The sequence below is a fragment of the Pseudopipra pipra genome, chromosome 21 (assembly GCF_036250125.1).
Source record: "Pseudopipra pipra isolate bDixPip1 chromosome 21, bDixPip1.hap1, whole genome shotgun sequence".
Lineage (NCBI taxonomy): Eukaryota > Metazoa > Chordata > Aves > Passeriformes > Pipridae > Pseudopipra > Pseudopipra pipra.
Genome location: NC_087569.1, coordinates 3,850,934 through 4,260,964, shown reverse-complemented (window position 1 = coordinate 4,260,964; position 410,031 = coordinate 3,850,934). Strand labels below are relative to the sequence as shown.

Genomic DNA, 410,031 nt, shown 5'->3' with positions numbered 1-410,031 from the left:
AGTGGTTTTATCCTTAATTAACAGGAGACACTTTTCCTGGGTGTTTCCTGCCAGGAGTGACCGCCCACGTGTTTGCAGGAAGCTGGATCCTACTGAGTTCATACCCCCCAACGCTGTATTTTCCTTTACAAGAGGAATTATTTGCATTTTCACTCTTTTCTCCTCTCCTGACCCAGCAGCTCCCACCGTGCCAGAGTCCTTCCCAGCCTATTCCTCCCAGCTGGAGGGGTGGGGGAGAGGGGAGGGCTGGGGATGATGGTTGTGCTGGGCTGTGCCTGACTGCACCCACCACCTGACCCCTGGGATTTTGGTTTGCCTCTGTATCATCAAACAGGGAAATATGACAAAAGCTAAATCTGATATTGAACATCCCACCCTCCTGCTGTGGAAATCCACCCAGACCAGCCTCTCACCCTCCTGGGAATGCCCCTTCCTACCTGCTCCCAGAAGTGACGTCCTGCCACGTGTGCTCCCATCACTCCGGTCACCACAGTTAAATATTTCACAATAAATTATATCCTGATGCTCCTGGAGCGGTGCTGGAGGCACCTTTGGCCAGGACCCACCACCCTCAGGCAGCAGGCTTGTGGAACCACAGAATTGCTGGGGCTGGAAAAACCCTCTGGGATCATCGAGTCCGACCAGCGCTGCCATGGCCACCACTGACCATGTCCCCAAGTGCCACATCCACATTTCCCATGGGAGTGGTGAGGCATTTCCAACCCCCAATCACATCCATGTGTTTTTGGTGTCCCTCAAGGTTCAGACCTCTCTGAGCAGCCCCACATACCTCAGATCCATCCTCAGTGGCCTCCCTGTCTGCTGTTGTCCCACTCTCCACAGGCTCCCGTCCCTCCAGAGGCAGATCCAGAGTGTTGGAGCAGCAGTGCCCATGGCACACATCCCATCAGTGGCAGCAGCACAGGCACAAGGCAGCAGGGACAGCTGGCACCAGGTTGTTGCAGGAGCAGTACCTGGGGCTGGCTTGGAAAGGAAGGGGAGAACTTCCACCTGGATGATTTTAATGCTCCTTTTCTCTCCGTGCTTGTGCAGAGCTGGAAGACTCAGAGCCCCAGGCTGGGAATGAGGTGCTTTGTAACACCCGAGGTAAGAAACACAACCAGCTGTTGTTAAAACGTTACCAAGAGCCATTTGCAGGGGAAACAGCCTCATTGTTGGGCTCTTGGTCCAAGGAAACCCCCTTAGCAGAGCTGGGGGCTGAGGGGAAGGAAGCCACTGGTTTTCCTACAGGATAACACACAGTCCTGATCCAGGGACATGCAGGAGCCCCAAAACTCCATGGGGCTGGGCACGTCCTGGCAGCTGGATCCACCTCTGGATGGGGAACAGCTTTGAGCCCCAGTGGCTACCTGGACTATCAGGCTTCCAGCACAACCCACCCCAAGGAATAAAAGCATTTGCAGCTGGATTTGCAGCAGGTCAGGTGAAACAGGGTAGGGGCCAGCACTGTGTCCCAGGGATGGTGGTGTCCCCAAAATGCCCTGCAGACCCCTGGGGTTCAGTACTCAGTATAAGGGGGAAAAAGAAGAATAAAATCAAGAATATTTCTGGCAGCTTTCACAGCCTGTTGGAGCACTCAGGGCTGGGCAATGCAGCCCTCCTCGACTTAGACACTGAGTGATGGTGTAATTAGCAGCCGTTAATGAACCCACACCTGGCAAAACGCCAGCCTGGGGCTGGGGGAGGGGGGGGTTACCATATGCCTCCTCATTAAAAGCTTTAATTACAGGCAGGAAATGCTGGTGGCAGCCACACACTTTAATTGCTTCACCTCAAGCTGGCAGTGGGTCAGCTCCTGCCTTTGCCATCCCAGGGGCTCCCATTCCCATCCTCATCCCACAGCAGGGCTGGAGTGACCAACAGGATGGGGGGAAACGATAATTTTTCATTATAATGATGAAAAAAAAAAAAGTTATTCCAAAAATTTTTTCTTTCACAGGGATTTTGGCTGGCACAGCCTGAGCAAGAGCATCTCCCCTCCTGAATAACCACGTGGAACCTCCAAATAAAAACTAATCGAGACGGACAGGCAGGGAGGCAGAGACAGCTGGGTGCTGGGAGTTATCCCAGCTGGTGAGAGCAGCAGCGAGTCCCTGATGTGTTTGCACATCACACACCGTGAAATCGGGGGGGAGGGGACACACCGAGTGCCCCGGTTGGGATTTCCGGAGAGCTGCCCCGGGGCCACCTCCCACTGCACCCCAGAGCTGGCAATAAAATAAATGGGGCACAGAAAATGGGCATTCAGCTCCCATGAGTGGCAAAACAGTGATTTACTCGAGCGAAGAAACTCGGTGGGGGCTTGGCTGCTGATGGCTCCTGGCCCTGTTTGCTGGACCTCCCTGGAAACTGCTTTAGAGAAGAACACTGTAAGTGCTTTTTTCTGCTCAAGGAGAAGAAAAGAAAAAAACATGGAAATGTTTGGCAACAAAGGAATCACTTTCATAAATAAGATTAATTTTTTTTCCCCCCTAATTGAGCCACAGGAAAGAGGGAATGGGATTAAAGGGGTTCTGCTGGAGGGAAGCCTTGGAGGCAGCTGTGCTAGATGTAGAGCAGCATGGAAAACAATAAAGGGTGAAGTTTATGATTCCCCTTTGCTGGGGACAGGAAAAATTATGTCCCTCACACAGCCCTGTGTGGCTTTGGCTGCTTCCCTGGCCATTCCTCCTGCCCTGCACTCATCCTACCCACGCTGCAGTTGGGTTTGGCTTGGAAGGGACCTCAAAGATCATCCACTCCAATCTCCCTGCCATGGGCAGGGACACCTTCCACTAGACCAGGGCTGCTACAAAATCGTTGTAGGAAATTTATTTTCAGCCTGAAGAGGGGGAAAAAAAATCATAATAAACTAAGCAAAAAATTAGAGGAATAACATCAAGGTAAGATGGAGCCTTTGGAGGCCATTTCCCTGGATGGATCCTGCCCCAAAACTGAACACTTTGGACCCCAGCAGCTCCCCTGCACCCACACCCCCTGTGTGCCCCTTGCCCAGGCAGCTGTGCCTCCAGCTCCCCTGCTCCTGGGGATTTTATTACCTCTGCTTTCCCACCTGAAAGGAAATTCTCCCACTGCTTTGCCTGCTTATCCCTCCTGGGCTCTTATTACTCCCACTTCCACAATTCAGGGTATTATTCCCTCCTGTCACCTTAATTTCCAATAATTAGTATTTGGTATAATGCTACAGCAGATGGCAGCTCTTAATGATTATTATAATAAGCACGAAATTATAATTTACTGCTCAAGAAATCCATTTTGATTTGCAAGAAAATGAGGGGGGAGCGGCTTCCAAGCCATTTATCTGGCTGGATCCAATCCCAAATCGAGTCCCCAGCAAGATCCTAAATGACCATAAACCTCAGGGGGCATTAAGTGGCCCTGTGGGGCACGTCACTGACTGTGTCTCAGGGCTGGATGTGCAGTGGTGGCAGTGATGTGACCCCACCAGGACACTGCATCCCTGGGGAACCAGCAATTAGATGCCTTCAGTATTTTATTTCCTCCCTGACAAAACAGGGGGGTATGGATCCACCTGGAGTGGGAAAAAACAGCATTAACCCAGGGAAATGCTTGTTCAGTAAGGTGCCCTCGATGTCCCCATTTCCCACCTGAACCTCTGCTGGTCCCTCTTAGGGAGCTGTTTTCCTGCCTTTTGTGGTGGTGGTTGCCAGCAATTTGTACAGCCACCAATTAACAGGTGGGTTTGGCATCAACAGTTATTGGGATCACTGTGTGTTTGGATTTCCACAATCCCAGCATGGTTTGGGTGGGAAGGGACCTTAAAGCCCATCTTGTTCCACCCCCTGCCATGGGCAGGGACACCTTCCACTAGCCCAAGTTGCTCCAAGCCTTGTCCAATCTGGCCTCAAACATCTCCAGGGATGGGGTAGCCAGAGTTTTCTCTGGGCAACCTGTGCCAGGGTCTCACCACCCTCACAGAGAAGAATTCCTTCCCAATATCCCATCTAACCCTGCCCTCTGGCAGTTTGAAGCCACTCCCCCTTGTCCTGTCCCTCCATCCCTTGTCCCAAGTCCCTCTCCAGCTCTCCTGGAGCCCCTTTATGCCCTGGAAGGGGCTCTAAGGTCTCCCTGGGGCCTTCTCTTCTCTGGGTGAACACCCCCAGCTCTCCCAGCTCTCCAGCAACAATGACAGGGAATAAAGGCAGATACCTTCACCTTTTTTTTTCCTTTTTGATAACACAAGAACAAGAGGAGTGCAGTGCTCCTGGAAGCCTGTCCTGGAGGAAGGTCCCTGGAGCTGGGTGGGGTCAGCCAGCCAGTCCTGTCCCATGGCACCAGAAAAACCCAGGATTTGTTGTGGTTTCCACAACGAAGCCATGTGAGTTCTAACCCAGACCAGCCCCAACCCCTCTTCAAAGCAAATTGCACGTTTCTTTGGAAGGAAATGGAATTAAGGCATGAAAACTTCCCCAGCCCCACGGCAGCAGGAGTAACAGTTGGGGATGTGTCACCTGAGCACAATGTGTCCCTGAGCCTCTTCATCTGGGAAAAGCCCAAGAGGGAAAGGGGGATGAAAGGAAGGCCTCCAAGCCCCTCTCTGCTGTAGCTAAAAGCACAGAGAAGTTTTAAGCAGCAGAGAGAACACGAGAGCATCACCCAGCCCCGCTTCAGGAACTGCACTTACACCCAGTGTCATCTCTGTGGACTTTATTGTCATTTTCTCCTCAGTTCTACAGTACAAAAGCATGCAAAAAATAGCCTCTCTCTTCATGGTACATATTTACAGTGTAACAGCCACGTGCTGTTACAGTTCTGAGTGCATTTACATCATGCTTGAGTCATAGCAGAGCACACACAGGGTCAGAGATCGAACACCGAGTGGAACAAGAGACTTAAATTAGAACAGGCCAAGAAATTGGAAACAGCAGCAAAAATACGGCACAGAGGATCTGAATGACACCCTCAGAAGTTGCAATCTATTTTTTTCTTGAATTTACATGGTTTTTTTGGAAAGCTTTGATTGATGGCTTGTGGTTACTGCCTGAGGGCCTGGGCGTCTGTGAGCAGCAGCTCTGAGAGTACATGGCTTTTCTTCAGGAAGGGGAGGAGAAAGGCAGCAACTGTCCAGCTGCTTTCCTTCCCTCATCCTATGGAAGGCTGCATTCAGAGCAAGAGGGTCATGGGATAATCCAGGTTAATTCAGCTTGGGAGGGACTTGAGCAGAGCATGGTCTTCTGTGGGAGGCTCTGGGCCAGAAAGGAATCCCTTCCCCTGCTGTGCTCAGCAAACTCCACTGGAAATGTGCCCTGGTAAAGCAGGGAAGTTTGGCACCCAAACTAAGTTATATTTACACACAAAACCTCCACTATCTGCTTTCCAGTCTCCCTGCTGGACACTGGACACAGTGGTGCTCCCAGCAGGATCCCCCAGCACAGCTCTCCTGCCTCTGGAAATGTTCTTATGCTGACTGAGATCCCCATCCCCTGGGGGCAGAAAGGATCCTGCCTCCCCTGCCAGTGCCATCCCACACAGAGCTGGGATCACCCATCCCAAACCAGGACCAGCTCTGCTTGTGGCAGAACAGTAACACAGAGCAGCTCCCAAAGCACTGGACATGGGGGCTCTGCACCTGGAATCATGGATGAAGGTGTCCAAGACCATAAATGATCCTGTGGGACAAAGCTCCTGGACTGGTGGGACAAAGCTCCTGGTGTTTTTGGGCAGGGAAAGCACTGAGCTGGAGAGAGCAAACGAGCTCCCAGCCACACAGCACAGATGGAGGAATCCTCCCCTGGCCCCTGTGGCAGAGCTGTGATGCCCTCAGGACACAGAGCTGTGCTGAAGGAACACAAAATTTCCCCCACTGGCTCCTCCTTGCAAGTCTGGCAATAAATAAGGAATTAAATCCCATCCTGGGAGTTGTTTTGTCGAGCCACAATTTGTTTTGGGTGGAGTAGCTCCACTGTCCCCTGCTGGGCTCCCTTTGGATGCAGCTGGACACAAAGTTTCCCTTCCCACCACCAGCCCTGATGCTGAAAACCTCATTTACTTGCAAGTGTGACCTTCATAGCAACACATTCCTGCCCAAAGGGTTAAAGACATGGACTGAGAACTCCTCCTTGCCAGACAGGGGAGACTAGGCCAGGATTTTTGCTTAGCACTACCCCCCAAACTGAAGGCCTAGAGCCATTAGTTGAGCAAGACAAAGAAATCTTCCTCCTGTATTTCCCCCAAAAGAGAAATTCCCTTCAAAGTCCCTCAGCTGGAAAAGCTGACAGAGCCAAAGGTGCTATTGTGCTGGGGGAAAGAAGAGCCCTCCCTGGGACTCAGAGCCCAGCAAACACAGTTCAGACCATCCTGGTGCTCCAGGAACAGCACAGGCAAGTGAGGATTTGGAAGGGAAAAATACAGAGCACACACAAAAGCATCAGAACGTGCCCACACCAGCTCTTCTCACTTCTTGGAGCCCACACTGAACCCCATCCCCTCAATCACAGACAGAAGCAGACAAATATTTACCCATCCAGCTAAGGAGGATCCTTTTCCTCAACAGCTAAAAGTGCTGCCTTGCCAGAGTTGTTTATTTTCAAATAAACACTCTCTTCAGCCTCTTCCTTTCTTCAGAGCAGGACCAGCAGTGCTCCAAGCTGCTCTAACACGCACCCAAACAAGGATTTCATTACAGCTGAGTGAGAAGCAGAGCCTATTTTTGCCTCTCTGAGTGTTTCTCTTGCTGCCAGGGCACCTTTTTCATCTCATTTCATGCAAGTTTTCAGCTGTACAACTCTGGCTGCTTCCTGAACCTGTGGGAACAGCTCCGGAAGGATTTCTTTCAGCTGAAAGGGCAAATATTTCAAAGTACATTTTGGGATAATGACAAAAAAACATCCATTCCCCTCCAAAACTGAAGTGATGCTTTAGCTACCACTAAAGGAACACGACATGGAGTTAATTTGTAAATTATAATTTGTTTGGTTGCATTAACTGAGGCTGAGAACAGCCCTCCTGCAGCCTTGCCCTGCCAGCTCCCACCCCTTGGGCATCACTAAAATAACCCCAGCTGCCTGGATTATTAAATTATTCTTACCACATATTAAAAATACAAGAACTAACCCCATGTCTGCATTCCTAGAGCTCTTTGAGCACAACCCAAGTATTGCTTAGACCTCAGAATCGCACAGGGATAAGGCTGATCAGCACTCCCTCAGGGGTAAGGTGCCTTCCTGAGATGTGACCTTGTCCCAGAGCCACTCCCTGGCCCTGCCCTGGAGACACCAGCTGGAGAAAGTCCTTTTTTCCCCCCCAAACTGGAAGACAGTTTGTCCAGCTTGGCCCCTGGTGTGCAGCAGGAGCTGGTGGCACCCCAGCACAGCCCAGGTTGTATCCAGAGCCTCCTCCTGGCCAGTCTTTCCCATCTGCAGAGCCCCCTGTGCCCTCAGACCTGCTGAGTCCCCATCTCCACTTTCACTCCCTGTCTCTGGGTACTTAAATCTTCAGTACAAGGCAGCAGGATCCCAGCAAAAGGTCCAGTGTCCCAGGGGGATGGATCAGCTGGTGCAGGACCAGGGTCCCTTGGAGGATGCTGAGCACAGGCAGACACACAAACAGGCAGGGTTTAGCACCTGGATGCAGCAGTGCAGAGCTCAGGCCCACAGCAGTAACCTTTCCAGGATCCAACATCATTACCAGCTTTAAATATTAAAGGTCTCCTCAGTGAAATCCATCAGATGCAATGTTATTTCCCAGTTTGCCAATATTTACAGGTGAGATGTGACTGCTGGGCATCCCACCGAGGTGGCTGAGGATGAGCAAGGGGAGGTGACAGGCTGGGGACAGGCAGAAGGCACTGGCAGCAAAGCCCAGCTATGAAAACATTGGGAACCACCAAGATAGATCACAGCAAACAGAAGAGGAACACCAGTATACACCAGTCACTACCAACAACCCTTGTACAGGTATCTCCTTGCACAAAAAATTAAGGTACAAAGTCCTCAGGATTAAATCTTAAAAAAAAAAAAGACAGTAAGATGCTTGTGTAGGAACCAAATGTAATCCTCTCCTTTATTTAAGTGCTATAAAATAAGATTCCAATCCCATTGGCTTCCCAAGGGCATGTTCAGACCCCATAAGGTCCCCAAGCTCAAGGGAAAATAATGACATATACTTTGATGAATTGATGTCACTGGTTTTTACTCTCTGAATGCAAGAGTGGAATTCCAGATTATCCACACAAGTCTATTCAGTCAAGAGCCATGGAAATGGCTGCATTTCCTTTTTAAGTGCAATCTCTCACCTGTTGTCAAACTGTAGAGATGAAGCTTCTAATACCAAGTTTAGAAGCAATCTATGGATAAAATAGCAGCATCAGCACATGCATAAAAATTACAGTCTTAAAATAAAATTAAAAATGAAAGCCTTAAAAAAATAAATCAAAAGATCAAGTTGTGATCTTGTGTTCTGTAGCTTTCCTTAGTCTAAAAACCCTCCACCAACATTTTCCATCCTGGGGAGCTCTCCCAGTTTGGGTGGTTTTCAGGAAATTAAAGTTTAAAAGCATCAGGTACACAAGCTAGGAGATGAGTGAGGGAAATGAATGAAATAAAATAAACCCAAAACCTGCAGCTCTTTTCAGCTTGAGAACAAGGTCCATGGGTGCAGGACTGGGTGCAGCTCACAGGGGGCATTCCCAGCTCTTTGGGAAGAGCAGCCTTGGTTAGCAGGTGTCCCTGGTGCACTGAGCTGTTCCATGTAGCAGCATATCCCCATGCTCCAGAGCTCTGTGACATTCCAAGGCTCACTGCATGGCATAACTTCCATTTCACAACACTGCCCTGACTGAAGCGAGTGGGACTGGCACTGTGCAAAACTGAGGGGCAAGAGGAGAAGGGGGAAAAAAAGAGAAAGAAAGGCATAGGGAGGGAGAGTGTTCACTCTAAAAGCAAGATCTCATCCTCATTTAGCTGAGACCCAAATTCTGCCATCAGCTCCACACCAGGAGCAGGACTGTGTCCTGACACACAGAGGTGCTTTACTCGTGCATTCAATGAAACAGTTGCCCTCTGACACAAAGCCTGGCTCCGACCTCGTTTTCCCTCCTGATGCTTGAAACAAGAGAACGCAAAAACGCAAGGAAAAAGCCTCTGGGGTGAAGGACCCCTGAGAAAACGTTACAAACAAACCCACATTCCTCAGCCAAGACACCCAAGGACAGAGCCCAGGGGTGAAGCACAAGTGGAGAGCAAGGCACACACGGAGGAGGGCAGGGACCCCTCGCCCGAGGGCTCGCTCTGCTCCTTCTGGCTGCTCTGCTCCTCCTGCCTGGCTTTCTGGGTGGGTCCCGTTTTGGTGGCTTTTGTTTGGTGGTGTTTTTTTTTGCTTTGCAGGCCCCAGAGGGGGTGATGAGGGCGATGGTGCTACACAACACCACGATGGGCACAACAGCAGCAGCACGTGCGTGACCGGCCGGGCGGCCTCAGGACGTGGCTTCGTCTTCACACACGTCGGGCAGCTCCGGGTCCCTGGCTCCTTCTCTGCTCCCTTGTTTGCTACAGGAATGGCAAAGGAACAAAGAGATTATAGGCACAGAGCAAGGCAGGGGGTGTTTTGTCCAACCCAAGTCAGCAATATCAGTATTAAGAGGGAATAGCAATGAGCCAGCCTGTTGTGCTGGTACCGCAAAAACGCCTCAGCAATATCCCTGCAGTGATGTGCAGCTTGTGGCTGGATGCTTGCTTGGTCTCTGCACCCCAAAAACTGAGCTTTGCACTTCCCTGTATGCCCTCCTCCAGCTGCAGCATCACAAGGAGGTATCTGGCTCTTGGGGAAAGTCCTGCAGACCAGCAGCAATATTTTCAAATTATCCAGTTTGTATTTGGAGAGTTCTGGCTTGCTTTCCTTTAATCTGATTTTTTTTACAAGGATCAGAGGGATGGCTTCATCCCATAACTGCTTCTCCAAAGCCCCGCTGTAAATGGCAATAAAACTAAATGTTTCCACCAGGGCTCAGTTTGTCCTACACAAAAACTGTGTGATTTCAGCCTCTGTGAGTTTGTCTGGTCCCCAAAACAGCAGTACCCAAATTCTGAGAGCAGCAGGCATAGAATTAATAACCAAAGTAACTTACTTGCATTGCACATTCACCATGATACCTTCGGCCTTTTCCTCCTATTCCTAATTTCTGATGTTTTCTCACGTAGAAGGCTTGAGCTGTACTTGCACTCTGGGGCATCCTTGAGGAGCAACATCTCCACCCAGCCCAGCCATCCACAGGCAGCCCATGGCCAAGATTTGACCAGAGAAAACTGTCACTGCTCTGGACTGGATGGAGAAAAGGGGACATCTCCAGGGGCCACCCACAACATCCCACAGCAGTGACCAATGGCAGGCTGATGCCTTCACCTAAAACCCCATTTCTCCATCATGAAGATATCCACAACATCAAGCAGGTGTTGATACTCTAAGAATCTGTGTCTCCCAGGGTGTCCAGCCTCCCTCAGGACAGCCTGGCTGCATCAAGGAATCGTGGAATGGTTTGGGTTGGAAGGGGAACCTTAATGCTCATCTCGTTCCAATCCCCCTGCTGTGGGCAGAGACACCTTCAACTAGACCAGGTTGCTCAGAGCCCCATCCAATGTGGCCTTGAACATTTCCAGGGTGGGGCATCCACAACTTCCCTGGGCAACCTGCTCCTGGGAATTCTGCAGGAGAATCTGCATGGACAAGCCAGCTCTGCCGTGGAGCATCAGCACTGCTGCACGTGTCTGGAGCACACAGCATTTGGGAAAATGTGGGTTTGGAGCTCTGTCTGGGAACAACACTGAAAGGGCACACAGGGCTAAAACAATTCTTGAAGAAACCAGAAATGATCAAAAATCACGTTCCCTTTTCCCTCTGCTCCAGCAGAGCCCTGCAATAAACCTGACCTTGAACCCAGGGACCATTTCCCTGCGGGGGAGGCTGAGGAACAGCTCTGTCTTCAGTGCCTGTCATCACCCTCTTTAAATGACTGATCACCACATTTAGCAGCAGAGGCTCTGCTCTCTGGCACAGCCCAGCATATCCTGCTGCTCCTGCTCCCTGCTTGGAGTGTGTTCCATGTTCCCCCACCACCCTGAGCAGCCCCTGCCTCTCCAAACCCTGGTGGCAGGGTGAAAGGACCCTCACGGTGCAAACACCAGCCAGAAACCTGCTGTCGTGGAGCAGCAGAGACCAGGACACCAATGCTCCACAGGAACCTTGCTCATGCTGTGAGGCCTGAGGCTGGATGTGAATCTCCCTTAAATTACTCTTTGTAAGAAATAAGACTGTATTTCTGCTACATTTTCTAAGCCACAGGCGAGCAAAGCCTGACCTGTGCAATTATCCAGGAGAGGACATGGCTGTTCACCACGGGAGCTGCAGGGAGATCACAGACACCGAGGGTGTTCTGTGTCCAGCAGGGAATGAGCCTCACAGCACTTCCCTCCAAAACACAGGACAGGGATGCAGTGGGACAACCTACTGAATCACAGCATATACACCCCCCTGGCAAGTGCTTAATTCCTGCACTGAGCCCCCACTAAATACCAACACTCTGCCCCCATCCAGGCTTCTGAAGTCCCCTCCTGCCCACGGAGAAGGCAGCAGCAGGCAGTGGCACCAGCTGTCCCCACCGGTGCCACGTCAGTCCCCATCCTCCTCCCCTGCCTTCTCCTAACTATTTTTGGAGAATCTCTGCAAGTCCTTCCTCGCTCAGAGCAGGCGACATCCTGGCTCCAGCTCATCCATTTGTCTTGGAGTGATAAACCAGGAGCCAGGCAGAGCCTCCAGAGCTGCTCCCAAAGGTATTCAGAGCCATGCAGCTCTTTCCCAGCCTCTCAACCCAGCCCAGATCTTTCCAGGCCCGGCTGGAGGCTGTGTCCTGGATCCTGGGACTTCACACCAAGATGTTTGTAAGCAGCTTGTCATGGTTTGCATCAATGCTATTCTGTTATTTAACAGAATTAACTGGCCCAACCACTTCCTAGAAGGGTCTGTGCAAGTGGTTGGACAGATGAAGCCTTGACTGAGGTGGGGTTGGGTGGTCACCTGGAGCAACCAATTTCAGTCTTCTCAGTGCTGCACCAGAGGCAGAAGCACAGGGGAGCATGTGGAGCAGAGATGGCTCCACCTCTATTTCTTTTGCATCATCACTAAATAACAAACCTGAGCCCAAATTCCAAAGCTCAGCCTTTCCCAAATTCTGTAGCTATTCCCTCCACAAAGGTGGGGCTGAGCACCAGTTCCTGCTAACACCCCCCCCCGGCTTTTTTCACCCCTCCCTCCCTAAAAGCAGTTGAAATGCCAAAGAATCACAAACAGTAATAATAATAAAGAGCATTCATAAACATTAGTGTCACACACAGAGAATGAGTGCAGCAAAACTCCTCCTACAGGAAGGGAGGATGGAGCCAAATGTTCTCACTACCACGCAAATCACACAGGCTGAGGAGGGGACACACAGGCTGAGGGGGTTTCTACAGCACCCAGGGGAAACACAGACACGGAATTACCTTAAAGATGGATGCAAATGTACGGATGTGTTTAAGAGGAATCTGTCCCTGAGAGCAAAACAATGAGACAAAGGGAGAAAGTGATCATGAAGATGATGGCAGCAGGCAAAGGAGCTTGTATTTCTGTGCCTTAACCAGCCTAGTGAGCAGAGTGGAATGGAGGAAGGAGCACCAGCCACATTCACTTGCAGCCTGAAGGACAGATGAGGACAGGCACTGGTACAAACCCACTCCAGCCCCTACCACTGCTGAAAGCTCCAGACAGCTTCCAGCACACTGCTGATGTCCCTGGGCCATGTAATTTGGCTCCTGTGGAGGTTTTGTATCCTATCATGGCCTGCCATCACCACTAATGCAGTGGGGCAGAGCCACAGGAGCAGTGGGGCCCTCGCTGGAGGGACCTGCCAATGGTGGGTCATTCCAGAGGAAAATCCTGTGCCACAGCCTTGGTCCTGTGAGGATACCTACCTGCATGTGGGGCATGGCTCTTCCCACAGGACATGCAGTTCTCTCTGCAGTGAAAACTGGTAAGGTTTCTGGTTGGGTTTCACTCTGTCTGACAGCATCGACGTGGTCCCTACCCAAAATCTCCCCGGGACTGGAGAGACAGACACAGAGCACCAACAGAGACCAAGGGAGCATCTTTAGTGGAAACATCTGGCAAATTTAAACCCACCCTGCAGTTCTTCCCCTGTCAAAGCTGATGCTGTAATCTTGGCTGACCGAGGAGAACCTCTGCAGCCTATTTTTGAGCAGCCCTATGGCACTGAGCCCTGGAACCTTCTCAGCACAAAGTCCCTGCAAGGCAGGTGCCTCCAGGCTGCTTTGGGAGAAGCTGTTTCTGCTTGGAGACCTGGGTCAGACGCTTTTTTTACCTCCTTTTCCCCCTTGGCTTCCTCATGCCTAACTTACATGGATAATATGGCCTTAAGGGCAGTGATGGCTACTTTGCTCTCTTTCTGGAAAGGCTGGAAACAGAGTAGGCTTTTTAAATATCAACTGATCCCCCATATAGGAGCTGACAACCACATTTCATCAATAGCAATAGCAGCCATAATGGGAAAGTAAATTGGGTCTGTCAAAACACAGCAATTAATTTGATAGGTAGTAGCTGCAATTAATGAGAGCAATAAAATGTGGTGAAGCCAGTGCTGACTCAATTAGGAGAAATCTGGAGCAGGCAGAAGAAATGCAGCAAACACAAACCCAGAACTCAGCTGTGAACAGCTGGGCTTAAAAAAAAATATACTGTGAAACTGGAAAAATTAGAAAGAATTCTGCAGCCACTGTTGATGATGGGCTTGAACCTGGCCACAGTCTGCAGGACCTGCAGGGCTCCATGAATCACTGCCTCTCTGGGAGATCCTGCATGAAAGGCAGGATCCAGGGACACCTGGACACCACCCTGGTGACAGGGTAAGGTGACAGCTGGCAGCACTCACACGACTCTGGGTGTGCAAAACAAAAACTGCTAAATGGGGGCATCTTCATCTCAGTTCCTCTCCACCTGCTGAGTGTGCCTGCACTTCACAGCTGCCTCTTAAACTGTTCAGTGCTGATAAACAGAGCAATAAGTAACAGCCAGGAGAGGGTTTGCTTCCTCCAGGTCTAAGGAGTGCTAAAAAAGCCTTCTCTCCTCCCAGTATTAACTTAAGAACTGTTTCAAATCACGGGTGTCTTAATGGTGTCCTCTAAAGGAACCAAGGCTACCAACATGAAAGCCCCCCTGCTATGGCATGAAGCATTCCCAGCAACAGAGCACTGTGTAGGTAATGCAGGGAGAAATGAACAAAGATTCAGCCACATGATTCAGCTTCTTCCTCTCCAAATCCCCAAGAGTGAGCTTGAAGGACAGCTCCATTTTAAGAATCATCAATTAGGCATCAAATGCCAGAAAGCAGGCTCAGCTGCCAGAGGATTTCCTGCAAAATGCATCCTCAGAATGGGCACAGATATAAGATGCTTGAGGCAGCAGTGAGTGGGGCTCTGGCAATTTCCCATGCAGCCCAATTAAACAAATTGAATGCGAAACTGGAGTTTTCTAATTGCTTTTCCTTTTCTCTTCCGTAGCAACACAACAAGTTGTTTCCTACCTATAAACTAGAAGGAGATGCAATTACAAAAGCTGATTTAGCTCTCTCTAAAGACACTGCCACTGGGGAGGAGGAGCTCTGTGGAGGAGAGCTTGGGAATGTGTGGCTCATTTTTGTCCCAGCCCCTCGTGGGCAACCACACGTCCAGAGAGCAGCGATGGCTGCAGGCACTGCTCTTCTGCCAGCTCCCACTTCTGGGGTCCCCTGTCCAGCTGCAAGGGTGCTGGACATGCAGAAACCCTGCAGAGCCTTTACTACAACAATTATTCTCTGTTCCTGCAAGGTCCTAAAAATTTATAGCAACGTCGACTCACTTGAAATTTATTTTAACTACCACAGTGCTATTCATAACATTGGCACTGATATTATACTTCATATGTGTATTAAGGGGTGTTTTTTCTAGGGAACAACCCACCATGAATTAAGGACTGGATGAGCTTAGTGTCTACTCTGTTTGTCCCTGTGGAAATAACACTGTAATCAAGACATAACTCACTGAACAATGAACATTCCCATTTAGACTCAGTTCACTTACAATTAATGTCATTAGATTCAACACATCTATTTAAATTTGAAGCAATTTTCATTAGATTCAGCCAGTAAAGCATTTTCCAAAGTTCGAAATAATAATAATAATCCACATTCCTTAACAGGAGCATCCCTGCTGTAGTGTTTAATATACAACACTTTGTTGAAGAGACTTGGCCAGTGTTTTCCTTTTAAACAGAAGGGGTTTGAGACAGGTTCTCAAAGCTCCAGTTGTGCATGAATTAATTCAGGATAAAGTCAACTGTTACTGCCAAAAACTGGCACTGATGGCATGAGACTGAGAAATTAAGAGCAGGGATTAGTGCAGTGGAGAACTGGCACATTCAAAGGCCATTCACAATAATTCTGGACATTCCACTGGCTGGGCAGAGGCCAGCCCAGCATGGCCACAGCTTCATCCCTGGCCTGAAAAGTTTTTATAAACTAAGGGCACTGGACACAGCAGCACAAAAGTGGAAATTATGCACTTTAAAAAAAACCCCCTTTTAGTTTGTACAAGGAGCTTGAATAAAACACAGGGCTGGAATGAGCAGAGACAGGGAAAGATGCTGGGTTTGTATAAGCTGAGAAGAATTAGACCAGCAACTTTACAAAGGAGGCAAATAAAAGTGGAGGCTTTTACAGCTGATGTTGAAGGCCTAAAATGATTTTAAAAAGGATTAGACACTGATTATGTGGCTGATCAGAAGCTTTACAGCTATGTGAGATCAAATGAACTTTACTTATTCTGGGAAGATAACAAAGCAAAGCACCAGCTCCAGGCAGGAACCAGCCACAGGGTTAAGGAGTTTTCCCACTAGATAGGTAGTTGGTGGCACAGATTTTCAAGCATCTCAAGTGAAGGTGGGAGGGAACAGGTCCCTCCTGGAAAGTGTGATCACCTTGAAATATCAGTTCAGGCAGGGTTTGAAAAGAAGAAATCCTGCCTTGCTCTGAGTGAGCTGTCAGGGACACTGGGAAGAATAAAATACATTTTTCTTCAAATTTAGTAAATGTTTCCCCATCTCAGAGTAATGCAATGCAGGGACCAGGAATGACAGTGAAGATATGGGTAGGGACGTGTGTCCAATTAGCAATAACTAATTTGGAAGGCAATGAGCCAAGGGAAACAAATGAGGACAAATCCCTTGTGCTAAGCTGGCAAAGGAGCTGTGACTGCCACGCTCCAGAAATGTCCCACAGCAGCACTCGTGTACAGGGTGTTAAAATGTTAAAGTGCTCTCAGGCCCTGGACTCCAAGGCAGAGTCTTTAGTGAAGTCTCCAATACACAGCTGGGACCTAAAGCATTATCATCCTTAATTGAGCTGAGCCCTCAAATCCCCACACACCTGAGAGGCAGAGAGAGACTCCTCCAACCGCACTGTCAGTGGTGCAGTGAGAATCAGCACACCCTCAGGGGAGTCTGCCAGGCATGGTGCTGGGATTTTGGGTGGAAAAGCATCATTTTGGGACGACACAGCTTTGTTGTGAACCAAGCCTTACAGATCCTGTGGGGTGAGAACTTTAATTGTCTCAGATCAAGCTAATGGTCCAGCTGGTACTTACTGGACTGATGGCCCAGAATCCTGTCTCTGAAAGGAATCAGTGATAAAAATGAGGGAGGAATAGTAAGAACCAAGTAAAGGGCAGAGGAATTCTCTCCCCACCCCTGTACATACAGAACACCACGTTTAAAAGCTGCTGATGAACCATTTAGTCATTAATATGTCTATTCCCTTTTTAATCCCAATATAGCCATTTATACCCCGCCTCCAAAAAATCCTGCTGCAACATGTTCCACTATTTCACAACTGTCAGTGTGAAAAAATACTGAATGTGCTCTCAAATGAAAAAGCAATTTCAAAGTGTTCTTTGTCTGCCCACGTGTCCCTGCCCAGGCTTGGGCCCCAGACCCCAGTCAAGCCCCATCGTTTCATTTTGAGTTTAAAAAGCACACAAACTGCTTGTCTGGTACCATTTCTGTTGTCCATAAAAAGGAGAGAAGAATTAAACCCTCTAATATGTATCTAGACTAGACTCTAATTAAACTTATTTTGCTTCAGCAGTCTCTAATGGATCTTTGATCACAGCATATTATAAACTAACAGGTGAAAAACCAGACCCAAGTTTAGCACCTTACATGTGTTTAGGCCAAACCAATCTTACAGAGAGAACTGCATCTATAAAAAGAGCTTTTAGGCTGTATTAATGCATTGTATTTCAATCTGAGAGGATTTGAGGTAGATTTTATCTGCAGTATTTGATTTAGAGGGGAGTTTTGTCCTTAAATGCTACAGAAGAGATTTGCAAACTGCCTCCTCCACCCTCCCCACACACCTTTGCTCTGGATACCTACATCAGCAAATTCCCTGGGGCAGACATGGATCTCTCCTCCCGCCTCGTCTGGACCTCGAAGGGATTTCCAAAGGAGCGTTTTCTTAGCATGGCCTTCACCAGGATCTTGGAGGAAGAAAAACAGACCAGTGAGAACAGCAGGGCCGACTCCTTGAAGGCAGTTCAGAGGAGTAGCAACAGCTTCTTCAATAATTCAACAGACATTTAACAGCGTTACCAGCAAAGAGCACAAAGCGAAGGAACCCGCAGAACAGCTACTTGACACTCAGGCTGCTGCAGTGCTCTGACACAACAAGTTCACACTGGGTGGAAAGGCCAAGCTTCCCACGCCAACAGCACATGTGTCCCCTCTCCAAACCTCCCCCACCAGCTGAAGGCTTCAGCAAAGCCCCCCTCTCCAAACCTCCCCCACCAGCTGAAGGCTTCAGCAAAGCCCCCCTCTCCAAACCTCCCCCACCAGCTGAAGGCTTCAGCAAAGCCCCACGCTCTCGCCCAGCGCAGAGGACGTGGCTGTGGTTTGTACCTACCACAGCTGGCAAACTGGGGATGGTCTTCACCGAGTTCTTCACCTCCTCCTCGGTCACCTCCACCACGGAGCAGTGCTCCTCCTCCAGCGGCAGCGGCTCCTCTCCGCCCCTGGTCAGCCAAGGGTGCACCTGGGGAGGGACAGACACAGCTCTGGCTCTGCCTCCCGCACCAGAGCTCTGTCATGGTGGGGTGGGAGGGAAATGGGGCACAGGGTTGAGCTGTACTGCTCCATTTGCTCCATTTTCCACTCCCAGCAGTGCTTTTCAACCCTGGAAATTTCGGTCACCGCAACGTAAGAAAGATATTGAGCCATTAGAGAGTGTCCAAAGGAGGGTAATGAAGGTGAGGAAGGGTCTTGAGGGGAAGCTGTGTGAGGAGCAGCTGAGGGCATTTGGTGTGTTCAGCTGGAGAAGGAAGGGGAAACCTCATTGTGGTCACAGCTTCCTCGGGAGGGGCAGGCCCTGAGCTCTACTCTGTGGGGACCAGGGACAGCACCCAGGGAATGGCCTGGAGTTGTGTCAGGAGAGGTTTAGGTTGGATATTAGGAAAAGGTTCTTCCCCCAGAAGGTGGTTGGGCACTGAACAGGCTCCCCAGGGCAGTGGTCATGGCCCCAAGGCTGCCAGAGCTCCAGGAGTGTTTGGACAACGCTCCCAGGGACAGGGTGGGATTGTTGGGGTGTCTGTGCAGGGCTAAGAGCTGGAGTCAATGATCCTTGTGGGTCCCTTCCAACTCAGCATATTCTGTGACTGTGATTTTGGTGCCTGGACAGATGGCATCCCCTAATGCCCAGTGCTGTCACACCCACTGCCACCCACCAGCACCTCGGAGGAACCCAGTGCCCTCTGAATCAGGCCTGAAACACTTTGAAAACCCGAGTTATCCAGAGCATTTTCATCTTTTTCTCTCACATGCAGCAGAGCAAAGCCCCCCTGTTCCTGCTGTCTCTCATGGAATGGTTTTCTTGGCTGTGAACACGAGGAAAGCTCTGCCCAAGAGCATGGGCTGAGCCCAGAGCCCAGCCTGGCACTGGGGACACGTGCTCTGTCAGCATCCAAGGCAAGTCCCCAAGCACACCAAGCACCTTCAGTGCATGGCCAGGGACAAGAGCCAGCACCCAGCTCTGCTCCTCTACCCAAGGGATCTTATAGGATGCACATGAAATGCCTTGCAAGAACTGTCAAGTGAAATCCCACAAATACAGCTCCAAAGGACTTCCCACGTCACTGGCTGTGACCTACTGGGCATGGAGGGAAGAGATATCACTTTGTTTTTTTTCTTGAAGCTTAACCTTTCTATTGTCAGCTTTGGTGGCAAACGTGCTGGTGTTGGCTCAAGACAAAGCAAACAGGAGTTGTGTGCCCTGCAGAGGATGCTGATGGATCCCTTTGGAAATCCTGAGATCCTCCAGCAGGTCTGAGGCCTCAGCAAGGGGTGACAGGAGGACAGCAAGCCCACGCAAAACCAGAATAAAACCAAACCCTGTGAAGCATTGTGCTCTGCCAGGCCTATTCATTCTTTCTATTAATAAGCATCTCCCAAGTAATGGTGAGAGAAACAAATGTTCTGCCTTGAGGCCGCTGACCACACCAGGACCAGAGGAGGAACACACATCCAGCCCCTGTAACAGGTCCAACACTGCCAGCACAGGCTCTGCAGTCCCCCTGACAGCGCTGATTCTCCCAGGGATTCACTGAGATCAGCCAGATTTTGAGTAATTTTCATTTAAATAAGCAAACAAGAAAGCTTTTGTCAATATTCCCCAAGCAAGAAGCATCGACAGAGCTGTGGGACACTGCAAAATGAGCACTCTCCCTTTCCGACACGGCATGCCAGGGAGAGCTCCCAAAACAAACACTGGGAACAGCTCTGCCTCATTAGAAGGTACCACAGGAACAACAAAATCAGCTGAGACTGAAAACTCTAATATCAAAGTCCAATTTACCTTAATTTCAGGGACTGTTATCCTTGTTTCTGGATTTTTATCGAGCATGCGCAGCATCAGTTCCTTGAGTTCATCACTTATCTGTGCTCTGAGTGAAGAAAACAGCAGCAGTCAGTTAACAAGGGAATTGTAAGGGCTCAAGACGTGCCCAGTTCTTACTGCAGGAATCTGCTCCACTCAGGAGATATTTTCTCTGCAAACCTGGCTTGAGAAAGGAAGGTCTTGTTGGTTTGGTTCCTCCTCGGGCACCACAGTTACAGAGCTTGGTTATCCTGTTCTGCCCACTAACACAAAGGCACTCTCTCAAGATGCACAAGGAAACATCAGCTGAATGGATCTAAGAACATTTTTAAAGTCAGCACATCACAGGGAAATTTCAGAGGGCAGATTCTGGGACAACAAAACAGAACTGAAGTTGAACTGCACAAATCAAGAAGGGCAGAGCTTGATTTGCTGAACCTGCACCATGAGCAGCTGTGTGCTGGATGATATTCAAATTCCCAGCTAAGCCTGCAGGTTGTGTTAATTAAATTGCTTCCATGAACACTGATGGCAGCCAGACAGTAACTCTGTATTTCCTACCTGTACAGCTCAGCCTTGGAGTAACAAAAGGAGGGAATGAACAGATGTAAGAGAAAAACACATAATTTTTAACACTATTTCCAAGGTCTAAATGCCACAGTGCCTGAACTCAGAAGCCACTCTGTTCACGTGGAGCCCTTGGTCCTGCAGTTTGTTCCTCAAGCCCAAAGGCTGCAATGACTCCTGTGGTTAATGATGCAGGCAACATCTTCCAAACACACTAGATCTGCGTGATCAAAGTGCTGCTGCATTAAAATGCCAGCATGTGACAGAATCACATTAGGCAGCTGAAAGTCTGTGTCACAAATGACTCCTGAAGAACTGCACAGAGATGGAATTTGGCAGCACAAAACGTCACTGCCCAGCAGGGCTGGATTTGAGACTGAAAACACTGCTGAGGACCAGGTACTGTGCCCACCTCCTCTGCATTGCCCCAAGCAGAGAAGGGAATAAACTATCACAAACCAAAACGAAAACCACATCACAGTAAAGGGTATTTTAATCTGATGAAAACAGAGCTGCTGTTTGATAATTTATGAATACTTTACATGGGCTTTGGTTATAGGATCTTTCCAAAAAACCAAAGAAATGCTGGTCATTCAGTGGGAAGGGGCAGAAAGTGGGTTCAGTTTAAAGTCTAACCACATTCAGAGTTGCCCCAAGGGTGTGCAGTACACAGGCAATACAGCCCAGACAAGAGGAATGACAGGACGAGTCCTCAGAGACTCGGGTGACAATTTAGGTGGGAGTGGGAAGAATGGTGCTGCTCTTGAGATGAGCTCCAGGCACAGAGGAACAGCAATGGGCAGTGACAGTGCATTTAGCAGGTCAGAATAAACAGGCTCCTCCCAGAGACCACACCAATGCAGGTGAGATGGTGCTTTTAAAATACTTAACATCAGTTCTGTGCCAAACTGTCAACAGCTTTCTTTAAGGTACAAAAAATAGAACATATAATTTCTGGTCACCAGACTGATTTCTGTGCAACACAGGATTAAGGTCCTAAGGAAAAGCCCTGTAAACAGGATCACAAAGTGTCAGGTGGGTTATGGCCACGCAACAGATCACATCACCCTGTGCCTGATTTCCCCTCTCCAGTGTGCCAGGGTAGGGTGCACGCTGAACCTGATGGCATTTTTCACCTGAAAAGCCTGGGCTATCTGGGATTTCTCACAGTCGTGGTCCTGTAACAGCTCTCAGGAAAATGCCAAGCACCACAGAGCTCAGTGCCCATTTGGGAGGGCTGCCAGCACCACAGATCACTTTACAGGGTGCCTGCAGGTCAGAGAACACTGTCCTGGACTTCACCAGGAGGGACTGTGCAGAGCTTCTGACTCTCTTAATACACGTCTAAACAGAAACTGCTCCAGCTTGTTTTTCAGTCATGCCAGGATCATCAGGGTGTGAGCCAACCCCCTTTATCTCGTGTCACGCCAAGGGCTCAGTGACATGAATGAGAACTGCAGTGCAATAAATATTTATCCCAGCGTCTCTAAGGGAAGGGACAGGACGGTGACGCCGGTACCTTCAGCTCCCTCTGTCCTACAGCCTGTCAGGAAACAGGCAATGAGTTTCCATGGGCTGTCTGCAAACAGGAATGTGTCTTTTGTAGCCATGGTGAAATACATTGAAACCAAAATACTCCTAACTATAGCGAGGTGCTAATTCTGTGGGAGGTCAGGGTGGATCCACTCCAGTGAATTCCAGCTTCATGTGCATTTCTGTTGCTTTTATCTAACAAATAGATGTGGTTTGGACAGCTGTCAACACCCAGTAACCCTCTGCTCCAACAACCTAACTAGGGGTACAGCTTTTTTTAGACTGGGAGAGCAGGTCACTGAGGAATCCACATAAATCATGCAGCCCAGTTATCGCTGAAGGAAATGCCTGAATGAAGGAAAGGATCTCAGCACAACCCAGTCAGCCCATTAAATGTTAATAACTTACTGCAGAGGCAGGTGGGAACAGTCACTTGTGAGCTGACTGCTAACCCAAATACAGGGTGGCTGAGAGAGGGTGGGTGTTTTGCCAGGACCCGAGCAAGGGGAGAAGGCTGCCAGGGAAACATAAACATTTTGCTGCAGTGCTGTCAAGACAAAGTCCTGCCCCATCTGCAGAGCAACTGGTGGGAACATGGCAATGGAGCACGACCAGCCTCTGTGCTCCTGATGCCTGAATCCTGGTCACCTGGTCCTGCCAGAGCCCTCCACACCCAGGACTGGGGTCTGTGTCTGCTAACAAGTGGCTGACCTTGTGGCCCAGGTCCTTGGAGATGTTCCACCACCCGGGGCAGAGATGACCCTGGCTGAGCTTTCTGCAGTGGCTGTGCTTCCCTCCATGCAGAGGTAATTAATGCAGCCCATGGAGCCCAGGGCATGAGTCAGACGACTAAAACAGTGCAGGCTGAGGACCCATCACCTTCTGCAGACTCAGAGCCTGGGACTGCCAAGGCAGAGGCTCAGCCCTTCACTGTAGTGTTTGAAAATTCAGTGAGCATCTCACAAAACTCATGTAATGGATGGTGGATACCATCCACCATCGTATCACAGGCTGCCTGACAACATCCCTGCCTTCCTCTCTAATACCAGATGTGCCTTTCATTAGAGCTTTAATTTCTTTGTGCTTGAAATCAAGTAATTTTATATGTATGTTTTTATTAGAATGAGCAGTTGGGTCAAGAAGGTAAAAAATTTTTTGGCTGACTACTGTGCTGATTTGGGAGGGAGAACAAAGAATACAGCTTTGGCTACTTCATCTGACAGCAACCAGGAGAAACAAATTAATCACCTGCACAAAGGACAAACCCATGTTTTCCTGTGGTGTGTTGGAGGAGGCAGAGGAGTGGGATTCACCAAGCTGTGGTTGTGTATCTTGGGACAAGCATCCTTCCATCAGACACTTCTCCCAGCTCCAAGGTAAGTCCACAGAAGAGGGATGCATTTACTTAGACCAAGACTGAGGTCTGTAACCACACTGCTTTTGAAAATGAATACACTGAATCATTCCAGAGGCTGCCACATGGGGAGAAACACAAACCCCCAGCCAAACCACGCACATGGGTCAGAACTTCTTAGACCCATAAAGAAATCCCTTCACTTCCAAAGATTTCAAGAGCCATTTCCTTTAGTCCCTGCCTGCACAAGAAGGACAGGGGATCAGCAGAGGCAGCTGTAACACCTCAACAACATCACCAGCACAAAACCCACGTGAAGGACCCAGGAGAAGAGAGAGCACCTCACCCACCCATGGCTGTCCCTCCATGGTGACCCACTGGCATTTGGGCTGCACAGAGAATAATGCTGAAAACTGAACTTTATTTTACAGTAGCAGAGTAAAGTTTACTCACTCTTCTGGGAACTCCACAGGCTTGGTCTTGATCCTGTTATGAAGACCCAGAATGTATTCATCTATAAAAGGGCACTGTAAAACAAACAAGAGATTTTCCAGTTGTCAGAGGTCCTGGCACAACTCAGGCATTTGTCATTCATGTAATACAAGTGCACTCCCTATAATCCCTTGATTTTACACAGAGATGGAAATAAATAAAATCTTTCCCCCCCAATAAATTGATTCGTTCCTTATTAAAAAATAAATGCAGAAGAACAGCAGAGGGATCTAGGGAATATATAACTGGACTGGGATATCCCCCTTCATCCAGCCTGCCTGGTGACCATGAACTGGCTCTGCCATCTTCCCTGGCCACTTCTTACCCCTGAGCTGCCTGATGCCTGTGTGGTGGGATCTGCAGTGGTCTGGGCTTGGGCAGGAGTCCAGATAATATTCCTGCACACAGAGACTGCACATACCTGCTGGGAGAGTGTGGGTGGGAAAAGGGGGTTCTGGCCACAGGCAAGAGAAAAGCCATGACAGGACATGCAGTTTGCAGAAGGCAGCTCTGAAGACCTGGCCTTGCCAAACTGGACTCCCTCTGGCCCAACTCAGCTTTGGCAGGCAGAGCTTTCTGTAATCTGGTTTGCTAAAGTGCTGCAGCAGCTTGGGATCAATCCTGTGCCTCCCTCCATGCTCTGCCTAAATTTCTAAATAGAGAATTTCTAAATAAATGGCTCATTTCTAAATACAGGCAATGTGGATAATGCCCCCCACGAACTGTTGTTGGTGCTGTTGATGCTGCTCTGGGTTTGTAGCATGAACAATGTCTCTGCAAACAGGGACCAACACAGGAAATGATCCTTTCCACAGATCACAATGTCAGCCCCTTCTCATCCACAGGGGGATCTGGGAGCTTGCAGAAGGTAGGTCTTTGTTTCTAATACTTGCCTTTATTTGGAAAGGAATGAGTCAAAAGCCAGGCAGACAGACACTGACTGCCATGCAGGGCTCCAGCAGCTGAGAGCCAGCTTACCTTCCCATAAACAAAGCAGTACAGGGTGATCCCCATGGCCCAGACATCAAGTGCCTGAAAAAAAGCAGGTACAGGCAGTCAAGGAGATGTATCACAGATGATCTGAATGAGCTGCATTTTCCCACTGATTCACTGAACACTATTTGTGTGGATTTAGCGGTTTCTATGTCACTGTGCAGGGTCTCTTTGAAGTTGGGCTCATCAGTAGCACACCTGGGGAATGAGGACTGTGCTGGCCCAGGCACTGCTTCCTTGTCCTTGCTGTAGAGGACTGTGACCAGAAAGCAGCCCCTTCTTACAGGAAATTACACCATTCAGGGCTGAATCTCAGAAGTCTTCCAGGCAAAAAATCCCCATTAGAGCCTACCTCATGTCTGCATCACCACCCTTGGCAGTGCCTTCCAGGGAATCAAGATATGACCTTGGTGCCCAGCAGCCCCCTGTGCCTCTTGATTATTTTGGAAGGGAACCAAGAGTTTCCTCCCTTCCCTTTGGGCAGGGAAATGGCTGCTGCCTGGGCAGGAACCCAGAGCAAAGTGTCTGCCCACTGCACAGAACGACCCATGTGAGTTTTGGCAGGACTGGACAGAATTAGAGCTTCAGTTTTACTAAAGAACAACCCTCGTTTGCACCAGAATCGCTGGGTGGGCAGCAGCAGAGGATGCAGGTGTGGTGCTGCCCTTTGTGCCATGCCTGGGGGTCCCAGGAGGCACCAGCTGTGAGCAAAGACCTACCTTTCCACTGAAACTCTTGCCAGTCTGTGAGATGGCCTCGGGTGCCATGAAGGCTGGTGTCCCTGCCGTGCTGGAGAGCTGGGCATCATTCCCTTCAAACTGATTGCTGACTCCAAAATCAGCGATTTTGATGTGCCCATCATCCCCTAAGAGCAAGTTGGAAGGTTTGATGTCCCGGTGGATGATCTTCTGGTAGTGCACTGAAAAAAACCCAAAACAGGAGCATGGTCTGCCATGGCATCAACATACCTGGGGAAAACCATTCCAGGAGGATGAACACAAAGGTGCAAGCTCAGGCACCCCACTCCAAGCTGCTGCTGGAGACACAATATAATGTAGAAGAAATGCCATTTCCTTACAGCCACTTCTTTTGTGTGCCTCACTGGGACACAACTCTCAGAAATCCATCTGTCACCAGGCATTTAGCAGAGGACAGACATGAACTCAGAGAAAGCTCAACCAGTGGGACCAAGCAGAGCTGCTGGAGAGAGAAACCATTCAAATCCTGTGGATTTGTCTTGGCCTTATCATACCAGGGGATGTGTTGGGCAACTTGCTGTATTAAAGGTTTATGGGTTCCAAATAAAGAGGTTCATTTTTAATTTATTTGTTTTGAAACTGCAGTGCTGCAAAGCTGATCAAAAGGGGCAGAGCCATAGGTAGAATGAAACAGGCAACAAGCAGCTGAGTGCCAAGTCCAGCCAACAGCTCAGAAATCAGTGGCTATTTCCAACCCAGAAAGATGGAATAATGGAGCTCCAACCTTGCAGCAATCACCAGCTGCTTGGTGCCAGCACCCTGAGAAGGTGCTCTCTACCTAACCAAGCTTTGTAATGGAGCCCAAGAATTACAAACCCTTGCAAAGAGCTTGGAAGTTGAGATGCACTGCAAACAACAACAAAAAAACCCCTCTCATATGATACTGCAGTTGCAAGACAGACATTTCCAGGCCACTGAGTGAGGCAGGGAGTTCTAGGAAAGTGGCTGATTTCTCAGGAACTTGCAGAACAACTTTAAAAATAAACCCCCCAACTTTCAGAACATAAAATGGCCCCAAAAGCAGAACTGGAGAAAACACAAGAGACTTTACTGAATGGGAGAGGAAATTCTCTAGTTCTGCCCTTCCCAGGGGACTGGGACCTCTCAGCCTCCCTCCTCCCCTGGCCCCAAGCACTGTTTTCACATTTCCTTCTTGCAAATAGAGCACATTTGTTTTTATACCTCCCCATGAGCTCTTTTCATATCTCCTAGGAAATACATAACTGGGTGGAGGAAAATGCTGGTCCAACCCTTTCCTGCTTTTGCAAACCTGGTCCATGCACTGCCACAAAGGCAGCCTGCCCTACAGAGCACCCCAGTTTGGGTGTTAGGAACAAGAAAGAACAAACTTCACTTAACTATCTGCTCTTTTCAAGCCAACTTTCCACCAGGCCATGCTTGGGGAAGGGAAGTCACACTTGCAGATATTTTTTCTGCAAGGACCACTCTTAGTTTAAAGCAGTGTTGGGGGATGCTGTCCTTGGCACATCAAAGAGACTCAGCAGACAAAAACTTGCTGGAGAGCACCAGCACTTCCATCCTCTTCCAGATGTGCAGCAACTGCGTGGCCAGGCTGTGATGTGAGCCAGTTAATGCTGTAACAGCCTGGCTAGACAGTCAGGATAAATACTGGAACCCTGCAACAACAGTAATTAGGAGGAGACATCTGCTCAGCAGCAAAGCTGACATTTCATTATGGTAATATAGGGAGAGCAAAAAAAAAATAGTGAGGGGGGAGTGAAGTTTTCCTTCAGGAAATGAGCTGCCTTTCAGACAGGTGTCTGTTATCTTACCACAGGACTAAGATTCCCAAAGCCTCTTAAAAAAAAAAAAAAAAAAAGAGGCCACAAATATATGTGGGTCATACAAGTACATCCCAGAGCTGGATCTGTGAAAACTGAGGGAATTATACTAGGCAAGCAGGTACTCCAGGCTTTCCACAGAGGACAGTAAAAAAAAAAAAACAAGCAAAACAAAACCACAAACCATTTTCCCTACCATATAACTATTTATTTTGTGAAGTGCATTCTCTGTCCCTGCACAGCCTGATGAAGCAGAGGAACACCAGAGGAACACAGTTTGCCAGCTGCCCTGTGTGTGCTCAGTGCCCATCTCCAGCAGGTGCTGCCTGTGGGGCATAGGAACAATATCAGTGCTGAACAAAGAAATGAGACACACCTTTTGCAAAAATCAAAGCCATCAAACAATGGCTCATTTGGCCAAGGAATATTTGGGTTTCCCAGACCAGAACATCCACGTGCTTGACATGAGCACTGGGGACAGCAACGGTCTGACCTCAACTGCCCCGAGGAGAAAATCAGCACAGGTGCCTTTGGGGCTGAGGAGCCCAGGCTGTGCTCTCAGGAGTGAGCCTGACATGTCTCAAGGCTCTGCAGTGCCATGTCCCAGGTACTTCTGTACACCTTATTATTTAAACTGGGACAGGAAGGGGACAGATGCAGAGGGGAAGTAACTGGGCAGGTCGGAGTGGTGGTTCTGGGAGCAGTGTCCAACACACACACTGTGCTGCTTTGGGTGACAGTAATGGAAGTCTTGTGCCAGCTGGCTCAAAAGGCTTCTGCTATCTCCAAATCCCCTTCCCTATCCAGCTGCCTTGTGCAGTGGCAATAGCCAGGGAGAGAGAAGGACAGGGACTGTGCACTGAGCACCAGCTGGTGTAAATGAACATCACAGCTATAAAAACTGTAAGAGCAAGTGCTCATATCTGCCAAGAAATGATTCAGTGTGGAGCTGCCAACCTGATGAGGGCAACCTGAAATCCTTTTTCTGCTCTGAAGAAATGGAATTCTTGAAATCCCAGCCTGCCAGCTGCCATGGGCATCCTCCCCTGCCCAGCTTTCCAAAACGGGCTTTGGCCTTCAAACTGCTCAGGCTTATCTTGTGCTGTGTCTTGCCACTGGTACTGTTCAGTACAATACAGAGCAAGAGATACCCTCAAAATCATGCCCAAGTCCACTTGCAGGCAGTAGACAAAACCTGGCTTGTTTGGGAGCTGCAGGAAGGAAGCAGGACCACTCACCTGCAGGACACCAGCACAACTAAGCTTGGAGAACTCTCCAACCCAACTTCTGCTGCAAGTCCAGACCTCCTGCAGATAGACATTGCAGGGAGAAGAGCAGGGATCAATTAATTCAGCAGGGCTGGCCAAAGGCTGCCTGGCCAAGCAGCAGGACATGCCCACAGTGACACACACCAGTGCCACACGCTGCAAAAGGAGACCAGGGGCAGAGCTGCCTTGTGGGAAAGGTCCTTGCTAAACCAGCATGATCTGCATTTCCAGCACAAGACACAGAGGAAAAGATGGTGTTATCCCTGCAGAACTCCAGAGGGAGAGCTAAGCATCTTAGAAATAAAAGCCTACCACTAATGACACACTCCAGACTGCTAATGACTGTACAGAATAGCACCAGGAGCACAGAGCCCACAGAGCCACCCCAAGGGGAGCAGGTGACAGCCACAGTCAGTCTAACACAATCACCAGCATAAACTAACCCTCTAATTTCACCAGCCTGAAGCATCTGGGAGCAAGTTTCATCCTCTGTAGATGCAAGAGCAGCAGGTAGGAAAGGCAGCCTGGTTAGAACTGCTTCACTGGAAGCCAGGCCCAGAGGTCCCAGAAACACTTATCCTGTCCTTGGGATTAAGGACACATTGTGACACAGCCACTCCCAAACAGGAGCAGGGCTGCATCAGACCCAGCAGAGAAGGAAAAGCACTTTCTGAGTAAAATCCCTAAACACGCTTTAAAGAAACATAGGCAAAGTAATGATCTGTATCACTGCACCTACACTTGCTCCATGAGGATTTGGGGATTATTTTTCTTTTAGACCAACACACGACCCCCCCTTAGTTCCCTTCATGGGGAACTGGGACCCCTAAGCTGAATCCATGCCTTTGAGGGAACTTCCAGCTACTCTGTGTCCTGCTCAAAGAGACTGGACAAAGCAAGGAGTTGGTTTTTTTGCTTGTGACAGCACAGAAAGAGCCACAAAGCAGGCAGACCTCAGCCCTGCCCTGACTGCCCTCAGACCCACACTGTCCACCACAGGGATGTGGCTGATGGAAGCACAAAGCCTTGGCAAGGACCACCCCTTCAGTCTCCCCTCCCAAGCCACACACAAAGGGGACACAAACAGCTGAAAAGCACTCATTCCCATGCAAATGCACCTGTCTGCATCCCTCTCAAGGTTAAAATCCATGCTGAGCTGGCCAAAGCAGAGCACTTCACCAAAGCTGCTTTAGAAAACTGACAAAACGGCTCCACATGTTGATTTTACCTGGAAAGGGTTTTGCTCTCATTCCAGCCCACTGGAATGTCCTCCCTGGGCTCCAGGATGCTCTGCACTTTCTGTGCTGGCAGACCCAATGCAAAGCATGGATCAATACTTCTTCATAATGAAAATGAAATCACACAAGATATCACAGAGCCCTTAGGACAAAGTCTGATTACGCAGCACTCCATTAAATTCGGTTTTATTAGACCCATTCTTCAGTGGAAAGGTAACAGTATCTAGGGCTTTCTCCATCTGGATAACAATCTCATGGATTCCTGGAGCATCATCCAGGCAAAGATCCCAAAATGCATTAGAAATACTTGTTTGCTAAACCCCACAGCCAGCCCCTGAACCACACAGGCAGGGCAGGTGAGGGTCTGCATACTAAATTTTAGCACAACCTGTGTTAGACTGCCTGACCAGGGATTTCTGAAGTTTGACTTAGTCAAACCCTAGAGCCTCGGGGTGCTCAGAAACAAGGGGATGATGCCTAAAAGTCTAGTCTGTCTCCTGATTTTAGGCACAGAGCAGCATCACCTAAGAACAGCCTGCTGCAGGCTGACCGTATGTGGTGGAGAGATACGACCTAAAAGAGGATTCAGAGCCCTCAGGGTGTGAGCAACACTTGGGAAAGGACCATCTTGCCCTGTCCCTCTGAATTTCAGACAGAGCTGTAGCAGGTACAATGCACCTACTGCCGAGAGCAGCTGGCATGAACCTGCACTTGGGAGTTCAAATCCGAGCCCACACGAAACAACTACCCAAAATAAAAAATCTGTATTCCTAGGGCCTCCATTTGTTTGTTCACTACAATGTATTTCAACTGAGTTGGTAATAGTAGCTGTGGTACAGTAGGTAGGGCTGGAGAAAGGGGCAGATTTTGGGGAGGATCTCTGCTGCTAGGCCAGCTGGTTCCTGCCTGTGTGCTCCTGTCTGGGTCTCCACAGTTCTGCTGCTCCACCTCCCTGCTCCATCACTGCTCCTTAGCAAAGCCCTGCTGAGCACATCATCCCTCTCTGTTCAGTCCCTCAGCTGCCTTTGGTGGGACATGACAGCTTTTTTTTTTTCTGCAATGTGCCTCCCATTTCACAAATGCTCCTCATTTCTAGACTACACAGGCTTTTGCTTTCGTTCAGAGCCAATGCCCGGGAACTGTCTAGTTACAACTTCACTTCTTAACAGGCAGTGAAGACCCAGAGGGGCCAGAGACAGAAGTGCCAGAAAGAGATATTGTGCCTCAGTCCTTTTAAAAAAGGTGCTTTTCACTGCATTCCCCCTCTGGAAACCTTGGAGCTCCAGCAGGTTAGTACCAACCTGCTAAAAGCTCATTTAAAAACTATGCAAAATAAAACTTTGCAATGCACTGACACATCCTGCTGTTTACTGAGGCTGATGCCGAATTTTACTTGATTAAAACCAGAATCCCATTCCCATTCAAGGGCAAAAGCAATCCATATGGTGCTACTGCAGAGCCTGCTTAGTATTACTGTCACATCGCCCCTGTAGCAAAGATGTGATTTAACGCCCTCCCAAGGAAACTGCTGCACCACCATCCAGAGCTCAGAACAGAGGGCTGCTCTTTGAAGGAAGTCTCTGTACTCATCTGCAGTGCTCCCTGAGCAAGAGCTGGGGACAGGAACGTGGTGGGTGTGCAAGGGGAACACCCTCCCTCCCACACTCACTGCTGTCTGCAGTGGCCAGGGTGAGGATCCCAGCTCGGATGTTCCCAGCTTGGATGTTCCCAGCTCTGCTTGCTATTTTGCTGCCCCCATCAAGCCTCTGCCACATGGATTTGTTGCTTAAGCCTGGGTTTTACAAAGGGGGATCCTACACCCAGCACTACCCAGCCCTCTGGAAGAGCTCAGCTTCTCTTTGTGCTCCATCTCCAGCACCCAGCTGAGAGTCGTGCTCCTGGCAGAAGGGGTAGGTGTGGGACACTGCCAGCAGGAAGAACAGGGAAAAGGGAAAGAGGCAACCTTCCCTAAGGCTGTCCCTCTGCTCTTGTCCTCCAGCTCATATGAGCACATTTATCACCAGTCACAGGGGTTATGCAGAGCTTCCTGCCAGGGTTCCACACTTGTCAATGCCCAAGGCACCACAAGGAGAGTGAGGAGCAGGGTATGTGCAGCAAGTACTGCCCAAACAACCTGAGCACAATCACGTAACTGCATCAAACAACAACAAAAATCAAAGTGCCTGATCTTTCTGAAGAGGCTCTAGCACATCTCTCTGATCTGCTCCATCAGCTAATTACTCTCACTCTTGTACAGAGTTCTTATCGATCAGGATCAGAAACACTTGCAGCTCATGAAACGGTTTTTTGTTTGGTCTTTATCATCTAAAGAGAGCTTGTCTGCATGTGATAAAACACAAACCAGCCTCTCTTCTCCTTTATAACATCCAGGACCCTGCAGCTGTAGTTCCCACCTCAGCACACCCTGTTTGAGGAGCTCTGAACTCACACAGGCAAGAGGCAGGAGCAGAGAAGAGGCAGTTCCCTATTTCCCACATGGGAATGAAGGCACAGATGGAGCCAGCACCTTGCTAGAAATCACAGTAGAGCAGGCAGCAGCTCCACCACAGACTCATGTCCCAGCTCTGCTGACCCACACCAGCCTGAGGAACTGACCTCTGCCAAGGGTCAAACCAGATCAAACACATCTACACCACTGATGCTTCAGCACACCCACCCTGGGCTTACATTGCTGTAGATATTCTTCAGGAGAGACAAGCCTGTGTTGACTCAGCTGTTGATTTATTTGCTTAAATTTCCTTTTAAGATACAGGAAATTACACTCACATATTGATGACCAAGTAGATTTAGTGTTATCTCAGAAAAGCCAGCTTTGATCTGCACGTCAGATCGTTATGGCTCCAGGCTCAGCCTGCAGGACTCTGGGGCACTGCAGGCATCTAGAGAGGTGCCCTGCAGAGAACTGCTGCCCAATGGCTTTAGCTGCATGTCATGACCCTCCCTTCAACCCAATAGCTCAGATGAGACGAGCACTCCTCTGCAGAGGGGACCAGAACCACCACCCTTAGATCCCCTGGACACAGTCACCAGGAGGGAAACTGTGACTTTCTACAGAGAGCGCAGGAAATAACGTTTTTATTTCTTCAGCCACACTGACAGCAACTGTTTTAGCTTCTCGTGACCTGAATACTGAGCCTGCAGCTCCACAGCAGCAGGGGCAGTGGCTGTGCTTCATCCTGGCTGTGCCAGTCAGCAGGGTTTTCCCCTGGGTCACACTTGCGTGCCTGTTCTGCGCTAAGTGGCTGCTCCTGGCCAGTGTCACAGCCAGGCCACCTGCCCAGACAGCCCTTCTGTTTGCTTACTCTTGTTCCTTGCTCAGGCTCTTACTAAATGAAGATACTCGTGTCCCAGTCCTAAAATCAAACTGGGATACCTGCCTGGCATATCCCTCATGTCTTTTGATGGGAGCATGCCCTATTTGCTATCCAGCACATTTATTTCTGCTGAGCATCACTGGGAAAGGAACGTTGGCCTTACTAGAAGGGAGACTGAAGCTTAAGTAACCCCAGACAAGCACTACTAGAAGGTTACTGCAAGTGGAAAGGGAGGTAATTGCACATATCTCTAATTCAGAGAGATGCTCAGGAACACACTTTAGTTAATGACACAAATAATCCAGCAAAACTTTCCCATCCAAAGCACTTGAGCACACTCTGGAATTACCTCTTCAGTAGTAGTTACACATGCAGAGGCCTCCCCAGTTCCTCTGGGGGGAGTGCAGTGTCAGCAGTACTGGGGATGTCCTGGGAATGGGAGCAAAAGCACTTTCTTTTGCAGGGACCCAATAAAAGTTTTCATGTTCTTGAACAATTCCTGACACAGCCCACACCACAGAGCCCGGGTCTAAGGCAGGTGTACTAAAACAGAATGTGTGAATCAGTAATATGACCATGCTTAAGCTCAAAGTATGTTCCCAGCAGTTCAGGGGCCAGAGGAAGGGATACTTTACCATGGACAGATCTCCCTGACTCTCACGCCTTCAACCTGCCTCTGTTTCCTCACTGCTCAGTGAACAAGGCTTGGACTGTGAGCAGCAAGGTGCACTCCTGGTAATAAAGGTACTAAACCCAGAAATCCAGTCAAAAGCAGTGGACAAAGTGAGGCAGCACCATGCCATTGGATGAGGGAGCTCCTGGCAGGACACTGTCCCTGCCTCCCACCACGCCCAACTCTTCCCATTCAGCATGGGATGCTTCTGCTCTCATCACCCGGACCACTGCCCCTCTCCAGACTTCCCCCCACAGCCAGCCCTCTTGCAGGAGTCCTCCACCCCAGGCAAACATCATGAATTACCAGTGAGTCCAGTCCCCAGGGACAAACAGCAGCCATGGACCAAGTGCTGCCACCGGTGATTTCAAAGGTCAGCCCACATCTCCCCCCAGCCTGACCCCTGCAGCCCCTTCCTGCTCACCATCAGCACTGGCCTGGACTAACACCTTGCAGGCTCCAACAGCAATCCAGTTTGCAACTCCTAATCTAATAAAACCCAAGCAGCAATGATGCATGTGCTTGCTGTGATGACTGCGAGCTTCAAGCAGCTGCATGGTTATTGAGCCTCCCAAATTACATAACAATTATGGATGCTTACATTAAAATTACCTTGCAATCTCTGGATTGCCTGGCAACACTTTTCCTTCAGCATGCACAAACGGTGCACTTTTCCTCTTAATTATGTAATAATTGCCATGCATTTACCCAGCAGTTCAGAGAGAACACCATCTTTAACTTTCATTCACTAATAAAATAAGTGGTTACTCAATTGCCCAAAATAAAGCATCCTATTGTTCCTGTTGCTGGGCATCCTATAATTTATTGCTTAGTTTCACTCCCTCTGCCTAGGAGTATCAAAACTTTATTTTTTTTTTTCCCCATCTTCTAAGCTCAAAAGTTTCCTCTGAGCAGGAACTGTTCTGGCAGCATCCAGCACAGCAGAGCTTGGATCTCCCAGCTGAGGCACACAGGCTCTGCTACAATATGAATGCTAATGAGAATATAAAAAGCTGCCTCTTCGCCCTTCAAACTCTACTCAAAGACAGTCTCGAGCTTCCCATTCATATCTACACTTCACCAACTTTCTGGAGTGATCTGACTGATTTTGGCAGCACCTGGAAGGTTCTGGACCAGCTGGTTTCAGACAAAAAGTGAGACGGTGTTGCATCACAATGTGGAGATGGACTGGGGCACTGCAAACCACCTTCCTCTGCCTCAGCAAGGCCCATCACGCTCAGAGACTTGTTCTCTCTGGGTGGTTGAAGCCAGATGCATAATTTCTCCTGTTTTCAGCTGGCTGCCTGATTATTTTGTTGGCTACCCCTTGGTTCTTGTGTTTTTAGAGACAGGGAAGATTCATTTCCTTCTCTCGCATTTAGGATTTTATATCAGCCTCTGTAATATCACCCCTTCCCATGATGATTTTCCATTCTGAAGAGCTTTGGTCTTATCTCTGTCCATAACATGTTCCAGGACCATCCTGATCACCCTTCCTGGGCCTTTTTCAGTTCTAGAGAGCTGTTTCTAAGACAGGCTGAGCCGAGCTGCACAAAATATTCAGGATACTCCTCGCCTGTACCTAAGAGCTCTTAGAGATCCAAATAACTGCATAATGACAACTTCTCTTTTCTTCCCTATTTCATTCCCGGTAATTCCCTAAATCTTGTTATCTTTGTTGAATGTCACTAAGTAATGGGCTGGCATTTTCAAGAGAACTATCCAGAATAAAGCCTGAGCGAGAACAGATAATTTAGAGCCCATCACGTTGTATGTATTTTTAGTGTTGTTTCTCCCCCTCATGCATTACCCTGCAGTCAGTAACATGAATTTTTATCTTTCATTTTATCATGCTTGCTATAATGGCATTTTCCTGCCAGTCTTTGCAGTCAGTCCTAACAACAACTACCCTGAATAACTTGGTGTCATCACCAATCTCTTACTGCCCTCTACACTTTTTCTGGTCATTTAGGAATACATTGAACAACTCAGCCCACATTATAGATTTCTACTTAACTGCATTGTATGACTTTTCTCCACTGTGAAAGCTGTATTACAACTTTCCTGATTGTCTAGTTATTAATCCACAAAAGCCCATCCAACCAGAGACACAGGAGCTTCTTTATGAGCTACTGTTAAAAGATCTAATAAAAGGTGTTTGGCAATTGAAGCACAGTATAATAACAGGATCAGCTTATCTACATATTTGCTGTCTCCTCTCAAACAGATCTGCAAGGTGTGAATTGCCTCTGAAAAAGCTCTACTGCCTCTTCCTCCTCATACTGACCACGGGTAACCAGTGTGCAGAGGAAAAGGTTAGTGGTGAAGTGAGATCACTGAACTCTACAGAAGGCTGGCTGCAAGGAGAACATCAGGATCAAACAGGCACAGAGCCAAACTCAGCTCACCAGTAGTTTGAGGTACAGAAGTAGTAACTGCCAGCCATCACTGCTCACAAGATGCCAGCACAGATCACTCCACCTCGTGCCTTCAGCTCAGGGACACCTCTTCTCCCACTCCTGCCAGGTTCAGGCCAGCAGGGCCATGTCAACTACAGTGGGGCCAGAAAAATCCCTGCTGTCCTCTACAGGCCTATTGTGGCCTCCTGGTACTCTGCAGAACAGGCACTCAGCAGTGAATCTGGCCTCAGCCACAGTGGGAGAAGGTGTCACTAAAAAAGGTGACAATAATCAAATAGGCTGCAAAGAGGATCCCTGCTGCTGGAGTCTCTGGGCAGAGCCTGGGAGCACACTTGAGTCCCCACGTCCCTGGGAAGGCAGAGCAGTGCTGGGCTCTCATCACCCCACAGCCCTGAGTGATGAGGAGTCACTCAGAAAAGATTCTGCAAAGGGAGTGGACAAGAACACCCTCCCAGTGCCACTTGCCAGCTCTCCCCACAGCCACTGCTTGTCCTGCTAACCCAGAAAGAAGAAATTTATTCCAGCTGAAGTTGACTGACTCAGTCCACATCACTGCAAACACCCATTTTCTGGCTCTGCTATTGCCTTCAGAAAGAGATACACGGAAGAAAAACAGAAGCCACTATTTTCCCAGTGTCCTTTCTAAGGGATCTGTGACACTGCCTGGGTAAACCTGAGCTGAGTGGGGCCACTTCCAACTGCAAACCCCACCACGTGCAAACAGAGGGGACCTCACAGGCTTATCTGAGAGCCCACCAGCGTTGAGATGCTCCTCCCCAGCTGCACAGGGGGCCAAGGCACGTGCTCAGCAAAGCACTGTCAGTGCTGGGTACTCACAGTACTCGATGCCCAGGACGATGTCTCGGAAGTAGAGCCGAGCCTGCTCCTCACTGAAGGGCTGCTCACTGGGGACCTCCATGACAGGCCTGTTGGGAAGAGGAGGGAGAGCAACTCAGTACTTTGCAGAATGGCAGCATCACCCCTTGCAGGAGGAGTATGTTCTCCATCACCATGTCCCAGCATTGAGGGCCCGGCTCCCAAGAGGTTCTGGGTGCTGTGACACAGGATGGAGGTGTGCCCATCCCTTCTGGAAGTGGTGACACCCTGATTAGTGAGCTTGGCTAGCAGTCATGGGTGGCTTTGCATAGTCCCTGAGCCAGCATGACTCACAGAGCCCTCATCATCATCAGGATTAACAGCTGATGTTTGCACAAAATAAGGCAAACACTATTCACTGAGAGTCCTAAAGGGAAAAGAACAAAATTGGATCTGGCCATTGGTTTCCTGCTAAAGCTGCTCCTGGCTGTGAGCTCCAGCATCACCAGGAGGTCCCAGGCAGCAGTGGGGACAGTGCCAGTGCCCATGGTGTGCACTGGCTGTCATATGCTGGGGCTCAGTCCTGAAGCAACATCAGCATGCAGCTGGTCTACACCAAGCAGGATCTAGACAGGAACCACTGGCTCAAAGGTTAAGTGGGAATATTTTCAGTGCATTGTGCTAAACTGCTTTGAAAACCTATTTAGCTGTTCAGGGTTCAGCCACCACCAGAACTCAGCCATTTGGCCCTGAACAGCCAAGGTTACCTGGTCAGCTTCTCCTCTCCTTTCCTTTGTGTGCCGCCACTGCTGAGGGATGCACAGGCTCCTCTAAAAGCCCCTCTTCTGCCTGTGCCTGCTGAAAGCTGAGGGCAAAGAGGCTGTAAGAGCTAGTCAGAACCTTCTGTTCCCCCAGAGGATGAATGGCAGGAGCTGAGGACTTCACTGCACTGGGGGTTAATCCTGCTTGTGCTCAGCAGATTGGCCTTGCATTTGGATGTACGCCCACTCACTCGAGCTGGATTTAAGTGAGTGCTCCTGAGACACTGTCCTGGCAAGCCAAACCCTGGCAGGGAACAGCCTATTACCAAAAATCAGGCTCTTCAGCTCTTCCCCTCAGCACCCCACAGCAAATCCTTCCTGCAGCACTTTTCTCCCTCGCTGCCCATTTGATTGATGACCTTCATCTCCCATTTGCGTTCTCCTGCCACTGCCTTCCCTCCCTGTTCAAACACATTTTCCTGTTGCTGAAACCAGGGAGAAACCATTTGAGTGCAGGCCTGGCAGAGCCACTAATGGAGTCTAATTGCCTTCTGCTGGAGGCAGCCAGGCTGCTCTCGGCCGAGCCACACGTTCCCTGGACACAGTTGTTTACAGGAGCTCCCTCTCCTACAGGATGGGCATCACCAGGGAGACTGGGGAGCCTCTCACCAGCAACCCACCAGAGCTGGCAGCCTGCAACCTCAATCATGGGGACAGAGAGAAAAACAAGCCCTTTGGGAATCTCCCTCATCCTGGGCACAGCTCTCCCGACCTCGCTGTGACTCTGTAGAGCTGCAGAATCCATGCAGGTGTAGCAAAAAGCAGTGAGGAGCCTCCCACCACTTTATCACTTCTCCTGCTATGGAAAAATGTGTCAACAAAACAGCCTCCCACGACAGGTTAGTGCTGGGGGCAAAATAAGGTAGTGGAAGGCAAGTAAATCTTGATGCAACCACACACCCCTTGTGCCAGAGGAAGCCACGATGTGGCTGGTACCCCAGCAGAGTATTCCTATTAAAACCTTTTCTTCCAGGCACCTTATGGGGAATTGGCATCAAACTTGTTTTCTGAATCAGAGCCTGACATCAGGACATGTCCTCCCAGCCCATTACTATTCACCACATCACTGCAGGCTGCAGCAGTGCAAAGGTAACTACAGCTGAGTTTTGCTTCCCCTGTGCCTACAGACAGAGGTTTGCCCCACTGGATGCATCAAACCTCCATTTCACCTGGGAAGCTAATGATGAACATCAAAAATTTCAACAAAAAGGATCCCAGGAGGGCTACTTACCCTTTCCTCATGAGGTCAAACACTGCAAGAAAAGGAAATAAACTATGAATGAAGGAGAAGAGCAGACTGGGCTTATTCGTTATTCATCACCTATAAGAACACATCAATTCCTATACCTACAAAATCAATTTACCTCCACTCATTTCTCTTCCCTTACCCATGACAAGGACACCAGAGGATGCAAAATGAAAACATTCATCTCTTCAGCACAGACAAATCTCCCTCTTCCTGCCAGCTCTGCACAGGGAGACAGTGGGGCTAATTTATCAACCCCGCTGCTGCTGCTGCTCCCGCTGTCAGCCCTCACTGATTTGAGCCCCGTGCCATTCAGTACCTTCAGGGAGGATGTTTGGTGTGATATTTCTGCTAAATTGCTGATACTGAACGAGATGCTGTAAGAACACGTTGCTCTGTTTCTGCTGTGTCAATCAGCAGCACAGCTACAGGTCTGTCAGAGGCAAACACTCCCTGGCAGGAGCAACTGGAGAGGATTTGTTGGTGTGAGCTGAGGTTTGCAGAGCACATCAGTTTGTGTGCCTGTTTAGGGGGTTAGTGGCAATGTGGTTTTGTGATCCTGCTCTGACCTGTTGTGCAAACAGGAGAAGGACCTGCCTTTATTCTAGAGTAGGAGAGCTCTTTCCTCGTGAATTACTAAGGGATTTCTTGCATCTCCCAAGAAATCCCAGCAGATCCCCTCCCCAGAGCACCAGGCAGCCCTGTGGTGGGGTGTTAGGTTCTCTGAAGGTACAAACACAACAGGGCAGCCTGCACTGGCTCATCCTGCCCCCCAGGCTGAAGAAGCTGCAGGTTGTGGCAGCATCTCATTATTCAACCATCCTGTTTGCAGGCTGCTCAGTGCCTACAGACACCCTCCATCCCAGATTCCTTCCCCATGCCCACACAGCTGAGCACTCACAGGAGTATTTGAAGCCAGCAATCATTAGCAAAGAACAAACACCACTTCCTCTAGATCTGCTTTGTAGTGGGAGGGCATTTTTGGAAGGAGAAAGGTGCAGTTATCATCATCTGGGTCAGCAGCAGGAGGGAGGAAGCCTCTTGCAGGAGGCTCAGTCCTGAGCAGTGCTGAGCACCCACAGCTTCCCCTTCTGCTGAGGGACTGCAGAGGCAGGAGCTTGATTTGCCTGAACCACTCACAGGATCCAAGGCAGAGGAAAGGGGTGATGGAACATGGACAACAGGTACATGGCCACTGCTCATCCCCCAGCACAACCTCCTGAGGACCCCCAAGAGATTCCCCACCTGTCCTGCTGCTACTGCTGCCATTGCTGGGACTGATCTCCTGCTCCTCAGGGAGAGCTTGGCTTGAGTTTGGGGTACTGACCCTGAGCCCTGGTATGTGCCACTTGCATCACTAGGTCTAAGCCCAGATGGTTCTGTTAGTATATGAGACTCACATACCCATGTACAAGTTGTCCTCTGCAGGATCATCAAGGACCTGTGATTGATAACAGAAAAATAAGGGGGAAGGAGAAAAAGAAAAACAGCAGGAAAAATAAGAGATATTTAATGGAGTAACGTTTTACTGCTCCCTGTACACTGTGCACTGCAGAGCACTGAGAACAGCTTAGACTAATATTTAGAGAGTCCTGCAGAGAGAGAGGCATTGAAGGACACAGATTTTCCTGTCTCCAGAAAAATCTGGGCTTCTGCCTGGAGAAACAGCCTACCAATAAAGGCACTGCTTGTCCTAACCTGACCTCAGTCAATAATGAAAAAGGCACCAAAGCCTTGCACTTGTGCACCTTCCCAGGCTTGTCTGCACACAAGTTTCAGTGATCAAGGCTCACTGCTATTTCTACCAGCAGAGAGAGCTGCCTTCTCTTGGGCACCAGCCCACAGCCCTGGGTAAGTGTATCAGTTTGTCCTACATAACTGGTAGGATCCTGCTTGGAATCACCAGCCTGAATTTCTGAGCAACTATTTTAAACCAATTTTGGCTGCAGTAGGGGCAGTTGAAGAAAGATCCTCTTGTTGCAATACAAACCAGACTTGTTTCAGCGTAGCTTAGGGTGGAGGAGCTGCTCACCTCTATCAGCTTAACAATGTTGATGTGGTCCAGCTTCTTTAGGATGGCTATTTCCTGATAGACTCTGTCCAGTGGTGCCATGGGCTTGGGCTGCTCTCCAGAGGATGCTTTCGACCCTCTGGGAGGAGGCCGACCTGCAAGAGTGACAACAGAGTGAAGAACTCTTCCCAGGATGGGCAGCCACTGGCCCCTCTGCAGCTACCTCCAGCTGTTCTGGAAGATCTCATCCACTTGTTCTCATCCTGGAACTGAGTCTCCCACCTGGAACTGAGATTTCCAAGCCTCATTCAGACCAGCTCCTCCCAGCCTGGTACTATCCCAGAGGGTAGAAGAGCCTCTGGAAGAAGGGGGACTACCCTGCCTAATTTCCAGCACTTAATTAGGCTTCATAGATGGTGAACATGGGAAGAGTCACCACTTCAAAGAGACTCACAAAAATCAGAGCCAGGACTCTAATTACTGAGTGCATTGAATCTCCCTGGGGTTGTACCTGCCCCTTCACTACACAAGCGGCGTTTTAACCAGCCCCAAACCACATGGGCAGCTTTCAGATGAGGCCAAGTTCTGCAGTCCTTGCAGACAATACTTCTACAGAGAGATTTTCCTGGCTGAGAGCAACAGGGAGACCTCTAAATGTGAGATACCCACGTGGAAATCCGTACTGCTTCAAGAGCTTCTTTTTGGAGAGGACTTTCATAGCCTGAAGGAAGAAGAAAAAGCAGTGTTAAAACTGAACAGGAGCCAAAGTGCACATTGCTGAGACCTGGAAGTGTGCTGGGCATCAGGGGCTGGCTCAGGTCTGCTCCTCAACTTAGAGAAAATGTGTCCTGGTTAGCAGTGGTCACAACAGACAGACGCTGACCCAGGCTTTCCTAAAAGCACTGCTAACCATTTTTTCATTCATTTTTTCCCCATAAAAAATTAGGTGGTTTTGATTTATTTTCAACTGGGCAAAGAAAAAGGAACCCAGTTTCTGCAGTTGGGGCAGGAGCTTGAGGGAAGAGGGGGGTTCCTCATGCTGCAAGTCAGAGCCACTTCAAGTCTGCTCCACCTTATGTTTTGCTTTGCCAGAGGGTCTAGGAAGCAAAAGAGCTGGAGTGTCACAGCCATAAAGCTAACACCCTTGGAATCTCCATCACAGACCTGGAATAGGGCCAGGACACAGTCTGCCTGGGGAGGCCCTTTGCGTTCCCAGTGGGTATTTTTTGCCCCATACACCCCTTCCAGAGTGATACAGAGCAGCTGCAGCACCATGCCCAAGTTCATGAACGAGACACTTGGTGGGCATCCATCCCTGCACCCTCAGACACAGTGAGGACAGCCCTGGGCAGGGGTCTGGCGAAGGCACAGGGAGGGAAACAGGATTTTGCCAAAGGCTTCCCTCCCTTTCTCAAACCCCATCACATGCTGGCACTGCTGAGGCAGCTGAGGCGTGGGAGGGGGTCAGGGTAATCTTTTCCGCCCTCCAGTTGGCATTAGCACGGTGGCAAAAGGCAATCAGAATTTAATAAACAGTGCCTGTGCCTCCATCTGCTCTGTGCGTTAATAACCTTTTTGGAGGGCCACTCAAACAGCCCCGAGTGGCCCAGCAGATAAATATTTCATGAGAAAGCAGCTCATGGAACAATTTGCTTAGGAAAGCAGCCTACGCTTACAGAAGCTGGGATGGCCACTCACTCCTTCCCCTAGAAGGAGCAGTTACTCCTACTAATTAAGCCTCCAAATCTGTAATTCACACTGGAGTGATCCTAGCAAAATACAATTAACCGAGGACTCCTGCAGGACACAGTCAAATGCCAAGGAATTTTGCATTAATACCACAGAGGCAGGCTCACTGCACACTACCTGCTTTTAGCACGTACACCAGGGACAGGACGCCGAAACCATTCCAGTGAGCTCCTTCCCAAGCTGTTTTTCCTGGCAGCGATGCCATCACATGCCCTGGGGTCCCCACCTCCCATCAGTGCTCCTGCTGCAGCCAGGTTCATGGGAGGATTGTTATTTTTGGTACTGATCCAGTGAAATCCTCTGGATTTGCAGCCGTGTAATTGAGAAGAGACATTGTGTAGTTCTCGATCCTGCCTGACAGCTCCAAGCCAACTGTTGGGAACGACGGTGTTGAGAGACAGACTCAGAAGTGCTTATCTTTCACTTAGCACAGCACTGTGTCCAGCACAGAGACAAATGATTCATGGTCTGCTGAGAGAGGATCCAAGATGTGCTCAACCACCTCCAAATACGGCCAGAACCAAGCCTGGAGGCCTTCCTACACTCCCCACTTTTATCTCTCCATAATGAAAATTTATGAGAAAAATCAAAGGAATGGATACATCCATTTCTCTTTCAACTATTGCCAACCCAGGAGGAGAAGGCTCTCCTTGCTCCAATTCCATCTTGAGTCCTCCCTGCCTTCTGGCAAGGAGCTTTAGGAAGAAGAAAAAAATAGAAGATGCGATTTGCTGCTGAAAGCTCCCAAGTGCATCAGTGCTTGGGGGACTCAGCCTGAGGAACTGAACCACTGCCACCAGCTATGCCCATATCAGGTTGGTCCTTCCCAGGACAGGCTCTGGAAGAGGCTGGAGGGAGCAGGAAGGTACAGAGAGGAGCAATAGCAAAGACAAAAATTGCTCTCAGGGGCAGAAATGGAGGGAACAAGAGCTACTGCTGTGACCCGAACTCCTTGAAGGATGGTATGAGGGGAGATGGGGGGTTACTGTATTGTAGGTGAGATGACTGTAAACTACCACTACTGCTGGAGAAGAAGCACCAGGACATGCTTACACCAGTTTCAAAGCACCAGTACCTACTACTGCACAAGCAGGGCTGGATCAGAACCTGTCCCACTGCACTTACAAACTCAAAGAGGGGACAAAAAGCAAAGTTCCTCATGCAACAGGCCAGAGCCACTTAATTACCACAAGAGCAGAGAGGAGAGCATGGGGCTGTGAAGCCTCACTCTAATTCCAGGGAGCTGGCAGGACCAGGCTTCCTCCTGAACTGTGGCTGTGTGTAACAGGAACAACTCAGGGATGCTCCAGCAAACATCTCCTTCGGGCTCACACGCACGACAGAGCCAAAGACATTTGTACTCACAGGCAGAGCTAATTACCCAGATAATGCCTTTCTGATAAAGAACCAGCTCAGAGCCAAGCTGAGGGATTTTCCCTTTGCACAGACAAGCATTGCTTCAGCCTCCTCAGGAAAAGAGGGAGCCTGGAGATTTCCTCCATACATGCCCTTGCAAACATCTTCCTTCCGACTATTCACGCGTGGCCATGGGGCTTGACATTTCCCTTTGAGAGGCAGCAGGGACTGTGTACTTTTCTTTTATATATATTTATTATCTTAAAGTTTACTGCTCTCCTCCTATCAACCTGACAGCTGGAAACCACAGGGAAGCTGCCTGAGGGAAAGGAGATCCCAGGTTTATGGAGAGAAGGGATGCCTGGCATTCAGTAGCTTTCACAACAGTGAGACCACAAGCTGCCGGTGATGACAACCAGAAAATGGCCATTAGTTTTGGGAGGGAAGGGTGACAACATGATTGAGCCAAGAGAACTTACCACCTGTCCTTTGTGGTCCTCTCACAACATGTCAGGATGTCATTTTATTTGTTAACAGAGAGACCTGCACTGCAAGGGCAGAAGCCCTGGGCACAGTCCCTGCCTGCAGCTCCCAGGGGAGTGGGATGCCACTCAAAGGTTGCTATTACCACCTAAATCCTCTGCTAGTGCATGAAGGCATGCTGGGAATGCTGAACAGAACAGAGAGCATTCCCAGCCCTTCCTCACCTGTCCCTCCTCACAATGACATCCCTCAGATAAAGTGGCTGAGAGGGAAGCTCTGCTGGGAGAGAGGAGTGTTATGAACTGCAACCAGACAGGCTTAGCTGCCATGGCCCTAAAATCCTGCTCCTGCATTTGTCACCTTTCGCCCCAACAGCAGCAGAATTCCATCAGCAGGCTGTGCCCCATCCATGCTGTGCCACCACAGCAGGGACAGCCTTCTGGAGTGGCCATGCTTGTCTGCCTCCAGCTGTCTCCCTGCTCTTACTGCAGGTGGGCCAGCCCCTCACAACCCCAGAGCTGAACAACACGGGGTGTTGGACAAGCCAGAGATCCTTTTCCTGATCCTCACCACTCCGGAGCACAGCTGGCAGTGGTTCAGCAGCTGTTAGGTGAGGAGGAGGACGGGAAACACAGGAGCTGTGCCTTCCCTTCCCAACCTGGATGGTAACCAAAGTGGATTCTCCAGGGGCTATAAAGTTCAAGGCTTGCTGCTGGCCACCTTCTCCTCAGCAGCACTTTGTTCAGCCATTGCTTTCATAAACTTGGAAGGAATTTCTCCCCATCACTGGGACTTGGTAGAAAACAGTCCTCTATGCATAGGTACAAACAGAGACACAGAGCACAATCACACAAATCTTGTTTCTTAGGAAACCAGATTTAAAAAGGATAAAAAAAAAAAAGAAACCTACTGACAACCTACAATGCTATTGCCTTATTGCAGCAGTAGCATAACAAATGTCCATCATAACCACTTCTCCTTGCAAGCTGATTTAGAGATTGAAAATTGGAGGGAGACATGACCGGAGGCATCACAGAATCAAATTCCATCAGCACAATGACTCCAAACTAGATCTCTGCCCGGACACATCTGCCTTTGCTTTTTATTTGCTGCTTTTTCCCAGAGCTCAGCCTTTCCTTTTTTTCCCCTTGTCACCGTCAAAGCATCTCCTGCAGACTGAGACACTGAAACCTTTCCAGTGTGAAGGGTTCCTTGGCAGAGCCCCACCAACGCTGCTGGAACAGCTGCATGTGCCCCAAGAGCAGCAGGGTCCTCTGCTCTGGGAGCCAGCACAGCATTCCAGGGGGGCCTCCTCCTTGGAGGTCACGTACTTGGTGCTGAAAGTTCCATTTCCTCGGTCTGACACATTCCCTGCATCCGCTGATTTGAGCCAGCACACTTTTACAGCCCTCCCTGGCACTGGGGTTGTTCACAGCAACGAAGGGTAAAGCTCTTAGAAGCACTCTCTCATCTTTAATGGAAGGTAAAAAACCCACAAAGTAAACATGACCCATCTACATTTTTCCCAAATGTAGTGATTGGATATTTTCTTGAGAGTTTTTCCTAATTCTAGGCCAGATCCAAAACTCACTAAAGCAGCAACAATCTTTCCTTTTGCTTCAAAAGGAGCCAGATTCAGTCCCTGGTACCTATAAACTTTGCCTTTTTGAAGAGAGCTACCAAAGGGTCCCACACCTTAGCAAGAATCAGGAGCCACACTCTGAATTATACTCCAAAATAAAGTTTTTTCTGCTTTCTTTACCATTTTGCTCCTTTTTATTGCAGCACACCAGCTTAAAGACAATAAATCAGGCAGCAAGACCCTGACCTCATGCTAAACCACTGCAAACATAAATCAGTTACAGAATCATCATATCATAGAATGGTTTGGGACCTTAAAGGAACCTTAAAGACCATGTAGTTCCAACCCCCTGCCATGGACAGGGACACCTTCCACTAGACCAGGGTGCTCCAAGCCCTGTCCAACCTGGCCTTGCTCACTAAAGACCAACCAAGGGCAGATTTCCTCCACTGGTGCTTTTCACCACCGAGACAAAACAAAAACGTTCCAAAGCTAAATTTTGGGGGGAAAAAACCCGCACAGAAAAGGTCCTCTCCAACTATTAGAATCACAATTGCTTCTGCTAACTGCTGGTACCAGGCAGGTCCATTAGGTATCCCCTGGGGGGGTCGGGGTGCACTGCTGTGGAGCAGCTCTGGATGGGAAGGATAAGCAGAGCAGGATGGAAATTGTCTGACTCTGGGAGAGCACGAGGGTCAGGCACATGGGGCAGCGTGGGGAGCTCAGCAGCCATTAGCCAGTTATGCAACTGGCACTATTTCTCTGAAGCTTTGAAAAGTCTGCCAGCTCCTGAGCTGGTTTAATGTCTCGGGGAAAGCGGAGGTGTCTCCATCACAGCTCACACTCCCAGAAAACACAAGCACGGGCACCTGGGAGGATCAGGGGGGCTGGGCTGTCTGCATGTGGCTGCAGCTGGGAAAGGGGGAAAGGTCCCACTGCCTCAGATGAAAGGGTAGCAAGTACATGAGATACAGACTTCAGCCTTTTGGCAGCAGTGCAGCCCCTCTCCCACATGCTGACACCCACTGCAATCAAACACGGGCAGACACCTCTCCATCTGCTGTAGAATTCCACACAGCTCCCAGGATCACCTTCACAGCCAGCTGGGATCTGGTTCAGACCCTGCCTCAAGCCCCCAAAAGGAAGATTAGGGCAAACCACAGAGCACATCCCTGCAGTGCTGGCAGGAGGGGGGTCTGCAATACCCTGCCCTGCTTTGGGCAGCGAGACTGAAACACGGACCAGGCACAGGAGCCCCTCCAGGGCTGCAGTACCTTTAAAGTGTTTGCTTAGATTAGAAACAGAGATTAAGTGGGGATTAACTAACACACACCCTGGCCATAGGCTTTCACTTTTGGCTTGGATTTGACCAGCTAAATCTACGTCCACAGCGTTAATGCACATCCAAAATACGGACAGGAGCACAGCAGGCAATGCTGTCCCAACCCCAGCTCTCCCCTGCTGAGCTGTGCCAGCTGCCCTGCCCGCCCTGGGCAGCCCACAGGGCCAGCAACAGGATTCCCAGATCAAAAGGGCAGTGCCAAAATGTAAGGATTAAAATTTTAGAAGCAAAAATATCTTCAGCTGGAAATAAATGTGATTTATTGATGCAATGCATTCCCACCCTGTGCTGCTGGTCCTGGCACTGCCTGTGCTGGTGGGACAGATGGATCAGGGAAACCATGGCTGGCACCATCACTCTCTGCAGAACAAATCATCCTGCTGCAGGGCAGGGGAAGGAGCACTTGGAGAGACAGGGAGCCATTGGAAACACCAACTGCTCTGGTGCAGTGGTGAGTCAGCTTGGAAAGGACAGGAGATGGAAAGAATTGTGGTTCCTTTGCTTGGCCAGCTCCAGGGCACCTTGTCCAGATTTTTGTCTCAACAATTCCATCCCTCATTTCAAGACATTCCTCCTGCAATTTCATGCCTGCTGGGAGCACAGAAGGGCTAAGGAATACCCACAGGCATAAAATTCCACCTGACCTCTTTGACCTGGGATGTCACTTGTAAATCCAAGAGTTAGGGAGGAAAACCCGCTGGGGAGTGGTGGGGAATGAGGACACTTTACAACCCACAGCATATTCTTATTCCTCTTTGTACCAAAGCCAGCAGGGACAGGGAACAGCACATGAGTCTGCCTGGGTGCTCTGATGGGCCACATTGGAATATTCACCCACATGAGGCCACTCCACTGTGGGAGCGACAGCAGGACCCTCTCACCAAACACAGAGTGGAGCAGCAGCTGTGTTGGGGGCAGCAGGGCTCAGGTTCAACAGCACTGCAACCACCCAGCTCTGCTCAGCCAATTCCTGCCCTTGGATCCATCAGAAACTGCTGGAAGCTCTTTCCAGAAGCCTCCAGGCACAGCCCCACACGGCAAGGCACTTTTCCTTCCTTCCAGCTCCTGCTCTGAGCCTGAACAAAATGAGCCCCTGGGCAAGCCCAGGGACATGAGCACATCTGCAGGCAGATTTTGCAGGAATCCCAGCTGGGATGGCTGGGATTCACCTGCCTCTGGAAGGGGAGGGACAGAGCAGGAGCCCCTGGTGTAAGCAGCCGTTCTGAATCTGAAACTCTCCAACTCTGCCCTTCAGCTCAGCAAGGGAGTCAAAAGCCAAGGTTTGCCTTCTGCCTTCCACCCTACACCTCATGCCCTGACAGTGAGGCCCCATTCAGTGCCCCCCAGGCAGTCCCCAAGGGGGTAAGACCTCCCCCCCAAGGGGGCCTTGCCCAGCCAGGCCACGCTGTTCAGCATCTTTCTGATAAACGCCCCCGTTTCCTTACAAAACACGCCTGCTCGTTCCAGGCCAACCCTCCTGTGCACAGCAGGTGCTGAATACCACCACCCACACGCCTCTAATTTCAGGTGACCTGCTTCATAGCTAGAAAATGTCAAGACAAATCAGCAACACGCTCCTGCCTCCGAGATCCCTCCAGTTACATAAGGCAGCCCACCCGATCCGAGCCGCTCCCGCCCGGCACCGCGCGCACAGAGCAGGTCCGTGCCCAGCAGGACGTTCGACTCCTTGCGTGCCACACAAACCAGAAGTGCACGTGCTAAAAGCAGCAGGGTAGAGGGGACCCAGCTCTCAGGGGGGTGAAGGGGAGTGAGGAGCAGCAGCAGCAACGAGGAGCAGAGGAGGGACGCGCTTACGTAATACTTGTCGTCGTTCTCGTTGTAGGCCAGTTTCACAACGCCGTAGGAACCCTAAAAATAAACACCAATTGCACAGTCAGTTCAGCAGCTTCACCTTGGCTTCTTGCTGCTCGAGGCTGGTAGAGCACAGCTTCACACAGGGTAAAAAACAACTCTGAGGCCCCAGGCCACCCTGACCCCTGAGCAAAGTCTGCAGGTGACGTGATCCCACAGCGAGGTTGTACATTTTGGCAGCTCTGCTGGGCATTGGAGGATTACATCCTTTTAGCCCATCACCTCCTGCCCTGAGCCAAAGCCACTGTGTCTGTCTGAACTCAAACGTGGGTGGGGAGCATAATTTTCAAGTAGATATTTTTTGGTGCAAGTTTGGAAATTCTGCATGAATACCTTTCCTGTACTTCTGCACAAAACCACCTTCAGCACAAAACCTCTCCATCTCTTGACAGCAGATGGACTTCAGTGATGACCAGCTGCCTGCCTTCCACCAACTATATGTTGCCCAGGCAGATGCAGACCTGGACTGCTGCTGCATCCCCAGCTCCAGTGATAGCCTGAAGCCAAACTCCATCCAAATCACTGTTTTTTCGCAGTTCTGTGTCAACACTAAACATTTTATGCAAGTGAGACATGACACCATGGCTAGCTACCATCCCTGACAGATGCCTGTTGAATAAATGAGTGGGTTGAACACCAGAGCCTTCAATACATTTCTCTTAACTTCACTAGAAGCTGGAATAAGGTCCTGGTCTCAGAGGAGACCAGCAAGCCATCTGGCTGATCCGGGAGCACACACAGCAGGGCCAGCAGACCCTCTACCAACCTCACTGTGATCCACAGGGAAGGAGGCAGGTGCAAATCCACCTGAGAGAAGGTCTCACACTCTCCTTCATACTTAAGCCAATGACAAAGGCCCTAAGTGGGTCTGAAGCTGAGTTTGGGATGGCATCTGCTGTACCAGCAGCAGTGGTATCTCCAGCCTTACTCCCTGCCTGCCAGCACAGCCCACGGCACAGATGGAGAGGGTGCCTCCTCCCACTGCCTCTCATCTTGGAGAGAGGAGTTTGGGCTAATGAAACTCTTGGTGAAGGTCTCTGCAGCTCAGGGTGCAGTCCCTTCTGACTGCAATGTTCCAACTGCAAAGGCAGGTACAGCTTCCAGGCAGCACCACCACTCCTGGACCCATCTGCAACGGTGGCAGACGTCCAAATGTGCAGGTGTCTGAGCTGCTCACCAGCCCAGACCTCTAAATAACTTTGGAGCAATCTCTTTTGCATCATTCTGCAGCTTTTAAACATGGACTAGTATTAAAGGAGCATTTCATATGACGTACAAACTTTACCTAGTCCTGATGGGGACCAAACACCTGCCCTGATCTTATTTTTGTTGGGGTTTTATTTTAACTTTACTTGTCGTGTTGTATTAATGCATCAAAGGCTCTTAGTGTTACATTTGGCAAGCAAACACCCTGGAAGGGAGCCAGCTTAACCACCTTCCGAGGGAGGAAAAATAAATTTAGATTTCAGAGGAAGTAGCTCCACTTTGACCTTGAATAAAACTTGCTCAAACTAATAAGGAAATAAAACAAACAAACCCCCCCCAAACAAACACAAGTTGCACAGATTCTTGGCCAGTGAGGTCCCTTGGGCTGGCACAGCCTTTCCACCTGTGTATGCACACACAGGTTGCCTGTGCCCAACACAACTCCAGTACTTACCTTGCCTATTTCGCTCTGCAGCTTGTACTGGTTTAATTGCACACAGTCCTGCAGATCAAAAGGAGAACATAATTAGAGTATTGGTAAAGGAAATGACTGACTGTGAATCAGGTTCAAGTAGAGGCAGAGTGCTAAATAATGAAAGACTTAATCTTACTTCAACTGGTGTATGTTACACTATAAGCATTACTTTTTCTTTTTTTTTTTTTTTTGACAGTCCAGGACAAAATAATTATGGTCTGAATTCTGATTCTGGTTGTGCTGGTGTAAAACCACCCCAATTCTGCAGCATTGGCTCCAGGTTCAGCCCAGGGAGCCTGACAGCAGCCCCATTCCTGGTTACATTGACCCTCTCTCCTGGACTGTGTCAGTACCAAGCAGGAAAACCCCCATGCCCAGCTCCCCAGGGCTCTCCCAGCCTGGCAGCTCCCAGCACACACCCCAACCCCAGCGTCACAGCATGAGCCTGTGCCCTTCCCAACATCAGCCTGGCAGAGACAGGGACCTTCTGGGGCTGTGGATGTGGGTGTGGCTGCACCCAAAGGAACCCTCAACTGGATGGTGAACTCTTTTCAAGGAGAGCACGTGGAGCCAAGTTCCTCTGCTACAGAACACAAACAACAGTGGATTCTCTGCAGCTGAGGGAATATTTGCTGTAATAAATCACCCCTGAGCATGTCTGATCGCTGCTGGTAAGGTATCCAGCACTGACACCCCAAGGGGTGGGAGGTGCAGACCCCCAGCAAGCTGTGACAAGGGTGTAATGACGGGGTGCACCACAATGTAAAAGCAGTGCCAGATGCCTTCAGTCCATTTTTAAGAACAGGGGTGTAGAACAGTCCCTGCTCCATGCAGCATTCCCACTGACAGCAACACCCCTCTGCCTCTGGGGATGCAGCATGGATGTAGTAGATGATAATTTTGATTTTTCCCCATCACCAACCAGAAAACACTCCTAACACAAGTGGTCATCACAGTGAAGAATTAAGAAATGGGGAACTGATGACTTTTTAAGCCTGCAAGCAGTGGCTTGTCAGGAAGACAAGGAATGATTAAATCTTCACCTTGTCGCCAGTGAAGGAAGTTTTTTCCACCTCTCTGACAGGGAAGAAGAGCCAAATGTGAGTAATGGGGCCACAGGAGTGTATTAACTCTGCTGCTAGAAAGCACACATCTTTCCAAAGGTAAAAACCAATCCATCAGAACGAGGAGCAACCAGAGGAGAAAGCACGACCCAGCAAATGCCAAGATGTAAGGCACAAGGCCACTGAAAGGCCCCCCCTCCCCAAAGGAGGGGGCAGCATGCAGGAACCCGGGGTACAGGCATGTGGAGGACAAATTCCCTCACAAACACTGTCAGCAGATTCACTTCCCAGCTCGAGGCCGTGCTTCCCATCGCGGGGATTTGCACAAATTAAGCAGGAGCAGTTTCCTGTTATGTCTCCTGCCCTGGTTTTCCCTGTGCTCAGCTTTGTATCCCTCCCCCCTGTCCTGTGAAAACTGCAGTGCTGCAGATGGGGAAACACTCACTGGAGAGGCTGGGACAGGCAGGAAAAGTGACCACTCCTCCAAGGAAGCCTCCAACCACCTCACATCTCCTGCTCCTCAAACCAGTAAGCTTGCAATGACCAGGTCCTGTTATCAGGCCTCCTCCCCTGAGCAGGGATTCCTTGCAGGAGTAAATACAGCCTTCTACACATAGCCACAGAGTTTTTGGTCTGCACTCTGTTTCAAGCCATGGTGGCATCTTTTCCCTTCATCCTCAAGGATCAGAGCCCTTTGTGCTGGATACAAACCCCCTCACAAAGCATTTAGTGCAACTGAGGAGGGACTGTGCCCTCTCCTTGTGTCCAAGGCACCAATTCCTCTGACTCTGACCATCACATTCCCACCACCCCTCTTACTCTGGCCAGAAATTACCACTCTTATCCCACACCAGACTGACCACCTGAAGCATCTCTCTGGTGCTTCACTGCCGCTAAAAGGAGCTCGTGAGCAACACCAGGCCACCCATTTCCAGGGGGTGATTTTTTGAAAGGAGTGGATAAATACTGGGAGGGGAACACCCAGAGAAGGTCCAAGGGAAAGGCAATGCCAGGGTCTGCAGCACAGCCTCCCAGAGTTTACACTCTCTGTCACCACATCCCAACCTGCTCCACACCTCCATCCCTCTCCCCTCAGGTAATTCCTGGTGAGAAGCACCATCTCTTCAGCTTCTGCCCAGCTTCCAGCACTTGAGCTGAACACAGCAAAATCAAACCACATTATAGGTGCTTCCTACCTTTTTTTTTCCCTTGCTGAAAGACCATAATTCACAGCTCAAGCAGCTCCTGCCACGTGTTGCTGCAGACTGGCAGGGTTGTTATTATGTTATTTGGTTCTGCAGGAAGTGGGATAATTGTACAATTCCTTTATCAGAGAGAAACACCTATCTCTGGGCCAAGTGTTTCTTTAAGATAACATTGTACAATTCTCCTGATTTCATCACGCCAATGTATTTGCAACTGCTGATAAATACAAACAGAGCAAGAACCTTAATGAGATCCTTTAATGAAAAGCTGATAGCAAATTGGACTCAGTCTGTCCAAGTGTGCAATAATTGTTTTGCCTTAAAAAACAAGATGCCCCGTTCATTAACATGTCCAAGGTATTAGTCAAGAGAGGAAGGGGAGGAATTAATGCCACAGAAAACAAAAATTGGCCAAAAATCACAAAGCACAGTTCAGTCCAGAGCTCAGGCCTAATTCCATAAATCCACTGTGGCCACCACTGGGCGACTGAAATGCTGAAAAATTGAGAATTGAGCCTTTGCTGTCTCAGGGGAGATGCGGGGATTGAAAGGAAGAACCGGCACTGATTTCCAAAATAAGACATTTCTGAAAACAATCAGACTGCCTACACACATACATATATAATGGAGAATTTTGCCCACTAAAAGCAGCTAAATTTATCAATCTGAAAAGAACTATAATTTTCAGCAATTCAGAAATACACATTAAAGAGAAGCATGGGAGAAAAAAAAGTGGGAACTAAAAGCCAGTAATGAAGGAACACTGGTTTAAACTCATCCTGCCTGGAAGGGGAAGCAAAAAGAACTTCTAAAAACAGACAAAATGAAAATAAAGGTCAGAAAATGGGTATTAAGGGCAGCAGTGAATACAAATTAGAAAGTTCTTCAGGGACAGAGAAAGACAGACAGGAATGCCAGACCTCATGGAGGTAAGAAAAATAAACAGAATTTTAAACAACATCCAAACTCAAGTGCAAAACAGAAAGCCCAGCACTGCTGCAGGAGCACTGGCCATGGCTGGACACAAAGCTCAGCACCCACCTGGGACCCCAGAGCTGGATGCAGGAGCCTGGGCACTCACCAGGTCCCTGGAATATCACTGGGAGAGTGGCTGAAAAGGGGGACTGGGACCAGGGGGAGCAAGGCAGCCCCTTCCCAGCCCCTCTCCAACTGCAGCTCTGGGCTTTCTCCTTCTCTCAAACCTAACCCTTGGAGGAGTTGGAAGTGTAACTTTAAATAAAGGTTAATTAACCAAAGGAAAAGAAATTAGCGATGCCTGTGGGGGAGTCTTCTTTGAAGAAATGTTTTCCAAGTATCTTTGATCTTTTCAGGAGAGCTCAGGTTTGAGCACCACAGTAAGACCTCTAGAAGAAACTCCTTTGTGGGACTCGAGGGGCTGGGAAGGGGAAGCTCAGCCCATGCTGAGCAGGAGCTCAGTCCCCACCTCTGCCCTGGTCCCACAGGAGTTTTGCTTTGTGCACAGCAAGGAAATCACTTTATGAAGAAAACTAGGCAGCTTCCAGAGGCTGGAGGAGTGTGAGACCTGGATCAGCCCAGCACCAAGGCACTGCCTCTCAGTTCTCAACACCAGTTCCTTCAAACCTTCGGTTGGCCAAACAAGCAGGGGGCTATGACAACAATGTGGAAAGCCAAGGAAAGAAAGGACAAGGAAATGATTTATTTTCCATGCCTCTGTGGTAAACCACGCACACCGAGCCTAGGAAAATTCCCTTTGTCAGCTCATCCTCCTCCCTGCATCCTCAGGCCAGGAGCATCCCCGAGGAGGGAGAACACACCATCCTGACTCATCCTCTCCACTCCTGCTGGAGCACACACGGCTCCAGCCCACGGCCACGACCTGCAGAGCTGCCCAGGCAGTGGGGAACTGGAACAGCCTCCTGCTGATCCCAGAGGGTGGAGAGACCACATGGACACCGGGGGAGGGGAACCGGGATGCCAGGGAATGGGTGGATGCAGGGAGAGAAAGGGAACATGTGAAAGGGAAAGGACAATTCAGCCAGAAGAGACCAGAGAAAAGATAGTATAGAGCAATTAACTGTGCTGGCAGGTCTGGGGAGAAAGCCTGGAAAAAGACAACTTTTATTTTTCTCCTAGCCACTCTCCAAGTAAGACTTTTCTTGGCTGCCTAAAGAGGTTAGTTTGGGATGATAGAATTAAAAAAAACCCACCAGCACTGCACTTTCAAATGCCACTTTCCAACAAGCAGCACCTCTCCCCTCTCACTGATCAAGCCTTGCCATCTTAGATGGGACAAGTTCTGTCAAGCACAGTCACAAGACATCCACCACTCTGTACAAACACCTTTGGAGTCCTTTCCTAGGACATACAAGCACTGGGGCATCATCTGGGCAGCACAGCAATAGCTGCTTTTAGCAGCCTCAGGAAAATCCTCTCCTCTTGCCTTGCTGCCAGTACTGAGCAGGAGCTGGGAACATCACATCAACAGAGGCAAAATGGGCCAGCAACCTAAACTGTGGGGCCTGTGCCTCAGCTCTGCAGCTTTATGTACCCTTAATGGCTTCAGCCTAATCACTTCTGTGCCACAGCTAAAGGCAAAGCCATCCCCTTGGTAGAGAGAAGCACTGATAGGCAGCAAAGGCAGCAAGAAATCCAACCAGGCACTCCTGCCAGAGAAGGCAGCACTGAGAGAACCTTCCAGGCCATAGCCCATGAATAATCTAAGAAAGGAGGGGAACAAACAGGGAATTTTTTTAATTACAGATGAATTTTTGATAGAGACATGACAGATCAGGTCAATCAAGCACAAAACAATGCTGTCAGGAGAGCAGAACAGGTTACTTCTCTTGCAGAGTTAATACTGCAGATCCAGACTTAGCAGTGGCTGCAAGACACCAGCAGCTGCCAACCTTTGTGCCAGGGCAATTGGCTAATTGCTGGCTCTCCTTGGTTGACAGGGAACAGTTTTTGTGCAATACAACAATCCCCAGCCCTGCTAGCCCAGGAGCCACTATCTTCCTAAAACCAAACCCAAGAAGCACTTGGAAGAAGGGTGTTTGTGCTATCAGTGCCAGTGATGGGACAGCCCAATTCACTGCCTGCTGGTGGCACTGGACGAATCCCCTCTCAGTGCCACAGGCTCAGCTTCAGCTCTTGGCCCTCTTGATCCCTGGATAGAAGTGTTCCTCCCAGCCTGTGATATTAAACCAGCATTAAAAAGCTGAGCAGCATCTCTCCCAGAGAACACAATGTTCTTCCATAATTCATCAGTGAACAACAGAACATTCACCTCCTGCTGGAGCCCCATATTCCATCTCCACATATCACATCTCTTCATTATTTCTCCAGATCAGTCCAGGGTACAGCATCACTGACAGACAGGCAGGGAGCTGCCATCCTGCTATCTCTGAATGAAGAGGGAAGTGGATTCAGTCTGAGATGGCTATCAGTGTGACAGGAAATTGTGACAGGCAGCTGTGCCATCCCTCCCTGCTCCTGATGGATGGTCCCTGCTCGGGTGCCACTGATAAAGCCTGAATGCTCCTCAACTTCATCTCCAATTCTGCACAGCCTGTGAGTGACTCGGGCAGCAGCCATGAGCTGGAGTGATGGATGCTCTGCCTCCTGGAAGGCACTGACTGATGGTGGTGGATACTCGATGCAAGGAGAAAGGAGCAACTCCAAAAGGGTTTTAAGCAGGTGAGAGACCTGGACTGGAATACAAATGTGCAGCTTGCCTAGAACAAGGTGTGTCACAGAGTCATTTGCAGGCAGGCCAGGGCAGTGTTGTGACCGGTGAGCTGGATCCTGTCAGAGTGACCCACCACCCCCCCCCCTGCTCACTGAGGGTCTGTGCATCAAAGTGATCAACAGACACACACCAGCAGCTAGTAAGTGCACTGTGACTGTATTTCTCATCACAGGCTTATTTTATCCCCAACAGGACCAAAAACCTCAACAGAGTCCCCAGTAACTCTTAGAAGCCCTGTCAGAGAACAGACGACTTGCTCTCCATTTCTTGCTGAGTGCCCTGCTGTATCTCAGCTGTACAGCTTGGGTTTGGGCTGGCAGTGCCTGTCCCAGCCATGAACACAACAACCACTCAGCAGCACCTGGAAGGTCACAGGCAGGACGTGGAGCTGGGCTGTGTGCAGGCTGCACACACCGACACTTACCCCTCATGACTCAGTGCCCAGCCTCAAACTTCACCCTATAACCAAACATGCATCTTCCTTAGTCCTTTTGCTGTTCCTTACAGGATATGGATACTATCCCTGTAAGTTGGGAAGAAGCAGCACAACTCCCAAGAGCACCTCTGTGAGGGCGAGCACCCACCTCAGAACAAGCCCAGCTCTCTCCCAGGCTCCCCTCCCCTCCCACCACAGCAATTCCCCATCAATATGAATGATGGTTTCCAATGAGAACAGCTGGGCTGCACCAGAGCAGGGCTCTAACAATCAAGTGATATCAAAGTGACCATTAAAAAGGCAGCACTGCATGAAGAGCTGCTGCAGGAGCAAGGACACAAAGGCTCCACATCTGCATTTCAAACTCAGCGTTTCCCAGCCCTAGGCAGTAACTACTGCTCCCCAGGATGCAGATGCTGGGGAAGAGGATGGAGTACTTTGAATTTCCTTGCAGATGGGAACGTGCCAGTCACACTCGACCGCGGTTACCCTGAAAGGTTTCAGACAAGCCTCACTCCTGGCACAGTCACAGCACTGCAGGATGGGAGAGCTGGCACTCAAGTCACGTCCTGCTTCCAAAAACTGGCTCCTTTCCCTCCCTGACTCCTTTATTAAAGCATATGGCTGCTGTCATAGAAGCTGCAGTCTCTGCAGTGCACCTTCTGCAGGTAACCTCTGATCAGCTGGGGATGCATCCATCCCACTGCTAATGTGCCTTGCACAACTTCCCAGAGAGCAGTGGCTGATTTGGTCGTGCACAGCCCCATCCTCTCAGATGTGCAAGGAGAAAACACCCACTTCTCAGGAGGGAAACACTAAGCCACACACTAAGATTTAAGCTTCAGGCCACTTGGACCCACATAAAAGTCTAAACTCCAGCGATTTGGGTCCCTGTGTTGCTTCAGGCTCAATGTCTTCATCCTGACACTGGGCAGTGTGCTCTGAGCAGCCCCTCTCTCTGCTCCCTGTCCTCTCCACGGCAGCACATCACAGCACTGGGAATTGCAACCAGCAGCTGCTTCCATCAAGACACTCGACCACTGACAGTGTGTCACACCTCCAGGACAGGTGTGGTACCAGGAGAGCAGGGGGAAGATGGATGGCAGGAACAACCACAGCCACCCAGACACTCCTCTGAAGGAGAGGAGGGTCACAGCCCTTGGTTACCACTGCTGTTACAAATGCTTTAAAGACAAAGGAAAGCCCTGACAGGAGCAGGAAACTCCAGTGCATTTAAGCTCTTTATAAAATTAAATCATGCCTGCAATTATGGCAAAACACAATAGGAGATACATAATCTCCAGAAGTTTAATTCCATAAAATACCATCAGCAAAGCTGCTGTGACTGATGAATTCCCAAAGGGTGCACACAGCAGGGACACGAGAGCAAAGTCATTTGGCCACAGCCCTTTCTCTGAACAACCTGAAAGACCTTCTGCCTTCTACCATGACACAACAGTCCTTAACAGGACCATCCCAAGCAGGTAATGGCTGAAGGAGCCAAATGTCAGGACTAGGGTTACACTCAGCAGAGGTCTGGGGGATGGAGCCATTCCAAACCAATATGATCCCTGGTTCCAGGGATTTTTTTCCCCCCTTAGAAATAACAGCGTTTTCAGATCTACTGCTCCAGAAGACTGCTCCCATTACCAGCTAAGAAAGACTTACCTCTACCCCACAGCTGTAGGGGAGAACATGCCTACCTCAGAATCTGAGATGGAGACCCGATTGGACTCTATCGTTGGTCTCCTCATTATACGTGGTGATGGTCCTGTGGCATAAGGACCACAACCTGGGGTGTTGCTAGAAGCCAAATAACCTCCCGATGATCTTTCCTGAAGAGACAACTTCCTACTTGATAGACCAGGTCTAGTGGGAGGTCTCTTGGGAACGTGCCTCGATTGGGCATCTTCTGACTGCGGGGAAGGCAGAAGTTCATTGGTTCCCATGCCAGTGTTGACTCCATTTCTTTGGATGTCCTTTACATTATCAGAAAACACTGTGTCATTTTCTTCACCGTTATCTTCACCATTTTGGTCACTTCTGTCTGGGACAACAGACACATCTATGGCTGCGACCCGCTCTGCCAGTTCAGTTTGTGTGTCCGTGCCTCCATCCACGGCATTTCCTGAAGAGTCCCCCATCGTGTGTCCGGCTTGTATGGTCTCAGATGGCCCCGTGGAGAGCAGCAATACTAAGCCTCACAGGCAGCATAGGGCATGGAGGAAAAGCTCCATGAAACACCTGAAAGGAAACACAAACAGAGCTAAACTGAGGACTAATGTTCACTCAACACAGACATAACCCAGACAGCCAACTCTGGCTTCTTCCAGCACAGACAAAGGGAAGGCAAAACGCTGGCAGGCTGTAAACAAGGTGCAAACACTCAGAACAAAAGGCACTGACCTTGATAGGAAAGTGATAAAAATGAGATTTTATCTGATGTGCAACAAGTGACACAGCTAAAGAGAACTTCTCCTTCTGCAGCCAGACCAACAGCCAACCGGAGCTTACAGCAACAGGGGAAGTGCAGCTGAGGGTAAAGGACTGAACTCTCGACCTCTTGAATTCTTATTTATAGGATACAAGAGCTCCTGGCATGTACCCAAACCCAACAGGCATAACAACAACTCCACGGCCATTTAGGGCTCCCCAGTCTCTCTGCTGCCCTGTAGGGCCTTAGAGGGTGTCACAGAACTGCCTGGAAGTCGAGCCATGCCTGGTGACTTCCACACTGTGATTTCCAATTTAGTCAACAGCAAAAGCAGAATTTAAAAGCCAACCTGGTTCCAGGGTCGCCCCTGGCCCCCCACAGTTACAGCCTGTGTGCAAACACACTTTAACCTTGCTGCCCACCACGTATAATATCTATATTGAGGTGCCAATCAACAATGCTTAATGATTACAGCATGTGGGAATCAGCTTTTCCCTGGGAAAAGACCTACAGAACACAAAAGTGCAACAGAAAGCTAAAACTGCTGCATAAAATCGCTGTTTCCTGGATGCTAGTTTCAGTCTCAATTTAAAACAGATTTCAGTCTCCCCAGCACAGTCCAGAGCAGGAAATGATCCTCTGCAGCACATGGCTCTCAACCCTTAATCACCTCTGAGGGTGCAGCACTGCATCATCTCATCCCTCTGCCCAGTTTCTGGGGACAGTGGGGGAGAACTTAGCCTTACTCACAGCATCCTGGCCTGCATCCAGAGAATTCCAGAGCAGCCTTAACCCTGAAATATTGCAACCTTCGGTTCTCTGTATGCAAAGCAGGTTGGGCATAAAACCCCTGCAAGCCAGGTGACACCTGCATCTACATTTCATTTACATGAGGAAAGGGTGGGAGTGAGTCCAAAAGGCCCCATCCAGCATCAGCCTGGGAAAATACACAACGCTCTTGTCAAGGAGCACAGGTTAAGCCGGGCTCAAAGCTGCCCAGCAGTGCTCAGTTAAACACACTAGAGTGGACTCTGTGCCCCACAGCAGCCAAGCTCAAGCAACCTTTAATATCAATAAGAAACTAAATTAAGATCTGGATGGGAGGTTTCACCCTAGCTGATGTGCCAGTCACAGGGATGCACCCTGGGCACTCGGTGTCACAGACAGGAAATATCCAAATCTAAGATGTTCCTCCCTGCATCCCGCTGCTCATCCCCTTTTCCCTTTCTCCCCTCTTTTCTGCAGGCTTGCTCCAAACACATTGACAGAAGTGTCACTCACTCAAAACATGAAATGGTGAAATCAGCTTTAAAAGCTTATATTCAAACTATATTTAAAGCTTCAACCCCAAAGCACAAATCCCTTTTGGAGCCACGATGCAGGCACTGGGGGTGGCTCAGAGCAGCAAGGGAACGGGTGTGGGGTTTGGTCCAGCACACACTGCACGTGGACCCACAAACACAGAGGCAAACCAGCATGAGCTTCCCCTCTGCCAGACCTCCCTGCTCCCCCCCAAGCCCCCAAACCCCAGCTGGAAGCTGATTTTAAATGAAGGGAGGGAGGCAGTAAAAAGGCTTCCACCATTTAATCCAGCTTGCACAAGGGATAGGGGGAAACCTTTAATTCCACCCTGAGTTAAAAGCCTAGCTTTGCTCTTCTGCCTACAGAGAAATAAACCCAGGGCCTTTCCTCGCAGCAGCTTTAGCTTCTGGACACTCACAGCTCTCCTCACTCATAGGAGGAAAATCAACCTGCAGCTGCTCCCCCACCTTCTTCCCTCCTCCTCCCACCAGGTCCTTCCCATATGTGGGAGCGAGGGGAAGGAAGAATCTGCTCTTGTTGCTGTGTGGCTGGACACGAAAGCCCACAAATCACCCCCCTGGACTGAACACCTGGGCATGTCACACTGCTCTGCCAACAGGAAAAAAAGGCTGGAAGCACTGGGAAGAGCAGCCAGGTCCCAGCAAACAGCGATGCCCGTGTCAGCCACCTGCACAGCTCCTCATCACCCAAACCAGGTGCCCCAGGGTGTCACCCCCTCAAAAGCTGAAGCACAGCTCTAATTCACAGCACAGGCTGCAAAATAAATCTTCAGCTAATCGACAACTTAAATAGATAAACTGAAGATAAACCCCATAAATCAGTTTATCCGATCAAAACAAACAGACCCGCACGGCGTCACAAAAATAATGCAGTGCTGCTAAAAGTAGGCTAAAAAATCCAGCAGACTTTAAGGGAAACAATTGTTCATGTGTAGAACTGGGCTTTGTTTCAGGTTCTGCTGTTTTGAAGGATTCCTCTTCACTGATAAATCCTCCAAAACCATATTGGAAAGCAAAGATCTCTGAATAAGCAAATCAGTTCGCACAGACCAGGCTCGCTGTGCATCAACTCAGCACAAAAGGCAATTACCAATTCCTGCGAGGCAAAAATCAATGGTGGATTTGCAGTTTGTCAGGCTGGGACACAACCACAGCTTGCTGGGATGGGAAATCCCAACAAAACAAACTCCACAACCACCTTCTCCCAGCTCCTGCACAGCTTTGGGCCTGACGTTCTCCACGCTGATCCCCCACCACACTGAACACCTCCTGTAGATCAGAGGATTATGCTGCAGACACGAACCAAAGCTGCAAACAAGCTTATATGAGTAAAATTAATTTACTTACAGATATCTTATTTACCATTTTTCCCTGTAGCTATTCCTCTGCTGCAGGCAGACTGTCACTTCAGCCGTGTTTTTCACAATATATTTATCAAATGGCTGCACATGTTTCCCAGAAAGGCATTGAGCAGAGCATGGTACAAAAAATCCTTTTGAAAGGAATATGATCCTGGAGAAAATCTCTCTGTGTTGTATGTGGGAGTAGGAGATGAGCAAATGCAATCAGTTTTGCTGCTCGATAAAGTATTTCAGAGCATTGTTTGAAAAATAAAAAACTGTAAATCTAGTTTACTGCCTGGTCCATCCTTTTGGCTACCTAGAAATGTTCCTATGAGAAAAGACAGGGAGGTTAAAAGGCCTTGGGTCTCAGCAAATCCAGCTTCATTTCCCAATTTTGCTACAGGCTACCCAAAGAAGTGACTTTACAGCTTCATCTGTCACAGTTCCCAGGTTAAGAGAGGGATGCTGCCCGCAGCCCACCTCATCCTGCTTCCCCTCTGTGTCCCTGAGAACACATCTGCCCTGTTCTGAGGCACCAAGGGCTGTTGCAGTAAAACAATCACAGTGAACAATAACTCCAATTTGCACAGAAAGCATTCAGGCAGCGACTCTGCTGCTGCTCAGTGCCAGAGACTCCAAATGCTCATGGCTGGCATCCTCTGTACCAGCCTGGGGACTGGCAGGGTTGTCACACTGAAACCCTGCCTGCAGGCACATCCATTAGGTGCCTCTTGACCACACCAGACCCACTGGCACTCTCACAAGGGAGAGGTCCCAAAGATCACAGCAGGATTTAGTCTGTGCTTTACTACACACTGTCAAGGTCAGGAATCAGGCCAAGTTTTCTGAACAGTGCAGAGATCCATGTACCAGGACAGGCTGTCTGCAGAGGGGATGTCACCTCCATCACCAGCATCCACCAGCTCAGGTGAGATCCCCCCACCAGGAACTCCCTCCTGCCTGGGGCAGAGCTGGCAGCACATCCAGCCCTGTCCTGGATCACCCTGTGTGTGTGCCCTTCAGATGTTGCCCCCAGCAGCAGAGCCACAGTGAAGAATCTGCTCTGACTGCTGTCAACTGGCAGCACAAACTCCCTTTAAGGAGAGAAGCAGCGTGTCCTGGGCTGGGCTGACAAGTCCTGGACAGCTCCTCGAATGACATTTTAGAAATATTAGGTCAGCAAGTCCCTTCCAGAGCCTGAGCTGTCTCCCCACACCGAGCACTACAGCCTAGGAGTGTTTCCCTCCTGGAGTCTCTCCTGTGCTCCCTGTTCTGCAGGACTTCCCCAAGCACTCAGTGCTACTCTGTTACCCCAATATGAGGGAAGTAATTCCACACACTCCATCCCAACCCCACCACCTTTTTACACATAGAGGAGGTACTTGTCCGAAGTCCAGCCAGCTCATTCCAACATCTTTGGTCTGGAGAAGCTTAAGGGAGACTTGGTCCCACAGCCACGCACTGGAGCAACATCTGAGCTGCCTCGAACCCCACAAGTGGTTTGCAACACATGGATCTTCAGATGAGACCCTTATGGGTCTCATTGCTGTGGTGGGAGAGCAGCCAGAGGGTTTCTTTTTCCTGCAGCAATTCAATTCAGAGCATGTTAACGTGGTTAAACACTAAAAACAGGTTGCCCAAGGGGGCTGTTGTGGATACCTCAACCCTGGCAGTGTTCAAAGCCAGGCTGGATAAGGCTTGGAGCAACCTGGTCTAGTGGGAGGTGTCCCTGCCCATGGCAGGGGGGTTGAGACTGGCTGATCTTTAAGGTCCATTCCAACCCCTTAACATTCTATGATTGTATGATTTTATGTTGGCCTTCATTCCAGCTCTGCCAGCCCCTGGCACACCAAGCAGGGCACCTGAGGATGAGATTGCCTCTTGCCCATCTCCACTCACACTGCTGCTGTGAGGAGAAGCACAGGAGCTTCTTGGCATGTGTGAAAACCACTTTCAGACATCACTGGTTGAAAAGCAGCCCAAACCAAGAGGCAAAGGATGACAAGAAGTTGCAGCTCTGTGAAGCTGAAAAGAAGCAAATCCCTGCAGCCCTTGCAGAGCTAATCCAGGCAGGTGTACACCACCACACTGGCCACGTGGGATGTGTTCTCCCTGGGCAGTAATCACTTTTGGTACTAATTCCTGACTAAAAGCAGAAGTCATTAACACAATCCAAATAATGAATAAGAATATACTGTTGGTGCTTTTTGCACACACACTCCATACATTTGCTTTGTCCTGCAGCTCATAAGGCTCTTGTTTCAGAGCACAAACACGTCTTGCTGAAAAATCTCTCAGTCCTGCTGTAATCATCCCAGTCCCTTTCCTTCTTCTCTCCACAGCTCTTGGCTGTGAGCCTGGCTGTTGTGCCACAGCTGAAAATTAGATCTAAAAGCTTCTGTGAAGCTCCTTGCACAGCTTTAACAGTAACCACTGAACAACAAAGAGCAGCAGTTTTTGCAATTCAAGCACTGGGTGAGAAATTTGAAGAGCAGGTTCAGACCCCGCTCCTGCCAGATTTTTCTCCCTACCACAGTCTGGAAAATGCATCATTCTACCTCCTCCTTCTTAGTCCCTCCCAGGACAGGGTGCTTCCCAAAGGGATTATTTTAGGGCCAGTTCAGCCCCAGAGCTACAGACAACGAGCAGCCCATGGTGCAGCACTCTGTGCTTCTCCTGGTCTCCCTCTCTTTCCCATGACAGACCCCATCTGAAGGCAGAATCTGGGGTTTGCATCTCATGAAAGACCGATGCTTTCATGCCTCTGGGTGTAAGGTGTGGATGCAGATGTGAGACAGAGGGGCTGAACTCAGCTGCCAGCTTCTGGTATTCTCATGGTAAGAATATAAGTTACAGCCCTTCACACCACAAAGGCCATGTAACCAGTTTTAAGAGCAATTAACAGCATATTTTAAACATGTTTTGAAACTAGTCAGCATGCTGAACCAAAATCTCCATTCTACCAGCCTACAGCACGAGAAATAACAACCACCTTGTGCAAAGTTTCACAAAAGATTTCCCAACTGCATTATATTTCATCCCTCCGTGTTCTAATTAGACGATTAAATACATTTGCATAATCAGATGCAATTACACTAATTGCATATATAAGCAATAATCAACCAAAAATTACTCTGAAGAAAAAAAGTTTCTACTTAAGGAAATTCCTGCAACAAGAAAACACTGAGGAGTGTTTGGACAGACTGAGTGCCAAGTCTGTCTAAGCAAGAGCAATATTAACAATAAAGACTCCAGATACCACTGCTGGAACAGGAGCCCTGAGAGAGCATTATCTGACTGGGTAAAGCTCTGTTGGCACATTCTAACCATGTCTTCAGTGGGGACAACACCAAAGAATTGGAGCTGTGCTCCTTTGTACTCAAGCCCTGACTACAAACAACTTTGGTACATCAGGTGTGGCTGCTGTGTTTTATAGCAGAAGTTCAGCAAGACTTGTGGGCATCAGCCCCTGATACTGGACTATATTTGCTTCTGCTTTAATCTTTTAAAGCTGTTTATCACTCTATGAGCATCAGAGGTGGTTTTATTTTGCAAATTACAGCTGGGAAAGCACAGGGAATGGTCAATGAGAGCCACTCAGCCCACATATCCCACAGGTTTTGCTCGCAGTGATGCGAAGTGCTGTGACTCACCAGCTCTGCCACAGCCCAGAAGAGACCACAAACCAGCACATCCCAACACCCAACTCCACACCAACTCTGCAGACAACCTGAGCTCGGATTATAACAAATCCCATTTGCCCTTGTGGCAAGGGACACAAAAGCCTTGCAGGGGAAGGCCCCTTGGCCACTGTGCCAGCCTGGTGTCAGCTCCTGACACTGCAGCAGTGAGGGGTGGGAGGATGGGGGAGGTTGGTGTGGGCACAGAGCACCGAGCCTGGTCTTACTGGATGGTTTGCCTTACCTCCAAGACACCCTAGGGGAAGCAATATGAGGGAATTGGGCATGTTAATGTGCACACACAGCCTGGACAACATCTGAACCACTACTCAGTTTGGTGTCAGAGGAGAGCAAAAACTCAGGAGACCCTGATTCCAAAGCTGCTCTCAGCAGACACTGACTCAGACCTCAGAGCCTGCCTACCCCAACCTCCTCTTCAGCACCCATCAAGAGTTCAGGAAACACCCCAAATGCAACGTGCACAATGCACAGGGAAAGCTAAGCCCCATAAATCCAGTGGAAAAGCAGCCTTCTTGGCCACCACCTGTAAGAGTACGTGGTGCCACAGCTTGAGGTTGCACAGGTGGGCACAGACAACATCAGCTCACAGAGAGGTCCTGAGGAGGGTCAGTGCAGAATCTCTGCATGAAGGGAGCAGAATCCTGGGGCTGAAGCTGAGCAGGGAAGAGGAGGAGGAGGAGGAAGAAGTGTCATGGTAGCTGTCACTTGCTGAGCTGAGAGGCAGCATGATTCCCAGGAGAGGGGGCAACAGTGGCAGGGAGCACAGCTTGCTGGAGGTGGATTTAAACAGCCAGTGAGGGGGTGCTTCAAAAAGTAACTGAGAATGTCAGGTTACATCAAAGTTGAAAGGATTAGATTATTTGTAAAAATATTAACAAGCAAGGCAGTAGCCAGACCCTGTTGATTAATGAGAAGAATAGCCAACTCAGAATGAGGGAGGCTTTAACATTTAGGGTCTTCATTGCAAATAATAGCTTACCAAAAATTTGTACCATGGCAAGATAAATGGCAGGTTAAATTAAAAAAAAGGGTTTCAGTTGTGCTAAGGGGAAAGGATTCATCTCAGGTGAGCCATCTTCTGCTGCAAGCTATAATGATACCTCAAAATTGCCACAGAAGATGACACAGACATGAAGAAAACAAAAATGAAGAAACCAAGAGGACCTGAACAGCCTATCAGTCTGCAAGGGTGAAGCCTAATATTCCACAATGGCCAAATCCCCTCTGATCTCACAGGAATGGAACTGGGCACTCAAATCAAAGCTGTCTGGAAGCCACTGCAGTTGTCACAGTGCCTCTGGGGGACTGTGCTGCAGGGCAGGACACCTCCCATCCAAACAGGGCCAGGGCACTAGCAAGAAGGCTATGGAAAGCATCTCTGTGGCATGGAGAGAAAGAAAAGGGAATATAAGAGAAACAGAACCAAAACCAGAAGGCACAGCAATGAGCCCATGCACAGGTTTGTGTGAACACACACAGCACAAGGCACCTGCCCTCTGGTTTTAGGGTAAGGTCTGCTTTTTAAGGCTGGTAAGCCCAGCCTGCAGCAAAGGCTCCAAGAGCAGCAGGGGAGCCTCCCAGCCAGGCAAACCAGCTCTCACACACCAATCTGTCACCCTGAAGAACAGAAATCAAGTGTACAGAACAGCTGATCTTGTGGGACTGCATCCTGCCTCCACAGCAGAGCCCATGATATACACTAGCAATTAAATAAATTAAGGAGGAGGGAAGAAGCCACGTGGAACCGTGCAGACAGGCTGCTGCTTCAGCAGCAGAGTCTTAGCCCAAGCTGCACATCAGCACCCAGCAGACAGCCCACACGCTTCCAGGCCACCTCTTTCCTCCTTCCCCGTTTATTTATTCCATCAGCACATTTCTCAGTCCTGCCTGCCTCCTCCTCTGCACCCATTAGCACCTTTCATACCGACTGCCATGGGTAACTCTGCCTCTCAGATGCTCACAGATTTCCTGGTGCTGCACCATATATAAGAAATCAATGACAGAAGGCAAATCACTGCAGGAAAATGCTGGTACAGTTTAAGAGGAGCAAAGTGGCATCCGGGAAGGGACACCTATAGATCATCAACACAGCAAAAGAATTCAGCATCAGATACCTTTGCCAGGCTCAGATCTCACAGCACAGACCAGCACTGAAGTCAGTGTTGTTTAAAAAGCATCCACAACAAACTGAACAAGCCACCAGGCAGAACGAGTTCACATTTATCCATGTCAGTCTCAGAGGGTTTACCTTTCTCCCAGACAAGGAGAAAGCTTTCAGCTGCCTTTGAGGGACCTGCAGGTATTTCAGGGGATATATCAAGTTGCTAAGTTCTGTAAGCCAGCTGCAGTGAAAAGTCTTTCCACCTGTTCCAGGATTGCCAATCTACAATAAAAGTGCACAGCACAGAACACAGTAGGCTTTCTTCTTCCCAGCAGTTCAGACATGGGTAGAGATTTCTACTCAAGGTGATCTCTGCAGAGTTTTAACCAGGGAAATGATCCCAGCACCCATCTCTAAGTGTCCACAGGCTGAAGGACTTCATCAACTCTGCCAGCCTGCAACCTACAGGCAAAAGGCAAAGCACAGAACCACACAGGGCAAGGCAAAAAGCACTGAACTCTGTAAAACAAGACAAATGGTCTTCAAATTCAGAGCTCAAAGTATTTGCTCTATTTCCACATGGATAACTCCCATCTTCTGATAATCCTCACATCTTTAGAAACCCCGGCACTTGAAAACATGTCCTCAGCTGACCTGCACAATATCAAAGGAAGCAGCAGAGAGGCTCTGTACAGAGGGAACAGCTCCAGGGGATGAGCAACAGATCCCACAGGAGTCAGAACCAGGCACACCACCCCTACAATTACCCTTGTCCGTGCACACACAACCCCCACTGCCTGGAAATGTAAAGGGTAGCAGGCTTCCCACTTCCTTTGAAGCCTTAAGCTTTAGCTCTTTAAGCCAAAATGCACTTTCAAAGCCCCAAGGTCAATGACTGGAGATTATCCAGGCAAAGGCTGCTGGGGAAAAAGATGTTCTTTTGAGCCTCTGCAATGCCATCCCTGAAATTTGGGCTGATGACAATCTCGGCGTTTGTCGGAGCATGAAAAAGGCTTTGCAGCACCAAAGGACCAAAAAAAAAAAGCTTCCAGGTGAAGCTTTACTTAAAAAACAAGTGTGAAAATGCCACCCTGGGGCACCCTAATTTCACCCCAGTGAAAGGGCTGAAACTAGGCTGCCATGGCTGGGTTTTCAGGTTGCCCCTGGGACACTGGAGCAGTGCCCCTGTTGTGTCTCAGGACAAGGACTGTGCATTATACTCAACCAGCTGGACCCTTTCTGAAGTGTTAGAAATTATTCAAGGCCCTGTCATTTCTGCAAAGCCACAAGAGCAGTGGGAAAAGGCAGGTTCCTGGTCATCAAGTCAGCAGGTGCAGGAGAAGAACAGAGTAAATATGCTGGCAAGATGTCCTGGCAGTTTTTGACAGCAATACAGGGTTTAATCCTGCTTCACATGCCCCAGTGAGGCACAGCTGAGCTACAGGAGGAGCTGCCCCAGCTGAAGACAGAGACAGAAGAGACACAGCCAGTATTGATGGCAGCACACACAGAATTCTGGCCATCTCTTTGTAGAGACAAAGCTCCTTCCCAGTCCCCAACCTGGGCTGTAGCATTTTCCTCCTGCTCACAGAAGGCAAAGCTAAAGAAGAGCACCTTGAAAACCTAAGAGCTGTTAGAACCCATCAACCTGCACAGGATTTTTAGGTTCTTCTCAGCCCTGCCCTGGACTCCACTGCAGATGACACCACTTCCAATTAAAACCTGAATTTGGCAGTTTGCTGCCAAAATTTCCAAGGGAAGGGAAAGGTGAACACAGTCTAAGAGGAAAGGAGGCAAAGGAAATATGATCTGTGCATTTTAATAGCAAGCAAAGACACGTGGAAAGATGGGATATGGTTTACAAATGTAGTTTGAGCATCATTTGTGCAGCCTGGCCAGCCCTGTGCCCAGGAACAGAGCACAGAAGGAAAACTCTGAAGCCAATTGACTTGGGAACTGGTAGCAATACCTGATCCCAACAGCTGTCCCATGTCCTGTGAGAAATCCCTGTGGGACAGGTCAGGGTATCACTGGCAAAAGGAATTACACTGCTCTGGCTACTCAGATATCCTTCTCCAGTTGCCATGGGAAAAGAAATCAAAGAACAAGACCAGAAACAATGTGAAAAAATACTAAGCAAAGTGTGTTTAAAAGCTTTGCTGGCTGCCAGCCAGGGTGCTCAGCACCTTCCAGGTTGCATCTCAGAACAATTAGTCTGTGTGCAGCCACTGAGTTTCCCAACATGCTGCTCCTCCTCTGGGATGGAGACGTGGGCTCTGCTCCAGCAAAACACTTAAGCACACACTTGAACTTTAACTGTGGTCTCAGGGCATCAGAAGGGATAACATCCACATGCTGAAGCGTGAACAGCACTGAAAAGCTCAGCCTCAAAAATGTGGAAACACTACACGAGTGTCTGGGTGAATGTGTTCCACGTGTGTCTGAATGACAGAGCTGCCCAGTTCCTCTGGAGCTGACCCAGGGCTCCTCTCCCAGGAGGAGAGGAGGACAACAGTCACCTTCCATGCCTTCCTCACTGCTTGTTGGTGTCTGGGAGGCTCACACTCATTTGGAAAGGGATGCCAAAACCACCCAAAATCATCAACCAGACAAAGAGCAGAGGCACAAATAAACCCACACAGGTAACTCACTTGGAGGCAGCTTTGTCTAACCTCATCTGGAAGGTTTTCTGGGCAGCAAAACCACCAAATCATTAACACTTGCCTTTATTATTATTATAATATTATCATCATGCATTAACATAATTTTTTTCGCCTTTTACACTAGCTACATTTTAAAACTCAGAATACACACAAAAAAATCCTTTTTCTGCAATTAAAAGAGGCAAAAGAAACTAGAAAACTTCTTGAGGAAGTGATACATTCCTCCTGACTTGAATTCTCTGAGAGGAACTGATGGTAAAATCCTCCTCATCTGTGACCCAGGAGATCTAGCAAAGACAGTTATAGAGAAACCTACAAGCCTGTGAATTATTCTCTACTACCTGACTAAAGACACTCATTGGAAAACTATTTTTGGCTTTCCTTTCACCAGTTCTGTTTAACAATAAAACCCAATTCTTCAGCTCCCTGTTTTTGAAGTTGCAGCCTAACACATTTCAAAGGGAAATTATCATTTACATAGTACCTGTCACCTGCCATGACCTACCTGTGCTTTACAGATGGTGCCTATTCACCAAGGGCTAAAAACACGTTTACACAGGAATTAGGAAAAGACACTCTTGCTCAGGGTCACCCAGACAGCACCTCAGTGGTCAGTAAGAGAATCTCAAATTTCTTATTCCTGACCTCAGGCTATTTCATGTGCCTTTGTACTCCTCCTATAATGGAACACACCTTTATAAGAGCATATCTAGCACCAGCATCATTTTTTATAACAATACTGCATCATTTCTGACACAAACCAGAATGCCTGCACTGGAGTCGTGCTTTCAGGCTTGTTTCTGACAGTCAGTGCCTCCCCATTTTCAACATTTGGAGCAGTTTAACCACACCCAGCTTAGCAAAGCCCATGCCTAAGCCAGCAGCAAAGCCCCAGCAAAACCCTGCACAGCTCAAGTCAGACACAGAGATCACACTGTGCCACTGAGCTCAACTGATCCATCAGGAACCTGGTTAGATCAGGAACTGCCTACACTCTTGCTTGTTGCAGGATGACTGTGAGATCAGAAAGACGAAAGATTAGAAAGAAAAAGCAAAACCCAAAAGGTTTACTTGCTATCTAAAGCTTACAGTGGATTACAAAGGAATTTTTCCTTGTTTCCCCAGGCTCTCAGATATGCTGTTCACTTGCTCAAACACATGCATTTTTCTGACCAATCATAAGTTCACTTTACCAATACTTTGATAATGAAAAAATATAATTACATATAAATTAAAGTGGAGAAGAGCAGGGTTTTATTTGCCTAGTAATGATGAGTGTTTCAGGGGGCAGCTTCTATCTGGGGATGCTTTCACGTACTGCTGGTGGCACAGGAGTTTGAGAACAAGCTCAGACTTGCAGACAACAGGGACTCAATACAGTAAGATGAGAAAAAAGCTTGAGAAGTCTGATCTGAAGCATGAGATCACTCTGCCTGACCAGGAAGCAAACAGAAAAATTAAAGTCTGGCAGTGCTGTAGAATTCAGGCAAATCTCCTGGGATGCACCTGATTTGCAAGATAGAGCTGTTTCCTCTTCTGTCTGATAAACCATCCCATCGTGATCTAGATGCTATTAAAGAAATTATCAAAGGCAGAGGTGGAAATTTTAAGCTCATCTCCACCCATCCCATTCTGGAAGCACCCAAAAGAGAAGCACTTATTCTAAAAGTGACTAAGATGTGACTCATGTGATGAGTCAGCACATTGGCTCTGGAAGCCTCATTCAATCCATGGCCATATCCAAGTCATTTCATTACCTAAATCATTTATCCATTTTATACATTAATGCAGCAGCACTCCAAGGCCAGGAAGGGGCTCTCATTTTGAAGTGTAATTGCTGCTGATCTGGTCATGCTGAGACAGACAGAGCCCCTCCAGGAAACCCTGTGCTGAAACAGCAGAGCAGAACCACACGGCGAGCCTGCATTTACAGTGCTCTGAAAGGAAACTTTGGAGACGCCTCCAAGCTCAGCCAACACGAGAGTTAAGTGTGTACCAGCTGCTGGCATCAGGTGCTGGTGCAGCTCAGCACCCCTGCAGAGGCAAACACCAGTCCTGCTCCTGGCAGCAGGATGCCAGAGCCCGGCTCTGGATCCAGCAGGCACAGGCAGGTGCCAGGACTGCAGCCACACGCTCCCAACATCCTCCTGCTACTCTTGCAGGAGCTCTTATATGGAGCTGCAAAAGCATTAAGTTAAATCACTTATGGTACTTAAATCTCTCTCCATTCTGGAGGAAAAGTGAGCACCTGACAAAACATCTTCACAAACATCCTGTGGGATACATCCACGGGCAGGGAAACAGCGCTAGGGAGCAGAATGAATTCCTATAAATGCTTCTTAACAGACCCCAACAAATACTTGGAAACTTTTGAAATGCTAGCTTGAGATCCAACAGGAGATCTATGGCAGATGTCCCTCTGCCTTCTTCCTAAAATCCCAGCAAGGACATCAGTGAGCAGGTCTGGTCCCTCCTCCAAAGGCCCCTCACACCACTGGGCTCTGTCAGGGTAGCCCCAAGCACAGCAGCAGAAATGCACCAGCAAACCCCCCAAAATGAGGAGTCTGTTCAGTCTGTTTTACAGCCCAGTGCACAGCCTTTCTGAGGCTGCTGACTTCTCTCTGTTCAATCAGCACAGCACAGAAATTATACCCGTAAGTGGAATAACTTCAAAGAACCAATTTAAGTTGTTCCACACCAAACCTCTGGCATCACACTATGACCAGTGTCTTGGTATTGCATTTCCACAGGTTTTAGGTTTTCTGAATCTTTCAACAGACTCCAAGAAGACAGCCAGGGTTTCCATCTAACTGACCAGCCCTGTGAGCATCTGCCTTTACATAAACAAATGTAAAAGAATAGAGATTTCTTGCCTGGGAGTAAATCTGCAATTTGCCTGTGCTGGACTAAAGGTGTTAATGGTTGCCAACACCCACCTGCTTTCCTCCATGGAGCTGAGGCCTCTCTGCCTTCATTATTCCCTTTGGCACTGAGGAAAACTTTGCATCCCTTTGCACTAAATCCAGTTACCACAACTCAACCTCATGCAAACTGAGGTCAAATAACAGGACCTAAACCCATAAACACCATCAGGCTTGGCTTCACAGCTGTGCTGCAGTGGTGTGGCAGTGATCTCCCTTGGCTCAAATGTTAGACCATGTCTGTCCATGCCTCCTGACCACCTTTCTACATCTTCTTTCCCTCTGAGAACTTCAAATTCACCACTGAAATAATCGACTAACACGGAAAACCACCCACCTCTGGAAGCAGAAGGGAAGAAAACCCACAAAACAAGCTGGCCTGAGGATGAAGAGATTTAGACACAAAGAAACAGCCCAGAAAAACCTGGACGTTACCAAGAAGCAGAAGCAGCAGCTGCCAGCATTGATGCAGAAGGATGAAAAGGCTGAAAACCTCCTCAAAGGCTCCTTACAGCTGCCTGCAGGAGCAGGTACAAGATTAGCAAAGGACAAGCTGGTTTTCAGCATCATTACAGCAAACACTGGTAAAGTTGCAGGTGGGTTGACACTCACCCCCCAAGGGCTTGGATGGAGGTCCTTGGACTGACAGCTCAGCTGTGACACAGCCCAGCTGCTCCCAGGATGGCACATGCACTTACACACACCCTCAGACATGTGTGCACACAAAATTAACCACACAGCTCCCATCCCACCAGCACATCAACACCTATTGCTCTCCACAGGGATCACATCGGGTGCACCAACGAAGTCTCCAGGAGGGAGGAAAACCCGACAGCCTGCAAGAAGAATGCACAGCAGCTCGACCACAAATCCACTTCACACTGAGGCAAACACGTCCCTTCTCTCTCACACCCAAAGGCATCCTTCAAAGTAAAATTACCAGCTCTTCTGCTGTGCTTATAATGTCATGAGAGCTGTCTGCTCCCTGCTGGGATAACCACTCTGTGTGTCTGCCTCTGTCCAAGCCACTCTCCCAAGCACTGACAAGGCAGCAAAACTTCACCAGCCACCTCCAGCTCCTCTGGCCACCACAGAATGCACTCGAAGGCTGCAGGAGGATTATAGACCAGCAGGATGCCTTGGCACTTGGAACTTATGCCTCTGGCACTGGTGAAAAGGGAGACCAAAGACAGACAGATCCTCTCAGCAGACAAATAGCTGTACCTCAGGCAAAGAGAGAGGCAGGCAAGAAGGAGCTTATTGTCTTCCTTAATCTCCTTCTCTGAGAGTTCACTGCAGAGGCTTAAGGATGGTCTCACCCCTGGAAACACTCCCTGAGCTGTTTGCATCTGAGCCACGGACAAGGCAGGTCTGCCCTCGAGGTAACTGCTAACACAAAGCTGCAGCTCTTCCTGGCAGCTGAATCCAAAGGGGACTGTGGGGAGCAAAGAAGCAGCAGGAAAACACCCAGAGTAAAACACTTTATAAAGACCCATCAATTACAAACCCCTGGTTTCAGGCTAAGGATTTCACCCTGCTCCAGCTGGGATTCACTGGTGAGGTATCATTCACCCTCTGCTCTGTGACAGCACAAATCCCAGAGAGGTTATACACTTCACATGGATTTCTGAGCCCCTGGGAACACTCCTTCCCACCCCACTGCAAGCATGGTAGTAAAGTCAGTAACAACTGAGCTCCCAAGGATGGATCTGTGTGCAGCCACCACTGGATCTGCTCCATGGATCTGCTCCACAGAGGAGCACTGACCATGGCCAAGGCAACTTCACTGTCACTCTGTTTTTAAACAACCAGAGCTCTGTGAAGTCATTAACTCATACAAACACTTCACATCTGTTTAGGGAGCTCCAGTTTTACAAGCACTCACACATGAAAAGCAATCACTGAGTGCATTCAAGAAGAGGTGAAATCAAGAGAGGAAGAACCTTCTGCCATAAATAGTGGAACACTTCTTGTATTTTGTGCCATGCAGCCTTTTAAATCCTGTTACCTTCGACATCTGCATCTTCACTTTAAATACCTTGCTTCCCCATACTGCTCCTGCATTTTTCAGAAAGTCAAAGCCAGCTGGAGCATTCGTGGTCTGCCCAGGGAGACACCAGTCAGGCTAAAAACTTGGACTCCTTCCCCTGCCTCCCCACCCTTCTCCCCTTGCTACACCTTGACTTTCAGACAGTAAGTTTTAGTCAGGGTCTGTTACTGATTCTGTCTTTGTACAGCACCAGCACCATTTCCCAGTATGAACCATCAACACCAGAAATGCAAAATTCTGCTTGTACAGGGGCTGGTCCAAAGCTCATTGGAAAGACATCTCAGACATCTCTCTCTTCAATGGCATGTGGACCAGAGCCATGACAATGAACAGAAAAGCATGATTTGCAAAGTGACTATTTGGGAAATACAATCATGCAAAAACATGATCTTCCAGCAGAATGTCTTTTCACTTTCTAACAGACCAAAAAAAAGTGTGTGCACACGTATATGTATGTTTTTATCACGTGTTTTTGGCATAGGAAGCATTCTGATGCCATGGTGACGGGTGCTTCTTGCAAACCCTTCACATAATAGACACAGATAAACCTGAAGCCAATTAGGAAAGCAACACTGCTGTGCTTACACGATCCACAGCTACTCTGAAAGGGACAAAAATTTAACTCCTATGAAAAAGATCAAAACAAAAACCCAGATCCATTGTTGAACAGATTAATGAGACTCCTGGAAAGCTCATCAGGGATTGGGTTCAATCTCTGCTGCTGTTATAAGCATAAGCCCTGTACAGCAGTAACAAAAGACTTGCCTAAGTCCCATGCTCTCTATTTACTCTGCAACGAGGCTCTGCTTGGGCTCACAGCATTTAACATACACACTCTTCATTAAGGTGACAGGGACAAGAGGAAGGATTTGGCTGAAATTTATACTGCAGCAAAACAAAACTCTTGATGGCCCTTTTTATAAGGGTAGGACTGCCAGGATGGGAGAGAACAGAAACCCAGTGCCAGCATCACTTCTCCTGACCCAGCAGAGTTTGGGCACGATGCTGTGCAGGGACCTAACCCATGTACAGTCCTTCCCCAGGGAGGTGACAGCCAGGTCAGGGAGAGAGGGGAGCTTGGGATGCCTGCATGCAAGGCAAGGAAAACCACACTGCACTGGCAGGAGGGAGCCTGGAGCTGACAGGGCATCAACCAGCCTGAGCTGGTTGCCCAACCCTGGCCCAGCAGCAACAAGGCACAGGTGGAATTAGGGCAGGAAGGCTCCTGCTCACCAGTGCAGCAAAGGTACAGCCATGCAAAACAAGCCACAGACGACCCCAGAGTGGTTCCCTGCAGCTGCAGGGACTGGATGTGCCACCAGCTCCTGGGAGAGGCTGCGGGGACGTGCTGTGGGAAATGGGTTAATGGCACCAGGGGGAGAAGTCTCTGTGGGAGCGCTGGCAGGTAAATGGAGCTTGGGAATGACATCCTGCTGAGAAGCAGCATCCTGCACCCCTCGTTGGGCGTCAGTCACGCGCTCCCCAAAAACCCCCGAATTAGAATGAAACACGACGCTGCCGCCTCCGCACCAGAAATTATTCATTCCATAAAAAGCATTTTCCTACATCTCTCTCATGACTCTTCCATTCCTCTCCAGGCCCCCTCACTCCTCTCCTGCAGAGGAGTCATTTGACGAAGGAACTTTTCTCACTGCAGCGTTCTGCAAAGTTGGGGCTTTCTCTGCAGAAGGGTTAAATGAGTCTATCCCTGCAGGGATGGCTGATGCCAGAGGAAAGGGCAAACCCCCAGTTAGACTGGTGACAGCGAGGGGAAGGGGATTCTTCCCATTGCAACAGAGCATCACATCCACTTGCTGAAGGCAGAGGGAACCCCACCACCTCCTTCCAATGTGATTTTACCATATCATTCTTCAAGATGTGCAGATTAGAACTAAATAAGTATCTCAACACATGCCTCGTGTGGTTAAGTCTTATTAAAGCTAAGCAAGCACTTAGGAGCACATCCTGCTTCGGGAAGCACTGCTGGATGGGGTCTGTGCTCTGCTCACAAGGGGGCTTCACGTGAACTCAAGGTTTTCCAGGCACAGCTCAGGAATCTGGGCAGGAATAGAGATGGTGGTGAATGGTCTTACATATAACAAGAACTAAGTATGGGGCCAGGGAGCACGTGGAGCCAGCAGGATGCTGCTCAGTGTGCCCTGAGAGCTCCAGGATTCAGAACCAGTTGCATGTCTGGGACAGGTAAGAGTCACTTTGTTTTTTCAAGCAATTACCCTGCATTTCTTTATGCCTAGTCTAGAAGAGGGATCACCACTGTATAAGCAGTCAAGCAGTAGTGCAGAAGTCCCTACTGGGAGCCAAGTTTTAACTCCTGGCTGTCATCACTTCATCACACAGAGTCAGACACGTTAACCCCACCTTGCTGCTTCTCCACAAACCAGGGCCAGCAAATTCTCATGCTGGGACTGGGAGGACTGAGCCACCACTAAACATCTCACAGGTCCTTGCAGATCTCACTCACTCCCACTGGTGCTTGCACCAAGTGCCACGCTGTCATCTTCCACTGCTCAAACTCCCCATGTCCATAAATCAACTGCAGCACTTGCATCTCCTGCAATGTTTAACTGGGACAAATGCCACTGTACACTCTGCTGGAGCACTGCTGGTGAAGAGTGTACAGAGCTATAACACCAACCAAAAGGTTTAAAGTGGTAATTCATCAGCTACAATAATAAATAATACATACACTTTCAAGTGTTTGCTCATTTCCTGGATGTCTCCCATAAATACCTATCCAGTAAAACACACTTTGAACAGAGACACCTGTATCTTTTCCCTTCTGAGCTAACTCCGTGCCACTTACTTAAAATAGAAAATTCTGTAGGAGAAAGACAGGTTGAAAGGTAACAGAATTTTGGAAGTAGTTTGAGCACTCAAATGTGCTTTAAACAACAAATACTTAATACAACTGTTTAAACTTTCCTCAGTCTTACCTTATTTTATGGACAAAGCTCAGACACCTGTTTTAATCCCTTCAGTCAGTCAGGCTGCTGGCCCACAGCCTTCATCAGCAAATATCACATGTGATGCTCACTGCTCAGGCTGCACTCCTGCCAGGACAAACCTTGGGAATTCAGCCTCATGGAAATCAGCACCAAGATAAAAGCCTGGCCTCGAAAACACAGCCCAGGCAGCCTTCACTGAAGCACAGGAGCTTTGCTTTTAATGTAGATGGAACTTCTAGTTCAGGCCTTTGAAACAGAGTGTTGTGTTAAAAAATAATAATAATAAAGGAATCACTGCAAATCTCCTCCAGAAAAGGAAACTGGAGTTGTCAAAACAGCTGGAATGCTCTCCACAGCCTTCAGCATTTGCTTAAAGGGGCTGGAAAAGGTCAGTGTCATTTGGTTCTTTGCAAGTTTAAATGAGTTTCAGCCTTTTGGGGGGAGATGGCCACTCTGACAGGGGTTAATTTACAATACTGAGGCCCAGGGCACTGCGAGACACCCCAGCACAGGCAGCTGGTGCCAAAAGCTGGTCACCACTGCTGTCCTCCCAGGGAAGCTCCTCGGGTGACACCAGTCCCACACGGGCTCTGCACCACAGTCGAGTCTCCTCCACCACAGCCCAGGGACACTCAGCCATAATCCCTCATCCCACCAGGGCTGAACGCACTTTTAAGCTACATATTTAGGGAGGAAGGTGCAAAAAGAACCTACCTTAATATTCCAGCTGGCACCTAATCCCTTAAACTCTCGTGGAGAGGTGCTTTTCATTTCCAAAGAAAAGCGAGTTAATGTTCTTGCCAGTGCTGTTAATCAGAGCAGCAAAGCCTCTTTTCATCGTGCAGGGCCCAGGTGACTGTTTCCAAGGGATTAGCTGTTACCACATTTAGTCCAGTAAAGGGTTTATCTCAGCCATGTTCACAAAGGCTGACTATGAAGACGTTTGCCAGCTGAATTCCCGGGAACTGACACCTGGAGCAGCCCCAGGGCTCGGAGCACACCCGGGAAAGGCATGGAATGGTAATTGGTAGGAGCAGGGAGTTTTTCACCTGTCTCCAGCATGAGAAGCCAGGGCAAGAGACAGCTCTTTCTGAGGGATACAGCCCCCACCAGCTGCCAGCCCAGGGATGAGAGGAAGGTGAGGGAGCAGGAGGGGTGAGGGAGCTGGGGGTAAGAGAGGGAGGATTTTCAAAGCCCCCCCAGGGCAGGCACCAAGTCTCTTGTCAGTCTGTGCTAATGGTCACAGCAGCTGCCACAGGGACATGTGGTTGCCAAACCCATGGAATGTATTCCAGAGAGCCTCCAAAAGTTGCACGGGGTGAAACCACTGGACTTGTGCCACCCACTTTAATCTGGAGCTCTGCTAAGCACTGCAAGCCAAGCCCAGGACTAAAGGAGGCACCTTAAGTGTCTGAGCCACCCTGAAGATTTCAGAGCAGACCACCAGTCAGTCATCCAGGCTCTTCTCAAACCTTCCAGCCAATAAAGAGGAACCATATATGAAAAATCTGGGGTTTGTGCACCACAGTTCCCTCTGGCATTGATCAAACATTTCAATTCCTAACTTGCTCCTTGCTTCAACCTCTTGAGCAACAACTCAGGTTCACATTAGTGCCAAGGACAAACACTGGAGCTTTGGGACTGTTTCCTAAACTCTTCAGCAGACTAGAGGGGAATTCATATTTTCCCTCTTGCTCATCGAGAAAGCAGGCTGGGGTGGGGCTGGAAAGTCTTACAAAGCCCTGGGCACCCAAGAATAAGAAATTCCATTCTGATTCTGCCTTCCCTGCTCCCCCAGCTTCGCAGGGGCTCTGCTGGCATCTCACTGCAGCTGGCAGAGCAGTGACTGCCAACATCGTGCCAACACGGCTGCCTGTGCCCTGGATAGAGCTTTTCTAATACCAGTGCTAAGTGGCTGAACAAGAAATATCAGAAAAGAAAGCTGGAAGCAGAATGCCTGAAGATATCAGTGAGCAGGACATCACCAGGCATTTAGAAGAATGACAAAGGCCATTTTCCCAAAGAGAGGGGGGAAATAAAGGAGAAATGAGACTGAAGATCGAAAACAATTTCCTAGTGTTTGGCACACTCTAAAATTAGTGCTGTAATAGATCTCATCAGCCAGCATTTATTTTCCATTCTAAAGACAAGAATTCAAATAAGCTGCAGCAAGAGAAGCACTTGCTTAGCTGAACAGCCAACCTCTAACTCAGGCAGCAGCACAAACCTGGCTGCTCCACTCCTGCTGGATTCTTGCTCAGGCTTTTTGTAAGTGACAACTCAAGTTGGAGACCTGTTTCGTTTGACCACATTACAATCCCAACATTACAGAGGTGAAAGAGCCTCTGGAGCAGGAAGGGCCAGGCTGCCCATGGCAGGGCTGCTGCAGGGATTTGCTGTGTTCATGAAACTAAGAGACAACTGAAGGAAATCCCAAAGTTACTCTGCCTGGAGAGGACCTGAGGCCACAGGTTACACACCATGCTTTGGGAAACTCCTGCTGTTAACTGTCCTGATGGCTCTCACTCCTGCCTTTCCCAGGGAACAATCGCTGCTCACCTGGCTCATACCCAGGCAGGGAGTCCCCAAGAGCTCCAACATTTTACTGTGGCTGCCCAGGGAAACAGGGCTGGGCTCAAACTCTGTCCCTGCACATGGGTCTCCAGAGCCCAGGAGGATGTGCTGGTACACATCAGCACCCCAATTTCACAGAATATTCTCAGTTGGAAGGGATCCACAAGGGTCATTGAGTCCAACTCAAGTCTGAACCCACAACGTTGGTGGTACAAGCACCACGCTCTAACCAGCTGAGCTCTCCTCAGCTGTGCTGATCTGCACCTCTCGAGGACCAGGCCCACCAAGGTCTGGCACAAACAGAGGTTTCTAATTCCAAAAGCAAGCAGCAAATCACGACAGGCTTGATCTTGCAACTCTCACACTTACACTCCCTCTTTCAAGCACACACATACATGGAAAGGTATCCAGCACACCATGGGGCTGTGGAGCACCAGGGACACACAGCAATGCCTGGGGAGCTGTGGGAAGGACCCCGAGCTCATCCAGGAGCAGTGATGGGAGCACTGATGTGACTCAACCACTGCTCTTTCAAAGTTTCAGAACAAATCCCCGCTGGCAGAGGAGAACTGGCAGCATCACTCGGCTATGAGGTGTCAGAGATATTTCAGGCAGCCAGATATTCCCATGTAGAAACCCAGAAAAAGTCCCCTCCTCACTCCCCCAGCTGCCTCTCTTTGCATTACTGCTGACATGGATGTGACTCACTAGAGTTGGGTTTATATTAAACTCCTGAAACAGATTGTTTGGCTGTTATGTAAAGCCAGTAAATGTTAAAACACCAGAATAAATCAGCCAGGCAGTTACCATAGCCAGCTCTTCAGAGACATCCAAGAGAACTATTTTTTTATAAAAGGGAGAGTTGGCAAGAGACGAGGGGAAAATAATAATATTAATAATACTATTATTAATAATAAAATCACAGCAGCCTTTCAGCAGAGGGGGAGCTGTGCCAGTGGCTGCAGTGTCCTCACTGCTCCCAGTGTCCTGCCCAGCTATTTACAGGCAAGTGCCCCAAATTCTGCTCTGCACAGGTGAAGTTCTGCAGCATCACCTGCACAAGACACAAGCTCTGTGGCAGCAAAACTGGCTCCCTTACCATGACACCTGAAACAGCAATGAGACCTCGGGAGAGATCAGTATGAAAGCACTGATGCTGAGCTTAGGACTTCAGCCATACCATGCTTTAAAATGAAATCAACTCAAAGCCAGGCATGAAGGTGCTACTTCCCATCCTGTCACTGGGAAGGAGGATCTGCTTTAGGAGCTGCCCCTCTCCCAGGGAGCAGAGGGCATCTGCCACCCAGAGAACAGTCTCCTGCTCACAGTGACATCAGCAAGCCAGCACAGGAACAGATTTTAAAATTTGCAAACACAAGTGTTTTTACCAGAAACCTGACTCCAGGTTTATAAACAGAACACAGGCCAAAGGATTAGTCAGAAAAATTATCTGGCGAATAATCTGCAAGGCTAAGCAAAACCAGAGCATATCACCATCTGCTCACAGATACCTCCTAAGGCAGAAATGAGGAGCCTTCAAATTAAACCCTGCGCTGATGACCAAGCCATCGTGCTTAAAATGCTCCTGTAGCTACATTAGAAACAAAGAAATGGAACAAGGTAGAAGTTAGGAACCCAAACCTTAGTTGTAATGTAAAGCTTGTTAGCTGAGCTGCCACTTGCACGGGCCACGTGGCTCAGCCCAACACCCCACTCAGCTTCAGGGGCTGCCCAAGTGCCCCATTCCACATCATACCCAAGAGCAGCTGCAGCTGTGGGTCCCTGTGCACATGAGCTCCTCAGTTTGCACACCACTGGGCACATCTGGACAGGCACATCTGGGCAGGGGACAGTGCCCAGCCCGGCCTGTGGCACTGGCAGAGCACAAGCTCCATTTCTAACTGCCCTGGATACGAGGCTGCAGAGCATCATAATCACAGCACTGAAACGAAGCAGAAGAGATCTCTGAGCTCTGTTTAATTAAATATAGTCTGGGAAAGTCTCTGCTTTTGTTAAACACTGCCTCAAAAAGAACAGGGCTGAGTAATACACCAATGGGGGGAAACACACTCTTTAGCTACAAGGTGTTATTATTATAGGCTTAATATCAAAATGGCTTGTTCAGCTTATTAGCCTGGAGCAAACGCTCCCAGCCTTGGCAAGACTTGGATATTACAGCTCTGCATTACACACCTACACAAGCACTCCAGGTTTGTATGGAGGGGAGTCTCCTGTCTGCAGAGGCAAGGCTTTGATTTGCACCAGATTTCCATGGCCCAGCAAAACAGCTGACAAAAGAGTGTGTGTGCTGTGATAAGCACCAACAGGGAGCAGGGCCTGTGCTGCAGCAAGGCCAGGGAAACCAGTGGTGGGAATAGATCTCCTTGACTGGGGCCAGCAGCATTAATGGGTGGCTGAAGGAACTCCAGGCGTGGACAACACAGGCACAGGCCATCAGGGAAACACTCCACAGGTGTCCTGAATACTGGGGGTGCCTTAACCAGCACCACATGTTCAACACTGACCTTACACCCTGCTTAAACTCAGGCTACTGGTTTTCTCCTGCAGAACAGAGGTGATCACCTACCAACACGCAGGTAAAAGGTTTTGGAGCAGAGGGTTAAGCAGCATTGGTGCCTCTGTCTTGGGGGATCCAGCCCCACCAAGAAGCCCCAAGCCCCCTGCCAAGGCGTTGCTGCCCCCAGCACCCACTCACCTGCCCACAGGTGCAGCCAGCCCCAAGATGACCCCCCCATCTCAAACACACAAGCCATTCCAAATAATAAATGTAACAACCCAAGACTCCCAAGAAACCACGACGTTTAAGGCTTATTTTTGAGTATTCAGTGAAGAAGAAACTCTCACTTCTCAAGTTGAAAAACAAACCCTTTCTCTGTCTTTTATTTGCTAATGTGTTCATTGTATTCTGATCTCATTTTTTGTGCATAATGTTTTGCCCATCTGTTTGATTAAAAAAGAATCCAACCACCCAGCTTCATTAAGCTAATTAGGTGCATTCAGCCATTGGTTAATATTCTGAAGTACTTTACAATTATTCTCCCCAGTTATTAAATCTCCTCTGAGGATTTTAATTTTCTGTACTACACTCTTTATTAGCCAGCACTCAAGTCAGACTGCATTTGCCCACTCCTTACCCACACAAAAAACATCCCACCAACTCCTTCACTGGTTTGTGATCCAGGACATGGAGATAAATCTGCACCTTGATCTGACACTTCAGCTCACCCTGAGCTCAAAACATCATCCTTCCTCTGTGCAGAGGGTTCAACACTGCCTGCCTGGAGACCACGGGAGGATGAGGAAGTGTTAAAGGGAGCACCACAAATTCTGTCTCCAGATACAGCATGTCAGGGATTTCTCTCTTCCATATTCAAGGCCCATGCAAACTTTTAAAGGGAAAAACAGCCTCAGAAAGGCTCACGACCACACTCCAAGATGGACCATCCTAAAGGATGAAAACCACTGCCCCATAGGAGACCCCAAGGTCAGCAGGAAGCCAACACAGATGCTCTGTACAGTGCTACAGAACAGGAAGGAAGGGGCCAAGGGAAGAAACTGCCTTCTTCTACTTGTCTCTGCAATCCCAGCCCAGCCTCTGTCACCTGGATTTAGAGAGAACAGCCAGTATTCATTCTCTCGGTGTAAAATGTGGTTACACTTGCAAGAAATAACTTAACTAAAGGAGGAAGAAATTTAGAGGTTGATGAAGCTGTGATTTGACATGGGCTGACCTGGGGCCTGAGGAGAACCTTAATGACACATCCTTCAGGCCAGCCTGTTCTCCTTGGTTCACACTGTAATTATCTTTCCCTTTTTGACATCCAGGCAGAAAGCCTGGACCACTCTCGAAAATTTGGCCAGGTTATTTCAACTTTTCAATAGCCTGGCAACAGCACCAATTAATAGAGAGCTCACTGTCCCACTGTGCTCTAAGGCACACTGAAAGGCAAGCCTTGGCTCAGAGAGCTTAGAATCAAAGCAGGCTTTAAAAAGATAGCTTAAATGCTGTAGTGTAACCTGGCAGGCAGGCAAACACCACACAGCTGCTTGCTCAGTATAATTTGTGGGTTGAGATAAAAACAGTTTAATAGGACAGAAAAAAAAGATGAAGTAATAATATTTAAAATAATTAGAACATACAGAACAAGCGATGCAGTTCTATTGCTCAGACCTGCTGATGGATGGCCAGCCAGCTTCCCCTCCAGTTGCTGTACAGCAGGTGAGGTGGGATGATGAGCTCCCCAGCTCTTGTGAAATCTTATTCCAGCTAGAATGAAGAGCCAACAGCTCTGCAGCTCTCCAGAGAGGAGAGGATGTGGGGTCAGGCCTCATTTCCAACAAGTTCTGCCTCCCTGAGCACGTGGCCTTCCCCTGGGGGGACAGTCAAAACGAAAGGAAGAGCACCAAAGGCCTGGTCTGAGGTCCTGGGAAACACAAAACAGGCTGCTCTTTTGCATCTCACATCACCAGCAGCTTTTCTTTATCTTGGATTTAGGAGGAAATTGAAACTGCCAAGGACTAACTCAGGCTGCTCCTAAAGTGCCACCAAGGAGCTGGTGAGCTCTGCAGTGCCCGTCACCAGCTGTGCCCAAATCAAGGGACAAACAGGGCTGGGAAATGAATGCCATCAGTCAAACTTGAGAGCAGTGCTGGCTTTCAGCCAGGGGTCACTCCAGATGTGCTCCATGTCCTGCATCTTGGGCTTTGGCTGCTTTACATGCTGCTTTCCTCACTCCTGTCCTCCTCAGGGGACCTCTGCTGAAAGGGTCTCGGGTCCCAGCAGGAAAAACACAAGGCTGCAGATTTTCAAAGAGACAAACCCAGTGCTTCAATTCCCTGAATTCCCCTTATTCAGGCTGAATCCACTGCCTGCCACAGATTCCAACCACCTTCCTGAATACCAGTTCAGAGAAACTGGGCAGCAGCCACGGGGGTGGGAAGCACCATCCCACCCCCCCGTTTGGGAAGAAGGAGCAGCTCCACAGGGAATGTCCCCCAGTAACCCAGCAGGGCAACAGGGAGGTGGGTGCTCCCACTCCCTACTCCTGAGGAACAGTGTGACCCAGTCAGTCTGTGCCAAAGCTGGTAACAGCAGGAGCAGCCCCACAGCATTATGTGAACTAGGGATTTACATCCTCCAGCGAAGCCACCAACACCCCCAACCCAAAAATCCCTTCAGTGGTCTCTTCCTGGAATCAGCCAAGGCACCAGACAACACAGGGTCAGGAGAACGATGCTGCTGCCTGGGAGGGACCTGCAGCAGTACACAAACACAATGCATAAGGGACACCTACCCTGGAATTTGCTCCTCTCACTCCCAAACTTCCTTTCTGCTTCCCCTAAGATGATTTCTGCAGCTAAATGAACACATTGGAGCAGAAATTTTATTCTTAATTTGTCCCTTGGGTGTTTCGCTGACCCTACCAAGAACTATATTTGAATGTGCAATTTCCTGGCTAGACTCATTTGCAGTCCCTTCCCTCCTGGCTGCCTGTGCAAGTCTGGCCCAGAATCCAATTAGCTACTACCACCCTTTAAATCAACGGAATTAAACTCAAACAAGAAAAATAAAATTAAGGATTTTAATTACATCATTCTTATTATATGTCTAAATACTTACAATTCCCATGCTCACTGGGAGGTGGGCTTGAAAGGCTAGAAAATGACAATTTTCCAAGCAGACAAAATTGTAGCCAGAACAAACAGTTTGACAGGAGAGAGACTCTACCCACCCTAATCTCCAGAGCAGGTTTGGTTTAATGCACTGCAGAGATGGATGTAGGACCTCCCTGGCACCATGGAAGGAGCAGCTGCTTCCCAGCACCTGTGAAAGGCAGGACAAGCCCAAAGACTTCCAGCTTCACACACAAAGGAGCAGCTGCAGTTTGTCTGCTTTTAATGAGAGGAACCTTCTTTCATCAGCATCACCCTCCCCAGTGCCTGGGAGTTGTTCCCACTGCAGCTTCCAGAGGAGGCCAAAGCAAAGGGAGTGGTTTGACTCAGTTTGCTGGTGTCACACTTACTCCTTGACCAGCTCCAGCTGGTCACAGTGACATCCAACAGCCCCAGCTGTGCACAGGAACAAGGCAAGGAGGATGTGGATTCCCAAGGCCATGTAGCCCAGGTTCTCACCACGACAGAGGGCTGTTTCACTCCTTTCCCTGTCACATCCTTTAAGGCTCAGGTTTTTCAGGTCAGACTCCCAACAGAGTGATGCTGTCGCTGTTCAGACTTAACAGTGACCTCAAGATCTTCAGAGTCCCTTCTGGGCAGGCCTCTCTCCACCTCCTCCTGCTCCCAGCCTGTGCTCCAGCCTTGGCTTCCTGCCTGCCTCCAGGAGCTGCTCAGCTGATCCCCACAAAGCCTTTGGCTCTGGTGAACCCGCCCAGGACTGTCCAGCAGGGGATGGGGCTGTGCAGGGCAGGAAGAGCCAGGCACTGTGGGGTGGGAAGACATCAGGAAAGCTGATGTGTTATTTCACTCAGACTTCCCAACTGCCAACACTGCTCAGCTTGGGAGATACCAGGGCCACAGAGAGGTTCAGAGGAGGTCGAGGTCTTTAGAATAGCCAAGTTGCTGCTGGAAATGGTGCTTCTCAATGTCAGCAAGTAAGGAGTGGATGGGATGACTTTGCTGCAAGGTATTAACTGTCCAAGCTGGCTTCAGCTGCCAGCAGGAGCTCAGTCCATCCCAAACCTGTACCTGTTCCTGAAGAAGACAGGGACTTCACTCAGGCCCTTCAGGAGCCACATCTGCCATGAAATCAGGTTATTGCAAAAATTCCACATATGAACTAAACTTTTATGACAGTGTTGGACAGCTCAGCCTCCTGAGGAGTGGAGCAGGAAGGGGCTTAGTCTGAGTCACAGGCTTCTTGCCAAGAAAGAACAAGAACTGCAGAGGCTTTAATTCACAGGACATAACACTGGAAGGGACAGCTTCAGGAATGCTCAGCTCAGGACACTTGCATGGTGGGACAGGGATTCTCTACAGAAGTGAGCACAGCCAAAATAAACGTATTTAAGCACAATGATGCTCTTTCTTCATTGACTCCCCCAGTCCCATACCCTTCTTTTAGAGGGGAACAGATGGATATGGACAGGGCTGTCGGACATTTTTGCAGAAAGCCATCAGTTAGGAAAAGCAAATTCCCCAGGAATGAAGAACTCTGAGCCATCTTGCCCTTCTTTTGCATGCAGCTACACTGACAACTTGCAAAGACACTCTGCTCCCCTCACATCCTAGAAACCAGTTTGATGGTGAAGTGTCAGCACATTTCTAGGTTAGTAAAAGCTGGGGCATGAGAGGAGAGAGGGAACGAAGGAGTCTGATTGTCTTAGACAAAGAGATTGGAATAGATTTCACAGCAGGAAAAGGTTTCAGGGCAAGGAAAAATTTATTCATGCCTAAAGAGCATGGAATATTAAAGACTCCGGGTTTCCTTTCCTCCACAAGACCTTAGTGGAATGAGACTCTAAGCACTTCACAGTAACCACAAAACACCCTCAAGGAATCCAGGTGGTTTTATCCAGCTCCCAGCAAAAACTCAAAAATCCCTTGGCATTGCAGCCATGGCATCAGCAGGAGGCTGGTGCACCCACTGCAAGCAGCAAACAAGGTGAGCAGCCTCAGCCCTGAGAGCCAGGGACCTTTCTGGGGATGAAGGGGCTTCCCCAGGGATGCTGGGCAGGCACTGAACCAAAGGCAGCCCAGGAATATGCTGCTCTGGAGTCAAATGAGACATCACTTTAGTTAACAAACTGCTCTTTGCATCCCCAGAGAATCTGCCACTTTTTGACTCACATCTGGAGGTTTATTTTCCATTGCTGTGGTGCTTCAGGCCCTGCTATCACCCGGGCCTGATGCTGCACACAGAAAACAGTGGTCCCTGCTGTGAAGTTTATGTTCTTAACATCAGAAACAATGAGGAAAGGAGGCAGATGTCTGGAGGAACACCAGGAAAGCTGTACTGGTTTTGCTCATTCACTCCTTTGGTGGCTGGGAAGGATGTGCCACAGAACAACTGATTCCCACAGGTGGGACAATCTCATATTGCCCTCTTGCATCTGTGATAGTCATTCTGGATGGCAGACAGATACTGTGGCATTCAAGTGGAGCACAGCCACTTCTCAGCTCCTTGGAAACAGCAAACTCTGAAAATTAACCAAAAATGCCAGTCCTGTTCTGCAGTTTGACTTAAATCAATCTATCTGGCATTAAGGAATGGACTCATAGCAATTGCTATGAATAAACCATGCCTTTTACTATTGCTTCAAGGCAAATTACAAGCACTGCTCACATCAAACTGCATGAGAAAGGACAAAGCAGAAGCCTGCATAGACTGTGGAAGCATGTTGGAAGGGATGCCTGATCTCTGTAACATGGAAGTGCACATTAGCAACACAGCCTGATCTGCCAGCTGAGAACACTGAAGTTCATGACCACAACCATGGGACAAAGGCAGGCTGAGCCAGAGGATCTTATTCCCACCATTCCAACAAATCACACCATGCTCACACAGTGACCCCACACCTTGAAGCAGAGGCACACATTACTGTTCCCTCTGCACTCAGCAAAGGTTGGCCTGACAAGCTGCACTGGGACATCTTCCACTTTTCCAGGCCCAACTCTCAGCCTGGGGATGAGGTGCTGACACAGAAAGGGAAAAAGACTCATCTCAGGTCTGTTTTACACTCTGCCTCACAGAGCTGGCAGCCTCAGATATCATTAACCTTTGTCAGTCAAGCTACCTGACAGCTACAGAAAGGTCAATCCAGACTTCAGCATCAAAGCACCTCATCAGTAAGAGGTCAGCAGAAGAATCTCTTGTCCTCACACTCCTACTTGAAGCAGGTACATCTTTAGCACAAGCAGACCCAAGCCCTTGATTCCAGCACAAATAATATCCTAGAACAGCACAACCCAGACACCATTATCAAAATGAGGTGTTAGGAAGTGTCAAAATTAAGACTTGATTCATGTAAGTGTTTGGTTTATGCATGTGTAGTGTAATAATTTGTCACAGAAACACTACACCAGGTCCTGCTGCCTTTCAAGTATCTTGATTTCTTTGGCACAGGACTACCATCTGTGTCACCAGTATCCAAACCCAGTTCTCTCTCCTTCCCTCCCAGTGTTCCTACACTGATCTGTAACCATTGATAAAAGACAGGGAAGGAAGCTCTGAAGCAGCAGAATACACTTTTCCAAGGCAGCACTCAACTCCCTTGAGGGGCAAATCCATCCTTTTTCTTTCATGTTACCATCAACCCCTTTTCACACACTGCAGGAAGGAAGCCTCCTTCCACAGTGGAGCTGATTCATTCCTCAGAGCACATCCATCCCAGGCTCCTAATGAAGAGGCAGCTCACACATCTGCCAGCTTCTTGTCCCCACCAGGCAGAGCCCCATGTGCTGGGCTGGAATGAGGGAAGGGAGGCTCTGGCAGCAGACACCCAGCATGAAACAACAGCTACAGATCCTCTTCTAGGAGTCCCTTTGAGCATCCCAAATTCTCTCCAAGAGACCACATCAGAGCAGCAGAGAAGACTAAGACCCCTAGCTGCATCCAGCACAGGAGGTCCAGAGGCAGGAGAAAAGCTCCAGCAAAGCCTTGCATGCTGCCAGTACCACGGAGAGGAAGCACAAAGGCAGGAGGTAGTTTAGAGTAGCTTGACAGAGCTGGTGCAGCAGCAGGAGCTGGTAATTAGAGCCAGACTCAGGTAGGTACATCAATGTACTCTGCAAAGCTGTGCTGGCTTGGGTTTTAACTACTGCTGCCTGATTCCTTCAGCTTCATCTACTGTAGATGTGACAGCCTGCAGCTGTGGGCTGCAGGGGGCTGTGCCCATGCTATTTGTATACAGCAAATCCATCCTCACCAGCTCTTTTGTGGTTTTAGGACTTGCATCTATCCCATAAAATAAATAAACAGAAACCTGAACTACCACCCAGACTGGGGGAAGAAGAGACAGACACTCAGGATAAAGTCCCTCATGAGAGCAAAATACTCTTTGAGTTAATAAGCACAGCACACAATAGCAGAGCAAAACCAAGACACACTGCAGGGTGGATGGTCCAAGCTTTGCTGCACACAGGGCTGCAAGATAAAACTGTGAATATTCTCTGCAGCAGAGGGACAGCTGAGGAACACAAGGCACCTGACTCAGAGCGTTGCTCCAGCACAGGACCAAACTGTCAAAGACTGGCACTACAGTCCAGGTCACCAGGGCAGGATGATTTCATGTCCCTTGGTATGACTGATTCACACTCTCACCACAGTCCCATCACTCACAAATCCAACACTAACACGTCCTCAGAAGGCATTATTTAGCCTGGGCTTCCTCAGCACTTCTTTATTCCTCCTTTTCCCACCCCAGCTGAGCCCCTAGTTTAACACCCATGCTAAGCACTCAATTTTTGGGTCTATCTGTGAATTGGAGCTCCAACTTACCAAGGAAATCTGTAGCCAGAGGAAACAACTGAATGAGTCTTAATTTAACATCCTTCTTATCAAATTCCTTCTCCAGTTGAAAGCTTCATGGGTCTGTAGGACTTCCTTCTGCATAACATAACATGAGTTCAACAGCCATACCAGAAATCTTTGTAGAATGAGAATGCCAGAGTTAAGACTTCTTTTTTCCTCTGAAGTTGAAGAAAATGTTATCTGCACAGCTGTTCAAAGTCACAAGTCTTGCCTTGAAGTCTCCTCATGGGAACAGGGACCTAACATCCCTCCAAAACATGTCATTAATGCTCTGTCCTCACAAGGTCACAAAATCACAGCATCACTTGGCTGAGAAAAACGATCAGCACACCCCAGAAACGTTCAGGGGATATTGCACAGGAACTGTAGCCCTCAGGGAGCCACTCTCTTCCTCCCTCCTTGGCACACAGCTCTGTGCTCGTGACTGTTTAACACAGACCACTCTGCCCCATCTCTGCTCTGCAGCAAGGACTCCCACCAAAATCCCAGGCTCTGCTGCCAGCTGAAAAGGATAGGACACAGTCCTCACATATGCTGGTGTGAGTGGGAACTACTGGAGACAGGGAAATGCAGAAGGATCAGAAAAAGTGAGGCAATGAATTTGGCTCCGCTGACCTCAGGGGAGCAGTTGCCACTCAGCACCAACACCAGCACAAATTAAAGCTGAACTTTTCTGCTTGTCCAAGGCATACACATGGCTGCTCTGCAGAGAGCACAGCACAGCAACAGGAAAAAGGGGAAGGATATCTCTATCTCAGAAAGACACATAGTCAAGTGCTGCTCCAGCAGACAGTGGCACATCACAGCCTCGCTGTTTACATTACACCAGAATAATTAGAGCAGTCACTGTTAACTAGCTAACAACTTCACCATCAGCTCTCTGAACAATGCTGAAGAATTAATCACAACATTTCACAGCCTTCCCCAAACACAGCCACCACTCTGCAGAAACACTGAAGCCACCCCAGAGACAAGCAGCCTAAATTAATCCCACATGGATTCGGCTAAAAGGAACTACAGCTATTTCAGCAGCACTCGCCCTAAAATTATGCCTGCCCAGGGCAGCAACCCAAAAGAAACAAGCCCTCAACAAACCACACCTTATCCAAGGCATGACTCAGCTCGTGCACTGGGTGACATCAAGAAATAAAATACAGGGGTTCACACTCAACCAGGTTCACTCTCCAAACCAGCAGGTTTGTGGGACATGCAGCTCCCAGCTGCCATGGGACAGCCTTCCCTTTCAGCTGCAAGCCTCAGCCCACTGAGAAGCTGTGTCCTCAAAAGGATTTGACCTTCCAGGAAAACTTCCCTATCCAGGGACACCAGCACATAAAAGCAAAAACCAGAAATTTCCCCACTGTCATGTACTTGACACTTTTGTGTAACATTTGTGCTTCTCCCTCTGTTTCTATCCATATCACTTGTGTCAAAAATATAAAATAAACTTAATAGCTAATATATAGAATATGTATGAATATATAATAAAACTGAAGACTGCAATAAAACAGGAAAATGTTTTTAAAGACTTAAACCAGTAGAAAAAGTGACCAACAAATCCAGTCTGCAAATTCCTTAGCAAGTTAGACCTGCAAGTTCTGCAGTCTTTGACTGCACCTCAACATTAATGATGAAGTCTATAAAATGTTTTTCTGTGATTAAAGACTCAATCCTAAAAGTCACCAACTGTGGCCAGCTACACAAGCCTGGGAAACATCTGAGTTTCTGAAGAGCTGGAACATGTGTACTCACACCTCACCCACCACCACAAATCAGCAGCCACCCTCCCACACATCCGTGACAGTCACTGCAGCCTCTTCCCACCATTGTCTTTCAAATTAGTATCCTACTCCAATTTATCAGTTATCAGGATTTCTTCTCTTTAGAAGTTTTCAGATCTTTTTTCCCAACCATGCTAAGCTTAACCACTGTGTTAATTAAAACAACACACCTGACCACATGCCATTATTTGGTATCCTTCATTCACCTGCTGTACCTGATACTTCGCTGCTTTATCCATCCTAACCAACACTAACCAACCCTCAGCTCTGCCACGGTGGCTGCATTGTGTCAACAACTGCTCTGTACACTTCAATCATCCCCACTGCTTTTACAGCCAGCCACGCACATTCCCTTTCCAACCACATATTTTCTGGTGACTGGGTCACCTCCCTGCACATTGGATGTTTGCTTCTCAAAGCAAGTGACATCCCGTGCCAAAAAACAAGACTGAAAATCAGAGAAGAAACCATGAAGAGACAGACATAAGAGGAGGAATTTTGATGAGGGTTACTGTATACCTAGTTGTCCCCAGAGGTGTCTGCTTTGCTACCTTATAAGACACGAGCCAATAACACTTTATGTCATGCCAAGTTTATACTGGGCTTTTACACTGGCTGCTTTCATCCCAGAGATGAAGGGGTAAGTTGCCCCCTCACTGTTTCTCAGCTTCCCTCCCTCTCCACCTGCCAAACTGCAGCAGTGGCGGGGCTGAGTAGCAGCATCTGCCAGAGGCTCTGCAGAAGTCTCCCCCACCCCAAGTTAAAGGTAAAAACCCACTCAAAAGCCCTGTTTGCCCACCCTCCTTCACACTCGGGTGCCAGGAGAGCTCCTACTTCAGCCTGATGCTGCCCAAAGCTGGGCTCTGCTGCTGACCTCACCCAAACCGTGTTCCCTCCCACCTTTCTCATACTTGATTAGCTTAACACTGCCTGCTCAGCATCCACAGGACCTGGAGCCAAGGGAGATCTCCCACATAAGCAGAACCTGCCTCCCCTACACCCAGTGTCTGCCAGTGCTTTGAGCAGCTGAACAGACCCCTGGACATTCCACCTGCCCATCATCCACCTGAGCTTTAGGGCAGTAACAGGTATCCTCCCTCCAGGCATCTTCCCAAGGCAGAGGAATTGCACATACTGATTTCAGACACTACCCTACTGACTTCCACAGCTCCAGCACTGACAAAATCCTCACACTGAGCTCCCTACCAGGTTGGCACACCCGGATTTGCATCAGATTTATCCTCTCTGCCCCTCAGCCAGGCAGATACCTCCTCTGGAGACCCAAACCACCCTGCTAGAAGCCATCCAGCACCCTCAGCCTTTTCCTGAAGCTTCTTAAAAAAGAAGTTTCTCCTTCCCCTGCCCCTGGGTAGCAATGACCCTATAAAGGCTCTTCCAAGGTCCACCTTGACACAGAACAGAAGACTCGGCTTTCAGACACGACTGTTCTTTCCACAGTTTGTGACGGGCTGCCACAAATACAGGGTTAATACACCTTTCAGTAACTCCAGGGAACAAGTATCAGCAAAAAGAGATGCAGTAGCCTGGCAAGCAGACCCTTGGCTGAAGGACAGTGACACACTCAGCATTGTGGCACCTCTTCATGCCCAGCCAAGGTTTAAACCACGGAAGTGCTTGTGGTGACCACTGCCTAAGCACTGCTTCTTCCTCCAGCAAACAGAACACTGCAACATTATCCTTCCAGATATCTCCTCTGCTGCATCCTCAGAGCATTCCCACTGCAGCCACACCACAAGAGCCCATAAGGGAAGAGAAATCCCACAATCCCTTCCCAGCAAAAGAAAAGCTGGGCCTCGAACGTCTGGTTAGTGCCAGGACAATTAATTGTATCAGGCAAAGACAGTTAGGGCTTAATGAACACGTTAATTAAGGAGCACAGGGCAGCAGCACAGGCTTTGGAAGCCATGGCAGAAGTACAGCACCACACAAGCTGTGTGGGGTGATGGGGCACCTCACTGCTCTCTGGGGCAATGCCAGGACAGGTGAGGTCACCTTGCAGCTCTGCTCCAGAAGCAGCTCTGGATGAGCAGCTCTGCCCACCCTCGCTGGGCCAGGAGCTGTCCTGGGAGCACCCACACATACCCCACTCCAACTCACAAGACATATCACAAAACCAAGAGGAAATAACTGGAGACAGCTCCAGGTTGAAGGCACTCGATGCCAGGGAACAGAGCTTCCTCAAAAAAAGAGGAAAACCATCAGGACCCCGTGGCCCAGCACCTACTGTGACTTAAAGCCCAACCTTCATACCATGTCAAACCATGACATGCCTGAACTCCTCGCTGGAATGATAAGAGCCTGGTGCTTACACTCCTGGTTGCTAAGATCTGTCCTTCTCCAGGAAAAAGCCAGGGGAGCAAGCCCAGGGAAGCAATTTATTGCTCTGCCTGGAGATTAATCCCATTCACAACCAGGCACCCCAGCCCGAGCACAGGGTGCAGCACAGCAACGTGTTGGAGCACTGCCCCAGCACACTGGCTTTGGTTTTTCTCTTCAAGCAACTGAGATAACAGCTCTGTTTGCCTTATCCACTTTCAAAAGCAACACTTCAAAGCCATCCCATGTCAACCCCCAGGACAAACTGAGGCTGCCAGAGAGGCCTCACATGGAGAAAGTTAACACATGATGGGATGCACCGTAAGCTTAACGTGGATCCTCAGACTGTTGTAAATAGACAAGCAACAGTTTCCTATTGAACAAAACCTTCTCCATTAAGTTACAACTACAACAGAAAGGCAATTTTACCTTTAACAGAGTAGCTGAATAAAGTGGTATCTCTGCAGGATCAGCAGTTTTCCTTGCTCACAGCACACAGGCCTTTGGGAGCTGCAGGTGATGGTCCCTCAGAGCCAAGGTAAGCAGAGAGGAAGATAAGCCCCTCTCGTGCCAGCCCGGCTGCCAGGTGTGTGCTCCGAGACACGGCCAGGGCAGGACGGCTCAGACCAAGGCGCTGATCCTTGAGAAAACCCAAACTTTGAGGAGCTCAGACTGATCCCAAGGGCAGCAAGGAGCCTTAGGAAGCCGCAACAAACCCGCACGGAGCTCGCCGCACTTCTTACCTTCTCCTCTGCCCCCTCTAGAAAAGGGCGAGAGTCGGCTCGTGTGACGAGTAAACCGCTCAAAATCCCAGTTTTCAGAAGGATTTTTACCCCCCCTGCCATTTATTTCTGAGCTCGGTAAAAGCAACCCCTCCGGAGCCGCGGCTGCCGGGGCGCATCGCCACCTCCCCGGCCCCGCTGCGGCGGCGGCTCCCGCAGCCCGCGGGATGCGGCGGCCGCCCGAGCTCACCCGCCACCCACCCCCGGCGCGCCCGGAGCCCACCCGCGCCCGCTCCAGCGCCGCGGGGACGCTGCCTCTGGACCGCCCCCGTGGATTATCCCCCGTGGGTCACCTGTCCCTTGGCCGCCGAGGGCCTCGCAGCCCGGCGGCGGAGCCCGCGGGAGCGCCGCGGCTGCAGTGTGGGGGGTCCGTGCGCGGGTGCGGGTCCCTGCCCGAGGGTCAGTCGGCGCGGGGGGTCTCTCCGTGCCCGGGGGTGCCTCACCTGCGCCCGGCGGTGCCGCCCGGTCCCGCCCGCCCCGCGGCTCCGCCGTTCGCGCCGCCCGCCCCGCGTTGGCCGCGCGGGGCCGGGGCCCGAGCGCGCCCCGCCCGCGCGCGCGCCCGCCCATTGGCTGCCGGCGGCCGCGCCCCCCGCGGCGCGCGCCCGTGCGCCCCTGAGGGGAGAGGGGCAGGGGCGAAGGCGGCTCGTGTCTGCCCACGCACCTCAGCCCCGGGCGGGTTTTGAGGCAAAATAAACACCCTTTTTTTTTCCGGTGGTGTGTGACCGTGTGACAGAGGCACCGCGTTTTCCCCGCCCGCCCCGCGTGGGTTTTGAGGCAAACCGCTCTCCCCACACCACACTTTTTCGGCGGCGTGGAGCCGTGAGGGAGAGGCACCGGGCTGTCCCTGCTCGCCTCAGCCCCGGGTGGGTTTTGAGGCAAAACCCCACTTTCTTCGACGGCGTGTGGCCGTGAGGGAGAAGGACAGGGCCAGGGGAAGGCAGGACAAGGACAGGGAGAGGCACCGGGTTCTCCCTGCTAGCCTCAGCCCTGGGTGGGTTTTGAGGTAAAAAAACCCCTTTTTCGGGGGTATGGGGCTGTGAGGGAGAAGGACAGGGAGAGGCACTCTGTTTTCCCCGCCTGCCCCAGCTCCGAATGGGTTTTGAGGCAAAACTCCACTTCGTTCGACGGCGTGTGGCCGTGAGGGATAAGGACAGGGACAGGGAGAAGCACTGGGTTCTCCCTGCCCTCCTCAGTCCCGGCTGGGTTTTGAGGCAGAAAAAGCTTTTTTCGGCGGCGTGTGGCCGTGTGGTGTCCAACCAGAAGCACATCTGGGAGGGGGCTCTTGGGTGAAAACACGAGGCTTTTTGCTAATCACAGAATCACAGAATTAGGTTGGAGAAGACCTCTGAGATCAAGTCCAACCTATGACCCAACACCACCTTGTCAACCAGCCCACGGCACTCAGTGCCACGTCCAGTCTGTCCTTAAACACCTCTAGCAAACGTGACTCCACCACCTACCTGGACAGCCCCTTCCAATGTCTAATCACCCTTTCTGTGAAGAAATTATCCCTAATATTCCCTAATATAATCAGGGAAAGTGGTGCCGGCAGGGCAGGGAGTGGACGGTCTGCCAGCCCCAGGGGATGGTTATTCGAGGCAGAGGGACACAATGGGAGGGACCCCTGGCTGGCTGCTCCCTGGGTCACAGGCAACCAGACTGTGGGTGTGGGACCTTTTCCCGGTGCCCCTGCTCTCCCCTGGGTCCAAGGAGGTGAAGGTGGGAGCCCACATCCCAGGCAGAGCAGCCTGGTTCTCTGGGATCCTGGCACAGGAGTGACTCCTTATCCAGGCTCTGTCTCTAAAGTAATAACACCCAACCCTGACCATACACATTTTCTGAACTCTTAAAGCAGTGAGGGGAAATGCTGCACATCAACTAATTCCACTGCCGTCACTCAAGGAATTCCTACAAGCAGATGCCCTTTATGCTTTATGACTCATGCTTTGTTTTTCCCTCCCACTCTCTTTTACCTTCTTGGCTCACAGTTGACCGTGCCCCTGGGTCGAGGGGTTCCCACTGCACCCAGCAGTGAAGTGTGTTTCCTGTGGGATCCTTGAAGATGTTGATTTTGTGACAAGTGACTCGTGGCTGGGCTTGCTGGGCTGTGCTCTGGCTCCACTCGCGGTCAGGGTCCCCCCCAGGAATCTTGGATTTAGCCAGAGAGCAAGAGTAGGATTAAATCCACATCCTGACTCAACCCGCTGCAAACTCCTGCTCCTTCCCGCTGTGACAACAGGCAGATAGAAATGCCTGTGCCTGCTTCCAATGGGCCTCAAATAATCCTCTGCTTTGGAAACAAATTAATTTCTTACTATGTGTTTCATAACTCGAAATAACTCAGCATACTAATAAAGCAACTTGTGGTTTACTACCAACTTTTTTTCCCATCTGAAAAAAACAGGTTGTCACTCTGTTGAGAGAAGTACCAAAATCTAATTAAGAGACACTAATCATTAAAACAGAAAAGTTGTATTGCAAGCCTAGCAAAGACCATGAATTTTTTCATTTACTTGGTGTGTTTATTATAAACACAATTCTGCAATTTGCTATGTGCATCCAAATCTTACATTTCCTGCAGAAATGTGCTTTGTCACCCAGGCTGGTCACAGGCAGCTGAGCAGCTCTCTGTGGATGAACAGGTTTATTCAGGGCTAATGCCCTTTAACTTCCATCGAAAATATTTGTGCATTCTCTTTGCCAATTTTCAGTCAAAAATGCTTGGAGCTGAAACACTGTGTGGTTTTAAGCTTGACTACTAAGGAGTTGTTATATACAGTGAAATGATCCCTGTTAGGAAGGTACAAGGGGTTACTCTTTCAGATCACAGAGAATATCCAGCAGAGAAGATTTTCCATGAACAGGAGACACTGAGGCAGAGAAGGGCTGTCGGAGCAGGTGAACAGCGGTGTGATAAGCAGTGAGAGGATGGCAGAGCCTGCTGCATTTTAGGGTGACCAAAGACATGTACATGTGGCACTTAAGGATGTGGTTTAGTGGTGAACTTGGCAGTGTTAGGTTTGCAGCTGGACTTGATCTCAGAGGTCTTTTCCAACCTAAATGATTCTGTGATTGTAACAGGGCAGGAGAGAGCCTCATCACCTTGAGTTCATGCTTCCAGGTTCGTGCTTTCGTGCTGCCTTCTTCCAGCAAATCTGGATATTAGCTAATGACACTGATTAGGTATCACCTCAAGGCAGCCACCAGCCTGAGCTCCCAGGCTGCCTGTTTGCCATAGTGAGCTCTCAAGAAAAGTAAGACAAGCCCATGAGCAAAAACAAAGCCTCCTCCCAGCCCCAAGCAGTGAAAGCCCCAACCTCCTTCTTGGATGTCTGGGTATAAGTGCCCAAGACCCAGGAATGTGGCTGTGCCTGTGGAGAGATTGTGCTCCTGTGGCTCCAGGGCACGAGAGATGCTCTGAAAGACGATCTCATGTAGAAAACAAAACACTGACCTGTTTCACAGGGGCTTTCAATTCAATCAAACAAGGCCTTGCTAATACAGGGGCCAACTCAGCTTCTCATGAGAAATGAGCAAACCTTTCAGCTTCCTGCTCCTCCTGCCCTCACTGCTGCTGAGGAGGTTTTTGCAAAGATTTCAGAAGTCATTTGGGCTGATTCACATTTGACTTTGAGATGCCTAGGAGATGCTGACTGTTTGGAAAGGCCTGATATTTGTCCCCTAGAGACCTCTATCCTTTAGCACCGGGAGTTCAAATCACCAGTGATGTCTGAAACACAGTTTAGCACCAGCATCAAGGTTTGAAACAATCCTCTCTGGCAAAGACTGCCAGCACCTGACCTATGAAGTAACCTGGTTAGCTAAGCTCAGTCAAAAGCTGATGTTTCTTCCAGAAAACAAAACAAACCATGTGCCTCAGTTTCCCTTTTCATAATACAGAGGTGATCACACTGCAGAGCAGCCATGACCAGGGCAATGGAAGTCCCAAATAATGTCTCTCTGCTGCTTAGACCACAGTGGCTGTAGCAGTGTTAAAATGAGACTTTGATGTTTCTGCTCAATAATGACTGGATGTAGTCAGTTGGTAACAGATTTTTCATGTTTTCTGGGTGCAATGACTGGGAAGGTGTTTATTGAACCTCTCCTTGAGTTACAGTCATAAGGGGAAGAGCTTACATTTCTCCAGGCATTTCACAAGTATGTTTAGATAAAAGGAGAGTTGAAGCCGTCCTTTCACTTAAGAAATCTCTTTATGGTGCCATAAAGCTGAGCAGGACCTGTACTTGGTGCTGGTAGGCAGAGCCCTGTTAACTGGAGGGATCCTGATTCACCCCTGCCCAAGAGCCCAGTGGTTGGCTGAGTTGTCGCTGTATTCAGAACCCACTTGGACACTTCAGGCTTTATGCTTTCTAAAATAGAGCAATAAAGCAATTAGAAATAGATAACAGAAGGAGAGAGCACTTCACCACAGAAAGCAAAAGAATATAGCGTGGCATAATTAATACAGAGCTGGCAGCAGCGAAAATGAGCTGTGAGAACCACACTGGCCCCGGGAGGTGGCTGCAGGCTGAGCTCCAGATGTCCAGTGCTCAAATGGCCGAGAAGTTCCTTGTGCCACCCAGCACAGTCTGACCCTAGAATGCCCTAGAATGCCCAGCTTTGGGACAGAGGGAAATAAAAGCACCCTTCAGAGCTGGCAGAACATACATGTTCTTGCCAGTCCTTCACTGTGTGTCAGCCAGAGAATTTACCTTACTGAAATCATTCTCCCACATCAAAAAAAGACAGGGAGTTAGTGTAAATAAAAAGGCAGGTGCTTTTTTAGGGAAAAATCCAAGAATGTCCTGAGTGAAGGACTGGGTTAAAAATAACAGGGAGTCTGCTGTGCCAGGGGACGAATGAGTGGGGTTAGAGACAGGAGAGGTTGCACAGGGAAGGAGCTATCTCCTTCTTGAGTGTTATTCATTTAATTTGTCTTGTTACAGTGTCTGGAAGCACCAGGTGGAAATCAGGGCCTCATTGTGCTGGGAATTGGGCGCAAACATAATGATTAAATATTGCCAGCTCTGCAGAGGTTGAAATATAATTCCTCATCCCTGCAGCATCACTAACCAGCATAATTATTGCCAAATAAGATTTTCTGCAATTACTCTTCTGGAATATCTGTGCTACGTGATTTCTTTCAAAATAACCATGCCTGAGGGAAGTGAAAAGATATATTTGTACAAGGTCCAACCTGGTAACCTTCACAGATAACAATAAGTGGTCAAAGGCAGAAAATTCTCGCTGCATTTAAATCCATGTTCAGAAATTATTTGCTTGTATCTTAGTTTTCCTTTCTACAAAGCCACCGTAGTCACACTGCACTCAGAGCTCGCTCTCGTCATCTAACACCCATGATCAGTGTAAGAGTCCTTAGAGCACTGACACCATCACATACAAGGGCTTGTTAGTGCTGATTGTAAAGATTAGGGATTAGCTGGAGAATAGATATTCTTTCTTGCGTGTTTTCTGGAGCAGCGTTTGAATTACTGAAGGGTCCTTTTCTATTAGCATTTTTCTATTAGTTATTAACTGTGTAAAAACCAGCATGCAATGAAATAAGGACTTAAAAACACCCCCCCCAAACAACCCAATCCTCAGCTGGCCACAGCATAAACAGGAAGCAGCACAGCAACCTGTCATTGAGGGGGTCTTCACACAATGATCAAATCCCTTTGGGATTCTGTGATATTTTGCTTTGCTGCTCAGAGGTCAGAGAGCAGCAGGACATACTGCCTGCATCTTTACAACTTCGAATACAGTTATTTTCTGGATTCAACACAAGGAAATTCTTCTGCCCAAGCACAGTAAATTCTCCCCTGACCCTCAGAGCAAGTTCAGGCCAAACCAAGAGGACTGGAGCACAGTCCTGCCGGTCACCCACACCTCCCCCGGGGACTTGCGCTGAAAGCAGCTCAGTAGCAACACCAGGACACTGCCGGGTGCCTTAACCTGCCAGCATTTCCATTTGTGAGTCTTTAGCTCCACAGATTTTAACTGTTGTGTCCTATCCCTCATTCAGTAATTTGGCCTCAACTTTGGCAAACTGGAAGGCACTGGGAGAAGGGGCTGGGAGCTGCAATGCTGAAATAGAGCATCTATGCCACAGAGCTGAGCAGACCAGCCCTTCTTCCTTGCTTTCCCACCCCTTAGCACCAGCTCCAGCACCTCTGGCAAAAAGAAGGACCTAAACAATTGCCGTGGGTTTTCCCTGCCTTTTCATACTTCATACAGCAGAGGGGACCAGTGTATGTTAAAACTGGACACTTCTTAGTTTCCTCCAGACAGCCATCGCTCTGTTTGGTCCCACTCGGGAACCACAGCACCTGGGGGCCCTGGCTTAGAGGAGGACCTTATTTGGATGAAAGAATTAAAAAAAAAAAATAAAAAAATCACAATATCTCACTCATTCTGCTGGTGAATGAAAAGCAAACAAAAGGATTCCCAAAGATCGCATTTTAAAAAGCAAGTATGGAAATGCAAATAAGTCCTGACATGATTTTTAAAGCAGCGTTGGGACTTTTAGGGATCCCAGCTCAGAAGTTTTGGATAGCAACTACATGGGATCATGTACAAGTAGCCCTTTTTCTGATTTCCTATTCTGCCTTTTAATTCTTCCTAGGGAAGAACAGGCGCTTTGCATTCCAAGCAGCTTGAAAGATTAAGCAGGCAGAAACAGCCCCTTGCTCTACCTGCAGCCTCGCGCTGGTTATTTTAAGTTTTGACCGGAGATTGACCCAGTTTAAGTGGGTGTGAAAGGTTACCTGAACACTCGCTTCGCTGTCTCTGGCAGCAGGATTTCCCGCAGGCGTGTCTGTGTGACATGGTCTCGCAGTCCCCTCTGCTGGTGGCAGCTTGCTGGAGAGCTGCACCAGCCGGGACCGTGCAGTGCGTGGCCTCCACGAGCGCTGCAGGAGAGCCCCCGTGGATTGGGGAAACCCCCAGCCCCACACCCCCAGTGCCCGCTGAACAGGCACCAGCTCCTCCAGAGACTACAGGGCTTTCCTTACCTCTTTCTGCATCTTAAGTATAAGCACCTGGCACCTCTTACACAGGACAGCAGCATGAGAAAGGGTGAAAAACTTGACCATGGATAACCTTACAGAAACCCACCCTGCATGGGAAAGCTGAGGCATTCTGCTGACATCAAATGATCTCCCTGTGGGGAATGTATGGCTTGAACTGCCTGTTGAACTTATGGCCAAATATCAGCTGCATCTGCCTGTGGCGTGTTCCTGTGTCCCTACGATCCCGCCGTGATGCGTCCATCCCGCAGGCTCTGGCTCACACTCCCCACTGCTCTCAGCAGCATTGCAGGCCCAGGCACACCAACCCCTGCAGCCTCTTCACTGACTCTCACAGTGCAGTTGGGATCCACTTTTGAAGTGACCAAGGCAATATTTCCCTCGGGAGGTACAAAATGATGTTCGGAGAGGGATTGTGCTGGTGGATCCTGGAGAACTGAACAGAGCCGGCAGCGCAGGGCAGGGTCTGCTCACAGGGATGTGGGGTCTGAGCACAGTCCATGATGTCCAGCTGCACATGCTGAGTAGTGCAAATCTTCCAGCAGAGAGGAAAACTTTTATTCCTGGGTGCAAAGAACTGGTTTGTGAGGCTACTCCCGAGAAGGTCAGTTCTGACAGGCTAACACTGACCAGCAAGGGCAGCTGAGGCAGAGCTGGCGCAGGGCAGCAGATCTTGATGTCTGGCTGTGAGCCAGCACTCCCCCCAAGCCAGGCTGTCTGAGGAGGAAACCAAAGTGACAACACTGATAACAGCCCCTGCTCGTGGCCAGAGGCCCAGGGGCCCTGCACAGAAAGGCAGGGGCTGGAGGAACCAGCACTAAGCCCCACACTCGAGCCCAATTTATGGGATTGCCTTGCATGCACAAACCCCCCAGTGATGAAAAGCACTGCAAACCCCAGACCCTGGGGGGCAAGCAAGGGATGTAGTAGAAAAACTAAAGGTTTATTTTTTTTTTTTAACAAAATACATCCTTACAAAATAACCGTTTTTCTCCTATGCTGAGGGACTGGACATGGTTCCCGCCAGCTCTCCTTCCCTCTCCTTCTCCTCAATTTGAAGCTGTCCAAGGGTGCCACGGGGAAGGGAGAGGCAGCAGTGGTCTCCCCAGGGGCTTCAGGTGCAGGGTGGCCTGGCATGGTTTTGGAACACCAGGCAGGATGCTGTGGAGAGCCCTTCGGAAGGGTCTGCAGTGGCAGCAGACCCCAGTGCCCTGCAGCAGGGCTGGCAGAGGGCCCCAAGGGTCCCTTAGTAGCCCACCCACAGCATCCCTGTGCCCTCAGAGGCCGGGTACCGGGCCGGCCGGCCCCTGCCCTGGCTGCAGGGCACCACCTTCCCAGGAGCTGGTGTTGGACGCTGCTCCTGCTGGCCTTGGGGCTGGCACAGGCTGGTGACAGGGGATGGCGACCGTGTTTTAGGAGAGGAGGAGGAGGAAGAGGGTGTAGGTTTGTTGGTCAGTGTGGATTCTGCCAAGAGAGAAAGGTGCACAGTGATTTCTGGTGTCTTGCCCCCCACTACCCCTCTTTGAGCAATGCTGCCACTGAAGATGTGATGTCAATCCCACACCCCACACCCAGTGCTGCCCCCAGAATTGCTCATGCTGGGAAATGTTGACGCCAGGTTAGACATCGTTGTCCTCAGCCCAGATCTCCTCCATGCCTTCCCTGTAGCCCTCCTGCCTTCCCTGAAACCCTCCTGCCTTTCTGGGGGCCTTGGCATAGCCCTGAGACCAAAGCCCTCCCCCCTGCCAGCCATAGGCCAGCGGGGCTGGGGAAAAACCACTCACCTCTCACTGCGTGTTGTCCGGCTCCTTTTCCTTCTTATGTGACTTTGACTGGGGATTAAATGAGAGAAAACAGGATTCTTTTACAGACCTGCTCCTTTCTAATGCCAGGGAAAAATGTGGTTGGGCAGCACCTTCTAAACCCCAATGTATAAGCATATTTTCAGATGAATTTGAGGGGAGGTGTTTCTGTGTCCTATGAAAGACCATAAAACATTCCATGGTCATGGAGATGTTCCCAGAGAGCGGAGAAGGGGACTGAAGAGCTGAAGCACGGGTCTGCCCTTGCTTCCCTTAAAGCAATGCAAGGGTTACCAGATATCAGAATATCTGGGGTTAAAGGGAGAGAATAAAGCTATTACCAGTGAGTCACACGAGATCTCAGTAATTTTGGAGAGGAGATTCATGGATCCCCGTCTCCGACAGTCCCAAGGGCTCGGGAAGGCGCCTGGTTGCTCCTCAACATGGATGTTTGTGTTACAGCATCATCACTCATGCACACAGCCACACTCACACCCCCGCGACAGCCTCGGCAGGGCAGGGACTCGCTGTTACTTACAGGCTCCTGTTCTGCGTATTTGAATTTCTTCTGCTTGTAATAGTCCCGTCCTTGGAGGAAATGCAGCAGGAGCAGGTCACAGAGGACAGAGGCCTTAAATCAAAGCACAGTTAGGGTTGGAGCCGCCCTCCAAGCTCACCTGGACCATTGTGTGCTTCCAGTTTGTCCCACAATTTAGGGTCACTTCTGCTTCAACCCACAATGTGGCAGTTGCTAAAGAGTGTACGGCCCCCAGCTGTCCTTTAGGACAGAAGTGAAGTGTGTTGGGTTCAACACTGGGTGACTTAAGTCAACAGAAATGAAGTGTTTCCACTTTGGGTAAGTGCAGAGCACAACACCCTTGGCATCATACCCAATCTGTAACAACCATAACCAAATAGGATGCTGGTTTTCCATCCCGCATGAAATACTGCCCATCACCTCCAAAACTCCCTCAATGCCAGTTCTAACTTGAAACTATCAGGATACCAAGGCATGGCCCTGTCAGGAGAGCCAGCCTTCCCCTCATTGGCCAGCAGGAATCTATTTTCCTGAGCTAGTGAGGCAGGAGAGCACCTCCTTTCCCACTTTGCCCATCCTCTGGTTCCCTGAGCAGGAGCCAGTATTTCACTGCAGCTCAGGGACACTTCCCACGGATGTCACAGGCAAGAAGAATAATTTGAGAGTCTCCATATAGAGGCTGGAAATATCTGAACTTACCACTCCAAAAATACCAATTCCAGAGCCAATTGTGGTCATGGTTGGGATGATGTCAAATTTGCCTGCCTGAATAAAGTCAAAGAAAATAGGTGATTAGTTACAGTCAGCCTGGGGGGGAAAAAAGGTGCTGTAGCTGTAGGTGATGCTTGGCAAAAGTGCCTTGCAGCAGCCCAAACTACAACCACAGCACAGAGAGAAACAGGAGCTGGGCCAGAGCTGGTCAAACAGAAAAATATTTTTGGTTTTAGGCTGAAATAAAATTAAGTTACTTTGCTTCCTGTATTTTTAATTAAAAAAAAAAAAAAAAAAAAAAACACCAAAAAAGTATACCCTGTAAATATTCCCAGTGGGAACACAACGAGGAAAGCCTTCTCTTCCACTGGGAAGAAAGAGACAAAATAGAAAAATGCAAAGTGTCCAGCTTTTGGAAATATCAATAAAAGTTTGACTTTCCACAGTTTTCCCCCCTATCCAAAATCATGATGTTTTTTGGACAAAACCACTGACCAAACTGCAGCTGATAGATGTGCCCTGTAAAATGGGCTTCTTCTCTTATATTCCCTTCCCCGGGACTTCCCAAGGGTTCCCGTGGGTGGGCCAGCACCCAAGAAAACCCCTCACACTGGTTTTCCTGGCCCCACAGGACCCCAGTGCTGCGTTGCAGACCTGGTACCTTCGCAAGGACATGGCACTGCTCTCCTGAGGATCCAGGGCTGATCCTGGTGCCTGGCCACCCTTACCTTGCCATTCACCAAAATGTCGAACCGGATCCCAAACACCTTGTAGAGGGTCCTTTTCTCCATCCCATCTTCTTTGTAGTACTTGGCATATCTGTCCAATTGGATGCTGAGTGTTAATGGCCTGCCAGGGTGCCTAACAGCCCCCTGCAACCCAACAGCATGGGGATCTTGGTGGGACAAAGATCTGGGAATCTGCTATCACAGTCATGGTCCTGACCTTCTCCTTAAACCCCCTGAAGGAGCTGGGCTGTTGGCACCTCTCCTCTCTGTGCCTCCCTTTCCCCACCTGCAAGTTGGGGTTCCAGCTCCTGCTCGTGCTCTTTGATCTGATGTCCCCAAGTGCTGTGTGACAGCAGATATTGGTGCAGCACAAGTGACTGTCTCACAGAGCAGAGGTTAGAGAGTGTTTTGAAGTGTGGGAACATGAGAGATGACCCTGCACCATCTCCAGGCTTTCAAAGGGCTTCCCAAGAGCTCAGCTGAGCAGGAGAGTCTGCAAGGGGGAGGAGATGTACAGGGAAAGGAAATGGGGTAATTTTGAGGCCAAGGGCTGTGCTATCACTTTTCTCTTGCTGTTTTAAAAAGAGCACTGCTGTCTGGCACTGCAGAGGTAGAGAGTATTTTGGAGAACAGTCTCTGACCCTCCACCATCCCTTGAGTGCTGTGGGAACCCGAGAGCTGTCACCTCTGAATTATGCTGGAGAATTAACAGGTGTGTCCTTACCTGAAGTTGAAGCCTGGTGAAACATTACTGTCATCATTGTAGAGGCCGTGGAACTGGTAAATGGGTTTGCAGTACCGGACAGGCCAGTCGAGGTCGCAGTTCCAGTCTATGGTGATGCCCACCACTCCCCCCTGCAGCAGAGGGGGGAGTCACGAGGTTGCCCCCTCTTGGGCCTGGCCCACACAGAAAAATGCTCTCCCTCCTCATACGTGTCCTGTCTCAGTGCTGTGGGGTGTCCTGGCTCTCCAGGTACACAGACCTCACCAGTGCCTCAGCCCTCCTGGACAGCCTCAGCTTTGTGCCCTTCGTGGAGGCTCTTGCTTCTGCCCTGGATGCTGGATACACAGCCAGATTCAAGCCCTCTTGGGCACCCTATGCCCAAGGCATGGTCCTGAGAAACAGTGCTCACTGCAGATCCCTCACAGTCCTTATGGGAACAGCTTTCCCTTGCTTGATTCTACCCAGGGGATTGCTCAGGAAATGAAGCAGTTAGTCATGAGCTCACTCCAGGTTGTAACTAGCTGAGTCCCAGAGGCTCATATTTCTGCACCTTTAGTATGTAGAATTATAGAATGGTTTGTGTTGGAAGGGAAAGTCCCACAAAGACCATCTGGTTCCAACCCCCTGCCATGGGCAGGGACACCTTCCACTAGCCCAGGTTGCTCCAAGCCCCATCCAATCTGGCCTTGGACAATTCCAGGGATGGGGCAGCCACAGTTTCTCTGGGTGCATGTGTGTTCTAATATATGCAATATATGTTAGTATATGCAAGCCTCTGCTTTTATTCAATGCCTGTCAAGGTTATTGTAAGGCTCTGCAGCCCAGGAATAGCAGATACTCTTGCACATCAGCCTGAGAAGTGCTGCAAAGCTGCATTTCAGAGCCTGGGGAGAGGCTGCAGTTTGCACTGTGCAATGACTGATATTTGACCATCCAGCTGGGATTTCCAAGCTCAATTGGATGGGATTTGGCCACACAGCTCCAGTTATTATTATTGCACAAATTAAACCAAACTGAACCCTGGATTTACTGCCAGAAGGTCAAATCTTGTCAAGAGTTTCCAAGAAAGGCATAAATATTAGGCCACGTCCAAGGAGATTCATAATCTTTAACAGCTAATTCTGACACTTCTGTTTTCTCAAGAGTTCTTGAGATAACAGAAAATCATCTCAACAGCTGGGGATGATTGCTTTGCCAGTGTCCCCCTCCCCCCTTCAGCAAGGAACATCATTTGAAATTCGAGTACCTTAATAGCCAGGAAGGTAAAATTCTGACCCGATTCCTTCACTATATATCCCAGTTCAAACACAGGGCACAAGGAATCGGTGGCTTTGTTATAGGTGCATTTCTTCAGGTACTGTTTGGTAACACTCTCAACCAAGTTGCGCCTGTGAATGAAAAGAAAGTGAGAAGGAATCTGAATAATCCAATAATTTGGGTGGGAAAGCACCTCTGGAGGTCCTTGTCCAACCAATGGCCCTCTCCTGTTCCCATGCCAGCTTGTCTGTGGGCTCTGCCAGGCAATTGCTCCATGCACCAGCAATTCTCATTTGGGACAGCTCACGGATAGCAGCTTTTACATTTAGCTGGAGTTTGTTATCTCCTCCGTAAAGGGTGAAAAGAAAAGGAAAACCTCTTGCCTTCCACCCTGCTCTGCTCTTTCACTTAAAAATAGCCTTTCTCTGAACCTCCCAGCCCCAGATGATTTTGTAAGACTTATGTCTTGCTCAACCACATCCCATCGTGGATGCTCAGCAGTTCGTTGCCAGCGGTGATCAAAGGCAGGAAGTTCCCCATGACCCAGCTGGGTCTGGTGCAGCCCCTGCCACAGCAGCCAGTCCAGTCACCCTCACTCTGAGGACCAGTTCCCCTCACTGTGTCCCCTCCAGCCTGCCCTTGCTCAGGACACCCCTCCTTGCTGCTGGGGCAGGGGCTGTCCCCACTCCCAGCCACCTCTCTGGCAGCAGCATGAGCTCAGCCCAAGGCTTTTCCAAACATCCTGGCTGCCAGAACATTTAACCCTGGGACACGACCAGCTTAGAGAGAAGAATCTGCCATCTTCAGCACAAATAGCTTCTGATAATTTGTTCCAAATCATGTATAATCAGTGCCATCACAAATCCTCTTACAAGTGCTCCTTCAGCCAGCAGCACTGTTCTCAGCACTGCCTGGAAGGAGCTGACCCCACAACCCGTTGCAGAAACAGGTGGGAACTGTACTGTTAAGAGGAACTTCTGCTCCTTTTTGGCACCAAGCTTGTCCTGGCTGCTCACACCCCACTGTGCCACATAGTTATTTTAATGTTTTCTCAGGGAAGAAAAGGGAGGAGAAAAATGAAGAATCAGAGAAACTGTATTTTCATGTGCATCGTGTGAGGGTAACTCAGGAGATGTTAGTTCCAGAAATCTTCTTTCTGGTGAATACAGCCAGCAGCTGAGGTGGGACAGATTTGGGAGGGAAATGTCTCAGTTCCTATGAGCTAATCTGGGGATCAGTGCAGCAGTTAGAGTAGTCCTGGGCTCACTGCTGAGGGACACCATCAAGCATTCAGCCACACAGATGGTTTCCCCTAAGGGACACAGCTGGAGGAACTAAACCAAAACCATTCCCCCAAACCTCCCCTTACCTGGACACCTTGAACTTGGGGAAGGTGATGCTGTTCTTGATGAACAAGGTGAACTTCTCTGCTTCTGACAACAGGGCAGGGCTGAAAAACACAAGTGTTGACATCACTTGGCTCTCCAGCCTCTAGGGAAAACCCCATTTGGTGAAGATTCAGATTTAAACTGGGACAAGCAGGACCCAGAGAAATGGTGATCTCATCCCTTCCCTTTCTGGTCTTTCGTGACCCAGGCTGTCCTGGCCACATCTCACAGAGCCTGGTCTTGCTCTGCCCCACATCAAGTGCTGCTGCTGCAGCTGGGGTGGGAAAGAGGGCAACAACAGGATTCCTCACCTGGGAACATGCTCATCAACTTCAACAGGGCACCAGCCAAAGATCTCACAGGTCTTCACCGAGCTGTTGAAGGGCACACACTTGCCTGTCATGAGCCCTGTGTGGAAGAGAAACAGCTGCTCACACCCCTGGGTGCTGGGAAATCCCAGCCTCACACTGGGATGGATGGGATCTGGTTGGGGCTTCAGCTCTGCCAAAGGTATCCAAGGCACTAAACACTCAGGGCTTTGGTGCCCCCTTGTAAAAAGGGTAATTAATTGTGGCCTCTCAGCTCAGGGCAGTGGTTTCTCTTGCCCTGCTGTGCAGGGGAGCAGCTGGGCCTTTTTCATGCTAAAACACATCAGAAACTGCCGAGCAGATAGAGGACAGCAGCTTGGGGGAAGTGGTTTAGTCTTGATTAACCTTTTGCTGGCAGAGCTTTTTGCAGCTCAGGTGTCTTTCAGAAGAGGAAAGCAGGACCAGCCTAGGTGGGACATTCAGCCAGCATGTCAAAGGCTTTTCCCAGATCTCGTTAGCTGGTGGTCCAAAGCAGGTCCCCCACCAGAGAGCCCAGCCGTGAGGTGCCCCTGCCAGACCCCCCACCCAAGCAGCTCTGCTCGGTGTCTCACCACAAGCCCCAGTGCTGTACCTTGTCCCTGCCGGCTGTATCTCCCTTTGATGCAGTCGCTGTCCCGCGTGCAGAGCCCGGCGTCTGGCAGCTGTTTGGAGAAAGCAGCCACCTCTCAGCATCCCACCCTGCAGCTTTGGTCCCTCTGTCCCTGCTCCCTCACCAGGCAGCATCTCCCTTGAGGGCGTGCTGCTCAGCTGCAGCCAGAGCCTTGTCCATCCTTCCCAACCAAGGATGTTCAGATTAAACAGGAAAAAGGGGGGGATTTGTTTTTTCAACTTCAGGCACATGCTTTTATTTAAGTCTCGAGTCTGCTCTTCTTGATCATCTCAGAGGGAAGAAAACTTAAATGGGTGCTGCCTGGTTTTCAGCAGAATAAAAGCCATATAGAACACACAAGTCAGGAACAGTAATATGGGGCCAGGCTCAGGGTTTTACTAAACCTCCCAACATCAGAAAAAGCCCTTCCCCAGTGCCACCACCCTGAATTACAGAAGCTGAGCCCACTGAAGGAAGCTGGTGTGTTTACCTCTGGGCAGGTTCCTTGTTTCTGTCCAGGGGTGACAATGAAGTTGGTCATCACCACAAATGAGTTGTCCCCCTGTGGAGACACAGCCAACGAGCTCACAGCCAGCACAGCGTCTCCTCTGTGAGGAGCCTGTCCCTGGGGTAAGGTGTAGGGCACCCAACCCACCAGGACATATCCAGGCAGATGGCACCTTTCTCCCTAACTTTAGATCCTCCACCCTCTCTGCTGCAGCTCAGGAAGCTGGTGGTGTCCCTGAGGACATGTAGTGCCACCAGCCCCGGGACAGTGGAGGACCCCTTTTGCTGCCTGAGATGCTGGTCTGGAGGAGTCTTTGTTTTTCAGAGGCATCCTCTAACGTACCCCATCCACCATGGTGGGTTCCAAGCACCAAATTCTCCCCAGGGGTGATATATGGGCAGAGGTTTGTGGCAGGAGTAACCTGCTTTCCACCACAGGGATACCATGTCATGGGTAGCCCTGCAGAAAGCCTACACTAAGGACCCACTTGCACCCCAGCACATGGGGAAAAGCAGCCACTGGGACAGAAGCAAACCACCCACCATCCTCCTTACCTGGGGTGGGAAAACATAGTCCACCACATCCCAGATGTGAGGGCCCATGACACTCTCATTGGTCAGCGTCAGCCCTTTCAGCTTCACCGAGACCGAGCTGACAATGCTGTCCTGAGACTGGTAACCCTTCTCGTAGAGGAACACCCACCTGGAGAGGGAAGTGGTAGGATAAGCACAGCCACCAACACTCCTCCACAAAAACGCAGTTCCCAGCACAATACTGGGGACTGGGGCTTTTTCTGCCAAGTCTCACCTGGGGGGGGGTAATTTGCCAAATTTGCTCCAGCTGGTTGAGGGATGTGTTGCTGAACTTTCCCACCCTTTGCCCAAGGCATGTGATAGCTGCAGGCCCTGACTGAGATGATGTGCTTTGGGGACTGGGACATATTTTGTGGCTGAGAGTGTGTGAAGGCAGGTGGAGCAGGATGGCCATTGGCAATTTGGGATTAAAGCCTCGTGAGCTTGCAGCTTGCTGGGCTCAGTGACCCACCCGAACCCTCCTGATCCACTGCAAAGGCACTCTCCAGAAGTCAGTGCCTCCAAGGCCAACACGGAGCTGAGCCTGGACACAGCTCACATCCAGGGCCACCATTCCCCACGCAGCAAAGGGAATGTGGAGCCGTGGCCCTGTGTGCAAGAGGGCTGCAGGAGCAGGGGTAGGGACACTGCTGTGGCCGGAACAGACCTCTCTCTCCCTGCCTTTCCCAGCCCATCACTCAGCCATTAGGACGGGCTCCTGACACTATTTAACCTATGGCGTAAACAAGCTGCCGCTGGATTAACTCTGACTCTGGGACACTGTAAACATGGGCGAGCAACCATTTCGGGTAGTGCTCCCGGCGGCGCGGAGCATTCCCGGCACTAAAAAAGGAGCGATCTGGATTTTGTCCCCACCACCGTGGGCACCAGTCCCACTGGCCATGGCAGAGGCAGCACGTGGCCCATTGGACCACCCGTGACACCAGCCTGGCATGTCAACCTGTCCTCTGGCACCTGGCTGATGGGCAGGGAGGAGAATGGGGGAACCCCAGGCACTGCCTGGAGGTTTTCCCTGTGGCTGCTGGACCTCACAGGGACCTCTTGGGGACAGAACTTTTTAGCTTGCAGCCCCATCAGCATCCCGGGACACAGGGCAAAGGCATGGGGATGGGAGGAGAAATTCAGCACTGGTGCCACCCCAGCTGAGATCCCCAGCTCCAACCTCCTCCCCCGAGGCAGAAGACCATACTGGATTACACTGGTTACACTGGGCATCTTTCCCATGCCCTCGGGGCTGCAGGAGGTTGTGAGCTGGGTAGCACCGTGGCAGAGTGTTTCCCTACATCTGCCTCCAGCGCAGCCTCTGCCGCTGTCACCACATCCATTCCTGGCAGAGGGGACTGCCCATGGCTGGGCACCCCACTGGGACACATGGCAGGGCAGGATGTGGCCCCCACCCTGCTGCCAAGCAGGTCACAGCAAACAAAACACGGTTTTCCCGTGAAGCTGTAAATGCTGCAGCAAGCCCTGCCCAGGTGGTAAATGTCCCCTGGTGTCACTTCCCAATGTGGTAGGATCACCAAACACTCTTCCCTTGCCAGCCCCATCCTGTGGCTCAGCCCAAGGTTCCTTGCATGCGAGGTTTCAGGAAATGAAACACAGAAAGCGCCTGGCATCGCCTGGCCAGCAGTGATACCACCTTATCTGTCATCAGAGGAAAGAACAGCTGCTCCCCAGGGGTGACACAGGGTCTCTCAGGGGGGTTGGCCCCACATCTGTGCCCTGATGGCACTGCCCACGTTCTGTCCAGCACATCCATGCATTGACACGCATCCCATGCCTGCTGCCAAGAGGGGACCAAAGCCGGGAGAATGGTAAATAAATACGTATTTGGCTGTCAAACTGGCTTTCGAAGGAGAGAAAATCTCAGGCATTGTGGGTCAGTGCAGGCAAGGAGCTGGGGACAGTGCTGTGGGCAGGGAGCTGGGGGCAGTGCTGTGGGCAGGGAGCTGGGGGCAGTGCTGTGGGCAGGGAGCTGGGGACAGTGCTGTGGGCAGGGAGCTGGGGGCAGTGCTGTGGGCAGGGAGCTGGGGGCAGTGCTGTGGGCAGGGAGCTGGGGGCAGTGCTATGGGCAGGGAGCTGGGGGCAGTGCTGTGGGCAGGGAGCTGGGGACAGTGCTATGTGCAGCAAGGGACTGGTGGAACTGTGGGCAGCTGCACTCACAGGCAGCCCCTTGCTAGAGGTGCCCAACCCCACCAAACCAGGAAAAACTTGGGAATTACAGCAACTATACGCCAACCTCCTCCTCTCTGCCCCCGGCTGTCACCCCCAAGCTGGTTCTCTCTCTGTTCCCTCCAGTTTAGCTGGTTGCTTAAGCCACATTTCCTTAGGAAGTCCCGCTCTGAGCAACCATCTGTGCCTGTTCCCCAACCACCCTCAGCCACGTTTGCTGGAGCCTTGGGGCTTCACAGGTTGAGTCCTTAGGAGAGACAAAGCTGCTCCCACCAACACCAGCCTGGGCCAGTGCAAAACCCTTTGCAACAGAGCAATGAGCTGATGAGCAGCATGGGAGCAATGTGGGAGTCCCACAGTGACCCCCTGGGAAGGTTTTCTCCCTTTCCAGGGAATCTGCTAAAAGCAAGGTTGGCCATCTCTTCTCCCTACAGCAACTTGCTTGCACTGAGCCCTGCGAGCCACTGCCTTTCCTTTGTGCTACGTGAGACACATGTAGCACCTGCACCCCAAAAATACCCGGATTTTCCCGTTTGTGGCCAGACACCCCCTCTTCCTTTAAACCTCCTGCTATGGGGCCCTTCCCAATGAAAGGGTGCTGATCTCTCTCTAGGATTGAGCCCACAGCAGCCATGGGGCCACAGCAAAGACTTACCAACCGTCACATCCCACACCATGCTGCATCATCCCACACTGAGGGGACAAGGACTGAATCCCTGTGTCAGGAGCAGCAACCTCAGGGCACCTGAGGATACACATCCTCATCCAGCTCTGATCCCGCCCGCTCCACTCGCTGCCTTTTTTAACCAGTTGCCCTTGCACTGCTGCTGCTCTTGGAGCTGCCTCCCAGAAGCAAAGCAGACCAGGAATTTGGAGCCAGGCTCCGTCTCGGCCCCAGCGTCAGGGCGGTGGACAGGGAGATTTATGGCCCTGCCTCGAGCCGCTTGGGTCTCACAAATCACCACGCTGGCCCCAGATGCCTCTTATTTAATATAAATGAAAATAAAAATAACAACAGATTCTCAGGCCACCGTCCAGCAGCTCGAGCAGGATTTGGACGGGGCTCAGTGAGGAGACGGGGCCCCGGCGTGCGGAGCAGGGCTGGGCAGGGATGAGCCTCCAGCCCGCACACACAGCAGCTTCTGGGGAGGATGTGGGGACCAAGCGGCCGCCTGAAAGAGCCGTGGTGGGACACTGGGCTGCACGGGAGCAGCCACGGCCAGAGGGATGCGATGCCATCAGCAGTGACCCCCCTGCACTGGGATATCGGGATTATAGGAGTCCCTTTCTCTCCATTGCTTTTTAACCCAGTGGCAAAGGGCAATAGATTTTAGGGAAGGCAGGCGCCGGGGAGCCTTACCCGATGATGTACGCCAGGACGATGAGCTGGATCAGCCGGAAGGTCAGTCCCACCTTCTTGTTCCTCACCAGCACCATCCGAGGGGTGTCATACTCGAAGAGGAAGGAGGACACCTTGTCCATGCACTTCTGCCCCATGGCTGCGCCAGGGCTGTGCCGCAGCCTCCCGGCAGCCCCGCTGTTTGCCGTGTGGGCTGTGCCCACCGCTGGCCCAGCAGCTCCTCTGTTTGCACAGCGGAGAAAAAAAAACCAAAATAAGAGTGCTATCGGCGTGGCTCCGTGCTCATCTGGGCTGGCGGGTTTCCTCCTCTGTGCAGGGATGGGGCTTCCTCTTCCTATAAGCTCTGGGCTGGGAGCAGCGGGTGCCCTACATGGTCCGGGGGTGGGACAGGGTGCGGGAGGGTGCAGGGCCACCCCGCTGCCGAGCCCACGTGCCAGCAGGATGAAGCTGTCTGCCTGCGGGGGATGCACCCTCACCCAGGCAGGGCCTTCCCTGGGGATGGAGGGGCTGCGGGCAGGGCTCGGGATGAGCACGAGGCATTCCTGGGAGCAAGGGTGGGATGGAGGTGGTGGGGGTCCTGGGAGAGGATTTTAGGAACTGGGATGGGGGTATCACCTTTTCTACCCCAGCAGCCACCTCAGGCTGTGGGTGTCCCATTAGTGTCCCAAACCCATGTCCTACTCTGTCTGCTCCAGGAAAAGGTCATGAAGGGGGGGGGGGGGCACAGAAACCCCAGCCCAGCAATTCAGAGCCAACCCACGGGCAGACGGGTGCCCAGCTTGGCCCCCTCCCATGGTGAGACTGAACAGCTGGGGCTTGGCTGGTTCCCAGCACTTGGGCTGGGTGCATTTTGAAGCATTTTCAGCATTCCCAGCATTTCCTGAAAGGCCCGGCCATGAGCTGAGCCAGGCGAGCCAGGATCACAGTGAGGGATGCTCAGCAGGCACCACTTTAAGCAAATATCACTGAGAAAGAGAGTGGATTTGAACATGTCAGACTGAAATTTGGGGTCCAACATCACCACAGTGGGAAGTTAGGGGGAGGGAGGGAGCACAGAGGCTGTGGATGAGGTACCCTATGTCCCCATTGCATCCCTCTAGGCAGCACCAGGGCACAGCCCCACAGGGGGATCTTTGCTGGGGAGGGGAATACGAAGACTGAGCAGGGTTGTTTTGGGAGAAACAGAGGATTTTTTTCCCCCAAAATCCCAGAGCCCAGCCACTTCAGCACTCCCTGCAAGGACAGGCTCCATCCCATGAGCCCCAGTTCATCTCTGCCTCCCATGACCTTGAAGGAGTCGCTGGCTCTCTGCAGCCACCGAGCCTGGGACAAGGGCCCTCCCTGCAGGAGGAAATGGAAATATGGAAAAGCTTAACCTGCTGGGATAAATCTTTCCTTTCTGGAACATTTCTCTCAGCATCACCACCTCTCAAGTTCAACTGCCCTTCACTTGCTGCCACGTTGACCTTTCGACTCAATATATTGCAGACCTGACAACCACAAAGTGAGCGGAACAAATCGATTACCTCTGCTGGCCAATAGAGAAAACTGGGGGGAAAGCAGCTGAACCAGTTATCCAAATCTTTTGGGCATACCATGAAGCATGGGAATCAAAATCAGATGATCCCACGTTGCAAGTGACGTGATGCCGTCCCAACGCCCCAGTCCTCAGCAACGTGGAAAGCTGTCAGACAGGGAGCCAAAAGCAAATACGAAATGCTGATGCTAATCACACAAGATTGAAGGCTGATACTGCTATTGAGTGGAGCAGACAAACCTTATAAGCTTAGATATCTGTCAGGAGAGAAGCAAATAACTTACTGTATGAAACGAGGCCTTTTAGGGAAGGCTGCTCACCCCTGCCAAAGCCATGGGGATAATGAAAATAGGACAGCTAAATTTAACAGCAAAATGACTTGTAAAAGAGCCACTTCTAACCTCCTCGCTGGTACTTGGAGTCAATAAAATGGTTAGAGCATGGATTTAGCTAAAATACTTTCCATTGGGAGACATTATGCATCTCCCATTTTATAATCTCTTGGAGCCATGTTGCAGCTGGTGGGTGGGGCGGGACCCTGTGGATGTGTCCAGAGCGATGTTGGGAGCATGGAACCCCACCATGGGAGCACCCACAGGGCCTGGGTCTCCTTCTGGGCTGATAACAGCACCCAGCACAGACACCCTCTTTGGCCATAGAACCCAAATGTTTGAAAAAAACCCACAGCCTAAACCCTCGTGGGCTTTTGCATGTCACCATTGCTCATGCCCACACCACCCCTGGCACTGCCACTCTTTAAATTACTTTATAACAGGGAATTCAGTAGGTTTGGGCTGGGACTGCTTATCTACATGGCCCTGCAAAGGTGTCTTGGTGGTGCCAGGTGGCTGGTGTGCCAGCTAACACACCTCCCTGCCTCTGCCAGGTGGTTGTCGAGGGACAGTGCCCTGCTGGGGCTGTCCAGCTGTTAAATTACCTGCCCAACACGGCACTCACCAGCCTGGAGATGCTGAGGGCACAGGGCTGTGATGCTTTTGGGTGTGGTGCAGGCACTGGTGGTGCAGGGCTTGTTTTCTGTTGGTTGTGACAATAAATATATTCCTGCAACACCTAAACGAAAAATAAAAACAGAATTAGTGGAAAGAGGTTTTGATCAGCCTCCTGTGTAAAGTGCAGCTCGTGGGGGGGCCCCTGACCCGCTGCACTGAAACTCACACGCAGCAGGGACCTCGGGGCTGGCTTTATCTGGGGTTCCCACAGACACAAACTCATGTGATGGTGTCAATGCACACCACATTCATTTCCTCTGAATAAACTTTTGTATCTCTTGGCCACTTCCAAGCAGAGCAGGCAGGAGGCCCCGGGGCTGCTCTGCCTGGAGCGATGAGGTGCAAAGACTGCGGATGCTGCTGGAGGCTGCAGCAGGTCCCGGGCACTGAGGACGGGTTTTCCCTGGGCCCAGTGCTGAGCTGGGCTTGACCTGAGCAGCATGAAAACAAGGGATCAAATGGGACAAGACAGGGACACAGAGGGTAACACTGGAAGTGTTCAAGGCCAAGTTGGAGGGGGCTTTGAGCAACCTGGTCTAGTGAAGGTGTCCCTGCCCATGGTGGTCTTTAAGGTTCCTTTCTACCCAAACCAGGGGATTCTGATTCTAAAACCAGGTAGAGATAAGGAAAATGAGCCCATCAAGCTCCATGGCCCACCAGAGGGGAATATGGAAGCAGAAACAGCAAACGAGGTCCTAAAATCTGTGTTTGTGTCCAGGGTTGCAAAGCCCCAGGACCAGATTGCCCAAATGCTCTCCTGGGTCAGCTGGCATTGACTAATCCCCAGCACCAGTCTTGGCCTCATCCAGCATCTCCAGTCCCAGCGGAGCCAGATGCCAAGGGCATTGAGGGCTGGTGACCCTCTGAGGGTATCCCTGGCAGTTCTGCACAGGGTCAGCGCAGGGCTCCATCCACAGCTGCTAAAGCAACTCCTTCCCCCTGCCCATTAAAGAGGCTCAGCCTGCAAAAAACTGGTGTTTGTAAGGGAGACATTTGGAAATGTGAGTGCATCCTTGCTTTGAGCTGGGACATGGACACAGAGGATGGAGGAGCTGCTGGAGCACAAAAAGGGTGCTCTGAAAGCCTCTTCATGGGGATCAACCCCACCCACACCCACAAAAACAAAACTGTGGAAGGCATAAAAGCCTTTCTAGGCTCTCAGACATAGGTTTTCCAAAAACTTATTGGGGAGAGGGGGGGGAGGAAACCCAAAAATAAGAGATGAGGCTCATTACACAACCCGGACTCATGCTTGGCAGAGTCCAGCACAGAGCTCTGAATTTCAGCACAAAAATGTGCAGCACGCTCAGATCTGTGGATGGGGAGGAGTAACACAGAGGCAAGGAGATGTAAAATATGACAGCGGGTGCAAAGGGGACCTTGCTGTGGTTGAGGCTGCCAAGAAGAGCCCCTGAGAGCCGATGGCTCTTCCCAACAATTTTGGCTGGCACAGACCCCCTTGCCCTCACCAGCCACGGGAGATGGTGACACTGCTCTGCTGGCAATGGGAAGGGGAGGGTGGAAAAAAAATTGGCAAATGAGAGCAAGCAAGGTCCTGCAAAACAGCATGTTCAGTTTTCTTTCCAATTTTAACTTGTCCCTGACCCTTCTTCGCTCCTTCCCAGCAGGGCTGGCTCCGCTCCGTGCTTGTCCCGTGCTGCGACGCCCCGGCACAGGGAGATGTTTTCGGAGGTGCTCACCCCTCAGAAGTGGCATTTCCACCCCCATTTGCTGTGACAACTGGAAATATTTCAGTGGTGGTTTAGCCAACGCCAAAGCAAACATGAACCTGAGATGCTGGGGGGAAAAGGGTGTCAGTGGCCCTGTGGCCACTGAGGCCACTGGAAGTGTGGATGCACATCCCATGGGACAGCTGGACAACTGCCATGGGGTACAGGGACCCCTGGTTTGGTTTCTTTGGGAGGGTAATCCCTATTTTCTGAATCATGTCTCCAAAAGACAAGCATAGCCCCAGTGGTGATGGTCCCCAGGGGTGTAGGGACCAATACAACATCAAGTGGGGAATTTGGGGTGGTTTTGCCTCCACCACGTCCTGAGACAGCACTGCACCCTCAGGGGTGGCTGGTCTGGGGGACCATTGAGGGTCACCTCCAGCCATGGCAGGGGTGGTCCTCATGCTCTGACACTGGAAAGAACACGGTCTACATCTGGAAAGAGGAGGCCAAGCAATGGCCCTTTCCCAAAACCAGCATTTGCCAGGGTATCCCATGTGCCTCTGTGTGACCCACTGTGGGTCACGGAGCTTTTGGCTTTCCCTGTGCAGCACCTTTCTCCTGCTCACAGCACTGGGAAGGGGCACACGGGGCCACATCCCAGCAAAACCACACCAAGGGCGGACGTTGCCATGAACACAGATTTGCTCCAAAACAGGATCCACAGCTGCATCAGGATTTTCCACTCTAAACATCACCGTGGGCAGAGCTCCGGGTGATGCGGAGATGGGAACGCACGGCCCCAGGCCCTGTGGCATCCTCCCAGAGGAGGCCAAGTCACTTAATTACCATTTATTTCATAATTATTTCTTGTGGAGGTCATTGCAGGGCTTATTTAATCCTCCCCTCTCAGCTGGGGGTGATAAGGTGATGACTATTCTGGACGCAGTCAAAATTAGCACTGTTATTCGTATTCTTGTGCCCCAAGAGCAAATTAAAAAATTCCCAACAGTCACATCATGCCACTCTGTTCATTTTGCCTTTGTTATCCCATGCCAGGCACAAGCTCAGCTCCATTTCTAGTTTGGCTCCTCTGAAAACCCACAAGAAATCCTGATCTGGTGAGCACAACTCCTTTTACGGATGAAAAATGCCCTCAGGCACTCCCATACAGCTCCATGGGCTCCCAAATGTCCCCCGAATTAGCCACAAACTGGACAAGAAAAGCAAAAAAAAAAAAAATAAAAAGGTAAAAAAACCCCAACAACAACAGCAACTAGACAAAAACCCAAGAGTCGTCCAGTAAAATCGCTTTTATTTCTGTAATTTTCTAAGTATAAAACAAATCAGCTCAATATTGTGTGAACAGAGTGGATTGTATGGATGTGACCACGAGGAGCCTTCCCACGTCTTCCCGGCACACCTGGCTATTTACAGTCAGACAAAGGACACGATTTAGGAAGCGGTAATTTAGTGGAAAAATATCTCTCGTATAATAAAATAGGAAACCTCATTTCTTTCAGTTCTGTCCCTCAGTTAACACCCTCCCACCCCCCCCCCAAGTTATAATGATTTATCTTTTGCTACAGAGCACGAACTCAGAGATTTCTAGATTTGGCTGTTCAGGCATCTCATATAAAAAATAATCAACATATTCCCAGACCCAAGCCACTGAGGGCACCCCCTGGCAGCTCAGTGGTCACCCTCCTCTTGGTCCCAAGTGCCTGGACTGACCCACCCCTGAGGTACCCACGGCCCCATCACTCCAGGCACACACAGATTTTGGCTCATTTAATGCCCCACCCAGACCAAAAGCTGAATGGCACCACGAGGAAAGGTCCAGGGAGCATAATTCACTGTGTTTCCCTTTCCTCACTGCAGCCCTGCAAACCCTAACCCTAACCTTGCCATGCAAGCTCTGCACAGGCTGAAACCTTCTCCTTGGTCCCAAAAACCTGAGTCCACACTGTTTCCCCTGACAGAAAATGCCACTGCAGAACTGGGGGAAAAAACCAACTCAGGTGGGCCTGAATCTCTGGCATCATTTATAGAAGGTGGTGGCCATGGCAGGTATGGTCCAAAAATCACAATAAGTCTTAGGAGTTGGTATTGGGGACTCTGGTGTGTTTGAGGTTCAGGAGTGACATGATGCCAAGGTCACAACCTCATGAACATCTCCCAGCCTGAGCCCCTGCACAGCAATTATTTGAGGAGTTTTGGTGGAGCAGGACCCTGTCTGGGGAGCAGCACTATCAACCTGATGCACAAGAGAAGAAACAAAAATTAATGCTGAATTTTCCTATTGCTTCTCCAGCTACTTCTACCATCCACACCGTGAGCAGAAACTCCGGTTCCATCCCAGGTTTGATGTTTTTACAGGAACAAAGTCCCCTCCAGTAGAGCCTGTCCCTCCAGCTGACCTCTCCAGAGCCTGGTGGTACCATCCAGCCTTGGCATCAGAAACACACACAGGGCATCTCCCCAATGCCAAAGCCTCAAACACACAAATCCCAAACCTCATCCACGCCCCGAGCCCTACGGCGGCCACACAACACAAATAAAACACAGGATGCACTACTTTGCTCTTTTTCCTTTTCCAACCTGCCTCCCCACGGGATCACACACCACAGGGGGAAGAGCTCACCCAGCAACTGCCCACAATGACACAACATCCCAAAACAGTACAAAAGACTTTCCACAGCTGCTGCCCAAAGCTGATCCGCTGGGTGTTTGCCCTGGGGAGATGGGACCCTCCCCACCCACCCTGGCTGTACCCCAGCACGGTGCTTGGCCCCTGAGGAAGGAGTATAAAGTGCTCATGGATAATCCCATGCTGCCACCCCAGCACATCCTATGCCCTGCACCTCGTGGAGGATCTGCCACAGCAGCCCACCGATGTTAAAGGTCTTGCTGGAAAGACCTAAGTTTTATTTAAAGCCTCCGAATATGCCAGGCAGCACCATCAAAATAAAACTAAAAAGGAAATCATTCCTAAACTCTGTTGCCAAAAAAAGCAAGGAGCCCAGAGGTTTGCCTCCAAGCTGCTTTTTTTAACAAACTCCTGGGCAAAGCAGCCACCCAGAGCCCATCTCCCTTGTATTGCACGTTTAGATGCCCTGGTAAGACCCAAGACCTGATCCTGAAGTGATGGTCTTGGCTTTAGGATCTCCATGTTTCCACAAGAACATGGTCCAGCCCAGCAGGCTGTTGGTGGCACACATGCAATAAATAACTACTCTGTGATTTATCCTGACCCTTCACCGAAGAATAAAAGAAAAAATAATTACATCTCTGGATATTTTTCTACATCATTAAGATATCTGAAGAATAAGCCTCTGTAATCAAAGAGAATGGAGTGAAACCTGTATTCCAAGTAATTAAAGGATGGGGGGAAGAGAGATGTGTTCAGCCACTCAGAAAGGGAAATGATGTGACAAAATGGTCCCTCCTAGCAAGGGGGACTCCTGCAGGTTACCTGTGCTATCTTCTAGGTAGATCTGAAGGCTCACAATAGAAACCAAACTGAATTTGTTGCTGCTGGAAAGAACAAGCCTTTGGCTGGGACCCAGCTCTGGTTTGTTGCCCACGAAGGCTCAGGGTTTGGTGACTCACACCTGCGACCCAACAACTGCATGAACACACTGACCCTGCCCAGGCTTTTACACCAGGAACTCCTCCACACACACACATACACAAATTTGGATAAAATTAATAATCCCCCAGCGCACCTCAAGTCCAGGGAAAACACTGTTAACTCAGGAGGTGCAATGGATGGGCCAAGCAGGTTCCTGCAGGCACAATGTCCCAGGGAGATGCCATAGGGCAGCTGAAAGCTTTGCTGGGCCCTCCCAATAGGGCTGGGATGCTCTGAATCCAGTCTGGCCTCTGAATCCAGATCAGACTCTCCCAAACTGATTTTCAGCCTCAGGGAAACACAGAAGCTGTTTCCTCTGATGTCCTCGAGCTGGTACTGGATTAAATTCCCACTGGTTATTTTTCTGCACAGAGAGATGGAACTGGACTCAGACATCTTGGACAACTTTTCCAACCTAAACAATTCTATTGTGTACTAAAATAAGGTGAAATCCACCCTTTTGGGGAAAGGCAAATCACACATCTACAGCATTAGTCTTACTGAAGCCTTATCTTGAAGGCTTGAGCAGTACCTGGGTCATACCCTGGTCCTCTGCACCAGGGTGAACCTCATCCACGGTGAAAATCTTTGAAGAGGAACTGGTTGTCCCATGGGATCAACTAATTAAATCAATTAGACAGAACACATTTGAAAAATAAAACTTCTTCAAGACAAAGTATAATAAGATTTAAAAAAAAAATCAGCAACAATCTTCTAACCACAGAGTATCTATAAAGATCTTTTTAAAGAGCTCCATATTAAAATTCCTTGAATACATTATATATTAAATACAGTAACAACATTTCATGCAAGGTTTTCTGTACAATAAATCAGCTCAGTAGTATAACAATTCTGTACATTCCCATTGGTCTGGGGGCTCTGCTCATCTTCAATGCTGGTGATGGAGAAAAGAAAGGAGGGATGATATTTGGCACCTACTGTACAGAAGAAGAGTAGCTCTTGCCCAGGTGAAACAGAAAAGCACTGGAAGCTTTTAAGAGGCAAAAAGTAGAAGAAAAAACCCAACAGCGAAGGAGCAAAATGCTACCCCAAACCCTGGCTCTAGTGCTGCTGCTGGAATGTAAGAGAAAGGAAAGATAGAGGCTCTGGCTAGTTAAATATTATCAGGATGGATCATAGGGGACCATGAGGAAAACAGGGGGGAGGATTTGGAGAGCAGGAGAAGAAACCACCCACTCTCAGCTTCTCAGCTGATGTGGTTTGATGGAGACAGATCAATTCACTGGATCCCAAACCCACTCCTGAGCTACCAACCCTCACTGCAGCCTGTCTCGCTCCTGCTGCGGAAAAATCCCAAGAGGGCAAAATAAACTTGGTGCCTTACAAAAAGGGATGTCACAACAAACACCACCCATGGAGAAAGACCACGTTATGTACAAGCATACATTCATTCCCATCTTGATCCCTTGGCAAGGATGCCCTGTGCAAGACAGCGATGTTCTCCAAAGCAGAGGACACGAAGCCATGGACATGCTCCTGAAGACTTAAGCTCTACTCCTGCTAGGGAAGTAGTTAAAAATCCACTGAGGGATGAAAGTGTGACCAGGAGGGAGTGGTGGACATGAGGAATGCAAAGGTGGGTGTCCCCATGCTTTGCTTTACATGTCTGCCCCTACGAGGAGGAGGGTGGTTCATATAGTGCAGATGGGATGTGAGAAGGTGTGGGATGGAGAAGGACAGACAAGGCTACGTCATGCTTTGGTGTTGGATGAGCCTGAGAAGGTGCTGGGCTTTCCACAACGCAGGGATCAAACAGGACAGCACGATAAATAGGGAGAACTTTGCCTTCCACCACAGGCACCTGATCTCAATGTACAAACACACATCTGTGAGATCCACACCACCGTCGGGCACACTCTGAAGGTATTCCCAGACTCTGTGGCCACTGGAGTGGCCAGCAGAGCAGCAGTGATGAAATCACCAAGGGTCAGAGACCCCAACACACGACCCCCTCACCTCTCTCCCTGCCCTCACCCACTGCCAAGCCCTTTCTGGCCCCAGAAGCTGCCCTCGTTCACCCCATCCCCTTGGGGGATGCAGCCTCCCATCTGCGCCCAAAACCCCGACTGCTCCCCTTCGTGGAGGATGCCCTGCCTGAGCTCACCCGGCCAGGGCGAAAATTGGAAAGAGGATCTCAAATTTGGCAGGAACAAACCCCCAAGGAACCGCGTTGCAACGACCCAGGTCCACACAGCTCCATCCCCAAACCCAACGCCAGCTGTCCAGTAATTGCACTCGTATGTACAGGAAAAAGAAAGCTACGAAACAAAACAAAATCAGTATTTTTCTTTTCGACGATTCACCCGCATTTGTCTGATAGTCGGACACATGCATGTCCTGCTGGCTTCTAGTGATGGTCACACATGCAAGACTTCAGTCCGAGTTACAAGTTAGGGATCCTTTAGTTCAGAGTGTTGCCTTTGTGTCATTCATTTCTTGTCCTCTTCTCCTGAAACGAAGCAAAAAAAAAAAAAAAAAAAGAGAGAAGGAAAAGTATTGGTGAGGGTTCAAAGCAAACCAGCTCCCTGTTTTTGTTATCAAGAGTGGCTGCTCTTGGTTGATCCCAAAAGGGGACCTGGGATCCTGTCTGCACAGAGCTGGTCCTACTGCAGCCACAGAGCCAGTCCTACTGCAGCTCAGGCTGAGACAGGAGGAGGAGGATGCTGGTCCCTGGGTGAGGAAGGGCTTGGCACACTCAGCCTGCAGGAGGCAGGAAAAGGGGTGAGGTGAAGCCATACAGGCACAGAAATGGGAAGATGAGCAGGCAGGATGCCTTGCTACTGCTCCTAATGAGGGATCACCCTGGAAAGGCAGTGACTCAGAGAGAAAGGAAAGTCACTGCATCCCATCAGCCGTCCCTGCCACAGCCAGATCTGTGGATGCTGCTCTTTGGGCTGACACCACTTACACACAATACACATATATTTACCTCCAGAACAATGAGCAAGGACCAATCTACTCATCACAGCCACTGTTCCAGCCCCAGGGCTGCCCTCCTCCCTTCTCCCTCCCTCCAGATGGATGGGCTAGGACAGGGAAGGTAACAGGCAACACATGGCCTGAAGGAAAGCTACAGTATTCAGCTTGAACTCCATGTGAGCAGCCTCAAAATCTCTGCCAGAGCTTGACTTGCATCAACCAGACCCTCAATTTTCAAGCAGTTGACAGGAGTGTCCCTGACCCCCTGAGGCAGCAGCTGCCCTCCAGCCCGGGGCAGCTCACTCTGCCCAGAAACAGGTTTTATTTCTTAAAAAAACCCACCCACAAGCAGCACTTCCTAAGAAATCACTTATCGGGAATCTTTCAGCTGCATTTCTCTCTCTTTCATCACTGCACATATCACCAAACACATCTCACAGGGGACTGCTGTTACTGTGCTCTTGATAAATAGGGGTCCTGCCCGGGGTTACCCGCGAGCTCCGCGCCCGCTGCCAACCCTGGTGCCGACAAGCTTCCAGGGGAATTAATAAATAACAGGGGAGAGGGAGGGAAAAAGCCTTTTTGCAACTTCTGCCAAAACTTTTTGCAGTGCTGGCTGGAGAGCCCAGCCCAGCTGTCCCAAGATCAAATGGCTTGTTGCAATGGCAGCATCCCCCCAGATAACCCCCACACCTCCAGATAACCCCCACACCGTGGGCTTTGGTGCACAGCAGGGATGCTGGTGACTGCACTGTATTAAATCTCAGAACAATAATCAAAATTCATCTCCTCCCCATTTAAGGGGTGTCCCTTCAGCATCTCCAGCAGCTGAACAGTCCCTACCAGGTGACTCACCAGTGGTTATTCACCAGCCATGGCACTTCCCCTAAACACACTGCCCTGTGGTTGTGCAAACAGGGAGGAAGCCATGGCATGGGGCAGACAGGCACAGGGAAGGGACATGGCTGCAGTGTTTGCTCTTCAAAATGCTACTCTCAGGCCTCTAAATAACCCAATCCTGGCACAGAGCAACTCAGGTGTTTCCATGAGCCCTGCAACAGTCGAGGGTCTGGCTCTCACTCAGCTTTAGGAGGATGCAGGTCCTGCATGCCAGTGTCTTCTGTCCTCCCCTCACACTGGTGACAGGAACAGGGGTAATGCAGGACCTGTTTGCAGGAATGATGAATGATGGAGCAGTGATGATCCATCTGGATCTTGCCTCACACCAAACCTCCCAGGGGGGGTCACAGCCCTTCAACACCTGCAAACCAGCAGCTGAACAACGCGAGTTCAGCTTCTGCAAGATCTGCTCCCCCCAGCACAGCTGAGGCTTTTGAGGAGGTTTTTCCTTATTGCTTTTGACTTTCCTCTTTACAAGTTCCTGTAAAAGGTGCTGCTGGAGGGATGCAGACTCCAGCTGCCAGCCTGGATCACTTCCTCCATCAAAGGAAACACCACAGCCCTTGTAGCTCTGAAAACTGCACGTCTCATCCATCACACCACGGCACCCCAAGCTTCATCCAAGAGCCCAAACCCCAGGAGAAAACCAAAAAGGAAATCCCTTTCCCATCCCAGGGCAGCAGCACTGTCAGCTTCCCTCTGTTCTTCCATTTCTAAAGCATGACACACCGACATAATAAAACAGGAGAGAGGGGGAAATAAAACCAAAGAGCAATGCAGCAGAGCTGGAAAATCCCGTGTGGAGATTCCAGCACTGAAAGGTGCAGCACTGCTCTCCTGCAGAGCATCCCACAGCTCAAGGGAGCGACTTGGCCCCTGGGGACACATTCCTCTGCCAGCGCCCAGCCAAGGTAGCTCCACACAGAGATTACCCTACAAGGGCAGGCCACGGCTGCAGGCGCTCCTTCCCCGCTCTGCCGTGCCAGGGAGAGGGATGCTGCCTCCTCCGCAGGGAACACGGGCAGGCAGCAGCCCCTCTGCTCCTGGGGGAGTGCTGGGGGGTTCCCTCATCCCCAGGTGCACAGAGGAAGATGAGGGTGAGCAGCTCTATTTCACTACTGCTGGTGGGTTCTGTGATGGGACAAGGAGATTTTGGTCCCTGCAGATTTTGGGCTGTCTCAGACGCCTGGCAGGGAGTGTGATGCACTTGTCACCACAGTGCCACTTCTGCCAGCCACTCTCCTCTGGGAGGATGCTGAAGCATAAAGGTGATGCCAGCTTGGCAGAGATGTGGCCAAAGCTCCCGTGGCAATGGAGATGCTCACCCAAGGGTGCGAATCCCACCTGCACATCAGCTGCGGCAGCAGGAGGCTGTGGGGCACTGTGCTGCCCACCAGGGAGGGAACAGAGACCCAAGCAGGGCAGTCATCACTTGCATCTGTAAAATCACCCCAGGGGCTTCTGTGCTCGCTGGGAGCAAGGACAAATGGGTGCATAAATGCCAATCTGCCACAAAACACACCCAAGTCAATTCCTGTGCATCAAAACTCCTGATTTTCAGTGATGCTGCTGCCGTCAGGGCAGGTGCATAGTTGTGTTGCAGAAAGCACCTGCTTCATGATTTGCCCCTGCTTTTGCCACAGCACAAGTGAGAAATGGTGATGCTCGAGCACCCAGGCAGGGCCTGCTGCTTAACATACTGAAAACAACCACAGTGGCAACTCCACCAGCTCTGATGGGTTTGCTTCAAGATGGTGAAGATGAGGAGGCCCAGGGACGGTGCAGGAGGGGAGCAGGGTGGCCTCAGCAGTGGGGTGAGGGTGCACAGAGTTACATGAGCACCAGGGTTATCTCAGTGTCCTCTCTAGGTCTGATACCTTTTGAGAACCACTCAGAAAAGGGACTTCTGCAAGGTCTTTGCACGGATGCCCGGAAACCATCCTCCTGCATGCCACAGGATTCAGAAAGAACAAACACTTCAGTGCATAGAGCATGGAAAATATTAAAGATACCAGAGCAAGAGGTACTTGAGGGTGGTCAGCCTGCCAGTGTGTATCTGTGTGACAGACCCTGAGAGGACTCATCTCCACGTTCCTGACCAGAACATCTGCAGCTCCCACCAAACCAACCCAGCTCAGCTCTGCACATTCACTTGCTCTCACACTCACACTGCCTCTCAAAACTGAGACAGCAGAAACCTCAGAGGGGGCCAGGAGGGGAAGAAAGCAGCCAGACATGCACAGTATGTGAGATGAAAGGTTGGACATGACCAGGATGATGGGGAGAAGAATGTAAAGCACTGAGACCACTGTGAAAACTGAAGAGTCTCAGCTTTCGGCCACTTCAAGGACAAGGAAAATCCAGCGTAATGGAAACACAAATTATCTAAATCTCATCAAAAGGAGAAACTTTTCCATGCAAAACCTGAATCAGCAGAATATACATTCTGCTCACAGCTATACATTTGCATTCCTCAGCTGAACACCCTTGGCCATCCCTCGGAAGGTCCCACGCTGGAGACCATCCCCAAGTGCTGCCTTGCAGAGATCAAGCCTGGCCTCTGGCCAAAACTGCCATCAAACAGCTACTTCACAAGCTTTTTAGACCTTATTTTGAAGCAAAACACAGAGGCCACTGTGGGAAAGGAGATCCTGTCTGGGTACAGGGTCCCTGGGCTCTGGTATTGGCTAGTTTTCTAAGCCACGTTCACCCAGACACATTCCAAGCAGGTCCCCACCACACACGAGCAAGACTTTGTAGGAAGCACAGGGCTACTGCATTCAGGGATGAGACATGTAGGAAGCCAACCCTTGCTCTGGAGTCTTGCAGGTTTTCAACTGGTGCTCCCCGCTCCACTCGGGTCTTACTGTCCTGAGAATGCCTGGTAAAAAAATCACAAGACCACACATAAAAGTGGCTTTTGGAGGTTTTTTCCCCCCTCTGCTTTTCAAAGCCCAGAGGAATTAGGAAGACAAAGAATTTCAATTACTTCTTTCAAATCCGATGATTGAAGCGTGATTTTGGCCCACGGCTGTGATTGAATAACTGCAGGGGAAACCCTGGCTGGGTGAGACACAGAGCAACCTGTGAGCATCAGCAGCATCATGGCCGTGGGGATGAGGGCAGCTCAGAGGACCCGGCACGCTGGGAGGAAACACTCTGAGCTGGCAGGATGGCACTTGGAAGGATCACATGCCTACCAGGAACCTTGCTGTGCTCAGAGCTGCGCAGGCAGAGCCAAAGAAAAGCCCTTCCTCCAGCACTGCTGAGACTTTAAGGAGAAATATGAAGTGTGGGAGAGAGACAGACTCATCCCCAGATCACAGATGGTGAAGTGAAGACCGAGGGCATGCATGGGATGCAAAACAGCCAGGAATCAACCAGTTCTCCTACACCCCAGCCCGGTGCCACGCCATGGATTGTTGCTACAGGCTTGTAATTGTGGGATAAAACAGACCTGGGTGTCTGGTGAGAGAAACAACAATTAAATAAAAATAAGCTAGAAACAATTTCTATCTGGTCTGTAAAAACAGGAGCCCCTGCACCTCTGTTTCTCTGAGCAATCACTGTGTTTATGCATCAGCTCAAGGCAGAAAGGAAGGCTGACATGAGCACCCCACCACACCAGGACCCACTGATGGGGAGGGCGGCCAGTTTGGGATCATTTCTTGCTTGCAGTAATTTCCCATCCCATATTTCCAGCTTTTTGCAGGGTTCTGCTCCATGAGAAACCAAACAGAGCTGTTAAAAAGGCCCAGATCCCTCCCTGACAGGCCTGGCCAGACCTGCCTTCAGCCCTGAAAGGCAAGAGTGGCTTTGCAGAGTTTTCCTGGATCATTACTACAGGGTGAAGGTAAAAGGAGGGGTTTGCTAGGACACAGGTTGCCTTAGGGGTGAAAAAAGGTTTGAGCGAGGTGATGCTGTGGAAGGACATTCAGTCCCCACACTCAGATTGTTCATCTGCCCCCAGAGCTTCCCCAGGCAAGGACAGTGTCTCTCCTGCCCTTCTTCTCCCTGCTATCACTGTCAGGGCAAGCACACCCCAAAAAATATTTTCCTGGACAGGGGACAGCCCCTGGCAGGCACAGCACCACCAGGCAGCCCTGGGCCCGCAGCCACCGCTGGGAAAACCTGTGGGTTTAACTCAGCCCCGAGATATCCCCCACAGCAAGTGAGGTTTTTTTCAAGAAATGAAAGGAAAGATGATATCATCTCTTTGGAGGGCTGCCTAAAATCCTGCTGTGATTTACAGCACAGAACCCAGGAGCACACGGGAATCTCTGCCCCGGTGTCACGGGAGCTGCTTCTCCTCTGTGTGTGCCACGGGCCAGATCCTGAGAGGTGCTGGCCAAGGGAAACCCCATTAAAACCACTTTATAAGGTGTTCAGCTCTCAGTTGATCTTAGCACAGAGGCAGCCAAGACAAGGCAAGGATGGACAGAGAGGGGTGGACAACTTGAGAGAAAAAAGGAAGGGATCCTGTTAGAAACCAGTATTTGATTTGTTCTACTTTATAAGTGAAGGGATCCAGTTCCTGGAGGTTTGAGAGGAGCTGGATAAACAATCCTTGGCAGGTTTACCCGGTGTTCCAGCTCCAAAGGGAGCATTTCAAGCAGGTGTAAGCACCAACTGCTCTGCCAGGCGTGGCACCAGGAAGGAAGGGAGTAGGAAGAAAAGCCCCTTTTCCAGAGCAGGGTGGACACGCAGGTGCAGACATCACACGAGCAGAGGAGGTGAGCGAGGTGTCCCCAGAGCCACCACGACCCCCGAGCAAAGCACCACGGAGCAAACCCAGCCCAGGGTGGTGCAGCCCACGCTCACCGTCCAGGTGGTTGCGGGAAAGGTACTTGAGTCCTTCATCCAGCAGGATCACGGGCAGGGAGATCTTCAGCACGACCACCCACTGCGGCCAGCTCAGGGGGGTCACCTGGAAGATGAGCTGCAAGGTGGAAAGGATTGGACATGTCAGCAGGGAAGGAGGTGGGATATTTTGTTGTTTTAAGGGTCACATCGTTGTAGGGCAAAGGTTGAGAAAGGGTCGTCCCAGGCACAAGGAGGGAGGATCCTGACAGCCCAAAGAACAGGATTTCAAGGTCCGTCATGATCCCAAGGTGGCTCTTGGACAAGATGAGTCAAAGATTATGTCCTTCACCTCTCCTGCAGCTGGGGAAAGTGAGGCACAAGCTAGGACTGTGTGTGTGTGTGTGCTCAGGGGTGCTCAGCAGGGTAAAAGGGACAATGTCACCTCCTGGGCACAGAGATACACTTCACCTTTAACATCCTTGGGCACTGACTGAGGCATCACCAGCCTTGAACTGCAAAGGGAGGAGATGACACCACAGGGGGCTGAACCACCTTCTGGAGATACCTACACCCCTTTCCACTGCCCATAAGGAGAGCTCCTGACTTAGGCAAAGGCAGGGTGACTCCTGGTTTGCAAGTCACAGGACCTGAACCTGAGGGTACCTTTTAGGGACAAGCATCCCAAAAGCTTCCAGACCCAAAGACTGCTCCAGGGATGTCCTTCCCCACAGGAGCCCCCTGGGCTGGGGGCAGAGGTGGCAGAGGGCACTCACAGGCATGGGCTTGACGTAGAGGATGAGGAAGTGCAGAGCCATGGACATGATGATGGCCCCCAGCAGCCAGATGTTGAGCCACGGTGGCATCCGCAGCAGCGACTGGTTCTCAGAGACACTGGGAGGCAAAGGGACAGCGTCAGCCCCAGCAACCTCCTGCTCCCCACACCTGCCCAAGCTGGGAGCTCCATTACTCCTCCAAGGTGCAGGGCCACATGCTGCATCCCTGTATTCCAGACTGCTCAGCTTCAGGCTTTGCTGCAAATTCCATCTGAACACTCAACACAACCAGCCTTCATGGATTAGGACTGATCACTAATGACCAAACCACTAATGGATGCGGATCCAGTCCTTCCTCCACTGCTATCAGCAGCAGCACACTGCCTTGGAGGAGTTTGATCATGGAAAACCCCGTGGTCCCCTCTGAGGATGCTCTGAATGGCTCTGCTGAGCCAAAGCAAAGCCCTCAGCCCACCCACAGATGCTCAAAGAGACCCTGCACAGACTCAGTCAGGCACAGAGCAATCCTGCAGCCACCTCACCTGTTCAGAGCGTTGCACATTTCGATTGTCACCAGCACGGACAGAGCCATCGTGGTTGGGTATCGGGACTCGAAGATCTCACAGTCGATTCCTTCAAAGATGGGGTTGTCCTCAGTGCACCTCATGAAGTTCCTCTGTCGGCACAGGAAACTGCTGGTAAACACATGGCAGAGCAGCAGGAAAGGCAGGAGAGAGGAGGAAGAGTCGACTGGTTGGGGGGCACAGGATGAACTGGGTTGCTGTTAAATATCCCACAGTTCAGGGCAACTGAGCAAACTGTCTAAAGTGACCCAGCTCCTGCTGTGATTGGGCTTTAGGGTTATGGCCAGAGAGTGGCTTTGAGACTTCCAAGGGCAGTCAAGAAGGTGTTTGAGCACACACATCTCCATCAAAAATACATCTTCCATGGCACGTGCCATTGGGCTGGGATGGCACCCACCTTCCCACCACCCTGTTCAGACCTACAGTAATGTGACAAAAGATCCCTTTCCATGTGGGATCAGGCACAGGAGCTACTTTCAGCTTCTTTGAATCAAGTTTTCCCCACCATGCTGGTGACTGGCAGAAGCAAGGCTGGAAACATGAGCCTGAGGGAGAGAACTTGCTTCTGTTTTAAATTATTGCCTTCTCCACTAGGAATCTGGGAACACTATAACCGCCAGAGAGGAAAGGTAGAGGAAAACACCCCAATACTTGAATCCATGCCCTTGCCCATCGGTCAACATGTCAGCCCGTTCCCCTCCCGGCTCACCAGCTGATGGAAGGAGACCTGTGGTCCCTCGGCGTCGTACAGGAACCACCAGGTTGCTGCTCCCACCGTGGCCAGGCCCACGTACACTGCGGCCGAGAGAGACACCCTTACCCCCAGCACCCAAAAGGAACCCCCTGCAACCCATGGCACCCCGTGCCCATCCTCAGCTCTGCCCACGGGACTCACCTCCGACGGCCAGGTAGCGGAAGAAGAGCCAGCCACTGATGAGGGGCTCCTTGGGGTTGCGGGGCTGCTTCTCCATGATGTCCAGGTCGGGGGGGTTGAAGCCCAGCGCGGTGGCCGGCAGCCCGTCCGTCACCAGGTTCACCCACAGCAGCTGCACAGGGATGAGGGCCTCGGGCAAGCCCAGGATGGCTGTCAGGAAGATGCTGTGGGGGAAAAGCAGAGATGCCAAATTCTCTCTCTTTGCCAAACAAGCTCTGGGCAGCCAGAGAAAGGGTTTGTGTCGTGCAAGGGGAGAGTGAGCAGGCACCCTGGATCCAAACCCCCAAACTGAAATTCACCCAAAGTCCTGCAGGTGAACCTGCAGAGCCCCTGATCAGGAATCTGAAGTCCAGCACTGAATTCTGCAGCTAAAATTTGTTCCTGCTGCTATTAAAATTTGCTTTGCAGTTGAAACCCAACCACTGATGTCTCCATGGCCATGCAGGTTCCTGTTCCCAGCACAAACCCCCTGCTGAAATGCAAAAGGGCAAAGGATGCCCAAGTGATGCTCATGTTGCTGAGGATAGTGTTGATTTACTGGGAGGGATGGGTAGGGACAGGGGCAGGGAGAGCTGCCCAGGACCTGATGCAAAGGGCACCAGTGTGATCTGGTGTCAACAAATATCTGCATCTGTCTTAGGCATTGGCATAGGCTTAAACAGGCAATTAATTAACAAAACAGGTCATAGGGGATGGCAGGAATGTAAAATTATAAACCAAAAATCCCCCGCCCCTGGGGAACAAGAGCAGGCACTGCTGCTCTGTTGGGTGGCTCGGGATGCCAATGTGGACACCACACGCTGCCAGGATCAAGGGGCACGGACAGGACTGCAGGTCACCTGCCCCAGGGGATGTGTCCCCCCACCACCACTCCCCCCAGCACGGTGCCCAGCGTGGGGGGCTCTCACCAAACGACCTCCCCGACGTTGGAGGAGATGAGATAGCGGATGAACTGCTTCATGTTGTTGTAGATGGCTCTGCCCTCCTCGACGGCCGACACGATGGTGGAGAAGTTGTCGTCGGAGAGCACCATCTCAGCAGCCGACTTGGCCACGGCCGTGCCCGACCCCATGGCGATGCCAATCTCCGCTTTCTTCAGGGCCGGGGCGTCGTTCACCCCGTCACCCGTCTGCACGAAGCCGTGATTAGCAGGGTGTAAGGGACCGAGCCGGGCAGGGAGGAGGGGAACAGGGTGCTCCCAGGGGGCTCACCATGGCGGTGATCTCGTTGAAGGACTGGAGGTACTCGACGATGCGGGACTTGTGCGCGGGCTCCACGCGGGCGAAGCAGCGGGCGTGGCGGCACGCCTGGCGCTGCGCCTCGGGGGACAGCTCGTCGAACTCCCGGCCCGTGTAGGCTTTGCCAGACACATCCTCGGTCTCCGAGAAGATGCCGATCCGGCGGCAGATGGCCACGGCCGTGCCCTTGTTGTCGCCGGTGATCATGATGACGCGGATGCCGGCCTTGCGGCACATCTCGATGGATGAGGTGACCTCCTTGCGGGGAGGGTCCAGCATCCCCACGCAGCCCACGAAGGTCAGGTTGTTCTGGGAGGGGAGGATGTATCCCAGACCCGTATTAACCCCACTGTGAAATCACCCTGAGCACGGGGCTTTTCCCTGGGAGGAACCTTTCAGGAGGTTTCCTCCCCACAGCCCCATGGATGCATTCTACATCTCCAGCACAACGGGATACTCCCATTCCCTCTGCTGCTCCTCACACCTTTTTGCTTCACTCCCCTCCCCATCCCTCTCAGTGGTCCCCAAGCCCCTCTCAGCAGTCACCCCACAGGGATGGATGCCCAGCAACATGGGGCTGTTATCCTTAGGACCGACCCCCCAGCCATTACACTGCCCACAGAGAAACCAAAGAGAAAATACTGCTGGGTCAGCTGGAAGCACGTGGGAAAACCTTGGGAATAAGGAGAAAAAGCCCCTGGACAGAGTTGCCAGGGCCGTACCTCGTAGTTGACGAAGGCGGCGGAGTCGTGCAGCTGCATGGTCTCCCTGCGGGCGGGCGAGTCGAGCGTGGCCAGGGCCAGGCACCGCAGCGTGTCGATGCCCATGCCCCAGTCCCGGATCCTGCCCAGGATCTTCTCCCGCACCGGGGCCGTCAGCGGGACCTTGGCAGTGCCCACACGGACGTGGGTGCAGCGCTCGATCACGCTTTCCGGGGCGCCCTGGGGAGTACAGAGGGGCTTAGGGGCTGGAAGGAACCCGGAGGATGAGCATCTCCTGCCAGCACCGCGGGGAGTGCCACAGGGAGGGAAGGCACCGAGTTCGGGCAAAGGAGGAGGAAGCGTCCCCAAAACTCCAGCAGGCACATGCCGGCCCTGCGGCTCAGTGCACTAGATGGCAGCCTCCGACCGGAGCACCGGGATCGCGCCCACAGCAGGTCACCGAGAGCAGGATCTGCTCTGCAGGGGATCCAGCTGACTCCCATAAAACCTACAGGTCTGTGTCTGAGATACTCCCACCCCACAGATCCCTCGCAGACCTGGAGGGGATGAGGGCTGTAAATGTCTGATGGAAAAAAGCGTGGGATGTTCAGCAGATGTTTGTAATGCTTTTGTGACTCAGGAAAACATGTCCTTCAGCATCCCAGCATCTCACCCCAGCCCTTCTGACCTTACAAATTACCCTGACATTGCTTTTTAATGTAAAACTTGCAATCTTTCTATTGTACCTCTTAAAAAGCTCGCCCAAGGCTACAGATCTGGTGGCTTTGGAGGGTCCCAGCCTGACCTGGAGGACAGACTTCACCCACCCAGATTATCTCCCACTGGGAACAATAATATACAAATCTTCTCAGAGTCAGCGGGGGGAAATTCCTGCTACATCTCTTCTCTTGGGAAGAAAATGCCCTTTGAAACACTATTTTATTTCTGGTTACAGTGGAAAGCTGTAACCTTTGGACATTACTGGTATCCGGAGGGTCCAGGCCTTTAATAAAGGCAAGTGCCCAAATTCTGCACAGGGGCAGCTCTGCCCTGCCCCAGCACCAGCACACTCAGCACCTTCTCCACCATCTAAATAATTTTACCTCCTTTTCTGCCTATCAAGATGGCAAAGACTCACCTCCTCCCTGACCCCACCAGCCTACCTGCTGGATCCTGGACCCCCAGACAGGTAAAAGGGGGGGGGAAGGAACGGCAAAGCATCCCTGCCCATTGCAGTGAGGGCCAAATCCTGCTGGGACGTGCCAAGAGGACACTGTGGGGTGCTGAGGACCTTCTCCCCTACCTTGACAAACATCTTGCTGCCAGTGGAGTTGTTGCCAGGGCTGGTGGGTGTGCAGTACACAGACATGGACTTGCGGTCACGAGAGAACTCGAGGGTGCACTCCTTCCTCATCAGCTGCTTGATCACCTGTGGGGACAGCGCTGGGCTGAGCCAGGACACGACAGGGACATGACAGGGACACCAGTGCTCTCCACTTCGGCTGACAGCCCTGCTGAGCCAGCACAGCACGACTGATGTGAGGAGAAAGGCAGCCCCAGGAGCCAGGAGGGGATGGGACAGCACAAAAAGGGATTTATTATGACCTGCTCAGACCTATCTGGGGAAGAAATGCCAGAAGAGAGAGCAGCTTCGAGCAGCTTTGAGACATTTTAAGATATAAGAGCATGATATCAAAGCTGAGTAAATGCAGATCCGAAATAAAGTGTATTTTCACCAGGAGGACAGGGAAACACTGGAGAGCTGAGTAGGGGAATTGCCAGCACGGGATATTTTCACATTAAAAATAGACGTTTCCAAGTGCCACTCGGACAAGCATGGCTTTGGGGAATGGGGTTTGGTTCATGCTGGAGGGCAGCTGCTCAGGCAAACTGGGCACCTAAAGATAACTCCAAACTTCCCCATCTGTAGCTGGAATTCTGGCTGTCACCGAGGGAGTGTCTCCCAGCTGAGCAGGGACAGGGCTGAGTTTGAGACTCAGGGATCACCTGCTTCACAGCTCCATGGGGACCCAGGTCAGCCCCCACGGCCCCAGCCCCCACCTCCCCAGGCCATGGCACCCTCTGTTCCAAAACCAGTTCTCACCCTGCGAGCCAGGAAATTGCATCCTTGTGCCAGATCCATCCCTTAGGTCACTGCAAGTGGTTATTCCTCCAACAACAGCCACCCCAAAGCCCTCCTCTCCCTCCTAACCCCCCGTGCCAGAGCTCGCAGGGGCCTCCCCCACTCACCGAATTGCAGGCGTTGGCTCTCTCCACCTTGGAGAGTTTGCTGAGGTCCGTGTTGAACACGTTCATCTTCTCCACCAGGCACGTCAGGGCTGTTTCAGTGGCTTCCCCCACCTTCTCATAGACTTTTTTGGACTAGAGGACAGGGGGGAAAAAAGGAGCTTAAGCTTTAGAGCCTGCCTTCCACCTGCTGCTCCAACCGAGCATGCTGTCACCCACTGCACCAGAGCACCACCTTGAGATGAGCTGAAGCCAGGGAAGGGAATCCCAAATTCCCAAAGCACAGGGAAGAGCATCCCCCCTGCCCTGCCCCTGCCCTGGAGCCCCTGTACCTCATTGTAGTCCAGCGAGGAGTCGTTGCAGAGGGCACAGATGGTGGCCAGCTCCACCAGCCCGTCGTACTGCCCGCACTGCACTGGCTGCTCATCCTTCAGGCTGTGGGCAGAAAACACCCCCCACAGCCTCACATCAGCTCAAATAACCTTCTAACAACACTTAGCTTATCCTATACTCCTTGTAGGGGGATGTGTATCCTATATATCACTCTAGTACAAGTGGGAGAAAGAGCCCCGTTAAAGCCCCAGGGTTGGCAATGAACTCTTGGGTTCACAGTGTGTGCTTTATGCAACAGGACAGGGCTAAATTGCAAATAAAACATCCCAGGAGGCAAATAAACTCTGGAGGTGGCCCAGAATAAAGGGGGCTGCAGAGGAGTTCAAAGGAGCACTGGACCTGCAAACAGGGGCTGCCAACAGGCTGATGATGAAGGTGACGGGCCAGAAAAGGGGGAAAGAAATTCATATTAATGGCTGTTCCTCAGGGGTTTCCATTTGCTGGGGATCCAGAGAAGCTGTGGAACCAGCAGCAAGCCCTTCTCCTCCCTGCAGTGCTGCTTTGCACTCCTTAGGGAACCCAAGGGAGCATTTAAGAGCAGCAGACAACTTTAACGACTGAGCTGCTGTGGCTGCTTCCAAGCCAGTGGTGAACTGTGGCCTTTGTTTCCTAAATAGCAGCTCTTTGCTATGGAAAGGAGCACAAACATCCTGGAAAGGAGCAGCCCCGAACACTCCAGGCAAGCCAGATACTGCTCCTTGCCTGGTGGCAGGAATGGCAGCAGTGGCTTTCAAAGGAAATAAAAAATTATCCCGGTTCCAGGAGAGGTAACTGCAGGTTAGAGCTGTATAAACCCAGCCGGTCATCTGCTTGCTGGAAAAATAATTTGTCAGGCATTTACTAGGATCAGTTTATTCCACTGCTGGTTCCCAATGGAAAGAACATTTTGGAGCCCTTGTTACAGCTTGGGAGCGGAAAACAGAGAGCAGCCAAGAAAATCTGAAAAATCTGTTTGCTGAGGGACAAGAAGCCGCACTGGGCTGTGAGTGGGAAGGGAAAGCCACTGCCTCCTGCCTGGGGGATCCTGCTGGGAAACACATCAGCAAAGGTGCTGCTGTCCGGGTGCTGTGAGGGATGTGAGCAAACCCAAGGTCCAGCATGCAACAGCCCCCTGCTAAGGCCAGGCCGAGGCCAAACAAGCATTTCAGTGCCACCAGCTCTTGGTGGGACCCTCCACTACACCTCAGTGAGCCCTCACACCCCTCTCAATACACAAGACAGGCACAGGACTGAAGCAAAACTCAAAAGCAACATGAATTGCTGCAGACCAACACAGTGTCCCTGCAGGCAGTCCCCAGAGGAGAGGGGACACTGAAATTCAGAGGTTGGCAGACACAAGTTCAGCCCCTCAATCCTCCTTAATTTTAATTGAAATGCACTGATTGACACCAGCTTATGACCTGGCTCACTTTTTAATGGAGATTCCCAGCCAAGGATCAAATTGGCTCTATAAATATTCATGAAATTAAGTCTGAGGCTGGGATGAATTATATTTGCTCCACAGATGGGCAGAAGGGACCGTGGTGAAGAATGTGTCTGGAATCACAGAGCAAAGGGGCGTGGAGAATGCTCCCACCACCAGCTGAGCTTCTCATCTTCCTCCTTCCCAGACTTCCCCCACACTGGGGAGCATCACCTCCTCTCAAAGGAGAGGGAATAAACAAATACAAGGGCAGGAAACCTCATGTGTGTGATAACACAGCAGGGCAAAGCCCCCGGCTTCCACTCCCTGCCCTGAGCTGCAGCTCTGCAGAGCCCATGTCTCCCCCAGAACACATTCTGCCATCAGCAGGATCATGCCCTGGGCACAGCAGCCATGGGAGCCATCCCTGCACAGGACACAGGGCTCAGGGAGCACCTTCCTGGAGGGGTTTTCAGCCGTTTGCAAGTCCCTTTGCACATTGCCAGTGGTTTCAGGACAAGCTGCCGGCCCCGCGCCGTGCTTGGGGTGAGAACAAGGGTTGCTGGTCAACACCAAAAATGTGCAGGCTCCAGAAATTTGGAGAGCCATGATGTACCGTGAAGAGCCTCGTTCATTACTATTCCCACACTTGCCATCTTCTCTGGTCCACAAGTGGGCTTGTTTTATCGGGATTGTTAATGAAGGGAGAGCCAAGCACGAGGGAGCCCCTTCGCTGAGCAGTGGGAGGGCACAGGCAGAGCCCCCCACATCGTGTCAGGCAGGAGCCAGAGACAAGGGACAGTGAAACAACTGCTCTGGCCCCCATGGACAGTGAAGAGCAGCCAATCACCTGATTCTTGCAAGCCCAGTGTGGCCAAAAACCAGTGCCCAGTGGGTATCCCCATGGACAGGGTTCAGGAGGGCTGCAAACCACCACAGAAAATCCCCCTTTCTCCCCAGCCATGGCCACGAGCTCGACCCTCCCACCTCCCCCCAGCTGTGCTGCCAGCCCAGGGCCACCCCGTGCCACCCCTGAAGCAGAGGGGACCCTCACTCACATCTGTCCCTCGGGGGCGTAGGTGGAGCCGGTGATGCTGAACTCGTGCAGGCTGCACTGGTTGCCCTCCACCTTCTCCATGATGAACATCTGCAAGGGAGAGAGGTGGAGACAGAGCATTAGGCAGCAACATTTTGCTATAACCAACATGCTCAGCCTGGAAACCCACCAGCTGGTGCTGTGCCAGCGATGGCCCCGCTGGCACCGGGCTCAGCCCCCTCCCTGGTCACCCACCACTCCTGGCTGCCCCCACATCCTTCCAGCTCTCCCCTGCCTTTTTCATGTTTGCCTCCTCCAGCTCTTCTTTTCCATCAGAGAGGAGTGATGCTGAGCCCGCTCCTAAGAAGTTGCCCATGTTTTTCTTGGAGCAGAGAAGGACCTGGGACCAGGTTTCCACTCCTGCCCTGGCTGCCCTGGAAAGCCTCTGTGGGGTAGGATCTCAGCAGCTGTCCCTGCCACCCCTTCCCAGCCAGCTCTCAGCCACCAGTCTTGTGCCTTACTGGGGTCACAGCTCAGCCCAGTGAGCTGTAAAAGTCCTACATGCTCTATTTTTAGCGATTTTTGCCTTTCAAACTCCTTCCAGTTTCTCTCTTGCTGCTATAATGAGAGCAACAACCCCCCCAGACCTTAAAATACAATAAAAATTCCCCTCTCCCCAAGCTCTCCCAGCTCCCCCTCATCCCCTCCCACCTTTCAGGGCAGCCTCCCTTGGAAGCAGGAGCAGTGCCCAACCCCAGCCAAGGTGACAGTTCAGCAATGCTCGTTTCTGCTCTTCATTATTTATGACCCACACTGAAGCCAAAAAGTAACAATGAACAAATAAATCTGGTTTGGCAAAGGCACTGCCCTGGCTGCAGGGAGCAGGCAGGAGGGAGGGTAGCTGCAGGGAATGATGCTCTCCTCGGCTCCATGAACTTGCTTGGCGGCTCCAGAAAGTGGGTGCAAGGACAACTGTCCCCCTACACCCTGCCTCAAAATAATTCCTCCTTTCCCTATTTATTTTCCTCTGGTCATTTGAGATGTTCCCCAAGAGAGGGAAGCAGTAGATGCTGGAGGAATCAGGAGGCAAAGCTCAGCACCAGAGATGCATCAACTCCTGGTACCACCCACTTCTCTCCCCTCCACACTTCCTCTGGCAACAAACAGAGATTAATTTAGTGTTATTATTAAATACTGTTAATAATAAAAGGACACCTTATCAGTGCAGCTGCATTGGCTGGTGGGTGTGAGCCTTCCCCATGCAGAAGGCACAAGCTTAGGGCCAAGCCAAGCAATAAAGGTCATGTTCAGGGAAGCACATTCAGGGCATGTTTAGCACCAGGACATCTCAGTGGGTTTTCTCACCCCCATATTTTACAGGTTTGGGCAAATCAAAAGAGCAGGTTCAAAGCATACATCTCCCGTGGGAATAATTCTGAGCCTAAAAACCAACCTTCCCAAAGCACAAAACAGCTTCCCAGATATTTGTGGATACCCTGATTGCTGGGCTATGGCCCTCAGCTCCTTTCTCAGAGCCCATCCTGGAGGCCCCTCAGCATCCTTGGGAGGTTTTGAAGAAAATCATGAGCCAAAGGGCTGCAGAAGAGATGTCCCACTGGGCTCCTCTGGCAGTGGGGGCAAACACTAAAGTGTGAAGGACCTTGATAAAGAGAGTCTCCTTTGGACAACCTCCCTGAGATGAGAGACTCCAGAACCCCAGGTGAGGTGGGACACTCAGTCTGAGACAACACCAAAAGAGACCTCTGAAGGCTGAGCATCCTTCAGCCCTTTTTGACACATCCAATGCCATCGGCCTTCCAGAGAGCCAAAATCTCCTGACCTCTTCATAAAGTGGACTCCTGCCCTCAGAAACAACAACCAGACTCATTCATTAAAATATCTGAAAGCACCACCCCAGCCACCGATGGTTTTGCCTGATATGGGGCTGTTTGTTTCCAAATGCTCACGGCCACAGAACAATTATTACATTCACAATAGCGACTTTCTTATTAGAAAAGGGAAAAGGGAAAATAAAAAAAAAACCAAAATCATTCCAAGCCCTTTATTTTTCCATGCCCATTTAAAAAAGGTGCCGTGTAACCCACAGCAACCAGAGGTTATATCAAATTTCCTGCCTGCTCCCAGCTTGCGTGACTGGCTGAGCGTGGGGGTGGACGGGGCACTGCAAAGGTGTCTGCAGGGTTTCAGTGTGATCAGAGAATCATGGAATGCTGTGGGTTGGAAGGGACCTAAAGATCATCCTGTTCCACTCCCCTGCCATGGACAGGGACACCTTCCACTAGCCCAGGTTGCTCCAAGCCCCGTCCAACCTGGCCTTGGACACTCGCAGGGATGGGGCAGCCACAGCTTCTCTGGGCAACCTGTGCCAGGGCCTCACCACCCTCACAGGGGAGAATTTCTTCCTCATATCTAATCTAAATCTCCCTTCCTTCAGCTTAACACCATTCTCCCTTGTCCTGTCCCTCCAGGCCCTTGTACAAAGTCCCTCTCCAGCTCTCTTGGAGCCCCTTTAGGCACTGAAGGATCCCTAAGGGTCTCCCAGACCCTTCCCCTCTCCAGGTTGAACAACCCCAGCTCTCTCAGCCTGTCGGTGTTCCAGCAGATTTCCAGGCTGAGGAGTGGGCAGCTCTGTGGGCAGTGGAAACAGCCCAGAGGAAATAGCTGTGTCTTAAGCAGTTAAGAGGAGAGGTAATGTTTCCATCACAAAAATAATATAAATAATATTAGGAGTAACAGAAAGAGGTGGGAAAGGTGTGTGGGTGCAGCTCAGCTGGGGGGAGCTGCTGACAAATGATGCTCCCAGAGGGGCTGCCTGGTCTCTTGCACTGCCACAGCTGCAGCATTCAAGAGGGGGAACCCATTCAGCAGCACCCCAGGGCTTCCCCCTGCCCTGAACCTTTTAAAACCACACCAGTGATCTGAGGTTTTAAGACAACAGAGAGGCTGGAAGGAAAATGTCACTCCTCATGAAGAGTGCACCCTGCCCCAAAAGACTTCCAGCCATCACTCCTTCTCTCCTGTCCCATGCATCCTGCCTGGCCCTAGTGCTGTATCACACAACTGGATGATGCCAGTGTGTATTTGTGGGAAGCAAAGGCCACCTGGGGATGCACCACCCCTGGAGCAGCACATGGCATCAGCTGTGGGCCTGTGGGGAAGGCAGGTGAGAAGGACACAGCTCCACTACTCTGTCTTTTCTGCACAATCTTTAAAAGAACTGCTCATCAAGAGGCACACAAGGCAGGATTGCTCTCTGGAATTGTAAGAGGCTGTAATCATCAGGCACTATTCCATCAATCAGCCCATGGATCAGCAGCATTTTCCTCCTTTGCTGGAAGCAGCCCCAGCCGAAGCACCGACCAGCAACTGGCACAGCCCCTGGGACCACCAGCCAGGTCTCCCAGTAATTAATGACTGGTTTAGACAGACAAAACTGCTGAGCCAAGGCACAGTGCCCTGGAGAGGGCAAAGCAAATTGTGCCTGCCCAGCTCCTGGGTGGCTGTGCCAGGGATGGGAGTCTGCATGTGCAGGCTCCGCTGAAAGCCTTATGGAAAATAAACCCCTTTCTGCTCGTTCCCCAAAACACCAGCAGCCATCTCAGAGACAGCCAAACATGTAAGAGCAGAGCTGAGATGCTTCTCCCCCTGCCAGCTTCGTGGTTATTTAAAGGCTGGGAGAAGGCTGTTCCTGGTTCCTCCACACCCTGGGCTGGGGGAGGTGGTGGTCTCAGAGACCCTCAGTTCACCGTACAGTGACTGACATGAGCCACAGGTTTAACCTGATTTACTGAGTGGGTTTATGGCTTTGTTACTGCAGGGCTGTAACTCGAGTGGACTCAAAGCCAGAGCAAAAGCACCAAAGTCTTGGTCACCCCAGACAAGGCCCCTTGCACAAAGCACCTCGTGGGGGGACACCGAGGGGCACAGATTCACCCCTGCTGACCACCAGGGATCCACGTGTGTCCTGTTGAGCTGGTTCAGACAGCACTGAGAGGGACCCAGAGGTACAGCACAGCCCTTAAAAACCAGCTGAGAGTTTGAAAACAGACCTGAAGCCTCTCAAGAGTCACTTTAGAGCTCCACAGACCCGATGCCAGCAGTGGCAGGCACCACCCTGCAGCACGCCCTGCAGCCGAGCGGCTGTGCTCACCCAAATTGATGTGCAAGTTCATTAAATCACACTCAATTAAGACATTTTCTGGGTTATTGATGGGCTTTGGTGGCTGTTTCACCCCCTGAGCCAGACGCTGGGCCCAGGATCGTGTCCTGGACATGCCAACGGCCGCCCAGCACAAATATTTACCCACAGCCTTGTCCTGCCCACGTCAGCACGGGAATCCCTGTCCATTAAACATTAACAGCCCTGGCTGTGTGTCCTGAGGCAAGCCTGGATCACAATATCATTCCCTGGGAGGCAGGACTCAGCCAAGTGAATGACACAGATATCAGAAAAGGGCTGTGGGGAGATGGGGTAGAGGGTACATTGTATTTTTTAATTGATTTTTTTTCTTTTTTGCAAAGTTGCTAAGTTCATTCTGCAAATAATGACTGATGCCAAAACCCTTGTGTGCCACTGCCCCACTCTCTCCCTCTCCCTGTCTCAGCATCACCAACCCTGCCTCTCCCAACTCTGCCACATTGAGGGGGGTGATGGCACTTCTTCCCGAGTTCAAGGAGCAGACCCTCTGGTTTGGGAAGGAATGGTCACTCCTCCCTCTTCTTCTGCAGTCTGCAGAGCTAAAGGGACTCCAAGCACTAGGGTCACCCTTTCCTTGCTTCCATGAATCACTGGGTCAGAAAATGGGGCTGGTGGGAGCCTCCTCCTTGTGCAAGACATGGGCAGCTTGGTCACTGCCTCATTCCAGCCCTGTCTCGTTCCAAATCACTTACAGGGCAGAAATACCAGACATTTCCAGTCATTTGGAGTTTGTGCTGAGCAAACCAGTGGCCAAAGCCCATGGCCAGCTTGCAGCACTGTCACAGCTTCCCACCAGGCTACCCGAGTGTCAGAGAGGAGGGACGGTGGCCAGGTCCATTTTTTCCCACAGCAACACATTTTCCAAGTTTCTCCAATAAAACCGGCACGCCAAGGCCATGAAAAAAGATTTCCTGACACTTGTGGATTAATGGGGAAACTGAGAAATACTCAGATGGTTCAGGCTTTCCTAACAAGTCACCTCTCCACCCAGTCAGGCACATGGGAGCAAAGCTCTCTGGCAGATCTGGAGCTTTCACTCTCTTCACCAAACCACCCCAGGGCTCCCTCCATCAGAAATGCTTTTCCTGCATCCTGGCTTTGTAATTTTGCACGGCCCAGAATTTCTCACTAGTTTACTTAAAAACAGGGGAGGAAAGAGCAAGAGAAGAAGAGGAGACTGACTGCATTGGCATCTCCAGGTGTCTGTCTCAACACCACATTCCAGCAGGAGGAAACGCTCCATGGAGAGGAACCCCTGAAATAACTCTGCAACACGGCACCTCTACACCGGTGTGCTGACAGAAACCAGGTTTTCTAATTACCACCACACCAAGAGAAGCCCTGATCCTTACTGACCCTGGTCATGCAGTGAGGAACCTCGGGGCTTCCCATAAACCACCCTCCCTGCTCACCTTCCCATTCCTAACACGACACGAGTCATGGGCAGCAAAGCCCATCACCCCAGGACGGGGACGGAGCAGCTCAGAGTCCTCAGGGGCTTCAGAGCATCCCCACTGCACCTGCAGACCCCGCAGGCCCCCGGCACTCACCCGGCAGACGGACATCTGGTTGGTGGTGAGGGTGCCGGTCTTGTCGGAGCAGATGACGGAGGTGCAGCCCAGGGTCTCCACCGAGGGCAGGCTCCGGACGATGGCGTTTTTCTTGGCCATGCGGCGCGTGCCCAGCGCCAGGCAGGTGGTGATGACGGCCGGGAGGCCCTCGGGAATGGCGGCCACCGCCAGCGCCACCGAAATCTTGAAGTAGTAGATGGCCCCCCGGAACCAGGAGCCGCCGTGGACGGGGTCGCTGAAGTGGCTGATGTTGATGACCCAGACGGCGATGCACACCAGGAAGATCACCTTGGAGAGCTGCTGGCTGAACTCGTCCAGCTTCTGCTGCAAGGGTGTCTTCTCGGGCTCGGTCTCCACCATCTGGTTTCGGATCTTCCCGATCTCGGTGTACACCCCCGTGGCAATGACGACCCCCACGGCCTTCCCAGCTGCGATGTTGGTGCCCTGGGAGGGAAGGAAAGGGCCGGAGTGGATATGTGGGAATGAAACCTCTCAGCCTGAGCAGGGAAATGGGTCACTTGATGTGAAAGGAGAACATGAGATCTTGGTTAAGGGAAAAAATGGGACATCCTGGGGTTTTATATAGACCCACCCTGAAGAGCAGGAGATCCCTCCTGAGAGCTCTCACCCCTTGAGGACTTGACTTCTGCCTGAGAAGAGCACGAGCAAGGAGGAAACCCAAACTTTCAATAGCTCCAGGCTCAACCACAAACCTTTTCCTCATCCACCCTACTTGACAGAAAACCTGTTTTAATTGCCTACAGTATTTAAGGGCATCATGTGCCACAGCCAAAATGAAGTTCTAATGAAGCAGCTTCTTATTTTTATGGATTTGGGGCTCTTTTAATGAATTCAGGTCCTTCTCATGCATGCACTCCCTTTTACTGCTCAGACATCTCCCATGTCCATCAGCCTCTTCACCTTGAAAACCACGGGAGAGGTGGGGATGAGCGTAAGTGACTTACAGAGAAAAGCATGTTCTTCTTGTCCTGGTTGACAGCCCGAGGGTCAGGGATGGGGTCAGCATGTTTGATCACCGACACAGACTCCCCTGCAGAGACAAGAGGGGACAGATGGACCATCCATGTTTCCTCTCCAGCCTCCACTCAACACCGTATAAGCCTGGATCACAACTCCCACAGCATTCTAGAGCAGCACTTCATCACCAAACCATCCAAACATCCCTCAGGGGGATGTCAAACCCCACGTGTCACACAGGAAAGCCCCAGGCTTTGTGTTTTGCAGGAGGGATGCCCAAGCACCGACCGCATCTCACCTGTGCTGCGACTTTGAGGGCCTGGAGAGGTCCCAGCAGCATCTAAATCTTGCTCTCCCACCCGTTTCCCACCCCAGCAAAGCACTTATCCCACTGTCAGTCCCAAAAGCTGCCTCCAGGAGGATGGCAGAAGGAAGCTGCCCCTGCTCCACCGTGCCCACACGCACCTGTGAGGATGGACTGGTCGACCCGCAGGGTGGTGGAACGGATCTCGATGACCCGGATGTCCGCTGGCACCTTGTCACCAACTGCAAGGGCAAGAGCAGAGCAACCCCATCAGGTGGGACTGGCAGCACCTGCCAGCCCAGGAACAGGGATAGCAAACCCCAAATGGAGACCCACCATGTGCAGGTGCATGGCAGCACCCAGCCTGCAGCAACGAGGCGTCCAGCCCCTGGCAAAGCAGGGTCCTGTCCCAGGATACCTCCTTTCTGCATTTAAAGCTTAATTAAAGCATATTTTTGTCTGTCTATAATTTATAAGCCTCCCCCAGCCAATCCTAGGCAGAGCCTGGCTGCTGCCCAGTGTCGCCTGCTCTTCCACAACCACATCTCTCCTATTCCCTGCACTCTCATCTTGCCTCTTCCCTGCAAAAAACCCAAAACATCCCCATGCTGGAGCAGCCCAAGCTTCCTAAAATACCAGTTTTAACCCTGTTTCAGAGTTCTCTGGGCTGACTGGAAGCTGTTGACAGTGGAAGATCTTCTGTGTCCAAGACAAACAGCCATCCCTGTGTCTCCTGGCACGGCACAGTGGGCACAGGTGAAAGCCTCTCCATCCACTGCCAGCCGCTCAACACCACCCTCTGAGGCACAAGTTCTTCCTTAAAAAACCAATTTAAAGCTGCTTTTCCCAGCAGCTTTCTTCCTAGGTTTCTTCCTCCTGGCTCTTGCCCCTGCTCTGTTATCGGCTGGACACAACCGTGCTCCGACACTTCGGAAATACTGAGGCTGAGCGAGCCCTGGCTCGCAGCCCCTCACACCACTTACACAACACCGCTGGCTTGGCTGCTAACAACCCTCCCAAATCCCAGACTTTAACGAGTACTTCCTCCTCGGGCTCATAAACCACCCCCCCCCCGAGCAGCAGGAGGGGACTGGCACTGCTCCACCACCCAGCCAGTTATTCCAGCTGCAGATCCCAGCGCTCCGGGATGCAACGTGCAACATCTGCCACCCGGCCAGACCTGCCCTGCTCCTCCTCACACCGATTTGGGGGGGGGCTGAGCTCAGGGGTGCTAAGCACAGGTACCCACAGCCCCCCCAAAATACTCACTTCATGCACAGACTCAGACTTTGCATCTGTTCAAGGGAGCTGGATCATGCTAAAGGGAGAAAAGAGCTCCACTTTTTCCCTGGGAAAGGCAGGAGGGTTTGCAAACATGAGCTAAACCTGCAGAGGAAGACTCTGCAACACCCAGGGACAGCAGAGCCGTGGGGGTGGCACCTGCTCCAGGGAAGACATAGCATCCCAGGAGGTGGGCAGATGTCCTGGTATGGACCTGGCACTGCCATTACCAGCTACTGCCCACAGGCTGATCCCCTGAGCACTGCAAGTGTCCCCCACGCCAAAAAACGAGGGAAAGAGAGGAAAACAGGTGGCCACAGCCACTGGCATCGCCCAAGCACTGCAGGAGCAGGCAGGGGGTGCAGCAACCAATGGAGCTCCCACAGTGATGCCCTGCCTGCACTTTTTGGGAAAGGCAAAAGCTGCCTGCGCTAGGACTCACCTCCACGGCCTTGTTACCAAAGGGCAAAACCCAGCTGGGTTTAAGCAGCCTGCCAACTTCCAAACACCCTCCCCTCCCCGCCTTAACACAGCAGGTTTCCTGCTCCCTGCTGCCAAATTTATTTCATTTGCACATGCAAACAAACAGCAGCCAGTCCCTCCTGCTGCGCTGTCACACTGTCCCCAGGGTGTCACCTGGATGCCCACCGCATGTTCAAAGCTTTTGCTCCAGGTGTGCTTTCCTATCAGGCACCCGACAGCATCCTCCCCACTTGCCATAAGCTCCTCAACCCACAATTTGCTAATTAATTTGCTAATAATTTGCAAACGCCTCCAGAGAGCTCAGCTCTTTCCCTCCCGGTCGCGATGCTGATTGTGCCATTAAAAAGTAGTATTGGGCTGTGTGCACTTGATTTGGGGAAAGATGGCAGGATTTAATTAATAATTCATTAATTTAACTGAAGGCCAGGTCAGCAGCTGGAGTGCATTGCTGGAGCTGGTTTGGGAGCACCGCCAGCTTGCCCAGCTGAGGATCTGGCCAGCTCTCCTCCGCTTGATCCTCCCTGCATTATTTTTGTGTTCATCTTCCAGCTGAATCCCAACTGGAAGACATAAATAACAGCGAGCTGGCTGGGTGCAGGAGGGATTGCAGCATGTTTCCACCAGCAGGGCCACGAGGAGGAAAGGAGAGGATTAGTTTTGTGGCTCTGGGGATTTACAGCATCGTTTAAGGAACAAACAAAATGGGATAATTGGAATGCATCCTCCTCGGCTCCGGTGGGGCAGGCGGCAGATCCCCAGGAATCCTCTGCTGAATGAACAACCCCGACAGAAGGGCTGGGGCGTAAAATCCAACCAGGGAGGCAAAAGGCCCCTACAGCTGTTCCTCTCTGCTTCTCACCCTCCCTGGATAAGCAGCCCCAGTTCCCAAGGAAGCCTTCCCACACAGCACTGAACGGCAGAGCACCCAGCTCCAGCCCTTCACCCACGCCTCGGCCGGGGACGTGTGTGGAAGAGCCACTTCCAGAGAGAGGAAAATTAAAAGTTCTTCCAGTTCTTCCAGAAAATGGGGAAACCCTCCCGAGACACAAAACCTGCGTCAGAAATGTACGCTCCTTTTTTTTCTTTTATCCCTTTTCTGCTGCTCTCCACTGCCCCATGTTCAGGGCGAAGCCTTGACAGACTGATAAGCCTCAGTTTTGGGGCCCGCCCAGCCAGTACCACCTCCCCATCCGACCCTGTGCCCTGAGGTGATGGCACCCTACCTGCCACCTCCACGATGTCCCCGGGGACAATGTCCCGGGCGCGGATCCGCTGCACCCCGCTGCGGTCAGCCCGGATCACCTTCCCCATCTCGGGCTCGTACTCCTTCAAGGCCTCGATGGCACTCTCGGCGTTTCTCTCCTGCAAGCAGAGAGGAGCAGAGCTGGTGGTGGTGGAGTTGCTGGTGCCAGAAGGCTCCTTCCCCACCCAGTGCAAAGACAGGAGCACCCAAACCCCAGCCCCAGGTTTGGAATCCACTTGCACTGTGGATGGGGCAAGGGCCGTGTCTTCTTCAGCTGCTGCGAAATGTTCCCCACTGGCTTAAATCAGACCAGATCCTGGACAGTGCATGGCCCTTTGGGCTTGATTTTCTCATTCCTGGTTTGAGAAGCAGCATATCCCACCCAATTGTATTTTTCCCATCCAGCAACCCCACCTCAGATCAAGCTGCAGATAAATAAATGGCTTTAAAGTGAATACATACAAGAGAGAAGCATCCCTGGCTGAGGCATTTGCTCATCCCCCAGGAGGGACACAGCGAGGTGAGGGGCAGCAGCCACCATGGCTTTCTGGTGGAGGGGGCAAAAAGCTTTCCTTGGCAAATGCATTTGGCCCTGGCCAGGACACAAGCAGTGTTTGCCCGGGTAAGTGCAATACAGGCTTCAAACTGCAAAAGTTGCCAAAGAAAGACTGAAGGAACAAGACAAGAGGCAGCCAACAACTGAGCACCTGTGCAGGGGCAGCATGGTCAACATGAAAACTGAGCCTTTGGGAGATGAGTATCCAGTGGCAGGAAGCAACCAGGCCTCTGAATGAAGTGTCTCAGCCCTGTGGAGCAGAGAGCTGGGGGTGCCAGGGGGCTGAGCCTCACCTGCCACACGCCCACCACGGCGTTGGCGATCAGGATCATAATGATGACAATGGGCTCCACAAACGCCGTCGTGGTCTCCTCTCCTTCCTCAAACCAGGCCAGGATCTGGTGGCAAGAGAAGGAGCACAGCAGGGTTCAAATAGGACCAACATTTTAAAAATGGAACATTTTAATTCAAGAGCCAACATGTGTTGTTTGCTGGAGAGAAGACAACCTGGAGGTGGCCAGACCCACATGGCTTGGGTAAAGTATGGAATTGCCATATCCCAGTGCTGGTGCTTAACTCAGGTGCCTCCACTCCTCTGCTGGGATAACCTAAGGCATCAAACAAGCAGGGCTGGAGAAAACAGCCATGCAATGCCTGGAGGAGTGCTTGCACCAGGAAAGCATCCATTTTTGTGTAGTGCACCCACGAGGACACCAAGGCCATGAGCAGACGAGTGGGGAGACCAGGCAGCAGTGCAGCCCCTCCTGGGCAGAAGGCAAGTGATGCCACCTGAGTAATGGATGCAGCAAGAGCAGCTCTGCAGAGCAGGGACTGACCTCCTGGATTCTACCACCCTGAGCCCCCTCTCCATCCCACAAAGACCTCATACCATAACACGAATGAAGCACACACATAAATATTTCCACTCCATTTAACTGCTCGTGGACCTGTGCTGTGTCAACACAGCAACACCTCTCTGCTCTGCAGGGGCAGCGGCACAAGGACCTCTGGCACAGGGCTTCACTCCTGCTTTATCTGCATTCACCTCACTGCATGTTGTTTTGGGAATGTTTTAAACCCCACAAGGGACCAGCCTCCCTCCTTATGTACCCATGAGTCATATCTGAAAGGAGGGAACAGGAGTCTCAGCTTTGCCATCCCACTGCCAAACAGCCTGACTGCGCTCAGAAAATCAGTCACTCTCCAGCAGCTCAGTGGGAAACGTCTCCTCACGCAGAGTTGCTCCCAAAGTAGATTGTGGGCAAAACTGAGCTGACAGCTCAGTACTGGGGCACTGCAAATCAGGCTCAAATCATCAGCCTGGAACAGCCTTGGGTGAACAGAAAGAAGCCTGGGGAGTTGTTTTATACCACTTTTGGATGGATCAGCATTAGAGAAAAATCCTCCAGTCCCCTCTTTAAGCAAACTTAGTGACATTGTCATTATGCCCAAGAAACCACTGCACTGCTGCTGCATCTCCTTCATCCCACAGGCACATTCTCCCAGTTCCTTTGCTGTTTGGATGCCACCTGGGACTGTAAGTGCCCTGGAAGTTGCCCACCTCGAGCCCAGGGTACTTACAAAGGACAGAAAAGCTGCCATCAAAAGGATGCGGACGAGGAGGTCTTCAAACTGCTCCAGCACCAACTCCCAGAGGGACTTTCCTGGTGGGAAAACACGAAGCCAGGCACAGTCAGTGCTCAAAAGAAACCCCAGAAGACAGATAATTTAGACCACTGAGGCCCTAAGACACACAGGACCCACTCCCTGCTTGCCTCAGGCCTGCTCCAGTGCCCCTTGGCCATGGGCACTGGTGAGGACATCCAGCCCTGCAGTGGGGGGGTTCCCTCTAATATTAAAAGGCTTCCATTTCTGGCGTTGCCCTGGTTTTACTATGTCTGTTTTTAACTATGGAAACCAAATCCTCCTGTATTTCTACTCACAGAGGCAGCCTCGCCACCACAGAAAAGCTCTGCTGTCAGCCCAGCTTTCTCTGGGATTAAAGCCAGGACTAAAAGACCCCAAAGATTCCCCCTTCCTTGTCCCCAGCACCCTCCACCCACACTCAAGGCATGTCCTCTCACCTCCAGCCCATGACTTACCTTCTTCTGCAGGGAGCTCTGTGGGTTTTCATCAACAGCACAAGGAGTGCAACGTAGCAAAAAATGACAAAAATAAAAGATTAATTAATGGTTTGGGCTTTGACGAGTAATCTCTCCCCCTATGCCCAGCATTCCACTCAGTACCCCAAAATGCAACTTGTTTTGCACATATTCCCACATCAAGGCAGCTTGTTCTCAGTCCAACACCAAGTAAGCAGCCCTGGAAACATCATTTCCCTGCTGCAAGTGGCTCCAGCAGCATTTATTCCTGCACTCAGCCTGCCTAAAAAAATACTCCTCAGCAGCTGCCCTCTCCAAATCCAGGACACAGAAGTCCAACCATCCCATAAAATGCCCTGCCAGAAACCCAGTACAGCCCCGCTGGGGACCATAACTTTCAGACCACATTTCCTCTTAATCAGCTGCACTTTACAGCCTGCAGTGCTCTAGGAAAGGACTCCAAAGCTGATGCTCAGCTGCTCGAAGCCATCCTCCTGAATCCACCTCGGTGGGTGCAGAGCCTCCATTCACTCTGCTCCCAGGCAAACCCGAGTTCAGTCACCTGCACAACCTGAAAAAACCCCAAGGGCTCCCAAACACCCACTGGTCTCCTCAAGATTCCCACATCCCCATGAGGGACCATTACCTTCACACACCACGTGCACCGTGGGGTCCCACAGCCACTGGGCAAAGCACAAACCCTGCTATCCACAAGGGAATCACTCCTGCATCCTCACCTGGGCAGCACTGTAAGGTTCTGCTTGCAGGGAGGGCTCAGGAGTGACCCCCCTGGTTTTGGCAGCTGATGGGTGCTTGTGTCCATTTGCACCCACTAGAATCAGGGAGTGGTTTGGGTTGGAGGGACCTTAAAGACCATCTCACTCCAACCCCTCTGCCATGGGCAGGGACACCTTCCACTAGCCCAGGTTGCTCCAAGCCCCGTCCAACCTGGCCTTGGACACTTCCAGGGATGGGGCAGCCACAGCTTCTCTGGGAAACCTGTGCCAGAGCCTCCCCACCCTGCCAGGGAAGAACTTCTTCCTTAGTATCCCATCTAACCCTGCTCTCTGGCAGAGGGAAGCCATTCTCCCTTGTCCTGTCACTCCAGGCCCTTGTCTAAAGCCCCTTTCCAGCTCTCTTGGAGCCCTTTAGGCACTCCTTGAAGGCTTCTCTTCTCCAGGCTGAACAGCCCCAAATCCCTCAGCCTAGTTCTGCACCCCACAGGGTGGCAAGAGGCAGGTGGCAGTGCTGGTTTAATGGTTGGACTCAATGATCTTGGAGGTCTGACCTCAATGATTGTATAATTCCATGATAGAACAAGATGTTTCTCCAACTATTTTTGTTTCTGGGAGGGAATAAGGGACCACATGAAGTTCAAGGTGTCCCATCATGGGATGAAACATGGGGCTGTCTCCAAGCACCTCCAGTGGGGAGCCCTGAGCAAGAGCAGGAAGTGAAACCTTCTCGGCTGTTTTCCATCACCTATTTTCATTCAGAGAAATGAAAAAAAAAAACCAAACCAAACCCACCTTCACTGAACAAACCAGTGAAAACAAGAAGCCTGGCCATGTTTACACTTCAAACTGCACCAGCTCCTCAGTGCTCACAGACACACTCACTAGGAGTTGTTTTAAACCCACGTCCTCCTAGATAAGGCTACTCTGATTCCCTGCTATCCTAAAAAACAGGCTGGGACGTAATGTCTATAATTATTCTTATAGCAAAGATTATATATATAATCTTGGAGCAGCTTCAGCGTTTCAAATCGCTCCAGAGAGGGTGTCAGAGGAGGGTGGCTCTTGTCCCTCTCCCAGCCAGCTCCTCTCCACCCCCGGCTTCCTCTCCCCAGCCCAGAGAGCCACCGAAATTAAAAGTAGACGAGATCTGCTGCTGCTATTTCCATCCAGGCTCCACTTTTGAGGGTGCCAAGGTGTGAGGTGAGAGGGCTGGGGGCAGGCGGGTGCCCCGGGGGAGGCGGTTGGGGCTCCCACAGCTCTTGGCCCACTGAGGTGCCTGAAGGGTGAATTTCCACCCCGAGCAGCCGCCCAAAACGCGGTGGGGTCCTCCCAGTGCTTCTCCCACACGGTGTTTGCATGACGAGCGGCAGCGGTGCCCCTTGCAGAGCTGGGACTTTGCATGAGATCTTGATTAAAGCACGAAAACAGGTTTCTGTGAACTCAGGAAACACGTGCGCTGGGGCAGCCAGCCGAGACACCGCCGGGGACAGCAACACCACTGCTGTCACCCCAATGCAGCAACGCTGCTGTGGGCACCTCCCAAAAAACCCCAGTTTTGTGTACTGTGAGAATCAGGCAGTTCCCTTCCATCAGCGACTCCTTCCACCACCACGTAGCAGCTCAGTGCCCATTTTGCAACAAATACCGAAAGAAATAAGGCAGAAAGTCCCAATAAACCCAAATTTTGGGGTCTGAGTCGATCAAAACCCACCAGAAAACAGGAAGGTTTGGGGCTGACGCCTCTCACTTCCAAAGTCTCACTAGAAATAAGAGGGTTTGCTACTCATCAAAACACAAGTTCAGTGTGAGTCAGCCCCGTGGCACCAGGCAGGGCAGCAGAGCTGGTGCCATGTCCCATCTGTCCGGGAGACCCACCGCAAGCCGCAGGCAGGGAACCAGCAAAATTCCAAATCTGCAATTCCCTTCGGACAACGTGGTGAGTGCAAACTGGCTGAAATGGAAAGTCCTGGCTGGCACCTGAATAGCCCCTTTCTTTGGCCAGTGGCTCAGGGCTCAGCAGGGAGATCCTGCCCTGGGCTCCCCGATACTGCAACACAAATGCAGTGACACCACCAAGGGTAGAAAGTGATGGTGGTTGCTCAGAGTATCCCAAAATCTGCAATTCCTCTGCTCCTGCTCTTCTGCATCACACCTCTGGAGAGCAGAGCCAAGAAAGTGGAAATACCCCAAGAGGGCAATAGGTGCCTGGATGTCACAGGCCCATTCCCACCAGCAGAAGAGCATGGTCCCCTCCAGATTACTGAGGCAGCCCCAGCTCCACCACCCCACAGGGCTTTGCCTTGTGGGGGCACAAAACACAGCTCCAGGGACTGCTGAACACTCACAACTTGCTCTGAGCTTGTCACGTCACAACATCTTTCCTCGCTGTGCCATCACATGGTGCCATTGGCCCATGCTGGGCTGCAAGAGATCAATACAAGATGCTCTGAGGGCACGCAACCAGCCCGGCCACCCCGGGCAGACGTGGGGCTGGCGTCGGGCTATTTTAGCAGGAGGTTAATCTCCAGCTCCTGCCAACTCAAACAGGGCTGGCAGCCCACGGGCTGGCGCCTGCAACATGGCAGGGCACGGTAATCAGGTGATGAAAAGGTAAATAAACACGGGTGCCACCCACGAGCGAGGTGGCGCGAGAGCCCCCGGGCACTGTGACAGCCTCCGTGCCCCCAGGGAGACCCGGCCCCGCTTCCCCGGCCAAAGCAAACACTCAGACTGGGACAGGGTGGCATTGGGGGCGCTTTAAGGAAATGTTTGAGTTTCTCCTGCTGTAACAGGATCAAAACTCCCTGGAGCAGCACAGCCCTACAGCAGACAGTGTTTCTCCATCGCACGCCCGGTTATCGCATCCCCCTCTGCTATGGGGGAAACGGAGGCACGAGGTGACACTCTCCAGAGCCAGTGCACAGCAATGCAAACCCTGGTGTGACCCAGAACAGCAAACATCTTGCAGGGTGAACACTGAAATACCATTTTCCCCCACTATTTCAGGAGCTTCCTTGGGATAAAATCAGATTTCCCTTACGGGAAACACTTCTGCCCCAAGTGATGTGGGAAGGGTACCGGCATGGTGCCCAGTGAGAGGATAATGATGAGCATCACACCCAGGCCAAGCTTTCTGCTCCAAGTAACTCCCTTGAAGCTATATTTCTACGTTATGAACTCATTTTACTTTTTTTTCCTGCCTTTAATTTCTTTTCCCATATGCAAGGAAAGGGAAATGGATGTGCAAAATAAGGGACGCATCCGATTCCCAGACTTTGCTGACAGGCAGGAAGAAAGCAGTGAAAAGAGTAAGAAAAACCCTAAAACAACCCCAGCTGGGAGAGCAGCTCCTGCTCCATGACATAAAGCAGGAACCCAGGCAGGGCTGCTCTGGGATCTTTCCACCATCCTGAAAGACACCAGGCAGGATAAACTGTTATTTTAACTGGCTGCCTTTCCCAGGGCCGGCTGCACGGGAAGGATCCCATCCTGGAGGGACGTCTGCTCTGCCTCATCCCTGGTGACAGCCAGCACCACACACCACCAGCGCTCCACAAAACTGCTGGATTGCACCACCAGGACAGGCTTTGCCGGGGTGTTTTAGCACACACACTCAGCCCAGCACGTGCCCGGTGTAAATCCCACCCAGGGATGGAGGTGTGAGGCTGCTCCTCACCCTGCACGGTGGCACTGGAGCTGCACGAGTGCGAAAACCAGCGAATTAACCCTGGGTGTTTTAGTGTTATCTAGGATGACAAACACTCAAAGCCAAATGGTGCTCATGCTCCCTGATGTTCCCGGAGGACAAAACGCAGTTATCTAAGTGCCTGGCTGTGGATGACTTAAATTAACCCACATGGTTTATGTACAGCTCCACGCCTGAGCTTCCCGAACGCCGCTGCACCCCTGGGGCCTGTCCTGCACCTCCTGCCTCACCTGGGCTCCAGCCACACACTGGGGCAGGAGGTGGCTCCACTTGGGAAGAGCAGGACCTTCAGGGTGCAGCTCAAGGGATGTGCTGTGCCTGCTTCAGCTTCTGCCCAAATCTCCCTCAACCCCTGCCTGCCCTGGCACCCCTCTGCCTGCTGGAGCCAAAGCTGCCACGTGTTATTGCACCAAGATGGGGAGCAAACACATCCCCCCAAAGCTGAATTAGCCTTTTACCAAAAAGCCCCATACGTTAAACCCCAGCAGCCAGGCAGCCATCTGGATCCCAGCAGGGTAAGGGACAGCCCCGGGGCACCCCCACGGCAGAGGGGTGACTGACCCCAACCACCCACACGTGGAAATCTCATCCCTGGGCAGGCACAGCTGCAGTGTGTGCCATGGGAGCCCCTGCAACCTGAGGAAAATAGGAATTAACCCTGCATTAAAAAGCACCTTTTGAGTGCAGGCACAGCACTGGGGGCAAAGAATCACATAATGGTTTGGGTCAGAAGGGATCTTAAAGATCATCCTGTTCCAACACCCTGCCATGGGCAGGGACACCTTCCACCAGCCCAGGTTGCTCCAAGCCCCGTCTAAGCTGGCCTTGAACAGTTCCAGGGATGGGGCAGCCACAGCTTCTCACCTGTGCCAGGGCCTCATCACATTCACAGGGAAGAATTTCTTCCCAGTATCCCATCTAACCCTGCCCCCTGTCAGTGGATGTGGCATCCATCCCCATCCCTGTGCTGGGTGACCACAGCCAAGCTTTGCTTTGCACCACAACCCGCTCCCAGAGGATCTAGCCCTTCCCATGTCCTCCAGCACCCCCAAGGTGCTGGTCCCAAAGCCAGGGGTGATTTTCCTCCTGTGCCTTCCCCTCTGGAGCGAAGGAAGTGGTGGCTCTGGGTGTGCTGTGGGTGGGGGAGGCAACTCCAGCCCCAGCACCTTATTTGCCTACTGCCTCACAGCTGCTTTTTCCTGTGTGCCAGGTGAGGTTTGGTTACACCAGTGACAGCCTCTCACTGGGGCTGCTTCAAAAGGCATCAGGAAGATAAAAGGAATGAGGTACAACCCCCCTCCCACGGCAAACACCAGCACTTTGCTGTTCCCGTAACTCCCCGGCACTCATCCCTGCTCAAGCCCTGCTCTGCACTTTGCAAAAGCCCCAAATCCTCCTGGCTGGGGGATCCACGGTCCCCAAAATAAGCAAATTCAGGCCAGAGGAAGCACAGGGGATGGCAGCAGCCTGGGGCGGGTGAGCAACACATGAGGACGGATAGCAGAGGTTTAAGGGCCAGAAACACCCTTGCTGCTTTCCAGGCCATGTTTTAGGGTAAAATGATCCAACCATTTTCCTCGCTGGCACCTGGACGCCGTCAATGGCTGGCAATAAAACCAGCCCCAAAAATTTCTGGTTTGGGTCACAAGGCTTCCCGTGGCAGACAGGGCTCTGGGCCAACTGCTCGTCCTGCCCTCCCGCTGCTCTTCCAAACCCACCAGTACTGAACCCAGCCCAGCACCACCGGCCCCTCCAGGACAGGGACAGGGTCCAGGGAAGAACAGAAGCATCAGGCACCCACAGCCCCGCTGCTGCAGTCGGAGAGGGGAAGCTTGAAAGGCTCATTTGTTCCTTTTCTGGCCAGCTGAGCTGATCTCAGCAGGTCAGGGAATAATAAACACGGTTACCCTGGATGTGCCCCTCAGCAGCAGCAAAGAACCATCCCAATCCAGCCCAATGCCATCTCCTTCTCCCCACAACATCAGCATGTCCCCATGCTGAAGGCTGAGCCACAGCCACCACATCCCACTGCCCAGGGAGAGGGAATCAGGAACAGAGGTGGGAGTGTGGCATCAGACCAATGGTCCAAGAAGCTGTGTGAAATAAATAAAGAAAATCTCACCAATCCCACCTCAAACTTCCCTTCCTTTTTTCTTGGAAATGGCTCATTCCCGAATCATTGGGCAACACAAGTTTTCCTCTGCTGTGGTGCAAGGGGTCCCAGCATGGGGTCACAAACCCTGGCTGGCATCCTCCTCCCATGACACAAGGAAAAGCAAATCAGTTCCCTGCCAACATCCCACCTCCTTTTCTTAACGCCAGGAAAATAAGGGGAGAAGATTTTACCCATTTTCCCCCCCAAAACGAAGCTGCCACTCAGGCTTGCCCTCCAGCACCCACCTGGCGCTTGGAAAAATGCAGCCTTGTGGAAATTCTGTGGGAAAAACTGGGGGAAACGGGACTGCAAGTGGTGTCCCCTCATCCCTGTCCTCATCAGCACCCGCAGCGGATCTCGGGATCGCTTTGGGAGTGGGAGGGAGCGGGAGGGAGGAAACCTGTGGCTCCAGCCAGGGATGGATTATTTGAGCAAACTAAAAGCAGTGGTTTGTTCCCTCCTGCACCAACGCAGTGGAAAGAATTTCCAGCTCCGGCTCCCGGGTGGAAAAGCTAAAAATCTGCATTTAAATAGTAACAGTTTTGGAAAAATGAAGAAAACAAACCAAAAACCCCACAACCACTACAGGAGCTGGAATAAAATAAAGCTAAAGGTGGGGTGGTTTTTTTTTTTAGTTTTGGGGTTTTTTAGCTTCTCCCCACCTCTGCTCCGAGTAGACCCTTTCCATAACCACAGGGAAAGCCAAGGGAGGGACACTGCCGTGTTTGGGAACCTTCTGGCAGAATTGCCACAAACCCAACTTCAATATACTCTCTTTTTCCACCCTGGAGATATCATTTTATTTGCTTCTTTATTCCCCTAAGCCTTTTTATTTTTTTTCACCTGATTTCCCACTGTAAATATCAAGCAAATTGGGAATTTTTGGCCCGTAATGTTTTCTCACCCTTTTGGGCTCCGCTGCAGCCCTTGGCTGCTCCCCACATCCCAGGTGAGATGCCCCCGATGCCACCCTGAGCCAGCAGAGTGGCTGAAAAGCCCCAGCCAGGCCAGGGCAAGGTGTGATGGTGGATTTGTGCCCCCTCCAGACACGCTGGACCATCACACACCACCGCAAACCGGCCGCTGGCAGCGAGTCCAACACCCGGCGACAGAAAACTTCACAACATTTTCCTGGCAGTGCTGGGAAACAGTTTAGGAAACCAACCACAGGGAGCTGCGGGGGTGGCAGTGCCAGGAGCCCCAGCGATGCCCCCACTGCCAGGTCAGCTCAGACACGTGCCCAGCCCTGGGAGGATTCAAACGCCCCGGGGGAGGAAAGTCAGCCCCGAAATTGGGCTGTGCCTTTCAGCTGAGTTCTGCAAGATTTGGGGAAGAGCAAGCTGGGGCTGTGCTTGGGATTTCTTTTTTTTCCCCCTAAAAAAATAGGGAGGAAAAAAAAGGGATATTGGAGCTGAAAAGGCAGGTAAGGAAATCAGACTAGCATGCCTTTGCAAAAGAGGAGGCATTCACTGCTGGGAGGAGAGATGCTGCTCAGCACACAGCAAATCCTGCTGTGCTCAGTGGGGGGAACAGCATCCCCCAAAACTGCCTCCCTGAGGACCAGCTCCCATATCCCTTTACACTGAGACAAGCATTTTCCACGAGGCTGTAAGCAATCACCAAGGATATCAACTTGCATGGCATGGAAAATAAACCAATAAATAATAAAATGAGTAAGAAAAATAAGTTATAAGTTGTATTGTAAATGTAACCAAAGTTGCTGAAGCGAAGCCCCAAACCTGTAACATCAGTTAAGAAAGGAAAAGAAAGAACTACAGGATACTGCTTTTAAATCCAAACAGCATCTTCTCCCCTCCCCTGCCAAGATGAGGAATCTGCTCACTCTGACCCCTCCAAAAGCTGATATTTTAATTGCTATGTTTTAAACAATATGTTTTAATCAATCCTGCTGCCACCTGTGTATTTATGGATCAGGAAAACCCAAGCTTTGCACACTGGGGTGAAAGGATTCCCTGCCCCAAGCTTGGGGCTGCAGGGAGCCAACTCCATGTTCAAAGTGCCAAAGGAGGGAGGGGGTTGGAGTACTTTTTCCATTGGTTTGTTTTCTGGAGGAAATGCCTTTGCCACGGCAAACCTGTGGGAAACTTGAAAGTTTGAACGTGGCATCTCGTCCCAAACCATCTCCCATCTGCTGGTAAATAAAACCAGGATGATAAAACCTATCCAGTGTATCCACAGGGCAGAGCGTCCCCCGACCCACAGGGTGCTAAAGAGCTGCTTTTAACTCAAACTGAGATAATCACCATTAATTTATTTCACAGAACTCCTTGCCCCAGCTGACCTGCCCCCACCCCTCCCCTTGCTTTTTCTGGTATCTGTTCTCAGAGCACAGTCTATTTTCAGCAATCCTCTTGGATGGGTTTTCATGGAAAATGAAGTCTACGCTGCCCTTAGTTTAGATTATATCAGAAGAAAAAAATTTCTGTAGGATAGAAAAGATCTGTTCTTCTGGATGGGAAAGAGGGGTGAGTTGGACAATTAATACTTTTCATGGATGAACTCTCTAAGGTCATACATCTCTGTGTAATTGAAGCAGATCCTTTCCTGGAGTGAGATACTCAGAGATCCCTGGAAACATGAGTCCCAGCTAGGGTTTTTCCACAATCTCCTTCCAAATATGTACAATATCTGTGTGCAAGTCTATAAGGATGAAATATTACATATATATATATATGCATATCTACATACACTTGTGTATAAAAATAAAATCTTTTATATATGTATACATACAGGGATATCTATATATATTTATGTCACAAAGGGGTGAAAAAGGGAAGAATAATGTGAATTAGGCTTTTGTAAATAGAAGAGGAACCCCAGAAAAGGCCTGAGCCAGCACAGCAGAGCAGCCCCATCTCCTCCTGGTCACTGCAGGACTCCCTCTCTGGAGGGAAGCAGAGAAAATCCCTGGTCTCCAAAACATGGAAAAGCCCAGAAAAACGGCAGAATTCCAAAGGACACGGTGACCCGAGGGGAACCCTCTGCGGTGGCCGGAGCAGGAGGACCAGGAGCTCAGCTCCATCACTTCCCCTCTCCCGACCGGGATCGCGGCTCCATCACTTCCCCTCTCCCGCCCTGCACTGCTGAGCCAGCCCTTTTCAGTTTTATTTTTCCACTCGCTCCCCGCATATTCCTTAAATTAGCCCTTCTGTTGACTTGGAGGTTGCAAAATGGAAAAAAAAAAAAAAAAAGGAAAGTGCAAACAGGCAGGTAAAGGGAGGGTTATCCCGACCCCGGCTGCCCGTCTCCCGGGAACAGGCGGTGCCTGCTCGGCAAACTCCAGCTGAGCCGATGTTTCACAGGGCGAATCCCTGGGGATTCGGCCACTGCCAGAGGGGCCGGAGCCACTGCTCGGCTCAGTTCCTCCCCGACGAGCTCTGGGCTTTTGCTCCCCGCGGCAAAGGAAGCAGAAGAGAGAATCTCCCCCACCCACACACCCTTCCCAAAAAACAACTGATTTTTATCAGCGACAAGCGGCAAGAAAAACTGTTTCCAAACCAGAAGAAGAAAAAAAAAAACAACCACTAAATAAAAACTAAAAAAAAAAAAAAAAAAAAAAAAAAAAAACCACAAAAAACACAAAAAAACCCAAACAAAACAAAAAAAAACAAACAAAACAAAAAAAACCCCAAACACATATAGTAAAGCAAATCTCTAAGACAAAAAAACACAGGTTGCAAGCACTCCGGGGGTTTTTCTCCAGAAAGACAAGTTAAAAAAAAGAAAAAAAAGAGGCATTTTGGCCATCCATCCCGTCACGGAGGACACGGACCAGCCGTGGGGACGGGTCCCTGCACAAGGAACAGCTTTCCCACCCCCTCCTGGGCGCGGCGCAGCCCCGGCCGGTGGCTTTGGGGACCATAGGAGGCGGTTTCAGCGGGATGGAGAAATCCCGGGAGCGCCGGGGCTGCCCCGCGTCCCCCGACCCAGCCCAGCCCTTCGGGCCGGATCAACTCCCGGCCCTTCCCCGCCTCCCCCCGCGCCGCTGTAGAACACACGGAGTGGTTAAACAGCAGGAAACACCCGAAGTAAAAATACCGCGGGCAGGAACCCAGGGGCACAGGGGACAGGCGAGAGCAAGAAGCGGATTTCCTCCCCAAAACATCGCACCTCCGACGGGGACGGGACCCTGGAGCGCGGCTGGGCCGGGCCACCAGCACAGTGTCACCGTCCTCGAGTGCCTTCACCCTTCAGCTCTGGATAGGGAAAAACCAGCTTTTTATTGTCTGTGGTTTGTTTTCCCCCACAGAGGAGTCTTTTTGCCCAAAGGTAACTTCCAAATATTAATGTGGGGGAAAAAAATTATATATATATATATGTACAATCTCAAATAAAACATATATATATATAAAACCTCAAATGGGACATGAATATATAAAATCTCAAATGGGATATATATATATATAAAATCTCAAATGGGATATATATATATATAAAATCTCAAATGGGATATATATATATAAAATCTCAAATTGGATATATATATATATTAAAATCTCAAATGGGATATATATATATAAAATCTCAAATGGGATATATATATTAAAATCTCAAATGGGATATATATATATTAAAATCTTAAATGGGATATATATATATATAAAATCTCAAATGGGATAGATATATGTATAAAAAATCTCAAATGGGATATATATATATAAATCTCAAATAAGACATATTATCTCAAATGGAGCATATATGTGTAATCTTGAGTGGGATACACATATATATAATCTCAAATGGAACACACACACATATATATAAAAAATATCAAATGGGACATGATACATACATTAAAAAATCAAATAAGATAGGAGTTTATATTTATATATATATATATGTATAGATAGATATATAAAATATAAAATCTCAAATGGGTTCATGTAGGACCACAAGGTAGAAGCCAGGACTTGCATCAGCACATCCAGCAGATTTCTGAACATTTAAATTTTAGGAGGATTTTGATGATCGGAGCAGTGGAACCTACATTTAGGGCTACTATAGGTCTACACTTCAACAAGAGGTGCAACATTTCAGATTTCAGCCACCACAGGTCACAAACTGATGCCATCACATGCCCTGAAGCACCTGATGCCTGGGGATGTGTTGGACCAGGCCAGCACATGGGATCACCACCAAACCACAGCCTGACCTCAGGACTCGCCACCTCTGCGGGTGAGAAAGAGAAAAGGCTTTTACAGAGTGATAACGAGCAGCCAAACCTCAAAAACTGGGAGTTTCCCACAGAACACCAGCAAATACCAGTTATAGACACGAGGTTCATCGCTGGCAAGGATTAATTCAACTTCTCTTCAACAGAGCAACCCTTTGGACTCACACCCGACCTTTCTTTCACAACATGACTGGCTCGACTCAGGCGAGTCACCCACCGAGCCCCGGCCTGGAGAAGACCCATCAGCATTAATCCTAATGGGAATAAGGAGCCTCCTGTCCCAGCCCTGCTCCTGGATGCTGGCAGAGCAGGCAGCTGCCTGCAGCCCTGCCTGCGAGGGGTTAACCGCCCACGGAGGAGCCTCTGGCGCACACTCACGTCATGGAAACACTCAAGTAACCACAATTTTCTCTATTGCTTTTTGGCTCCGGTTTTTCAACATTTCTACACTTCCAGCCCAGATCTCTGCTACCTGTTTTCCAGCGAGGTAATTGGTGCCGACAGCAGCTCCTCTGAGCAGCTGGGAATTTATTTTTAATATAGGTTACTGTTATACTTTCTGCTCCCAATTACTACCGACGCTGAGATATAAAAAAGATCACGACTCACAATGCTGGCAAAAAAAAAAAAATAATTATCAGATGCAGAATAATAAACAGAGGTGGGCTGGGGGGTTGGTTCTTTCTGGGGTTTCTGGGTATTAATATTGCACTGGGTTGGACTGAAGCCCCACAGAGCTCGGTCCTGCTGCCACCCACCCACTCACCCCCAGTGGCCACAGGCCCCTCTCCTCCATTCATCCCTTCCTCTTTCCCATCCCACTCCTCCCAGTCTCCTCAGCATCAGCTGTTTCTCCTGGCCAAGGTGTACTGTTTAACCAGGAAGGGCTGCCTTCACCCCATCTGAGATGCCAAGGGAGGTCATCCATGTGTGCCACAGGAGAACCAGGGGAAGGAGAGGGGAAAAAGGAGGGGGGAAAAAGGATAAAAGAAAGAAAAGATTAAAAAAGCAAGCAGAAAACTCCATCCCTCTCCTGATAATCACGACCTGCCTTAATATTTCCACCCTGTCATCGAGACTGCGAGTGCCAGGAATGCTCCCAGGAAACATCAACCCAGCAGCTCAGCTCCTGGTCCACATCCCACTCCCAGTGCCTCCCCTCTGGACCGCTCTGCAGGTGGTTACTGCACTAACCCACATCACCCCAGCCAGCCCAGGAGACAACAGCCTTGCTTCTGCAGCTCCACTGGTCATGATCAGCAGAGAGAGAGCCCAGATGGGCTTTTCCCAGGGAAAAAACTGAGTAGGAGTTCTAGAGCATCCTTGTGCAATGTCAGCACCCAGACACCCAGCATCACCTGACAAAAGAGGTTTGCTATTCTGCTTTTACTGCCCCAGTCCCCATGGAATACAGCTCAGGTATTGCTCATAACTTCTCAAACCTTCTTTTACCAGCCCTGAAAACATTAGCAGGGATGAGTTATCCACTGACCCCCCAGGTGAGCTCGACAGACCAAGAGAAGGGTTTTGTGGCAGGTCTGGACAGAGCGATGCCTCAGGGAGGAGGAGCCCCTTCCCCACGAGTGGGGCTGCACCAGCTGGGCAAAAGGCACAGGGTGCAAACACTCAACATCCAGCTCATGGCTTACAAAAAAATAACCTTTAAAAAAAAAAATCATAAAAACCATTTTGTAGGGGCATCAGCATCCCAACTGCCTCTGCAAACGCTGTGTGTGGGAGAAAAATCAAAGCTGGCTCCTCCAGAGGTTTGAACACATGAAAAAGCATCACACCAACCTAATTTTTCAGGACTGTGAAAACAGAAGCATCTCAGGGCTGTGTGCAGGCCCACGAGGCTTCTGGTGCCTTTTGATGACCAGTTCAGACGCCTGGTGCAAAGCACAGGGGGGCACTGGGAACGCTGCTCTCGAGGGAGGGTTTGTGCATCGAGGAGGGCACGGGTCAGCCCAGGTCTTAAGTGCTGCAGAGGGCAGCTGTCAGCACCAGAAATAACAACCATCTGCTTTAAGCTGCCCATGCTCAGCCCCGTTCCATGCCAGCATCTGCAATTCTGGGCCTCCAGCAGGGATGTCCCACAGAGTCCGGGCCAGAAACATCGCCTGGGCTGTGGCTGTGCCAGGACAGACCCGACCCACAGCCAGGAGTCTCCTGTTTTCACACCATCCCTTCTGCAGGAGCAGATCAAATGCTCAGAGCGAAAAGGCAGCGACTTGGACGCTTCTCAAAAATTAAAATTCTCCTCGGGAGGAAGAAAGCAAAAGCAACACCAGGCGTCGGGTGATGGTTTTTACTCAAGGAAAATGGGCTTGAGGGAAGCTTTAAAGAGGAAAACTTTAAAATCAACAGGATTTTTCAGGGATTTACCCTGGAAGGGATATGACCACAGAGTGGGATTCAAGAGCTTCAAATAAGATCCAGAGATAAGAAAAGGCTTAAGACACACAGAAAGACCAACAGCACTAAAATGGCAAAAGGCAGATGTGTGGCTGTGTGGTGATGGCAAGGATGGCACTAGGATGGCTTGGCTGGAGTAGGGAGCTCAAAAGAGACACCTTAATTACTGGGGGAGAGGATTAGCCCGGGAGAAGGGGGATATTTTGCTGCTAATGGTGTATTTGGAGGACTGGCTCCAGCCCCTTACTGGAAGCAGCACATCCCAAGCCAACATCTGGGCATCCACAGCACATCCAGCTCCTCTTAAATCAGTGTTTTGTAGCACCAGCTCTACCATCTCCAGCTTTAAAACCAGCAATGAAATAAAAATATTCATGAAATAACACTTGTGCCACAGAAAGGCCAACCCCAGGGGGAAACAGGGCAAGCAAAATCCCTTCACCTACAGCACAGCCTCTGCCTCTCCTTGTCCTGGAAACCTTCCTTCCCTGGTTCCTGCAACATGTTGAGAGCAGATATCAATTTTTTTGAATATTCCTCTCTATTCACAATTTTTTTAAGGGTGGGTGTGAATGCAGATAACCTCAGAGGACGACGCAGGGATGAAAATCCCGAGTTCCCTCTCGTCGGTTAGGAAAACTTTGTGTAGTCTCTCCCCAGATTTGAAGGCACTCACAAGGTTTGAATGCCTCAGCATTTCTCCTGAGGGAAAGGATTTGGAGGAGGAAAAAAAAAAAAAGCCCCACAACCCGTAGCATGTTTATGAATCAGACTGTTCAGCGTGTGTTTCGGGGGTGGAAAAGGTGGGCGATGCGCAGAGGAACAGAGCGCAGAGTCCGATGAGTCAGAAAATGCTGCCTTTCCTCTCCTTGCTGGCATCTTAAATATTTCAGCGTGAAATAGAAATTTTATTTTCTTCTTTATTATTGTCAGGAGAGAGCTGGAGCGTAACCTTGGCTCGTTAGCAACCGCCGGCAGCTCCTCCGACGTCAAGCCCTGCTCCGCAGCCGGAGTACGCGCGGGAACACGGGTGTGCACACGTGTGTGCTGAGGGATGTGCACACGTGTGTGCTGAGGGATGTGCACACGTGTGTGCTGAGGGATGTGCACACGTGTGTGCTGAGGGATGTGCACACGTGTGTGCTGAGGGATGTGCACACGTGTGTGCTGAGGGATGTGCAGCCCTGGGACAGGCTGGGAAAGGATGCAAATAAATATAATAATAACAAAGTATCGGTGATTTTTCTAGCCAAGCAGGGGCTCGGATGCAAAAGAGCAAAAAAAGCTCCCTCGAGAATGAGCCTTGGTGGGGTTTTGGGAGAGCAGCAGCACATCCCAGCCTGGATTTGGGCTTGGGGAGGTCTCCTTCTCCCCCCCCCGCCCAGGCAGGCTGGGGCACGCACATGGAAAAATACACACAAGGGCTGGGGGATCCTGAAATAAGGCTCATGGAGACGTAGGGAGGGGTGTTATAAAAGACAAGCAAATTTGCACATGGGCTTTGAGTTCATCCGGCGCCGAAGCTGGTTTGAACAACGCCTAAACCAGTCGTGCCGTGAATACTGTCACCACTGCGCCTTGCAACAGGGCACAGGAGGGTTTGCAGAGCGTGGGGGGTCAGCCCCTGGAGCAGGGAGGGTAAAGGAGAGGATGGGGGAGCCCCTGAGGAGGGTGGATGGGTAGGGTCTGATTCTGCCCAGCAGCCTTTCCAACCCCAGCCGGCAGCAGGGCCTCTGCTCCGGAGTCAGAAGAGATGAAAGGCAAGAGGAGATAAACACCCCTATGCTGCAGCCTCCGAGTTTGACTCCACTGACATTCACAGCCCATTTAGGTTACGGGTGAAGCAAATAAAATTATGCATATGCATTAACGCTGGCAATATCCTGCCTGAAATGTATGCTCATTTACACTCAGAAATCCATTTAGAAGAGAGAAATCAGAGCTATATTTAAAACAGAAAAATCACTTGGCTGTCCGCGAGGCAGCTCCTGTTTACATCTGTCATTCCTTGGCAAAACTGAAATCATTCCGGGGGAAATTGTGCCCCTGGTTTTACATTTAGGAAGAAAAATGTTTGCACCCCTATATCCTCCAGCTCAGTCTAATATAAAATAACAAATGTGCATTTGGTTATTGCTGTTTGTTTGGTTGTTTTGGGGGGTTTTTTTAAGTTTTGTGGTCTAAAAGCCACCTGCGGAGCTCGGAGCTTGTGGATCTGGGAGGAGGTACAGGGAAGGACCCGCTTGGTACCTGTGGAACATCCAAAGCATTTATCAATTAAAATTGGCTTTGGAGATTCAGAATCGCCGTGGTGAGACCTAAATGTTCTGTGGCTTCTCCAGTTTCCTTGGCAAATGAAAGGCCATGCTGACAGCACTGATGACAGAGCTAAAAGGAGAACACGAGCTCTTCCTAATGGAGAAATATCTTCTTCCACTCCACTAATCTCTATTGCATTGCCTGGCTCCCAAGCCACAAACTGGAGATACTAAATAATCAGTATTGCTCTCTGTTTCCTCCTGCAAATGTATATGTGGGCAATGGAACTGAAAAAAAAAAAAATTTAGGCTCCAAAAGAATACCCCCTCAAAAAAAAAAACAATTTCTTTTTTATATAAGGCACACCAGTGGCTGCTGCTTCTCACTTAACGTCAGAGCTCGTTGCAGCTCATATTTTTTTTAATGCAATAAAAAAGCAGCAGCCAGCAGCTCTCTGAAGTGTGTCAGGAGGCAGTTTTTCAGCAAGATGATGTATTTTAGATTGTGATTCACGACCACACTGGCAGTTGGAGTTCAGGTTTAGAAGGAAATGAATGAATGTGAGACACAAGGGTGGGAAAATGAAAGTAGCTGGAGCTGAAGGTCTGCTCTGCGCTTCGAGCCACGCAAGATTTGAGTTTTCTTCCCCTTCTGTGCGAGCTCAAGCGAGTCACCAAACTGCCCCACACTTCTGCTGACAGAGCTTAATTTAAGCCTAAACTAAAATGCAGTTCAATACAGGCTATCTCCAAGCCCAGCACCCTCCCCCAGAGCAGCTCTCCCAAACGGGGCACCCGAGCACAGCCGAGGAGCTCAGTGCCTGCTGCCACAACACAACCTGTGAGTTCTCACCCCCATTCTGCACGGGTTTAAGCTGTTCTAAGCTGTCCATGTCTCATCTGCACCATGAGAAAAATCTAAATACCGCTCAGAAATTGCAAAAAATTCAGAATTTTTAAAAATCTTCAACTATATTTTACTGATGGGAACAGTGACATGGGCAGTGTCTCCAACGCCCAGGCACATCACTGTGAGCTGTGCTGCACAGGAGATGCAGAGCTCTGCTTGGAAGGCAAAAGCCATGGGACATCCCAAAGTCAGAAGCTCTTGAGAACCAAGAGCCTGTGAGAAACCCAACGCTGGGCTGGATGGGAAGGAGCAGTGCCGAGCGAGGCCAGCACAGAGCCATTGCTTGCAAGAGGAGGAAGGAAGAAGGAAAAGAGTAAAAAGGCAAACTAATTGCCACCACTAACCCTTTGCTCTGCACCTACGTCACGCCTTCGAGGTACCTTTTCCAAGGCAGAGCCCGGTGCCACCGAGCAGCCACCGTGCCTGACTCAGGGACGATGATTCACTCGGGCAAACAGGAGCCCCACGGCAGCGATGCCCCATCAGTGCCACGCAGCTGCACAGCACAGAACACCCATCATCCACACCTTCCCGGGGGGCCAGGGGACAGCACAGAAATTGGGAGCAATTATACCCTGAAATCAGCCCAAGCACCTGTTTGATAAGGATGTTGCACTGAGGATGTGTTTTGCCTTCAGCTCCCGAAGCAGAGGGTTCCCTCCCCTCCCAGTTAACCACACAGCTGCGCTTCTCCAAAATGAGGGCAAACAGAGCCAGGTGTGATGCTCCACTGCTTGCACCTTGTTCCAGTGCTCCATGGCAAGAGCTCCCAAGCCCAGCCCTGACCAGGGGATGGAGCTGAAGCTGCCTGGTACAGGGAGCACTGGGGGGATGGGGGACCCGAGCACAGCCCAGCACAGAACGGCTGCTCGCAGGGCTCGTCTGGAGGGGTCACAGCCCTCTGATCCCACCCAACACGGCCCTCCCAGGAACAGAGATGCCGACAGCAATCCTGCCAGCATCCACTCAGGCTTTCCTTAGCCTCATCCGTGAGGATCAAGCAAAAAGCAAATGCAACAAGCTCCAACCCAGGAGAGAGTTTACACACTTATCTCCTTGCACGAGTTCAAGAAACGACTTGCTACTCCGAAGCACTGGAGCAAACTCACCCTAAACCCTCCTGTTTCCGTGTTCAGAGTTAACGACCGAACTCGGTCACAGCCTGAACTATCAGAGTCACCCTGAAACCACCTGCGTAGGTTCAGACACCCCGGCTACACTGAACGCTCACAAAACACAAGTTAAAAATTTCCCTTCCCCATCCCACGAAGATGCCCAGCTGGCCGCAGAGGGTCCCCCGGGTCAGTGTGACACGCAGCCAGGCCAGCACATGGCCTGTCACCCCACGCACCTCCGCCCCCCTTCCTCTCCCACAGCAGTACCCGCAGCCCGTGCAGAGCCGCGGCGAGCCGAGAGCGGGGTTCCCCCACTACAACACCCGTCACCCCGCTTTTGGGGTTTCCCTCTGTCACGCACAGGCAATGGGACCTTCCCCCTCTCCTTCCTGGCGACATAGCGCTGTCCCTCCCCGCCTTCAGACACTCCGCCAGCGGAATTAACACCCCGCTAATTGCCGGCGCCCCGGGCCGCCCGTACCCGCAGTAATTAGCCTTTGATTACAGCCGACAAATATTGCCCTAATCAACAGGTGTCCCGCGGCACATCCCCACCGATCCTCCGCACGCCCGGGGCAGGGTGAGGGGACACGCCGGGGGGGACCCAGGACAGTACCCCGGACCTTCCCGGTGTTGGCGGGGAGGCTCCCGAACATATCCCGATCCCGGTCGCGGCGGGGAGGGTCCCGGTGCCGGTATGGGCGGGGATGGTCCCGACGGAGGGTTCCAGCCGGGATGCCGGAGTCCCGCTGGAGATGCCGGTGTCCCGCTAACCCTGCCCCATCCCGCATCCCCCCGCGCTCCCGTCCCGCCGCACTGACCATTGGGGCCGTACTTCTCGCGGTGGCGGCGGACCTGCTCGGGGCTGAGCCCGCAGCTCTCGCTGACCCCGAAGCGGCGGAGCACGTCGAGCACCGGGAGGCTGTGGGCCGCCTCCATGCCCCGGCCCGGGCGGTGCTGGCCGGGGGCGCACCGAGGCACACGGAGCGCCGCTCGCACGGCGCTGCCTCGGCACCGCCTCGGCACCTCTCCGCCCGCCCGGCGCCGGGCCCGCCTCCCCCGGTACCGCCCCGCCACATCCCCGCCTCCCCCGGGGCCCCGCGCCCAGCGCCGCCCCCCCGGCACGACCGGGACCCCCGGGATGCGGCACCATCCCCTCTGACAAGGTCTGGAAGGGACATTACAGCTCATCTGGTTCCATCCCCCTTCCACTAGCCCAGGCTGCTCCAAACCCGTCCAACCTGGCCTGGGACACTTGCAGGGATGGGGCAGCCACAGCTTCTCTGGGCAACCTGTGCCAGGGCCTCCCCACCCTCACAGGGGAGAATTTCTTCCTCGTATCTAATCTAAATCTCCCCTCCTTCAGTTTAAAGCCATCCTCCTTGTCCTGTCACTCCAGGCTCTTGTCCAAAGTCCCTCTCCAGCTCTCTTGGAGCCCTTTAGGCACTGGAAGGGGCTCTGAGGTCTCCCCAGAGTCTTCCCCTCTCCAGGCTGAACAGCCCCAGCTCTCTCAGCCTGTTGGAGTTCCAGCAGATTTGCAGGCTGAGAAGCAGGCAGGTTTGTGGGCAGTGGAAACAGTCCAGAGGAAATAGCTGTTAAGAAAAGAGGTAATGTTTCCATCACAAAAATAATACAAATAATATTAGGAGCAATAGAAGGAGGTGGGAAAGGTGTGTGGGTGCAGCTCAGCTGGGGGGCTTAAGGGGGCCAGAGAGTGATGCTCTCTGGGTCCCCTCCATCACCCCACTTCCAGCTGGAAGCTCAGCATGCCCCATCTCCACTCCTCCCACCCTGCTGGAAGCAGAGCAGTTCCATGTTCATGGACCTTGGTGGGATCAGGGGCAGTGTATGATGACAGCAGGAGCCCTGGAATTACAAATCCCTGCCTGACACCTGTGAAAACCAGCAGTACTGTTCCCATCAATGCCCCAAGTCCGGAGAGAGGCAGCTGTGCTGTGCTGCCTTTGGCTTTGGAAACGTGAAATGTAAAATGTCCCTGCAGGGAGATGGAGGAAGGAACCAGAGCACCTCATGTGGGGTAAAAGCTGAGCACCACCAGTCTCACTGTGCATGTCTTGGACATCCTGGGACTTCACACCTCTCACTGCTTAGTGCTTCTCATCCCCATGCAGAAGGCAGAACATCTGTATTCAAGAAAGGGGCTCATTCTGGAGGCACTCATGATTTTGCAAGGATTCAACACAGCAGGACTGGCCTCAACCCCTCTTGCTGCCCTATTACACCACACAAGGGCTTTACATCATCCTTTGCAACACTTATTGCAACAGGTTACTTAATTCACTGTTTCCTAGAAGCACAATGACTGTTTGTAGCAGCTCCCCCGTGCAGCAGCACCGTGAGGAGTTACCCTGATCTGGAGAAGGAGGGTTGCCCCAACAATCCCCTGTACAACACAGCCGAGGGTAACCACTACCACCCACATCTACAGGACTTTTCCACATGGTGCACCTAACCCGGCTCCTCATCCAGCAGTTTTTCCGTGACCCAGCTCAAACCTGCTCCCAAAGACTGTCCCCATCTGAACACCAACTTCTGACTTTTCAGGTACTTCCAGTTTTCCCACTGTTGCTGAAGAAGCCTGTGGCTGATGGTGACTGGCACTGCTCTCCAGCTGAGAGGGGGGAGGCGAGACAGCTTGGGGGGTGAGAAACCCAAGTTCTACGGAAACGTCCCCAAAGCAGAACCCGGAGGCAGCGGCGAGCACGAGGAAGTGACAGCAGACATCTCGGGGAGGAGCTCTGGCTTGTTTATTGCCATGTAGATTCATTTATAGAAAGTGTTTTGCAGCTCCCACAAGGAGCAGAGGTCCTGAAGGAAGTGCAGGTTCATTTTTTTTTTTCATTTGATAAACTCATTTTTTCTTCGGTTCACCGCAGCTGACGGCGTAGGAGGCACAGGGGTGCTCTGGAGCTGCAGCCCAGGCCCTCCTGCAGGAAGCACAGCTCCCAGCCCTGTGGTCCCGCCTCTCCTCAAGTTCTGTCGTTGTATTCATCTGCCTCTCATGAGCATTTTGGGGGCAAAAGTGGTGTTTCTGCTGCTGAGCCCCCGGGCAATAGTGCTGCCCTCAGCCAGGGTCTCCCCAGGGCTCCCTGGGCCGCAGGGCTGAGCCATCCACTGAACCCCGGGATGGTTCAGGTTGAAAGGGACCATAGAGGGTCATCTGGTCCAGCCTCCCTGCTCAAGCAGGGTCATCCAGACCACATGGCACAGGAGTGTGTCCAGATGGTTCTGGAATATCTCCAGTGAGGGAGACTCTACACCCTCTCTTGTCTCTGTTTGGTGCTCGGTCACTGCACAGGAAAGTTCTTCCTCATGTTCAGGCAGAACTTCCTGGGCATCAGCTTCTGTCTTTGCCTCTTGTCCTATTGCTTGGCACCACTGAGAAGAGACTGGCTCCATCTTCTTGGCATCCCCCCTTCAGATACTTATGGACTTTGGTGAGGTCCCCTCTCTGTCTTCTCTCTTGAGGCTGAACAGGCCCAGCTCCCTCAGCCTGTCCTCATGAGAGAGATTTCCACCAGGTGCCTGGAGAGAATTGCTGTGATCTGATAATATTAAAACATAATGTGCTCTCAACAAGGGGTACGGAGGACCTGATGCAACAGATCATCCCCAAAACTTGGGAACTGCCCTCAAAGCAGCCACTCTAGCAGCTCCAAAGGTTAAAGTTTGACAAAGTTGGGAGCGATGGAGAACAGTTACAAAGGGAACATCTGGCAGCCCTGGTAACAGGCAGCACCATTCACCCCACCTATAATTAAGCAATCAGTGAAAACCATTAGTGACTGGGAGCTGTAAATTAGTGAGGGAAAATGGACTGGAGTGAAAACACCTTCAATATTGCAACAGAAGGTTCTGCAAACACTGGAGCAAGCTGGGGGGTAGTGGGGCTCCATCCCTGGCAGCCCCCCGAGTTTGGGGGATTCCCTTCTATAGCAGGTCAACCCCGAAGCAAAGGAGGAACCTCCTTATTTATCTTGGCTTTCCCCACGGTAATAATTTTTAGAGGTAGACGAGCTTAAGAGGCCATAAAAAGAAGAAAGGAGCGGGTTTAACACCTCCCAGGCTGCTGAGGAGGTTTTTTAGCCGTGGCTGCGGTGCAGGAGGAACAGCAGGACCCAGCCAGTGCTGAGTGAGCGCTGTACGAGGCAGGGAAGTCCACAGCCAGTTTTGATTTTGACCTTGTTTCTACGAAAGGAAATTGGGAATAATTCTCCCATAAGCTGTAAATTTGCACTGCTGCGCTCCCGGGCTGGGGGCGAGGGATGGCTGGAGCCGCCCCAGAGTCTGTCGGAGTCAGCAGAGAGGCTGCCAGAGACGCTGAACCGACGCCACGCTCCTCACCCCAAGGATTTTACAGTCCATGGAAGATTAATCTTTTCTCTCCACTTCGTTCCTCGGAGTGGGGAAAAAATTATGTTTGCTGGAAAGGCTGAGAGAGCAAGGCTGTGTGCTGGTAACCAGCCCCAGGCTCCGGCTCGGCTCCGGCACGCGAAGCACCGATGGATAACGCGGCGCGGGCAGACCACGGGGTTAGGGACTGTCAGCGGCAATTAGGGCTTCAAGGGTGGGAAAAAACCTACAGGGCTTTCAGTCAACTATTTAATCCTCGTTGTTTCTGCTGCAACGTGGTTTAGGGTCCGTATCTGCCCTCCTCGCTCAGGTCAAGTCTATCTCAGGAGGGAGTTAGGAGCGGGTGAGGGATGCAGGAGCCAGCCCTCGGATGTGCATTTTACACCGTTTTGGGGATCTCTGCCACCCCCTGAGCTCACCACGGCTGCACACCCGCGGTGGTGGCGCCCAGGAGAGGAGCTGTGAGCACAAGGAGAGCAAATTCAGGGTTAACCACCCCGAACGGAGCGGCTAATGCCGCACCAGGAGGTGCAAATCTCTTCTGTCAACAGCTCTCACCTTCCTAAATCAACGCGGGTGATGTGCAGCTGCCCCGTGTCCTGCTCCAACACCCTCCCCTGGCCCCGAGGCTCTCACACACGGGGGCATTAATCAATTAGAGGTGACAGTGCCACTGCCATTTGCCACGCCGCTGCCAGGCTTCCTCTCACTGCACACCCCGGTTCACAGGCAGCAAATCCCCATCCACAGGGGAGACTCGGGAATGGCTTTTTTTGTTTGGTTTTTTTGTTTTGTTTTCCCACGGCAGCTTAGATATTTGCCTTTCCTAGGGAGAAATAAAAAATAATACTCGTGAAATAACACTTTGAGGCTCTTTCTAAATGTTACACACCAGCTGACCTTTCAGAGCCAGACTTAGGGGTTTATTTCTAATCCCCCAGCCGGGACTTTCAGCAGCTGCAGGTCAGTCCTGCTCCCCGAGGGCTCAAACATCAATCCTCACCACCACAAAGCTCAGGGCCAGAGCTCCGGTGTTTCCATCCTTCCTGGAAATATATACCCTTGGCTGTGCATCCTGTGCTGCCCTGGGCACCTCCAGGTGGTGTAGGAGTGTGTTTACCATCGGGATTTGGCTTCTCAGAGCATAAATGCAGGTGGCAGGGAAGCCCCAGCCCTGCCATGCATCCCACCAGGATGCAGGGGGTAAAGATTTGCAGCACAGGGCTGCAAAGCTGCAGAGCCCACCTGGAGCCATGAATGCAGAGAGATGGAGATCCTGGGAGCACGTGGCCAGCAGAGGATTTTGAGGCAGGCAGGATGTTACCTCTAAGGAAAACAAGGAGGAATGGTCTCTCTGGACAAGGCTTTTCTGGGGGAGGTGGTGGATGCACAGGGTAGTTGCCCCGTTTTCCAGCTCTGCTCCCACTGCAAATGGCTGCAAAAGAACAGGATTCCCCGTGCCAGACATTTACAGCAGCAGCTGTGGAGCACATGTTTTGAGGCTGCCTTTCCTTCCGTGGCTCTGTCCACAACCAAGCTGGAAATGGGGCTTTCCTGAGTGCAACATCTGGAATGGCTGCCCAAACTGGATTCGAGCAAAGATCCAAGATGGTATTTCCAAACTCCCCAGCATTTTCCCCCAGCAGCACAGTTAGGAGCCTCTGTTTATGAATCCAGACCTATATTGGCCCATTATTATTTTTTTTAAACTATATTCCAATCCCTTTCAAAGGCAGGAAAATACATTAATATCCATCAAAGAGGGAACACCGTGACACTCGCTCTGACACTCAGATGGGATTTTCCCTGATGCAAAATGCCTGCTGGAAAAAAAAAACCCTGCCTTTGTGGCATGTCATTCTGGGGATTTTGCTGGAGTTTAGGAAACAGCGAAAACAAACAACACAACAGGAGGCTCCAGACAGAGTCCTACACATACCTGGGGCTGGGCTGATGTTTGAGGTAGTTAATTCAGCCCTCTCACTGCAGGCAAAATTTCACTCCATGTTTCCCTCCAGCAAAAGCACAAGCCCCAAATGGAAAACGTCTGGTTTTAATGAGGCAGAAGGAATGATTTGAATGATTCTGGCTCTCCATGGAGATGTGATGTTCACCAAGGGGAGGGGAAGGGCTGGTGGCACACTCGGTGCTGCACCAGCATGCCTCTCTCTTTCACATCCACAGCCCCTTTCCTGTCTCCCACCAAGCAGGAATTGCAGGATATCACAGCTCCAGGCACCGGCCCTCTCCAGCTGCTCATCTCCCTTGACAGAGGACAAACATCACCAGGGCTTTGAAGCCAAAAATGCCCACGGGAGGTGGAGATGAAACCAGTGGTGCAAAGCAGCTTCATCCCTCCTCCCTCCTGCACCTTGGGCCCGTGGAGGGGTGGGTGCTGTGGGACCAGGAGCAGGATTCCCATCCCAGTGTTGAGCAGCCTCTTTGGAATCCAAGGGGACATCAGCACCCGACACACCATGTGGGATAATTCACTGGAGCTGGTTCTTAACATGTCATCTCTTTTTGAGGCTGATTCCCAGGTCTGAAGGGTGGGAAAAGGGGAAACTGGGGGGGGGGGGAATGTTCTGTCTGGATGAGTCCTTCCCACAGTTTCCTAGGAGATTGGCTGCCCACACTGAGCCGTTGCTGAAGGCAGGACTGGAGCTGGTGCCCTGCCCTGCACCATCTCCCCCTGCAAGTCACCAAGGTCACACTGTGGAGACCTGGGGGGTGCCCTGATCTCAGGCAGCAGCTGAGCTGCACAGGGACAAATAAAAAAAAAAAACACGCACACAAATAAATAAATAAATAAATAAATAAATAGAATTTAAAAATACTTAATTGAAAAAGAAAGCTTAAAAACTTTTCAAAGAGCAAAATCAGAATATAAAAATTTTTAAATAAAAATTAAAAAATGTTACAGCGCTAAAAAAATTTTCAAAATAAATAAAAAAAAAAAATTAAAAGGCACTGGGTGGCTGGGTCCTGTGCACTGCCCTGCAGTGGAGGAAGGGAGTCAGGATGTTGCAGCTTCATCTCTCCAGCTGTGGAGATCCCAGCAGGGCTGTCACATCCTGACCTCTTGGAGGGGACCCGGGACGTTGTCACCAGAACAGAAAACAAACCCCATGTGCAGCCCTGAGCAGAGCTGTGCAGGGCCACGAGCACCCCCCCTTCCTCCGGGCTCTTCCCTGTCTCCAAACCACCAGAAATGTGCCAAAATGGGCCATCTGTGGCACGTTTGCAGTGATGGGGCTCAGGGAAGTGACCTCGGGGCAGTCCGGGAGCCCCAGCTCTGCTATTTTTAACTGAGCATCAGGCCGGGCCATGGAGGGTTTCCTTCCTCTTTGTCTTTCGTGAGCGCCGAACAAAGGAAACCCAGATAAACCTCCACTAACCCTCTGCCTTGAGGCAGGGAAGCCCTCGAGAGAAAAAAACCCAAACCAAAAAAAAAGTAACCAAACACGTTCCTGTGCAGCTCTGGGGTGGACAGGTCAGGCTTGAGAACCGGGAAAACACGGGTGTGTTTTTAGCCAAAAAAAATTGCAACCAGGCATAAAAGTGTTCCAACACTACTGAAAGAAAAAAAAAAAGGGATTTTTTTTTCCCCTTTAAAGAGACACATTTAGCTCTAGATAACAAGTGGAGGAATCCAAACCAATAAAAATCATAGAACCACAGCATGGTTTGAATTGGAGGGGCCAAACTGAAAGGGTTTACTTATTGTAGATCCCTTTCCCAAAATTTTTACTGTGCTTTTTGTCTTGGAGGGAGAAGCCAAGCCACCACCACTCCATTTTGATGCCGGCGCCAAGAAAATCTCTAAACCACCCGAAAATTTGCCACGAGTTACCAAACACACACCTATGGCTCCAGGACACCTTATTCCTCTGGGTGCAACCACATTCCAGTGGCCCAGCCATTCCCTGGAAAACACAAAGACGTTTTGCACCAAAAAAAAAAAACCCTTGGAGAATGGGCTGTCAGTCGATGTAATGACTGTCTTTACAGCTTCAGAGGGTGGCTGTGTTTTGCAGGTAGGCTGCAAAAAAAGTGGCAACATTGTGTGGAGGGAGATATATAAGTATCGGGCTATAAATAGCTCGCAAATACATCGAGCGCTACCTACGCCCAACACAAAAGAAATTGTTTGCCAAATACTTCACGTGCTGCTGTCGGCTTCTCCATTTCTCTTCCCTGGGAAAAAAAAAAAAAACAAAAACCAACAAACCCAACAAAAAACTCCTATATTAATCAGAGAGCAAATATATATACCCTGGTAGGAACAGCTCTCGGCTCCACAAGGGAAGAACGTGTGCGGTTGCTCGGTTGGTTTCGGTTTGGATTCCGAGCCCGGAATCGCTGATGGCTGTTCACACCAAAGGCCTCTGTGGGAGATGTAAAGCTTTTTTTCCCCACCAGTTTTTGCCTTTTTTTTCCCCAGCCTGAGGAGTTGGTGATGGTTTCCCAGCTCAGACAGAGTGCCTGAGCATCCCTCCAAATCAAGCTGCTTTAGTTGTTCTTGCTGGGCTTGGGCCAAGCGGGTTCAGGCTGTGCCTGTGGCCAGAAACCAGAGACTAAGGAGGTAAAGATAAAGAAAACAACCCAGAAAAAAGCAACCTTTTCAAAATTCTCCTCTTTCAGGGTTTGGGAGAAAACACATTCCTGAAATCTTAGAATCATGGAATGGTTTGGGTTGGAAGGGACCTAAAAGCTCATCTCATTCCACCCCCTGCCACCCCTGCCTGTCTCCACAACAGTGGAGACACCTTCCACTATCCCAGGTTGTTCCAAGCCCCATCCAACCTGGCCTTGAACACTTCCAGGAATAGGTCAGCCACAGATTCTCTAAGGGGAAATGCCACATCTCATCCCTCTCCAACTACGAGCCAACTGCTTTTATTGCTTTATGTATTTTATGTATTTTTTTTTATAAAGGCACAGCTTGCTCTGATCTCCTCACCCAAGCTCAGGGGCTTCTGTGCTGCTCCATCCCAGCAGGCTCCTTCCATTCCCAGGCTTTCCCAAAGAACAGTCCTCATCTGCACACCATTCCCTGCCATGGCAGGTGGCTCCTGGGGGTCTCCGAGGTGCTGCAGCCCCTGGATCTGTTCATGGATGAAAGGGAAGAGCCGGCGGCCGGGTGGAAAAGGCGCTTTCCTTCCCCTGGGCGATCAAGGGGCTGCAAAGCAAATTGGCTTCTGAAATGTGCCCCCAGTTGGTGGGGTGGGGATGAGGGGAGCTCTGGGATGGATGGGACAGAGCCAGGCTTCACTCACCGCCCCCAGCACTGGCGCGCCGGGGGTGCCCTCGGCGTGGCGTCACTGCGGTCGGGACGTCGGGAACAACCTTCCCACAAAAATCGAGGCCGGGAATCTGAAAATAAAAATATCACAGATGATTTCAGGCTTGCTGAAAGCATGATTGACTGTTTAATTCCCTCCCCCCCTCCCCACACACACCCCTTTCCTCACGACCGTGGTGACTCAGCCCTGGCACGGACATGGAGCTTCTCCTGGCTCCTGCCCCTGCCGCGGGAGCGGAAAAAGGACCCTCTTGTGAAACACTGGCAGCGATAACTGAGCCCAGTGCTCATGGGGCACAACAGCCACTGCCAACGAACACAGAGCCAGCAGGACTCTCCCACACTCAGCCCAGGTGGCAGAAACACCCGCTGTCGAGGAAACCTTCTCCTTTGCCCCAGGATGCTGCTGTTCCTGCTCAACCCCAAATCTGAGGATGCTGAGCAGTTCCGCTGCTGGGCACGGACCTGGTGGGGTGGGAAAGCCAATCCCAATGGTGTTTAGAATGTCACTGGGCCAGGGATGGCCTCTGCTTCCAGCAAGTGGCCATGGGAAATGCTGCCCATCAACCCATCACTGTGCTGGGCTCGGGAGGAAAATAAACCCCACAGCTCAAGGGAAAAAGAGGAGCCCCTCGGGATAACCCATTTCCCAAAGCCACTTTTCTCATTGCTGGGCAAACCTGCAAAAAGGAAAAGCAAGCCAATGGCATGACCAGCATGGGGACCACCACACTGAGGAATGAGAAAAATGCTGTCAAAGGAAAATGGGCTCCTTTGGGGCTGCCTTGACTCAGGGCTGCCTGCTCCAGGGCCCTGAGGGCCAGCATGGGCTTGGCTTCAGGGATTATTTTTAGTATCTGCAAGTCTTCACCATGTGCTAAGGACAAGGTAGGGAAATTCCCCCTTGGCTGGCCCAGCTCCCCTTCCAGCAGCAAGGAGCACTCAGTGATTTTTCAGGCTCTCCTTTTGCCAGTGGTGTTGCAGCTGCTGAGCACAACCCCGGTGGTTTAACAGAGCCGACCCCCCTCCTGGTTCATTCCCCCTCCCAGCTGTTTTTTGCCATTGCTGTCCCCTTTCCCACAGCCACCAGTGCAGGATCCCCACGGCACATGCAGCCCCCACAACCTTTTTGGGGCTGCACAATGTCCCCTGTGTGGGGGGTGAGTGGTTTCATGGGAGTAGGTGTGTGGCGTGCCTGCCTCTTCTCCTGGAGTCTCTCACAGCAATCTTGGCTCTTCGTTATTTTTACACTCCAAGTTTCGAGCTGCAGACATGCACAAGTGCTCTCCAAACACAAAACCCAGAATTCATATATTTAGAATCCATCATTCATTTAAAAAAAAAAAAAAACCAAAACCAACATAAATTCACTGCTCCAAGGGCCAAACTCACAGCTCTGGAGGAAGGACGATGCAGGGTATCTCCTGGGACTGGTGGGAGGTGACTGCAGGATTTGGCTTCCTCCATCCCACTCTGTGAAATGACACGTGCCTGTTTTCCAGCCTCCTTGTGAAGCCAGAAGCTCTCTCCCCTCAGCCAACCCGATCACACAAGCTCATGAGTCCCCAAGTGCACTTTAAGTAAAATACAAAGAGCCAAATCCACATTTAAAACACAAGCACCCACAGGTGCACAAAGACTAAGAGGGTTTGCAAGCCACCGAGCTGCATCTCTCTAAAGATGGAGCAGAGCTGAGCCCTTGTCTCCTACATCAAAAGCAGCCTGTGATAAAAAGATTTAAAAGAAAAAAAAAAAAGAATTAAAAAAAAAAAATCACAGGAACATTTGCTGCTGGAACTGCTCCTGGGAAGGGCGGGATGTCTGGAAGGAGCCTGTGCACACAGTGTGCTCCCAGGAAGATGTGACATCCCCGCGCCCAAGCTTGGTGAGATGCAAAGAGCATCCCCCAGTTTGGGGCCACCCCGGGCTCTGTGGTGCCCACCACGAGCACCCTGCAGCCCAGCCCTGGGGCAGCACAAACCAAACTGCTGAGAGAATGTAACCGAAGCGGGTGAGGAGGCGGCTCTCTGCAGATGGCATCAGTGCTGGCTCCACTGCCAGCTCCACGGTGTGTCATCGCTTCTGCTCAGCCCTAAGTGATGCAAATATAGAAAACAATGTCATTGTTGCTAGGATTTTTGGCCCCAGGCTGCCTGGCCAGGCTGGGGAAGGACGGCCACCAGGAGTGGTGTTATTTCAGATGAAGAGGAAGATGAGTAACTTCTCCAAGGCTGAGTCCTCTCAGTGCACAAATGCCTTTTTAAATGGCTCAGAGCTCAGTTATCAATAAGGCTTTTGGCTCCTGTAGGTCTCCAGGACATCAAAGCACATGTCTGCTGGGGTTTGGGAAGCCCCAAGTGACCCCACGCCCCGAGTGTGCTGTGCCCCAGCCCCAAACTCTGAACTTATGGAAACATCTCAACCTCAGTGCACAAACCAACCAGAAATTGGTATTTGTAAAACACCAGACATCCTTATTTACCCCTAAAACTCTCTCTCAATGCCAGACCAACCACAAAGTCAGGGCATCAGTGAGGGTTGGAGCCCCATTAAACCCTTCCACATCACCCCACTGTCTCCCACCACATGGCCAACACACAAGACATGGCATGAGGCAAACAGTCCAGCAGCAGTGACCCCATCTCAGCTTTGCTGCCCTGGAAGCAGTGAGGACACAGGACAGTGGCTTTGCCATTGTCTGCCCCAGGCTTGTCTCCCAGTCCCTGTTTTGCAGGGGGAATTGTGGGCAACACATTCACTCCACTCAGAAATGGGATTTTTCTTTTAAAAGCTCTGTGGCCAATGGCTCTGTGTGTCCAGAGAAGGGAATGGAGCTGAGGAAGGGTCTGGAACACAGTTCTGCTGAGGAGCAGCTGAGGGAGCTGGGGGGGCTCAGCCTGGAGAAAAGGAGGTTCAGGGGGAACATTCTCTCCCTGACAGGAGGGGGGAGCCAGGGGAGGTCAGCCTCTGCTCCTGGGGAACAAAGGACAGGACAAGAGGAAACAGTCTCAAGTAGCAGTAGGGGAGGTTTAGGTTGGATTTTAAGGAAAGTTTCTTCCCAGAAAGGGTGTTCAGGCACTGGTACAGACTGCCCAGGGCAGTGGTGGAGTCCCCATTCCTGGAGGGATTAAAAAGCTGGGTGGATGTGGCACTTGGGGACATAAGTGGTGAGCTTGGCAGTGCTGGTTGGACTCGATCTCGGAGGGCTTTTTCAACCTGAACAATTCTGTGAATCTGTGATTCTGTGACCACCAGCTCTGAAACCCCTCAGGGGGGCACAGAGCTCCCAGAGGTGCTGCACCCTCCTTGCCAAGAATATTAATTTCCACCTGATTACCTGCTGATCCCCCATGCAGGGGAGAGCACAGGGCCTCTGACGAGGCTGCTCCAGCTGGGAATTGCAAACCCTCTTGCTCTATCCACCGGTAGCAGGACACGGGGGGTCCCTGGCACGGGGCTGAGAGGATGGGATGGGGAAGGCAATGGGAACAGCCTTGCACAGGAAAACCTGGAGTGCTCCATTGTCCAAACATCTGACATCCAGCCTCAGCCTGACCAGCTTCTTGTCCCTGAAAATACGCAGCCGTGACTTATTTCCAGGGAACGCGAGCGCCCGTTTAAACAAATCCCTGACAAATGAAGGCAAGAAACCATTTCCTCCCTATTTCCTTCCATTAGAAACGAAACACTGCCATTAATCACCAATAAAGAAATAAAACTCCTAAACGATCTGCTGGTGACTGGTTGAGTCAGGTCCCTCTCCCGGAGCTCGCCGTGGATCCAACCCCAGGCACAACTGGAATCATTCTGGCTGTGCTGAGCCAAACCATTGCTCTCTCCCACGTTCTAAAAAAAATGAGGATGCAGAGCTGCTGCTGGGGGACGTGCAGGGCTCGCTGATGCCCAGCCCTATGTGCACCCCCACCTTATTACTCCACTTTCTTTCATTTTTTTAATCTGATTAATTTTTTTTTCCTCTCCCTCCAGGAAAAGCTTGTGTGCAAGAACCCTTTAGGAAAAAATCACACCCTGCCCTGGGTACAAGTTATTCCTGGGGAGATTCCAACTGGACATAAGAGGAAAATTTTTCACAATGAGAACAATCAGCCATTGGAATAACCTCCCCAGGGAAGTGGTGGTTTCCCCAATGCTGGACTCCTAAGGTTTGCCTGGATGTGGTGCTGGGCCATCTTGTCTAGACCACGTTTTCGCCAAGAAAGGTTGGACCAGATGACCCTTGAGGTTCCTTCCAGCCTGGGATTCTAGGCTTCTATGAAATATTAGGGTGTCTTATTAAGAGCTATTATTTTGCAAACCATCCAGCAGCCTCCAGCCCCAGTGGCTGTTTCATCCCACTCCCTGCCTGCCCCTCTCCAAAAGTAAATCCCGTGAAATGGCAGCGAGCAAATGCCTTTCCAGTGCTCACAGCCCCAGGAAAGCAGCTGGTCCCTGGGACACCATGTCCCAGCCAAGCACTGCCAGGAGCAGCTTGCTGGTAGACGGAGCAATTATCCCTGGCAAGGAGGAGGGCAGACGCTGCTGGCAGAGGGTGCGGGAATTCTTCCTGCATTTCCAGGCTTGGTTTGTGGAGATAGCTTTGGGCTGGTTTGCTTTTTTTTTTTGAGCCAGATTAGGATCTTCCCTGTGCACCGTGCATGGAGCTGTTGGCAAAGCACAGCCCGCCACAACCCTCAGTGGAAGCTGCGCTGGATGCGGCTCCCGACGTGTCAGATTCCAACATCAGCACTGGAGCTGCTGGGGCAGAGGGGTCTTCTACACCCCAGCATTAGGAAATCCCTCAATACCTGTGCACAGCTCAAAAAAGGCTCCCTTTCCTCAGGCAGATTGGCTCTAACAACAATTCTGTGGACACTGAGCACATGGAAAAGTCCCTGTTTCTGTATCTGGTCAGAATTCCCCTGGGAAATAGGGGGACTTCATAGAATCACAGACTGGATGCTGTTTAAGATCCCTTCTAAATAAAACTTGTTCCAACCCCTATGCCATGGGCAGGAACACCTTCCACTAGCCCAGGTTGCTCCAAGCCCCGTCCAACCTGGCCTTGGACACTTCCAGGGATGGGGCAGCCACAGCTTCTCTGGGCAACCTGTGCCAGGGCCCAACCACCCTCACAGGCTAGAATTTCTTCCCAATACCACATTTAAATCTTCTCTCTTTAGATTTAAAGCCATTCCCCCTTGTCACTCCCAGCTCTTCTTGTTGGGGTGAGCGTGGAACAGACCATGGGGTGCTCATGCCACGATGTGACCTGTGGGGTCACAGCCGGGATGGTTATGTGGCCATAGGATGGGGATATTGCCTCCTCCTCCTGCTGCCTCCTGCACCCTCCAATCCCACCACACCCACACTGGGACACCCCCAGGAAGGGATCTCACAGGAAAGCACGTGCCAAACCCCAGGGACATCCCCACCACTGGTGAGGAGCTGGGGTGCTGATCTTCCCCTCCCAACCCCAGCCCCCCTCGTGCCAGGGAGCCAAGATTCGCTCTATCCCAGCACGGAGCGAGACATTTCCTGCCCCAGCACTTATCTCCATGGCCAGGCAGCTTGAGGAAGCAGAACACCCTCGTGCTGCTGCTCAGTGGCTGCTGGCCAAGGGTGCACTTGTGTCTGACACAAACACGGCGGGGCCGCTGCGGGCACGGCACACGGGGCTTGGCCGGGGCTGCTCTGGGGTGGCAGCACATCCCCACGGGGACAGGCTGCAAATAAACATTTCTGACCTGATTTCACTCCTGCATCACTCAACTCCACGTGGACACATCCTCACCATGCCCCTAGCCCGTGCATGGGATCTGATATTTGAGTTCCCAGGCACAGTGATGCACCCCAAGATGCTGCTGCAAAGCCTCCAGCAACCAACCATCACCACAAATGAGCTCAAACCCCTCAGCAAACCTCGGCTGACAACCCGTGAATAGAAATAACAGGGAATTTACTAAATAAATTGTGCTGGCAGACATTCATCTCCATTAAAATACCCTCACACGGGGGCTGGAGGCATCAGGGTGAGGTGCCTGGTGCCTTCAGTATTTTGCACCCCTGCAACCACATGAAGAAATGCCAAAAACATGCAAAACCTCGATAAGGACGGCGTGGAGGAAACGTAACTGAAATCCTTGAGTTTCATAATGGGCCATGACAATAGCCCAGGTTGCTGCCAACTTTCCTTTCGTGCACCAAGCAACAAGTGCACTCAGAAACTTCAGGCTCTCTGCAAAGAAAAGAGCTGAAAGGGAAAGAAATGCTGCCAGAGGAGCAAGTTTTGGGATGGTTTTCTGAATTTCAGCTAGTTTTTCTGTGAGATGGTGAGAAATGTCCCCTCCAGCAGGAGCTGGGGCTGCCCTTGCTCATCCCCAAAGGAAGGAGCAAAGGAAATAATTATCCTGAGATTCACTAGCAGAGGGAAAAACACAATGTTTTCTGATAAATATTCATGCTTTGCTGTAAATTCCCTTGTGGCAATGGCTTCTGTGGCATCCAGGCACTTTTTGCATTTCAAAGTTGGGATTTTCAATGCAAATGCTGCTGAGCAGCCAAATCTGGGCTCTGGTGTGTTCCAGGGGACTGGAGGGGCACAGGCACCCTCAGCTCTGCAGGCCATGGGTTTGGCTCCTGGGGAAATCCTCAGTCCAGCTGGAGGATGGGATGGAGGCAAAAATCCCCCCAAGGAATTTGTTTGGGGAGATGCTCAGGTGAAGCCATTTCGTGTCCCTATGAAGATGGGGAGCTATGGGGGCTCCAGAGGTGATTGCACCACCCTGCTGGGGAAAAGGCAGCTGTAAGTCAAAAGTCTTCAAGCAGCAGCAGAAATGGGTGAAAAAGCAGCACATTTGGGAGCTGAGCTCTGCAGAGGGTTTGTGCCATAACAGGGGCTGCAGAGACCCAGCCCCAAAGCCCAGTCAAAGTGTTTAGGCCCTGGGAGGATGCACAAAATCCTCCCTGAGCTCCCTCATGGGAGGCTGGGGACCCCGTGGGACCTCAGTTTTGGGCACAGCCAGGAATGGTTGTGGGGGCACATCACCCCTCCATCCCCACCAGGGATTGGGGTCCCAGGGCAGCAAACAGCAACCCCGGGCAGAGCAGTTGACATCTGCACAGGTCACTGGGCTTGCAAAGTGTTTGGGATTTGCATTTGATTAAGATTAAGTGGTAGGAAAATAAAGGCAGCCAGTTCCTCACAGCAGCTGGGCCAGGGCGAGGTCCAGTGATGAGGGAAAGAGCGGGGATGGGGAGGAAAAAAAAAACCCAAATTTGATCCAAAGGGGCTGGAGAAGGGCTGGGACCTGGGGATGCTCAGCGTGGCCAAAGCAAACACACCCCCTGCTCTGGAGATAGTAGGGGTTTGTCCTCTCTGCTCTGACACAGAATTTGTATATGGAAAAAACATGCCAGGCTCATGACAACAGCCCCGCTCCATCTGGATAAATAGTTAACTGAGCAGTCAAAATAGCCCCTGCTACAAAACAGCTGCTGGGACAGGAGACAGCGGCAGAAGCATCACTGGAAAAACGGGATGGGAGGAAGGAAGTGATTGAGCGAGGGGATGTGCCAGAGGAGAGCAGGGAACAGGCAGCAGCAGCCAGCCCTGCCTGAGCCCAGATCCCTCAGCAGTGCCCCCCACCAGCCCCTTCCCTGCCTGAAAAGGGGTGCTGGAGCGGGCCCTGTTCCTGCCCCAAGCACTGGTGACCAGCAGGTGCCACAGGACATGAGGGTGCCCCACAGCAGTGCAGGGGCACAGCCAAAAATCTGAACAACCTCTGCTTACCGGGAGAGCAGGAACAGGAGCTGCAGGGTGGGAGGGGGCGCTGGACCTGCTGGAAGCAGAGGAAGAGCTCACCCAGGCCGTGCAGAGGGCTTTTAAGGGAGGACTCAGCCCTTTTCATTCCCGACTGATTAGGCAGGGCTTAGCCCTGATGCACACACCTGGACCAGCTGCCTACACCTGCAGGCCTGGATTAGCTTCCCCCACCTGCTGCACAGCAGGCACAGGGTCACCAAAAGGGAAGTTTTCCAGCAGAAAGCTCATGGATAGAGAGGTGCCTGTCCCCCAGTCCACCCCCTGCCCCTCACACAAAACCCCCAGCCCTGGGTGAGGGGTGAGCTGAGAGCCAGGTCTGCTGTCAGGACCAGTTTCCCCATGGTTGGGACAGGGGAATTCTCCAGGGTGGGCAGCCAAGGAGCTTCCTCAGGAACTGGGCAGCCTTGGAGAGCACAGGACACCCTCAGCCGTGACTCCCAGCTGTGCTCAGTGCTGTGGGAAGGGCCCAGCACCTCACTGGGGGCTCCTCCTGAGCATTCCATGCTGCTGGGAAGGGGCTGGCAAAAGCTCCCAACAGGAATGGCTCTGCAGGATGAGAGGGACAGAGCCTCTCTGCACCCGTGGGTGCTGGGATGCATCACAGCAGGCTTTGATCACAGCAGGGGAGCTGGTAGGGCTGGAGGAGTTTGGGTGCGTGGGAGCCAAGGGAGATTTTGGGAAGGAAGGGGATGAAAACATTGAGATTCTGGAGCCACTGCCCCGGGGACAGGTGTGGGGTCACCAACTTTGGGATGCAAAGTGCTTTTGTCCACTTTGTGGCAAGCCCAGAAGGGTTATGGGGACAGGAGTGCTTCAGTGAGTCTCAAATCCGATTCCCAAAGGAAAAGCCCAAGCTGAGACTGGATTTTGCCATGATGGGATGTCACATGGTTGATGAAGAGCCACTTCTGAGCCCACAGCCTTCCTGGGACTTCTCCCATCCCTCCCCTATCATCTGTTGCTCCATGAGACATATGACATGGCACACATTCCTACTGTGGGCAGGGGTGTGACCCCACAGCCCTCACCCAGCCCCATTAGCTGTGATTGTATTCCCAGCACCAATCACCTGAACCACTCCACCTTCTCCAGTGCAGGGAAAACACCTGCAGGGATTCACACACCTGGAGGGGTGTTACAGCCTCTGGACAGGGAGAAAACACACCTGTGCTCACCCCAGAGGTGCTTTGGCAAAAAAGGAGAACATTTTCTTTTCAAGTGCTGTTTGCATGATCTCTAGGTGGTACCTGCAGTGCTCGTTTGTTAATGATTTCTAATTGATTTACTAAATCCCAGCAGTGCCGCTGCCGGGAGCAGCAGATGCTCCGGGTGGGTTTGGGCACAGCATTAGGAAGTGTCACAGATGGCTCCAGTCCCGAGAACCAGGCAGTGCAGGATGGATTAAAAAAATCATAAAAAGATTTATTAACCCTTCGAGAATTATTATTCTGTTCTCTGGTACAAAGGGGGACGAGAGCTCGCTCTGAAATTTCCCAGTTGGAAAAGGCCTCAAAATGTCAACATTCCCAGGGAAAATTAGGAAAGGAAAAAAAACAAGTTGTCCTTCTTTAGCCAAAACATCGTATTTCTGCGAAGTCACTTCGTTTTCTTTGTGATTTGTCAAAGCTGGTAACAGAGTGCAAAATAAAACAAATTATTTCCAAACAAGAGTAACTTTACAACAAAAAAATGTAAATATTTGTCCTGACGGAGCGAAAAGGGCTGCTACAACACTGTCAAGATCTTCCCTCACCCCTACTTCCCCACCCAGCATGTTTTGCTTTAGTTTTTACGAGGAATCAACAGTTGGAGAAAGCTCTTGGATTTTCCAATGGAAAAGAGCTGGAGGGACGCTCTTCCTACAAGTTCCGCCAATTAGCGCCTGGCTCCCCAGCCCGCGGCTGCGGCGAATTTTCCATTGCTGGAAATCTTAAATATCAAAACTGGATGTTTTCCTCCAAGACAAATGGGAGCGTGGGGCAGGAGCAGCCGCCTCCCTGGTTTATGGGCCCGGCCGAGCGTGACCGGTCCCTCCTGAAGGGCTCCTTTTCCACCCAGCAGCAGCTCGGTTTTGTCTGCCCGCGGGGTGACGAGCAGCAGGAGAGCTGGGACAGCCCTAAAACGCTCCAGCTGTTCTCCTGCCCTTCCTGCTCGTGCTCCCCAGCGCTGCTCCATCCCTCCCGGAGCAGCTGCACGGATGTGCCCCTGCTCCAGATGTGCAAACCCGCAGCAGCGAGTCCCCGCGGGGCTGGAATCAGGGACATGGCTCATGTCAGAGCAGATCCTGAATAGCTGGGATTTCAGGCAAGACCTGACAGCTGTAACACAGTGCCAGGCTCAGCTCCTGCACAGGGGGTGAGGGTCGGATGAGGTGCAAGACCTTAGTGGCGTTGCCAAACCCATCCTTGTTTAATTAAGAGCATTAAAGGTCATTTTTTTACTTGTTAAAACCATAACACCCCCCCTTACACACACACCAAATACATCTTGTTAATCAAAAATACAATTTCCAACACATTAAATATTTGGAAGCGACACCAAAGCTGCAGGGCAACAAACAGCAGTAACATTTGGGTGAAACAAAGAGGTTTTGTTGGATTATTTTGTTGCCAGCTTGCACAAAAGTAGGGCCAAATCCTGGCAACCTGCTCCCTGCCTCAGCCCACCCTTGTCAGCAGGACCATCACGTCTCCATGTCCAGCTGGGGCTCTGCATCCCCAGGCATTTCCCTGCTCCTTTTCAGCATCACTTGGGGTCCCAGCGGGAAGCGCTGGAACTCTGGCACGGTGGGATCAAACGTTGCAGCCTGGGGGTGGATTTCTCTTCCTGGCTCCAGAGGTTCTCCGGAGATCTCCTGGCGATCCTGGTGAGTCATCCAGCAGCGGGGAGCGTGACTCAGCCACGCTGGGGTTGGATGCAGGGAGCAGGGAAGCAAACACCGGCAGCTCGGCCGTGCCCGAGCAGTGGATCCCACGGCCCCAGTGCCAGGGACAAACCTCAGCCACATCTGGAAGGGGAAGAATGAAACATGGGAAAAGAAAAGCAGGATCCTTGTGGTCAAGTCACTCTGATAAAGGTCATAATAAGCCTTTTTTCCCCTCACTTTTTTGTTGAAACCCAGGCTGGCGCAGGAGAAACACCTTGCAAATGAAGGGTAATTCCCCTGGGATGGTTTCCACCGCTGGATGTTTTCCCTCTGGGCACAGAGCAGCCACACCTCGTGAATGTGGAATATTTTCCTTTCTTAAGTCTCCCTAAAAGGCAACGCAAACCCCTGGGAAGGCTCCTGGTGCCAGGGAAAGCACAGGGTCCTAAGGGGGAAAAGCCTCCACACTGTGCTGAACCCAGGGCTGGGGCAGTTCCAGCTGCCCAAGTGGACACATGAGGTCGATATCCCAAAAGCACTAATTTGGGAGAGTTTTTTGCATGGGGGGGAAGTATTCAATGAGGAAAACCCTGTGGTGTATCTGCCGAATTCCCACTGATGGGATGTGGGGACATCACCACTCCTGACCCTTCCCAAGGAGTCTGGCTGCAAAAACACCTCCCCCAGCTCTGCTCCACCATGAACACGGTGATTTTAAGGGCAAAAACCAGCAAACAAAGCTGTGCCGAGGGGCTGAGCAGGCTGGTTTGGGGCCGCTGCCTGCAGAAAACTGATCCCAGGGGAGAAAGGAGTTTCCTTACCCGGGAAGGGCGAGGAGGGCGCAGGACCAGGGCAGGGCTTTTCTCAGGAGTTTTGTTTAGGTGGCAGAGAAGTCTGACGGCAACAGAAAGGAGCTGGAAAAACAAACAGGTGTGTCCGGCAGCAAAGGGGCCGTAGCTATAGCAATGGGACAGGCCCTGTTGACAAAAGGCTGCACAAAGGACCTTCTTGAGAGATTGAAAGTGGTTTATGAGCTGGCAGGGCTTCCCGGGAAGGCGCCGGGGCCGGGTCACAGCCGTGGGAGGCAACTGCTGAAAAATCAGGACGGGGGACCTGCAGTGGGCACAAACCTGCCCCCTCCTGCATCCCCCGGGGCTGGAGCTGGGCTGGGGGTTCATGGACACGGCTGGTTGTGCTCGGGGCTGCTCCATCACTCCCGGCAGCACGGCAGGGTCCCGGCTCCGCAGCAGGAGCCCCAAAGGGATGGTTTATTTTGGGGATCACCCAGCCCTGCTTGCCAGATGCTGCTCTTCCAGTGTCACCTGTTGCAGCTGCAGCCTGGGGCTGGTGCTCCCTGGCTTGTAGAGATCTCCAAAGGCTGGTGCCCTGCCCAGTGCTTTAGCTGGACACACCCTCGGGCTTCCCTTGATCCCATGCCAGGCACCTGCAATGGGAGAGGCAAAAAGCTGCTCCAAGAGCCCTGCTGGCAGCACCCAAAGCAAAACCATGAGCAGTAACAGGTCAAACCAACACCCATCACAGGATGTCCGGGGGTGCAGCATCCCCAAACAGCCCCAGGCCCCCGTCTTGCCTTGTTTCTTCTGCATCCCCTGCAGAAAGGGGGGGCTCTGGCACAGCCGAATCCTCCTGAGAGATCTGGCACAGCCAGAAGAGACACATCTGAGCCAGGAGTTTGGCTGTGCCACCAGAGGAGAAGCTCAGAGAGCTGAACTGCACCACCAAGAGGGCAGAGCCAGGCTCGGGGTGCCAGTGTGGGATGGGTGGTGGGGCAAAAACACCAGCCTTTGTCCAGACAGATTCACACTTAGGTCAAGTTTTGCTCCAGGTGAGGGCTCCTGAATCCTCCAGTGAACTCTCACCAGCTGGGGCTGAGCTGCAATTGTCTGGTTTAACTCATCCAAAGGACTAGTTTGTAATTGAAGCCACAGGTCAGTGTGACCTCACGTACAGCCACATCAAGGAGGAAAAGTCTTAAAAGGAAAAAAAAGCCAGAGGCTGCCCTGGGAAGACAATGGGCCACCAGCACATGACAGCCACGGTGGCACTGACAGCCCTTGGTGGCATCCTGGCTGTGTCCATCAGGGCAGTAAAGGGCTGGTGGGTCACTCATGTGCAGGAGCTGCTTCCTGAGGAGGGAACAAACTGGACCCAAACCCAGGAGAGGCCAGGCCTGCCGCGGGGTGCAGAGGATGCTTCCTGTGAGGGAGCAGGACTTGCCCCCAGGGAATGCAAGCTCCTCTTGCTCCGGAGCCCAGGAATAAAAGGCAGAGCTGTCCCCGCTGTGTCACACACGGGGTTTGCAGCTCCGGGGAGCTGCAGAGCCGCTCTCGGCCAGGTGAGCTGGAGCATCTCCAGCTGAGCCGGACCCCCGGCAGCCGGGCAGGGCCCCGCTCCCTCCCGGCGCTCCGTGGGCAGCTCGGGCAGAGCCGGCAGCCGCTCCGGGGGCGAGAGCCCCGCGGGGGCTGCGTGCCAGGAACAGGCGCTTCCCGGTGCCCGCCGCGGGACACGCTGTTCCCAGCTGGGAATCTCGGCTGCCTGGCGAGGGCAGTGCTGGAGGCAACGAGCTGGGAAGGAAATGGGATTTTATTGCTCCAAGAGCAGCAGCCGCTCACGCTGCGACGGGCGAGGGCACCGACGGCTCCGGCTCTGCAGCTGTCCCGCAGCAGAGTGTTGGGGAAAAAGCAGGGAAAACCCACCAGGAACTGGAGGCACCTTTCTTGTGCCCTTCTAACACTGATTTTGGATGGGAGGAGGCCTCGTGGAGCAGAGCAGCATCTCCAGTTCCTACAGCAAGCACAAGGATGGAGGACAGGCAGTGGGACCTCCTGGATATCAGTCCACACACTCATCCATGGATATCCCCCCTCAACTCGTGTGGGCTTAATTAAAGAGAAGCTATAACCTCTCAGCAGCAGCTCTGCTGATGCTAAGCATTATTAGTACAAAATTCAGGAGGGATTTGCTTTACTCTCAGAGAGCCTTTGCGTTTCTGGTAAATAAAACAACTATTTTCAGCTCCCCAGGTCCTGCCTCCGCAGGTTTGACTCCCTCGAGCAAAGGAAAAGGCAGGAGCCAGAGCAGGGAGAGGGAGCTGGGGAGGATGCTGAGCACAGAGCACACCCTCCCAGGTGCCAGCAGCTCTGGAGAGGCTGAGGCATCTCCTGCAGAAAAGAAGGTGCCAAAAGATCAAACACATCACGGTGCATTTTGAAACCGGAGAATGAGTGGAGGGGAAAAAAAAAAAGATGTCGTTTAAAATCCAGCAGTGCATCCAAACCCGACCCCACGGAGGATGAAACACTCTTTTCTGTTTAAATATTAATGCAGTGTGAAGGAACAAAAACATTAAAAAAAAAAAGAAAAGAAAAGAAAAAGAGAAATACCATTGGTGGGGAGAAAAAGAGCCCAACCTGCTACTCAGAGGAACATAAACCCCAAAGTGTGAGGGGGGGGGGATTTCTGTGAAACCATTGACATTTTTGATTAATGAGCTTTCTGTGGGTGGTTTATGTAGAGGAGAAGGGTAAGAAACGCAGACATGACTTGTTCTCAAGCAAGATGATGAGAATAAAGGTCTCCTGACTCAACACTTCTCCTGACTCAAGACTTCATCTTTTTGTTTTGTGCCTGTGCAGATCCTGCTGGATGCAAGGGAAAGCTGTACAATTTACGTACTTCCCATCAGCAGCGTGGTCTGTTTAGGCTCCAAGGCAACAAAACCAATTTAAAGCCTACCTTTCAATGCTGAACTAGATGTGCTTACAATTAGACCTTAATTCCATATTTAATTTGGTCTAAGATAAGCACAGTGATGAACTGAAGCCCCAGTAAATGTCTAGCCACACACTGAAGTGCTATTGTAGGTGTCAGACCATAGGACGTGACCTATTGGAGAGAGAAAAATCTGTAGAGGCTGGTTTTACTGATTAGAAAATATAAAGTCATAAGGGGAAGCATTTCCTCAGGTGTTTTGTTGGTTTTTAGAAATTTAATGTGCTCAAGGAAGTTAAAACCTTTGGGTGCCTGAAAGGCGAGAGCTGAGGTACCAACCCACCTCCACAGAGGTGTCAGAGAATCCCACAATAATCTGGGGGTGAAGGGACCTTAAAGCTCATCTCATTTCATGCCCTTGCCATGGGCAGGGACACCTTCCACTAGCCCAGGTTGCTCCAAACCCTGTCCAGCCTGGCCTTGGACACTTCCAGGGATGGGGCAGCCACAGCTTCTCTGGGTAACCTGTGCCAGGGGAACGACTCATTATAAAGAACTAAAAAGAATTCAGTGTGTCAGATATTGGACATGAAGTTGCACAAAGGTGGGATGTTCAGCACTGACCTCACCAACACCTCCTGGAAGAGCCCAAACACCATGTGAGAGCAGCCAAGGGATGTTTTTGGATGTGTTTGTGAAGGGAGGAGAGGGATTCCCTGCTGGGCACGGCCCACACCAACCTGGGGAATGGAGCAGCTCTCCCAGCACTGACTCCTGAGGACGTGCAGGTAATGGAAATGGCTTGGAGCCACCACATGTGATGATCCAGCTGTGAGGAGAGGCCAACAAAGTGTTTTGGAAACGAGCCTGCGAGAGAAAATACCGCTGACAAATATTTGCAGGCACTTCCACTCACATTTCTTCAGTTTTCATAAAGCTGATTTGTTTTTTTCCATGCAACCCAAGTTTAAATATTTGTTATTTGCACTGCAAATGTTAAGGAAAAAATACCACAAATGCAGTAAGATTTGTGCAGTAAGATTATGGAAAGTCAGACAGTAAAGTGGGGAATGGAAGGAAGAAACCAGCTTAAAAAAATTTATCACAGCTCTGTCAGAAAAGCTTTAGTGGGAGAAACTCCCCATCCAACTGCCCAACACTTGGGTGGACTCTGTCTCCAAGACAATCCAGTTATCCCTTCTTCATTTCTTTTCCCCATGCTCCTTAATCCAAACATTCCCAGCCCTTGCATATAAAAAGAATGAATCTCTAAATGCTAAGGGCCCCAATAAAACTGCCTGAGATTTCCATCTTTTTGTCAGGAATGCCTGGTGATGTTTCCAGTTGCAGGAAATAAGGTTTGGGGTTGGTTTTTTTTTAAGTGTTTATTTCTGCATACTCACGTATGAGCTCCTCAACGTTGTAACCTGGAACTGGGTACCAGCTTTTTATTATTTGTCCTTTCTTAGGTAAAAACCAGGAAAGATTTTACTGCAGAACAGACCTGATTAAATTAGACCTGACCATCATGGAAAGAATGAGCTTTAATCTTACTTCCTTCATCTCTTACTTAATTCCTTCCTTATTCACAGTGGATTTCTTGTATTCAGTTGAATAGGAATTGACTTCTTTAAATCCAGAGGCGAGATGGGCCAGATTTTGGTTTCCCCCTACAGATCCCAGCACAGTTCCTGTTTTTCCAGGCCATTTTACCAACACACATTCTTTGTTCCAATTATTATCCAGCCTGACCTCCTACAAACTGTCCCACTGTTAAAAACCATCCTCTTTACATATATTAATGTGTTTTCCAACGTTCTGGAGCTCTACCTAAAGGCCAGGTCATGGATTTAGAGGCTCCCATGGTTGGGGTTGGGTTTTGGCCCCTGAAAAGAGCTGGTGGCCTCCCCAGCAGACTCCCAACACAACTCACCTCTGGGTGATTCATCATGTAAAAGGGAAAGGACTGAATCAGACTGTTGGGTTTTGTTCTGCTCCAGGTTTTATAGCAGGGCAATCCATGGATTTGAGGATGGTCATTCCAGATTTGAAAGGGTATAAAGGGGCAGGTGTTGTCCTTGTGTTTGCAAAGGTGCAAGGCCTACTGAAAACACTAAATCTGAGATGGACTGTGGAAACTCAGGGGTTGGGCCAGTTTTGTTTTGAACGCAGCTCAGCCTTCTCCTAAAAGCAGATTTTAGAGAGTCACCCACCTCTAAACCAGCCTGCAGCCTCATTCTGATCTCTTGAAAGAAAAACAGTCTTAACAACCTTGATCTGAAAACCAGACCCATAATGTTACAGCTGTGCCCTCTGTCACATTCCAGTGCCTGGGACCACCCTGACTTTCAGAGCAATGAACTGGACTTGTCTGAGGTTCATAGCTGGAACCTCGACCTCGCTGTCTCAGGGAAGGCTCCTCACTCTCCCTCAGCTTCACAATCCCGCTATTTGTCTGTGTTTAATAAAATTACCTAATTAGACCATTCTCCAAGGAAACAACCTGCAGCTTTAGGCAAATACAGAAAGATGTTGACTGCCTCACTCAGGCTTCCCCTGAACAGCCCTTTCCTCCAGCCAAACCCGAGGTAAACAACCTTCCCAATTAAACCCACCGGACCAGGGTGGCACAACCCTGCACTGACGAACATCACTAATTAGAATCAAGACCCATTAAGATAAATCTCAGCTTTCCATGAGACATCTGGGCCCCCAGATGTGCATTTCGGGTCTGGATGTAAACACACACGAGCACTGAAGCCAATGGAGATCCATGGGAAAACTGAATTTTTAGGGTAAGGCCACTGGAATGTAAACAGCAGGGCTGGAATTTAGGAGATGACTCCAGAAGTCTGGCTCCTGCATAACTCAGTATTAGATATTTACTAACCACATGAGGACAAGCAGGTTTGCTTACAGGCATGGAAAATGAGGATTCATAGGAAAAAGCCTGGATCTCACTGCAAATTCCAGCATTAAACATTCAGCAAGCAGAAGAGAAAAGCAAACAAAAAACAGACACAGCGTTGAACTCTTTTGTTTTTATAGAATTTTTACAATATATTTCTCTTCATTTGCATATTTTACCCACATCTGTAGCTTTCTTTTTACATGTTGAACTGAATAGGAATAAATCTAAAGGTCTGATATATTTTAAACAACTGATAAAAATTGCAAAGTAGTAAACCTGTAAGAAAAGAAATTATAAAACTCTCAGTTTTAAGTGTTTAATGAAAGCAAGTCAAATGTATCATTAGGAACAATATGGTTTGTTTTAAACACATCATAGGTGATTCAGGCAGGACAACCTTTTTTAGTTTGTTTTTTTGTTTTTTTTATATTAGGCACATTTTTTTCAGCATACCTGTTTTCCAGACAGTTTTATACAATTCAATAGCATCATCCACATCCACTTGGAACTCCTGCATAATTTTCAAAATGTGATTGATCATGAATATTCATTATTGGTATTCTACTCCTCTTTCTTTAGAACTACCAGAAGAAAAAAAAATAATCAGTGTTTCTTGTCTGTTAAAAAATCCATAATTAATGATTTGAGTTGTAAGGCAGCAACAGATTCAGTGTCAACTCAGGTCACAGTCCTTCAGTTCCATCTAGTGGGTAGAAATTATATTTAGTGGACACTGTTCCCAGACAGTCCCTCCGGGGCAGGACAACTGACTCACAGGCCAGTTACTGCTGGTAGAGTAAGTTGAGTGGTTTGCCTAGTAAGGAACTCTGGCCACTCCTGTGTCATCCTTGCAGCCTCATGTCTTCATCCAGAAAGCAAAAAGTCCAACAGAAATAAAGGTGACTATGACAGAGCCGTGACAGGTTCTGTGCAGGGTTTATTTACAGTCGGCATCCCTGATGTGAAAAAAGAAAAAGCCTCCTGTGACTGAGCAGGCAGAGCTGGGCAGCTGCCTCAGCACTCCAGCCTGCTGCAGATCCATGATTCCTCAGCCAGGGATTCCCAGGGAGTGGTGAATGCAAAGTCCTACTGCTCCACAAAAGCCATTTCCAGAGGCTCACCTGCCCCATGGATACAACTCCCTGCCACAGGCTTAGGAAGGTCTGGTTTTGGTGGAGCAACTCCCCTTTCCCAGAATGTCCTCGTGCATGACAAGGTGTGGAGCAGCTGGTTCCCCAGGGATCCTGATCTGTGCGTTAAAGATACACCAAACTTGGGTAATTCCCTTCCCACCGTGACCTCTGTAAGGAAATCAACTACAGAATGCTCCAGGAGGGGGTTCAGAGCAGGATCTCTGCTTCCTTTCAGTGTCTGATAAAATAGATTTTTCCTGAATCCTGGCGTTCTCATTTGCTAAGAGGGCCACTCCATTCCTGAAGGCTCCAGCATGGTGGTTTTCAGTTTTAAGTCTTTCAGGCAGAAAAATCACATTCTGCTTCAAGCTCATGCCCTGAAGAAGCACTTGCTGTGCACTCACCTGGCTGAGCAGAAGTCAAAACAAAACTCTACAGCACTGGTGGCCATCCCAAAAAAAAAAACCAACCCAAAAAACAAACCAGGGGATGTCTTACTGCACATTTCCCTCTCAGAGGGAGACTGGAGCACCCTTAAAATTCTATCCCCAGCTGATAAGCCCATCAATTCAGAGGACATTCCCCAGAGCTGGGCTCCTGTGCGTGTTGCACTCTGGTATCTGGGCACCCCTCACCTCCTGGACAAGCAGGGTCAATGAACACATCCCCCACTGCCTTTACACAACTTGCACTCAGTTACTACTAGAGCTTTTGGCTGCCTTTTTTCCCCATAGTCTAATGCTGGAGTAAAAATGGGAAGGAGAAAATAATTAGCATTAAAAGTTCTCTGAATTTATATTTGACAAGACCAGCTCTACATAGTGTGCAATGGTACACAAAATACACCTCCAAATCCTTCTGTGTCCTTTTTAACTCTTTGGAAAGGGAATAACCAATGTAGCTGTGTAGGAAGAAAGCCAATTTATTTCAGCATAGAAGGTCTGCAATTCATTCCACATTCACTAAGAGGAATGTGGTTATTGCTCTGTAAGATAAGCCTGGATTGATCATTAACCCCACCCTGAGTGCTGGGAGTCTGGTTCCCAACATTGCCAAGGACCTCCTAAGCCACTGGTACTGAAATAATGGAAAGAAAAAAGTCTGGTGAATGATTTCTTGTCAAGAAGTGATGGTGTAAGTTCCTCAGCTCTTCATACCACCTTGTGACTGGGGGCCAGCCTTTGCTCTCTGCACTACAATAATGGGCTATTTGGGATAACACACTGGAGACAAATCAAGGTAAGAAAAGGTGATCCAGGTAAATGAATCAAAGAACAGCAGAACCATTAAGCCCTTGCACGAGGATGCTCTAAAACAAAAATCCTTTAACTGCTTCGCAAATCACCCAGAATTCCTTTTACAACCCGTAGTTTAGTAAGAATTAAAGTTCTTTTCCTTGGGAAGGAACCTCCAAAGCAAAAGCAAACAAGACAGGATTCAAGCATGGCCCATTTCTGCACAGCCCACCAGACTCTGCTGGCCTGTTTCCCTTCCAAGCTGTACAGGAGATGCTGAGGGATCACTCTGTGTTCACCAGTGCTTTCCATCCATCAAGTTTCCCTGGGGAGCAGAAGACAGCAAGGCAGGGGCCTTCCATTCTCATCCTTGAGCTCCCTTCATTCCTTTAGCTCCTGGGAATAAGCCCCACTATTGTTCTGTGTATCTAACATGCTACAATATGTGCATACATAACTGTAGGCGACGCGTGAGTTACTTCAGGATGTGCTTTTTCATCCAAGTGCATGTTACTGGTACAAATTCTACATCAAGGTGGAAGGAAGGAAGGCTGCAGAGTGCTCATACACTGAAGCTGAAGGAACTTGTCCTGAACGGAGTTAAAGATGTTTGTTCCAACGTCCTATGGACAAACTACTCTATCCCATGCACTCCGGCCTGAGCCAGTATTAAACATTCCAGAAACTTGTTGATTTGTTTGGATAGTTAATGGCAAGGCTGATAGCAGCAATGTTTTTCAGGGCCTAGAAGAGAGAAGGAAAAACAAAGTCACTTTGAAGGTTCTCCTCAATCCAAAACGGCAAAGAAATGCCTGTAGGAAATTAAACAAAAATAGAATCCCAGAGTGGTTTGGGTTGGAAGGGACCTTAAAGATCATCCTGTTCCACCCCCTGCCATGGGCAGGGACACCTTCCACTAGCCCAGGTTGCTCCAAGCCCCATCCAACCTGGCCTTGGACACTTGCAGGGATGGGGCAGCCACAGCTTCTCTGGGCAACCTGTGCCAGGGCCTCCCCACCCTCACAGGGAAGGATTCCTTCCCAATATTCCAGAACAGCATTTGCGAGTAGTTCATTCCCAATTTTCAGAGGCCTGTCAAGGTACTGTAAAGCCCAAGTACCTTAATATCTATTTTATAAACTCCACTGGGCAATCAGAAATCATTCACTGTCTGTCAGACAGATACCACACACCCTGGGGTTGGACAGTCCTACCTGTGCTGTGCAGCGATGAAGATGATCTTCAGTATTTAAGGCAAGCAAATACTCCTGTAGAGATCCAAGCTCCTGCAGCCAGAAAACCATCAGTGAACACCAACGTTTCCACCAGATATCATCCTACTAATTAATATTAAAATGCTGCTCATTAGAGCCAAAGGTATCAGAACGACACACGAGGCTCCGGACTAGAGCACAGTTGGTGACCACAGAAATCAGCTCATTACAGACTGTTCATATGTAGTGTTCAAAATCAACTCAAGGAAAACCACATGCAAATATCTTTAAATTAATTATTAAGCCAGCATTCCTCTCAGTGGCTTTAGGGCCTTAACTGCACAAGGAAGAGTCATGACTTTTACTTAAGGTCCCATGATGGGTGAGAAAACAGAATGACAATCAGAATTTGCTGCCAGACCCCACAAGAGAAGGTTGTTTAATCTTTCTGAAGCTATGATGGACTTCACCAAAGCAAAGGAAAACTACACTTAGTGGAACACTAAACTACATGTCATTCCCAGTAGTGAGGAAAGGAGGGATACAAATGCAGGAACTGCTTACAGTGACTCTGTTTTCTGTCACAAAGAAGAGTTCTGCCAGTGCACGATGGAGAGGAAGGAGAATTCCAGGCTTGGCCATGTCGTGACACAAGTTGTTTTCCATATGGGTGAAAAGCTGCCAAAGTGGCTTCAACAAGGTGAGGTCACAGTCCCTGAAAAAAATAATTTAAATGAAATTGTGATGAAATAGTGAGTAAACCATGCCTGGGAATGGGAATGGGGAGGTGGAGGGGGAAAGCAAAACCATATCAATATTAAGAGAACAAAACCACACGTTTGTGACAGGTGGATAAGAAACACAGAAGTATTTTAAAATCTAAATTCAGTCAGGTGTTTCAGCACAAAGAATTTCACTCTCAAGCAGTGAGGTGGAGAAACCTCATATACATGATTATGTCTAAATGACTTTTCTAAAGCTGAGTGTACTCCTGAAATGAGGACTATAAAACAAAATAACCATATACATCACTTTGCTAAATGCTCTTGCACCTAGAAATACCCACGCCACACATACTTAAGCTTTAGGACACATCTCCCTTCTAAAACTCAATTACAGGCTTAATGGCACAACTCAAAACAATAACTTAGAAGTTATTCACTTCACAGAGAATCAGATCATCACCATCACTTCACTTCTGCACTGTGACTGATATAAGGAGAACAAACTTCTAGAAAATTAATTGAAATTTATCTCTGTCCCGTTTCAAGGTGGGTTGTTTTTTTTTCCTTTATGACAATATTTGAATCCCTTGGACCTTTTTCCAAGTGCCCAGCCCAGAGCAGTCACTCACCCCTGGGTGCTGCACTGCACTATCTTCAGGAGCAGGTGGATGGCCTTCAAACGCTGGTGACCCGTCTGACGACACGCCACCCCCACCTGCCATTCCCAGATTTTGGCCAGTGGGAGGTGAGGAATTACCCTTTCCTCAGACAGCATCTGCTTCAGGATTTCAAACCCTGGAAAGAAAAGTCAATTCAAGCAGCTGTTACTTCTGAAGGGAATCATTCAGTTCATACAGTCAGTTTTCTCCATATACTGTATAAGTACATATGCAGTGTATGTGTAATGTAAGTACATATACAGGGTATGTGTAATATAAGTATTCCTCTGGTAAGGAAGAAATATTGAATTAAAATACCAAAGAAAAAATCTGAGACAATTCTGTGTTACATCCTGACATTACAACTCTTTTTCTGAGGCACAACTCAGATAAAAAGTACAAAGAATCATATCCAAAATTAAAGCTTTTTCCCAAATAGGGCAAAAAAACCCACAGGCCCTCACTATTGTGGGATATGCAATAGAGTTGTGCTGGTGGCAAATTATTCCCCAGCCCCTATTTAATTAAAAATATTTAAACTCCAAAATAAACTAACAAAACCTTTCATGCTATATCTAGACATTAGATCCAGAACCAATCTATTTTAATGGCTAACTACTCTTAAAAACACAGTTACAATAATTTCTGTTTCCAATTACGGCATCTTGGAGTGTTTACTAAATCCTGTGTGTAATTACAGTCACATAATGAGATTTTGAATGCAAATTACACTGTTATAATTGTAATCTCTGAGTCTCTGTGAAGATTTTGTACTTCTAACATAAAGTCACAGCCAGTAAGAGACATCAGTCGAGCTTCAGCTTGACCAAAACTAAACAGGTTATTTCCAACACACCGAAAGCAAATTCCATGCCAAGAAAAAGCCATAACCACAAGTCTCTCAAAGCTCAGCAAAATGACTAAAAAAGGCCCTTTTCAATCCATTCTGAGCAGCACTTACCTGTCTGAAACCTTCCCAGATGACCCACTGTCACTGTAAACTTGTATCCCCACTCAGTGTTACTCATGTCAGAAGTAAATCGGTAGTAGAGTGTGTCTCCTGTGAGCAAGGGAAGGAAGAAAACCCACATTACTTCCCTCTGATTTCATTTTGCTACATCAAAAACAATTAAAATGAAAAGTCTGTGATGAACTTATCCTAGATACTGTCATTTAAGAGAGGTGATCTCTTATTTTTTGATAATTATGAAATGCACAGTAGACTGAAAACACAGAAGGGTTTCCTCTGTCTCAAGGTACTTACAAGAAAGGACAATATTTTTACTACATAGAGGAAGTTAAAGTCTATACTGTACACTTGTAACTTCACTTTTCCAATTGTGTTATGCATCAGTCATGTTTTATGAAAAAAGAACCTCTAAATAAGCAGCCAAGTTCTTTACAACAACCTTTGAATTCACTGGAAACAAGGTTTAAAAAATCTGAAAGTAAAGTTGCTGCTTTTATGTATCAGAAAATGAAACTGCACATCTTTTACCCAGGGAAGAAAACTGTTAAACTCAATCACTTAAACGTGGAAGAACTATCAGTGTTTGACCATTTTATAATCAGACAGTAGAACATTCAAGAGGTTCTTGTCATTGTAGCACCTACAGCTTCACAGACATAAATCCTGGTAGTTTGCTGTAAGGCTGCATAAAACACATCCTTATCTACTGTGCTCTCTAATATTAAAGCTGTTAAAACTTAGGATTTCCTTCTGTTCCACAAAAAAATCCTATCACCCCAGGACAAACAGGCTGGTTTTTACTGGGAAGCAGAATTTTCAAAGTTTCATGAAGCAGAAAAATTTTGAAAACACCTTGCAGGATTAAAAAAAACCACCAAACTAAAAAACAGTTTCCCTTTTTATCATGAAATGGAACCAATGTTCTCTCCTGCTCCTAGGAGAAAGCCCTGCCACCAAATGAAAAGCCTTCAAATGCCTGGCTGCAGCTAAAACCTGCTGAGTGAAACCAAGAGCCTTGATCCAGACACAGCCTGGGCTGGAAAGGAACTTGCACAAGGTGAAACTCAAGTTTCACAGCCAAGGCCGCTCCAAAACAATGGGCCTCAAAAGTTCAGCTCCTTGGCAAACCTCTGCAACTATTTGGGAGGAAAAGGAGGCCAGAAAGTAGGTTCATAAAAATCCAAAGTATTTCTACAGAGCACACATTTGCTTTTAACTGTCACCCTGTAACCAAACAGCACCTTGTAACCCAAAGTTTGCTAAGGAAGCTCCCAAATCTATTTACAGGTGCTGACAGTACTTGAAGTCAAGTTTCCTGCAACACCCCAGTGGCTCAGGGGGTTAAAACAATTACAAATAAGAAGCAGGGGACTGTGCAGTCTTTGAGCTCCCTGGCATTTGCTACTTACTGTGTTATCAAAAATGTGCTCAGAGAATACAGACTGAAGCTGCCTGTCAAAGGAATGGTTTTTTTTTCAGCTGTGCTCTGTGGCCCCAGCTGGAGCCAAGGCACTGGCACTGCCTCTCTCTGCTCAGAGCAGCAGCAGAGCACGGAGACAGAGATAAGCCTATCTTTCTTTCTTTCTTTTTTTTTTTCTTAATAAAAAAAAACGTGCTTCCTGTGGAAAGTAAGACAAGGCATAAACAATGTAAGTGAATATCGTGCAGAACAAGGACTGTGTTGGAACAGAATCAAGATCAGAAGTTGTTTCCAGTAGCTAAGAGCACCGAGGGGTGGAAAAAAAAGGTCACAGCACAACAAGAGATAAGCCCACTTTGAAGAAACAATTGCAAGAGCAGCACGTCAGAGCAAACTCAGAGGGACAAGAAAAGGACTGAGTTTTTCCTCCAGAGCTCAGGAACATCCACATGTCACTGTCATCCCTTCACTGTCATCTCTCAGCAGTTTCTCTGGAGTGCCAGCATATCCTGGAGTCGTGGCATATTCACCTGGAAGCTCGAAATCGTTCCACTTCTCTGGAGAGCCACTGAAGCTGTGCCGATCCTGCTGGAAGTCACTGCTGCTGGCCATGAGCAGCTCGTCACAGCCCTCCTCGGTGTTACACTGAGGGTCAAATTTGATTGAGAGGTAGATGGCACCGGGAATGTGAACTTTATCCTGGGAAAGAAACACATGAGCTTTGTGTTACTGTATTACCCAGAACCCACTGAGCTTTCACCACACAAACAAGGGAGACATCAAAAATGTTACAGCATCTCCGTGGGTAAAAAGCTATTTGATAGTTTTACCCAGAGCTAATTTAACAGATGTAAAGCACGGCCTATTGTTCACATTAGCTACAATTAATTGCTAGTAATGCTTTGCTCTTTCAAAAGCAGTAATTGCTGCTGATATTGATCTCACTGCCAGAACCTAAGGGTTTATATGCATTTTAAAAATAAAAATCACAAGACTCAGAGCAGCAGGGAAATTAAAAATCCCAAGACTGCCCAAAGGCAATAATTACTTATCAAACTGTATCAGAAAAATGCTTTCAAACAGTATCAAGAAAATAAAATCAGAAACTGTTTGTGTCAGGAAAAGGTAGCCTAAAATGAGAAATACAAGAAAAAAGACACCACTCCTACTTTCATCTAACAGCAAAAGGTCAACTGAAACAGATCTGTGGATGGAGGGGTCAGAATATTTGCTCATTGCTTGAAACCACTTACAAATACAATCTGCTTCAAATACATGCACAGTAAAGCTATGCACTTTTCACATGATTGAATTAGGGCTACGTTAAAGTGCATTTTGAACATATTTCTTTACAGGGCAAGGCCTCAGTCATCTGAAATCAGCCTTTTCCAAGCAAGACTGGACAGATTTCGCGGGTGTTTCAAGCACAGAAGTCCCACAGACACACAGGTGGAACTTTGTGAGGCTTCTGCTCCAACCACCGCGGGGATTTCAGCTGATCCTCAAGTCAGGCCCTGTGACACTCCCTGAACCCACCTCGAAGTTGGTGTTGTTGTTGTAGGGGTGTTGGGATTCCCGCATCTGCACGGCCATCCCGGGCTCCTCCATGAACTGACAGGCTGTCAGGGCCATGGTCCCCAACATGCTCTCCTTGCACCCGTGCAGCACTTTCTGCAGAATCTGGGCAGAAAAAACCCACAGCATTAAATACAGTTTGCTGTCAAAACAACATTCACACACTCACATGCTGAGGGCTGACACAAGTCATTCCCAGTCACGTGGTACTTTGGAAGAGGGAACTGAGGTACAAGCAAGAAACAAGACAAATTCACAAATGATGCCTCCAAGAGTCATCTCCATAAGCATAAAAGATTTTACTCTCTCCTCTGTCCCACATCTTTCATCCTTTATCTGGCAAAAACATGACAGATATTGGCTACATCTCTTCCCACAATTGCTAGAATCATGGCTAATCCATAAAGTAATTAGTAGGAAACTAAAGCTGTAATCAAATAAGATAAACAACTTTGTTAACCTACTAAACAGGCACCTCTACCTTCTACACTTACAGGTTTTGATTTGAACAGAATATGTCATGTGTTTTAGCTTCCAAATGTACAGCTCCAAGTATAAGAAGGAATTATTAGTATTACTTAAGTGGCTGCAGTGTTTGAAAGCACTAGATGCAAGAGCTCTGTCTTTGAAAATACAAAAAAAGTTGCCTTTAAGTTTATCAGGACACACTAAATATAATTCAGAACCATTTGAGTCTCCCTTTTCCTTAGTTTTCAGAAGTGCACAAAAGCTTCATATCAGGAGTCCTGTTACTCAACACCCTTTCAGGTCATTATATCTACTTCTTATTATATCTCTTCACCTGCAATCTCCTAACTCCTCCTATAAAATGTAATTCTAGCTCAGACCAACAGATTCACCTCCAAAACAGCCAAAACTTGATTTCCTGGGGAAAAGGAGTTTAAAAAATCAAGGGCAGTTCCCTGAATGCATTCTTTGCCTCCATACACTGGCAGAACAGCCTAAGACAAAGGCTATGCTTTTGTATTTAATGTGCCTTAGCAGATTTTATTCTATCAGTTCATCCTGCCCTTTTCTGAACCCATAAAAACACCCTGGGGCAACAATTTCCATGACATCCTGTGTCAAGAACCAGTTCTTTTGGTTTGTTTTGGACCTGCCACTTATTACCTTAATCTGACACTCCTTTGTTTTCTTACTGGGAGGGCCAGTGAATAATACTTGCTGTTAACTTTTGCATGCTATTTACTGCTTTAAATCTACAGAGAAAGAATAGACTTTTCCATTACTCCTTCTCCCTCAGTGCCTCCACAGGGGAAACATCCAGGATGAAGAAAACCAGTTGGTTCCTCATACTGAAGTTATTCCATGGCTATAATAATCCCTGCCACTCTTCTCCAGGTCTCTCCCAGCTGTACTGCATCTTATTTTAATTTTTTAATGAGATGAGGGAATCAGGTCACACACTTAATCCAGATGAGAGCATAGTATTGGTTCAGTGGCATATCAATGCCTTCTGGTTTATTTTTAATTCCTTCTTTGAAGCCTCCCAGTGCTCCACTTGCTTTGACTGCTCTGAAGCCTTGACCTGCCACTTTCATTACAACATTCCATTGTAATTCCAAGAACCCTTCCACCAGAGTAACAGGTATTACAATATACACATTGAGACCTAACAAAAAGCAGCTTTCAAAAAGCACTGCCTATTTTACCAGTTTCCACAGATTACCATCTAGATTGCCTATTTTCAAAATAAATTGCCTATTTCACCAATTCCTCTTTCATAACTGGAAGAGTTGTCTCCAAGGAGCTCCTTTTCCCATTTTCTGTTAACAGAATCAGTACATCAAGACACTGACAGATTCCAACTGCTGTTTCAGAACTAATTTAAATTTTGGAGTTTCAATTGAGTTAAAAAAAGGAACTGCAAGTATTTCTGTTAGTCAGAGTCTCATGGCTTGCAGGCACAGGTTTTGCTCACGTGGTCTGAGTGAAATCTCCACTTACTTTTTCCCACAGCTGCTTCTCCTCCAGCTGCATAAGCATGTCCAGGATGTATGTCATGTGGGCCGGGCCACTCAGGTCTAGGATTTCCTCATTGATTGCCACATCATCAGGCCACTCAGCCAACAAGGATGCCAGCACATGCCTGGCATAAAGAACTGCAATTGCCTCATTGACACGATACAGGTAGTCCCTCACAGCCTTTTTGCTTCTGGAGTCCAGCTCCTTGTGCAGGAGGATTGAACTCTTGGTGCGGCGCTGCTTGGCATAACTGAGCTGGAGGTCACTCTCCGTGTTGGTGATCAGCTTCTGGGCTACTGGGTTGGTTTCTTCTGTTGCTTTATCACAGAGTACAGGCTTGGACTGCAAAAAAAAAAAAAAATAAAAAAGGCAAGTCTGAAAACAGGCTGCCAGTAATTTGCTTCTTTATGTCTGGATATCTCACCACAGGCCATTAAACTGCAAGCTGGGTTTACAAATGAATTTGTTAAAGAGCATAAAAGTGGGATCTCTCACTAAAAAGACGGATTTCCTCAAAAACACTGTTTTTGTCAACAGTCAACAGCTCTCACTATCACAGAATCACAGAACATGCTGAGTTGGAAGGGACCCCCAAGGACCATCGAGTTCAACTCTTAGCTCTGCCAAAGGTTACATGACTGTAAACAGCAGTGGAAGCAGCAGTTAGAGTTCTAACCAGAAGTGTTAATTTAAGCTGACCTACAGAGGTAAAGCAACCAAGCTGTGCCACACAATGAGGCAAGCTGGGAGGGACCTTTGGAGATCATTTGGTCCAAATCTGACTTAAAGCTGAGACAACCTCAAAATCAGGGCTTTGTCCCGTTAAGTTTGGAGAATTTCCAGGGGTGGATATTTCACAACCTCTGTATAAGCTGTTAAAAGGCCTATCTTTTTTTATCCCTTATAATTATGTGAAACTACTTCAGGAAGCTGCTTCCACTTTGCTGTGCAACTGATAAACAGCTGCACTGGTTACACCAGCCAGGAACGAGCACCCAAAATGAAGCAAAGAGCTGTGGGACCCTGCTTTGAATGCAAAACCTAAAGCTTGCAAGTGTAGTGTCTACTTTACAAGATAAATTCACTGCCTCTTTGTTCTGCTGAACTCACTGTAAGATAACAGGGATCTGCTGAAACAGTAGCATGGCATAAGCTTACAGCAATTAGATACAATCTCTCTTGTGTAAGGGGAGGAAATTACAGCCTGCAATCACAATTTGTTCTCCTGAGCTGAGAATCAAGTTCTTCTACTTCCTTAAGGAAGGAATTACAAGGAAGAAATATTTGCTTCTCGTTGTACCTGCTCGTTAATTTTGACATAAAACATTAATAACAGATTATTTCAGATGTTAAAAAAAGTTATCTCAGGTTTGAAGTTACCAAACAGAGCAGAAATTACTCAATGCCTAAATTAGCTATCTCACAATTGCTCCTGTTTGTGGAGATGAACCTACCAAACATGGTAAGATGATCATATCTGTATCCACTGCCTTGGAGCTCTGCTCCTCCAGCCTCAGGCGCTTGCTGGGCTGCCACTTCTGGGCCAGGGTTCGGATCCTCTCATCCGTGGTTATCACATCTCCATCGAACCTTGGCAGGGGCAAAACACAGCAAAAAAAAATACACCACTGTGTTTTGAAAGCAATGCAAAGTAAATTAGTGCAATTAAATGTAAATTAAACCTCCCCACCTTCTGTTTTGGAAAGATTAAACTCGACCTGTTTTTACCACGTGACCTGGCTCCCCTGTGCTAACAAGCCAAAGGGTTTAAGTGTTATAAAATTGCTCATTTCTGTGAGAACACAGTGTCTCCATGAGTACTGGAAGCCACATGGAAGCTCTTGATTCCTCCTTAATTTGCAGAATTTAGAGCCACAGGTAGATCTTCATATGGGAGTTACCACACAGAGAAGAACACGTGACGTGTTGCAGAAGGTGGTGACTTGCTCCTCAATAGGAGTTTATTGCCTCACTTTTTCAGACATAAAAACCAAATTGTATCCTTGGAACAATTTCTGTTTGGGCCCAAGAAGATTTTAGGCTTTCACCCACATCTAGCAACTGTCTTTCTGCTGGACCCAGACTGTCACATACCTCTTTTGAACCTCCAGGAAAAAAGAATCTGTTCTTTTCATCTGCAGTTCGTACATGGCTCGAAGAATATGGAGAGGTGCATTAAGTGCATCATGTGTCATCTGAGAAAGGAGCAAGAAAAGAAAAAAAAAAAAGGTATTATATGGGAAAAAGAAATTTGAGGTTCTTTGAGAATGTCATAGTACTATTTTCCCACTGCTAGGTAGAGAATTAATGAACTTAATATTCGGGTTAATAAAAATGAAAATTAATTTAGCAAAACACTTTCTAATTATTTTGTAGCATTCATTACTGTAATTCTATTTTATTTTCTTTAGAGAAAGATACACTGAAATCATAGACCCATATTTTGTAAATTTAGAAGAAAACCAGCCATATAAACTACCAAATGTTTTATGCAACTAGAAAATTCACAGTAACTTCAAAGGAGGTAAACTAAGTTTAAATACCAAGAAGCATATTTTGGTGGCTTCATCCAAACCCTCCAGAGGGTCAAGTTTGTTCTGCTCTACATCAACAGGACCAACAACAGGCTGCTCCACATCTTGGTCTTGTTCCCTTTCTTCCCGTTCAGTGTCCTCCTGCTCAGCCAGGGAACTGATATCTTGCTTTGAGGAATACAGCATTATTGACAAAATCTGTACAGAAAAAAGGTAGCATATGGTGTGACAGCTGTGGATATTATTAGTGTATCTGCAATCAGCATTTAAGAACATTATCAGATCTGGACAGTGTTTAACACATGCTATTCTAAAAAGAAGCAGCACCTAAAAAAAGAAAAACTCCCAAAACACAAAACCAAACCATTTCCCACTTCACAAATGAGTTACACCTTCCAGGCTGCTACAAAGACAACTTCAGTGATCAGCTGAAAGTGTGAAAAAAATTGAGAAAATTATTATTTAACCATTTCAATACATCAAAGGTTTGAGGATTCTCACAGAGCAAAACGACTGTCACCAAAATGCCAGTGATGCCCCTCCACACTCTTCTCCTTTGAAAACATCCCTCTGGCTTCAGCAGAGCTGCAGTCCCACATATCAATTAACACAACTCTTGGCCAAGATAAAACACAGCTATAACAGCTGAACCACACTTCTCTCTCAGGAATTAACAATCCTCCTGCCAGAACAACCCCACACACGAGCATGTCCCCATCTGCACTGCAGCAGCACCTCGTGCTCGTCAGGGAGCAAGGCAAGGCATGCTTTGCTTTGAGATTATTACTTTTTAAATGGAAGAATATGGAAGAATTATTTTTTAAATGGAAGAATTTTCAGGAACAGCCTAAATAAAATCTACAAAATAGACTGAGTAGATGATTAATGCCTCATCTTGCACTTTCTTTCAAATATAATGAAATTAATTAAAATCAGCCCCTGCTTTAAAGAAGTTGGACTGTTTTCTACACAATTATGACGGACAGAAAAAGGCAGATTGAGGGACACAGTTAAGTGAACATATTTTAGGGAGTAATTAGAAATACTCTTGAGACTTCCCTCCCAGAAGGAAAGTGCAGTGCCATAAGTTCTGAGCTGCTGTGTGTAGCCTGACTTCCTAAAGTGTCACTTTTCTTACCTCCAAGTCTCGCAGAAGCCAGGTCTTACTAAAGCCAGTTCCTTTGCTACATTTCTTCACCAGAAGCTTGAGCAAACCAGACTGAAGAAAGGCAGCTTGGACTTCCTTAAAGCCATGAATCTACAGACACACACAAACAAATAAATAAGAAAAAAGGGAACAATGCATCACAATGCTTGTGAGGCCTTGTCACACAGCCTCAGATAGATTTCCTGCCCAGATGAACTACATTGGGAACCCTTTCATTTCCCTAAAACACAAATCTCCACTTCAAATCCCATAAGGGGATCATCTAGGACATGCACACAGTAGTAACTGAATGTCTGTTTTGTTCTGACAGTCAAAAAAAACACAGGTTCCCTCTTCAAATACTTCAGGAGTGAGAAAAGGGGAATGTGAACCTCACTCCATAAAGTGTCCTCTCTATGAATTTCTTCTTCAGCTTTCATGAATGGTTGGCCCCCAGAGAGGAGAAGCAATCCAACTCCCAGCTCAGACTCACAAATGCTATTTAAAGCCCAGTAACATTTTCACTCCCCTCCAGACTGGGAATGAGAGGAGCCAGCTGTGAGAGAAATGCCCTTGCAGGAGTTCCCCAACGTGCTCAGTCAATCCCCAAGTTCCTGTAGTGCAGGGTAGAACATGAATTGTTATTTATCTATAATAGTCTAATGCCAGATACCTTCAGAGTTCTGTAAAGCCCCTTCAGAGCCAGTGACAAGACCCAGGTTGTTTCCACTGCCTCAGCATAGCTGCTGTCCAGGCTGGTTTGCAGGAGGTGGGTGGATATGAGGACAAAGTGCTGGAGGTACTGTCTCAGCTGGGTCTGGGAATCACTGCCCTCTTGTTCACATTTCTGAATCAACTGATAGTCTTTCACTACAACAGAGAACAAACACAATGTTCCAGGTTCATTTTCAAATGTTGTGGAGTCGTCTCCTACCAGTAGATATGAGTAGGCTGAGACATGATCACAATCCCTACATGAATTGTGTTCTAATAAAGGTCTTGTACTGAAATTACCTCAGCCAAGAAAATATTTCATTTTTTCAATGCAAATTAAAAATCCCAAGGTAGCTCCTGGCAACAGCTGATTGTCTGCACATATTTGCACATTAGCAGCACAGCATTAAAGCAGCACAGGTTGCATTTTACAATTAAAATGGGGAAAGTTTTGACCTGCAATTGATATGATGAAATAAATCTTGCCAGTCTTACTGTTTAAAATGTCAACAGTTGAAAAAAAGAAAAGCTTTTATGTTCAAATCTTCCTTCAATATCAAAAAGCAGTTTAGTCTGTTGATTTTTCCAAATGTCTTTTAAACAACTTCAACAGTCAAATCTTAGGACAACCTTTGCTTTATTAACTTCACAATATCAGGTCACATATCCCAAAGCAGAAAGTCTTTGCTCCTAGGGATCCAACTAATTTGTTATATGTTAAACATTTAACTTGGTCTCAGATTTTAGGGGTATCCAAACTGTTTTTAAATTAGCAATTGTTTTAAAACACTGAGCACAGGTTTGAAAAGGATAACACAAAAGCAGTAAGCAAATCTCAAAACAGGAAGAGTTGCTGAGATTTCTCAATTTAACAGAATGGTCTTGACAGTTTTCTAAATCTTCTTCTGAATAAAAATAAATGCCAGAGTTTCAAAAAGAAAACATGTCTTCCCAATCATTACTGCAGAAGCTTCACAATTTGTTTGTGACCTGCAAGCAGAATTAGCTGAGGCAGAAAATCAGACACTGCAGACACACACAAAGTGGTCTAGATAAAAATATGCTTTTGGGTTTCCATAAGAAACTGTAAGACAATACTGTGTGATCCTCTGATAAAACAAAAATGTCAGAGAACCTGTTTTTCTCTTGCGGGTTTTGATGTCTACAACCACAGCCCTGTTTTTCTCCGTGAAATGCTTCAGGATGATCACGTTGTGAGGCTCGTTGGCATTGTCCATGTACACAGAACGAGTGCCCATGCACAGCACCTGAAATGGCAGCAGAATTTCAGTCATCATTTGGAACACTTATTTGCAAACACACAGCCATGCATTATATTGGTTACATTTGCTTATACTTGGTATTGTATTTTTTAGCTGAACCCTCTGCTTGCTGCCAGATATTTGCTCATCTTTAGAAAATAGCTGTTCACTTCTATAAAATAAATGCCTGCAACAACCAACTTAATGCTACATAGGCAATATATCAGAGTTAGGAACATCAAGAGTGAGACTGGATTGTTTTGCTTGTATAAAAGTTATTCAAACATATTAAGCTTTTCTTGCAGTAGTTGTAAGTAGCATTCAAAGAAATGCCAGGGAAAACCAGCCTCATTATTCTTGATTAGATCAACATTTTGTACAAATTTGATTAGATCAAACTGTGCACAAGTGGAAAGATGTGAACTCTGGCACAGAGTGTTTTGAGAGTTTATAATGGATGTCCCCAGTCGATGAAATCCATCGTATTTAGAAATAAACACCTAAAAGCTTTAACCAATTTCATCTGCTTTAGTACCAATAGGCCACTTACCTCAGGAAACCCAACCAGCACCAGTAAAGTGAAGATATTGGTGTGTTTTAGCTGGAAAGGCAGCTGCTTGATGCAGTGGTCAGTGAAGGCAGCGATCACACTGTGCCACTGCACGGAGGAGTTCAGGGATCGAAGGATATCTGCCATGGAACTCGCCCAGTCCAGGCCCACACGACTGCAAAGCAAGAGCAGGCTGCATTAGGGGGGCTGACTACACTTACCTGGAAATGTTTTTCCCCCAACACAGTGTATCACTCTTAATCTGTCAGAGCTGTAGCTTTCATATTGTTACAAAACAGTTTTTCCAAATATTTGAAGCTTTCGCGCCAGCTGACACATTAATTCTGTCTGGTTTTTCCTCACTAGAATGTAAATACTCCTCTGTTTTCTGAAAGGGTTTACAGTCCCAAATCTAAGTGTGCCTGAACATTGTCACTGTTAATTCTGAATTTCAGTTTAGAGCTCAGAAGTTTTTGCTGGCATGACAGCGAGCGGTTTATTTCCCATGTATGTGACTACCTGCTCGCTCTGGGATCACACACACAATCCAGAGGGACTGGCCTCCTTGCTCTAAAGTTAGTTTTGGAGAAAATCCTTTCCCTCAGCTGATGCTCTGGATATTCTGCCTTTAAATTTCATATGCTTTTCTGTTTGTTTGTGAACCTTCCCTGTGAAACAACAGCTACACTGAAAAACAAGTCACATTTAACAGGCACAAGGTTAATCTCAGAATGCTTGGAGCTTTCTCAGGAGCTTCAAAACCTGTCCCTCCCTGCTGTTTCCACTGCAGTCTTACCAGACAAAAACCTCTCTCTTGAATGCTCTCACACAAAAGGGCCAGCTCCAGAATTCAGCAGGTGATAGTTACAACAGGACACACTCTCCTTTCCCAAGTTACACAAGAGATGTAACAATGCAAGAGAATTAACGTCATATAAAAAATATGGGGCTGTATTTTGGTTTTCCTCAAAGTTTCCAAACCTTCCTTCTTCCTCTGTGACATGCTGTGTAGGTAAGTACAGGAAATAAAGCCACTTTTCAGCAGCCAGCCTTCTTCTGGAAGGAAATTAAGATTCCCACTGCAGCAAGGGCTGCAGATGCTAAACCCCTTCCACAATCAGGGCACAGGTTTAATTGACTTTCAATTAAAAAGCCTCTATGCACGAGACACCCATGAAAGAAAATTACAAGCCATCAGAGATTAATTAATTGGTTTAAAGGAAAAAAGCACCTGTCTAAACACACAGCTCCCAGACTGAAGAGGAGATGAGTTGTCTTCCATCCTTCTGGCACTGTAGACCCATCTCCTGGTACAAACAAATTGTGTTTGGCTGAAAGGATTTTAGTCACTGCAGCATCCACTTCTGCAGGCATTAGCCTCAGGATTAACTGGCCCAGAAGTCCCAAGGTTAAATGATAAGTTTCATTTAAGTGGCCAGCATTTGAGATTACAACATGAAACATCAGTGGAAGTATTTGTTCCAGGTTCATCAAAGACATTGTGGAGCCCTACAGAAAGAGAAAATCCTCAGTAAGGCAAGGAAAGAAAACAAGATTTTGAGTCAAAGTCAGCACATATGAAAGCTTCTGCTCTAATGGTCTTTCAAACAGGAAAAGAGGAATGAAGAAATTATGTTCCTATTTTGGTTGTTGGCCTGTTAAATTGACCTAAACTGAAGATTTAAACCCTGCAGGTGTTGAACAGTTAAGACAAACTGTTCATGGATACAATTCCCTTCCCTCCCCCCCCATGACCTCAGTAATGTGCACTGTCTTTAAACATTCTAATTCAAATTTTATAACACATAAGCAACAAAAGCCCATTTCCCACATTTAATTCACTATGAATTTTATTCATGTTACTGGTTACACCTAGAAAACTACCCAGATTGAAGTGAAAAGAACTAACTGATTTGAAAGGTGGTAACATAGCAGCCAGCAGTCCCAGAATCCTCTTCTGAGAGCATTCAGCAAAAACTTGTTCCTGGCTAGGTATTAAAACCTTCTCTGCTTGCTTTTGGGCTGAATCCTCTGAGAGGGAGTCACCTGCTGTTTAAATAAAAACAAAAGAAGAAAATACCCTAAGTGACACTAAAAATAAAAGAAATATGAGATAGCTTAATTTTTATAATTAAAATCTAAAAAGAAATAGAACTTTTTAAAAAGATAAAAATTTGAGAAAAAAATCTTTATAATAAAAGACAGTAGGCAAACAGATTTACATCATCTACCAAAAACATATAAAGACCAGTGCTACAGACAGATCCATTGAACAATCATAATTCTTACAATATTAATCTTTAACAGGATAAGACACCAAATTTCTGGTTCCAAGCACATCAGAACACACAAATACTGTGTTAGGCCAACAGCAATTTGATGTCTATACATGAATATGTATCTGTGGAAGTTTACTCTGATTTCTAGAATCCTTTAAACCAGCTGCAAGGTAGCTGTTCAAAGCAATGTGCTTGGCAGCTTTCACAAAGCAGAGTCTGGTTGCATTAAAGACATTTGCAAATATGCAAAATTGGATTAGGAATAAAAAGACAGCTGTTTGCTTTGCACATGAATGGGTATTCCTGTGACAGGGAAAGTGAGGAATCATTTTTTACCTGCTGGAGAAACAGTCTCATCCACAGAAAAGTCTGACTCTTGTCTCACAACAGCTTTCTTTGCAAAGACACCTTTGCTTTCACTTCCTTGTTTTCCTGCTTTCTCTTCTGCAGGAGACTGGATTTCCTTGCGAGTGCCTCCTTTCCCCTAAGAATAAAACAAAGGTACTAAAAGATTAAAACAAAATTTAATACCTGCAGAAACAAGCACGGAAAGAAGTCAGTCATCTGCACTTGACAAACATTTTTTCTACAGATATCAAAACCTTTTATTGGTGAATAACTTCTTGATGTATTCATGTCTAAAGCTTTCATACAGTTAAGTTTATTTATTTTCTTATATCTCTGTGCATAAAATTATACTGTAGTGGTTTTATACACTGAATAAACTGTTTTATACACTGTGTAAAACTGTAGGAAACCCATTTTCCTACCTAAACAGTGCTACCAACCAGGGGAAATGACAGCCCTTTCAGAAAGAATGATCTTTATCCCTTCCCTCCAATACTTCTGTGAATCAGTTTTCTCTAAGAGGTGATGCCTCTGTCTTTGATCAGCTGGATCTAATGAAAAAGTGAACTAATCAACAACTGTCCCCTTGTCCCCTAACTTTTACCCACAAATGAAATCATTACTATCCATTATTTCAGTTACAGGTCTAGAAGAGGGTGTTTAAGCACCTGAAGATCACACATCTGATATCAGGAAGTGACAGGTACTCACATTACAATGCACAAAGGAGCCTGTGCTGGGTTTCTCATCTCTTCCCTTCCCTGCTTTATCACCAGGATGCCTTTTTGGAGCACTGTCTGTGGCAGGACTGCCTGAAACAGTGTCATTCTCTGAGAAGGATTCATCTTCTGGTAACATGCAGAGGAGAGCTAAATTTTTCAGTCCTGAGGGCAAGAAAGTTGTAAAAGCTGTTGAGTGGCAAGATGGGCAAAAAGCAGAACTGAAACATTTTAAAAGAGAACTGCCAACTTCTCACACACTTCTTTTGAATATCAACTCCATCAAAAAGATGTTTCCAATCATGTTCATTTAATTATGTAGTTCCATTAAGTACTAATTCCATTAACAGTGATGAACAGGTGGTGACATCTTCCACCACAAAGATACCATAGGGATAGAGGTCTTAATTAATTTAAGAAAGTGTTAGAGGTACCCGCCAACAGTGTTAATTGTGAAAGGTTAATTAAATTTGTCTTATCTTTGAATCTTCTGACCACTCAAATATTTGTACAATAAAACTACATGTTACAAACAGGTTAAATAATGAGTATGCAAAAGTACTTGGTGGTGGTGGTATTTCAGCTGTGTTAGAGCTGCCCACAAAAACTACTGACAAGCTTATTTGAATTTCAGTCTGGAATTTTTGATACATTCAACATAGGTTGAATTTGTATCGTCCTGTTTTCTGTAGTAGCTCTTAGTTCACAGAAATCCCCCTTTCCAGACAAACAAACATCATCCCCAGAAACTTCTCCTATCACAAATAAGGTTAAAAAATTCTTCCCAAGAGATACAGAGCAAAAAGCCTTTTCCTCCAAGTTATTTGCTGTCCTTCAGCTGTCACTAACACGTTACTAACAGAACATGAAGCTGTAAAGAGATCAGTCAATACAAGAGCCACGATGGAAAAAAAAACAAGCAAAGAGTTGCCAAGTTGTCTTCAATATTTACATAAGCACAAAATTAATTTTCTCAAGCTCTCCATTTTCCACGTTCCAGTGACCCTGAACGACACTTGTTCTACATTTGCTTTCTACATAAACAGTTATTCTCAGAGAAGTACACAGTGGCTTCCCTTTTCCTTTGGAAACTTTGGAGTGAGTAATGGCAGACTCCTCTGACACTTGCAGACCCCATTGTTTGGGAGCAGCAGGAGCTGACTCACCCTTTCCGTGCTGCGCTTTCATCAAGCAGTCCCCGATGAGCTGGATGCACTGATGCTGCAGGACTCGGGCATGGCTGAGGACCTGGCAATCCAGCTTCTCTCCTTCCACTTCCTCCCCATTTGCCAGATCTGCACTGTAGAGGGTCAGAGCTGCAAACAACAGCCAGGAGTAGTTGTGGACGTAGGGCTGGATGAGGCGCTGCCGGTCGCTGATCCGGATGGTCACCATGGGATACACGGTGATGCTGTGGGTGGGCAGGTGGCTGCAAGGACAAGGGACAGCAGTTAGAAATGCAGCTGTTTTCCTGCTAACCAGTGTAGTCAGTAACACACAACACCTTTACAGGAAACCTTTAAGACCCAACACATTCCAGAGGCTCCAACTGTGGGCCTGTTTTTTAGGATCTTTGGTGTCAAGCACTGAAAACTGTTTTCTACACACAGCAGTGTTCAATTCTTCTATCCTGTCATACAGGGCTGGTAACTCTCCTCCTGCAGCTTTCACAGCCATGGCCAGAAAAGAATTCCTACCAAGTTACTTCAAAGGTTGAGGCAGGTTTTCAAACCACAGAGATTTTTGCTGAACTGGTCCTGTATTTGCCACATTTCCCCAAAGGACACCAAGGAAATGTTCTGACGTCAGGCACAGCCTTGCAGGAAGCCCCATGAGAAGGACTGATTGTACTTTGATGCTAATTATCTTTTTCTGCCAAGTGTGGGGGGAGAAGAAAATGACATATTTAATACCTGTCAGAGTATTTCTTTGCATGGTAGCACCCATAGCAAAGGTCAAAGTCATCACACACATTGCAGTTCATTCTCCGACCTATGATAACTCCTTGGCAGTGATCACAGGCATATTCCATGTTAACCATTTCATGGTCATCCTCATGGCCTTCAGGTTTAACTCCACCTGTGAGGAAAGATCACCCTGTAAAACCTTTCTGATACAGGATCTTTTCCTGATTCAGATTAGGAAAAGAAAAGTTCAGCATTTCTGAAGTTCCCCAGGAAAAAAGCGTTTGACTTTATTTCATGTATAGTTCAGAAGACACTATTTTGCCTTCGAGCCCAGGGTTCTGAGGGGTTATTTAGTGACTCTCACCCAGGGTTCTGAGGGGTTATTTAGTGACTCTCACCCAGGAAGCAGGTTTTACACAGGTCCATGTCGTTGCACTGCAGGCAGCGGTAGCGGTGCCACGGCGCGATTTCGTCACAGCCGTCACAGGAGATGTCCACGTTCAGCAGGTCACAGTAACGAGCCACAAACATGTGCATCTAGAGCAAGGCATGGACACAGCTTGCTTGAGGATTATTTTCTGACTTTGAGAAAGCCTGTTTTAGAAAGCAGAACATTCCCCCCGCTAAAAATGGACGGGGATCTTTTAATCACTTTTTTGAAAGTCTACAGGGAGCCAGAGATTCAACTCATGAAAATTCAGTTTAAGCCAGATTCCTTTAGGCTTTTGAAGGTCTCCTATCTAACCCTTCTGCAGAAAAATAAACAAAACATGAGGTCACCTTTCTCTGCTTGTCTGGGTCAGCTTGAGCTATCTTTTCATACCAGGTCTCAAACATTACATCCTGACATTCATCCATCCATTCACAGTTTTGCTTGTAGTCTGCAATTTCATCTTCTTCACTCCACTGACTAAAAGAAAAGCAAGCTTAAAATTAAGTCTGAATGCAATCAGGCTTCCCTTTAATAAAAATTTCCTTTTTTTTTTTTAAAGAACCAAGTGCTATAACATGGTAATAAAAACAGAACTGTGAGAACTCCCGTTCACCTGGTTAATAAATGACCATATAGACAGCAGCTTCTTGCCTGTGACACATTCTTAAATACATATGGAGATCAGAAAAATCAGAAAAACCTAAACTTATAAAACGTTTGAAATGCTGGCAGGTCAGATGAGACATTTAAAAGCTTTTTGACCTTCACATTTGCCCATGTGTAAGAAGTACAACTAATACAAAACTGCAACATGAAGGTGTTAAAAACATTTATCAAGGGAAGAACCAGCATTATCTACCTCCTGCTACACTGCTGAACAAGTGAAGTGCTCCAGCAGCAATCAGGTTAAAGATAAAATTTTGATAAGTTTCTGCACTGGCAAGGCTGCAAAAGAATTCAAATACTTCAGTTAAGCCTTTGGATACTGGCCAAAATTATGCCATACTTGTTAATAGTAATTTTACTGCTTGTTCCAGCACAAAGTTCAGGAGCCTTTCTGGGTAAAATGGTATCAATATTTAGTACCATGTGAACGCTGCATCCTTCCTGACTCACCAAATGACACTGTCATGGATACTTATGTTCTCCTGTGATGTTGTCATGAGGAGATGTGGCAACTGAATCTCAACAAAGAAGGAAAGGTCACTTGGCTCCCAGCTCATATCCAGGAGGTGAAGGAGAGCTGTCTGCACACAGGATAAGGCAGGAAGCAATGACCTAAATAAAAGCAGAAGATAATAAAACACGACCTAAAGTTGAAATGGTGTCTGGGGAGTAGGGCAGACACCTATACACTGATTTTCAGGCTTTACTCTGCATTAAAATGAATAACTCAGGTTTATCAGTGTATCAGCTTACACAGTTTAGCAGGCATAGACTATGGAATTCAAAATAAAGGTGGTGTTTTTATGGATTCAGTTAAGATGGAGCTTATGCTATTGCCCCAGCATTAGCAAGAGGGTTTGTCTCTTCTCTGCAGTGCATTTTGGAGGAATTTTTTCTCTTAGAAAACTTTGCCATCTTCAGTCAAAACTGAACAAAGGACTTGAGAGTTACTGGCAGAGAGGCTGACATTTATAGTCACAAAATTCTCATTTCTTTAGGACACACAGCTAGAAATCCCCCAAATGCTAACCAGAATGTTACAAAACTTGAGTTTTAACATTAAAGCATGGTTGCAGAATTGCCATATTTATCGTGGCATCACTCTTGCCCGAGTATTCCACAATAAATTTGCTATTTCCAGTATTTCACTACCAAGCTTCAGAAACACATTGTGGAATCAGAACTACAAAATCTAATAATTCAAGTTTTTAACATTGATAAATTTATTGTGGTTTCCTGCATAGTAGTAATAACAAGCCAACTTGGCATTTTTGATCACAAGATCCTTATTTAGTTCTGTAAATAATGCAAAGTATAGTTTGATTAAGTCAAAATTAATTAAGGCATTAAACAACAAATAACAAATGATAAGGGAAGAGGTGTGGAGGAACAGTGAATAAAAATCACAGAAATAAGGCAAGACTTGTACTGTACCTGTCATTAATAGCACTAAATCCCTTCACAGAATTAACCAGGAATAAAACAAGCTGATAGTAGGACTCCCGAATCTCTTTGTGTAGCTCAGCACCACAACCTTCCAAGTTTCCAAAATAGCTGGAAATTAAAGAGTCAGTTTAGTAACCTAGAATTCATTGTTATACTTTAGGTAGGATGGTTTGTAAAAATTTTACAAACAGGCTATTTTTAAACCCCTTCCCAAAAGTGGGGAGAATGTTGTGTTTTTTTAAAATGCAGTCTGGTAGTTTCAAACAAAAATAAAAGAATCCTGTACCAGAAATCAGAAGGAACTCGTGGCACTAATGACAGAACATTCCTTCGAATTAAAAAGGTCCTTTACAAGAATCTAATCAAGATCTTAAAGGAAGTCAGTGCACAAGATGACCATGGAGAGCTCCTGACAAGGGAGAAGCCAAGTGACAGAGTTGACACACCACAGAAATGAGACCTAAATTTATGAACCAGAGCAGCACAGTGTTGGCTCCTGATCTGAGACAGGGCTTTCTAGTTGTATACAAAATTTGGAAAAAAAAATAAATTCCAAATTGTCTTTCCTCACTTAGAACAACAACTGCACAACCATATAATTGATATGATCTCCTTTGGCTCTTTTCCCTGGGTGGGGGAGCATGTCCAGGAACTGGTGCCAAGCCAACAGCACTGCAGACCTTGGCTGGACATCCATCCTTTTGGCCTCTGGCACACAAGTGGAATATGCCACCCCACAACAAAACTGGTCTGGTACAGGTGTCACACCCAAAGTTATGAAAATTCATGAAAAAGCAAATGTTACAGCGTGCACCAATCTTGGATGTCATTCTGCCAGACACTCTGTAAATCAAGATGACACCTAAAGTTCACAAAAATTATAAAGATGCAATGTTACCTAAGTAATTACAAGTTAAATTAGTTGGATCACTACAGGTTTCTCTTAGATGACAAAGAAACCAATCTAGAACCAGAGAGGAACTGTAACTACAGCAATAAGTGAAGACTTCAGTCTTTTTGAGTCTATTGTGATCCGGTTGGGACTGTAAAGATGTTTCTGTGAGACTCAAACACATGCTACCTACTGGCATGAACAGCTGTGCAACCAAGTCCCACTTGAAAATAATAATTAATTTTTATTTTTTTAACTGAAGCACACAAGATATGCACAGCAGCCTGAAAACTAAACCTCAAGTCATATTTTTATTATCCACATGTGTTGAAAAGCAATAACTTTCTACTGTTTTCAATATACATGAACTGGGGGAGCACAAGGACTAAGACATTAAATCACATGGCTGAGATTTATCCAAATAACGACCTACTTTGTGAAATCTTTCTGGCAGGCCAGAAGTTCCAGGAGGAAGAGCACACAGGGAGGGTGAAAGCAGTGTGGCTGCCCAAGAGAGTTGAGGCACTGGCGGATTGTCTTGAGCACTTCCATGATACTCTGCCCTTGGGATTTTCTCAAAGCAAGAACCTTTAAAACACTAAGAGCAAAAAAAACAAAAAACAAACAGAAAACAAAACAATGAAAACTTCAAAATAAATAAATCACAATTCAAGAAGCCTTTGACTAATCACACAAGAGCTTTGTATCTAAATTTTCAGTTCTATTTCAGCAGTTGGGTGACTGACAGAGCTCCAAACAGAACCCAGCAATTCCTGCACCACCCCACGTTTTAGAGCCCAAACCAGACAAGCTGAGAACAGGAAATCTCTCTTCTGATTAACATTTTCAGAATACCAGGTAACTTGAGATGGAACCCCTCTCTGTGTGGTATCAAGGATTGGTAACAGTGATACACCATGTCTTTGCTGTTTGTAGATAAAAAGTAAAATGCCCCTGCAAATAAAATAAATCTCAGGAAGCAAGACAATAAATTGCCAAATAATTGTCTTTTACATTCTGTTCTACATGACAGAAGCAAATGAAATGAAATAGGACTCTCTGAGCCACTACCTGGTCATGAATAGCTGAAGTCTGATACCTAAGTCTGACAACTATTCATATATAAAATGTTTTTCAATACTGTCTTGATGCTAAAATATGTTTTATTCCTCCTGAAGAGGTGTGAAGATGAGCTTCTGTATTTTATAATGGGCAACATTTTCAATTTGCTTACCTCTCATGTGAAAGGGACTGATCCTTTATAAAGTCTAAAATGTTCTTCAAAATAGGGTATTTTTCCTTTACAGTAGGCACAGGTCTTGGCTCCTCCATGGATCTGAAGGACAGGAGCCTCAGCCTTCCCCTGCTCAGCTGAGACTTCCTTGTAGGGGTGGAAGGAGGTGATGACACATCTTCTTGCTGGGAAACTGCATTTTCAACAGGTTTACTATGAAATGCAGGTGCTGCTTCTGTTGGGAGGGGGTCTGGAACTTGTTTAATCTTCAGCTCAGACTGTGATGTTTGGTCCCCCTCTTTTGAAACAGGGTGAGTTCCTGCACTGGGTGAATGTGCTGCCTGGAAGTCCATGTCCACAACTGAACCTTTTCTTTGGCATTTATCACTGACAGGCTGCTGGGGGTCATCAATGTCTTGGGCTTCCAAGTCTGAAGCAGAATCTTTCGTCTTTGCTCTTACAGGCAAAAAGTTCAGTAACAGAAGGCTCTTCTGCATGCAGAGTTTTGCTGCAGCACAAAACCAGTAAGAGTTAAAACCATGACAACTGAACAGCAAACTTGCTGTCTTCTGCTAAGAAAGTGATTTATCTTATTTCTTCTGAGCCAAGACAGCCAGAAAATGCTGGTTTCCTTATTATATTGATCATGAAACACCATCAGTTGGGTAAGTTTATATTTGCAAATCTGAATAATCCCACTGAACCACTGAAGTACACAGCAGTTAATGAGAATACATTTTATTCTAATAACCATCAGCTGCTATTCCAACATCAGTTCACTGTGGTAAGAAGTATCTACAAAAATAGATGAACATAAGTTCAGAACCAGATGACCCAAGTGAGAGGTCACTCCCTGCAGAATTTCCTCACATTCTATTTTCTGCAAAGAACAGCAGAGAACAATTCATGCAATGAATTGCAATGACAGTTCATGCAATGTGCACTGGGTTATCTCTTAAGGTATTAAAAAGTAACCCCAGTTGCCAACTTACCTTTTACAGCAAAAATAATGTCTTAAGATTTACAAGACAATGCTTTAGTAAACTCCCTGGAGTGCTTATACATTTGGAAAGGCAAGACTCACCAAGAGTTTCTGGGTTCACCTCACTTGTTTCCGTGTTCTGCTTCTCCTCAGTATCATTTCCCCTCCCCATCAGGGATTTCTGCTTCATTTCCAACTGCAGACAGGATGTTAAAATAGTTAAAATATGATCCCCCCTGTGTATCTCTACAGCAGGTAGGATGAAGACTGTATTGCTCTAAAGGAATTTAACCTCAAGAACAGATGACAGTGGTAACTATTCCCCACTGCAGTGCAAACCACCCAGAGTCTCCAAGAGCAGCACCTCAACTGTCAGAGCTGCTCCAGGTTTGTAGGCTGAGAGCATTCCCTGTCTTGTGACTGGATGTGCATCAGCACTCTGAGCAAAAAAAAGGCTTCTCCCTTACCCCCACACTCAGGAAAAGATATATATCCATATATCCATATATCTAGTCATGAGATAAGGTTCTCCAAAAACATGTCATCTCACTGGTGAGCTCTGTCAGATGCAATGGGTGAAGGCAATTACTCATCCAAACATGCATCTGCACTCACTGCACCTCCAGGATAACAAGCTGCCAGGAATTCTTAGGCAGGAAAGGGAGAAGCTCACAAGATACTAGAATGATGTTTAAGACAGATTTCTTTTTATTCTATACCTCAAAAGAGCTCCAACTGCAATGTAAGAATCTTCCTAATTAACAACACACATTCTTACTGAAAAATATCACAAATTTAACTGATTGAGTCAAATTCAGTCCTAAATACTCACAATGGCACATCTGGGGCAGAGGGAAGGTGGGGGGGGAGTGTAAAACTACATTTAAACATTTAAGTTCAAAGCTTAGAAGTAAATATATGTTCCTCCTAAGTGAAAACAGTTGACTTAGAATCACTGAAGGAAGACATTGTTCCACCCTGCTCCTTAACATTGCATTGTAAAATATTAAGGCAAATGACATTCATAGATATCCCCCTGAGTGATCTTACCATCCATATTCTAATGGAATCAGCCAGGGAATATACTTGTGCAAACTCATCACACAAAGGCACCTTGCCTCCACTGTTGACTGGAAATGAGAGAAAGAAGAGTCCTGTTTATTTACAGCTCTGTTTTTATACAACTACTTCACTAAAATTATGCTACAGCTCTCCCCTCATCTCTTAGTCAATGCTTGGAATTATGCCTGTAAGAAAAACAGGGAATAAAACCTGCCAACTTTCATATGTCTTAAATACATAAACTGCACCTTGACAGAGTTATTTACAAAGTTAAATTACGAGTATCTTCCTCATCTCTCCCCAAAACTGACGCCTGAAGTCATGGAAAATAAAAACCTCTCCCTATACACACAAATATCACTGATGCAAACAGAAATCAGAATAATCAAGAAATGCTTAGTATTAACTTAAAGCTCTATAGATGTATTTGTTTCCTCTATTGCTTTATGCTTTATTGAATTTCTGGAATGGACCTTCAAGATCAATTTACAAAAATTAAAAACCTGCCAAAACAGTGTCCATGCAAACTGGCCTGACAATGACTATGGAGAAAAAGACATTCCTACTCAGTCTTCCTTTTGCATTTCCCCTTTTTTTTATTTTTTATTTCCTTTCTCCTTTTCAGGGTGACTCGTCCCTATGTCACATGGCAGAGGGGAACAGGGGCCTGAAATGACTCTGCCCCAGCACAACCTGACATAACAGTGGGATGGATTTCTCAAGCACTCACTAATAATTTCCTGTGCTACCCCAGTTTTCAATCTCACTCAGAAAATTAGCCCAGTTGTCAGACACAGACAAGATGACTAAAGGCAGTAACCACGTTAGTCATCGAGTCAGTCTCTGTGTCAGTCATTTCCAGTCGTAACTTTAGAGCTCAGAAAAATAGCTCAATCATTCTATGACCCTATGAAAATGTAAGATGTTTGGTGTCAAAATTATGACAGAAAGTGAAAGCCTAAAATGAAACCCTTCAAAACCAAGCAACATCTTATTATCCAATACTTCAAATAATCCAAATACTTCCAATAAACTTAAGGGAAGGATGGTCTGAGTTAAAAAGTTGCTCATTTTACCTCCTGAAAAGTTGTGATACAATGGATATTATACAAATTAAAAGCAAAACATTGCTTTTTATTTAAAAAGAAAATTTAAATATGCATTTTGAGGACACCAAGGTTAGTTTCCAAAGTATATTTCAGAGGTCATTCACACCTCCTCCAACCCCAGCAGTTAATAACATATGTAAGTTGTTGGGTTTTTAGAAGAGATACAATGAGAGTGGAAAATGATCCAAGAACCTCTAATAATTGGGAGCCTCTCTGTTCTGAATTAAAGCCCCAGACAAAATCACTACTCTCTTTATGTATAGTTCTATAGGATTAGTGGCTTCTGATGGTTATTAATATTTTGCCAGCGCTCCAAAGACAAAAGTATATATTAATAAAAAATAAACACTCTAGAGAGATGGCTTATCCAGTCTACCTAAGTGATACCTTTATACAGAACATCTTTTTTAAAACTGGCCCCACTAAACTGATTTTTAAAGGTTATGAACTGAGCTGTAAGAGAGCCTTTTACAAACTTTTAAGTCTTCATTATTAAGATAATCTAATAATATTAGAGTTACCATATTTTTGAAGCTTCTCAAATAAATCTGGAGTGAGATACACCAAAGCAGCAAATGTTGAGTTCACAGCTTGATCAATAGTAGAACCAGCAACTATATCTGTCTTTGGGGTCTGTTTTTTACATGCCTGTGTAAGTCCTTTGAAAAGTTCAGATTTTTGCCCACTGAAGTCCTGGGCAGGATCTGATTTTGCAAAGTCGATAAGAAAGTTACGGCCGACGTCGTGGGGAGAGCTCCGAGCCTGCAGAGGGTGGCAGAAAACATGGATTTTAATATTATTAATAATATATTAACATTATCTGAAAAAACTGTTGCAGCTCCTTTGGTGTAATTAAGTCAACTTGCAGCTTATCCAGCGCAGTTGAACAAACTGATCTAATGAAAGACGTCCCTGCACAAGGTGGGCAGTGAATTAGATGATCTCTGAAGGTCCCTCCAAACCATTTTATACAGTCATAGAATAGAATCACAGACTGCTTTGAGTTGGAAGGGATCTTAAAGCTCATCCCTGCCATGGGCAGGGTCACCTTCCACTAGACCAGGTTGCTCCAAGCCCCATCCAGCCTGGCTGGATTTATTAGTTTCCATTTTCATAGAATAAAGGGCTCAGAACAGTTCCTTCCCTCCTTGAATTAAACAGCACAAGTGATGACAACTTTAGCACAGCAGCATAACCTTAAGGGCATAAGAACTCCATAAATTCAAACAAATGTGGGTGATGCCCAGGGATTCCATGCCAGTGGAACAAAAGCAGGGTGCAAGTACCTCTTTTTTCTCCTGGTGCTTGGTACTGCTCTGCCTGGCTCCCGGGGCTGCCTCAGGACACATCTGATGCCTGAAGACAGGTTTCCACAGAGGAGAATTAAGAACTGATGTTACTTTCAAAGGAGGCAAGTCTGCTTCACTACCTAGTTCTGCAAGAAAATCAAAACAGATGCTTCAGTCACCAAAGACTTTTCTTCAGTTTTACAGCTTAATGAAAATAATAAATATTAAACATCCAATAGGGGGGAAAAAACCCCAAAAAGTTAATGCAAGTAGACTAAACAAGTAATTTAACAATGTTCTCTGTTAATCCAACATGGTACAGAAAAGTGATATATCTTTTCTTAAATGGCAGCATCAATATCTTATTTTATAGTGACAAGGTTACATTATGGAAGGACTTTAAATAAAACATTTTTGCTGTTCTTATAACTATAGAAATTCCCCAATTTGCGAGAGAGTTTAAAAGCTTTTTCTCTTACTAAAGACATAATAATTTGCTATATGTAAGCATGCTTATATTAAGAAAGGAACAAAATATTCTATAAGAACATTTCAATTAGTTCCCTAAATTCACAGGCAAGTAGCTGCCTAATTCTACAAATACTGACCACCTGATGGCAGCAAGACCTCTTTAACCTTGTTAAATTTATCCAAAGTGGTGAATGGATTCTGATTTAGGAAGCTAGACAGAAGTGTTCTGGTTGTGAAGTTAAGGAACGAGCAACTTCTTTATTTACTTCGTATTTTACTTATCTTCACTGGCCCAAAACCTAAGTGAACTTAACCACTGGAATTAAGCAAACTTAATTTGTGAGTTCAAATTTCGATCACTCTGAAACATGAAGCTTTTTAAAATCACTTGTGTTCTATGCTGTGTTCTATGCTGTGTTCTGTGTATTTTTTTCGGTTTGCTGGCTGCATGTTCACACCCCCCCAGCGTGGGGTGGGTCACAGCACTAGGGAACAATTTTAAAAGGGGAAAAAAAGAACACATTACTCCATAAATATAACTCAGCTTAGTGTGTTCACTCTCAGGTGTCCACGTCTTCCACGGGCGGCAAGTTGAGAGAAACACAAAAGGAACTTGGTTTTCACGGGGAGCTCTACCCAGAACGTCCCTGTATTTCCTCTCTGCTGGAGCCCTGGGAGGCACTCACCTCGTTGGGATTTCAGGGCCATGCTTCGGGAAGCCAAGCGCCCCATCAGCCGGGAGACAAGAAGCTGTAAATCCAAGCCCCAAGACACGGCGACGTCGGGGAGCCCGTAAGCAGTGACGGAGAACTTGTAGCCCCACTCATTATTACTGCTGTCAGAGTGAAAGAGAAACTGCAGCCGTGGGCCAGCCTTAAAGGTCACTTTCTACAGAGCAACAAAACAGTCATTTTGCCAAATGTACATGACAGGAGAACGTTTCAGGGTAATGAATTCCCTTCAGCAACTCTGGGGTTTTCAGTACTATGTGCTGTCCATAACAGATCTCATTTCCCCCACTACCTCGATGAGAAACCCACAATACTAAGCAGGGAAAATTTCTATTCAATAGCTTAATGAGACATTTTATAGATGACTGAGCTTTAGAGCCACAAAACAAGAGAGCAGTGTCCCATTTGAGTAGGTCTCACTTCCCCACAGGAAGGGCCACGCTTGTCTCATGATGTAAAAACTTGTGAGGGCAGAGTAAGTTTTACCCATGTAGCTACTGGCAGTTAAACATGATTATTCCTTTTCATTTTTACTGACTGCAAAGAGGGATTCTTTACTCATTCACTCCTTTTCTTTGCAGCATTTCAGACTTTCTTCCTCACCTCCTGCCCTCCCACCTCTAAGAGGGAATAAACACACCCCCAAACAAAATCCCACATCCTTTTAGACAGTAGGTTTCCACAGGAATCATAAGGATTTCCTAAGATTGGATATATCACTTGGTTCAGAATTTTAAAGGTGCTCACCTTAGGCCACTTCTCAGTGCCAACCTTTGTATCGTAACGAGTTTTGGCCCCTCTGGCATCAGTAAACTCCAGGTAATCATACCTGTGAAAATTGCAATTCATTACTTCCTAATTTACTGCTTTAGTTTTGGAGGGAAAATGTTTGCTTTGGGATTTTCACAAGTGCTGCATCTCAGTGCACCCTGTCACATCTCTCTGAACCACACCTTCTGCTAAGGAATTTGTTTCATGTTTCAGTGCAGCAGCCCCAGCAGACACTGTTTTCTCCAGAATTTTCCCAACCCTTCAGTAATAGGTGCCAAATCCAACATCTGGCAAACACCTTAAATAAGCAGTAGCCTGATACGTCACCAAGAAAAGCCAAGCCAATAGTTTTGCCTTAAGAGGGCAAAATAAACACCACAAGCACAAACTGTGGTGGTTACAAAACACATCAAGGCCAAAGGAAGCAAAATTCCTGTGAACAGCACAGCACATTTGCCAGGAGAAGTGGCTTTCAGCACGAGGTCAGTCAAAACACACACTGTGTATCACCCTGGACAAGGAAATCAAAATGGCACGTTTGGAGTGCACATTGAAACAGGAATTGCCCCTCTGCAAAGAGATTCTGGAATCTAACCCAGCACAAGATTCAATTACCTCCTTTCAGTTTCACATTTTTCATCAAATTCCACCTCAAAGTAAGTTGCCCCATGGCACAGGAAGACTGAGACCTCATGGCAATTATTCTCATAGTTATGAGGTGATTCCATAGTCCATGTTCTCAACACCACAGGCTGCTCCTGCTGCCAGCTTTCCATTTCCATCTGCACAACAAAAATGCATTCTCAGACACAAATCTAAAGCATTTTTAAAAATATTACCAAACTAGCTGTTTATGTCCATACTTGCAAGTTGCCAGATGCACATACAAATGGCATTTAAAAGGCTACAGCACTGATTTACACTGAAACTAGTTCTGAAGACATCCTTGATAACCACAGTAAGGAAGCACTTCTAAAGCACATTCCAGTCTACTGCAGGAGGAGACAGTCTCACCCACAAGTGACTACAAGTCTCCAAAGATGACAAAAAGGAGTCTGGGTGACTAATGTAGATTTAAACATCTACACTACAGACATGCAGACTTTGTTTGCATCACCACAAGCGATGAAGCTAAAAATATTAAGCACGAGCTATTTTTAATTTATTTTCCTCTTCACCCTCAGAATCCCTCCTTCCCATCTACCTTCTAGGCTGCTCATTCCACCTGCACTTTGTGATCACTTTGCTCATCTTCCACATCACACAGATGTATTTCTAGTTCTTCACTCAACATTTCATTACACATCCCACGTTCTTAGAAGCTTTCCAGCTCTGTTCCAATGCTCACCCACACTATCACCCCAGTTTTCTATGTCTTTCTTGTAATTTTGCTTTTGCTTCACTGTGTTTACAGTGCCTGTGTCTTCAGTTACCTTATGAGGTTCACTACAAAGGCTTTTCAGTGGTTCTATCAAAGTGCTGAATCCCTGTAGCAGAGTACAGTGTGGAATGTCTAAAGTGCAAAAATCCAACAGGAAGATGACCTAGGAGAAAAGGAGAAAACACAGATCTCATGAAATGCCCAAAAACCACAGCCAAGCCACCCAGAAATAGGACAAAATCCCCCTGCTCACTTACCAGCTGACGAGTTGCCATGGCAAAGACAGAGTTACTGATTTTTTCTACTATAGTTTTGCCACTATATTGTGATAAAAGTGACTGCAAAATCGTTCTGATGTTTGACAGGAACTGGCCCACATCTAAAGAGGAAAAAAAAAACCCTTAAGAGCCACCTCAAGGATTTGCTCCCACAACCCACTTGATCAAACATGAAATGCATGGGATGTGCACAAGGACAAAGCAGGAAAGGATCTGCTGCCCCAAGGCAGTGACACCCAACAGTTAGAGAAGTTTTCTGTGATATTTCTATTGAGGAAACAAGTCATGCTTGTCAATGATAACACAGAATAGATGAGTGATGAGTAATTTAATCAAACACTCCAAGATTGTTTCAACAACCTCAGTGTATCCAGCAGCCTCCCTGAACAGTTATTAAGCAATAAGTTAGGGTAGGAATTTTCTAGCTTTAGCCCTACTCCATTTTTAAATGTTTATTTAAACTGATTTATATACAAATAACTTGTTTATATACAAATAACTTATTTATATACAAATAACATTAACATTAAGTAATTTTATAAAAAATTACACCTCTGTTAAGTACTTGGCCCAATTAATTATTCAATACTGAGCTGCTGCACTAAAAAAAAAACTAATCCCCCTCAAAAAACCCAACAAAACCCCTTAAAAGTGTCCAGCTTCTTAAGCAAGTTCCTTTCTTCTTGCTCTCCCAAATATCTAGCAAAATATATATTATAAACCCAGGAGTTTATCCAAATAAGGGACACTTAAACTAAAACATTCAAATAAAAGTCTGTAACTATTTGTAGTTTGGGTTTTTTTTCAGTATTTGACCCCCCAAACTCCCTGAAATGCTTTATGCAGATTCTCCCAAGGTAAGATTACAGCTAAAACTCCAGGTTGCTCAATGTGCCTACAAATTACTTTCTAGAGAGATTAGAAGTGCTATGAGAGATATGAGTGTGCCTCAGGCAACCTCTGGTGATCCCTCATTACACTGCAATTTGCAAAATCACACTTTGAAGTCCTGTATTGCAGCACAATTAATTCTGCACTCAACCCCAGCACTTACAGTTTTTAAGTATTTCTACTGCAAGATCCTTGGCTGAATTATCAGTGCCCTTGAGCTGCAGGTAGCACCAGGAGAGGAGGCTGCCCTGAACAGACCAGAATAAGGAAGCCAAGACTGTGCCACTCTCTTGCTGTGCAACATCCAGCATCATCATTTCACACTGAAAAATAAAGAAGAGCATTGAAGAATGTAATGCAGCCTCTTCTGCTGCAGAATGACACACAATATGTAGCTGTGTGTCAACTGTGATGGACATTCTCATCCCACTCACCCCAGAAAAAAAGATGAAATGCAAATGACAGGCAGTTTGTAACACGAAGCAACTGATGGGTTTTGTTTTGATATATCCCAATTTTAAATAGGAACAGCCACATATGAGTCACTCAACGTTCTCAGCACATTTTTTCTCCATATGTAAATGGCCCTCCTCCATTCCCCCCCCCTCAGTGACATGGCCAATTCTATCCTCTCAAAATGGGATGATTGCTTCTGTATCCGAGTGTCTCCCCGTGGAAAAATACCACAGCTTATACATTACCTACTCCACTATCACAGAATGTCAATGTTTAAAGGAAAACACTTCAGAGCTGGTTGGAAAACCTAATCCTACCAATGCACAGCCAGGAATAGCTGCATCCAGAAGGAGAGGAGAGCTGGTTCCTTGGCACCCATCTCAGGCAGGCAGCTCGTGTTTGAAGGCACACAAAATCCATGACAAAGAAGCAGGAGCAGTGCAAAGACAGTTACCTCTCGTGCTGCCACCAGCAGAAGGGTGTCCATGACTGACAGCACCTCACTTATGTCAAAATTTGCAGAAACTCCTTTCTCTGGTAATAATAAGAGCCCACCAGGATCTTGATCACTACAAGACAAAGATCTTCTTTACCAACCAACCACAAGGAGTTCCAAACCACAAATTTAGCTATTCTTCTGTGACAAATCTGGAGAGATCCTACTGTATAATTACTTGGAAAAATCAAAAGTTTGTGTTCTGATGACTCCAGATGGATTAAATCAATAACAACCATCACCATGGGCAAACAATTACTTAAAAACCTGGAAGACAGCCTTGGAGAAGCCTGAGAGCAATACAATGTGATTTCAGCACCAGCCTTGGCCAATGTTTTATAGTTATTCAGTTAATAAACATACTGAGGAGTAGCCAATGTTTTATAGTTATTCAGTTAATAAACATACTCCTTTCTACAGCAAAATCCCTTGAATATTTTCGAGAATTATTTTCCAGGGGAGTATCATATCTAAAAAGGATTATATACAAACTTATGAACAGATGTGGGCTATCAGACAAATATTTCCAATTTCAGGACCCCTTACCTGAAGTGGGTACACAAGGATCTGAAGGCAAGATGTACAGATTGCTTATGTTCTTGTTCTGTGATGTTTTTCTAGAAAAGGAAAAAGATTTATTTTTATGATATGTTCTGTTTCCCTCCTCTGTGAGAAAGAATTCTAATTTCTGCCTTCTACTGTTCATTTTTGGTAAGAAAGGCAGGGTTAGCTCCTCTATCTTTGGATAAGCTGCAGAGAGAGAGAAAGGGGAAAGGGTAAAAAGAGGCAAAGAAAAAAAAAAGTAAGGTTTTTACTTGAATGGGACAAAGTATGCATTATTTGACAACAACAACTCAGATTTGTCCTCTTTTCTGCATAAAAGCAAGCAGGTTCTAAACAATCAATCTCTTATGTAATGGTTTACCATCATGGTGAAGAGCTGGTGTCTCCTGGTCTGCCTGTCTGGGAAAAACACTGCAGCTCCACTGAGCAGGGTGTTCTTAACTTCCTCTTTTAGCATTTTCATTGGCATGGAGTTACTGTCCCCCATATCCACCACTGCTCAGACAAAAAGGAAACAAAATTACAAGCTCTAATTAATACTAATAGAGGCATAACTGAATTCAAAATGTTAAGACTACACAGCTTCAAGTCCTTGCAATCCCATTATACCCACAGAAAAGGAGGGGAAACTTTTTAACTTCTAGCAAGAAAGATTTGTCTGAGAATATATTTATTCACTGAGTAAATCAGTTCTAGGAACATCATGACTTGAAAACCATCAAAGCTAATAAAGTTTCTAAGATGTGACAGATTCTATATGAACTGGTTTTTCTCCAGCTTACTTTGCATGAGACTATTCAAAATACACTTGAATAAAGAATGTGCCACCCTCCTTCCAACGAAATTTAATGTGTCAATCCCATTCTCTTCACTGGCTCCAGAACCTTCCTGTAAACCTTACAGACTCCTTGTGAGCTCATTTATATTTATATGAAGTTTCAGAAATAAATGCATCCCTGTAACATTAAAGGGTCACATTCCCTGCTGGTTCAAGCAGGAGTTTTCTATTGCTGCTGTTTCCAGGCCACACATTGTCAGAAAAATCTATAAAACCCATTTCTTTGGGTCAAGGAAAGTTTCCCTGTGGTAGACTTAAATTAGCACACACTGACCTGAAGGAGAAACAAAGGAACAGGAGCCAACTTGGCCTCTAGGAATAAATATCTTTTCCCAAATTTGAACAGACAAAACACTTAATATATATTGAAAAAAAAATTACCTTCACACAAATGTCTATAAAGCTCTTCTGCAGCTTCTGTGTGACCAGCTGTTTTGCTCTGAGGAGTTTCTTGAGGTTTAGCAGTTTTATTGTCTCCAGTAAGTACAGAGAAGCAGCTCTGGAGAAGCTGCAACAGCAGTGTTTGAGCAAATATACATTCTTCCCTTGGGCTGTAAAAAAACAGAAAACAAACTGAAGCAAAAGCTAGAAAAGAAGCTCTTTTGCACCAAATAAATTATGCTATGAAAGTCACCATCTCAGATGGATAAAAAACACTGAGTGGAGAGCACACAGCCATAGCTACCAGCTAAATTAATCTACAGTTCAAGCTTCCACATAACATTATAGTTAAAAGTCCATATGGCAGCAGTAGGAAAATGTTATTTATGTAAATGATGCAGATTAGGAAGAACAAACTGCTGTAACTAAACTAAGCATACTTTATTTATACACATGCACAGAGTTTAGTGCCTCAGCAGACAGTAAAGAAGTGACTTACTTTTGGTGAAGTTTATTGTAAAAATTCCAGAACAGCTGCAAATCAAGGCCTGTGAAATCTAAAAATGACTTGTATTTTAATCCACTCTCCTTCTGCTGAACCTTAAAAAGGCAAAGAAAAGGCAGGATTGGAAAATTAACTCTATACAGAACACATTTTTAAAAAGTAAATCCCTGAGCACTGGGTTTAAAGCAGCCAGGTTTCCTATAGATTTGTAGCTACACTGAATTCCAGTGTAAGTTCTTTCATTGATATTTCAGTGTCTAAACGTGACAGTTCATGCTGAAACCTTCTCCTTCACAGAGCTCTCTCCTCTTTCCAGATGTCTGAGCTCCCATCCCTGTTCTCCACCACTAAAAGACTTTCCAGCCTCCAACTCTCCCTCTCATTTGACTGAAAGTAAGAAACAGCCAAAATGAGATCGACTGCCCATGGTTCAGAATTGAAGCTGAAAAGGCACAGACACATGTGCTGAAAGAACAAAACACCATTTTGACACGTATCCTCAGGGGCTGGGTACATCACCCTGACACCCAGCAGCACACACCAGTCACAGCTCTTAACTGGGTATGTATTATTTCAGAGAAAAAGAGGAATGTTTTAATCTATGAAATCTTAGCTTCCTCTTTTGTGCATTTTTCCAGATGTTTGCTTCAGAAAACAGCTACACTAACAGATATGGGGCATCCTCCTGTTCCACCTACTTCATTGTAACCTCATGCTGAAAAACACTTCTTCACATCCTTCTGGACCCAAAGTGAGCACATTCTGTCACATTCAGTGAACATACACAGAATGCTATTTTTCAGAAACCATTTTTTTCTCCTCAACATGGTTTTTAACCATGGTTAAAAGCACCCAGACTTCTCTTTATCCATTTGCAGTTTCTGTTTGCACAGTCTTAATACTTTCAGCACGGGAAATACAGGCTCAAAACAATCCAAGAAGTAAAAATACCAGGTCCTGTGCCAGCTGCTGGATGAAATGAAGTGTCTTCAGGAGCAGAGTTGTGCCACAAACTGTGTCCTCATCAGTCCTCCTGCACTGCAGGCAGTTCATGCTCCTGCTGGGCTCGTCCCGCATGGGCCGAAGGTACCCGAGAACACTCAGGCCCTGGACCCCCAGACGTTCTGCTGTGTCTTGTCTTGTGCACAAGAACTTTATCATCAAGTACTAGAAGGAGAAAAACACAGCACAAGATTAGGGTTTAAAAGCTAGCACAAATATGGCTTTCAAAAGGCACGTGTGAGGAGACTGCAAGTGGGGTTGGGGGGGCCAAGCATAGTCCCTGTCAATCACTTCCAGAGGTTTAAAACACTAAGCTTGAGATTCAGGCTAAGCTTGATCTCTCCCTGCTTCCAAAACAGTCACAGTGATGGGTCTGTGACCTCTAGAAGCAGCTGCAAGGTTAGTTAATTCATTATCAGTTCATCCACCCTGCAGGTGCTGTTCCTTGCCCTTATAGTATTTTTGCAGGGTAAAAAAAAAACTATTAGCTGCATTTAAAAGCAAGCAGAGGATCAATATGTAATATTTAAAACATGCTGTTATCAATCTGTCCTCAGTGAGGTGCAGAATGCAAAGCTGAAGGGAACAGCAAGCTCTGCCATCCCCATGTACCCAGCTACTCTGCAGCAGAGGGATGTTGTTAGAAGAATTCCCTGATTTGTAACTGTGCCACCACTTCTGCTGATTCCCACAGTTCACACGGACTGGGGAACTACTACAGCAGGATTTGAAAAGCCACTTTCCCTCCTTAAGCACTACAAATGGAAGCCCATCTTCTGCCATTCTTGAAACAAAGATCTCCTTCCCCAGGGAAATCAGTCTGACTGATGGAACTCCTCAGTAACTGTTTGCCCACTAAAACAAGGAAGAACCTGGCTCTGAAAGAACAAATGCTACAACTACACAGGAGATAATCTGTCCAGATACCAGAATAAAGCAACAATCATATCACTCTTTTTAGAAATATTTCATCATGATAAAACCAGTAATTGCACATTCATGTCATTTTGCATTGAATTTGATCCTGAAGCACCACTTAATTACATATATATATGTGCATAGAGGGAAAAAGAAAATTCAGAGGAGAAAAATTCCATCATATAACTAGAAGGCCATTGGTTTTTTGCCCCTACCCAGCAGAGTTGTCCCTCACAAAAAGAATTAGGTTTATTTTTTATTTCAGTTGGCTTTAGAGCAAAGCACAGAGAGGAGCCCCTGCTCACTGTGACTGGGCCAAGGGGTTTGTGTGGTTCCTTACTTGGGAAATCCTGCATTGCTGCATTTTGACATCAACTTCATCCCATTCCTCTTCCACTTCAAACCAGCCAATAGGATCATCATCTCCCAAATCATCACTTGAACAACTGCTCCTGTGTTCAAAAGAATTTAACACACTTTGTAAAGGAAAAGTTTATCAACAAAGTTGTTGATATTCTACCAAAATATTTAGAGCATGTTACAGCTATAAAGATGAGAAGGGACAACAGAAAGTTTCACATACCCTAAACTATGACATTCAAGGTTAGAAAATTTAGGAAATTTTATTAGTCATGGTCCCTATCACCCCCTATCACTCCTAAGCAACAGTTCTGAAAACTAATTTAATACAAGTTAATTAACAAGTTAAATAACAAGTTAATTAACTTCTGACTTTTCGATGAATATCTTTCCTACTATGACTGACAATAGGAGAGTGTCCTTATTTGTTTCCTCCATTTTTATTCAGATCAATTGCTGTTTGTTGAGTAGCAGGTTAGGAACTCTATGTCCCATGACAACTTTTGCTATTGTTGTTTGGGGCTTTTTTTTTCCCTGTTTGTCTGCCTGGTTTTTTGTTTTGTTGGGCTTTTTTTCTCCCTTTAACTTTCACTGTAAGTCAGGAGCTCTGTATTTCACTTTCTTGCACGAAGTAACATATCTTGCAAGTAACGTATCTGTCAGGACTTTTGTAAGGATGAAATCCTTAACATTCAAGAAGCATTGCATTGCATTGGTAAAATAAGGGAAATTATTTTATGTAGTAATAATAATAATAATAATAATAATAATAATAATAATTGGCATATTAGTTAGGCTCTTTGAGTTGAAAAATCTGGCCTAAATTCTTTTCCTGTATTAAACCATATGCACTCTTCAGAGCTCAATTGCCTGATTCAAGGTGTGGATTCCTCATTGTTTGGCAAAATGTAGCAGAATTAAGAGGAGGTGTGGATGGTGGGATGTTTCATGAGCGTTTAGAAAGAGCTCTGTCAGTCTACATTTGACCCTCATATATAATAAGTTGAAACAACCTTTCTAAAAATTTCTGTTACCAGTGATCTGCAGCTCAAGTAGAAAGTTGGTTCTGTTATATCCCTTTTAAAACAGGTCTCTAAATAAAGAGGCTGAGAACAACAGCTACACACACATTACATTGAGGCTCAGTAAAACCAGAGTAACAATTAAACCATGCACCATTTTTAAGTCACTTGCAACAATTCTCAGGAGTTTCAGTGGCATTGCAAAAAGGTCAAACATAACTTTTATTTTCCATGCAGTCATTAGAGAAAGTCCACCCCTACCTGTTTTTTAAGAATTGTTTGAACTCCCTCAGCTTCCACTTGTCGTAGCTCTCGAACCTTTTGAAATGTTCCTCGGCGTGGAACTTCTCTGAAGCCCCGTTGTAAGCAAAGACCAGCCCACACTGGGCCCCAATGGCACCTTTCCTGACCTGCAAGGGCAAATCCAGAGCAATGTGCTCAAGAGCTGACAATAAAAGGTGTTTCTTTCACAGAAAAAAAAGGAAAACAGTTATGGGAAGCAACTAAATCCCTGCAAATATTGACCTCTGGAGCTGCACAGGAAGATGAAACATATTTAGAGGAGTGTTATGAAAGCTGCTGTAACCCCCTGAGATCATGTACATGGTTAATATTGGCTATATTTGTCCCCCTGACATTAACTAGAGTTCCACATATTAATTCCCACTCTAATTTTGTGTACTTTTTTAATTAAAAAGAACCCAAACTGAGATCATGTCTCCCAGTATCACCCCACTGCTAAACAACTTAGGGCTCTCCAGTTCCAGTTAGAATTTCCTTGCCAGAAGTCCATCCATGTTTAGGTCTCTCTGACACTGAAATATGTAGCCTTGTTCCAGGAATGAAATTACTGCTTTGCCTTAAATATATAAATTAATTCAGCTAATTCACAGGGTTTTGTCTTGGCAATGAGATTTAATCACAACATCTTGCTTTTAAATCAGATAAAAGGCACACCAAATGTTCAAATTTCACTGGTGTCTCTAAATAGAATTCAAATATCTTCATTTAATCTAAACTCACATTATGTATCTCAAAACCTGCTATTCACACAGTCAAAAAATATTTTAAATATAAAAGACCTTACATACAAATCCATACTCTTTAGAGAGAAATCATAAACTGAAGAGTCTCTGGCTTGAGATACATATTTAAAGATAGAGATAAAATCAATAGAAAAATGTCTTTACTACATGCTTGTGGCTCCCTGGAATAATTTAAGACCTTCTTTTTCTGGAGTTCCCTGTGACTTACACCAAAGTAAAACCCTAATATTGCACTGTTTCAGGATGAATTTAAAATTTCAGCTCATATAAAAAGATACTCCAATTCAATTCTACCACCAGGGCAAAAAGCAACCCTTCTGCTTCAAAAGCACACAGGAACTACATACCTTTATTCTGATTTGTGTCACTTGAAATGAAGACTCAGTTCCAGTAGAAAGAATGATACTTGCTCTGGTTTTCCCAGTTTCAGTAAGAAAACCTAAAGCAGGAGTGGGAATAGAATGAGGTTGGGATGATTGCTAGTGCAAGGAGTTTGAAGGAGAATACTGGGATTGTGGACTGAAGGAGGGGGAAACAAAACCACAACTCTTTTCCAGTGAAATGCTCATTAGTAAAAGTTTCCAAATGAAAGAGATAAGTTAAAAGATTGTTATTATGTCAGCACCTCCAGGCAGTGACTCTCTTGGAACAGCAATAATCTGCAGCAGTTTCAAGAGTGTTTTCCCATTAAAGGGTATTAGTAATTCCCAAATATTATTTTGGCTTGGGGTTTCTGTTCAGTGATATAACTATTCACTGTTATAATTCATTCACAGATATAACTCAGTTTCCCACACTGTGACCCATAAAACAACAGAAAACAATCCACAAAACAACTGAAAATAAACTCAAATAACACATGTGAGCAAACAGGAGAGTTAAAATAAGCATTTAGAATGTGCCTGATTTCCTGTCACAATGGCTTTCGTTCACCAGTAGCACTGCACAAGACAATAAACCATTTTTAAAAAAAAAAGATTAGGTGGCATTTCACTTAAAAAGGAGCTCAAGAAACACAAATCTCTTTGTTCGGGTTGTATCCAGTGCATAAAAGCATTGCATTAACAAAGAGAGGCTTTAAAGGAGAATTAATAGTTATGTGGAGTCAGGGAGAATTTCAATGATTGCCACCATCTCTCTCCATCAATATTTGGGAAACCACCAGTGAAGGGTTCATGACTTCAACCCACAAAATGGGCTCTAGTATAATATTCCCAGGGACACCTCATGGCTGACTTCCATGTAGGATATCAATAATTCTCCCTAAAATCCAATCTTTTTGATTGGTTGCTTTGCTTTGACAATAAACTGGCTCCTGAGAAATCACAGTGTTGCAAAATAGATTCTATATATTGGTTTTTTTGCTTGTTTTGTTGGTTTGTTTTTTTTTACTATAGAAGTTTCATATCATAAAACTATGAAGAAGCACCAAATATATATAATAAACACAGAATAGCACCATGGCCTCATTAATACCCTGGTTGAGTCGTTTCCAACCTAAACAACTTTATGATTCTAATATTTTGGATTTTAAACTTCAGGTTCTTACCATCCCCAGTCCAAGGCTCCACAAGGAGGTTTTCAGGCCCTGATTTATCCTCTTTTCCCTTTACATCACAGGCTTGCAGAGTCAGTCTTAAAGGTTTTCCTAAGTGAGAAAATTAACAGGTTTATCAAATTCATTTCAAAACGATAAAATTTGTTTTCTAAAGTTCTTAATACAGAAAACAAATGGAAAAAAGAAATCAAAATACTATGAGATTTTTACCACTGTCAGACTAAAAAAGGGAGGGAAACTGGAGTATGAGAGATACATTAATCTAACATAATTCAAGTTTTAAATAGAGACAGAAGGACAATTAAAATCATGACAGTGTTCCTTCCACTCTTTGCACACTTTGGAATTCACAATCCATGAAATACCACTTGTCTTACAAAAGGCAGTGGCTACTCTGGGGAAAACCAAGCAGTTTTCAAAGCTTTTGAACTAAGCACTTGTAAAACAATTCATGTATTCTTTGGCACAAGACAAGAAGTACTGACAAAACATACTAAAAGGCAAGCAAAGGGTAAAATTCTTCATGAGAGACTAATGACAACCTCAGAAGTTGACAACTGAGATACAGATTTATCAGCCAATGCTGCCAAGTCACCACCTGATGTCAGACCACAAACAGCTCTACACTCATGACACACTCAGATTATAAAAACCTGGGTTTAACTCAGATTATAAACTGGTAAAAGTGAAAATAAAAGAACTTTAAATAGATGGCGATGATGTTACATTTAAAATACATCTTAAATTTGTGTGAGACCATTTACTGAGGCTGAACACACACAACTGGAACAACAGGAATACTTGATGTCATTTGCCTTTTAAGCAACACAAACACCATCACCACTTGATACAGCAGCCACTCTCTACACAGTTCATGTTTTCTCCCTTGAGAAGATGCCCCCTGGTTCAATTCTTTGATCAGAAAGTTGATCTAATCCCCAACTTCTAGAGCAGTTCAGCTTCCCAGGTTGTCTCCTCAGTGACAGTTTTTAATTTAGAAGCCTTGTATAAAATTTTAAACCCCAACAACGAGTAGAACAACTCAAAGCTGTGCATTTTCTGAAGCATGGCCTGTAAAGGATGCAGGAATTGCTCCATTACCATATTTATAGAGCAGGTTCTGTCTGACTGCTGCCATGGAAGCGATGAGAGAGGAAGCCTTGTACGGAGTGTCCAGATGCTCAGTGATTGCACAAAGGGAACTCATCACTTTGGCAACACTCCCCCGGGCTAAGGCAAAGGCCAGGAGTGTCAGCTCCACCTCTGGAGTAGTACAACAACTGGGGAGGGAAAACAACAACAGTGTGAAAAGAAAATCTGGGATATTTTGGCTTTAAATAATGCTGCCATGGAATCTCTCAGGTGCCTGAACGTCTTCGAATTATTCAAGATACTTAAAAAAACAGCAGGTGAGTAAAAAGGCAAGGTTTTGCTATGCAAAGTCTCCTAAACCATTTCTCAGAGCATCAGCAACACAAACTCACCTTGTTATCCTGATCAGGAAACTATCTACTTCTTCCAAAACGTTTGGCGATAAGAAGCTGGAAAAATCTGTGGAGCCCGGTGTCAGGGAGAGAGGTGGCATGTGCTGCAAGGCTTTCCTAGGGAAAAAGGAAACACAACACCAGTCAGAATGGGAGAAAACAGCCTCCCAAAAGGAATCAGACACTTGAATCTTCATGCTTTGCGTGGGCAGGTCTCTGCAAATTGCTGCTGAGTGCACAAAATGTATTTGCACAGAGAAGCTCTTCCAAAGGTAACAGCAGGATTGCATTCCAGGCAGGGAGAAGTTCAGTGACTGCTGGGTAATCTCGAATCCAGTCCCATAATCTCAGATTTAATGAGACAAACACATGCAGGAGTTTTGAATTAAATCTGTGACAGCATTAGAAACAGCTCAGTGTGCAAGTGCTGCTTCATTTTAAATTGTTCTGGAATTGAGCAAGAGCCTATGAGTAAAGGGAAAATGGCTTTGAAATTCCTTCAAAACAATTACAGAAAGACACTTGTTAGCTCAGACCAGAATTTTTGTGAATTCCCAAAAATCATGTAATAACCCCAGAAAATAGGAATTCTCAAGCAGTTTCACCAGTCATTCTATCCAATACTGAAGTCATTCTATCTAATATTAAAGTTTAGGGGTTTTGCTTTATAATTCTAAACACTGAATCTGTAATTCCTGGAAGCCTGTTTTCAGTCAACATAAATTTTTTCTGCTTTATTAGTTCAGAGTTAATGTTATATTTCTAAAAAATTATCTAAACTGTGCTAAAACTGAAGGCCCTCAGTTTTAGAAAAGCTTGCAACTTCCTCAGGTGTGGGCATGTATGAAGGTATCTAAACTTTAAAGAGATTTCACAGATGACACAAATTAAAAGATAGGCTTAATGGACTTTAACCTGCTGCACTCATTAACCTAATCAGCACTGCTCCTGAGTTTGGTGGCATCATGCTACCTAAGCTCTATAAAAGCTGATGTGGGTGTGGAAACATTTTCTTAGGATTCCAACCCTTCAAGTCATCCAGCAGAAGTGTTTGGCAATCAAACAAGGAAATGTTACACAGAAAATGGTCAATCACCACAAGCAAATACCTGCATGGAGATAGTGCACAGACTCAACTATATCCCCATGGAAAGTGTGACAAGGCATCACACAGGCAGAAATCTGCTGAAAATTAGGCTAAATTAACCTCATAAGGTTAATTAACCTCATAAGGGGGAGATGTTAATTTTATTATCAACATTGGACAACGAAAATTAATTAATTTAAGGCCTCTCAACATCATGACAAGTCAAAGCAAGGGTAAAAAAATGTATTTTTCAGTGTCCATTCAGTCATGGTTTAACAACTAGATGAGACACAACAGCCAGGACAATTACCCTTTTCTAGTGTATGCAAGTGGATAAAGGAGAAACATGAAAAATTTGAACAATGAGATGGCAAAAAGATGTTTAAACACCTCAGTGGAGGGAGTGGAAACCAGTTACACAAGGCAGACTAGCTTACTAAAGCCAGAAGTATTTAAAAAAAAGAAACACTTATAAAACCAAATAAAATCCCTCAGCGTGGAACTTTGGTACTTACTGAGTATTCTGTAAAATAGTGTGAACAAATGCTGGGTTTGTTTCCATGGAAGCTGTGACCAGGGAGGTCAGCAGGGACCAGTACCAGATGGCTGAGGCATCACACACAGACACTGCCACCTTCTTCACCCTCTGGTAGCCCACGGCCCTGAGCCCGTGGATCCTGGTGTCACACCCGTCACTAAGGCAACGCTTGATGTTTATCTGGACATCTGTCAAAACACAAAACAGAATTTTTTTCCCATTTCTTCTGCTGGATTAGATCTAGAAGAGTGCAGATATTCCGAACAATAACTCCTGCAGAGCCCCTTAGGAAAAAAAAATGGCAGGAGACGCAAAACTGTCCTCCCACATGTGGACGAGTGCACACGTGTTTCCTCACCGTGCACACTGGGATTGGGAAAATTTAGCCTTTCAATAGTCCATTACATATGGCATGGCTGGAAATTAAGGGGAAAAAAGTAGTAAAAGCCCCTCAAAGTGGAAGATAGATTATTTCACCAGTACCTTTCTACCTACGTACGTAGGCAGTGTCTTGGGAGTGAGTGGTTGGGGAGTTGATGGGGAAAAGGAGTAAAGCCTGAAAGCAAAGTTTTAAGTTACACAAAAATTTTCACTAAGTTCTTGACCATTTTGCATAGATGATGTTGTCCTGATTACTTCTGAGGAACAACACCCTTGCTGCCCATTTCTTGTGGCAATCAAAGTTCATCTCAGTGAAAAACACCTTTTTGAACTGAAGGGACAAAATTCCTGAAGCTGTAGAAACCATCTTAGGAAGGAGCAGCTTTCCTTGGATTGATTCCAATATAGCACCCACAGAGCCACCAGCTTCAAAAATAACACTATTTAAAACCCCTGAGCACAAAACCTGTTTTACATCTGACCAATTTCAGAGTTTTGGTACTAAAAAAAACCAGTTGCTCAGAAGCAGATTTTTTGCTAGATACTATCAGCCAACATATGCTTTCACTGTGCAAGCAAAGATATTTTAAAACTGCCCTCTGTCTTCAAATTGAGAGGTTAAAACTGCATCCTGAGTCAATCTTCTCCTCAGCCCTGAGCCCACATTACAGACAGACCACGAGAAAGGCTCGGAAGACTCTTCCAGGCTAGAAATTAAACCACAATTAAACCAATTTTTTCCGACCCAAGGACGAGGTCAGAAGTTTCACCTCTAATGACTGACACTTCAACACACCATTCCACGATCTACCCAACCTTTCACCTTCCAAAAAGCAGCAAAACAATATCCCAATGGGATCTTTATTGACTCACACATCTGACTAATGTTAGCGTTTTCCAACAGTGTTACGTAGCCAGTGATATTGCTTGGAATGTGAACATCTCGGACCTCCTGGAGACTGCTGGCATTCCTTCCCACTGCCACTGTGACCTGCTGTGGCATGTAACTCTGGTCACTGGCTGCCACTGCGATGGACAGGTGTCTCAAAACCACATCTGGTTTCATCTTTAAGCTGCAGAGCAAAGAAGATAAAACAGTTCTTGTAAAGAGAAGGCAAGTCAAGCACTTTGCTTTAACGATTTTGTTATCATACATATATTATATTATTCATTCATTTTCCACCTCTACAAACACAAAAAAATCCTCTGAGCTTTACTTCATGCTTCACAGGTCTTCCTATAACCTCATATCATGGTGGACAAGTTAAAAGATTTCGACTTAAAAAACCTCTGAGAGTGAGACTGTAGATTCTTCTGTTCATATTTTCAACTGAGAATTCATTCTTCAGGAATAAAAAAAATGCAGTGTCAATAATGACCAAAACGAGATTTGGGGTTTTTTTAAGTATAGATCTACCACTGAACAAACACTCAACAATTCTGTTTCATTGAGCATTTCTGTCTCATGGAACTTTCTAGACAGTGGCAAAGCACTTCTGTTCAAGTCCCAACCACTGCATCTGTACCACAGCTTGGAAAGCTTTGCTCCACAACAAGGCAGTGGCAAATGCAGGCATTTTACAGGTGAACTTTTATTTGGTTGTTAGGCCTTTAAACTTCATGCAGAGATTAATGACTTCTGCATAAAGTTTAAACCCCTAACCACCACTATACTTATCTGTCACTCACTGATTCCACAATTTTTTTTTAATTACATCTGTACTGGGTTTGTGTGATAAGGTTTTGGTAGTGGGGGGCTATGGGGTGGGGGGTTTGTGTGGAGACAGGCCCCTTGGAGAGAGGAGCCTGCACTGGAGCAGGTTTGCTGGTAGGACTTGTGAGCCCATGAGAAGGACCCATGGAAGGGATTCCACCCTGAAAGCAGGAGAAGAGTGTGATGAGTCCTCCCACTGGGGAGGAAGGAGTGGCAGAAACATGTGATGAACTGACCACAGCCCACACCCTGTGCCTCTGAGGGGGAGGAGAAAGAGGAAGAGAAGTTAATTCTGGGGAAAAGGGTGGGGAAGATTTGGTTTTATTTCTCCTTACCCTACTCTGATTTAATGAATTCAATTAAATGCCCCAAGTCAAGTCTGCTTTGCCTGTGATGGAGTTGGTGAGGGAGCTCTCCCTGTCCTTGACCCACCAGCTTTTTGTTTCATTTTTCGCTCCAGCTGGGGAGGGGAGTGATGGAGCAGCCTTGGGGGGCAGCTGGAATGCAGGCAGGGCCAAGCCAAGGCCCAGCAGCCCACCCCTCTCACCGTATCCAGTGGGAGCGGGCGCTCCCATCCGACTGCCAGAAGGAGGACGTTTCCCCGTTGGTCATCTTGTCGATGTCGGCGGAATTGGAGGAGGTCTCTATGTGGGTGTAGCACTTCGGGACAGACTTCAGCTTGTCTGACTCCTCACTGCCATTCAGGTCACTGGGGTACTCTGCACAGACAAGGAATTGCTCAGGACATGCTGCTTTGGCTCGTTTTGAGAACTGTTATACCTTTACAGTAACTATCTCAAACAAATTGACTGCTTGGCACAGAACACAGCCTGTTTCTGACAGGATCTACGAGACAGCAAGGTTTGATTTCACCTGGAATTGCAATAATCTCAATCTACCACTCATGGCATGAAAACACCTCCACTGCCTGGAGTTCAATAGCCTTTGTCTCCTTTCATTACTGGTCTCATCGGTGCTTTATCATTTTCGTGCCAAAATACAAACAGATGAAAGGAAAAAGTAAAACATCACAGAGAAAACCTCAATTCAGCTACTCTAGGGAAGGGACAAAGAAGACTGTTTCCCCAGGTAACTTGATCTACTTCAACAGAAGTGCAGAAATCTGAAAATACCAAGTCAAGCTGTGAAGCAAAAGAGCCATGGCTCCAGGGAGATCACCAGGCCAGTCCCACAGAGACACGGGAAAAGACTCACTACCTTCAGTCCAAAACAATAAAATACCTATTAATACTGAACAGCCAACTTCAGCAAACATTCACTTCCCATGGAAACCAAGTTTCTGGCAACCAGTAGAGATATTTGACCGAATAGACAATATGGCAGATCAGTAATGGTCAGGAGCAAGATGAGAACATCCCAGTGTGGATAGTTCAGAAATCAATTTACGTGCCTCAAAAAGGGAACAAAAAAACCCCCCAGAAGTGTGCAGATCAACTCCATGCCTGTCAGAGGTGACCCAGCAGGTATCACACACCTCTCTCCTTCAGGAGAAGTCGATCCAAAGAGTCCTTGAGCACGGAGGAGCGCATGGTGCAGATGTTGTTGAAGTACTCCAGCACTGGGTACGGGATGGCAGAGCTGGAGATGCGGTTCCGGTGCAGGAACCTCAGGATCATCGAGGCGTGAAGGCCCAGCCGCTCTTTCGATTCAGAAAATATATCAATAAAACCTAGAAAGAGACATGATTTCCTTGTGGGTTTGGGCACCACAATGTAAGAAGGATGTAAAGGTATTAGAGAGAGTCCAAAGGAGGCTACGAAGATGGGGAAGGGTCAGGAGGGACCATATGAGGAGCAGCTGAGGGCACCTGGTTTGTCCAGCCTGGAGAAGAGCAGATTGATGTCAGACCCCCCCCAGGGACTGCAGCTTCCTCCTGAGGGGCAGCTCTGATCCCTCCTCTCTGTGACAAGACCTGAGGGAATGGCTGGAGCTGTGTCAGGGGAGGTTCAGGTTGGATCTCAGGGAAAGGTTCTTCCCCCAGAGGGTGGTTGGGCACTGCCCAGGCTCCCCAGGGCAGTGGGCACAGCCCCAAGGCTGCCAGAGCTCCAGGAGGGTTTGGACAATGCTCAGGGACAGGGTGGGATTGTTGGGGTGTCTGTGCAGGGCCAGGAGTTGGACTGGATGATCTTTGTGGGTCTCTCCCAGCTCAGGACATTCTGTGATTCTATGAGCTGACTTGACCAAGTCATCACATTCCCCCTTTAAATCCTATTACTTGAGAAATCCAAATTAAGCATGGCAACCAATATTAGGAAACTACATTCCACCACATAAAGCAGCTCAAGTTTGCAACCTTTACAACAGGGAAAAGTGCAGGCAAATATTTTTGTGAGTTACTTGAAATGCCTGAAGGAGTTCAAAACAATAACCAAAAATCTTATGCTTGTTTTGCTGTCCCAAACCCTTACCTTCAATACCTGAGTGAAGCAGCTGCTGCCTGGCTAACAAGAGGATGTACTTGCATCAGTCATTTGGAGCTACATTAAGCATCTCACTTTGGCACTGTGGATTATTCCCAAAGAGATCTCTAACGCTTTCCACCAAATTGGTAAGAAATTCCAGCTCCTTCACATTGGTACTCTGAATCCCAGTGCATTTAGATGCATAGAATAGTATCCTAAGTCCTCTCCTCTGACTTATCTATAGCCAATTGCAGCCTTTCCTGTCTTATCTTTTAAGGCAAATCCTCTTTAGCCACTTACCATCAAAGGAAAGCCAGTAACTGATACTTATCCCAGAAATTAAGTTCTGGAAACCGACACTTTCTGAACCATACACTGTAAAACCTGAGTGATGTTTTAGCAGCATTTCAAATGCTGAATAACAATATAATAGTAATAAAGTGTATGACTCATTCCCTGAAGCAGACTCCACGGAGGATTTATTCCCCCAGTGACCAAGTACAAGACTGCATTAGCTGGGCACTCACCAAAACCCTGCAAGGAGCTCTGTTCTGTCTGTGAGATAAACCAAAGGAGAATAAGACACTCTCCAGTCACACAGAGAAGAAAAGAGTGGTTCTTTGTGAAAGGAAGTTCTGCACGTAATTATGGGAAATTTTTAATTTACAGCAACTTCCCTTGCTTGATACTGAAGAAATAAGAACCTCCTGGAGTATGGTTTTGATAAGATTAGGACAAGCAATTTATTGAAGCAGCACTCCTTTTATAGGGCAGGGCTTGGGGAACCATGTGTTTTGTCCCTCTGCTCCCATACCTGGCACTAGTGAACAAGCTTGCAGTTGCCTGATTACATGGCTCAGCTCCCCCTGAAGATTTGCTCCACTAGAATTCTTGAGAGCCTCCAGCATATTCTCCACATCTACAGTGCCATCTCCTTCAACATCAAACTGTGCAAAGGCCTGAGGAGGGACAAAAAAGGAAAATTTATTTCAGCACATTTCCTTCAAGCAGGAATTCAAGGCATTTCATAGAAACGTTGTAACACTATTAAATTAAGCTCAAAATAATCAATTTTCCACAGTATTGAAATCATGGTAACAGGAAACAGCCTGGCTGGAAATCTGCAGTGTCTAGCAAGTTTGGAGGTATTTGCACTGCCTTCCTATAAAAGTCAAGTGTAGTCATGCTTAGGTGGAGACAGCCCATCATCTCCCCCAGTGAATCAGCAGGATCCATCCATGGAGAGCTGGGACTGGGAGAAAGGTGCTCACTAAAGAACCCCAGAAAGTTCTTCACTGAAGGGTGGGTTGTTCCAGAAGCCACACCTTCCATTACTCATCCCTGCTGCATCCCTCTCACTGCAGCCACTCCAATTCCTTCAGGGTTTAAAGATTTGCTTTGTTTAAGAAAATGTCCTGAGAACCAGAAGATTTTTTTTTTAATGTGTATTTCCTTCCATAAACTGTCCTCCTACACAAAATACCAAAATATAGTTTGTCAAAGTATTTGTGAAACAATGGAGAGTTAGAAAAGTTTTTTTTTTCTTATTGAAGGGAACCACTGCCAGCTTTATTAACTTTGACCTTCATGTAACTTTTCATATAAAAAGTTGTGTTGAGCATGTACAAAAAATAACTCACACAGCACTTCACAACTTTGAACTAACAAAAGTACATGATATTTTTATTCAGCTGAGCCTATAAAACAGAACCAAGCTCATAAATGTAAATTAATTTAACTAGCCACTTTAGAGAACTTATAGCCAGATTTTTAATAGTGGTATGTCACTGGAGCATATTTTCACAATCAGATTTAATTCTAAAACAAACTTTCATTCAATTGCTAAAAAAAATGGGACTTAACCCCAAAGAGAAATGCAGTATTTCAGGAGTACCCACTTTTCCCATATAAATTGGGAATGCACTTAACAAAAGACATTTCTTTACAAGCAAGACTCGAGTCTCCCAGCCCTGAACTTGGTATTTCAAGTTCAGCCACATAGCCCAGGAAATGTGGGGCCCAAGAACAGCCCATCCCGGGGGGTCTGAGCCAAGGGATCGCTGCTGTCGGGAGGCAGCTCCGGCTTCAGTCTGTCAGTTTATTACCTGATTATCAAACTTGCTGCACCATTAAAAGTCTATCCTAGAGAGCTGATCAGCTCAAAATAACCTGCCAATTAACCATGACATAATTACAGCACTTAAATGGGAGCAAAGTCCTCAGAACACGACAGAATCAAAGCTTAAAGCTCAGATGGCACCGAGGTGAATTTTAGCTCGGCAGCTTTATAAAGTCTTACTAAAAACAGAGCTGAAGCCAAAATAATAATTATCACCTTTGAAAAACTATTCTGAGTAGCAAAGCTGGTGCTGAGCACCACGGCCAGTCCAGGAGACTGACAGGGGGCATCAGGCAGATCCCAGAACAAAAACCTTTGCTCGAGGAGAACAAGCCAGAGGGAATTGATTCTAACAGACATAACTCAGCTGCCAAAACAATTCAGTGTACAGTTTAATACCATCCTCACCATTATGACTTTTTATCCTCATATTTGAAGTCCAACTGTGCAGTTACTAAGCTACAAAGTGAGCAAGTTTTGTGATGTTACTGGTGAAATAAAAGACACACAAAACCACAAGGCTGGATCTGCTGACAGCTACTTTAAACTGGTTCCTTACACTTTCATGTAAGAAGGGATTACCACATATATGCTTTTCTTTGCATCTTAATGTAGGATTTTGTTATTTTATTTTTAAACTCCTCCTGTGATCTCAGGAGATTGCACCAAATTTAGAACTCTAAAATTATTTTTTGACTCTTCAGTATAACTAATCCCTATATTTGACACAAAACAGCCACAATTTCCACTGCTGCCCTGTGCAACAGGGGATAAGCCAAAAAAAAAGGGGGGGAAAAAAATCAATATATCAACCTGTACTCTGAGTTTTTGAGTTGTTTTCAGCCCTGGGACATGCTACAAATGCAGCAGCAGCTTTACCACAAGCCAGCTCCAACTTGCTCCTAAATAAAGGCAGTAAATCCTCAGTTCCTACCCAGTTCAACCCTGAACATGAAGAAACATCTTTGCTGGGAAGTGATGAGTAAGAGGATTGCTTGGAAATACAGCACATGGAAAAATCAGTCCCTCGCCTCCCAGCTCAGGAGTCGGATGGCAGGACAGGACTCTCTATTTGCCCCTCTGCCCCTGGTAAAACTGCAGCATTAATGCTGCCAGCATGACATGACAACTGCTCAAGCACCACTGAATAAAAAAAAAAGGATTCAGAGGTTCAGTTTACCTAGAAAACAGATTTTGCATTTGAAGAGAGGTTCACTTTGCCCATAAAGCATCCAAAGTATGTGCTCACAGCCCCAGAACAGAGGAACTGAAAGGGCAGAGCAAAACCTGCTCTGTGCCAGACAGGTCTCCGTAAACACCAAAAAGTGACACCTATTGACCTGCCAGCCCCAAACTGACTAATTGAGCAGGAAATCTCAGACCCCACAGCTCGTGGGCTGGGGACAATCACAGAAATGATGGCACCGAGGTTTTCCACAGAACTGCCAACGTCTCCCCCTCGCAGGACAGAGCAGATGTGACCACACATCCGTGCCACGGCAAACCCTGTGACGAGCTTTTTCCCCACTCCCCAGAGCAGGAAATGAAACCCAAACAAATAGATTCTTCGTGCAGAGGAGGATGTGCAACACAGACAGCTCTCAAACTATCCCTGCAGCCCACAAGGCTCAGCTGTTTGTGCCAACACAAGGAACCCCAAGGGACAAATTTCACCCTCGTGTTACAAATGAAGAAGTGTTTGTTACTGGCTCTTCTCGCAAAGGAACTGGAAGTGGAGGCAGCGTTTTACCGAGCCATTTAAACCAGTGTGATCTAAACACACCCCAAAATGAGTCTCCTCCCAGATGGCAGTAGCCCCGTTCCCCTGTCAGCACTGACTCAGGAGTGTGCGTGTGATTTATCAGTTTACAGTTACTCTGCTACTCAAAGACAGCAGGAAGTGACTGGGGAGCCCCAGGAACTGCCTGCAGTGAGGAATTCAGACACAGCCACTTTCTCAGCTGAGTGTGGAATTCCCGGCAGAGTATTCTGCTGCATTTTGGATGGGTAAAGCTTAAATGTTCTAGACATTAAACTCCCTCTGTCCCTTCCCACAAGTGAAAGGAAACTGGACTCTCTTACACCACTAAAACCTCACCTGTCTGTGCAGGTTACACCACTTTCTTGCAAGTTTTCCAAAACACTGACTTTCCAGTAAGTAATGGGATACCAACTTGAAAATTCCACTGCTGGTTTTAAAAAGCTGCAATAAAATCAAGCCTGGAAAACTTTGACTCGCTGATAACAGTGGGAAGTACACGAGAGGAATTGCTCAGGCAGGATTTCCAACCTGTGCTCCCACCAGCAGAAATACTGCAGTAAATACCCATTTTATTCACAAGCGACTGCTGAGCATGATCACAAATAACTGGCATAAATTTAAAAAAAAAAAAAAAAAAGGAGGTATCAGGAAGCTGACAGGCTGCTATCAGCACCAGCAGCTGCTTTGCCAGCCTGGTGCAGAACCCTCCGGCCTGGCCTCGCCCCCGGCACCAGGTGGGGTGTCCGGGGTCGTGTCAGTGGTCACGGACCCAGTGCCGACGGCAGACCCGGCCCGGGGGGTTTCCCCGACCCCGCAGCCCCCGGCGGGCAGGCGGATCCCTGGAAGGGGTCAGCCACACCCTGGAAGCGTCCAAGGTGTGGACGGGGCTTGGAGCAACCCGGGGTCGTGGAAGGTGTCCCTGCCCGTGGCAGGGCGCGGGACGGGGTGGTCCGTGAGGGCCCCCCCCGGTGCTCCCCGGCGGTCTCACCTCCTCGCTCTCGCCGCGGTTGCCGGCCGCCAGCCGGGACACGTTCTCCAGCACCTCGCAGAACTGCTCCAGGCTCACGGCCTCGTCTCCGCGGCTCAGCCGCTCCTCCAGCCATCGCACCAGCGCGCTGTGGTGCCGCGACACGAGCGGCTCGGGCAGGGCCGCGTCCCGCAGCCGCGCCGTGGCCTCCCGCAGCCGGGCCTGCTCCAGCAGCACCTCGGCCGGCGGCAGCGCCGGGGCGGCCGCGCCGGGCTGGGGCGCGCCGCCCGCCGACCCCTCCATGCCCTCCTCGGCGCCTTCCTCCTCCTCCTCGCTGCTGTGGCTCGCCGCCGTCCCCATGAGGCGCTCGGAGCCCCGCAGCCGCCGGTGCCGCCCGGCCCGGCCCGGCCCGCCTTAGTCAGCAACTTCCCGCCCGCCGCACCTGTCAGCGCGGGCCGCCGCAACGCCGCAAAGCGCGCCGCGACACGCCGCCGCACAGCGCCACACCGCCGCAAAGCACGGCGGCGGGCGTCGTAAAGCTCCGCACCCCCCTCCCCGGTGACGTGAGGGGGAAGGGGAAGGAGGAGGAGAAAGGAAGGAGAAGAAGGGAAGGTAAAGAAGATGGAGGAGAAGGATAAGAAAGAGAAGAAGAGCAGAAGGATAAAAAGGAGAAGAGAAGGAGAAAGAGGAAGAGAGGGAGGAGGTGAAGAAGAGAAACAGAAGAAAAGAAGCAGAAAAAGAAGACAAACAGAAGAGAAGAAGCAGAAAGAGAAGAAGAGAAACAGAAGAAAAGAAGCAGAAGGAGAAGGAGTAGGAAGAGAAGAATAAGGAGAAGAGAAGAAGCAGAAGGAGAAGGAGTAGGAAGAGAAGAATAAGGAGAAGAGAAGGAGAAGAAGGAGCGGCTGCAGTGGATCCAGCTCAGGGAATGGAGAGGATTTGGGGCTGGAACGGCACTCTGATGGGGAGTGTGGGAGCTGCACCTGGAGAACACAACACTGAGAGGTGTCTCATTAATTCCCATAAGTGATGCCCCCAAGGGGTGTCACAGGATGGCCCCAGACTCTTCCCAAAGACAGGACAAGGAGCAATGGCCGTAAACTAAATCACAACAAGTTCCACCTCCACATGAGGAAGAACTTCTCTCTGTTGAGGGTGGCAGAGCCTGGAACAGCTGCCCAGGGCGGTCGTGGAGTCTCCCTCTCTGGAGACATTCCAACCCAGCTGGACGGGTCCCTGGGTGACCTGCTCTGGGTGACCCTGTCTTGGCCTGGGGTTGGACTGGGTGATCTCCAGAGGTCCCTCCCAACCCTAACAATTCTGTGATTCCGTGCACGTACTCAAGAAGGGCATTTTTAGGACGAAATTCTCCCCTGTGAGGGCGGGGAGAGGCTGGGATAGAATTCCCAGAGAAGCTGTGGCTGCCCCATCCCTGGAAATGTCCAAGGCCAGGTTGCATCAACCTGCTCTGGTGGCAGGTGTCCCTGTCCCTGGCAGGGGGTTGGAATGCGATGATCTCTGAGGTCCCTCCTCTCTCATCCCGTCCCGTCCCCCCGCTCTCCCTCGCCACACTGCCGTAAAGCGCGCCGCGCGGGTGTCGCGCCGCGCGGGGCGCGGCGATGTGGCGGGGCGCGGCCGCGGCGCTGCTGTGCCTGGGCGCCGCCTGCCTCCTGCGCCGCGGGTTCGAGCCCCGCCACCGCCTGCTCCGCGCCGCCGAGCTGCGCCGCTACCGGGGCGCGCCGGGGGACCCCGGGCTCTACCTCGCCCTGCTCGGGAGGGTCTTCGATGTGCAGCGCGGCCGCCGCCACTACGGGCCTGGTGGGGCGTACAGCGCGCTCGCAGGTACCGCCGGGGATGGCGCCGGGCCTGGCTGAGGGAGGGGGGGATCGTCTGAGGGATTCGCTCCGAGGGGGATCTCACCCCTGGCTGGGGGTTCATCCTCTGGCACAGGAATTCACTCCATGGCTGCGGAATGGGGTCTCACCCCTGGCTGGGGAGTTCACTCCATGGCTGCGGAATGGGGTCTCACTCCATGGCTGGGGTCTCACACCCTCCTGGGAATTCACTCCGTGGCTGAGGAATGGGGTCTCACTCCATGGCTGGGGAGTTCACTCCATGGCTGGGGAATTCAGCCCTTGGCAAAGGAATTCACTCCATGGCTGGAGTTTCACACCCTCCTGGGAATTCACTCCGTGGCTGAGGAATGGGGTCTCACCCCTGGCTGAGGGTTTCACTCCACGGCTGAGGAATTCACCCCCTGGGGTGAATTGGGGGATTTGCTCCCATGTCAGGGGTTGCATCCCCTGGCAAAGGAATTCACTCCATGGCTGGGAAATGAGGTCTCACACCCTGGCACGGGAATTCACTGCATGGCTGGGGGCTTCCCCCCATGTCTGGGGGTTCATCCTCTAGCACAGGAATTCACTTCATGGCTGGGGAATAGGGTCTCACCCCTTGGCTGGGGTCTCACCCTGGCATGGGAATTCACTCCATGGCTGGGGGATTCGCTCCATGACCGGGAGTTCACTCCATGGCTGGGGAATTCATTCCATGACTGGAAACTCACTCCATGGCTGGGGAATTCATTCCATGACTGGGGACTCAGCCCTGGCACAGGAATTTGCTCCTTGGCTGAGGTCTCACTCCCCGTCTGGGGGTCTCACCCCTGGCTGGGCTCTCACCCCTCAGGCAGAGATGCCACCAGAGCGTTTGCCACGGGCGACTTCACCCCGTCGGGGCTGGTGGACGACGTGTCGGCGCTGTCCCCGCAGGAGCTGCTCTCCATCCAGGGCTGGCTGAGCTTCTACAATGACAACTACGAGCCCGTGGGTGGGTGCTGGGGCTGGGGGGGCTCTCAGGGGACACACGGTGGGGGGAACGGTGGAAGGCTGGGGGCAAAATACCAGGTTTTATCTCTGGGGCATCACCTTGGTGAGGGTCTCTCTGTGCTGCAGACCCCGAACCCTGCGAGTGCCCGGCTGGAGCTGCTGCCCAGGCACACCCAGTTTGAGGTTTTTTTCCCTCTGAGGGGAAGCTGAATGGTTTTCCCACCCAGGCTGTCAGCTCTGCCATGCTTTTCCTGAGCCAAAGGCGTGGAGCCAGCCTGAAATCAGCAGGACTTGGGAGACTGCAGGAGCAGCAGTGCAGGAAAACTCTTTTGGGGAAAGAGGTGCATGGGTGGGTTCTGCTGCTGAAAGTGGCTTTGGTTTCTGTCTGTGCCTAAGCTTGTCCTGTGTGGATTTATTAATATGGGTAAATTGCTGGGTGAGCCAAGAGTTAGTTGAAGGGATGTAAGCTCAGTTCAGTTCTAAAATTGGGCCACGGTGACATCCTCCTTTTTTTTGCCTTCAAATAACAAATAAAAAAAGCCACCAGGACTATGATTTTCCCTGCCTGGAAACACTGTGGTCTTAATTGATCTTCTCTCCCAGGGAAGCTGGTGGGGAGGTTCTACGATGAGAATGGGGCACCCACAGAAGCCCTGAGGGAGGCTGAGGCTGCCATTGAGGAAGCTCTGAAATTCCAAGCAGAAAGTGAGCAGAGGAAGCAGCAGTTCCCACCCTGCAACTCTGAGTGGAGCTCTGCCAAGGGCACCCGCTTCTGGTGCTCCACACAGAGGTAAACTGCCTTCCCACATCGTGGATCCTTTGGAGCAGAGCATTTCTGCCCCTTTTTGGGTGCCCTGCACTGTGTCATTGCTCCCCTGGCAGGAGTGGTGCAGGAAGGTGTCCTGGCTCCTGCAGCCACCACTCCACAGCAGGGCACAGGTTCCATGTGCAGCAGTGCTGCCGTGGCTGGAATACCCCAGGCATGGTCCCTTTCCCTGTCTGCATTCACAGGATTGTTCAGGTGGGAAGAGCCCTCCAAGATCATTGAGTTCCCCCAGCACTGCCAAGGCCACCACTAAAACATGTCCCCAGTTGCCACATCCACAGTCTGTTAAACCCCTCCAGGGATGGGGCTCCTCCACTGCCCTGGGCAACTGTGCCAGGGCTGGACAACCCTTTCCATGAAGGAATTTTACCCAAAATCCAACCTAAACCTCCCCTGCTGCTACTTGAGGCTGTTTGCTCTCATCCTGTCCCTTGTTCCCTGGGAGCAGAGCCCGACCCCCCCCAGCTCCCCCTCCTGTCAGGGAGTTGGAGAGAGGGAGGAGGTCCCCCCTGAGCCTCCTTTTCTCCAGGGTAAACAACCTCTCACATTGGAATCAAAATCAGGCTTCAGAATTTGCCACATGTGCATGATCCTCCTGTTCTCAGGAAAACAGGACAAAAACCCCAGTAGGACTGGGACTGGAGCAGGTTCTCTCCCCTCTCAGGAATACAAGCATTGACTTGTGTTTTTGACACAGTTTCACAGCCTGTCTGACAGGCTGCTGCCACAACAGTTTTCACTTAAACCACATAAAAATGAGGTTGAGCTTTGAATAGTCATTTCCTACTTATTTTCCTATTTAGCTGTGTTCTGCTCTCAGTTTAGGGACTGTTTTGTTGGAAGGTTAAATCATTTCACAGCCCACACTGCAGAGTGGTTGGGCAGCCCTGGGGACCTTGGGGACCTGCTCCTCTGTGGGACTGAGCTTGGGGGCAGCCTTGGGACTGGTGTAAGAGTTTACAGGTTTAAAAGCTGCTGTGGTTGGGGGAACAGGCAGGATTGGGCCTAGAAATAGAAATTTAAAGTTTAGAGACACGGTGAATCAGCTGGGGAAGTACTTTTGCCTTAGTTCTCCAAATCACTGTGTTCAGTGCAGGCACAGAAGGCCTTGAGCAGCCTGGTTTAGTGAAACGTGTCCCTGCTCATGGCAAGGGGTGGATTGGGTGATCTTTGAGGTCCCTTCCAACCCAAACCACTCTGTGATGACGTGTGGTCACCTGTGAGCAATGAGGTACCTCCAGAAAAGGCACTTTGCTGTGTTACACAGGGCTGTGATTCCTTTTCCAGCGCTGGAAATGTGGGACACAGAAGCTGGTCACTCCCAGAAGGGTGGGAGTGTGGAGCAGCAGTGATGAAACCAGGTTCAGGCCTCGGGTTTCTGAAGCACAGCCAGTAAAAAAGGGATCACAGAGCTGTGGGATGGGGGCTGCTGGGAGCAAAGTCGACCTCAGTGGGGTGTATTGTTAGTTCTAATTCCCCCAGATCGCCTTGGGGTTTTTTTCTAATGATTCTCTATGCACTGGAAGCATTTCCATGGGTTTGAATTGTAATTTATTTTCCTTTTCCCTTCCCAGTGGGGGAGTGAGCAGAGCCTGGGCCGGAGTCCCTCGGAAGCTGTACCGCCCCGGCTCCAAGGGGAGTCACTGTGTGTGTGTGAGGAGCACAGGGCCCCCCTGGGGCCACCCACCCTCCTCCCAGCACAGTGACAGGGGGGACCTGGATAACCCTCACCTGCAGGAGTACGAGGGCTGCCCTGCCCTGGCTGAGCAGTGTGTCCTCCCGGGGTGATTCCAGGGGCTGGATTCCAGGGCACGGAGAATCCTGGAGCAGAACATCACACTGTGGGTGGGCAGCTCCAGCTCCATCCCTTCCAGCTGTCTGTGCAAATAACAATTCCATGTTATTTGTGATGCTTTTTAACCTGTGGAGATGGAGCTGAGGGAGGGGGGAAACACTTTAGTACAAAATCAGTAACAGGGACTTTCTTTGTTCCTGTGGTATTTTTACAACTGTAAGATGCACAGCCTGAATTCTATTTAAAAACTGCTTTTTTGTGCAGCCAGGAAATAGATGTTTGTGTGCACAGTGGTGGGACATGTTGGGTGTTGAGGCAGTGGGGTCAGTGAGCACAGAACTGCTGCAGCATCAGTGACCTCAGCTCGTGCACCGTCCTCAGGCCGGGCTGCATTTCTGTGCTGATGCTCCTTCCCAGGCACCTGATTTGCTCCAGAGAGTTTAAAGGTAGCAGGGAGAAGCCTGAATTTCTCCTCCAGTTAGGGTACACAGTATCTGGGAGCTTGTGCAGTTGGGTTACACACAAGCTTTATCAATGTCTTGGAGTACAAAAGGCAAAGGCCAGAGCTGGATTTCCTCCTTCAGTGTTTGCATTAGACATGGGAAGCCACCTATGAGCACCCTCCTGCTCTGTGATTCACCACTGTCAAACTGTTCAGATCAGGAATGAGTAGTTTTAAATAGCTTTTGTTATTGCCTGTGTGGCAACACAACCATCCAATAATCTGCCTCCTCTTTCCATTCTGGTCTATGACATCCTCCCATCTGGTCTGTGCCCATCAGACTGAGCTGGATGTGTCCTCCCAAGGCCCAGCTCCCTTAAAATCCGTGGCAAAATTCAGTATTATGAGTGATTCCCGGAAGACCAGGGCAGGTCATTGCCATTTTTCTGCTGAAAAGGTCAAATGAACACCTGCACAGGGCCCAGGCACTATAAACCCCAGGCTGCAGGGAAGCAGGTGCTGGTTTTGGTAGAATCTGCTGTTAAAATCAGCTCCTGGTATAGCTGAGCCTTGAGAAACACCCAGATCAAGAGTCCAGCAAAACACAGTCTCTGCTGAGCTGTGCTCAGTTCTTTTCCTTAGGGCAGCTACCACCTATTTATAAGCAGCTGGAAGGTGTTTATAAATTCATTTTTAGCTACTGCCACCTCTAAAGAAAGACCCCAGAACTAAATGATCAGTTAATTAGCAAGCTTAGAGGAGGCTGGGCAGTAAATTACTTCAAAGTAACAATAATCACTCCCTTGCTGGAGGACTTTTACATCACTTTTCACTGATAAAGTTCAGATGCTACAGCTGCCATGGATGGAGCCACAGGGGAACTTAAACATGTAAATGCTGGTTCTAATAGAGGTTTAGGGGGGTTGTGGGGGTTTTAACCTAATCCTGGTGTGTTTCTTTCCCACCATCACCTCGAGAAGCCCCCCAAGGCACTTCAGGCAGCTCTTCCCAGTGACAGGGGGAGTGGGACATGTGGGGCAGAACTGAACCAGCTCTGGGGGTGGAACTGCTCCTTTCACACAACACTCCTGAGGATGAAGCTGAGTGAGAGGTGCAGGAGAGAGCTGCAAAGCTTCACTGCCTCCAGGACCTGGTGGGCAGGGGAAGTGCCAGTGTGGCCTTTGCTTTTAGACAGCACCTGTTTAAATGCATTTTCTTGTTAAAGTGGTGAAACCATCCCCCAAGATGATTGGAATACCTTTAAAGGAACTTTCTAAAGCTATTTAAACGTTGCAGCAAATTCCATATTATTAAATAGCGTAAGAAGTAGTTTGTGAGGGCAAGTCAGGCCTAGTGAAGGTGGACCAGCTCTAACTTCTAAGCAAGTTTGATCTTGCTGTAACACTCCATCACTACACAAACAGTGCTGAGGGGATGGTTTTGATTGCAGGAGCTACACCAAAATTGAATAAACTGCTGCAGGAAGGCAGGGCAGGAGCATTTTGCTTTAAGTTAAAGTTGGTTGAAAACCAATTCAGTTTATTTCTCAGTTTAGTGTTTGGAATCACCGGGGGGGGAAAGTTTGCCTTGCACTGGGAATAAGTCATCTATTAAAGCAAACAGGGAGACACCCTCAGTGACCTGAAGTGCTCCAGGAGTGTCCTGCTTGTACTCCCATGGTGGAAAAGGGTGGGAAGAGCAATAGAGAGAGGACAAGTCACCACAGTGTTCTAATAAAGGTCACCATCCATCTGGACTTTAGTAAGTTTTATTAATAAAAGCCTAATGCACCACAGTGTCACCCCGGGGGCCTGGCTGGCTTTGCTGTTGCACTGGGGCTTTCCTGCTCCTGAAGTGAAGCTGCAGCAGCTCTGTGCCCTCCCAGGGGGCTGGGCTGCCCCCCAGGACACAGCTGAGTGCACCAAGTGTCTGCCACTTGAACTGATTCACTCCAGGAACCAGCTCTGGCCTGGGGGGAGCTGGATTGTTTCACTGATTACACATAAGTCTGGTATAAGGCATTCACAGAGGTACAAACTACAGGTCTTGTCAGCCAAAAGAAAGTGTAGCAGTTCCACGTGAAGATGAACACCTGGAATAATTTCAGAACAAAGAATAAAAGCTGCCATGCCCAACTGGATGCTGTATCCCTGGTTTTCCTTGTGGTTTGGAAGGATAGCTGGCAGAGGGGACAGCTCTCCCCAGGAGCAGATGTGTCCTTAGCAAGGTTTCACCTCAGGATGCATCGTCTAGTTCTGCATTTTATTACAAGTAGAATCATTACACAACAAAGTAATGCATATTGGAAAAATACATTTTTACAATGACTCCAGACAAACATTGCAGATAAAATGCCATTGTTCTAAGACTTCCTTTTCTATTTCACAGAGGGTATTAGAAGGTTCAGAGTTACTTCTGTCACTCGTACAAGCTTTGATTTTTCTAGAGACAAGTTTGCTGCAGTACCCACCTCTGCTGGTTACAGAAAAGAGAGGACTTGCCTATTAACATTTGATCTCCAGAACAATCCAGCCTTGGCCTCCCATACTGTTCCATGTTAGTTTAGAAGCACTACTGAGCAGTTGTAAAGCTGTTAATCTCCAGCACAGGAAGTCATTAAGGCATGTCAGCTTTTAGCCAGCAACTTACTCTGAGTACCTTGAACACTGACTGACCTTCTCACTCCACTCAGTGGTGTGAAACGGTGACTGCACCTTGTACAGAGACACAAAACCTCAGACCACGTTTTGTCCTTGTGTAAGAGTGCTGGGTGACTGCAATCAAAAGGAATCCAGTCTCAGAACAAAAAGCTACAGCAGGAACCACCCAGACTTCCCAGGCAGCCCTGCTGAAGTGCCTGGAGCCTGGTGTGGCAGCAGCACTTCCCAGGGACACCACTGTGTTCTCCATTTACCCTTTTGTTCAATGCTTGGCAGACTTGAGTCTGAAGTTAATAGATACCACTAAAAGACAGCAGGGGAAGGGGGTGGGGGGTTTGGTCACCACTGTATAATGCTACAAAAAGGGAAGAGCAGTTGTTTAGAGTTCGAAATGTGTTGACCACCACTACGTCACCAAGTGCCTCGTTCACATCTGTACCCTGCAGTGGAGCATTGCCAGCAAAACTCCCAAAAAGCCTCAGAGGTCTGAGAGCCCAGACCCATACTAGGCAGAGTGTGTGATGGGCTGAGTCCCACCACTTGTTGGTGGAGCCAACCTCCTCAGCTGAACTAGAAAAGAACTGACTTGGGTTTTGGTTCAAGTTGTTGAGCTTTTCCCCTTTAGCTCTGGCAGAAAGCTATTCAGAGTTGGCTGGAAGGAAACTATCTCAAAGGCACTTTAAAATGATCAAATTTGTTGAATTTAGTTGCTTTAATGAACACTTCAGACTGTACATTTATCAATAACCTTAACTGTCATTTCAGACTTCAGTAAGAAAGCTGGGACAGTACTAGCTGTAAACAGCAAAACAGGAACACTACAGATGGTTTCCCAAATCTTTCAGAGTTTTACACAGTTTTAATTAATATTCTACTTTCTAAAAGAGCAACTAGCCAGCCTTAAACTTGCCATTCAGTTGAGTTTTCACCACATCCACACTTTTCCATCAGTTAAAAGCTTGCTTATTCTGTTAGAGCTGAGCTCCCTGTTCCTTTGCCCCTTCCAGAGAAGTCACTGAAAAAGTGATGTTTCAGTGCTTTAGCACTTACATGTTGTGCAGTTTTCCAACTGAGTTGAAGTCCATAGGCTGTGGCCTTGGAAAACCACTCCTCTAGCAGTGTCTGGAAGCATTCTGAGCACACACTTACCCCTCCACAGCCCTGCAGCTCCAAACCAAGAAGGAAGTCAACGTGTTCCCACGGGACACACTACAGGCAGGATTCTTTCACCAAATTCACTCTCTCCACATTAACTTTCACTGCTACAGACTTACAGCCAGTGACACCCTGAAACATCAGAAAGCAATGGACTAAAAGTACAATGTTTGCCATCACCTATTTCAAAGGACCCAGACTGTAGCTTGCAGTTGACTGACACCCTTAGTTCAGTCACCAGCATTAACTGACACCACTATAGTCCCACATTCACTTACAATATTATGCCAGAGGTGCACCATTTGGATTAGTAACTGTGTTAGGAGACCAGCTGTGTTACCCAGGGCATTCTGTTGGAACAGGACAGCAGCAGACATCAAACAGTGAGACAAGTTTGTATTGTCATCCATTACTCTTCCTAGTGTTACAGGGGTGATTCCAGTTACAACATGTGCATATTGGGAGATCAAAGTGCAGATCAAGTGAGACTTGACGTGAAATTCATTGTGCAAACGTCAGCAGTTACACCCTCTCCTGTCCTCTCCTTGGACAAGTTTGAGAACAACCTCAAGCAAGTCTCCCCTACAGCAGCAGTCTGGTTTATCATCTCATCTGACTCGTTAAGACTGACAAGTCACTGTCACCAACTGTCCATGTGTTCACTGGAAATAACAGTCAATACATCAATGCACACCAGTTCATGGAGCACAGATGAGGAATGCTGAGCTGAGTCTAAACTACGTTCATCTCCTGGGATAAAAACAGCCCTAACATGGCATGTAGTTTTGCTTAAGTACCCATTTTTCCTAACTGAAGCCTTTGGCCATCAAATCACAACTTGGTCTACCAGGAAAGTCCCTCCCCGTTTACCTGCACAACGTGGTGATGGGTTTTCACGGATCAACCATGTTTAAAAGAGCATGACCAGCCTAGATTAAAATACTGCAGCTTACTCCTAATAGGAAGCCTCCACATACAGTCCCACTCACCAGCAATCCTGCTGAAAATGGACCCAAATTTAGTGTCTCAAGGTGCAGCACATTCTACACTGGCAGGGCTCCTGGCTCTGCCCCAGCAGTCACCAGGCTCTGTAAACCAAGGAAAGTGCTACTGTCCCCCTCATGGGATTCCTAATGCACTTCAGCATTTATTGCTGTACTGTGAGTTTGACTTGCCCAGGTTTAGTGTTTCTCCTTTAGCACATGCTCAGGCCTTTCAGCAAACTCAGCCATTTGCACAAGTTCCCTGGACTGGAAGGACCAGCGACGTAAAAATGAAAGTGCAACAAAGACTGACAGTTCTAGCAGGGATGAGCAAGAGCATTTACTGCCTAAAGCAATCCTGCACTTCTGAACATGCTAAAGCTGATGAGACTTTGCTGAGGAGGTATCAAGATGTGGGTCTGCAATTCTGACTGCTTTGCATCAGATGGTGTAAAGCTTTCTGTTGTAAGGCCACAATTCTTGAGCTATACTTAGAACTACCCCGGGTTTGAAGAGTTTCTTGAAATGAACAGTGGTTGCAACAGCTCAGTTTAGCTTCACAAGAAGTCTTCTCTAGAGAAGGGGAACATTTATCTTTAAGACAAAGCAAAGAAAGATACCTGGTTACCCTGAAACTTAATGCCATCTCTACTAAGCAGCCTGAAAGCCACAGGACTTAATAGAGTTGCTCAGTGCAAAGCACCATGTCAAGGACAGACCTGTTTTGCATCGATTCAAACAGTCTAAATTTCAGCTTCCATACCCCACTGCAACTAGAAGAGGGTCTAAGTTCTTTTGTCACTTGGTTGCCACGATCCACTCGAATTCCTAGTGAAGTCTATCACAGCCTGATACATTTACAGTCATACAAAGTCATTTATACCAGAGTATATCATAACAGGGTCCTTAATTAGTTCAGTCTATTGCAGAAGACATGTATAGGCCTCCTCTTCCCTATCCAGAGGGCTTGTAAGCAGAGCTGCTGTCAGGAGCACTGACTGGGAATCCCTTTACTTCCACAGCATACTAGGAGACTCCTCCCAGAGTCAGGACATCAAAGCAGATGTTGCAAACTCGGACTGGCTTGTTCAGATCAAATTTTATGATGGGAATCTCCTTTGTTGAGCACTTATGGCAGAGCAGGCGTCCACAGTGTCGGCTGTTGGGAGAAGAGGGGTGGGAGAAAAGTGAGTTCACTCCTAATGAACACCAGGATTTTAGTCTTTATGACATTCTTTATCAATGCTGTCATCACTAAAAGGGACAGTACCAATTGAAATGCTATGTTTGTCTTGTATCTTCTGATATCTCCCATGGAAGAGTTTACTAATGCCAAAACCACATGATGCTTCTGTACTGGTCAGTCAACTGGTACAACTTCAACTGATCCACCTGTGGTTTCTCTGGAACACTGGGCTAAGAAAATCTTAGCTTAACATCCCTCTAACCCAGCATGTTTGGAGAAGTTCAGACTAGTTGAAAAAGGCAACTCATAAGAGCAACTCGTGTCAGCATTTTCAGCCCTTACAAACAGAACCCCAAAGCTGAGCTGGCAACACCTGCTCAAATCTCTTTCCTGTTTCAGAGCGGGTCAGCCCCACACAGGGCTGGTGTGCTCCCTCCTGCCTGCCCTGGATAAAGAACAGCCAGAGGGCTGTCCCAAGGCTGTGTCTGGCTAAGCTGGGCTCTGGGGACAAACAGAGCTGCAAGTCAATCATCTTGCTCCATAAGGAGTGAACAGCCTGTTGAGCTCTCCTGCATGGCAGTGGGCTGCACACCAGGATCTCCCCTGGAGCTGGGACACCTCTCAAGGTTACTCAGGGCTGAGTGTCAGATACTCAGCAAGTGAATTGGGAATAAGTGCTGAAACCTTGAATGTCAGCTAAGTGATCTAAAGGATTGATTGCACATGTATCATCCTTTAGACATAAGCCATTGGCCAAGCCTGGGACTAAGCGGATCCAGTCACACCTGAACTCCCAGTGAGGAGGAGTTTGGAACACAAGGGGTCTTCTGAGCCTCAGTTTTGTCTGACCCAATCCTCTATACAGTAAATAATCAAGTGTACCTTGCCATCAAGTCTTGCTAAACCACTGCCACATTTACCACTGGACTTTGTTAACTCACTGTCCTATATCAACACAATACACTGTTCTCCCTTTGAGTGAAGTGCATCACTCTTTCCATGACAACTACTGAAAGTGAGCATTTAAATCCTGTTTTACTGCTGGAACTTGGACAGGATTTCTCATTTACAACCAGTCAGAATATTAAATGCACAAACTGCTTAAGATAGGATTTTAGTCAGACCACAAGTTACTGATCTAAGACAGGGTGGAATGTTTCAGCTGGATTAGTGGTTATACACCTGCATTAACATGGAGGTTCCCTAAACCACCAGGTGGAACAAGCCTAACTACATTTGGAAGAGGAATCTTTCCTTGTAAGCACAGCAAGATGGGTCACGTTACCAGTGATGTTTTCTTGTCGTGACTCCAAATTTGGCAGTGCATTCATAGCAGTTGGAGCCATCACACCAGGGAGGTTCTTTTGTCAGCATATCTGTTAGAGGCAAAAATGTAAAGACAAAATGGGCTCAGACACCTTTTGAGTTCACTAAACATACTAAGGAGGCTTTGTCCAGTTTTAGGTTGCAGCCAGCACAATGGATCTAACTACTCTTGCAGTCTTGGTTGTAGACAATGTTTAGGTGCTTTCAACATCATCACATTACCCACAGCAACTACACAGCAGCAGTTAAAAAGCAGTGTCTGGGTTTTAAGCTATTATCAGACTACACACCCAGCCAGGAGTTTCCATGTCTATCCTTCCAGGAAAAGCAATATTTAAGTTTGACAGGTCTGCATTGTACAACTACTCAGCTGATTGTGAGAAAAACTAGTATTTCTACCCTCCCCCTCCGTGAAAGTAGTATAAAATTCACAAGTTCAGCCTGTCTGGAACTACTGTCATCTAAGTCAGGTGCCCAGAGTTCTTTCCTTCACTGAAGTATCCCAGAAGCATAAGCTAAAACCACTTTCCCACTGCAGCCAGTGGTACTCACCCAGCAGCCTAAAGAGAAGCTGTTTTGTAGCAACTTGGTAGTTGAAGATGTTGACTCCCTGGTTGTTGTTGACTCCGAGCCGAGCCCCAGCTCTCACTATTGCACGACACAAGTTGGCATTTCCCTTCATGTAAGCCAAGAGCAGCACTGAAAAATAAAAGCCAGTTCCCTGCTAGCAGAGTGGTGGGCTGTGGGACCCTCAGTGCAGAGCAGCATCTTTAGTTTTTAAGTTTCTGAGCAATGTTTGCATCTTACTGTATTTAACATATTACTGCCAATTATTCCAGCTTTAAAAGTGACATACCATGAATACAACTTGAGTGGTTTTCAAGTTCAACAGCTGTTTAGTCTCACCCACCTGTGTTTCCTTCAGCATCAGGTTTGTCTAGAGGGTACTCTGGCATACACTCCAAGAAGAGGTCACAGATGGCTGCTGCATTATCTTTCCCATATTGTCCCAAAATATGCATTGGTGACTGGCCTCTGGGGAAAAGAGTTTGTTATCCTGATCAAAGTCTGCTTGCTACTGCAGTTCCTCATCCAACTCTCCTTGTTTTCAAGTTTGGTTCAGACTTAAACCATGCTACACTTCAGTAACTCAGTACCACATACACGGAATATTCTGAGTTGGAAGGGACCCAGAAGGATCATCAAGTCCAACTCTTAAATGAATGGTCCATACAGGGATCAGCCCCACAACCTTGGTGTTATTAGCACCATGCTCTAACCAACTGAGCTTATCTCAACTGCCTACTTTAACTTTCTTTTCTTGGTGTATACATATAATTTCCACAGAATTTAGACACAGCATCATCTGCACATTTCACTCAAATTTGTGTATAAATATTATAATACAAGCCAAATCCTTGTTGATTTTTTAAACCAGTCATATAATCATACATTTTAAAACAGAATGTGGTTCTTTTAGTCTCAAGAGTATAAATAATTACCTGATATTAAAGGCTTCTGCATCCACATTGCACTCTGTGAGGAGGACCCGGATGTTGTTCAGCCGGCCGTGCATCACTGCCAGATGAAGAGCTGAAAAGTAAAACCAAAACAAGGTCCAAGACTCTGAATGTCAGCAATAATTGCAGCCTAATAAATAAATTAACAAGCCCCCCTTCCACTTCTCTCATCTTCCCTCTCAAAAGCTCTGATTTCCTGGACCTTCATTCTGTTCCACCTCTGCAGAACGAGCCCTGTCAGTGGGCTCTCCCCACCACCAGACCTACCGAAGTGTTTGCACTGACTTGTGTAACTTGACATTTACCATTATTTCCATTTTCATCTACAGCTGCAAAGTCCACTCCATTCTCCAGAAGGACTGAGCAAATGGTGGGCAGGTCCTGCTGAGCTGCCAAGTGAAGGGCAGTCTGACGGTGCTTGGTCAGCTCGTTCACCTGGGCCCCTGCCAGCAGCTGTCAGGGGGCAAAAGGGACACGGTCAGCGATGCTTCCAGGGCTATTTCTTTATTTCTGTGAATGAAGCACACAAGACTCCACTGCACAGAGATGCTGCAGGGCCTCCAGCACATATAAAATGCTGTCATTACTGAGCTGCTGCAACTTGTGTTTGTGTTCAAATGCGCAGAAAGGGCAAGGGAAGGTTCTTTAGGTGAGTCGCACTGCCCAGGGATTGCTGCAAACCTGGGGCAGCTCAGCAACAGCACAAACTAAGGGAACTTTCTGTTTCAGAAAAAGTGGTGTCACCTTCAGGTGCCTTCTCCAGGCTACAGGCACTGTGTGTTAAGCCACAACGTGCATTTTTAAGCAGAGGAAAAGCGACTCCAGCACGTACCAGATTGCGCACGATGATCTCGGAGCCAGCCTGGACTGCCAGGTGGAGAGGGGTCAGTTTGGAGGCATCCTGGACCCTGGAGTTCACATTTGCCTGGACACTGATCAGGAACAGCACACTCTCGATGTCTGAGTTCTGAACAGCCACGTGGAGGAAATTCCGGCCTTTGTTGTCAACCTGTGGCAGAAAGGGCACGTGAAATTAAATCCATTACTGCTGCAGAACAAGTTGTTTTAGGTAGCAGGACATATTTTCACTAAGAGACATTTGCTCCATCTACTTGAACTGTAGAATCTTGTTCCTTTCACTGGCTGACATGAGGGACTTATCTGTTAATCACATCTATCAGGTGATTTCTCAGTTCAGTTATCTGATGCAACTGCTCACTCAAGCCTGCTGCAGACTGCTTTATTTCCACTTTATAACCTGGGCTTGACCACACACTGGAGAGTATTGTTAGACAGACAAAAGGTTAACAGCTGTTGTAGTGAAGCACTGAGCAGCAGTTAATGATAAATTCAGTTAAATGAAACAAGCTGGAGTCAATCTGGCAGTTAATCCAGGAGAAGGAAGCAACATGCAATCCTGCCACACTGATGCAAAGTGTATTCACAGAACCATGGAATGGTTTGGGCTGGAAGGGACCATCCAGTTCCAACACCCCTGCCATGGACAGGGACACTTTCCACTATCCCAGGTTGCTCCAAGCCCTGTCCAACGTGGCCTTGAACACTTCCAAGGATGGGGCAGCCACAGCTTCTCTGGGCAACCTGAGAATTCATTGGCTTAATACCAAGTACATGTTGTTCAACTTTGCCTCGAAGCTGATGTTAAAGCATATCCAGAACTACTTGTATTTATAACTATGTTTTAGATATAATAAGAGCTCACTAAGCACTGAAATACTTTACTAGTAATTAAACTTACACAGGGTAGGAAGGATCTCCTGAACAGCTGCCTGAAGTGTCACACCAGAAGCCTGAAGATACAGTTGGAGATTTTATAGTTCAGCAGGGCAGCATAGCATCTATTTTTCAGCTATTTTAGGTCAGGTTTTCTGTTTTGGATAGCTTTAGGAGAGCTGGGTAATAGATTATTTCTGTACTATTCCAGCACAAGACAAGAGCAGAGTTAGAATGTTCTCCTTATATACACATATGCCTGTTCCTCAGTTTAGTACTGACAAGATAAGGTTTGACAAGACACTAAACCTTAATGTTCTTACTCACACATAGGACATACATCCTACAGTTTCCTAATAAATCCTGCAACAGACAATTTGGCATCTGGCAAACGGATTGCATGTACAGACACAAAAGGATGAAGCAGAACTGGCCTGTGGAACAACTGTTACCACAAACTAGTAATAGGACCAGCATGGTCTGAACACTCCCAGCTTACCTGTTCAGCAGCTCCTGGTTCCCTCTTCAAGATTGCTTCAGCTGCTTTATTATTTTTATATGTCATGGCACAAGCAAAGGGAGTCATTCCTTGCCTGTCACGTACATTCAGCTTAATATCTGGATGTGAAATCATCAGCTGAATGATAACATTGTGCTGGTTGCTAATGGCAACATGGATTGGAGTTCTTCCTTCTGCATCCTAGAAGGAAACCAGCAAGTTTCTTACGTGAAGATTCAGTAATACACAAATTCTTCCCTAATTCTGAAGTGTCAAGCAAACTTGGCAGTTTAGTTCTGTGACACACCCAGCTGCCTTCAGCAGGGACACCAAAGAGCTGCAGTGGGAGCTCAAAATCCACAGGGCAAGGAAAGCAAATTGGGATTTGTTTCTCCAAACAGGTTGACCTCAATCCTGTGCTACAGAGCCATTTAAGTAGCTCAGTGTAACATCTCCCACAAAGTCATTTTGGGGGCAGAGATGAGCATTCAAATTTAACAGCAAATTCAACTGAGGTGTTTAATCATTTGTCTGCATCAAGCAGCAGTTTACAGCCATGGCTGCTCTGTGACTGTGTTCTGTGATTCATTCTGATCTCACTTTCAACAGCATCAGGACCTAGAAATGTTACCCATTCATCTCCTTTGTTCTTATCTATCAAGCTTCTGTCTGAGGATTACTGTGTAATCAAAAATCAAGTGTAACTCATACTTACATCACCTCAGTTTACTCAGTAACAGAAGACACTTCCCAAACACACCAAAGTGGAGTATTATGGAGTTTTACACTGTAGCTCATTTAATGATTAAATGAAGCAGAATAGAGCCCTGCTTCCTCCTTTAATTCACAGTAAGGACAGAGGAGCTGAATTCTAATCATTACATCAGAAATGTAACACTGTACCATTATTTTCCTTCAGCACAGCTTCCTGAATTAACCCACCATATGGGCAGATAAGCCCTAGGCCTGATAACAAGGGACAGGAGAGAAAGCAGAGCTGCACTGGCTCAGCTCTAAGAGCAGGATGTTCTTTTCCCCATCAAGCAAAACACACCACTAAGAGGAAAGTTTGTTTTCGCTACATTAGAGGCAGAGAATCAACTTTAAAAAACTGTGCACTGTTTCTCCACACACCTGAGCATTGACATTGGCACCAAACTCCAGAAGGCACTGGATCACCTCTTCTAGTCCCCAGCAGGCTGCCAAGTGTAGGGGTGTCTGTCCATCATGAGCTTCCTCTTCTCCTTCTCCATTCGGGCCCGGCTTTCTGGGACTATTCACATCACACCCACTGAAACACAACAGTCAATTCACTCATCCAGATTTGAACTGTTTCAAAAAGGGTCAGAAAAAACTTTACAAGAGCTGATCCAGCAACTGCTGACACATCCTACAAAAGCACAAACTCCTGGTTTTAGTTTGACTCTGGTCAGCAAGACCATGATGCTAACAGAGATAACAGAATGTGTCTAAGATTAGTCAGAATTCCTGAAGTCCCACCCACCAAAAGCCTGAGGAAGCACATACTTGTTACTGACTTAAGACAGCACTCAATGAGCTTATCCCAGGGTCATACACGTGCCCATCAGAAGGTTTGGGAAGTGCCTGACCTGCGGATCAGGAAGCATCCGATCTGTTCGCTGTTCTCATCGATAGCCCTGTGCAGAAGGGTTTGGAAGCAGCCACTCGGTCCCGGCCCCCAGCAGGTTGAATCACAGCCATGCCTGACCTGGAAGGAGAAGCACAATGAGGCAGTGAAGGTTTTTTATGTCTCCAGACTCCTACTCTAGTCCCTGCTTCTGGAACACTGTCCCTCAGAGGCAGAACCTGAGATGCCTTGTCTATTCTCGTGGCAGTCACTGAATTTCAGGAAGCTGCTTTAAGGTCTTCCAGACCAGTACTTTATTGGTTTACTATGTAATCCTTAATTAGGTGGTATTTATTAACAATTCAAATATTCACCCATATACTTTGATAGACAGGTCTTAGGCCAGTTGGACTGGTTACCTCACTTTCAGCACCTACAGCAAATCAAGCAGCATCTGCAGACATTGCCTTTGAAGCTCTGGCCCATTTACCTGCTTTTCTATACATTCAGCTAAACAGAGAGTTTCTTCCACGAGTTGTACTGCTAATATTGGTATTCTTCTACTAGAGAACTACAAACTTGAGCAATGTGGCACTTAAGACTTGTTCCACTCCACTTTACAAGGTTTGTACATGAGTAGTTGCAGTGTTGACCCCAGAAAGGTTCTTATCCAACATCATCACAAACAGTCAAGAACAGTTACAAGACTTATTTCTCAGGTCACCAGCACAGCTTTTAAATATTTGTCTCTCTCTAGCAGACAAAACTGGGTATCAGAGACAAAAACTTTCAAGTAACTTCCTTATGAAGAAGACAGAAGGAGGTCTACTTCAGTCTCCTAAGAAATCTCCTCTTGGATCACCTGTGCCTGAAACTAAATTTACCTTTAAAGTAAATATAAGCCTTTAAAGGCCTTCTTGATGCAACTTCAAGATGCAATAAGAACTAGCACTAACACACAGGCATGTTCAGTTTTATTCAGGAAGCCTGGTATACACAAGCCTGGTATGCCATGGACTGATGCTTTCAGTGGATCTTTACTCCTTCCAGGATCTAGATAGCACATTGTATAGTATTTTATTACAGTGGCTGCAAGAGATTTGGCTGTATTTATAAAAGATTTCTGCACAAAAGAGGGGAACCTCTGGTGAAAAAAACCCTCTAAAATTAGTGATATTGGACCACTCTGTTCTTTTCATGCACTGAGTTTGGTTTTGCTGATAACCTCTTTTGTTGCTAGCAAGGTGCACAAAACTGAGACTAAATTAAGCCAACTGACAGTCTTACCAGAGTTGATGCAATATCTTCCAGGTTGTTTTCCAAGGCAAGCCACAGGGGAGGATTTCCTTTCTCATCTGGCACGGACATGTCTGCTCCCCTGGTACAAATGGCATCCACCACAAGAGGGAGCTGGTTTTTGATGGCCAGCTGCAGGGCTGTCTCTCCGTCCTGTGTCCTGCAGCAGGGACAGTTCCAAGTGTGTTACTAAGAGTAGTTTACTGAGAAAGCCAAAAATCCCCTCCTCACGTGTGTATTTCTGCTGTGCTAAGGTCATTTCTCCCCAGCCAAGCAAACACACCAAGCTCATATTTCATCACAGCTTTGTATTTACCTTTCTTCCCCCCTTTAGTAGCAAGTGATTGATTTTGTCAAGTTGGAAAAGTGAGTGTTCTTAGCTCAGAGACACTCACTGCCTTCAGTGCAGCCATTATTTGAACAAGTTCCTTCAGAGCCAGCCTGCTGCCACAGCAGAGAACAGCTTTGTCTGCAACGTGGCAACACTTCAAGCAACAGTCAAATACCAACTGTTAAAAGCCTGGAGTTAGAACAGCAGCATTAGGCAGTTTGTACCCGTGACATTCATGACAGTATAGCTTGCCAACTTTCACAGCCAGCCTGTCAGTCATGTAAGCAGACAAATGTTCTGCTAAGTCTAATATCAAGTTGTCTAGAAGATACTCAGGAGGCAAGTTCTATTGGAATCTTGTTGCTGGACCTACATCTAATTATTTGGGATGGTGGCAAACACGCAGCTCCAACCAGCTGGCACATGGCAGTTCAGTGCCTCCAGGCCTCTCTCTAGGACTTGAGTCTCTTACAGAGGATTCTGTCTCACTTAGAATTAAGTGGCACCTCCTTCTGCAGCCACTAGAGGAGGTACTGACCAATGGAGCTACACCCAGGTCCAAGTTCACACATGTAACCCCTCAGCTGCAGTGCCATAAAACAGAGCCAAACACATAACTGTGCACAGATCACAGTCTGAAACCAACTTCAAGCCGTTATACAAAGGCATTCATCCCCACCTGCTCTAGACACACATGCAGTTGTTGGATCAGTTAGGATCTTACCTGACATTTATATCTGCCTGATGTTCCAGCAGGAAGAGGGCACTCTTACTGTCCTGCCTCTGGATTGCCATGTGCAGCAGAGTCTGTCCATCTGACATGGTGTCATTGATGGAGGCCCCAGATCCCAGCAGCTGAGCTGCTATGGTGTGCATGCCTGAGGAGGTCAAGCTCATTAGTATTTTACTTTTGGGTCTGTAAAACAGATGCACTGAGGACTAACAGAACAGGGTTAACATGCTCAGACAATACAGTGATCTGACAGGGAAATAAGCAGGGAGTTCACAGAGGAAGAATTCCCCAGAACTGCGAGTACAGCTGTGGGCTAGAAATCTTTCCCTAAGTCATAGGTGAGCACTCATTTCTAGAAGATGAAGAATCATCTAAAGCTCTCCTTGACAGCTCCTCTCCAGCAGCACAAGCCAGAACATGAACACACACCTGCTGTTTTATCTTTTAAAAAAACTCCTGTTCACATCACAGCTTCCATATTGTTGTGAATTCTCATCTTGTGTGGAGGGTCCATACCTGTCCAAAGAGCCAATCCCAGCACAGTCTGGTCTCTTGAGTCCTTCAGACTGAAGTCAGGAATAATTTGCAAGTTGTTGGTGGCATGAAGAGCATTAGCTACAAAAAAGCATCAGGAATTAGAGCATTCTTGTACTTGACCTGCAGTCACACACTGAAAGCTGCTGCTGCAGCAGTGTCACATTTTGGATGGGCTGTTCCTTTAGCAGTCAGTTTGAAAGATCTGAGCAAGATACCTTCAGCTTCCCTGATCTGATACTGCTTAGGATTCAGACAGTATTTCCACTACTGCCTAATCTTAATACTTACACTAAAGAACATTCAATTCTCTAGCTAAGAGGCTTAACCTGTCCCTTTCTACCTGCAATTCCAAATACAGTGGCATATACAAAGCTTTGAGAATGAAGAGTGGAGGCTGTACCACAGTGTGGTGGCAGCATCCCTCCTCCTCAGCTCCCTGGGATGGATGATATTTACCCCAATTCACCTACTCCCTTCTAAATCTCACTTATGGTAGGAGACAAAGCTGGCCTTCCTTCAGCTGTCAATCTCCCCTCCTGCTGCTAGAAAGAAGCTGAACTAGCAGCATTTGATAAACTCATCTGCCAGTATTTGAGTACTCAAGTTTCAATCCTGTTGTAACTCCAGCATTACCTCGTACAAAATCCTCTTAGTAAGAGTTAAGGGAGGCAGAAATCTCACCACAAAGGTGCCTTTACCCAAATTTTATTCCAGCATTTACCTGAAGCAAATGCTTTGAAGGGATCTCAGTTGTACAAGTAGAACAGAAGCCAGGATTAACTGTTCAAGTCCATTATCTACAGTGGAGAATTTACAAGCACTCACAGGCAAAATAATTGTCTAGTCTTAACAAGCAGATGATTTGAGTTTAAGACTATATTTAGCCTGTCTTATTAACTGCTCTACTTTAAAAATGCTTACAGTTTGTCAAACACAGCTCAGATGCCATCTTGACACGCCAATTCCCTACAGCACCAACAGTCTGAACCAGGAAACACCTACCTTTTTGTTCCAGGATGACTGACACCACATCTGGGTGATTGTAAGCAATGGCCATGTGGAGGGGAGTTTGCAGATAAACATTCTCTGCTGTTGGAGGAGCAGATGCATCCTTCTGTCCAAGCACTGCTTCTGCTGTCTGGATGTTGGGATTGGCTCCTTGCTGCAGGAGTTCTGCTGTCAGGTTTGCCAGGCCGTGCCTGCAGGCTGTGTGCAGGGGGGTTTCTCCCTTTAATAAACAGGGTGCTGGGTTAACAGCTGGAGACATGCAGAGAAGCAGCTTTTAAACTACTATTCCCACAAGAACGGGTGTGAAGAGCTTCACTCCTAGTAGCTGAAGCTCCTTAGGACTTACAAACTACTTAAGTCAGCTTTTATTAAGAACTATCACACCAGGCACTGAGGGAGGTGTTAGAAGCATGTAAACAACTGCTGATGCTGCAAGAACAGTGCCACAAGAAGGGTCTGATCACCAGTAAATACCTGAAAACATGCAAAGGTTCACAAAGTGCTCCAACTTGCTTTAAGCTATGGTTTAGCAATGAGAGATCTCTGCTGGCTTATTTCTGAAGAGCAATCAGGAAACTTTCAGTCTAAGTTTCTGCTTTTACCCGTTTGTTTTGGTGGTTGACTTTTGCTCCGTGAGTTGCTAGGAAGAGAGAAGCTGCCTCATTTCCTGCACCAGCTGCCCTCTGAAGCAAGCAGTTTCCTAAAGAAAAACCAGGAACACTGTCAGAGTGCTATTCCAACCACATTTTGATACTAACAAGTGTGCTAACACCTTCCCCACTACCTTACAACATTGAAGTTTGAGGTCAACAAAGAAACTCTTGCCTATTAGTAGCCCCCTTGCAACTCTGGACTGGACATGCACTACCATTTAGCAATTACACATTTTGAAACTCTAAAGAGGATATTAGAACCTGGCAATGAGTCCAGATTTTCTGTCACTTCCTGCAAGTCCAGCTCAGCCTGGGGCTGTCAGTGCTCCAGCTCTGGGTAAAGCTGCTACCACCTCCCATTTACTGTGCAGCAAATGCTGTTGAAACCTCATCCAGCTCCTCTGAGTGCAGTCAGCATTAAGCAATTAACTTACAAGCCTTTCACCTACACAGAAATACAAACCTCTGGTTTACCTGTCACTGTGTCTGGAGCATCTGTGTTGCTGCCTCGTTGGATCAGCCTTGCTGCAAAGCTGTTCTCATCAAAGGAGGTTCCATTCACAACAGGGGCATCCTCAAAGGGGTTCACAGACTGATCAGACGACACGGTGATGTACTGAACTGCAAGCCACAGAGCTGTGCTTCCTTCATGATCCTTCAGCTCCAAGTCTAGTCTAAAAATAAGAGTTAGTGTCCCCCAGTTTATACCTTAAAAAGTGGTTCCCCATCTCAGCTTAAGTTTCAAGAGGCTGAACAGCTGTACTAGCTCATCTCATACCTCACTGACAACTCCTGCTTGCCAAAAAACCTGTTGTAGCTCCAGTTACCTCAGAGAATATGGGAATACTCTGAAACAAGCACAGCACCTTCTAGGACTACCAGAGTCAAGCTTATTGCTCCCAGGAGAAGTGTGGCCCTGGTAGATCTGGGCTCCCACTAAGTATAGCAAAGAGGCAACTCCTCCTGTATTTGAGTAAACTGTGTGCAAGAACTGCAAATTCAACTGCAAAGAAACTGAGTCAAACAAAGTGTTCTGCTTCACCTCCCTAAGAAGTCACCTGTGGCAGCTTTAAGCAGAACCCAAGAACATATTGAGACATTTCAAGAGTATTATCACTCCTTTTAGCTCCACTACAAATGGATGTTACTACATCACCTTTGAAATTATTTCACCCTCTTTGAAAAACACAAGAGATTCAGTTTGCTGCTTCTCTACAGTAGGGCAAAAACTCACGTGGCTTCTGGCACCTTTAGTTATGCAAAGCCCTTACACTTTTGCATCCCAAGCCTATTACTGGTCTTACTATAAGGCAAAGAGGCACAGAGGAGTTGTTAAACCAGGTTTCATATCTTCACTGTACAAGGTAACATGTGTTTTACATGTAAAAGGAACTTACTGCTTGCACTGGAGCAGCTGGCTGAACACAGGCTCGTTCCTGACCACGATGGACACGTGTAACGGGGTCCTGTAATTGCAGCAAAAAAGTACAGTTACATCAGGAACAAGAGAGACACCTGATTTTGTCCCTGATCATCAACATGCCCCTGCAGATTTATGGGTTTAACTTCTGTCTTTTCTTTCAGAAGGGCACAAACACATCTCGAAACAAAGAGCAGTCTGCTCTTCCAGTGGACACGCTTTCAAATAATTTGCTGTAAGCAACTCAATGTAAGAGTGAACTTTCAAGGAAGAAGCACAAGAGCTTGATCTATTAGAACTGTGTACACACAGTTCTTGTGCTTCTTGTGCCCTGGAGTATATCAGCTTCTGTATAGCTGATATACTCCAAGTCTTCTATATTATTTTATACACTTGTGTGCCAGCCCAACCTAACCTGTGAAACAGCTTCCTGAAACAGGCCCTGCACTTCAGATGAACACACTGCACATATTGGCTTGCTTTGAGGTAATTTCAGTTTCCCCTGACAGCTTCAAAGGGAAGTATCTTTCAGAAATACTATTTGGCATCTTAGCTGGCCTTCTTTACTGTTCAGTGATTCAATAAAGGCAAATTAACTGTGTGCCATGTGTCCTAACACCATCAACTCACCCCAGCTTTCTGTAGTGGGGCTGTGTTTAATTGGCCATGCCAGGGAACCATTCAGCCTGCACAGCTTTCTGCTCTGAGTGCTGCTCACAGGTCTCCAACTGGCTCCACAAATTCACCCTTCCTGCTTTCCAGTCTCACCTGTGCTTTGCTGACAGACCTGAGCAGGTTCTCAGCACCTGATCAGCACAGCACTGTCTGTTAAACTGCTGACTTGGCTTCCCCCAGTATTTACCTGCCTTTGTTGTCCTGCATGTTTGGGTTGGCTCCTGCCTGCAGGAGGGACTCTGCAATCTGTGCCATCTCTGCCATGACATCAGGGGAGTGCTTCTTGGGGCTGTAGGATGCCACGAGGTGCAGAGGGGTCTCCTGGTCCCCCAGTGTAGCAGCATTCACACGGGCACCGTTTTTAATGAGAAAGTTTGCAGCAAATTTATCTCCTTTGGGGAAACAAAACCAGGTTATTTGTGGATAGATACACCCTATGTACTTTATACTCCAGAAAACAGATACACAGGATGTCCCTTCAGACCATACATTCATTCCAACACAAGAGTCTGCTCCTACAATGCCTTAGCAATAGGCAACTTCAACCCTTCACTGCAAAGTCAGGACTAAAATATTTCACAAGCCCTTGGAAAAAGTGTTTTGCCCACAGGTGACTCAAGTTCACACACGAGTTTATTATTATTGTGATACTGAATTTGCTAGTTCCTCCATCAAAACAATCCATTGCTGCTTTAATTGACCACTGGACAAACCATGACACTAAACATACAAGTACTGTTTTCAACAAAAGGTACCATTCCAGGGCATCAGTCAAAAGTGTGTAGTTGAAGTCAGTCACCTGTTCAGTGCTGCTACACAAACAAGCAGTAACACAGCCTTTGTTCTGGAAGGCTTAGCTCCATTATATAGAGGATAAGGCCTTCAGCAGTTCAAACCCCCCATGCACAGCATTCCCAAGAACCCCCTCTTGAGAGCTTCTCAGGAGTCAGAGCTCAGGCCCACTGAGACACATGGAAGCTTGGACTTGAACCACCAGGGTGCAAACAATGGCCTCAGGGTCATAGTTCATATTAACCACCCTCACTCCAAAGACTACCTTGAACAGACACAGTCACACCTTGTTTGGCCTGAATGCACGACTGGAGAACAAAGAACAGGGTTCCAATCTATATTGCTGCCAATGAAACCCCAAATCCCATTTTCTGATTCCCATGGCTGACATTCCCCCACTCTCCAGCGATCAGAAGTGATAAGAATCACGTGGCAAGTTCAGACAATTTGCTTTAGCTCCATTTCCAGAACATGTGATAGTTAACAGTGACTGATTCACTGAAGCTGTGGTTACTGAGAAGCAAGCATTCATTCTCAGAGCCCTAGCTCAGACTGAAAGCAGACAGCACAACCAGAGGACAAATGCCAGCATTTGCTGCAACCTTTGCCGTGCTCCACAGGCCTGCAGCCACCACCACACTGACCTATGCCTAGAAGGTCTCCTACTCCTGCTCAAGTTTCATTCACAGGATCAGCCACCAGCTTTACCTTGTTTAGATATGTAGGAGATTAAAAGAAGAAGTTGGGAGCTGAGTTTAAGTTTTTTGAGCCCAAAATAACTTCTAGGAGTCCCAGAGAGTTTGCTGTTAAAAATAAACTCATGCTTGGCTTTCTGGAGCAGAGCTGCCAAAGACATTGCAGGAAACCAGCAGCACGAGGTGTTCACTGCAGATTTTTCCCACACTTTGACCACAGGCCAAGATGCTGCTGATCCAAAGCCTTCAGAGTGCTGTGGCCATGGCAACCAGGTCCTGCTGTGCTCCAGTTCTCATCAGATGCATTTCCCACTCTAAGGTAGAGATCAGCTCAACATAACCCTGTAGTTGTACTCAGACTCCAGTGGTAACTACACTACTATTCAGCAGAGCTTTGAAAATATTCAGACTGGACAGAGGCACCTCCACTTGCTCCTCATCTTCTTTCAGTCACATTTTCCTCCTCTAGGACTGCTGTGCAGTAGCACAGACCCTTGCTGTTAACCAGCACAGAGAAGCATACAGTCCAAGTCTAGAAAAAGATTTCATCTTTATGACTCCCGTGCTGTCACACTCAATCCAGCTATCTGTCACACAGACGTGGTATTGTCAAATAAGAATATTCCCAGTGTCTCCCTACATTTCTTCCTTTAGCAGGCAATGTTCTACTGGATTGCACCTGGATGGCAAGTAGCACAAGTTTCCCCAGCCAGCAGCCTGGTCTCAGACCCAAAGAAGAGTCTGTTTGCTTTTAAGTTTAAAAAAAAAAAAAAAAAGAAACAGGACAAAGTCCATCCTTCACTACAATCTTCTAACTGAAGTGACAACTACAATGTGACACAGGAACAGACTTAGGAATCACGCTGGGAACAACTGGAAGTTAATAAAGCTTCATGTCCCATGTCCTTACCCCTCTGGATGGCTTTGTGCAGCAGACTCCAGCCTCTCGTGTCTGCCCTGTCCACGTCAGCCTTGTGGTTGACCAGGGTAGTGGCAATGCCCTCCAGCCTTTGGGCCAGGGCCAGATCCAGAGCAAGGTCTCCATTGTGATCCAATTCATTGAGCTTCCCAGGAAGCTGCAACACAAACACAGTGCACTGACACCAGAGACAGGCTCACCAGCCCAGCTGAGTGTTTTGACAGCCCATTCCATGATCAGCACAGTCAGCCCTCCAGCTCCAGTGCAGGATCCTGGTGGTGTGTTTTGGTGAGGGCACCCTGCACAGGGACAGTCACTGCACCACAGGCAAAGCTGCCCAGAGGGCTGTTCCATGACAAATCAGGAGCTGTGTTTGCAAGCCTTGTCCAACTCACAGAAAGCAAGACTAGTGCACTCAAACATGTCACCAGACAGGCATATTCAATGTAGGGAGAATCATTCAGTTATTCCTTTAAGATACCTCAAATCCCACCTGGATTAGCACCTAGGGGTGCTACATACCAGCAAAGTCCCAGCTTCCAATTAAGATTTGAGGCAACTTAAAGTACTAATTGAATAATTCTTGATAATTAATACTTGAATTCTACATTCTCCCTTGTTGGGGGACATCTTATTTGCTAGTTACTTAGAGTTTTCACCCAAACAGAACAAACACCTGTTACTTCAAACTTTCAACAGAAGAGGGAAAGCATCTGTTCAAAGAAATGATTCTTACTGAACTGCCATAAAGCAGCAAAGTTGCCTATTATACCCTTCAGTTTTAAATGTACATGGTAATATCAGATAAGGGATTTTATTACACACAGTCTGTAGTATGCAGGGTGTTTCAGAAATGTTATGAATCACTTCTGAATTATGTCTTCATGGAGCCTCTGTTGCTAGACCTCCATTAGGTACACAGAAGTAGCTGTGGCAATATTAAATATGCAAGTTAAGAATTAGTGAGAAAAATCAGTAACAAGGTTCAGACTGGGAGTTCAAAGCCAGTTACCTGAAACACCAAATTCTAGGAGATAGATCAACTCAGTCTCACCTGTGAATCCATTTCTATTAGATACAAAAAGACCACATCTTCTCTCTCCACTTTAATAGCCTTATGCAGAGGATATTCTGTCTTGGACTTGAACATTTTGTACAGTAACTGGGCACTCATGCTGCTGAAATCTTCCTTACGCAGGTCATCCTGGGAGCAGTTAAAGAGAAGGGTAAGCAACACTCCTGTTTTATTTATAGACAAGGCATTGCACAATGGAATTCTGAAGTTCACAAAACAAGCTCAGTGAAAAGTCCCATTTTGGTAACATTTTGGCAGGAACAATGCAAGATAACCTTTTAAGATTTAATCAGGAAGTTTTATATCTTACATTTTAGTTTCAAGATCACTTAGTGCAATTTTTCTTCCTTTCTGTCTACAGACATGGAAAACCAGCATTGCAGCAGACATCATGGCAGATTAACATCTAAGCTTAAAAACAATCCTCTATCTGGTCTTATTCTTAATTCTGACAAAAAAAGGCTTACAACTTGAAAACTGACAACTCCTCAGAACTCTGTAAAATTATCAATAAAAGTAAACAGAAACTTAGGGGTATAAAGACCTAAATGAGTTAGTGCTCATTTGACCAAACAGAAACAACCTCATTTTCAGGTAGAATTAAGCATGAAAAGTTAGGAACCAGAAGCAGTCAACAGTTAAAAGTGCTGACCCACAGGTTCAGATACAATAATCTTTTTTTATGCATTAACATATCAAAGCTTGTGCCTTAGTATCAGTCAAAGAAAGGAACATCCACATCTGGATGATGCATTTTAGGTTTAGAATAATCTAAATCCCCACACACAAGTCTACTGTTGACAAGCCTTATTGAAAAGGCCAATCCACTACTTAGTTAATCAAACTTTCTTCAAAATAAAGAGATCAGAGCAAGTGAAACTTCCATTTGCCTCTCCCTCCATTACTGAAGATAAACTTCCCTGGCTTCCATGAATTATTTATAGAAGTAAAAGCAGGTCTGGGATTTGTGACCTGGATAGACAGAGACCAACTATGGATGAACTTCTAAACAGTTTGGAGTCCAGATTTGATAAACAACCCTCCTGCTTATTAGAACAGTCCCTTTTCTTTGGCTCAGGAAACTGAGACACTTTGTACAGTGAAATAGTTCCAAGGAACAGAACAACTCTTCAGGTTATGAGCTACTCCCCTCCAAGACATTCACACCACACAGACAACAGATACAACCTCTGAAGAAAATTAAAATCTCTCAAAGGAGCCACTTTATGTTCTTTGCTTCAAACATATAATTGTAAAGAACCCCAAACAACACAGTGGCAAAAGTACATGTTGTAAAGATAATCAGGACAGTTGGGAAGGGAAAAGTCACCCTGCCTCAGAAGCAGCCCCAGAACTCACACCAGGGCTCAGCTTTTCATCAACACTGTTGTCAGTATAACAGGTCACTTTAGTCACTGCAAGTTATCAGGAATCCACGAAATCCCCATCCCAACTGGAATGCTTGTAACCAAGAGATACTCCTGAGGTTAGACACTGCAGTGAGTTAAGCAAAATTCTCCTGATTAAGTTCCTATACTGTGCAAGCATTTTTGCTCTTGTTTCCTCCTGCCAGGACTCACCCAGTGACTGGCAATGATCTCTGCACAGTAGTTCAGGAGGGTGCTGGCACTCAGCTCCTCAGCAGTCTGGTAGAAACGGATGCAGTTCCTGACATTAACTAGTGACATGACTCCTTTTTCACATCTGTCAAAACAGGAAAGCCAGTGGTCAGTAATCCAACAGCTTTGCTGCAATCACTGTCCCATGTTCTAACAGTGTTCCAATACTCCTTTTCCTAGATGCCAGCAGAAAATGGCTTGGACTTGCTTTACCATAAGGCTGAGCAGCATAAACATACTTCAGTCAGAAGCCCTGAGAGCAGATTCCCTAAGAACAGACTTCCATTGGAATCCATCCAGCCACGGGCCAGGGGAACACCACACTGCAGGAATCTGCAAGTGGGGACACATCCCAGTTCTCCCAGGGGCACAAACTGCAGTTCATTCACTGCTGTGAAGGAGGGGAGATGTGTATCTTCACGAGTCCTACAGTGATCACAGGCAGGGGTTGTTCAGATTGGATATTGGGGAAAATGTCTTCATGGAAAGGGTGGTCAGGCACTGGCACAGCTGCCCAGGGCACTGGTGGAGTCACATCCCTGGAGGGGTTCAACAGACGTGTGGATGTGGCACTTGGGGACATGGGTCAGTGGTGCCCTTGTCAGTGCTGGATTAATGGTCAGATTTGACCTCAGAGCTCTGCTCCAGATGAAACAATTCCCTTATTTTATGATTCCATACCTACCAAGACATCTAATAATTCCCAGTGGCATCCTAGACATGGACCTGTCACTAGACCATGAGCAGACACCTGCTAAGTTCACAGTACAACATGAGGACAGCTTTTAGGCTGGTACAAAGCTTGAAGGCAGTTTTAGCACTGGCCTTACAGATACCAACATCTTTGGTCAGCACACTTGACAGCAGTTTAGTCTGCTTCATGTTGGAGGCACACAAATCATAGATTATGGATGTCATGTACTGCTACAGACACCCCTTGGGCAAAAGATTATTCTATCAAAGGATACTCTGACTAAACCCAAGGCTTTGAAGTTGTACAAAACTTGAAGAGGTTTCAACTTGTACATTCAGGCTTCTCACTAAATGGTTTTTTAGAGCACTCCATCAAGATGACAATCCAGCCTCTACTAGAATGGTAATTGCAATCTCAGAATGGGAAAGCATTGCACTGTTACATTAACCTTATTTCTGAAGAAAAGTTACCACCAAGATGCACAGAAGAGCAGCTATTTCAACTGAAATGTCACCTGTGCTATTTTAACACTGCAAGTCACCTCACACTGACTCTTCCCAGCATTCTCTTAACAATTCCTTTCTTGCAACTCTTCAGAGCCTGGTGCTATTCTACTGATCTCTGTCTCTTCTTAACATCAAATTAGGGTTATAAGTTTGACTGGGAGAGGAACTGGAAAGTAAATATATCAGCTATGAGAAGAACTGCTACAGTTTAACTGTAGAGCAAGGCTTCATTTCCCATTTCCCATAAACTGACTGTCAGGTTGTATTATTAAAACCTCAGGAGTTTGAAAAAGCATAATTTTAGCTAATTGCCAGCAGTTATTTCTATTCAAACAAAGTTGAAGAGTTCAAGCAGATTCACTGTATTTACTAAGACTCACCTTTCCCTAAGCAGCTGGAGCTGGAATTTATTAGCCAGCTTCATGAGCTCTGTCAAGAAGATATCATCTTCTCTGAGCTCCAGTTCATCTGTGTAGATCCACCTCAGCATTGCCATGGTTACCTCTGGGTCAGCATCTGCTGCAGGGAGCAAGAGCATTAATGAAATCCCTAAAAACAATCTCCAGCTCAAGTAGTTGCTGTTCTTTTGACTGCTGAAAGTCACAGCTACCATAAAAAAAGCCTTGTTGAAACTGTACCTCTTTAGTTCAACCAAGATGGCAAAACTGGGCAAAAGTTGAAACTAATGACAACGTTGGCACCAAGCTGGAAAACCTTTTTCCACTGGAACAGTGTGCAGAATGCAGGGAGCCCTATAGCATCTCCTACCTGCTACACAAATGTTGCATATTTAGGGGCAGTGATGCCCCTATAAAGTCCTTGGTCCCTCACATATGGCCAAATACAAATCTACATTTGACAAGCACAAAGCCCCTTTCTGATTTAAGAATCCTCTCTCTATATCACACCCACATGTTCTGAACTGCTGCATTCCAAAGGTACTTGCACCTTGCTACACCTTGGAAATGACTCCAAAGCACTTCAAACTGCTGGGAACCATTTCCAGGAAAGGTGCAAAAGTGCCAGTTCAAGGACCTGCTCAGATTTCAGGTGTTTACAAGACTGACCACAAACTGATGTTTTACATAGTGAGAAAACTCAAACCTGTACCACAGGACACTACAAACCCCAATGGTCTTTGTCACCTACTCACAAGTATAGTCACAACCCTTCTTACAAGGATGCAGATGAGAATAACTGCAGTAAGACCAATTACAACAAAAATACCAGTTAGAAAGGTTAGAAAACCTAGTTAGAAAACTAGCCTTACTCCTTTAAACTGTTTTGGTTTTAAAATGAAAAAAATTTAAAAGTTAAAAACCTTTAAGAGACTGAAATACCCATCCTAAAACATCTTTAGATCTGCAGAGCATCAGCAGTCCTTGGCATGAACAGCCTCCCAGGAATCAGGAGGTTTGAGTAAGGCAAGTATTTTTTGCCAAACCTGAAGCAATCAGAAAACCTACTTGAGATGTACAATCAGCTGTGCCTTGGCAGAGGTAAGAAGTGCATCTTCTCCCTCTCAACAAGAGAACATGTGTTCATCTCTTCCTACCCTTTAAAGATTAGAAAACTCCACAGATCACATGAACTCTAAAGACACTCAACTGCTGTCTGTACTTTGGAGATAAGATTCAGGCAATCTCAGCTTGCAAGTTCTTAAGAGAACCCCTTAAGAAAACACAACAATATCCAGGGAGCAGCTTGTTGCTCGTTCCAGCTATTTCATAACCTAATCCTTGTGCCATTTCTCAAATTTTATAAAAAATTCAATTTTACAGTGGAAAGTATCATTTACTAGCACTTCTTTCAAGCATCATTTTGTAACAGGAAGTGTTTGCACTGTTAAACATTTAAGACTGCAGTTACAGTTGAGATTTTCAGCTTAGCTGTGGAGCTAGAAATGCTGTGCACTGCCACTGGTAACAGCACTACAATTAACAGAAGAGCTTTTTAGTAATAATTTTTGTTAGCACAGCACTCAAATTAAGAACTCCTTGGCATCTGTTTTCTTGTGGCTGCAGAAAGACCCATAAATCACATTGCAAGGAAGCCCATGCTGTCTCATAAAACCAGCTTGCTGTGACTTGCTCCTTTTCCAGTTTGTCTGCACTTGGGATTCACAGTAAGATTAAGTGCAGAAAGTGAAGCCAGTGCTTAATATTCAACATGCCAGTCAGCAGCCTGCTTAACTTCATACCTGGTTTTAATGCTCATAAATTAATTGTATAAGGCTCTTCCACACTGTTAAGGGCAGAAAAGCCTGTCAGGAGGTTCAATCTGTAGAAACACTGCCCAGTGCAAGTACATGCAAGAAACAGCAGAACAATACACTCATGTAGAAGATGGTCTTTTAGAAACCTTCTCTTCCTCACCTATTTTGCAAAGGTATCAAAGTGCCAAAGCAAACACCTTTAATAACACCAGTCTTTGGATTCACTTCCCACACACACCGTGTTAACAAGCAGCAAGGTATTTCCATGACACACTTCAGAGAAATGATGCACACTACCTCAAAAAGCCCTGTCCTTAGAAAGGAAGAAGTCAAGTTCCTCCAAATAGATTTGTTTTTCATTATGTTTAGTTGACTCTAGAAAAGACAAACAGGCCACCAATCTCAGCCCCTGTTTGTTAAAGAGAAAGAAGGCAGGTTATTGATTTAACCAGCACTAACACCCAGGTCACAAGCTCACCACCACGTTCCAGAGACTCTGAAATCCGTAATCAACAGATCAAGCACCACTTTCAGTGGACAGCACTGGTCTGGAAGGCACACAAGTAACCTCTTCCCAACAGGCCCTTTCAGCAGTCACCCTAAAGGCAACCAAAGCATCACATTACTCAGCAGGGACTGACCTGACAGATCCAGCTCCTCGGTGGAGGCGAGGTTGGCGAGGCTCCACGTGTCACTGCGCGCCGCCAAGACAAATTTGTGAGCTCTGATGTGCTTGTCCCCAACCTTGATCTTCAGATCACTGAGGAAAGAGCATCAACATGTATAATGCAGACTCCCCCTGTGCTTGGATACATATGGATTCAGCATCTCCACATGTCTAGTATCCCCATTTAGGTTCAAGTTGTTGGAGACTTAAAACACATTCATTTTTTTAAGTAGAACATGTCAGATGACAATTCTTATTTTTCTAGGGAGAAATGCAATCAGTCATTAGTATTTCAAGTGCTTGGTTAGGGTTTGTTGGTTTTTTTAACCATTTCAGAACGAACAGCAAGAGGATTATTGCAGAAGTTAGGAAAAGCCAACAATCTTGAGGTTAAATATTTATGTCACAGTGTCCATACTAATACTGTCAGCTAAGCACCAGTGGTTTCAGGCAAGACCAGCAAGAGCACAATGCTGTTTGACAGCAATCTGAGTGCAAGGCAGAATCCTCAGCTCCCAGGAGACCAGCTGTCAAGAAGACCAGCTTCATCCTGACCCCTTTACACCAGGTTATTCTCTGTAGTTAGAAAATACCTGCCCTGCTTATTTTAAAGTCCCACAGCTTGCAAATGTTCTGGCTGTGTAGGTGCTTTCCAGGCCATTTTGTAACTCAAAGCTATAAACTACAGGACAAAATAGAGATGTTACTTAACAAAACCTGCACTGGGACTCGCCACCTTTCTCATTTTATACCTGTAGGTCCTTTCAGACAACATTTCTGTGCCTTTAAAGCTGCACAGAAATAAAGTGATCCAACTCTTCTGACATATCCTACCTAACAAATCTTTCACCCAGCAGGCTACAGTGAGTTCTTGCAGGCACAGACCCTTCTCTCATGGAGGCTCATGAAGAGATGGCCAGGCAAGGAAGTTGAACCAAAACAGATTTTCCCTTTACATGACTAAACTCCTTTACTATCTTGGCATTGCTTTCAGTAACAGCAAAGAAATTGATAAATATCACTGTAGTTTCAGAATTAAATCAGTTCAGGGATCTGGAGTATTGAAGGTGATCCTTAATGTGCCTATGGAAAAGAAACCATTAAACCTAATTATGTGTTGAGATTTAAAAATACAGTATCACTTGTATCACTGCCTCATATACATCACTAATACAGCCAGACAAGCCAATTTAATCAGGCTTCTTTACACACAAGAGGAGCACAGAACTGGCTTCAAGGACAGAGCCTTTCAAGAATCATAGAATCGACTGGGTTGGAAGAGACCTCCAAGATCACCGAGTCCAACCCTTGGTCCAAATCCAGTCCATTTACTAGATCATGGCACTCAGTGCCACGTCCAATCTGCGTTTAAAAATCTCCAGGGATGGTGAATCCACCACCTCTCTGGGCAGCCCATTCCAATGCCTGATTACTCTCTCTGTAAAGAATTTTCTCCTGATATCCAACTTAAATTTCCCCTGGCGGAGCTTAAGCCCGTGCCCCCAAAAGTAAGGTTTTCCAGATATGTTGTGTAATTATTCCATCCACTAGACCAGTTCAAAATGACTTCTGTTCAGAGGGAGCTTGGCTGTTGATAGTGATCATGGTCAGTTTTCCCTGAATTTGTCTTAAGTGTCAGTCTTAGAGACAAACTTCTGCTTAGAGCTCTTGATTCAACACCTGGATTCAGTGTGCCACCTGATCTTCCACCTACAACTCTTTCACACCACGCAGCAAAGCACCTCCCCTAAGAGCAGGACCCAGTGCAGCCATGAAAATCAAATCCCTCACCTGTACTGCTCCTGCTGGTAGAGCTCAGCCACGATGGTGAGGAGCCGACTGATGAAGGTGTCGCTGGCATTGTCCTGGTTGGCCTCCACAGCCAGGAGGCTGCACCTCCTCTCCGTGTCCACCAGCTTCTTCTGCAGCTTCACGTACTCCTGGCGGAGGAGCAGCAGGTGCTTTTCCAGCTTGGCCACCTCCTCTGCAAGGCACAGTGTTACTCCAGGTAAGGTTGAGACATGCACACCTTTGGTGGCTGAGGGGAGCTCGCCCTCAGATTACACATCCAGTTAATCACACAGCACTCCAGGAAGGGTCTCTCCTCTTCCACCTCCAATATTAAACCAATATTGAGCATCTCACCCCCAATATTAAACCTTCTATTTCAAATCATTTCCATAAACACATCAAAAAACATAATACAGTGATAGAAGCCACTTACAAGGAAAGTTCTGAACTCTGTTTTGTCAAGAATGCTGTAAGTTTTCTAAAGCCATGGGAGTCCATGACTGTGGGAATTATGGTGGGGTAGAGGACTAACTCTTTGGTTCTTACCCATTTTTTCAGGCCAGTTAAGATGTCATTTGACTTCAGAGCTGAGACTTAAAACACAAGTGAGCGTTAGAACAGTTGCTGAAGTACCATATCTGTCTTAGCTACTGTCAGCTAAGAAACACCTTACAAATCTAACCAATGATTTTAAGTGGGAAAGTTCCTACAAGATTACTCCCTACCAGCCAGGAATTCATCATTCAATGACCTTCCCTCAAATATTTACTAAATGTCACTAATACAAACAACGAGAAACTGAGCTCTGTTGATCAGTGCTTTCTCCTTGCTTCTGTAGAAAAGTTCAACAGCACAGCTGACCTTGGCCTTGCAGACAGAACACCTCATTCAGCCTTTCCTCTACCAACTCTGCAGCAAATGCTCCCTCCTAAGTCTGTAAACTTAACTACTGCAATGGATAAACAGAAAGCAATATATTTTATTCTCTGTTTGTACTTGTATTCTATGAAGGTACTTCCTTCAACAGCTTTTTATTCAGCTTCATCCTTTAAAATTTCATAGATATCATCTCCTTTGGGATAGCTTCCTTTTTCTACTGAAATATGCTGTGATTTCAGAACTGTGCCACACCAACCCTCAAAGAGGGTTTGAAATCCTGCTGTGGTCAGTCTTTCTATCTGAAGATAAGTGTAGTGTTGGTGTTCTCAGAATTAGAAGGGCACATCTATTGAGCAATGGCTTCCTGGCTGATTCCTATGGAAGGTGTCAGGGGGCACAGAGCAAGTGCTACTGTAACAGCAGGGAAAGCTGGAGTCTGACAGCAACCCAGAGGGAAAGACACTGAGAACTGCACCAAAAATTAGAGTATGAACACCACCACTGTACACACAGCAAGAGTTTTAGGTGCCAAACAAATTCAAATGCCAGGAATAAGCTGCCCACTGAACCTCACAGCACACCCCACCTCAGAGAAACACTGCACCTCCCAGTCCTCCCTGGAGTGGGATGGTGGGAATAAAGAGCCAGTACCAGAGGTAACATCTCAAATATTGCCATTCTACCAAGGTCAGCTCCCTGGCTCCAAATTAGCCTGAGTTCAATAGGGCACAAGGCAGAACTACCTTAAAACCCTAAAAAGCAGTAACTGAAGCTTTGTGCATCACTGACCATCAGGTTTGTTCCTGCTGCTCCCAGGGCAATCCCAGACAATCCCTACTGGCAGTGAAAGCACCTCAAGGAACCAAAGCTGTGAGAAATCTTGTTTTCAGACTGACAGCACATCCCTCCTGCAACCTCAGGGAGAAGGATTGAGAGGTATTTGCTTACTGTAATAATCACAAGAGTTGTAAAATAAGAGTTTCTGTTATTCTACATGACAACTGCACACCTCTTGTGTAGTGGCCACACTTGAGGACAATATTTGATCTCAGAGCACACTTCAAGTGCACATTCACGACAGTTCTCAACACCCAGTTAATCAACACTCGCTGAAAAGAGAAAAGCCTCAGGTTTTCCCTGGATATTGTTCACTTAAAGAGTGAACAAGCCAAATGCACAGTTACTGCAGGCACACACCCCCCTAATGAAGATCTTTGCCTCAACACACTGGAAGGACAGACTCAGTAAGACACCAGTAAGTCTCTGGCTAAACATCAATCCAAATTACTCAGAGAAGAGATGCCTGGGTTCAGCAGAGAGGGACAGACAGAGTGACTCCCCCTCTGAAGTACTCAGTTCCCAGAGGGCCAGGCAAGAAAATAAAAGCAGTGTTTGTTAACAGCTTTCTGGCAGATAGACCAGCATCTCATGAACTGGCAGTTTATATTCCATATCAAAGACTTCAAAGAGGACTTCAGGAAAGGCCAATGAATTTTTCTTACAGGAGAAGGCACAAAAGCACTTGAGAGCAACTGGATAGTTGAATGCAAAGAGATAAGTAGGGAGGCAACAGGGAATGGGGAGATAGATAGCACCTTCCAAAAATTAAGAGGGTCTAGTGGAAGCTTGTATTGCAGAAAAGAGAACTGTTAAAATCTAAGTGCTTTTTCAAGTCCCATTAGACTGAATTAATTTGAATGGTGTCACTGACAGCCTTGCAGCACAACAGCAGCACTCCAGGAGCTCTGCAGAGCTCACCAGAGCCTGACAAAAGGACTCATTACACTGCCCATCCCACCCATCATAAAGCACTCCCAGAAGCAATAAAGGCAAACGTTTGTTTACTTATGAAGTGGAACCGAGTGAAATACTTCAGAAAAATAAATGATTTCCTTACCCCCTCCAGTCAGGTCCTTCCTCCACTGCTCCACACTCTGACCCTCAGCCCCACAAGGCTGTACAAGCTGCTGCTTTCTTGTTCTGCCTCATTTTTGCCCAGTTTTGATCTTCACCCTGACACCACCCCAAAGTTGTACAGCAAACTTCCTGCTGCTTTACATTCAAGCCTTAATCCAACAGTTTTTACCCACACCTGCATGTAACCTGCATGCAAACCTCTGGTATTAGTGGTACAGAATTCACAGACACTACAAATGCTCAGCCCTTGTCTTTATAAACTGTTCCATTTGCAGGCAGTAATTGCAGTAAATCTAATTCAGGACTTTTGTACACAGAGGCAACATTTCCTTAAGAAAAAGCACCGGGCTTTGAGCAAATAATCAGAGTTTGACAAGCTTCCCTCCTCAATAAGCCTTCACTTTCCTGCTGACTCTCCAATTTCTTAACTAGAAAAATGTTTCTGCATCTAATTACCTTGTCTGAAGGGACAAAACAAGCCTCTCTATCAAGATACCCTATGGAACAGAGTGAGGAGAGCTGCAACTCCAGCTTATTATTCCTGTTCACACAGGACCATTCATCGGTCACGTGCTTCCTTCAGCCAAAAGTCAGAGAATTCCTTGAGTCAGGGAAGAATCTCTGAGAGGTACAGATGTCTGCACCAGGGCTTGCCCCAGCTGCAGTTTGTTTCTGCAGAGCAGGACCCTGAGCCAGAGCCTCAGTCCTTGAGGGTCTCAGTGGGCAAAGTTTCACTACCTGAACACAACTTGGACATCTAAAGCCCTCCAGACCTGGTCACTAAGGCTCAAAGGCAAGCCTAAGAGGCTGCTCAGCTAAACATGGAGCTGTGGGATTCCAGCACACAAGAAGTCAGGAGTTGCTCTAAGGATTTATTAAACGAGCCTGACTGCAGCATCCTCTCGGCTGATGCATGACAGAGATCAGCATCTGCTACATCCGAGTCCCTCTTCCACAAGTGGTCCTAAAATTCCACCACTGCCTCAGAGTCGCCCTTCAGGAGTTGAAGGCTGTGCTTTGGAGACTGGAAGTTCATTTCCTTTGCAACTCGTGGCATTTTAGCTCAGTTTGCCGACTCAGTTCCCTCCGAGGAGAAAAAGAGGAACCTCGTCTTGCAGAAACGAGTAGAACTGTAAAAATCCAAGCGTTTTTTTCCAAATCCCGTTAGACTGAATTGATCTGCACGGTGTCACTGGCACCTTTCAGGCAAAGCAGCAGCACTCCGGGAGCTCTGCAGATCTCACCAGAGCCTGACAAAAGGGCTCGAGCACAGGTGACCGGGAGGCTGCAGCACAGCCCCGGGAGGCTCCAGGGAAAGCCGGCCGGGATGAGCCCCCCAGGACAGTCCCGGGATGAGCCCCCCGGCCCGGGCGGCCCCGCCCGCGGCCCCGCCGGACCCACCGCCTGCGGGGAGGGCTCGGCAGGACGTCCCAGAGAGCTCTCCCCGCCTGCAGCACCCCGGAGCCACAGCGTCCCCACAGCGTCCCCACACCGTCCCACACCCCACCTCCTGAGGAGCGAAGCCGCCCGCACCCGGCCCGCCTCGGGGGTGCCCGCCCGCGGCCCCCCGCCACCTCCCGCTCGCCTCGGGGGCGGCGCGTCCCCCCCGCCGCGGGCAGGGCGAGCCCGCCCCGGCCCAGGGAGCGGCGGGGGCCGCACATGGGGCAGCCCCGCGAGCGGCAGAGCCCCCGCGGCCCCGGCCCCGCCCGGCCCCTCGCCCGGGCTCCCCCCCTCACCTTCCGCCATGTTGGGTCCGGCGCCGCAGCTCTCGCGAGAGCCGCCGCCCGCCCCGCCGCCACAGCGCGGCGCTCTCGCGAGAGCAGCGCGAGCCGCGGCCGCGCCCCCCACACGGCGGAGCCGGGACCGACCCGCGCCCTTCGCCTTATCCCGCCTTGTCCCGCCTTGTCCCGCCTTGTCCCGCCTTGTCCCGCGGCCCCTCCCGCTCCGCCGCCGGGACCGGCCCTCGGGAGCCAGCCCCGCCCCGCTCCCGCCCCGCAGCGGCGGGAAGCACCGTGCGCTTCCCCCGTGGATGAGGTGCCCGGCGGTGCCGGGGATCCCGTGTGGGCGGTGAAGGGACCGCGCCGACGGGCAGGGCTGGGAGCGGCGGGAAACCGCCCAGCCCCGGCGGAACGCAGCTGGGCATCATCTCTGCATCACCTCGGCTCCACCGGCACCGCCGCCTGCGCCGCTTTTATCCCGAAGGACACCTGCTGCTGCTCACCCGGGGGCAGCGCGGCTCGCAGCCATCGCTCCTGTCATCGCCACTTCCAGAGAGTTCCTGCTTTTCTTTCAGAGCCAACACTGGAGCTGTGCCCCTGGACACTGATCTGTGTCCCCTGGGCTGAAGCTGTGCCCCTGAACACTGGATTTGTGCTCCCTGGACATTGATCTGTGCCCCTGGACACTGGAGCTGTGCCCGCTGGGTGAAAAGTGGTTTTGAGAGTGGACAGCAATGACCAAGTACCAGGACCAGGATCGTTTTCCCAGCACAGCTGCCCCTCGGCTGTTCTCATGGCTCAACATCTCTCCTGCTTAGCTGGATCAGAAAATGCCAACAGCAATTTTTTTTTGCCTGCCTTGAAGAGCAAATTACAATTAAATGTTAGAAGACGTTATGCACAGTATTGTCTTACAGACATCATTTTATCTGGATCATGAAGTGACCTTTGAGGAGTTGCTCTGCATCATGTTTGTTTTCTGTGCCTGTTGGGTAAGACAGCAAAACCAGAACTGGGCCCAGGAGAGCCACAGACTGTGGTTTTCAGGACATACCCCAGAACAACCCATCTCATTTTGCACAGCCTGATGACAACTGTGTATGACTGTGCTGTGTAGGTGACTTACACCAGTGCTTATGGTGCCATTGATCATCTTGAGGAACTGGAGAGAACAGTTATTGCTGCCTGATCAGATTTTAGTTTAATTTCTCAGTAACAACAGAGATCAGATTTCAAACTACTGCGGTGTTTTGCGTCAGGGGAATCAACAATCTCCTCTGAGGATCTGCCTGGGCAGGAAGGTGTCGCATGACAGTCTGTTTAAGCCCTGAACAGCCTCTGGTTTGGTTTGAAATCACTGGTGCTGCTTCTGAAGAGATGCAGAAAGGAGACTCGAGGTGCTGCTCTGTGTGCAAGGATGGCACCGACCCAAGAGCAGGGCACCAGATGGTACAGACACAGCAGAGTCCACCCCCCATCGACCTCCCAAAACCCAAAATACACTTCTAATCACTTCAGAATTCATGTCTTCCCTTTATTGATCGTCCAGTGTTTTCTAGGCATCACAGCAGGAAGGAATTTTACCCTGACAGCTCAACAGCCCTTCTGATTTTCAGAGATCTTCTCTGATGCATAAGGGGCAGCATAGAGAAATACAAAAAAGGAATTAGGATGGCCATATTACTCTGATATTTTCTAATGATTGATGCTTTTCCTTTTCCCCCAGTGATACAGTGTTACCTGGAACACAGGTCACTGTGTTGGGGGGAAAATCAGCTCAAAACCTCAGCTGTGATGAGGAGCCCCCAGAGAACCTCAGCAGTGTAACTGAGCACCCAGGATGCACAAACACGACAGCCTGGACAGTCCAAACCAGACACAAGGTCTTGGGGCAAGTGCAACCATGTAATGCTGGTGTACCTGCTTGTTCCCCAAGTATCCTCACATTCCTTGTCCAAAGTGCAGCTCCTCAGTGGTGTTCCCATCTGGTTTGTCAGTAAGTCACAGCTTGTGCCTCTTTAGTGTGGGGCAGGAACAAACAAACAGCCAACTGTGATCACAGCAAAGTGAACTAGGCCATTTCTATCCCTGCCAGAGGATTCCTACAACCTGGACACTTGGCAGCAGCCCCTGAGCTGCCTCCTTCCTTTAGTCAGTGGGCATCAGCCATCCCTGCAGCTTGGACATCTTAGCAGTGTCCCACAGGACTGTTCCTTTGGAATATCTGGGTCACAGGGAATCACAAACATGTATCTGAATAATTTACTAAGAAGGGAATGAATTCCAGTGCTGTGGAATTCCCAGTTCTTCCACAGCACTGATGCAACACTAACATTTCCAGCCCTACCCCCTAAAGAACAAACGGGCAGCAATTCTGGAGAGCAAACAGAAATAAAGCTTTAAACTATTTTGTGAAGTTACAGGTGAGTCTGTGGTGAACTCTGTTACTTAGGAAGACAAACGAGAGAACTCTGTTGAACTTGCTGAAAGCAGGAATTACCTTGAATTGCTCTCAGCTCCAGATACACTGTGGAAAGGGAAGGGCAGCCTGTGGGGTAAGAAATCCATTGCTAGGTGTAGGAAGAGCAGCTTCTTCCCAGTGTTTTGTTTATGGAAGGAATGGCACCATGCCACTGAAATTCTGCACAGTCCCAACTCTTAAATAAGTGGAAAAGAAACCTGTTCTCAAGCCATTTTGGGCAAGTGCTCAGACAGGAATTCAAATGAGCTGAGGTGTCTGGGCACCAGCAGCTCTGAAGTGCTGCACACACAGGAGCAGGCTAGGCAATTAACAGCAAGTTTAACTAATGATTTCACAAAATAATTAGTTCCCAAATATGTAAATGTGGCTATTAAACATATCTATGTTTACCTAAACCACCTGCAGGAGGAAGTAATACCTTTCCTTGTAAATCCTCTTACACTAAATGGCTTTTTTCATCCCTTTCCCCCCCCCAGCTAACAACTGTCACCTCCTTCCACCCCAGCCCACCCCTCACAAAACCTGGAATATGAGTCTTTTAGCACATGCATCTTGCACAGCAACGTGAAATGAAGTCCAGCCAGCAAATTAGGACTGAAGGCTTCTTACAAGCTGACTCTGACACTGGAACTCTTGATTTATTGGTGGGTTATGCTGGTCTGTGAAAAGAAAACAGTCAAGTAGTTTCAAGTTTCTCTATATAAAAGTTTCCTTGGTCAAAAGGCTTGGAAAACTCTTGCCACTCTGAGATTACTATTTGCTCACTAGAGGGCCAAAGATGGTTACAAGAGGGAGAAAGGTGTGTTTTGTTTGCTCTTTCATTACTGAAGATGAAGCACAGCATGTCAAATTCCTCAAGTGTTTGCTGGTGTGGTGTTGTTGAAGATGTTCAGGTAAGTTGGGCTCCAACTGCAAGTACCTTTCCTGTTTCCATACTCAAGACAGCCAGTTTGACACATTGTTATTGGAAAAAATTATATTTTGGAAGAACTCACTACAGGTGACAGAATTCCAAAAATCAAATTACATGAAAATATACATCGTAATTTTCTTTGTACATTAGGTGAGGAAAACTCTGGAGTAGAAGGCAAAGCAGATGAAGGGCCACAGAAGAGAGTAAAGGAAGGAGGGAAACTATTTTTGAGAGCAAACCCAGAAGTTAGTCATTTGAAAGCCTACAGATGTGCATGCTTGAACTCAACCTTGAGAAAAAACAAGCCTCCCCCACACACCCCCCCCCGCCCCACAAACAGGCAATGAAAAAAGGCAAACCAAAAATTTCACCCCTAAAAAGCAGCTCCTTCCTATCTTGGACTAACTTAGTCAACTGAACTTCCAAGGGAAAGCACTCAAGTCCTTGGAAGTTAAAAATCCCTCAGGCTGCTCAAGGGTGCTCCAGGGCCAGTTTTATTGCTATACCCAATTCAAGAAGGAGGAGTAATTGGGTTTAAAAAAGGGGTAGGAAGGAAAAAAAAAAAATAAAGCACCTTTGAGACTACAAAGGTCATCATAAAAGAAGACACAAGTAATTGATAGCAAATCCTTTCAGGGTTTAATTAGGAAAATTTTAAAGTTCTCATGGGGGGAAATAAAAGGGAGCACATTTCCAAACCCCCCCCCAAAAAAAAAAAAAAAGATACTAAACTTTAATAAGCGAGAAATTTTAATTAAGCCTCAGTGGGTCAAAGGAAAATTAAAGTGGGAGGGGGGAAAAAAAAACCAAAATAAAACCAAAAAAACAACTTTATCCTAATTGTTTTTAGTTTGACATGCTTCACAAGTTGTTGTTTGGTTGGTTGGTTGTTTTTTTTTAAACTCATAGGAAACAATGAATAGGGAGCGAAAAAAACCTGCTAAAATCTTTAGAATTTACACAATTCTATTCCTAACTACTGACAGCATTATTTGGTACAATGTGTATTTGTGGATGTACATGAACAGTATATATATTATCCGGATCATGTTGTGCTATGTACACATCTTTACAATTCTTCCTGAAGGTTAAAGCAGTTCATTAGATTTCAAAATGCGTAATCATCTTGTGTTGGCACTTGTTAGGCTCTTGTCAGCATTGATAACTGGCATGTTTTATTGCAGCCCAGTTCCAGCCAGTGTTTGCCAACTTGTAACAACAGAAGTCCAGCAATAGGTGGGTAGAGTGCAGGAAAAAAAACAGTGCCATGTTTCTCAATTGGAGACCTGCAAAGAAATCACAGGTGTTAAAATGAAACCTCTCATCACCCTCAGTTACTGCCAATATGTTAGTTAGTGTTTCAGGCTCGAGAAGATAACTGTTACTGGTTTAAGAACTTTACATACCTCTGTGCAGGAGGTGGATAAATCCAAACTCATCACCTGAGAAAGACTGCAGTTAGTTCAGCACACTGGGTAGCCAAGCTCAACTATCACCTTCAGGCTCCTGTTGTTCATGTTGCTTCTCAAGGCTGGATTATTCACACCCAGGGCTGAGCAGTGCAGATTTATCCCTGACAGGTCTGTGCATCCCTGACTGTGGCTGCTGGGTCCAAAATGGGACAGCAGTGCCCAGGGAGCACTGGCACCACACTGGCACCACAGCCCCCAGTCAGGCTGCACTGGGCTGAAACCAGCTGGAATGGCCCCTTCTCATCCAACTCCCTGCCCATCCCTCACTTGGGAGGAGTCACCAGGACTCAGAAAAAGCTTTTGCCTTCCAAAAAAGCAACACAGCATTACTTAAAATATTTGTCACGAGCATTGTTTCACGATGGCCAAGTTCAACATGGCAACAGAGCTGAGGTTAGTTAAGGATACTCTGGAGTGTTACTCACAGTTACTCCCTTTCTCCAACACAGGAAAAAAAAGTCAGCTGCATTAACAGTTCTTACACTCCAGTTACAGGCAGTTGTACAAGACATTCTGTTCCTTTGCTTAGTCTTTTGATCAATATTGAGCATTTTTCATGCTTTATCTACACTAGAGAATGTTCCATCAAAGCATTTCTGCAGAGAAGAGATCCTGCACTACCAGTTTGTCACAGCTGGAGCCTTCCCCCAGCCCCTCAGTGCTTACAAAAGGGTAAGAAAGAAACTCTCTCCTGTACAACCATGGTGAAAAAAAACTAACTAGCAGAAGAATTTAGTAAGCTTCTCTGGTTTTTTCAGTCAGTACAACCCCTCTGAACTACACACTGCCCCTGTGAGTTATATATGCTGCAGATAACCAGTGAATATGGATTTGGGCTTCTCCAGCCAAATTTCATTTGCCAAACCAACCATTAAGAAAAGGCAGCTTCATCACAAAGCTCTGTTTTGCTTTGAAAAGCAAGAGTGGGAAATTATTAGCTCATGGAGGAAGTTTTCCCTTGGCATACCAAAGATAAAGTGACCAAAGGCCAGGGATTTGAGGCCATGTTTTAATACAGAGCTTTCTACAAGAGGTTATTAAAAGTCCCATTAAAACTGAGATGTGATTGTGCAAATTAGAGTAAGTATCTTGAGTCAGAAGCTCTTTAACAGGGTGGTATAAAATGCAAATATCATGTCAGCTGCTCTCAGGTCAAAACTTGTCCAGGCCCTCAGAAACACCACGGTTCAGCTTGCAAGCAGAACACAGCTGTTTGTCTGAAGCTATTCCCAAGCCTTCCTCAGCAAAAATGTTGGGGTTTCTTTGGCTGCTGAAAAGAACATCACCTTCCTTCACATTACTGATGGTCAACATCTCAGCTTGATCCTTTCTGATGTGCCAGCAGACTTTGCACTAAAATTCCTGTAGCAAATTCCTGAAGCAAACCCTTCTGAATGGTTCCCAACAACCACACTGAAGTCTTATTTAAAACCTACATGCAACATGCAAGATAAACTGCAACTCCTGAGACAGCAAGACTTTTAAGATGCTTTTAAAAGATTCTTGCAAGTGTTCTTCACAATAATGAACATGAAAGAATTATTCCCCCCTTCTATTACAGCTCCAGCAACCTCTGAGCACTCTTAATAAAGCAGGATGAATTCTGATAAAGAGAAGTTCAACTGCTGAACAGCATAAGTGCAAGAGCACAAGAGAAGTTCCCCAATTTTGGCAGAAGTCAACTGCACTCAGTTCTTTTAGTCTTTAGCACTGCACACAGCCAAAGAGCTCCACTGAGGCCACGCAGCTGAGAAGAAAGGGTTGGGGTTTTCTTTTTGCTTTTGGGAGGGGGAGAAATAGTTCAGCAACACTCAGGCAGAAAAACCTCAACTCAGGTAACTGGCTTGTCTTGGCTTGAAGAGGATACTTACCCTGAAAAAAGTGAAGCTACTAGCTGCTGAATAAGTGTCACTCAAAAGCAGTTTCTTGGCTTTTTCTTACACAGCGGGCAACTTTTCTTTTAAATTCTCCATTTCTGTCTTCTCTCCATTCTTTCTGTAATTGAATAGACAGCTTTCAGATGTCAGTCCTACAACAGTGCACAAGCTCTAGGAAGCTTCTTGGTGTTTTATGCTTTCAGACATTAGCCATCTAGTCAACACCTAAATTTGCTTACAATCACTGAAAACCTGGGATATTCAGGATTTTTGGAAGCTTGCTCTGGGTTTCAGTGCCAGCTGCTCACAAGACAGTGAGGATGGAGCTTTTTCCTCTTGAATTTTACACATTCTCCAAGACTAAACTGGTGGCTACACTAAAATCTATTTACTTCAGCCTGCAAAGCAGCAGCAAACTCAAACTGTGGACCACAAGCTGTTGTTATGGGTTAAAGTCTTTAACTGCAGTGGTAAAAAAGGTACTGTGGAGCCAGTAGTTAACTCTGAGATTTTTTTCTTTTAGGACAGTTTCAACTCCCTCTCAGTCTAGCCAGGACACTGCAGGACAGAAACACAGAAGTCAGAGTGTTCAGAAGAGGCACAGCAGTGTCCTTAGAAAGCAAACACCTCCTGGTCAGATATGGCTGCAAGATCCTGGCTCTGTGAGAAAGGCCTGAAGAGAACACTCAGCTCACCCACTGCTGCTCTCTGGGACGGGGATCTGATTTCAGAGCTGCTCAGATGAAGAGCAAAGATAAAGATGAATAGGAAGAGAGGTAAGAGGTAGGTCTGATCCAGAGATGCACACATCAAGGTGTCACAAAAACCTACAGGAGCAAGTGCAGCCAGATTGCCCTTTTTTTTTTTGTGCCAGGCTCATGAGGAGCTCAGATGAAAGCACAGGAGCCTCAGGTGTGGTTAAGATTGACGTGCTGGGTACTGCCCCACAGTCAGAAGGGCTGGGAAAATACAAAGAACCCCTTATTCCATGAAGTGCCACAGTTCTTAAGTCTCTGATATAAGCAATATATTCTTAATGCAGGGGTGAGGGAAGGGGTCAAACCCCCACATTGTTTTGCCTGATGCAATCTAGTACACACAACACCTTTCTTTTCACCCCTGCTCGGAGTGAAGGTTGTAGTGAGAAAAAAAATTAGGATAACTGGCATATCTTAACACATTTATCACCTCCAAGCTCACTTAGTCAATAAATCACACTGGAAAAGCCCAGCACATCTCAACTTCCCAGTGAAAGCACAAATAAGGCTACTAATTAATTTGTTCTTTTTCAGCAATTCATGCAGCAAGCATTTGGTTCCTTGGACTGGGACACAGGACAGCTCACACCAGGTGGCTTAAGGCCAAGAAAAGCTTTGAATTTGTGCCCTCTGAGCTTCAGAGCCTTAGTTTTTGTTTCTACTTTTTATATTTGTAGTTCTATAAAGTAAGTGCTCTGACTTGAACAGCGAGTGAAGTTTCCAATTTGACAGCTACGTCTCTAAAAATGTTATATTAGGTCATGAACTGTTCTGTTTGCTTTTCAAAATATCTATTCAGGTTCCTGTTCCTCATTTTTTTTCCCCACTCCAAGAGACTCCAACATGCACAGTTCATTTTTCCAGCAGGCAGGTATATCCCCTGCTCCTGTAATGCCCTGAACTGCCTCTCTAACACCTTATTCTCCAGATTTGTTTAAAACTAGAAATTAATCACAGCAGGCAAAGTGTCTTTTAGTAGCTGCCAAATTTTATTGCTGCAGTAAACACAGGAGCTGCTGATTCTTCATTACCCTGATGAGTATGTTCTGGTTCATATGAAGAGATCTACAATCCAGCAGGAGAGGCCAAGCTGCTCAAGCAGCACATTAAAAGTTCCTTGAAACATCTCATACCATAGGCAGAAAAATAGTTTCTAGCACCCAAAGTGATGCCTCAGTACTGTCTTCACAGTCAGAGCTGGATTTATGTTCTTTCAAGCTGGGCTAGAAAATGCTGTTTTCATTTTCAACCTTTGCCCTAAGGTTCAGGTAAAACCAATTCAATTTGTACCTAACTTCTCTGAGGAAAAAAAGAAAAAAAAAATTAAAAAGGAAGTCACTCCTGAAATAGTTGTCAGAGTGGGGCACAATAAAAAAGCTTGTGATGTCAGGAAGGACAGCTAAAAAAACCTGATTTCTCCAGGGTTAGAGCAGCTACATTCAACATGCAGGAATTTAGGAACTGAGGGATTCTAATTGCACTTTCAGCATTTCATTAATAACTTGTTCCTCCCAGTGCTCTCAGGTTTGCCAGCAGAAAATGTCCATGTCTCCTGGGTATCTGTTTCCACCAGTAACATGACACAAGAAGGGGAGGTCCAACACTCAAAAAATGCTAAATGAGGATATTGGTCACTACAACTTTGTGTTCATTTTCTGTTTTCTCCCCATTAAATTTGTTCCACATGAGTCTGTTCCCAGGATGATTTTTCAGCAGAGCTCAGCCACCTTTGGAAATACAACATAGTAGATCAAAGGCTCCAGGAAACTACCAAACTCCCACCCACTTTGGGAAGGTACAGCTGGGTTGACAGAGCAGGTTAACATTCCTCTGGGAAATTCTGCATCTTCCAATCCCCATCTCCCTTTTCCTCACTCCTACAGTTACAGGACCCAGAACTTCTCTTCTGAGAGAGAACAGCACTCATAAGTCACTGCTGAACTGCAATTGAAGAGTAATTCCAAGGCAAGCATGGTGGTGTGTCTCGGATGATTGGGGCCTGAAGTCTGTTTTCCCTACGCCTTTCCAGAACTGAGACTTCTTTTTCCCCTCCCCACCACCTTTATCAGCCTAATTGTCATTCTGCTATGAAGGCAGCTCCTCTAGAGAGCTGATAGCTGTGTTCATACCCCCCAGAGCACAGGCCATGCTGCACAAACACTGTGCTGCATCCAACAACTGCAGCTTCACCCCTGCTCTTGACTATAAACCAGACCATTTTCCTCGCTTTTAGTGAATCTACAGGGGACAACCCTTCCTCCACAGTTGAAGGCCAGATGCCCAGTGAAGCTTTCAAGTGCATTCTCAGAACTACACAGTCAAACCTACTGCTCTAAGAATCCACGAGACAGGAAAACTGATGCAGAGAGGTGCAGGGAACTTTCCCAGGGCTAACTGTCCATTCTGTTTGACATCACTGCATTTCCCAACAGGAAGATAACCTTAGCCTGCAATATAGAAGGTTCTTCCCAAGTCACTGTACTGTTTATCAAACTAGAAACAGAGCTCCATTGTAAGGTCTCTACAAGGAGACAACGTGCAGTCCAAGCAAAGTCTTACCGCTGCGTCGACATTAGCAGGAGAATCACCATTGGGATCTGCCAGCATAGAAATAACACTAATCATGATGGTTTCCACTGTGTGAATGGGAAGCCAGCGTTCCTCAGGTTTTTCATAGCCATATTTGTCTTCCCCGGGCTCATGAAGGATTGAAATGCAGACATCGCCGTTCTTGTCAACTGCAGAACACAAGGAGGAATGTTTCAGTGGTGAACAACAGCCTGGCATCCCTTCAGGAGGCAGGGAGCTGCTCATCCTCACCCCAGCCAGCCTCAAACACGGCTGGGAGGACACTTTATACAAGAGGAAAGGCATTAACCATTGCAGAGCTCCAACTGTAGCAAAGAGGGCTTGGGGGAAGCCTGAGGATCCCCGGGCTTGGGGCAGAGAGGGCACACGGGGAGGGAGAACTCAATTCCAACCAGGCTGCAACTTCCAAGTCTATTTATTTGGACAGGCTTCCACTCCAGCTTTTTCTGTTAAGTTCAGCAAACTAGGGTGACCTTTTCTCCACAGCATATCACTGGAACATATTGGAATATGATTTAAACTGCTGGAATTAGAAAGTGCCTGACAAGTACTCTGGTATTTCCAGAGCTGAAATTGCCACAGCATCAAAATATCCCCCGTCCCTTACGATGGGAACACTGTGCTGCTCTCCTCCCAGTTTTCAACATCTACAGTTTCTGAGGCTGAAGAGCATTTCTCCTTCCCAGTAAAACCATCTCCCATTTTATTTTACCTTCCCATCTATGTCCAGCAGTCCATAGGTAAATGAAACATTAGGAGGAGTCTCCTTTGGAGGGACTAAAAGATGCTGTGATTTCCTTTCATGCTTCCCCAGAGGAGGACAACCTTGGGCCCTCTACAGTGAACTGCCAAGTCAGTAATACCAAGCTGAAATACTTGAAGGTGTAACAAAAAGCAGCTACAGAAGTCAAGCTTCTCCTCAGACCAGAATTTTGCACTTAGGAAAAAAATTAAGGAAAAAAAAAATCCCTGAACAGTTACCAAGAATGCAAGAAGCTGCTCTCGACAGCTTCTGAAAATACTTTAGGAGTATTTTATGCTCTTAGAGCAGCCCTATTAAAAAAATCTGCCATGGTTATTACTTCTTTATTAAGTGAAGATGGCAAAATAAAAGCAGAGTTTCATATTTCTAACAAGAACAGAAATGTACCCATTTATCTTCACTGCATTTTAGTCCTTAACTGCAAAAAGAAATTGAAACTTTGACATTTCTTACCATTTGGATGCCAGATTTCTGTGATGAATTTCATTTTTGGCGGCCTCAGTGGGTAGTCTTTTGGAAAAGTAAGATGAGCCTTGAAAACACCACCTTCACTGGGGAATCAAAAATATCTTAGTAGAGTTTCTTGTAAGCTTAAGCTGAAGATTGGAACTTACTGCTGTATCAAAAGCTCTAAGTTTACCCCTCACACAACTGAACATGTTGGTAATTAACAGCACCAACACTTCCATATGCAATGCAAAGAGTTTCTAGATTGAGAAGATCCTTTCACAAGATACTGCCAGCTCCCCACCACTATCTTTTTTAGAACTAAGATGATGTTCCAGAGGGGAAAAACCACCCAAAACCATCAAAAAAACTGCCAAGGAATTCACCATCTGGAATCACAACTTACATTTTTCCACCCAGTACATTTATTAACAGGAAAAAAAAATAATTGCCAATAACTGCCCTTCTCAAGTACAGCCCAGCTGACACTCATTTTCTTCCTTTAGAGACCAAATTTTGTGGTATCAGCCTGCAGCAGTGAGCCCCAGTGAAAAATCAGTGCAAGCTTTAGAGCTGTGTCTACAGCATGAAAAACCTAAGGAACAAATTTCCAGTGCCACCTTTTCCACACTAAGCTAAAGGGACTCAGACATGACAGGGAGGTGTTCTGCATTACAGTCACCCACTCAACTGGAAAACAACAATAAACAAGAGACATCCAGTTTTTATGTGGATTTACAGGCCAGGAATAGTCCCTTTAGAAAAAATGTGAGGGCTTGTTTGACATGGAAAGCTTTGCAGATGGAATACTTTGCTAATGTAACTACTACAGCAGCACCTGCCCTGTTACTGTCATTTCTTGTAACTGAAGTTTGTAACAGAATTTGCAATTGCAAAGGCAGAGATGACAAAAAGTGGGCCATAAACCTCCAAAGGTGGCACAGGATGTGCAGGGGGTGTGAGGAGCTGCTCCTGGGCAGCCACACAGACAAAACAATTGGGGTAGAAAACGGTTCAGTGCCAATTTTTTTCCCCTGTATTTATAAAGCAGTAAGAGCCAGTCCCCAAAGCCCACAGGCTACTGGGAAAATAACATGTTTTACCACCACTAACCAAAGATGTGCAATTCTAGCAAGTGTCTCAAAAAAAAAACCCAACAAAAAACACAAACCCAACCCCAAAAATCACTAGATCTGAGTGACTTGGCCCTTGAAGCAGCTGAGGGGATCTGAACCCACAGCAGTCATTTTTCACAAGTTTTAGAAAAGGCAGGCAGTTTCCAAAGAATCCCTCATCCTGGGAAGGGTAAGAATTCCAGAAACTGGGCTATTTTAACATCTATAACAGTCAAGACAAAGGAGTGTTAGATTACATTTGTTGATAGCCCCAAACCAGTTAAATCCTTTTTTTTTCAAAGTAAAAAGGTCCTTCTTTCCCTTTTTAAAGAAGCAGATCCTAAAACTGTAAGGCATCCCTGGCTGCCCCATATCAGCTGCATATAAATACAGTTCTTAAACTGAATATCCATTAGAAATCAGTTAATGAAGTACAGCTGTCAATTAAGGGAGATCAGTGCCATTTCCAGCAATATTCCTGATAAAGGGGTTTCTGTCAGTAGAGTAATGCACTGAGCCTGAAGTCTTTGAAAGTAAACTCAGAATAAATAAAGTGGGAACAGGAATGAGATTTAAGTTTGAAAACTGGTGAAGTTTATTATGTTCCACTGTCATCATCAAACAGCCCAGGGAGGAGGGATTCAGCCTCATACTACCCTGAAAAACAGCAACTGGGGACTGGAACAGAAGAGAGCTTCTTATCTAAAAAGCCTCAAAAAAAGCTCAGGACTCTAATGAAGTGGGGAAAAAAATAGTATTGCAATTTTTAGCCTGTAAGATGATGTTCAGTTAGAAGCAGCATTTCTTTACTGACAGTATTTATAAAATGGCCATGAGAATGTAACAGAACCACTACAAGAGTGTTCAGAAAAGGTCAAGAGAAGCTGGAGAAATCATCTCATGCAAGATGTGAGAATCACAGTGTAATGAGTTTGAGGAAAAGCAAAGCAACTTGATTACTGGGCTTAAGTATTTATTCAGAAGGCTGCAGACACGAGATATACAACTTCATGCTGGGACCAAAAGTGACCTCAAGTAAATGTCACTGGGCTTTTTGTATCAGTAATTTACCACTGCAAGAGCCTAAGGAAGGAAAACAGAGTTCATCTTCAGGAGTTCACTCTGAGTTCACCTTTGGGAGTTCATTTTAAGCTGACCCCTCCTGGGCACAGAACGTTTCCCAGGAGCTGGGGTAGATGATCACCCTCAAGTACTCCAGGTCACAGCTGGAGGTTCTCCCATCTCAAACCGACAGGACTTGAGGCTCTGTGGGCTCCTGCAGTTCCCCCAACTAAATCAGCTGGAATATTTGCCTGCATCACCAGCACGAAGTTGTAATGATTTCACCCTGTGCTGAACTCCAGCCTCCCTGCAGGAGCAGCAAGGAGTGGATTTTACCTGCCTTGCTTATGTGTGAAAGGAAACAGCAGCTGCCTCTAAGGACAATCATTCTTTCTGTTTTCTATACAAGAACAAAGGGATCAGTGTTGCCTTTTCCCAGGGGAGCAAAGCACTTTAGAACTTCTCCTATTTACAGCTATTTTGCTAGTAATAGAACAGCATTACCTAACTTAGCACAAAGATTTTGGTTAAGTTCTACTCACTTAGACCAAACTAGGACTAGTAAAGCTGAGTTTATTAAGTTTCTATAAAGTATCAGTACTTACTATAGTGTATCTGGAGGACCAATAATAAGGACTTCCCATCGATACAGATCATTATCATCTATCAAGCCCGCTGAAAATCCTTCCACTGGATTTTTGTTGAGCTCTGTGTAGGAAAAAGACATTTCAGAGTAACTTTAGGTGTCTAGGACATGCATTTGCTGTTCTGCTCATGCCTCTGTACGTGACCAAAAAACCCCAGGGTATTTGGCACTTACTCATGGACTTCTGGCCTGGGTGAGCTCCCTCAGCTCCCAACCACACACACACCAGTCTGTGCCCAAGCAGAGCCCAGCTCTGACTCCAAAACTATCCAAGCAGGAGCAGAAGGGCCACAGTAACTCACATGGTCTCCTAAACTAGAGACCAACAAGTGTTTAAGCCAAGAAACAGGTTTTCTACTAATAAAACAGCCCCACTGTAAGAACCCCGAGGAGCCAGCTTAAACCAAAGTCTGTCTTTAACTCCACAAAACGTTAACAGAAGATCAAAGTCACGCTGTGTTTTTATTTAAAAGTAACATCCTACTTTCCTTAAATGATTTTTTTCCCCAGAATCTGAAAGCATTTGAGACTTGTGCCAGTGAATTCTGGAGATAATGATTTACTATATTCTGACCTACTAGAAGAGAACACAGAAGATAAGCTGTTTTGCTGTTCAATGTTTGTGATGTTTTTATTTTTCCTTTTGTTTCACAGTTTTATCCACTAGTGAGAAGCAACACAGGATTCTGAGTGTATAGACCACTGCCAGATAGAGCCTTCTCTGGCAACAGCCATGCAGAGGTCAGACCTAGATGGAGACTCCACTGAGTTTCTGCTTTCAGCCTGCTCCAGGAAAAAACATGAGATTTGGAATTAAACACCTCAAAGGAGTTCTGCCTAAAATCCAGCTGGGGTAGGGAGAACATCTATTAACTGACAGCTTCGGGTAAAAAAATTACTTCAAATGCCATATTGATGCCAAATTGAAATTCTTCACACAGCATTTGCAACAGATCTTGGGTATTTATGAAAGGGGAAGGTGAAAAAAAAAAAAAAGTTATTCCTTCAACTGGCCAGTAATTTCCAGATGAAATTAGTGATGTTTTCTTTTACAATTACATTATACAGCCCTCGTTATTCTGTTCCACAGCCCAGTTTGTGCACATATTCCCACTTTGTAAACCCAGTAGTTGTATTTTGTGTAGACCCCTCAGCATTACAGGCTGAAATTCAGAGGGCCTTAGAATGTCCTCAGGTACAGGCAGAGGAACTTCAAGTGAAATCCTCAATTTTATGGAGAAAAGCCTACTGTTAATTCCACACTGATTTGCCCATAAGTCTTCAGACACTGTTTGCCAGCAAAGTTCTGAACTATTTAAATCATGGTTAAAAAAGGCAAGAAGAATCAATTCAAGCCCTACACAGAGTCTAATCCACACAGGGAGGAGGTTCACATGGAGGACCAAAGTCCTGGAGAGGCAGATACCAGGATATCAACTTTGCTCGGTCACTGACAATTCAGAGCCAGATTTATCCAAACGTGACTCAGTGCTAAAGTCCCAAGGAATGCACTGGAAGGAGTTTTCCAGGGAGTTACTCAGAGGCTTTGAGTCACCAGGTGAGGTCAACCACCCACTCCCCAAGGTGCAGGACAAAGACCTGGCTACTGAACCAAACCATGGTTTTCCAGACAATGCCTGAAAGAAAAGGTAACATCACAGGGTCTGTAACCAAGACAAAGCTTCAAACCCCAAACCCACAGCACAGCCACACCTCCACTAAGCAAATCTGTTTTCACACTCTGGCATCTATGAAACTCTGGGGAAACAGCTGCACAAGCTTGAGTGACTTCAGTTGGAGGTAGAAGGGGCAGATAGACCAGGCAAGTGTTCCACATCAAGCCAAAACTTCACCAGCCCCTTACCACAGACATTCCTTCAGCACAGGATATTAAAAGTCCCATACCAGTAGCTGAACATAACCTGTTTTTTAAAGCAGGATTTCATTTGAAAAAAAAAAATTGCTTGTGCCAAAAAGCCATCTCTGCTCAGGACACTTCTGTAATCCTTTCAGGTATTATATTAGTGCTGTAATACAGAATATCCACCATAACAGCTACAGAAGCCAAGAGAAAGTGCAAATACCAGGTTCGAGTCCTGTGAAAATGCAAGTCCCCTCATTTCTGCATTTCCACAGGGAGAAAAGGATTTATGCCAAGTTCTGTGTGAACTGCTCTAACTCAAGCTGCTCGTGTTTAGCTTCTTTATTGTTTGCAAGTTATCGCTTCTCAGTGATAAAAACTTGGAAGAAGCCTGACAGAAAAGATTCAGCATTCTTCTATTTAAATATGCCACACTATTTTCAAGCATTCCAACATACACATTTTTTTTATAATTCTTAATTTGTGCTATTTTAATTTCTTTTTATATCTGTCTCAGCCTCAAATAACTTTATCCTTAAGTAGCTTGAAATGTTTTTCATGCACTTATTCCCAAAGAAAGACAGCTCTTACACTGATTAATACCTAGGACTGTGCAAGGGACGTTGGGAGAAGGAATAAGATTGCTGGTGCCAACTGTTAATTAATTTAAGAAAACATCTAAACTGCATGAAAGGGACAGTCATTAGACATCTTCAGTTAAAGCAGTTAAGGAAGTTTGCTTAGTGGATGTTGCCTATAAAGCAAATGACCATGTTACTGCTTTTAAAGAAGGTGGCCTCAGTCTCTGCTTGGGAAAAGGTTATTTTCCTTCCATGGCAGCAATTCTGAACCACAGTTCAAACAGCTGCTGCCTGCAGAAATACTCTGAGGTAACACAATGGCCATAAGCTCACCCACCTTCTCCATGAGAGGTATTTGGAGTTACCAAGTTAGCAGAGGCAAGTTAAAAATGAGCTTTTCCACCCAGATTATTTGTGCTAAACTAAACATCAGGGCTGGTCATCAGACAAAAAAGGAAGTCTCAGGACTGGGACATGAAAAACATCATCCTTGGCTGCTTTACCATGGACAGCCAAGAGCTGCTACTCATTAAAACATGCCAACAAGGCAAGAGTTTGTTTGGTTTTGCTTTTTTCCCTGGATATGGTCAGTGCTGCACATAGAAAAGGTCACTGAAGTACCACCTGTCTCTTGCCTATCTCCTCACTGACTGAGCCTCAGACAGTGGTGAAATCCATGCACCAAAACCCCAAATAAGCAGTGATGCAAACGTGGCAAGGAAGGAACACACACACTCTGCTCAGTGCCACGGGGCTGGTGCCAGGCAGGGGCCAGAGCAGAGCCTCCTGCACTCCCAAACCCGGGACACCTGCTCCCTGTGTCCATCAGTCCCTCCCTCCCAGGAACTCCCTGCAGCCCAACAGGAGCTCTGCCAGACAAACACACAGATGATGGATATCCTTCATAAAGCAAAGGACTCAATTCCTGCCTCCAGGCAGGGAGAGGGGGAACAAGCTCTTGGTGCAGGTCCTCTCCAAAGCCCAGCTGAAGAGCTGCCCTACAGGTCCCAGAAAAGCAGAGAAGCCAGACACCTATAAGGAACTGGAACACTCCACATGATTTTTCCAACATTTTTTCTTTGAGATTTCCTGCTTAGCAAAATATATCCTGTACTTTTTAAACATAAATGAGTCCATCAACACATTTCCATCAAGCCCATGCCTAAGTAAGTGCCACTTACTTGCTACTAGTATATATTACACTCTGTGGTTTAGTATTTCTGCCAGTATTTTCTGCATTTCTGATTGTTTAATACAACAGACATTTCTCTACCCAGAGAAGAAAATAAGTTCTTGTTCTCAGTCCAGAAGCAGTTTCAGGTAGAGCCCTTTGCAGACCAAGCAGCAGCTGACAGCCAAAGCAGCACACACCTGGACAGCTGCCAAGCACCAACATACTTGGAACAGAACCCTGTGTCTGCTTAAAAATTAAGACATGCAGTTCCTTTAATCCCAGTCCTGAACCTGGGATTAAATCCAAGACCTCATTTGGGAGGTGAGGAAGACTCAAGGGCCATAATCCAGCAGAGTTAAGTCCAGAAGAGACTTTCAGGTCCCATGGCTCCCCTCGCACACGATCTGCCCCACAACACACTGTCCCTTTAGCTCTGACTGAAGCAGAACTGAGTTACCATTGCCTTAAACCTGAGCCAACACAGAACCATGAGCTGTGCTTCCAGTTTCAGGGTTTAGTTTCCATCAGGCTGATGTTCCCACACTCCCTAAAACCGCCTTTGTAAAAGCCAGGAGTCCTTCACCAATCCCGGAGCAGAGCAGCACCAACAGAAGTGACTAAGCAGAAGGAGCCCCGTGGCTCCATGGAGCAGCTATGCCCGGCATCCAAACTTGTCAGCCCGACGTCTCCCCCAGCCAGCCACTGCCCAGGAACACTGCAGGGTATTTTAAGCTACATTACAGCACAAAGCTTTCAAAAATCCAAGTTTCTACGTTATTTTTAACAGCAGCCTCTTTAGTAAGTTACACAGTGGTTGAGTTGTGTGCAGCCCGTGGATTGAGTACAACACAAAACCAGAGACTAGACAGCCCAAGGCCTGGCTAAGGCTTCTGGAGAAATCACCTGGCTGGTTCACCCAGCTTTCAGAACAAGCAGGCCACAGCAGCACTTTATATCTGCTGTACATAAGGCTTGGGTTTGTCTTGGTTGCTTTTTGTGAGGCTCAACACTAGTCCAGGAGCTTCTAACAACTGTTCAGACTGAAAAACCTCTTCCCAGACTCTTCCTGTCTGAATCCCAAACTGTGACTTTCATGTAGTTCTACTTAACTGAGGTCACTTATGACTTCCAACACTTTGCTATCTGCAGACCCAGCTGTAATTTCCTGATCCTAGAGCACCAGGGCTGAGATGATACAGTAACATGATCTCCCTGTACAGATGTATTCCCCAAGCTCTCCCTATTACCTGCTTTCATCATGTTCTGTCTTGCTCCACAAGCTCATCCAAGAAGTTCAGACAAAACACAGCATAAAATATGCACACACTCCTGATAGCCACCGTGGGAGTGACAAATACAACAGCAATTAAGATAGAACAGGTTCAGTCTCAGAAGGACATAGAAATTATTTTGGAGGGAGACAAACAGTAAAGACAGAGAGGAGATTCTACCAAGCAGTTCAGTAGCAGCTTTCCATTTGACTCTTAACTTTAGCCTGGCAACTAATTTCCAGTGCTCCATGTGTCACCCCCACTTAATAAGGGCAGCATTTCAGACTTCCACAAATCAAATCCTCCTCTCAGCTCAGAGAATTTGTAGGGGGGGGTGCACAATTAGCATTAACAGGCAAGTTGCACCTCAGTACAGTTCCACACAGCTTTGTGTGCTGCTTTGCTTGCCACGTCCTCAGCTACACCTACAAAGTCTTCCACGGATTTGCACAGTGAAGCAGGTTTTGGAAGGACAGAGGACAAGGTTGGGGGTTTCTCATTTGATTTTTGGTTTTATTCCCAATCAAACTCCCAGCCATGGCCACAGCTCAGCTCTGCAAACAAGTGGACAGCAGCACTGACCAAAGTGAAGCAGCAGAAGCTCCTGGAACTGGCACTACAGCTCTGAGGATTAAGGTACCAGAGACATTTTAGTAGAGATTGGAATTCTTCTCTGAGTAAAGTGTCACATTATTCTAGAATTAAGCTAAGGACTGAGTTTCTTGATTCTGTGTGTTCTGTACCTCCATGTTCACAGGAGTCCTGGCATACCTGAAGACAGACAATTGGAAGTTTGGGTCAGCCATTTAGTTAAAAACTGAGTCTTAACACACCAACCAGGAGCTTGCAGGTCTTTGGTACTGCCTTGGTTCTAAAGGAGTTCCCCATAACCCCTTAAGCCCACGGAGGTGGACACACCAGTAGACATTGATGCATTTGCCATTCAACAAATGTCTGAACTCAACAGCTTAAGTAACTGTGGAGCACATTGTGCCTACTAAGCCCACAAGCCTTTTCTCTTAAAACAAAGGTGGTGTTCAAGTTACTTTCTTGCCCAAATCACTGGAAACAGAAAACATACTGATGAAAACCTTTGAATTCCGTAGTGGTGTTTTAAGTTTTGAAAGTTATGCTTCCAGAATTAAGGTTCTCAGCAGTAAATTCAAAACATATGTTCAAATTAATATCAGTCATGTAATTTTGGTAGAAGTCGAGATAAATTGTTTCTTGAAGAGCCCTTTTTGACTGGACTGCTGGAAGCATGCTCTGTATCCCATGGGACCAGAACCCAGCCCAGTTGTACCACCCAGGCTAAAAAGCAGTTTAAATAAGCCTGTTAAAAAACCACAACAAAACCATTCCCAGTAAGGTCTGAATTTTGAGGGCAAGTGGTATGAAGAAGGGAGGGGAAAGAAAAGTGACTGGAAGAACCCTGATTCTGAAGTCCACGTCTGAAAGGAAACAAATATCTCAGCAGGGAACACACAGTGCTTTGCCCATAAAGAGTCAACTGCAGCACAGGGCCACATCTATCTCACACTCAGTGGAACAGAAATGCCACCTTCCCTTTGTCCTCAGGGTCTGATGCCTCTTTCCACTTGAAGAGTCAAGACAAGTATTCAGGGGGTACCTCATCTGTCTGTACTGGAGAGGGGTCACTCTCAGCAGCACCCAATAGAGATCTTATCAGGATAAGTAGTTCCTGAGACTCCCTAATTATCTCATCCCGAGGCAGATGTCAAAAACAGGTCAGATGAATCACACTCTACATGCACTTATTTCTCTCACCTACAAAGGACAACTACAAGCTTCAGATGTCCACTGTGCACAACTGCTGAATTTGGCAAGACAGGGGCCATCCTCGGTGCCATGAACGTGGTTGAGTTTAGCAGGGACAGGAGAAGTTAATTAACCTCCTAACAGCTGTTTGCAAATTACCAACAGACTGAAGCTACAAAAAACCTCCATCCAAGTATCTTTTGAGTAGTCACATGCACACTGCTCACGAAACAGCACTGCTGCACAGAGCCAAGAGCTCGAGGACGTGTGTGGTTTACAGACAAGAATAGAACACCACTAGAAATCCACCAGAAAGCCTCTCTGGCAAAAATGTGCCACAGGGAAATGTGAGGAGTTCATCAGGAGCTTTCCTTGTCATATGCCTAAATTGTGTTGCAAGTCAAGGACAATTTTCCAGCTTGTTTTCTCTCTTGCTTTTAATATGAATAACAGGTTTGCATAACCTAACTTGAGCTACATTGTTATTCAGAATTGTTTTAAGACGTTTCTCTAAATGACTCCTGACAGCAGCATCATCTAGATCAGCACCAAGTGCCAGCCAGCTAAAAAAAAAAAATCAGCCAGCATGGCCTACTAGGTGTTGTGATGATGGTATGGAAATAGGTTTCCCTTAACAAACCACACACAAGACAGACTGCACGTGAAAACCTTTACAAAGGGCTCCTATCAAAAAGCCTTTGCTATTATTCTAACCCTGTATAAGCACTGCTAACACTCCTGCCCCGGAGAGCAGTTATTTTTATGGAACCCTATTTCAATTAGATTGCTATACTTAAGTGTCTCTTAAGGTCTGGATATCTGATCTCTGCTCCAGCTGCTATGCCTTGGACCTGGGAGCAGGAAAGAGAAGGAAATATGAACGTTTTACACTTGGAAGGAGGCCTAAGGCTCGAGCCTAGTAGAGACTAAGTGCAAGATCTCCCCAAGGCCAGCTCCTGACAGATATCCACACAGCACTGCAGACTGAAGCACGGAGCAGGTGCAGCAGGGTGATAGCACAGCCCTGCATGTGAAGTGTCACCCTGATTCTGTTCCCACACGCTGGAACAAAAAGCAGACAGTACAAGTTTCAGGAGTCATATGCCCTCTTCCTCACCCAAGCCACCTGCTCTTCTTTCTCCAGGCACCCAACTCTGCACACTCATTTTAGTCCTTGGTTACTTCACCCTCTCAGGGCAGCAGCCACCTCTCAGTTCAGTTCCACTTCGTTAGAGCTCAGCCTCTGTGCTGGGAACAAACTGGAGTGGTTTAGATCAAACCTGAGGTTGCACTGAACACATTGCAAGGAGAAACTTCAGCAGAATGCCTATTTGAGGCAAACAAGTTTTACCTACCAAGTTCACTTATTTTCAGACTGGTTACCATAGGGCTTTGGGGGAACTAAAAAACAGCTTGTACCAACCACAGAAGGGACCAAGTAATCCTGTCTTAGTTGAACATACACATGTTCCAAGTCTGTCTTGCATCAAAAAAAAACATCTCAAAGAGACACAGAAGAGTCAAGGCAGAATCAGTTATAATTACAACCTGTGGTTTTATCTGAAGACCATTCACTCTACTTGATTTATCCCAGATCTGTTTCTCTTAAACAAGAAATTTATAGCAAATCAACAAATCCTCAGTTTGCAGTTCTGCAGCAAATAACTCTTTAAACACATAAGATGGAATCACTATCAGTCCCACAAGGCAAGACAATTAATTGTGATTTGGGTGATTCAACATCTCCAAATAAAGATCTTATCAACAAAGCAGGAATTCTTCTAAGGAAGAATTGGTTTAATTTTGCTTCTTGTTTCACAGGATCTCCAGCAGTATTCTCCCATTCCACTACTCTCTAACAAAACAGGAAGAAAGCACTTTACTGCCAGATCCAGGTATGCCCACACTTTGGTGTAACTCACAGTTTGGGGGGAGCAGAGAAGGAACACTCAGAATTTATGGTAAGCTTAGTTCTTTCCCTGCATGATTAGTAAGCTGACCCAGGCAGAGCCAACTGGCTGTGACTCCTTGAAGAGGCAGCTACAGTAAGTTTATGAAGCAGGTTATTGCTCCATCCTGTTCAAGCAACTGGTTGAGTCATCAAGCTCTTCCATTCTGAGGTTTAGCTAAACCTCACTTTCCAAAACTGCCAGCATCCCTGAAAGATTCTTTCTGCAAGAGGAACATCTGAAAAGCTAACATGTGTAGTTAGCAGAGTTTGCCACTAGTCACATTCATCATTATTTACAGCACAACAGAAATTCAGGCTGTTTGTGCTGTTACAGTGACTGGAGTCTGAGCAGGGCCTGTGTTTTAGAAATTTTATTTTCTATCAAGTCAGCTTGAGCAAGGGAGCTTTGATGATTCTGTCAACACAACCTCACAAGAAACAAGACTGTGTTATCTGCTATAAGGCCCTACTGCCAGGGGGTTAAGGTGAGAGGCACACACACGCTGTACCCAAGCATCCCAAAAAGCATCAGACCAACCAAGATAGATGGTTATAAAAAATATAAATTAGTCTGCTTAAAAAAAAAATGCGGGTTTTTTTTATAACTTCAGTATCACTTAAAATACTAAGTCTGATGTACAGGATCTTGGAGTCTTAATTATTCAGGATAATCAGAATATTGCTGACCATATGAACAGACCTCCCCAGAGGAGCTAACAGGCAATCTAGCACCAAATTAATACTTCAGATCAGTGCCACTCAAATTACTATCTTGTAGACAAACCCCCTGTAAGCCAGTACTCAACTGTAAACAAAGTGGGTTTTTCATACACCAGCCACCCAAAAGAGATGCATCTCAGCTTTGATGTATAAAATGATCTTAACTTCACAATTTCCTCAGAATTCACCACCCAAATATATTTTTAAAACAGTAAATCCTACGTAATTGCCAAAAATTCAACTAGCTCAGTGTTACACAGCAAGGTTCTTCCACACAAAAAAGTCAAATTTGTTGAACTGTCACATTAAGTATTTAATACAGTTTTCCAACTTGTTAATTTTTCATTAGACATTTCTGCTTTCAAACAGGAGCCGTACGCGCTCTAAACCGAAATAATGCCACGTTTCTCATGTTTGAGAAAAATATCACTGTGGCTTTTTCTGTATCCTAAGTTGGAGATTATTTACAACCCAGCACAAGTGCAGCCAACAAGGGCATGGTTATTCCTGTTTCCAGTGCTCCATGTTTATGTTAAAGAGAACTTGCACTTCGAGTTCCACTGTGCGCTCCCGACTGAGCTGCGTCCTCCCTCCATCAGCCTGCTGGGGGAACTAGACAGGCCTGCCTACTCCAAAGTCTCTGTGTCAGCAAGAATTTGGCAGAAAGATGAAATAAAAGCATTCAGAGAAATACCTCAGTCTGCAAAACCCTTGGGCTTGACAGCTCTGGAGACTGGGAGAGAAGTTTCACGCTCCTGTTGTCTCCTGCCTCTTTTTAAAGAGCAGAAAGTTTTGGGGGCTGTAAAAAGAACGGAGTTTCTCCTCCCCCACCTCCCCTGGGGGGTGAACTCTGCTAACCCAGTGCTACACCAATCTACATACTTGCTGGGAACTTTTTTTTTTTTTTGAAGTTCAAAGGCATTTTTTTCCTTTTAGTTTTTCCTGCACCCTGCTTGCAAAAAAAGGGACAGGTCATGGTTTCTATTTCACATTATTACCAACCCAGAAAGTGCCCTTCTCCTTAAAAACAAACAAACAACAAAGGTAAGGACAAATATGTTTGAATTCCAAGATATTTCCAGAAGCTGCTAGAGCTTACAATTAAGCTGATTTGAGAAGGAACAGCATTTAGTTTCACAGGTATCCATAGATATCTGATCCTGCAGCTCTAGTTAGACTACCCCTGTAAGTGGCTTTGGTACTCAGAGATCCCCACTCACCACTTCCTTAACACTTAAAAAAAAAAAGAAAACAAATAAAAACTCCCCAAAGTTCTGACTCCCTTGAATTGTTCTTGTGCCCAAATGGGGGCAAGCAAATGTCAATACAAAACCAGCTACTACGCCAATTCCCTGGTGACCCAGCTCAATATTTCATTAGCAAAGGCACTGTGAAGCCACATAGAATTTGGGAGAGAGAAAAAATAAAAACAACAAACCAAAGGAACACATAACAACCCACATCTACATAACAACCCACATCTAACCTGAGGTTGTATTTTGTGACTGTCATTGAATGTCCCTTCTCTGAGAGCATTATCAGCATCCAGAACACGCCACTGGAGCTGAGAGGCATGTTGTGTATATGGTGCTGTGGTCCCAGTTCCCTGCTCAAGTTACAATACAAACCAGTTTGCTCCAGGAAAAAAAAAAATAGAAGTCTGTCTTCATACACTTACAGGAGCGACCTGGGGTTGTGTTGTCAGGTTTTGCTGTTTTGATGAGACCTATTGTTTTGTCTCACTGACAACCAAGCAGCCTCAGCAGCTGACCTGCACTTTAACAAAGTGCTCAGGAATTAAAACAGCTCATTAAAGTGTTCGGTGCCACAGACACCTCCTTTCCCCATAATGCCTTTATTAAGAACCATATTAAGAACCAAAGCATAGGGGAGACCAACAGGGAACCATTCTGAGAACTACTGTTTTACATTACCTTCTCCTCCTCCTGCCATTGTTTTTTCCTCTTGGCATTGAAAAAAGCTATCTAGGGTCTCACAATTAAGGAATTTTTATATTCCTCTACTGCTCCACCATTATTTGGGTTTCAGATTGCCCCTTCAACCTCCCTCCACTTCTGGGTGTCTCGCTCCAAGTCTATCAGCTCCAACCTCACATCCCTTGTCAAATTAGCATTATTGAAGCACAAGTGAGTGATCTGAGGCAATTTAAAATAATTTAGACAGAACTCCTATCCTGTCTGCTGTCCTCCAAACCCCACCAGTAGGTACAACCCCATGACTCACCACACTGGATACAGGCAAAAGCTGCATGGAGAAGAGACGCTGAGGTACCAACCCCACCAGGACAAAAAAATACCACAGTGCTGATTTTTGGTTTGAGGTAGAATAAGCAGGGTGGGTGTAAACAAAGGGACACAATGGAGCAGCTCAGACTTGGAAGAAGATAGCAGCAGGGAAAGAAGATCAGACATCATGAAGCTCAGCCTCTGCACTGTGACTTCAAGCAGCCTGCCATCTGAAAAACCAGTGTCAGCCCAGGGCAGCTCAGGTCAGATGTCACTTAGTTATCACACCTAGAAGAAACTATTTTATTTCTCAGGTCACTTACTCCACGTAGGACTTTGGAAGAGTTCAAGACTCTTCTTCAATACTCACCCCACTGAAGTATGCACACTCACAATCACTTTTAATATGGTTTCAATTTCTTTAAATACGTGTAAAAGCATACCAAAGGCACTAATGTTACTTAAATCACAAAACCCCCACAAGAGCTGCATGGAGCAAGCAAATGGTTGCAGTACTTGAGTCAGTACAGTTGAATCAGTAACAGGGGCAGTTGGAAAAGCTCACCAGCTTTTACCAGAACACACGAAGCCTTCAGAAAAGAGTGAGCAGAAAGTTAAACAGAAGTTAACCCCCAGATATAACAGTCTACAAGTCTACTTACATATCCAACCCCCCTGTGCTTACACAAGGTCAAAAAACGTACAACAGAAGCTGAATACTTACTATTGAGAGACTCCAGCTAAATGTCAAACTTCTTTTCATGAAGCACAACTAGTCGGTTAAAAGAGAAATTCCAGACAGCTGAACAACTATTCTAGGTTACCAAATGCTCGTTTTTATCAAGTTAGAAAGCAACTATTCTACACTACTGCTTCCTTAAACAGATCATTTATGGTAAAGAGAATCTGCACGTCACATGCAGCCATGAGCTCCTGCAGTAAGGGTATACCTAGAACTCTTAGCTTATCTGAGCATGCAGACACCTCACTGAGTGTCACTAACAACTCCAGCAGTTGCTAAGGCATTAACAGGTGCATGCAGATATTCAGGAGTGCAGCCACAGGATGAGATTTTTAGCCACAGTATGAGAGGGTTGTTTGTTTTTTTTGGTTTTTTTCCCCCGAGAGTGCCACCTTAAAGGGGTAAAACATCCTGTGCTGGTCGTTAACTATACTGAAGTTTCTCAAACTGATCGTCAACTAAAACCAGAAGACAGTGCTGGAGACGCACAAGCACATCATCCAGCTCGCTGTGCCCGGTTATGCAACCTCACCTCCTTACTGCTAACAATGCTGCTTTCCACCCTTAGGCTTTCAGCGACATTACTGAAGTCTCAGGCCAAAATCCTCCTCCGGGAATTCCTGTGCCACCCAGTGACCCCGTCCCTTTGTATGGCTACTCCGCCAACTCCAGCCAGCGCTGGAACTGCCCGAGTTTAGGGACACCTAGCACACATTTCCTTATCTGGCTATGAAGCAATTTTTACGTAAGGGACGAAAAAGGCGATCCTGTTCTTCCCAAGGTGCCGGGCGGACCTGTGGGCTTCCCGGAGGGGACGGCGGTGCCGCGGGGGCGCAGCAGGCGGGGGATGCGGGGACATGTGCGAGTGGGGGAGGGCTGGAGGGAGGGAGCGCTGGCGGCGCGTTCCCCTTTAAGTGTGGCAGCGCACACATGGAGCCGCATTGTGCGGCCCCGCGCATGCGAGTCCCCTCGGCGGGGCCGGGCCGGGCCAGCTCGGCCGCCCGCCCGCCCGCCCGGGGACAAAGGGAGGGGGCGCGGCGACACCGAGCCCGGCGGACACCCCGCGGACACCCCGCTGCCCTCCGCGGCCGCCGCCGCCCCGGCCCTGCCCGGCCCCCGGCCCGCTCCCAACTCCTCCTCCCCCGCGCCCGGCCCGCCCTCTCGCCCCCGGCGGACCCCCCGCCCCTCCCCGCGGGTCCCCCCGCGGCGGTCCCGCCGCCCCCCCCCCAGCCATCCCGCTGCTGCCCCGGTGCTCTGCCCCCGCCGCTTCTCCCGACAACAAAGGGGGAGAGCGGCCTCCCCCTCCCGGCACGGGAGGCGAGGGGGAGCCGCGGCGGGGAGGCGGGACGGGGGCACCGCAGGTCCCCGCAGGAAGGGGTGCGAGAGCGGGGGGGTCACCCGGGCCCGGAGTACCGGGGTGGGGGGGACCCTCCTTCCTCCGCCTCTCCGCGGGGCCTCACAAACACCCCCACACGTCCCCCCGCTCATCCCCCGCGCTGCGGGACGAGCTCCGCGTCCCTTCTCCCCCCGCCCCGGGCGGACGGGCCCGCAAGGGGAGGGCACGGGGAGCGCTCGGGGAGCCCCCGCCAGGCTCGGGACTGGGGGGCCCGGTGCCACCCCGCGCTGCCCCGGCGGGACGGGGGCGGTCGAGGGGACGCTCCCCCGCCGTGCCGGCCCCGCTCCCCTCCCCCGGCTCCCCTGGCAGCGATCGCCGGCCCGGCTCCCCCTCCCCCGCTCGGCCTAGTTCCCTCGGCTCCCGGCTGGGCACGGCGCGGCGAGGGGGGGCCGTAATCTCCCCTTCCCCCTCACACACACACACACACACCGCCGCCCGCCCCCTCCCCGAGCCGGCGCCCCTTCCTTCCCCCGCCGCGGGCCGCGGCCCCTCCGCGGCCGCCCGGCCGCCGCTCCCCCGCGGCGGATGACCCGCCGCCCTCCGTCCGCCGCCGGTCCGGCTACCTGCTAGTTGTCTCCGCAGTAGCAAGGCGGACTGGAGCTCCGTCATTCTCCCCCGCTCTGCCCGGGGAGGGAGTCCCAGCGGCGGCGGGGACGGCGCGGCTCCTGGCGCTGGGAGAGGCGGCGGCGGCGAGCGTCGCTCAGCCCGCCCGCTCCGCGCCCGCCGGGGGTCTGGCTCGGCGCCGGCCGCCACAGCACGCAGGGTCCCGGGCAGGGCAGCGCGGCCGTGGCTCCGAGCCGCCCTCCTCCTCCGAGCCCTCAGCGCCGCCACCTCCCGCTCCCCCCGCCAGGAATTTCACCGCACTCGGCGCCGCGCAGGCGCGCCCGGCCCTTCCGCGCCGCCATCTTGAGAGGGGCGGGCAGGCGGCAGCCGCGTCCGGCCGCCATGTTGGGAAGGTCCCTGTCCTCCCCTCACACCCCCCGCTGTTAAAGCCCAGTCTGCGGGCGAGCGGTTCGTGAGGGGAATGTCCTCGCGAAGGACGTCTGTGGCCGTAAACTAAATCCCAAGAAGTTTCACCTCCACGTGAGGAAGAACTTCTCTCTGTTGAGGGTGGCAGAGCCTGGAACAGCTGCCCAGGGCCGTCGTGGAGTCTCCCTCTCTGGAGACATTCCAACCCACCTGGACGGGTCCCTGGGTGACCTGCTCTGGGTAACCCTGCCTTGGCCTGGGGTTGGACTGGGACTCTCCAGAGGTCCCTTCCAACCCTAACAATTCTGTGATTCTGTGCACGTCCTCATGAAAGACATTTTTAGGACGAAATTCTCCCCTGTGAGGGTGGTGAGGCCCTGGCACATGTTGCCCAGAGAAGCTGGGGCTGCCCCTGGATCCCTGGAAGTGTCCAAGGCCAGGTTGGACGGGGCTTGGAGCAACCTGGGCTAGCGGAAGGTGTCCCTGCCCATGGCAGGGTTTTGGAATGAGATGATCTTTAAGGTCCTTTCCAACCCATAACATATTTTTCTGTGATTCTGTGAGGAGCACAGTGCTGTCCTGGCTGTCTCTGCCGGCACCTCTGAGGGCAGAGGGGTTCTCCAGAGGGACAGCTGGCTGGACACATCTGCCCTCAGGACAGTAAGTAAGAACAGCTCCCTGGCCATGGTCTTTCCTCAGAGCCCTCAGACAGCTGCCATCTCCCAACCCACTAAAATACAGGCGGTTTTGAGCAGGAGGATATGCCCAGGAAAGGTAAAAAGCGGGATAAAAGGCCTAAATCAACCCTTATACCTGTGAAGGGTGAAGGGGCTCTCCTGCATTAGTGTACCCCTGGAGGACAACCTTGGCTTGGGTTTGGATCTCCAGCAAATGCCTTCAGAAAAGGGGCTTTTTGGGGACATGACTGCAAGTCTGAGGACAGGCACTGCTCAGGGAAAGAGCTAAAAATTAAGATAATTTATCCCAAAGAACTAAGTAAACGGCCAGGAGAGGTCTGACAAAAATACAAATTGTCTGTATGCTCATGTGTTGACTGTGAAAGATATACTGTGATAAATAGGTGTGTGAGATTCTAAAATGGAAGATATGGGCTGCTTTGCATCTCTCTCATAGTCTTTTAGCATCCTATTGAATTCTCTTAATTTTACATTTCAGTTCTCAAGTAAATGCAGTTTCTGGCTAATTGGATAAACCATTATTGCCAGTGACAGAGAGCAGGGAACTCCCTGCTCTACTGCAGAAAGAAATTACTACAAAGGGATTTATCCTGTATCAGTTTGACAAAACTGTTCAAACCCTTTACAAAAGCAGCCCTCTTTATTCTTTCTACTACACAGGGTTTATTTTGTTTGTGAACACCAAACTTGACTTGCAATGAAGGAAAGAGAACAAGCCTATGAGAGAGATGGTTTTGGTTGGCGCTGGAAGTCATTTCCCATGCTGCAATTTGGAAGGCCCAAGTCTGAGAGTTTCATTACTGTGCTAGTACAATTAATCAGAATACTATTCCCAGATGTTCTTGCAGTTCTGATTAAATCTGTGTCCTTTTCAATGATTAAACTAGGATGACAGAAGACATTCCACAGTGTATGATACCATTGCCACAATTCATCTCATAAGGGTGTTCTTTGCCAAAGAAAGTCTTTGTGAAAGCCTTTCTCCTTTGTAGGTTGACTCAAATTCCTGAATGCATTTTGTATTTGTATTTTGTATTGCTCCAGTCAGGTTCATTCAGTCTTAAAAACCTTCTATCCATTTAAACATAGAAGGCTATCACGTGCAAGTGCATTTTGTAAACTTATTATGCTAAGAGACAGTCACCCAGATTGGAATTCAGGCGTGTTGATGGGAAGTGACACTATTGTGGATGGTATTTCTCTTTCAGGAATAAAAGGTAGGCTTTCTTCACAATGTCAGTTAAGCCAGCACTAAATTCACTCGCTCAACTTTCTGTACCTGATGTCAGTTCAGGCATGAGTACACTTTCTGACAGTTCTATTAATAGAGGACCTAACTACAGCACTGAAGACTGAAAGGTTATATGAAACAACTCTATTTCTATTACATTCTGTTAATCAAAATCATCCTGAATTCTTCACCATCAGGTCACTCGGTGGCAATCATCTGAAAGGAAGTTTTCTGTGGTCTCCTGCACCTCGTATATGAATTTCCTTGTAAGGAACACAGAAGGCTGTGGGTTGGGGAAAGAAAGGATTCGGTTTAAGCTGGCACAAATGACCTGGATTCCTTTATTCTGGCAGCAGATTCAACCCTAGTTTATAAAAGTAGTTTGTTTCATTATAGGAAGCATTGGCAGCTTGAAGTGCTGTAACCTTGCTCTGTGAAATCACCTTGGGTGCAGCTGCAAAATGTCCAGCACGGCCACAGTGGGGAGGGCAGGTGTGTGACCGGGGCATAAACGAGTTTAGTGTTTCCTTGCCCCAGTAAAGACTCCGTGGAATCCCATCATGAAAATGGAGCTGTCCTGCCTCAGCAGAGAAGGAACCCTGTTGGCTCCCAGGTCATATTGCCTGTCCTTAAACACACCAAGCTGTCTGACAAGAGGGAGAAACCTTTCCCTGCTGGATGCAGTGATCCTCTGTTCTGTTAATATCTGCTTTCTGTACTGCCTATGCACAAACACCTCGTCCTCCTGTTTGCTGAGGCAACATGCAGCACATTGGAGGAAAAGATCTCAAGATAAGAGAGAGTGTTTTCTTGAATTTGTTTTATTCCTGTCTCTGGCATGCAGCCTCTGTGCAACCATCTCTCCCGTCTCTGCACTGAATGGAAGGGCAATAAGAATTTAGATTTCTTTCTTTTTTCTGAGACCATTTCTTGTCTAATGACTGTTCAGCTCTCACAGCCATTTGCATTAATCTTTTCCTTTGGCAAGGCTATATTATCATAATCATTCATGTCATGGTTAGAATAGGAAATCCTGGAACTTTTTCTGTCGCCTTAAAAAGGATCAAGGTTTCAAATTCAGCATCTTTCTTTGCTTGACTGTGATGTCTTTCCTTTGACTTTCTCCCCCAGTTCCTCCCTCACGACACAAATCACAGATTACACTGGTACATAGTTTCTGTTAAGTGGAGTCTTCCAGCTGGATTCACACTGTTAACATCATCTGCTCCCCTGCTTCAGCTTCTTGGCAAACTCAAAAAGCTGATGGTAAGATAGACACAGCTCCCTGCTCATGTTCTGCAATGTTCCTCTCATTTTACATGCTGGAGTCACTGAAGAGACATTCTAAATGGCAGCACTCTGAGGTATCAGTTTTTAGGCTTAAAACCAGTCCCTGTCAGGCAAACAGGGACCATTTCTATGTCCATTATTGCATTTGCAGGCTTGGGTTTCTCACAGTTTATATTTAGCAAACAAGTTGTTTTCTTAACAGTAAAGGCTGAGTGTTTTTAAGGGCTTATATTCTGGATGCAAATTGTCACCAGGAGATAGGATCAGTTTGCTGAGCAGTTCTGTGTTCCAGCCTACCCCCTTGCACTTGGTTTTGCTGTGCATTCACTGATATGTAAGTAGTTTGCTCTAAGGAGTCTCTCTTTTGAATAAGCCTCGACTGAGTTTGCTCGTGAGTAGTAAAATCTAAATTACCTCTTCGTGTATTGTATGCAGAGGTAACATGGCCAGTATCATGAATGTGTCTCGTGGAGAGAAATGCTCTGAAAGCTCCTTGTGAAGAGAGAATTTGGGAGGAAAAGGAGACAGCAATTCACTGTGTTTTGGGTTCGATTCATAGCTCCTTGCTGGCCTGAATAAAAGCATAACAAGGACTAAAAGCTGTTTTGTTCCCAATCCACTGTGACCTATAAATAAAGCAGGGACTAAACCCGGGCTGAACACATCAGTCTGGCCTCAAGTATTTGTGTTAAGTTCAAGGCTACTCCTCTACATCACAGGTTCAAAAGTTTAACTGTTACTCAAACGTTGGGCTCATGTTTCACTGGGAAGTGGGTGTGTGTGCAAAGAAGCGGGGTTTCCTGGAAAAATCTGGACCAGTGAATCAGTAGCATGGCAAACAGAGAGAAGCCTGGGGCAGGAATTGCTGCAGCTGCTACAACACATCTCTTCAGAACCTGCCTCCGTGCAGGGCATGATGAAAACATTGGTATCGACTTGTATTGTAGCAAGGCTCAGCTTCTGAGCTGAGATCAGAGCCCTGCTGGGTTTACACTAATCCTCCAGGATCTCCTGCACAGGGAAGGCTCTCCCTCTTCCCCACGAGTCCAAACAGGATGGCAGACCACGGTGCTAAACTGTCTTGCCCAGGATAGCAGAGCAAGCCCTGGAGCCAGAAATAGGAGCTGGTCCTGACTCCCATTCCCTGATACATGAAACCACAATGACTGTAATGTTCAAACCTCTCCATGTGTCTCTCTGTCATTCCTTAACAAATCCAGCAGTATTCCCACTGGGTCACTGACCACAGATAAAGGTTTTGGTTGTGGCATGAAACATGGACAGCGATTCCTTGAACCAGGGAGAGGGGATGTGTCTGTGGACTAAGCTGTTCACTGAAGGCTGACACCTGAACAAAGTGTTTTGGTCAGACTTTTGGGTAAGATTTGTGGTGTGAATCAACCTTGACAGGAATGGCTGTGTTAAAACAGTCTTAGGAACTGCAGGAAATCCTTATGGATTCTTATGGTGGTGCTGACTCAGGCTTTTGGCAGGAAGGTGCTGTTTAAGACCTGGGTAAACCAGAATGACCTTGTTCCAAACTTTATTTGTATAAGCTTAAACTATTACTTAAACTGATAGTGTTCCCAGCTGGGAGATGGAGACAAGCCTGGTCATTAATGGCAGCAGAGGGTCAAATGCCCCCTGAGAGGTGGTCACTTCACACAACATGGTCATCATTTCTTCAGAATTGAACTTCTTCCCTCGTTATTAGTGAGAAACGACATCAAAATAAAACTGCAAACAAAAGCAGCAGAAATGAATGACGAGAGACTGTCTTGAATGCCAAAATAGTGATGGGGAGGGTTAAACCAAAATGAAAATTGCAATTTTCTAACTTATATTTCTAAAGAACCGAGTGTGAGAGATTTTTACTTTGCAACCTGCAAAGCCTGACCTAATTACAATCAGTTTAATATACCTGATGGAAAGCAGTCATGAGATCCACTGCTGTGTCAGTGTTCAATCCTTGGAACAAACACAGGGATGTGAAAGAGGAGGCAGGTCAGAATTGATTTGCCTTTTCTGAAATGCTGGCATGTTACTGGAAGACAATAAACATCAGAATTCTTTCTTGAAGAAAACAAGGACATATACTCAAGAATGGTTATTTGTATGTAAATTTGCTGCCAGAAGTTAAAATACTGTTTTCACTTCTTCCTTTTTCTATTGTTGGCTTAAACAAGAGATTTAAATAATTCACTGATGGTTTAAAATGGCAAGCAAGAGATCATAATTTACATGATTTATTTTACATTTATAATTCTTAATTATTTTCTTAAATGTCAGCAGATTCCTTGTGCTTGGCAGCATGCTACTTTTTGACAGTCAGCAGGACTGGAGTAGTCATTGATTTAAGATATGTGGACATATATCTATTCAAAGTTCTGATTTTGTTCAAGTATTATTTGAAACCTTTTCTTTAAGAGATGCTGTGAGCTTTTAACTGATTCTTTCTGTTAAGTTACATGTGATGAGATTCAGTTAAAATGCACAAAGGGATCATTAATGAGAGATGAAAATTTGGTTTTAGCTCCCCCAGCTTCCAAGATATTCATACTACCAGAGCTCATCCTCCCACAGGTTAGAGCTCATCATCCTGCAGCTTGATTTGGTGCATGGTTGGGAAAAGGGAAAACCAAGCTGGTTCCTTTTCCAGACCCCTGTTTAGTTCTCATCTCTTAATGAACCAGTCATCAAAATGAACTTGTTGAACAAACCGAAATGAAGAAATCGCTTTCTTTCTGCACCTGCAGGTGAAGCTGTGCTGGAAGGAGCTGGTTCAGCACTCCTGTGCTATTTCCAGCCACTTACTCAGTAACACCCACCAGTTCAGTGTTTTGACTTTCTCTGAAATTTCTGCAGCAAGCCCGAGCTCCTGGGATATTCTGTACCCGGTGCTGCTGGATTTCATGGCGTGTGGGCTGCCCTTATTTCACATTTTATTTTAGATGGGGCTGTTTTTAAAAGGACAGATATACTCGGTTTAAAATTGTTTTGCCTTTTAAACTGATAAATTCTCTCCTTTTGCCCACATTTTGCAAAATGTATCCTAAAAACTCGTTTTGCAAAATGTATCCCAGTTGAAGCCTCCTGCCTCAAATTGTGGCCGGAAATTGTTGATTATGAGGTATAGAAAGTGCTTGGCAACAAAGTGAATTTTTTCCTGGAACAGTAAACTTGCAGTTCTTTGAGCTATGCTCATATTTGTACCTGACACATTCTGGTGCCTTTGCGAGCCCAAAATTAGTGCAGTGCACAAAAGGGAAGGAAATCTGTCTGCAGACAGGGAGGGTTTGGATAGAAATTCCCAGATGAACAGAGCAGGGGGTATAATATGCCCTGCACAAGGGCTGTACATGAGCACAAGCAACAGTTCAAGGGCCAAATCCCTCAGTGTGGATGCAGTTATAGGTGTTAGATGAGGATTAGTCCCATAAGGGAAGCAAAATAAGTTAAGGTATTGTAAATCCAGCCATCAGTGGGCTGGAGAGTTATAACACAATATTTGCCTCTACTGGAAAACTATACAAATAATTCTTATATTATACACAGGTACTCTGGCATTGAATTTAATTTTAGCAGGAGCCCAAGGAAAAGCCTGGCTTTGGAGCACCAGGCAGGGCTGTGGCTGAAAAAAGGGGTGGACAAAAGGGCTGATGGCTCAGACCTGTGGGGTCTGGTAACTCCTCCCTGCAGTGCTGGGTTTGCCTGAGCTCAGTGTGGGGCTGGGTAGGACTGGTTTGCTTTTCTGTCAGGACTGTGAACTCCTCGGAGGAGGAGGAAAGGGGGGAGGGAGAATGGAGGCAGTGAAAACACAGGTGGCTTCAGTTATATTTGGCTTTTTGAACAGATTAATCACTTTGCTGATTTACACCGGCCCGATTCTGTAGTTTAAAATTATTTCTTAAGGAAGCACTTTAATGAACCGAGTCAGAAGATGCTCTGTTGACATAAGCCTTGTTGTGAGGTAAAGAAAACAATTTTTTTTGGCAGTTTGGCAAATGGAGTGACTGTGGTTCTTCCATGACTTTGAGAAGCCAGTTAAACTCCTGCAACCGTTCTGGGCTTTGAAACAAAGGCTCTTCTTAGCTCCATTTAACTTTGGGATTTACAATAATAAATTCTCATAACACTTTTTTCCAAGCAAGAAACACCAGCTGAAGTTGATATTAATGCTCCTATTGATAAGAGTCACAGCATTACATCAGTATTACTTTCTACTATATGTCTTATTTTTAGCTTGAGACAACAGTGTTACATAACAGGGGAACAGGATTAAAAACTAAGTATCGACTAATATGAAAAGCATCCAAAAAGCTACTTTGAAGCATGGAAAAGAGACTTTGCTGGTTGCTGGCTCATAAGAACAAAGAGATAATAGTTCTTCCACTGGTGCTGAACTTGTCTTAAGCAAAAGGAGCTTCTTAAAATCATGAGAACAAAATTCTTTTATTATCAGCCTGAGATTCTGTATTATTATGCTGTATCAAAAGTGTTTAAAGTGTGCAAATGCCAACATGACTCCAGGCAGGAAAGGAAGGAAGGCCAGATGCTGTTCATATACCTTTCAATTTTATATGGAACATGTTTTTGAGACCAGGTAAAATTTCTGGTAATGTAAGGAGTGAATGGAAGGAGATTGTGAACGGAATGAATGGAGAGAAGTGAAATTTCTATCCTTTTACTTTAGTATTGCTAAGTAATTAGTAGAGGATTCATATAGTAATTTTATTACTATAGTTGCAAATTTTGTAAAGAATATTGCATGCAAAGCAGAGCTTTAAGAACCAAGTACTGAAGCCTGAAAACATCTTGTGCATTAATTAAGAAGAATCAGAACTGTTAATATTCTGTGTTAATATTTATTGTTTTCTTTCTCCCTTTACAGGTATCATTTGATTTAGAATTACAGGCTTGAAGTCCCTTTGTTTTAGCACAGGAAGGGCAGAGCAAGGAATCCTTCCCAACTCCTTGTCTCCCAGATTTCCAATATAACTACAGATGATCCTTCCCACACTTCACTTTTTTTTTTGCTCCGTGTTCATGGATATTTTTGAGGTTTTTTTCATCAAAGGCAGACATTTGACTGGCCAAGGTTTGTAGAGACTTCTTTATCTCTAGTGGGTTAAAATCAAACAGAAGGTGCCCAGGAAAAGAGTGACTCTGGTCACTTCCTGCATTTGTTCTGATTTTGGGGTGGGAGCTGCCCTCTGCCTGAGGTAGGTACCTATCAGTGATAGTATAGGTATATTTTAACCCCAGTTCCCTGTCTAAATTGCCCCATAACTTTAGGAACTTCCAAATATTTACATAATAACTGTCATAAACATCAGCATCCCGGGGTTAGTGCTTCAAAATGATGAAGTTTTTCTTTTGTTGCTGGCAGAATTTGTTTCCCAGTGCTATCAATTAAGCCTGGCTCTAGTGAGTTCATGTACTTACCCCTTCCCAAAAGGCTGAATATTGTCTCTCTTTGCCTTACTGGAAGCACTGAGGGTGACAGTAAATCTCCTTGTGCAGGACTCTCTTCTGGGAAGTAAAGTCATTCTCAATACTTAATGAGACTATTTTTAATTTAAATCAGTGTTTATTCAAATTTTTAGTTAACCCCAACCTTAACATTCTCTGTAGTGATTAAAATACTGTGTTCACTTGCAGAATAGTCTTCCCTTTCAGCTTGGAGGTAGCAGGGCTGGGAAGAAAGAGGCCTCATAGGGAAAGGCCTCTGTTTTTGTTCTGTCAATACTTGTCTGTCATTACTCAGAACGAATGACTCCTTATCTGTTATGCTGTTATCTTAATTAAGAGGACTCTGGTGTATCAAAGTGAAGATTGCAGTGGTCAACTAATGGTTCTTCTGGGGATGAATGTTTCACTGTGGTAGAAAGGTCAAAACATAGGTTAAAGAGACATTTAATCCCACAGTTTTCTTCCCAAATCCAAGCAGATGTCACAGCCCTTTTCTGCTGTAATTGTGTCAGAAGTAAGCAGAATCCTAAAATGTGAGACATTCACTTATCAGCTACACCAATAAAAATAAGCTTGAGCTAAAAACACTGGTAAAGGCCAAAGCAGATAAGCTGGTTAGTGAAATCATATCTTTGGGGCCTGGTAACTCTAATGCCTCTGTTCTCCTGACCTCCATGAGCTGCTCTGTGCTGGAGCAAATCTCAGCTGCAAGAAGCAACTCTGTTCAGTGATGTGCAGCTTCCTCCTTTGTCTGAGGTTAGTGCAAGATGTTCTCATTTGCAAAGGAGGGGATTTTTTCTTTTCTTTTTGCTTTCTCAGAGAAGAAGGAGGGAGCAGTTAATAGAACTGGAGCATGTTCATCCTCTGCTGCTCTGTGATTATGTGCTGGAACTGTAATTTCTTCTGCTATACCTTTTGGGGCAGAATGATATGGATACAACCGAGGAGAATGTTACCTGTGAGATGAGTTATTTGGGTAAGAACCTCAAGAATTTTTTTATAAAGTTGCAGTTTGTTTCTTAATTTAAAAGCTGTAGGAGAAGAGTCTGAACCTACTTCTCAGCTCAACCAAAAGCATGATCTGCATTCCAGGAAGTAGGAAGTTATATATAGCTTATTTGTCAGTAATAATGAAAAAGTAGATTTTATAGTTTAGAGTGTGTAAATTTTATTTGCTGCTATCACAAGGCTAAAGTACATTTCCACTGGATCCACACTGTGTTTTGTGCTATTATCCAGGCAACGTGAAAGGAAGCATTTTAGATGGAAATTCAGGCTAAGGAGGCAAAAAGGATGTGGTGGCTAAAAATGTAGCATTTATTGAAACTCACAGAATGAGAATCTTCCAGGCAGATATTTTCCAATTAAGTGTATAGTGAATCAGGTGCTCCAGTTGGTTTTCTTGAAGTTTTTTGGTAACAGAAGATTGCTCATGAAGTGCAGTGAACTCATAAAGATTGTTAGTCTGGATGATTGAGTCCCTTGTTACATATTTGTTCCACGAGATGTAGGCAAAGGCAAGAGACACAAATTGAATAATGGCTCATACATTTAGTTCTGCCTGCAAAGGTGAAGAAAAACTGTGGCAATCTGGTCTTGATTATTCAGTTACTAAATGTCATTCTAAAATCCTAAGTATTTCCTAGCAGTATTTGAAGTCATTAGCAGTTGCTACCTGACTGTTAATCGTGACTAATGTGGCCACAAACACCACAGAGAGATAGAGCAGATTCAACAAAGTACAGGTGCAGAATTTCTCAAACTTCCCTCCGAGTTCCCCCCACCCCCAGCCAGGATGGGCTGTGCATTCCAAGGCAAGAACAGCCTGGCAAATGTGCATCAGCCTGGAGCTGAAAGGCAAGGAAAATACACACGTTGGGAGATGAGTCATCCCTGGACTTTTGTAAGAGCATCTTTTATGAGCGCGGGGTGAAGCGTTGACTCTGTGATCGTCCGTAACCGAAATTCACGCTGAATTTCACACGTGGTGACATCGCTGCCCTCGGGTCAGTTTGGTCACCGCTTGGTTTGAGCCGCAGGTCAAACTGCTGCCCTGCAGCCCCGCAGCCCGGGTGCTCACGGCTCAGTCCAACGCGGGGTTTTAGCACTGCAGACAGGGTTCAAACCCAGCACTGGTTCCAAAACCGACAAACCTCAAAACCCCCCAGCCTCTTACATAAATCTCTGTCCCTCTGCAGCTCCTTTGCAGTCACTATCATTGTCTTTAGATCTCCTTGGAGTGGAATATTTCAGGTAGGTCCAGACATGCATTTATTGAGCTGTCTGTCTACCAGGATGATGTTAAATTTTACTCTTCTGATCTTTTCAGACCCTAAAATTTCTAAGTTTTGCAGCAATCCATATCTCAGTTGATGGCAAAATCTCATGATTTATGAATCTGCTTCCATCACAAGGGGTTAAAAATTCCTACACCTCAAAATGCAGGCCAGTCTTATATGGTCACCATTAAATACTGACCAGTCTTATATGGTCACCATTAAATACTGACCAGTCTTATATGGTCCCCATTAAATACTGCTGGTTGCAACCCTATTGCAGCCATTAAATACAAGCTTGCAAATACACACAAGCATATATTTTCTTTTGGTTACTTTATGTTCTCTGTGTGAGTCATGCACAGAGAGATACCAAAAGCAACTTATTTTTTTTTTCCTAAAATCAGTATTGTAAGATCTAGTCAACAAGGAATATTATTTCCATATTCAATTCTTTCACAGACTGCTGCTGTTTGCTATTCTGTGGCTTAATAAGCTTCTTTTCATTGCATGTACAGAAATGGTTTGGTGTTAATCAGGATAATAAGATATTTTCAATTTATATGTTTCTGGCATCTTGGTTCACTATTAATGCCCCTTCTGGTGGACTTTTCTGGGAAGGCTCTGGCAAAGCTCCAAAGCAGTTCATGGATGTGGCAGCACCCACTATTAAAGGATATTTAGATATATAAATACATTCAGGGGCATTTTGTAGTAAATACTTGGAAATCCTTTCTGGGAAAAGTGGAAGCTCTCACACACTCCTGTTGGGTTTCAGGTATGGCACATTCATTGGCCTGCTGAGTGTCAGCCAGCCAGTTTGGGTATCACCAAATGTGTTGGACTAGTGCCAAACATGAAAATGAAGAGGTTCTGACTTGCTGCTCGCACAGAAGGGTTTAACTGCATGGCACAGCCATGAGATCTCGTGCCCAAATGAACCACCAAGAGAACGGAGCTTCTGAAGGAGTGCAACAGGGAAGAAAAGCTAATTTTTATATTGCACCCCCAGGTAAGATGTGCAGGCAAACACTGCACTTTGTTCTGAGAAAGGAACTGCCTGACTGATAGAAAGGAACAAATAAGGAAAATAAATAATTGCCTATAAAGAAACGAGCTGTAATCTTGCCTAACAAAAGCTGACTTGTATTGTGCAGTGGTATTCTGTATTCCACACAGCAGGAGTGGATTGTCACAAAGTTTTGCAGGAATTTTTTGCACAGTGTTGTCTGGATGAACAGGAAAATTGTGGTTGGAGACCAGAACAAGCAGGCAGTTAAAGGCAGGGGGTTATCAAGGAATGATGGCTTTAGGAGCTGACAGAGGGAGGCAAAGTCTCAAGGGCCTTTTAGAAACCACTGCAGACTTGTATCCAACAGTGAAACCCAGAGGGGATGGAAGGAGGTGAGATAAGGAAGAAAGGGACATGCAAAGGGACGTGAGGGCTGGTACCAGCGGCCAGGTAGCACAGCAATAAAAATCATGAAGTGGAAGTGACTGAAACTTTAATGAAGGGCAGAAAGGGAAGAAAAAGTTAAAGAGGAGTTTAGAACTGGTGGTTTGGTGTTTGTGAGGAACATTTTCTGTTTAATCTGACTGTGTCTTTGGAAAATTTAGAATTTGGAAATTGTGTTTCAAAAGAGCAGAATTGAGTTCTTGCCTCAGCAGTTACAGTTAGAAACCTGCTTTTGGCTGTCTGTAAAATCATGTCTAGCAGTAAATGTCAGCAGTTGGGAGCGATATAGGATGTGCCTGGGAAACTCCGAGGCCGTTGGGATCAAAAGGCATTTAACATATGCAAAGTACGCGTTAAACCCTGACGAGCCGCCCTGCGAGGCCCTTCCTTCCCGGCTCTGAGATGCGGCTGGACATCAGACATGGAAAATATTCCTGCCGAAGGATGGAGAGGAGGGAGAGGCCGGGCTTGGAGCGCCATCGAGCGGCAAAGCCGGGCAGCGCCTCGCACCGCCACAGCCCGCGGGGACTCGGCAAAGCCATTTTAGTAGGAGGTTTTAATAAGTGTTTCTGATTGCCTTTTCTCCCCGGCTGTGGGTGGAGATAAAGTTTTTAATCTCTACAGAGCTGTGCTGATTCAGCGTCCTCGTGAGGGATCATGATCCTTCAGCACCCTCACGAGGGGGAGCGGAGGGGCAGGGACCGATCTCCACTCTCGTGAGCGGGGACAGGACTCGAGGGAACGGCGGGAGCTGAGTCGGGGGGGTTTAGGTTGGATATCAGGAAAAAGTGTTTTACTCAGGGGGTGTTCGGGCACTGGAACAGGCTCCTCAGGGCAGTGGGCACAGCACCAAGCCTGACAGAGTTCGGTAAGTGTTTGGACAACGCTCCCAGGGACAGGGGGGGATTGTTGGGGGGTCTCTGCAGGGTTGGACTTGATCCTGAGGGGTCCCTTCCAACTCGGCATGTTCTATGATTCTTTATTGCTCCCAAGCACAGTTAACTCTTGACTTCATTGGTTTAATGCCGCAGTGGGATGCATGGATAACATGCCATGTACTCAGTGAAGGGTCTATAACAGAAAAAGGTAGTAGTGATAGTATTGCATAGGGCACAGATTGGTTCCCAGTAGCAAGCTGAACACCGAAATGTTTTCAGACACAAGCTGACTTAGAGGGAGCTCCCTTGAGCAGGAGTGGGGAGAGATGCCCATGATCTGCATCTAATCCTCCCTTGAAAGGTTGAGAGCTAAGATGTTAAAATAAAAAAAAATCCTCTTGAAATAAAAGTAATATTGACTTACCCATGATTAAATTAAAGTTGCCTTCTGGTTCATGAAGAACCAGACCTTCACAAAATGAAGATAGAATGAAATAAAACTGTTAAACTCACAGAAGAAAAGGGGTCTGGATTTACCAAATGGCCAAGAATACTAAGTGCTATTTTGCTATTCAGTTTAGTCCAAAGTGTGAAATACATGGTTCTTAAAAAAGCCCCAACCACAGATTCTTATCTTCATGCCTGAGTCATGAACCATAAGCAGTACTCATTCCAATTAGCTGCCTCACTCTTAAACTCTTAGAGTTTACTGATAATTTTCACTTTAAACTTTTTTAACAGGGTGCAAAAAATAAATTACTTTCTCAAGTTGGTAATCCACAAAACGGCTCAAAAGACATGTGACTGAACACTTTAATAAATGTGAGTGGCCAGAAGAAAGGCAGCAAATAAAGGTACCTACATGCACCGAAAGGACAAGAACATCCTCCTATGCCCTCTGTTCTTCACTTTTTGGACTTGTTTTTGAGGGGAGTAAGGGGGAAAAATCCCTTTGCACGATTCAGAACTGTGGAATGTGCACAGTTCCAGCAGGGGTGAGGAAAAGTGTTGGTTTCCACCTCCCTTTCTCTGCTTACTGGAGCATTCTAGGTTGATTTTGGTTTTGTTTTGTATTCCCCCCTAAAAATACCAAACACAACCCAGCACTTAGTCTGGAGTATGAGTCTGCTGCTGATTTGACCTAAAAATTCGGGAACTTACTGGGAAGGATTTTGTTGTGAGGATAGATGTGGTCAGTGCAAAGCACATGGGTGATAACTGGTCAGGTGGCAGGGCCAAGGCTCCAGAGCTCTATTTTAAAGGCCAGGGATTGTGGATGGTGAGAATCAGGTGCAGAGAAAGCAAAGGACTTGTCCAGAGTTGCACAAGTGTGTGGTAAAGGAGAGCTCAAAACCCAGGTACCTGGTCTAGCAAACAAGCATCCCTTTATTTCTTTCTCCCTCTTCTCTAGAAAGACTGGTTTTAGCTCTGTCAACTCACTGAGAACTTAAAAAAGGTTATAGTTATTTTTGCATGTGCAGTTCCTGTGAGATCACTGCAGAGTTGTGCACTTTCATTTCTCAGGTGCACAACAGGTTACTTGGCTTTTGTTTACATTTACTTTGCCTTGTCTTCAAGGCATTGCTCTTCAGCACCTCTGCAAAGGCACAGGACTGCAGCTCCTTTCTTCACAAGTTCTTCTGACTGCAGGAACATTTCATTTCAGCTCTGAGGGCCGGAAATGACCGTAGTGATTGAAGTTCCTCAAAGCCCCACACAAAACTGGCGTGTGGGTTGGGGCACTGGGGAAACACTTCACCATCCCTGCTGGGTGAGGGCAACATGCAGCCCCCCTGTGCACACGAGGACACGGGCTTGCAGCTCCAGGCACTGCTGGAGGGACAGAACTACGGAGCTGCTGCAGGAGATGGGACACGATGCCCAGCTGTGCCTGTGCCAAGGAACAGCCTGGCAGTGAGGGACTGCCTGGTAGTTGCTGTGCTGTGCTTTGGGAATTTGATAAATTTCATGGATTGGTTCATTGTGCCAGGTGAGAGCCCATTTTCTTCCTCTAAGGAAAATGTAAGTTCTCAACAGCTCTACTTTTCAAATGTTTCTAACGTAATAATATGCTTTATGTCTTTTAATTTTTCCTCACTTATCTGCCTTAGCCTGTCGATCATACTCTTAATAAAACTTCCAGTTATAAATCTGGAAGCACCTAGGAATAATGTATTAGTTAATAATGATTTGTAGAATATTTATAAGGGTCACATAATATTTTACAATCTAAGTCTCTTATAAACAGACTTTAGCAAAGTCTATTTTTGTGTCTGGGCTCTACAGAAGATTGACTAAGGAACTTCCCTTTACTGTGTAGAGCAGTTTACCAGGCCTTCTTTGGATCTGGTAGATTCCATATGGCACTCCTTTATCTGGAGAATACTGATGCCATTCCCTCCATTAAAAGTTCAAAAACTATATTATCTTTGTGCCAATAAAAGATAACTCTGTTAACTTTTGGCTTTCTTAACTTCCTCGTGAGCTGCTGGCAACTGTGTGCTTCCTGCAATGAGGAGCAACATGATTGTGTAAAGAGAACAGAGACCCACTTCCCTAAGCATCCCCTACCAAATATACAACTTGTCTAAAAAATAATCTCCTTCCTCCAAAATGTGATTTTTTAACTTTTTTTTTTCCTAGTGGTGAACAACAAAGAGTTGCTTCTAGTAAACTGGTGGGGAATCTGTGGGTTTTTTCTCACAATGTAAACTGTGGTCTGTGTAAATTCTTCTGTTTAGCATCACTCCTAAGGATCTCCCATGCTGCCAGGGATCTGGCTTAGAAATCAGTAGGAAACACTTGTTGTGAGCTTGCTATATGTTACTTCTGAGTGGTCTGGAAATCAGAAATATTTTAAAACCTTGAAAAAACACAAATTGTTAAATTTGGAATCAATAACTAGTGGCAGTTCATAAAGTAATTATTTTACTACTTAGACCATTCAGAAATTCAAGACACTCAGTCAGTATCTTTCAAAATGGAGAGGGTAGGGGGTTTAGGAGTTTGAGCTTTTTTATTTTGAGTACTTCTTAACCACACCAGTAAGAGGGAAGGAAGTGGGTAGGAGTGGATGAAAACATCTTCAGGCAAGAGCTGGGATGTGTGGAGGGGATGCACTTGGAAGGGTTAAGTGCAAGCAGCCATTTGGCTCATTCCAGGCTTTGAACTAGTCTTTGTATGTGCCAGGAGCTTAAAATTTCCCCAGCACGCTCTTGTGAGCGAGGCACCTTCAAGAGCAGAGGCCAGGCCTTTGAAACATGTCCTTTAATTACATGAGATGACTAAACCACTTTTTAGTTAGTTCTGTGACCTCCTGGGCCATGGGGGCCATCTGTAAACTGCAGTTTATACCCCAGCACCAGACTGTTCATCTGCTAGAATTCAATGTCACTGCAGAATTCTTCCAGCAGTACTTTTGAGTTTGGCTGTCCATGCAGGAGCATGAATTCTTCCAGCAGTACTTTTGAGTTTGGCTGTCCATGCAGGAGCCTGTTGTTTGACAGGAAAGAGAAGCAGGGCAGGTGTGAGGATCTGATTAGAAAGAAGCTGGTGGCAGTCATGAAGTTGTGGTTTCCGGGCAGTTTTGCTCACAGGCTTTGACAGAATTTACATCAATCTTCACACAGAAAACAAGCTCTTCCACTAAATTGTCTGCTGGAATTGAGTCTCCAGTTTTTAAAACCAGTGATCATGCAGACCTTTCCCCTCTGATCTGTGACCCTGTTCCAAGCTGTTCCAATGCTTTGTCATTTGCCAATAACTGCTCAGGTCAGTTATTCCAGTTCTGTGGAAGGAATAGCAATTCAATGGTGCTCAGTGTGAAAGTCAGTTTGAGATGAAGCTGTGGTTCAAGTCAAGTCCTGTGTTAGCTCTGATTTAATACTCTGTGAGTCCAAACCTGAATTCCTGTAATCCAGTCTTTCTATGTGCTGATCACTGGCTGCCAGAAAGGAAAGATACAATTGATTGTCCTGTTTTAATGATGCAAAACGATTGAATGAAATCACTGACTTACTTTTGAGACCATTAGAAAAACCCTAAATATGTTCAAGAGTCCTTGAGAAACAGCTGTAAAACCTCTGGAGCTGCCATTAGGCTGGACCTTGTTCTATGTGACTTCTCTATGTGACTTCAAGTCACATCAGTAAACTGAGTGGACTGATGCTGCAGCCGCAGGGACAGGGGGAGCATGGATTTAGCTTTACAATAACTGGCCCCACAATGCTTTTAAGAACTGCAGCAGTGTAGTTTTGTGGCACAACATGGAAAACACACTGTGGGAGCAGAGGGGCCTCTTGCTGAGCTCACCCAGCTCTGTCCTGCTGCAGATCAGCTGCTGTGAGCACAGCAGGCAGGTTACCCAGAACTTGTTCTCTTACGTGGTCATGGCTTCTTCCTCTTAACAATGTTATGATTTTATCTATTTTGACAAAACTAAAGCAGCCTGAGAAGAAATGCCTTATTAAAGTGATATCTTTCAATATTGGAGTTCAAGTGTGCTTATTCCAAGCAGTATCTTCTGCTATCTTTAATTGTTTTTCAGCAATGTAAAGCAGAAATGCAAGGTAGGTGAAATGCAGATCTGCAGCCTTGGCAGGACGTAGAGGTAAAAATGACCTTTTTGTCTCAACACCCACGAGGTGTCAAACTTCACCACTGCTTTGTTCTACATTGTGTCCAACTTTGAACATTAAACTTTTTAGGTACTAATGGTGCAAAAGAAACAGAACAGTTGTGGTTGAAACAGTGACTCTCATAAGACCTATATAGTGGAAGATCATTAATTTTATCTATAGTGATAAGAATTTTTAATTCTCCGCACTTCTGTGCTTGTGGGACAATAATGGTTTACAATCTAAACTAGAAGCTAAAGGTGCTGCAGTTCTTGCAAGCCCTGTTTTTGGGTTGGCAATTACAAGGAATGAGCAGAGTACTCTGCTGCCATTCAGTGTCTGCCTCTGTTGCAGGGATCCTGTTGGATATACAGAAATACTTTGGGCTCAGCGATGGGAAGACAGGTCTGCTGCAGACAGGTAATGAAACCTCTTCAGTCCAGGGAGTTCTCTCTGCCTTGCCTCTCCATGGTCTGCTCCTAAAATAGTTCTCTAGTTCCTCCTCGTGTGTGGTGTTGCTCACTTCCACTTGTGGGCAGGCTGGCTATGATGCAAAACTCAAGTCAGGCTAGAGTCCTCTGAAAATCCCACAGCATGTGAATCACAAAGATGAAGGATTTCTCAAGAAATACAGACCCTGAGTAACTCACGCACACTTTATTTTTGTATGGGTATTTTGAACCTGCATTTATCTTTTTTTTTTCAAATATCTGCCTCCCTCCTAGTTCTACAAACTCAGCCTGCCTTTAACCTCTGCCCTAAAAATAACCTGAGTTTATCTGAGGGATGAGCAGCATGTATGATAAAAATAATCTGAGCAATATTGTCTTTGCTGGTTCTTGGATTTCCAGTGTTCACCTTGTGTTACATGCTGGCTGCCCCCATCTTTGGATACCTTGGAGACCGCTACAACAGGAAAATCATCCTTGGAGCTGGGATTCTCTTCTGGTCTGGTGTCACCTTGGGCAGTTCCTTCATCACTGAGTCGGTATGTTGCTTTTTTAGAGGGTACTGTGAAAATAATCTGCTTACACCTTGCAGGAGCTGATAGAGTTCCTCTCTAACCACATTTGGAAAAGCATCAGTGAGCACTCATTCCCCAAGCCTGGACTAAATGTGCTCCATGCAGGAATGCTTTATGGGAAGCTGGAGACCAGCCTAGGCAGTGGAGAATCCACACATTACTGTTGCAATTGATGGGATCTCATTTTTGTCCTGAACATTTGTTGTTTGTGACCTTACAGTGTGGCAGCTTGTTAGGCAAGCATGTGCTCTATCCACCCTACCCCGAAATTCCCTCTGGGTGTCACTGTGGGAAGTCAGTGCTGTGCAGAAAGAGAAAGCCAGCAGTGAGGTGGGAGGGGAGCAGGTGTGAGTGGAGGGAATACAGACACAGGCAAAAGGCAGTCCAACTCTGATTTCCTCTGCTAAATTTGATCCACTAGAAGGCATCTCTTTAACAGTAAGCTTTCTTTCTGGCATGGACTCTTTTGCACTATAACATGTCTTTCCCCTGCAGTATTACAGGATATTTGTTCTCTCACGAGGACTGGTTGGCATTGGCACAGCCAGTTACTCCACCATAGCACCCACCATCATTGCAGACCTGTTTGAGGAAGGAAAAAGGACCACAGTGTTATCTATCTTCTATATCTTCATTCCAGTGGGAAGGTTGGTTTTCTTGCTAGTAATTGACTGGCCTTTTGAAATTCTGTCTGACCACGCCTGCAATTCAATACACCCCAAGCCTCAATTGGATATATTTTGATGTGTATCTGCCTTGGCTCTTGCAAGGGGATTTGTCACTTCCTTAGCAAGTTTGCATGGAGCTGATTAGGTTTATTTCTGTACTTACCTTGAAGAAAAATTCGCTTTTTTCCCCCAACATTTTAAGGGAGAATCTAAACTCTGGCTTTGAATGAAATATTGAATCAATTCTAAAAGAAATGTGTGCATGGGGGTATATAATGTATTTCTGGGTTTTGGAACACAAAAGCTTTTAGATGTTTGTTTATTTGACAAATTTTTCAAGAACCCTCCATTAAATGTCTCCCAATGAAGAACTGGTACTTCCCTCTCCTCTTTTAGTTAAATTCCCACTGTGTCAAGAAGAGGAGAAGGGCCTTTCAAGTAGTTTAGAGACATACTCTGTACTAGAGCAGGCAGCCAAGGCTGGGCCCAGAAGGCAGATTAAAACTAAAGAAATTCCTGCAGGATATAATTCCTATGGCTAGCACAGAAAGGACTGAATAATAAACTGCTTTATGGGCTGTTTGATCTGGGTTTGCAGTGTCATTCTACAGAATATGGACTCCGAGGGGGAATCTGGGACATTATTGCCACTGTCTCAAGTCTGGCAAGCAGACTAGCACAGACCATGAGGGTTGTTCTGTTCATCCCTTTTGAAAACCATGGCAGAACACTTCTCTGTGCTCTCACTAAGACACGTCATTTCAGCCCTCCAGAGTTCACTGGTGCTTTCTGATTCTTCCTTTCTGTTGCTCACAGTGGCTGTGGTTACATGCTGGCAGCTGGCATGGCACAGAGCACAGGGGACTGGCACTGGGCATTCAGGGTGAGTCACTCCCTTCCATTCACTGACACAGCAGAATCCTCACTGGGGTTTGGATTCCTTATGTCCATTGTGTTAAAAGAGGGGAGCAGTGCAAGGACTTCCTACTGCCTGACTGGTCATGAGTGTGGTGTTTAAGAGAACTCTTCCTGCAGGACAAGGGGCAGATTCCTGCCTGGTTCTGGTAGGTGGAGGTGAAACTGTACAGCAGCCAGGGCAGGTGCTGATGTTCCTCTTACCCGAGGACATTTGGAATGGTTCTCACTGCACTGAGACCTCCTCAAACAGAGGAATCTGAAGGTAAAAATATCATTATACTGGTAGCACCAGTTTCCTGCAGTGCTCTTGGGAATAACTATTATTTGAAGGTTTCAAGAAAATAACTCTTCTATTCTGATCATGTCATCATGATGTCTCTCCATACTGAGCACCCAGTGCTTTGGAAGCACTTTGTCAGATCCTCCTGCCTCGTGTACAAAGTGAACTGGCACATGCAGGTGAATGGGGCAGAATGTTGACTGGATGTTGTTCAGGTAACCCCGGTGACTGCATCAGGGATCATTGTGTTTGTGGCCACAGTACAGTTTTCTGTACAGTTTTCTGTGGTCACCTTGGCCACAGTACAGAGCACCACAGTACAGTTTTCTTTCTTCACATGTTTTTCTTCAAAATCAGGTGAAGCCACCATGCACCTGTAGGGTGGGGAGCGAGGATTTATCATCATTCCTCCAAAGTCACCACAAATCACCAACGTCGCTCCTCTTCTTTACAAATGTGACTTAAACCATATCTATAGGAAAACAGGCATCCTTGACCCAACCAACCTTGTGTCTACAGGTAACTCCTTGCATGGGAGGGCTAGCACTGGTCCTCCTGATTCTCCTGGTCCCTCCCAGGATCCAGAGAAGGACAGCGAGACACAGAGCACTGAGCATCTCCGGCACAAGGCGAGGAGCAGATGAGACACCAGGTGTACCCAGAACTGCCAAGACTACTTGGTGTCAAGATGTTGGATCCCTTGCCAAGAAGTAAGTGAGTGGTTTGAGCAACAAAGGTTCCCTACACTGAGTGACCACTCCATTTCAAGAAATATGTCCATGAAATCCTGCCCTGCTCCTTTGTGTCTCGTGCTGTTTGCAAGGTGATGGAAACACCCTTAATAAAAATCTTTCTTCCACTCTTTTACAGGAACGCTACAAAAGAAATCAAAGATTTCTTTGCATCTTCTATCCTCCCATTTGGAGGAGGGGGAAGGAGGCAAAGTTATGGCACTGTGCTCCTATTGAAATCCAGCTCTACTTTCTACTAAGTTTCCCCTTCCCTCTTGCTTTAGCCCTCGGGGTGAGCTGGTTTGCTTAAAGTGCGTTATTTGCAGGTATAAATTTATCTGTAACTCTTAGTGCCCGAGGAAGGTGGGATCAGCATGTCTCAGGCAGTCTCTGTGTGGTCTTTGAGAGGCTGCTGTGCCTCTGATTCACGAGGTGAAAGTGTTGTGCCCCAATACGGTTTATAAAGTGACTGCCCACGTGTTTTGAGCAGCTGAGTGTGGTTGGCAGACGACCTCTTCCTTTAACCGCACAAAAATTAAAGAGAACACCAGCTGAGCTGCAGCACGAAGTGAATGCGGAGTGCAGCAGGTTTTTTACCCTGCGCTGAGCCTGCGAGAGCGGGGCAGGAGGAGCAGCCGGAGCCGGGCTGGGAACAGCAGGGGCCGCTGTGCAGCTGCGCCAGCCCCGGCTCCGCGCTGCGAGCCCGCGGGATGCTCCCGGTCCCGGCACACCTGCTTTCCTGCGACCTGCTCTGTCTTGGGAGTGTTCGTCCGGAGAAGGGCAGCAAGGCTGGTGAAGGGACTCGAACACAAGTGCCATGAGGAGAGGCTGAGGGAGCTGGGGTTGTTCAACCTGGAGAAGAGGAGGCTCAAGGGAGACCTCCTCACTCTCTATAACTCCCTGACAGGACGTTGTAGCCAGGTGGGAGTTGGTCTCTTCTCCCAGGCAACTATCAGCAAGACAAGAATGCATCGTCTTAAGCTCTGCCTGGGGAGGTTTAGGTTGGATATTAGGAAGAAGTTCTTTACAGAGAGGGTGATCAGGCATTGGAACGGGCTGCCCAGGGAGGGGGTGGAGTCCCCGTCCCTGCAGGTGTTTAAGGTGAGACTGGATGTGGCATCAGTGCCATGGGCTGGGAAGCACGGTGGGGCTGGATCAAGGGTTGGACTTGATGATCTCAGAGGTCTTTTCCAACCCGACTGATTCTATGGTTCTTCTTCCAGAGGCTCCAGCATTCTCTAACTGAAAATTAGACTTCCATCCCGTTTGCATCCAGAACAGCAAGTGCCCCAGAGATCCAGTTTGTTGGGTCAATGTTTGTAGTCAGTATAGTCTGAAGTGAATAAAAAGTGAATTTTCCTGAATCAAAAATGAACCTGACATTTCAACAACTAGGCTATCACCGAAGTTTCTTTCCAAAAAGATGTTGCAGCAATGTTGTAAAAATAGATTTTAATTTTCTTTTCCTTTAGCAATTATTTCCAAAGCATAAAGTCATATTGCCAAAAAAAACAGATTCAAGAGTCCTTTGTCTTTAGAAGATGGGGAATTGGGCTCAGTTCTTAGCAAATCCTCTAATCTGTAGTCACCTGGTCATTTGCAGCACTTTTGTTTAACCTTAAGGTCAATACCTCCCTATTGACCTTAAAGGGGACTTTTTCCTAAACTATTAACTAAAAGAGACCAGCAAAAATTAAATTTTCTCCTAGAATAGGGCAGGAAGGAGACAAGGTTTGGACAGTTTTTAAAAATGCTTCTCCTTTTGTCTGAAAACTTGCTGTGCAGACTGACAGTCTATTTTTACCCACTCAGAGTTAAGGAGGGGTTCAGCCACTGCATCTTCACAGTTTGGAGGACCCAGAAGTTACTCTCATTTGTGCTGGTTACAGAAATGACTTAAAACTATCCTGAGGCATTTAGGCTTGCACATAGAACACTTTCCTTCAGCTACTAAGCCATTAAATTCTTGCCCACTCTCTATTGTTGTATTTCTGCTATCAAAAAATCCACAGCAATTGTTTTAGCAGAAGCTGGCAAGGGAATGTGCAAGAGCCCAGGATTTAACAAGAAATCAGTAGGTCATGGCCTTTGCTCTAATTAGGACTTTATTGTTGACTTTCATAATAAAGCCTGATCAGAGTTCAGATATTCAAGGGAGTGGATTTTGATTATAAGATGTCTGAATGAATTGTTTTGTTATTGCCTGAAATCCTGGGTATTGCAGGTAGGCTTTCCCTTTTCCCTCCACCCCATTCTTTCTAATATCTCTCCCTTGTTTTCTTTTGACTTTCAGCTGCAGTTTTGTCTGGTCCTCACTGGGTCTGACAGCCATGGCCTTTGTCACTGGAGCCCTGGGAATGTGGGTACCACTGTTCCTGTACAGGGCTCAGCTTGTCCAGGGCATTGTCCCCCCCTGCCTCCAGGAATCCTGCAATTCATCCAACAGGTGAGCTGGGACTGTGGAACCACCTTGGCAACACTGCACAGCCCTAAATCACAGCTTGTTTCCAAAGGGGGAAGGCAGGATGTGACTGAACACTTCTGGTGAAGGCAATGGGGTGTGAATGTTAGACTAAACTGCTTCCAGGTATGCTGAGACACTCCTATTTGTTTGTTTGTTTATAATCCCTCAGTTAACTGGGAAGATGCTGCCAGCCCTGTGTTAGTAAATTGGGAAGAAGCAGTAACAGGAACACTGGGGGGGGGGAAAGGAGCAGCTTTAGCAAGGAGATTTCAGTTGACAAACGACTGTGCAGCCCAAGCTACTTAAATACACATTTAAGTACGTTTAAATCCTGTGTTTTGGTGACTTTCCCATTATCTGCTTATTAGTATGGCTTTAAAATCCCTGCTGTGTTGGCCAGGTGATTGTGGCTCCCAACATGAAGAAAGCTTTGATTTTGATCTAGAACCATATCATTGCATCAGACCAGGATCAGTTGGTCTTGTGAGCACCTGCCAGCAGAGCTCTGCTTACAGAGCACATCCAGATCAGTGAAGATCCATCAGTAAATATCAAATGGTGGGTGGGAAGAGGAATTTACAAGAGCAGGAGACTTTGAAGCAATCAGAACTTTTTGTGGATGACTTTTCCCCAGCTAGGAAGAAAAATTTTCCCCCCACCACAATGTGTTATCAGAAAACAAATGTGTTATCTGGAGTACAGTGTGTTATCCAGAATACAAAAATGCATTCAGTGCTCCTCCTGAGTCTTCATGGCTGCCCTCAGTCACAGTGAGCACTGGGACTGACTCCCTACCAGTGGCCTCCATCCAAGTGTCCCTTTCTTCTGGAGGTATCCCAAATCTGGTTTCAGTCTCTGCCTTCATGATGGATTTCAAAGAACTAAGTGGTTCCTACACTGGCTTTCCAGGTAAAGACAATTAAAGGGAAAAGCAGTAATCACAGCTTGAGTGTGCTCTGCTAACAGGGTTCTTCTGCTTGTCTGCAGTGGAACAACCCAGCCAGCTCAAAAGTGATTTCTGTGTAACCAGATGGATTGAAGAGTCACCCCCAAATCCTTGGATGGGAAATGAATTGTCCTTCCATGGATGCCACCAGTGGCTCATAACTTACTAGTGAACAATACTGAGAAGGGAGTGAACCCAGGAGTTTGGCTCGGGGTAGGCAGAGGAGACTGACCAGTTTCAGCTGTTTGGCTGTTTCTGTTCACAGATACAGTTTAAATACTTCCTTTGTTAAGCTGGAGGTGTTGCCCTCTGGTTTGCTTTCTAATCCACTTCCGAATTATTATTCCACAGTAGTGTTGCTACAGCAGACATGGTCTTCAGGGAAGGGAAATAGAGCTCCTGATAGTTTAACCTCATGTCCTGCTTCTTACAGGATACTTTAAAAATAACCTTGGCATAAACTCGTGCCAGGAGCAGGATAAGGCTGGGTTTAGACTCTTATTCCAGGGGGATGTAAAGAAACAGAATATAAACAACAGTGTCAGACCTGTAGCTGATGGTGCTGGAGGAACTGAGCTGCACATTCCAGGACCTGCCCAGGGATACTTTGAGGATCCCCTCTGGCTGTTCAGCAGTTGCAGGCTTTGTTTAAGGATCAGGGCTGTGTCACAGACTCCCTGGAAACACAAACTCAAACGCCATCACAGCTGACTCAGGTCTCAGTCCTTTCAAGGTAGATAAATAGGGGTTTTTTCAGGTCTTTGTGCAGACGCTTTGGAACAGATCAGACAGATAAGGGAGCATTTTCAGACCCTAAAAGATCCCATAGGAGCCTTTCCCCAGGACTCAGCTTCTGTACTTTCCTACTCCCAGTCAACTGAACTGTGCTTGGATTTAGTTTTGGCTGCTCTCTTTTGTTCCAGCTCCAGGTTTATTTCAACTGCAGTTTACAACACATGAATATTCTAAACACAATTCCATGAATGCTTCAATCAGCTAATGTCACCTTGGAACTTTTCTCTCCTGAACAAATCTCTAAGATAGTTACTCTGCCTAGTGACAATCTCTACTGTCACTATCAAGCTGTAGTGAGTGATGAATCAGAATTCTGAAGAACTTGCAGGGAGACTACAAATATGCTAAAAGTTTGTTATCTTGCATAGAAATACTTTCTTTTTTCCTTGTAGAATAATTCAGTCCTTCCTAATCAGCCAGAAAGAAAATAAAAAGTGGATGCACTGCAGTTTAAAGGAACAGATCCTATCCCAGCTGGTTACTTTGCTTTGCAGTTAGAGAAAGCTCAGGAAAATGTACAGAACTTACCAGGTAACACTGAAATATTCAGGAGCACTTGTGCTCAGAATACATTGGTCCTGTCCCTGTTTGCCTTCGGAGAACTGTGATGCATTAAACAATCAGCACCACTGGTCTTTGGTTGCTCTGTCATTGGGATCTCATTTGGGACAGAAAGAAAAGCACACACAGTCCCTCTGGAAGCTGAATCTTCTAAGCTGTTCAGACATGTTCCTTTAAAGCATGAAGTTGGGATTCCTGAAGAACACATTTGCATTTGCAGACACACAAAGCTGAGTGGGGCTGGACATTCTGCATTCAGAAAATGCTCTGTGGACCTGGCACAGTTAACTATTCAGTATTCTTTGAACTCCTCTGGGAAGTGGTAGGTGTTTCCCAGAGTCAGAGAAGTGACTCATCTCAGCTGTGCTAACCAGAGGGTTATAATTTAGATGTAGATCATTCCACGTGCTAGGATCCCTTCCAAGACAGCAGATTGTGATACAGAGTTACTCCATCTGTGTTTCAGGGATGACTGAGTAGATTGGTTCACAGGGTAACCAAGATGACTGGGTCTCCTCCACATCACTGCATGTCCAAGCCAGGTCCTACAGGGCACGGTCCTCCTTGAGCCTGGGTACATAACACCTGCTGTGGAAATGGGAAAATATCTGCTTCCCAGGACACTCACCTTCCACAGAGGCTTGGCAGCACATCCATTTACAAGGAGTGGGAGGGTTACATCAAATGGAATGAAATTCAAGTTCCCCATTAAAGATTCCTCTGAAACTCCAGCTATGAGCTGACACCATTCCTTTCTCTACAGCACCATGCTCAGCTGAATCCTTTGCTTTGTCACCAGCCTGATCTTCGGAGGCATCACCGTCGGGACAGGAATCGTGGGGGTCGTCGCCGGGGCAGAGGCCGCGAGGAGATTAAGGAAGATGTACAACAAAGCTGATCCTCTGATCTGTGCCACCAGCATGTTCAGCTCTGCCCTGTGCCTCTACACAGCTCTCATGCTGGCCCAGACCAGCATCCTTTCCACCTTTGTAAGTGACAATCAGCAACATGTCCCTTGGTGTCCTGGGGAGAACGGGAAGGGGGAGGAGGCAAGGGGTGGCTTTTGCAGAATTCTCTGCAGTCTTTTAGACCATTAGGAGGTTTCAATGACTTATAAAGTGACCAGGTAAGAACTGGGAACGGTGCTCCAATGCTGCCTGTGGCCTGTCCAGTGGGATCCACGTTGGGCATTCCTTGTTCCAGGACAAAGGGCAGGCAGAGCACTGCAAACTGGGCCTCGGGACCTGCAGAGTGCACTGAAGAAGAGAACAGTAAGCCTGTGTAACTAGCTGCATGAAGCTTGTCCCTTCTCCAAAAATGTAGTCAAAGCAAGTCTCAATCTTATGTTAATTATTAATGCTATGCAGCTAATTTAGTATTCTTATTTATTTTTGCTTTCTGAATCCTTAAAGATTGGTGTAGTTGGGGCTGTACAATACACAGAGTTCTTGCTAAGAATAATTGAGCCATCATCTTCAAAGTCCCAGATCACCAGCTGATCTTCAAAGTCAAGCTTTTGGCAAAGCAAACTGAAGTATAAATCACTTAAATTCTGTTCTTAGCAAAGGGAAAAACAGAAACCTACCAGGAATGATGAATAGTTCCAAAAACTCCCTGTGAGAGGGAACTGAATGTAAACCTTATTTCAACTATAATCTGGTAACAGCTAGGGAAAGACTCCAAGGTTTTTTCCTGTGACTCCACAGCCAAAATCACCATGATTAACATAAATAAGAGGATCCAAGTAAAGTTAATTACAGTAATCAACAGTTCTCTGCAAAAGGCTGCTTTTGCAGGTTTTTTGCTTCTAAGAATAACACTTGTTCAAAGAGGTTTTCCTTTTGACTCCTCAGGAATGGGTATTCCTGTGGAAAAACACCTTTACACCAAAAGAAAAACAAGTGGATTTGCATGTCTGAGTGTGTGAACACAAAGCAAAATGTGAAACTGAAGATTATTTTTGGATTCAGGAGTGGAGATCTGAGTGCCAAAGTATTAGCCCTTTTCTTTTTCTGTCTCTCAGGTTCCCACACAGCCCCACTCTTAGCTTGTTCTTCAGTTCTCTTTTTTGTCATTAAATCTGGAGGACAACAGTTTCATTTGCCAGTCTGTGTTCGACGAGTGAACCAACATACTGGGTTTGAATTACCAAAATATACCTTTTGTTAGAATTGAAGAATCCCAGAATGCTTTGGGTTGGGAGGGACCTTAAAGATCATCTCACTCTACCCCCCTGCCATGGGCAGGGACACCTTCCACTAGCCCAGGTTGCTCCAAGCTCTGTCCCACCTGGCCTTGGACACTTCCAGGGATGGGGCAGCCACAGCTTCTCTGGGCAACCTGTGCCAGGGCCTCACCACCCTCCCAGGGAAGAATTTCTTCCCAATATCCCATCTAAACCTACTCTATGTCAGTGTGAAGTCATTCCCCCTTGTCCTGTCACTACAGTTCCTGATAAAGGAGCTCTGTAAGGACTGATGAAAGTTTAAATGTTTCTCTCCTCACAAACAGCACTGTGTCTTCCAGCAGGGTGTTATCCGGGAGGAAATTCCAAACTGGGCTATGGATAACTGTGTTCTTTAAGTTTCTTCCAAAGGGCAGACCAGGTAGTTTTTTAATGACAGGCTTTGCCATTTTGTCTTTTGTTTGATGTGCTCTGTGCAGGTCTTCCAGCACTGGGCAGGGGGAATAAATTGTAGGTTGTGTCAGCACCTGATTCCCCTGGTACTTGTTGCACTGCCTGAGCATCCCCTCCTCTGGCCCAGCCCTGCCCCTCTGTGCCTCCCTAAGGAGGGTGGCACCAGGCTCACTGCTGGCAGAACTGCAGTGCCCTGGCAGCTGCTGCTTCTCATCTGAAGGCCCCACTGAACCACATCTTCCATTTGTGCAGGACAGGAGCAGGAAATGGTTTTCCAGTCCCTGTCCCTCAGGCACAACCTGTCTCTGCTTCACCATGTGGGAGCCCCTGCAGCAAGAAAGGACACAAGCAATGACAGAGGTGTCTGTAGGGCACTGGGGGGGATCATGAAGGGGAACAAGGCTGTGGCCAAAGCTGGAAGAAATGTTTCAAAGCACAAGAATTCTCAAGTTAATGTGGGACTATGGCAAGGCTGACTGCCAGGGTTTCTGTTGGGGTAGATGGGCTGAAATGCTGTGAGATTGCTCTCCTCCCTCTGGATCCCCAGCTCTTGACTTCAGAGAGGCTCTGTCTCCATCTGCTCTGTCTCCAAAAGCAGCTGAAAGCCCTGTGCTCACTGCAGTGCAGGTGCTTGGGAAAGTCATGGCTGAACCCCAGGAGGTGAGGAGGTGACCCTACATCTGCAATCCACACAAGACCTTAGGAAAGAAAAGAAAATCTAACAGAGTTCTGTCTCTAACATTAAGACAATTCTGTTTGAATTTATTACTCTGTGGAGTATGAGGCCTTAGCCACTGAATATCACATTTTCTTATCAAGGTTAGTTTTTCATTTATTTCCAGTCCTTTGATCTCCAGGTTGACAGCATAACTTATTTCCTAAAGATGAATTCTACTTTTCTTGCACTGGCCATGACATGCTCTTGTTCTGAGGGCTTGTACAGACTAAATAACTTGGAAAAAGCATGAAGAGAAAGAAAAACTGGAAATTGCACTTTAGAAGTGCTAAACATCACAAGATTCCTATAAGGGAGATAGATCAATCTCTCATTTGATGTATGAAGGCAGGGAGTCATTTATTCCATTGGTGATATCTAGGAACAGTTTGGAAGCCTTCAGAACCTTCTGCTCTAACTGTTGGATTTGCATCTTGTTATATTTAAAGTATCAGCCAGGATCTAAATAAATCTCTTTGCTCTTTATCTCCTTCCTATTTCCCTTTAATCTGTACTATCTCTTGCTACCCATGGCACCACTGACAGAAGTTAGGTAAGTTCATACCACTATTGCTTGATGAATTTGGATCTTCCAGCAGATCTACTTCAGAGAATTTTACCTTGAAATAAAGGGATGAAGGGCTAATATTTTCTGGGGAGTGCAAGATTTCACAACCAGTCCTTATTGCCAAGTGTCTTGGTAAAAAGCTGAGCTGTATGATTTTGCTCCCCATGTTAACAACCACATTTTGTGTTTGCCCAGAGTTCTCTAATGTAGATGTTTCACTTGCTTTCCAGCTAAGGCTGGAGCAGTGATATTGCAACAGTCCTGAACTGGAGAACAACAGTTGCACTCTATCTCTTGTGAGGGCAAAGCCTGCCAAGGTTGTGTCAGTGGGCAGACTTGGACAGTAGGATGCATAGATCCAAGACTAACACATATTCAAGGAGTATGTGAAATGACTGATATTTGTTACAACTTAAGGAAAAGCAACTATGTGTGAGGGAATGGATTCAGCTGCAAATTAGGAAACCTGTATAAAGTGTTGTGAAGAGAAAGATATCCGGATAATGGTCTATATTAAGTATCTCAGTTCTTCAAGGAACTTTTTGTCCAAACTGGTTTGAAGAAGAAAACACATGAGCAGAACAGACCAGAACCGCAGAGGAGGCAGGAAGATGTGCAACAGGTCTGGTTCTCCTTAGGAGAACATCAGCCACCCCTCCAAAAACATCTGGGCATTTGCCACTGTGCCTTTCCTAGACCAGCTAAAACATCTTGACCAAGGCCTTACTGAGCAGAAGGCCTGTTGTAACCATGGATTTTATTTCCCAGGTGCCATCTGACTTTGTGGCCTGTGTCCTAAATAGACTCTGCCTTCTAGCACTGCTCCACCTTGACAGTGTAGCTTTACTGCTCTCCTAAAGCCTCACTTAGCCTGGGCAGGCTGCTCCAATCTGTGTCCAGGGCTGGCTGAGAGGGTTAATATTCTCTGAGCCCACAGCTGTAAGAACTGTTGGGGGCCCTACCCCTTTTCCTGATGGCTGGGTCTCCATCTGTGATGGATTAGGGAATTCCCACAGGGCACCAAGGCTTCGAGGCTGCCTGTTCCTTGGAGTCCATTTCATTTTGGAAGTTCTCTCTCTGAAAGAGCCTTTAAGACTACTTGTATTAGCACAGAGGTGCTTCATTTGCACAGGGACATCTTTGATAATTTTTCAAACCTGTGCTGAAAGTTTCTCTTCCCAGGGTCTTGCTTTCCTCTTCCTGGGTTCAGCAGTTCATCAGGAGAGGGGTGTGTGTTTCCTATTTTGACTCTTCTGCTGAGGATTTGTGACACAAACCCCACACACCTTCTCTGGTTCCTTTCCCCACTTTTAAGATGAAATTAGTGTTTGTAAGCACAGACAGAGATGTTCAATTTATAAATAAATGGGTGTGTAGGACAGCTCTCCCACAGGCACAGTCAGTGAGCCTGCCTTCATCCTTACACCAAAGAAGGACCATGCACTGTGGACAGTCACTGCTTTCTTCTCTCCTGCAGATTTTTATTGCATTTGGAGAACTGTTTTTATCTGTGAACTGGGCTGTTGTGACAGACATACTGCTGGTAAGTGCTCAGGCATCTACTTCCTTATTTCAAGTTTTTTCTTGACATAATGTTGTTCCTAAGGCTGCATCTTGGTGACTTTCTGGGAAGAAATGAATGAACTCCTATCAACAATCCCCTTATTGGTACCCTGCTCACACTGGGGATGGAATCACTGCTGGGCAAGGATGCCACTGGCAATAGAGGTGTGGTGGTGCAGTCATCCAAGTTATTGTGAGCCTGGAAAGGAGATGTCCTGGCTTGGATGGAGCTCCTGCACATGGAACTCTCTAGTGCTGCTTGTTCCCAGAGCAGTTTGGGTTTCTGTACAGCTCTGTGTTGTTGGGTGTCTGCCAGAAAATGGTCTGCACCAGAAACAGGTCATTTTGTGTCTATAATCAGGTTTTCTATTTGTGCTCCAAAGGTTTAAAAACATGATCCAAATGAGGGAAAGTCAACAGTCTGTGAACTATGAACAGGTTGTTTTAATCCAGAACACAGTGCAGATGAATTCCAGCAAGTCCAATTCCTGAGTGGTGCTATGGTGCCAAAGGGCCAGGCCAGCAGTGATGGTCACGAGGATCTCAGGGATCCCAGGGCTGACACCACAAGCCCAAGGAAGGGCAGTGCATGATTTCATTTGGATTCTGCCGTCAGAATTTCTTTAGGAAGCAGTGATGTGAAAAGCACACATCTCGTGGCACTGTTAGTCTAGGTTTCAATGAGCAGCTTGTTTTTTTTATCATTTCAAAGGGTTTTAGTCAGTAATTTTTTAACACACTTGAGTTTTTACTCAAAGGAAAAATTTGGCAATCTTTCATTTATGCTGTAGCTTCACAGTAACTGATCAGTGTCTGTGTAAAACCTGGGACAGATGTTGTTATTAACACTGAATTAGAGAGATTATCACAGTCTTATCAAGTAGTTTATATGACTTTTTAATTAAATGCATAGTATGAACAAGTTGAATACTGTCAATTAGTCAAATAGGCAAGGAAATGATCTACCTTGTTCACTTCTAGTAATGAGACTGCAGAAAACTGATTTAAGTACCAGAGCCAGACTTAATTAAATGATTGACAGTTCTTCTGTTGCTCCCCATGGGCACAAGACAGAACATTTCAATTGACACAGTCCTTTTCTACAAAGGGTGGAGTGCTGGGTCACACAAGAGACCAATCCTTGCCACTTTGGGACCCCTGTGCTGGTGGGTGTGACTGCAACCCAAACATTCCAAGCAGGAAGCTCCCTGAGAGACAGGGATTGATGTGGGATTGAAGTGTGGTCCAGGCAACAGGCTGCTGCAGCTGGTACTGAAAGTGGGGAAATGGTGTGAAGCCACCAGGACAAGTGAGAGAAGGCACCAAGCCAAGGGCACAGCAGCACAGACATCTCTGACTGTTTCTTCCCAAGCAGGAGTCCCGTGTTCCCCGTTTGATGTCAAAGTGTTTCATTCTGAGGGAGCTCAAACCTATTTGCAGGTTGCTGCTGCAAACCCTGCTGTCATAATAAATCTTTCATTTAAGAACCACAGTGAATGCATTCATGTGTAGCACAACACAGCAGCAGTTCCCAAGAGTTTAGGACAGCAAAGGAACCTTGCAGGCTGTGCCTCCCCTGGAGCACAGGTGCCTATGAGCTTGTGAGGAACCCAAAGTTTCCACCAGGGAGTGATGGCACCATGGTCTGAGTTGCTCAGATACAACTTGCTTAGTATCTCTTCCACCTAACTAAACAGCTGAGCAGAGATAAAAATATCTCTATTACAGTGTTCTGTGTGAAAGGATGTGACAGAATGGCCAAATGCTGAGCCCTGTGCAGTGACCAAAGGGCCCAGCTGTGAAGCACCACAGAACTCTCCTTCCACTGCTGTGACCTTGCCTTGACATGAGCCTGTTTATCCACATATTTTATAGTTGAAGAGCCTTTCTTTACATTCTGATTGAGATGAAGGAAAGGAACTCCTTACATTTCATGGATCTCCAGCAAAGCCCTTCTGACACTGACTGTGCATTATGTTCTCTTTCCTGGTGCTGCTCCCTCCGTGTCAGTTTTCTGCACTCTGGAATTTTCATTAAAGAATAACTAATGCAGTCAGCATTAGGGAAATGGCTGCCTGCTTAAAATCTCAGCCAGCAGCAAAAGGGTTTTGCTGCTTCTTTGACTCTCACAGAATGGTCAGAAACAATTATCCTATGAGAAAAGAGCTGGAGCCTTGCAGCAGAGAACAGGTGCAGAAAAACTATCACTGCTCCAAACTGACAACTTTTATTAGCTTCTGTTTCAGTTTATTTTGAAATCACTGGGGTTTTGTACCAGAACCAAGTATTATTACAATTACCATTCTTTTTACATCAGTTGAGGCACCACTGAGGGATTTTTTCAAGTTTCTCAATTTACTTTTCTCTGAACTCCTCCATCTGCATTTTAATTCTGTCCTCTGTCACTGTTAAAGAGGCAGGTGACACTGAGTGAGGTACTGGTGATGTATGATGAGGAAAGTGAGGCAGATGGTTACTGTCAGCTCATTCCTTCAATTCCTCCCTGAACCCAAACTGCAAATCCTGGAAGGAGCTGGGCTTTGGTTCAGTTCCATCATTCCAGTCTCAGTTTGCTCAGGGAATGCTGCATCACATCCCAGCCTGCAGGAAGTCTGTGGGGAGTGCCACTGCATATCCTGGATCCATTTAAATCCAGAAGAGAAGGAGATTCTTGTCTCTCAGGTGACCAACACCCCTCACTGCATTTACTTTAGAATATTTTGGGGTTAGGTACCAGCAACGTTGCATCGACTGGCAACAAGTGGGGAGGTGACAAGTTTGGCTGAGCTCTGTGGTGGTGTGTCCCCCTGGGAGCAGACATCCAGTGGATTACCAGGAATGTGCTTTGGGTTGGATCTCTTGAATTCTAAATATTAATCATTTTATCAGAGAAATGATGGAACTGAGCTGAATTTGTGGGTATCTGCTCATTTAGTGGCAATTTTATCCAGGAGTTGGGTTTTGTCCTGCTGGAACCCCACAGGTTTGCTGTATTTCTGCTGTTGCAGTGACTGAAGGGTACCACAGATAACAGCAGTAATTCCTCTTTTTGCCTTGTTTCCCACATGAACTGGTAGGAGTTCTGACAATGTAGCTGGATTTGCTAATGTATGTTCTTATTTTGCCACGAAAATGACTTTTCTTTCTTCCCACATGGCACTACTAGCCAGACAATGTAGCTAGAAATTCATTTATCCTGCGACCTGTGGAGGTGAAGACAAAGGGAGATGCTGGCTGAATGATAAGGACTTCCTTGCTTTGTGGCTGTGCATCAGGATGCAGTGCATGGAGCCACCTCTGTCCTCCTGCTCAGTGTAAACACAGAAACTCAGCTGGACAACTCCAGTGCTAATGTGCACGTGGAGAGGGGCTGGAGCTGCCCTGCTGCTTTACTGGGAGGCTGTACCTGGAGTGTCCCTTATGAAACATGTTTGTCCTCTGTGAGGTGACAGGACTCTGTCTTTTAGGGTTGTGGCAGCTAATAGCATAAGAGATGCTGGAGCTGGAAGCCTGTATGGGCCTTTGGAAGGCAACCAACACATTCCTGCCTTTGGAAGTGCCCTGGGAGGTGCAGGAGTGTTCCCCAGCCTCTGTTCCATCTGCTCTTTCAGCTGACAGCTCAGTGACAGCGTGTGCAGGAGGGTCTCTGGAACCCCCAGACACAGCACCACAGGCTTTGCAAACTACCTGTCTGGGGCTTCCCTGTCCAGGCCTCTGGGCTGGGATCTCCTGGGAGAGGGGGGGTGCAGGATGTCACCAGCATCACTGCCAGGGAGTGGGGCCCTGGGCAGTCCCTGTGGCTGGGCAGGAGGCTGTGGCTACTTCAGAGTCCCTCTGTGGGGGCATCTTTTGTTTCTTCTTTTCCCAGTGAATCCCACAGTGCCTGGAGCTCTTGGTTTCCATTGCGCAGAAGAACCTGAGTGACAGCACAGGCAGAGTTTGTATGACCCTCTAAACTACAGGAAACATGCCATCCTTCTATTTTTCTTGTTACAGCTTTATTCCACCTGTCTGTTGTAGTTAGAGATATGGGATATTAAAGAAATGTGGTAAGGAGGTGGTGCAGGGCACTGGGAGAGACAGAGCCCATTTAGCTTCTCTCGTGCTTGCAATGCCCACGATACAGTAAGTGCATAACAATGTCTGATTTCCATTCCTCAAACACAGCCTGTAAAAGAAATCTGAGTGTAGGACAGATGACATGGTATCCTTGGAGAGCCAAGACCTAAAAGTCTCCAGTGCTGTACAGTCTGTCAGAACCTGGTCTGTCTGAGCTTCCCAAGCTCAGAGTTTTCTACTGTAGTTCCTTTATCTCTCTCTGCACAAGAGCCTGTTCCCAAAATGCAGATGCTCATCTGGTACTCCAGGAGTGTTCCAAGAGAAAACAAAGCATGAGGAGACTGCACACCCTCAGTTAGGCCAGAGTGTGCTATGGCCTCAGTGAGGAGGAGCTGGGGACTCTTCCTTCATCCCATGGGTGACAGGGGTTTCAGAGCAGCCAATCTCACACGACTCTGCTCTTGCTGGCCCAGGACTGGGTGCAGTGTCGTGGCAACATGGCATCAGAGGGGTTTTCTGTAACTCTGAAGAGATGTCCAACACATCCCTGGTTTAATATTGATTATCGTTGAAGCACTCTATCTAAGTATTCCCAATGAAAAATAAATGTTCCATCCATGGTTAGAAATGTCTACTTTGGAGGGACTGGGAACAGGGAGGGATACAAGGGAGCTGCATGTGCCCAAAGGAAGGAAGGAGGTTGTGCCTTCCAATCCAGCTGCACTGCACAGAGCTCTCCTACTGGGTGCAGAGGGGCTGGTTAGGAGTGATTTGTGTAACCAAGGTTGAGGCCATTTTTGGCTAAGAGGGGCACTGCCAGTGTTCCTGGTTCTTTACTGAAACTGGCTGCAATATGGAATAAGCGGGACCGAAACTCTAAATTAAATGTGAGAGCAGGATCTTTTCTTAATTTTAAACCCAATTTACCCATCATGTTAATGTTTCCTTGAAGGCAGCTACAGGGCCAGTATATAGGTTATATACCTTGAGTTTGCCTCCTGATAAAACACCAATCACCCTGTTAATTTGTGTTTGAGACACACTTAGAGATGTTTAGATCACCTTCAAAACAAAAACAAGTTATGGGATAGAGGACTGGGAGAATATTAAGCATTTTTTCTCTGCTATGAGCAAGTGGTTGGGAAACAAAGGTATGAAGGTTTGAAATTGCTTCTGTCTCATTCTGACTGTGAATGCATTTTGTGTAAATGCATTATTGAAAGAGACACAAATTATATGGAATCATGCTGTACTTCTTCAGGCACAGTTGATCTTCAGTAGCACAGGCACAAAGCCCTTATTACCCCCAAATTACTATATTTTATTTGACAAAATGGTTCTAATCTCTGTGATGCTTTGCTGTGTCCTGGATGTGCACAAGTCTCCAACTTGCTATTTAAACTGTGTGCACTCACAAGCAAAATCATTTGGAAGTGTTGATATCCAGTGATCTCAGGTGATACCCAGTTACAGGCAGCGCCATCACAGCACCACCAGCCACCTTCTGGTCTCACAGGTTGGGTGAGACCTGTGGTCTGTGAGGTCCCAGCTGACACCCTGTACAGCCACAGCAGCTCCTTCGGGCTCCAGGTCCCCCAGAGGCCCCCCAGCACTCCAGACCAGACCTGCTGACACAGGTCACAAGAGACTTTTCCACGGGCTGTCAGTGCTCAATATCCTTATTAGCAAATCATTCTGACTGCAAGGAATACCTGGCTGGAGGCTTCTGATAGTTGCATGGCCAAATGAATCTGTGTAGTAAGGGGAGTCCTGGTTTAGTTACTTTGTTGTCGTTCCCTCCCGTGTCTTCCTTCCCTGAAAGTTTTCTTCCCTCATCAAAACGTGCAATGTACTCTTTTGCCCAGAAGAACTTCTGTGTCTCCAAACTTGTAATATAAAATAGAAAAGTTAGTGCCTCAATGTCTCTGGGATGTCCCAGAAGCAGCTGCCACTGCTGAGGCTCTCTCTGTTTTGTTGCAGTACGTGGTGACCCCGAGGCGCCAGTCCACGGCCATCGCCCTGCAGATCCTGCTGAGCCACCTGCTGGGGGATGCAGGCAGCCCGTACCTCATCGGGGCTGTAAGTGAACTCCCTGCTTCTGGAGCCTTCCTTAGGGGAAAACTGCCACAAACTGAAACACAGAACTGTAGTTTTGGACTACCTGGTCCAACACTACAAATTACTTATATTGCTCATACTGGTTCTAGAACACAGACGTTATTTTTTACCTGCATGAAACCCCTGATCCTGTGACACTGCAGGTGGGTAGAATATAATCCTATATAGAATATAATCCTATCCATGCAGTGTGTAGAAATCTATTTTGATTTGAAATGTGAAAACCCACATATTTTTGAAGGTACACGTTTTTGCAAACACAATGTCATGGGTATTGTACTTGGATTTAAGCACTTTCTGTTCTTGTGAGGAGTTTCATGGAAATTAATCAAATGCATTTAAAAGCCAAGACTCAAAATCTCAAAGTTGATGGTCTCTTGGAAATCAGAACAAAAGTGATGCAATTTTGCCTTTAGATACTACTTGGCCTTTAAAGCTCTGGTCTCAAAGCACCTTAACCTTGACTTTCATATTCCTTGAGACCTGATTTCTCTGCCCTGCCTACATTTACCTGATCTGAGGTGCTTCTGGACAAAGCAGCCAAGTCCTCTTTTCTCTGTGCAGTTCATTAGTTTCAGTTCCAGTGGATTGTACCTGTCAGTGTCATTTCCTTCCCTCATTCTTTGTGATTTAGGACACAGCAGCTCTGCACACACCAATCACCCACTTTGATTTTTCTGCTTTACTGGACATGGGAGAGAGAGTGAGTCCTTGTTGTTGCTTTAAAGTTTTCTTTGTATGGGAGTTTATTTAAAGTTCACCTCAGGACCCTCTGTTGGTGCTTTGTCCCCTGTTAACAGTGGCAGGGTTAGACAGGGCCAGCAGTGCCCCAGGGAGCTGTTCCTGCAGGCACAGCTGCTGCTCCAACCACACACGAGCTTCCCCTTGTCCTCAATTGGATGAAAACCAGAGTTTCAGCTGTGTAATCTGTCTGGCAGAGAAGACACCCTCTCTCACTGAGGGATTCCTCCTGCTCAGCCTCTTTTTTTGGCAAATGAAGAGACCACTTTGCTCATTCCTGTGTCTTAGGAAAGCCCTGCCCTCCCACTGATGTGGCTGTTTGTGTGTGGGAACAGAACACCCAACACCCCTGTGTCAGGGACAATGGCTGACATGGGATGCAGCAACGGGAGGAACCCCAAAAGCTGAAATACCTCTTGTGCCTTCTCCTTTGACCAATTGTTTAAGCTTCCTGCCTGAAAGGTGAAGCTGTTTGTGCCTCTACCCCCCACGTGTCCTCTGAGGCCTCGTGCTGGCGGTGCTGTGTCACCCCGTGCAGGACCTGCAGACAGGCACCTTAAACAACAGCTCACCCAGGAGTGTGAAGGCAAATAAAGCTTATCCAGATGAGATTAACCTCAGGTAACCTTGCAACTTCATACAGAACAGAGAAACAAACCCAGGAATAAAAGTGCTCTGTGTCCAGGTGGGATGGTGTGCAATGAGCACCTCATTTCTTCTGGAATGCTTCTGTGAGCCCAAACACCAACACTGCCCAGGACTGCTGCTGGTTAAACACTGAATCTGCTTTCACATTCTGCTGTTGTTTTATAACCTGCTTCAGCCAACCCTTTAGCTTAAAATCTGGCTGAATAATCAGGGAATAGTCTTTTTCAGAGTCTGTTTTTCTTCCCTCTACGCTCCAGAAATTTTTCACTAAGCATCTTAACATTAAATGCATTAGGTTTGTATTGTGGCCATGATGCTTGCTGTAGTCTCTAGGTGCCCATTTAGAGTTTATCTTGCTCTTATCTGCCTAAAGTGTCATAAATAATCATATAAAACCCAAAAAAGGTTGAAGAGTCTCATATTTGTGCATTTCAAATCACACGGTGCATTCTAACTATTGAGAACAAATGTGGGAATAAAAATGACTGCTTTTAACATTTATCTTTTTGTTTATGCTAAGAAGAGATTTCAAGTTCCTTGAGTGTTGAATCTTATTGAGTTTCTTGAAATCAGCTTTTCTTTCTGTCTGCAAAAATAAAATTCATGTGTATCATTCATAACCTTTACAACTTCATCCTCCCACCAGTGCAAAAAGCAGCTGCCTGGTATCTTCTTCTCCCAGCTCCTCACTGTGTCACTCCATGGCTCCTCAAATGCCTTTTGGCTCAAAAGCAGCCCCCACTCTTATCTGTAATTAATCTCCAGCTCTTCCCTTTCTAATGAGTGTTGCTGCTTGTGCCTGTATTGCTGTTAACCCCCTGTTTCTGTCCAGTCAGGGAGGTATAAAGTTATTGAACAGCACCAAGAAATGCTAAAGGTCATTCCCAAATGCCTGTGCTGTGCTGGCTGTCTGGAGATGGGCTAGGAAATGGTAAAATGTATTTCCCACTCCTGTGAGTGGGGGCACTGAAGGGATGAAGAACATGAGATTCCTCGAGCAGAGGAAGCTGGAGAGCAGGGCAGCACAGGTGTGCTTGGCAAACCCAGGCAGCAGCCTCTCATCCTGCTGTGCCTGTCTGATCCTTCCCAGGCCCACACTGTGACCAGGCTGTTAAACCAGGGGAGGAAGGGGTGTTATCCCAATTAATGCAGCCTTGTTCCCTCCCCAGATCTCCAACGCCCTGCAGGCCCGGGGTGCTCCGTCCTTCCAGAGCAGCTTCCGGAGCATCCAGAGCAGCTTTGCCATCTGTGCCTTCGTGGGGGCCTTTGGAGGAGCCTTTTTCCTCCTGACATCTCTGTACATCGAGGGAGATCGGAGAGAAGCAGAAAGGCCCTGAGGTGTCTGTATGTCTGTATAACTTCTAGACTCAGAGCTGGTGGCTTTCCTGTGTGGACACCAGCCATGGTATGGGATCTGAACCACCAGTATCTGTGTTGTGGTAATGCCACCTTACTTTCTATAAAAAAGATAAAGGCAAAATCCCAGCAAAGTCTCAGATTGAATAAACCTCCCATGTCGAGCAAAACAGACCCCAGAGCTCACAAGGGCCAGGGAAGTGCTGGTAGTGACATCTGCAAAATGCTGCAGTGCCTGGAGGAAATAACATCCTTTACTGTAGTGCACCAGTGCAGACTGCAGGGAGCAGGAGGTTCTTCTGCTGCTCTGGTCTTTCTCAGCCCTGTAGAACCAGTCCTGGCTCTCTGTAGCACTTTTCCCTCTTCCCAGGGAAGTTCATGTTCAAAGTGTAAAAGACCTGAAGTAAACCTGTTGAATTGGACAGAACACATCCTCAGTCCCCTGGGTTCTTACAGCCTCCTTCTGCTCTGACTTGGTTTTCCAGGTACCAGCAAAGAACTGTCCCTCAGAGGAAGATGAACTCTGGGGCGAGATTTGCACAGAAGAAAAGACCATCCTCCCCTTTTTCTTTCCTTTTTGCTTAATGAGATACAGCTGGAGAAAAGGCCAAATCACAATTCCTCCATATGGCAGAAAATCCTGCACACTGACTTTTTTTGGATGCTTTTGACTGTGAGTCAAAAATTGCTACTGCATTGGCATATGGCAACCCTCCCCCATCTGCAGCCAGGCCCGAGGACTCCGTGGGGCTGGGGAGCTCCAGGAGGTGTTTTATGGAGCTGTCACTGGCACCACTGCTGACCCCAACAAGGCAGGAGCTTTGGAGGCACAATGTCTCCTGGAGATTAGGGAGGGAGGCCTATGAGTTCTCAGCAGGATGAGATTTGTCTGTAGAATTTGCAAAATATAGACAGTACAAAGTCAGTGTCAGGTTCAAGAGGAGGGGGTCGTGATCATTTTATGTGTAATGTGTTAATGATCTCTTCCTAATCCTTTGAGGCTCTTCAGCATATCCTCAGGCCTTGGGTAAGTATCTCCTCTCAGGAGGGAACAGAAGCTGAAAAACCACTTAAACAGAACTGTCTATTTGAGCTCCTGTCTCTCAAGTGCAGAGGATTTGAGATATGGTATGTGCTGTCTCAATATCATGCCAGATACATGATCAGTGGGGCCAACTTTCATTGTTTGTCACAATGTAGTTTCCAGCAGCACCTTAAAGCCAAAGCCTGAGGAAGATATTGGCAAGTGAATTGCAAAGTGTTATGAATCTTGCCTGATTCTCCCAGTAAATCATAAGGATCATAAAGCACAACATTCCTGTAATGGCTGTGAATGTCTAATGTCACTATAAATACCATAATTCAGCAACTGCAGGTTTTTGTTTCTCCTTCTGTCTACCTCATTTTTAAAAAATCTGTTCTGAAATCTGACTTAGACTCAGGTAGTGAAGGGTGACCATTGTGGGAAATAACAGAGAAGCTTTTTGTGAAACCCAGTAAGAGTGTGATAATTGTCTCTAAAATAAAAGTTGGTGTTCTGAAAGACTGAGCAACTTTTTCTGGTTGTGAAAGCCAGCCATGGTCATTACACCACTGACCTTTTGGAAATTTGTCCCACAAGGGATTTTTGCTCTTGGATGTGAAAGCAACAGCTTGTAGAGGTCTAAGAGCTTCAGGCATGGCAGGATTGCAGCAGCTCCACAGTGCTTCCCTATTGCTATGCTCAGGATTTGCCCTGGAAACAGATGAGCTGTTTATCACTTTTGTTAAGTCAGCATTAAATTCTTCTAATAAAAAATTAACCAGGAGCTGTATCTGCCCACTGTGCAGGCACGGATTTGACATATGAGCAAGAGATGCCAAATGCTGTTCTGGAAATGGTACACGGAGTCCAGGACAAACTCCTTCCTACTCCTACTCTCCTCTCCTCCCTGAAAGCCTAGAAATGAGCAGGATCACTCTGACTAGTTCAATTCCATCTTTTCAAATGCCTCTCTCTTTTCTTTGTAATTTAAGGGCATTTGGCAATTTTTTGTTATTTTTTTTGCTGAATTTTAGCAGGACCAACACCCACTTGGGTTCTGGCCCTCTGTCTTAACGATGGAACCTCACTAGGATTTGTAAAAGGAGGAGAATTTCATCACGTTTTCTGCATGTCTTGAATTTGCTTCTTAGCAGGTGGCACCAAATTCTGCACTGAGGGGTGAACTTAGTGCTGGAGGAGGCTGTGGTGAACTGCAGCTATTTCAGACATTACACTCCTTTCATGCCACCAAAAAACTTGGAGTAGGGAAAGCCATAGAGTCCTGGCACATGGACAGTGAAGGAACTGAAGTTCTCTTAAGGTATCAGCTGAAATACCTGTTGTTTTCTATGTTTCCAACTAAGTACAAGTAAGAGAAAAACAGAGGGATTAAAAAAGTTATTAAATTTGCTGCTTTGTCTACATTGGAAAGAGCTGCTGCTGGAAGCTGCTGGTTATGGAGATGGTTTGTTCTGGAGCATTCCTGCTGCCTGGAATCTGTGTCCCTTGCAGCAACTGAATGATAATGTGTATTTTCTGTAACTGTTTGTATATTCTCCTCCTGCCTTTAACATTTCTTCTTTGCTCTTTCCCACCAAAACAGTGGGAAAGAGGCACTTTGGGACAGCTCCAAATGGTGGGATTTTATAATTCCATTCAGGTAACCATTTTGATCTTTTCCTCCCCTTCTTCCCTCATTCCCAAAGCAGAGACAGATGACCTTCAGTGCTGTTTATGTGGATATTTTTTAAACAAGTTTTAGGGCTCTGCTTTGCATAAAAATGGCCTTAAGAGTTGTGATTATTTGGAGCTTCTTCCAAATGGGTGCAGGACACACCTAAGACACAACAGTGCTGTGCTGTGTCCCCACTTGCCCAGGGGTTCCTCCCACCACTGCTGTGCTGTGACATTGCTCTCAGCACAGTTTTAATTGTCAAAGACATTCCACGTCACCTTTTCTCTCCTTCCCAAACCAGCAGTCCCGTGCACTGCTCTGGGATGGGATTTCCCAGCTCCTCAGGATCTCCCTGTGCCAGGGCTGAAGGTGGCAGAGCTCCCAGGTGACAGATCTACAGCTCCTGGGTGGGTGCCCTCTCCTAAGAACACCTCGTGTTTTGCTCCTCTTTGCCCTCGTTACTTGTGCAGCCAAATGGTCTTTTGCAAACTAAGAAACCCCAAAGTCCTCTCCTATCCCAAAACTTTCAGGGCAAACATTTTCTTCAGAGATCCTTCTGCTGGTTTGCAAACACTGTTCACTCCTCAGGCCTCCTTTGAGCACTGGGTTCTCCCACCCTGTCCATGAGGGTACCTGGGACCCGGGAGCACTCCCCTCATCCCTTGGAATAGGCACAAACCCCATGGAAGAACATCTGTGGGGCCCTGCCAAGTCCTGCTGCCATTCAAGTAGCTGGAACTGGCTGTGTTCCATTACAGGAGAGCCACTGGGTTCATCTCAGTTCTATAATTATCCTCATTGTAATCCAATAAAGCCTTGGAAAGGTTCTTAGAAGGCTTTTTGTTTACAAGGGAAGCAAAGGTTGATATGAGGAGACTCTTGAGCCTGATGCTGGTGAAGGTGATCTAAGTTGTGGGAATCTCACTTTGTGTAATTTAATGTTTCAGAACAGTTTGGTTATTAGTATGTAAATTACCCACGTACCCTGGGATAATCAGATGGCTGGAATTCAGGACAGTATTGTAAGGGTTGTCAAATCCCATTGCAGGAAAGTCCTTTGGAAATGCCCTGTTCAAAGTGCCCAGGTTTGGACTGTGACTCCATCCCAGCCAAGGGGGCTGGAGCAGGGCTTGGGAAACACACCCTGTGTCCCTAAAACCAGGATTCTGTGCCATGAAAAGCCTGACCTGTCCAGGACTCAGCTCACACTGTGGCACTAAGGTCTGACTTTATCTGCTCAGACCCTCTGGTGTTAATATTCCTACAGTTAATATTTTTCTGTATTACTGTGAAATGCTTTTAAATGGAATCGAAAGGTAAAGTCATGATTCATGTACACAGGTATGATTTGCTTTTCAGTACTGAATGTGTTGGGCAGGAGGCTTGAAACTGATGTAAAAGGATGGATATCATTTTTGAAAGTACTGACTCCAAGCCACCTATTTAATTCCACCTCAAGTACCCTAGGAAGTGGCCTGACTTCTCCCTTCCTTCATTCCTTTTTTCCCAAGAGCCCTGCATCCCTCTGTTCCTGACAAAGGCAGGCTGAGCAGCTGTGTGTTCAACACTCAAGGAAATTAGGCCATTTACTTAAAGATTTAATTATGGGTTTAGAAGCCCAATCTTGGGCACCTAATTTGGAAATCTTGGTTGTAGGGATTTTTTTTCAGGAATATTTCTATCCTGCTCCACGAAAACATCACTTTAAGAAATGCAGGCCTGTGAGCAGAGCTTAAGCTTCAGTGTGGGAGGCAGTGCAACTGTTCTGCACAGCTTTTTGTCTTTGCAGGTTGCATTTTCAGTGCCTGACCTTGGTTTTTGTGTACATGGACACCTTGCACAGAGGAGATGTCACTGGGAGGGGGGTGGCAAAGGTGGGAGCAGGCAGGGCTGTGAGGGAGGACATGGAGTGAAAAAGGACACCTGAGTTCTTGCTGAGAATATTTCCACAGTAAAATCAGTGAAAAGAAGTTTCTTTAACCCGTTTAGAGATAAATGTGGATTCATCGAGTAGCAAAATAAAATGTGGATCACATAAAATGTGAGAAACATCTGCCCTCCAACGAGGCTGCAGAGGTGCAAGAAAAGGACCCAAATTCCTCCTCCTCGTCCTCTTCCTCCTCCTTGCCTTTGGACTTTATTTCCAAAGGCCCTGGAAGGGCAGAGTTAAGACTCACTTGTCCTGAGGCAGGATGTGTCCGAGGGGCAGTGGCACCCACCCCCAGCAGTGCTGTGTGTGTCAGACACGCTGGGGGCAGTGCAGGTTGTCAGGGACTCTCTGAGCTGTTTGTATTTGCTGCCCAGGCAGCCTTTGCTCCGTCCCGTTCTCCACCAGCCGAGGGCTGTGACAAGGGATAACAAGGGATGATGTTATTCTGTGTCTCCAGGCTCCTTTCCACTGGGAGCTGCCTCTCCCGGTGCCAGCCGAGGACAGGACACGGTGTGACAGCACAGGTCCCTCAGCGGGCTCTGGAATGCGGCTTTGCTGCTCCTCCTTTCGGCCCTCGTGGCTACAGGGAATGTGTTCCAGCAGCCGGGAATGCTGAGAGCCCAAGGGAAGCTGTCGCTGTCCCTGCCAGGGAGAGGCCTCCCAGCACAGGAGGCTGGACAGGGCTGGGCACTCCAGGGACTGACTCCAACAGGGAGCTGGGAGTGCAGGGACATGGGAATGAACAGGAGGAGCAGTGGGGAATGAGGAATGACATCCAACATCCCATTCAGCAATGGTGACATCAGGATTTTAAAGAAATGTCCAAATATATTGGTTCCTTGAAGGGATTTGTTTTAATCTGTGTTAAAATAGGAGTTTATTATGTGCATTTGCCCCTCTAGCCCACTGCTTTAATAGGATTACCTTTAGCATCACCCCGTGGGCTCTTCCACTCCTCATTCCACGTCTGCTGTGTCTCAGCAGATCCAATCAGGTGTTTTTTCATTGCTCAACAGCACAGAGGAAATTAATTTTTCTGGTGAGGGGAAAGCACAGCGAATAGCTTGATTCCCCTCCCCAATACCATCTGCAATCATTTTTGTGCTGCAAATGAAGGCAATGTTTTCCTGGGTCAGAGGTGCCTGATTATTCATAGCACTTTCATTTCCAGCAGCAGAGTCATCCCATCCCTGCCAATCATCATCCTGGTTTGTGTTTGGTCTCTTTTACAGTGCTCTGGGCTTTGCAAGTCTAGCTGCTCTCCAAACTCCTCCTGTTCTTTGTCGCTTGTCCTGGGCTGGTGCCAGCAGTTCTCAGCTTCTGAAGAGACCAACAAGGGCACTTTGGCACCAGTATTGCAGTTTTCTCCCATCTTATGAGATCCTGTCTGTTTAAAAGAGAATGAAATGGGAAGGAGGGAAGAGTGTAACACTCAGTTCACTTGTAAGTAGCCAAAAACCCCCCAACTGAGTAGTATAGTATTTACCAAGATGGATCAGTGTCTTGGTTTTCATGGCATGTCAGTGCTGACTTTCCTCCAGATTTCTTCAGTTTGTCTTTTTTCATCTTGTCAAGGTTGTTCTGAAAGGCTTTGAGGTCACAGCCACCAGAGCAGGGATGTGGTCAGCGAGGGGCCCCCAGACAGGGCCATCTGTGAGATGAGACCTTCACAGACACCAAAGGAAAGCTTTCAGATATTCAGTTCTTGCAGCCTAAACCAGCACAAAACAGGTCAGTGTTCTCAGGAGGTCTCCCCCTCTCCATGTTGGACTGGCAGGAATTTCTCATGCTCCCTGCCATAACCTGGGAGTGGGAAATGGCACAGGGAGCTGGGACTCTCACAAGAAGAAAGCTGAAGATGGGAAAAACAAAGGAGAGGTGTTTGAATTAGAGGCAGTTCAGAGATCCACAGGAAGGAGAAAAGGGATTGGCAAATCTCTGAGTAGAAGATGTGCTCTAGTGAGGTGGGCAGCTCTTGGCTTCCACACAGCAGTGCCAGGACAAAGGGTTGATGGCTTCTGTCTCTGGAGTGTGGGATCTCTGTGACTGGAGATGAGGAGGTTTCACCAATTCCTGCTGACTCGGTCCTGTGTCATGAGGGATGTGGAAGGGCTCTCTCTCCAGCATGGCATGTACATTTAACCATTAGAAAAATGAATTTTTGGTAGGCAAGAGGAATCTGCTTTCAGCCTCCCCTTGGAAGGCTTTAGTGCCAGTGAAGTATTCCCTGAACCAGCACATTTTACTGGAGCTGTGTCCAATGGTGGGGATGGGAGCTTGTGCTGGTGTACAGCAAACAGCTCAGGAAGTATCTGACAGAGGAGGAAGGACTGGAAAAGTGGGAGAAAGTGAACATATGCTAAACCAGAGTGTCTGAAACTAATGGGATGTAAAACAATTCAGGCTAATGAAGCTTTTCATGAAATAAATCTCTGCTAAACTCCACCTGGAATCCTGCACTGCCTCTTCCTTAGATCAAAGCACTTTGGTGCCTACAGGTAACAGTGAGGAGTGTTAAAATTGCTGCCCAAACATTGCTTTACTTCACACCTCGTGATAGCCACGGGCTGTGTTTGGCTCTAACAAGCCTGACATGGGGTAGTAAGTTTGGAGACAATTTAAGTGTGTTTATAAAAGAAGGACATTGTTTAATAAGTGCCTGTTACTGGCTGCATTATAGTTTTATGGGTATGTAAAACATTGCAGTCTGATGTTTCACATATACACACCCAAAATACAGGGCTGAGGAGGGACCTGAGCCAGAGGCACAGCTGTGAGACACATCTGTACCTGCTGCACCCACAGGACACCTCCCTGCGTACCAGCAGCACTGAGGGAACTGCACACAAACATTTCCAGAGGTGGGCAAGAAGAAAAAAAATCCCTGAGATGAACAACAGGTACTTCAAAGATCCTTAGGGGAAGGGTTTTATTCTAAAATCAGGCAGTAGCTTTAAACCCTGTACAGTTTCTTGCATTTTTTCCCAAACTAACCCTGGCTGGTCTCTGATGGAGGCAAGATACTTGTTTTTCTCTATCTGATAAAATCACTCCTGCATCTCCCTTGACTGAAGATGCTGCCAACATTTCACTGAAAGCAGGATTTTCTGTTAATATCTGCAGAATCTGCTGATACACAGCAATGATGTACAGTTTGAGACTAACACTGACTTGTTTTATATCGTCACGGTCTGGTCAGACAAGGTGCAAGTTCTCCTTTTAAATGACCCTAACACATGAGGAGAACATGCATTTAACCACTGGAAAACCCACTGCACAATCCCCAGGAGCTACCTAAAGACATGCTGAGCCTTCCAGGATATTCTGTTTCTTCAGGGCAGCATTCCTACAGGATAGATGTGCTGGAAAATCTGGTCACATTAATTGGGAGCTGGTGGAGGAGGGAATTGAGTCTTGACTGTTGCTTCCAAACAGTTGGAGCTGGAGGGAATCAAACTCTTACTTGAGTCCTTGGTGGTGCTCAGATGGGCCATCTGTCCCTCTGTGACAGCAGCAGGGACACAGGGAAGGGTCAGGCACAGCTCCTGCTTCTGAAAATCTCATCTGGTGAAAATCAGCCTTAGAAGTATTTTTGTAGAGCTTCAGTGGCAACAAGCCCATTTTCTGAACTACAGGATAATACACACTCTGTAAAGGACATGTGTTGATTAATTTTAAAAATACATATAGTGACCTGAAGGAGAAAGGGAATTACTTCAGTGGGAAGATGGATCAGGAATGAAGACTGATTTCCATATGAAGACTGATTTCCATAGGTGCTGGAGTGTGCCTCAGCCTGGCAGGAATAAAGAACCATCGTTCCTGCAGGGAGACTGGCCAGGCCCAGGGTCACTCAACACCCTGCTTTAAAAAATGAAGAGGCTGGCTCTGCTCTGAGGTGGAAAGGCTTGGACTGATAGAAGCAAAGGGCAAATAAATCCTCCTGCTTTTACAGCCACTGACCTGCTGCAAGGGAGTGAAAGAGCTGCACACTCCCAGCAAGCCAAGGGGTGGTACTTTAACGTGGCTGTGTGAGTCTGTCTGCCTGTCTGACTCTCTCCAGGGTCAGAATTCCTCACCTGTGTGGCAAAATCCTGGTTTAGAACTGCTGGAGTGGGAACCCTGGTTTCTCTGTGTCACTGGGAGGCTCCCCCTGAGGGACTCAGGGGTGGCACTGTGTTTATTACTGAGCATTTAGCACAGGACATTCTCCTTAAAACAGCCTCTGAAAGTGCTGCCAGACAGGGCAGTTAAACATGTCATTTAATTTGATTTCACCTCCAGAAAGTTCCATGAACATAATGTTACATTAGAAACCAGAGGGGGATGTTTTAAAACTCGTGTTTTAACACCCCAACCATTGCAGCATCCTGGTCTCCTTGGCTTAGGGATGTAGCAGGAATGGGCATTCAGCACTGATCTCTGCAGGGAAACTGCTGAAACCAGAAGTGCAGCTTTTTAATACATATATCACATATTTGACATAGTTATAAACTGCACCTTGGGTGATGCCTTTGCCTGCATTTCGTGCATCCATTGCTTTATGTTGCACTTGTATTACTCCAATTTTAAAATGTTATCAACCCCACCATCTTGTCCAAAGGTAACTTTGGAGTGGTTTATAAAGGCCCAGGTGCTCAGACAGCCTTATTGGTGTTTGCAAGTGCTCTGAATGCCACAGGTGCTGATGACTCCTTTAACAGCAACCAGGTGTTCTCTCATTTTAAATTAGACCACTGCAACCTCACTTTGGTCTTGTCCCAGGTGCAGGCAGCTCTCTGAGTCTTATAAGAGCTCACAGTGGTTTAGCTTCCTTTTTGTTTTACGTCTGCCTTAGCAGAAGGGGTTTATTGTAAAGGACAAATACTCTAATACAGTTGTTGCTTCATTAGGAATCCACTCAGGGAAGTGTTTCTGGTTGGATTTCACTAACTGGAGTCTCCAGCAACAGTGTTGGGATGCTGAAGGCTGCTTTTAGACATACAAAAGCATTAAGACAGAATTCTGTGCCCATGGAGAAGTACAAAGTCAAAGAGCTTCAAGCTCTCAGCCAGCTGTGGGAGATAGAAGGGAGAGGAAGTGTTATGGCACGAGGAACAGTCCTGGGAGGGAAGAAGAAAGCCTCTGTCAGGACATGCATCTCTCCAGCTGGGAGAAGGCACCGAAGGGACCCCGTGGTGATGCTGGTGAGTTTGTGTTTGTTGCCTGTGCTTTGGAAGGGGTTGGCCTGCGAGTGCTCCATCTGGGGTACAAACCCTGCAGACAAAGGGTACAACTGCCTTTTGTGTGGGGGTGACCTTGGGTGGCTGTAAGAGTGCCCTGGTTCCTGTATAACCTCCACAGCCCCAGGAGTGTTCCTGGTGTCTGTCCCCACTGCCCTGGAGGCTTGTCCCTGCTTGCAGGGGGCTTGGAGGAGCTTCCCTTTGGATGGAGGGGGCTGGGAGTTGGACACTGCTGGTGCTCTGTTCTGGTCTCTGTGTGGTGTAAAAGTAACCCCTGGTGAGCAGCACAGGGCAGAGGACAATTGATATCCCCAGAATGGGCACAGCCTGTTTGCCATTTGTCAGTGAAAGGGTAAACTGTGCAGGGAATCCTTTGTCACCTCTGTGCTTTCAGTGCCCCCGTCCCCACCTGGGAAGGGGCTGTCTGGACGTGCCTGGGCACCACTGGGGGTTTTGCAGAGCACCCAGCACGTGTGGAGGTTGGAATATGTGTTCCTGAGGGACAGAACTAAATGTTGGCTCTGAGGAGACAAGTCCTGATGTCCTGTGAGAAATGACAATGTCAGTGCTGAACAAAGAGACCTGAAAATGTAGAACCCAAGTAACTGTGGGGCTGGTAAACAGGGGGTGTGTTGTATCCATGGCCTGGAGTGCATCCCTTGTGAGACTTACTCCTGAAAGCTGCATTAGATCAGTTATTCTTTGCTGGTGCCAGGTTGTTTCCTGTAATCTTTTTTCCCTTAAATGTTGTGTATGCTTATAACTTTTAATTCTCTTTGTTAAGCGTATCTGTGTGTTCATAAACAGCCTCGTGGATTTCCCCATAAATTTATTCTTTGTCTGATACTCATCCTTCTTAATGTTGTCATACAAACCCCACGTGTCAGCCTAAATATTTCCACATATACCTTTCAAACCCCTCATTCTCCCTTCCTAACCAATCCCTCCAGTCCTTTTAATTACATTTACAGTTTGCATATTTAGTTTGTCTCTGCTCTATAGAACTGTCTGAGCTTTCAATGGCAATCTTCCTTGGACTGCAGCTCTCCAAACAGCCTGCCAGCTTCCCATCTGCTCGGGAGCCTTCCTGTCACATGTAAATCGTTGTCAATAAGCTGTGTTTGGGAACGAGGAGGTTGCCTGCAATCCCTGTTTGCCTGACAGGCCCGTTTTCTGTAACATCTTGTTTAACTTGTGCTGTGTGTGACATTATCTCAGTGAGAATCCATCGTGTGGTTGAGAGCACGTGCTGCAGCCTTGCTTTAATTCTGTTTGCTCCCCAAGCCACTTCACTAATAATTGCAGGGCTGGTTGGGGTGTTTGGGGAATCTCTTCTCCTGCAGAATTTTTTTTCTCCTCATGGTTTACCAGATCCTTTCTCTGAGCATGGTTTTTGTAACATAATGCACGTACATCAAAATGCTTTTGCTTTTGAGTGACATCAAGGTCTCTGGGGGTCAGGGAATGAACTGAGTTACATACAAAGAAAATAGGGTATTTCCCAGCCCCATAAGCTCCAGGTCCTCTGTGTACCTGGGTGGAGAGGCTGGACAAGGAGCTGGGATGTGCTTTCCCGTTCTGGAGCACCCTGGAGTGGCTGGTGGTGTGCTGGGCTCTGACTGCAGAGTGGTGTGAGGGGAAGATTAAAATGTGACAGCCCCTTCAGATCTGCTTCATCTTGCTGTGTAATGATCACTGCGAGGCTCTTCTTCCTCTAATGATGAATAACAACAGATAACTGGAGATTACACTGCTCTGCTTTGGCTGGAAACAGGTCCTGAAGCAGCTTTTCCCTAGTAATTCCTGACGGACTCTGCTCTGGGTGTGCTGTCACTGAACAGCAGGAGGGGAGATGCTGCTGCTGGCTGGGGAAGTGGGCTGGAATCCAGCATTCCTGGATGTTTTTGAGACAAGCTGCCAAGTTTATTGTGTTTTTGTCCCTTACTGGAGATAGATAATGCTCCCTGTTCAAATCACCGCACCTGCCTGGAGTTTGTTTGATAGTGCTTTGGGAGAAAGGGAGTGGAGTCTCTCATGGTCTGGGTAAGGCAGGGCCTCTCCAGGTACAACTACCAGGGATGGATTTGCAGTTTTGGTTCTGTCACGGACAAACCTACATGAATATTCTACACATTGCCCAGCCTATTGAAGGGGAAGCTCGTTCTGTGCCCCAGGGGAGCCCACAGCACTGCTGGGCTCTGCCTCTCCAGCTCTAACCCCAGGGGAAGATAACAGCTGGGTGCAGCAACCCCAAACTCGTCCTAAAACGTTTGTCAGGTAATTACTGACAAGGGAATTGTAACGACTGTGCAGATGAAAACAAAGGACTGAAAAGGGCCGCTGTTGCCGGGCAGAGGGCACGGGCAGAGGGCAGCTGGAGCAGGGAGGGGGGTAAAGCCACCAGGCTTCCCAAACCCTGTCCACACCTGCTCAGCTCCCAGCCAGGATCCCTGCAGGGAATGCCAGCGGAGGAACAAAGAGGTTCCTTTAGTATTCATGTGGCTTTTGCAACTTCAAAGGCTCTAATCGCGCACTGCTGAGGGGGGACCTGGTCCTGAATCCTGCAGGGAGAACACGGGAGTGTTTCCGGGGCAGATAAAGTGCCTGAGGCAGGTGTGAGTAGGACCATTCCCCACTCGTGTTTTTTCATTGCTTTGCCCTGCATCCAGCTTAATTTTGACTCTTATCATAGTCCCCTAAATTAAATATTGGAGCTTTGACAACTCCCTACTGGTCACATTTGCACTGGTTTTAAAAATGGGGCAAAACAGGAGCTGATGGCTCCTGAAATGAGCCCCAGATAAAACTTCACTGCTGACTCAAACCTGGGGCTGGGGAAGGGAGCTGGAATGTCCCAGTGATTCCCAGCACACGGGAAGACAGCTGATGGCTTCACGGATGAAATCTGAGCTGTTTTGGGGAGCAGAGCAGTACCGGTGTCCCCTTTGTAGGAGTGCCCCCAGCACCTGGCAGGGAAGGGGATCAGCCCAGGCTGGGGACTCAGGAGATCACTAGTGAATTAAAACCTGACAGAGTTTCTCTTGCAGCCTTCCTCTAATGTTAGACTCGTCTCTCCAAAGAGAAAATAAAAATTAAATTTGCGTTGCAGACTTTGGTTAAAAAGTGAAGAGACAGTTCTGTGTCACACGTGAGTTTTTGCTGGCAAACAGCGAAATGAAAATTGGATTAATCTCTTGATTTAACTTTGCAATTGGACAATCTCTGGAAGGCTCTAGGGCAGCTTCCTTTTCCTTTAGTGGACTTGTCCTCTCTGCAGCAGCTTCTTTTTACATGGTCAGTCAGTGGTGCTGCTGCAGCAATGAGCCAACTGCACTGCTTGGTTAATTAAAGGGTTTGTTCATCGGGGGATGAGATCACACAAAAGAACTCATTTCTGTGCTGAGCTCTCAGGTGATACCTGGTACTGCTGGATGCTGCTTCGGAAGCAATCCAAACAACTCCACTCTCTGACATCAGCTTTAAATGTTATTTCCTGGACAACTTTTGAGTAATTAAAAAATAAATTAGATTTCAGGAATCTTCACTGCTACTGAAAAGCTCTGCTCAGGAAGGGAAGGGCTCTCTCTTGTTGTAGAGCACAGCCCAGCACATCATGCTCGTGCTTTTGGATTTAACCAATACTTTTCCTATAGTTCTATTTTGTTTTGCTTTCTGAGATGAGCTCACGGGTAAAAGCTGGTCTGAACCCCTGCACAAAGGGGATGTGGGGTCAAATCTATCACCCTTGGAACATCTGAGACCTTTAGAAGAATTAACAACCTAGAGTTGCTGGTAATTTATTGTGCTAACAGTGATTGACTTTAGTGTCATGGTCTAAGTAACAATTCCTCTCACACACTGCAAGTATTCTCTTTGGTCTTGGTGTTCCAGCACTCTGGAAGTCCTGGGCTTTTCTCCCATTCCTGTTAAACCTCTGCCTTCCCCAGAATCTGTGGTTGTGAGACACAAGACTTGGACAGTGACAGTCAGACCCTCCTCCAGCCAAGCTCCTCTCTGGGGGTGCCACTTGCTCCCTGGCAGATGGTTCCTGCTGGCCTGGGAGTGTTCAGAGTGCTGTCCTGAAGGGAACAGGATCCAATATAAATGAAGCAGATGGCCCAGCAGGAGCTGGGCTGAGGGCTGGAGATGTTCTGGGATGCTCTGGAGAGCTGCCTGAGGAACAGCTGAGCTGGGCAGGGAGGGATGGCTGCCCTGCCCTTCTCCAGAGCACTGAGGATTTACAGCTTCACACACACTCAAAGAACAAAGTGAGATGGAAATACCTCCTGTTCCCTTCTGAAATGTGCTTATCTGAGCCTGCCCCTGCTCCCCTCTCTGGGAAAGGCTGTGCTGCCAGGAGGGCACCACAGTGCTGGGAACTCCCCTTGACCCCTGTGTGTGGGGAGTGCTGTGCCTCCAGCACCCCTCGCTCTGCACACTGGGGAAGGTTCAACAACCCCTCATGGCTTGTGTCTGCCTCCAGTGTTTAACCACTGAGACACCAAGTTTAGTGCTTCATTCCTCTTTAACCACACCAGAGGGGCCTGGGGGTGTTTTGGCAAGGGAATGCTGCCTTGTCACATGCACAATACAGTGTTGGATCCAGCCTGGATTGCTGGACAAATTCACCTGTGCCAGGCTTGGGACATAAAGCTGTTGTTATGGAAGAGAGAAGCAACTACCTGGAGAGTGTAAATCCTTCTGGTGCCTGGCAGAGCTTGCACACTGAGTCAGCAGCTGCTGGGGAGTGCACGGGGTGAGAGGGTCGTGGAAAGTGCAGGGGAGTCTTATTTGCCTGGCCAGGCCTGCACCCCAAATGTCCTACTTGTGTCTGCTCTGCAGCTCCAGTGTGGAAGCAAAATGGATCAGAGACATCCCATGCCCTTCACTGGCATCAACTGTACTGGATAAAATGCTGGATGTGAGGCTGTTTTCCTTGTCTTGATGGGTCCATCTTGGAGCTGGCTGGGATGGGTTCCCTTGGACATGGGAAATCTCCACTAGCTTCTCCCAGAAGCCACTCCTGTACCCTCCTGTTCCCCAAACCCTGCCATGCAAACCCAATACATTGTTAGGCATAAAGAGCCTTTCCTCTGTTTCTATAAAGAAAATGTTGGTGTTGAATCCTTAATGGTAAGTGGATTTAGGAAAAAAAAAACCCAACTTATTTTAAATGCCTTCATTTCACCACTGTTCTGGTGATTTTTAATTTTTTAACCCCACAATCTGTTGAGGTTCTGCCTTCCCTGTCACAGCAAAGGGTCACACACAGAATGTGTCAGACAAGCCTGTTCCTGCTGATGGCACCCATCCATCTCCCCTTTCCAGCAAAGTGCCCCCCTTGCACAGTTTTAATTTAAATCCAGGCAAAAGCCTTTCTCTCCTGAGGGATGTCAGAGGCCTCTCCACCTCTGGTTTTGTGTCTTTGTCCTCACCCTTCACTCTCACAGCACAGGTGCCTCCTTCCTTTTTGGCATACAGAGTTTCAATGCCTTTGACCTGGGAATGAGGAGGGGAATGGAAACCTGATCTTCCATTGCAAAACATCCCACTGCTCCTCACTTTTCCCCTTCAGACAGGAAAGTGCATTTCCTGCAGCTGTGCCTGTGTGGTAGAACAGCTTTCTGTGATTTCTTCAGTTCCTATTTTTTTCTAAATTCATTGTTTTTATTGATTAGTTTGGTTAAGATTTGAAGCCTTGGCAAATCTTACTTGCAAAGTTGGTTTGGTGTAAATAGAGAAAACAGTCTAGAAATCAAAGCTCTGGACAATTATATCCAGATAAAGACTATGCTGGAATGACAATTGTTGTGGAAAATCCTGGACACAATGGGGTGTGTTCAAACACAGGAACCTTGAACCATTCCATGTCATTCCTCTGAAGTTCAGGCTTCTTAATCCTGTTGTGCTGACCAGAAGATTTAAGACAGACCAAACCAGGAATTGCAAGGAGCTCCTCAGATACTGAGTGTTGGTAGACCTTGACAGCTTGAAAAATGTTATCAACACGAATGGGAAGGATGTGTCCATGTCTGTGCCTTAACCCCAGAAGACCGAGATGGGAATAAGAAACCCCGTGGCTGTGACCCCATGGCACATGTCTCACCAGCTCTCCTGCCATTTGAAGCAGTTTGCCAACAATTTTAGCTCAAAAGGACAAAGGGCAGCACTTTTAAAATACCAAAGTGTTTTTCTGCCAGACTGCCAGTTGAAAAACTGACTTTTACTTAAGAAATTTAAAGCTTGAAATGGGGAAAAAATATTAAGAGTTATAGAAGTCTTGCATCTTACAAAGGCAAAATACTTCATTTGGGCTGCAGAGATGCTCTTTGGTCAAAAGCTGAGGGCTCTTTTGTGCACCTGGAAAACCTTGTTCACCCCAAAGCAAATCTGTCTCTCTGCTTCCCCACCCTAAATTTTCTCTCTCCCACCCCCCAAATTCATATGTATGTGCAATTCCACTACTGGAGTAAAAGAAATCCTTAAGCTGCTCCTCTCTGGCTCTGTAGGACCTGCAGAAGTGACTCAGTTGGTGTGTCCTGCTGACAGATGGGACTGATCCCACTGCCAGGGTTGTGGGAGGTGTCCCGTGGATGGTCTCCCAAGCCCCTTCTCTGCCTGGTCCCATCTTCATTCTGGGAAGAACTACCAAGTCAGCGATGCCTAAAGATTCTGGTGGCCAAAACAACCCCACTTTGCTCTTGTCCTTTGCCTTTTCCTGATCCTGGGCAGCTGGAAGGTTCCCTTTCATTTGCTGTTGCACAATGTGAGGACACTGTCACATTTCTAAGGGTTGCTGCCCTATGGAATCTTCAGAGGTGGAAGCCCAGGGCTTGTTATTTACCAAGATCCCAGCAGTGCTGCACTTTTTCACCTTAAGGTGATTTTATTAATCATCCCTTTCCTGGATTGGTGCCATGGTTTGGGTGGATTTGCTTTCCTCCTATAATTTGTGCAGTTCTTGGGAGGAGGAAGTGTTGCCAAAGGAGTCAGGCTAACCCCGGTGTGAACCCTGGAACATTTATTTCACAGGTTGCTGTGTTTGGAAGGTGCTGTCATGCTGAATTAAAATAAAGGTACTGCAGTTCTGGGAAGTGGCTGTTGAGTGCTCAGCCCTGATCCCAGATCCCTGTGGCCTCGTCTAGAACTGCTGAGGGCACGGTGGCTGTGCTGGGTGGCTGAGGTGCATTAGCAGAGCAGATTTTCGTGCTTGTGTTCAAATGCACTTTCCTTTTCCCGTGCTAATGTCAACAGCCCAGTTCCCACCCCAACACCTCTGTCTAGACAAGCTAATGGCACAGATTTGTGTGCCAGAGGCACTGGGGGAACCGGGAAAGGCTGGTGCATCCAACTGCTCCCTCACCTCGGAAAGAATTGGAGTTTTCTAAGTGAAGGCAAAGCCTTGGTGAACTGGAGAGCAGGGAGAGGAGGGGTGGAGGCTTAGGCTTGGCTCTAGGTGGGTACCTGGAGCTCTGATCAGCCTCTGCCTTTTCTCCAACACAAACTGCCCAGGAATGCAAAAAGGTCCCTCCTTGCTCTGAGGACAATGTTAAGGAGTTGTCTAGACTAACCTAAGAGATGTATCTAAAGCTCATTAGCTGAAATGACTTAATTAGCATATGAAGCAGGTGATGATCTGTGCTCTGAGGCTGCAGCCTGGGAAGGCTGGAGGGAGTCCTGGCAGTGGGAACCTCGGGCTCTGCTTGGGTTGGAACGGCAGCAGTGCCGTGCAGAGGCTGAACCAGCTGGGCCTCGCCAACCCTTGGGGAAATCCAGGGGTACAGGATCACAGTGCTCTCCTTCAGAGCATCAGTTAATAATGTAAATAGCTTTGTTTGTTCCCTGCCGTGGCAGGTTGTTGGGTCAACTGGCATTTTATGGCCTTAATGGCTTGTGAGCTTGCTTAATATGTCAGAATTGGTGGAACAGGCTGTGTTTAAAATTCAAACAATCCATTTTCCTATGAAATCTGTGTGGGATTTGAGCAGTGGCCAAATTAATGCATGGCACATTTGAATACTGACTAATTAGACTTAACAAATCAGTAAGAATTGAGCACTGGTGAGAACTAAACCTATTAAAGAAACAGAACAGCAGTTTATTAAAAAATAAAAACCAAGACAGACAAAAGCCCTGACATTTGATGTAGTGTTTTCCACTCCCAGAGATTTTGAAATGCTGATTAAAACAGTGACCTCTGGGATAGACCTTGGCTGTGATATGCAGAGCAACAAGGTAAAGTCTGATTGAGGAAACAACAGAATTAGTCCTGACTGATGGAGCACAAAGCTCAGGTCCATGGCTGCTGAGGGATTTGTTTTCCAGACAGTAACAAGAGAAATGAAGTAATTGCTTAAGTGACAGAGCCTGTGCTATTGATGTTTTGGAGTGGCCCTCTCCATCCTGCCAGGGCACGGGGAATATTGGATTCTGTGCTGTGCCAGCCTGTTTCAAACATCTCAAAGGTGTGGGCCGGGGGGTTCCTGCTGTGTTTGCTCAGTGATTCTTGCAATGCTGAGATGCTCTTCTGATAGCAAATGCCCTGGGACCCAGGATAAAGTCTCACAGGGAGGGACCAATGGAAAAAGACTTCGAGAGAGCCTCATTTTCTGTTATTAACAGTGTGGGCTTTAGAGCTGCTGTCAGAACGTGTCCTGTTCCCTGGATATGATGTGTCTGAGGCTGATTCACTTGGGCTTCCTTGGCAGCAGTTCTGTGGGAGAGGTTCTCTCTTTGGGGTTGGGCTGCTCCAAATCGTGACAAGGAAACTGCATCTTGGTGTCCTTGTCTTGTCCCAGTGCCCTGGGAGCAGCCAAGTCCTCCCCTTCCAGCTGCTCCTCCTCTGCCAGGTGTGGCTTCTCTGCCATTGGGAGCAACCCCAAGCATTTGAGAATCCCTGCCTTGTGTCTGGAGCTGCAGTCTGGGGGGAGATTTTCGTGCTGTAGAAGTGAACTCCCATTGTGCTGCTTTGTAAGTCAGCCCTTGCTGCCTCCTATGAGTTTGCCAACGTTCAGTTCTTGTGAGTGGTTCATGTCCTGGCACGGGAGCACTTCAGACTGGCACTGAGAGCATTCCTGGACTGGGAGCCACACTGAGGAGCTGACACGGAGTCCTCAGCAAGGCCTTTGCCTTCCCTGTGCTGAGGGAGATCTGTGACTTCCCACGAAATATCAGAATGAGAGTAAACCCTTGGTGATATCACAGGGGCATTGCTTTGAATTAAGCTTTTTGTCTGCTTACTGTTGCTTTAAATGCTGGCATCCCTGGAGGATCCCAGTTGGCAGAGGCAAGGCAGGGGGCTGTTGGGTGTATCGAATTTTAAGGGAAACAATCTCAGCAGGGACACAGGGGAGCTCTGCCAGAGGCCACTGGGACTTCCCCACACATAAAGCTGCAGTGTTCACCCTGCTCCTGTAAGGGGTGTGGAATGGGTGTTGGCATGGTTACAGGATGGCAGGAATAGGGTCCCTCTGTACCTCCACCCCAAGGCTGGCTTCTCCCAGAGATGTTCTGCCCCAGTGACAGATGTGGGTGCTCTCCCTGTGCTCCCTGCTGGAGCCCTAATGGAGCAGAGGAGCAGATGCAAGTGCTGGGATGCAAAGAAAGAGCCTGAGTTGTCACCAGAATGTTCCACCTGCAAGGGAACCCTCAGGGGGACAGACCTGCTCAGCTCTTCTGCAAAGGAATCTAATTTTTGTCCCAGTGAAAAGAGAACCCTGGTGGGTTCCTCTCACCTGGACACTGTTCTGGTTGTCTCAAGAGGAATTCATTTTGGCCTATATAGACCTACTGGTTTTTGTTAATTCCTGTTAACTCTCTTGCCCCCCTGGTCTCCCTGGGTGAGTCAGGTGATGTAAAGAAGCACTTTATGTCACTCCAAAGCAGGAGTGACTCCAAAGCTGCCCTTCAGCTTCACTAAGGAGACACAATTTCAACAAGATTTCTGCCTTGACTATTTCCTCAAAGGCTAAACACAAACTCTTCCCAAACCTGAGCTGTAATTGTGGTCAGTCCCTGCCTGTCAGGGGTCAGCACATGTGAGCAGCACCTGCAGGGAGTGTTTTCACAAGCACGACCCCCTTACAAATCAGGGTTCTTTTCACAACCAGGCTCATTCCCAATACCCAGAGGCATTGCTCCAGCTCAGGATGTGGAGATCCAGCTGAGGATGCTCATCCCAGAGGTCCTTTCTTTTGCTCTAAACACAACTGAGCCCAATTCCAGAGGATAATTGTGCAGCTTTTGCTTTCTGCCTTGCACAGAACTTGCAATTGGAGCAGTGAGTGGAGTGAGGTTTGGAACACAGACTTGGAAAAGAAATGTCTCTATTGTATTTAACTCTGTTATGTGCCTGGCACTGCAGAGGAGATGCTACATGACGTGCAAATAGGAATTTTCAATTTTGCCTTGGGTACATTTGTCTCAAAAGCACATGTCAACTAAGTGCTGGACCCCAGATGCCCTAATGAAAATAAAGATACTTTAGGATTAGGCAGGGAAAAAAATAGAGGGTGAAAAATACAGCTTTACAAATTCAAATTATGGAAGAGAAGCAGGGCAGATACCAGCCAAGGTCGTGAGGATGCAGTGGAGGAATTTCATGTATTATGTATGTAAATAGCTTGTAATGGCTTTGTTTGGAACGGTTTGTATGCAAATCACACTGAAATAGGAGCAGTGAGAACTTGGTCATTTATAGACCTTGGCTGTAGAAATGCAGAGGCACTGGGGGAAATCTGTGCCCTAAAGCAGGTGTGATGCCACCCCATCCCTCAGCTGGCATCTCCCCAAGCCCAGCGGTGTGAGGGGAGCACGGGGCCCTTCTGTGACCTGGGGCTGTCACCCCCCCCTTGCTGTGGTTTCTGCTCATTCCCTGCTGTGAGCTGCAGCTCCCAAGGGTTGGGCCTTCACCCCTGAGGGCAGAAGGTGGATTTTGAGTGAACAGGTACTGTGTGTCACTGCCTGGCTTCCCTGGCCCTGAGGGGAGTCTCCCACCCCACGGGGACACAGCAGGTTTGCACAGTTCCCAGGCTTCCTTCTTAGAAAGAGATGTTTGGGACACACTTTTCCTCGTACCAAGAAGTCACGGGATTCTGCTTTTGCAGGGAGGCACTTTGGTTGCACTTGGAGTTCAGTCAATCTGCTCTCATAAATAGTCACAGCCAGGAGATTTTGGCATCTTGTAGGATTTGCTTTTGCCTTCATCTAGTCATCCATCAGTGTGTCAAACTGCATGGGCACCATGCAACAGAATCACTTCCTTACTGTTTAAGGGCCTTTTCCTTATTTTTTCCAGTCTGTCACTTGCAGTTTAGAAAGAGCCTCGAGTCAATTTGCAGCTTCCCCTGCCTGATGTTTCTGCCTTGGAGAAGCACAGTTACTGCAGGCAAAGGGAATCAGAACAGCCTCTTCTCCTGGTTAATGACATTTATGCAGATATTTAAGGATTGTATTGTCCAAAATTACCCGGAGAAGTTACAGAGAAGTAACATTAGCTCAGGGTGATGCTTCTTCTGCCAGCTCTACTTAGTCCCACAAACACTGACCCACTTCAGTGGGGTTTGTATCTCCAGACATTATTGATCTAATGGGCTTTAATCCTTCCTATTGTAAAAGTGACACTGCTCATAAATCATAAATGGGCTCTGACAGTGACTGTGGGCAAGAAAAAGCCAAGTCAGCTTAATCATAACTCTGCTCCTTCCCCCTCCTGCAAGGACAGCCCCTTTGGGATGGGCTTCACAGGGATGGAGCTCATGAGAAAGGGATCAAAAGCTGCCATTCTGCCCCAAAGTGTTTAAGAAAAGATGCCCAAGCTTCTCTCTGTGTGAGTAGAATCCTGTTGGTCCTAAGTGATAGAGGGTGGGCAGTGCTGGGGGAATGTCAGGGATCATCTGGACTCTTCTGGAATCTCAAGTGTGCCAAAGGCACAGCACCAGGGAGAGAGGGCAGGGTGTGCTGAGGGGGTAGTTCTGCCCAAATCTTTCCAGAGAGCATAAGAGAAACTAAACAATAATTGGCTTAGAACCCTGAAATAACCTTTGTTTGACAAATTCTAATGGATCCTGGTGTAAGGGAACTGTCAACCCCCAGTGCCTGGAATAAGGGCAGGGAGGAGGAATTAGCACTTGTGCCTCCTGCCTGGCTCTGAGACAGAGCTGCCCCCAGCCAGGGCACAGCCTGAGGGAGGCCTGAGAAGGGGGCAGGACTGGGGGGGAAGTCCCTCAAGGTCTGGGATGGGGCAGTTGTGCCTGGCAGGGACCTGTGAGAGCTGGTTTAGCCTTGCTTTGGCCCCTCCTGGCAATTGGGGGCTGCACAGGGGGCTGATGTGATGTGCCAGGAGCTGCCTGTCAGACTGGGCACAGGAGGGTGAATCCCACCCTGTGTGTGGGGATGGGGATGGCACAGGGCAATGGAGCACTTGGAAACTTGCACCTGCTGTCACTCAATGTGCACTGACCTTCACCTGGTAAGAGACTGAACTACTCCCTGCAGATCTGGGCCAGGGGACTTTTGTAATCCCCTTGCATGGAAATCGAGGAGCTGAAGGGATTTTCAGTGTTGGTACTTTGGCTCATAATGGTGAAAACAGTGTAAGCTCAGAAGCAATCCCAGGACTTCAGCAGGGCCAGATGTGGAAAGGAACACCAAAGGTGATCAACATCTGCCAGGAGGGACAGAGCTGAGCACTCAATTCAGTGCCATGCAGAAGAAAGCCCTTGTGAAGCCCTATAGACTGCAGTGCTTTCCTGACAGGGCAGAATGAATTGGGACAGAGATGTATTTATATCACTTGATATTTTATTTAGTGCACATACATATTTTAGCAAACCCCTGACTAGCTCCTGGAGCATGTCCTCTGTAAACCTTTGCATTGGGCCTGTGTGAGGAACTCTTGCTAACCCTGTGCTGCTTGTGGAGCAAAAGGGGATTGTTTCTGCCTCAGCCTTCAGGACAAACTGTCTTCCCTTTCCACTTCTTCACTAATTCCCTTGTCCTCCTGTGAAGTGCAGAGCACATGGAACACACCTCAGCACAGGGGCTGGACCTCATGTCTGCCAGGCAGCTGCTCTTCACTGACCTCTTCCCCTGCTGCCTACTACTCTTTCCCTTGGAACATCAAAAAAGACAACTATTGTGCTCATACTGTTCCTTATTCCCTGTTCCAGGTAGGAATTCTCTGTTCTGCCAGTCCAGACCACTAGTGCTGCCCTCCCTGTGCCCACCCAGTTAAATGTCACTTATTAGACTTGCAGGGTTTTCTGCAGAAAGATCAATATTCCTTGCTGTGTAAGTTGTGTTATTCTCTTCATAGCAAAACTGCATCCATGTCAGGATGGAATGGTGAGAAAATCCTATTGCTGGGCAGTGGTGAGGGATGTGGAAGTCTGGAATTCTACTGAGGGTAAGGTATCATTGCCACCTATACGAAATAGTTGCATTCTCTCCCAGACTTCCCACAAATGAATGAAGAGGTTTGCAATCCCAAGTGTGATTTCTGGAGTTAAATGGATGCACTTCACACCTTGCAGCTGGCTTTGCTGAGTAGCTTCTCATTGTAAGCAGAAATAACCCCCCAAAAAAACCCCAACACAGAAATCCATCACAAACAGCAAACTTTACTCTTGCCTTTCTGCTTTATTCTGTGAAATCTTCTTGAGGATGAGCTGTCAGATCTGTCACTGAGCACACAGGAGCTATCAAAACAAAATGCCAGGAGGAATGTGCTGTTGTCCCAGCCTCCCTCTGCACACTTTTTCAGAGCAAAGCTCCACCAGGGCAATGTTTCTATTTAGCTTTAGTGGGGTGAGAATGTGCTCCTAGACTCCAAATGAAGCTGGAATTGAATTGTGTGGGGGTTGTTTGCAACCAATAGAAGTAAAAAGGGGGAAAAAAATGAAAAGGTGAATTATTTTTTTGGTAAATGTCCCAATTCCATGGGCTGTCTGCACATGGGTTTTGTTGGAAGATGATGATGTTCAGCTTCTGCAGAACCTCAAACACTGCAGCAGCCCCAATGTCTTGCTGAAGTTCCATCAGATCTGAGTCCGAGGGGCATTTCTGCTCCAGCCTGGAATGTTCCTTTGCCCTGGGAGCAGATGGAGCAGCTCAGTGCATGTTCTGCCACCTCGAGCCCAGACACTCAGTGGGCCAGCTCTGCTCTGGTGACTCTGCCAGTGAGGTCACACCTGGGAAGAAGCTTCTCATGTATTTCTTTTGCAATTATTATTTTCCAAAGAGTTCACCTCTGGTACCACTGACTGGCCCCTGCTTTACTGAGGCCTCTCTCTTCCAGCCAGCACCAGGACTATGAGCAGCTCTGAACTCCATCCAAAGCTTTAAAACAAAGCTGCCAAACTGCCTGCAGTGTCACCCTCAGTGGCCCATGTTCCATCTGGGAGTGGGATATCCCAGCCCTTTTTTAGCACTTGTGTGGATCCAGTAGCCCTGTTTCACCTCACACATTTTTTTTTCTATTATACTTTTTCTGCTGTGATAACAGAAAAGTCTCTCTGTGTCTTTGTAACCATCCTTTCATAGCACAGGAAATCATGCCATGGGGTTGATTTCTGTCCCAAAGACATCCTGACTGGGGTACTGTGATAAAGAAGGATTTCTTTAGATCTCCTCTGTCTTCATGATGATGATGCCACTTTGTGCATGTGGAACATGAAGAAGTTCCACTTGTTTTGGGAAGGTTGGGGACTGTGGCTGTGGGCAACAAAACTGAGGGGTAATAAAAGTACTTCATGAATAGGGAAACTTGTTGAAATGTGACCATGATAAGTTAAATAAGTTAATAACTGGTGCTGGAGTGTATCATGTGTTGATGCAAATTCTATTAAGCAAGAGATGGTGAGCCAAGGCATCCTTTGGATAACAGCATTGCTGTTCTCTTCCCTTCTCTCCCTTTCCACTCCAGCTTGCCCAGGACAGAAAGAAAGGGGAGAATAGGCAGGGAGAGACTCCCAGATAGTTGCATTAACTATGGGTAATAAAAATCCAAAGTGTCTGGCACACAGAAAAGTTACCAGAAACAGATGGTGGAAGGAGAAATGAATGGGAATTGGCAGCTCCCTGCGAGTAACCCCAGCCTCATGAAAACAGGGAAAGAGAAAGAAAAATAATCACCGTGTACCACATTGAAGTGACCACAGGGAATCTCTTCATTTGCTGGAAGGCTTCCCAAATCCAGTCTCTGGAAGCCTGGCATGTAAATTAACACTGCTGAGGATGCAATCTAGTCCAGGACCTTCTGGTGTAGAGTGAACACCTCTCTGGGGTGTGTATTATCAACACCAGTGCATGGAAGGCTCTTCCCTGACTGGTTTCCTTTATGGGAAAGGGGAGTGAAAAAGATTATTCCCTTCAAAATCTTTACATGTATCTATCATGATTTCAGAGGAAACAGCAAGATTGCAATTAAATTTATCCTTACTAGCATTAAACTCCAAAACAATCATGACAAAATAGATCTGAACAGGAGTCTCCCAGGACTATGACAAATGAGAAGGAAATGGTTCCTACATTCCTAATTGTGACTGTTGGCTTTGGTCTCCTTCTGTGTCTCCATGCTGAAGAACTGCACATGTTGAACAGCAGGATCCATCTTCTCCTGGAAAACTCCTCAATGCACTTGGTAGGCCCTTCTCCCAGGTTATTTTTCTTTTAAGGAATTATGGTAGAGAGTTAAGTGGAGGGAGTCATTTGCATAGGACTCTGAGGAGCCCTGCTCTGCTATAACCTTCCCAGGGGATAGTGTTGAGTCTCTTAAAGCCAGTCCTAAGTTCCTGAGGCACCTCCCTCCCTCCCCAGCCCAGCAGAGCCGTGCTCAGCAAGGCTTGGGCCTCACTGCTGGACAGGGGGACACCAATGACACCGGGGAAGTACATCCAAGGACAGGGAAGGGAGAACCACAGGACACTCTGAGCTGGAAGGGACTCACAAGGGTCAGCAAAGCCCAGCTCCTGGCCCTGCACAGGGACAGCCCCAAGAATCTCAGCATGTGGTAAAGGTTATGGACCCTGTGTAAATAACAGGGAGAAAATGAGGTTTAGTGACAAAACACAGTGGGCTGTGAGAAGTGGCATTTTCTAAAGCATTAATGACCGAGACAGTGTTCCCATTATTAGGGGCATTTAGGAAAATCCCCTGCTAAAGTCTGAGAGAAGGTGTCTGACTGGGAAGAGGGAGGCCAGTGGGAGTCTTTCTGTAGCTGTGATGAGTGGATCAGACTCTGGCTCTCTGTGGCAATTCACAGCAGTGAAATCTTACCAGTATCATTCACTGAGCTAATTCTGCAGATCCTCTTTGTGAAATCAGGGTATCTGCTGCCTAGTTAAATGTGCACAGTCCACCCTAAAGCTCCTGCAAAGGCTGCTGCTGGGAGGGATGCTAAACCCTAATAGGTGTGGATGATGAACCCTGAATATTCAGGGTTAAACTGATTCAGGTTAGGAAGAGATTTTGATGTTTCCATTAAGTGATGCCATTGGAGCTTATTGGAAAGGTGACATTTCTATTTGTCCCTCACTCAGATATGTAAAAACCTATCTAAATAACTGATGCTACTTTTAACCCAAATAAATAATTTTCATTGTCTCAAAGCAGTGTCTTGAGGGGGAAAAAAGGAGCAGAAAAGAAAACTGGGCTCATGTCAAAATCTCTCTTGGCCTTAAATCTGAGATTTGTTCCTCTCAAAAGGCACATGTGGCCAAAGCAGCCCTGCAACACCAAACCAGGGCAGGATGAATTCTAGGAACAGGCAAATGAATGTCAAGATTTCTGCACATGATACAGGGCAGTTCTGAGAGGGAGTGGGGACTGATGGGCAGTTGCCAGTTTCTGGACCTCCAAATCCAAGAGCCAGGGAAAGCACAATCCAGGCTGGGGCAGCATCATGACAGGGATGGACAATGTCAGCTGGAAAGGCCTGGAAGGCTCTGGCTGTGCTTCCACTCTGCAAACCTGAGCTGAGGATCAGTTTGTGAGGAGGAAACTTTAGCTGTTAGGACAATATGGTTGTTCTTACCCATCTGAATGGGGTGGGTAGAAGAGAGTCGAAAATAACAATCTCTTCTGGGAATGTTCATGGAGGAAGACAGGCTAATAAAATGCACTGCTGTCAAATTAACACTTTTAACCAACTCTACTTCTGTTGAAAAGCTGGAATACTTTGTACTCCTCCATGCACCCTCTCTCTGTAGCTTGGATGATTTAGTTTTTCCATATCTGGTGTTCAGTGGTACCTGCCAAGTCCTGAGTGACACTGGCTGTTCTGCAGGTGTGTGACTGATGTGCAGCTCAAAGCAAACTGCATGGCTGGGTCTCTTTTATTCTGATATCAGGAAATGTATTTTATAGTGGAAGATAATTTCTCTCTGTCTCAAGGAGCTGTGTGGTGCCAGGAACAGGGAGTGGTTGAAAGACTGGCTGCAAAGAAATTTAGGTGAAGATCTTTGTCCTCTTCCCGTTCACAAATGGATCCTTGTCCTGGCAAATGGGTTTATTCTTAGCATTACTGACAAGTGCATGCAGGGCTCCTGCTGATACCCTGATGTTTTAGATATCACCTGGAAGGGCTCTGAAGGCAGTTTGGGATCTGTTTTTTTTTTGGCTGAAGCTCCAGACTTGAAGCTGGGAAGGAGAGCAGGTCCTTGGAGTTAAAAATAACAGGGAAGACCTGCTTTGTCTTTTACTGAGCAATAAAACATCTTTTCTAGGTTCTTTTCCCCACCTTTCTCTTGCTATTTAAAGCATTCTCTGTACAAGGAGATTATGGGAAATCCATTTCTAAGTCAATAGCAGATGATGAGCCATTGCCCACCTGGAATTATTCCTGGTTAGACAAAGCAGAGTCGATTCCTGCTGTAATCTTTCCCACATGTTGGCATGTCCATGTTTGTGTCACAGCAATGGGAGCCGAGGCACAACGACCTTGGAGGTGGCTCTGTAAGCACTGCATCAATTCAGGACAGAAAGTGGATATTGGGCATGTTCTGCTTCAAGTCTTAGTGCTTCATGAAGCATCCAGACTTCCCCAGGTGTCCTGCACACTTGTGCAGCAGCAAAGAGGGCTTTGTGTGCCTCCTCCCAAAGCCCAAACCTAAAGCATGAGGTGCTTTTATCCCATTACCCATGCAAGGATATTTCATAGGCACTCCCGTGGGCTACAGGAACAGGGATGTTTTAACTGGCTGTTGCTGTGCTGCTGCAGTCTCTGAGGACACTGGCCCAGGGCTGCTGCCCCTCTGCTGTCTGGGTTTGCAAGGCACCTCCTGAATTCCTCCCCTCCCATGTTTAGTCTGTAGGAGGAACAGACCAATCCCTTCAAAACCCGCATGTGCTTGAGCTTAGAAGGGCTAAGCCAAGGTTAATATTCCCTCTGAAAAACCTTCTTTGCTTTCTGCAGGAACAGGCTCACAAATAGTAAAAACAAACCAGGCTTCTCTAGTTGCAAACATCATTTGGAGGTTGTCAGGATTCAGGTCCTGTTTATACACCTGTTCTCACCAGAGAAAGAAACTGCATTTTACTGGGCCAGAACTGGCAGAGTCACTTCTCACTTGGGCTCAGTCACTCTTCTCTTCGGACAAAGCCTGAGCCACTAGAGGTCAGGGGAGGGACGGACGGGAAGATCTGAAAGATGGAGGTAAGGAGAGAATTTGCCAGGGAAGGCATTTTCTTCCATGCCTGCATCACATGGGTGAATTTTTAGAGCCTGATTTTTAGACAGCCCCCTGGGGAAAGCACAGTATTATTGGCATTTGACATCTCTGTTCTGCCCTTGGCTGTGCTACAGCCTTACAGTGACACCTTTAGCAGGTGATTTAATTGCTCTGTGCCACAGCCCCTGAGGATTCCTCCTGCACCTTGTGTTCTCTTAATTCCCACAGAGCACCACGTGGCAGTGATTGTGTTTCACCAGTTGGGAAGAAGGGCCCCCACCATCCACTGGATCTGACTGAAACCCAGACAACTCACCACCTCTTTTATCTCCAAGCATTTCCTTCACCTGGAAGGAGTATTTGCAAACTAACCTGGCCTGAGATTGGGCTGAGGGTTGTCTGGCTGTGACGAAAGATTTACCACATACTGTCTTCTAATTTTTTCCTATTTTTGCTTTTCACGTGGAGCTTGTTGGTTACACGCAGAGAAGTCAGTCCGTGGTTGTCAGATGAGCTCCCACAGGACTGGGGAACTTGGTCCTCCTGGCGCTGTGTCCACAGGTGAGCCGGGGGTGGCAGGTGACCCTCCCCCAGGAGAGGGAGCTGCTGCCCTCGGAAGGAGCAGGCACGGCGCTGGGTTGGTGACACGGGAATGCGGGACCCGGGCAGTGCCCTGTCCCACCCTCCCTGCAGAAGGACAGTTTGTCACCTGCACCTTCAAAGGCTGGAAGGAGGCCAAGAGGAAAGGGAAGCAGCGAATATGAACAGGTCTTGCACGGGCCTTTGTCGAGGCTGAGATAGGTGTTTGTTCCCACCATTGTCCTTGGAGCCAACGAGGCTCCAATGGAAGTGACTGGTGTTCTCTTTGCCTGCCTGGCATGGCCACAACAAAATCAGTGGGTACAGGATACTGCAGAGTGTTAGCTTTGGGAACCCAGAAAACATGGGAAAGGAGTGCCAGCATTGACCAGGATATGCATTTAAACTGCTGAGACTGAGCTGATGTAACAACAGTCTTCACTATACAAATACTTTCAAATTGCTCTGAGTATTCTTCCCCCCTGTCTTCCGTTCTGACACTTTTTAGAAGGAATTCGGGCTGATCCAGGGAAGCCTGACTTGTGTTCCAGGCCGAGCACGGCCGTGAGGGCAGCACAGGGTTCCACCCAGTGGAACATTCCTGGTGAAGGTGTGCTCTGCACCTGCTGCTGCCTCCCAGGCTGAGCACTCTGCTCCTGGATCATGGACAGGGTACATTCTCCAGGCCTCTTGGGGGCTGGGAAATGAAAGGTGAGGAAGCATCGCAGGGGGTTTTAAGGTGAGTCACGTGTGCTGAGGATCTGTGACTTCTAATGCATCTGCTTGCTCACACTGTCCTGCCAGAAACAGCATTTCCTTGTTCCCACAAGGTGGTTTCATTACAATACTCAAAGCCTTCTTCCCCCTTCCCCCTGTTTCATGCTAATAGGACTGTGACCTGTCCCCTGGGGCTGGAGGAAAATACTTCACATATTTTTCCTCATCACTGCTCCTGAGCAGAAACTCTCAGCCCTGGTTGTGGCAGGAGGAGCCCCTTCCAGCTGCCCAGGGAGCGCTTGTGAAGGGTATTTTCTGGGTGGTTGTGCCAGGGAAGGACTCTGGCTGTTGCAGGACTGATGGTAAGCACACTTTTCAAGTAGTGATTGCTACTCAGAGGAGTATTAGGCACGTGTGAATGACTGCACCCACAGCTCAGCCTTAGTGCTGCTCATTCTCCATCTGCTCCGAGGAAGATCTAGGAAAGCCGCCAGGAAAACATAGTGGTAAATAATGTTTCTATTGCACCTGCCATCAGCGACTTGCAAAGTGTTTTGCAAGCTCTGCTGAAGTCCTGCTGCCGCCAGGAAAGGGGAGCCCGTTCTGGTGCTTTCTGGTACCGTGCAGACGGGAGGTGTGAGGAGCACGTTTAACCCGGGGCAGCACGGCCCCGCTGCAGTCTAGCTCCGCTTCCAGGCTTGCGGCGGGAGCTCGGCTACGGCAGGAGCATGGAAAATTAGCTGGATGCCTCCCGGCGGTGTGAAGAATCTGGAAGTGCTACCAGACTGCTCAGCGAGGTAAAAACGCCGCAATGACAGAAATGTTTGTGCTCCTGGGGTTGTTCTACCCCGAACGCCCACGGGGCGGGACCCTGCGCCTTCCTCCGCTGCCAGGACGGTGACACCCTCAGTGGGACCGGAGCCGCTCTCGGGGATCGCTTCCTGGGAGGAAGTTTGTGACGTCCTGTGACTCTCCTGCACTTTCTTTTATCAAACATCCAAATACTTTAACTAGAACTCCTGGCTACTTCTCTGCTCCTGCGTGTAAATCTGCAGCTGGAGAATGTTTGGTCCTTGCAACAAGTCCCATGCGAGCGGCTTGCTCGGACTCGCTCCCAGTGCTTGGAAACAAAAGCCTCCCCACACAGCAGAGCGTGTCCCTGTGGGGCCACGAGCAGCATCCCGCACCCAAAGGTCAGGGAGTCGGGTCCTCACCACTGTGCAGACCCTGCCTGCCCCCTAACAGAGAAATAATGGTGAAAAAATAATACAGAAAAATAGAAGTGAAGCTATTGATGTGAAAGGCCTCGACTAAGGAGTGTCGAGGTGTGAGGAGCAGGGGCTGGCAGCAAGAAGCCTGTGGGTTCTGTGCTTTGTCCAAGCTCATGTCACAAGTGGTGGGCAGCAGCCTGTGGGGAGCTGGTTCAGAGAGAATTCTCTCTCCTTCTGGATAGTAATATTATTCTTTAAGTTGCCTGTGAACAAGCAAGCCTTCCATAGGCTTACCTGTGCAAAGCCTTGCACTCGTTTGGCCTCATTTTTTGGCCATGTTTCCACCAAACTGGTGCCTCTTATCTCTTTGAGGACACTTTACTTTTACTGGGTGACTACTGAATGGAGGAAGAGAGGAGTGAAGTGGCTTGTCCAGGGACAGCCATGGAATCTGTCAGAGCTGCTTTTATCTGTCTGGTATAATTTTTGCTGATGCTGTGCCAGAACCACACCTCCCCAGTGAGCCGGTTACACAGAGCAGGGCATTCTTATGGCCTGGAGTCAGCTCGGGGTTTGCTTCCTCTAAAACTAGTTTTTCCTCACCCTCTTGGTGATAACTGACAAAAGCAAATCAGCTCTTACCTGTGAGACCCAAACAAGCTGGAAATCAGAGTGGGAGGAGGATGTTTCCAAGGGCTTGGGAGGAAAGCTGCAATTTAAGAAGTCAGTTACTTAGGGATGTTGTTTTTATGGCACGCTCCTCCATGGGCTGGATGTGGAGGGCAGGGCTATTCCCATGGTGCTCAGATGTGAGAAAGTTCACTGCATTCCAACACCCATTCCTCAGGGAGTTCAGTCCACCAAAAATCAGGGAAAATCCACACGCTAAAAATATTTGTATGGAGAAGAAAACCCACAGCACATTCATGTGGTATCAAGGGCCAGCTGCTTTGTGGGGATAAAAGTGCTGTGGCTTGTGTATTGTGAAGGACTTTGCAGTTCAACAGGTTGTGGTTTCTTCAGAGAGAAAGATGTGGCAGCTTTGTTCAACAGTAATATTTCCAAGGCCTTGGTTTTGCTTTTATAAGCAAAAGCTGAAAATTTAGATTCAAGGGTATCACTGAGCCTATTTTTCACAGTGGTAGAAAGTGGATGGATCAACAGTGATGATTAAATCAGCTTTCCCAGCTTTTCCCTTCTGGCTGGGGCACAGTCTAACACTCATGCAAACAGAACTAAAGGCAGGCACTGTATTGTTTATTCCAGCATAAAAGGTTGACTCTGTGGGGCAGTTTCAAACTTCTTAATCTTCTCTGCAACCTGAATGTTGTGTAAATTATTTCTCTGAAATCTATTTGCATTATGAAAAGTCCAAGCATGGCAACTGCTCCCCTTTCTGCCTTGTGCTCAGGACAAGGCAGGGGTTAAGGAACCAGGAGGGCCAGCATGGATGAAAGGTTCTGCTTCTCTCTTTAATTAGAATTATATCTGCATAACATCTCTGTGGTCTTATTAGGGAGCCATATATTACTGGGGACTATCACACAAAGACAAACCTCTCAGATAATAGACTGGAGAGGAAATGCTCATCAATGGGAGGTCAGATAGCCCTGGATATAATATCTAATGGATTTTCCTCATCAAAATATGCCTGAATCAACAAGGGATGATATGACTTCAAAAATGATCCTTCCAAGTGTTAATGATATGGTAAAGAGGTTGCTGAAAAACATTCTGCTGGCTGGGGTGATCATAGATTGATTTTATTTAAATTAACTGAAAGGATAAACAAAAGTAGGTTTGTGAGTCAGATTTTCTGTTTCAAAGGGAGAACTGATTAGGGGAACCAACATACTTGAATATGGAAAAGGTCTGGAATTTCTTTGTCAGCTGTTGTACAGTTATTGCCAGGATCTTACCTGAGTACAGGACTCTCCACTCCAGCATTCTGAAAGAAGGGAATATAGGGAAAAGTGTTTGAACAGATTTGCCCTTTGAGAATAGAACCACACAGGTGGAGAAGAGGGACACAACCAGTGAAGGGAGCTGAGGGCAAAAAGTAATGATGTTCTTAACAATACATGAGATCTTATTCAATATTTGTAATGATTTACATTCATGGAGAATTGGAAAATGTGATGGGATTGAAATGGATAAAACTGAGCAAGACAAAACGTGATGATGAGCCCATAGACCAAGAGGGATTTCTGCTGGACACAGGAGGGGGCACTCCCATGAGGAGAAGGATGTGAGCAGGGCTGGATCTGACCTGCCAGGTGGGAAAAGTGCAACTGCAGTTCTAATAGTCAGGAAGGATAAGGGGGGATTGATGATTGTACAAAGCAGGAATGAAAACTTACCCAGTTTTGCAGGTTCTTAGCTCTGAAACAAGTGCAGTAAAAGTTTATCCATTTCCCAGTCTCCTCAGGAACTCATCTGATGAGAGAAGGAAAGAGTTCTGCTATCTATAAATACACTGCAGGAATGAACAACAGGATGAGAAACATATTTAAGCCTAAGGACAGCATTAGTCAAAGAGCAAAAGGGTATGGCTGGGCCAGGCATGACCTTGGTCTGGAAACAAGATAAAAATTTATAACTCTCAGAACAGGGAAGCTTTAAAAGAGTCTCCAAATTGGAGCTGCTGGGGGAGAAGAAGCTTATTTTAGAAAATGGAGGTCTGGAGGGCCTTTCCAAAGTCATGTTTTAAGGAGATACACCCAAGCTAGTTGACATTAAAGGCACCAGGTGCCATCAGGAGATAATAATTTTGTTGTAGGTGGCAGGAAACTGAACTATTATTTTAGGGGCAGCATTCAGGTGGAGTCTGGTTATCTCCACCAGTGTTTACCAAAGGCCACTCACCTCTCTTTTTGTGATAACTTGGAAACTTTCTGGCCAATACACATTTTGCTACAATGCTTTCAGACCTGCCTGTGACCCAGTGTTGAATGTCTGTACTCTGGTAGAACATGTGCTGCACCACCATCCCCTCAGAGCAGAGAACACGTTTCCTGATTCTGCAACCTGGCCCTAATTCAATTAAAGGAACTGCTGGTGGCAGTTTGTGCAGCTTGTGAATGGCAGGAAAACCTGAGTTACAGTTGCATTGAACCAGAACCTCTATTGCAAGGCATGGACCTCACTTGCAAAAGGTTTATTTTTAATGTTCTTTACAGTGATGCTGATGAATGTGTGGGATTTGTCAAATAAGCCATAGGATACATCTGTGTGACTATTGCTGCTTGAGTCATTTTAGGAAGTGGTGCAGGTTGGAGACCTTGCAATATTCTTCCTGCTGGAGTGGGTTTGTCCAATATCCAGCCCAGCCCTCTCTGCAGTGAAGTTGTCTGCCAGTGATCTCAGCAGTGAACTGGGATGGAGCAGGAACTGATCTGTCAGAACTGATCTGCACGACCCCGTGCCTGGGATCTGGGGCTTCAAAGGGCAGCAGGACTCTTGCAGGTGTCCAGGCAGATGTTCCTGAGCAGCAGGAGAGTGGCAGTTTCCAGTGTTACAGGTGCAGACATAGAACTACTTTGTTCCTTTTACCTTGCAGGGTTGTGTGATCGGTCTTGCTGCAGGTTACACTGCAGGGTTACATTTCAGGGGGAGCTCAAATGAGCAGCAGCTATGCTGAGGGGCATCTGAGAATGAGGTGCTAAAACGAGCTAGTTGGGAAGAGCAATCCCGAGAAATTCGTTCTATTCTTGAGAATTAAGCGCTTAAGCGATGCCCTCTAGCTTTGTTCTGACTTTGTAATTCTGTGTTATTTAGCAAAGCTTACAAACCTTGCCCTCTTGCCACGTATCAATTGTGGTTCATTATGTTTTGCAGCAATGAGCACAGAAATAGAGAAGTGATAAGAACAGTTGGCATTTAGGCTCTTCAGTAGCACCACTTGCCACTGCAGTTAAAGCCTTTTTTTCCTGTCTTTGCACTTGCTCAGAAAGAAAAAAGCATTAGAACAAACAGAAATGCTCGCCCTAAGATTTATTCTTATTATATATATATATGTATATGTGTGTGTGTATACATCTCAATTTGACTATATTTAAAAACAGACTATCAGGGCAGATGAGACCTTTTCTGGCAGTTTAATCTGATAGTCTGTGTGGTTTAGATTTCTGTAAATTAGTTCCCATTTGAACAGGTTTTAGAAAAATATCGAACTTGAATAATTTTTGGTAAAGTAGAACTGCTACAATTGCTGGTGAATTGCTCCAGCTAATTATCCTTGTTACTAATAAACATGCACCTTGTTTGTTTGCATCCAGCTGGTCAGGGGTTTTTTGCAGTTTGGTCTCACAGGGAACTGTAACAACTGAATTAGTTTTCCTATGTACATGCACAAACCCCTGTGCAAATCAGCCCTTGGCCTGAAAATCTGAAGCCACGTGTGCTTCTTGAATCTGCTGTTATCAAACATCACTCCCAGCCCCTTCATCTTTCTTGCAGCTGTTTCCTGAGTGCTCTTCTGTTTATCAACAGCCTTCCTGAGGGGGAGTCAACAAAGCTGCACTTGCTGTGCTGGGGTGGATGTGACACGGTGACAGCTCCTGCAGCCTGCTCCAGGTCGGGGGTGCTGAGAGCCCCTTTGCCCAAGGCATTGCCCTGGGAATTCCTGGGGTTTGGACTTCTCTCTGTGAGCCTAGTCACCCTTCCAAAGGCACTGCTTTCCAGAGTAAAATCCTTTGGTCTCTAAGACCCGTGGTCTGTGTTCCTAGACATTAAACAGATCATTCCAATCCCATCCCTGCAGCAGTGAGCTCTGCTGGCCCAATTCCCTGACAGGGTAGCACTGGAACACGGCTGTTGATTGAGTTCTCCCTTGTCACTAACAATGTGTTAAAGCAAACAGAGCTGAAATTCCTGAGGGACTCCTTCAGAAATATGCTTAGGAATATTTCCCCTCTCACACTGTGTGCCTTGTTACATGGCCAGGTTGAATTCATTCCATGTGCCATGGTAAGGCTCAGCAGCAGGGCACGGAACCCCACGTGCTGGGCACAAGTCCAGTCCAGTGACACTTTCAGCAGGCAAGCAAGCTTTTGATGCCATCAAAATAAATATCAAATTCCTTTGGCAACTTGTACCTTTTTAATAAACTCTTCTTCATTGGTACTAATTATATGCCCCCCTGTTTTTCTATGAACTGAGTCCCACGTCAGCCCTCACACTGTTTCACTCAGGACTGTGCCAGGCTGGCAGGCCTTTGTGTTTAAAACATTGGCACAACATGAGCATCCTTCCGGGCCCCTGGAAGTTCTCTCTGGGAACACTTATCAAGTGTCTCATCAGCACACCAGAGCACCCTCGTCCAGCCTTTTTAACAACCTCTGAAGGTCTGGCTTAGCAGTTTCTAGGCCTCAGTAGGCTCAGCCTGCTGCTGACAGCTCTGCCCCGTTAGCTACTGAGGAGGCAGGGTGCTGTCAGCACTGCTCTTAGGTTAAAATGGACTGGAAAATGAAAATACTGCTTACAGAGTATTCTGTGTCCTTTTGCTGTGTTCTCAATTTGGTTTATTTCTATATTCCAAGCTATCAAAATTTTTCCTTCCTGAGGTAATAGTATGGTTTTCATAGTCTCTTTCTCAGGAAGTGAGTGGCTTCCTAATTGTGTAGCCCTTGTCTTGACTAATTGGACTCTTGATTGTTCCAGCTTTGTGAAACAGTTTCTGTTAAGACACCAAGCACTACACAGTAGTCAGGTAATTACTCTGTGTTCTGTTTGCATACAAGAGATGGCCCAGGTGTGAGCACACCTTTGTGAATCACAACACGTTGGTTATGTGATCTGTTCTCCTTCCAGTTGAAAATGAAGCCTAAGTTAAATCTCCTCTGACTGGGATACAGGAATGTTTGAACTCCAAAACAGTAATGGCTAATAATGTCCAGAGTTGCAGGTAACTTTGTCACTGCACATGTCCCTTTACTCTGCATCTATTTTTATTTTGGTTTTTTTTCCCTTTCCTTAGCTCTCCATCCCAGCTCAGTAAGCTATCCAAACTTAAGAGATAAACTTAAGTGCAAATCTACCTACTCCCTACCCTGTGCTATTTTCCGTAAGCAGTGGATTGAGAACCTCCTTCTTCCTCTTTTAAGACATGAATGATCCCAGAATAATTTGGATGTTCTTCTTCAAATCACTCTTAAATTCCCTGATCCTGACTCCATTCAAACCGTGATCCCTTCAAAGCATCACTAGTACCTGCAACCACTGCTGCCTTGGGTAGAAACCCAGCTCAGCTTTCTAATTTTGGAGTAGTGCTTTGGCTTTGAAAAATGACTGCCTTTCTTTTCCTTGCTTTTTGATTTTAATGCTCATGGTATAGAATTTGCTGTGATAGACAAAGAGCTCTTTGACCAGTGTTCTTGGGCTCTTTACAAGCTGGGCAGGGCAATCCACTAGTGAAGCAACCCCTGCATGGTCTGTTCTGTTTGATCAAGTGGATCAGTCACCAGCGTGGACTCAGAGCTTGAGACTGTTGAACTAAGTGTTGGAGCACTAGGAATAACTTGGATGGTTCCTTCCATCCTGTATATCTAGTTGTCAAATGCTGTCCCATAGAATTGCAGGCAATCATCCAGTCCCAGGGTGTAATTGCTGGCAGTCTAGAAGAGTGCATTCCCAATATCCCATCATAAACCAGATGGCTTCACTGTAAATGATGAAAAGGCACGAGCATTCTTGTGTGTGAAATAAAATAAACCCCTCTTCTGAAGGCACAGATCCACCCTTTGGGTGCTGAGGCTATAAATGTTTTGGTTTTTTTTAAACTATAAATGCTTTGGTTCACTTGGAGCCCTGTAAATTCCAGTGAGCCTGATGATGTACTGACATAAATCACGTGACATTGTAATTTTGGGGATGATGTCTGGGACAATGGATGCTCAGCCCTAATTACAGCTGCTGGTATTAGTCTGGAGTTTTCAAAGTTGCTCGAGGAAATTTGGTCTTGAAATGAGTTAAGTCAACTCGACTGAGAAAACCACACAGAGCTGCACAGTCCCAGCCTGTTCCACTTTGTGTGACCTCATCTTTTATCTGTCCCCATGTGGGCAAAACCAAACAGTGGGATCGTTCCTGTTACTGTTGTTTTTGCAAGGATCCCCTTCTCATGGCTTGAGCCCTTTTGTAAGATGCCAGGCAGCTGTTTATGAATTGGTAACTGCTGGATCTGTCCTTATTGTTTTGGGATTCCTCTGCTCCCACATGGACCTGGCAGTCCCCTCCTAAAATGCTGGGGTAGTGCAAGAATGCTATTTCTGTAGCTACCCATTCCACACTGGCTTCTTAAATGCTGGTTAATCAGACCTCAAGAATGTGGCTGTTCTGAGAAGTGGGATGCTAAGGGCAAAGATGCATCTTATCCTCTGCAGAATCTCCAGTGGGTGGAGGCAGTTCAGGCTCTACATCCTTTATTCAAACAGGGGACACAACTTGCCAAAAATGTGGCCTATTAGTAACTGCAGTCCCTGCTGGGACCTGAGGTGAGACCACAAACTCTGTTTTTTTGGAGCACTGAGACTCCTCTGAATATAACAAAGGCCAGGACTTCTGGAGATGGATCATTGCATCCAACAATCCTGAACATCAAAGGCCATTCCCTAAGAAATCACTGAGGACAGCGGTGGTGTTTGCCTGCTGTACCAACTGTTTGGGGAGAACAGGGTTGTTTGGAGGGTTTGGGGGTTTTTTTGGTGTGGGTTTTTTATTTTAATTTGGGTTTGGTTGGCATGAGCTATTCTATGCCAGGCAAGCTGGAACATTATACAAATGTTGTAACTGAAAAATTCACAAACAAATATTCAGGCACTTATGTAGGATTGTAGGGGAGGGTGAGAGCAGCTGCTTGTATTGTTGCAAAAGCTAAATGTTTTCATGGAAATACAGCTCCTTTTGCATCCAATTTATCATTTCAAGCACAACAGTGCAAGGATCAGGAAGGAACTGGGCCTTGGGATGCCAGCTTCTGTTCGTGGATTTTTCCTTTCATTCACTGCCTCTGTCTCCATTGTGTTTCTGTTGAATTCAAGGGTTAAAACACTACTATACTTTCAACATCAAGTCTGATTTGCCTTCTGAGAGATTTTTAAACTTCTGTGCATTTTAGGGGACTGTTCATATCTTCCTTGCTTAATGAAATTGCTCTGGAGGTGACATGGTCAGTGCCCAGAGCTGTCTCAGTGAGATGGATCATATATGAGTGTAGAGGGAAAAGGATGATGACCAGGGGCTGATTCACATCACTGAGTGTTGAACACATGAAATAGCTAAATGCAGGGCTGGTCTCCATAGGTAGTTTAGGGTAGAGACCATAATTTGAGAGAGTGACTGCTGGAAAACATGGAGATCTGTGCTAATGGATATCCTCCTTCCCTGGTTTGGAAGAGCTGCTTGATGCTCATCAGATCTCCCTGGTCACACGTGTCCCAGGAAACCTCTGAGCTGGAGGAGCCTGTAAATGCTGCTGTGTAAAATCAATTGTCAGTAACAGGTTCATTCAGCTGAGAAGTTTGTGAAGAAAAAGGAAGCCAAGAGATAACAGTGGGGCATAATGGGAATGTAGGTGTGTAATTGCAGGGTTGGGATTCTTGTTCCACAGAGCTGCAATCTGTTCAAAGCCCAAGAATGCTCAGGGCTGGACAGACTCCTGTCACTGTCCTGTGTTTTGCTCTTACAGCCTTGATCACCACCTGATGATTGACCTTTCATGAAATGGGGTCAGTTTAAGGCTTATAATGCCAAATCTGGGGGTTGTGATCCTGTAGTTTGGTGTTCTGTGTAGCTCTTGTTTTCCTAAATGAGAAGCTGTGTGTGTGTGTGTGTGTGTGTGTGAGTCCTAATTTTGAATCACATAAAGGAAAATCCTGGAAAAGGACAAAAGTAGCTTTGAGTCATAATTATTTACAGTTGAACATGTCAGATTACTGAAGGCAGTCACTGCTCCTGATAATGGCAGTGGCTACACTGGTGCACATTTTGGCAAAACCTTATTTCAGGGAGACTCCAGTCCTATGACAGTTACGGTTTAGGGATTATTGTGACTTTCTGAAGTACAAAATGAGGGTTTTTTCCCCAAGATCTTTATTAACTGAAGAAGAAATCTGGATTTTAAATAAGCTGGGTTAGAGATAATTTCCTTTATTTCCAAAACAGCCCTGTGATGTCCTCTTGATGGTCCAGTTCCTCAGGCTGTAATAACTGCTACGACTACGTGAGGTCCAACCTGGTTAAAAACAGGACTCACATTTGGGTTTTACCTTCTGTGGGTGGTTCAATCCCCTATTCCCCTCTGCAAACAGAGGGGAGAGAAGGTGGGAGGCTGGTCATAAGCTTCCTGCAGGCCAAGTCTGGCCCATGGACCGGCTGGACTCTGACACTGAAGTGAATATTGGTGCTCTGCAAACGCGGGTTTGTTTGCTCCAAGGGAAGTTATAGCTGTTGTCAACCAGCAGCGCTTCTGCTCACACTGACCCTCTCTAGAGCTCTGGAGGCGAGGGAAAATCAATAAGTGCAGACTAGGATAAACTAAAATAAACATTTCCAAGCTTTTAAGATACTAACAAAATAATGAAAGGAAGAAAATAATCCCTGAAGGGATAAGCTCTGTTGGCTGCACTGGGACAGAGCAGGGCCACCAACAACTGAGTCTGTTCTTGCCTCACTGAATAGCAGCCAGGTGCCTGCAAGGTCCCTCAGCAGAGCCTGGCTAAGGACCTGTGCCTGCAGTCCGTGGTGTCACCCACACAGTGCGTTGTGTTTGTGGCCACTGGGACCAGACAGTGATGGGCTGTGGGCTGAGGGGCTTCCAGGGACATGCACAAGGCTGTGGCACTTCTCTGCAGGAAGGCTGCTGATTCTCTTAGCCCTTCTAATGCCTGGGAGTGGAATCTGCAGAGACTGGTCAGAGCTCCTCCTGGAGCAGAGATGACCTGCATAACCTGGAAGAAGCAGGAGGATGAGCTACCTAAGTTCAGATTTGCTTTTCATTGTATCCACACACCTCCTGATGGTGATCCCAGTGTGAGGGAGCTTCCTAGCTTTTAGACAGACACAGTGTCCCC

General features: G+C 47.7%; 8 protein-coding genes and 2 long non-coding RNA genes across 20 annotated transcripts; 2 read left to right on the top strand and 8 right to left on the bottom strand.

The window, feature by feature from the left end:
• Window positions 1-4,674: 4,674 nt before the first annotated feature.
• CAMKK1 (calcium/calmodulin dependent protein kinase kinase 1) lies at window positions 4,675-97,825 on the bottom strand. 3 transcript variants are annotated; one of them, XM_064677755.1, is made up of 16 exons: window positions 97,734-97,825; window positions 59,512-60,052; window positions 51,353-51,400; window positions 49,636-49,689; window positions 41,978-42,029; window positions 41,330-41,463; window positions 40,702-40,738; window positions 39,283-39,304; window positions 37,252-37,340; window positions 25,640-25,839; window positions 24,906-24,959; window positions 23,889-23,962; window positions 19,961-20,048; window positions 18,017-18,145; window positions 17,491-17,594; window positions 4,675-9,527 (listed from the first exon to the last, which is right to left on the bottom strand). In XM_064677755.1, exons 2-16 carry the CDS (start codon window positions 59,950-59,952, stop codon window positions 9,455-9,457), a joined length of 1,599 nt encoding a protein of 532 aa, XP_064533825.1. In that variant the 5' UTR covers window positions 59,953-60,052; window positions 97,734-97,825; the 3' UTR covers window positions 4,675-9,454. The 3 variants fall into 3 exon arrangements, with proteins under 3 accessions (XP_064533825.1, XP_064533828.1, XP_064533827.1); XM_064677758.1 differs by having other exon boundaries at window positions 97,584-97,760; XM_064677757.1 differs by lacking the exon at window positions 97,734-97,825 and adding an exon at window positions 62,912-63,056.
• Window positions 97,826-105,240: 7,415 nt separating this feature from the next.
• P2RX1 (purinergic receptor P2X 1) lies at window positions 105,241-117,501 on the bottom strand. The gene is made up of 13 exons (XM_064677752.1): window positions 117,057-117,501; window positions 113,486-113,633; window positions 112,914-112,985; window positions 112,406-112,475; window positions 111,778-111,874; window positions 111,448-111,528; window positions 110,068-110,209; window positions 108,822-108,952; window positions 108,098-108,188; window positions 107,358-107,423; window positions 106,659-106,751; window positions 106,103-106,150; window positions 105,241-105,782 (listed from the first exon to the last, which is right to left on the bottom strand). Exons 1-12 carry the CDS (start codon window positions 117,191-117,193, stop codon window positions 106,106-106,108), a joined length of 1,173 nt encoding a protein of 390 aa, XP_064533822.1. The 5' UTR covers window positions 117,194-117,501; the 3' UTR covers window positions 105,241-105,782; window positions 106,103-106,105.
• Window positions 117,502-122,574: 5,073 nt separating this feature from the next.
• Window positions 122,575-175,074, bottom strand: ATP2A3 (ATPase sarcoplasmic/endoplasmic reticulum Ca2+ transporting 3). 2 transcript variants are annotated; one of them, XM_064677750.1, is made up of 22 exons: window positions 174,910-175,074; window positions 155,599-155,616; window positions 155,078-155,160; window positions 153,790-153,894; window positions 152,921-153,059; window positions 150,095-150,175; window positions 149,617-149,702; window positions 148,631-149,095; window positions 142,884-142,972; window positions 140,363-140,465; window positions 140,034-140,165; window positions 139,087-139,212; window positions 137,805-138,023; window positions 137,056-137,391; window positions 136,753-136,973; window positions 135,806-136,008; window positions 135,620-135,705; window positions 134,869-135,002; window positions 134,327-134,444; window positions 133,572-133,689; window positions 131,559-131,631; window positions 122,575-127,380 (listed from the first exon to the last, which is right to left on the bottom strand). In XM_064677750.1, the coding sequence occupies exons 1-22, from the start codon at window positions 175,025-175,027 to the stop codon at window positions 127,338-127,340; spliced, it is 3,096 nt and encodes a 1,031-aa protein (XP_064533820.1). In that variant the 5' UTR covers window positions 175,028-175,074; the 3' UTR covers window positions 122,575-127,337. The 2 variants fall into 2 exon arrangements, with proteins under 2 accessions (XP_064533820.1, XP_064533821.1); XM_064677751.1 differs by lacking the exon at window positions 131,559-131,631 and having other exon boundaries at window positions 174,910-175,073.
• Window positions 175,075-183,337: 8,263 nt separating this feature from the next.
• LOC135425364 (uncharacterized) lies at window positions 183,338-185,466 on the bottom strand. Its single transcript, XR_010435569.1, has 2 exons — window positions 185,160-185,466; window positions 183,338-183,838 (listed from the first exon to the last, which is right to left on the bottom strand). It is a non-coding gene; the product is annotated as an uncharacterized LOC135425364 (long non-coding RNA).
• A 15,747-nt stretch (window positions 185,467-201,213) lies between these two features.
• On the bottom strand, window positions 201,214-259,179 carry ZZEF1 (zinc finger ZZ-type and EF-hand domain containing 1). Of its 2 annotated transcripts, none has more exons than XM_064677748.1 (55): window positions 258,754-259,179; window positions 254,699-254,843; window positions 252,957-253,151; window positions 252,009-252,180; window positions 250,621-250,820; window positions 249,344-249,554; window positions 247,742-247,858; window positions 247,359-247,537; window positions 246,249-246,347; window positions 245,047-245,138; window positions 243,915-244,063; window positions 242,612-242,723; window positions 241,303-241,518; window positions 240,346-240,446; window positions 239,847-240,016; window positions 238,989-239,122; window positions 238,610-238,680; window positions 238,022-238,136; window positions 237,275-237,434; window positions 236,200-236,321; window positions 235,995-236,105; window positions 235,177-235,343; window positions 234,538-234,619; window positions 233,746-233,947; window positions 232,586-232,734; window positions 231,821-232,061; window positions 230,179-230,258; window positions 229,231-229,324; window positions 228,147-228,654; window positions 227,346-227,510; window positions 226,009-226,128; window positions 225,025-225,186; window positions 224,256-224,385; window positions 223,874-224,012; window positions 223,482-223,647; window positions 222,735-222,997; window positions 221,561-221,733; window positions 220,838-220,985; window positions 220,132-220,271; window positions 219,454-219,731; window positions 218,223-218,397; window positions 217,546-217,678; window positions 216,370-216,566; window positions 215,688-215,807; window positions 214,559-214,747; window positions 214,110-214,210; window positions 213,470-213,605; window positions 211,998-212,357; window positions 209,991-210,134; window positions 208,985-209,153; window positions 207,026-207,124; window positions 206,035-206,200; window positions 205,245-205,395; window positions 204,681-204,752; window positions 201,214-204,210 (listed from the first exon to the last, which is right to left on the bottom strand). In XM_064677748.1, the coding sequence occupies exons 1-55, from the start codon at window positions 259,090-259,092 to the stop codon at window positions 204,136-204,138; spliced, it is 8,904 nt and encodes a 2,967-aa protein (XP_064533818.1). In that variant the 5' UTR covers window positions 259,093-259,179; the 3' UTR covers window positions 201,214-204,135. The 2 variants fall into 2 exon arrangements, with proteins under 2 accessions (XP_064533818.1, XP_064533819.1); XM_064677749.1 differs by having other exon boundaries at window positions 220,132-220,268.
• A 1,154-nt stretch (window positions 259,180-260,333) lies between these two features.
• Window positions 260,334-266,760, top strand: LOC135425451 (neuferricin). Its single transcript, XM_064677745.1, has 4 exons — window positions 260,334-260,571; window positions 261,418-261,558; window positions 262,161-262,347; window positions 263,958-266,760. The coding sequence occupies exons 1-4, from the start codon at window positions 260,349-260,351 to the stop codon at window positions 264,169-264,171; spliced, it is 765 nt and encodes a 254-aa protein (XP_064533815.1). The 5' UTR covers window positions 260,334-260,348; the 3' UTR covers window positions 264,172-266,760.
• A 108-nt stretch (window positions 266,761-266,868) lies between these two features.
• On the bottom strand, window positions 266,869-299,543 carry ANKFY1 (ankyrin repeat and FYVE domain containing 1). Of its 2 annotated transcripts, none has more exons than XM_064677737.1 (25): window positions 299,430-299,543; window positions 294,898-295,090; window positions 293,081-293,199; window positions 290,605-290,743; window positions 288,986-289,109; window positions 287,385-287,534; window positions 286,322-286,487; window positions 284,112-284,316; window positions 283,227-283,295; window positions 282,304-282,503; window positions 281,779-281,876; window positions 281,171-281,396; window positions 280,148-280,246; window positions 279,623-279,776; window positions 278,559-278,727; window positions 277,294-277,412; window positions 276,818-276,974; window positions 275,684-275,884; window positions 274,283-274,459; window positions 273,756-273,903; window positions 273,433-273,523; window positions 272,841-272,965; window positions 272,483-272,629; window positions 271,890-271,980; window positions 266,869-270,577 (listed from the first exon to the last, which is right to left on the bottom strand). In XM_064677737.1, the coding sequence occupies exons 1-25, from the start codon at window positions 299,437-299,439 to the stop codon at window positions 270,445-270,447; spliced, it is 3,510 nt and encodes a 1,169-aa protein (XP_064533807.1). In that variant the 5' UTR covers window positions 299,440-299,543; the 3' UTR covers window positions 266,869-270,444. The 2 variants fall into 2 exon arrangements, with proteins under 2 accessions (XP_064533807.1, XP_064533808.1); XM_064677738.1 differs by having other exon boundaries at window positions 290,605-290,740.
• A 4,150-nt stretch (window positions 299,544-303,693) lies between these two features.
• Window positions 303,694-328,080, bottom strand: UBE2G1 (ubiquitin conjugating enzyme E2 G1). Of its 2 annotated transcripts, XR_010435597.1 has the most exons (7): window positions 327,820-328,035; window positions 313,495-313,597; window positions 310,719-310,816; window positions 309,473-309,651; window positions 306,150-306,273; window positions 304,213-304,248; window positions 303,694-304,092 (listed from the first exon to the last, which is right to left on the bottom strand). XR_010435597.1 is itself a non-coding variant. In XM_064677746.1 (6 exons), exons 1-5 carry the CDS (start codon window positions 327,863-327,865, stop codon window positions 306,187-306,189), a joined length of 513 nt encoding a protein of 170 aa, XP_064533816.1. In that variant the 5' UTR covers window positions 327,866-328,080; the 3' UTR covers window positions 303,694-304,092; window positions 306,150-306,186. The 2 variants fall into 2 exon arrangements, 1 of the variants encoding a protein (XP_064533816.1); XM_064677746.1 differs by lacking the exon at window positions 304,213-304,248 and having other exon boundaries at window positions 327,820-328,080.
• A 132-nt stretch (window positions 328,081-328,212) lies between these two features.
• Window positions 328,213-369,616, top strand: SPNS3 (SPNS lysolipid transporter 3, sphingosine-1-phosphate (putative)). Of its 5 annotated transcripts, none has more exons than XM_064677744.1 (12): window positions 328,213-328,885; window positions 337,736-337,892; window positions 339,971-340,204; window positions 346,497-346,562; window positions 346,994-347,130; window positions 347,662-347,813; window positions 348,651-348,717; window positions 349,552-349,742; window positions 352,057-352,209; window positions 355,329-355,518; window positions 359,928-359,993; window positions 366,053-368,737. In XM_064677744.1, the coding sequence occupies exons 3-12, from the start codon at window positions 340,111-340,113 to the stop codon at window positions 366,323-366,325; spliced, it is 1,389 nt and encodes a 462-aa protein (XP_064533814.1). In that variant the 5' UTR covers window positions 328,213-328,885; window positions 337,736-337,892; window positions 339,971-340,110; the 3' UTR covers window positions 366,326-368,737. The 5 variants fall into 5 exon arrangements, with proteins under 5 accessions (XP_064533814.1, XP_064533813.1, XP_064533812.1 ...); XM_064677743.1 differs by having other exon boundaries at window positions 336,336-337,892; XM_064677741.1 differs by lacking the exons at window positions 328,213-328,885; window positions 337,736-337,892; window positions 339,971-340,204 and adding exons at window positions 341,506-343,516; window positions 368,749-368,917; window positions 369,421-369,616 and having other exon boundaries at window positions 366,053-366,151.
• Window positions 369,617-399,254: 29,638 nt separating this feature from the next.
• Window positions 399,255-404,703, bottom strand: LOC135425448 (uncharacterized). The gene is made up of 2 exons (XR_010435596.1): window positions 402,322-404,703; window positions 399,255-401,909 (listed from the first exon to the last, which is right to left on the bottom strand). It is a non-coding gene; the product is annotated as an uncharacterized LOC135425448 (long non-coding RNA).
• Window positions 404,704-410,031: the final 5,328 nt, after the last annotated feature.

Excerpts from the sequence above, each read along its gene's own strand:
- SPNS3 (XM_064677740.1), top strand. The coding sequence starts at position 343,309 with ATGCAGCCCCCCTGTGCACACGAGGACACGGGCTTGCAGCTCCAGGCA. Across the intron at positions 343,517-346,496 it reads GGATTGGTTCATTGTGCCAG|GGATCCTGTTGGATATACAG; the intron begins GTGAGAGCCCAT and ends CCTCTGTTGCAG. Across the intron at positions 347,131-347,661 it reads GTTCCTTCATCACTGAGTCG|TATTACAGGATATTTGTTCT; the intron begins GTATGTTGCTTT and ends TTTCCCCTGCAG.
- ATP2A3 (XM_064677750.1), bottom strand. The coding sequence starts at position 175,027 with ATGGAGGCGGCCCACAGCCTCCCGGTGCTCGACGTGCTCCGCCGCTTC. Across the intron at positions 139,213-140,033 it reads GAGCCAACGCCTGCAATTCG|GTGATCAAGCAGCTGATGAG; the intron begins GTGAGTGGGGGA and ends CTGTCCCCACAG. Across the intron at positions 135,706-135,805 it reads CCGCTACCTGGCCGTCGGAG|TGTACGTGGGCCTGGCCACG; the intron begins GTGAGTCCCGTG and ends TCTCGGCCGCAG.
- ZZEF1 (XM_064677748.1), bottom strand. The coding sequence starts at position 259,092 with ATGGGGACGGCGGCGAGCCACAGCAGCGAGGAGGAGGAGGAAGGCGCC. Across the intron at positions 253,152-254,698 it reads AGCTTGTTCACTAGTGCCAG|GTTTTATTGATATATTTTCT; the intron begins GTATGGGAGCAG and ends GTCTCTTTCTAG. Across the intron at positions 247,859-249,343 it reads ACTATTTTACAGAATACTCA|GAAAGCCTTGCAGCACATGC; the intron begins GTAAGTACCAAA and ends CTTTTTCCCTAG.
- ANKFY1 (XM_064677737.1), bottom strand. Across the intron at positions 280,247-281,170 it reads AGTCATCCTGGAACAAAAAG|CTAATGCTCTTCATGCCACC; the intron begins GTAGGTGTTTCC and ends GCTTTTTTGTAG. Across the intron at positions 275,885-276,817 it reads GTGCCAATGTCAATGCTCAG|GATGCAGAAGGAAGAACTCC; the intron begins GTGTGTGGAGAA and ends GTTTCCTTCTAG.
- P2RX1 (XM_064677752.1), bottom strand. The coding sequence starts at position 117,193 with ATGGGGCAGAAGTGCATGGACAAGGTGTCCTCCTTCCTCTTCGAGTAT. Across the intron at positions 112,986-113,485 it reads ACTATGTTTTCCCACCCCAG|GGGGACAACTCATTTGTGGT; the intron begins GTAAGGAGGATG and ends GTGTCTCCACAG. Across the intron at positions 107,424-108,097 it reads ACATTTTGGTGAATGGCAAG|GCAGGCAAATTTGACATCAT; the intron begins GTAAGGGTGGCC and ends GACTTTATTCAG.
- CAMKK1 (XM_064677755.1), bottom strand. The coding sequence starts at position 59,952 with ATGGGGGACTCTTCAGGAAATGCCGTGGATGGAGGCACGGACACACAA. Across the intron at positions 49,690-51,352 it reads TGCAGAGCGAAATAGGCAAG|GGTTCCTACGGCGTTGTGAA; the intron begins GTAAGTACTGGA and ends GTTTATTTTTAG. Across the intron at positions 41,464-41,977 it reads GAAGCAGTACGGATTTCCAC|GTCGGCCTCCTCCCAGAGGG; the intron begins GTGGGTATCTCA and ends TCACTCTTGCAG.
- LOC135425451 (XM_064677745.1), top strand. The coding sequence starts at position 260,349 with ATGTGGCGGGGCGCGGCCGCGGCGCTGCTGTGCCTGGGCGCCGCCTGC. Across the intron at positions 260,572-261,417 it reads GGCGTACAGCGCGCTCGCAG|GCAGAGATGCCACCAGAGCG; the intron begins GTACCGCCGGGG and ends CTCACCCCTCAG. Across the intron at positions 262,348-263,957 it reads TTCTGGTGCTCCACACAGAG|TGGGGGAGTGAGCAGAGCCT; the intron begins GTAAACTGCCTT and ends TTCCCTTCCCAG.
- UBE2G1 (XM_064677746.1), bottom strand. The coding sequence starts at position 327,865 with ATGACGGAGCTCCAGTCCGCCTTGCTACTGCGGAGACAACTAGCAG. Across the intron at positions 310,817-313,494 it reads GGTCCTCCAGATACACTATA|TGAAGGTGGTGTTTTCAAGG; the intron begins GTAAGTACTGAT and ends TTGATTCCCCAG. Across the intron at positions 309,652-310,718 it reads AGAAATCTGGCATCCAAATG|TTGACAAGAACGGCGATGTC; the intron begins GTAAGAAATGTC and ends TGTGTTCTGCAG.